Source organism: Pelodiscus sinensis, chromosome 2 (assembly GCF_049634645.1).
Source record: "Pelodiscus sinensis isolate JC-2024 chromosome 2, ASM4963464v1, whole genome shotgun sequence".
NCBI classification, from domain to species: Eukaryota; Metazoa; Chordata; order Testudines; family Trionychidae; genus Pelodiscus; species Pelodiscus sinensis.
The window spans coordinates 211390195-211966910 of NC_134712.1; the positions used below are offsets into that span (position 1 = coordinate 211390195).

Sequence of the window (576716 nt, forward strand, 5' to 3'; positions counted from 1 at the left end):
CCATGCCCATTCGATCTTTAGATAGTAGAGTTGGTTTATGTAGTGGAGACTATTGTAATGCAGATTTCTCTCTACTGGAACCAAACAGGAAAAAAAATCAACTGATTTTACATAAGCCCCAAACAGCCCTGAAAATATCTTTTTTATCATTATTGGCCATGACCGGATTTGAACTGACAACCTCCATGGGTCAGGGTTTGTCTCCTAGTGCCACCAATCAAAAGCCATCCAATTATTAAAAGTATTTTTAAAAGCCTCGAGTTGTTTTTATAGTTTGCAAGTGCCAGGAATTTACAATCAGAATAAACCAGAAATCTCTCTTCTAAACCAGTTGTGCTCAATCTGTTTCTTGTTATGGGCTGCATACATGGCCTGGGCCATAGATTGAGAACCACAGCAGCTCCCCACACAGAGACCTTGATGCCCACTGAGTGGCAGGGTGGTTGGCAGCCCCTTGACTCCAGATCCTGTGGAACCATGCTACAGGGCTAGGTTGCAGCCCTGAACTCCTGCAGTGCCAGGCAAAAAGGTGGAAACCCCAGACCCTGTGGGGCTGGACAGCACTCCTAGATCTTGTAAGGCTGGGTGTCAGGGCCGGGCAGCAGCCCTGGACTCCTGCAGGCCTGACTGGTGAACCTGGATCTGTGATGTCACACAGCAGTCCCAGATCCCAGATTTTGCAGGGCTGGGCAGCAGGCCCAGACCTCACGAGGTCAGCTGTCCGCCCCGGACCCCAGACCCTGTCGGACTGGCTGGCAACCCCAGACCCTGGACTTTGCAGGGCTGACCATGACCCTAGACTCTGTGGGCAGACAGCCCTGGATCCCACTGTTCAAAACTAAACAAACAATAAACTAGTTGCAGGTACCCACAATGTGTCTCACTTGTGGGTTTCCATTAAGCATGTGGGAGGAGAGAATGAGACAGCAGGAAGAAATGCTGAATTTCTCAAGTTAACAAATAACAAGGTTCGTTTCCTCTTAGTCTCCTTTAAAACAAAAAATACAGTCCAAGTGTATCAATCAGCTATCCTGGGATACTGATGTTCTTCAGTGTTTTTAGCAGCTTGCAAATTCCTATCATTATTATCAGCCTGATCCCGCTGCGCTCCCTGTCAGATCTCACAATGGCTATAATCTGGCACCTGCTTGGTACAAAGCTTAGAAGTGAGGCTGGGTGCCCACGGAATAAAAAACAAGTGTGCGCACTGCGAAGGGGGAAGGAAGGAGGGAATTTAGGAACAGTGGTGACAGTCTTTTTCTTCTCTCTCAGCAAGGGAGTCCTAACTATGACAGGTCATAAAAAACCCTATTGTTCACTCTTAGACCTCCCTCTACCAGATGCAGAATCCCACTTCCTTAACTTTACCAATGTAATCCAGATAAAATCAGTGATCGCATTCTGTCTCTGCTGACTACAAAGGCTCATATAGCCATCAGATTTATAAACTCATTCATTTAAATGCCTTCTCTTGCTCTTCTTCCAGACCCTTTCTCTGATTCCTTTTGACACAGATACGTTTCCCATAAAGGATATTATTTTTAGACTGCCTAACCTTTTCCAGGGCTTCTGCCAAACTCCTTTGTGTAAATCTCAGCTGATTGCTTCAAACTGGGACCACATCAAGTGGATTATTCTTATGCCAAATAAACAGAACCGGCGACTGACAAAAAATTGCACATCTTGTCTATGCTATGGGCTTAATCAGAACTATGATTGATAGTGGCATTGATTTAGCAAGTCTAATAAAGATGTAAATAAATCGACTTTCCCACTGATATAAATACTCCACTTCAATGCGCTGTAGACACTGCTTTAAGTCAGTGTAAGCTACCTCGAATTACGTAATATTGCTTATCTAACTTTACTAGCATGACTTACATTGACAAACAAAATACAGGACTATGTAGCACTTTAAAGACTAACAAGATGGTTTATTAGATGATGAGCTTTCGTGGGCCAGACCCACTTCCTCAGATCAAATAGTGGAAGAAAATAGTCGCAACCATATATACAAAAGTGCTACATAGTCCTGTATTTTGTTTCAGCTACACCAGACTAACACGGCTACATTTCTATCACTATTTTACATTGACTTAGAGTGCTAGTGCAGACTAGGCCTTAATGCCATGTTTAGGAAAACATTAATACAGTTCAATATCCCTGAGACCTTTCAAAAATTCTTGCTTAGTTTCAGCAAATAGGGAGCTCTTTAAACACTCGCTACACTACATGCCATAGGTGACATGTGTGTGTGTGTGGGGGGGAGGGGGATATGAGGGTCACATGCTTCCCTAGATGGCTCACATACCCTCCTTGATTTTAATTGCTGAAGTTAGGTGCCCTCACTCTGCCCCCTCTTCCAGCTTGCGTTGTCTCTGCTGCATACCCTATTTTATTCACAAAGGGAAATGTTTTAAGAGATGCCAACAGCCTCTGCGGGGGGAGGGGCAATGTAGAGGGGGTTCCACACTCCTGCAAGGGGCGGAGCCTTAGGTGGAAGGGGCAGGGCTAGGGGCAGATAGCTCTCAATTCCGCCCAGAGTGCGGCGCCGTCCCCCTCCAGCCCTCAGAGCTGTCTGGAGAGTGAGATGAAGTGCTCTGGGTGGCAATTTAAAAGGCTGCCGCCAGAAGCTCCAGGCTCCTTTGCATCACTGGGCCCTGGGGCAATTGCCCTCTTTGTCCCCCTTGTCGGTGGGCCTCAATATTTTATTTGTAATGGTCTGTGTTGTTCTTTAAAAGCATCTGCCTGAACCATACAAGGTTTGATAAAATGCGGAATTATTGGCTAGCTAAACTAACCCATGTACTCTCCAATCACAATGCACAATCTCTGGTTTAATTCACAGCAAGATGAATCAAAAGTGAATCAGGTAAATCTAGTGGCTAAAGCACTGGACTGACATTAAGTCTCAGCTTTGTCAGTGGCCTACTGGGTGAGCCTAAGCAAATCACATCACTGACCTGTGCCTCAGTTTACCCATCTGCAAAATGGGGATAGTGACACTTCCTCCCTTGTGTATAGCACTTTGACATCTACTAAAAAAACATGTTTTGTACCACCTAGAGATGATGATTATTGCTTAATTTTTAAATTTGTACTACAGTAAAGATTGATTTAAAATATAATTCAGGCATCTGTAAGGTGTGAACTGTACTGTAGGAAAACTTTCAAGATAGGTCAGTAGCTCTGTCAAAAAATACAATGGTAATACAGATTGAACTTCTCTAGTGCAGCACCCTCAGGATCTGACTGGTGCTGAAGTCAATATTGTTTCGCAGCAATACCAACACTTCCACTGCTTACTGGGCTCTTAAACAATATTTAGAGGTAAATTAAACATTTGGGGTAAATTACTAAGGTGCTGGAAAACAACTTAGCTGTTAGCTGACAGGAGCACCGTATCTAATTCCTATGTAAGGGTACGTCTAAACTACATGGCTCTGTCGACAGAGCCATACAGATTAGTTTGCACGAAAAAGGGAAATGAAGCTGCGATTTAAATAATCATTGCTTCATTTAAATCAAAATGGCCACCACGCTATGTCGATCAGCTGATTGTCCGCACAGCGCGGCAGTCTAGATGGTGATCTGCTGACCCCAGAACCCTTCATTGGCAGATCCTGTAAGCCTCATTTCATGAGTCATAAAGGATCTGCCAACGAAGGGTTCTGGGGTCGGCAGATCACCATCTAGACTGCCGCGCTGTGCGGACAATCAGCTGATCGGCACAGCGCGGCAGCCATTTTGATTTAAATGAAGTGGCGATAATTTAAATTGCAGCTTCATTTCCCTTTGCCATCCTGCCTAATCTACATGGCTCCGTTGACGGAGCCACATAGTCTAGACACACCCTAAAAGACAGAAAATTAAATATTAGAGCCACTCAGCTTTAACAGTAACATATTCTGATATCTTATGGAAAGTCACTTAAGGGAGACTGGTTAGTCTTAAAATTTTAATATATATTCTTACTTTGTAACTAACTTTGTGGGGAGGGAGGGAGAGGCCCCGTCAGTCCTCCTGGGCTATGTCTACACTGGCGCGATCTTGCGCCAGAGCTATGCAAATGAGGCTAAGCATGGAATACCTACCCTCTTGCGCAGTGCCATTATTCCTGAAAATAATCAGCGTAACAGCATTGTGCAAGAGGGTTTTTTTTGCGCAAGAAGGGGCAGTGTAGACAGTGCCTTCTTGCGCAAAACCCCCTTCCGCAAAAATGGCGGCTCATTAGATATGCAAATGAGGCTCGGCGGTATTCCATGCTTAGCTTCATTTGCATAGCTCTGGTGCAAGATCGCACCAGTGTAGACATAGCTCTGGGTTCTATCTCAGCTCTGGAAGAGGAATCGGTTTTAGTGGGCTACATCAGGGTGCAGATACATTTCAGCTCTATGTAAGAACATTGGAATGGCAATACTGGGTCAGTGCAATGGTCCTTCTAGCCTAGTACCCTGTCTTCCCACTGTGCCCAATGCCCAGATGCTTCAGAAGGAATAAACAGAAGAGGCAATCATCATGATCCATCCCCTGTTGCCAATTTTGTTTTGTTTTAAATCTGCCTATACATTTAATTGGGTTGGCTTCTTGTGTTATGTTAGCGAAGGAATGAATAACATTTCCTTATTCTATTTTTCCACCCCATTCATGATTTTCTAGACCTCTTACACATTTCCCCCATTCTTCAGTCATTTCTTCTCCAAGCTGAAAAGTCCCAGTATTCAAGATGTGTGCATACAATGACTTTATATAGAAGCTACATGGTATTTTGTCTTATTAGCTATTCCTTTCCTTATTAGTGACTCCCAATATTCTGTTAGCTTTTTAATTTTTAGAGTGCCACTGCACCTTGAGGAGATATTTTCAGGGAACTACCCACAATGATTCCAAGATCTCTTTCTTGAGTGGCAACAGCTATCATTTTTGTTTTCATGATGACCCAGCAATATTTCAATTGCTTGAATGCCCAGCGTTTGTTCTTTTAAATCACACCTCCACCCTCTTTTTATAACAAACTCCCTGCCCCAAAGACAAAACTGCAAGCAGCTCAAACTCTATTGCATTTAAGAACTGCCTCTGGAGTCAGGGCATGGGCTTTAAGCAGACCTCAAGTATGAAATCTAGAGGTTCAAAGTCAGGAGGGGGGACTATCGCCGCTCTTAACTCCCCATAAATGGAGCCCTTGTTGCAGAGCAACACATACGTACATACACACAAATTAATTTAGCCTCACAATACTCTAGTGAGGGAGGGATTGTTGCCCCATTTATACAGGCAGAGAAACTGAAGCACAGGGGAGATTAGTGACAAGCTGAGGGTTAGACAAAACCTCAGTATCAGAGCCAAGAATAAAATGGAGGCGTCTCACCTTCCAAACCACCTCTCTGGCTGAAATGCAGCTCCTATTGCTGAGGATAAATAAGGAGCCAAGCATGCTGTAGTCATTTGCCTTTGCTTTTTCACATTTGATCCATTAAGCTCTTCAGTGCACAGCAGCCTGTAGTGAGCCGTTACTGTGCAACAGGTGCAACTATAGGCTACACATGAGTGCATCTGAACTGAAGCAGCAGGCACAGTTGTGCTCATTGAGGTAGGTCTGTACTGCAATTAAACACCCACAGCTGGCCCATGATAGAAACTCAAGCTTGTGGGGTCTCAGGCTGTCGGGCTGTTTAGCTGAGGTCTAGACGTTCAGCTTGGGCTGCAGTCTGTGCTCTGGGGCCTTCCCCCTCATAAGGCCCTATACCTGGGTTCAAGCCTGAGGTGTCCCCATGAGCCCAAGTCAACTGCCACCCTATGTGGTACTAAAACTCAAGCCCCCTACATGGCTGCTACTTCTCAGCATTCTCTGGGTAGCCATGGGCTTATGCATGATTCTCATTGTACTAAAAAGACTCTTTGCTATGCATTCCCCACTTAGGCCTTTCCACTGCTATTAGGCAGGATTCATCATCATTCTCCCTCCCTCACAATGAGGTTCTCTGGGCCCCAGACCCACTGTTCATTTTTTACCACGTACTCTTTGTTGACTGTAAGTTAGAATATTAAGATCAAGGACATTACAACCAAAAGGACACTAAAATCAAAATGGAGTCTTGAGTTTTACACAGAAATAAAAATGGAACCCAAAGGACTAAAAGACTTTTGCTGCCAAAAACCATCGTCTGCACACAGCACGTGGCTGTGCACACAACACTGTTGCTCTGCACATGGCACTAAAATCTGTACCAGGAACGCTAATCTGCACCCAACACTACACCTTGTGCACTAGAGACGCTCCTGCTGTTTTCCCGCCTTGGGATCATTATAAGCTCAGTTCCCTGAAGGGATCGGGCTCCTCCTCCTGCTCCTGGCTCCTGCTTCTTTCTCATCTTCCAGTAGCTGACAGTTTGGATCGCTGTTGAAGAAGAGCCGTGGTGAAGGCTGGGACGTGCTTCCCAACAGACCAGACCAGACTCAATTCCACAGCTACCTATAGGATGCATTAGCTCACTACTGTGGCAATTGCCCAGCATTGTGGGTTATAGCTACCTGTAGCTCCGGACCGAGAGCAGCTGCCTATCACCCAGTTCCAGTCCAACTATTGTGGCGAAGGCCCTATTTTGAAGCTGAGAACTGATTACCATCGGGTGCCTGTGTAGCATACCTACCATCATACCATCGACGAATCATCAATTGGACTCCTCAGTGTTCCCCTCTGAGGCTGCCTATGCCAATGGGTTGAAGGTCCTGAGCCTCGGCTGTCATCTGACTTTAGAACAGACTGAGTATAGTGCTTTTTTGTTTAGTTATACTGTGCTATCTTCTATTACTTCTGGGGTGAGGGGTTGGTTTATGCAGTGTTGAATTCTGGGGTTATTCTTTGTGTTGTTACCTGTTATATTCAATATATCTTTTAAATTTGACACTCGTGTCTGTGCTTATTTCGGACTGGAGAAATCTGCTGGTGATAGATACGGTTATTTCCAGGTCGGACCACCTTCTGGGACAAAGGCATTTTCCATCTATTGGCCCCGCACTAAACTTAGTTTCCTAGTGTGCCTTTGCTAGTAACATCTTCTTCAGGACCATGCAGGATCTGGCCTTATAGACAAATAAGAGATACAACTAGTAAAAAATATCTATAATAACCTCAGCTCTGCAATTGCTCCAGATTCCGCTCTAGGATCTGAACTTATGAGCTATAGGCTGAGCTAAACTGGAGACCTGCAGCAGTTTCTATATGATGCAGTGCAGCAGTGTTGGTGAACTCTTCAGTCGCGTGCAAGTTTAGTGAAGGATGCGCGTTATGCACAGATATGAACTTAAACACTGCTCATCTCTTCTTTGCTGTACTTCCATGACAGTGCAATTACAGAGAATGGCAAACCATTCAATGATATGTAACCCTTGTGCCGGTAGCAGTTGGTAGACAGAAGGGCTGGATTCAGTATCTAGGGGGAGTCTTTCATTAATGCAACCAAACTGGCTTGATTCCTCACCCAGTAAACTGGGAAAATTTCAACCTACCCACTGGAGGCCTTCAGAGGCCATTCTTTCCCTCTCACAAACCACTGAGTCGGAGATAGAAGCAATCTGTTTAATAATAGTAATCTAGAATTAATCTAAAGAAACACACATAAACAAAGAATATCCATAAACAGGACAATCATCCCCAGAGTCTGCTAGATGGAGTCCTTTCCTTCAAGATCTTTAGTCCAACCCTCAACTCATAGGCTGTGTCTAGACTGGCAAGTTTTTCCGCAAAAGCACTTGCTTTTGCGGAAAAACTTGCCAGCTGTCTACACTGGCTGCTTGAATTTCTGCAAGAACACTGACTTTCTATTGTCTGAAATCAATGCTTCTTGCGGAAATACTATGCTGCTCCCGTTCGGGCAAAAGTCCTTTTGCACAAAGCTTTTGCGCAAAAGGGCCAGTGTAGACAGCTCATATTTGTTTTGAACAAAAAAGCCCCGATCGCGAAAATGGCGATCGGGGCATTTTTGTGGAAAAGCGCGTCTAGATTGGCACGGACACTTGTCCGCAAAAAGTGCTTTTGCGGAAAAGCGTCCGTCCCAATCTAGACACTCTTTTCCGCAAATGCTTTTAACGGAAAACTTTTCCATTAAAAGCATTTGCGGAAAATCATGCCAGTCTAGACGTAGCCATATAGTTTGCCTTCCCTCTACTTCAAACACCCCACTCATGGCTCTGTCCAGTCAGTGCAGACCCAGAGTTTATAGGTACATCATCATGAAGTCTCCCCTTGTTGAGCATGGGGCAAAGCCATCTGCTCATTGCTCCTGTTGGCTGCCTGCTGCTCCTGCCGCCCACTCCCACCAGCCACCTGCCAACTTTGTGGTGGATTTGGCTCTGAGCCAAATCTAGTGATTTTAGCTCTCGGTGATTTCAGCTCTTGGTCCAAAGCAAAATCTAGACACACCCACACCCAAAATGCCAGCATCTACTGCAATATATTCAAAATAATAAAAGAGAGATTTCTTATGGAGTCTGTTCTAGTGCTATCATTAGAATGGGGAGGGGAAGAGAGAAAAACAGGTTGAACAGTCTTATAGCCTAGAGGGCATGCAACCTGCTGATTCAGAGTCCTGCTCTCCACATGGTTAACTTCACAGAGCTTTGGCAGAAGGGCCCTTGTACATCCAAGGTTCTTTACACTGACAGTCTCTCACCTTTTGAACTGAGTTAAACACAGTCTGACTTTTCTGCATTCCTACAATAACTGCAAGCATTGGTGATCATCTGAATTGAGATCACCTCACAATTGTGAGATCATCTCACAATTTCTGCATTTAATGTTAACAAAGTTTGTGACCCCCACAACAGCCAGATTGGGTATAATGGGCAAAACACCATTGTAACAATTGAATATCTAGCAGACCAAAGCAAACTGAGTGAACTGTATTTACATAAATACACTCAGGATATCTTTCCCATTCCAGCTGGCTATAATGGAAGCATCAATTCAGACCCTGCTTACAGATGCAATAGAACATACAATCAACTACCATCTGATTCCAGGTAATCCATAGGAAAACCTCTTAAAATACAGTAATTCAGTCTATGGGCCTCATTCAAAGCTCTTTGATTTTTTTTTTCTGGGAAAAGATGTAGCTGACTCTTAGACACATATCTGATACTGTCCTGTTTTCTTCTTCACAAGATGATGGCTGAAGAAAATTAAATTGAAACAATATCAAGGGCAGTTAGTGTTGGATATCTGGAACAAATACTCAACAGTGATATCTAATGGAATAGTTATCAAAGTGAAATGGTGGAAGTCACATTTGGTTCAGTTAATTTAAAACTAAACTGAACAAAAGATCAGTGTATAAAATGGAGAAAGCAGTTCTGCATTGGCTAATTATGAAACCAGATCCTTTGCATTAGAATTTTGCCAAGAACTTCAACTTTTCCTAGTGAAACTCTATGATGGTAATTTCCTCCACATGTGTTCAGACCCAGAGATTTCAGGTACAATCAGAACTCCAAATCTTCTCTGGTAAGTCTTAATAAATTATTCCTTCTGGTTCTAACAGCAAGTACTTCTTCAATAGAGGTGGAATGGAAAGTGAAGGGACTCCTTTGTGGCACCTTTTGTACAATACTTGTCTAATAGCACATCTTGATAAATGCAGGAGAGACCGTGGTGAATTACTGCACATGGTGAAGAGAGAATCATAGAAATCTCTGTGCCGCTGCAAAGACAAAACAAATGTATTTTTCAGAAATCCAGCTCTCCCAGACAGCTGGAAAAATCTGGAGAAAAATGTTTATAATACCCATCTCATAGGTCAATGATATATTTTGCAGCAATGACATAATCAAACTATGGAGCAGTGGCATCTGTGATGGGGATATGATTCCAGCTCAGGCCCACTGACAGGGAAGGCAAAGAGGGCAACTGCCCTAGGACCCAAGGATTCAAAGAGCACTGGGCAGAGCCCTGTGGGGTGCTACAGACCCCTAGGCGGTGCACTCTGCACAGTGCTGAGGAGCTGGGGAAGGCAGAGGGCCCCAGTGTGAGTGGCATTGAGAGAATTGGAACAGTTCCAAAAATGGAATTTCCATCCCACAGGAAATGTTGACATTTTGAAATTATTTTCTGTTCCAAAAATTCAAATGGAAAGGTAAAATATAAAAAGAAAAAGAATGAATAGAATGAAAATTCTGAAGAGTTCTGACTCGGAAATGTCAAAACTGAAAATTCATCATTTCAAAGTGATATGTTGATGTGGGCAATCATTGTCCTTAAACTGAAAACAGAAACGTAATGACTTTTTAAGACCAAACAAAACAAAACTTGTCATTCATTTAAAAAATGCTGGTTTGAAATGAAAATGGATTTTTAAATACATTTTTCTAGAAAAATCAATGTTTTGTGTTCAGAACTTGTATTTTCTGACAAGAAAAAAAATCATTGTTGACTATACAATATTTTTCTGTGGGGAAACTTTTCACATTAAAAAGTGTCAAATATCTCTGTTTATCCTGCTGTGTGCTCCCTCAGATATCCTGAATATTCCACATTGCTGTGAAATTCTCAGTGCTGCTGCTTATAACCTGCACTACATTCTCCATGTCCTGTTTCTGTGTGCAAGACATTTTATAGCACTTGTTCTTTCCTCTTGAGTTAGGCTTTCAAAAGCATTATCTGTAATTACAATCACTTTTCTGTGCCTGCGTGGAAATGTTAGGGAGGCAAACACTGCAGACGTAAGTGGAAGTTCATTAAAAGCTTACCTCAAAGACGTCATCAGGTATAGCTGCTCTCCACTTTGATGTTGACTTGACATGTTCGTATGAATTAATGACAACCTCAATGGCTTTTGGGTGGGAATGACAGGCCTGCAGCACCTGCAGGAGGGAAGCAGACATAAGTCTTTAAATTTCAGTAGCACCTACCAGCTGCATGAAAAGATGGCTGTTTACAATCTAAATGGACAGACCAAGGATGGGAGAGGGAAAAGAGATGAATTGCTTGTCTCAGGCCAGATAGCAGATCAGTGCCACAGTCAGGAACAGGAAAGAGTTCTCACAGTTCTTACCACACTGCCTTTATCCATTAGGCCACATATGTGTATCTTCATGAATGGAAGCAACCTTCTCCCTGGTTTCTCAAGGCTGTCAGTCACACATGTACTAACAATTCTCCCACTGTCCTTCCCCCACACAGGGCATAACTTTGACCAATGTTAATCACAGGAGTTTCATGCACACCTCATGCAGAGGTCCCTGAATACGAACAAAAGTAGGAAGGAAGGTAGCTAGCTAGCTAGCTTTAAAATCATGGAAGAGCCCTGGGCACTGTTTTGACTCTAATATGGTTTGTTAATTGAGAGTGGACCAAATACTGCCCTTGCTCATATTCATGCAACTTTGCATTTATTGTGTGCTTACCTTTCAGCAAAGACTTGTGGAGGCATTTATCATGTACGTCTCAGAACACCATTATGAGATAAAATATCACATTACATATTTTACAGATGGCTAAATGATGGCATGGAGACTTGACACTCCGTCATACAAGTGGTCAGTGGCAGAGACAAAAATAAAACACAGGAGGCCAGTAAGTTCTAGGCAATACTCTCTCAAGGGAAGGACCAGTCTGTACTATGAAAACAAGATGGTCTTGACATAGGGACTTCCTCAAACAGGGTGGGTGCTAGCATAGACAAATTCATACTGTATTCCACACTCAGTACAGAAAGCTCTCTCCTCATTTGGAGTAATGATAACTACATCTATCTATCACATCTTGATGAGTGCCTTGAATTTGCAGACCTTTAGAAATTCTCTGGCGGGAGTCTTGCAAATAGTTTGATCTTCCTTCCCACTATCTCCCAGTAGTTACCTCTATTTGACTTTACCCATTTATACGGCATATTATCATAGGACTAAAACTCAAATGTGATACCTTCGAATTTCAGGGATAAGTGATTCATCATAAATTTATAGATTTCAAGGTGAGAAGGGAGTGGTAGATCACACTGTCTAGCCTCCTTTATATATCACAAACTATTAAATATTGCCTGGTTCCTCCTATCCTGAGCCCAATAAGTTGGGTTAGTTAGACCAAGGCATATCAGTATATCTGAAATGAGGAAAGTGGGTTAGATCTGGATCCTTAGAATCAACACTTACAGTTCCTAGTTGTCTCCAAATCCAAATAAGGGTCTATATCTAGCATCTATTTCTGCTCTCTTGGAGGAATGAGAAGGTGCAAATCTCATGAAAACATCTGATCTTGCAAGATTTTTGTCTTTTTGGGCAACAGTCTCATACGAACAGATCACAAGGTTTTGGCACATCAAATCCAGATTCAAACCCTAATCTTATTTGAACTCAAATATGAAATTTGGATCAGGCCCCTATGCTAATCCAGATCAAAATATCATCTCTTCACTCTAATGCTTTGTCTACACTGGCAATCCAGCAACAAAGCTTTCATCATTCACGGGTGCTGAACCCTCTCCCTGCCCATAACAAAAGCTTTGCCACAGCAAGTGCTATTGCTCCTGGGAACTGTAAGTATTTTGTCTGCAAAAGCGCCAGAAAAAGCCACATAGCTGTGTTGTGTAAATGAAGCCCAACCATTGCACCATATACAGCCTTCACCTTGTGGAACTGTGGAGGATATATTCTAGCTGCTCCATGATTCAGTAAAAGTTGGTAGCAGATTTCAGGCTGGGCAGCTGGCCTCACAGATGTCACTTTCAGAACATATTGTATGGGGGCACAGCCGTTGATGTCCATCAGGTTTGCTTCAGCCCCAGCCTCGAGCAACAGGTGCATCAGCACATGGTCACAGTTCCAGGCAGCCTTGTGGAGTGGCGATTTGAAATCTTCATCACGAGAATTAACTTCAGCTTTATAGTCTAACAGCATCCTACAGATTAGGTGGTGATCTGTACTATACTCCTGCTCTTTAAACCGAAGGGCCCAGTAAACTGCACAGGCCAGTGGAGTTTCCATGTGGTTATTGACAGCATCAACATCTGCTCCTTGGTCCATATAAAATGCCACCAGTTCAGGGATGCCAAAACGTGCCACTGTGTGCAGGGGAGTCTCTTTATCCTGATTATTTGTTTTGATGTTCACATTTGCTCCTGTTAAGAAGAATCAAGGGAGACAATTGCTAAAACACACGTTGACTTTCTAAGCCAGTTTCACAAAGATGCTTCACATGATGGCCCTGTTCTGTAACCTATGTGTCACTTATTTTATCTTCTTTCTTCACCTCTTAGTCTCCTCTTTCTATGCATTCATCTCTACCTAAGGTTTTATAAGGTCACCAATCAAAAAAGCAAACCTCAACATCTCTTGCTTTCTAGATATGCATACATCTCATTTGGGGTGTCTCTCAAAGTATTTATAGCACACATATCATCTTGCTTGCCTGTCTGGCTCAGACGTTCCTCCCAAAGGGCCACCTGATCTCCACAGCACACTATAGGAAGGAGAAAAATGTGTCAAGAGAACGGTGGCTCTCCTGCTCAAATACCATGTTAACTGGTACAGGATCAGAACATGATAGGACATTAGGAAAAACTTTTCCACCTGTCAAGATGGTTAAGCACTGGAATAAACTGCATATGGAGGTTGTGAAATCTCCATCACTGGAGATTTTTAAGAGTAATTAGACAAACACTTGCCAGGGTTGGCCTATATAATTCTTAGATCTGCCATGAGTGCAGGAAACTGGACTAGATGACCTCTTGAGAGTCCCTCCAGTCCTATGATTCTATGATGTGACCTCTCAGTCAAGTTGCATAGACCTTGAAGATTGGCTTCCCATTGCAAGAGAAATCAGAATCTGGGTATATTCTTAGTGCAGCTTGTTCATTATACACTGTCTACATACGTTCTTGAACAGAGATGGTCACAAACAGTATGCAGGCAAGCTCCCCTTTCAGGAACTTAAGCATAAGAACCTTGCCCAGTTCTCAGAGAGCAACCCTGGCTCCAAGAATTGACTCCTCTTAGAAGAATGAAAGCACAGAACAAGCTGCCTTCTTGTCACAGGTCTCCCCAAAAGAAATTTCAAAGCACAACTAACAACAATACAGTATTTCTTCAAAGACTGGTCACTACAAGTACGATAAAAAAAATCATAATACTAAATGACATTGCAATCTGGTGGCTCCAGCCATAGGATTGGAATAGACTAAAATGACCTCAGACACCAGGGCAGCCCGTCCGATCTATGCCAACTGCAACTGTGAAAGTACAGGAGGGAGAGGATGGTTATGAAGCAGAGTTAGGTGAGAAATAGTTCTTGTATCCTCTGAAATTTTTGGAGATTACATACATTCTCCATTTCCTTATTGGGACAAAACCACAACCTTTCACGGTTTTTCTTTAAAAAAACCCAAAAAAAACCAGAGACGAGAGAGAGCGAGCAAGCATAGAACGCCTATGAGGAATAGCTAATAAGGATGGCTAGGGCACTCACCTTGGTGGTAAGGGGGATCAGGCAGAACAGTGACTTGATCACCCACATCCAAGATGAGTGACCCAATGACGGGGCTATCAGCACTCTGTTTTTCTGTTCAATGAATATTTAACTGTTTATACAAAGACCAGCTCCAAAAAGAGAGGTTGGGAGACATCTGTCCCACAATAACCAATGATCCATTATTTAAGGCAGCCACCTGGGCTACATGAGATTCAGATTCAAAATCTGGTCTGAGTCAGGGAAAGCAGGGTCTTGAATGTGGTTTTCTATATCCTAAATTAGTGATCTCCAAACTTTTTAACCACAAGATCAGCTTTTCAATTTAAGTGCAGTGTAAGAGCTACCTCAAACCCAAATACCCTTGCCCCGCTTCTTTTCCACCCCTTTTCAGAGGCCCTGCCCCCTGCTCTACCCCTTCTCCAAGACCTCACCCTGCTCACTCTCTCCCCCTTCCTTCCTGAACCTCATCCACTTTCATCAGGCTGGGGTAGGGGATTGGGGTGCAGGCTCTGGTCTTGGGCCAAGGGGTTTGGAGTGTGGGAGGGGCTCAGGGCTTAGCCCAGGGTGTGGGATTGGGGTTCAGGAAAGGTTTCAGGATGCAAGCTCTGGGAAGGAGTTTGGGTGCAGGGGGATTCCTGTCTAGGACAGGAGGCTGGGTGCAGGAGGAGGTTCAGGGCTGGGACAGGGATTTAGTATGCAGGCTCTGGCTGGGCACCACGTAATTAAGACAGTTCCTTGGGGGTGGAGCAGTGGGGTTAAGGCAGGCTTCCCCCTGCCTGGCCCTGCACACTTCCTGAAAGCAGCTGGCATGTTCAGCAGTGCTCCATGGCTCCATGTGCTGCCCCTCATCTACAGGCACTGGGCCCACAGCTTCTACTGGGCACAGTTCCGCATTACTGATCAATGAGAGCTGCAGGAGTGGTGTCTGCAGGCAAGGACAGCATGTGGAGATTCTCTGCTCTGCCTCTGTTAGGGGCTGCAGGGACATGCCAGCCACTTCCAGGAACAGCAATTACCACAGGGATAATTCTTCCAGCCATGACAGGTTAGGCATTTTAGAACTCGCTACTCAATGAATTACATTTAAGTGTAAGAGAGAAATGAAATTATGAAGTGCACAGACCAGTCGAAAACCAAAAATTACCCACTTTGCAAGCAGTAAAAGAACAACAACAACCCACGTATGTGTTGGGTCAGGAGATGAGAGTGAAGGACAGTGTGGCTGTGTCTAGACTGGCCAGTTTTTCCAGAAAATCAGCCGCTTTTCCGGAAATACTTGCCAGCTGTCTACACTGGCCGCTTGAATTTGCGCAAAAGCACTGACTTCCTACTGTAAGAAATCAGTGCTTCTTGTGGAAATACTATTCTGCTCCTATTCAGGCAAAAGTCCCTTTTGCGCAAAGCTTTTGCGCAAAAGGGCCAGGGTAGACAGCTCCGATTTGTTTTCTGCAAAAAAGCCCCGATCACGAAAATGGCGATCGGGGCTTTTTTTGAGGAAAAGCGCATCTAGATTGGCACGGACGCTTTTCTGCAAAAAGTGCTTTTGCGGAAAAGCGTCCATGCCAATCTAGACGCTCTTTTCCGCAAATGCTTAACACGGAAAACTTTTCCGTTAAAGGCATTTGCGGAAAATCATGCCAGTCTAGACGTAGCTACAGTGTGTGAGAGTGACAGAGATTTGCATTGCCAACCTCCCTCCAATCCTATGTGGAGATGGGGTACACGAGTGGGGGGAGGAGGGACACCCTGACATTAGTGCCCCCCTCTTCTCCCTCCCACAACTGCACAGCAAGCAGGAGGCTCCAGGAGGGCCAGTTCCAAGGCAGGGGGCAGAAGCAGCATCCAGTGGTTAGAGGGGTAACTGAAGTGCCAACACTTGATAGCTTCCTGGCCAAACCAGTCAGGATCACCTGTCAGAGGCTACAAGATCTACTGGGAGATCCTGATCTACTGGTTGGTGACCACTTTCCTACATCATCAGGCTATTTGTTATTCTGGGATCTCTTACTTCCTCCTCTGCCCAGAAATTCCATCCTGAATTTAAGAAACTTGCCCAACAAAAGTTTAGTTGAAGCTGGTACATTTCCCCAAAAGTTTTGGTTGGGTAGAAAAGTTCCTGACCAGATCTACTCAAGAACCTCAGGGGAGGGTGAGAAACCTCAGGCCTAGGGGTCAGATGCAGCCCTTGGCTTCTCTGGATCCAGCCCCCCAAGGCTCACCATTGGAGAGCCCATGCTGGCTCCCTAACTACCCACCCACAGGGCTGGAGCACATAAAATTTACTAGCCTGGACCCTGCAGGCTCTGGTGTGCAATGGGAATGTGGGGAGTGTCTTTCTCCTCAGTCAGGGGCTTCTCACTTTGCTTCTCACTTGTGTGCAGCCACTGACAGATTTTTCTGTGGGTCAGCAGCCCCCAACCCCAAAAAGGTTCCTCCCCCCAATCAAGGCCATGTTGATTTCCAAAAATCTGTAGGAAATTACCCCTAGCAGAGTCTCTGGTAACTCATAATTTTCCCTGAAGTGGAATATAGGGTGGGTACAGAAAAGGGAGCACAGCCAGTAGTGCCCTTTGCAGCCAACCTTTCCAAGAGACTGGGAAGCAGTGTTCTTTGCAAACTGCATGTTTGTGTGGCTGCTCAAGAGAGATTAAAATGCCTCCCAACTGATTATCAGAGTGCCCACAGCTAGGTTTTTGTTTCTACTGGTGGTGCATGTTTGCACATGTCTCAGTGCACACACAAATTTATTCTGCACATTGATGGAAAAAATCTGAACATGGGTAGAAAAGAGTAAAGGAACATTGCTGCCAAGTTGTGTGGAAAGTTTCATGTTCCCTGGGGGGACAGCCAGGGTCCATGGCAATGGCCTCCAAGTTTCCTGTATTCCACTGTAGAGCTAAAAGCCCGTGAGCATGAAATAGTTCGTATTTGGATCAAGACTGAAGCTTCCCAGCATAGCCCTAGTTCTACCTTTTGGGTTCATTCAATTTCACTTCCAAATATGTGCTTGAAATTCTTTCTAGCATAGATTGGGCAGCAAAGAAAAGGGGATACTTTTGACTTCTAATGCCAATAGAAAGCCCAGCACAAATCAACATACCTGACACTGGTTGCTGCAGACATCTCATTTCTAGGGAGTCAAGAAGGAAAAGCATGTTGAATCACACCTTTAAGTAGTGTAAATCAGTGTAGCTCCACTTGAGGCAACATATATATATACAAGGGGCCACCAAATGAAACTAATGGGAAGTAGGTTTAAAACAAATAAAAGGAAGTTCTTCTTCACACAGCGCATTGTCAATCTGTGGAACTCCTTGCCTGAGGAGGTTGTGAAGGCTAGGACTATAACAGGGTTTAAAAGAGAAATAGATAAATTCATGGAGGTTAAGTCCATAAATGGATATTAGCCAGTATGGATAAGGAATGGTGTCATTAGCCTCTGTTTGTCAGAGGATGGAGATGGAGGGCAGGAGAGAGATCACATATGTTCTTATGTAATGTGTCTGTGTCTGTCTGTGAGTCTGTTCAAGAACCCCTCCTAAACAGTAAGAGCTAGGGTTACCAGGTGTCTGGTATTGACCCAGACAGTCCAGTATTCTCACCTCCTGTCTGGTAAAATAAATCAGAAAATACCGGATACCTAAACTGTCTGTATTTTATGATTTTTTTCCCAGCCGTGAGCAAAAATCCTGAGTGTTTATCTGTTTTGGCAGGGGAGCTGTCTGGACGGGAGAAGGAAGACAAATGGTGGATGGCCGCCGGCAGCCTGTTAGGGCCAAAAAGCCTCAAAGGCAGTTCTTAAAGGGGCCATGCTGGTTTTTTTTTTGTAATTTAATTTTTTTTTCAACATCTCTGGTCTCCCCCTTTTTTTCTCAACAGAATATTTTCCCTGTTTTTTTGGGGGGAAGGAGGGGAGTGTTCGGTAATTTGGGTTAAACCATCTGGCAACCCAAGTAAGAGCGAAGGTAACCAAATTTGGTATGCTGCTTCCTTTAAGCCTAACTGAAAACAAGGTCAAGGCTTGGTTATGCCAGGACAACCGGAAGCCCTGGGAAAAAGACTATTTTCCATAACATAGAAAGGGAAAAAGGGAGGGGCTGCTGTTCAGAGGGACGGAATATGAGAGTGATCACTGGGGGCAGCCATACCACTAAGGGACTGGCAAGTAGAGTTCCGCCATCTTGCCTGCCAGCACACGGGTAAATAGCGCCCCTTCCCCAAATTCTTCTTCCTCTGCCCCCAATGGCCGGGGAAGCTGAGAGAGAAAAAACACTCCTGGTAGCTGGGAAGCTGGTGGGAGAAAAGAAAACATCCCTGGTAGCCAGAGTGGGGAGGGAGGCTGGGAGGAGAGAAAATGCCCCCAGCCTCCTGCATTCCCTCTCAACACATCCCCAAACTCCAGCCCTGACTCCTGCACCTCCCCCCCCCCACCCCCACACACACACCGCCAGCCCCCTGCCCTGAAGGACCCAGGCAACACTGGGAAAATCTGCTAGTAGGATTAATAAAACTGCTGCATTTGATGCTAAATTAAATTTCCTGCTGAAACAACAGCACCATCTACTGGGCAATCAGTTTCTTGTTTCTTCTTTTCTCAAAGGAAAAGAAAGGTGAGTAATGTCTGTGTTATTTCTACCAAAACTCAAAGGAGGCAGGAGATTTCTTTCCTGATTACTGTGACTGAGTCTCTGACCGTCTCACTCCATCCTGGCTTCAAACAATTGGCCCTCAATAACTGCAAGCCCCTGCAGAAGCAAAATTAAACTCTGTTTATAAAATAAGCTGACAGATTCCATTTTCTAGAATGGAGGAGAATCAAACTCAGCAGAATCCGCAGCACAGAATAGGCATCATAACATGCTTCCCTTAGTCTTAATCCTATGGATCCCCTACATGGCTATGTCTATGGTGAGCTGATTCCTCTAATTTTCCACCCTCACTAGCCCAGGCAAGATTTTGTGCCAGCATGAAGAATGGGTGAGAAGGAAAAAGTAGTGTGAAAAAAGGGGTCTGGCTCATCAGGCTGAGGGGCAGGATGAAGGTTTTCTAACATGAACAGAGAAGGGGAAACAAAGAAAAACAAGAGCTTCATTTTAGTCACACTGAGCTTGAGTTGTTGGGACAGGCAGTCAGAGAAATCAGACACACAACTGGAGTTGTGAATCTGGGCAGAGCAGGAATGAGAGGCACATCTGTGAGCCTTTAGTACAGGCATGTTAGCTGAAGATGTACTGTTGCCATAACTGTTAATCAGCTGCCATGTTTCACTGCAGAGGTGGTTCCATTGTGTGTGGGATCCCGATATTAAGTTTGCAAAGGAGTTTTCATTTCTAAAGTGCTTTGGGAAGAAAGGTGGGTCTGTAATTCTAAGGTATTATGATGTTAGTGATAAATGGGAGGAGAAAGCCTTTATACCACATACTTCCATTTACATGAATCTTACACTGCATCTGCAAGAGCACATTTGACTTTTTATGCTTTCCTGTGGTAGTGAATCTAACGTCTACAGTGAGGGTTGTTCGCTTCAGGCAGAATGAAGTTGGTGGCATTCATTTTCTTTTCTACTAAACAATATAATAGGTATCTTCCGGCTGAAGGAAAGTGGTGCGGTAATTTATTTGGGATCATAATTGCTTTGCCCAGAAGGCATACGCTGGCTCTGAGAAGTCAGTGTAAGGCAAGGTCTGCAGTAATGGTATATGTAGCAAATGAAACCAAAGAGCTTGCATTTGCCATGATTCTGCTTGTAGGTGGGACTGATAGCACTGCCTGTTGTTCAGATTACACTATTCTTTTCATGATGAGACCCTGTTTTCAGTTGCTTGTAACTTTGCCACACATTAAGCATTTGGGTTGAAATTTCCCATGCTGAGTGTTTGTCTCAAGCAGAATGTTTTTTTGGAAAATTTCAGCCTGAGGGTTTAGTTATTTCTGAGTACAAAGCCAGGGGAAAATATGTGGCTTGGCCCATGTTAAAAAAAACACACCGACCTTTTATTGTAGCAGCTGTAGCATTCCCATGCTTTTCAGTAAAGGTTTTAGATTTGGGGAAGGGGGAGCTTTGTGTCAAGATGGGCCTTCTGCCCTCTTTGTAAAAACTGTCCCAATTTTGGCCAAAGCTTATTTTTTTAAAAAAATCACAGTTTGCACATGCTCAGTAGCTAATTACTACTAGATCTTTGCAACTTAGTTTCCTGAAGACTCTGCCAGCACTGAGCATGCTCCAGCCTATAGCTGCAGGGAGCTGAGCAGGGTTCTCTCTGATATTGCAGTTTCTGGCTGCTCCAAGCCGTTGTGGGTCTCGGTCCAGATACTAGAACTGAAAGGGAGCCCGTCTCTCTTCTGTGCTCTCATTGTCTTTCATGGGTGCCAGACGGTAGAGAAAATTTGCCTAAATCAAATGCAGAGAAGACAGGAGCCAGACTGGGTGCTAGGGAGTGAGACGTAGATTAAGACATGGAGTCCAAGGAGGAAGAGAGACTGGGAACTGAGGGGAGATTGGGACTGACTGGACCAGGAGTTCAGGTCTGGGAGCCAGGGCAGAGTAGAAGACAGGTTGGGCAGGGAGACAACAGGGAGACACTGGCTGTGCCATAGATCAGTGTTTCTTAAACTTTTTAAGACCAAGGAACACCAAACAATATTTTTTTTTAATGAGGAACACCAAGGATTTTTGGTTGAGCCAAAAAAAAAAAAGTCAGGGGGAGGAAGGTTCGGGGGGAAGTTATTGAGGGGAAAAAAAGGTTCAGGGGGAAAGTTACTGAGCAAAAAAAAGTCGTCTGCCCCTTTAAGGGTGGCCAATTTGAATTCTGTTGTGCTCTGTGGCACACCTCTGACTGCCTCACGGCATGGAACACAATTTAAGAAACACTGCTGTAGATTGAGACTAGTTGAGGATGAAGGGGGCAGACTGACTGGCTGGGTAAGGAAGCAGGGATTAGGCATGAGTGGGGCAGTGGGAAGGAGGTGGGAGAGAAGGGAAGACTGGTCTGAGGAGGAAGCAGGGTGTGAAGGGAGAAGTGGGACTGCCTCTGCAAAGAGAAGGGGACAAGGTGTCAGTGCAGGAATTGAGATTGGATGAGGAGCCTAGTGAGGGACAGTGGAGGCTGTGAGGGCAAACCAAGATGGGATGGGAGGAGGAGGAAAACTGGCTGGGTAAAGATACTGGGTGCATGTAGATGACAGATGGGAGAAACTGGAAAAGGCTAAGTAAGGTTACCAGGATTGGGTGGGGATGGGTTAAAACTGGGATGGGAATTTGGGGGGAAGGGGGTGCAAAGGGAGGCAAAATTAGAATTTGCTTTGCAAACTGGAACTAAGGTGAGACATCTGAGAATAGAAAATGGGGTGGCTAAGAGAGGAGAAGATGAGTGGGATGAGAATTCAAGCATGGGGATGAGACAGGACTGGGATAGGAATAGTTTGGAGAGGAAAGTGTAGAAAGGACCACGTTTGGGGGAATGATTATAACCAGGGCTCGACAAATAATGCAATCTACTCGCCCATGGTGAGTAGATTGCAACCCGGAAGAGCCAAGTTAGGGTGATCTGTGCATGCGCAGAACCATCTGCACATGTGCAGATCGCTGGACAGCGCAGCTGGTGAGTGGAGCTCGCTGCGGTTCGGCGAGCCCTGGTTATAACAGCCTGTGTTAGCCTGTAGAGCATTCTCGCCTCCAGAGCCTGGAACAAAAACCTAAATCTCAATGTCTCTGCTGGCAGAAAATATCTGTGAAACTCTTTGGCAAGGTGTCTCGTTTCCCTTTAGTGCTGGTCCACAAGAAAGATAACAACCTACTACTGCTCTCCGTACTTTGTTAACCCAAGTGCAGAGTTCTACGTAAGGGATCTAAAGGTTTCAGCCCTGCTAATAACCCCATGTAGGTGTTAGTATGATGTCATGTTTGTTCTTTCCAGTTGCTTTAAAAAAATAACTTTACACACATAAAACTACATTAAATCCATTTTTAAAGTTGCAATGTCAAACACGCAAAAGTTAGAAAAACTTGAAAAACAATTAATGATCCTGTTTCACTTGAGAAACTAACCAAAATATAGATACTATCATGAGCTTTTGTGGGCATAGCCAATTAGGAAATGGCAGAGTTCAGATTGTCTGTGTATATGCATTATAATACAGACTTGAATTGCATTATCACTTTTTGTTAACAGGATCCCTGCTACATTCAGTGCACAGGATCAGCTTTCTCTAGAGCCGTGGTCCCCAACACGGTGCCCGCGGGCGCCATGGCGCCCGCGGGGGCATTTCTCGGCGCCCGCCAAGTGCTCAGGGCTGGCCTGGCCCCGGGCACGTGGCGCATACGTGGTGCCGGAGCCGCCCCGGGCGCGTGGCGCACTGTGAGCGCCGGCCCCGGGGGCGCCATGGATTCACCCCCCGCGGCGCATGGGGGGGGGGGGAGAAAGCGCTAGCGCCGGCCCCGGGCGCGCGGCGCTTGGGGGAGGGGAGGGGAGAGAGAGCGCCAGCGCCGGCCCCGGGCGCGCGGCGCTTGGGGGAGGGGAGGGGAGAGAGAGCGCCAGCGCCGGCCCCGGGTGCGCGGCGCTTGGGGGAGGGGGGGAGAGCGCCGGCCCCGGGCGCGCGGCGCTTGAGGGGAGAGCGCTAGCCCCGGAATGCGGCTATGGGGGGGCCCCGCCCCTCCGGGCGCCCGGCGGGCGAACGGCCATGCCTCCTGGCGCCCGGCAACCCCAAACGGTTGGGGACCACTGCTCTAGAGGATACGTCAGAGGTGGGAAATGAAGGAAGTGTTGTTGGCAGTACGCTAATGTCATTTGTTGCAAAAGACACTATCATCACGGGGTCTCAAACTCAAGCCCAAAAAGTTGCTTAAGGAGACAGAGAACCTGTGATTGTGAAATGATAAAAAGCTTCAGAGAGGTAGCTGAGTTAGTCTGTAACTGGAAAAGCTTTAAAAACAACCAATAGTCTAGTAGCACCTTAAAGACTAACTAGGGGCTGATAAGAACAATTAGCACCTCCATTGCTTGGTTGGTTGGACAGAGACATCTGCTGGCTGGCACACTACCTAATGACTGAACCAAACAAACAATGGAGATGGTAACTGTTCTTATCAGCCTCTTATAACTTGAAGGCTACGTCTACACTGGCATGATTTTCCGGAAATGCTTTTAACGGAAAAGTTTTCCGTTAAAAGCATTTTCGGAAAAGCGCATCTAGATTGGCAGGACACTTTTCCGCAAAAGCACTTTTTGCGGAAAAGCATCCATGGCCAATCTAGACGCACTTTTCAGCAATAAAGCCCTGATCGCCATTTTCGTGATCGGGGCTTTTTTGCAAAAAACAAATCTCTGCTGTCTACACTGGCCCTTTTGCACAAAAGTTTTTCGGAAAAAGACTTTTGCTCTAATGGGAGCAGCATAGTATTCCCGCAAAAGCACTGACAATCTTACATGAGATCGTCAGTGCTTTTGTGGAAATTCAAGCGGCCAGTGTAGACAGCTGGCAAGTTTTTCCGCAAAAGCAGATGATTTTGCGGAAAAACTTGCCAGTGTAGACACAGCTGAACAATTTATTCGCTGTCTTTTTTCTCCTTTTTTTCCCTGCTCCCGTCACCTTTCCCTTATTTATTCTTGGATCTGGAGTTTTAATACTCCAGTCATCAGAAGAAGTGCGTTTTGCCCACAGAAAAGCTCACGATGCCATCTACATGTTTAGTTATTCTTTAAAGTGTTACCAGACTATTCTTTGGTTTTTTTGTGTAATGATAGATTGTATCATAATGCATATGTACAAAGCGACCAGAATAACGTTGCTCAGGCAACATTAATTCTGATATTTCCTTACTTTTGAGTATTTGACTTAGCAACCTTAATAATGCTTTTCAAAGATAGCTTGTGCGTGTTTTTTAAATAAAGTAAACACACACACACACCTGTAACTTCAGGACAAAGACAAAGGCTTTCAGGGTGGGTGAACTCAAATGAAAAATACTCTCAGTTTATCTATCAAATATACAAATGCCAGCACGCATTGTAGCTGTGTGCATTTACTTTTACTGCAGAGGCCTGCCTACTCTGTGGGCATAAAGACCACTTCTGGCATGAGGAAGGGTATGCTCTGGTGCCCTGGACTGAAATTTCTGTTCTCTGTTCTGCAGCTGAACTGCTGCCCTCCTCTGAGTTGGCTTTGTTTCAGTGGGACTCTATACGCACCATTAGCGAAGCACTAGGGGACAAAGAGGTTATAAAAACATGAAATATGATTATTTGTGTCTTGATGAAATAATACAGAATGTTAAAATCCTGCTACTGTCATGAAACTGTAACACCTTAGGGATACCTCAGAAGTCCTTGACTAAGTTATAGTCTGACTTACCTCTCCAGATGAGCAGCTGGGCACAGGGAACAGAGGCCTTCGTTGCACAGAAGTGTAAGGGTGCATGGCCACTCAGTGAAAAGCAGTTAATTTTCGCTCCGTGGTTACAAAGGATCGTGAGACACTCAACGTTTGCTACCTCACATGCCACATGGATAGCAGCTTTCCCATTTGGCCTGTAGTTGATGGCAGCTTTGTGATCTAACAGTACCATGAGACTCTCCAGATGTCCATACATGGCTGATATATGCAGTCCAGTTGCCCAAGATAATTTTAACTTATAACTAGGCAGCCAATAGCCTGTTAAAAAGTGAAGATAGGTTACCAGGCTTGAATAAAAATCTTTCTGATAAACCACTAAACTAGAACAATTGGAGAGAGGTGGAATGGTATTGGTGTTCAGTTTTAATTTATTTGAATGTAATTTAATCACTTAGGGTCTGGGGTATGCAAAGTGCTCTGGAGTCATAACCTTACTGTCATTAAGCACTGTCAGCATACAGGCTGAATGGATTGACTTTTTTGAGCAGATAGCTGTAGTCTGAGGGTAGGTTTTTTTCCCCTGCAGCCTCCAAGACTGAATAAAAAGGCCTAAAATTCTCAGAGGGGTAGCTGCATTTGTCTGTAACTTTTAAAAGCAATGAGTAGCCCTGTGGCACCCTAGAGAACATAAGAACAGCCATATTGGGTCAGACCAAAGGTCCATCTAGACCAGTATCCTGCCTTCCAACAGTGGCCAATGCCAGATGCCCCAGAGGGAGTGAACAGAACAGGTAGTCATCAAGTGATCCTTCTATTGTCATCCTTTTCCAGCCGCTGACAAACAGAGGGTACAGACACTATTCCTACCCATCCTAGCTAATAAGTATCGATAGACCTAACCTCTATGAATGTATCTAGTTCTTTTTCTGAACCCTGTTAAAGTCCTGATATTCACAACCTCCTCTGGGAAGGAGTTCCACAGGCTGACATTGCATTGTCTGAGGAAGTGCTTCCTTTTGTTTATTTTAAATGTGCTACCTATTAATTTCATTTGGTGACCCCTAGTTCTTATGGGAACAAGTACATAACTTTTTCTTATTCACTTTCTCCATACTGGTCATGATTTTATAGACCTATATCCCCTTAGACTCCTCTTTTCTAAGTGGAAAAATCCCAAACTTGTTTCTCTCTCTTCATATGGCACGTATTTCAAACCCCTAATCATTTTTGTTGATTTTGTTTCTGAACTTTTTTTATGCCAATATATCTTTTTGAGATGAGGTCACCACAACTGTATACAGTATTCAAGGTATAAGTATACCATGGATTTATATAGAGGCAATAAATATTTTCTGTCTTATTCTCTATCCCCTTTTTAATGATTCCTAAAATTGTTTGCTTTTTTGACTAACCGATAAGAGTTCATGAGGTTAATCGACTATTCAATTAACCGATATTTAACATCCCTAACATCCCAAACTACTACACATTGAATGGATGTTTTCAGAGAACTATCTACAATGACTCCAAGATCTCTCTTGAGTGGTTATAGTTAAATTAGTTCCCATCACTTTTTATGTGTAGCTGGGATTATTTTTTCCAATGTGCACTACTTTGTATTTATCAACATTAAAATTCATTTGCCATCTTGTTTCCCAATCATCTAGTTTTGTGAGATCCCTTTGAAGCTCTTCACAGTATGCTTTGTTTTTAACTATCTTGGGCAGTTTGGTATCATCTGCAAATTTTGCCACCTCACTGTTTGCCCCCTTTCTCCAGATCATTTGTGAAAGTGTTGAATAGGATTGGTCTCAGTACAAACCCTTAGGGGACACCACTAGCTACCTCTCTCCATTCTGAAAACTAACCATTTATTCCTACCCTTAGTGGCTAACATGTATAGCCACTAAGGTTCTCTCTAGGCTACGCTGAAGTTTCAAAAGAGGATATGCAAATTCCACAGGAATTTGCATATCTTCTTCCGATCTCACTTTTGAAAGCTCCCCGAAAGTAGTCAGGACGTGGGTTTTTCAGCAACCCTCCCCCTTTTTCAAAAAGCTGCTCTTCCTCAAAATTAGAATGGGGCTAACTCAAATTAGGGATGTTAAATATCGGTTAATTGAATAGTCGATTAACCTCATGAACTCTTATCAGTTAGTTAACTATTCTATAGTCCCCGGGGACAGGGCCGGCAGCCAGTGCAGTCTGGCCCCACTTCTGAGGAGCCCCTGGACACTCTGTGCTGCTGCCTCTGTATCAGCGCAGGATGGCAACCAGCAGCCCCTGTCCAGAGGAGGGGCTGAGCTCTTGGGCCCGGCACAAGCCGAACTGAGCCACACAGCCTGTCCCCTGGCTCGTAATACATTTTAAATGCAGAGCCTCAGCGGGGGTAGATTCTGAACCCAGTGTGATCCAGGACTGAGCTGGGCCGCTGGCCAGCCTGCTAAAAAATTTACTGGCGTGCAATCTATAGCATTAACCTATAAGCTTTTGCTTATTGGTTAATCAACTACACTACTACCTCTCTAACTCAAATGTCATGTCATTTTTGCCAGCCCAGAATTAAGTGAGAGGTTCACGAAGCAATGTCTGGTGGCATATAGGCCAAACCTACTGGCCAGTACTTAGCAGCACACAACAGCACCACTATTTTATCATCGCCACACAGTGCAGTGTCTGTAGTGAGCTTAGAGTGTTTCCTTCCAGCATCCCCATACTTTACCCAAACATGTCTGGTTCTTGATGATTGCACATAGTCTCAAAAGTGATTATTTTAAGATTTTTTTAAAATAATCCGTATAAAAGTAAAATGAAATAATCTGGTGCAGGAACAGCAGGGTTAAGACCTTGTGTTCTGTTCCCTAACCAATATTTCAAGTATAAAATCATACATTAAGACAAAGTTTTCAGTTAAAATTCAGGAAATGCTCTATATAAGATTGCATTGCACATAAATGTAATTTTCTATGTGTCTTCCTCACTGACAGCCCCACCACACCCCATACAGTCATTCTCCTATTCTACACTCCAGATAAATCTATAGGCTTAATACTGCTATGGAATAAAATGTATACCCAAAATATTCAGGATGTATATTGGGATCAAGTTAATTGGAACCTTAATTTCTGCACTTCCTAGCATGTATTCTTTAATGTCACATAAACATAGTTGCATGAAGTATATATACTGTATTAGAGAGAAAAAATAGGAAAGTATAGTATATAACTTGTAATGTTCTTTTCCTCTTACAGTGGGTGTAATTTGCTCTCATAATTAAATTGGCAAATATGTATCTAGAATATGCTTTGTTTGGTAATGTAGTTTACAAAAAAACTCTCTAAAATACTTGATTTTACTTTAAATGCTATAGTCATAAAAGTAGCTGTGAATGCAGCATCCAAATACTGTGCCCATCTACTTCTGAGATGTATCTATCTATTTTGTTGAGAAAGACAAGCTTTACTATGGTCAGTGTAACACAGCTTTATTTAGCTGCAGAATAGCAAGCTGCCTGACTCATACGTCAACCACAAAGTCAGCCAGCTAGATTCAGAGTCCAGAGCCAAGTTTTGATTTTTCAGATACCAAACCGAACCTGTGGGCTGGGAACTAGAAAATTCTTCTTTGAAAACTCTAAATGTACAAATTTGAAATGGACACTCTTGTTAAATAGATGAGTGTAAGCATGAAACACCACTATGCCATTTTTACAATTTTACTTCCTGGAGGCTGCTTGTGTTCCAGTGCGTGGGATATTTCCAGGAGTGATGCAGGATCAGAAAAGTGAAGGAGTTTGGGCAGAGCAGATTAGTCCTATCTGAATCCACCAGCCATTCCCCTGAAGGGAGGAAACAGAGCAGCCATGGGGATATAATATCAGTCTGTTCTTACCCTACAGTCATTGAAGTCAATGGGAAATCTCCCATTGAGTTGAATGGTGTAGGGTCAGGGCCTTCATGAGAATGGTTTCTTTCTGCCCTCATAGATCTCCTTTTATCAAAACCTAGTTATTCGGACTGTTCAACAATGACAGGATTTTCCCTAGTCTGTGGAGTGTTCTAAACCCAAAAAGAGAGACTAAATACATTGTCATGATTTGGGGTGACAGGTGCATGTGCCTCATGAGAGTGGAATGACCTCTCCAAATGAAATAGATTTATGGCCATCTTCATTTGATTTACACATTTTAAATAAGGTGGGTTACATTTTTTAGGAACACACAGACTTTCTTTAGCCTTTTCTCTGGCAGCAATACAAGAGACAATCTTTTAAGGTGTTATATTCATTTCCTTGGATGGGATCTGAACAATATATTCATCATTGTTCAGATCCCATTCAAATAAAACAAACATTGTGTACCAGCATTGTCTCTTTGAAACCAGAAAGCAAAAACCATGTGCCAGATACACAGGAAATAAGCAAAGGTGAGATTATTAGCCTTTCTTCAAACACAGATAGAAAAGGTCGTTTATGGTGCTAGCTGAGAGATTGAACTAAAGGAGTTTTTTTCCATTTGAATTTAATAACAGAAAACGGTTATTTTACTCTTTTCTTTTAGATTACTGCTGCTGCTTACTTTCATTTGTAGAAAGTAAATATTGGGGTGTTGTAATGCTAGCTGAACATAAAACATGCTTTATTGCTTTAAGACATACATTTGTTGGAAATTGGTCAGTATCTAGCTATGAACTTGTTTATTTTTTCATCCTGTGATGAGGATTCTCTGGCTGAAGTGTTTGTTTGGACAGTTTTCCCAAGGTGCCAATAGATTACTTATTCTGATTTGACAATGTACTGAGGCATCTCACTTTTGAAAAAGAAATCTTCTCCCATCAAATAACATTCAAAGCCCAGGTCATTTCTCAGGGATTGATCTAAGAGGAACACATTGTATTTTTACTAGAAGCTGAAAATGGGAAGGGTGAAACAATATAGGTTTCTGGGTGAGCTTTTTCATGTGGGTTGCTTGGGTCTATATAGGGAATTGATTGGTATATACCAGTATATTTACACATTCTGGCTGTGCTGTACGGTTCTTTGCAAGTGAAATGAGCAAAGGAATCCCTTTTCCAGGCATTCCTGAACCTACAGCTCTGAAGATGGGGCAGGCGTCCCCCATCTCAACCTAACCCACCAGACCAGATGTAAGGAGCTTCTGAAAAAGGATGCACAATTCATTGGTATTACACCAGTGTTTTTAGCTCCTGGTGACTTACATGGCCACAGAGTGGTATTAACCCATTAGTTTTAATCTCCTTGTAAATATATTAGGAGTCATCAAAGGCTATTCTAAGTAGCATAAGGCCGAGCTACCTTTGACTAGTTAGGTAGGTTATATCTCCCTAATCAATTAAAGTTGTAACATTTTGAAGGGATAAAACACAATTACTACTGCAAAAGTAAGTTACTAAGACCAGTTTGTTTAGGGTTACAAATGCAGCAGCAGCAGTTTCTACTTTTACCTTGTTTGTATGATGCCAAAATCAGGTTCTCATCTTCCACTTCAAACACTGTATCCACATCTATTTGTTTTTGTATCAAAAGATCTTCCAGTGTTTTGTAGTCATTTGATTTTAGAGCTTCAAGAAAAGCTTTTTTCACTATCTTGGCAGTCGCAGCCCGAGTAATTCTTTCTTCCATGCTCTCTCCTTCTGTGTATTTTTCACTTGTGTTTATTCTCAACTGTATTTGTTTATATTATGTATGGAGGGGTGCCTTCAGTTCCCTCTAGTGCAGTAGCATGCTGGAGATCTTGTAAACCAGAAGGTAATTTTATCGCTAAGTCATACTGATCTGTTTGTTCTATTTAAGGAGCATTTCAGACATTGAAATACCTATCTTGGATGTCACCATAATCTGAGTTCTGTCAAAGCAAGCACAGACAGCCGTGGTTATGAGACCAATGTGAAGAAGTATCATCAGGGAGCCCGAATAAGTTAAGTTTAATTAGTCAGGCTTTTTCCTATGTAAATATATTAAAATTAAATTAAAAGGTGTTTAACTCTGGTATCATTTCTCAGGGAAAGCAGTAAGCGTCACAACCAGAACTTGGGTAATCATCCCTAGTCATGAGAGAAGGAATCAGCTTCAGAAATTAAGCCAAGGATTAAGACTGAGTCAAAGTCAGGCGTTGAGCTAAGTATCAAGAAAGAAGGAACTAGGGATAAATCAGGACAGCTCAGGAGTTAGGCAAGAAGAAGGCAGGGTCTAATGTAGCAGCCAGCCAGGAATTTGCTCAGTTGCACAGACAACTTCCTGTGCCTCCTTTCAGTTTAAAAAGCATAGTCAGATCAAAGGGTGGGACTGGGCACTCCTCCAATCAGGACACTGTGAGCAGGGCCTTCACTACAGCCAGGTTTCCATTAGCCACTAAGCCCACTGGTGATTAGCAAGACACGGGACAGTGACCAGGACATGAAAGCCAACAACAGACCCAAGTCCAAGGCCTGTAGGCCTGTAGGCCTTCATAATAAGCAAGGTTCTAGCCAGGACTCTACGGGTACGTCTAAACTACATGCCTCTGTCGACGGAGGCATGTAGATTTGTGTATTCGAATAAGGGAAATGAAGCCGCGATTAAAATAATCGCGGCTTCATTTAAATTTACATGGCTGCCGCGCTGAGCCAACAAACAGCTGATCAGTGGCTATCTGTCGACGGAGGCATGTAGTCTAGACACAGCCTACTTGTTTGCTCTGGCTTATCACTTGCAAGTAATGAAACCCATCGTAGCACTTTCCACATTAGCCCTTTTGCCTGAGCTGGATGGGAACAATTAAGACTTTTTTGGGGTCAAAATTAAAGTTTCATGGGACCATGTTGACGTCAACACAATTCCACTGGCCAGCAGCCAGGTTTCCTGCCGGGTTCCCCAGACAGCTCCTCGGCAGTCCTGGCTCCAGGCTTTTGGCAGTTTGTCTGGCAGGCTGATGGGAAGCCAAGATCCCAGAAGATCTAAGAACTCAAGCTGCTAGGCTCACAGCTGTTCAGTAGCCTGGGCCACCTAGATCCAGAGGAGCCTACCAACGGGTCTTCCCCAGTGCCAGGACTTGCGTAGCACTATGAAAATAATTGTAACTGTGTTTTGTGTAGAATTTCAACATTTTTCTTTTTTTTTTTTTTTGCGGGGGGGGGGGGGGGGGGGGGTCCCAATTGGAATGAAACCAGATTCCAAAATCCTCTGTGAAACAGCATTACCATTTTCTGCCCAGCTCCGCCCTTGGCAGCTAAACCTTCATTTTCAAAGAAATACAGTACAAAAGCCTTATGGCATGGCATTGGAAAACATTGCCCATTGTAGTTTCACACATAAGACCTAGAAGTGTACAGTCTACCATTCACAAAGTTCAGGGCCACTGTTTCAAATGTAGCCACTAATTTTGGGTGACGTACTCTTTGATTGCTAAATTTGAGACACTTTCGGCATGGTTTTCATAGGTGCTGAACACTCACTGCTTCGATTCAAGGATCTCTGGTACCCACCAATCCAGATATATTCAGTGGGAGCTGCAGGTGTATAGCAGCTCTAAAAATCAAACCTAAGATTAGCATTCAAGATAAGTGGCTAATTTTGATATTGTAAGTGTAAATCCATGACATTTTCCACACAATGGGCAATACAGAGTATGCCAAGAGACCTGTTTTGCACTGTTCCAGACTGGCTGATGAGTGGATGAAGCTATGGATGTTGTCATGGGTTTGATTGTGTCTTGGACACTGACCTGAATTCTCAAAGGTATTTAGGTGTTGCTGCACTCAGTGTTGCAATGCCTAACTGATTTAGGAGCCTAAATATTGTTTTCAGAAATTCCCAAACCACTTGCGCATTGCAAAGCTGAGCAAAACTATGCCTAAATTCCCTTAAAATGTGGGGCATAATCTTGAGTAAGGGTGGCACTGGAAGCTAGTTTCAATTGAGAGCCTAGCACTTTCTGAAAATCAAACCCTATTCAAGTGTCTCAAGAACTGAGGCACACAAAACCACTAGAAAATTTGGACTTTATATCTGTCACAGTTCAGGTTCTGGGTGCAATCCAGGCCTGCAAGGGGTTGGTTCACCTGTGTAAAGTTAGGATTAGTATGGTATGTGTTTATGCCTGATCCTATAAACGGTTAGTTTTATGAGTGATCCAGTTTGATTCAATGTAATTTTTATTTGTATGAGTGAAATTTTGTTAGAAATGGCCCTATGTTTTGGATTTATCATTATAAAACTCTATATCCCATTAGGGAGTGGTGTATCTTGGACTTTTTATTTTGGAAAGAAAAGGTGAAACTCTGAAACCACTGGGAGAGGCTAAAAATCACAAATCTGTATAAATCTAATTTTCTACCAACCTCTCTCAGATTGTACCACAAGGTGGCAGTTTGATTTTGAAAGTCAAAACTGATGGATGCCTAAATGCTGCAAATATTTTGAAAATGCTTACATCAAAGAATAGTCCAACATTATTTATTGATGTATTTATTGGATCGGTAGCTCTACAGATGTGACTGATCTAATACAGATACACTGTATTCTATAGGAAAACAAGATCTCCACCCTTAATAGTTATGATGTAAATTAATCATCTAACAATACCTGATCACAACAGACCATGATGTGAATGAATATACAGAAAAGATAACTGCAAGTATGGTAAAGTGAGCACAGCCTTTAAACCCAATCTGACTTCCACTGAAGTCACTAGGAGTTTGTCACTGACTTCAAAAGGAACAGGAGTCAGATGTTAGAGGATTTTTTTCCAAAGTAAGAAGATTTTATTGGACCTAATCCAAAACCCTTTGAAGCTGTGTCTTTGTTGCTTGTCTATTTTTGACCAAGAGTGAAGGAAGGGGTAGAGAGCAGAAGAATAGAAATTAGTAGGAATAAAGAAGTTAACTGAAGGTACTGAGTTGCAAAGTGGTATTTCAAAGACAAAAGGGAGTCCACTTAGGGTATGTCTACACTCCAATTAAAAATGAAATGGAAGCAAGAGACATATACACAGTTGTGTAGAGCACTGAAGTGTTTTTACTTAATGCAGAAGCAGACAGGAGGCCAGTAAAAGAACTCAAAAGAATGGGAGTGACATAATCAGAGTTGTGTGGGAGGTGTTTTAAACTGTAGCCTTCTATATAGACTATTCTTAACATGATCTTGTTGTTCTGAACAAAGGATCATCAATCAGTACACTTAATGTAATAGATTACATAACCAAGAGTTATCTCCACGTATGTCATTCCAATTCTTGGCTTTCTTGTATGATTTTGTTTGCACATGGCGCCTTTTACTTTCAGCTATGATTATTCATACATGCAAAATCTGATGGGGTGGAATAGTCAAAGAATGGATGGACAGCTGATATGGTCTTTGCGAACTGGTTAGGGATTGCATACAAAGAGACGTTCCCATGAAATGTAAATACAGCTATGAATTGTCTCCTGCCCGAACACTGCATATTCGCGTACAATTTCATCATATTTATAATTTAAAGTGACTGTTCTTTCTGATAAAAGGGCAAAGAAAGTCCTTAAAAGCAGATTTCAGAAAGGCACAGTAGCTGCTCTCTGCTGACGGATCCACCTTGGACCAATGCTGTCCAATGGGTGGTTGGTGCTAGCAGGGAAAGAGTGTGGACAAGTAGTGAAAGATGGAGTGCATTCTGCCTGTAGCCTCTGCTAGAGGGGTTATGGATAGAGTTCCTAAACCTGTCTTTCCTCAGCATAACCACGAACAGCAAGCAGTGATTAAAACACTGTCTGTGCTTCTCTAGCTCTGACTCCCTCGCACATTGGGGAAAAGTGGGCTTTGCTAAGATGGCGTGGTGCCATTTGCACCAGCAGAGGAGATTCTAGAGATGTTTTACTACATGCAATACAGTAACTTCCATCCAAAGCCATCAGTCCTTTTTAGAAAGACTTTATAATTATTGCCAGGTAAGAATGGAGCAGTCCCAAATATCAGTCTTCTGTCTTTGAACTGACAAAAAGAACACATGAATCAATACATACTGTACATGAACAGTCCATGAATAAGGAAGGATGGCCCAATGGTGCTATCTTGGGACTCGGCAGATCAAAACTCAGTCCATAGTATTCCAATGTGTCTTAGGGCAAGTCACTTAAGGTATGTCTACACAACAGTGTTATTTCAAAATATCTTACTTCAAAATAGTTAATTCAAAATAAGTTATTTCAAAATAACTCGTCTACACACAAAATGCATTTCGAAATAGCGTTCTGCTATTTTGAAATAGCACGTTTACATTGAGTGGACGCTGAATCACATTTAAGGCCGGCCAGAACCAGGTCCAGCAGGGCATCAGGTCAGGAGTTACTTTGTGTGGCTGCTGCTTGAGGCTATCTGAGACCTGTGCTTAAAGGGACCCCCTCTGGACAGCCGGTTCTCAGCTTTCCCTCCTTGCTTGCCTATCTCGATGAGGGACAGTGAAGCATTTTGTCTCTGCGTGTTCTGGCTGCCCTCACTCAGGACACCACAGCACTCTGCAACATGGAGCCAGAGCTGCCCCTGGGCACTCTGGTGCTTCTTGTGGATGTGTTGCTGCAAGCCTGGCTGCACTTTCTGCAGGCTGCCATCCAGGACGTCCATCAGGGGGCTGTCAGTATCCAGAAGGCCCTGCGGGAGAGCTTCCACCCTGAGGAACACTAAGAGCCTCCCTGGACTGCCCCACTGGGGGCTTGTGCCTCATTCCTCCCTCACATCCTTCCACTTACCCCTCCCTAACTCCCCTTCCTGATGTCAAAAAATACACGTATTTTCATTAACACAAACTCTCTTTATTTAATACAACTGGGGGAGGGGGGAGACGAAACTCTGGTGAGACTGGGGAAAGGAGGCAGGAGAGGGGAGAAGAGAGGGTGGGAGAGGGGAGAGGAAAACCTGGGAGGAGGGAGCTGGAAGGGGGAAACAAGAGGGAAGGTAAGCTCAGGGCTCAGGGTAGAAGAAGAGCAGCCAGTTCAGGTCTCCAAGAGCTGTGAAGAGATGCTGTCCAAGTTAAAGCAAAATGCAGGACAATGTAGCACTTTAAAGACTAACAAGATGGTTTAATAGATGATGAGCTTTCGTGGGCCAGACCCACTTCCTCAGATCAAATAGTGGAAGAAAATAGTCACAACCATATATACCAAAGGATACAATTAAAAAAAATGAACACATATGAAAAGGACAAATCACATTTCAGAACAGGAGGGGGATGCGGGGGGGGGGGGGAGGAGGGAAGGTAAGTGTCTGTGAATTGATGATATTAGAGGTGGGGAGAGTGGGATGTTTGTGAGCTAATGGTATTAGAGATGATAATTGGGGAAGCTATCTTGGTAATGGGTAAGATTTGTCCTTTTCATATGTGTTCATTTTTTTTAATTGTATCCTTTGGTATATATGGTTGTGACTATTTTCTTCCACTATTTGATCTGAGGAAGTGGGTCTGGCCCACGAAAGCTCATCATCTAATAAACCATCTTGTTAGTCTTTAAAGTGCTACATTGTCCTGCATTTTGCTTCAGCTACCCCAGACTAACACGGCTACATTTCTATCACTGTCCAAGTTAAGCCCAGGATGACCTATAAGAATTAGTCCTCAGGGGATAGAAGGGCTGATAAGGTGGAAGCCAATCAGAACCTAGCAAGCAAAACAGAAAGGATTGCTGCCACTCCCAGAGGTTAGTGTTGGGTGTAGCTGGGAGAGGGGATGGAAGCCAAGAAACCTGACTGTGCTTTTTGGTTTGGCCTGCTCACCATTTATATTATGGGATTTAAAGCCCAAGTAGCCATTTTGAATTAATGTTCCATTTAGTACTGTAAAATTAAGGTCAGCCTGCATTGTGAGATGCTTTGCTGGCCCAGGAGAATCTGTGATATGGATAAACTTTACAAACAACGAATAGTCCTGCAGCACCTTAGAGATTAAGAAAAAATGTAGATGGGATCATGAGCTTTGCTGGGCACAAGCCACTTCGTCATGTCCATCTACATTTTTTGTTAGCTTCTAAGGTACCGCAGGACTATTTGTTGTTTTTTAAGGTTTTTTTTCAGTTACAGACTAACACGGCTATCGCTGTGAAACTTGTGATATGGATGTAACGTAAAACTGGTACAGAGATGATTCCTTGACTAACAAGCTGTCACTTGACATATACTTGTTTCTGGCAGTAAGCAAACTTCAGAGTTAAGTATAGTAAAAGCTGTTATCCAACATGATGGATGCCAGTTAATTGAATATTTTAGTTGACTGAGAGTTATACTTTACCAATGGAGTACCAATTTTCAAAGAATACAATAAAATGAATCAAGTATAAATTGGATATGCATGCTCATCAATCCAATAGTCGTACTGCACTGCAGAGTGGTGGGTTTCTGGAAGCATTTAGATATATGCTGGTAAAGTTTTCTATACAGATTATTTTATGACACTACTTATCAGTACAGGCAGCGCATGGCATATACCCAGATGACTAAAAATACACTTGACACTAACACTGTTCTGAACATAATTTAATCTTTCTTTGATTCAGAAGACATTTCAGGATCCTACAGTGCCTCAGGGTCATCATTATCAACATCAATTATTGTTGTAGATGTAGAATGTGTAGATTTGGCTGACTCTGTAATGACCCTGAGGACAAACCCTGGGAGCTGCTTTTTTGATATCAGCTTGTTTACTGATATCAGCTTGCTTACTTGTCTTCTGCATCTATTGCATTAAAGTAGACTGCAGAATGTGCAGTTGTATAATGCACTGGGCAATATACTAGTCCTGGTTACTAGTTACTAAATTGAGGATTTGTATTGGAAGATATGAAAAATGCCAGTTAGTAGAGCTTTTCAGTTGACAGAGTGCCAGATATCAGACCTTTTATTGTAATTACGGCCATTACAGAAGAGAACTGAATGGAAAAGTTGAAATTAGCAATTTTCTTGTGTTCTCTTTATTTGCCTAATAATGAGTTAGCCTTTACTTCCTTTGTCATTGTGGAATTTTTCTCCTTCATTCTAATAAAGTAGTAAAGAAGTTGGAGCCCCAATCCTTTAATCATTTATGCACATTCTTAACATTTCTTCTTTTATCCGACACTGGTGTTGGGATCAAATACAGCGACTAGCTGTTGCCAAACTGCAGTGATGTGTCTATTCAGCAAATACTACCTGCCTGTGTTCAGCTCTGCTTTAAAAAATTGCAACTGCTTAGTATGCAGCCACATGTATTTTATAAAATCAAGAGCATTGGCACTGCTTTCCCTGATCCATAATGTAATGGAAGTTTATTGCTTTGTTCTGTGCCAAGACATCTGCATCCTAGCTCTGACAAATTATGAAGTGATTGGCAGTGGCCCAGTTAAAGCTTGTTTCATTTTCATTTTATTTTCAGTGTGTTTCTGTATAACTTCTGCACCAGAGAAGTAATTCCTTTCTGCTGCTCCATATTATTCTAAATTTTAGTATGTGCACTATTTATTTTAAGATAGCCGGGGGCTATTGGATATAAGAAGTGTTGAAAAATTAGGATTAGTTTACAGGTAAGGTGTCTTTTTTTAAAACTGGAGTTGGGATGGTGAATAGTTTTGTTTCCCTTAGAGGTATGTATAGAACAAGATCAAACATAATTCAAAGCAGCCAGTTTGTTTTCATTCTTTAATACCCGCACCTTTTCCTTAAAGTCCAGAGCAGAAAATGGCTTGTGAGGTTTTTGTTTGTTTGTTTGTTTTGGTAGAACAGCAGTTATAAACAATGCTATACCATAGAAATGAAGCCCTGGAGCCTAGGTTCAGCTTGGTTGAGAATGAATGCTTGAATGGAAGTTACCACGTGCCAGAGGTAACTTAGTGTTGGATTTATAAATGCGGAACCAAAAAACTTTTTCCAGTATCAGGAAGGCTCCATTAAAATCTTATCCATGGAAGAGCTGTATTAACAAGACTCGCCTTTCTGCAGCTTTGCATTTTACACTATTTAAAATATCATGGAGTTCTGTAATTGAACTTTTACAGTGACAGTCCTGAGTTGGAACTTCATTTGCAACTCTTTCATCCTGTTCTACTTACATGAGGCAAAGAGCTGCATTCCAAGAGAAGCCATTAAAAGGTGATTCTTTATAAACAAATGTCATTTCATAGCAACAGGATGAACAGAATTCTTTGCATAGTTAAAGGACCCTGCAACAAGGAACTTCTCAATCATCCTCTCCATTCCAAGTGCAGCTACTAGCTGCCTGGCCTCAGTGGCCGTGTCCAGACTCAGGGGTTTTTTCGGGAAAAGTAGCCTTTTCCCGAAAAAACTTCCCCTGCGTCCAGACTCAAGCCGCGTTCTTTTGAAATTATTTCGAAAGAACGTGGCTTTTCTTTCGATGGCGGTAAACCTCGTTTCACGAGGAAGAACGCCTTCCTTCGAAAGTTCCTCTTTCGAAGGAAGGCGTTCTTCAATGTAAAGAGGCCATCTTCGAAAGAGAGCAGCCAGACTCGCTGGGTGCTCTCTTTCGAAAAAGCGGATTTTTCTTTCGAAAGATCCGCCTGCAGTCTAGACGCGATATTTCGAAAGATGCTCTTTCGAAAGATGCTTTCGAAAGAGCATCTTTCGAAAGAAGCTTGCAGTCTAGACATAGCCACTATTCCAAACTTTGCAACAGAAGTTGTTTAAGCACAAATCTTAACGTTTGTCTGAAGAAGAGGAGTTCATAACATGCTGTTCTTAGGAATTTTTGTCTTAGCTATGCAAATTACATGCATGAAAAACTGAGACTTTGTGAGACTTTTCCTATTAAATGTATATAAGAAACAGGACATCCACAGACTTTTTTCACATACTACACACATTTGAACCACTCACTTTAACTTAGCAGGGCAGCACTCAAGTTTGGCGTAGTGGCCCCTCTGTTGTGTCAAACCAAATTTCAGTGAGTAGCACTGTGACCCAATGCCCCAGATTGTAGCACCACTTAGTTTGGGAGGCCCCAAGGCAAACTCTCCCCCCACACCCCATTGACCATGCCCTTGTCAATGGTATGTAATGCACACTGTGCAAGGCATTACATAGACATGTAAACAAGATACTCACTGCTCTAGAGAACTCACAGTCTAGATTAAAGACAAGATACAAAAGATGCATTTTGTAGGATGGAAAATGAGGTAACAATCAATAGACATGTTATGCCTAACAGAGAACAGTCCATCTGGCTACCTAGATTATGCCTGCAGCTGAATGGACACTTTTCAGATCACTGATTACTACTGTTCTACTTTCTGTGGATATAGTCAAGCCAATGCTATCTCATGTGAGAAATATTATGAAGAAAAGATGTGACAAATGCTGAACTGAATAAGAGTTTGTAGTATTAGGTGCTCTACTATTTCAATAGGCTAGGGTATGCTGCAGGCCAAATCCTGCTTGCCTTGCTCATTAAAAATGACAACTGATAGAAATGGGAGTTTTGCACAAGAACTTGAATGTAAGACGTATTATCTGTAAACTATTGCATGCAAACCAGTTGATGCTCTACACTACAATTAATCATTGGATTCAGTTGATTCTTTGATTCTCCAGAGAGGATTTCAATGTCTAGGGCTGTCACTCTGACACTTAAGATTACTGTAAATTTTAAATCAGCGTGATTAAAAAAGATACCTTTAAAAATGCCTCTTCTGCCTTTTGGATGTTGTCTCATTAAAATTATAAAATACCATGACATTTCAAAGCTCTGTGTATGCTGGTCCTGCTTTGTGTGTATATATATATATATATATATATATATATATATATATATATTAAAAAGTACATATTGTAAAAGACACATTTTCTTCAGTGTTTTGATTATAGTTTCTAAATTTGCAGAGATAAATCAGCTTGTTGTATTAAAAGCATTTTTCCATTTCATGTCCGTTGCCATAGTGACCAATCACAGCTTTTTCAAAAGCATAAGAAATTCTTTACATAAGGAACTAGATGTAGGTTTTGTTGCTGCTTTGTTTTAGTTTTTGCCTATATTCCAGGGCCAAATCCTTCAGGACCTTTCCTCAGTTTTCACTCTGTTTTATCTTTGTCCACACTCACGCTTATTCTGAAAAAATTAGGGGGAGTTTTGACTATGTTATGAGTATGACATTTTAAAAGATCACATGACTTGGATCTTCCACTGCAGCAATAATGCAGGAATTGGAAGAACACAATTCTGTGCAGTCTGAATTTTCTTTGACTTTATTAGAGATCAGCTAGGCACAACAGAAATAGCTTTATCAATTTAGAACTGAGTTTTCTTTTTCATTACATATAGTTCTTTTGTTTTCACATGTGCTTTTATTATGCAAGGGCACCCATCTGGGATGTGAAAACCCAGTCCCCCTGTTCCTATTATTCATCCATCATAGAACAGGGTCATCAGAAAACACAGAGGAAGAGTCTCTCCTCTCATCAGAATATTTCGTAGTTTAGTGGTTAGAAAGGTGGAAGATCCCTATTCAAATTCTTTCTCCCCCTCTTGTGGGCAGGGGACAGGGATGTCTTTAGGATTTATGGGGTTTTACACAGTACCATTAAAAGTGGCAGCCTGGGCAGGGAGGGATGTGATTTTATAATCTTCAGCAACAGACTAAAACTGTTTAAAAGCAAATTTTAAGCTAAGGTTTTATAGATTAACACAATAAAATCAGAAACTGACAGTATATAGCAGAGGTTGGCAAATGCCTGTTAAATAGCTTAATTTCCATTTGAATGGCTCTTTGACAGGTTCAATGTCTGCTAATAGGTCTGGGAGGGTTTTACACTTTTAAGTTAACTAGATCGTCTCATGCAGAAGCAGAGACACTGAACAGGAATAGGAAGGGGCTAGTGGGTGGCATTAAGACCGAGTTATGCCTCAAATTTTTGTGTGTCCTATACTGCATATGGGTAAGCATTAAAGATGTTAAGGACTATTTGACTAGTTGATTCCCCCGCCTCCCTCCCCTCACCCCGCTTGCTGTCCCTATCAGAGAGACGCAGCAAAGGGGTGGGAAGCAGGAGTACTTCAAAGTGGCAGCACTGCACAGAGCCTGAACTATGTGACGCTACCTCTTTGAAACACCACCTCGGCGTTTCAAAACAGCACTGCGTGGAGCCCAGGGGCAGCTCCTTGTGACACTACCACTTTGAAACACCAAGACAGTGTTTCAAAGGGACAGTGCCACACAGCTGATCCCCAGCTCAGCTGTGCAGCACTGCTTCTTTGAAATCCCATCTTGGTGCTTCAAAGCGGCAGTGCTGCACAGCTAAGCTTGGGCTCTGTGCAATGCTTCCCCTTTGAAACACTGTGGCGGTGTTTCAAAGAGCCAGCACCGCATGGAGCCCAGGGTCAGCTCTATGCGGTGCTGCTTTGAAACGCTGAGGTGGCATTTCAAAGGGACAGTGCCACACAGGTGAGCTCTGGATCAGCTGTGCGGCACTGCTTTGTAAATGCTGCCATGGCGTTTCAAAGTGGCAGCGCCGTGTGGCTCCTGGGGATGCAATGTGCAAATGGGGTCCAGCACGGCATTTCAAACCATGCAGAGCCCGGGGTCAGCTGGGGATTCCCCAGCTGACCCCAGGTTCTGGGGATATGCCGCACTGAACCCGGGGTCAGCGGGGGAGTCCCAAGTTAAACCTGAGTTCTGCAGAAATGCCGCACGGAGTCTGGGATCAGCTGGGGAGTCCCAGCTGACCCCAGGCTCCACATGGCATTTGGAAGTGGCATTGCAGCATGGACCTTGAGGTCACCAGGAGACTCTGAGTCTCCCGCTGACCCCGGGCTCCATGCAGGCATTTCCGTTTTGAAATGCACAAGAGCCCCCACTGAGGACTCTTGTACATTTCAATTTATAAGGGAAGTATAGTAAAACAGTTTAAAGATAAGAATAATTGATCAAAACAAAACATTTGGAAATCATGAAAACAAAAGTTTCAATTGACTCAGGCTGGTTTTCTTCTCCAGATTTTTGGCTTGAGAAATTTGAGATTTCTATTTTCATCCTGATTTGGAACAGGAATATTTTCAGTTACTTCAAGTTTTCATGGAACACAAAACCCATTTCTTGCCCAGCTCCAATGGATGATGATAGTTTTATTATCCACATTGCATTACACAAGATACATTTAAGGCCATGTTCTCTTAAAAAGACATCATCCTAAACCCCTCTAAACTGCTTATTTAGAGCCAATGAGATAGAAATTAGATGTAAATTTGTTTAATATTTTCCGCTTTGTTTTTATGTGTCTAGTCTCTCCCTGCTCATCATAACAGGGACCTTAGGATTCAATGCTCCAGGAGTATTTCTTTTTCAGTTGCCATGTTCCTGCCTAATAGCCATGCAAGCAAATTAAAGACAGGTAAGGTAAAATCTGTAATACCGACTCCTAAATTGCAGATTATCTCTTTATTGGCTTTCACTGCTTTTTAAATTGGAAATATAAATGAAAATTCATCCCAGGTGTAATACGACTGATATCCGTGAAGTTATTACCAGTGTTTAATTTGGTTGATAATATTCCCTTCTGCACACTAAAAATTATAGAGGTAGAGATATTGATTTTTAAAATGGGTGAAAGTTGCAAAATATGTGAAGAAAATTTATTTTGTTTTCATTAGAATTAACTAACTTCACTATTTAAAAAGAAGCCGAAAATTAAATGTAAAATGTCCATCTGTCAAAATCATACCTGAAGATGATGAAAACTTTTCAGGAAGATTTCAACTCATACCAAAGTTAATCTAATCAACACACCAAACTGCATGCATCCCTTCTTCCCCATGACCACTTTAGCAGCTTCAAAAGTTCCATTTTTGCTTCTGTTTTTTTATCACTGTGTTCAAAAAAAGCTGTTTGAAGTGGAAGTGAAGCCTTTAAAAGTTCTAAAACAGCCACTTGGATCGTTTCCTCTTATTGACAAGATCCAGGAAGGCAACTCTGTGGAAAGAGCGTAGACTGTCAGGATTCCTACAAAATGGATTGTATGGGGCTTGCATACCCACCATATTTTTGAGCACACCAGTAGTGTAAAATGATGAGTGGGTTGATATATTGTAGAATTTATACCGCATTATATCATTAGCTCATATCATCCCCTATTCCTTCAGATGGGGCCAGTAACAGCCAAATAACACTAAGCCAGACAAATCACATTTCTATAAACAGAGTTTTTAAAGAATAATGAGCACTATGTATCAGAGGAATAGTGTCTTAGTTCAAGGAGTACTAAGATGAAGCAGTTGTATACCAAGTATGGACTACCACTTGCATTTGAACAGCTTGATTACTACTAGTTCCTGTGCCGCCCACCAACACGGCCTTAGCCCTGATGTCAGCCACGCGCCCGCCTGCCAATACGGTTGCAGTCTTGGCCCCAGCTGCCTGCCAATGCGGCCTCAGCACCTTGGAGGGAACACTGCTGAGGAGTTCTAATTCACATAACAGGTGATTTCTCAACCATGCAGTATACAGAGCCTTATACTTTATTTGACAGAGACCTATTAGTTGCTAATCAGAATGTAGGGATTTGTACTAGAGCAAAGGACAGAAAGTTGATCATGTGCTTTCATTTTTAAAAACAAATGAATGATAGTTTGCAATGAGCCAGTATAGCAACCCTTGATACAGAAGAGATGTAAGAGGAGTCGGTCATCTAGATTAAAACCCAGGCATAAACATTTTGAATGAAAGGAGTGAGGCTGGAAAATAGCCAAGAAGGGTTAGAGAAACCCAACAGCGCTGTAACAATGGCAGGACCAAACATTTCAACATTCTATCACAGTAGTGGGTGGCACACTTCCAAATGTTCACAAAATATGAAAACAACACTCTGATTGCTGAGCTGAGTTGGCTGTAAACAGACAGATTGGTACGCGTGTGAAAGTTCTTCTATACAGCTAGAAGGGAAAGACTTTGCACTCTAAAGTCCTCCAAAAGCAATGTGGTTTAACTACTGGAGAAATTCTGCAATTCCATAGAATGCCAAAGTGACCCATGCTCCAGGTGGTTATCAGGATGGAAAATACTAATCGCTACAATGTAAATTTAAACCATCTACATTATGTAATATTTGTTAATCTCTGCCTCTCATAGACAACTTTGGTCCCATCTGCTCTTGTTCTTTGCAAATTATGATGTTATTTGATTAAAATGTGGCCATATGGATCATTATTATAACCACTGTTACATAGCTGCAACAATTTTTGTACTAAGTAAGACACATGGCCAGAAAGGGTTAAACAATTCCAAGCCAAATGACCCAGAGTGAACCTTTAAAGTCTTGTTGGGAAGGTGCATAACTGATAGTAGGTGGGGTTACATTAGGATAGAGTCAAACTTTGAAATGCAAACTTGCATAGTTACATCAGTAGAAAGGTAGGTGTTTGTTTAGGTCTTACAATATGAACAAACAATTCTTGTCTGTTACTATAGTTTGATTTAAGATCAGAAGGGAATATTAACATTTATGATTAAACTTGATTGAACTAGTATCATTGTTTATTTGTCTCTTGTTAGATCAAAAGACTATTCTATTCTCCCAGGCCAAGAGGCTGCTGCAAGTGTATAAAGACACCTGAGTCTTGATCCTGTTGGTCTCAGATCTGCTTGAGGTTTCATACAGGGGAAACCTAAACCACAAGGATTGAGGTCCCCGACACTGTTTGGAATTACCCTGGATATGGATTTAGGACTATAACCACGGACTAAATCGGGGCTACAACTCTGGAAGCCCCGAGGGCCACAATGATACAGCACATGCTGAGGGCTGTAACTCAAGTGTGGTTTCACATGCATGCAAATATATATTGTAATAGCTTCTTTCACACTAACAGGCATGAATACAAAGATTAAGGCAAGACTACACAACATGCAGGCCCCATTTAAGTCAGTTCTGCTGATACTAATAAAATGCAATATTTACCTGATATCTACCCATATAACAGCACTTTTCACAAGCAATGACAGTCCAGGAATTTAACTACTAAAATGCATATCAACAGAAGACCGTCATATTGACTACTTCTATGTTTTGGCTTCACAACAGTCCATGAATTTAACTACTAAAACACAGATCAACCCAAACCGCATTGCAAACCCAAACTGCACCGCGGCCCGCAAATGAACAGGTTGTGGGCCATGTGTTGAGTAGCCCTGGACTAAATAGTAAAAGAACTTTTTGCAATTTCAGGATCACCATTCTATTATGTAACTTAACCTCAAGGACTGCACTCATGTCTCTGTGTATACTGATCTTTTAACCAATATTCTCTCTTTTCTTTTTTAATACATTTTAGTTTAATTAATAAGAATTGGCTGTGAGCATGTGTCTGAGATAAAATCAGAAATATTTCTTGACTTAGATGATAGTGTGACTAATCCTTTGGGGTTGGTAGACCTTTATCTGACTGGGGTGTCTGCATGGATGCCTGAGGCTGGAACTGCATTGTTTAGACTTATTTATTAACCAATAAGGTAATATAGAGGCTGTTTTGTGCTTACTTAGTAAATATAAATATTGGAGTAACAGGCAGCATTGGGGATTGGCCATCCCGTTTCTTGCAGTCCACCTCTTATTGAGTGACCTTAGCTGGCTCCCCTAGAACCCTGCTTATAATACATATATATCAAGCATCTCAGTTCTTTTAATATATGTGCACAATTCCATTAACAAAAAGGGAACTTAATTGGGAAGAAGGAGATAAATGTTATAGAGTTCAAACAAGGGACTAGATTCACTCTTGCTGTTGGGGGAAAAGGGTGTAAGAGTAAAACTTATGTTTATTCTGTCTTTGAATACCAGCAAGAGGCCAGCTATGGTAGTGGCTTGGTCATGTGAACAATGGGACTGAGATTAAATCATGTCACATAGACAAGGAGCTTGAACCTGACTTTGCATTCTGCTGGCTGATATAGGGATAGAACATGTGGGCCAAAATTTCATGACTGGAAAATGTTCCTTTCTGAGAAGTTTTCTGCCTCTTAAAAATTTAAGTGCACAAGCTGGAACATACTAATTTTTGTAGCACAACTTGTATAGATTCCAATGAGCAGCATAATAGATATGAAGATTGCCCAGTACAACATATGAAATTCTTAGCAGATTACTGAGATTATAAGTTATTTTGGATAGAGACCATCTTTTCCCTGTGTATGTTCAGCAACCTGCACAATGAGTCATGACTGGGGATCCTATGTATTTCCTGCATAGAAATGGTAAAAATAAGAATCTACACTCAGTCTTTTTAAAATAAATTACTGACATGAATTTCTGAAAATGCAGAAAATCGAGCAATCAAAAAGCTTACAGAATCATTCATTAACCTGGCCATTTGTTTTATAAAATGCTTGTTTCAGTGAGTATATGCAACAATAAAAACAGTTAAATACCTAGTAAACTGAATGCTACAAACCATTTTAGAGTGCCATGAGAAATTATCTTGGAATTCCTCATTTTTATAACAACTTAATCAAGCACATGATGAAAGCAGTAATATAATTTGTCCTACAACTGCAATAGTACCAGTCTAAACATACCTTTTAATCTTTCACCATCAACATTAGAAAACCTTTTGCTGATCAGCCTTCCCATCTGATCTGCCATCACTGAGCCAACAAAATCTGCTACTGAAAAAGAGTTAATTGCCTTACAAATGTGGCTAATTCCTGGGGCGGGGATCAGTAGAAGAAATTGTACAACTGCCATCTCTAGCATTTCAATGACTGCAGCTACCTTAGTGTAAAGGGTATTTCTTTATTTTAATCACTGCACATTTTTAAAAGAAGTTTTACTTTCTGCTCGATTTAATTATCATTTGAGGCCCTATGCCTAATGATTATTTATTATTTCCATCTTGGTAATTGCCAGAAGCTGGGTGAGGTCCAAAGCAAGAGATCCTAGTCCAGTGCTGGGCAAAAAAAGGCCTGCAAACTAGATCCAGTTTACCAGGGTCAATCCCTGGCAGGTGGCCACGGCCACTGTATTTACCTGCGCCTCTGCAGGTATGGGCGATTGCAGCTCCTGTTAGTAGTGGATTGCCATTCCCGGCCAATGGGAGCTGCGTATCCATGCCGCTTCCTACAGCCCCCTTTGGCTGGGAATGGTGATTTGTGGCCACAGGGAGCTGCAATGGGCCATTCATGGCCGAGGTGCAGGTAAATATAGCAGCAGCAGCCTGGTGACCTATTGTCATCTTATTGCCTACCCCTGCCCTAGTCAAAGACCTTGCAAGCAAATGAGGCCATTATATTTTAAAGGGAGCCCTCTGAATGGAGCAATAAGGGATAAAATGGTGATTAAAGACCTATGTCTTAACTGGCTGCATAGGAAAGCGGTCCAGTCCCATTCTTTGCTCTTCGTAAATCAGAAGTTCTGTTTCCAGTTCTGTCTCCGACTTGCTGTTCATCATAAGCATATGATCCTTAGAGGTAGTAAACTTGTGAGAGGAAGGTTATAGCAGCATGCCATGGTTGTCATTTCATCTCCGTCAATAGCCCAAGAAAGATAAGCACTGCTTGAATGTGTGAGGCTCTGAATGAAGTAGGGCAGGGTGAGGATGCCAGTGGAACTTCTATTGAACACCTGGTGGAAACTAAAGCTGCTGTCCTTGGCTGCGTCTAGACTGGCATGATTTTCCAGAAATGCTTTTAACGGAAAAGTTTTCTCTTAAAAGCATTTTCGGAACAGAGCGTCTAGATTGGCACGGACATTTTTCCACAAAAGCGTCTGTGCCAATCTAGACGCGCTTTTCCACAAAAAAGCCCCAATTGCCATTTTTGCAATCGGGGCTTTTTTGCGGAAAACAAATCTGAGCTGTCTACACTGGCCCTTTTGCGCAAAAGGGACTTTTGCCTCAACGGGAGCAGAATAGTATTTCCGCAAGAAGCACTGATTTCTTACAGTAGGAAGTCAGTGCTTCTGCGGAAATTCAAGTGGCCAGTGTAGACAGCTGGCAAGTTTTTTCGGAAAAGCGGCTGATTTTCCGGAAAAACTGGCCAGTCTAGACACAGCCCCCTAGTATAATTCTGAGGAAGGGCAGTGATGGAAACACATCCTATAGCAGACATTGCTGGCAGAGGGCTAATTGTGCCTTTGCCATGAAAGCCCAAGCAAAAGGCAGCATATTGTACAGCATGTGGGATGCAGACTGAGGCTTTCAAAGTCACTCTCTGCTTCTTGGATTCACCCTTTTTTCCATGCAAAAAGGTCTCAAAATAATACCTAGTCCCTAACTTTTAGAAAAACATCCCATCTTGATTTAATAATGGCTAAGGATGGAGAATGACAGTAGATAAATTATTCCAATGGGTAATTGCTGTCAATGTTAAAACGTACACATTATTTCTAGCCTGAATTTGTCTAGTTTCAATTTCCAGTCACTGGATCGTGTTATTCCTTTTATTGCTAGACTGAAAAACCTGTTATTAAAAGTTTTTGTTCCCTATGTAAGTACTTAGGGTATGTCTACACTACAGAGTTAGTTCGAACTAACTTTGACAGGCGCTACACTAGCGATCCGCTAGTTCGAACTTAATTCGAACTAGCGGAGCGCTTAGTTCGAACTAGGTAAACCTCATTTCACGAGGATTAAGCCTAGTTCGAACTAGCTAGTTCGAATTAAGGGCTGTGTAGACCCTTAATTCGAACTAGTGGGAGGCTAGCCCTCCCCAGGTTTCCCTGGTGGCCATTCTGGCCAACACCAGGGAAACTCTATGCCCCCCTCCCGGCCCCGGACCCCTTAAAGGGGCACGGGCTGGCTACGGTGCCCGTGCCAGGTGCAAGCCTGCCAGCACCCAGCCAGCAGACCCTGCACCTGGCACGGCTCGAGCCAGCCACCCGATGCCCTCCAGCCCTCCCCCTCTTCCCGGGACCAGGCTGGCGGCTCCCAGGAGCTTGCCCGGGACCTCAAGAGGCGGGCACCCGCCTGGTCTAGTGTGGATATCGTGGACCTTGTCCACGATCTCCGCACTAGGCACAGGAAAGTGGCTGGCTTGGGCAGGAGAGCTGCCAGCCTGGCCACCCAGGAGCAGGTGTGCATGAAAATCAAGGGGGTCCACTGAGACCCCCGACCCTGAGCCCTGAGCTTACAATGGCCGTCCTGGGTCAGACCAAAGGTCCATCTAGCCCAGTAGCCTGTCTGCCGACAGCGGCCAACCCTAGGGATCCTGGAGGGGATGGACCGAAGACAGTGACCAAGCCATTTGTCTCGTGCCATCCCTCTCCAGCCTTCCACAAACCTTGGGCAGGGATACCACTCCTACCCCCTGGCTAATACCACTCCATGGACCCAGCCTCCATGACTTGATCTCACTTCCCTTTAAACTCTGTTCTAGTTGTAGCCATCACAGCCTCCTGCAGCAAGGAGTTCCACAGGTTGACTCTTTGCTTTCTGAAGAACAACTTTCTGTTACTAGTTTGAAGCCTGCTACCCATTCCTTTCCTTTGGTGTCCTCTAGTACTTCTTTATGGGAACTAATGAAGAACTTTTCTGAATGCACCCTCTCCACCCAACTCCTGCTTTTAGAGACCTCTATCCTGTCCCCCCTCCGTCTCCTCTTTTTTAAGCTGAGAAGTCCCAGTCTCGTTAGCCTCTTTTGATATGGGACCTGTTCCCAACCCCTGATCATTGTAGTTGCCCTCCCCTCTCCCAGCCTCTCTCTTCCCCTCTCCCACTTCCTTTTCCCAGTCTCCCCCAGTTTTGTTCAATAAAGACAGATTCCATTTTTGACCACAATTGTCCTTTATTTTGTACATCAAGAAAAGGGGCTAGGGAAGGGTAAGTGGAAGGAGGTGAGGGAGGAATGGGGTACGAGCCCCCGATGGGGAGGACTGGGCTAGCTCTGCGGGCTTCTGGGGGTGGAAGCTCTCCTGCAGCCCCCCAATTGTCCCCTCTCCCCAGATGGCAGCCTGCGGCAAGTGCAGCCGGTCTGATGGCCGAGTGGTGTGATGTGCCCAGTGTGGGCACTCCGGGCACTCCAAGCCAGGACTGGTTTTCAAGCGGGGCACCCCTGAGAACTGTCTGTCCGGGGTGGGGGTCGGGTCCCTTTAAGCACAGCCCTCGGCTAGCCTGAGACAGCATCTCCACGCTCTGAGTTCTCCACTGATGCCCTGCCGGCACAGCTTCCGGCCATCCGTAAGCCCTGTTCAGAGTCCACTTAATGCGGACATGCTAGTTCGAATTAGCAAAATGCTAATTCGAACTAGTTTTTAGTTCTAGACGCGTTAGTTCGAATTAGCTTAGTTCGAATTAACTAATTCGAATTAACTAATTCGAACTAAGTTAGTTTGAACTAACTCTGTAGTGTAGATGTACCCTTAGAGACTTTAATCAAATAACCCATTAACCTTCTCTTTGGAAGCTAAATAGATGGAGCTCCTTGAGTCTATCAGTGTAAGCCTGTTTCCCGATTCTTTAATCAATTTCATGACTCTTCTCTGAATTGTCTTCAATTTATAAACATCCTTCTTAATATGTGGACACTGAAACAGGACACAGTATTCCAACAGTTGTCACATCAGTGCCAAATGCTCAGTTAAAATAGCTTCTGTGATGAATGGGAGGGGTAATTTCTGGACATTCTAGCTATTCAATTAACTAAAGTATTTTCAAGGTGGTTAACTCTTGAAATCTAATCCTAATTGTCTTGCCTGTAGGTCCTAGAAAGTCTCCAGGAGTGCTAGGGAAGCAGGAAGTGAGTTGGCAGGAGGCCATGAGAGCCACTGGAAATAGAGTGTGGGCTTTTGAATTGGAAGGAATGACACTCCTGTTCCTGTCTTTGTGTGACCAGAGGAGAGCCTGGGAGACATGAGTTAAGCTAGGAAAACAGGCATAGAGGATCCAGCAACATCTAGGTAAGGACTAAATCTTGGAACTACAGATATGTGAGTAGAACAAGGAATGCTTAGTCAGATTCAAACAGATTATTTTCTTTATTTTGAGGTTTGTTGTACTTCTCTATGTTGAGCACATGTAGCTACCCCCTACACTGTAACTTTCCAAACAGAATCCTCAGAAGTAATTCTCTGCGTTTTAATCCTTTTTTAGTTGCTCTGTAATACCTAGCAACCAAATAATGCTCATCTAGTATCTTTTCTTTGCTTTGTTAATAAAAATCACCTTTTCAAAACCATGATTTGATTCCTGTGCCCTAGAGGTCACAAGGTTCTGTGTGCATGTACCTCTGGGCATGTCTATACTGCAGCATTATTTCAAAATAACTCATGTTATTTTGAAATAACAGAGTATGAATCTACACAGCAAACCAGTTACTTTGAAATAATATTAAAATAACGGGCTTCTTAATCTGATTTCTGTAACCCTCATTTTATGAAGAGTAAGGAAAGTCGAAGGAAAAATGTTCTTCCTTAGACTTTCCGCTGTGTAGACAGTGCCTAAATCTGAGTTAAGCTACTTCAACTTTAGTTATGCCTTAATGTAGCTGAGGTTGTGTATCTTAATTCGACTTTAGCCACAGTTTAGATGTTCCCTAAGATTGCAAACCATACAACTAGGAGAAATTAGTTTCTCAAGCTCTCTCCAGAGGGCGGGTTAAATAATTTGAAGATGCACCACAGGAAGCAATTCCCAAGTGTTCCTTCCTGGGTTCTCAAAGGGGTTTTACATTTGGGTGGTGGCAGCAATACCAATCCAAGGCCAGGGAATCTGTGGAATCAGGGGAGATTTTAAACACATGCCTTAGTGGTGGTGTATTTTAAAGTCTCTTGGAGGCCCCTACCTTCTGCACTCAGAGTGCTTGACTGAAAAACAGCCTTGACAGCTTCTCTGTTCCTACTCAAGATTTCTTTGTTTGAGTTCCAAGTATTGCATTAGCCCTTTTGGACACAGTGTCACACTGGGATCTCACGTTCATCTGATTATCTATCATGATGATTCTCATACCTTTTTCAGAGTCACTACTTCCCCGGTTAGAATCCTCCATCATGGAAGTATGTCCTACGTTCTTTGTTCCTACTGGGTACATTTACATTTAGCCATATTGACAGGCATATTGTTTGCTTGTGCCTAAACTACCAAGTGACCCACATTGCTTTATATCAGTGACCTGTCCTCATTACCTAGACAGTTGAAGGCTGGGAATCAAACTTAGTGAACCTTTGTATTTAAGAATCCAAAGTTTAATAAATGAATTGTGTATATCTAAAACTGTGAGCCACGGCATATATGTTTTTGGCATGACATATGTCATGTATTGCTTAAATATTTTACCCCATTTTCACTGTAGAACTTTGTGAATCTAGGCACAATTTTGCATCTGTCACTTCTGTTAATAAAATATTATAACGTTTATTTTTAAAAATCTCATAAACAATGTTTTACTGATGCATGCCATTCTAATTATTTTCTTAATGTTCTTCTATTTGATTTTGTTTTGTACTGGTAAAATGAGACAATAAAAACCTTTCTAAATAGTTATTATTGTGTTGTAAATGTACAAAATGACTAGGAATTATTAATAATAAACCCAAACCACAAGATAAGATTATTAAAAAGAAATACATTGCACTGATTTTCACAACAATATTTTCAGGAAATGAATGTTCCTAGTCATGGAATTTGAAATGCTTAGCCTTTTCTATCGAATGATCATGCTGCACATTTATTTCTGATTTATGCAAAATCCTTTGAGTTTTCCCAAATACTATATTACCCTTCTGCGATTGCCTGCATCCCCATATTCACCCCTTGCATGCTATAATAATAATGCTTGTACAAGTGTGCCTTGTGAGTTATCATTTGAAAACTCAGACTTGCTGGTCAATATATGTTTGTCAAAACATGCATGCAAACATTGCAAGGTAAAGTTATAAGATTCTAGTGTATCGTGTTACCAAAACATATTCCAAGTCTGGGGAGCAGCCAAATCAATTCCTCAGAGACAAAGGGCAAGCTGATGCCTCAGCCAGTGTGAACAAGGTCAAATGGGCCATCATCTGTTAAATAGCTATTTGTTGACAGGAAAAGGGGCCCAGATTAAACAAAGCAATGTCTTATAAAGACACAGTTTGGGATTCCCGACCAAATACACTTTTTGTCTCCTGAACCTCAGCAGGAGATGCTTGTCAATGAAGGGGAACAAGTATAAGAAGGAAAGACAGACACCCCAGGTCATTCTTCCTTTTCTCTGAGCCCACCACCCTGTAGAACAAAGGAAGCCGCATTGGACTGGGGGAGGCATCCTATATTAAAAAAGTGCCACCAGTAGGACTACTGGAATGTGGTGAGAGAGACCTTGCTTTGAATTCACACTAGCTGTTAAGTTGGGCATTAGTTACATTTTACTTTTATTTAATAATTATATTTGTACAAGTATGCCTTGTGTCCCATCTGCACAAGGGGAGAGGGAGAGAAACCCAGCAATCTCTTCAATCCTCCTGGGCTGGGAAGAATGAGGTAAGTGGCTGACTGCATGGAGGAAAGAAGGTGTTGGTGGGTTCTGGTATCTGTGCAGTGAGGTAGAGGCAAGGGGCAGTTTGTTTGGGGTGTTCTGATTTGCTACAGTCCACTCTGTCTGGCTGGGAGGGGGGAGAGAAGCAGGCTGCATGGGCGGGAGGAAGAGAGAGGGGAGCGGGTTGTGTGCCAGGAGGACATTTGCATGATAACATTTCAAACAAAGTTTACATAGGTGTTAATGGCTTAAGGTAAGAGAGAAAAACATTCTTTTAACAGATTTTTTTGGAGTGTTGCAGATATCTAAAACTCTGAACTTAATAATTTTTTAAAAAATCTTGTGTTACTAATTAATACAGGGTATATTCTATTGTCTTAAGCCCAGATCTTTACTATGTGGTACAGTTCTGGCTCTTATAAGTCAGAAGTAGTAAGTATTAGTTATGATGCTAGTTTTGTATGATGAAACTTTATTTGCAATATCTTTGAAACATGCATCTGTCTACAAACCCTGAAGCCATGTTTTAATATTTTCTGGGGCTTCTACTCTTCCTTGAGTGGAAAAAGGCTAATCCCCTACTTTTGTACAGTACCTCTGTAGTCACTAAGGGTACCTCTCAGGTGTCTTGTTTTAATATATTTTCTTCCACACACATGGACTGCTTAAAATATATGTACAGGTTGAACCTTCCAAATCGGGGACTTTCTGGTCTGGCAACATCTGTGGTTTGGCAGGACCACGGATGTTGCTAGAAATAAGAGCTCCATAGGCAAGAGCAACGCAGGGGCTGGGGAGCTGGGCCCAGTGGCATTTGGGAAACTCCCTGGCTGAGGAACCCCTGTGTCAGTGGGGCCAGGCAGCATTTGGGGAGCCCTGGCATGGGAACCCCTGGTATTAGGGGAGCCAGGGGACTGGGGAGTCCTAGCCTCAGCTGGGGAACCCCTGGTTGCAAAGGAGCTGTTGGCAGCAGGGCGGCCCCAACCAGGAATCCTGGCAAACCCCTGGTAGCAGCAGGGCTGGAATGACTGGGCAGCCTCTGCTGGGGAACACCCCCACCCACCTCGGCTGAAGCGGGGCTGACAGAGGCGTGTGGCTGGAAGCCCCAGTGGCAGCTGGGCTGGCCCTAGCAGTGGGTCAGGGCAGCCAGCCACTCCGGCTGAGGAACCCCTGGCAGCAACAGGGCCGGTGTTGGCTGGGTGGTCCCAGCTAGGAACTCTGGGGACCACCCTATGGCACCGGAGCTGGCAGCAGCCAAGAAATCCCTGCCAGGAACCTGGGAGACTCTGGGGCAGTGGGCAGGCAGCAGGGTGGGGAGCTGTGCCTGGCCAGTGTTGAGGGAGAGGGGGGGAACACAGCACCTCAGGTACCTCTAGCAGCCAATACTTTCCCATTTACAAGCACTTAGGGTATGTCTACACTACCCCGCTAGTTCGAACTAGCGGGGGTAATGTAGTCATCCGCAGTTGCAAATGAAGCCCGGGATTTGAATTTCCCGGGCTTTATTTGCATGAAGCTGGCTGGCGCTATTTTTAAATGCCGGCTAGTTCGGACTCCGTGCCGCGCGGCTACATGCGGCACGGTCTAGCTAGTTCGGATTAGGCTTCTAATCCGAACTAGCTGTACGCCTTGTGGAACGAGGTATACAGCTAGTTCGGATTAGAAGCCTAATCCGAACTAGCTAGTCCGTGCCGCATGTAGCCGCGCGGCACGGAGTCCGAACTAGCCGGCATTTAAAAATAGCGCCGGCCAGCTTCATGCAAATAAAGCCCGGGAAATTCAAATCCCGGGCTTCATTTGCAACTGCGGATGACTACATTACCCCCGCTAGTTCGAACTAGCGGGGTAGTAGTGTAGACATACCCTTGGTGTGTAACAAAATTTAAAAACTATATTCAAAGGCGAAAAGGGGACCCAACAGTAGCACCTCAAGCACAATTCAGAAGAATGTGGCTACAGGCAAATACACACTCCTCACTGCAGTGTCTTTTGCCTAAATTTCTCACCTTGTGATGTGAAAACCTGAATAACGAAGATCTCATCACATGCCATTCCTCTCTCCCTCCAATGCATGCCACTTAACAATATGCTGTCCTTGGTTAGCAAAGACTCAAGAGTGCTGAGGTGCATTCAAGTGAGTTCTCCTCCTACCTGCAGAGGGAGCACCGAGCAATGGTTCTGCTGCTGCCAGAGTTTCTGTGCTGCCTTGGCCATTCTTTGCTGCAGCTGCTAACCAAGGTCTTTCTGTGACATCCTGTTCCAAAGTTCCACCACTTAACCCAGTTTTTAGTTTTCAGCAGGTAGTCACTGCAGTTTTCTGTTTTGTCCTATGCTGCAGCACCGTCCCCACACAATGTCTAAGGCTTAGCCTTTGGACCCACCTGCTAGTGATGTCAGCGCCAGGAATCACTAATCAGAAAATAAGTAATCAAATAAGACTAACCAGTTCTACCTTTAAATGACACTGAAGAATTGGTCAAATGATGTCTAGGATTCTTTTGTCAGCATCCATACCCCCAAGGAAAAACACCCTGGCTGTGTCTAGACTGCATCCCTTTTCCGTAAAAGGGATGCAAATTAGACATATCGCAATTGCAAATGAAGTGGGGATTTAAATCCCCCCACTTCATTAGCATAAAAATGGCTGCCGCCTTTTTCCGGCTCAGAGGTTTGCCGGAAAAAAGCGCCAGTCTAGACGTGGAACTTTCGGAAAATAAAGCCTTTTTCGAAAAATCCCTTATCCCTTTTAAAATGAGGGATAAGGGATCTTTCAGAAAAGGCTTGATTTTCCAAAAGATCCCCGTCTAGACTGGCGCTTTTTTCCGGCAAAGCTCCGAGCCGGAAAAAAGCAGCAGCCATTTTTATGCTAATGAAGCAGGGGGGATTTAAATCCCCGCTTAATTTGCAATTGTGATATGTCTAATTTGCATCCCTTTTATGGAAAAGGGATACAGTCTAGACACAGCCCCTCTGTCCTTCCCTACTCTTCTCATCTCTGGGGTTTGGCATCCCTTCCTTCTGCTTAGCAGTGAGGCTTACTTAGAGGTGACCCTTCTCAATCAGGGCATGCTAAGCACAATTCTGTCCTTTACTCATACAATAAGATCAACATTCATTACCCCTATATTAAAATACTATAGTGATTTGCCACCCTATCCAGCCAAAATGGATCATTATGGCAAAGCAGATCCATTTACTGTGCATTGAGGAAGAGTAGGCGTAGCTATGCAAACAAGTTCTGCTCCTGAAGTCTTTCCCCCCCATCAGCTGTCAGGAGAGTGCTCATTAGAGACCTGTTTACAAATAATGAAGGAAAAGCTTTGGAAAGGAAATATCTCAGACCATAATCTGAAGCAAAAATAATTTAGCTGTAATGTTCCAATAATCAGGGTAACTTGGGAACTAGTCTGTTCTTAATTGACATTTGTAATAAGAGTTATAAGAACTCTGCAAGCCTGACATATTTTCTTTTTTAAATGTGTCCTTTCCATCCACTTCTTTGAAGCCCAGTATTCAAGTTGTAGTCTTCCTCTTGTTATCAAATAACTTCTGAAGGACGCTACATATTGTATATAGATTATTGATGTTATAGACTATTGATTTAGCAACAGATTATTTCAACCTTCATCAGCAAGTGGTGTTGCTCAAACAGACAATCACAGTGGGTTCTACCAACCCCGGCGTTAAAAGAGCTAGATTCTATTCTGAGACACAAACATCAATATAGAGTAATTTCACTGAAGTCAATAGAGTCAGAGAACTTACTTAGGATTTACAGTTGAGAAAATGAGATCAGGAACTGGGTTCACAACACTCAGTTCCTTTGAGTATGAGATACAATTGGAATTATTTAGATAAAAGTCTTACATTTCAATCTGAAGGCAAGAATTATTTTTTTGTTTGAGGTGCTTTCTACTGTCTGGTCTGATCCATTTCCCTTTTAAGTCAATAGGACTTTTGTGGGAGCTGGAATGGACTCTGACTCTGCACTCTATGAAAGTAGTTTCAATGCATGGCAAGAACACCTTCATTTGGAGATGCTTAAGTAAATAGGCTCCACTAGACATGGATGAACAAAGGCATAAATTAGTAACCAAGTCACTCAGCAGCTTCAAAGAAGCTGGCCATATGGTAGGTGTTCCTCTACCCTAGGGATGTTGGAGTGATGTGTTCTTTGTCACAGGAGTTTAAAAATAACTGATGCTCCTTTCTAATTAGGGTGACCATCTGCTTTTCATTTGATGGGATATTTCATTATAAAATATAGATTAGTGTGGAAAATTTCATATGGTCAAGAAAAGAACAAACATTTCTGTTAGGAAAAGCATGCATTCGTTTTATAGAATAATGGCCCATAGTGCTCCTTTTTATGCTCAGTGCTTCATTAATAATTCCCTATTAAGATTTTTTACTATAGAAATAAAACAGCAATCAAATAATAATGATGTCACTTTGTTTTTTTATGCCTTTCATCTGAGAATTTCAAAATGCATTGCAAAGATCAGCAAATACAATTCCAGACCTCTCATTTTTATATCAGCTTGTGAGGAAACAGATGTTGTCAGTAGCCTGATAAGAGTCCCAAATTACCAATTTCTTTTTTTTTTTTAGGCACACTGTGGGGGTGGTGAGAAATTGATGGAAATTGGAATGAAACAGGCAGCATAGAAGGACTGAGAAAATGTCTTCAGGTGGATTCTAAACTAAATTTACTGTTTTAGCTGAATGCACCTAAAAGCCACTGACCTGTAGCCTTGCACAAATTCAGACATCTGGAGCAGTTTAAGAGATGATATCTATTGCTTGTTACTTCTTCAGCCATGTTTTTAAGGAAATACTTCCTAAGCAAATGTAAACACTCACAAATTATTGCTAAAATGTTAAAAACATGAAATACAATTCCTGTATATTTGTTTTGGCTCACTTCTGGCAAAATGCAACACTGTCTTGCCCTAGTCAGATAATAAAAATAAAACTTAAAGGGACAATATCAATTTAAATACTGGTTCAGAAACTCAAATGATGTACCTATCAAAGCTCTGTTGAAGTTAACAGAGCTACAGTTTACAGCTGATAAGAACTATTTTAAAATAATGCCTATTAAAACTGCTCAAATGTATTTGGATTTTGGTGAAATTTTTTTCTCAACAATTTGAATTTTGTAGAGGAAAAGGGAAATTTTTCAAAAGCAGATTTACAATTTCTGCCCAGCTTTTCTGCCAACTACAAAACATGTAAAAAATGTCAAATGGAAAATGCTGATACTGTGAAATGTCAAAAAGTTAAAAGTTGACAGAAGTCAGATGGACCAAACCTAATATCTGTTTAGCACAGTGGTCTTCAACCTTTTTAAGCATAAAATCACTTTTTGAATTTAAATGCATGCCAGGATCCACCTCAAACCCAAATACCTTTGCCCTGCCTCCTTCCTGCCCCTTCTCCAAGGCTCCACCCCTGCTCGCTCCAGCCTCCCTCCCCCATTCTCACTCACTTTTATCAGGATAGGGACAGAGGGTTGTGGTGTGGAGGAGGGGGCTGCAGACTTCCTGAAGGGAGGTTCCAAAGAGGATGGAGAGAGGCTGTTCTCAGTAGTGACAGATGGCAGAACAAGGAGCAATGGTCTCACGTTGTGGTGGGAGAGGTCCAGATTGGATATTAGGAAAAACTATTTTACTAGGAGGGTAGTGAAGCATTGGAATGGGTTACCTAGGGAAGTAGTGGAGTCTCCATCCCTAGAGGTGTTTAAGGGTACGTCTAGACTACATGCCTCTGGTGACAGAGGCATGTAGATTAGGCTACCCGACAGAGTAAAATGAAGCGGCGATTTAAATAATCGCCGCTTCATTTAAATTTACATGGCTGCCGCGTTGAGCCGACAAACAGCTGATCAGCTGTTTGTCGGCTCAGCGCGATAGTCTGGACGCTCCCCTGCCGACATCAAAGGGAGTTGTCAACAACCCAGGTATGCCTCATCCCAGGAGGCATACCTGGGTTGTCGACAACTCCCTTTGATGTCGGCAGGGGAGCGTCCAGACTATCGCGCTGAGCCGACAAACAGCTGATCAGCTGTTTGTCGGCTCAACGCGGCAGCCATGTAAATGTAAATGAAGCGGCGATTATTTAAATCGCCGCTTCATTTTACTCTGTCGGGTAGCCTAATCTACATGCCTCTGTCGCCAGAGGCATGTAGTCTAGAGGTACCCTAAGTCTCGGCTTGACAAAGCCCTGGCCGGGTTGATTTAGATGGGATTGGTCCTGCCTAGAGCGGGGGGCTGGACTTGACGACCTTCTGAGGTCTCTTCCAGTTCTATGATACTATGATAAGGGGATGGTTGGATGAAATAACATGATCGTGGTAACTAATTGACCATTCATTATCAGTTGGAAATAGGTCAATGGAGGGATGATAGGAGTTGCTATAGGGAACTTTCTGGGTGTCTGGCTCGTGAGTTTTGCCCACATGCTCAGGGTTTAGCTGATCGCCATATTTGGGGTCAGGAAGGAATTTTCCTCCAGGGTAGATTGGCAGAGGCCCTGGAGGTTTTTCTCCTTCCTCTGTAGCATTGGGCACAGATCACAGCTGAAGGACTCTCTGCATGTTGGGGCCTTCAAAGTATTTGAAGGCTTCAATATCTGAGACATAGGTGAGAGGATTATTTTAAGAGGGGTGGGCGAGATTCTGTGGCCTGCACTGTGCAGGGGGTCAGACTAGATGATCATAATGGTCCCTTCTGACCTTAAAGTCTATGAGTCTATGAGTCATTCTCAAAAGCAGCCAGCAAACTCTCTCTATTTCACCTCCCCCCCCCACTCTGTGGAGATGGGGGAACAGGATGGAGGGAGGGGCACCCTGACATCAACACCCCCTCCTCTTCTTCCTGTGCCCTGCACAGGAAGCAAGAGGTTCCTGGGGCTGGTGGAGCAGCTCTCAGTCAGAGGACAGGAGCAGCTTTGCTGTGCTGAGAGGGGCAGATGAAGTGCCAGCACTTGACAGCCTCACGGCCAAACCTGTCAGAATCACCTATCAAAGGCTCTAAAATCTACCAATAGATCCCGACCTACTGGTTGGTGACCACTGATTTAGCATTTTCACCCCTGTGATAGTTGTTCTCTATACTTCACATTTTTTAGTTTACTCTGAGATGTGGCTTTAGTACTTGCAAATCTCAGGCAGATTTACACAGGAATAAATTGCACTAGTAACATAATATTTTGCATACTCTTGTAAACAGCCTGGAAGAAAGCATAGGGGGCAGACCCTTCAGGTCTGACCAGTCACTTTCTGAAAGTTTCCACAAAAGGACAAACATCTCTGCTCCCAGAAAAAGCATGGAACATGAAGAGCTATTCAGACCGGAAACACTGTGCAATTGGAAAGAGGGGTAGCTGGGCAGGTGCCATTCTGTAGTGAGGTCGCTATTATATGAAGCATCCCTACAAAATGTTATTGGCACAGTGAGGTGAGGGACTTAATCTTTCTGTTAAAATGCTGGTGTGGGAATCAAGTGATCTTCGTTCAATTCCAAGATCTACAATACAGGCAGTCCCCGGGTTACATACAAGATAGGGACTGTAGGTTTGTTCTTAAGTTGAATCTGTATGTAAGTCGGAACTGGCGTCCAGATTCAGCTGATCAGTTTCAACAGTGGCTGAATCTGGATGCCAGTTCTGACTTACATACAGATTCAACTTAAGAACCCCAGGCATCCCCAAGTCAGCTGCTGCTGAAACTGATCAGGGGCTGATTCCAGGAAGCCCGGGGCAGGGGCTTCCTGTAGTCAGCCACTGGTCAGTTTCAGCAGCGGCTGACTTGGGGACGCCTGGGGCAGAGCAGCTGGGGTGCTGCTGGGTTGGTCCAGTAGCGCCGCCGCTCCTCGGCGCTACTGGACCAACCCAGCAGCACCCAACCTGCTCTGCCCCAGGTGTCCTGATTCAGCCGCTGCTGAAACTGACCAGCAGTGGCTGAATCAGGACGCCTAGGGGCAGAGCAGCTGGGGTGCTGCCAGGTTGGTCCAGTAGCGCCCAGAGCGGCGCTACAGGACCAACCAGCAGCGCCCCAGCTGCTGTACCACAGGCGTCTGGAGCAAAGCCGCAGAGCACGGGGGCAGCGGGACAGCCCAGACGCACCGTGGGTGTCCTGCTGCCCTCGGACTCCGCCACTTTGCTCTGCTTTGCTCCCCGTCCCCCTGGTCTGCAGACCAGAAGGACGGGGAGCAAAGCGGCGGAACACGCGGGCAGCGGACAGCCCAGACGCGTCTGGGCTGTCCGCTGCCCGCGTGCTCCGCTGCTTTGCTTCCTCTCCCTGGTCTGCTGGAGACCAGGGAGAGGGCCCCGTTCGTAACTGCGGGTCCGACATAAGTCGGATCCACGTAACTCGGGGACTGCCTGTAGTCTTCTTGAGTGATTTTTGTTAAACCACTTGATGTTGATGTGGTCCCCTACATGTGAAAAGCACTATGTGGAACCAAGAATAAAAATGTAGTCCCACATACATGCTGAGGGGAACATAAAAGGATGATCCAAAGGGGTGGAGGGGAACACATCTACTATCTGTGACCAGCTCTTGGAGGTGGTTCTTCAAGCCTTAGATGCTGAAATGAAGTGACTGTAGGGGAATCTCGGCTTCTGTTTTTTTTAAAAAATAAAAGTCTAGCTCCCATGGTTTCTGAAGAAAGGTGGCAAACATAGAATGAACATAAAAGGCTTGAAATTTAAAAAAAAGATCCTAATTGTAGTATTATTTTAAAATCTCATGATTTTTAAACTAGTCTCTTGATTGGAGGGAGGCCTGATGGATAACTTTTTTATACTAGTAGGGTAGTAATGTTGGTTGTGTCTGTTTCCCTTGATATGCAGTTTTCTTTCATTGCTTTTTAATGGAAAATCTTTATCCATGTCTTATCTTTGGAGACACAGAGCTAAGAGTCCCAAAAAAGACTTAGACACCTAACTGCCACTTTATATGCCTAAATTCCAGAATCAGGAATTCACAAATTCCACACTTGGAGGCCACCAAATCTTGTAGGTGCTTAAACTTCCCCAGTGCCTAAATTGTTGCAATAGACATTCCTTAGGTGGCTGTGTTCATACAGACTGGAGCTTCAGTCTAGTTCTGCCTAAGCTAATGGTAGGCATATACTGGCCTGTGGGCCAAATCAAGTCCATCAGAGTTAGCTCCTGGTGGGCCCCCACAGCTATATTTACCTGCACGGCCACTGGTATCAGCGATTGCAGCTCCTGTCAGCCACAGATCACCACTCCTGAACAATGGGAGCTGTAGAAAATGGTATCTTGGTCTATGCTGCTTCCATTGTTCCCGTTGGCTGGGAATGGCAATCCACGGTCAATGGGAGCTGTGATTGCTGGTACTAATGGCCATGCAGTTAAATATAGAAACAGTGGCCTGTCAAGTGCTAATCCTGGTGAACAGACACTCTTTTATTGCCCACTCTCCATTTAAGCTGAACACAAAAGATTCCTGACTTAGCCAAAAATCTATATACAAGTGGGAAACCAAACAAGAGGGGCTGCTGCCTTATGCCATGACACTCCTGCTTTCTACCAAGATGATTGCTGGAAACATGTAAGACTGGAGAAAGAAAAGGATTGGGCCCAGGCTGGGAAGCTTTCCAGCCTGTGAAAGAAGATGATTATAACTACTATTAGGATAAGGTATTGTTTGAAACAAGTTTCTTAGTATATTAGGCTTAGCTGTTGTGTTTTGTTTTATTTTGTTTAGTAACCTACATTGTTCTGTCTGCTACCTCTTATGATCACCAAAATCCTATCTTTTTATACTTAATACAATCACTTACTAATAAATGCAATGTAAATGAATGTTACTGTGGGAAACTTGTGTATATCTCTTTCATGAATAATGAGAGCAAACATTTTATGAGTTTGCTCCATATAAGACTTTATACACAGTAAGATGGATTTATCTGGGGTTCTGGTCCCATTGGGGTTGTGCACCTGGGTATTGTGGCAAGTCCCTTTGACTGTGTCTTCCCAAGTCTGAGCTGATCTCAATGCCTGTGTTATGTTGCATAGAGCTGTGACCTCAACACTGTGTCAATGCTGGAGAAGACCAGACCATCTGGTTCAGCAGGACAGGGTTGGGGGGGTCAGGCTCAGTGGTATCACAGTCCCAAGGGAATCTCTTTGACTGAACCCATCTCACAGTGGTCACCAACTATTGGACTGCAATCAACCGGTCTACCCTGGGGACTTGCCCACTCTTGAGATTGCAATCTCTGGTGGTGAAGCATGACTCCTGCTAAGGCAGGCTTGCTCCCTGCCTGCCCTGGCACCATGCTGCTCCCGGAAGCACTTGGTGTAGCTTTTCAGCCTTGTTGGGAGATGCTCTGTGGCCTGCCACCTGGGAGGGGGGGATAGGGCAAGAGTTTCAGGGCCTGGCGACTCAATAAGCTCCCGGCCACTGCAGCTGCTACTCTGGCAGCAGTGACAGCCAGAGCACTGGGCTCTTTAAATCACCACTGGAGCCCCAGGCAACACACTCCAGGCAGAGCTAAGGGCTAATGGAGGAGGAGGGGCCCAGCATGGCATGGTCTGAGCAATGCTGAGGGCTGGCTGTCCCCAGCTTTGCCCCTTCTGGGAGTACAAAGCTACTCCCACCCCTTGCCCAGGGGCCCGTCAGTCCCCTTGCTTGTCTGCAAACACTACCTCTGCAGCTCCCAGTGGTTGGGAACAGGGAAATGTGGCCGTTGGGAGCTGAGGGCTGGTGCGGGCAGAGAGGGGAAGTGCACAGAGCCACGTGCCCCTCACCCCCCTGAGCCATGGGAGCGTTGGCCCCTTCCGGGAGAAGTATGGGGCTGGGGCAGGCAGGAAGCCTCATTGTGCTGCCAACCAGGAGCCACCTGCAGTGGCACTGTACCCCAACCCTCTCCCTTACACTATGCTTCTTCTTGTGCCCTGAATCCTTTCTCTCACCCGACGCCCAGCCCTGACCTCCCTCCCAGAGCCAGCACGCCAACCCCCCTCCTGAACCTCAACCTCTGCCCAGCCTGGTGAAAGTGAGTGAGAGGGGGAGACACAGGGCCGGATTAAGACCTTTAGAGGCCCTAAGCACTGAAAAGATTATGGTGCCTCCCCCATGTAATTCAAAATAAAAACAATACTATACTGTAAAATCTTGTGTGTGTGTGTGTGGGTGTGTGTGTGTGTGTGTGGCTTTGCTGGTGCCCTAAGCACGTGCTTAGTCTGCCTATTGGGTAATCCAGCCCTGGGGGAAAGTGAGCAGGCTGGAGCGTAGGGGATGGGGCAGGCTAGATCCTGAGTTGTCCTCACATTCAACAAGTGATCTTGGGCTTGGTGTGGACGCGGTGCTCCTTACACCAACGGTACTGTCCGTCAGAGGCCATCCCCCAGCAGCCCCGCTGAGTTAAATGGGCGCGAGCTCTGGGCGAGGCAGGGCATTGCTCACGCCGGGAGCAGCGCGCCCGGGGAAACCGGGCCTGTTGCTCCGCGGGCTGCCGGGACCCAGGTGCAATTAACTCTGCTCGCCCCGTATCTTTCTCCTGCCTCGGGGGGTTTCTGGCCGGGGGCCCATTGGCTCCCACTCGGGAGCCTCGGCGGAGCTTTGTCCCATAGGCGGCCCCGGACGCTCCCAGCTGGGCGGCGCCAATCAGGGGCGGGAGGCGGGGCCCGTGGCTGCTCTACCGGGCTAGCTGCGGGGCGGCGCGCTTGTCCCGCAGCGCGGAGCCATGGGGAAGCTGCTGGGGTTCGCCCTGGCCGGGATACTCGCGGCCTTTTTGGGGGAGCGGTTCATGGAGTTGCGGTAAGTGGCTCCGGCTCCCCAGGGAGCACGTCGGCGAGCTCCTGTGAGAGCCGGGGCGGCCATTTGCTCCCCTTCCCGCGGGGGGAGGCGTGTTTCACTAGCCCGGCGTTCCCGAGCAGGGCTTGCCCGCCCAGTGCCGAGCTGGCGGGCCTGGCCTGGCAGAGCCTCGCTGGGCAGCCAGCGCGGAGTTGGACACACAGCCCGGCCTCCCGGAGTTCAGGGGGGCCGCGCTGCAGTTGAAGTTTTTCTCGTTGTCTTGCTTGCGGCTAGCACAGAAATGCCACTGAGTTTGTCGGGAGCAAGGGAGGGGGCGATATAAACTGCCCTGGGGTCTTCCAGGTGAAATCGCAGCGCTTGCGTTTGGTTGCTCTAAACCAGGCTTGAAACGCGCTTCAAAAATATTCGTTCCAGATCAGTCAGATTTACAGGAGGGTGCTGTCCTAGCTGGGCTGTGCGCTCTTCGATCAGCCAAAAAATGCAAATAAGCTCTGAAGGGTGAGCCTTAAGGGGAGGGCTGTTTACCCTGCCAGAAGAGGTCGTAATGACATGGGGTATGTTGACACGCCGTCCGGAGGGTAAACACGATTAAACCAATCACTCGCTTTAAAACAAATCTGACTTGCGAAATAACTGGCTTCCATTGCCAAAAAAAAAAAGTTTAATTTGTTTTTAAAGCCAGAACTTCTGAATAAACAGCCATTCTAACATGCTTCAAAAAAGAATGCATCCAGGGATGTATGTCCATTTATGTTTATTAACCAGGATGATAGGAATCGGTGATAGGGAGGGGTCAGTTGAGGTTTCCCTGTTATGCTCACTCCTTTTGAGGCACCTGACACTGGCCACTATCAGAAGACAGGCTATTGGATTAGATGGACTTTTGCTCTGACTCACTATAGCCATACTTGTGTTCACTAGCAAGCTAGTTTTTTATACTAGCAGGGAACAGGTCCGTTATCAACTTCCTGTGGAGTTAGGAGTAGTCAGATGAATACTAAACAGAATCAAAGCTATTAAACCCTGAAAGAAGAGAGTTCATATAGCAAAGGCTAGTCAATACAATATTACAGAACATAACCATATAGCTTGAGGCTAGAAAAGTGCAGAGTTACTTTGTTACATGACCTCTTTGTCATCATGAGTAGTGATGTAAAACAATTTGCAAGACATCAGAATGACAACGTATAAATGATTACATTTTTAGATCTAGCAATGTTGCTAATCACAAACTTTTTACTACTTATTTTTTGCAAAGGGTGGAGTGCAGTGTAAGTGTATTCAGAGAAGTGTTGTTTTGAAGTAAATTCAACTCACTGCTGGTGCTACCATTAGTCTGAGTAAACAAGGAAATTTTATTGGCAATGAGTAACTGTATGTCTCAATATAGGGATCTATAAATTCTACCATTCCCAGTTAGTCTTCTGGGTGAGCTGTTTCAGAGGGTAGTAACTGGTCAGGTCCTGTCAAAAGCTGAATAAACCAGATTAAAATAATATTGAAAACTAGTAAAATATATTTAGTTTCATAAAATAATATGCTTGAAAAGCACACTGAATATTGTGTTTAATTCTTTTTTTACTCTTGTCTGGTGTGGGCATGTGTTGCCTCCTATGCCTGCTATTTTGCAAATGTGCTGATATAACAGTACTGGTGATTGGAAATGCACATGCACAACTTTCAGATAAGAGTCAAGACTCATGCCTAGTTTCTACTAATATGTACTGGAAAGAGTAGATGGGAAAGTAAGTTCTTCCCCTCCCATCCATCCCAAATATCTTCTCTTCCCCCCCCTCCTCACACACCCTCTCTCTAAAGGAAAATGAAAATTAAGAAGTTCTTTATCTGTTTGCTGCTGCTGTTCTTAATTTCTCAAGTTGTGACATACTGTGGTCTGGTGATATGACACTGAAAAAGTCCTATTTTTTTTTCCCAAACACATTTAACAATGTCTAATATTCCAAAAGGTTAATGCTTGTTAATTTTTTATTAAATTGGGTTATGCTTCATATTGTAGTATTAATATCTACTGCAATAGAGGCACCTTATTCTCATCTGCTGTGGCGTCGGAGTAATAATTCCCACTATTCATGGTCTTTGCCTCCACTTCTTAAAAGAACACTCCTTGACATAACTAAATAGCTGTATTTTCACTTATGTATTTGTTAAAGGTATTGGCACTCTACTTTTTTCTCTTGTTCTTACTATGTGTTATTGATTAGGATTTTTTAAAACTAAGTCTCAGAGGGTAGCCATGTTAGTTTGTAATTTTTTTAAAAACAATGAGTAGTCCTGTCATCATGGCACGTTAGACTAACAAATATATAGAATCATGAGTATTCGTGGGCAAACCCCACTTCTTCAGATGTGCTGGGGGGGGGGGGGAAGCAAGAAGTGGGTTTTGTCCATGAAAACTCATGATACTATATATTTTTGTTGGTCTCTAGGGTGCCGTGAGGCTACTTATTGTTTCCAATCAATAAGGTTCTGAGCTTTTGTTCACTGAAATAAATGATAAAGCTCCCATTGACTTCTCCTAAACACTTGATACATAGAGTGCATTTCAAAAGCTTCTTTTGCTTGAAAATGTGGTGGTGGTTTTAATCCACTTTTGTATTTATTTGGAGAAGAAATCAGTCTCAAGCAAGAAACTCTTTTCAAAACCAGAAGAAACAGTATGATAGTCATATGAGGATGTTCACTGCTGCAATTTTTGTCTTGCAGTGGTGGGGTAGAGGTTGGCTGAGAGTGTGTACTAAGGTTATTTTTTGAAAAGTATTCCAAGTGAATTTCCTAGAGAGATGATCAGTTTTTTGGTTATAAATTTTGAGACTCTGATAGAAATGATAATATCCTTGAAGCCCAGGTGACAAACTTGATGTAGCCTGAAATGGCATATGAACACTAAAGTTTTGCCAGCACTTACTCTCGGTACAAATGTTGACATTACAATGTCACTAGAACATAAGCATCCACCACACCACTCTTTGGAACACTTCTTGTGCAACATTTTTGCGCTGCAATGAGGGATACCTGCACTCTTAGGGGAATTATGGCAGCTTGGATCACGTTTCCTGAGGGCTTATCTAGACTACGCTAAAGTGTCGAAAGAGGATATACAAATTCCGCGTAGTTTGGTCACGGCTCTTAAGGCGAACCCTCCCTTATTTTTTGAGGAAAAGAGTAAGACTGAGTGATTGGTTCTTCTATATTTGTGGGACTTGAACAGCTACCACTACTAGTTATACAAGAGAAAATATGAGAATGACAGTTCCCAGTTGCTTCAATCAGTTACAAACCATATAGACGTGCTCCTGTACTTGCAAAATGAACACCAAGTGGTAGGACTAGGGATGTAATTGTCAATTAATCAATGAGCAAAAGCCTATCGGCTTTAAACTGCAGAGCCTACAGCGCAGGTAACTGTATAACCACTGGGATTTTCTGTGCTTATGCGATTACTCGAATACATTATTTTATTGGTATAATTTGACATTTCATCCATTGGCATTTGACCCACAGCATCCCATGCGAAAGTATTTGGGGAGGGGTAAGAGTAGCAAAAAGGTGATGCTGGGAATGGCAGAGACCACAAGAGGAAATCAAATAATTGTATACCAAAGGTGCTGTACCAAGAATGGCACTACCTGTCACTTGCAAATAAGGAGTGCTTCCCCTAAATATGGTTGGGCATTGGAAAGCAATAGCAATAATAAGGAAGAATGGGAGGATATGTCTACAGTTCGAAATAGGGATGCAAATGTAGCTGTCCGAAATTGCTAATGAAGCGGGGATTTAAATATCTTCTTTCTGAAATACTAAATGTGTTCCGTCCTGTGTTGGATCCTGGTATCTAGACACCAGAGTATTGCAATTTAGGCAAAAGTGTAACTTTACAAAGCTCAGACAGCTGGAGTTGCTTAACTTCTGGGCATCGAAGCTTAAAAATGATAACTTTACAGCAATTTGGTCTTCTAGAAGTTGTTAATGCTTGCTGTTTTATGCCACAACAATGGATGACTTTCTAAAGCCCCAGCTCCTGCAGTCATTACATGACAATTTCAGCATCTTTTAATGGGAGTGTCTAGTCAGCATTGAAGAGTCAAGCTTGAAAACATGATGTGAGTAAACTCTAAAAGCTCACAAATAGAAGATTTAACAAAAGCTCCAGAACTGAATATATATTTGAGTTTCTATACATACATGCATACATACACACAAAGCTCGTCAAACCATGGCGAGCCCCGCTCACCAGCCGCACTGTCCAGTGATCTGTGCATGCGCAGATCGTTCTGCGCAGATCGCCTGAACCCGGCTCTTCAGGGTTGTAATCTACTTGCCACTGGCGAGTAGATTACATAATTTGTTGAGCCCTGATATATATATTTTCTCTCTGTCTCTGTCTCAATAAATACTCCGTGGGTGCGTCTAGACTGGCAAGATTTTGTGCAAAAGCACATGCTTTTGCGCAAAAATTTGCCAGCTGTCTACACTGGCCACTTGAATTTGCACAAGAGCACTGACTTTGTAATGTACAAAATCAGTGCTTCTTGCACAAATACTTTCACGTTCCCGCTCAGGGATAAGCCCTCTTGCACAAGAATACTTTTCCATTAAAAGTATTTCCGCAAAATCATGCCAGTCTAGACGCAGCCCATATATATATTTGTGGGTAATATTTTTTTTAAAAGTCTGACTCGTGATTTTTTGATTTTTTTGGATCTGGTGGTATTGCAGTAATACAGATAAATATACGAAGATCACTCTGAAGCTTGCTTTATACTGTAACATTAGTAGTTTACTGATAAATGAATGGGTCTATAGGTAAAGATAAGTGGGGAGCATTAGCCTGTTAAATAGTATAGTTAATTGTTTGTTTTGGTTACATTAATAAATATATCCAAGAGATTAAGTATCAGTGTCAGTCAGGTTTATTGATCTGGTACAGGAAAAATGTTCTGCAGGGAACAAATTTTCAAAGAGCAGTCTCCTGGAGCAGTGCTACACTCATGCAGAAAGCATTAAATTACACATTTCAGCTGGTGTTATGGATATGATTTTACCAGTTACATCACTAAAACCCAAACCATCAGTTTGTCCCAGTTTTCAAACTTCTCACTCTGTCCTTATCTTTGCTTTGGATACTCACATTAGGGATGTAAGTGACTAGTCAACTACCCAGTAAGGAAATGCTTGTTGGGTAGTCAAGTAAGAACTCAAGTAGTTGTTTCTCACCTCTTGCTGCCTGTATCAGAGAAGCTTCAAAGGTGGGGAGGGGACAGGAGCCAGTGCTTGGGGGAGCAAGCTTAAAAGCTGGTTACCCCCAGCATTATCTCCACAGGTGGCAGGGGAGACAGAGGGCAGGGGGAAACTGTCCGAGCATGGATTGAAACAGTTTTGCTCATGCTAGTCCTGACTCCTCCTCCTCTCCCTTTGAAATGTACACCTGCAGCTCTTGTACATTTTGAAGGAAGAGGCACAGAGGGGAACCCACGCCAGTGGGGCCCACAGCAGGAAGAAAGCGCTCCCCTTATGAACTAATTGAGTACTTAATGGAAATTCCATTGACAAATTTCGATTAATCAGCTAATCGAGTAAACTGCCCTAACTCACATTCCAGGTATTGGTCTGTGAAGGTACCTCCCTAGTTTGTACAAAGACATTGAATGAATCTTGATTTTTGACAAGTTTCCTATCTCTGGCCAAATTTTTGCTTCAGTAAGTGTAAGGTGTTATGGGATACTTAGCTACAGGCAGTCCCCGGGTTACGTACAAGATAGGGACTGTAGGTTTGTTCTTAAGTTGAATCTGTATGTAAGTCGGAACTGGCATCCAGATTCAGCCGCTGCTGAAACTGACCGCCAGTTCTGACTTACATACAGAATCAACTTAAGAACCCCAAGCGTCCCCAAGTCAGCTGCTGCTGAAACTGATCAGCAGCTGATTCCAGGAAGCCCGGGGCAGAGCAACTCTGCCTCGGGCTTCCTGTAGTCAGCGCTGGTCAGTTTCAGCAGCAGCTAAATCAGGACGCCTGGGGCAGAGCAGCTGGGGTGCTGCTGGGTTGCTCCAGTAGCGCCGCTCCTCAGCACTACTGGACCAACCCAGCAGCACCCCAGCTGCTTTGCCCCAGGCGTCCTGATTCAGCCGCTGCTGAAACTGACGAGCAGCGGCTGAATCAGGACCAGAGCAGCTGGGGTGCTGCTGGGTTGGACCAGTAGCGCCCAGAGCGGCGCTGCGGGACCAACCGGCAGTGCCCCAGCTGCTCTGCCACAGGCGTCCGGAGAAAAGCCTAGTCTGCGGGGGGGGGGGGGGCGTACTAGCTGCGCCCCCCGCCCCCACCCCAGCAGACCAGGAAGACATGGGCGGCGGACCGAGACGCACCGCGGTTCCGCCGCTTGGGTCCTCCGCGGCTTTGCTCCCAGTCTCCCTGGTCTGCTGGAGACCCCCAGACTAGGGAGACGGGGAGCAAAGCCTCTGAGGACACCGGCAGCGGGACAGCCGCGGGGCGCCTGGGCTGTTCCGCTGCCGGTTTCCCCTGCGGCTTTGCAAAGCCTCGGGGAAGCCAGCAGCAGAGCAGCCCAGGGCGGCTGGGCTGCCTCGCTGCCCGAGCCCCCCCGCAGCTTTGCAAAGCCGCGGGGAAGCCGGCAGCGGAGCAGTCCAGGCGCGCCTGGGCTGCCTCACTGCCCGAGCCCACGCGCAGCTTTGCAAAGCCACGGGGGGAGGGGGCGGGGGGGGGGCTCGGGCAGCGGGGCAGCCCAGGCGCGCCTGGGCTGCCCCGCTGCCCGAGCCCCTCCGTGGTCTGCAGACCAGGGAGACGCAGAGAAAGCCCTAGAGTACACGGGCGGCAGGACCGCGAGGTCCCGCAGTCTGTGTACTCTGGGGCAGCCCCGTTCGTAACTGCGGATCCGACGTAAGTCAGATCCGCGTAAGTCGGGGACTGCCTGTATTCAGTTTAAAATCTATCTATAACATAGTCTTTTTCGCTTACGCTATTACAATATTTGTACTTGTATATGGGGCCCATATTATCTCTAACATGATATATGTTTATATGTACTCCAGAATATAAGTCAACACTGTTTGAGTTTGTAAAACTCTCTTTGATCTGTTAATACTAAACTGTTCTTTCCTCTTGCAGACGTAAACTGAATGCCTCCAGAGAGCTGGAACCAGTGGAACTTCCCAACTGCCACCTTATTAAGGGAATCGGTAAGTATGTGCTAGGGATGTAAGATAACGATTAATTCACTCATCATGTAATCACACAAAATCTTAGCAGTTACATGATTATTCCATATCCCTGGCCCCTCTCCCAGGGAGCCCCCTGCCACTCCACTCTGCTGCCTATGATACAGAAGCAACAGTGCAGGGTGGCCACAGCCTCAATCCCTGTGGGGGGCAGAGCTCAGTGCTGACAGAAGCTGCTGCAGCATCCTGCCTGTGCCCCTTTCTGCTGCGTCTGTGCAGGAAGGGGAGGGGAGAGAGTGGGTATAGTTGAGAGGATAAGCCTGGGCTTATTGGTTAATCGTTTATTCAACTATATGCTAACATCCCTAGTGTGTGCTAGGACTTTGAATTGTCAGCCTTGCTTTCAAGTCAGCTACTAAAGCCAAGTTTTAAAATGCTAACCTTGGAAACAAAATACAGTAAACTTCCGATAATCTGGCACCTTTAGGACCCGGGGGTGCCAGATTATCAGATATGCGGGACTATCGGAAGGGAGGGCTATGAGGGGTATGGGGTGCGGTTGGGGGGCAGCGCTACAGGACCAACCCGGCAGCACCCCAGCTGCTCTGCCCCGGACGTCCCCAAGTCAGCCGCTGCTGAAACTGACCAGTGGCTGACTCGGGGAAGCCCGGGGCAGAGCAGCTCCAATTGTCCAGCTGCCTGGAGCACTTCCGGGTTCCAGGTAGTGCCGGACTATCAGGAGTGCCAGATCACTGGATGCTGGACAACTGGAGTTTTACTTTATTGATGGCCTATAAGTACTCTTTTGTTGTTGTTGTTGTTGTAAATCCTCTGAATTCCAGTGGTGGGGGAAGAGAGACCGCATACAGGAAATTCTGTTGTGAACAGCTAGATATTCAGAATCAAAGGAAACTTAGTACTGGGCTGAGAGACCATACTAGTACATTGTGAGAATACAAACCAAATTGACAACCTTTGACACAGTAGCAAGAAGATTGAGACCAATTAAAGTTGTTGCATATCTGAAATGCAAATAGCCATGCTTGTGGGACTTGCCGTCAGATGCCTATCTGCTGGTAATACTTGCAGAAGCTCCTGTAAGAAATGTATGAAGGCTTTCAAAGATAGCAAGAGGCACTAAGTTAACTGGAGTGTTGATAACGAGCAAGCTGGCAAGAATGCTGGGTGGAGTTGGTGACTTTAAGATCAGAGTCCAGTCAAAGTGAATATGGAAAAATAGAAGAGTGCAGTATAGGAGATGCATACAACAGCACACTCCCCATGCTCATGTTTTAGTAACCCAAAGTTCAATATACTGCATAATAAGCATGTGACTTAAAATATTTAGAAGACAGAGTGTCTATGCTTGTGACTGGCCTAGTCAGGAAAAGGGGATTGTCATTACTTTTTACACAGAGCGTACCTGAAAATACTAAACACTGAAGCTATTTTGCATGTTTGTTTATACAGACCTAAACATTGTCCCATACAAATTAATTTTAATAGGTGACCTGTTTATGAAGAAAACTAAAATGTATATTAATCTCTCTTTTTTTAAATATAGAATCAAGTACAATGTTTGTATAACTTAGCAAGTCTATAAATCTTAATATATATCAAGTGGTCATTTTGTCTTTTAATATTTCTGTTGCATACAAGGAAAATTGGGATTCATTCTTCAGCTAAATCAGCAATTATAAATTCTTATGGCAATTAACCACTTAACTACATTTCTTTGGTTAAAATATCTCTCATTTGAGGGAGTGAGCTCAGCATCTTAAGGATGTGGCCCCCTTTTTATTTTGTACAAATGTTTGTGTATTGAAATCAGCCATGTCAGAATAGGGTTAGCTGTTTTAAACATTTAAGTTGCTATTAACTTGTTTTCTTCCTGTTTCAGAGCCTTATGAGTGGATTTACTAATTTAAGAATGTTGTTACGGGGATAGGAGAGGGGGAAATTAGGCCTATGTCTCACTAACAGGTTTTTTCTTTTGCCTGCTGAAACAAAATCTACCAGAGTTGTATTTTATAAATATCTGTGTGTGTCTGAACTCCCTTGTCTATTTTTTTGTGGAATTCTTTGGACCCACTGGAACTTACAGCTTTTCCTCTGACCCAGCTAAGTCACACTGTTGACTTTCCAAATCTCGCTTCCTGAATGTTTCAGGAATCACATGTCTTTCTGAACTCAGGTAATTGGATAAACACAAGTAGAATTTTTTGTGAGAGTTAGTGAAGAGGGTAGGTCAATAGAACTTAAATTGGAAAAACATTTTGTTCTTTTTGAGTCGAACAAATATTTGTTAGAGGAAGAGGCAGAATATTCACTTCCCTTGATGAATACTTTTTACATGAATTATCTTGAGTGATCCCTTTTAAATTGATGTGTTTGCTCCCATTTGGGAAAAGCAAATGGTCTTTACAAAACCTTTTGCAAAATGCTCATTTTGTTCAGGAAAATAGAACTCAAAATGGCAAGAACAATTTGATTAACTTCTGAACAAGATAATTAACTACCCTTCACAAACACATTTGGGCCTGATATTTATCTGAAGACTAGCTGAAGGCTGACTGCTCTCTTTTGTCTGGAGACTGTGATTGAGAAATAGTGTTACAACTATTTTCCGTAGTCTTTGTCATAACATTCCCGACCGTAGCTGAACACTGCTCAAGTGCATTCCTGTCATCTGCTGATCCTCCAACCAAAGCCAATGCAACGAAACCAATTCAGTGGCTTCAAAATATCAGTAGGTGACTGTTATTGTTAGTAATTTTGTAGCACCTAGGAACCACGGTCCTGTACGAGGATTCCATTGCACAAGACACTATAAATACAGCACAAACTAGTAACATCAGGAAGTTGCTATGAATTAAAAAGTCAGCATAATGTTCTGAAATGAAAAACATCACTCAAATTCACTACACATACCTTGAACATTTTCTTTTCTCTTTCCCCTTTAATAGTGTTGGATAGAATTCTGTGGGTGAGTGTGAAAGGGCTGAAAAAAAAAGTGAAGAGCTTGTACATTTCAGCAATAGTGAGGCTTGGATTGGAAAATGTTTGTTTTAATAGGGCATATTGGGGCATTTCTGAAAAGGGCAGAGTTAAGGTTGCACGAGCAACCTTAACTCTACATTTCAACTCAGAAGTTTGAGTTGAGCTCAACTCAGCTTTCTGCAAAGAAGTGAAGTACCACCAAGCTATTCAACTCTGTTAACTCAGTTTTTTCCACTGTGTTCATTAAGGAAACCAGGAAATTGAAACACTTTTTGCCATCTGAATAATATTATTGACTCATGTATTTCTGTTGGACTCAGCTGTGTAAGGTTGCTCATGTGTCTGCAGGATCTGGCTCTTTGTAATTACACAAGGATGTTATTTGCATGCGTATATCTGTATTAAACTGCAAAGCTAGACTCATCAGCCTGGCCTCTTGAGTAGGCATGTGATTAATTGACTGTCTTGGCTCTGAATAAATTAATCTTAAACTATTCTCTCCTCCCTCCCCCCACTCCACATGGAGAATGGAGCCCTGTTCCCATCTATTGTCATGTTAAATTTCATCCCCCAGGAGTAGTTTTCAAGTTACAGCAGGCATAGGTTTGCTATCTAGTTCACTTTTGTTTGTGTTTTCCACATAAAATTTCCCACTTCGTGTTTTTAGCTTCTTGTTCACTTTGCTTTCAAATACCAACTTTAAAAAAAAAAAAGTCAAACTAAATTTGGTGGGCGGAAGATGTGAAAGAAGGTTATTCTCTAAAAATAGAAAATGTCTTTCAAATTGGCATAGTTACACACCTGAATTGAAATTGGCAGGCAAATTTGAGGTTTTACTAGTGTAGTATTTTTGTACTTGCATCATAATTTTATATCCTGACAGAAGAAGGATAAAATGACCTTTATAGTAAATATTTCTCTGGTATTCCTCACTGTAGGAAGTGATCGTGATAGTCTAATTGGGATTCAGAGTGCAGTCCTAATGACACCATTTGGCCCGTAACCCGTGGTACCTCACAATGCTCTGTTAGTATAGCTGTCCATCTGGGCTGCTTTCAAGCATGTGGGGCATGCTCTGAGTATCTGTGCGCTTATATAGCCCTGGTTAAGCAGCTCTGGCCCCAGGAGCCTATCTATACTCCTACTTTAGCTTCCATCAGACTTGGTTACAACTAGCCAGATGACTCTAATACACTCCCCACTCCTGAATTTCCCCAACATTGTGTGTCCTTAGGTGTCCAGCCCTTTTCTGGATCACTCTGAGAAGTGATCTTTTGTTGCATCTGTAAAGAAAGAAACCACATGGCAGACTAAACTGTGCACAGAGTTGCTACATTGTGAAAGTAAACAAATGTATTTGCAATAGGATTTAAGTACCAAGTAAAAGAGCAAAGTTAGAAAGCTTTATAAGCAAATAAAAGTGAAAACATGTCTAAAATGTAATATAAATAAACTAGGGAAATACTAGCTAGTCAGGACTACTATAAGGTGGGTGTATAACTGGCTGGATAACTTCTCAGAGGGTAGTTAGCAATAGTTCAGTTATGCTGGAACGGCATTAAGTGGGGTTTCCCAGGGATTAGTTTTGGCACCGGTTATGTTCAATATCTTTATCAACGGTTTAGATAATGGAGTAGCGGGCATGCTTATTAAGTTTCAGATGATACCAAACTGGGAGGGATTGCAAGTGCCTTGCAAGGACACCATTTCTGGGGGATGGGCAGCAGCAGCTGTGCACTCCGGGATGCAGCTTGCTTTTCATCCCGTTCCCTGGACTGCCAGAGTGAGGGGAAAGTGCTTACAATCCGTTCATGCCTCTCACACCTGGTTGGTGAGCTCCCTTCACCAGCCAGCTGTGAAGCATGCATGGGTTGCAAGCATTTTCCCCTTACTAATAGCCCGGGGAACGGGATGAAAAGCAAGCTGCATCCTGGAGCACACAGCTGCTGCCCACCTTACTCCTGTCCCCACCAAATGGTACTCTTGGTGCTTTGGAGGATAGAATTATAATTCAAAATGATCTGGAGAAATTGGTCAGTGGTAAATTGGAAGAAATTCATAAGGAAAAATGCAAAGTGCTCCACTTAGGAAGGAACAATCAATTTCATTCATACTAAATGGGAAGTTCCTGTCTAGGAAGGAGTACTGGAGAAAGGGATCTAGGAATCATAGTGCACCACAAGCTAAATCAGTGTTTCTCAACCAGTGGTACGAGTGCCCTTAGGGGTACTCGAGAGAAGTCTGGGGGTACGTCAACACAACAGAAACTTGGAGGAAAACTGAATTTTTGTGTTAAGTTTTATAGCGCTTTATTATTTTTGTACTTTTTATACCCAAAAACTTCATCGCCCGCCCGGCTACGATTAAGTTGTTTAAACAAATGTTTTGCAATGGTAGAAAAAAATTGTCTGAAAACTGTAGATACTGGGGGTACTTATTATTTTTAAAGGGTACTTTATTTAAAAAAAAAAAAAAAGGTTGAGAAACACTGAGCTAAATGAGTAAACTGCGTGACACTGTTGCCAAAAACTCCCACAAACCACACCACATCATTCTGGAATGTATTAACAGGAATGTTGCAAGCAACACACACAGTAATGCTTCTGCTCTTCTCTACACTGATTATGCCTCCTCTTTGAAAACCCCAAAGAAGAGTATTCTTTAGGGAGCTGTGGTTCAAACGTTAGAGAAAACACCTTTAGCAAGAACAACTGAATGTATAAAGCTTCCATTTCAATATCACTCTTCCCTGCCCCCCCCTCCCCTTAAGAGTACACAAGGCACTAAAGTCTAAATATTTAATTGGTGATTTGGAGTAAGGAAGCTTAGAACCTTGTTTCATAAATCTTTTGGCCTAAAATGTTTTTATTCAGGCTGACTCAGTGGAGGCTATAGCCCAGTGCAAAAGCTTATTGAACTCCCATTTTTTCTTTCATGCAAAAGGGATCACTCAGTGTTCTGAGACATCTTAGAAATTACTATATTAAAAAATAAACACACCTCAGTTCACTTGCTAACATTTAGTAAATGAAGCATTGTTTTTAAGGCTCCCCCAGGTTTTCCCCTCACCTTTTTCTTGAGATCTGTCTTCCTTAGGCCAGAGGTATGCTAGCAATTTTAAAGATGACACACCATGGTTATTACAAGTGAAGCCTTTAGCAGTGGTAGATGGGGATCTTAACTATCATGCCACCTATATCTGTTCAGAGAAATAGCAACCTTGAAAAACTTTCTGGTAAAGTCCAAAGCAGACATAGGCTTGTAGGAATTGGATAACTGATCGACAGCTCAATTGTTTGTTCTGTAAATGAGCTACTCCCTCTTGTGTACACATAGTGGATGAGGAAGGTTATTTAGCAAAATCTAGTCCAACAAATATTTGAATGGTAGATTTCATGCCTTTCTTATCTAACTAGGAGTTAGAAACTAGTTGAGAAATGAATGGTCAGTATTTGAGCAATCTCTTTAAGGTAGTGATGAATACTTTTTTTTTTTTTTTAAAGTGTGTAGTGTTTTCTCTAGTTTATCTGTTTCATAAACTTGTAATTAATTTTCCCTTCCCAAGACTGGGCAAACTTCTTTGATTTTTGGTGGAGACAAAATGATTACAACTCCTCATTTACTTGTGCTCAAACCAGCATATTCTGCTGGTGCAGTCTGTCTGGTTGTCAGGGTTGTTCCCCACTCTGGCAATTTGAGTGCAGAAGGTGGGGGCCTGCAAAGACTTTAAATGTGCCTTGCCTCCACAGGCCGCAGTTACAAAAACTCCCCCAAAGTCACAAATTCACTGTCTTTGAGGCGGAGGGGGATCTGCCACTATTAAGTGAATTTTTTTTGGCCCCTAAAACCAGTGTTGAATACTTGAATTCTCCCCCAGGCGGTCCCCGAGTTATGAACATGACCTGCGCTTACAAACAGCGCAGTCGCGTGTAACTCAATGGGGTCCGAGTTACGAATGGATCGAGTTAAGTGTTTGATCCATAACTCGTTCATAACTCGGGGAGAGGCTGTAGTCTCTGGTATCTGATCTCTTAGTCTGAGGCATGCAGACACACACAGACAGACTCCTGTACTTTTCAGGACACAAGAATCAAATCATCATCTTAAAGTGATTTTTATTATGAAACAAAAGATATACTTGGTTGCTAGCTATTACAGAGCAACTAAGGAAAACAGAGACTCTCTGAGAACAATTCTTAGATGGTAAATGGGGAAGGGAAGCATAGATTCAGACAGAGCAGTTCAAACCAAACCACAAAATAAAGAAAAATACCCTGATTGCGACTAGATTGACTTTTTTCCTTTTATTAACTCATGATCTTCTCTTTATTCAGTCTACTCCCATGCCCCGAATTCCTTGGAGGCATTGTAGGCCTGCTTGGGTTTAAATCATTCTGTGTGTCTCAATTCCTGGTTTAACTTTCCCACACAAAGAAAGCAGGCAAGGTATCTATATCCAGTTCAAATTTCAGCGCTCTTATCTCATTTGGTTTTCCTGGTCCCTTGCCTGCCAGCACCTTTGCTAGCTACCTGAGTTTAACCTATTACTCACTGGGTGCTGGCCAGCACTCCTCCTGTCCATTAGAGTGGTAATGTATATGGCCCCCATCACAGTAGTACTGGAGCACCTCACAGCACCCCTGTGAGGAAAGAAAATGCCATTATCTCAATTTTTACAGATGGGAGAACTGAGCCACAGAGTAAGTGATCACACAGGTTGATTGTGCTGGAGCAAGAATAGAAAAGCTCTTGAGTATCTTGGCTAATATCTGCTCGATTGAGTCTGCAGAAGGTTTTCCTCTTAAAGGTAACACCTCCTGCAGGATATTACAATTGTTTAGTATTCTGTTTTGTGCTGATCTCCTGAAAAATGGGAGAGGGAACTGAGAGGAATTGTGAGACTGTTCAGAAAAACTGCCTTTACAAAGAGACAGAAAGGGTTGAGGAAGTACGAATTGAAAAGGAAACACGGTTTTCAGTGAGGGCAGTTAGCGGCTTGAGCAGTTTACAGATGTGGTAGATGGCTCATTGCTTGGAGTGTTGGTGTCAAGTTCCAATGCTTGTCTTAACAGATGATTGTGATGGTGCTGGCCTTAAAATCAACGGTCTGTGCTTGCATTACATGCTGTTTGTTGCTGGTTTGACTGCTAATCTTAATGTCAGAAATGGGTACGTTTTCTAGCATAGACAAGGTTTCAGGGCCAGAGGGGACTAGGTAATTAGGACAAAAGGGAAAATGGACAACCTTTTGGACAAAATTTAGTGGTGGGAGAAAGTAGTACATGCAAGCCTAGATCCCAGCAAGGGGAGTGGAAGTAAAGTTTGAGCACTACCTTGCAGTTTGGGTACTGTTCTTTTTGATAGCTTCGAAGGCAATGCTACCAGAAGCACAATCACTGAAAACAGTGCCCATTTGCTATCTCTTGAAAAGCAGTTACAAGTGAACAAAGATTTGATCAGTAAACGCTTTCTGAATAAACCCCTTCTCTGTCTGTCTTTGTAGAAAGTGGTGCAGAAGATATTGACATCCTTCCTAATGGTCTGGCTTTCATTAGTTGTGTAAGTATTTGACCTTCCCATCTTTCCACCCTATGCAGGTGCTTGAGTACTGATTTATTATGCACAGGAATGATACCTGCACATTGCAGGCTGAACAATGTGTTCACTGCTCTCTGGGAATAATGCAGATTTGTTAGCTCAAAATTCATTTCCTCCTACTTGAGCAAGTTTATTTCTGCACCTAGCAGAAATTGTATAACTTCTATCATTGGCATGTGTGGCTTTCCATTCTGCTGCAGTATTGCCAACCCAAAGTGTTCACGATTAGAGTTGACCTCCCTAAATCAGGAGATTCACTTACAAATTGTGATTTTTCTTAACTTTTGGATTCTTTTTGCTCACCTCCTGGTTATTGAGCCCTTAGGGTTCACATTTTCAGGCTTTTTCTCCATAGCCACGAGGGTTAGGAATTGTGTAGGTGCGTCAATGCTGAGAGTCCCATTTATGTGATTCCAGCATCTGCCACTGTTAGAAAAATAACAAATATTTCAATATGCGTGACAGCATCTGTGTTGCCAACTGATTTTGCCTTAAAGAAATGTATTATCATTTAGTTTCCTTACCTGTTCAGTTGCACTTATCTGTGGCACTGCAGCTTTGATTGTTCAAAACATTTTCAAAATATAATCTTGATAAACTCAGAGATTACCTGTTACCTTTTACAGTAGTGGCATTCCAAACCTGCAGTCGTGAGCTATTTGAAAGCAATGACTTTAACTTTTCTTCAAGTGGGGAAATGTGGGTATGGGAGTCAAGAGCCAAAAGGGATGGATAACAGGCTCTTAGAAGTCACTTGAGGTGGGTGGAGGAGAATGGGAGGGAGGGAAGAAAGCTGTGGTGAGAGATGCTTGTGTTGAAAGGTATCATCACAGTGGCTGAGTGCATATTGCAAGTGGAGATCTGCACTGTGGGGGGGTGAGGGAACAAACTTTGTGTGGTTATGCAGCATTGCCTTGAATAACCAGTACGGAGAAGGTAGATGCCTTGGAGGAACTAGCATCACAAGAAACAGGGGAGGTCACACAGGGTCTTGGCACAGCAGTAGTGGCTGGTGGCTACTGAAGAGAGAAGCAGCATTGTGGATGATGTCAGTTTGTTGGGGTCGGGGGGAAGGAGAGTGTGAAATATGAGGAGGGTGCAGGCAGTGTAGTGAGTAAAGAAGGGATCAATTGCTTAGGGAGACTATGAAACCAAAAAACAGGAGATAGTTGTTGCTCTGTAGCAATCACACCTATACTGTAGCCACAAACCAAAGCACTAGTCCTGGTAGCTTTGTTAGGATCCTCTTAACTTTCAGCCAGGAATGACTTTTGTTGTGCTTACTTGATCTTAAAGGGTTTAAAATATCCAGGCTTAAAAAGCTTTGCACCAGACAAACCAGGTGAAATACTTCTGATGGATTTGAATGATGAAAACCCAAGAGCAGTGGAACTGAGAATCAGCCGTGGGTTTGATATAGCATCATTTAACCCTCATGGGATCAGCACATATATAGACAAAGGTAAGAAGACTGTTTAAAAAAAAAAAAGGGGGGGGGGTAAGAAATCTCAGCCTAGAGCAGTGTTTCTGCAAGACCACTTTGAGAAACCTGTTAATTGGCCACTCCAGTGTGTGTTTATTTACCAGCGCTGCAGCCACGGAGCTTCGTGGCTCCCATTGGCTCCAGTTCGCCGTTTGTAGCCAAGGGGAGCTGCAGGAAGTGGCGTGGACTAGGCTGCTGCTTCCCGCGGCTCTCCTTGGCTGTAAATGGCGAACCGGAGCCAATAGGAGCCGCAAGGCTCTGTGGCCCCGGTGCTGGTAAATAAACACACCAGAGCAGCCAGGCAATGGGTTTCTCAAAGTGATTTCATGGCCCACTTTCAGAAACACTGGCCTGGAGCTTCTTAATATTTAAAATGCTTTGCTATTTCAGTTGCCTTCCATGTTGCATCTATAACCTGATACGTAGATGGGAGACGTGTGGTCCTCTAACAAGATATTTGTATACTAAAACATTGGAGTTGCGTGTTTAAGGTAGTTTATATAAACACACACACACACAGAGGCATACTGAGTCATCTTCAGGACTGAAATACGTCCCTTATATTAAATATAATTGTGGGAAATGTCTGTATTTTTATGCACATTATGTTTGACTCCAGTTTACCTGCTCGCATTTTGTATTTCTTTCTATTCCTATTTGGTCTCAAGGGGTTAACTCTTGCCAGACCTATACCAGAAGCGAAGAAATAAGCATTGTATAGAGTGGGTGTGGGTTGCAGAGAGCTGTCTGGACTGGCATGGATGAACTATAAACTCATGGATAGAGCTACCTTGGAGTGCCAGTGGTGCACAGCACCAGACCATTAATTTTTAATGATACCTAGTGTCCTGGAATATGGGTAACTCTATCTGGCCACAAACTCTACACTGGGAAGAGCAGCACATGTGAAAACACCATCACTGAAACTGAAGTACATAAGTATTGAGGGACTTGTATAAGAAAATTGTTCTCCCAGTGGGAGAAGTCTTCCAGTCTGGCACTGTTGCAGACATGCTGTCTGGTTCCAGGTCCGGGAAAAGACCCTCCTAATCAAGAAAGGAAAAGCTGCTAGGTTAGGGCAAGAGCAGTGTTTAGTCTTTTATTTACCACTTCAGTGCAGTGTTTGTGCCCACTCAGTTCCTGCAGACTAAGAAATGGGAAAGGTTGTTTTGTGTTAATCACAAACATGCTGGTTATAGAGCTCCCTAGTGAAGAAGCCTCCGACAAAGGTTCAAGATCATTTGGACCTGCTGGAGGAGCTCTGGTGGGAAACAGGTGCTGAAGCCTCCAGGGACCAAGTCTTTGAGCTGCAGGGTACCCCTGAAGTGAAGACCCAGAAGTAGGGATATAGTAGAATAGTTCAGGGGTAGCCAGCCAGTTGGAGACAAAGAGCCAAAATAGTTGTGGATAGAGTGCGAAGAGCCATGTATTAGATAGACAGATATTTATTTTTATCTATTGATCGATCTATAGTACACAAAATGTGGTGATTAAAAACATTACAGGACATTTTGGACAAAAAACAATTAAAAAAAGTCTCTAGTCTTTTAAATTCATGGCCAGTCTATAGTTCTTCAGAGAACTGTACTAGGAACAAATATCAAATTAAAAAAAAAAAAAACCTTTAAAAATACAGTAATATTCTCACACTAAAAAAAAAAAAAAAATCCTGCATTTTAAATGTAACACTACTGCCCTATTAGGTCCTGTGAGTTTTTTAAAATTAAACTGAACTGAGAAGTAAATTAGCACAGTTTGAAGTGCCTATTTCACTCCAGCTTGTTGATCTCTAGGATGGTTCCTCTTTTTAAACGTATGCAGATTATGGCTTTTTTTAGTCCTAAAAATTCAGGTCTATCCCAGATTGCAAATGTGAAAGGTTCAAAAACAAGGGAGAGACTCTTATCTCATAATAATTGCTTCAGCCTGGCAATAATAGCCTTTGGATTTTCTTTTAAGAAACAGTGTAAACCAGGTACATGCTGATTCTTTTTTTTTTTTTTTTTTTTTTTGTCCTGGAATTTAAATAGGACATCTGTGTTGGCTGCCTTATTTTGCGTCCATGAAGATTTTGGGTTTAAGGTGCTTCAGCGCCTCCCGCTCTCCCCCCACCCCCCTTCTCTCCTCTCCCGCAGAGACAGGCACCCCCAACCTGTTCTCTCCCCCACTCTAACCTAATGCCCGGGTCTCACCTGAGCTGCAGCCACCACACGCTTCTCTCTCCAGGCGCTGGGGTGCATGCGCAGAGCAGTTGTGAGGGGTCCGGGCGTGTGGCTCAGAACTAGCAAAAGTCTCATTTCTTTGAGCAAAGAGCCGCATGAGGCTCGAGAGCCACGACTTGGCCACCCCTGGTGTAGCTGATTGATCGATAAACAAAACCATACAGGTTAATGCTGTTGTCTACACGGACTCTGCTGCCTCCTCCCCCTGCTGTGGCTCTGCATTTAAAGTGTATTAGGAGCCAGGAAAGCAGCCTGTATCAGAGGCAGCAGCATGGGGCGACAGGCAGTCAGTCTGAGGGGCTCTAGTTTTTAAACTGGCTCCCCTCGTGGACCAGCTCCTGCCTGGCAACCCTTGCTGCTGCCTCAACTATTCAATTAACCAATATTTAACATCCCTACTTAGGAGTTAACACTGCGCTTGTACACCTAGAAAACCAGCAAAAGAGTTGGAGGCACGGCCTGTGATATCACTGCGGTATCCAGTTGCAGTTTTTTGAACGCTTTAAGGCCTGGGAGTTTAGTAAGGGGAGTAGGAGGTGTCTCAGTGTATGGAAATATGATGCCTCCGTCACTGATGAGATACTGCACTTCTGGTGAGATGGGACTTATGCTAGACAGCCAAGTTTTAGCTATGGAGCCTATGCACAAGGAGCATTTCTCTTGTAGCTCACTGCACAGCAGTGACCAAAAAGGGTAGCAGGCTTGTGGCTGAAATGAAATTCTGGTTTCATAGTCTCTGCCTGCCTGACAGAGGACTGGCATCTTCTAACAGTGCTTTCTATCTGTGTAGAAGACCCTTCAGTCTATTGACACCCTTGTCTACCATCTTCCAGGGTTGCTGAGTGACAATACATCCGAAGGCTACAAACGCTACAGCAATGGAAACTAGATATGCACCTTACACAGACATTTAAGCTGCCATGTCACTTTTGTGAAACTGTAATTTTTCGCCGGTCTTTCTTTAGATGACTCGGTGTATCTCTTCGTTGTGAATCATCCAGTCTTCAAGACCACAGTGGAGGTGTTCAAATTTGTAGAAGATGATAATTCTCTTGTACACCTGAAAACCATCCGACACGATCTTCTGCCAAGGTACTGAATTGAACCACAGCACCCCGCTTCATTTGGCTAACACCTGTTTTGGTTTAAAGATAATTTATATGGAAGGAAATGTAAACCTTATAGGAACTTTCCCTTTTATGTGTTTTCCCATTGCTTTTGTCAGTACCTCACATCTGGATATTGCCAAGCTACTACACTTCTCTCCTATCTCCTTTGTAAGTTAAGGCCTGGATCCATGAAGGGGCCTGGGTGCCTGAAGGCCCAGATTTAGGTGCTTATGTCTATTTTAGACACCATTACAGTCCGGAACCCCTGTGCCTACTGGTGCAGGCACTTAAGTCAGCTCAGGGGTGTGGGTGCCCATCTCCTGAGGGGTGTGGGTGCCCATCTCCTGAGGGATGTGGCCTCGAGGATGATCAGGGAGACCTGGTGTAGAGTGGCAGCAGCGGTCACCCCCCTTCCCTCCGCACTCCCTGTGTTGGCAGGAGCCACAGGGAATTTGAGCAAGTGCATGTGCACCAAGTGCACTCCGCTTCCCTGCAGCTCCTGCTGACAGTGCAGGAACGGGGGGGGGGGGGAGGAATGGGAGGAGGGAGCACTGCTGCCACCCCTTCTGCCTGGCTCTGTGTGGCTCTTGGAAGCAGCAATGTGTTCCTCTGGCTCCTGTGTGGAGGGATGGCCCAGTGGCTCCACGCACTGTAGTTGCCCTATGTGATGGCTCTGCAGCTCCCATTGGCCAAGAACCGCACCCTCACAGCTCCCATTGGCTGGAGCCTGCAAGCAGAGGCAGTGCACGCAGCACAAAGCTGCCTGGTTGTGCTTCTATCTAGGATACAAGGGACACCTCATTGCTTCCTGGGAGACCAAGGTAAGTGCCTCCTGGATCCTGCTGCCTACATTCCCTCCCACAGCCTGCACCCTGAACATCCTGCCACACCCCAACCCCCTGCCCCTAGCTTGGAAATGCCTCACTTGCCTCCCTGAGCCCCCTCCCACATCCCAACCTCATGCCTCAGCCCAGAGCCCCCTCCCATCTGCCAAGCCCCTTCACTCCATTTCTAAAATGGAGTCCCCTTCTGCATCCCTGAGCGAGCCCAGAGCCCATACTCGCAGCCAGAGCCCTCATCCTCTCAATCCCTGCCCAGTAACAATGAGTGAGTGAGAGTGGGGGAGAGCAAGCGACAGAAGAAGAGGAAGGAACAAGCCAGGGGAGAGGAAGCATCTCAGAGAAGGGGTGGGGCCTCGGAGATGAGATGGGGTAAGGATGGGACAAGGGTGTTCCATTTTGTGTGGTTAGAAAGTTGGCAGCTCTATTTTAGTATCCAAGCAGCAAAAAGAGCCCTGTTGTTTCTTGTTAAGGATTTTTATCCCCTGCTCCTCGGAGTCTAAGCCAAGCCGTTGGGTGTGTTTGTGCTTTGGTGTCCTCTTCTTTGATGTAAGGGAGGGGTCATGTGAGGAGTGCAATTAACAAAGTTGTCATTCTTTGATGTCTTGCAATGGCTCGTTTGGTTTCAAAGGGCACCTATAGGAAGCTAGCTTTTGCATTCTCTCCTGTTTGCATTGTAAATCTCTGTAACAGTGTAACTCAAACACTCAATATAACTTTATAGCATGAGCTGAAGGGGTTAGAAGTGAGAACAGGACATGTGGCATCTGACAAACATTTCATTGGGTTTAAACATGTTCTTATCGACTTAGCATCTAGACTAACCATGCTAAGACACAGGTGAGCCGGACTGGCTTCTAGCTATATATTGCCAGTGTTCTTGAGACCTAGCAACCTTGGCATGAGCTGGCCTCTGGTAGGACAGTGTCCCTAAGGTTGTTCAAAGGTGTGTATATAGCAGTTGTTTCTGTTCTGTCATAATCCAATTTCATACATAATAGTAATTTTCAGTACCTGAACATGCCCCCAAAGAGTCTATTTTGGAATTCCAAGTTTTCAGATAAGTTAATTTCTTGTGGCTTGGGAAACCTATCATCTTCTCCTTTTATCTAGTCTTATTTGCAGTACAAGAACGATCATCAACAGTTACAATTTTTTAAGTTTTTATTTGAATTTAGTATATTCTTCTAAAAGACCAAAGAGTGAAAGTTGGGGAATAGAAAGTTGGCAGCAAGACCATGGTTAATCTCCTTTAAGCCTGCTCCAGTCTTTGCTTGTCACATGGCTTGGAACTGTGCAATGCTATTAAAACTGACAGGAACTAAAACTCTACAGTTTGTATGTGGAGCATCATGAGTAATTACTGCACCTTCACCATTGTTGAGCCTCTTTATAGAGAACTCTTAATCCTTGCCAAACTTCAGTACAATCCTGTAAAACTTTTCAGAGTTCCAATTCTCAACCCTCTGTATTTGTTCTCTTAACTTCTCATTTCAGAGTAAATGATATTGTGGCTGTGGGACCTGATAATTTCTATGCTACTAATGACCATTATTTCTCTGACCCCATCTTGATATACTTGGAGTTGTTCCTGGGCTTGACCTGGTCAAATGTTGTCTACTACAGTCCAACAGAAGTTAAAGAAGTAGCCTCTGGGTTTTATTCAGCCAATGGGATTAACATTTCACCAGACAAAAAGTAAGTCTCTTTTGGTGGTCTTCTATATTTATTTGATGGACCAAATTATGAAAAGAAACAGTTGATATTCCTGAGTTTTACATGCAAAAGTATTTGTGTGGGTCGGGTGGTTAGAAGTCTATATTGATTTGCAGGTGTATATTTGTCTAGTTGACTGGGAGCTGTTTGTAAAATATTTTTGTAACTAGTAATCTGGAGTGTTTAGATAACAAAAGATGAAAATGTATTTTCCTCTTCTTTTTTTTTTTTAATTCAACTAGTGGTGGTATTTTATTCAGTAATAGCAAACAAATTATATTTAAATCAAACAGATACATACTTTAAAAAAAAACTAGCATTGCTAGAATTAATGGCCTAAAATTCCATCTAAAATTGTAATTGGAATAAATTGTTCAGTTACCTTGTACAGCCTACCACATACTGGCCTGTCCCAGGGTGTTAAACATTTGTGCAATTTGATGGCATTTTTACAACGTGTGTATTTGCGATACACTTGATCAGAGTCTTGCTTGTTACATTAAAACATCTTGAAATCCCACAAGTACATTCAGCCCTCTATCTTGAGTGTGTGGTGGACTGCTTGGAATTTTTGTAAATTATTTCAAAATATCAATTTAAAGCTGGTGTAGGGAATCTAAGCCTGGGGCCAGATGCGCCCCCCCCCCCCCCGCTTGCCTGGATCTGGCTCCGAGGATCATGGCTCCCCCCCCCCCCACCATCTTGCATTGGAGAGCCCACAACTTAGCCCATGGGGCTGGAACACACATCTATTCGCCTGGATCTCCCTCCCCCGCCCCTCCTTCACCCTCAGCTTTAGTGTGAGAAGAATGTGGGGAGTTTTTCTCCTTCTCAGTTGGGGGGCCATGTCTTTGAGGGTTTGGCTTATTTTTCTTTTTTTTTTGCTTCTCCTTGTGTGCGGCCCCCAACTGATTTTTTTTTTTTTTCCTGTGGGTCAGTGGCCACCAACCTAAAAAAAGGTTCCTGCCGATGGTTTAAAACATCTGAAAAATTAAGGCTTGCACACATAGAATTTACTTTTATTTCTGTGTAGATACTTTAATCAACTTTCTTTTGAAGGCATGTTTATATTGCTGACCTGATGGCTCATAATATCCATCTTATGGAAAAACATGCTAACTGGAGTCTAACTCCTGTAAAGGTAAGTAGTTACCCCCTTATAACAAGAGCCTACAGTGTTTGAAAGTTAGTGTGTGCCCTTTAGAAAGCCTAGGATCTCATCCAATCATAGCCTGATTAAGGGTAGAGAATGTGTTTAATGTACGTGCAGATGGCACTGCTGTGGAACTGTGGTTGGCTCCCGTGGTATTGGGGGCAGAGGTATTCTTGTGGAATTTCATGTGAGCTATTATTATTGTTCACTTTGTCCTAATACCAGCAACCTTTACACACAACCCTGAGTGTGGCACTGGTCAAGTTCTCCTTTGATAAGGTTAGGGTTCATTAATGCAGCCTGTGAGCAAAAAGCACCTTTCAGAGCAGCACGTAGGATCTGACTGGGAAAGAGAGGGCAATTTACAGAACAGAAATATTCCTGTTCTCTTGCCTTGGGATTCAGATAATTCCCTTTTCATGTCAATGGGAGTTACTTCCCTCCCTAGGGGAGATTGGGTGCATTCAAGGCTGGTGTTATGAGATGGTGGCAACATGTGTGAGATGCTATGGTAATAACGGCTTGTGGTTGCCTCTGGATTAGGCAGTAGCACGTTTCACATGTCTCCGGTAGCTGAGGAGCTCCCGTTGCTGGTATTTCTGTGAATCGCCCCAGATGGTTTGGTTACTGGAATCTCCGGGTTAACACACACGTTAGGAGACTTTTCATATAATGAAACAAATGTCAGCAGAGTGCAGTAACAGGCAGCAAGTCCAGTGAGGAATTCTGATGTTCTGATTTTCAGGACTAATTCTCATAGCTATTTCCAATGCCAGCTTTTTAATGTCTCATCAATCACTTATGTCTCTTCCCCTCCCCCACACCTACACAAAGGATCACAGAACCAGAGAATTGCAAGGCTTGCAGGGACTTCAAGGCCATGTCCAGACTCAGGGGTTTTTTCGGGAAAAGTAGCCTTTTCCCGAAAAAACTTCCCCTGCGTCCAGACTCAATAATTTCGAAAGAACGCGGCTTTTCTTTCGATGGCGGTAAACCTCGTTTCATGAGGAAGAACGCCTTCTTTCGAAAGTTCCTCTTTCGAAAGAAGGCATTCTTCAATGTAAATAGGGCTTCTTCAAAAGAGAGCATCCAGACTCGCTGGGTGCTCTCTTTCGAAAAAGCGGATTGCTTTTTCGAAAGATCCGCCTGCAGTCTAGACATAGCCCAAGAGATCACCCAGTCCACCCCTGCCGAGGACGGATTATCTCTTTAAGAGGGATTTCTTACTCAGACCCTAGATCCTGGTCCTCATACCTAGATCCTGGTATAAGGGTACGTCTGAACTACATGGCTCCGTCGACGGAGCCATGTGGATTTGTTTATTTGGCAAAGGGAAATGAAGCCGCGATTTAAAATAATCGCAGCTTCATTTAAATTTACATGGCTGCCGCGCTGAGCCGACAAACAGCTGATCAGCTGTTTGTCGGCTCAGCGCGCTAGTCTGGACGCTCCCCTGCTGACATGAAAGCCTTTTATCGACATCCCCCATAAACCTCATCCTACGAGGCATAAGGGGGATGTCGATAAAGGGCTTTCAGGTCGGCGCGGAGCGTCCAGGCTAGCGTGCTGAGCCGGCAAACAGCTGATCAGCTGTTTGTCGGCTCAGCGCGCTAGTCTGGACGCTCCCCTGCTGACATGAAAGCCTTTTATCGACATCCCCCATAAACCTCATCCTACGAGGCATAAGGGGGATGTCGATAAAGGGCTTTCAGGTCGGCGCGGAGCGTCCAGACTAGCGCGCTGAGCCGGCAAACAGCTCATCAGCTATCAGCTGTTTGTCGGCTCAGCGCGGCAGCCATGTAAATTTAAATGAAGCCGCGATTATTTTAAATCGCGGCTTCATTTCCCTCTGCCGATCTGTCTAATCTACATGCCTCCATCGACAGAGGCATGTAGTCTAGACACTCCCTAAGTGAGAGCAACCTCAGGGCTGCTTTGAGTTACCAAGACTGTTAAAATCCTCAAGGGCCATTCCTACAGCTGGGGCTCAGAATCTCTACACCTGCTATTGTCAGCCCCTCCCCCAGGTGCTGAGTTGGCACCTTTGTACCTGCTGCCCTAGGCTTTCCCCTTATGCTGGGAAAAGTCTCAAGGGACTGATTACACCAGGTTTAAGGCTGCTTTATGCCATTGGAGTGGCACCACCCAGCCAGAGCGGGGCAAGGATCTGGCTCACTCTGGAGACCTGTTTTTAAAATGTATGCACTGGCATAATGTACAAATATTTAATTCCTGCTTTCTGGGAATGTTAGTGTGTAGTTGTTAAAACAATTAAACAAAAAGCTTGGGCTTATCGGTTAATATAAATGACTGTGCACTTCCCACTCCCACCCCCCTTACTGCTTCTGTATCAGACAGTGAAGGTGAGGAGGCGGGAGCTGGCTTTTAAGTCTGCCCCCCTGAGCACTGAATCCTATAGAACTGCCTCTCCCACTACCCTCCCTCCCCCCCAATTCCTTCCTTCCTCTGCTGCTGCTGCCTCTGATAGAAGCAGCAATGGGATGGGGGAGGGGGAGGCAGGAGTTGATACAAACAAGCTGTGTACATGTACCAACTCCCTGGAGGTGGTGGGGTGGGGACAGGCGGGAGCTGGCTTAAAAGTCAGATCCCCATAAGCACTGGTTTCGAGGAGCTACCTCCCTCCCATGTTTCTGCCTCTGTATCCGTGGCAACAGCCTGGGGGGAGGCAGGCAGGATGCTGGCACAGCCTCTCTTCGTGGGTAGCTTGGGTCTGCTATGGACAGAAGCTGCTGCTGCCCCATTCTGTTGCCTCTGTATCAGCATGGGGTGACAGGATCTCCCTGGGAGAGAGGCCGTGAGATCACTGACTGCTGGGGACCACTGAATAATTGTGTAACTGATAAGATATGGTGTGGTTATGCAATTTAATGTATTAAATGACATCAAACATCCCTACCTCTTGCGCAGATATGCAAAGACATTGTGTCTGCCCCAAGGAATCTGGAAGGAAGAGGCCTTTGCTTGGATAGTTACATGTTCTAGTCCTGGGGAATTCTGCAACTGTTGCATTTGGAGCCATGGTAAAATTGCAGAATCCCCCCAGAACTAACATAGTTGGGAACCATCTGCACTTACACCAGATAATAGTATTAATAAGAGTTTTGGGAGGGATCTAAACTCCTGTGGACAGGCTGTTCCAAAATTGCCCAATTTGCACTGAGATTTTAAGTGACACATCCGGTGCTTGGCGACTGTTGGTGACAGGATATTGAAAAAGATGAACTCTGGGTAGGATCCAGTGTGGCAGCTAATAGCATCCTAGAAGATAACTGTCCCAAGGACTGCTTTCTCTTGCATGTGATCCGTGTCTCTTCTCCTTGCTGACCCCAAGAGCCAGTCTTCCCTCTTCTTTCTATCCCACTTGAATTCAGGCTGTCAATCCCAGATGGAAAAGACCCTGCCAACTTTCATGCCTGTAATGTAATGGACTGTGTAACTACATACCAAACAAAATTTGAAGGTGATTAGGGCTAATGATATGACCCCTTAACTGTAGGAGCTGGAATGAGTTGGTGAAGCAAGTATTTATAATGTGTCCATCATCTTTGTATGAAGGCTGCACAGCAGATAGTGCGTCTTGACAAAACAGTACTGAAGGGAAATATTTGTGGTGGTTTAAGTCCATATTTTTGCAGGTGTTACTGAAAGGCCTAAATATCTTTGATAAATATGCTGATGGTGAATGAATGGAGAGGCTGTAACTGAAGTTTGACTTTGATATGTATAACGTTTGTCACCGTTGTACATTCTCCCATGTTTGATAGGTGCTGGAACTGGATACACTGATTGATAACTTATCTGTTGATCCTTACACTGGGGATGTGTGGGGAGGTTGTCATCCCAACGGCATGAAGGTGTTCCTCTATGACCCTGAGAATGTCCCTGGTTCGGAGGTTAGTTTGACAGATTTTATTGTCGACCTTGTTGATACTGTGACACTGTATTGGTTTAAGTAGGCCAGGGTAAAAAAGGTGGTACAGCTCCACCTCCCCGTCCCCAGTGTGGATGCAGTTCAAGTATAAAAGTGATTATTTTATTATGGGAAGGAGAATAAGTTGTTGATTGCTTGCTCACTCCCCCTCTCCCCCACCTCTTTGCCTCTGTAGCAGAGACAGCAAGGAGAGGAGGAGCAGGAGCCGGTACTGGGAGGAACTGGCTTAAAAGCCAGTCCTTCCGCCCCAGCACTGGCTTCACAATGCCACCTGCACACTCTCCAGTGCTGTTGGCAGCTCGGATTCCTCGCAAACAGGGGCTACTGCTGCAAAGCAGCCTCTACCTGTGGCCAGCCCAGGCTACCACAGACAGACTGCATCATGGTAGCCTCCCCTGGCCCCAGTAGCCTCTTCCCTCAGGGAGTTTGGACCTCCCACAGATGAGGGCTGCTGCCTCTGTATCAGAGTCAGCAGCACGGTGTGGCAGGGGACTCCCCAGGAGTGGGACTGGATTGCACTAGCTCTTGGCGCCACCCCCAGGGACTATAGAATAATTGACTGACTGATAAGAATTCATGTGGTTATTTGACTATTCAATTACCCGATAGCTAACATCCCTAGTTTAGTTGAACAAAGAGGAGGTTAGGAGGAGACTTGATCATGGTTTGAAAATACCTACAGAGGGAGGAGATTTCTGAATTAGAGGGACTTTTTGAATCTAGCAGAAGAGGGAATTATGTGATCTAATGATTGAAACTAGACAAATTATGTATACATTTTTAATGAAGATAAGTAGCTGTTGGAACAATTCACTTTGGGATTCTCTGTCCCTTGAAATCTTTAAATGAAGGCTGGCTAGCTTGCTGAACAGTATGCTGTAGTTCAGCCAGAAAGTGTGAGCTTAATGCAAGTGTCATTTGAAATTCTATGATCCTTGTTATGCAGGGATACAGATGTTAAGGCCAGAAGGGACCATTATGATGATCTAGCTTATGAATTTAACTATTTAGCTTAAATTAGTCAATTCTGTGCTGAACTCTTAACATCAGCTTGTATAAAAGTAGTGCAACGTCTCTCTTGACTGCATGTAACGTTCCCTCTTCAGGTGCTCCGGATCCAGAACATTCATTCTGCAAACCCTACAGTGACCCAGGTGTATGCTGAGAATGGCTCAGTTCTTCAGGGAAGCTCAGTTGCTGCAGTGCATTCTGGGAAATTGCTCATAGGCACAATATTCCACAGAGCTCTCTACTGTGAGCTGTAGTTCACTCTGGATAGACTTTGTTAGAGGGGAAGGGTTCAGCTTCTTCTAAATAGCTGACTTCAAGCCACATTACAGTATGTCATAAAAATGTAACCCTAGGCTTCCTCTCCTCAAGGAAATGTCATAAGAGCTCTATTCAGTGCTGAACAGGAATGGATTAAAAGAATGTATGTGGGGGGAGCGGGGAAATGTGAAAATCATGTCTTGGTTTGGGTCGCTGACCCTAAGTGCTTTGGGAGGGGGAAGTGCTTTTTACCCCTTGTCAGTTTTCTCTCTGGTACCAGAAATGATCCGAAACCCATGTGTTGCCTTCTCATGAACCGGTTCTCACGTGCTCTTGCCTGCCTATGAGAGTATTGGATACATGATTTAAATGAACTCTTCAGAGAATGAGTTAAATCTCAGCTTTCTGAAGAGTTCTGAAATGCCTTACCCAACTCATGCCTTGGAGCCTGCAGTCTGTGTACAGCTAGGCAGGGGAACAGTGGGGAAAGGTGCATCCCAGGGCTGCCCTCTAGTGCTGAATGTGCTTCCTACACTGCTAATTGCCATGCTGTGTGAGAAACCGCCATTTGCTGGAATGATGCCGTGCACACCATGTAATCGATGATTTGTGAGGCTGGGCCGATCTTCGAGAGCCGATATGCTACCGCACCTCATCTAGGCTAAACTGTTCTTCCAGGGCTTCTCGGGTCAGGAAAGAGGCAGGATGGTCTTGTAGAGTGAACTCAGGTGTTGGAATCACACTTCTGCCACAGATGAGCTATGTTGCTGGGGACGGGCTCCTCGCTCCACTATCACCCTTGCTTCAGGAATAGATGAGGGTAAGAGATGCTGAGGGCACAGAACAGTTACGAGGAGCAACTGGAACTGTGAAAGTAGCATTGCCTTGGTGCCAGCTCCCTGATCTGCCCGGGGGATGCTGTATTAAATCCGCTATTACACTGCCACAGGAAGTAGTAGTTGTACAGCCTATCCTAAAGCCCTGGGTGTCATACTCTGGCTACACTGGGAAGTAACTGTCATGTGGCCTGACTAGGGTTATTTTTAATCCTCTGTGTAAAAAATCCACATACAGTAGCTGTGAAAAATTCCAATTGGCTAGATACCAAATCTACTGCTAGCTATATGTGGGGGGAGGAGGACCTAGTAAAACTCTAAATGCTGAGAGCTAAATGTCAGTCTCGGAGTTGGAATTGTAGTGCATGGCTTAAAGGCCTTATGCATTATCAGCATAGGAACAGAGAGACCTGCTGCTAGTCCCCTGCCTCCATGTTCCTGTCAGTCGCTGTCCTCTCCAAACCCTCCCTGTGCTGTGAACCACTTTTCCTTTGGCTCTATTGTCAGTGCTGCTAAAGGGGTGTAAAGTGGGCAACTCCACTGTGCTATGGGACCCGTGAGTTCCAAGGGGATGAAATGGGAGATTTCCTGCACTGTAGCTGCTAGGTTGTTGTGACCTCGAACAAAGGAAGCTTTTAATTTTGGCACACTGGATTACTTTATACTCACTATACTTTATCTCTGGGCAGATAGAAAATGGGGTGTGTTTACAGAAACACCCAGGGGCCAGGTGGGGTCTACTGCCCTCAGTGGTTGCTCTAGAGGTCACATCAACATGTGCAGAGACAGTTCTGCCCCATTTCTCCATCAATGGGCCCTGGCTACAGTTTGTGGGGGAGGGGGCAAGAGGCATTGGCAAGGTGTTCTGGTGCCCTATTTGTTGGCTGCTGTCAGGGCTCATAGGGACCAGAGCACAAGTTAGGGCTGCCACCCCACAAACTAATCAGAGGTCACATGGGACTTCCTGAAAGAGGGGGAGGGCTAACTCATGGCAGTGAAAAGCCTGGGGAGGGAAGGGTGTGTGCCTACGGCTGGTACACATTACACCTGCTCTGAGGGGCTGTATCAGTACCAGCATGAACCTGACCCCAAATCCCTGAGAACACTGTGCTAACTTGCCTTTATTTTAGGGGGAGCAAATGGGCTTCTCTCCCTGCTGCATTTGTTTGATCCACTCAAACAGTAAGGAAAGCAGAGCTTCCTCTCTTGCTTTTCCCAAAGGCCAAGTGGTGCCCTTCTGGGGAAAGTACTAATAGTCACATTTCTTCAAATAGAGTGAGTTTGGAGTATGCTCTAGTCTTGTGGTTAATTGCTATGTAAACAGAATTATTGTAAGGGAAAGCACCTGACAAAACTGATCTTCACAGTATCATGTTTCTGATGAGCAATATAAACATTGAATTTTTTTATTTGAAATTGTGGCATCCCAGTACTCAGTGGATCATTATAAACACTGCTTCCCTTTCTAATCCCAGAGCTTTTCCTAATTCAATAATTGATGTACAGTGTCAAATCTGATTGTAAACCTGGTAACCTTTTTAAAAAAGAATTGTGGCATGTAATTTCTCATACAAACTGTGAGCTAATTTACCACTTGCCCTTTAGATTAAAGCTTCTTCAGATGAATGTAAAATTATCCAGAATTGTTGTCAGGTATCCTAATTCTTGTCCTGAGAGAAATAAAGCTTGTATTGACCTTAGTTTTATTTTAATTGCAACTGTCTCTCTCCATCATGGTTTTTATATTAAACACACTGCTGTGGTATATGTACTCAGTCAGTCATGAAGTGAGACAGAGGAGTGGAGAACAAATAGCTGTAGCTACTCAATGCAGTACAGGTTGTACCTCCTGTGGCTGGGGAGCTCTGGCCCCTGTTCTCCTGTTCCTGGGTGCCACTGAACTCAGAGCTCTGCAGCAGCCTAGCACTGTGGCAGAAGCAAGAGCTCCAGCCCAGGCTGTGGCACCAGGGAACTCCATCCCTGGCTGCAAAACTCTGCCCCTAATGCTCTGGTGCAGCTAGAGAGCCCTAGGGGGCTAGGGCACTCAGGCCATCCTTTTAAAATCCTCCTACACTCCAAGTGGTAGATTGCGAAACAATTTTCAACACAGCATGCAACTCATGTCACATGCCCTTCTTTGCATACCTCTCAATTTAGTAACAGCAGTAGGGAAATAAAAGCCTTACAGAAACCAGCAGCATCTGACAACCCTGTACGTGGGCAACAGAACAAAATGTCTTGCAGGCCACACTTAGAAGCCCAATGGGCTACATGACACCCTTTGTGCACCATTTATTTAAGTGAAAGCCAATAGAAGCATAAGGAGGGCTTGCCTACAGGGAGACATAGCTGAGGGATTGCTAGCTTGCCATATGGAAACTTACTATGCACTAAGAATTTGTGTGGCTTTATCTTATTCTGCAATAGACAGACCTAGATAAGGCAGTCGTCCAATCTAGATAAGTTTTTAAATTCTTGAATAATGTAGTGCGTGAAGACTAAATAAAAATTCTTGTAACAACTTTCAGTATTTCTCTTTATTGCATTCGTTGTCTAACAACAATAATACTCATTGGCAAGAAATTTATTTATGCTAACAAATTAATTTTAATCAGAGGTGGCTTATTTTTAAATCTGTAAGAAAACAAAGGGCCACCATGATGATGCTTTGCTTTGAATGCCTCCAAATAACCAAATGTAAAGGAATGTTTATGGAAACTCAACAATCTAGAGAAGTACATATTAACCAAGCACAAGAGAACAAGGTTAGACAGGGCACTATTGTCTCTTCCATGCAGATGATTAGACACCAAAATGTATAAACCAAAAGTCCAGGATAACATGCAATTCTCATATACATTTGATCTTAAAAATTTCTGAAACTTAAACCTTCTCCCCTTCTAAGATTTAAAAACAAACAATAAAAGAAGCCAGTTTTTACAGTGGAGCACAGTGCATTTCTGTTCTTAGCTGCCCGGTCTTTTAGCAATAAGTATAACACTTGTCATTTTATAAATACATCACCACTGAAAAATACAAAAGCAGTAGTTATGACAGTAAAAGTCAGGGAAAGCAAATATATTTTGGGGAGATTCACTGTGCACCAAGTCATCTACATTTGAGGATTGTTTGTTCCTTATTGTCTTTCGATCCATGTCATTTTTTTTCTTCTAGACACTTCATCAGTTTTGTGAGTCTTCCTGCATTTACACTTAAGTCTGCTCTCATTCTGGGTCAATGGCAAAACTCACACCGAGAAGAATATCAACTGGATTTGGCTTTTGATCCTGTAAGATGCTGAGCACCTTCTTCCAAAGTCAGAAGTGCTGAAGGGCCCTTAACATCACACAGAATTAGGCTTGAAAAACTAGTAGATGTGTGTCTAAGAGTCCAAACTTCTGAAAAACAAGCAGCACAGAGCTAAAGGCAAAGCCTCCTAAGGATATACACATCCTTTGTCATCATTTACTGGCTATAAAAAAATAAAAAGTCTGTTGCAGTGCCAGACAGTGAAAGAAGGCCAGTTTTAGGACTATATCACAGCTTTCAAATAGGACAGTTTATAAATTGGAGAAACTGCAATAAAACATATACAAGCTTTGCTGAAAATGACTGTGCAACATGCACAATTTATAGCTTAACTGTGTGATGATTGGATGAGTCACTTCTGACATCACAATCCTGCCCAATAATCAACTGCTCAAAGCTTTCCGTTAGACATCAAAGCTAAGTTTACAAAATGTACAAAAAGTTTCTCTCTCATAATACTAGTTCAATCCCATCGACCACAAGGACAACATGCAGAGAGATGTACAGAGGAATAGTCTGTATATGACTTGAATACATGTTTTTGTTAAAAATTTTGTGATCCAGTATATAAAACATAACATGGAAACAGAGAGAGGCTGGAAATACATCTGAGTTATACAGCTGCTACAAATTGCTCTCCTTAGTTTCATCATGTTATCAGAACTTTTGATGTGTGTTTTATGCATGTGTAGCCCTACATCTCAGTTATGTATGCATTCCCTGCTATTAATTGCTTCAATACAGTGTGTATATTTTGTGTGCATTTTTATGTCCACACACAAATGCATAAGTATGTTAAAAAGCAAACCACAAACTCCATCATTTTCATTTCTAGAAATGTAGATTTATTTTAATATTCTAAATCACTGACTAAAAAGAAATCTCTGTGCACTTTGCCCCTTTCATTCAAACTGATAAGACTTCCAGGTTGCTCAAATACATGCTATCTTTTTCAAACATCTATTTTTCAAAGATGTTCTGAGATTTCAAAGCTTACAGAATAATAGCTATAAACAAGTTTGCCCGCTTTCTCCTCGAGGCATAGCACAGAACTAAGCAAGTGCTATTAAGAGGTCCAATCCTCCTTCTGCCTCCCCAAATTAATGAGAAAAACTCCAATGGAGACAGGATCAGGTCCCAGAACAACATTATAGTTGCCTCCCTTTCTGAGTCGCAACAATTTTTCTATCCATTTGAACACACTGCTAAGGAATTAACATACAAATCTTGGTTCTGAAAATTTTCCTTAAATCCCAGATCTGGCACCCTGTACAATCACTCTAAGATACTTTTTAAAGAAATACAGCTATGCAAATACAAAACTTTCTGATTTTCTGGTTCATAGCACAGGTTATTAGATTAGAACAGCATGTCCAAATCACACATATGCAAAATGAAATTTCTGCCTTTGATTTCTACAGGAACACAATCTGTACTCCTGCCAAAGATCTTCCCAGGAGAGCACCATTACCTCTGGTTGCCTGTCTCACACAATTACCTAGCTGGTAGCAGGCATGTGTACACACAGTGGCAGGGCTCAGACCTGAGGTTGCCCAGATGATAAGCAGCCTCAATTCCTTCTACCATCACTGGGAGTTGAGGACTGATGTGGCTTCTGGAAAATGCTGCTCTAGATCCTCTGAACACTTGTGTAGAAATGCAGCAGAGTCTTAGTCTCCATCGTGGCACAATAAATGGTTACTAGTATAAAAGCACCCACACAAGCTGGTATATAAACATAGCCCAGCTCTGTATGGCTTTTTGGTTTTGTCCCATTATTTAGTTTTACTTGATGTGATTTATGTACATGAACATCATTAGTTCTGCTTAGGCAGGCAGATGAAATGCAAAATCTGGTGGATAACAATCTGTATTATGCAGTGTTAAATGGGCTGAATTCCTCATTGCTTTGCACTTGGTGTAATCATTTACACTGGTACAAGATGGGTGTCTAACACCACCTGATTAGAATGACAGCTTTTGGCACTCACTTGCCCACATGCAAATGGTTCCAGAAGGGGCAAGGCAATAGGGAATGAGACCCATACGTATTTGGCAGTTTGTACAAAAAAACTCTGCCCTTTTGCTCCAGAAGGGTTTCAACTCTACCACTGGATCTCAGTGCAGGCACTAGCTTTTCTGGGGCTAAGGCTATGAGAGCACCTTTGCATCTTCTATTTCCTAATCTTAAAAATCCCACACACTGCCTCCTTCATTCACTCTTTCACAGCCTTGATAGCTAGATGCATAAACACACAGATTTGGGTTACCAAACCTACTGCTATTAACAGATCCAAAGCTTCCAGAACTCACCTACCACAACAAAAGAGGGTGTATGTGAACTAACCTGCGAGTGCGCCAGCACAGGAGAATAACTAACGGCTAGAGTGGCACAGGCTGGCTGGCTTAGTGAGGGTATGGTCAGAGTGCTGATATGCTCCAGGGACACTTGGCTGCAGAATAGCCCCAAAGAAGCTGGCACACCTTACAGAATACCTGAGACTGCTCTATCTTACTAATTGGGATGGCTAAGTGGCAGCCCAGGGATCAGGGAGCCATAAAAGTAATTGTGTCACATTTATGGAAGATACCCTGCCAGATGGGCTGGGAGCAGACTAGTCCTCTCTTCATTCCATACAGGACATTGGTTCATTCTGTTCCTTCTTATGATATGATAGAAGTAATACACTATTCTAGAGCAGAATTGTTCTTAGGGGAGCTTACAGTGGGTGGTTAAAGGCATTCTGAGTTTTGAATTAGATATGTAATGGGCACATTCATACCTTTTCTCAATATGTGAACAAAAATTGTGACCAACCTTTTATGGTCTTATAGAGATAATAACTCAAATGGTATTGGTCACGAACACTGTGATTGTGATATTGATTGTAAGCATACATTAATGCCATACATTAATGACTACCTTTAATAAAAAAGAATCTTTAAAATATATCTTATCATAGAAGGAAGAGAAGAATTCATACTGCTTGGTCCACTTTGTTTTCATTAGTTACTTTGCATTTTATGCTTTTTTAACTAATTAAATCTCTTTTAAAGTTAGATTTTAAACTGAAATAATTACAAGTTTAAATTCACCATTTAACTCTAAAGTTTCTATAAAACAGTAAAATCAATAATTACTAGCACACAAATAAAATTAGATATCTGCAAAATAAGAACCTGATTCACAAGGTTAATTAGACACTGTTCTAAACAGCAAGAATGAAAAATCAATACATAAACACACAGCAGTCTGCCTTGGGCTTTTAAAAAGATAAGGAACATAAATAGGAATGTGCCTACAGTCTATTATATACAACCACTTAAAACATTACCATCATGTAAACATAACATAAGAAGAAAATGATCATCCAGTGCATTTATCAACATTGTATTTAAAATAGCCTATTTCCAGTTTCTTTCAGATAACTTTCACTTATCTAAATATAACTTCATAACCTCGTGCTAGTATCACCAGGTTGTGATGACACTATAGCATAATTTGTCTCCTATAAGGAAGATAGAAAGATTCAGCTGAAGAAGTGATTTCTCCTCACAGTTATATTTCTCCACTAATGGCCTCTGTGGCCACACTAGGAAATGCAAAGACTCACCAGAAATACCAACATTGTTTAATACAGTGTCCTTCACAGCAATTTCAATATAGATCAATGAAATATATGCCAGAAACATGTAGAAAGTAGATATGGAAACAAAAAGGAAGTCATTGCTAAGTAGATTTGTCAGATTATTTGAACTGAGTGATTTAAGTTGCATCTATTTACAGAGCTTTCAACAGGTAAAAATATTAAAATCAAATGAAAATTTGACAAATGAACATAACATCCCAGTTAAGACATTCCAGAATTCTGAGTTTCAGAAGAAGTTAAAATAATAAAAAGGAAAATGTCAAGGATTTGACACGAAAATAAATCCCTTTAAAATCATTCAGCATTTGCAGTTAACTTTCAATCTGCTGAACCTCCAAGTTTTTAATTTTGCATCAACAGCTAACTAAATAAGAGCTAACTGCTGCATGACTGACTGACTATTCAGATTACTACTTACATCAATACCCATGGAATGCATTAAAGAGAACGGATGTTGCTATAACCTATAAATGCTACTACATAGTAAGCACTTACTACAAAGCCATAATGCAATATCTTCATCTTCCCATTATGTAAGCTTGCTCGTTGTTCCCCCATTCATTCAGCGAAATAATGAAGATTTGAATAGAGACTGCTAAGAGACTGTAATACCACACAGTGCCAGACTGTACTGTTTGCTTCGTTAATAGACATTTCTGTATACAAGAAATCTCAGAAATATGCAGCTGACAACCAATTTTAAACATTCCAAACATTCTGCAAAGCGGAAGGCTGAATTTTGAGTGGGGGTGCCCACAGTACACTCTGTTAAAAACAGATTCTGCACAACAGCTTTGCATTGAATAGTCTTCTTCTGTATTGTAACCTATATTAGTTGGTCTTAATATAAGTGAATCTTGTTTTTCTTTGAGCAGCATTTTTTAAAAACTGAAAGCATTTAATAGACTCAAATTTGGAGATCATTTCAGCAGACAGAGGTTGTGATTAGATCACAGCTCTACAGGGCAGACCACAAAGCACACTGGCCTCAGCACACAGTGGAGATGGAATCTGGAGAAGTAGTATTTTCCTTAACCCCCACAAAAACACCCAGTTTTCTTTTCAGAATCTGTTGGAAAAGAAAGCTCATAGTGTGCTACAGGAAAGTTTATCTGTACACTCCAGAAGCCCAGTGACCAATGTACTATAAGATCTACCTGCTGTGCCAAGGTTAGAAAGTCAGCCTTGCACCAGAAGGCAGTACAATAAATGTTACTCTCAAAACCTCTTGTAAACTGGCTTTGCCTCCTTCTTGGCTAATTAATGTATAGTTCACAACAGTGCCAACCTCCCTCCTTTTGCCCAGAAAGGGTAGTTACTCTCCTGTCCTTATCTCCAGAACATAATGAAGAGTAACTGAACAATTGTTTGCAAAACAGTGTCATTTCAAGGTACAGATGCAAGTTGTAGCTGTATCCAGCAGACAGAACTAACTATCAGAGCTGTGTAAAGTTGAGATTCCAGTTAGAAAGATGAGTCAATGGTAACAGATGTGAGAATAACTCCAGTTACCCAAATTCATACATCTCCATCGATCATTGCAATTGACAACCAAGGAACCCATTCAAAATGGACCACTTCCCTCTTTGTCACATTGATTACCAATGTGACCAAACACAATTAGCCCAATACAAAACAGTGGCTTGAAAAGAAAACCCTTCAATGTTTCTCCAAAATAGGATACCTGGCTTGCAATCTACATCAACAAATAAAATAAAATAATGGTTTGGATTGTTCAGCAGGTCAAAAATAAGAGCATGTTTTGTAACTGCAGGAAAATGAAGCCACACAATATCAACTTCCCTATTCACTCTATGGCATCATATTTGTGTACATATTCCTGGGTAACGATTACAAGAAAAAGAGAGGAGTTCTGTAGACAACTTAAGTTTCTTTGCCTGAAGTGTCTCCACATTAAACCAACGTAGTAATTCTCATCTCATCATTGCTCATTAGCGCCCTCTGTTGCATCTGATGAAAACTTGTCTAGTTTCTTTGACTTCCTCTGAAGTCTCTCTTGTTCTTTTTTCCTAAGCTTTTCCCTTTGCTTTTCCATTTTTTCTTGAGCTTTTCGAGCTTTCTCTATGGATAGTTTCATTTCCTTTAGTTTTTTTTTAATGATTGCTCTGTCCTGAGAAGATGTCATACCAAGGGCCTGTTATTAAAGAAAGCAACAGAATAAGAGAATTAAAAAAAAATCCCACATTGTTTCATTTATGACCAAATTATGTAAATTTATAATAATAACTAAATTTGAAGACTGTCAAAACTGAACAAACCTTGAGACAAAGTCAGGTAGGAAACAGAAGGGCAAAGTATTACTATTTTGGTGTAATAAACTTCTATTATATGATGCCTTCCATATGAGGAAATCAAAACACTATAGAGAATATTAAAGATTTTGATAAACTGGGAAAGAGAAGCACAGGGAGGTTAAATGATTTACACAGAATCATAGAAGTGTGTGGCAAAGCTAGGAATAAGACCCTCTGTTTCCTTAGTCCAAGTCTTTGCTTTTGCCATAAGACCATTCTTTTCCCCATAAAAAATCCTGGAGATATAGAAAGGTTAAAACACAAATTTTCAAAGAGTCGATAAATTTTGTGTGCCCAGCTGAGTCACTAAGGGTTTGAATTTCACAGATTTCATAGATGCTGAGCCCCTATATAACTCCACTTTTTATTTATTTCATTAGCAATATGCTCACGATTTCATCGCAACAAATTAATGCACATTTTATATATCAAAACTTTTAAACTATATCTAGTTTTAATACACTATCCACTGTCAACCCCCTTCCCTAATATGTATGATAGAGAAATGTATGACAGGAAGAGGATGATTATTAAACATATAAATGGACAGATAAGAAAAGGCAAAGCTGTACAAGGCACTCTCTTCTTCATCAGCAGTCCAATATTCAGGATTGAAGGATTATATTTTTTGTATTGCTAAATGTCAGTAAATGTTGATTTCACTATAGTTACATGCAATAAAAATATTTCCATTGGTGACAACAGAAATGAACAGATAGGCAAAATGAGAAAAATGCTGCTTGAGAACTTACTAGAAGTTGATTTAAGGATATTTATTTTGTATATTTTGACATGTTAACAATTTGTGCTTTAACTGTTATAGAGCTCTAATTTCTTTAACTAGAATAGATAACTCTCATTAAATAATTATTGTGGGTGCGTCTACACAGCACCCTAAACTCGAAATAAGATACGCAATTTGCACTATACAAATTGCGTATCTTATTTTGATTGTATTTCAAAATAGCTTATTTCAAAATTTGGTGCTTCTACACAGCACCAAATTTCTAAATAAAATGCTATTTCAACATACCCCTTAACCCTCGTGGAACAGGGAGCTGAAACAGCACACCTATTATTTTAAAAAGTATTTTGAAATAACAGGCATGTTTAAAAGATGTAGGGTAGCTGTCTACATGAGCCCTGTCTGACCTGCCCACCCATAATTTCCTACAACTGTGAAAATTTAAATCAATGCAAACTGAAAAAAAATTGACAAACACAGATATTATTTACTGATATTATAAAAAAATTAAAATTGAATTTTGCCAAGTCTACTGAGGTTTTACCTCTACTTCTCGCGTGCAGTTATTTACAATCCTGCATGCCTCACACTTTTACAAAATAGAGTTGGATGCGAAATATGTACATCCAGATACCACTTATGCATGTAACATATCTAATTTGGACGTACAAATATGGATACGCTGAACACTCACCTTTTTTGCAAAGAAAATGGGCCTCAATTTCTTAAAAATCTGGGTCTAACGATTCTGGTAAGTCTCTGAGCATCTGCACAATGTCTATTAGTATATTCTGTCTTAGTTCCATAACACAGTTCTTTTTGTAATTCTAAGGAAGTCTCTTTTTCTCCAGTGACAATAAATAACATACAAAGTTTATCTCCAACACAGTCCATTACCTTAAGTTTGCTCCCATCCAGCTGAAGGAGATGCTCTCCATTAATGTTTTGGGCGGTGAATTCAGAAACATACTGTTCAAAGTTGAGGCTCATTAACCAGTGGGAAACCTGCTGTATGCTCCATTCCTGAACAGCACGATTCTGACACTGACTGTGTTTAGGAGACTGTCCATCATCAAGGATCTGTGACAAAAATATGATGCAATATAATTAGAAGTGCAAAACTGACTAGCAATGACATATTGCAGCATATATCTGCACCACCGCAGTAGAGGCATTTGTACTACCATTATATAACACTTCAGTAATGATACACCAATATATTACAACAGTATCTATCTGCATATCTACATACTGTAATAGAAATCCCTTGGTAATTCTATTTTTCTGTGTACAGGCACAAGAAGAGGAAGTCACAGACAATGGCTTAGTATGGCCAGGTGGCACAATTCACTATGGGAAGATTCCCATTCCCTCTCCAGGTTTTAATCTTTTAACATATTTTTTGACAGAATGGTTTTAAAGGACATACTGGAATGCTGTGTACCACCTTAAAGGTGCATTATATGAGGTTTGGAAGGTTTAAAATATGAAATTCAAAACATTCCCAAGAAAACTCCCCCAACATTCAAGATGATGATAACAACTAGATGAAGTGATTGTCTAGGAAGACTACAAGAAGACACACAGTAACAATACAGAACAGACAATGAGCCACATTCTCGGCCCCTGATCTGGCTGCTCTGTGCTGTGTGAAGGAAACAGCACGAATGTTATGCTAGAGGAGACAGCAGGGGATTCTTGGGGGATGTAAAGTTGGCACAGCCAGCTCAGTGTCATCTGTTCTCCCCTAGTTCCACATGGGGGCATGCTGGTGTTGAGCTGGAACACGATGCTTCATCCATCCTTGGTCAGTGAAGCAGTTGCTATGGAACGGCTGCAGATGGCGTAGTTTGGGATGTTTAAATTGCATGGGGGGAAGGGTCTTCAGTCAGCCAGCTCCTGGATCAGGGATGGGGAAAGGTGGCATACATCCTAAACGTCTGCCTACTTTGTACCAAGCATGAGCAGAGCTCGGCACAGAAGAGGATTCAGTCCAGTGTCTTTGTTCTGGAATGTAGCTCCCACAAGACACCTCAACAAACCAAAAGGACTCTATTTTGATATGAGCCACAAAACTGTGGCAGGAAAGGTGACACCTGTGCGGGGGTGTTTATGGTTAACAGGGAAAATTGTCGCACAACAGAATAAGTTCAGAAATGCAAATCTGCAAATGAGACAACAAGTTGTCACGCCACAGTCACACAGTCCACCACAAAGAGCTCACTAGTATCTCACCTCATCATCAATCATATCCAGGCTCTGAGTGAGGGCGCAACAAAGAAATGGGAAAGAAAAGCATTATAGTAACAAAATACAGAACATGTAACAGCATGCGAGAGCGTTCAGGCAAGGGCAGCAACACAATTTGCAAACAGGTTTGGTTATTGAAAACCAGAGCACTTGTAAAACAATTTCCAAACTTAGTAAGGCTGTGCAAAACACTTAACTACAAAACACAAAATAGTTAGTGCCTGTCCATGGGATTCCAGATCCTGCATCCTTGGTCAATGGGAGCTTTGCCAATGACTTCAATGGAAACAAAAAATTTAATTTCTGGGGTATAAAGTAGAATAAAAATGGGTTTTCCACCCTCCCTTTGCTTATACTTTTGTGGGTATGTCATTTCCACCAGAGAGGTATATAGAAGCAATTCTTGGCGGCATCACTAATAACCCCAGATCTGTAGCAGTTATTAGTGAATGGCCAATGACCTATCTAAGCAGCTGGAAAGGTGTCTTCAGTGGCACTCACAGGACATGCTGACACATTTGGAAGCTGCTATTTAGTATGCAGCAGAGGACAAGAGAGGTCAATTTTATTTTATTTTTATAGACCTGTTCATATTAGATATTGCAGAAACAGCAAAGAGAGTTTAGAAAGAAAAATGGAAGCATTTTCTAACTTACCATTCGGCATACCAGATACAGAATATTATCACAATAAAATACATAGCATAATAAGAATTATATGAAATAATAAGAGCAAAATATTTTAATTAGGTTTTAGTGAAATGTACTGTTAAACTAGAAAGATCATGTAGAATGAATGAGTCTAAATGATTAGATCTTTGCATTTTGCTATTCTTACTAGTACAGACATTTACCCATGGCCCTTGGTCAGTACTCTTATGAGCATAGTAAACATCTACTCCTTTTGCAGCAGCTATATTCCTACCATCGTAAGTATTGTCTATAGGGATTTTTAGTTTTGTAGCCTAAAATTTTGACAACTGTATCTATAATAGTCCTTTAAACACATGCAGAGCAGGCATTAATATTCATATGCAACACAAATTATTATAAATTATTAATAATATTTACATGCAATGATATAATATCATATATCAGTAACAACAGACGTAAGTGCTCTAAACTCTCTAGAGCAAATCCTGGCAGGTATCTCACACAAGAAAATATGGAGTTCACCATAACATTTAGAGTGGATGACAGCATCTGTGTTTATATAAAAGAAAATATATTCATTTTGCACATCATCTGGGTTCACTTGTGGCCTAAGCATGATTTTATGCTTAGTGAATCAGCAGCCCAGATCCTGAGCTAATGTAAATAACTGCAGCTCCACATTAGAGCTGGCCAACTGACTTTACCAAACTTGTTTTTAAGAACCCAATTTTCAAAACATAGCTTGTCTGTGACATGTATTTCTGGCACCCAATCCAAAGGGCACAAGTTTTTCACACTAACACTTGTGCAAAGAAACAAAATAAGACAATCCCTGATCAAAACACAGCACAGAATGTAAGTCGGCTCAATGGTGTATGCACAAATCAAGCACAAATTGAATGTAAATGAAATTTTCATGATATAAAGTTTACATATTATAGATATGTGTATTAGTGTGCAAAAACTACACAGATAGGTGGGTTTTTTTACACAGCATGCACAGAGAGTTTGGATCGATGCATCTTTGCAGGTTAATCTTTAAAATTCGATATAAACATCTTCACTAGCTGGTGTAACAATAACATACTATGACAACTTAGTGGGCCTACCCTCCATATTCCCTCAAAGGCATCCCAGTTATATGACATTAACAAACTGTGTACATTGGTCCACATGCATGTACTAATATGTAAGAATAAGAAAAATACACAGAAATGAAATGATGGGTTTGGCCGCAGCATGTTTTAGGAAGCCAATCTTATTTTGTTATTTCCCTATTTTATTCCCTATATATACTGAACTGAGAGAAATACTGTAATAAAATTCTTCTTTTCCAATGATGTGCTCTAGAAAATAAATATAATTTGAATACTTCTTGGAAAAAACCCTACTGGAGAAATAAATTAACTCTTGTCCATTGTAAAAAATGACTTTGACATACCTCATCTGATGACAACACTAAGGAATGTGAGAAACCAGGGGTTTTCTGTTCTGCTCCTAAACCACTCAAATCAGCTGAACTTGTGCTGCTGGGACTGAAGTCATCATTGAATGTGAAATTCTGTAGACAAAAAGGTGGGTCATAGTTAAAATAAGACCTTACATTCACATTTTGTAGGAGACTTGCTTTTCCCTTCCAGGCTGGCATAGTTCAGGAGTGATTTGAATAATTTATTGAACCAATTATTACAAGGACTCCCAATCTTTATTACTGTTAATGATTGCTGAAATAATACGTAATACATCTATTACTGTGGTATTAGAGAGACCAACACAGCTATAAAAATAGTGCAAATAACATATTATTACTGTGGCATGTGTTAGAGACATTTTTGTCAGGTTAGTGTCTTAGTAACAAAGATGTCTGAGAGCAATTTCCAGGCTTCCATTTAGAGAGATGACACTCCCTGCCACCTTTGGAGATGGCCAACTTCACTGCTTCTCATGGCTGATCAATACCATGTGCAGCCTTCCAGGATGCCTGCTCTCTACACATTTAGGACAAACAGCACATGCAGTTATGCAATGGGTAGGAGAGAGGGTGGCTTATGAGGGAGAAATGAAAGTCACTATAGAAAAGGCAAGGAAATCATCCTGTGAATCCATTTTAGATTGGTTCCTAAATAAACTCTTTGAGAATTGAGTTTCTTTCCTCTTTGCTGAACCCTTCAGGTAAGACATAAAGTAAAGGAGGCCTTCTGACATTAGGTGCTGCTATTTACAGCAACCATAACCAGAAAAAAAAATCTTCTCTTTAAAAAATGAAATGACAAGCATTATACTTTATAGCAAGGGTAAGCAAAATATAAATCTGTGATTCATATATATTTCTAGAAAGTCGTCAAAATCACCACTGGGGAATACTACAATCAGCAACAGATCTGCATTAGAGTTTGGAAAATAGTTCAATTTCAAAACAACAACAAACATTAAGGAATTCCTAGGGCGCCTAAAGTTCAATAAAAAACAAACAGATCCAGACTCCACAACCTTGGTGTTCAAATCCAGAGATGAATGTACAATAATGTCAAAAGTATAAGTCAGTTTTGAAGTTTTGACAATAAACAAAAACCAAAACCCCACAGGTTTTTGAACTAACTCTTTTTAAAATATGAAGAATACCAAATCTTCATCTTCTTTTTTTCTGCCGAAGGGCCTTTTGAAGAACTAGAGTGATAGTAACATCATATGAAAGTTGGGAATACCCAACTGCTCTTTGTCCCTTTGAAAATCTGCCCGTCTCCCACAGTGTTGCCTTTATGTGCTCTATCATTGCTCAGTCCAAATCAGATAATCTTGTCTTTCGCTCCACATAATGGTAAGCTTTTGTTTCCAGTCAGAGTTCTATGATCTTGTGTAGGTCCTAATGAATGGCAAATGCCCTAGATAACTTCAAAAATTAATAGTACTTGGAGTCACTCTCCTGAAAAGGAGGGTCAGAACCACTTCAGTTTCCTTTCCAGCCCAATATAGTGACGAGCACAGGCTATAACAAGGTATATTCCACTGGAGAAATATTTCCCACAGATGAAAACAAATTAAACAACACAGGAAGTTACATACATTAAACTCTAGGGCTATCATGCTGAAAGCTTTAATGCACATAGAAAGGAAATTCACATAAATATTTTAAAGAATTCATTTTTTAGTTCAAATATCTTCAAAAATGAAATTCAATCTCATATCCAACATGTGCAACAGATAGATTTGCTATGTGGAAAAAAAGGTAAATAACTGACAGTGAAGTTCAAAAGTGATCTCTTCCACCAACAGAAGAGAACCAATGAAAGATATTATGTCACCCACCTTGTCTCTCTAATATCCTGGAACCAACATGGCTACAGCAATACTGCAAACAGTGTACATTATCAACATTTCTTAGTTTGCAAGCACTTTGAGTGGTTAAACAGAGTTAGACATTCCCTCCCCTCGACAATCAGTCCTGAAAAATGCAGTACAATACTTTACATTTAATACACAAATCTAGCATTTGTTCCATGGATAAAAATGCTAGGTTCCACTGGTGCCATTTGGTATGGTGCAGTACATCATACCTATCTGACTAGTCACATACATCAAGAGTGACAGAATAAACAGGTATACAATCTCGAATATTAAAATATGGTTTTTTGATGTGTTTTTACTGTACAATGAACACCATGCATTGTTTATTGCAGTATTACCACATTGGTCTTTATTTATCCCGAAGCATTGAGTTTCCTACATACTGGGAATAAGGTAGCATTTGTTTTCTACCTTGGACCCTTTTTTAGATGGACTTAGGTTTTCAGAGGATGGTTCAGTTGAGCTGGTAGATGAAGGAATGTTGCTGGAGGAGTTGGATCCCCTGCCATTCTCTCCATACCATGGGAAGGTTATGCCATGGGGAAGAGAGGAGGATTGCTCTGACACAGATGCATTAGTTGCTGAACTCTCCAGCATCTCTTTAGTGGTCCTGTTTAAAGAAAGGCCCGGACCCGTATTAGATTGTAAAACTAAAAAAACAAACTAATAATAGTTTAAAATAAAAGAATTACAAAAAGAGTACTTATTTCTAAAAACATGGTTGAACCTTAAAATAACTTGTAGGTAATGGCAGGCTGAAAACGTACCATTAAATAAAGGGAGACAAGGGGAGTTTCTGAATTCCAAGTTCTTTATAAGTAATATCAGCATCCTGACATAAATCTTAAAGGCTTTTCTATATTAAGTCTTTTAGGCAACCCTGATCAAATGATCAGCCTACCTTTGTTACAACAAAAATAGAATGAATTGAATGTCGTAAGCAAGGAAAAGCTAACAGTTATAAAACAAACAGCTTAAATTATTACCTCTATTGTGTTAAGTGCTTTATGGACAGCTACACTGTCTGGGCCCTTGCCCCAAAGACTTTACATTCCAGAATCACTGGAACTGCCAGCGACTGAAGCCTATGAATTTTGCTTATAATTTGAGATACCTTTTGAGCAAGATTTATGATAGCCTGTTTCAGTGTTGAATAGTTCTACTGCTTTAAAATTAGAGATGTCAGAAATTTATATTATTTTAATAATCTTAGATAAATAATTGTATTCAATTTTAATAACCGTCTAACTACAACAAATTTTTAGTGGTAACATGATTATTCAATGCCCCCTGGGGATGGGGCCAGCAGCCAGGGCACTTCTGGTTTCACTCCTGGGGAGCCTCCTGCCATCCTGTGCTGCTGCCTCTGATATAGCAGCATCAGAGGCAGCAGTGTAGGGTGGCAGGCAAGAGCCCGTCCATGAGGGGAGCCAGTCTAATAATTGCTTATTCGCATTGGCTGCCCGTACAAACCGGCTCCTGCCTGCTGCCCCGCGCTGTTGTCTCTGATACAGAGGCAGCAGCATAAAGTGGCAGCAGCCCCTGTATGTGGGAGACCCTGAGCTTTCTTTCCTTGTGACCGAGACTGCTCTGTGGGATGCTGGAGCACCCTCTGTTGGGAGCTCAGACCCCACACAGACTGGAGCTGCTGCTGCCCCACCCTGCAGCCTTTGTTTTTAAACCAGCTCCCTGCATGGACTGGATCCCGCCTGCCACCTCACAGTGCTGCCTCTCTACTAGAGGCAGCAGTGAGGGGTGGCAGGCAACTCCTCTGTGTGCTCTTCATTTACAACTTGGACCGGTGGACTGGGACTGAGCCAGCCTGCTGTCCGAGTTTTAAATGCAGAACATGCAGGGGAAGGGAGCTGTTGTAGTTAACCAATCGCTTATTAGTTAAATGGTTATCCAGGTAGTTGCTAACATCCCTATTTAAAATACAGGCATTTAATTCTGCCCCTGGATCTCGCAGCAAAATTCTGTGTTTAGCTGCAGCAGCAGATGCTGGAACCAAGGCTTAAGTGGTTTCTATTACATAGAGGGTTTACGTTTTGGTTCAATGGCAATCAGCACCCTAACTACACAAATTGTTCCAGCGCCCTGTGCATAGTGTAAATCGGGTATTAATAAATTTCCTTTTATCTTTATAGTGACATCAGAGTAGAATGTTAGCCCTCCATCTTTCTTATGCTTTTATCAATATATGGTGGGTATATTCCAAAGGCTGTGACGTTTCAAAAGGCTTGTCTTCTCATGCATACATATAATTTGTATTGGTTACCAGAATAATGCAATCTAGATCAACATGGGCTCATTTGGGTTTCAGAGCAGGCTCGTGGAGAAAAGTATATTTTGTTGTGTGGAGACATTTATTTGCTCTAATGAAATTTGGATGTATTTAAAATGATTATACAGAACCTAGAGCTATATTTCTTTTAAAAATTCAATTTCTTGACATCCCAAAATAATAGCATGCTGTAGTATTTTTAAGAAGGGTAAGTAATGCTTTTCACTTCAAGCTTTCAAATGGATTTACCACCATTTACCTACTAACTCAGTAGCTCAGTGAAGTTGGAAGCACTGCACACATTTTACAGATAGAGAAACTGAGGCACAGAGAACCTGACTACCAAGCAAGCTGGAGGCCGATGAGAACTAAATAGTATCTGAGTGTTATTTATTATTGACCGTACCATATCCAAGTACAGGGCAGTCAGCAAGGAGTGCCAATGGGGTGTCCTCAGTGTTCAATTCAGCAGGTCTTTAGCAGCTAAATCAAACCCTGGAAGATTGATTGCCAGAACTTTAATCCTCTGATAAGTGGAGATGTATGAGATCTGGTCAGAGCCCCCTAGTACTTACTTGCACAGGAGATCTTCAAGCAAAGTTCACTATATGTACTGTGGGAAAGAGGTGTGGTATTGCTAATTCTGGATTTTTGTGTTTGAGTGAACAGAGGGACTGAAGATGTTGCTGTTAAGCAATTAACATCACTCTACATGAGATGATGTGGCCAAATTCTAATCTATAATTTTCCTATGTATCTTCAAATTGTTATGAAGCTGTTCACTTTCTGAAACAAGCTGCTGCTGCGAAAATATATTTAAGGTCTGCTGACCTCTATCCCATCAAAGACTGCTTTTCTGAGTTGGTATCATGAGCTTTTGTGGGCACAACCCTGCCCACGAAAGCTCATGATCCTATCTACATTTTTTTTGTTAGTCTCTAAGGGTATGTCTACACTACCACCCTAGTTAGAACTAGGGTGGTTAATGTAGGCAATCCAAGTTGCAAATGAAGCTCGGGATTTAAATATCCCGGGCTTCATTTGCATCTTGCCGGACGCTGCCATTTTTAAAGCCCCGGTAGTTCGGACTCCGTGCCCGCGGCTACACGCGGCACGGAGTAGGTAGTTCGAATTAGGCTTTCTAATTCGAACTACTGTTACACCACCAATTACACCACCGATTAGAAAGCCTAATTCAAACTACCTACTCCGTGCCATGTGTAGCCGCGGGCACGGAGTCCAAACTACCAGGGCTTTAAAAATGGTAGCGCCTGGCAAGATGCAAATGAAGCCCGGGATATTTAAATCCCGGGCTTCATTTGCAACTTCGATTGCCTACATTAACCACCCTAGTTCGAACTAGGGTGGTAGTGTAGACATACCCTATGATGCTGCAGGATCATTTGTTGTTTTTTAAGTTTTTTTTCAGTTACAGACTAACATGGCTACCCTTCTGAGACTTTCTGTGTTGGGTGATATATGAATCATGCGTTTAGGATAAAGGCCCTCACATATATTTTATAGGGCTGTCAATTAATCACTTAAACCCATACAACTAAAAAATAATCACAATCACAATTAATTGCATCTTTAATCACACTAACAATAGAATTCCAATTGAAATGCATTACATATTTTTGGATATTTTTCTACATTTTCAAATATATTGATTTCTATTAAAGTGGACAGTGCTCACTTTATATTATTATTTTTATTACTAATGCTTGCACTGTAAAATGATAAAATATTTTTAACTCACCTCATACAATAGTGCAATTTGTGTATTGTGAAAGTGTAACTTACAAATGTAGATTGTTTAGTTACATAACTGCACTCAAAACAAAACAATGCAAAACTTTAGAACCTACAAATCTACTCAGTCCTACTTCTTGTTCAGCCAGGGTATGTCTACACTTGCACCCTAGTTCAAACTAGGGATGCAAATGCAGGCATTCGAAATAGTCAATGGAGCCGGGATTTAAATATCCCGCACTTCATTAGCATAATCTTGGCCGCGCACTATTCCAAACGCCAGATGATTCAAAAGTGAAAGTGCACTCCACGCCGCATTCGTTCGAATCAAACTCCTTGGTTCGAACTAATGTTCCTCCCCAAAAAATGACTCCCCAGTCACTAAGGCAATCATATTTGTTTACCTTTACTGGAGATAATGCTTCTTGCTTCTTGTTTACAATGACACCTTGGCAATTTTGTAGCTGACAATGCAAAGTATTTACATTCTAGATGTGTTAAGTATTCATATGCCACTTCATGCTTCAGCCACCATTATATATGGCATGCTTTCATGCTTATTAAAAAAATAATGTTAATTAAATTTGTGACTAAACCCTTTAGGGCAGAGTTGTATGTCTCCTGCTCTGTTTTATCTAATTCTGACATATATTTCATATTATAGCACTCTCAGATAAAGACCTAGCATAAATTGATTGTTTTATGAACACTTCCATTTCAGATCTGACAAAAGGCAAACAATTACCAATGTGCAAAATCAACAAGGAGTCCTGTGGCACTTTATAGACTAACAGATTTATTGGAGCATAAGTTTTCGTGGGTAAAGACCCACTTGATGTGGGTCTTTGCCCACGAAAACTTATGCTCCAATAAATCTGTTAGTCTATAAGGTGCCACAGGACTCCTTGTTGCTTTTGCAGATTTACACTAACACAGCTACTCCTATGATAATTACCAATGTGAGATTTCTAAAGATAGCTACAGCACTTGATTAAAAGATTTAAAAATTAGAAGCACCTTCTAAAATCTGAGAGTGATACACTGTAGAGCATGGTTTGAGAAGTCATAAAGGAGCAAACACTCTGATGCGGAAACTGAACAACCCAAACCATCAAAAGAGAAAATGAACGTTTGGCTGATGGCATCTGACTCAGATAATGAAAATGAACACACATCTGTCCAAACTGCTCAGGATCATTATCATGAACAACCTGTCAGCAGCATGGAATTATGAGTGAAGCATGAAGAGACATATGAATTCATAACACATCTAGCACATAAATACCTTGCAATGCTAGCTGCAACAATGCTATGCAAACACCTGTTCTCACTTACTGTTGACATTGTAAACAAGAAGCGTGCAGCATTATCTCCTGCAAAAATAAACACATTATTTATCTGAGCAATTGGACAAAGAAGTAGTAGTACTGAGTGGACTTGTAGTTTCTAAAATTTTACATTATTTTATATTTGAATGAAGGTTTTTTCGTACCTAATTCTACATTTGTAAGTTCAACTTTCATCATAAATTGCACAACAGTATTTGTATTAGGTGTATTGAAAACTACCTTTCTTTTGTTTTTTACAGAGCAAATATTTGTAATAAAATAAAGTGAGCAGTTTATACTTTGTATTCTGTGTTGTAATTGAAATCAACATATTTGAAAATATCCAAGATATTTAAATAGATTGCTTTATTGTTCCACAGTACAGTTAATCATGAATAATTTTTAATCGCTTGACAGCCCTAATATTTTATATTGGTATGTGTGTGTGAATTCTATAATCTGTCTATGCCATTCTCATCATTGTCAATGGGACAATAGGCAGATCTTGTGCATTATGTGGCTCAATTTATTTTTCTTGTTTGAGTACTTATTATTTTGCTATTTGTTAAAGTATCTTTCCATCTATGTTAGTTTCTCTTTTAAAACAACGAGCCATAACAGAGATTCATGAAAGCCAATAAGAGCAGAATTTGGCCCCATTGGTATTAATGTATTCTAGCACTACACACAGGAAAGATGGACTGTTGCTGCTTTCACTTTGTGGACAGCACAGTTTTGCTAAAGATTTTGGCACGAGATAGATTACATCTTTGTTGTTTTACCCATACCTGGTACAACGGGTCACCCTAAGGACTTCTCTCTCTTTCCATTTCTTGCTCTTGTGGGAACTCCTTCTTGAGGGACGCCTATAACAAGATTAGAGGCCATCAACAAAAATGTTATTTGAAATTTAGCTTTCCACCCCTTCTAATAAAAAACTAGTTTTTAAACAATAAAATGCTTACCCAAGATCCATAAGTTTGCGCTTTATTTTTTCTGCTTGCCCCATAGTAGGGCTGGTTGCTCTTGATGATTGGGTACCTGTGTGATCACCTAGGATATCTTTGTACATGAAAAAATATACATTATTATTTTATCTGATATTAAACAGTTCCTCCAGAACAGTTTGTATGCATGTGCATTTGTACATGCATACATATTATATATCGATTGAAATAGAGGGGGCATAACATTTAATTAGGTGCAACCACAGAAATAACATCTTTTCTTTATGATGAAATATATAAGAAATACCTCAATGAATTACTTTGAAATTTGAGAGAAAGTACTGAAAGAACAAATGGGGAAGGGGACCTATTTTAATTGAGTTTTAATGTAAGAATTTGTACTACAGCAAGCCACACAAAGGGTAATAAGGAAAAATGTAAAAAATGAGTCATTTTTAAACCCTGGGGTCTGTGTAATCTCTATTTTTGCCAAAAGTAAGCTTTTTTTTGGGGGGGGGGGTATACTTTACTGTCAAAGATAGCTGTTGAGTGTCTGTTCTGAAAGACTCCAGCAGCTTCAGAAAACTGGATAATTTTTATGACACGAGTGCCAAGAGATAATAACCTATTTTGTTTTCATGACTTGATTAAAGGAGACACTGTCAACTTGAAATCTAGTCAGTTTGTAAAAGTGAATTAAAAATAGCTTCAATTTCTACACCTGCTCTGAGACCCTTTGGCAATTTCTGCTATTTTACAATTATACTTTCCTCTCTTGATTACTGTTACTGGTTGATAACCCTACAAAAAGCAAAAGAGGAAATAGACAATACAACCTACAACTCCACTGAATTCACTAGATTTACTCCTGGTTTTACTCAGGTAAATCAAGTAAATCAAGCCCTCAGAATTAAGAACAAGCAAGCAAGTATAACTTATCTCCGCATGGTATGGCATGGCATGGCATGGCACGGCACTCTGTTCTCGTCTAGTAGCAGCTAAACCAGCTTGAGATTGATGAGTCTGCTACAGTCTTGGCTAAGAGACATGTGTCTTTTAGCTCATGCAACAGAGACTCGCGCATAAAGATTCCAAGGTTTTGATCCTGGACAATGACAGACTGGGGTCTGCTGACGTTATACAAGCAAGAAACAAAAACTATCACAAGCACGACTTTACCCGCTAAGTTCCCTATCCTGCATGCTCATTCAAAGAGGCTTTTCATAGGTCCATGATGCACTTGCATCAACAGTTTACAGAATCACTAAGACTGGGTGGCCAACCTGTGGCTCCAGAGCCACATGCGGCTCTTCAGAAGTTAATATGAGGCTCCTTGCATAGGTACCAAATCCAGGGCTGGAGCTACAAGTGACAACATTCCATTGGGCCACTTCCTAGCCTCTCCACTGTGCTTGTCACACACATGCTTCCCCACTCCACTGTCTCCACTGAGAAAGAGCTGATCACAGTGGACAGGAGGAAAAGGAAAAGGAGGCACTAACCAGTGGGAGGGATGTACTAAGAGAGGTGGTGGGGAGATGATGTAGGCTGGTGACATTTAACTGTTGCTCTTTGTCAATGTGCATTGGTAAATTCTGGTCCCTTCTCACGTTTAGGTTGGCCACCCCTGCACTAAGTTTGCTGTAGTGCAACAGTTTGGCATTTTTTTATTCATGAAATAAAAGCAACACACTAGTGACCCATGAAATATAATACAGTAGGCCAGTAAATACAAATATATTACATTACACATACTCTAAAAATAAGTTATTTTCAGCAACCATCATGGCTGAAATTCCATAACAATCACTTTCCTCACACCCCAAAAAGTTCCATGCTTCTCCCATCAGCTGTGGATTGAGAGTTGCTTTCCTCACAGTACCCTGCCTGCAAGGCTAGGGGAGGAGACACAGAAAATGGAGGGATGGACAGTACGTGGGGTGCTGGGGAGTCTATCACGTTCACTGGGATTCAGAAAGGCTAGTAGGAGGGACAGAATGGTGGCAGGGACACAGGAGCTAGTTGGGTGATAGCATTGAGCCAACAACTAAATGACAGGGACCCAAGAAGTCCAAGAGCACACGAGGATAAAAGAAGATGGCTGAGTGAGGGGGCAGGGCCACATGGGAACAGGGGAGTGACTGAGTGGGAGTGCAGGGACAAGGATGGATCGGGAGAAGTGATGTCTGAATGAGGGTGCAGACACATACTGAAATGGGTGTGAAGAGGCACATGGGGACAAGCAAATGTGCCTGATTGAATGGGAGAGGTTAATGGTAAACCAGGGTCTGCATGGGGGAGCACTCCCTCCCCTGAAATCCCACACTTCTCCCACACACATCCAACAACCCTCCACTTCACTCCTATAGCTCAGGGGCGGGCAATAATTTTTTGCCGGGGGCTACTTCGGAAATTTTTGAAGTGGCCCCAGGCCACACAGGAAGGGGCGGGGCATCCAACAAAAGGGGCAGGGTATCAAGCGAAAGGGATGGGTCCAAGATATTTCCGGGTTTCCCACCCCCAGACAATCATTGGGGGTGAGAGAGTGCCTTTGCCTCCACCCTACATTCCCCCTGGGTGCCCATGCCCCTGGCGTGGCAGGAGACTTCCCACGCTCTCCTATCCCCAGGCCAATTAGGGCCTGGGGTGCGCACGAAGCCTCCTCCCACCCTGCCAGGAGCATGTGGCGCTTTGAAGCGCCACGCACTGCTCGCAGGATGGGGGCAGAGTGGAGAAAGCTTCATGTACTCCCCTGCCCCCTGGCCGTAATTGGCCTGGGAGCAGGGGAGAAGCAGGGCCTCCGCGGGCCAGATCCATCTGCTTGGTGGGCCGGATCAGGACCGTGGAGGCCCTTTTGCCCACCCCTGCCCTAGCTCCTTTCCAGCAATTATTTCTCTCTCCTCAGTTCTTCCACTACCCCTGAACTCCTCCAAACCATTCCACTGCTTCTGAGGGGTGCAGAAAATATGTTTCTGTACTGTAGTTTAAATGAATTATGACTCAAAGTTCTGTAATAATATGTCAGCAAGGAATCTATTTGTCAAAAAACAAACAAACCACATTTCCTGCATCTTTTTTACTGTTTCTCTTGTTACAAACATATTTGCTAACAGGTATTTTGAAATAAATTACAAAAATAATAGAAACTGGCCTGATTATACTGTTATTTTGAGAAATATAATGTACAGAATTTTAAAATATTGGACATAGAATATTTTGGAGGAGAATTGCTCCCCTCCCACAGGAGTAAGAGGAATAGGTCACAAAGTAATAAAAATACTGCAGTGCATCCTACAACAAAGGCTAATGAGATTGCTATGCAATTTGTATCCATACCAGGATCCACACACATACACAGTGCACAGAAAATAGATTGTCTTTTGTCTTTTTTATGTATTCTTGTCATTTAATAGTTGTAAACTTTTCAGATTTATAGGGAAAAGATTTTGCTGTGCTTCCTTTAGCATTAGGAATTCCCAGATGAGTCCTCTTATTTTATCACTATTATTTAACAGACTAAAATTGAACTGAATGAAGCTATGTGTGCTAGGTTTATGACAGGCAGACAGGAAAGGGACAGAGTGAAAACATCAAAACAATAGCTACAAACAAAGATAAAATCCAGGTTGATATTCAATCCAGCGTTCACTTTGGTTTGAAATCATGTCCTGATTTTGAAATGTTGTTCTATGTGCACAGAAACCCAGTTTGTGCATTATAATATCTATATTCATAATTTAAAGCTGAGAAACAAGCTGTGATAGAGGATTTTTGTACATTTTTCTTTATTATAACAAAGTGCTTTGAGGATCTATTCTGAAGAGAAGACAATGAAAAAAGAACAAGGATAAGAGCAGTATAGAAAAAATTAGGAAGACGAACACCATAAAATTGTGAAACACTTCTATTTTAAAAAAATAAAATATTACTAACAACAACAACAACAACAAAACACCAAGCAAACATGGCTTTGTTGGATTATACATGCTTTGGAGCCAATTCTTTAAACCTTTATTTATTTCCATAGAATCAATGAGACTATTTCAGTGAATTAGGAGCTGAAGATAAGGATTTACACTGGTAATAAATTAATTCTAGATTTTAAAAGCAACAGGTCTTTTGCTGATTTAGAGTATAAAAGAAATAGCTCCTTTTCACTCCATCATATATGTGGAACTTCCCTACCTGCCTCCGTTATCTTGACTTTCAATCTTGATACTTGTTCCTCTTCCAGAAAGATTTCCCCCCAGCAGATACAGTAAAGAACTTGTCACAGTTCTATCCATCTGGCACAATATATTTGGTCAGTGCTTTCTGTGCATAGTGAAAACTTGTCTCGTTCTGAGAAAATTAGATGTTTCAGAACAGACTGCATTGGCAAATTTTAACAAGTTCCCACGTTATCTCTGCCAACGTTACCCATCGTCCTCCCTGATAATAGATTCATGGAGAACTTGCTTTCTGAAGCTGTAAAATGGACAAGCCTTCTGTAGGAGCACAGAAATGAACTGCCTACTTGTGCCATAGCCTGGCCGTCTCTGGCATCATGCAAGAAATATTATAATCTAATTAGTTTGGATATAAGCAGATCAGCTGAAAAGGATTAGAAGGCAGCAATTATCTCCTAATGAATGTGCACAACTGAATCATAACACTGGCACTCTGAGTCAGACCAAGTAACCATGTACCCCAGTAACTGTCTTTCCATGCTTCAGGGGGAATGAATAGAACAGGACAATTATTCATTAGCTATCCTCTGCTGTCCAACAACAGCATCTGGCAGGCAGAGGCTTAGGGACATGCAGAACATGGGGTTGTGTCCCTAACAATCTTGGCTAATAGACACTGACTGTACTTTCCTCAATAAACTTACCTAATATTTTGTAATCAATGTACACTTTTGGCCTTCACATAACCACCTGGCAACAAGTTCCACAGGTTGACTGAGCATTGTATGAAGAAATACTTCCTTTTGTTTTAAACCTCCTGCCTATTAATTTAATTAGGTGGCACCCCTTAGTTCTTGTGCTATGTGAAAGGGCAAACAGCACTTTCTATTCACTTTCTCTGCACCATTCATGATTTTATAGGGTGAATGACAACCTCTCTTAGTCCTCTCTTTTCCAAGTTGAACAGTCTGAGACTTTCTAATCTCTCCTCACACAGAAGCTGTTCCATAATACTTAATTATTTTTGTTGCTTTTTGTACACATTATCCAATTATCTAACCCTTTCCAAATAGTCCCTAACATTGTTAGGTTTTTTGACTGACATTGTACACTGAGTAGATGTGTTCAGAGAACTATTCACAATGATAGATCTCTCTCGAGTGGGAACAGCTCATTTAGACCCCATCATTTTGTATGGAAAGTTGAAATGATATGTTCTTATATGTATTACTTTGTGAACAGCACTGTTCCCAGAACAGATCCTTAGGTGACACTGCTGTGATACTACATTCCATATTCATCTTAATAATATTATGATAATATAATTATGGCACAATTGTGATATGTTAGGTACAAGAAAGGTCATGTAAGATGTTATGGGAAAAAGTTATGATTTGAAGAACATGGTTATCCTATTTGTACACAATATTTTTATATCTGACGTTATGAATATTGATTATGTATCTGTATTTCACATGTAGTCATGCCTGGGTGACACTCACTAGGCAAAATGCTTTGAGTATAGACAGCCAGCTCTGAAGGGTCTATTCAAGGCCATTTGGAAGAATGAAGGCCTTAGGAGAAGCTTTTCCCTCACCATGTGAGCCTTCCTGGGAATGCACCTGACAACATGTAAATAATGGCTACTATGATTCAGCAAGGTATGCAAGGGCATGTGACTAGGCCACATGACATGGAACTTGATCCACATTCCCTATGCCAGCAGCTGCATAGTAGGAAGAGTAGCAGTACAGAACCAGAAAATTGGTCGGTAACCACATCTGCTGTCCCTAGAGCTGGGAGGCTTATATTGCTTTACAAAATGGCCATACTCCCAAAAAGAATCTGAAATAGAGCTAGTTTAAAAAAAATGATAAACACTTTAAACAACCTTTGGAATGTAATCTCTCTCATTATGGTGTAACTGTTCAGAGCTATGACTTTCCAGAATACTTCAGCTTTTCAGAAAAATATTTGAAATGAATATTTTTGCTAAAGGTGTCATGTTCATTAACCAAATATATATATATATATATATATATATATATATATATATATATATATATATATATATATATATATATAGGAGTGATATATTGGTGTGATAAATTATAGGTTTAATCAAAAGCCACTTATCCACACAAAGATGTGCATGCACATACGAGTTCTCTCAGTCTCTAAAACAAACCCAGCTCAACTCACACCACAAACACAAGATAACCTGGGGGCTATGTCTAGACTGGCCCCATAAGACGGAATAGTCATGCAAAGCAGGTAAGTCAGAATAGGGAAATCCGCGGGGGATTTAAATATCCCCCGCGGGATTTAAATAAACATGTCCGCCGCTTTTTTTTCCGGCTTGGGAAAAAGCCGGAAAAAAGCGTCTAGACTGGCGCGATCCTCCGGAATAAAGCCCTTTTCCGGAGGATCTCTTATTCCTATCTGAAAGTAGGAAGAGTTACTAAAGTGCCTGTCAGGATTTCAGTAAAAAAAATACTAAAGATTGATCCTACGCACTAGTCCAGTATACTCAGGGGCTACGTCTAGACTACATCACTTTTTCGTAAAAGGTATGTAAATTAGACGTATCACAATTGCTAATGAAGCGGGGATTTAAATCTCCCCTGCTTCATTAGCATAAAAATGGCTACCACTTTTTTTCCGCACAGAGCTTTGTCGGAAAAAAGCGCCAGTCTAGGCACTGATCTTGCGGAAAATAATATCCTCTATGAAATAAGGGATAAGGGATCTTTCGGAAAAGGCTTTATTTTCCACAAGATCAGGGTCTAGACTGGTGCTTTTTTCCGACAAAGCTCTGTGCGGAAAAAAAATGGCAGCCATTTTTATGCTAATGAAGCAGGGGAGATTTAAATCCCCGCTTCATTAGCAATTGTGATATGTCTAATTTACATCCCTTTTACGAAAAAGGGATGTAGTCTACACATAGCCAGGAAGTAATTAGAGCTGACTGAAACTTTGTGAATTTTGACAAATGTTTGAACTTTTCAAAAATTCCGAATTAAAAAAAATAAACATGTGGGATAAAAATGTCAAAGCATTTCTGTCCCCCACCTCCTTTTCAAGCAGGTCAATGGGAAAAAACGAAAATAATTCTGGTCTCAGCTTAATCTGTGTCTATTTCTCATACCACCAAATGAAGAGAATTAGTATTTTCTGACTTCAAGGTGTCTAAAAGAGGTTTTGTGGACAGTGTCCATTCGAGATTTAATTGCTAATGAAACAAGAAAAGTGCCCCACATAAATGTACGTGAGCAAAGTGATGCATTGACTCATTTGTAAAAAATAATTATACCTTCATCTTGTAAAACATTCCTGTTCGTTGGGTGATGCAAGGGAGATGTTTCAGAACTGTGACCGGATTTTGAAGGAGAGGAAAGTGGAGTGTCTCCCCGAGCATAATGGGAAAGCACACCTCCTTTGTGGTGCTGTCCTCCTTCTTGGTTTTCAGCTACGTTGTCAAATGAGAAGGTTGCACTGCTAGCCATTGGGGAGAGGGAGGAAGCACCAGAATCTGATGCTGGTGAGGATGCTCTCATACATATGGGCAGAGGTGGTTTTGAAATGTGCATGGGATTACTGTAACTGTCTGAAGGCTGTGGGTATAAGAGATTATAAAGCAAGTTATGCCATTTAGCAACCAATCAGAGAAACATTTTTTTTGAACATGCAATCCTTTCATTTAATAACAGGTTTTAGCACCTTTATATTTTAAAACAATGTTCTAAGTCACACTGTTACCTTTTATATCACACACAGCTGTTCCGTACTAACAATTTTCTTATAGGTTCTAGAGTCAGGATCAGCTAAAGAGCAGATATTATCTGTCATTCACAAAGAGAAATAAACAAATGCAAGATTCAGGTTCACTTCTCCTCCCACGTAAATTAAATGACCTGCTCTGCATGGTGCTCTCTGTTAGTTCGAATGAGGAAAACAATGAAATGACCTACATAACAATAGCATAACACATGTAAGTAAGACAGAAATCTTGCTGTTCCCATGAGAAAAACAGATGTGCTGCCTCCAAGGTGACAGGACTTGCACACTGTTCAGACTATTATCCAGAGTATGTTGGCCATAGATGAATACAACTACCTGCACTAAAATGAAGAGACGAAGATACAGGATGAAACAAATTACCAGGGTAATCTAGCACATCATCCTATGAATACAAGAAAAAGAAGACCTCTCACCTTTCGTTCAAGGCTGTCCTCTCCATCAGTTGAACTGATACTGTCATAGAGTCTTGTTCTAGTAGGTCTCTGCCGTTTGTTCCTTACTGAAAGTTGGGCTCGAGTTTTCAGTGCTTTTGAGTCCAGCCTTTCTGTTTCTGGGACCGCCTCATTGAAATCTATGAAAACAGGATTCAGAACTATTTAATAACAACATTCTTTGGATAAAATAAGCAATGTAACTGTCATCAGAATATGCAGAGGCCTGATTTGCAAATGCATGTTCAAAAGTGCACGTATCTTAGCATGCCTTATTTGCACATGCAATCACTGAAAGTGGTGTATAAATTTGTGATATGCCTGTACAAAAACAAATAGCAAATCTACAAATGCAATTTCTGTAACTGTGCACAGAAATTAAGCAAAGTTGCACAAATTGAAAAATTAGACCCAGTAAATCAGAGAAATATTTTGTAAGATCATAACATAATAATCATAACACAATACATCTCATGCTGCCAAATACATAAGTGATACGTAAAATAGTGTAAATCAGACCTATTTAGACACCTTCATGCCCACTCTATCCACATGCAAGGAAAGTCATTACAAAGAGTGTATTGTAATTTACATAACGAAGAACACAAGAAAGGTGTACATTAATCTTCACCCATTTTTAATATACACCTTCTTCTAGCTCCTTCATAAATAATTTACATCAATTTAGATTCACTGAGCCAAATTACCCACCCTGGCCTGGTCCTTTTTTGGCCACCTGAGCAATGCAAAGGGGCTAGAATCTAGCCACAGCTCATTCATTAACAATTTCTATGGCAGAGGGCAATTTTCAACTGGCGTAAGAGCTTTGCTCACGCCAGCCACCTAAAGATATAGAGGAAAAGGATAAGGGCAGGGAGAAACAGTTTGCATCTTTTCTTGGCTATTCCAGCTCATAGATTGCACAAGATCATTGCTATTAGGGACCATTTCCCATTGATGCAAGCTATAACAGCTCTTAGATTACTCTAAATTCCATCTGGGCCAGTGCAGATTAAGAATCAGAAATCCATAACAGATTTTGTCCTGTGCCAAGTTGATCTTGACTCAGGAAAGAAGCTGGTCCCTCATGCATGGATGTAAACAGACTAAGGGTATCTGAGCATAAATGATGTCTCAAATGAGTGTAAATGAGTCTAACCTCCACGTAAGTTTTGAATTTGACCCTTATGTTTAAGAGAAGCTCTAAGAAGACACTTCTTCATGTTGTAAGCTTTTTTAGCAATTCGACTAATTATGTGTATGTATACACAGTGTACACAGTATATCTATATCCGATCAGACTGTTTTTAAATTCCTGCTTGTATGCAATAGAATTCTAGAGTTGCAATTTATAACTCAAATCAATAAAAGGAGGTGATGTGATGGAGTAATCCTTATGCTTCTCTGGAGACTGAAAGAGTTTGGTTTCCAGGTTTATGTCTGCCAGTACAACCATGCATCCTCATCCCCTCTGTGAAAAAAAACATCTTCTTAATTGGCAATTACCAACCTCTGCCCCCTTTTTAATTCCACCTCTCATCATCTCACTGGGTTTTCCCCTGGATTATTCAGAACTATTTCAAACATCTGAAGCGTTCTTTAAAAACCAAAACAAAAAACCACCACCACCTTAGAACTGAAAGTTCCTAGCCACAAAGTGGATTTAGGGTTACTGTAATACAAAGACATTGTCACCTTCACATAACCATGTGTTATAAGTTACCATGCTCTCCTCAAATTACCTTTCTGTGCATTCTTCATCTTGATAATCCTTTCAGCACAACTATCTTAGCCACTTACAGGAGCTGACTGTTTCTGACCTTTCCCACAGCTGAATGAATTCACAAGGTCATCAAATCAGAGAATGTGACAGCTTTGTAGGAACACCAAAAAAAGTTTGAAATTATATTTCCATGCAAGAAAATGTCAAAGGCATGTCCTGAGCCTTGTCATGACAGCGCAAATAGAATGAAATTAACTAAATAGAGGAGGGCCTCTGAAAGGCCTTCTGACCTTGGAAGCATTGCTTTGGCATCATAGCATAGGGGCATAGATGGAATGAAAATTCAGGTGTACCCATATGTGAGATGAAGGGGCATTTTGTGCCCATCCTGAAAAACTGACAAAGCAGTCATTGAAGGCGGACCATCAGAATGACTGCTGACCAAGTGGCCAACTGCAGAGAGGAATAGCTACCACAGAGGGCCGAATGCAGGCTGGAGAGAGAAACTCTACCACCCAACCCCAAGTTTGCATAGCCAAGTTGGGAAACTTCCAAATTTGACCTGCTTATAAAGACAGACAATAACCACAGCATTCATAACACAGTAATTAAATGTATGTTTCTTGTACAACCAGGTGAAAACTCTGGCTGGGATAAACTGGCTCCTGTTGCAACCACTAGCAGAGATCAGCGTAGGCCAAGCTATGTAATTCTCTGAAACACAAATATTTTATATACACACAATTCAGTTTTTATTGTGGAAAAAAGAAAACTGAACTATTCAAGTCTTGTGTGTGTACACATGCATATAACATAGTGACACTTGATGATCACCTGTTCTGTTCATTCTCTATGAAGCACCTGGCATTGGGCACTTTTGGAAAGCGGAATACAAGACTAGATGGACCATTTGGTCTGACCCAGTATGACCTTTCTCATGATGAATCATGAGGTTCTTAACTAATTTTTTCTATTCAGCCACTTTTCCACTGAGATTGAAAACAGTTTCCAATTGATAAAGGACATCACAATATGAGTTGCAGCGAATTGCCTCAAAGCTTTTTAATGGGGTTTCAGACCCCCTATGCTACAGTACACTAATCTTTGGAAATAACAAAGTTATCAAGTGATCTTAAGTAGATTATCACCGCCACATTTTCTTATGCTTATTTGACCAGGTGGGAGAGATGTTATTTCTATCCCACAGAGATGGGTAAAAAGCAATCTTTAGCACCAAGTTACACTGAAGCTGAACCTTGTAGAGAGAGTAAATGGAGCTGAACTGTTCTGCTGCTCCCAATGAGAAGTTAAGAGAAAGAACAGTTACTTACCTCGTAACTGTGATTCTTTGAGATGTGTTGCTCATGTTCATTCCAATATAGGTATGTGCATGCAGCGTGCACGTGTCGTCAGAAGTTTTTCCCTCAGCAGTACCCTTAGGGCCAGCAGGGAGCCCCCTGGAGTGGTGCCGGTATACCAGCCCATATATACCCCTGCTGCCCCCTCACCGCCTTCTTACCAGCATACTCCAGATAAAGGGCAGTGGGCAGGGATTTGGAATGGACATGAGCAACACATCTCGAAGAATTACAGTTATGAGGTAAGTAACCGTTCTTCTTTGAGTGATTGCTCATGTGCATTCCAATATAGGTGACTCCAAAGCAAAACCTAAGGAGGTGGACGCCCTACCCAAGGCAGCGTCCCCTCTGGCCTGATGCCACAGTGCATAGTGGTTGGCAAACGTATGGCCAGAGGACCATTTGGCGGCTTTGCAGATGTCCAGGATAGGAAGTTGCACTACGAAAGCGGTGGAGGCGGCCACTGCCCTCATGGAGTGCACTCTAAGAGGTGGAGCTGAAACGCCCACTAGGGTGTAGCACTCCCTGTGGCAGGTGGTTATCCAAGAGGCTATCCGCTGGGTGGACACGGGTGGGCCCCTCATGTGCTCTGCGATAGCTACAAAAAGTTGTGACAACTTCCGGAATGGTTTGGTCCTGTCTAAATAAAAGGCTAGCGCCCTACGTACGTCTAGAGTGTATAAAGGCTGCTTTTTCCCAGATGCGTGCGGTTTAGGGTAAAAAACCAGCAGGAAGATGTCCTGGGAGGTGTGGAAGGAAAGCCGGGTGAGGGTGGAGCCGAACCTTATCTTTAAAACATACCATGTAGGGGGATCTGATATGAGTGCCCTAAGCTCAGATACCCACCTGGTGGAAGTGATCAGGAGAGCCACCTTATAAGATAGGTGGAAGTGGGAGCACGTCGCTAACGGTTTGAACGGGGGCTCCATAAGTTTGGAGAGAACCAAGTTTAGGTCCCACTGGGGAACAGGCTGGCAGATGTGGGGATAGAGCCTGTCCAGCCCTTTCAGGAACCTGTTGACTACTGGATTGGCAAATAGGGTTTTCACCCCTTTCCCTGGGTGGAAGGCCAAGATGACCACCAGGTAAACCTTGATGGAGGAGAAAGAAAGATGCTGGAGCCTAAGGTCCAACAGGTAATCTAAGATCAGGGGAATTGGAACCCACCTTGGGTGCACCCCCTTCTGGGAAGCCCAACAGCAGAACCACTTCCATTTAGCCAGATACATGGCCCTGGTAGAGGGTTTTCTGCTCCCCAGGAGGACCTCCTGAACCTGTCCAGAGCACTGGAGCTCCTTTGCCATTAACCACGGAGCTTCCATGCTGTCAGAGCCTGCCCAAGTCCTGGGATATCAGGTCCGGGACCAGTGGAAGGGATATGGGCCTCTCGCAGGAGAGGCTGAGGAGGATCGAGAACCAATGTTGCCTGGGCCATGCCGGGGTGATTAGAATCAGGGATGTCCTGAACTCCTGCACTTTCAGGAGGACCTTATGAACTAGTGGAAAAGGCGGGAAGGCGTACAACAGGCCTCGTGGGCAGGGGAAGAAGGGAGCATCCCCTAAGGAACTCTGTCCCTGACCCATAAGGGAGCAGAAACGCGGGCACTTCTTGTTCTGCCCCATGGTGAACAGGTCCAGGTGGGGAGAGCCCCATTCGTGGAAGATGGAATGGGCTACATCCCAGCGCAAGGACCACTCATGACCTACAACCAATCTGCTCAGCCTGTCCGCCAGAATGTTTTGGGAGCCTGGAAGATAGGAGGCCATCGAGTGGATGTCCGCAGAGGTCCCACAGGTGGATCGCCTCCAAGCACAGGCGAGGGGAATGGGCCCCACCCTGTTTGTTTATGTACGTCACCATTGTCATGTTGTCCGACAGAACAAGGATGGACTTGCCCCTCAGGTGGGGAAGGAAAACCATACAAGCCAATCGGATTGCCCAGAGTGCCCTGACATTGATACGCAGGGAGGTTTCGTCCGCAGACCACATATCTTGTGTGTGGAGGTCTCCTAGGTGAGCTCTCCAGATCGTGTTTGACACGTCCGTGACCAGTCGGATGGATGGCACTGGTCTGGAGAATGGAACCCCTGGTGAGTCCACCATTCCAATCAAGGAGGATGGGGGCAGGGACTGTCAGCACCCTGTCCCAAGAGTGGACGACCGGGTTGTGGACTCACAATAGCCGCATCTGTAGCGGGGACACGCGCAGTCTGGTGTGATGCACTACATAAGTGCAGGTGGCCATGAGGCCCAGTAGACACATGCAAGTCTGGGTGGTGGTCACTGGCAAGTTCTGGAGCGCCCTGATCACCATCTGTATCATGAGAAACCGGGAGCTGGGCAGAAAGGCTCTTTGTGCCAGGAAATCTAGGGTGACGCCCACAAACTCTATTATCTGGGTAGGAGTCAGGGTCGATTTGTCCAGATTCAACAGAAGGCCTAAGTCTTGGAAGAGTTTGCGGGCTGTGGTGATGTGGGCTCTCGCCTGAGTCTCTGACTCCCCCCTCAGAAGCCAATCATCTAGGTAGGGGAAAACCTGGACACCCCCTTTTCTGAGCTCGGCAGCCACCACTGCCATGCATTTGGTGAAGACCCGAGGGGCCATAGAAATACCAACGGAGAGGGCCGCGAATTGGTAATGGTCCGGGCCCACGTTAAACCGTAGGAACCTTCGATGACGGGAAGTAATTGAAATGTGAAAGTAAGCATCTTTTAAGTCGAGGGCAGTGTACCAGTCTCTGGGGGCTAAAGAAGGGATAATGGACGCCAGGGTCACCATTTTGAATTTTGTCTTGATGATGAAGGAATTTTGAGCTCTGAGATCCAGAATGGATCAAAGGCCCCCTTCCACCTTTGGAACCAGAAAGTAATGGGAATATAATCCCCTGTTCCAAAACTCAGGGGGAACGCATTCCACCTCCCCTAGCATGAGGAGATTATTTACTTCCTCCTGTAGCAGAGGCTCATGAGAGGGGTCCCTGAAAAGGGATGGGGTAGTGGGTTGGGAAGGAGGGGGCTAGTGGAAAGAGATTACATAACTCCTTTTCCACTATCTCCAGCACCTATCGGTCCAATGTAAGAGACCGCCAGGCCTGGAGGAAATGGGATAAACGGTCCCAGAAAAGTAGAGAGAAGACTGGTAAGATGCCCTCAAGGGTCCCAGCAAAACCCCTGATGGGGCCCCGGGGGCTTGTTAGGGGGCCCCTGGTTATTGTTGGGGGCTGGGCACAGCCAGTGCCTGTCGTTCCTGCCGTTGCCACTCCTGCTCCTATGGCGGACGAAGATGGGACATGGGCCTTGGGGAGGCACTCTAGGAACATTCCTATTTGAGGCCTCTGGGTAACTGGAGTGTGCAGACCCAAGGATTTTAATGTCACCATGAAGCCTCTGGTCGGCCTGCTCCGAAAAGAGCAAGGGGCCCACGAATGGGAGGTCTGGAATGGTGTTTTGGAGCTCCAGCGGCACCCCAGAACCCTGGAGCCATGAACTACGGCACAAAACCACCCCAGTGGCCATCACTCGAGCTGCTGCATCCTCCACATCGAGAGTCGCTTGGAGAGTTGCTCTGGAGATTGCTCTCCCCTCTTCATGAAGAGCCTTGTACTCTGAGCGGGAGTCCCTAGGGAGCAAGTCCGTAAACTTGTCCATGTACACCCAGGTGTTGTATGCGTAACGGGACAAAAGGACTTGCTGGTTGGCAATGCGATATTGGATGCCCCCAGACACATAGCCTTCTGTCCCAGCAAGTCAGACTTTTTGGCCTCCCTATTCTTAGGGGTGGCAGCAAGCTGCCCTTGACTCTCCTTTTGATTAACAGCTTGCACCACCAACGAGCCTGGGGGAGGGTGAGAGCAGAGGTGTTTGTTACCCTCTTGGGGGACAAAGTACCTCCTTTCTGCATGCTTATCCATTGGAGGAATGGAGGTGGGGGTTTGGCACAAGGCTTTGGAGATTTTGGCCACTGTTCTGTTGACCGGTAGAGCCACTGTAGAGGGGGTATCAGCATGCAGAATGTCAACAGTAGGATCCGAGTGATCAGAAACCTTCACCGCTTGAACCCCCAAACTTTGGACCAGGAGGAGGAGAAGGTCCTGATGGGCTCTAGCGTCCTTGGAGGGCATGGACGGAGTGGAGTTGGCTAATGCCTCATCTGGAGAGAAGGACGATGGCCCCTTTTGGACCTCACACACAGGGGCATTCTCGCGACCTGGATCGTCCAAGGTGTCCATGGACAATCAGGGGAGAGGTTGGCTTACTAGAGCCATGCTCTGCCTTGGACCTGGGGACGACTGGCCCAGAGGTAGAGAACATCCCGAGGTGGGGGACCTGACCCAGGGGTGCCGCTGATAGAGGAACTCATGGCCCTGAAGAGACAGAAGCTAATCCGAGATTGCTTCAGCATAACTTCTTTAATTTCCTAGACAGATGCTCTCTTCTTATATGTTGAAGCTTTTCTTTTGGGTGACAACCCTATTTCACCATATGTGGGTCATACTCTGTAGACAGGGGACACCACAACACCACTGACATTGACTGATTTGTAATAATATTGCAAAATGTTTCTTGGGCCAATTTATCTTTTTGAGATGTAGAGATGGTGCACACGTGCCAACACACACACACACACACACACACACTCACTACCAGTGACATGAATCAAGGTCACCCATGTCACTGTTTGCATATCTCTCTGAAATAAACCACATAATGGGTCAGGTTTGTCCTCCTATTGTAAGCAAACTTACGAAGCTATTTGAAAATTTCATCTTCTACAAACACTGAAGTAATAAAAAGTACTTTAGGAGTTGCAAAGTCTTGAAATGATAATAGACTGCTCTTGCTTGCAAGACTATAAATGAAGGACATGATGCTGCAAATCCTGACTCATAGAAGCAGTCTCACTGGCCTTGCCTACACCAAAGAAATTTACTCTTTCATAGGTATTTTTCTAACCTGCGATAAAGCTTGTAAAACACCTCACACAACCCTGACTTTAGTTTGCTCCAAAAAACCATTTTCATTGGACTCACTTTCAAGTCTAAGTATCATTTCAATATAAAGGGTTTAAACATGAACTGTGCCAGTGTGGAGGGACACAGATCATCTTAGCAGCTGGCTGTCTTTCAGAATTTCCCCAGATTCAGTGTTTCTGGAAGTTGTGTTAGGAAGGACAGGTTATTTACCTGCACAGTAACTTGAGTTCTTCAAGTTGTTTTATCCCTGTGGATTCTCCGCTTTAGGTGTATGCATGCCCATGTCTTTCTGATCAAAGATTTTTGTCAGTAATGTCCTCAGGAGAGCATGTATGTTCTATTTTCACCTCTAGACTGAGAGCGTACAGGCAGAAGATCACTGTCACTTGTTCCTTCTCAATCCTGAAGTCCAACAGGAAAGAATTCCAAAGCAGAAGGGAAAGGAGAGAGGGTAGCAGACAAAACCTCTCACAGAACTCTAGTTACTATATAGCTAAGTAATCCTTCCTTCTTCTTCGCATTATTGTCCCCATAGAAGCTTCATTTTAAATGAATGCCAAGCAGAGTCCCAATTATTGAGGATGGTGCTGAAGAAAGGGATTCGGTATAGTTTAGAGAACAGATTTCCGCAAGGGTCTGTCTGCTGTGGAAGCATGAATGTATAGTGCTGAGAGAAGGTGCACACAGATGACGAGTTTTGGGTATGTCTGCAATGGGTATGTTTCTAAGTAAAGCGGCAGAGGCAGATAGTGCCTGCATGAATCAGCCATCACCTCAGGCAGAAGATGAACTAAGAAACTTCATAACAGGATGCATCCTTATACCAATTTAGATAAGCATAGAAACAGAGACTCCCTCTACCCTCTCTGCAAAGGTGGGACAGAATCTAGGGGCAGTTCTAAGTGATTCAGTCCTACTGAGATAGAAGGCAAAGGCTCTTCTTATGTCAAGAGTATGGAGACTGGCTTCTTCCTTGGAAGCATGAGGTTTAATGTCTTGGTTGGTGTGGAAGTCCAATAAGACCTCAGATGGGAAGAGAAGATGGCAACACTGAATCACTTTAGCAGAATACTATGTACAGTGGATTAGCCATAAACATTTCCCACTCCTCTATGCTTCTGGCTATGAGAAACGTGACGTGATGGCTATGAGAAACAAGTTTCTGAAGGACAAATGGAGCAGGGAACAACTTCCAGTGGGTACAAAAAGTGGTTTCCACAAGACATTGAGAAGCAGAGTAAGGTCCCAAAGCAAGGAATGTTCTTTAACAGGAACAAAGATTGTTCAAGCCACTGATGAGAGTATCAGTGATAAATAATGAAAACCCTCTAAGGTAGATGAAAAGCTTAAATGGCAACTAGGCTTCAAGAAAGCTCATTGGCAAGCCTGGCATCATATATATAGTAGCCCAATGTCTGTGACTATGTAACGCTGAAATGCTGGCTGTTCCCTCTGGGAGGCGCTGTTGCCTCTCTGGCTGTTCCCTCTGGGCAGCACTGTTGCCTGAGTCACGTCCTTCGCCTTCCCCCGTGGTGCTCGGCTGACTTCTGCGCCATTCAGCCGGGCCACCCCCGGGGAGCAAGCGGCGTAAGCGGCTGTTTGGGCACCGCGGTCCCCATGGAGCATGGGAGTGTGTCAGCTGATGGTCAGGGCAGTGCATGGTGTGTGTGTTATACACCCGAGTCTTCAACTGCTAGAACACAAGGTTCCTTCGCAGCAGATGGTCTAAGGAAGGCCGACAGGCGCCCCGAAGTTTTTACGTCTGTTTTTAGCTGCTAGGACCGGGGTCCCTTCGCAGCAGGCAGCCTATGGAAGGCTGACGGATGCCCCACAGATCTGTCCCCTGGAAGCGACATGATCCAAATGCCCAGCTCTGCCTGCGTCTGCTCCCTATGAGCAGCTGAAGTTCTTTTAAATTGTGCTTGGTTCTGTTACAGCAACTGAAGGAGTCAGGTTAAAGCTTAAACAGTTACAGGTTTATTAAAAAGACTTATAAAAGTACATAGTTACAATGGCTTTTGCTCTATTTCTTAACTGCTAGCAAATATAGATCTTAAAAATGGTTACAAAGAAAATAAAAATAGAAAATAGAAATAATGGTACCAAGTGACAGCTTAATCTTTAAAGAGCTCTAAGTCTATGTGTACACTTAAGACAAAGGACACAACCAGGTTCAATTTTTACCCCCTTCTGTGCCTCTCGACTCCAGTGTATCAGGCCAGGGCCGGTCCCTCAATTCCTAGGAAAGACGAATACGAGGTGGGCATCCCCGTGGAACCTCGGGAGGCCAATCACCTAACCCGACCAGCAGATAGATGGTAGATTGACGCTCAGAATAAGTGTGCTGCTGGACCCATCTTTATACCCATAGGGGCCCGTATCCTCTTTCTTATCTAAGATGCCAAATTGTGTTGGTCCGTCTTTGTGATGCCAGTTCTTACAAGGGAGTTTCAACTTAATTTACACATGCAAGAGAGATAACTGAATTGTGAGTACTGGACATTCTTTACTGGGCAGGAGATTCCTCCCTCCTGGACGAGTGTGTGTGATCGTATCAATATGGGTTTCAGTCAAGGGCACTCCTCTTCAGCCTCTTGGTCAGCGAATAGCTCGATCACCCTCATATCTCTGCTTACAGTTGTCCAGGGTCAATGTGAGCTAGCATATCCGGGCCTCCTGTCAAGCCTTCAAAGACTATGCTGATTTTACTGCTCTGTGTGTGCCCTGAATGCTCCAGGCAAGCAAGATGGATGTTGCAAGGGGGGGGGGGGGTTCTGTCTGGCTACAGGGTGCTACATGGAGAGTGCGGGGCCCAAACGGCTGCTTGCACTGCTTGCTCCCCCACGGCGGCCCGGCTGATCGGCGCAGAAGTCAGCCGAGCGCCACGGCGGGCGGCAAAGGGGGGCAGGGTGGTGATGTACATGGCCAGGAGGCAGGGCCCAGCCGTGTACATCACTACCCAGTCCCCCTGCATACCCCCCTTTGCCTCTCATCGTGGCGCTCGGCTGACTTCTGCACCGCTCAGCCGGGCCGCCGCAGGGGAGCCCAAATGGCCACTTGCGCCACATGCTCCCCCATGGCGGCCCGGCTGAGTGGCGCAGAAGTCAGCCAAGCGCCACGGCGGGAGGCGAAGGGGGGCAGGGTGGTGATGTGCGGAGTGACAGTGGCTCTAGGCCCCGCCCCCTGGCCGTGAACATCACTGCCTCACCTCCCTTCACCTCCTGCTGTGGCGCTCGGCTGACTTCTGTGCCGCTCAGCTGGGCCGTCGCGTGGGAGTAAGTGGCGCAAGCAACCATTTGGGCTCCGTGCTCCCCCGAGTGAGAGGCAGGAGGAGGAGGAGAAGAGAAAGAGAGAGACTGAGAGAGAGGCAGGAGGCAGAGGAGAGCTGGGGAGGAAGTAGGAGAGGAGGAGAGAGAGAGAGAGAGACAGAGAAAGAGGCAGGAGGCGGAGGAGAGCTGAGAGAGAGAGAGGGGGGAAACAGTAGCAGGTGGGGGGAAGAGAGAGAGAGAGAGAGAAAGAGGAGAAGCGAGAGACCGGAGGCTCAGGAGAGAAGACCGACGTGGAGGAGAGACCTGAAAATCCCATCTTATAACGGGCTAATTGGCTAGTTTTTAAATAGCAGATAACTGAGTATGAGAACGAGGTGAGACTCAGAAGCAGGTAATGATCATTGAATGTACCAGAACTGGAAATGCTTCTACTGTTGCAGGTAAGTCTTGTGAGAGGTTTCCCATTGTGCACAGTCAGTATCTCAGGAGAAGAAATTCTCTCTAAGGGTATGTCTACACTACCACCCTAGTTCGAACTAGGCGCCATTTTTAAATGCCGGCTAGTTCGGATTAGGCTTCCTATTCGAACTAGCTGTACACCTCGTGGAACGAGCTAGTTTGGATTAGGAAGCCTAATCCGAACTAGCTAGTCTGTGCCGTGTGTAGCCGCGCGGCACGGGGTCTGAACTAGCCGGCATTTAAAAATGGCGCCGGCCGGCTTTATGCAAATGAAGCCCGGGAAATTCAAATCCCAGGCTTCATTTGCAACTCCGTATGACTACATTACCCACCCTAGTTTGAACTAGGGGGGTAGTGTAGACATACCCTAAGTCCCAGAGTACTGAGGAGCCAGACTTTGAGATGAAGTGAGGAGAGCCCTGATAGCAACATGGGAATGATTACTGCCTTCTCTTGTCTTAATGTACTGAGGACTATGAGGAGCAATGGTGTTGGGGGACAGCTATGTATCAGAGTTCTAGGCTAAGAACAAAGGTAGAATTTCCCAAGGACTTGCAACCATGTCCTCCTTTTGAAAACACTTGACAGTGTTTCATGGTGGGTGGCATCACAAAGAGTTCTCACTTGGAAGGCTCCAAAAGGACAAAACTTTTGAATTACCAAAGTGCTCAGCTACCCTCTGTGATTCAGGCAGGAAGGCCTGCTTAGAATGTCTGCTACAACATTTTGCAGACCTGGCAGGCAGTGTTCCCTCTAAGGTTTTCCATCCCTGAGCAGAGTGAGTTTCATTATGTGCACCAATATTGAGGTCATATGCACGTGTGTGGATGTGTGCCACCATGGCAGGCTAAAGAAAAAAATACTAAAGCAAGGGATAATTAATAAAGTACGTGACTATTTATTTAATATGAAATCAAATAACAAGAAAATTAATACTGCAACATTTTCAGTAGCCATTTGATATCTTACATGTATCTGTTCCTTTGAGGCATAACATAAAATTGTCCATCTTCTTGATATAGCAAACAAAATATTTTATTAGTATCAATACATGAAATGAAATAGTTGTTACATTTCATGCTTCAAATTAACAATTATGTTATTTAATGGATTCATTTCTGAGCACTTTTTGTGCCCATATTGCTACCTATTGTCTAGGAAACGAGGTTTTAAAATATTTCAGTTGTTTAAATATCACCAATTTCGTTCGTCAAAGCTGGTGTGATTTAGCTCTGTGGAAAGATTGAGAAATGAAATTCTTCTGCATATATTATTCATTTATTTTTATTTCTGCACCTAAGCAGTGTCTGAATAACACGAGTGGATAGCAAGCTTCAGCATTGTAGCACCAAGTTCCAGAGTGTCATTCTTAGATCTGGATTGCTCTCTCTCGGGGTGCTTCCTGCCTTGTAGCCTGAACAGGAGCCAAGCAGCTGGAGTTACATGGGAGAAAGGGGGCAGGGAAAGAGGGGGACAGAGCTGCCAGCTGCCAAGGTTTTTTAAAAGCAGAACAACAAAAAAGGCAGAACAACAAAAAAGGGCTGCCGCAAGAGAGAGGGAAGTGGCTGGGGACACAGAGCTACCAGCTGCCAAGGCGTTTTTTTAAAGCAGCACAGCAAAACATGAGAGAGGGGACAGGGTCACAGAGCTGCCTGGCTGACTGTGGAAGATTTTTTTAAAGCAGCTTCCACTCTCCTCACCTCTATTCCCCCCACCAGCTTTCCAGGAGCACACTGGAAGAAGTACCTCATTAGTGTAGGGCTGCAGGCATGCTAATGAGGTGAGTGGATCTTAAATTCTTCCTGCACGGCCGTGGAAGTGCACAGCCTACAGGGAACTATGCTGGGAGGTAAGCCACTAAGATGTTAACTTGATGGATATCAACCAATTCCAAAGTTTTATGGCTTCTGGATTTAAGGATTGGGATCTTCCTCTTCTGTGGCAGTTTATACAGAACATGACTGCTCTGGTGTTTGTCATTACCCTGAGTCATCTTTAATCTTGCGTAGGAAATGATTTCAAGCATATTGAACTACCCTGAGCTCAAGCAGATTTATGTTAAGTGATGACTCCTGGGGAATCCACTTGCTTTGTGCTGTTAAGTCCTGAAATTCAGCTCCCCAATCTAGCAGGTAGCCATCAGTAGCAATGATCATTGTAGGGAGTCAGCACAAGAATGGAGCATCCACACAAACCTTGTGAGGGTCCTTCCACCAAGTAAGAGAGTTGAAGATTCTCTAAAAGATGGATCCTTGCACGGGCAAACTGTGCTTGTAGGGACTATAAATGGTTCTGAGACCATCTTGGAGGCATTAAGAATACATACTGGCATGTTGTCTTTCAAGTGTAGAGACTAGCATATGTCCCAGAAATTGAAGAAAGGCATTTCTTTGGTTTGAGGGCTCTGTTATTGTGTAGAGATGAAGTTGGACTTCATGGCAAGTCTGTCTTGTGGGTAGGTATGTCTTCTAAGTTGCGAACTTCAAGGTGGCTCCAGTGAAGTTGATGAGCTGGAAAGGTGTCAACATAGATTTTTCTGTTCCAAGCTAATGACACAGAAAGTGAAAGAGTGCTAAAGCCTTGTCAGTTGCTACTGAATTTTGTGGAAGGAATGATTCTTGAGGATCCAGTTGTCCAGGTAGGGGAAGATAATTATTTCCACTTGTAGAAAATGAGCCACAACAAACAAGAAACCTTTGTAAAGACTCCAGAGCAGTTGAAAGGCAGGAAAGAAGCTCTTGCTACAAACAGTGAGGCTATGTCTAGACTGCAGGGTTTTTTCGAAAAAAGTAATCTTTTTTCGAAAAAACTTCACCTGCGTCTAGACTACAGCTGCATTCTTTCGAAATTAAATTGAAAGAACACGGCTTTTCTTTCGATGGCAGTAATCCTCATTTCACGAGGAATAATGCCTTTTTTCAAAAGTGTTCTTTCGAAAAAAGACGTTCTTGAATGCAAACAGGGCTTTTTCGAAACAGAGCATCCAGAATGCCTGGGTGCTCTCTTTTGAAAAAGCGGCTCACTTTTTCGAAAGAAGAGGTTGCAGTCTAGACGCTCTCTTTCGAAAGAGGCTTGCAGTCTAGACGTAGCCTGAGTGACCAACTATAGAAAGAATTCATTGACTAGCATGTATAGCTACACGAGCAGGCACCCTGAATGCTCAGGGCCACAAAGTGCAAGGGCACGTGCACACCTAAGGTGGAGCACCCAGACAAGAATTTGAAGAAAAACTATGCAAAAGGTACCCTGAGAGCACTACAAACCACAGCACACATGTGGTGATGAGGAAAAAAGTGAAAACCAAATCAGCACAGCTAGTTTAGACACAATGAACTATTTGTGTTTGTATCCTGCCAATTCATTTATAAATAGTTCAGTTCTCTAGTATACATTTCACTGACCATTAAAACAAAGTAAGAAATCAACCTCTGGGTACATCTACACTTGCTCCCTAGTTTGAGCTAGGGATGTAAATGTAGCCAACCGAAATTGCTAATAAAGCAGGGATTTAAATATCCCGTGCTTTGTTAGCATAACCTTGCCCGCGCATTATTCCGCTCAACAGCTGATTCGAACCAGGAAGTGCGCTCTGGGACACTTTAGTTTGAATCAAACCCCTTGGTTCGAACTAACGTTACTAATGAGGTGTAACGTTAGTTCGAACCAAGGGGTTTGATTCGAATTAACACATCCTGGAGCGCACTTCCGCGTTTGAATCAGATGTTGAGCGGAATAATGCGTGGGCGAGATTATGCTAATGAAGTGCAGGATATTTAAATCCCCACTTCACTAGCAATTTCGGTCGCCTACATTTGCATCCCTAGCTCAAACTAGGGATCAAGTATAGAAGTACCCTCTGTGTGTAATTTTTCTGGGATTTAAGGACAAATCCTGTTCTTTGACAGATGCATACTCTTCAAACTCCAGTGACTACTACACACATCCAAAGGCAAAACAGAGAGCAAATCTTGAGAGCCTTATTCATGTTTACTCAAGCAAAATTTCCACTACCATAATTAAGGGTTTTGTCAAAACTAGGTTGTGTTAGACCACAACATAGAACCTATGGCTCAGGAAGAGTTCATCTACGACCAGCAAAGAAGGTATTAAAAATGCCACTGGCAAAAAATGACATCAAAATCACATTTAATCACTGCCCCTAGGGGTGACTGTGTGTGTTAATATATAACCTCAAGGTTGTCTTCTTACACAACCTGATTTAGAAGACAAGTATCTATCTATCTATCTATCTAGTACAAGATTATGATGCTATGTTTAATCTGTATTAGTCATACTCTTGAAATTAAAGTACTGTGAACAAAAAACAGAGAATGGACCTCACCACATGACTGTCACAAATACTGCACAATACAGTACACATCACAGAATGCTGCTCTAGAGAAGCACTCACCAAAGACATCATCCGGATCTCCACCCTTTACAGCTCCCTCTGTGAATATGCACAGGGTGATTAATGAAAGCATTACTAGACACAAGGTATGTGGTTTTCTTAAAAAGCTTACTCATGAATGATATTATTGAAAGTAGATCTTTCTTCAGAACATAAAATTACCTTTAAAGCATAATTAAACTCAGAAGAGAGAGACTGATATGGAATTCATTGAAAAGAAATACGGAAGTTCACAAACACTTTTTATACATGTACTTAATTTACATTTTTTTTTAAATTTTCAAAACTGCAAACTCAGCCCAGAATCTGCAAATCTCATTGGGTTTTGAGTTAGTACAAAAACTATTCTGTGGTCAAATTTAACTATTTTGCAAGGAAGACTATAATGTTCAAATCTGGGCAACCATATCCACGTCTATCCACCTAATAAGTCAAACTATTTAGAACTGGGAAGCACAACAGCTGATCATGAATTTTCTGATGGAATATTCTTCCACTGGAAAATACTTTTTTGCTTAATGCAAAACATTTTACAGATGTGTCAATTTCAATGAAAAGTCATTTAAAACAAATCAAAACAGTTTATAATAATGTTGAAAAGTTCCATTTCAACATTTTCAGAATGGAACATGTCATTTTTCTGGTTTCAAATGACTTTTTGTTTAGAAATTCCTTGAATTTTATATTATAAAAAGTTTATTTTTAATGTTGTCATTAGAACAAAATACTTCAATGAATCCAAAACAAAACAAAACAAAAACTTGTTTTGCAGGAAATTTTGAATTCTTTGGTTTTGTTCCCATCCCCTCCTAAAACTTCAAGTGTGGCATTTCCCATGAAAGGGAAATCAGATTTTAGCTCCTATACTTACATACAGACTTAGTAAGCCCTTAGAGAGACATATTTTCCCTAATGTAGGTTAAGTCCCATTAATTTCTTGCCCTGTTCCTTATTCATTAATAAAATAGCTAGAAGACTTGCCTGATGTTGTCCTGGTCCAGCCTTGGGGGGTAGGGATGTGTGCGTGTATGGATGTGGGGCCAATCTGGTTCTGGGGCCGAGTGCTGGAGGGAAGAGTTTGAGGAAGGCGGGACCACTTACTTGGGCCAGTGGCTGGCAAGATGGCGAGCCCCATCCCCAACTAGCCACTCCCTTTCTGATGCAATTGTCCCCAGTGGTCACTCTGCAATACAGCTATCCCTTGCACTCACTGCCCCAGGGGTGACTGTGCCGTATCACGTCCCTCCAATTAGCCCCACCCTTCCATGTTATGGAAAACTATCAAATTCCAGGTACTTCCCATTTTCTTGCCACAACCAAACCCTGAACTTGCTTTAAATTAGGATAAGACGACACTGCATACCAAATTTGGTGGTCCTAGCTTTTACATTTTAAGAGGAGTTCTTGAATAAACAGACTTTCAGAAAGACAGACTGACAGACTCACAAACAGACGCCTCTAAAATATATCGATTATTCCTTATATTTTTGCAGCAGTTCTATGTGAGATTGTAGAGAGTTATCAAGTCTCCATTTCCTCCAGACTGAACATGACTCATGTTTTTATATTTTCTCAAAGGTGTTAACTGCAGGATCTTCTATCATCTCTGAACTGTCCACATTTCTGTCTACTTTATTGTTTATAAAGGGCTGCTCAAACATCAGTGGAGAATTCAAACTGACTTTGTTCAAAGACCACTGAAGTCCTCAATAAGGCCTAGCCAATATTCAGTAGAAAAGAGCAACTACCTGACTGGTTTCATTCTGGAGACTCTTGTTAGATTCTTGGGATGGATTCAGTATTAGGCTATCTGCTACTAATCTCATATAATTTATCATCAATTATAGCTCTCATGCCATCCTTCTCTGTAGTATTAGTGCCTAGCCAGTCTCCTTTTATTCTATGTGCATTGATTATTCATTATTCATTAGGATATGGGAATAAGTAATGTTACACTTCCCAGATTCCTGTGTCTTAATTTTGTTTGATTTTAGACTAAAAATCTGATAAATTGCAGGGAAGCTTTGAAATAAGACTTTTTTTTAAGTGTGAATAAAAGCATCAGCCTATGACAGAGGTCTCCAATCTTTTTACAGCCAAGATCACTTTTTAAATATCAGGGCAAGCCAAGATCTACCCCATCCCTTCCCCATGACCCCCCCCCTCCCTTGAGGCCCTGACCTTTCCATTCCCTTCCTCTCCATCATTTGCTGTCCCCAGCCCTTATTCACTCTCATTGGGTTGAGACAGGAGGTGCAGGCTCTGAGGTGGAAATGAGGGATTTGGGTGTGGGAAGGGGTGAGAGCTGCAAGCTTTGGGAGGGAATTGGATGCAGGAGGAGGTGGAGAAGGGGATGCTGGCTCAGGGAGGGGGCTCCAAGCTGTAGAGTGTTGGGGTGTTGAGCAAGCCGCAGGCTTGTGGATGTGGGAGTGCAGGAGTTTAGGCTGGGGTGCATGAGGGGCTCAGGGCAGCAGGGTTGGGAGTATGATGAGCTCAGGACACAGACTTGCGGTGTATGGATGGTGCAGGAATGTTGTGGCAGAAGACTGGGGATGTGGTGGTGAAAGAGTTCGGGGAAGTGAGGGACTCAGGGGGTTCAGGTGTATGATAGGCTCAGGGTTATGAGCTGTGGGGGGTGCAGGAGTGTTATGATGCTGCGGCCAGATGGGGGCTTGTTGGCCAGGCTTCATTTTTAAATAAAATATTATGTCCAACACAAAACGTTTCAGCATGGTCTTTATTTATGGGAGGGGTTTTAGATCAGTGGTCACTGACCCACAGAAAAATCAGTCAGGGATCATACAGGTGAGATGCAAAAAAAAAAAACCCCTCCAAAATCCCTTCAAGCCTTAGTGATGTGGGGCCCAACTGCGACACCTCTCTCCCCTGGCACTCCAGCCCCATGTGGGGGGAGGAAAGATAGGACTGAGGTTCAAGGCCTCAGACCAGATTAACTCTTCTGGGGTTCCAGGGTTAGTGGATTTTGTGGGCCCCTCTACGCTCTGAGGTGGGGCCAAAAATAAGAGATTCAGTGTGCGGGACAGGGCTGCCAGTGAGTGGGATAGGGATGGGGTGCAGAATCTGGCTGGGAAATAGGGTACAGGAGCAAGCTTAGGGTAGGTGTCTGGGCAGAAGGGAAGGGACAGGAGCAGGGTGCAGTGAGTACGCTTCATGAGAAGTCGGATCTGGTGCACAGCCACGGGACTCTCCTCCCACCGCGTCACAAGAAGGAAGGCAGGCAGCACGGAGAAGGAAGTCCCACGGCTGCGCACCAGAGCCGACATATCAGGAAATTCGCCTGCTGTTGTGGGGAGGGGAACCCCACACTGCAGGAAGCCGGCGCTAGCTCCATTTTCACGGGGCGGGGGGGGGAGGAGGACTGAAGCTCCAGCACGGGCTCCTTGTTGGGGGGAATAAGGAGGAGTTGGGAATACCTTGTGATCAACTGACTGTGCCCCCACAATCAACCAGTTGATTGCGATCGAATGGTTGGTGACCACGGCCTATGATATATTAATCAATACGGAAATGATCAGCAATCAACTATATGCTAAAACACTATGCCATTTGTTGCCACCAACAAACTACCCCAGGAATAAGCAGTCCATAACAATCTTAAAATAACTGTAAATTACAAGAAATACTTTTTTCATTAGAGAAAGAATAAATACTTTGTTCATTAGAGAAGAGCAAAGCTTTCATTTTGGGTATGACTTTAATAAAAACATATTTTCTTTGAATATATAAAACTCAAAATAACAAGGTCATATAAACTCATTTTAAAGGCCTGATGACATCGCAAACCATTTGAGCTTCCCTTTCTTGGCTAAGATGCTGTCCTGATAGGTCAGTGCAACTTTATAATTCAGTCATCTATTCAGTCTATATTTTATTTGTGCATGCACACACACACACGAACACACATACACACACATATGCACATACCTATCTGTGTATAATATAGATAGATTTAGTACCTGTAGACATACACTGTATATACACATAGCTCATTTGTTTATTCTTTGTACATTCAAAGGGTCCATTTATAATTAAACATTTTCGTATGTTTTTCTCATTTTGGCAATTTTGTTCCTGTTTGATCTTTGGTAGACTAGCTAATTAAAGACAGACATAGGACACAGGAAAAAAAAAAATCAATCTTCTCCTGCTTATTGACACAACACAAATACAGAATTAAGCATAAAACAAATTGTAGGCAATCCCACTGAAAATTCACTGATGGTTTAATAACTAAATAATGACTTCTGCTTTATTAACAGGTCTTTGTCACTTACACTTACTTGTGAATATTCATTTTACAGCTGTTTTGTAGTGCTGCAGTGCAACTAAATAGTATAACAAAGTGTTTGCTATCAGAAACTGCATTTGGGTGAAAATGACAGGATTACTATATTCATTTATTATTTACAGTAAATTCATAAGACACAACTGAGACATTTATACACAGCAAGTTAAATTAAGTTAGGAGTTTTGGGTTGGTTCAAACAAACCTTGACTTAAGCCATCCAGACAAGACACTTGTTCTACGTCTAGGGTCTCCACTGGATCTCCTCTGGAAACTTCTCCAAAAGATGTTTGCCTTTCAAAAATGTTATTGTTATTGTTAACCTGGCTCCCATTTTGTTTTAGCAGCCGGAAAACTTCAGCTTCCAAGTCTCTAATCTAAGAGAAATACATCAATTTATTAGCCTAATGAATAACTAGCATTTTTTTTCAGACTATCAGACAGCATTATCTTAGTCTTCAGACTTTTGAGTGAACATTACTCACACGAGCTTGTAAACCTTGAACCTCTGCAATGTGCGCTTTCTCCAGTTCTTCTATTTTTTTTCGCTCAGCTTCTTGACGTTTGATGAAGTCAAGCTCTCTTAAGAGAAAAAAAATACATTGCTGGTATCAAAGCAATCACAGATTCAACCAGGAAATTAACACATTTACTGGCACAATGCACATCAATATACCCATTTATTTAAAAAAATTATCCTTGGTTAACAGGAGGTTTGATACTAATCTGATAATGATATACATGCAGCTGTAAGTAGGAGAAAACAAGTAAGCAGTTATTACCAAACCAAATGAAAAAAACTGTAATAATTTTGTGGAAACTAAGGAAAGAATCCCACTTATTCAAACTGTTAACAATAATTGTGTTGAAACAGTGATAAACTAAATTAACTTTCTCATAATTTGAATTTATAAAGCATCATTAATTCTGGTTATGTTGAAAAAGGAGGTTACTTACCTTTAGCCGTAACTAGCATTCTTGGAGATGAGCATCCCTGTGGGTGCTCCAGAGCAGGTGTTGGTGCATTCCAGCTCAAAGCAGTGCCTAGGGGGGCCACGCATGCACAGCAGCAGGGCGTGCGAGCGCTGCGCGATACAATTGCACATGCGCAGCCACCCTCCCCTTGGTTCCTTCTCTACCCAGAAACCTGGCTAGTGGAAAAAGAAGTCTCCGAAGTATAGGGGAGAAAAGGAGGGTGGTGGAGCACCTACAGGGACGCTAATCTAGAAGAATGTCTGTTACTGCTAAAGGTGAATAACCTCCTCTTCGAGAGAGAGATGTCCATCAGGCTCGGATGAAGGTAGGTGGAATATGAGCAGTGAAGGAAAGAACAACGAGAACGGGTGAAAACAAACTACTTCTTTGCTGAGAATGACTCTGAGAGAAGAGCACTGCTGAGCTCCATCTTAAGCCACAGATGGTAAGGAGGAACTGAGGGGAGGGTGGCTGCACAAGCACGATTGCACTGTGTGGAGCTCAGATGCCTTGCTGCCGTGCATGTGTGGTCCGCCTAGGCACTGCTTTGAAGAGCTTGGTTTGCAGTGCTGGAGAGCACTGACACCTGCTCTGGAGCACCCACAGGGAAGTCTCTCTTGAAGAATTTGCAGTTACAATTGGGATGGAATAGCTCTGTTAGACATGAAAATGACTATCACAAAGAGGTAGCCATGTTAGTCTCATCTTGGTAAAACAAAAAAGCAGTCACGTAGCACTTTAAAGACTAACAAAATAGTTTATTAGGCGATCAGCTTCTGTGGGGCAGACCCACTTCTTCAGATCATATTCTGAAAGTGAATAGGCATGACCATTTTATAACAGAGGGATACAATGGAAGAAGGTAAAAAATTTACCAACTAACAAATCAGCTACATAGAACAGAAGGTGGGGGCAAGGGGCGGAAACGACGAGGAAGGAGGAAATTGCTTACTGTAAGAGCCAATTAAGCGGCTAATATGGGGACAGTACAAATATCAAAAGGTGGGGAGGCGGTCTTTGTAATGTGTAAGATAATTATCATCTCGACTAAGGCCCATTCGCAACGTGTCAAATTTTTGCATAAATAACAATTCTGAAGTCTCCCTCTGTAAGGTGGTGTTAAAGTCTCTTTGTAGTAAGATGCTGACAACATGCTTGGTCAAACGTATGCAACATCATCATAACAAACTGCTGCAAATATGGCTCTCAAACTCCAAGGAGGAATACTGCAAATTAATTCACTGTTATTCATTGAAAATATGCACAATGCTGACATTTTTCAGTAATAAAAAGCACAATGGTTTTGATGGTAGCAAAGTGAAAAATGTTTATCTGTAACACTGGGTGTCATATTTCAAGAGAAATACAGTTATACAACAAACATTCTCTATCTGTACACTAATTTAATCTTTGGCCTGTAGCAGCTACTTACTTTTGCTGAAAGTCCTTGATCAATTTCTTTGCTTTGTTGTATTTCTTCTCCAGAGCTTGATATTGGCTTTGAGTCTCTTTGAGGTGTTCATTCACAGTGTGACACAGCGTTTGGGCCTCAATCCAATAACTCTCTAGTTTCATCATCCTTTCCTTATTCTCCTCAATATTCTGTTGGAGCTGGGTCTTCTCTAGTTCCCACCTCACTTTCTCATTCTCTGCAGCCTGTAGCTAGATACAGAAATACAATGGGTTAAGAGTAAAAAGCTGCATTAAAATCAGTAATTCAAGACAGTATTTCAAAGTAACAGGAGTGCAAAACAGTATTGATTATAAAGGTTGTGAATTACTAATGTGAAGAGTATTCCTGCATAATGAGAACATTCTTATACCTATTCATCACAAAAGAATGAATAAGCTTAAATTAATTTGAGTCTTTTGCTCCGGGCTTCCACTGCAGCTTCAGTGCTCCTATGGAATGTGGTAGCATTTTTAAAATTCCAGCTTTCTAATGTGGGTGCATTCTGGTCATGTGCCTGGGACAAAGTACAGCACCAGGAGTGTATTTTATCTCGTGTATCTGAACGGTATGTTAGAAATTATAAACTCTTTTGAACTTCCAATTTAATGCACCAGTTTTCACAGAAAGATAATTTCTTATTCACTATCAGTGTAATTTAGAAAGTTAAAAAAGGCAGATCAGTATCTTAATACATGGACAGAAGTATTAGCAGAGCTCATATAAAATATTAATTTGGATTTTTTTAAATTGAACCAACAAATTTTAAACCTAGTGCAGCACTTAATTTTAAAAACTGTTATAAGAATAGGAAAAGCTTGGTTCTAGTTTAAACTTGGCTTATTTTTTAAATCACCAAAAAGATTATACTGATAAAAAATGTCCATTATATTACAGGTCTCTGTCTTGAAGAGGGCTGACTACTCATTCCATAATCCAGCCAATCACTAATGCACATGATTAACTTTAAGCACATTGATGTTCCCCACTGAAGTGAATGGGAGTTTTTCTATTGGTCCAACAGAGTCAGGATTTTACCCAATAAATTCAAAATAGTTAATTCTTTTAAATGTGATTTAATATCTATGGAAGAAAAGTGCTAGGTAAAATCTATATATTAATTATTAGTAGTATTATTAATAATAATAACAACTGCAGGCTTAAGTGCTTGGCTGGATCAGAGCTAGATTGCTCAGGACCTTGCAGATATTGAAGATCCTACAATTTGCAAAAAGCAAATAATGTTTTATGCACCACCTATTTACTTATCAACAGCAGTTAACTTGTACTGGCAAAGCTGTGCTGATATCATAAATAATGTATATGCATAATAACATGTGAACCAACTTACTGTTTTACTGATACTTTAACCAAAAATAGCCATGGATCTATTCAAAAGGTCAAGGAAAAATGTGTTACTAAAAAAAAAAAAGATAATGAATCCTGCAACTGGATATGCAGAGGTGAATGCCTACACCCAGGATGTATTACAAGGAAATCAATGGGACTGTGCATGGGTGCAAAGATGTAGGTATGTTGATGCAATTGTTGGATCAGAGCCTAAACTGAAAAGAAAGGAAGACATTTCTGGCTTTCTAAAATGAAGGAAAATGAGAGTTTACATAAAATGAAATAAAATTACAATTTCCTTTTAATAGTAACCTTAGCAGATCTATTTCATAAATACTAAGTCAATTATACGAGGGGTCTAGACGTTCGTAAGAAAAAAAAATCAGCTGAATGCTTTTTAAATTTTAAAAATTGCTCTTTTGTCTTCTTTTTATTTTCTTCTGTGATGTACATAATATATCATAAGACCTATTACTCAACAACAGAATAATTATAAACCAAACTCCTCATAAAGGTTACACAGGTATAAAAATTCAAATATAAGAAAATACATTTTCTGTACATTAACAAATACAATAAAATTGTTAAGAACCAATTGTGAGATAATTTCCTCTACAAAATCAACCCATTTTTGCAATTTATCACATTTTAAATTGTATTCAATAGTTTCTCTTGTGTGCAAAAAGCCAATATTGTATTAAATCCTTTCAAATAAATTAATAGTTGATTGAAAGGAAAATAGCAAAAGTCTTAGGAGGAAGAAAAAAATAGTCTACAGATCTCTGCGGACCAGAAAACTATTAAGAAGGCTGCAATTCAATCAAAATATAATTTATGGTATTGTTAAAGAAAATGATAAGTACAGCATAAAGCTAAAAAAATTTCAGTATTTTATTACTTAGCACTCACATTTACTCAAAACTAATTATTGTAGCAATATCTCAATAGTTATGCTTTAGATTTTATTAAAACTTCTCCTAGAAGATTTAGACACAAACAAGCTTTAACTGAGTTTCATTTTAATTTGTCTTTCCTAATAAAAGCTTTGGTTTACATCCAGATATGTGTCTTTTCCATCAGATAAAAAGAAAAAAAACAACAGCAGGAATTAACTATGTATTGATCCTTACCTTTGTCTTCAGCTTTTGAATCTCTGCCTCTGTAACTGCATGTTTGATTTGCAACTAAAATTGAAAGCAGAAAACAAACAAGTGAACTAAGAGATGGAGTGCTCCAATATTTTTAAAGCATGTATTGCCAGTTGAATACCTTATTACACAGCAGAAGGCCTAGAGAAGTGCTGCAGTGCAGTACATTGTAAATTAAAATGTCTAGCTTGCAAAATGACTCAGTCTTTGCAACCTAATTAAAGATAGGGTTTTGACTAACCACTCATAATTTCAGATTAGAACACTCAATCTGTCTGGCAAAAAGAAACATCTTGCACCTTAAAAAAAAAAGAGAGTTAGTCTATTCTTACTCTGTTTTGCTCTCCTCTGATTTGCATGTGAAAATGTCCCAGTGCAAGCTGAAGTTCTTAGAAAATCCCGCTGATTGGAGTAAGTAAGCAAGTCACAGAAACAAATACAGAAACAGATGATGTAATAGCTCCAAATGATAGAGAAAATTTCCAGGAGGATTCCATGCATACAAGGAGATGGAAATGTGGTGATCTTCTCATAGGCTGTGTCTAGACTGGTAAGTTTTTCCGCAAAATCATCTGATTTTGCAGAAAAACTTGCCAGCTGTCTACACTGGCTATTTGAATTTCCGCAAGAACACTGACGATCTCATGTAAGATCGTCAGTATTCTTGCGGAAATACTGTGCTGCTCCCGTTCAGGCAAAAGCCCTCTTGAGCAAATCATTTGCGCAAGAGGGCCAGTGTAAACAGCACAGTACTGTTTTCCGCAAAAAAGCCCCTATCGCGAAAATGGCGATCGGGGCCTTTTTGAGGAAAACCGCGTCTAGATTGGCCACGGACGCTTTTCCGCAAAAAGTGCTTTTGCGGAAAAGCATCCTGCCAATCTAGACGTGCTTTTCCGAAAATGCTTTTAACAGAAAGCTTTTCCTTTAAAAGCATTTTCGGAAAATCATGCCAGTGTAGACGTAGCCATAGGGCGTGTCTCCACTGCAACTCAAGTTTACTCCACTTAAGTTAGACTAATTTGAGTGAGGGCAGCCATTTGACAATGCTACCTTTGAGCTGCACAGAATGACTGGACTGGCATTTCATGTGCAGTGCTAATCTGAGCTAAAACCCATAGCTGAATTCCCACTGCATTATTAGCTGGAGCATCAGCAGTATTCAAGCCCCAACCTATCTCTCAGGGGTGGGGAACCTTAAAAAATCCTCAAATCCCACCTCAATGACGTGGCCCCTGATTGAAATGGAGAAAGGAAGGAGAAAGACACTCCCCTCGCACACCAGAATCTAGGAAGGTCCCAGGGTTTGTAGATTTTGTGTGCTCCAGGACTGAAGTGGGGTGTGGGGGGAAGGTAAGGAGAGGGCTGCAGCGCCAGCTCAGACTCCCCAATGCTAGGGGGGAGCCCTGAACCTCACTGACCATATTCAGGCAAACCAGGAGCCACAATCAGCCCCCAGGCCTTAGCTTCCCCACCTCTGCTATATCTGATGGACCATCTAAGCTTTAGTTTAAAATGCCACTTAACTCAAACTAGAGATTTCTGTGTGCATACTGGAGTCAGTTTAGAATCAAAACTTTAGGTACAGTTCAAGAGAACAAGTGCAATGAAGACAAGCCCTAAATCTATAATTTAGATACGCTAGAGTTTCACTGGACCACCTGTGACTGTGGGGAGTCCCATGGAGAGAGATGGATTGTTATTTAAAATATATATTTATATTTTCAAAATAATGCCTATATTTACCCAAGCACAATTTTATTCCAAGATACCTTAATCTTTATAGATCGTGAAGGTTGAATGGTAGTTACATCATGGTTAAGGTTGTACTTAAAGCAGCCAGCCTCTTTCCTTTGTATGAAAAACATAGTGAATCTGCTCCAGATCCTTACATTTTCTGATAATTTTCAAGTAATTTTTGTAAATTTCCAAATCTAACCAAAACAAGGTTCAAAAGTCTGTACACAGGGGAGCTGATATCCCACGCAGGCCTCTGGAAAAGTTGGGTGGGCCCAGCTTTTAGAGGGCCACAGGCAGTCAACCCTTCACACTCCCCCAGCTCTCAGAGCCAGTCACCAGTCAGAGTGCACAGCGCAGTGTTCTGGTGGTGATTTAAAGGGCCTGGGTCTCTGGGTGCTGCCAAGGCCACAATAGCAGCAGCTGGGAGCCCCAGACCTCTTTGAATCGCTGGGTCCCAAGGCAATTGACCCTTCTGCCCCCAGTCAGCAGGCTTGCTGTATATAGGGAGGGTTTGGACGTCTGTCCAGGTATGTAATTTATTTTATTAACAAAAATTATGGTATTCAACAGAACTGAAATTTTATACATCATGCTTAGTCTCTGGACAACATGATTTACATTAGCTACTTCCATTTTCTAATGTGATAGGTGGGAGCCTTTTGGAACACTCCAGGAGAGGGGCACAACACTGTCTTTTTGTCACATGCAGTAATGTTTCTTGCAGCTGAAGCTGGGGACCAGCATGAAATATGGGCACTGGATTTTCCTATTCTCAAGCCATTTGTGCTAACGTTGGAGAAGATTATCTATGGCAAAAGGAATGGCTGCTTTCTTGGTGAGCAGGATGTCTATAAAACAGATCAGTCGGTTCAGTGCCAGAGCTCTTGAGCTCGCTGCATACATTTCTAAGAACAGGATCTGTGGCAAAATCAACAGCTACTATGATTAGGGATTTTAAATATCGGTTAACTCAATAGTCGATTAACCTCATGAATTCTTATTGGATACTTGACTATTCTATAGGCCCTGGAGGTGGGGCCCGCAGCCAGTGCGCTCTGGCCCCACTCCCAAGGAGCCCCCTGCCACCCCACGCTGCTGCCTCTGTATCAGAGAGGCAGCAGCATGGGGTGCCAGGTGGGAGCTGGTCCATGAGGGGAGCTAGTTTAAAAACTAGCTTCCCTTGTGGACTGGCAGCCTGCCGCCCTGTGCTGCTGCCTCTGATGCGGAAACAGCAGTACAGGGTGGCATAGTCCCTGTCTGGGGCGAGGGAGACAGTGGTCTGAGTTCCCAGATTTGGCACAAGCTGGAAATGAGCCAGGCTGCCTGCCCACCTGGCTCTTAATACACTTAAAATGCAGAGCTGCAGCAGGGGTAGGTCTCAGACCTGGCGCTGCTGGCCAGCCTGCTAAAAAATGTAGAGGCAGGGGATGCATATTTGTCTATAGTCTATCGGTTAATCGACTACACTATTATATCTCTAACTTTGATCAACACCAGCATGGTTCTGACAGGGCCCAGCTGGCTCAGAGGCAACACATTCACAACAAGGTGCTGGCATGTAGATACTTTGCTTCATAAAAATAATAGCTGCTGCTATTACAGATCTAACTCTACACATTCCCACTCGCCCATCCCCCATTAGGCTCTAGCTTTGGCACAGTACTGGGGACAACTGACAATAGGCAGTGTTGGTGTGACTGTCCAGAATTGAGCAGAAAGAACAGTAGAAAGCAAATATGGTCTGTATGTGATGATGGTAATAAGCTTTTTTAAACTGATGCTGAAAGGCAGACTTCTCTACTGTACTGGGACAGAAATAAAGTTGAAGTATATATGTAGGTTGTGCAAATGGTCAGATGTGTATGTTTTCTGATACAAGAGTTCAAGGTATGTACAGTTGGTCACCTTATTTTTCATTCCTTATTTTTATGGCTTTGTGCTAAGTATGTTATTTATAGATCAACTGACAAAAATGTGGTGCTTTTGCATTATTGTATGATATTATATTATATTATTATATATAATATATTATTATATATATTATATTATTGTGGGTACTTCCTTCAACAAGAATTCCTCCTATTTCAAAGGTAGGAGAGGAAAGAGTATGGACCAGATCCTTGGATGGTATAAATCAGAATATCACTTATGCCGATTGACACCAGCTGAACATCTAGATTTATAATTTAAAAAGAGTTTTCCATTACTTGGAGACTCAAAACTTTTCCACAAAATTAGATGACTCACCTTTATTTTATGATTAAAAAGAAAGAAACAATATCCATGGGAAGCTCTCCTGAGAGCTAACTGCTTACACAATTGAGTATCAATAAGCCAACACAGATGAGTGGATCATAACGACGCCGAACTAAAATTGTAAGTTATATGCTGTGACCCGCCATTCCTGATTTGATAAGACTAACAGAAATATCAGAATTTCTCTGCATGCACATTGGCCCTAATTCTGCAACCAATTGAAGTTTCTTGCATAGAGGACTGCATAATTGGGTCGAGAATGTAGAAGGAGGAAACTGAGTTCTTGCCAATAATGCACTCTTTGAATGTTCTTGCATATTCTGCTTCCAATCAATGGTTTTGAGACATTAAGGAAGTCAACATCCTGAGAAAGAGAGGATGAGAACAGGTGGCAAAGAGAATGTTTCTGAGAGTACAGACTTTTTTTCCATATCTTTTTTTTATGCAATTGCAAAGTTAGGAAGGAGTCAGATGAAACAGAAACATGTGTCTTCCTAGGTCTAATTGGAACATATAGTTTAGGCTAGCCATTCACTTATTTCACTTTAGCTGTGTAAAGGCCACTTTATCTGTGTAGCAGAATATTAAACAGGTGAAAGGGGGAAGACGGACAAACTGTTCACTCTAGACTGGGACACACAACAGTCATGCAGCTACCAGTGGCTGGACCAGCAGTCACAGCTGTTCCCTGACACTGGCACTAGTTCCCACACAGTGCTTAATCAGTGATCCTCACTGCCACAGTTCCTTCAAAGTTGGCCTTCTACCCTTCAAACACTATGTCAGGAATGGAGCAATTTTTGGATGCTTCTGTCTCTGGTCAGATAGGAATAGAGAAGTTGTAAGGGAGATGCTATGTTGAGTATCTGCAAAAAGCATCCATAATGTGTCAGACATCTAAACTCCTTCACACCTGGGTCCCTGCACTGCAAGGCCTGGATGAGACTGGTGATTGCGAGTGAGATACAAATATAATTTGTCCTGAGGCTGGAGCAAGAACAATAAAAATTAGAAGAGAGCCACCTCAGAAATATGGTGTTTGTGAACCTTCACATACATCATCGATCTCACTGCCTTGGGGTAAGATGAGATGATGGGAAGGACGGCTGTATTAGGCTATGTCCACCCAAAGGTGATGATGCAAAGGAAAGTTCACAATTTGATGTTTTGGGTCATCTGCTTGCAGCTCCTCTGCATTCCTTCTATAGAAGCTCACAAGTCTGCAAACTATATTTAGACTATCATTAAAGAGACTTATATGAAACAAACAAGCAAACCCCAAACTGTTGCATAAATTACAATCTGGTCAGGTACAGATGGTTCTTATCTGTTATTTTTATGTTTTCATTTATTAAGTAAAAAATGAATACTGGTCACTCAGTCAGATCATTGAATCAGTACATGGTTCAGCAGATCCCACTGAGGTAGAAATAGAAGCAGAGACTTTTCTCACATATTGAGTGCTTTTGTTTGGATAAAAGGATCTATGTTATGCAATGCAGAGAGAAATATATTCTTACTTTTGACTGAAGGCACAGATGTAATGGACATTTTAGTATATTTCTGTTTTACCACTAAATAAGAGGCTAGGAAAATGGTTTGGCAAGCAAATCTAGATCATAGATATAATATTATATGTATGTTCCTTGGGGGAATGGAGCATGCATGTTTCTATATTATATACCAGTGACTCCCAACCTTTTTCCCATGGAGGATCCCTAAAATAATTTTTCCTATCCCGAGGAACCCCTACCTATGAAAACGTTTGCTTGGCCAGAAAAAGTTGACAGTGAGGAGCGCAATTCAATTACTGCTAAATTATTGTCAAGAAAAGTTATTTGTAAAGAGCTGTATATGTGTGTGTGTGTGTGTGTGTGTGTGTGTGTGTGTGTGTGTGTGTGTCAGCTTACATTGTAAGAAAAATTACTTTTATTTATTTATTCCATAATTTCTCGCGGAACCCCTGATGATGGTCTGCGGAACCCCAGGGTTCTGCGGAACCCTGGTTGGGAAACACTGTTTTATACAATGCTATGCATATTCTTGGTGCACAAACATTATTTCAGATATTTCAGATTTTTATATATATCATCATGTTTGTCTGGTGCTATCTGGGATCATTAACAATGGTACTTATATAATATAAAGTATTTCAGCTGCAAAAGTCCTTTACAAATATTAACTAACTTATCCTCACAACAATATGAATAGAGCCAGCTAGTCTTTATGAAGAGAAAAAAGATCTTAAAATGATTTGATTAAGATCACAAAAAGAGTCTGTTTATATATCAAAAGCGGCAAGGAGTCCTGTGGCACCTTATAGACTAACCGAAGTGTAACACCGGTTAGTCTATAAGGTGCCACAGGACTCCTTGCCGCTTTTGCAGATTCAGACTAACACGGCTACCTCTCTGATACTCAATTATATATCAAGTGTTACATTTTTGTACAGGTTGGATCTCTCTGATCTGGCACCATCAGGACCTAACTGGTCCCGAATGAGGGAATTTGCTAGACTAAGGGAGATCAATTTCGCCCCCCTCTCCAACTCCACTCCCAGCTCCAGCTGTCACCCTGGACCGCTGGCCTCCTGGACTGGCCACTGTTGTCCGTCTAACTTAGGCTGCTGACCCCAGCTGGGCTCCTGACCAGTTGCTCTGCTTGGGCTGCCAGCCATGGCTAGGATCCTGGCCCTGGATGGACTGTCAGCCCTGCTGTTTCTGCCTCTGGCCCTGCTGCGGCTACCTTCAGCCTTGTTGAGGCCACCTCTGGCCCTGCCAGCCCTGGCAGGCTGAGGCTGGACCTGCTATGATTGAGGCTGGACCCGCTATGGCTGAGGCTGGACCTGATATGGCTGAGGCTGTCGCTGGCCCCAGTCAGGCTGCTGTTGGACCAGCTGCAGGTGCTGCTGGACCCGGCTGAGCTGCTGTCTCTGGCTTGACTCCTGGCCCTGGCAGTACCGGCACAGGCAGGGCTGCCGGCTTTGGCCAGACTCCTCAGCTGAAAGCCCTCCTGCTGCCCGACTCTGGGCCATCGGACGTTGCTGGACCAAAGAGTCCTGATTTTTAGAGGTTCAACCTATATTGCAACAGGAAAGAAACTACCCAAATAAGTCTCTTTTCAAGTTCTTCAAAAATAGTTCAAAGGGCGCTTGGACGTGTAACTATGTTTTATTTTTGCCTACAAATATAAACAGATTACATTTTTTTTTAAATCAAGAAAATCTATGTATTTCTATTTCCTTATTAAAGGAAAATACGACATAAAAGTATAAGGTTCCTAAATAACAGACACACCAAAATTATTTGAGCATATTTTCATCTTCAACAGATGAATTCAATTACACTTACTAGGTCATATTGTTATGTTTGAAGATTATGACCAAATCTACTATTATTCAATATTGTCATGCAACTCCATGATAAGACTAAGATTAGCTACTCTCTAACTACAATCCCAGGAAACACCAGAATGGGTTTGAATAGCCCCAGTAGCAGATATAGGGTATGTCTACACTGCATGCTTATTTTAAAATAAGCTTTTCTGGAATAGTTATTCCAAAATAGCTTATTTTAAAACAACACATCTACACTGCAGGGAAGCCTCAAAATTAGTATGAGGCAGGCTCCCCTAATGTAGACGTGCTATCTCGATTTAAAGCCCCAGGAGGCACTGGGGAGGAATAACTTAGCCCCCCACCAGGGCCATTCTATTTTGAAATAGCAACAGCAGAGTGTCTACACATGCCTTATTTCAAAATAGCTATTATGGAATAGGCATTATTCTTTGTAGAATGAGGTTTACAGATTTCAGAATAAGCTATCTGTTATTTTGAAATAACAGAATGGCTGTGTAGATGCTTGCATTGTTATTTCGAAATAATGCTAGTTATCTCAAAATAATGGTGCAGTGTAAATGTACCCTTAGGGTGTGTCTAGACTACATGCCTCCTTCGACGGAGGCATGTAGATTAGCCAGATCGGAAGAGGGAAAGGAAGCCGCGATTAAAATAATTGCGGCTTCATTTAAATTTAAATGGCTGCCCCGATCTGCCGATCAGCTGTTTGTCGGCAGATCGGGGCAGTCTGGACGCGACGCGCCAACAAAGAAGCCTTTCTTCATCGGCACAGGTAAGCCTCGTGAAACCAGGTTTACCTGTGCCGATGAAGAAAGGCTTCTTTGTCGGCACGTCGCGTCCAGACTGCCCCGATCTGCCGACAAACAGCTGATCGGCAGATCGGGGCAGCCATTTAAATTTAAATGAAGCCGCAATTATTTTAATCGCGGCTTCATTTCCCTCTTCCGATCTGGCTAATCTACATGCCTCCGTCGAAGGAGGCATGTAGTCTAGACACACCCTTAGTGTTGAACAAATTCAGGGAAAATTCCGTAAAAACACAAACTAACTCTAAGTCAACAAAACATAGTTATATCATATTACACTCAGTAAGTAAACAAGCAACAAGGCTTTACTCAGATTCTGCTTATAACCACATGAGTTAGCTATCAAAGATTCAGCTCTAACATAAATAGGATTTACGTGATTACATTTCCTTCTCAAACTCTCTTAGAGCCATCTGGATTTGTAGATTCCCTACTCCCTTATTCTGATATCATCTACACTGGGGCTTTGAGTTGGATAGTGTTTTATTCACTGAGAGCAAAATGGATGAAAATACAGTAATACCAGATCAGAATGGAAGTATTTTATAAGTACCCTGTATTAATTTCAAACAGATATCAGTAACTATATGGGATGAAAGGTAGTGGAGAATCAGGCCAGCAGTGTGGATGGAATTTAACACAGCAACTCACCATTAGCTATCATCTGGGATTTAAAAAATGGTGTTTTAAAACCGGCCATCACAAAAATGAGAGTCAATGTCAAAGTGTGATGAAAAATTCCTTTCAGGGAGAAACACATATGAACAATAAACATGTACAGTCTGAAGAAGACACCACGGGTACGTCTACACTGTGGAGCTATTTCAGGATACCGGAAGTATCCCAAAATAGTTACTCTGTGTCTACTAAAGCAGCCCATTATTTCAAAATAGATTTCGAAATAATGGGCAGCTTATTCCAACATCTCAGTAATCCTCATTCTACGAGAGAAAAGGGGCATTTTGGAAAAGTGAGTTATTTTGAAATTTGTTGCTACACGGACAGCGCCAACTTACAAAATAAGCTGTTTCCAAATACACTCTAAATAAAGCTACTTATTTGTGTAGTGCAAATTGGATAGCTTATTTCAAGCTAAGGGTGCTGTGTAGACACAAGCCAGCTGAGTGAGGAATAACTCTGTAACTGGTTACTCGCTATGTCTAACTCCCAGTGCCAATCATATGTATTCACAGAAAATAACAGAACTGGCTTTTTGGGGGGGACAGGGGAGACTTTTTCTTTTAAATCTGCCCTCTGGCCCATGAGGGTTCTGCCGCTCACCTCCCCCATGAGGCTCCGGCTGCTCTCACCCCTTCCATCTTCACCCTATTTAAAAAAGAAAAATGGACTTTATTGTCACTGTTCTTGGCCCAATTACTGCTGGCGCATGGGAAGCACTAAATGTTTCTATTGACACCACACTTTGCAGAAGAGGAAATACAAACCACACCAAGAGTTCAGAACCTAACGTACAATGGTTCTACTGATTGTCTGTCAAACTTTGTGAGTGATTCACTGACTGCAACTAACATCACTAACCTAAGCCAGACTTAGTACTACCAGGCTCTAGGCAAGCCTCCTCCTCACACAGCACCATCAAAGCATCTCAACCCAAACATGCACCATGTCTGCTTCTCCAAAAAAAGGAGCCTTTCTTAAACTAACTGCCAGATGTGTCACACTGAAGTACACCTAAGAGTGGGTTTGTGATGGAGTAGAGGGAACCAGTGAATTCATTTTCACTGACGTTTAGTCTATTTGTCTCTCAACGAATTACATGTTCAATTCTCACAGTAAACGCTCCTTTAAAAAGACAATCGATCTGCCATTAGTGAAGTAACCCACAGCTTCTCCTCCTCCCTGAAAATTGCAAATAAAGTGCTTAGACATGGAAAGATTTTTTTTGTTGAAAATTCATCATACTGTAAATTGTTCTAATAAGTAACACTATTAACGATTCATGCTTTGCAGAGCCTTTGTGAACACAACAGATATCTGGCCACAAACTGAGAAAATGGGTCTCACTTATTTCAAGCATGACTTCTTGAGCCATTTACAACTATTGACTATACAAATAAGCTGGAAATCAATTCTGTTTTTCACAGAGAAACCCAAATAATTGAAGAATGAGATTACTAGAACCAGTGCTGTCCCAGAAATCTTGCCCAACTGTCCACCTTACCTCTTTGAATTTGTGAGCAAGCTTGCTGGTGTCCAGCTCAGTTGGGGAAAACATGTCGTCATTTTCAGGAAGATCAAACACTTCAATGGCCATGTCACCTCCTGGAAGGACAGGTCCCATGTCTTCATCTTCTTCATCTGTAGCATATTCTCCTGTCTTAATATTATGGAGTTAAAATATTTCAGTTTTCCTCTTGGCTTATGTGCACTATAATTAAAAAGTTAAATCTGTAATCCCTGAACACTTCCACGTGACCACTGAGATTAGTAAGTGTGCACATACAGGATTCTGCACGCAACAATGGCTATCTTATCTCAGATCTGGCCCAAGTAGTTAGGAGTCTCAATGATAAAAATTCAGCTCAATCATAATGTTTTAATGCATCTGATTACTGGAAAACAAAAACAAAAGTACTGGAGCATTTTCAGAAAAACTCAGCCTCTCTTTACAAAGCTGTAATTTAGCTGTTCTCAATTTTTGCCGTAGTAAGGCCCCTACTCTCATCTATTTACCTAAGGTCTAGCTGGGAACCATTCTCTTTTAACAATATGGAAATGACAGGGCTGGGCTAATCTCTGGCAGTTGTTTATAACCTAAGGATGTTAACTAGCTGTTAATTGACTAGTTGAGTAGTCGATAGAATTTCCATCGACTACTCAACTAGTCAATAGGCACTTACACATTCCTCCTTTGAAATGTTCAAGAGCCCACGTTGTGGTTCTTGTACATTTCAAAGGAGGAATGCAGAACTCTGCTGCAGTCCCGGGGCCAGTGGGAAGTCCCGCTGACTCCGGGCTGCATGCGAGTGCCAGCTTTGAAATGCACAAGAGTCCCCAGCGGATGCACAAGAGTCCCCAGCGGGGGCTCTTGTGCATTTCAAAGCGACAGTGCAGGATGGAGCCCAGGGTTAGCGGGGGATTCAGAGTCCCCCACTGACCCCAGGCTCCATGCTGTGCTGCCACTTTGAAATGCCACCCGGAGCCAGGGTCAGCTGGGGACTCCCCAGCTGATCCTGGGCTTCAGCACAGGATTTCCGCGGAACCTGGGATCAGCAGGGGAGTCCTCAGCTGACCCCGGGCTCCACATGTGAAGTGCTGCACAGCTGATCCCTGGCGGCTGAGCCCTGAGCCACAGGTGATCTCTCCCACAGTATTTCTGTGCATCTGTAATACAGGCAGTCCCCGAGTTACGCGGATCCAACTTATGTCTGATCCGCAGTTACGAACGGGGCCTGTCTCCGTGGTCTCCAGCAGACCAGAGAGAGGAAGCAAAGCGGCAGAACACGCGGGCAGAGGAAGCAAAGCGGCTGGGCTGTCCGCTGCCCGCGTGTTCCGCCGCTTTGCTCCCCGTCCCCCTGGTCTGCAGACCAGGGAGACGGGGAGCAAAGCAGAGGAAAGCTCCGCGGCTTTGCTCTGGATGCCTGCGGTACAGCAGCTGGGGCGCTGCCGGTTGGTCCCGTAGCGCCGCTCTGGGCGCTACTGGACCAACCCGGCAGCACCCCAGCTGCTCTGCCCCAGGCGTCCTGATTCAGCCACTGCTGGTCAGTTTCAGCAGCGGCTGAATCAGGACGCCTGGGGCAGAGCAGCTTGGGTGCTGCTGGGTTGGTCCAGTAGCGCCGAGGAGTGGCGGCGCTACTGGACCAACCCAGCAGCACCCCAGCTGCTCTGCCCCAGGCGTCCCCAAGTCATCCGCTGCTGAAACTGAGCAGTGGCTGACTACAGGAAGCCCCTGCCCCGGGCTTCCTGGAATCAGCTGCTGATCAGTTTCAGCAGCAGCTGACTTGGGGATGCCTGGGGTTCTTAAGTTGAATCTGTATGTAAGTCAGAACTGGCATCCAGATTCAGCCGCTGTTGAAACTGATCAGTTTCAGCAGCGGCTGAATCTGGACGCCAGTTCCGACTTACATACAGATTCAACTTAAGAACAAACCTACAGTCCCTATCTTGTACGTAACCCGGGGACTGCCTGTAATGTTGTACATGTTGTTACACATTTTGTGTATGTGTTTCCATACAGATATATACACACACTACATACATGTTACATATGTTTTCCATATTTAGTATAGTCCATACTATCAATGATGAATTTTGAAGGGGTTTCTTTTCAAAATAACCGCATCTACGTGGCGTTTTTTATCACGAAATAGGGTATTTTGAAATAGTGGCCGGACGCCATTATGCAAATGAAGCACGGGAAATTCAAATCCGTGCTTCATTTGCAATTTCGTTTGGCTACATTTGTATTTCTCTCTTGAAAGAGGAATGCAGTTTAGACATACCCTAGAGGAAATACAGAGGGGTTAGGAGAAGCATACAGAGCTGACCAGTAACGAGCCACGAGGAATACTGAACAACTGCAGTTTCCACAGAGAGGGACCATATTTGGGGATTTATAGGTGACAATCTGTGATGGGCATAGTAAAACAGAGGCAGAGATGGACACTCAACCAGTGAATTGAAGCCTGGTCTATGCAGTGACTTATATTGGTTTTGAAAAGGGTGGATTTTTAAACTGATTTGCTGAACTGGCACAAAACTATGTGCAGACAATCTTCTTTTGGTTTAAAAATGGCTTATACCAATTTAGCTTAAGCTAAATTGAAATAAGCCAATTTTATAGAGAAATAAGTGTTTACAAAGGGTTTTGCACCAGTTTAATTAAACTGGTTTTTAAACCAGTTTCAGTTAAACTGGAGCAACAGTCTATTGTAGACAGGCTACAGGAGGTTCACCAGATGAGAGTGCTGTCTGAACTGACATCCATCTCTTACAACAGATAAGGGTAAGGCAGCACTTGTGAGGACACAAGGGAAAAATTTACGCCAACTGAGGGTAGCTAGTGTTCACCCTGCACCCATACAATCATGTATGCTTCTGCTGATGCAAAACAATTGTTTGAAGAAAAACACCTGAGTCCTCTAATACAGACAAGGCAACGGGCTGGTGTTTGAATTCAGTATAGAATCTGACAATGGCAGAGTAGTATCTTAGTGAAACTGATAGTATTAAGCTTTGCCCAATGAACATAACTAAGATCACACTCACACTAAACCTTGTTTATCTACAAGTCTCCAATAATGATGGAATGGTACTTAATGGACTAGAAACATAATGACTGGCATGAAACATACTGGAGAGTTGTCAGCTACCACTTTGACAATAAGGGTACGTCTACACTACATGCCTCTGTCGGCAGAGGCATGTAGATTTGTTTATTCAGCAAAGGTAAATGAAGCCGCGATTTAAATGATCGCGGCTTCATTTACATTTACATGGCTGCCGCGCTGAGCCGACAAACAGCTGATCAGCTGTTTGTCGGCTCGCCGCTAGTCTGGACGTTCCCCCTGTCGACATCAAAGCCCTTTGTCGGCAGCCCCGGTAAACCTCATTCCACGAGGAATAACGGGGCTGCCGACAAAGGGCTTTGATGTCGACAGGGGAAACGTCCAGACTAGCGGCGAGCTGACAAACAGCTGATCAGCTGTTTGTCGGCTCAGCGCGGCAGCCATGTAAATGTAAATGAAGCCGCGATCATTTAAATCGCGGCTTCATTTACCTTTGCCTACAACCCTAATCTACATGCCTCTGCCGACAGAGACATGTAGTGTAGACACAGCCTAAGTTACTACAATTGGAAAACTGTATTTACTTAACAATTTGTTCCCATTTTAAAAACAATCTTTTGGTATTTGGGTGTTAATGCGCATGGCATAATAATATGTTGCTTTTTCATGTAATTTGTGTCATTTTTAAAACTGGTTATCATTTAACTTTGAACACTGAGAAAATCAAGATTAAAAAAGGGCTGATGGCATTAAAAATACTTATGATATTTTACTTGCGTATCAATAAAACACAAAAACACTTGTGCATAGCAAGTGGACAAGCAGAAATTTGCAATATTACTGTTAATTAATCACAGTTAATTCAAGTGATTAATTCAAATCTAAATTGATTAAAATTAATTGTAAACCATTTAACAGTTTTAATCACACTGTTAAGCAATAACAGAGTACCAATTTATATTTATTATAAATACTTTTGATGTTTTTCTATCTTTTCAAACATAATGATTTCAATTGCAATACAACGTATACAGAGCTCACTTTATCTTTTTTACAATGTAAATATTTATAATAAAAATAATGTAAAGAAAATAGTATTTTTCAGTTCACCTCATACTAGTATTATAATGCAATATCTTTATCATGAATGCAAATTATCAATGAATTATATTCTTTTCATAATTGCACTCAAAAACAAAATAATATAGAACTACAAATCTGCTTAATCCTACTTCTTCAGACATTCACTAAGGTCATGTCTACACTGGTCCTAAAAGGTTGGCTTAAGGTATGTAACTCCAGCTATGCAAAATGCCAGATATGCTAAACCTTCATGCTTTGACTTGTAGATTGTTTATCTTTTTTCACAATGCAAATAGTTGTAATAAAATAATAACAAAGTGAATACACTCCTCTTTGTATTCTGCAGTGTAACTGAAATCAATATAAAGGGGAGGAAGGTTGTTTGGCTTCCTGACATGCCAGTCATAGGAGCCCTGATCATCCTGTTTCCTTTCCTTTAACAAACCTTTAACAAACATCTCCTTATCTATTTCCATTCCCTACTGAGTATCTGCAATGGACAGCAATCCAAACTTACAGAAAGAATTATGACATCATAACCAAACTCCCATTCCATTTTTTTCCAGAAGAATGGCTGTTGCGAAAGAGGGGGCCTTTGCGCAAAAACGGAGCCTCATTAATTATGCAAATGAGGCATGGAGATATGCCACTCTTAGCCTCATTTGCATATGTTTTTCTGCAAGAGAGGGGCAGTGTAGACATATCCCCATGCTGATCTACTCAGTGCCTGCAGCAACAGCCATGCATCTCTGCACTTAAAGATGTAAGTTTCTTTCCCCAGCAAGTCAGACAACAGCCTGATCCCTTTCTGCCACCTCTCCCACTGCTTAAGGTGCATTAGGATCATTGTCTTAATGGTTTAAGACAAAACACCACAGGTGGATGGAGTAAAAGAAAATTGGAAGGATTAGATCAAGGTGGTTAAGCAGACTGTGAAGAGCTTCAAAAAGATCTCACCAAACTAAGTGATTGGGCAACAAATGAAATTTAATGCTGATAAATGTAAAGTAATGCACATTGGAAAAAATAATCCCAACTACATATACAATATGATGGGGACTAACTTAGCTACAACTACTCAAGAGAGAGATCTTGGCATCATTGTGGATAGTTCTCTGAAAACATCCACTTAGTGGGCAGCAGCAGTCAAAAAAGCAAACAGAATATTGGGAGTAATTAAAAAAGGGATAGAGAATGAGACAGAAAATATCTTATTGCCTCTATATAAAACCATGGTACGTCCGCATCTTGAATACTGCATACAGATATAGTCGCCTCATCTCAAAAAAAGATATATTGTCATTGGAAAAGGTTCAGAAAAGGGCAACAAAAATGATTAGGGATTTAAAATGAGTTTCATATGAAGAGAGATTAAAAAGACTAGGTCTTTTCAGCTTTGAAAAGAGAAGAGTAAGGGGGAATATGATAGAGATTTATAAAATCATGACTGGTATGGAAAAGGTGAATAAGAAAAAGTTATTTACTTATTCCCACAATAAAAGAACTAGTGGTCACCAAATGACATTAATAGGCAGCAGGTTTTAAAACAAACAAAAGGAAGTTTGTCTTCACTCAATACACAGCCAACCAGTGGAACTCCTTGGCAGAGGATGCAGTGAAGGCTAGAACTTTAACAGGGTCCATCAATGGCTATTAGCCAGGATATGTAGAAATGGTATCCCTGGCCTCTGTATCTCTGGAGATGGGTGACAGGGGAGGGATAACGTGAGGGTTACCTGTTGCGATCCCTCCCTCTGGGGCATCTGGCATACGCCACTGTCGGCAGACAGGCTACTGGGCTAGATGGACCTTTGGTCTGACCCAGTATGGCCGTTCTTATGTTCTTATTTTCTATATCAGAGGACGTGATGGAGGCATTTTTTTAAGTCAGGGAGAAATTAAGGGGCTTGTATGACTAAAGCTTGTTGGTGTCAGAATGAGTATGTGTGTATGTTGCGAGATGTAAATACAAGGAGTCTGAACAAGATATGTAAAATGCTGTTTAACTGGCTAACTAGTTAAATGTGATGTTTAAAGTGGAACCAGGTGGAGGAAGTGCCCCTGTCGAGGACCCCATGGGGCTAGAGCAGCCCCCTGCCTGCAGTGAGTAGGGAGCTGCTCCAGCCCACACCATTTAACTAGAACCAGTAAGCATCACACATTAAGGACGATGCATACTAGTTAACCTCTCGCATCCCTATTCTGAACATTCATTTCAGTAAAGGCTGAACATAATATGGGTTAATCTGCATTTTAACTCATAGAGTCCATCATATACCCAAGAAAGAAAAAATAGATTAGATGGACATTTCAAAACGACACTACTTACTAGTGGAAGTTGAGGAAGATAAAGAATAATTGTCATAGCGTGTCTCTCAGAAACCCCAAAAATTAATTATAGGAAGATAAAAAATAATCATTTTCCCAGAGAGAGAATAATGCTTCTGTGTATTAGCAAACCAGCCTCCTTCCCTTAATATGAGCACAGTAGACATCTCCACAAAAGAGCAATCCTTTACAGAAGTGTCAATGAACTTGTTGTTCACTCTCCTGGAACAAAAGGATTATTTTAAATATCTGTTGAAAAAGTTAGTGCTTTTGTTCCTGAAAAAGAACCCATGGTAAAATCAGTAAAGAATCAATTAAAGTTGGTGGAGAGGGAGATAGCAGACACGAATGTCTCTTTGACTGACAATAGAAAATCTAGACCAAAGCTGGCCCTGCGCTACTAAGCTGTGCTAATGGAAGAAAAGGATTGAGAAGGCCTTTTTTCTCCTATGCAGCAGTGGGACAAGATTTCTACCAGGCACTCAAGAGATTCATAGTCATATGCCCTGGCTATTGTGCTGTCTAGTGCATCACTGCCCCAAGCCAAAGAAGTCTTACAGGTCTATAGTAATTGAAAAATATAGGTACTTCTCTGTGGGCCAGTTACATTTTTGGGTACTATAGGAATATATGTATTAGTAAAACACAGCTGTATGTTTTTATAGGCATGGTACAACAGGATTTAGCTTCCATATGACTCTGCTTCTTTGCACCATTATCTCAAAGCATGCTATATAGAATGTACTGGAAAGTGAAAAGAGAACACTGCAAAGTAATGGAATGATTACGAAGGAATGGAACATTGCAAACATTGCTCACAAGTATAGTACCTCATCATCATCTGCATCATATTGTGCATAATGTTGTTCCAGGAGCTCCCTCTGGCGACGCTCTTGTTCTAGGGTCTGGCTAATCAGCTGAGCAACCTCACTTACATGTCCTGGCTTTTCTCGTCCAATTACAAACCTGCAAAAAACAGTATTAAACAAGATTATTCTTCAGCCCTTTTTCAAGTTCTGTGTGATTTTTGGACAGAGTATATTAATTGCGTACATTAATTGTGCAAAATATCTAATCTGGCTATGTCCACGTGCAAGGCCCTCTATGTAAACTATTCTTGCCATAGAAGAAACAATATACACCAGACATGGAGTGACCAGGTCATGAAATGACTGTGTTGGGAAAAAAAAACCCATTAACAATGCCCATGAAGTCCTGACTCTAAATTCCTCCTCCATACCAGCATGCATCCCATGAATTTAGACAGAGAGCAGGGCATATCTGTTGCATACAACTCCTGGGGGAATTCTGTGCCACTAAACAAAAGACACTGGAAGGTGGGGCGGGTGGGAGCTGGAGGGTTCCCAGCAGATTCAGTTCCTGGCATACCCTGAAGGAAGGAGGCAGTGCACAGGAACTCCAAACAGGCTTGGGACACAGCATCAGGCTGCTTCTCCCTCTGGATCCTTGGGTTTTGGGGGGAATGGATGCATGTGAGTGGGTTGAGGGCCCCACAACTGGGATATGTTGGGGAGAAGGAAGTGAGGGTCTACACTACAGCACTAATTCGAACTAACTTAATTCAAATTAGTTAATTCAAACTAAGCTAATTCGAACTAGTGCATCTAGACCTAAAAACTAATTTGAATTAGCGCTTTGCTAATTCGAACCAGCATGTCCACATTGAGTGGACCCTGAACTGAATTTAAGGCTGGCCGGAACCAGTGCCCGCAGGCATCAATATCCCCTCCCAGATCTAGCACCCCAAACCCCTGCCCCAGATCACAGTCCCCTCCTGCCCTAGCTCACAATCCAAATCCCTGCACCCCCTCCTGTACCCAATTCCCTGCCCCTAGGTCACAATCCAACCCCCTGCACTCCAGTCCAGTGCCCCAGGTCACAACAGCCTTACCCAAACTCCATCATTTACTTCAAGCTCCCTTCTGCACCCAACCTCCATCCCAGACCCTACACCTCCTCCATTAATATCACAGAAGAGTGCAGCCCTCAACCACTTTCCAAATTCTTGGAGCATCCCCCTATCAAAAATTATTGCCCACCCCTAACACCCCTAAGCTAGGGAATACCTCAAATCACAGCTGGGCTCTGGGAGGAAGGAGTGCAGGTGTCTGGTGGGCGCAACTAGGCTCCGGAGGGGAGGGGATGCAAGTGTCTGGGCTGGGAGGAACCCTGCAGCTGAGCTCTGGAAGGGATGGGATTTGAGTGTCTGGGCTGGGGGAAACCACGTGGCTGGGCTGTGGGGACGAGAGGGCTGAGAAGCGGGAACTTGATTGTTATAGGGGTTTATTTGTATTCATATTGTAACAGACATGTCTTAGAACCTCAGAGTTACAAACTGACCAGTCTTCTAACCCTCATTTGGAACCAGAAGCATGCAATCATGCAACAGAAAAATAAAAAACAAATACAGTACAGCACTCTATTAAATATAAATTGCTAAAAAAGGGAAAGCAGCATTTTTCTTTTGCATAGTAAAGTTTGTATTTGTATTTGTATTAAGTCAATGTTCAGTTGTAAAGTTTTGAAAGAACTATTGCTTTTTGTTCAGAGTTATGAACATTTCAGAGTTATACACAACCTTCCATTCCTGAGGCTTTACTGTAGCTGCTTACAGGTATTTTGAAATAAACCATTAAAACAATTGAAACTGGCTTGATTATATATTGTTATTTTGACAAATAAAATAGGCTGAAGTTTTTAGAATTTTCAAATATTGTGCACATAACTTTTAATATTTGGTGCAGAATTCCCCCCAGGAATAACATCACTTCTAGTCCAATATCTGCAGCACCTGTCTTCCCACAAATCTGAAAAAGACTAATCCACAGTAGCAATACAAACAGATTTCTGTGGGCTTATGGGGAGATGTGTGTGCCACTGTTCACTGCTGCCCTGCCTGCCGGGCATTCTCTGCTTATTATATGCTGGAGATGTTAGTGAGTAGTCGACTACCCAAGAAGCATATCCTGGGCCCCTCCACAGACAGAGGCTGCTGCCACCAAGCAGCACCTGTTCGCATGGCTGCATGCAGGGACTGCTCTGGCAGCAGACCTTAGCCACGGCCAGCCCTGGCCACTGTGAATAGGGACTGGCAGACATGGCTGGCCATGGGCAGGGGCTACTGCTGGAACAGCCCCTGTCCGCATCCAGCTCTGTCTGTAGTAGATAGCACTGGCCGCCACAAACAGGGACTGCTGGACTCAGCAGGAGCTGGGACTGAGCAGTCCTGGCTCATGCTGGTCCTGGACGCTGCGCCTTTGCATTTTAAAATGCAGAGCCATAGTGCGGGTGGCTCCCAGAGCCAGCACAAGCCAGGACTGCTCAGTCCCAGCTCAAGCCTGCTCCTGGAGCTATCCCCACTGCAGATCTGCAGAGCAGTCCTTAACAACTAATCATGTAGTCGATACAAATTGTATCAACGTCACGATTAGCCAGATAACCACAATTTAACATCCCTATTATATACACCTTTGAGGACCCTGGTCCACCCCGACTACAGTGGAGAATCTGTTTCTATGTTGTGTTTCTGTCCAATCAGTTTGCCTTCTCATTTTCATCCTTCCCTTTGCTATATCTATGGATGATATTAATATTATTTTTCTAATGTAAACTACATTTAAGTTTTCCTTTTATTTAATGAAATTCTGTCATAACACTATTTTCCCAAAGTCTGTTACTGCTGCAGATTCAAATTTTATTCCCTGTTCAAGTTTCCATTCTCTTTGGTTGAAACACACAACTTTCAGATCTAGTTTTCAGCAGTTGAAACCAAAGCTGATCCTAAGATGTAACACAGATTTTTTTCCAGTACCTTGGATGTACTGTGATTATATTTCAGTGTATTACAGTTACTAAAATCAATAATCACACTATAATATCAATGTTATAAACTAGTGAGACATTTAAGAATTTAAATGAGTCAAAGTTAGGAGAGTCTTTTCTTAACAGGTAGAAAGAGGTTTATCTTCTTATTTATAAAAACCTTATGCAGAGCTGTAAAACAAAATCAGGCCACTGTGAAGAGTGTATTATAGTTCATGTAAGAAGAAAAATGTGATTTATATTAGATGGCACTGTGAATTCTTGAAAGTCATTTGGAATTTGGCATCTCTGTTAGACAAGTTCTCATGATTGGATAAACCCAAACCCATTCTCTATGCCAAGTCATCTATCAGACCACAATGGATAAAAATCAATTTTTAAAAGCTTTTTATATTTAAATGGGATGTCTATATTTAAATTAAATACTGCATTTAAAAAAACATTTAAAATTACTTTGAAACTGTCAGCCTATGTTAAGACCTAAACTTATTACAATCTATTTAATATGTAAAAGAATATTAAGTAATAGATTTTTGATGCCAAGTTTTAAAAGAAGTCAACTCACTGAACTGGTGGAAGTCATTGACTAACCACCTGGACTTAGGGTTTGTTGAAATGCTAAACCAGCTTTTGACAGCAGTAGCTTCTTTTGGCAGGTGCAGAAAGAATATTTTCTTCATTTCAGTTTATTCAACTAGCTCAGTTCAATGACTATTCCAGCCAAAGTTTAGAGATCAATCAGAAGTTGCAAAAGCAGGAAAACTTATTTTCCTCTTCCAATTTATGAATGAAAAATGGTATGTGCGTGCAAGAAGTGCACATTCTAAAATCTGGAATGACGTAATGATCAGAAAAAAAATAGTTTAATTCACTACAAGTCAAACTTCCTTTGTTTAAGTGCAAAAAAAGTGAATGTTTTGAAAAAAACACCTTGTCTTCCAATGTATCTAGTGCTTGTAATGTACCTTTACTTAATATTTTTAATAATGTAAAATATGTTTATGTGCATTTTAATCAAATTTGAATTCTCACCCAAATAAACTTTAGCAAACATCACAAGTAAAAAATGAAATTATCATCTAGCAAATGATGCAGTCATCCTTTTCCAGTGTTTTAAAAATGTAACTATTAAGAATCTGAACAAATGTAAGCTGTGTTATATAACTGCTTAAATAAATATGTACAGTGTGTCTTCCAGGTTAGCTTTAAAAAGCACCAAATCTATGAAAGGCTATTTCAAGTTGCAAATCACTGTGTTTCATTTGTTACCAACTAAAAACAATCAACCTTTGTTTAGAAAGTAACTACAGTAAAAAGTACAAATGTAATACACAATTAAAAATTATTATTTAAATTGAGATTTCTTACTTGTTGCTTTAAATCATGCTTACAATCAGTTATTTAAATCTCTTTGATTTAAACCAGTATATTGTGTATTGGTTTATCCATGAAGTCGTACACTAGCAAAAAGGAATACAATTTGGAGACACAAAGTAGCCAAGGATGACTTTCAAAGGGGAAAGAAAGGTGACTCAAGTGACTCCATTTGAAATGTTAAGGCCAAGTGTCCAAGCTAGAGAACAAAACAAACCATTCATAAGAACATAATTAGCTTTCTAATGCCACCAAAAGACAGGGAGGGAACCAGAATACAAATCAGCATGTTAACTCTCATCAAGCCAGCTCTCAAACTGGCACTTTGATCCTGCTCTCACTAAATCCGGCATTGTGACCCAACAATAATGAAAGATAAAGCATCTTTCTTGTGGCCTCTCTGCCCTAGCCTTCCACATACCGATATGACACCAAGCACAGATTGGTTCTATCTCTTCTGATCTATCATTTTAAGGCCTACTACTATTCCAGACAAATAAAAGGGAGGAAGCAGCACTGGGTCCTTACTTAAAACAACCATGTTAAAGACTGAGATCATCCATGTTTATCATGCATAAGTCTGTCCAATGAAGCAACAAGTAAAGGGTGACTATAGTAAACATTAATTTTGATTTAAACTCATTTAAGCACACTTTTTTTAGATGGATATCACCAAGACATCTGTGATATTTATACATGTGTAATACCCATATGATAAATTGTAGAACCATGTAATACACAGCATTTACCATATACCTCGCTACCATCTATGCCACAATCCCTTTCTTTTGGAATGTAAAACCTCACAACAGCTTCACTCAGCCATTATGTACATAGTCCGAAGGCCTGGAATGTGCAATATGCAGTCTTGCACCAGAAATAGGTTTAAAATCTGATCTCTCCTGACTTTTGGGGACTAAAAATGAGAGATTTTCATTATGGAAAAGAGGAGAATTTTAGGTTTCCAACTAGGGTTTCCAGGTGTCCAGTTTTGAACTGGACAGTCCGGTAGTTGAGCTTTCTATCCAGGAAACAAAGTGAGAAAATACCGGACATATTAATGTCCGGTATTTTCTTATTAAGTACATTTTATTATTATCATGAGTATCAGTACATAGTTGCGTACTGCCTGGCTAGTAGACACGCTCACACTGTATGAGCATGTCCACCAGCAAGGCAGTACGCAACTGCGCTGTAGAGAGAAGGGGGATGGGGGCGGGGATGAGGCAGGATGGAATCCCCTTGCGCCCCGCTGGGACCATGAGCGGGACGAGCAGCGCCCCGGTATCTGCGTGCGCCCAGGCCAGCCCCGCTCCTCCCGAACCCCTCCCGGCCAGTTCCTCCCCACTCCGGCCAACCCCGCTACCCCAACCCTCTCCCAGCCAGCCTTGCTTCCCACTGTCCGGTTCTCCCCCATCCTGATCACCCATGGCCAGCCCCACTTCCCTCCTATCCGATTCTTCCCCCTCCCCCCATCTGAGATCAAGTGTGTCTGGTATTTTTTTTAAACCATCTGGTAATCCTATTTCCAACTGGAAAGCCCTTTTTTCTAGACCAGGAAGAGTTCTGAAATACTGATTTGAATATCCTGACATTTTTATGAAGGCAAGCTATTTTAGGTTATTAGAAGTTTTAAAATGGAATATACTAGCAGATTTACCCAGCCTCGCTCAGGCCCTTAACTCAAATAAGTTCTGTTTTTCTTCATTTAAATCATTGTTCTTGGGTAAGGCTACGGATGAGAGGCTCAATGAGCAGCAGCTCAGAGGAGAAAGGACAACTCCAGCCCTCTCTCACCATAGCAGTTTGGGGCAAGGTGAGAAGCGCCTCTCCATGGTCACTGCAGCTGCAGCAGGCATGACAGACAGACAGAAAGGCATACACACACACACACACACACACACACACACACACACACACACACACACACACACAGACAAACTCTCTGAAATACATAGTAGACAGCTGTTCCTTCCTCCACACCTGCTTCTGCTGGTCCAATGGGGTTATAGCTATCCTGAGCTGCATCTCTGGCACTTTGCTGCACACCCATGGTCATTCTTCAGTATAACTGTCCCTCCTGCCAGGTCCCTCCCTTTCCATTTTATGAGAAACAGTCAAATTCCAGGCACATCCCCATTGTCCTGGCACAACCAAACCCTTACCCTGCTTTAAGTTATAAGAGGAAGCTGCATGCCAAATTTGGTGGTCTTGGCTCTTACCATTCAAGAGGGGTTCTGGAACAAATGGACTCACAAATGGATGGACAGTCAGAGTCACATTTCTAAAATATACACTAATATTTTCCTTCCTTCCAAAGACATTTATGGCTCATAGTTATATTATTATCAGGCCTTGAAATAAAGAACAAAATTAACTCTGTTCAATATATAAGTGTCATAGAGTGTATACATAAATAAAACTCTGAAGCAATATCAAAGCATCTTCCAGGTGTTTTCCAAAACAGAAACAGAGCAAGTACTCTACATTTCTATACCTTAAAGGTGTAAGTGATCTGCTGTGACAGATGGAGGATATGTTAGAAAATAAATATTTAGCAGTGTTGAATTTCTTTTTTTCTTGAAATAATATTGTGAATTTCCAAAATACATGTTCAATTTTTAGTGACTACAGTTTTCATAACAAAAAATAAACCAAAGAAGGATATTAGACCAGTTGCCTTGTCACATTCCCAGTTTTAAAATATCTTCTTAAATGCAATAAAATAAAGACATTTCTATAACTGGTAAAACAAACAAGATCACAGAAAGAGAATAAGTATATCACACTCTAATATTCTTGAAATAATATTTTTGATGTACAAAGCTTTAATTATCAATAAATGCTTCCACAGGGAGAGAGTTTTTAAACCATTTAATTAGATATTAAAACCTCGCCCAGTTCTAAATATGAAGATAGATAATTTCATAACCAGAAGTGTTTAGATAGAGGCAGAAGGTTGTGAATCACTGCCCAGAAAATTAGTCATTGAAGCATAATGTGAACACTTAAATTAAAGTGACTAATTATATATTTTCTATCATTGGTTCACTAAAATTAGGCACATGTATTTTAGAAATCAAAAATTAGTCTTAGGGGTCAAAAATATTATCAAGTAGAAAAGCATAGTAAAATCAATGTGCCACAATATCCTTAAGAAGCTGTTTATTCAGTAGCTATGTTTTAGGAAGTGAGATAAATCAAAGTTAAACCATTTAAACTTCTTTGAGATTTCATAATAATGACAATTCTCTCAATTATAAAAAACAGCAATTATACTTATATTACTATAAAATATAATAAAAACAGCAACAATATAAAGTCTTATTACAGATTAGAGCTATATACTAAACATCTGGGCCATTTTCAAATGTGGATGCTTTGGTGTTGTATATTGTTTCTGATGTTCATTAAGAGCCACAACAGCACAAACAGCAATGCATCTGCCAACGCATGGCACAGACAGACTTTGATATTAACACTGATCCATCTTATTCAATGACTAGATGTAAAACTCTCCTAAAAGACTGTTAAAATAAACAGGTCTGAAGCTAGGAATATAATTAATATTTGACTCTACTTTTGGACACGAGGAGACAGAAAATATGGGGGAATTAAAAATCCTTGAGGGAAAACCTTGAGGCTGTCTACACTACAAGGTTTTTGTGCAAAAACAGGCAGAGCATCAATACCTCAAGTGCGTTTTTTGCACAAGAAAATTGACAGAACAGAGGGCTTTTCCCACGAGGAATAACTCCTTTTTGCGCTACAGCTCTTGTGCAAAAAGGCAAATGTGGACGCTCCGAAGGGGTTTTTGCGCAAGAAACCCCTATCGGCAAAAGCACAGGTGCTCTGATGGCCAATCAGAGCTTTCTTGCGTAAGAGTGTCCATGCAGTGTGCACTTTTACAATGTGCTTTGAGATCTTGACATGCTTTTGCACAAGAAGTTTTTGTGCAATAACTCTTCCACAAAAGGCTTCTTGCACAAAAACCCTGCAGTGTAGACAAAGCCTGAGAGTGCAATGAAAGCTCTGTAGCATTAACATCAAAACATTCTACCCTATCTCCCATTGGGAAAATCATAGTATGTAAAGTTAAGCACATGCACAATTCATTTCAGAATCGGGGTTTTTGTTTGCAACACACGTGAAATAAGAGTCCATTTTACCAAAAAACTACTCAGTAATTACCATGTAACTTATTGAACAGCTGATTCATATTTTCTGATTCATTCTGAGTTATTTTAGTTAAAAAAACAATTCCAGCAGATTTTTTAAAAAATCCTGTAGAATTCTAAAAGTATAAGAAAGGATTTCAGTATCTCTAGCATCAATTTCCACAGACTTCCTTCAGCCCAATGATGCTTCTGAGCATACTTAATTCCTTAATTTCCTGAAGCTTTTTCAGCTTAAAGTAGAGGGGTTCTGTTACAGTCTGTAAATTGAAATAACATGGGAAAGCCAGCTGGTTTCAATGAAGCATGGCCATAAGCAAGCAGAAAGTAGCCCTCTGTTTCAGTCTGCCTCTGAAGACATAGGAAGACAGCATTGTCTTAGCACAATTTTAAAACTTTTTTTCCCCATTCATGAGAGCTAAAAACTTCATGTAAAAAAACCCCAATCACTGTAAGTGCCAAATATAAGCAGACACACACTAAATAACCCATGCTACAGCAAGTCCTGGGCCCTTTCTATCACCAACAGAGCCCTAGATGATGTAAGCCAGGCAGTGCAGGTTAGGGATGTACAGTCCCATTTAACCAGTTAACTAATCAAACATTAAATTTAACTGGTAAGCAATTAGTTAACCAGTTAAACATTAAGTTAACTAGTTGACTGATTAAACAGGGTGGGCAGAATGGAGCAGTTCCCCACACCGTGGTTAAGGCCTGCTCCAGCCAGGCCAGTGTGCCCCTGCTTGTGATCAGGCCTGCCGCAGTTGGGGGCTCCTCCAGCCAGGCTAGAGCGCCCCCGGCCTACAGTGGGTGGGGGGTCTGCTCCAGACTGCACCGGTTAATCATAACCAGTATACCTCACCCATTAAGGGTGAGACTTAACAGTTGATCAGGTAACCAATAACATCCCTATTGCGGCTCTGTTCGCGAGAGACTACACCCATCTCTGCCCCTTCTGCCTGAGGTCAAGGGGTCTGGCAATTCTGTTGGCAGCCAGGACCAATGTTCCCTCTAAATTTTCCATCCATGAGCGGAGTGAGTTTTTTAGTCTGATGCACCAATATCGAGGTTATGTGCACTTGTTCAGATGGGTGCCACTGTAGCACCCAAGTTATTAACAAATATATATATATTTAAATGTTACGGAAAAAGAATACTAAAACAAGGGATAATTAACAAGATGCATGACTTTAAGAGTTTATTTAATATGAAGTCAAATAAAAAGAAAATTAATACAGCAAAATTTTAAGTAGCCAATTTCCTCTGTTTATAGCCCTCGCCCAGAATTTCCCCAGCTGGACTAGATGATCTCTCGGGTTCCTTTTCAGTCCTATGATTACTGTCAGAATTCATTTCATTCATACATAGTACCATGTGATGAAAAGGAAATGTAACATACAAAACCTGATATAAGAGCTTGGGTTGTTTCCACACAACCACGGTGGGCATAGTGTGTGTGAGAGAGAAGGCCAAAGGGGGCAAAATAAATATCTAGGTATAGGCTATGTATGGAGGAAAGGAATATGGAGTGTAAAATCAATAACCGATAAAATAAATCAACCCTTCTTTCTTTAGTTAAAGAAGTAATATGTTTCCCTCTTACTGTCTGTAGCTGGGAGTCTGTAATTTAAAATAAATAAGGCCGTGTCCAGACTCAGGGGTTTTTTCGGGAAAAGTAGCCTTTTCCCGAAAAAACTTCCCCTGCGTCCAGACTCAAGCCGCGTTCTTTCGAAATTATTTCGAAAGAAGGCGGCTTTTCTTTCGATGGCGGTAAACCTCATTTCACGAGGAAGAACGCCTTCTTTCGAAAGCTCCTCTTTCGAAAGAAGGCGTTCTTCAATGTAAAGAAGCCGTCTTCGAAAGAGAGCATCCAGACTCGCTGGGTGCTCTCTTTCGAAAAAGCGGATTTCTCTTTCGAAAGATCCGCCTGCAGTGTAGACGCGATCTTTTGAAAGAGGCTCTTTCGAAAGAGGCTTTCGAAAGAGCCTCTTTCGAAAGAAGCCTGCAATCTAGACATAGCCTAAGAAAACTGAGTGCCCTAAAAATTATACTTCTGTAGCAAACTGAAAAGAGGAATTACTGGGGGTCATATGTGCTAGTTAGTCTTCTTAGCTTGCTCTTACTTGGCATTTCCTACTCCAGCACATGTGCCAATCCAAAGAGTCCCACTTCACACTCAGTCCAAAGGGAGGCCCTTGTTAATTTGCTATGCCCTGCACCACAAGCAGCTCTGGCAACCAATTAGTTCTAGTGCCAAGGGGTCAATCTGACTTTACTTAGCATCAGATGTACTCACTAACAAGGAACTCAGATAAAGAAATGAGTCTTGGAGTCAAGGCGAGACAACCTAAGTGCTAAAGTGTGAGGCAAAGCAGGGAAGGAAAACATACGTAGGGATTAATGATCTGCAACATGTTGATCATAAAAGAAAGCATGTGCAATGGCAATGAGGGTTAAAGGAACAAAAATTAGGAATCCTGATCCTGGCTTACATATCTGGGAGGGAGTTTGTTCTGTTGGTTGGAGCAGAGGACTTTGAGACAGTGATCTAGGTTAGAGCAAGAATGGAGCATCAGAATTTCTGGATTCTATTCTCAACACTGCCACTGATTTCCTTGCTGAGTTAAGCTTTGTGCCTTGTTTTACCCTCCTATAAAATGGGTTCTAATTACATTTGTGTGGCAAAACTGCTGTGAAGCTTAATTAGATAAAGTTTCTAAAGCACTTTCATACCTATGAACAAAAAGTCCTACATGCCTGCTAAGCATTGTTGGGTCTATCAAAGAAAGATTTAAAAATAATTCACCACTCAAAGGAATCATCTATAATTACTGCAAAGAGTAATCCAATTCTTCATAGTAACCTTTCAAGACAGGATGCCCTGATCATTTGAAGGGGAGTATAACAGTATTTACATTTTCAAAGACCCCGTGATGGTGGCTGCCAGGGGAATGGTTCCTTTTCTGGCATTACAGTACATTAATGTTTTGTTATTCAGCTCCAGCCACCAGAGGAAGCCCCAGTTGCCTACCACGCAGCCTTAGCCAGCCCCACCAGTGGGCCTCCCACCATTACGCCTCAGCTGGTCCTGCCCGCTCAAGCAGCCACCTGCTGCGCGGCTCTGCAAAGGAGGTGGGTGGGTAAAGAATTGTGCGCGGCTGTGAAGGTGCACACCTTACAGGGAACTATGGCACTGACCCTAGTTATTCTTTGGGAACTATATCCCCTTAAACATAGCAATGGTGTTTGTCCTAAGTTAAGAGTAACTGCATAAGTCTGATGTCTTTAAATCCATTTGGTTTAAATAAGAGACAAACATTCCATAGCATTATTTTAAAAGAGGAAAGCACCATGTTTACAGATACATGACTCAAAGTATGGCAAAAGGAAAATGTTCCAAAATAATTCATCTTTGGGCTTCAAACAAGTATGGCACATTTTACACAAATATCACTACTATGTGGCACGAACCTTGTATAAAGATATTTCCATTTAAGTGGCAACAGTGGCAGCTGTTTCCACTAATAAGATCAAGCTCACAGAAATGTCAACCTCAAACTACAAAGGTTATAAAATTTTAGATTCTGTATGCAAATGAGCTAATTACCATACCCATGTCCATGGTTTTTTTCAAACACAATCTGAAACAGTCCACAAGACCTAAAACAATTATGAAACAACATTACTTCGATGTTTAAATAGGACTATGAGACAGTCAAGTAAAGACAGAATAAACTTGATATTCATTACTTAGATTAGTTATTCACATTTAAGAGTGGTCACTAGTTTGGGACTTGAGTGGTGGGTCAGTAATGCATAAAAACAGAAGCAGCAGCTGTTAATTTAGGCCTGGGAAATGCATAGCTTGAGATAAGCAATTTCTGAAGCATAAATCCTTCCTACCATACCAGACAGTATCCTGCCATCCCTTTCTACCATACTAGACAGTTTCCATCCAGAATGCTGCCATTAGTGTTCTCTGAATTCATGGTATGCAGCTGACTAGTACTCTGCAATATTCCTTAATTCCAATGGTGGTAGGTAGCCACCCATGGAAGACGTGGCCAGATCTGTACTTCCTATATGCACCTGAAGGCAGGAGAGCTGGCTCTGGGTTCCCTTTCTTTCTCTTCCCCTAAATTCACAGCTAAATATAAACGCCTTACGGAGATACCTGCATTGTGAAACAAAAGCAGTGAAATATGTTCATATCTGCAGATGTTCCCATTTCTACTCACCAGTGGGGATGTAAAAACTCATTAAAACAGTTATGTTTAACCAGTTAACCATGGAGGGCGGGAGCAGACATCTGGAATCCTACCTGTCTCTGTGGTGCAGGGATCCCACCTGTCAGGCAAGAGTGGGGGCTGCTCCAGTCCGGCCTGCTGTGGACTGGTCCCATCACGGGCAGGGAGCTGCTCCAGCCCGGTCAGTGTCCTGCCAAGTACACTGCAGGCAGGAAGCTGCCCCAGCAGTCTGGTTAACTGGTTACTATGTAACCATACTGGTAAGCCTAATGCTTACCAGGTAACTGGTAAACATTTTACATGCCTTACTCACCAGTATGGGAGAAGCTGTGATAGGGCATTGAGGCTATGCATGACTCAAAAAATGGCAAAAGGAAAATGTTCCAAAATAATTCATCTTTGGGCTTCAAACAAGTATGGCACATTTCACACAAATATCACTACTATGTGGCATGAACCTTGTATGAAGATATTTCTATTTAAGTGGCAACAGTGGCAGCTGTTCCCATGAATAAGTAATTTGTTCTTACTGCATGCTCTCAGTATACCTATTTAATATGTTAAATTACATCTCAAATTTAAAGGGACGTGCTTAATGTTTGGCCTTTTTGAAATATTTGTGAGTTACTGAATACATTAATCTTACTTATGATATCTGTAGATAAGTGTTCGCTTTTCTATGAAACTGGAAAAACCCACAGTCAGGAGAGAAGCATTACAAAAGAGGTGTCATCGTCTGACCAATAAAAGAAGGCCTATAGATACCAGATGAACCATTATGGAATATCAGTGGATAAAAGACTATTGAATGTGCTTCCACCACACCCATGAAGAGAAGATGTGCAAAAATCTCCTCTCATCACATTTGAACTTAGTTGGGAGGAAATAAAAATCCCTCAGGAACTATCACTGTGCTGCTTGGAGTTTGGAGAAGGCAATATTTCTAAGCATAAGCATGGGATCTGCAAGCTGTTTAGCTTGGGTTAGCCCTAACGGACATAAAAACAGCTTGCCTATTAAAGAAGCTTCTATTACTTTTTACAACTCAAGACTGTAACTCATTTATGTATGTAGGTTTACCTATTTTCACCCTATAAATAATTACCATTTTTTTCCAAGTTAATTTAGTTAATTTTCTACAGGATTGGCTACAAGCCCTGTCTTTGGTAAAAAAAAAATCTAAAGTACAATGGGGAAAGTGTATTGTCTTTTGAGTCTGGAATAATTTGAATAGTGCTGTGATTTTTGGAATAAGGGACCAACTATCATCAAGGCAGGCTTTCCTGGGTACTAAGATAGACTGGTGTACCCAAGAGGACTGTATGTGACTCAATATTAAGGTTTTTATAGTGCTTGAGGAATCAGACTCGATACACACTTGCTGAAATCTAATTAGAAAACACACCATTTGGAGTTTGTATGCTAGTTTGAACACTCTGCCCTAAGCTTGGTGCCCAAGTTTATGAACCATGCCAGGCAGTGTGGCAGAGGAGGGTGGGGGTCAGAGCTCGCTAAAGGGGATGGAGTCCTCCTGAGACTGACACAAATCAAGGTAGGGAAAAAGTTTCAGACCCTCTAAGACAGGCAAGTACCTGAACCTGATCCAGGCACATGGACAGAATATGTGGGGCTGATAGGAGCCTCTATCCTTATTCTCCATCAATCCCTCTATTTACAACCTACCCTTTCCCATTTATCTCCTCCTCGTTATCATCCCTCTCCTCACTGCAGCTCCAAGCCTCTCCCCCGCTATTTCCATCCCAATGACCCTCCCTTTCCAGCAAGCATTTGCATGTGTAATTTGTCATTTCAATCACAGTTCAAACAACTTCTGAATTTGCTGTACTTGGATACCATTCTCACATAATAAAGAAAACCCTTTGACAAAGGATATTTTCTCAAGGCTAGATGTGAACTCACAGTGCCATGGTGCTTTGGTGGTGCTTGAGTTTGATGGCTGTAACATTCCCCTGAAGAAAAGAAAGTCCTGTGAGCTACAACTGGCTTTCCTTTCCCTTTGTCTCTCTGTGAACACACAGTGTAATTGGTGAGGTGCATAAGCCTTAGAAATGTGAAGCACGTGCCTATCTAAAGAATCAAACTCCTTCAAATAATGCTGTTATTTGCTTTCTCCCAGATGGCTAGTGGGTGAGATGGAGTATGGGGGGGTCACCCTGGAATGTCTGATACAAGGATCGCAGCCCTGGTTTGAGCTCTATCTATCCACAAAAAAGCTGGATATTCATCCACCTTTAGAAGAGCTGGTTTTTCCCCATAGGGTTGTATTTCAGGGACCCTTCAGTCAAATGCCTCCAAATCTGGATCCCTACCTAAACCCTGTGTCCCTAGTTAAGCTCAATAACTTCATATTTTAGTGTACTTAGCAGAGTTAGTGCTTTAATCAGGATGGCTTTACAGCCTTAACTAAAGAGCTGGCCCTGCATTACACCAAATAATACAGTGCCCTTTATTTCCCCCAGAAGGGTGACACTCAGTGAAACTGAAAGACAATAAGCATTTCAAAAAAAGAATCCCTGCAGTGTAAAATCAAACTGTGAAATTTATTAAATAAAGATATTACTGAGGCTAAATAGTTCAGCAAGATTAAAGAGGACTTGACATTCATTTGAGTTGAAATAACATTTGCAGTTAGGATTGCCACATTAAAGTTGAATGAATGGAGGCTAGCTCTTGCGATGCCAATTTTTTGAAAAGGCTGCAGAGCTGATCCAGGCAATTACATGCTAGCAAGCTGGCCTCATTACCAGACAAACTGGTTGAAAGTATAGTAAAAAAAAACCAGAACTGACAGACACATAAATGAACATGATTTGTTGAGGGAAAGTTAACATGGGTTTTGTAAAGGGAAATCACTAATCTACTACAATTTAAGGGTGTCAACAAGCATGTAGACAAGGAGTATCCATGGATATAGTGTGCTTAAATTTTCACAACACCTTTTCCAAGGTGTCTCATCAAAGACTTGTAGTAAAGTAAGCTGCCACTGCATAAAAGGGACAATCCTGTCATTGATCCGTAACTGGTTAAAAGACAGTAAACAAAGAGTAGAAACGATCAATTTCCAGAATGGAACAAGGTAAGTGGTAGTGTAAGCTGGGGTCTGTACTGGGACGGGTCCTATTCAACATATTCATAAACGATCTGGAAAAAGGAGTAAACGGTGAGGGACAAAATCTGCAGAAGATAAAAAAAAGATAGGTAAATCCAGGTTATTCAAGATAGGTAAGTTCAAAGCAGACTGCAAATAGTTACAAAAGAAGCTCATACAACTGGGTGACTGGGCAACAAAATGGCAGATGAAATTTAATGCTGATAAATGTAAAGTAATGCACAAATGGAAAAAATAATCCCAACTATACATACAATATGATGGGGACTAATTTAGCTATAGCTACTTAAGAGAGAGATCTTGGAGTCACTGTGGACAGTTTTCTGGAAACATCCACCCAATGTGCAGTGACAGTCAAAAAACAAACAGAATGTTGGGAATCTTTAGGAAAGGGATAGATAGGCCAAAAAATATCATAATGCCACTATATTAGTGGTTTTCAAACTATGGGCTGGGACTTAAAAGTGGGTTGCAACCCCCTTTGAAAGGAGTCACTAGGGCTGGCTTACTGGGGTCCAAGGTAGGGATGAGAAGGACCAGTCGACTAGTCCCTCTCCCTCCCCCCCACTTGCTGCCTCTATAAAAAAAGAGGCAGCAAGTGGGAGGGAAGAACAGGGGATGCTTCAAAGTGTCAGTGCTGCATGGAGCCCTGCGCCAGACCCTGAGTTCCACATGGCGCTGCCACTTTGAAACACCATGTGCAGCCTGGGCCAGGGAGAGGGAAACTCCCCCTGCTTACTCCCGGCTGTTGCTACACTTCAAAGGTAGAGGAGCCCTTATCAACTAATTGAATAGTTGATGCAAACTATTTGATTAGTCCATTAATCTAAATTTAACATCCCTAGTCCAAGGGCAAAGCCTGAGCTCCACTGTCCAATACCGAAGCCAAAACCCAAGGTCTTCAGCCCTGGGTGACAGGGCTCAGCTTTGCAGGCCCATTGCCTGGGGCTAACGCCCTTAACCTTCAATTTTGGCTCCTCTGTCCAGGCCTGGGCCCTCCCAACCAGGGCAGTGGGATTTGGGTGGGCTCAGGATTCGGTCCCCCTTCCTAAGATCATGAAGTTATTTGTTTTCAAAAGGCAAATGGGGGTGCTGTGAAGTTTGACAACCCCTGTACTACATAAATCCACAAGGAGGTTTAACGGTAGTTCGAATTAGGAGCTTTAATTCAAACTACCTAGTCCGTGCCGCGTGAAGCCGCGGGCAGGTAGTTCAAACTAAGGGGGATTTTAAAATGGCGGCACCCGGGAACATGCAAATAAAGCCCGGGATATTTAAATCCTGGCCTTCATTTGCAAGTTTGAATGCCTACATTAGCCACCCTAGTTTGAACTAGGTTGGCAGTGTAGACATACTCTGAATGTCTTCCTGTAAAGCATTTAGGAAGCTGCCAGACATGAAATGCCAAACTGGATGGACTAAACTATGGTATGGCAATTTTTCTGAATAGCATAATGTTTCAAATAATAACCCTCCCCCACAGTTCCTTCAAGGTTTTATGAGACTAATTGCTGGGTGTGGGGGATTATCTTGAACTAGAACAGTTTAAGAGATAGAGGCCATGGCTTTGTTCTCACTGTCTCTTTATTATGTCAGTTACAGAAGGTTGGTTGCATTTTTCTGGAAGCCATATTAAAGAATCTATTCTAGGTCACTAACCTCCATTGTCATGACTATTCAAAAATACTTATAAAGGCTTAAAGGGGGAAAGAAATCACCAAATACCAACATTATGCTAGCATTCTGAAGAAGCAGTGACCAAATTGTTGATGAGAATTAAGAAAATAGTTTCAATTTCACTCCTTTCATGAATGACTTTCCACATGATTGACCAACTATAAACTACAATGCAAAGATTAAAATGCATTTTGCTAGACTACTTGAAAAACAGCAGTGTATAATGCTTTGACCTGGAAGAGTAAGGAATGTTGAAGACACATGCAGAACTCTGTGTGCATTATTTCAGAGAAAACTTGTGTGTGCTGTATTCATGATGGGAAAAGAAAGCTGTGCTCATTAAAGGTTAGGTTGGTTAATTCACATGCTGTAGCTGGGACAGCGTAGAGGACAAAAGTCCTCATTAAAGCAATTATGTAAAATTAATTAAGTCAACACTACAGCATACACAAGTAATTAAAGCTGACCTTTAATTCTATTAAATAATATGTGTGTGATGTCTCCTGCCAAAGGTTGGTATGAGGATTTGCTACACAGACATCTTTAATACAAAGCATGTGGATCCTATCCCCACATTTTCTCACCTTTCTGTCTTCATTTGCAGTTTTGTGTAATTTCTCATCATATTTCCTCCTGAAAAAGAGGGGGTTGTAGACCACCTAAACAGTGCAGGGGGCATTAGTGAGCCCTGGAAACATGAGAGCAGACAGCTGGAATCAGAAATGGTATCTATTCTCTTTATCTACATGGGCATCTCAGGACCCAATCTTTCCCACTCAGTGATGTGAATCATTAAGAGGAGCTGCTAAGGAATTGATGATACTCAAATGCTAGCATGATCCCTCCCTATACTCACAGCAGAAGACACAAATAGCTACGGAAAGGAGAAGGATCCTCTCTTAGATGATTCTCCTAAGCTCTCTTAAGACCGTGGAAGGTGTGTGGTACACAGTAAAAGTGTGTCTATGAAAGAGCGGGGGGATGAGAGACTGTTCTGTAACCCCAATGGTGTGTCATAACAGCTGAAACAGAAGATTGGTTCTGCCATGAAACATTTTTTTTTACTGTACGACATACTGCACATGGCTTCTGCATATGTAAGAGGAAATAAAAATTACAGCAAAACATAAAATGCTCTTTTATGAATAAAGTTTTAAAGAAACCAGTATTTGATTTAATCTACAAGCAATAAGACTTTCAAGCTGGCAGTAACGTTTGGCATCTTGAGATTCACTTACAAAAAGCATTAAATTAAAAGAGATGTTAGGGGATGGTTTCAGGAATGTGTCTTTGAGTAATTAAAAGCAAACACAGTGCACTGATGTAAGCAGAACATAAAAGAGTGTAACTTGCCAATATATGCGAGTCATGTCTACGACACAGACTGCATAATGGACGTTGGCAAATCTCATTCTCCTCATCCCAAGCAGCCTGGCCAATTACATTTCACATATTTCTGGTCTTCCCTGTGAGATGGATCGTGGACCATTGGCGATGTTTAGAATTGAGAAAACTGAAGGGGACTTATATAGTTTTCTTAAATGAAGCAAAATCAGAGTGGGAGTTGTACCAAAACCTATCCTTCCGCCTTACCTCAGCCATTAGTAGGAAGGATGCTAATGACAAAAGCTTTATGCAAGTGTGTACTGTATGTATATTCTTCTATAACATAGTTATCAAAATATATACACTTTTAAAAAAATCCTCTTTATTCAGTTATGATGTGTTAAGTCTTCAGTATTTTAGTTTTACAAATAGTAACAAAGTAAAACCCACAAATATTTCCCTGATAAATGAGATATCTAGGGAGCCAATGGTTCTTATGTATGGGATGTACAGCACATTTCACAATCTGAGTGGAATAGAAACAAAGAAGTACCAGTACAGTACATTATTTTATGACAAAAAGGTCTGTATGACAACCAGTCAGATGCTAATTTACTCTATGACAGAAGGACCTAAGGAAAGCTATTTGAAGATCCCTGTTCTGTTTTCTCCTTCCTATCAAACCTGTTGTTTTGCCATGGAAGTAGGAAATCTGCCCCACGATATTCTGAACAACAACTAAATACATGGACACTATTCTCCAGATAAAAATGTAAATAGTTCACATACTTTAATATGCTTTATTATATGCATAACTTATTTAGCTCTAATTTCATTTTTGAGCAACCCATCAAGCACCACAAAATGAATTAAGATCATTGTTACTCATTGTGATAGCACTTCCAGGCCTCTTACTGTTCTAAGTGTTGTGGGAAAATACGGGAAGATACTAATCCTCAAAAAGTGAATAGTCTAACACTTTGGTTCTGCCAGGTCTTAAGAAAGTAATTAAATTTACACCTGAAATCAATAAAAGGTATGTGTGATAGAATCAGGAAAGGTCCTTCCACCCAGTGTATTGCTCCACTCACCTCTTAAAGGAGACATCATCCAGAAGCAAATAGATGCAATGCTGGGTGGAACACTGTCACAAACTCTATTCGTGTGAAGCCACTGTTTCTGACGCAGCCCTAAACATAATCCCCAAGCTACAGGCCACTGAAGAGCTTAATACAGAACTATGCATAAATGAGCATGAAAAGGCAATCCACCTTCATAATATCAGCAAAATCTGCAAGAAGAGATGGAATTCCGTCTGAATTACTATCAGGTAGATAGCCCTGAGTGCATACAAAACTGATATCTGCATTTGCAAAACTGAGCTGTGGATATAATGCAGATATTCAGAAATCTTCAGGGTTCTAGATACAAAAGTTGTATCTGCATCTGCATCCACATTGATATCCATATCCACAAAAATGAGCCATGGATATCCATGGATTTGCAGGGCTCTACTAGAAAGACAACAAGTAGTGCTTAAACACCTGCAAAAGTCGTGCTTGCCTGTTTAAGGAAGAAGCAGTACAGAAGTCATGGAGAATGTGAACATTATAATGCTGTATACAAGCAAAGGAGAGCAGAGTGATCACAACAAGTACAGAGGCATTCGTTTCCTTATTGTTGCTGACAAGGCATTCACATGGGTCTTTCTTAAAAGACCCCAAGTTCCACAGAGTCAGTGATGTCTCTCTTCTCTAGCAACTCTATTATCAACATCAGCTTTGCACTAAGGCAACTTTCAAGAAAATAATCATGAACAAGGAAAATTCCTCTGTTTGGCTTTCATAAAGCTTCACATATCATAAAAGCAGCAGAAAGTCCCTTTTGTAATGGCTAGAGAGAAATGATTGTCCTTTAATCCTTCTCATTCTGAGTTAATAATTCTACAATGACTATAGTCCAGTATGATGATCAATATGATAGCTCTGAAATCTGCAATGGTTTTCAAAGTGTACAGATGTGTTTTGGTACCAATATCCTTTGGAATACTTCCCCCTCCGCCGCTTCATTTTTTTCTCATGTAGCACCAAGACTGCAAATCTCCATACAAGATCAGATGGAAAATTCTTCAACATTACGGGTGCGTCTACACTGGGCCACTTATTCCGGAAAATCAGCCGCTTTTCCGGAATAACCCGCGAGCTGTCTACACTGGCCCTTGAATTTCCGGAAAAGCAACGATCCTGTACTGTACAAAATCAGCCGCTATTCCGGAAACCGTACGATGCTCCCGCTCGGGCATAAGTTCATTTTCCGGAAAAGCTTTTCCGGAAAAGGGCCAGTGTAGACAGCTTTTCCGGAAAAGCAGAAAAAACGGAAAACTGCGGTTTGGACGCTGGGAGACCCCGTAGGAGCCGCGGACTTCCTGGTAAGCCCGAGCTGTTAAAGGGCTCTCAGGCTGCTGGGCGCACGTGCCAGGAGCCTGTCTGGGTCTGGTCTGCCGCCTGCTGTGCTGCCCAACACTTTTTTCCTTTCGGCTCACCGCACCATGGCAGCTCCTGCTGGAGAGCCCCCTGGACCCCCAGCGGAGGAGGCCCCCAGGGGCCGCAAAAGGCGGGCCCCATCCTGGAGCCCCAGGGAGCTGGAGGCCCTCATCGAATTATGGAAGGAGGAGGAGGGTCTCCACGACCTCCATTCCCGGCGCCGGAACGCCGATCTGTACACTCGGCTTGCGCAGAACCTGGCCCAGCATGGACACCCCAGCCGCAACTGTGAGCAGGTCCGCTCCAAAGTCAAGGAGCTGCGGCTGGGGTATGTCAGGGCCACTGAGGGCAGGGGGGCAGGACCCGACGCCTGCCCATATTTTGCGGAGCTCCACTCCTTTCTGGGAGAGCCCGCCCCTCAAGCCCCACCGGTCCCCGTGGACACCTGCCAGCGGCCACCTATTAACCGTCCCACCGAGCCGGAGGAGGCAGATGACAGCGGCAGTGCATCTGGTGAGGAGGCCAGCGTTGCCACCCAGCAGGCCCCCTCCAGCAACTCCTCCGAGGACGGGGAGGAACCCACTGGTGAGTCTGTGCAGTTTGCACTCCCAAGGGTGGGGGGCGGAGGGCGGGCGGTGGGGAGCCAGGTGCCCGGAGGGGGGAGGGGGAGAGCATGTCACTCAGGCCACGTGAGCTGCACGCTGCATAGCATGAGGACAGCAAGCAGCAGGTGCAACCACGTGCAACCTGGTGACCGAGCGGCACGTGACCACGGCAGGCAGCTGCAGGCCACGCCTGGGACCCTGCTGCTCACACACATTTGGCGGGACCAGGGGGAAGGGTGGATGCCGGACGGAACTGGCCAGGGCCCCAGGGACTCAGCCCAGAGCCCGCAGCTTCAGCAAGGGTGCAGACCAGACAACGGCACACTGTCCCATGCCTGGCAGTGAGGCACAGCCAGCTTCTAATTGGGTAGACCACAGCGTCACGGTCCTGTGACCGTGGCCCCCACCGAGCCCCTCACCTGCTCCCGGTGCCTTGGCTGGTTCCCCAAGGGAAGTCCCCACTGGGGCCACACATGTTCCTGGGCTACCGGGCTTGCGGGAGGGATCGTGGGAGGGAGAAGGGCCCCTGAGTTGTGCTGCAAGGATGGGACATCCCCCCACCCCCCAGTCACCCTTCTGGTTCCGTCCAGGAGATATCCCACACGAGGGGATCTGAGAGCCCAGACCGCCTCTGCCAGATGTGCTCCCAGGCACTGCGTGGGGATGCATCTCGCTCCCTGTCAAACAGCAGTGATTAACCCAAAAGCTTTTCACAGTCTCCACCGGCAGGGAGTTCCACAGGTGAATGCTGCACTAGCACCCTCCCGCCCTGCATGGGGCCAGGATACAGAGCGGTGCTTACAATACCCTGGAGGGAGGACCCTACTCCAGGGGCAGGCAGGAGGGGAACCGAGTGGGCCCAAGCCACACAACTGTGGGGTCACCTGGGTTCGGGGTGGAGGGCATGCGGTGTGGGGACAGTGGACGGCCTGCCTGACTGACCCATCCTTTCTTCTCTTCCTTGCAGCGGGACCCAGCACCAGACCCTCCATTGCGGCAGCAGCGCCACCCCCAGCAGGCCAACCCCGGAGGCACAGGCTCCGCCAGAGGGACCAGCTGCTTCGGCGCCACGTCCATGCTGTGGAGGCAATCCAGGCCTCCATCGAGGAGCGGGTGCAGGGGGACCTGCAGTGGCGGCAGGATGCCTGGGCTGCCTTCCTGGCCGAATGCAGAGGGATGCGCACCACCATGGACACTCTCACGGCACATATTGTGCATGCCATTCACTATGGCATGGGCGGAGCCCAGGCCCCCGCCATCCCTCCCGTAGCACAGGTCATGCCCCCTCCCATCCCAGCTCCTGGCCCTGTTCCTGCCCCTCCTCCTATCCCAGCTCCTGGCCCTGTTCCTGCCCCTCCTCCTATCCCAGCTCCTGGCCCTGTTCCTGCCCTTCCTCCTGACCCTGTTCCTGACCCTGTTCCTGCCCCTGTTCCTGGCCCTGTTCCTGGCCCTGTTCCTGGCCGTGCCCCTGTTCCTGGCCGTGTCCATGCTCCTGGCCACCTCCGCGTGCAGCCTGCCCCGACGCGGTCTGCCCAGCGTGGGCAGGCTGGCCCCCGGAGGAGCGTTCGCAGGGGCCGCCCATCCCAGTAACTGCCTCCCCCCGTCCCAGTTGAAGGTCTCCCCCTCTCCTGTCCCAGTTGAAGGTCTCCCCCCTCTCCTGTCCCAGTTGAAGGTCTCCCCCCTCTCCTGTCCCAGTTGAAGGTCTCCCCCTCTCCTGTCCCAGTTGAAGGTCTCCCCCCCCCCTTGTAAATAAACAGATCTCTACTTTGCTGTTCATTCGTGTGTTGGGTATTGTGTAACTCTTGGGTAGTGTACAAAATGATGTGAGATGCCAAGTAGCCACTTAAATGTTACATGGTGGCAAACTGTGGAGAACAAAATCTGTACTGTAATCACTGGGGGGGGTGGGGGGGCCTTCGTAAGTGGTCAGTAGTTTGTGGCGCAGAAATAAATGATGACACTTTTCAGTAACAGGTAAACCACAAAATATTATTAACATAGATTACAAACTAGCAAGAACAGTTACAAGATGCACACAACAGAGATTATTAAACAAACACTAGGCAAAGGGAGGACGATCGTGGTGTTGCTGGCCACCTCGATCCTTTGGTCCTTCCGGGCCTCAGGAGAGGAACAGCCAGGAGATCCCTCGATGGATGATCGTGCTGTTGCTGGCCACCTCGATCCTTTGGTCCTTCCGGGCCTCAGGAGAGGAACAGCCAGGAGATCCCTCGATGGATGATCGTGCTGTTGCTGGCCACCTCGATCCTTTGGTCCTTCCGGGCCTCAGGAGAGGAACAGCCAGGAGATCCCTCGATGGATGATCGTGCTGTTGCTGGCCATGTCAGTCCTTTGGGCCTTCCGGGCCTCAGGAGAGGAACAGCCAGGAGATCCATTGAAGATGGCACTGATGTAAGCCTTCCACACAAGTCCCAAATCCTGTTGGCTGTTCCTCAGGACGGCGATGGTGGCCTAAACCCTAGCCTAACTTAAAAGACAAACCCTAACTACGCCCGACGCACCCGACGAACAGACTCGATGACGGCCGCGATATGCTGTGACCCGACGCTTTACTATACTATTGGGGGGGGGGAGGTAAGGGGAGGAGGTGGGGAAGGGTAGGAGCTGGGACAGAGTACTCTGGGGTGACCCAAGCGACCCTGCTAGGGGGCTTGGGCAAACATCTCCACCAGGGCCTCTCTAATGCGCACCGCCTCCTGGCGCGCCTGGCGGATGGCAGCTGTGGCGGGCTGGTCCAAGGTCTGTGCCTCAGCTGCCACCCATGCAGGGAGGAAGGCCTCCCCACTGCGCTCCACAATATTGTGGAGCACGCAGCACGCGGCCAGCACCTCCGTTGCATTCTGCTCACCCATGTCGAGACGGGTGAGCAAACAACGGAAGCGGCCTTTTAAGCGACCAAATGCCAGCTCCACTGGGTTTCGGGCCCGGTTGAGGCGGTCGTTGAACCGGGCCCGGTTCTGGTCCGGCTGCCCCGTGTAGGGCCGCATGAGCCAGGGCATCAGGGGGTAGGCCGCGTCCCCGATGATGCAGATGGGCATCGGTACATCCCCAACAGTCAAGTCCCGCCGGGGGAAGTAGGTGCCCGCCTCCAACCTCTGAAACAGTCCAGAGTTCCGGAGGATGCGGGCGTCGTGTGCCCGGCCGGACCAGCCGCTGTAGATGTCCAGGAAGCGGCCCCGGTGATCCACGAGGGCCTGCAGGACGATGGAGCAGTACCCCTTTCGGTTCATAAAGTGGGCTGCTCGATGCTCTGGGGCCCGGATGGCGATGTGGGTGGCGTCCAGGGCTCCCCCACAGTTGGGGAACCCGAGGGCAGCGAAGCCGGCCATGGTCTCATCGACGTCGCGCAGGCGGATGATTCTTGGCAGCAGGACATCATTGATGGCGTGGACAACCTGCAGAAGGGTGCAGAGAAACACAAGGGAACACATTACATACAGCCAGGGGTGAGTGTGCGCTCCCTTGGGTTCCCCCCCCCTTGATTCCCTCTGTCCACACACACACACACACACACACACACACACACACACACACACACACACACACACACCAGGGCCCCCCATGTCCCCCCCCACCAGTGGGCCTGTGCAAGTGAGGGATGGCCAAAACCCCTGAGCGACCCAGCCTGGAGTCTTGGCTGTCCCTGGGCCTGGAGTGGAGCACCCTCCCCCCATCCCACTCCCCCTGGGACTTACCTGGATGACGATCACGCCAACGGTGGATCTTCCCACCCCGAACTGGTGTGCCACCGAGCGGTAGCTGTCCGGTGTGGCCAGCTTCCACAGCGCGATGGCAACCCTCTTGTTGACGGGGATGGGTGCCCGCAGCCGGGTGGCGGTTCTCTGTAGCGCGGGGGTGAGCCAGGTGCACAGGGTCAAGAAGGTCCGCTTTCTCATCCGGAAATTCCGGACCCACTGCTGGTCGTCCCATAGTCCGAGGACCACACGGTCCCACCAGTCGGTGCTGATGTCCAAACTCCAGAGTGGCCGGTATACAGTGGGGTGCTGATGAGACAGAGTTGCCAGGGCCTCCCTGGTGAGGGCGTCCAAGGCGATCTCTGCCTCCTGGTCCATGAAAAGCAGGGCACCGGCCTGCAGCACGAGCTGCAGCCAGCGGAACAGCACCAAGAGGGGCCCGACCAGGCACATGGCCACCCGTGGCTCCATAGTACACAGAGCTGGGCAAAAAAATAAACCGCAGAGAAAAGCAGTTGGGGGCCAAAAGGGGGGCTGTCCCCAAAAGTCAAAGGGCACCCACAGACCTGCGAAGGGTGTCAGTCCCTGGAAGAGGCCCCAAGGCACGGGAGCAGGAGACCAACGGCTGCCCGGCGAGACCCCTTTAAGCACGTGTCTGAACGGCGCTCTGGCCCCGCCCCCGGAAAGGGCTGGTGGCCTTTGCCCTCTTCAAAATGGCTCCGGGCTTTCTGCTTTTCCGGAAAAGCGCACCGCCAATGTAGACGCGCTTTTCCGGAAAAGCGCATCGTTATCGCGGAAACTCCGTGGCCAATGTAGACGCTCCTTTTCCGGAAAAGCTGAAAACGGAATGTATTCCGTTTTAAGCATTTCCGGAAATTCATGCCAGTGTAGACGTAGCCTACATGTCTAACATTTTGGGGATTAACACAGACTAATAAAAGGTGATGTCACCATTTGTCCTGTTACCCTGAATGACTTAAAATACTCTGCTACTGTAGCTTCCTGTTTGGATGCTCCCAGCTAGCGTACAAGCATGAACTGAGTGACTGTGTGTTAAGCAGTCATTGTTCAGCAACTCTGACTCTAGCAGCTTGCTTCTTATATCATAGCTCCACACTGTCGTCCTCATTAGCCTTATTTACTACTTGAAGGGTGATGCATCACACATTCCAGCCCCACATTTTTCTGAAACCCTCTGTCCTGAAGCATCCAGCTCTCTCCTAAAACACTCAGGGAATGAATAAGGTTTGTTGCTCCTTTAAAAAGAGACAAAGCAGAGTTTATCACTTTAACTAGAGTTAAAAATCCTTCCAATTCAAAGAAAGCTCTAAATTGAATTAGACTAAAAATTAGGGTTGTCAAGCGATTACAAAATTTAATAGCAATTAATTGTACAATTAATTATGTGCGCCTCCCCTGCTGACCAGGAGTCCCCAGCTGACCCGGACTTGGGGCAGCACTGCCCCTTTGAAGCACCACAGCGGTTAATATCATTTGAAGTGCTGCGGCACTTCAAAGGGGCAGCACTGCACCGAGCCTGGGGTCAGTTGGGGGCTCCTAGTCAGCAGGGGAGGCGCACACGATTAATTGCACATCAACTGACAGCCCTACTAAAAATAAAACAAGTTTACTAACAAGAGGACCTATATTAAGTGATATCAAGTAGAAAGAATAAAGACAAAATGATTATGAGAAAAAAAAGTGAATAGGCTTTTTAGTGGCTAAAACTTAAATCAAACCATGCCTTAAGGTAGATTTCTCAGCAGTCTTTTTCTTTCCAATCATGGCTTATTCTCTCAAACAGAACTTTCCTCAGAAGTAGAGAATGTTAGCTTCCCTTGTCTCCCTAGGTCAAAGATCTGCTCATATTGGCTATGTCTAGACTGCAGGCTTCTTTCGAAAGAGGCTCTTTCGAAAGATCGCGTCTAGACTGCAGGCGGATCTTTCGAAAGAGCAATCCGCTTTTTCGAAAGAGAGCACCCAGCGAGTTTGGATGCTCTCTTTTGAAGAAGCCCTATTTACATTGAAGAACGCCTTCTTTCGAAAGAGGAACTTTCGAAAGAAGGCGTTCTTCCTCGTGAAACGAGGTTTACCGCCATCGAAAGAAAAGCCGCGTTCTTTCGAAATAATTTCGAAAGAACGCGGCTTGAGTCTGGACGCAGGGGAAGTTTTTTCGGGAAAAGGCTACTTTTCCCGAAAAAAACCCTGAGTCTGGACATGGCCATTCAGTTTACAGAGACTTCAAGCCCCTTGGTCGAGGGACTCATTTTTCACAACTTGCAAGAGCTCAGTCCCCCTTCTGTCTGTCCCAGTGACATATGCCAAGATGGCTTCTTCTCTCTCCTTTTATCTTCCTGTTTATCTCCTGTTTATCTCACTGTTTTGTCCACACGCTCAAGATGATCTCATGCTGTTCTCCTCCCTTACTGTGGACTTCCCATCTCTATGATGATTCATACATAGATGGGGTTTCTATTGTTTTTAATCATACCTTGCTTAATTCCTCATGTAGTCTTAATACATACATTCTCCAATGATATTAATCAACAGTATGTCATTAGTTTTCATAAAAGATTATACTTGATACATTTTTATAGCACATTAATACTATGAGATTCAGACACCTTGTTTTATATTCCAGTAAACCAATGAAATGTATTCCCAGATAAACCTTCCTTTTGTCCTTTTGAAAAGACACCATGCAGGCAGAAGATGTCATGCTGGTTCCTCTTTAGCAGATGACAGTTGAGTTGTTACCTCCTCCTCTTGCTAGCCTCATGGCTGTATTTACCTTTATTTAAACCTATATTTACCTGTGTTTAAACACATGTTCCCAGTCTCTGCCTGATGACCAGGCTGGTCAGCCAAGCGAATATACCTCCTGTGGATGGCAGACTGCACTTATGCATTGCACACCAAACACATTTTAAGAACATGATTCTAACACATAGCATTGATTTTTGTTCATATCTTGCAGATACACATAGCAATAATATTAATGATCAGCAATTAATTAATTTTTCAAATATATCTTACATGACACTTTTGGGAATATATATCATGACAACAGTGTGTTAGGAGTGGGGAACATCTCAGGCCTGACAAAAGCGTCAACAATTTTTCTATAGCTTTGTGCTACCTTGTGTTAAATGAGGACTAGCCATCAGTCTTAAGAAAACCACAATTATAGCATAAAGCTTGTTGACTCCACTATGATTACATCAATAGCTGACATTATGCTAGAAGTTGTGCATAAATTCTGCTATCAAGGATCAAATGTAACCGATTTATTATCTCCAAATATGAGTTTAATTCTCACATCAGAAAAGCAGCTACTACAATAGACCAACTGACAAAGCATCTGAGACACAACAGGAAACAAACGTTGAACACCAAGGTACGGGTTTAAAAGGTGGGCATTTTGAGCATGCTGCTTTATTGTGCCAAGACCTGAACTAACTACAGATAGCTTGAAAGAAGGCTAAACACCTTTCACGCCTGCTTTTACTCTAACTATCAAACAGGAAACCAAAATTTCTGGCACCAAAGCACTTAAAGAAAAATTAGCAAGTCTAATCACTATTCTCAAACATAAATATCTCTGTTGGCTTGGTCATCCACCATGAATGGATACATTCTAAAGGACACTCTATACAGAGAAAATGTGGATTGAGTCAATCTAAATTCAAGAATATTTTGCAAGAGCGACTAGAAATCTTTCAGTGCTGACACTGTGATTCGGGAACATGAAATGATAGGCCGCAGTAGACGGCTGCACTTTGTCGAGGAGGGCAGAGAGGCTGAACTGAGGTGGTTGCAAGCAACGAAGCAAAGAGAATGTGGCCTCAATCATTAGTAGTGTACCAGCTTCATTTGCCAGCCCCCAGCCTTACACTTGCGCTATTTCTGGCAAGGACTTTGGCTAAATAATTGAACTTTTGAACCATCTGTGTTAGTCTGTAACTTTAAAAACAATGAGTAGTCCTGTGGCACCTTAGAGACTAACAGAAATATATAAAGCGTCATGAGCTTTTATAGGCAAAACCCACTTCTTCAGATGAGATGGAAGCTGGAAGCTCTTCTGAAGTGGGTTTTGCCCACAAAAGCTCATAAAATTATATAGATTTTTGTTAGTCCCTAAGGTGCCACAGGACTACAAAGTAACAGAACTGCTTTAACAATTCACAACTGTCTTTTGAGGTGGATGGTTGCCACCAATTCCCAGTTCTTATAGTTAAATCTGTGTGGAAGTCTTTGCAGGATTGGGTCCCAATTAATATAGCTATAACTGCATGTGCTACACAAAAGATTAATAGTTTATTGTAACTAAACTACAATTTTTACAATATTCATTTGTCTAAATATAAACCATAAAAAAGCCCAGCACTCTACCCATCTGCATGGTCTACACCAGTGGTCCCCAAACTTTTTATATCATGTTCTCCCTTTCTACTATCTGGCAAAGCCATTTGCTCTGAGAGGAAAGGATGTGAACAGGAGGAAGGAGGCGGAGGCTGAGGCTGAGGCTGAGGCTCGGGTCACAGCTGAGAGTGGGACCATAACTGAGGCCAGGGGCCGAGGCTGGCATGAAGCACAGGACATGAGGCTAGTGGCCAGGTCAGGGTCAGGGCCAGGAGCAGAGGTCAGGTCTATCCTCTGTGCAGTAAAATTGAGTAGCTTCAATTAACTAAAGGCAGCTACAGCTTGGATATTAGTTTATAATATGCTACACATTTTTGTTTATTGATTTGTCAGTTAAATATTTATTGAAATTAGGAGGTACAAGAGTATATATTCTTTTTATAGAATTAGTAAGAACATTTTGAGTTTACATCTTGTATTAAAAATTTTGCGCGATGAATTTTACAATATTTTCTAGCCTGTTCATTATTTTACTGGCACTTGCAACAATCCCTTTTAATTAATAGAAGCTAATAAATGAAGAACAAAATTTATAGCAAGAATATGGGGATAAACCAGACCAAGTAGTTGGGATAGGGTGGCTTGGTAAATTAGTATTGGGACAGTATTAGCAATGATTTTCCATCAGGTTTCTGTAGGACTATTTGGTGGCCTATGTGAACAACAGGTCAGAGCCTTTGAAAGAAATCAAGTTTTACCAATTACAACTGAGGATCTCACCTATCTGTGGTTTACATCCAAATCTTATTTATCACACAGTCACATCACCAAAAATTATTGACATAATTTATATCATTACTGGGAGTCCCAGCAGAGATGTCCCGGATAAAAAGGTATAGAGCCCTCTCTCTTTCCATTTCTTATACTACTCAGACCTCAAGAAACCAACACTTTTAATGATCAGCTAGATAACTTGAAATGTTTAGTACCATCAGTGTGTTCTTCAAACATAGTTACTCACCTGACATTTCCTTTGGTGTTTCTGAGAACTGTTGCAGCAAAATTCTGTGTAACACCAACCAGACTGATTCCATCCACTTCTACAATTTGGTCATTTACTTGGATCCTTTCAGAAAAACAAATAAAATCCCAGAATTACTAATTGAAACATTAATGAAAGCAATAGTTGTAGCTTTGAAAAAAGTGTTTGGGAGTTTCACAAAAATAAAAAAAACATAAATAACAGACATACTACATTATGCAGCAAATTTGGTATGTGATATATACCTCTATTCTGAAAAAGCCTATGAGTATAAGCTTAAAAGCATTCCTGAAGTGGGGCAAAGCATGCTTTATTTAGTAAATTAGTACTGCTGAATGTTGGATGCAACAGTAAAGGAAAAAATGTAAAATTATGTTGTTGCTTGTATACAGATACTTCATAATTACAACTTCAGACAATCTTAGTATTATGAGTAATTACATTCCTCCATATCAGTATTAGTGTACAGAATCATAGAATCATAGGGCTGGAAGAGATTTCAGGAGGTCATTGAGTCCAGTCCCTTGCCCCAAGCAGGACCAACCATAATTAAATCATCCTAGCCAGGTTTTGTCAAGCCGGGATGGAGATTCCACCACCTCCATAGGTAACCCATTCCAGTGCTTCACTACTCTCCTTGTGAAATAGTTTTTCCTAGTATCCCACCTAGACCTCTCCCCCATTGTAACTTGAGACCACTGCTCCTTGTTCTGCCATCTGTCACCACTGAGAACAGCCTTGCTCCATCTTCTCTGGAACTTCCCTTCAGGAAGTTGAAGGCTGCTATCAAATCCTCCTCCTCACTCTTCTCTTCTGCAGACGAAATAAGCCCAAATCCCTCAGCACAAAACCATGTGCTGACTTTTCAATGTAACCCCCTAATCAATGTACGTAATCACAGGAAAAAAAACTGCAGAGGCTGGAAAAATATAAAACTAAACTCAGACCTGGTCTACACTTCAAAGTTGAAGTGACTTAGCTACATCACTCAGGACTCTGTGCCATAGTTAGAACAACTCAGCCAAGAGTGTAGACACAGCTAAGCTGAAGGAAGAATTTGTTCACTGACATGCATACCAACATTCAGAGAGGTGAACCACACTGATGGAAAAATCCCTTCCACTGATGTAGGAAATGTCAGCTGTGATGATACAGTGGCACTGCTGAAGCATCAGAGGTGTGTTGCTATAGCAGCAATAATGTGGACATACTGATAACTTACTACTTAAATATTTTACTTGAATATTATTCAAGTTATTATACCTGAATAACTTACATGCTGTCCTTTTCTAAACAATCGTGAAGAACTATGTAAACCGCAGTTCTAGTATGTGTCACTACTTGAAAACTGAGCATTCTTTTAGAGCACCAGCATATTTTACTGTATCTAAAAAGCTACTGCTCATTAGATTATGCCTAAACTTCAGACATGATAAATTACCCTTGAGAAGGTCTGGTTTGTGCATTCCCTGCATACCAGGAATTCTCAGTGACTTGAAAGGGAATCTTGGGTGTAAAAAGAATGAAGGATAAAACCTTATATTGTTTAACCAGGCAAAAAAAAATCTCCTAGATTTTAAACATCTATTTATAACACAATCTACTGCTTTATGTGGCAAAGTTAAAAAAAATGTATTGCTACTTTGTGTTCTGTAGTACACATAAACGTGCAGATGCATCCCTAGGGCAGGGACTGCATCATCATTTTTAAAGGTATATGGAAGAAAGAGCCATATCAAATTTATCTCTGTGAGAAACATACAGATTCCAACAGTTTCCCAAAAAAGATAAAAATTGTAATGTAACATTTTCATGCACCTCTATCTGAACTACTTTATCAAATAACTCAGATTTAAAAGAAATCAACAGAAAGAGAAGATACAAGCTTCTTGTTTTAAATCAAGATAATTAAATATGGCACTTATTCCTGAACATATATAATTGATATGGAAGTTTTCCACAAGACCACATGCTCTAGGAATGTAAACTAGAAACTACATTTTGCAAAGAAGTACTAAAAATAATTCCACTCTCAGCTTTAGCATAACACCTCCCAACTTTTAAATATCATCTCCCAACTTTTTAGACTCTGCTGCTGAGCATAAATGGCTCCAGAGAGCTACTTTTGCAGCTTCTCAGTACAGATTGTCACTGTAGGCCAACATGGACCAGTGGATTATTTCCCATCAGTTTTCCTAACACAGTAACGTTTGAAAAAAATTGCTTTTGTGTTAGCATTCAAACTCCATCTCTGTAATATCACCAGAACTCTTTCCAGAATTCTTCATCAATTTGAAATATTAACATAAGAACAGCCATACTGGGCCATACCAACAGTCCATCTAGCTCAGCATTCTGTTTACCAACAGTGGCCAATGCCAGGTGCACTAGAGGGAATGAAGAGAACAGGTAATCATCAAATGATGCATCCCCTGTAGACCATTCCCATCTTCCAACAAACAGAGGCTAGGGACATCATTTCCACCCAATCTGGCTAACAGTCACTGATGGACCTAACCTCCATTAATTTATCTGGTTCTTTTTTGAACACTATTAAAGTTCTGGTCTTCACAACATCCTCTGGCAAGGAGTTCCACAGGTTGACTGTGCAATGTATGAAGAAGTACTTCCTTTTTGTTTATTTTAAACCTGCTACCTATTAATATCATTTTTGATGACCCCCTAGCTTTTGTCTTATGGGAACAAAGAAATAATTTTTCCTTACTTTCTCCTCATCAGTCATGATTTTATAGATCTCTATCATATCCCCTCTTAGTCTCCTCTTTTCTAAGATATAAAGTCCCAGTCTTATTAATCTCTCTTCACATGACAGCTGTTCCAAACTCCTAATAATTTTTGTTGCCCTTTTCTAAAATTTTGCAATGCCAAGATATCTTCTTTGAGATGAGGTGACCACATCTGCACTCAGTATTCAAGATGCAGGCGTACCATGGATTTATAAAGAGGCAATAAGATATTTTCTGTCTTTTTCTCTATCCCTTTTTAAATTATTTCTAACATTCTGTTTGCTTTTTTGACTGCTGCTGCACATTAAGTGGATGTTTTCAGAGAGCAATCCATAATGACTCCAAGATTTCTCTCTTGAATGGCAATAGCTAATTTATTCCCCATCATTTTGTACATATAGTTGAGATGTTTTCCTATATGCATTACATTGCATTTACCAACATTAAAATTCTCTTGCCATTTTGATGCCTAGTCACCTAATTTTGTGAGATCTTTTTGAAGGTCTTCACTGTCTTTTTATACATGCAACTGTTGCTTTTACATTGAACATATTTCAATAACATAAAAAGGCTGACAGAGTTTGTTTTTTTGTTTATTGGTTCACTTTGGTTATCACTTCTCTCTGTATTATAATTATATTATATTATATTATTTATTTTCTTTGCTGCTTACTAATTTATTTTCATCCCTTATTTTGTATATGATGCCTAATACAGTAAAACCTGTGTTATCTGGCACACCCGGGAATTAGGGCGTGCCAGTAACCTAAAAATTCTGGTTATCTTGGGGTGCGGGGAGCCATGAGGGGCCTATGGGGGGAGGGGGGAACACAGGAGCCATGCGAGGGCCAGGATGTGGCCTGCTAGCAGGGGCCACAGGCTGCGGGGAGGAGAGGGATGTGGCTTGGGGGGGGGGGGAGGACGGGAGGTAGAGATGGCAGGGGCAGCCTGCCAGGAGACTGAAGCGGGCGGGAGCCATGAGGGGGCTGGCCTGCAGGGGGTGCCAGGAGCCGCGGGAGCAGCCAAGATTATTACTGCTTGCTTCCGGCTGCTGTTCGCCCCTCCTCCAGGTACGTGCTGCACGCTCTTCTGAGGAGCGGCTCAGCACTTAAAGGGCCAGTTTCCTTTTTTTTGGTTTGTTTTTGTTTTGCTTTTCCTGGCGTCAGAAATTTGCTGTTTTCTACAGTTTTCTGGATGCTTAAGTTCCGGATAGAGCAGGTTTTACTGTATGTATGTATGTATCATACTTCATATATATATCACATTTATTTTCTAACAAAGTCTTACTATATGTTTGGAAAGAATCCTTGACATTGGAGACACCTCCAAAATAGGATATATTAATAACATTTTCTATGTAATTGAGAAATGGTTTGTCAAAAGATCAATGTCCAAAAACTTAAGGGGCATTTGCTTGCCAAAACTGCTTGTGTAATTAGCATGATTCCACGTCCAATCTATTATCTGTGCACAAACGGACAGTTTGTCAAATAGCTGGTCATTTGCAAGTGGGAATTCCCAATTTGCACAGTGAATTATAGTAACTGTACAAAAATTGGGCAAGCATATGCTTGTATGTATTAGCATCCATTTTTGCAGCTGACCTTTTGAAACTGAGGCCTTTGTATGTAAAAATGGAATAAAAGTGCTAATGAAAAATGTACAGGTAAACATACAACATATGTCAAGATTACAGAATAAAATAAACAGAGTTCCTTTTCAGTAAACAGAATTCTTTCTTCTCTCTTTATCCATTTGAGATTTTGAAAATATAACTGTTAAGATGATTTTATCAGGTTTATATTGGATGGTGCACACAGATCTTTACAAAATCGGTGTTAACTGACAAAGGGGCAGGAAAAAAATGTCAGTCCCAAAATCAACAGTATCCTTCTTTCTAAACATTAAAGGAAATTTTATAATATATTTGAAGAAGAGAGACAGTTATTTCAGTGTTTTCCCTGCCACTTGCTTCTTCCTCCATCCTGCTCCTGACTAGTTTTAGTTTTCCTCACTAGTTCCACTTTATATAAACAGGTGACAGTACTTTAAAAAAGTGTTTAATGGTATTTTTACTATTAATGAGATTGGTGGGTTGTCTTATTTTCTAAGGGTCAGTTCTTCAAGCTTCACTTACAGGGAACAACAGTTATTCATCTATATGGACTAATATAAGTTGCTGGAAAACTTGCATAATTGCTATTCAGAATCAGAAAGGGTTGCAAAATTAGGTCCTAAAAATCTGAATTAAAATTTAGTATATTTTTCAAGTTGTGAATCATTCCTCATTCCTCAACAGCTGCTCTCAGGTAAGTTTATTATTACATTTTCAAATAACCCATTATCCACAACACCTGTCCTGTTCTTAAACTGGGAAATATCCATACAAAGTAGCTAGCTTATCACATATCATAGGAGTATTGGTATTTCATATTCAGTTTGTCCATTTATTTCTTCACTTTTTATTACTCCTAATTGTCTATCATCCTATCCTTGATTTGGACTGGAGCTTACAGTAACCTTCCTGGTTAACTACCCTATATCTGGAGAAACATGAATCAAGTGGTGCCCAGGCATGGGAATTCCCTAATTTGTTTTTCCTGTTATATTCCAGCTCAGTTTTCCCCTTGATATTTTTACGGGCAGTCCCCGGGTTACATACAAGATAGGGACTGTAGGTTTGTTCTTAAGTTGAATTTGTATGTAAGTCGGAACTGGTGCATATTTTGGGGGTGGGACAGGGAGCTGGAGTTAGGTGGAAAAGACCCTGATTCTCATACAACTTCCTTATTCTAAGAAAAATACATACTGTTTTGATATGAAGGTTTTTTTGGTTGATATTTTAATTAAAAATTGATTATAAGTTTCAGTGTTTCATGCTATATCCAAATCTTCCTTTTGGGGTACCTGAAAGATGCCAGTTATTCATTTAATAGTCAGAATCTTTGTTTTTTAGAACTAAAAAAAGTTTATTCAATGCATATTACTGCTCCAAATAGAATTTGCTACAGATGGTTCAGTGAAATGGGTATTAAGTGTAATCAATAGTCATTGGAGAGCACAGTGAAATATTGATACAATCAAAGCTGTTGTTGTATTCTGCTAAGCAGAAAATGGAAATCCCTTCCTGTGAAGTGTATGTGTGAATTTATCCACAGGATTAATTTTAAAGAAAAATTCTGTGTTGGGAACAGGAGTTTAGCCACAGGTAGGTCCTCATTGTCCACTCACCCACTTTGTAACCAGACCCATCCCCTTGAGGCTTACCCTGCTCCGCTCCAGCCAGGGTGTGAGGTTGGGGCTTATCCTCTCTTCCCTTCTGCCCTGCTCCTCCCCATTCTTGCCCACCCATGCCACTGGGTAATTTTTCAGCTTCACCTCTGCCAGGCTTGAAGGGACTTGTTAATTTCACATGACGCTAACAAGATACTTGCAGCTCTAGTGCTGAAGAGGGAAAGAGCTGTTGCTCCCAAGGTGGGGACTGTAACACAATGGGTCTCACTGCCTGCTGCTCCTGCTGTTCCCTAGGAAATTAATTTTTCCTCTTTTGGCTGGTGTCTTGTTCCCCCCAGCAGACCCTTGTCCTCTGCGGCGAGAAAGCCGCTCCACGTCTCCCTGGTCTGCTGGGGGGAGGGGGGGGGCGCTAGCTCCGCGTCTCCCTGGTCTGCTGGGGGGAAGCGCCCCCCGCGCTGCCGGAGGCGGCAACAGTGGGGGAGGCACTCCGCACTAGCTGCGCCCCCTCCCCGTTTGTAACTAGGGATCCAGCGTAAGTTGGATTGATGTAACCCGGGGACTGCATGTATACCTACCACCTCTTCTTGCTTTCTTCCCCCCTCCCATTTTTTCTTTCTGCCCCTCTACATCCCTCCCCCCCCCCGACTTCCCTTCCCCCCATTTATTTTAGGTCTGGGCATCCAACACTCTGGTCATCTGAAGAAGTGGGCTGTGCCCACAAAAGCTCATAATACCAACTACATTTTTTGTTAGTCTTTAAAGTGCTATCAGACTATTAGTTGTTTTTAAAGTTTTTACAGATTTTATATCTTCCTCAAGAGCAAGTAATGCACAGAGTAATCTGCTGACTTTTTCAGAAAGACGTGGGAATTTACCGCAACTGTTGAAGTATGACAATTATCTCAAAATTACAAATATTAGAAATTCTACCTCAATCTTATTACTCTAGGATATTTGAGACATACCTAAAATATATATTCATATTCACTGCTAAAAGATGGTCTTTTTATTATCATTACTGATTTAATGATTATCACATAAGGATGAGATTGAAATAACACTCCACAGATGATGCACTGTAGATGTTACTTATTCAGGGACAAGCTGCTCCTTATTCAGAGGGCTATGTATCAGAATCATCATGTTCCCATTATCCCTCTGTTGCTTAGGGCAGCGATGAGGCTCCTCAACTCCTTGTTTCTGGTAAGACTTTCAATGGTTTCCCAGCTACCCCCAGGTTTTTCAGTTTGGCTTTCACAGCTCTTTACCAGGTTGTTTTTGGATGACCTCATTTTTGCGTGCCTTCAAATGAATCAAGTGTTTTGGAAAGAAAATGACAGCATTTTTTCTCAGGAGTCTGAGCATTAGTCAGTTTGAGACAAATATTAAAGGTGTCAAAGCACAAAAAAAAATAGTATGAGCTGGGATGTAATATTTCTTATTGGCCCATTCACACATTGCTAGTATCCTTGCAAGGGTCTGTCAGATGGATTTGGCAGGATCCAACACGACCATATTAACAAGCAAGGCAACTAAGGTAGACGAAGACCACTGAAGGATATCCAGGAGCTTTTGTTGTGACTTGACCTCTTCCCTGGGGATCTGCAAGGAACCTGTGATGTGCTTTATTAACTCTTGGAAGTGGTCTGGAGTTATCAGCCATAGTCAGCAGAGAAGACATCTTTCTCAAATTAGGCAATTATGAAGAAATATTTGTTTGAGGAATAGTCTCTTTCTCTTCAATGGATTCTTGTGCCTGAGGCAATAGCAGAGGGGTATCTGAAGTAAGGGAGGAACATCTCTCCCTGTAGTCCCACATTAAAGACTAAGGGCCCATTGGGAATATTGCTGTTGATATGCAGTTCATTGGGGGTGTATTGCCATTGGAGTACAAAATATATCAGGGATGGCATACTCTGGTGCTTGTATTGGGCTTGTGTTTCCCTGACCTATTTTTGGTACAACTCCCCCCTCTTTTGAAAAGCATGAGGAGAATAACTTGTTTTAAGAGTAAGGGAACCTTGGATTGAGATATTCAAATTGGAGAATTCCTCTTCATCAAAAGGGGAAGCCGCAGCACTCTCTGAAGGTCTTGGAGATTCAAGAAAGGTCTCACCTCAGAGACAGTGTCTGTCTGTATACCAATAACTTTTTAGTACCCACCAACAAGGAAGACTCCAGTTCCTCCAAAACAAGTAAGCCCTCAGAGAATCTGAACTCTTGCAATACTTGGTGGTACTGAACAGCTCTAAGGGTATGTCTACACTACCCCGCTAGTTCGAACTAGCGGGGTAATGTATGCATACCGCACTTGCTAATGAAGCCCGGGATTTGAATTTCCCGGGCTTCATTAGCATAAGCGGGGAGCCGCCATTTTTAAATCCCCGCTGCTTCGAACCCCGTGTAGCGCGGCTACACGGGGCTCGAACTAGGTAGTTCGGACTAGGGTCCTATTCCGAACTACCGTTACTCCTCGTGAAACGAGGTGTACCGGTAGTTCGGAATAGGCACCCTAGTCCGAACTACCTAGTTCGAGCCCCGTGTAGCCGCGCTACACGGGGTTCGAAGCAGCGGGGATTTAAAAATGGCGGCTCCCCGCTTATGCTAATGAAGCCCGGGAAATTCAAATCCCGGGCTTCATTAGCAAGTGCGGTATGCATACATTACCCTCCTAGTTCGAACTAGGAGGGTAGTGTAGACATACCCTAAGAGTGTATGTTGTCCTGAGAAGTTCCTTTTGTTCAAAGTAGTTGATACCAGTGAGAGAGCCTCAGGAGACACCAAGACCATATGTGAAGCATAGTATCTTCACAGTACTGAGGCCATCTTAGTGGCCAACTTTGATGCAGACAGTACTGAAGGAACTGTGGGTACTATTCTCTTAGAAGTTGAATACTTTGTTAAGACAGTATCATTTCTGTTGTAACAAAGGTCTCTGTTCCAAAGCATGCTTGTTGTGCCCCTTTTTTTCATATGATACCAGAGCTCCAGGCCCAGGATCAATACTGACAGTGCGTGCAGTCTCAGCCATACTCAGAGTGGGACAACAGATCTCTGCAATGGCCTTGCTTCATGATAAATGAAGGTTTTTTTGAGGTAGACTCCTTCTGTGGAGAATGGCTCCTCTTTTTGTGGATCTTCTCCTAGGATTTACATAAAGTAGACACAGCTGAAAGTGCCATGCCTAACCTTTAAAAGCAGAGCAAATGGAGCACTTTTGGAGGCTATGAGAAATCTCTCCCAAGCAGTAGATATCATAGGGAAATTCATCACTTGCTAGATGGCTTACCAGCAAGAGGCACATTACTTGAAGCCCAGAGAGCCTGGAGTACTATGCAGCAACAGAATTTAGAAGGGGAAAAGTCCCTCTTTATAGTTGAAAGGGATTGAGAAAGATGATTTTCCTAAACAGCTAAATAAAACATAGTAAATAAAATAAATAAATAATAGAATAAAGGTATCTAGCAGTCTTTCCTCTAAGATGTGGGGCACCACAGCTTCACAGGTGACTAATCAGCCCTGCCCAGTCAGAGACTCAGGGCTCCCTGCATGGAGCTGATTGACTGGGCAGGACTGATTAATCAGCTGTGAAGCTGTGCAGCTTAGAGAGAACACTGGTGTCTAAGCTAAGTTGCTCACTTCCAATAGTAAGGGTACGTCTAGACTACATGCCTCTGTCGCCAGAGGCATGTATGTAGATTAGGCTACCAGGCATAGGAAAATGAAGCGGTGATTTAAATAATCGCCGCTTCATTTAAATTTACATGGCTGCTGAGCTGAGCCGACAAACAGCTGATCAGCTGTTTGTCGGCTCAGCGCTGTAGTCTGGACGCACGGGTGTCGACATCAAAGGCATTTGTCGACCGCCCAGGTAAACCTCATCCCAGGAGGCATACCTGGGTGGTCGACAAATGCCTTTGATGTCGACACCCGCGCGTCCAGACTACAGTGCTGAGCCAACAAACAGCTGATCAGCTGTTTGTCGGCTCAGCGCGGCAGCCATGTAAATTTAAATGAAGCGGCGATTATTTAAATCGCCGCTTCATTTTCCTATGCCTGGTAGCCTAATCTACATGCCTCTGGCGACAGAGGCATGTAGTCTAGACGTATAAGACACACTAACATTCCATGTCAGAATGAGATGGTTGAGAAGGAATTAATGGTTGTTCACCTATGCAGCTTTTATATAGTTCCAGAATGGGGTATGAGGAAGTGTAGCGCTCATGCACCAGCCCAACAAGAACTAACAAAAATCTCTGATTAAAGGCACAAGAGGTGTGAGTACCCATAAGCAGGGCTTGACAAATGGCGGCGAAATCTACTCACCAGCCCCACACTGCGCATATCCAAGACCGCATTACGCATGCGCGTGCCGCCGATGAATGGGGCAACCGGCTGAAATCTACTCGCCACAAGCGAGTAGAAACAGCAATTTGTCGAGCCCTGCCCATAAGGACACTATTTGCAGAAGTAACGCTTTACTTTTTCACGAATGCCACAAAGGGCACTTAATTGCATAAAAGTAGGAATGGCTGGCCATTTATATGTTTGACAATATTATTATTATTAAATAATATTAGTTCCATGTTCAGATATCCAAATTAGAATCAGGATCCTGGTGAGCTAGGCAACAAGCAAACACATATAAAGCCAGTTCTTTGACCAATTAAGTTCAGAATATTACAACAGAACTGGCACATGACATAAAAAGTCCAATAGCAACACTTTTTAATTAAACAGTAAACTCAGAGGTCATACCTTATAGTTAGAGAATTGCTAATAAAATACCTATTTTAAAAAATCAGGAGAGAGGGGAGGGATCAGGAAAACTGCAGGCTTGTTACTTTTACCTCAATAGTATACATAGTCCTTGAATAAATTTCAAAAGGGAAATCAGTTAAGAACATAGAGTTAAATGGTAACTGGGATAAAGTATAATACAGTTTTACAAAAAGTAAACCATGCCAGATGGACCTGATCTCTTTCATAAGGACAACTGATAATTTAGACAAAGAAAATGCAGTCAATCTAAGCAAACTAGATTTTAGTTTGATACAGTCATGAAAAATAATTAGTTAAACTGGAGAAAATCTGAATTAATATGAAAATTGAAAGACAAATAAGGAACTGGTTAAAGGGGAGACTGCAATGGCCCATGCTAAAAGGAGGGAGGTTAATAGTGGAGTTCCTCACAGATTAGTCATCAGCTCAATCTTATTTAACATTTCCATTAAGAGCTTGGAACAAAAATCAGAAGTGTGGTAATAAAATCTGAGAATGACTCAATGTTGAGAGGTATTGCCAATATAGAGGAAGATCAGAACATCATACAAGCAATTAAATAGGTGGAGGAATTGGAATTCATGCAGACACTGACAGTAGTACATCTTGACCAATATGGCATCATTTCAAGAGTACTGGCTGATGGACTGGGTGAGAGAAAGTGGGTTGCTACTTTACCAAAGTGGAGAATAGGGATCTGCAATAGAACTACTGATGAGGATGCTTGAAATAAGAACATAAAAACGGCCACACTGGGTCAGACCAAAGGTCCATCTAGCCCAGTATCCTGTCTGCCGACAATGGCCAATATCAGATACCCACAGAGGGAAGGATCACAGCAGGTAATCCTCATGTGATCCCTCCCCTGTCACCCACCTCCAGAGAAACAGAGGCTAGGGATACCAATTCCTACCAATCCTGGCTAATAGCCATTGATGGACCTAATCTCCATGACTATATCTAGCTCTTTTTTGAACCCTGTTTAAGTTCTAGTCTTCACCACATCCTCTGGCAAGGAGTTCCACAGGTTGACTGTGTGCTAACTGAAGAAAAACTTCCTTTTGTTTATTTTAAACCTGCTGCCTATTAATTTCATTTGGTGTTTCAATCGTGCTGAGTGAACAGACATTCTGCTCTGATGATGAAATGCTTGCCAAATCACAACAAGCACAGATTCAAGAAGTTAGCAAGATGAAATAATCAGAGGAGATTGGAAGGATTCAGTATTCTGTCCACGATACTCATAAACAGTTGGATGGACTGCCAAAATGGTATTGGCATCTCTATGTAGTACTCTACGGTTTATCTAATGTCCAATGTGGATAGCCATTGCTCATTCCTGTTTGCTTGTCAGATTGTGTAAAGTACGGGTAAGTAAATTATTTGATTTATATGAAAATGTGAAACTACCTCAAAGAGAAAACCACCATCCAAAGATATTTCAGCACTTCTAATTTTGGATTCCCAACTTGAGAAAGGCTAACAGCTTGGTTTTCAGGAAGTTGTGAGGAACCAACCTCTGTAAATCCAGCTTCTTTAAGGCATCACATGTGAAATAACCAAAATGATTATCTTCTGAAATTTCAGATCATTACTTTTATTGAGAAGCTTGCCTTTAGGTACCCAGATTAAAACATCTGGGCATTACTACTAACTCAAATCTCTAGTTATAAAACTAGCCATATGCAGACAACCAGATATTATTTTCTATAAAAATCAAAATCCATAATAACTATTGATGAGGAAGATTCCAAACACTGAATCTAGTTTACCTGCCATCTCTTTCGGCTGCTCCACCTTCTGTTACTGTTTTGACAAATATTCCCAGTTTTTCAAGACCTGCATCTGCTCCAACTCCCATTCCAATAATACTGATGCCAAGTCCATCTTCATCTGTGGAGAAGACAAGTAAAAGCAGCACTATGTATTTAATTTTAAAGTAATCTGGCATTTTAAAAAGTACATTTGTGCTCTGGCTTTTGTTTTCTTCTGATTTTTTTCATACGATCAACCCCCTTTTTATTATTTCTTTGGTGAGACACTTAATTTTCTGCAGTTTTAATAATACACCAAAGATGGATGGCATTTGCCATCTGGAAAAGGTTACCACAGTTATACAAAATGGCTATTGTTCCAGAGGAGAATAAAAAGTTAATATGAAAGTTCACGCCAATTAACGTGCAAGCTGAACTACAGGAAACAATACTCTTACACAAATAAAAATCTGTGTGTCTTTGAACTAGTTCCTTATATAACATTATTGAATATTTTTCAGTCCGAAGGTTGAAGAGATTTGCAATGGTTTCTTGGGAATTACAGTTTTGCCCTCCAGGCAAGTGCAGCAATCCCTTTACAGATTTGTACATCAATTTAGAAAAATTGCAAATAGTACACAGAATGCATACCTTTTTCTAGTTCCACTGGAAAAAGCTCCAGTTTTTCCACACGCTTTTCAAGTTCATATTCAGCTGATGCAGCCACTGGGTCAACTTCATCATTTCTCCGGTCATAATCTTCATTGGAGTATGTGTTGAAAACCTTTGAAAATATGCCAATATTGATCAACTATCCACTCCAGAAAATACTATAAATTTAAGAAAAGAGCTACTATATATATCCATTTTATGGCTTTTTCTATTAGTGTTAGAAATGGGTTTTTAAATCAATGTCCCCCATTTCCCCTCAAAGTTCAGGTTTTTTAATGAGTGCTTTTATCCAAAACAGTCTGCTAAGGACTGAAAACTATTCTGAATATAACTAATTCACTTTTATCATATGTGCTTATAAATGCAGTACATGTTTTAGAATGACTGAATCATTCTACTTCTTTAATAATTAAACAAACAAGCATATGGTTGCAATCAAACATTGCTCCAACACTAAAGCAGAATACATAGGAACTACTGTGGTTAAATGTCCCTTGTATTTAACCTCAACTGTTAACGTTTTTCTGAGCATCCAATTTGCACACACACAATACCAAAATTCAAACCAACTTCTGCTAAATAAGAAAATTAAAATCTACCCATAAAATTAAAGATTATGCTGCAGCTTTAAATTGAAAGATTACAGTATGGCATTATTACTGTACAATTAAAATAAACAGATTTAACATTTCAACTTTATTAAATGAGATGTTTAATATGTATGGTATACACACACAAACTTTTCAAATGCTACTGTAACTGCAGTAAGTTTGTTGTCTTTGTTTATTAGGGATTATTAAGGCCTTCTGTAATCGAGGCCTCAAAAAGTTATAGCGTTAGAAAGATGGAGAGAGTTGTTCAGATTTTTGATACTCCGCTTTATTTGGATAATCTTTTTATTTACTTAGTTGCCCCAATGTGGCAGTAGTGAAGGAATATACAATGCCATGTCTGGAGCTAAATATTCTAAATTCTTCTGTCCTACATTTATTGTTGCATTTGTTACTTTAAACAAAGGACACATCATACCATACCCATGCCTCCACACTGTCCACAAAATTTCACTCTCTCTACCCTTTTCTGTCTTTACAAGTGCTCCACCCAAAGGCAGAATTAGGTAGCAAAAAAATAATTATGAGCAATACCAAGTGCACGTACCAGAAAAATACCAAAACGGAAAGGCCAAAAGAAGTCTTCCTTGACTACAACTCTGTTCAGATGCTAGTCAACCACTGACTCCATGCGAGAATTGCTCAAGGCTATCACACCACAAGAGGCAGGGAAAGCCAAAGGCAGAGCCACAGCTAAGCTCAGCACGGTCAGACCCTGATGTTCAGCTGTCCATTTAATATCTAAAAATTCACATTCAACTTTTACATTTGAATTCTTAATAAAAGTGAGAGAGATCAAATGTAAGAAAAAAGGATGCTTCTCATCAGATTTGGTGGTAGAGAGATCTTTTACGCATTACAAAAATGTTTGTGCCGCAAATATTAAATACTGTATGCCCTAAATAAAAATGGCAGCAACTGCTTTGAAAATGTTACTGTGTGATACAAGTTTTAAAGTTTAGCTCCTAAAGAGCACAAAAAAGAAAATGATTATAGCTTAAATGGTACTGTTAGTAGAATCTGAGTTGTTCCTACCTAGCAATCTCACAGCTGAGGGAGCAACCTCATTGACTCCCCTTTTGTTTAAAATTAGTTTCACTCCACGTTTATTTTTTCAATTTCACAAATTGGAAAAAATCTACCCATCACCTATCTTTTTTTATTTCTTTGGCATTCATTCCTCAATTCGACTTTATAACATTTTTTGAATCTTTGGAAATACTGACTGAAACAAAGTAAAAATAATGATACTGCAAAACAAAACCCCCTGTGCAGTCTAGAATGCCTTCTTTGAGTTACAAATCTCCTCATCACATAAGAGATTACTTTCCAGCTTGTAGGCATACTGAGTTTTTGATGGTGTCTTGGCACATTTTTGCTTTGGATTTAAGCTTAGAGTTTGCATGCTTCCTCAAAGAAGCTAAACTTATCACAAGTTTTCTTGGCAGAACTCTTTATATTAGTAGAACTGTCAAGGAAACCTTACAATACTACTGGGAACACGAAGAAAGCAGTCATCACTCAAAGTACTGATGCTTTTGTCCAAGGTAATAAAATCTTCTCTGCAATGCTATGGAAGCAACTTAGTCCGCAACACATTATTTCTCTTAAAATAGTCGCTATATTAAGATTATTGTAAAGAATCCGGTTGCATAATACCATGTTGCTAGTAACACAGAAATGGTGATAAAGTTGTCATGCTCTTTGAAGCAGCCCACAACTGTGAGTGCCTACTTCAGGGTAGACTGTGCGAAAACAGGGCAGACACCCTGATGATGTGTTCTATAATTAGATTTCACCAATACAGTAACAAATGTAAAATCCTATATAATTATATCAGTTTTATCAAGGAGTTCCAGACAGTCACCTCAGTTTCTCCTGTCCATCTTGCCATCCAAACTAGTGATGTAAAACTGTGGTTACCTGACTAATTGTATAGTCGATACAATTTGTATTGACTACACGATTAGTTTATACAGACCACTTTGCAGAGTCATAGTGGGGGTAGTTCCAGGAGGCGGCTCAAGCCAGGACTGAGCAATTTTTAACAAAGAGAGTAACTTTAACAGAGAAGAACTTACCAAGTATTATAGTGGATTATCTATTATTGACCATTTTTAAATCAAAACTGGAAATGTCTCTAAAAAATATCTGACAGCCTTCCCCCTTTGCAATCTGGTCCCATTGCTGGGACCCTGTTGCCCTCCTGTCATATGAGAGTTAAGGGGGCTCAAAAAGGAGGTTGGCTTCCCATAGTACCAGACATGTGGAACTTTTCCCCTCCCATTCCCCTTTTTTGTTAAGGGATGCTTTCCCCTAATTCCCCTTCCAATCCTTTTTGTCTCAAAACGATACCCTTTGTGTAATGAGTACCTGCAATGGACATCTGTCAAAATGGGGCATCCTCAATTACTTTGGCTGAGACAGAGATTATGAAACTGGAATATAAACACTCCCTCCCCCCAGTTACCTGGAAGGGTAATACCTCCCCCACTCCCTGCCCCCGTCTGGTCCATCCATTCCTTGTTCTTCCTTACTCCATACAGGTAAACTTCCCATTTCTTTCTTATCTGCTGCCAAATGCAGAAACAGCCTCCTATAGAAGCTAACCCCCCTTTTTCTCCTGGCAGGCAAGATAAGAACCCACCATATATAGTTTTCTTTTAAGAGATCCTAGTCTATTAATTTCTTCTACTGAAACTACAATAGGTCCAAAGGATGACATTTCCAGATACAACAGAAAGTAAACAATAGGTTTCTCTTTATACCATTTCAGGCTATAAAAATTTGGCTTACGAGTTCTAAAAAGATTAATTTTCTTGGGAAGAAATATTTTACATAGAGTATTTTTAGCAACTGGTAGATTTGCAAAGGGTTTTTAAACATGAAAATGCCTCTTTGAGCTGGTCAGGTGTTTAAAAAGGAGTTTCCTAACTGAAGTACAAATCTTTCTGATTACCTTTTTTAGTGGTCTACTTTAAGGCCTAATTAATGAAAGTTAATAGTATCTTTACCATCAAGTGAATAAATATCTTGTGACTGTTTTATCTTATAAGCTCCTTTTGATAAACATATCATTTTGTATATTTTAACTTGTATTTTAAGTTTATTACATAAATATATTATTTTCATTATTACATAACAACAACATTAGTAGTACAGCATGTTCAATGGCATTTCAAAGTTCATGTCTTCCCAGATGTGCATCCCAATGGCTGTTAAATTAAGAAAGTGTAGGAAGTCACCTTAAAATAAACTTTTCAACTTCTGTTACAGAAAATTATTTTGTGTTTTCCTGAATGATTCTCACAATGGGCTTGAACAGATAGAGAGGAAAACCACATAGGCTCTTTTCTCTATGGTCAGCATTCAGGCAGAGGACTGCCTATAGAGCAGTGAAAGGAAAGTAGATAGGAGTCAAAAGCCTCCTGAATCAGCCCCATTTGTCTTTGTGTTCTGAGATGTAAGACTCACACACAGGATCTTGACTGTATCTCTGACACTAAGGAGAGCCATGTGTCTTGGAACACTCCATCACACAATAGGCAGAGAGATCCTGCCATGGCAGACTGTGTGAGGATTTCACTGATACAAAGTCCCCTATTATTAAATGAATGTGTTTGTTGCACTTTCTGAAAGACTCTGTGGATTCTTTGCTGCTCCTAGAAATAAAAGGCCTAATTCTGATCTCAGTTCATATATTCTACGATAAGAAGGGACCACTAGAATCATCTACTTTGATTTCCTACATACACAGACTGGAGAATTTTCCAGACACCGAAATAATGATTTCTGAAAGAGATCTAATCTCATTTTAAAGACTCCAACTGATAAGTCTTCCACTTCCCCAGTAAGGTATTCCATGTTTAGTTACCCTTATATACTGCATCTTATTAAAAGATTGAATTTGTCTTCAGCTTCCAGACACTGGATTTTCATATGCTTTCATCTGCAAAACTAAAAAGTCATCACTATCAGTTATCTTTTCCATGTGTAAGTACCCATAGAAAACAATCAAGTCACTTTTCAATCATCTCTTTAATCATTTGAACAGATTGAGCTCTTTAAGATTCACACTGCAAAATATTTTTTTCCAGCTCCTGAATCATTTCTGTGGCTGTCCTTTCAACGATCTCCAGTATTTCCATGTCTTTCAAGTATGAACAGCAGAATTAGACAAAGTATCCTAGTAGAGGTTTTCACCAATGCTGTCATGGAGGCCAAATCACTTCACTACTGCTATTTCAGATTCCTTTTTTATACATCCAAGATTATACCAGTGATTTGTTAGCATAAACAGTTAACTGATGAATCTGGGCTCATCGGTTAAACTTCATGATTATACACAGGTCCCCTCCCCCTGCACTGCTGCCTCCATATCAGAGGCAGTAGCACTTGGTGCGGGGCAGGTGGGAGCCAGTGCAGAAATGGCTTTTAAGCAGACTCCCTTTGAGCACCAACTCCCAGGGAGCTGCTCCCCCCCCCCCCATACTGCTGCCTGCTTAAAAGCTGTCTCTGCGCACACTGTCAGCAGGGGGAGGTGGCTCTGCAGGAACTGGTAAGAGCCTCCTGCCCTCCCCCCACCCTCCCGGGTGTAAACATGTAGCTGCTGGAAATTTCAGCAGTTACACTTTTACCAAAATAAGTGCATTTTAACACCCCTAGATTATACCTGATTTTTAAGGCCCCTTATATTAAGGCTGCTGTTGAGATAGCCCATTCTGCATAAGATGATCCTGGTGAATTGACTACTGATGAAAGCTATGGAGATGAAAAGAAGCTAAAGAGAAATAAGGTGGCAAGAATCTGTGAAATTTCTGAAGAACAGTTAAAAAGCTCTGGACCTACACTGGAGAACAGAGTCAATCCTTTCCAAGTGGCAAAACAACATTATTTTACTGCTTTGCAAGTGTAAAGGCAGCAAACAAGACTACTGTTAATTACTGCAACATTACTCTTCTATCTGGCCTGGGAAAAGTTTTTGCTTCTGTCTTGTTGACCTGATTTGCTGATGTCTTACACCTAATTCCAGAAGGAGTAACAGGTAATTTGAATTAAGGACTTAGTTCGAATTACCGTTTAACTGCCACGTGTACCCATGGGCACTTAGTCCAGACTAGTGGCATTTAAAAATGGCGATCGGACGGGAACATGCAAATAAAGCCCGGGATATTTAAATTCCGGGCTTCATTTGCAAGTTCAAATGCCTACATTAGCCTCCCTAGTTTGAACTAGGGGGCTAAAGTAGACATACCCTTATAGAGTAAAAGGCCACCACAACATGCAGGCTTCACTCCTGGCCATAGTTCATCTGAAGAAGTGGGTTTTGCCCATGAATCTATACTATATATATTTTTGTTAGTCTGTAAGATGACACAGGACTGCTCATTGTTTTTAAAGCTTCACACTGTGCAGCTTATCAAGAAGTGCGAACAATTCAAGTGCCCCATTCATACTGCATTCATAGATATCATGGCTGCATTTAACTCTCAACAGTGAAGCTCAAGATGGATATTCTGTATGATGATTCATCAAGATGCATTCTTTAAATGGAAAAAGAACTACTTTCTATTTGTTTTCAAGCTTACAGTACATGTCACTAAGATATATTTTTAATATGTTTTGTGTGATGGAATGTGATCCCAACACAAAGACATCTAAAATGAAAGTTGAGAACAAATAAGAGTGCTGACAATAAAAAATTCAAAACCTAATCTCTACAGAGATTAACTAATGCTACTTTGTAAATTAATAATACATAATAAGTGAAAGAAAACTTATTTTTAAATGAACAAATATGCATATTGATAGAAATGTACTGATAATGCATATGCAAACCTATTGCAAAACCTCTTTTTAGTGCTTTTATCTGGAAGAGCACACAATCCACACTTGCGACTTACAAGCATCAAATGTGTCAAAGCCTAAAAAACAAATGCAATTTGCTTAATTATGGAGGTATGGCAGCAAATTCTAGAGCATGGAGACAAAATACATCAGATATTTCAGCACCAATTGTGAACAATATATTTTAGCTCAGAGGAAATATTTTTGAAGCTTATAAACAGGACAATTTCCTTATTGTACAAACGATAAATAGAGTTCACACAGAATCATAGAATACTAGAATTGGAAGGGACCTTGAGAGGTCATTGAGTCAAGCAGTCAAGTCCCCTGCTCTCACGGCAGGCCCAAGCACCATCTAGATCGTCCCTAACAAGTGTCTGTTTAACCTGCTCTTAAGTATCTCCAGTGATGGAGATTCTACAACCTCCCTAGACAATTTAGTCCAGTATTTAACCACCTTGACAGTTAGGAAGTTTTTCCTGGTGTCCAACCTAAACCTACCTTGCTGCAATTTAAGCCCATTGCTTCTTGTCCTATCCTCAGAGGCCAAGAACAATTTTTCTCCTTCTTTTAGATACTTGAAAACAGCTATCATATCCCCTCTTGGTCTTCTCTTTTCTAAACTAAACAAGCCTAATTCTATAAGGAATGATGGAAAGTTCATGTTTTCTAGTTCTTTAATCACTTTCGTTGCTCTTCTCTGGACTTTCTCAAATATCTCCACATCTTTTTGAATGGGGGTGCCCAGAACTGGACTCAAAGGGCATTGCTCGGGGAATTGAAGCCTGGTCTCCTGAGTGACAGGCAGGAATATTCAGCACTATACTAATGAGGAAAGGAACATGGCCTTTACTAGTTAGTATTGTAGTCCTCCAGCCCAGCTGGCTCCTCCATTGCCACTGGTCCCCACTGCCCTTCCAGCTCCTGCTGCCCAGTCGGGCAGCCCCTTTGCCTCTGGACACCAGGCTCCTACAGCCCTGCATGGCTCCCAGGCTACAAAGTAGAACACAAAGAGAATCAAGAACAGCAGTTATCTACAGATTTTGTAAGTTATTCGCATAGTATTAGACATCTCCACAAGTGGCATAAAATAGTGATCATATACATAAAATTGAAACCTCTTTTAAAATAGCTTTTTAATGATTCCTAGTCAGAAACTGTGATTATTAAATGCTTAGTCTTTAAAATAGTTATAAAGGGTTTAATAACAAAAACCAAAACAGAAGCCTTGTAGCAAAGACTAAGAGTGCATTTGCAAACACAGCGGAGTACACAAGTTTGTTTTTAAAAACCTACAGTAAAACTCCAATGGTCCGGCATCTGATGGTCCGGCACTCCTGATGGTCCGGCACCATCAGGAACCCGGAAGTGCTCCGCAGCCGGACCATTGAAGCTGCTCTGCCCCCAGCTTCCCCTATTCAGCTGCTGCTAAAACTGACCAGTGGCTGAATCGGGGAAGCCGGAGGCAGAGCAGATGGGGTGCTGCCGGGTAGGTTCTCTAGCGCTGCCCCTGGGGGCTGCGGGACCAACCCGGCAGCACCCCAGGCGTCCTGATTCAGCCGCTGCTGAGACTGACCAGCGGCTGATTCCAGGAAGCCCAAGGCAGAGCTGCTCTGCCTCAGGCTTCCTGGAGTCAGCTCTTGGTCAATTTCAGGAGCAACTGACCTGGGGAAATTGACCAGCAGCTGACTCCAGGCAGAGCAGCTCTGCTTCAGGCTTCCTGGAGTCAGCTGCTGATCGGTATCAGCAATGTCTGACTTGGGGACGCCTGAGGCAGAGCAGCTGGGGTGCTGCCGGGTTGATCCAGTAGCGCCAAGAAGCAGTGCTGCGGGACCAACCCAGCAGCACCCCAGCTGCTCTGCCCCAGGCGTCCCCAAGAGCAGCTGGGGTGCTGCCTGGTTGGTCTTGCTGCGCCAAGGGTCAGCGTTACCCCGACCACCCGGCAGCACTCCAGCTGCTCTGCCCCAGGCATCTCCGATTCAGCCGCTGCTGGTCAGTTTCAGCAGCGGCTGAATCAGGGACGCCTAGGGCAGAACCAGACTATCGGAAGAGGGACCTATGGGGGGTCTCGGGTGGCAATCCCCCCACTCCAGACCCCTCATAGCCCCCCCTTCCGATAGTCCGGCATATTTGATAATCCGGCACCCCCTGGGTCCCAAAGGTGCCAGATTATCGGAAGTTTACTGTAAATATATGCACTCAAGGACTTTTATAGTAATCTTAAAACAATCATTTGAGAATGTGTTATTTCCATTTTTCAGCTCATGCAAACAGAACTGGTGTAAGAAGCAAGAGATCAGAGGCTATTTGGAAGTACTGCACCACAAATTCAAAATTCTCATTGCACATTGTTGAACCAAAATTGTACATTCACTTTAGACAGGCATTGGTATAGAAGTAAAAGGCCTCAAATCCCTACTTACAGCAGTTGAACACATTTGTTCATCCAGGGAAAGAATATAACAATATTTAACTTCTCTACTTTTTTCTGTAAACAGAGCTAGTATTTGCTATGTATTTTTAAAAAGAAATTTAGCACTGTTCTTTGATACATATAAATTGAAGAAATATCTCATTCTGAATATGTGGAGACCAATTAAGAAGTAAGGTCTGCAGAAATTCTACCTAGATGAGTACAGGTTGGACTTGACCGATAACTGATGAGATATTTTGCAAGACCAAGGGAGGTCATTTCTGGTCCCCCTGCCACCAGGCCTGGCTCAGCCCGGATGGCTCCTCCACTGCCACTGATCCCCATGGTCCTGCTGGCTCCTTGCTGCCTCTGAGCACCAGGCTTCTGCAGTCCTGCTGGCCCGCAAGGCTCCCAGGCACCAACTCTCCAGTCTTGGATCATCTGGACCAGAGAGTCCCAGTTTAGAGAGTTTCAACCTGTACCAAGCTTTTCAGGATTCAGCTCTATAATGCATGTGAGCTTTTGTGTTTGATTTCTAGCTAGAAAGAAGAAAAGTAGTGTAATGAATAATCTGCTTTCTTTCTATCAGGATCTGTATTGTCATACATTTTAAAGGCCTGAGTGGTCATTATGGTAATCTAGACTCTAACATTCTGCATAACACAGGCCACAGAATTTCATGCAGTAATTTCTGCATCCAACCCATAACTTCAGGTTGCCATGGAACAAATCTTTTAAAAAGAAATCTAATTGTGCTTACTTAAACATTTATACTCCTTAACTTATCACAGAAATTACCTACCAAAGGAGACGTGTTATCAATTTACTCATTAATGCAATAAAAAATGAACATTAAGTGAACTCCACAATCACCCCTAACTTGTCTCTGTACAACCAAACATGGAAATAGGAACACAGTCTTAATGGCAACAACTGGACATTATTTCTACAGAAAAGTTCTTGTCCTACCAAGTAAACCGTCACAAGACTTTGTAATGCAGATTGTAAAGGAGTGCAGCAGATGTTCTTGCAATTTTTTTTCCTTCATGTTTTATCCAACAGCTCAATTTTTCTCCCTCTCCAGACTGCTAAAGTTCTTGTCCAAGCCCCTGTTCTATTCCTTCTCAGCTTCTGTAATCTCAGCCTCCTCCTCAGTCTTACCTATGTAATTGTCCATTTCCTTATTCTTACTCAAATGCTTATTTCATTCTTTCCCTCCACCACTTATTTCATCCACCCATAGCAACTTGTCATTAATCTGGAACATAAACTCTCTAGGGGAGGATCTGTCTTTTTATTGCTTGTTTGTACTGTGCAGAGCAGCAGAGATTCAGTTCCTGACAGGCCTCTAAAAGTTACTGTAATACAAAATAAAACTAATGCCACTGAGTCACAATCTCTGCGGTTCCAAACCATTTCCATCATGGCCCAGATTCCTTAAAGATCTGGCCTTAAATGTCACCAGGAAGTATGTGACAGACAGAGCAATAAAAGTCTTTCATTTATTATTTTTACTATTTAGATTGCCATAGTATCCATTTTCCAAACACAGGAGATAGCACAATTGCTCTGCAGAAAAGTTTGCAACCTCAAAGACAAAAAACACATAATGGGGCAGAGGATACATCATATATTCAGATTATTCAGAATAACAGATGACATAGTTACTGGTAATTTACTTCTCTCTTACATCCTAAAAACTATCCACCAATGCTCCCCTTCTAGTGATTATTACCTGGATACGCTTCTTTGCAGCTAATCCACAAAGGCAGATCTTGAGAAAACTTAACACCAACAAACTCAGTTACTTAAACCACAAGATTATCCTTCTTTTCCAAGAAGGATAAACTTCTGTTACTACTATACTTTTCTGACCCTTTTCCTGAACAAAGAGTACTAAACCCAGAAATTCTTTGCTTCTTTTGAACTGAAATCCACAATAGCAAGCATATTACTCCCAGACTGTACAATATCATTGCGCTCTAGAAAAACAGGAAATCAGTCTAATACAGATTAATGTGTTTTATCTAGGTGTGTCCCTGTTTCATCTTTGTAGATGCGATTTTGCCACTGCATTGGTCATTGATTGACCTTTCTTTTTTCTTGCAGTAAAGACAAAGACACACGGTGCTTTGTGAACACTAGTGTAATCGTGAGTCACTAAACTCCTTTGGGTTCATTTTTTTGTTTCACACACAAGTTTACATTTGGTATCAATTTAACTTTAATCAGTAACTATTTATCATTTGCCTCTGCAACTGAATTCTCTTTTAAGATACCATTTTGAAAAACAGCAACTGTCAATCAAAAAATCCATGATCATATATTTGTTAAAATGTTTGGAGATCTACCATTATAGATTGGGTTCTTTTCTTTGAAAAATAAAGTTCACAGAGCCACAATATATAACATGTACTTCAGCCTGCTTGTGGTTTGGGGATAAAAACAGATCCCTCAGTTGTGGCAGCCTCCAGCTAAGACAACTTACATAGCTAAGATAATTCATTTAAAATCTATTTTCCTAAATGACATATTGTGTTAAATATACTTTGAGCTGAAAATAACAATATTTCTCCTACTGCAAGTGAATTCCACATAATGACAACATACCACAAATCCCTAAATGTTAATTTCCATCTTTATTCTTGATGATCCATCTCTAGAGTGGCTCAAATTGTGACCTTATTACTTGAAGAAAGGAAATTTTGAAGTAAACATGGATACATTTTCATATTCAATGTTTTAAGGGCCATACAGCCAATACAGTAGAATTTTATAGCCTACATACAGATGCCAGTTTGGAGGATTTGGGAGTGGTCCTATACCAGGAAGTGGAAGGCAAACATGAACTTATGGCTTTTGCTTGTTGAAGGTTGTCTGTCAGTAAATCATAGAATCATAGAATATTAGGACTGGAAGGGACCTCGAGAGGTCATCAAGTCCAGTCCCCTGCCCTCATGGCAGGACCAAATACTGTCTAGACCATCCCTGATAGACATTTATCTAACCTACTCTTAAATATCTCTACAGATGGAGATTCCACAACCTCCCTGGGCAATTTATTCCAGTGTTTGACTACCCTGACAGTTAGGAACTTTTTCCTAATGTCCAACCTAAACCTCCCTTGCTGCAGTTTAAGCCCATTGCTTCTTGTTCTATCCTCAGAGGCCAAGATGAACAAGTTTTCTCCCTCCTCCTTATGACACCCTTTTAGATATCTGAAAACTGCTATCATGTCCCCCCTCAATCTTCTCTTTTCTAAACTAAACAAACCTAATTCCTTCAGCCTTCTCTCATAGGTCATGTTCTCTAGACTTTTAATTCATGCTCGTTGCTCTTCTCTGGACCCTCTCCAATTTCTCCACATCTTTCTTGAAATGTGGTGCCCAGAACTGAACACAATACTCCAGTTGAGGCCTAACCAGCGCAGAGTAGAGCAGAACTCGTTACCCCATCACAAACTGGAGTTCTTGACCTTGAAATGGGCCATGACCAAGAAATTTTGTGACTACTTGTAAGGTGCTAGGTTTCAACTATGGACAGGTGATAAACCTCTGATTTATGTTAAAGTTCCTGTTAAACCCTGTTAAAGTTCTAGCCTTCACCACATCCTCTGGCAAGGAGTTCCACAAGTTGACTGTGCGCTGAGTGAAGAAAAACTTATTTTTGTTTGTTTTAAACCTGCTGCCTATTACCCTGGAAGGTAAACTACTATTTAGGGAATGTAGGAAACTAAGACTGATACAGAAAGCCAGTTCTGTGTTGGATGGATGGAGAGGACCCTGATAGATACTGAACCTGGCCTGTCTTCTGTTGGATCCACCTGGCAGAAGGGTTACAATGATAAAGAGTGAATTTGGGAAAATAAAAAGCTGTATCCATTGGCACAATGTAAGAATTGTCTGAGGATAGTAAAATGAGAATGCTTTGACAACAAATCTCCAGGACTTTGCAACCTATGAAGGGCTTCTATAGTGAGGCAGCCAGCCACACTTTTTGATAAAAATCTCATGTTAGAAACACTGAGTCCTTGATGATTGGGAAGATGGACACATTTATCTTCAGAAGTGATACGGGGCTATGTTTTGACTAGTGCACACCGATGAACGGTTGGGAATTGTATAAAACGGGTACCATGGTAGAAAGAGTGAGCCAAGAGGCCCCTTACTGCCCTCCAATTCTTCTGCATCTGGGGGCTGTCTTTCTCATCCCTTCATAGTTTTGGAAGTTGAGACAACCAGCATCAGAAGTTTAGGGAAGTTAGATAACATGTAAGTGAATGTTCATGTAACTGCATACAATTTTAGCAGTTACACAGCATTAGTCCCTGAAGACGGGGCTGGCAGCCAGTGTGCTCCCGTCCCACTCCCGGGGAACCTTTAGCACCCCGCGCTGTTGTCTCTGTATCAGAGGCAGCAGCACGGCATGGCAGGTGGGAGACGGTCCATGAGGAGAAGCCAGTTTAAAAACCAGCATTGTGGGACAGCTGCAGCCCCTGTCCATGGGACGCCCAAGCTCCCCGCAGACAGAGGCTGCTCCACAGTAGTAGTTTCTCTGCATTGGGCCCAGGCGCATCATGGACAGAAGCTGCTCTGTTGGATACGGAGCAATCTCTGTTCATGGGGAGCTCAGACCTCTGCAGATAGGGACTCTGCCACAGAGCAGCCTCTGTCCACAGTGAGCCGGGTCCTGTCACAAACAGAGGCTTCTCAACAACAACCTCGCCTATCCCATCCTGCTGCCTCTGATAGAGGTAACTGCAGGGTAGGGGGAGCGGCTCCTGCCTGCCCCCACCTCTGTAGGTGGCAGCAAGGGGGGAGGGCAGGTAGGTCCATGAAGTCAGTATGCACAGACAGCCCGCTTGAAAGCTAGCTCCTCACACATATTGGCTCCTGCCTGCCCTCCTCACCCTCTGAGCTGCTGCCTCTCTATCAGAGGCAGTAGCACAGGGGTGGGGATGGAGAGGCAGGTGGATCTGGTGCCATGGGGAATTGGCTTAAAAGCCAGCTCCCCACAAGCATCAGCTCCCACCTCCCCCCCCCCCATGCTGCCTCTGATACAGAGGCAGCGGGGGGGGGGGGAGCTGCATGTAGTCAATAGAATTAATGGATAAGCCTAGGCTTTATCAGTTAATCGTGTAGCCATATACACGTTGACATCCCTGCAGAAGCTAGGAATAATAATAATCTGGACATCAGGGCATAGTGACCCCCCAGCAATAGCTCAGAACAATGCCTGAACATTCTTTTTTAAAGTGTGGCAAGAAATGCCTATTCTTCTAGTATACCATACAAAGCAGCATAAGGAGGGATGTCTAGCTAAGCTTCTCTTGGGCAGCTGCAGCCTCCCTAAGTGTAGTTTCACAATACTCAGTACACTCTTGCCTTAAATAATGTAGCCACATGATTTTGTTTGTTTTTAAAATATTATTCTCTGATTTGCAGCAGGAACAATTCCTATTGTAGGGATGTGTATGCACATTTACAAGAATCAGTACATTTATGGTCCTTTCTTTTCCGCATTGATCTGTCCTGCTGAATGCCATGAAGATGGTCCAAGATCCAGGCACTGATTTTATTATTACTTGCATTCTAAGGGAGTCTCTGCCAAACGCTTGTGAATGTGACCCACACCCTTACTGCCTTATGAAAGAACAAGTAATGAGCAGTTGGTACACTACTTCTGATTTAAATAGCCAATACTTCATTCAGAGAAGGAATCTTCCTCCCTTCATCAAGCCTGAAACAATCTGACCAACAGTGAAAATATCCATCATGTTTATATCAATTTCAACCAACCACCATCCATGTCAAACATTCCGTTCATGAACAAGCTCATCAAGAAGATAGTCAAAAGACAACTACAGGCTAATTTACGCTAACATCCTAGACACAGTACTATCTGGATTCAGAAGAGGACATGAACTGAAACCACTTTTGGGGAACTGATGGGTGATCTTCTGCTGTCAATAGATAGAGAGCATCCATTCTCATCCTCCTGCATCTCTCTGCTGCACTGGAAACTGGTGACCTTCAGACACTGCTGCCTTACTTCACCTGAAACTAGTAGCAGGGATCCAGGATAATTTCCTAAAAAGGTTTGAGTCCTTGTTGGAAGAACATACCGAATGAGTAGTGATGGGACACTGCACCTCCACACTACCTGCCTCACTTGTGGAGTCCAATATGAATCAATTCTCTCTCCAATCTTGTTCAACAAATACTTGCAGCCAACAGGTGAACTGATCAGATGACACGCACCCTAACTCATAGACTTTAAGGTCAGAAGGGACCATTATGATCATCTAGTCTGACCCCCTGCACAATGCAGGCCACAGAATCTCACCCACCCCTCCTAGAATAATCCTCTCACCTATATCTCAGATATTGAAGCCTTCAAATACTTTGAAGACCCCAAGATGCAGAGAATCCTCCAGCTGTGATCTGTACCCCTTGCTACAGAGGAAGGCGAAAAACCTCCAGGGTCTCTGCCAATCTACCCTGGAGGAAAATTCGTACCCGACCCCAAATATGGCGATCAGCTAAACCCTGAGCATGTGGGCAAGACTCACCAGCCAGACACCCAGAAAGTTCTCTATAGTAACTCCTGTCATCCCTCCATTGACCTATTTCCCACTGATAATGAATGGTCAATTAGTTACCAAGATCATGTTATCTCATCAAACCATCCCCTTCATAAACCCATCTAGTTTAATCTTGAAACCAGATAGATCTTTTGCCCCCACTACTTCCCTTGGAAGGCCGTTCCAGAACTTCACTCCTCTAATGGTTAGAAACCTTCGTCTAATCTCAAGTCTAAACTTCCTACTAGCCAGCTTATATCCATTTGTTCTTGTGTCCACATTGGTATTAAGCTTAAATAATTCCTCTCCCTCCCTGGTATTTATCCCTCTAAGGGTATGTCTACACTACCCCGCTAGTTCGAACTAGCGGGGTAATGTATGCATACCGCACTTGCTAATGAAGCCCGGGATTTGAATTTCCCGGGCTTCATTAGCATAAGCGGGGAGCCGCCATTTTTAAATCCCCGCTGCTTCGAACCCCGTGTAGCGCGGCTACACGGGGCTCGAACTAGGTAGTTCGGACTAGGGTCCTATTCCGAACTACCGTTACTCCTCGTGAAACGAGGTGTACCGGTAGTTCGGAATAGGCACCCTAGTCCGAACTACCTAGTTCGAGCCCCGTGTAGCCGCGCTACACGGGGTTCGAAGCAGCGGGGATTTAAAAATGGCGGCTCCCCGCTTATGCTAATGAAGCCCGGGAAATTCAAATCCCGGGCTTCATTAGCAAGTGCGGTATGCATACATTACCCTCCTAGTTCGAACTAGGAGGGTAGTGTAGACATACCCTGATATATTTAAAGAGTGCAATCATGTCCCCCCTCAGCCTTCTTTTGGTTAAGGTAAACAAGCCAACCTCCTTAAGTCTCCTTTCATAAGACAGGTTTTCCATTCCTCGGATCATCCTAGTGGCCCTTCTTTGTACCTGTTCCAGTTTGAATTCATCCTTCTTAAACATGGGAGACCAGAACTGCACACAGTATTCCAAATGGGGTCTCACCAATGCCTTGTATAATGGCACTAACTCCTCCTTATCTCTACTGGAAATACCTCGCCTAATACATCCCAAGACCGTATTAGCCTTTTTCACGGCCATGTCACAATGGCGGCTCATAGTCATCCTATAATCAACCAGGACTCCAAGGTCCTTCTCCTCCTCCATTACTTCCAACTGATGTGTCCCCAGCTTATAACTAAAATTCTTGTTATTAATCCCTAAATGTATAACCTTATACTTCTCACTATTAAATTTCATCCTATTGTTATCATGGTAATGTGCAGCTAATACAAATCTCTACCTTTCCTTTGTCACAAATGACCATGCCACTACCAACAAACAGTACAGTCTTGATGAGATCAGCTCAAAGACAAAGAACTAGCTAAGCAAAAGAGAGGTTATGGGGTAGTAGGGAAAAAAATCAAAGGATTTCCAGCCTTTGTGAAGTCTCCTCTGGCTGAAGATACAAGCCTATGATTAGTCAATTCAGCCCAGAGCCTAGGAGTGCTACTGAGTTCCTCACTGATGCTCACCTTTCACACAGCAGTATCCACAAATAATATTTTCAACCACTTCTGGCTGGATCCACCCTGTCCCACCATGAACCACTGGTCTCCATTATTCATGCCTCTGTCAGGCACTGTTTCTGATAACCAAGCCGATCAGTTGGCATTTGAGTTACAGGTAGGTGTAGAGTTGGGTCTGGGCAGTCCTGGAATCAGGATCCAGGTACAGGCCGGGGTCAAACGGAGACCAGAGTCTACAGACAAGCCAGAGTCAAAGCCATAAGCAGAGTTCAAGTGCAAACCAGGGGCCAAAGCCAGGTGATCAGAGTTCAGTGACAAGCCAAGTCGGTATTGAAGTCACAGCAAAATAGGTACCAAAGGTCAAACACAAACACAGGCAGTCTGGGAGAGCAGCAGGAATCAGAAGGCAGAGACAGGACAAGCAGATTGGTAATGTGACTGGAAGAAGATTAGTGCGGACCAAGGACAGGGCTCAAGCAGGATCAGGCTGGGAGTCGCTAGAGTTTAGTGCACTGTAAGACAACAAGAGGGTTCATGGCAGGGTGACAACAAGAGGTTGCTCAGGCGGATCTGCAGCTCTCCTGGGGCTGTGGAAATACCTAAGCTTAAACAAGGGAATGCGGTTCTCCCTGTTGGAATGTGTCTTCATGGTAAATTGAGCAGCATAGGTAATTAATTTACATAAAAGGTAAACAGCCATCAAACTAACAAGAGGAGGAGATAACCACTCAGGGTATGTCTACACTACCCCGCTAGTTTGAACTAGTGGGGTAATGTAGGCATACCGCAATTGTAAATGAAGCCCGGGATTTGAATTTCCCCGGCTTCATTTGCATAAGCGGGGCGCCGCCATTTTTAAATCCCCGCTCGTTCGAACCCCGTGCCGCGCGGCTACACTCCTCATTCCTCATACTCGTGGAATGAGGAGTAACGGTAGTTCGAACTAGGAAGCCTAGTTCGAACTACTTAGTTCGTGCCGCGTGTAGCCGCGCGGCACGGGGTTCGAACGAGCGGGGTTTTAAAAATGGCGGCGCCCCGCTTATGCAAATGAAGCCTGGGAAATTCAAATCCCGGGCTTCATTTGCAATTGCGGTATGCCTACATTACCCCGCTAGTTCGAACTAGCGGAGTAGTGTAGACATACCGTCAGATACCACCAGTAGGAGAGGAACCAGCATGAAACCACCAGATCACCTGGTGTTTCTTCCCAGTAGGAAAAAAAAGAACTTTACCTCAGAATACAATTAAATTAACAGTGGTCACCAACCAGTAGATCTTGGAACCTGTGACAGGTGATCTTGACTGGTTTGGCCAGGAGGCTATCAAGTGTAGCACTTCAGCTTCCCCTCCTCACACTGCTGTGCAACTCTTGCCCTTTGTCTTAGAGCTATTCCCCTCTCCCAATCTGTGTTCCATCTCCACAGCACGGGGGTATGGGACACAACAGGACTTGGGAAGAAAGGAGTTTGCTGGCTGCTCTGGAGAGTGGTACAGGGCCAGGGAAGGGGTACGCCTGCCTTAACCCCACTGCACCACCACACAGAAGCCACCTGTGGTAAGCAGTATCCAGTGGAGCCAGCTCCGAATCCCTGTCCTAGTCATGCACCCCCTCCTGCACCCCAAACTAGTAACCCAGCCCTGAGCCCCCTCACTCCCAAACTCCCTTACAGAGCCTTACTCTGAACCACCTCATGCACCCCCAACCTCTGCCCCAGGCTCCGTTCAGAGCCCTTCTCACACTCCAAATCGCTTAGCCCAAGACCCAATCCTCTGTCCCTGCCTGGTGAAAGGGAGGAAGGATGGAGTGAGCAGGGGCGGGGCCTTGAAGAAGGAGCACAAACATGGTGGGGCAAAGGTATTTGGGTTTGAGGTAAATCTTGGATTGCACTTAAATTCAAAAAATGATCTCATACTTTAAAAGGTTGGAGAACACTGAATTAAAAGATTTACTGGACTATAGAGAGAGGGAGCAATCCCCTAGGTTACTCTTCAAATGAGGAGATAAAGAAACAAAGTACTTTAAGCTCATTGAAGGATCCTACCCAGAGAGACTGGTGAGCCATGATGAAAAAGACTTGGTGAGAAACATTGCTTCAAACAAGGGACTTAAATCAGGTTTTAGTCTTAGATATGTATCTTTGCTAGTAACCCATTCTATTTTTATTCCTTATACTTTGTATCATTTAAGCCTATGACTTTTTGTTTAATAAACTTGCTTTATTATAAACCAGTTCATGCTGTGACTGAAATAAGAATATTTGTCAAACCCCAGTTGAATTAATGTCCTGCTGTTTATCATTTCTTTAAAGGAACAGCAAATTTAATAACTTCTGTGAGCATTCCAGGAGAGGGCAAGATGCCAGAGAGCAGAGAGCTTTGAGGAAATTCAGGAATAGGGTCACCCTGCAAAAAGTAACTTGACAGTGGAAGCCAGGGTCAGACATACATGCTGGCTGATGGTGTGAGAGCTGTGAGACACAGCAGCATATCATCTAAGGCACAAGAAACTGCTGGTCAGGTGGTGACACTGTCCCTAAAGTGTCACAGTCTCTTTAGCATCGCTGGTTACTACAAATACATCAGAGAAACGCAGCTGTTGAACATCTATACACAATTTACATACAGTGCATATGGCACCAGTGAAGAGCACCAGCATGGGCTGCCCAGTGCACACTCAGGTTTGTCCCCCTTCCTTCCCCACCCCTCCATCACAGCTGAGGGATCTTGAGGCCAAACCTGAGTGGGCTGTGACCCTCATGCAGCAGGTTGCAATGCTATTCACTAGGTTTTGGTCTCACCACCACCCCCAAGCGGGGCAGCCAGCATTCCTCTTTCATTCCATTGCCTTTTGGGCTGCTCCTAAACCAGGGCTCCTGCAAGGGGTGGCCCAGTCTCACCCCTCTTCCAGTAGTCCATGTTCTTTTTCAGGGGTGGGAAAAAAGTAACACTGCGCCAAAACAGGCCAGGCTGGCAGGTGGGGGACTGAGCATGGTTCACAATCAGAGTCAATAAGGGATGGCTTGTTAATGCAGGGCAACACAGTCTAACAGCCAGAGGCAATAAGTTGGGGGCAACAGCGCTGGTAGGGGGACTTGGGCCTACCCTACTCTACCGGGTCCTGACCCAGGGCCACGTGAGCAGCAGAGCATTCTGTCACTTGCTCGGCAGGGAATCCAGCTGAAACACACCAAGTTTACTTAGGTGGGAGATACCACTCCACCACCAGTTCCTCCCAGAGTTGGTGCGGTGGTGTCCCTTGTAGTTTCTGGGTCCTATGGTTCTAGGTCCTATGCCAGATGGTTTAACCAGAAATACCGAACACCTCCTGCCCCCATCCAAAATAAGAAACACCGGGGAAAAATTCTATTTGCGCGGGAGGAGGGGAGAGGAGAGGACCAAAGTTGTTGAGCAATAAAAAAAAAAAAAAAAAAAAAAACCACCTCCAAGAGTTATTAAGCACTAAATAAATAAATAAATAATAAAACAGAGTGCGTGCAGAGTCAGAATAGGGATAGGAACAGGGGAGCGGTTGAGCACTAAAACTCAGGGAAGGCATTGCTTCCCCTTGGTCTTTAGGCTTTTTGCCGGCGGCCATTTAGATCAAGCCAGAACACAGTTTCCCTGTGGAATCAGGTAAGCAGGAGGTCCAGGGGCTGGGGGTGTTGAAGATCCGAGGAGGAGGAGGTTGGGGGGTGGGCCCAGTTGCCGAGTGTATCGTAGGGTTGCCAGGTGTCCAGTATTTTTGCCTCCTGGCCAGGAAAAAACCCAGAAAATACCGGACATTTTAGGTGTCCTGTATTTTCTGAATTTTTTTTACCGGACAGGAGGCAAAAATACCAGACTGTCCAGGTCAATACCGGACACCTGGCAACCCTATATGGTTCTCTTGTAGCTGCTTCTCCCTGGAGCTCCTCTAGTGCCAGGAGTTCACAGAGGTCTCCAGAGTTCCTGGCTTCTGTCGTTTGGGTCTCTGTCTGGCACAGCTCTGGAGCTCCTACTGGAGAATATTTTCCCCAGTGGCCTGCCCAGAATGAACTGGGAAGCTCTCTTTTATATTGTTCTAGCATTTGGAGCATGCCCAATCTGGGAGGAGGGGCGGGACTTCCTCCGCCCACAGGGTTTCAATGCCCCCTGGTTTAGTGGGGATATGCACTAGGGATGTTAACTAGCGATTAATTTACTAGTCGAATAGTCGATAAGCATTTCCGTGTTCCGCCTTTTAAATGTACAAGAGCCCCAGCGGGGGCTCTTGTGCATTTCAAAACTGGAACGCTGTGTGGATCCCAGGGCCAGCGGGAAGTCCCGCTGACTTCAGGCTCCACGCGGGCGCTTCTGCTTTGAAAAGCAGAAGAGCCCCACAGCTGTAGAGCCTGGATTCAGCAGGGGACCTGCATGGAGCCTGGAGTCAGCGAGGAACTCAAGAGTCCTGCGCTGACCCCAGGCTCCATGTTGTGCTTCCTCTTTGAAATGCTCAAGAGCGTCCACTGGGGACTCTTGTACATTTGAAAGCTGGCATGCTGCACGGAGCCCAGGCTTAGCTGGGGAGTTCCCAGCTGATCCCGGGCTCCAAGCCACTTTGGAATGCCACATGGAGCCCAGGGTCAACTGGGGAGTCCCCAGCTGATCCCAGGCTCCATCCGGCATTTCAAAGCGGCAGTGCTGCACTGAGCCTGGGGTCAGCTGGGGACTCCTCAGCTGACCCTGGGCTTCACCCAGTGCTGCTGCTTTTAAGTACCCTCCTCCTCTCCCCGGCCCCCTTGCTTTCTCTATCTGATAGAGGCAGCAAGGGGGGAGCGAATAGTCGACTATCCTATCAACTATCCGATAAGCACTTTCTTATTGGATAGTTGACTAGTCCTTTACATTCCTAGTATGCACACCCCACCACAGGCATACAATAGGGAAAATTTATGGAGACACCCCTGTTCTGGCACAATGGAATTATGAATAATAGAGCTTGTCTATGCAAAAGACAGTGCTTTCTTGCACAACCAGCCTAAGGGTACGTCTAGACTACATGCCTCTGTCGCCAGAGGCATGTAGATTAGGCTACCCGACAGAGTAAAATGAAGCGGCGATTTAAATAATCGCCGCTTCATTTAAATTTACATGGCTGCCGCGTTGAGCCGACAAACAGCTGATCAGCTGTTTGTCGGCTCAACGCGGCAGCCATGTAAATTTAAATGAAGCGGCGATTATTTAAATCGCCGCTTCATTTTACTCTGTCGGGTAGCCTAATCTACATGCCTCTGGCGACAGAGGCATGTAGTCTAGACGTACCCCTAGACTGTGAAGTCTGAATTCCTCCAGGAACTATGGACCATTACAAACCTCACCACCTTCCCCTCTGAGTGCAATGCTCATTTCTTTGACCTTGGCTTATCTAAAATAAACACATGGCAACGTTTTTATAGATACACGTCTAAAAAAATTCCAGAATAAAAATATTAGTCTGCACAAGCTTCTTCCCTTGGAGAGAAGACAAGAAAACAAACATATGACAGATACTAACCACGTTGTTTAATGCACTGCTGGAAGGCATATATATACTAGACTAATGACCATAGTGTAAGAACGTATAAAGAAGAGAGAAAAAGAGAAAAAAGAAAGGAGAAAAAGAAGGTGGTACCAATAATAATCTGGCCTGGTTCTGCTTGAAGCTGCATCGGATCTCTGGACCTAAGTTGGCACAAATAATTCATTCCTCTGATATTAATGAAAACATATCCAAGATAATCTCTGTATTTTTTCCTTTATGGTATTTTACAAATTTTAAATTGTGTATACATTAAAATCTCATAATTATCAAAAGAAGCCTTAGGTGAAATCCAAGATAAATCACCACCTCTATTAAATGCAGGAATTCAAATCACTTTGTCATTATTACTAAAAAGACATTTATGTTCGACCTCAAAACAAGTGAAAATCACTCCACAGACTTGCAGAACTAAAGCAAAGTCATTAACATTAACACTAACATTAACATTAACAAAGTAAATGTTTACTATTTACTATTTTGTATAAGATCATAACAACGGCCATACTGGGTCAGACCAATGACCCATCCAGCCCCGTATCCTGTCTGCTGACAGTGACAAATACCAGATGCCCCAGAGGGAGGGAAGACAACAGGTAACCCTCATATGATCCCTCCCATCACCCACCTCCAGAGAAACAGAAGCTAAGGATAGCATTCCTAGCCATCCTGGCTAATAGCTAATATATTTAAGTATGTGCCATTCTCATTAAAATTAATAAAATTACAGGACTTACTTGAATTAGAAGTCACATTTCATGAATCAATTTGTAGTTATCACAGGACTGATTCTCTCTTCCCCTTATGGCAGCTAGCTTTATTACCTAATTCACAAAGGAAAGTTTCCAAACCTGTTTCAAACAAATTATTGCTCTGTTGGCATGAATGCTCCCACTGCTCTCATGCCAAATTCTGCAATTTATCTTGATCTCCAACATCAGCAAATGTGAATCCTTCCTTGCCCACCTTCCACTGCAGTAGAAAGGCCAATCATAAATATTATTCTACCTCAGTATTTTTCTTGATGTATCAGATCTGCTGTCTATGTTCTAGACATTGTAATCACCTCTTTGGTGAAGCTTCATATAACCTTAGGATATGTTTTTAAAAATACCTATTTCTATTAAGTACATTTAGTATAATCTGTGGAGGCCACTTTTGTGTACTACACCTATGCTACAGAAGCAGAATGTGTGTAATGAATTGTCCATATAGCCTTCTCATGGCAGAAGCATATAAATATCACTTCTGATGGGCTTTGTGGACAACTGCAGGAGAGTTCAGTTAGCAGCTATTTATCATGAAGAACCACATGAAGAGATAAACTTTAATCATTTTCAGTTGACTTCCTCTGTCCTAACACTCAGCATGAGACACTTACTTGCACTTATGTATGGGGACAGGGCACCAAATCCACCATATTTAGCACACAGACTACACACGGGCTGAAAGCATCATAATTTAATGGCAACTACAGGGCAACATGTTACAGGTGCTGACCATGGGTGTATGCATAGGAGAAGTGTTAATGACTTAAGGGTGCTTTTCTTCTGAGGGGAAGACTGGTTTGAGGAGGGATTGATTCTGGAATAAGTAAGCTGTACTGAAGGATACTGCCTTCTCTCATGCTCTGTTTATACTGCTAGCATGCTCCTCCTGTTCCCATCTCTGCTGCCTGTAGCCTGAGCCAGACAAAGGACAAGATTATAGGCTTGCGGAGACACAAGCGATGAGGAAAGCATGGCTTCTTAATATTTATCTATAGCCAGGTGTGGGCTGAAGGAAAACTGCTGATATTAGGACTTCTTTGGTGGATCAGGAAGCAGGATAACAGTGTTCTCAGTGAACTATACAAGATATTGAAGAAATGGTTATTGAAGAAATTGCTTAACTGTCTTAGGTGCTTTTGTTCCTTCGGTGGCTTCCATCTTAAAATGGCCAAGAGGGATTGCAGGAATTCTCAGTTCTTAGATGCTTTAAACAGATGGATTTGTGATTTACATATTCTCTTTATATATACCAGATTATGTTCCCACTCTGCATGCTCGCAAAAGGGAGTAAAGGGGTGTACTCCTTTGTGATGGCTAATCATCTCCTTGGCAGAGGGAGAAATCTCTGTATAACCATTACTATTGCTTCCCCATTGGAGAATTAAGTCAATGCTACACACTCTCCCATGCAAACCTGTCAGGGAACATACATTCTGACAGGGAGTGGTGCAGGCTATATCCTCACTGGACCATGGGGGAGCCAAGAGTCAGATGATTACTTCATAGGGTGTTCTTGAAGCAGCACAATGGCATGCAGCCCTATACAAAAGAGTTTATAATTTAGCCTTTATTCTGAAGGAAACAGAATTATTTACAGACACCAATAGTGAAGAGAGTGATACATAAAAAATGTGGCCTTATGAATTACTCCTAAGAATTTATTTTACTTGATCATCATTTTCCTGATTTAATAACATTAGAGAAACATAAGCCCCAACGTTATTTTATAAACTAATTATATTAGTAATGGCCTAAAATTATTGTCTATGAACAGAGATTAAAATCTCGTGTAAATTCTGAACTTTAATATTAGCATTATATCCAACCTTGTCCCTTGAGGACAAGAAATAAAACTTTTAAAGTAATAAGAATCTCGGGAAAAGCACTGGAGGACATTTCTCTGGTGGAAAGATCCTATACAATTTTTTATTATGCAATATAAGGGGGTTAATGAAATAAGGAATTCTGAGGTTTTTTAAACCATTTTATCTTGCACTCTTTTTCCTACTTGTTCTGGATGTATTCAAGGTTTTTTAAAAGCACATCCAGTAATTCAGTGTCTTACATAAAAACAGATGGATTCAGAATAACTTATTCCAAAGTCAGTTCTTATTTCATCTGGTGAATCAGCCAGCACAAACTGTGTGTGTATTATTGATGACTCCACTGGGAAGACCATTAGATAACCTTTAATTTCACCTTTAATTTATATATAGTGTAGTTTCCACTGGTTCAGTGAATGCTTTGAACCCTCTTCTATTTCCTTCATGACAGATAAACCATTGCCCCGAAAATAACAGTCTCCTTGAAATGGAAACTTTCCAGCTGTAATCATACATAACCATCTGCTAGCTACACCCACAATTACTCCCAGGCAACACTCCTCTAACACCGAGTCAGGAACATAAGTTCTCTGTAAAGCAAAGGGCATTGGAGTAATATTTTAATACAGAATTCCATAGACCAAAGTTAAGTTAGCTACTGCATTATTGATAACAGCCATTTAAAGAAATAAGGAGAAACTTGAATCTATAGCATGAATTGTAGGCAATCTCCTGAAAGATAATGATGAAAAAAGGTTTCCCTAAGTCAACATAAGAGAAATATGAGGACATTTCTCTGTGGAAATCTGAAAAAAAACAGGAGCATTCAAGATGGTAAAAGTTCTTCTACTCAACATAGAAAATTCCGTGTGGTTTCTATATTACATCTATCCATCATCCATACTTTCATATATAAGCAGGATCTTAATGACTGCTTCCATAGCTGGGAAGAGGGGAAGAAATTCTGGATGTGATTGTTAGAATCATAGAACTGGAAGGGACCTCAAGAGGTCATCAAGTCCAGTCCCGTGTCCTCATGGCAGGACCAAGCACTGTCTAGATCATCCCTCACAGGTGTCTGTCTAACCTGCTCTTAAATATCTCCAGTGATGGAGATTCCACAACCTTCCAAGACAATTTATTCCAGTGTTTAACCACTCTGACAGTTAGGAAGTTTTTCCTAATGTCCAACCTAAACCTCCCTTGCTGCAGTTTAAACCCATTGCTTCTTGTCCAATCCTCAGAGGAGAACATTTTTTCTCTCTTCTCTTTGTAAGACCCTTTTAAGATACTTGAAAAATGCTATCACGTCCCCTCTCAGTCTTCTCTTCTCTAAACTAAAGAAGCCCAATTCTTTCAGTCTTCCTTCATTGGTCATATTTTCTAGACTGTTAATCATTTTTGTTGCTCTTCTCTGGACTTTCTTGAATTTCTCTACATCTTTCTTGAAATATGGTGCACAAAACTGGACACAATGTATGATTTGAGGCCTAATCAGCACAGAGGAGAGCATAAGAATGACTTCTTGTGTCTTGCTCATAACACTCCCGTTAATGCATCCTAGAAACATGTTTGCTTTTTTTGCAAAAGTGTCACACTGTTGAGTCATGTTTAACTTGTGGTCCACTATGACCTCTAAATCACTTTCAGCAGTACTCCTTCCTAGATAGTCACTTCCCATTCTGTATGTGGGAAATGGATTGTTCCTTCCTAAGTGGAGTACTTTGCATTTGTCTTTATTAAACTCATCTTATTTACCTCAGATCATTTCTCCAGTTTGTCCAGATCATTTTGAATTTTGACCCTATCCTCCAAAGCATTTGCAGCCCCTCCAAGCTTGGTATCATCTGCAAACTTAATAAACTGTACTGTACTCTCTATGCCATCATCTAAATCACTGATGAAAATATTGAACAGAATCAGTCCCAAAACAGACTCCTGTGGAACCCCACTTTTTATGCCTTTCCAGCATGATTGTGAACCATTAATAACTACTCTCTAAGAATAGTTATCCTGAAAGTTATACACCCACCTTATAGTAGCCCCAACTAGACTGTATTTCCCTAGTTAAGAAGGTCATGAGAAACTATGTGAAATGCCTTACTAAAGTCTAGGTATACCATGTCCACCGCTTCTCCCTTATCCACAAGGCTTGATATCCTATCAAAGAAAGCTATCAGTTTAAAGAACCACAGATAGTCAGGGGCTAGAATGTCAGAGACTTGTGAGAGTAAAAGCGAAGAGCAGGACTTCCAACCAGCACTCTGCATGTTCTCAAGGGTCTGCTGTAAGACTGGTTCAACTTGTGTCTCCCCACTATTCCAAGAAGAGAGCGAAACAGGCTTCTTTAGGCATCTCCATTGTTATTTTGCTCCATGGGAGCTGAAGTCACTTGTGGCAGGACTGTGCTTCTGTCCTAGAGCTGAAATCACCTGTGACAGGACTGTTTCTGAGAGGGGGCAGCTAACAGGAACAGTGAATGAGCGGCCAGCCATGTAGCAGGGGAGAGATGTAATGAGAGGTCAGCAGGGTAGAAGTGGAGAGGCACAGCATGCAGCTAGTAAGGCAGTGGCAGCAAGAGGCAAGTGGAACAAGAAAGATGCCTCTTTACTTTCACAGATTCACCTCTGCACTCAGACTGACTGCGAGTGGGGTGCTGAGAAGGGTTGGGAATATGAAGGGGACCATTGGGTTGCTGGAATTAAGACCCTGAGAGGAGAAGAACACTGCCAAACCTACGTGGGGTGGGAATTTTACTCATGATTTTGTTTATGAAGCAATGCCCTGCTGCCACGTATATTGGTCAAAACGGACAGTCTCCACGACAAAGGATAAATGGACACAAATAAGACATCAGAAATGGTAAAACACATAAATCTGTAGGGGAACATTTTAACGTGCCTGGTCATTCAATCGTTGATTTAAAAGTAGCCATTCTTCTACAAAGGAATTTCACCACCCAATTACTGAGAGAGACTGCAATTCTGAAATTCAGCTACACTTTTGCCCTGGGCTTGAATAAAGACATGCACAGGTCACCACACTACAAAGCCAATTTCAGCTGCTTTAACAGGTGCATTTTCATATCAAAAGCTATGAATGGGACACATCCAGCCCACTTAATTAGCTAGCTATGATCTATATATATTTTGGATTCTGTTATTTCCACTCCAATTCATCAGAAGAAGTGGGTTTCCCACAAAAGTTCATGATACTATATCAATGTTTCTTAAACTGTGTTTAAGAAGTCAGAGGTGTGCCATGGAGAACAAAATTCAAAATGGCCACCCTTAAAGGGGCAGGACACTTTTTTTTTTTGCTCAATATCTTCCCCCGACCCTTTTTTCCTCAATAACTTCCCCCTCACCCTTTTTTTGGGGGGGGGGGTCAACAAAAAATCCTTGGTGTACCTTATAAAAATTTATTGTTTGGTGTTCATCAGTCTTAAAAAGTTTAAGAAACACTGTACTACATATTTTTATTAAATCTCTACAGTGCCACAGAACCACTTGTCGTTTATGAACCCTGTTTGCAATGTTTTCCCAAATGAATGCTAGATACTTCCCTCTTTTTAATAAAAGTTTCTTTCCTACACTCAGATTCTCTGCTTGCAAGAGGGGAAGTATTGCCTCTCAGAGGTGGTCAGAGGGGGTGTATAAATTTCCAAGGTTACAGGGCAGGGGTTGGAGACAGTTCTGTGTTGGATGAGTGCAAAAGAATCTCTAGATAATTAACCTGGCCCTTGCTGCTGCTGGCTCCATCTGGCAGAAGAGTTACATAGGGAATCCAGTAAAAAAAATTGCATTAGCAAACTCTTCCATAAAAACGACTTAATCTGAGGAAGTGGCAAAATGAGAAACTTTATCCTCTTTAGGAAAGGTCATCCTGCCTTTCAGAGTTATAAATGCTCTTTTGATACTCAAACACTACTCTCTTGGGAAACAGAATTTTCACAGTTATTAAAACTGCTGAGTTTGTGGTTTTTACCTTACTAACTGAAGAAAACAGCAGAGTGTGGGGAAACTTAGGCTTGGCAAAGAGCCCACCCACTCCCCAGTGCCTCAAAAAATCTTGACATGAACTGTTGAACAAGTATTTAATCCCATGTTTTTGCTCCCTCAAAAGCAAAAATCTACTCAATTTACTACAGAAATGGAAAAGCAATTCCAGCTGCTCAACTATCAGACATCCCCCAGATTTCTGGTACACACATTCCATATTAAAATTTTCTAGAGTTATAGCACTTATTTTAAATTTAGGGCCTGACTTTCAGAAGTGTAGAGCACCTCCAGCTGTCATGGAAGGGACAACAGTCACCTCAGCATTGGTACTGAGATTTTCTGACAATAATATATACATGGTTAACCTTTTTCTGCATCTGCTGATTAATTACAATAGTGGGAATGGGAAAGCCTTGTTCTTATTTTCTTTATTTTCCTCCTTTTTATTTTAAATGCATGATTACTGAAAAATAGTAAAATACTTGACTGGGATGTTTATTATACATCTGTCAGGGATGGTCTACATGTATTAGGGATGGTAGATGGTACTGCGTTCTGCCTGAGGGCAGGCAATGACCTCTCAAGGTCTCTCCCACTTCTAGTGTTCTATGATTCTATAGAAATGTGTGCAGGAATAAGTACATATTGCATTGTAATAATTGGAAATTCTGATAACATAGTACCAGTATCACCCAAAATATTTCTCTTACATTGCTAATGCTAATGAATTAATTGTATCATTAGTTTTGAAGAAGAGGTGTTTTCAGTTTTGTCTATTTTAAATGTGATTGTTCCTCTGGACTTTTACCACATATTTTTGCTTTGTATTCAAAACTTTGGGCCTTTATTTAATATTTATGTAAGTAAGATTTCATGTATTTTGATCATAGCATATAGAGAGCTTATGTGTAAGACATTCCTAAAAACAAACCACTCTTTATGTATGTCTACGGTGCATTTGGAGGTGTAAACTATTTACCACAGGTATGCTTTAATACCTCCAATTGCAGTGCTGACATACTTAATATGCTACATTTCTAGCAGATAACTGAACATAACATTTTTAAAAAACTGACATGTTCAAAACAACAGCTCCCAGAAAATGAAGGTACAAAGCACGCTGTTTTTCAGCAAGCCTCAAGCAATGTCAAACATTTATGCCAGTCTTTTAACTGAATCTAGTACTTCCTTCAGGCTTCCAGAATTTGGAAACTGATTAGACATGTTATACCATCTACTCTGTACAGGCAAACACAGGATAGCTTTTTCACCTACTACTCCTTATTACTGACATTATTTGATATTGAATCAGATATTAAATTGACATTATTCTTAGTCTTAGCCAGAAAGCCAATCATAAAAAAAATCCTGCCATAACAAGTAAGTAAACATAGCAAAAACTAGTAAACATTCATGTAACAATCTTTCAAAACCAGTACTTGTTAATTTATAGGCATGTCAAAATTCTATATAATGATGGAACGATCTTCATAATTCACATATGACTGCAAAAATTCTTCATTTTAGGTGTCATGATTCTGTATTAATACATGCTGCAATGGTAACTTGCATAATGGTCTCAGAATATATTTCCTGATTATTTTTATAAAAGTAGAATAAAGTATAGGCTCTTCTAATAGTTCAGATGTTTTAGATACTGAAGAAAGCCACTGTAAAAAATAGCTGTGTTTCTTCCCAAAATGATAAAGATTAATAATAACGTGTGTGACATATATATATATATATCTTTGAATATATTAAGTACTAAAGGATCATCTATATTAGATTTTATTTGCACTATATCTTCAAAATCCATTGCTGCCTCTGTGAATATTTTTAATTCCATGGGGGAGCATTGCTGTAGAAATATCAAAGTTCATATCATACTTGAAGATCATATGTAACAGTTAAAATATGAACTAATGTATAGAAATATCAATATTTATTAATGTCAAGTACAGCTGTAAATGCCTTTATCACTTTTTCAGCAAGCCTTGTTGTTGTCAAGGTAACAGACTAGTATGCTTGAGTGTTTATTTTTAAACTGAGGGTGCACCAAAGTAACACTGCATTGGAAAAAAATTTTAATAAACCGATCTGATAAATTAATTAGAATAGAGAACAGTATTAACTAGGTTATACACCAGCTAGTACTTTATTGTCTGACCAGATATTGCGCAATCCAGAACAGGAACACCACTGGACGAGGAGGAAGGGGGGAACTACCCTGCACCAGGCCACCCATAATTCCCCAAAGCCAGGTTCCTGGAGGAGAAGGTGCAATGAGGGGAAGGGGGCAGGACAATGGCAGGAAGGGGTGGGGCTGGGGATGGGACTGAACAGCCTCCTTTTGGTTCTCCCAAGCCAGATTGCATAACTGCCTGCAGGCCATGAGTTTGAGACCCCTGGCTTAAAGAGACTTAGCTTTTCATATCTGCATCACTGTTCCAAATCTTGCCCAGGTTGTTAGTGACAGAATGTAATTATCATTTTGTGAGCTGTTCTTAGCCTTCTCTAATAGAATGTGTCCAAAGACAATGATCTATTGTTTGACTATTCAAAAAAAGGACAGGAGACCCTGGATATGGTTTACTCAGATGGCAACTTTACTATTAGATATTTGAAACTACCTAGAATACAATGAAGCTCCTTCCCTGGTTAGTCAGACAATGTACTCCCCTCTGCCCTCCTTAAGGTGCGAAGCAATCACTTTCCCACCACAAGTGGTGATCTCTTCAGATCAGCATTGTGATACATCAAGTAAGGATACTTGCACTGCCATATCCAGCGATATACATCATCTCTGAATAAAAAGAGGATTTTTGCTCCTTAAAAATTGTCATATTTGCACTCTCTTAAAGTGATTTCACTGTAAAGTATAAGACATTTAACTATACATTTTAAAAGAAAAAAGTTTTCATTTTTTAAACCACCGCTTCTTATTTATCAAGCACTATTTGTAATTAAGGCTAAGTTAGCAGAATATATTTTAACAATCCACAAAGACTATCCCTTGAAAATGTGAAAATTATCAAATATTGTGTTTTATTATGAAAGTACTCATACTGCGTAAAATTCTCTCTCATGTGGATAGAGCTATGTATCATTTAAGACCTAGTGAAACCACTGACATAAGGCTTAAAAGGGACTTAAATAATGGTCAGTCATTGGGATGGCCTCTGTGTGGGATGGGTGGCATTTTCCAGCTATATTTGGGCTATATTTATCACCTGGTCTTAGAAGCAAATACATCTTTTTTGTACTCAGACAATAATGTTTATGGTTAAAAGGGAATGAAAATCTTTGAAGTCCTATAGCTGTGTTCAATTAATGTTAGCATGTATCGATGTAAAAAAGGTCACATTTTTACCAACAATCAGTCACTTAGCATATTAGTATTCCTGTTTGAATATGAAAATGGACAGACAAATGCGAAAAGGATTAAAAATAAAAAGCTTTTGTAACACAGATATCTGTTGTATTTTGTAAACATCTTTTAAATTTAAAATGTAATGTAGCATCACAGTGTAGATTTAACTGTCCATTTACTGCACCTGCAGGCAGACTTCATTTTGTCTGCCTGCACTTTTTCTAATGATGGTTTCACATTCTTACTCTTTTTATTCAATCACAATAAATTGCATCCTAATAAGATGTAAAGCTACCTAGAGTAAGCAAAAGAATGTTTATCTGTTAAGCATTCATACCAAGTATTTACATTACAGTTAATCTCATTAATGCTTCAAAATTTAGTCTCCCAATGCCTCCTAATAAGGCATTCAGAACAACAGATATTGTGAAACAAGCCAAAAGTGGGATTTTATCTAGGTGGGCTGCGTAACTCATTCTGAAACACCAGCTGTAAATATAATTCAAAAAACTGTGTTTTGACCAGCTAGCTAAACAGAAGGCTCCATGTGTGAGTAAACTGTAGCTGTATCAATAGACAAAACCATTACATGGCTAAAGCAGTATTTTAAAAAATAGTAATGACTGATGCAGTTTTTAAATGATCATAATGCAGCTAGGAGGGATTTAAGAAAATAAATGTCAAGTGCCTGTCAAATAAATGTCAAGTGTCAAATCTTTCCATATTTTGCAACTTAATTTATTTTCTTTAAGAACACACACATAAGGCCTGATACTACTCCAACTGAAATCAACAGTAATCCCCCACCGCTACCCCCACCAACTGCAATGGAAACAGAACTGGGCCCATCAACTGCTTATTTTGTGATCTGCCACTGATCCCCTTATAAAGTGATATGACTATAGAAGCTATACACATTTTTGATAGCATGCACTCCCTATGCCCCCTCCAATTCAATGGACATGTTATATCCATGTTTTATCCTCAGGCCCGCCAAGGACAGAGGCTACTTCACAGCAGCCTCCTTTCATCATCATCAACAACCAGCCCATTGGTGTCCGATGCCTCCCATCTTTCCATCTTTTCTTTCCATCTTTCCCTCTCCAGTGCTGTGACTTACTTTCTGTATACTAGCTCCGCACCAATTTACTCTATCACCTATGCATTCTCTGTGGCATCTGCCTATCCTATTCAGACCATCCATTATGGGTGGAATACCAGGATCTTAACTTTTCGCACGTCATTCATTCTGCAGATATACCCGAATAGCTGTAACTTATGTTGTATAACCTTCTGCAATAGGTTCTCTTTTGGATGTATCTTCCTATATAATTCCTCGTTGGTAACCTTCTGCATCCATCCTATTCTCAGGATCTTTCTATAACAACTCCTCTCGAAGGCCAATACCCTTCTCTTCGAATCTTTAGTTATCACCCATGTCTCACATCCGTACAACATGATGCTAAATAGACACGTTTTCAAGACGCTCAGCTTCATTCCTAAGCTAATCGCTTTACTTTTCCAGATCTTATCCATCGCCTTCAAACTCACTCTTGCTTTCGCTATTCTAGTCACTATTGCTATGCAGTTATTAATGGTTCACAGTAATGCTGGGAGGGCATAACAAGTGGGGTTCTGCAGGATTCTTTTTTGGGACTGGTTATGTTCAATATCTTCATCAACTATTTAGATGATTGCATAGAGAGTACACTTATTAGGTATGCAAGTGGGAGGCGTTGCAAGTGTTTTGAAGCATAGGTCAAAATTCAAAGTGATCTGGAGATATGGTCTGAAGTAAATAGGATGAAGTTTAATAAGGACAAATGCAAAGTACTCCACTTAGAAAGGAACAATCTGTTTCACACATAGAGAATGGGAAGTGACTGTCTAGGAAGGAGTACTACATAAAAGAATCTAGGGGTCATAGTGGACCAAAAGCTAAATATCAGTCAACAGTGTGACACCGTTACAAAAAAAGCAAACATGATTCTGGGATGCATTAACAGGAGGGTTGTGAGCAAAACATAATAAGTCATTCTTCCGCTCTACTCTGCACTGATTAGGCCTCAATTGGAGTATTGTTTCCAGTTCTGGGCACCACATTTCAAGAAAGATGTAGAGAAATTGGAAAAGGTCCTGAGAAGATCAACAAAAATGATTAAAGGTCTAGAGAACAGGAATTATGAAGGAAGGCTGAAGGAATTTGGCTTGTTTAGTTTGGAAAAGAGAAAACTGAAAGGGGACATGATAGCGGTTTTCAGGTATCTAAAAGGGTATCAAAGGGAGAGGGGGAAAAATTATTCTCCTTGGCTTCTGAGAACAGGAGAAGCAGCAATGGGCTTAAACTGCAGCAAAGGAGGTTTAGGTTGGACATTAGGAAAAGCTTCTTGTCAGGGTGGTTAAACACTGGAATGAATTGCCTTGGGTCATTGTGGAATCTCCATCACTGGAGATATTTGAGAGCAGGTTGGACAGACATCTATCAGGGATGATCTAGACAGTGCTTGGTCCTGCCAAGAGGGAAGGGGACTGGACTTGATGATCTCTTGAGGTCCCTTCCAGTTCTAGTGTTCTATGATTCTATGCTACAATACAACAAAAACAACAACAAAAAGAACAACGCTTTTATTCTGCTTCTTTCCTACTATAGCAAGTTATCCTTTTTCTGGCTATGGCTAAACTGAAATTACTGAGCTACATACAACTGAGTGTGTATTTCCTCTACAATACTTAAGGGTATTGTAATATCGGACTACATTGGGGCATGGCAGCATGTGCATCCCCTCACCCTGGTGTGCCTTAGGTCCCCTTTTTTGGGGTCAGCCATGATCCCAGGAAGGGACCTTGAGAAATGCAGGCCCACTGCTGTCACTGTCTCGCCCAGGCTGAAAAAGCAAAAGATTCTTAGGCCTCTCAGGCATGTTTATTTGGGCAGTCTACCAGCTATCTCCGTCTACTACCTGGTAAAAAGTCCAGATTAACTCTCCTGTGGACCTAGGGCTATTAGATTTTGTGGGACCCATAAGGGTTTGAATGTGGAAGTGGGCTCATGGCTGGGGCAGGGGACTGAAGTGTAGGAGGGGGTGCAGCTTCAGCTGTTGAGGTGGGTCTGGGGTACATACAGGGATGGGACAGAGGAATGGTGCTGCAGGCTCTGGGTGAAAGCCAGAAACAAAAGGTTGAGCTGCAGGAGGGGATGCAGGGTGCAGGCTCTAGCTGAGAGGCACTTACCTTGATCAGCTCCTAATGAGCCGTGTAGGAGGGATAAGGCAGGATCCCTGCTACCCTGACTCAACACTAGGGATGTAATAGTGTAGCCGGTTAAACAATTAACTGATAAGCAAATGCTTATTGGTTAATGCTACTGGCTACATACACCTATCCCTCTGTCCTCCTCCACAGCTCTGCCAGTAAATTTTTTAGCAGGCTGGAGAGCAACCTGGCTCAGTCCCACCTGGCTCAGTCCCAGCTCACGCCGGGTCTCAGGAGCTACTCCTGATGCAGAGCTGCAGGGAGGGGTAGCTCCTGAGACTTGGCATGAGGCAGGACTGACCCAAACTGCTGCCCACCTGCTCCTAAAATATCCTTAGTGCATAGCCGTAGTGGGGGTAGTTGCCAGACCTGGCACAAGTCAGGACTAAGTACTTTCAGTGCTAACCCTTATCGATTAATTGTGTAGTCAGAAATTTTTTTGACAACTATACGATTAACAAATTACACACTTCTCAACATCCCTAACATCCCTGCTGCACTTTAACCTTGTAAATGTATTAAGAGCTGTCAGGCTCTTAATATATTTAAAAGGCAGAGCTGCAGCGGGGTTAGCTCCCGGGACTGGAAGCTAACTCTGCTGAGGCTCCCCTGCTTATACATTTAAAAAGCAGAGTTGCAGCATCTGGGGCTGGGCACAAGCCGGGAATCAGCTGATTCCTGGCTCGCACCTGGTCCCCGCTACTCCCCTTCCCCCCTACGGAAATGGTGCTGGGGGAAAGTAGCTTTTAAGCCTTCTCCCCCCAGCACTGGCTCCTGCTCCCCACCCCCTTGCTGCCTCTAATAGAGGCAGCAAGGGGGGGGGAGTGACTAGTCACTTACATCCCTAAGAGGAACCAAGCCACTCTGCACAGTGCCGGCTGCCTATGCTCAAAAGTGTCACTCCACAGGTCCCATGTGGCTGGGAACCACTGCCAATGGGAGCTACAGAGCCATCACTAGGGACGAGGGCAGTGTGCAGAGATTCCCTCACCTCACCTAAGGGGTCACAGTGAAAGGTGTCTGGCAAGATCAGATGAAATGAAGCAGAGGGCTGCATCCAGCCCCTCAGACCCTCTTAGCCCAAAGCCTCTGCATTAATCCAGCACTGTTGGTAGGAACTTCAGTACAGCTGTCTGGACTGGCATAGAAGACTGAGGAAAGAATTCTTTATTTGACAATTACAAATAACTGCACTATAAGACTATAAAACAACATCTCAACACCAAGCTGGAAATTCGGTACATTTGGCAGAGTATGCTTTAGTTGTTTCACTAACTGAAGTAGATGACTATGTACAATGGAGTATACAATACCGTTGCATACAGTTACAGAGTTCTGGTTTCTATTAAAAGTGGAACAAAAACTGTTTGACATGAACTGGACAAATTCCAGGTAACACATTAAAAGAGACATAATCTGTGTACGACATGTACATTTTCAATGGGTTTCCTCTATACTCTCACAAACTGCTCTATAGTTACTGTAGTCCAATACATTTAGTAAAAAGAATATACCTACAGAGACTTCCCCCACCAATTTTATATTGTAATATATATACGATGTAAACTGATAAAAACAATGAGTGGTCCTGAGGCACCTTAGAGACTAACCAAAATATATAGAATTATGAGCTTTTGTGGGCAAAACCCATGTTTATTGTCTTAGAAGTAACAGAAAAGGAATCATTTTATAATTAACTAGAAGATTTACCTTGCATTGCCTGGGTCCCTAACTCAATTAATTTTTGTGTTTTAGAAAATAAAATGAAAATATACATGCTCCATTTAAATCATGGAAGAGGGGAGCAATCTGAAGGCTGCTCCAGGGAGGGAGGACAACCCCAGCCCTCTCTCACTACAGCAGATTGGGGCCAAGTAAGAAGCACTTCTCCATGGTTGCTACAGTTCAAGTGGGCACAATCAGGGTAAGGATGCATGCCCCTTTGCGTTCCCCTGTCAGGGACAAATGCAGTAAATTGTGCATTTTCCCCTCACTCCATGATGAAGGAAACAGCCAGCAATGTTCTCAAATGAATCGTGTGTGGGAGGGGAGCTACAGACCCCCCCCCCCCCCGCGCTTCCTAAAGGGCACCTGGGGGTAGGAGATGTGGGGCTAGGGCAGTCCCAGATGGGGGGACACCCCCGCCCAGCCTCTTTCAACTTCCTGGTGAGTTTTTCATTTCCATATCGTTTTATGAGATGCAATCCCATTCCAGGCACATCCCATTTTCCTGGTGCTACCAACCCCCTACCTTGCTTTAAGTTATGACAAGAGGAAGTTGAATACCAAATTTGATAGTTAACTGTTACTGTTTAGAAAGAGTTCTTGAACAAAAACACAGTCACATACACAAAGTTTCTCAAATATATATTAGATGAGAGCACAAACAAGAGAGAGGAAAATGAACTGTAACTTTTATAAAAAAAACTTTCCCATGCCAATATCTCTTCCATTCCATTCCCCTTTGTTATTTGCTGCTCCTTCCATTTACTATAAAATGTTGAGACAAACAATTCTGCCCTTCCTGATAAGAGTATGTCTTACAGTTTTTGACTCTTGCTTAAAGTAATATACAATAGGTTAGCCACTGGTATAGTAGCCATACAGAGGAAGCCCCCAACAAATTCTGACAAAACTTTGCCTATGAAAAATTTAATTTGTTCAGCTATCACTACAATTTCTTAAAATTCCTGAGTAAAAAAAAAAGCGTTTTAAAAACAAACATGCTATAATAATTTTTCTTCGACAACAAATACCTGTTACATTACTAAGTTTTGGTTGTGGTTTCAAGGCATCCTGTCAAAGATGAAAGGCTGATATTTTTAAAGCTAACTACAAGCAGAAAAAAATAAGCCTTTTTTACAATATTAGAGAGGAAAACTAAAGGCACGTACCCATTTAAAATAATCCTTTCCAAGTTTCCTTTAACTTTGCTAACCAAATCAATTATTAACTCAAGAGAAAATTAAAGCTTCCAACTACTGTAGGATTATATGTGAGAAAAAAGATCAGTACATAGCATTTGTAACTTATGCTACCATGTGCAAATAAGTAAGCGAATTTTGAATTAATTAATCCATTGTTCTGGATGGAGGAGACAGGAAATTCACTGTGGGAAAGTTAAGATTTATGGTTACGGGCAAAAAAGTATGCCAACATGGTAAACCTTTTCCTGTGAGTTATCTGTTAAAGACTCTCTGGGTATGTCTACACTACCCCGCTAGTTCGAACTAGCGGGGTAATATAGGCATACCGCACTTGCAAATGAAAGCCGGGATTTGAATTTCCCGGGCTTAATTTGCATAAGCGGGGCTCGGCCATTTTTAAATCCCCGCTCATTCGAACCCTGTGCCGCGCGGCTACACGCGGCACAAACTAGGTAGTTCGAACTAGGCTTCCTAGTTCGAACTACCGTTACTCCTCGTGGAACTAGGAGGGTAGTGTAGACATACCCTCAGACTTTAAGAATACTAGAACAAGAGAGAGAAAGGACTTTTAATTGTAAATTAGCAGACTTACCCTTCATTTCCCAGGTCCTTCGGAGCAGGGAGCTGATGGTATGGGGAGTGCGGTAATCAGGGCAGAGCCTTGAGGATGTGTGGGGCAGGGCATACAGGAAGCTAGTGTGAGAGGTATGTGAAAATGAGAGTTGGGAGTGAGAAGGGGCTCAGGGTCCTCCTAGACACCCCAGCCACCAGGGACCTTTTCTGTTTCCCCAGCCTTATCCTGGCCATCAGGGGCCAGAAGGGGGGAAAGAATTTAGGGTGCAAGATGGTGGAGCCCCAACCCTGCTGGCAACTCCCTTCATGGCACAGATGCCCCCAGTGGCCACTTTGCAGGATAGCTCTCCTCTGTGGCCTCACTTCCGCTGTTAAGAAGTGGTTATTTTGAGAGAAAACCCTTCTCTCGAAATAACCCTTATTCCTCATATTTCAAAATAGCACCATAACGCGTTTATGCAAATGAAGTGCAGGATATTTAAATCCCGGCTTCATTTGGAATTTTGAATGTCTTCATTTGCATCCCTCTATTGAAAGAGGGTGTAAGTGTAGACATACCCTTATTGTCATATATTACAATCAAGCATAAGTCTATACCTCTGCCAAAAGAACATTTGGGCGACTGAGTAATGATGGAACTGGAAGCCCCTCTTCATAACTGCATAATTTTGGCCAGAGACTCTGTAATAGCAACTTTTACTGTAGAGCTAAATGAAGCTTCTTCCTCTAAAAGCAAAAGCACAACTCCAAAAGCCTTTCCCTGTTTTTAGTTCAAGAAATAGACTTAAAATGGTGTCTCAAGAGATACTAGAAAAAGTGAAAAACAATAAAAAAAAAAGTGCAGCTAAATTAGTTGGGCAGGCAGATAAACTAAAGTAAGCTCAGATTAGAATTTAGCCTGACAGACACTGAACAACATTTTCCATACCATGCCAAATATATGTAGGAAAATAACTGATTTTGTACAGGTAAAGTATTTACATGTTATTTCCAACATAAATTAAACTGTAAATACTGTTAATTATCCTAGACTCCCTGTAACATTCTTTTCAAGGACCAGTTTCTAATCCCAGGTGCACTGTGGGGAGGAAGGACGTAAGGCAGCAATGGGCAACCTAGGCTAGCGAGTGGGCTGCATGAGTGGCCCTCCTTCATAAGAACATAAGAATGGCCATACTGGGGCAGAACAAAGGTCCATCTAGCCCAGTATCCTGTCTGCCAACAGTGGCCAATGTCAGATGTCCCAGAGAGAGGAACACAACAGGTAATTCTCACATGATCCCTCTCCTTTCACCCATTTCTAGACAACCAAAGGCTAGGGAAACCATTCCTACCCAACCTGGCTAATAACTATTGATGGACCTTACCTCCATTAATCAATCTAGCTCTTTTTTAACCCTGTTAAAGTCCTAGTCTTCATTCACATCCTCTTCATCTCAGTAGAGTGCAAGACTGTCGTAACCAAAGCAGCCTCCCTGGATAGGGTAATTTAGCTAATTGTGCTTGCATACCTAGGATTTGCAGGTTGTGCCAATTGAAACTTAGCAGAGCTTTGTTTGGATACAGAGGGAGTGCACAACTCTCACACTTTTTTCTGCAATCATACATCTCACTTCACATGCTCCTGTTTAACATGCATGTCACTTTAGTAATACTGGTAGGAAAAAAACTATGTGTATGGAAACCAGCAGAATCTGGCAACCCAGTGCATGGGCAATATGAAACAAAATGTCTCATAAGCCACACACAGAACCCCAATGAGCCGCAGGTGTAAGGAATATTCCCAGCAACCTTCTATAGCTTATGTAAAGGTCAGGTACATTTCTAGTCCATATGCTCAAGCAAGCCCAAGGGCTTCTCACTCTATTCATCCAGGGAGACATTGCATCCCACAGAATGTGGGGAGACAGCAGCCAGGCCATTCTCCTTGCTTTCTCCGCAGTGGCCTATTAAATGTGCACAGAGAGAGATGAGAAGGCAACATTATATAAAGGACCATAGTAAAAAATATTCTTCTCTTGCATATCAATGAATCCATGTCAGAAAAGCATGCCTCCTAGTGCTACCTGAGGAAGTGCATTTTGGCATTACTTCTAACCACTGGTCTGTGCCTTAAGGATATTATGTGCTTTTCAACGCTCATGGAAGTCAAACACATTAATTTTGTACTTCTGAGCACTTGTCTTACTATATGTTTTAGAAGTATCTATCTGTGAGTCCGTTTGTTCAAGAACCCCTCCTAAATGGTACACACCTTTCTCTCATCATAACTTAAAGCAGGGTAGGGTTTTGACTGTGCCAGGATAACGGGATGTGCCTGGAATTTGATTATTTCTCATAAAATAGAAAGGGAGTTATACTAGAGACGGACCACAGGGGGACAGCAAGGGGCCAGAGATAGGGCCTGGGACAGCTATAACACCATTGGCTGGCAGAAGTGGAGAAAGAAACAGTTATCTAGAATATATTTCAGAGAGTTTATCTGTTTACATGTCTGTGTGTCTGTCTGTCCTCCAGCTAGGGGTGGACACCCCTCCCTCAGGCTATGTCTACACTGTGCTGGTTTTGCGCAAGAAATATGCAAATGAGGCTCAGTGTGGAATATCGCCAAGCCTCATTTGCATAATTAATGAGCGGCCGCTTTTTGTGCAAGAGGCTTTTGCGCAAAAAGGAGCTGTCTACACGGCTCCTTTTCGCACAAAACCCCCCTCTTGCGCAAGAGCCATTCTTCCTGAAAAAAATGCGGAAGAACGGCTCTTGCACACGAGGGTTTTTTTTGCACAAGAAGGAGCCATGTAGATGGCTCCTTTTTGCACAAAAAGCAGCCGCTCATTAATTATGCAAATGAGGCTCAGCGATATTCCACACTTAGCCTCATTTGCATATTCCTTGTGCAAAGCCAGCGCAGTGTAGACATAGCCTCAGCTGTGTTCTCTGCAGCTGCAGCAGACATGTACAAATGCTTCTAGTTTGGCCCCAAGCTGCTGCAGTGAGAGATAGCTGGGGTTGTCCTCTATCCTCAGGGCAGCCTGCATACTGAACCCCTCATCTCCCGCCCCACCCCAGAACATGACTTAAATAAAGAAAAACAAAACTTATTTGAGTTAAGGACCTGAACAAAGCTAGGTAAATCCTTTAGTGTAACACATATTTCAATGGGTCATTTAAATGAAGTGGACTTTAACAATATTCAGTCATAGGGCAGAAGGAAAGGGGGAAAGCAGCTGTAGGGGGTTGTTATTGAGTTATGGATTGTTGTAATAAACCATAAATGCAGTGTCTCCATTCAGTCCATGATTTTTAGTGTTTCGCAAGAGTTTGTCTTTTGAAAGTGTTACGTAGGTTTTCTTTGAGGATGAGGACCGTCAGGTCAGGTAAGTGGTGATTACTTTGTGAAAAGCATTTACTCGCAGGTCATGTGGTGTTTTTCTCTTTTATCATTTTCCTATGTGAGTTCCTTCTAGAATCTAGAGTATAGTAATTGTCTGATTTCATCCATGTCATCGTTATTGGGGCACTTAGTATACTAGATGAGGTACACCATATGTTGTCATAGGCATGTGTAGGATACATGGATCTTGAAAGTGTGTGGGAGGATAGAGAACTGATTATTGTAGCTATGGAGATACATCTGTTGGCTTTGCAGCTGTTATTCTGGAAGCAGCTGGTGCCCCTTTTGAGATGGTGTGTTCTGATCTATGGGAAGCTTGCTTATGATGAGTTTAGAGAGGATAAGGTGGAAGGCGGGTAGTTTGATGCTCAGAATAGGGATGTCTGGTCGACTAGTTGATTATCCGATAAGCATATGCTTATCAGAAAATCCACTCAACTAGTCGCATCCCCCCCCCTTGCTGCCTCTAACAGAGAGAGGCAGCAAGGGCAGGAACTGGTGCTGGGGGGAGCCAGCTTAAAAGCCGGGTCCTCTCAGCACCATCTCTGGGGAGGGGCAGGGACACAGCAAGGAACTGGCAGCACTTCCACCTTTGAAATTTAGCAAGAGCAAAGCTACATTTCAAAAGCTGCTCTGGCCCGGGCTTCCTGGAGTCAGCTGTGATCAGTTTCAGCAGCGGCTGAATCGGGATGCCTGGGACAGAGCAGCTGGGGCACAGCTGGGTTGGTCTAGTAGTGCCAAACCTCGGTGCTGCGGGGACCAACCCAGCAGCACTCCAGCTGTTCTGCCCCCTGCTTCCCAGATTCAGCGCTGGTCAGTTTTAGCAGCGGCTGAATCGGGGAAGCTGGGGGCAGAGCAGCTCCAATGGTCCGGCTGCCCGGAGCACTTTCGGGTTCCTGATGGTGCCGGACCATCAGGAGTGCCGGACTGTCAGATGCCGGACCATCAGAGTTTTACTGTAGCTAAAAACATGGTCAAGAATATGGTGGTTTAGATTATTATAAGGTTCGTTTACCCCTGGAATGTGCAATCTGTCACCACCCAATTTTTAAATTTGAGCTGTTTTTGGCTGTTTAGATAGAGGAGTTATAGGTGGATTTGGGGGAGGCTTTTTGGACAAACCATTTTATGAAGCATTAGAAACATTAAAACACTTTTAAACTTTAAAAACAATTTAAAAAAACTTCACACATGCCAAAAAGCTCCATAGGTCAACCCAATCCCAACATTGTGCTCCAGTAGGTGTCAATCCTTCCAAACCCACACCTAGGTTTTCCCAGTGGTTACAAGTTCATAACTACCTCAAATTCAGAACCAGAACAATTTAGTCTTTCCCCTAGGCCAGAAGTTCCCAACCACCATTCCACAGACTGTTGGCAGCCCAGAAACCCCTGCCTGCTGGGCTGCGGCACTCTGCCAAGCCATGCCCCCAGCATCTAATGACCCCACTTGCTGGGGAGCTCCATTCCCTATAAGGTGCGTGCACACAAAAATTCTCCTCCCATGGTGTGTGGCTCTGCGGGCTGCTCCTATGTGCCATGCCTGGAGCCAGCCTATCGTGAGGCTTTCCCTACTGCAGCCTCACCACGGCCCAGCTTCCAGACCTGGCAGCAGCAATGCTCCATGCCAGCAGAGCTGTGTGGCGGTCAGCTGCTCCGTGTCCTTTCCATTGCAGGCGGCATGTTTGAGACCAGGGAGCAGAACCTTCCTAGCCATGAGTGTCCCGAGAAGGTTCAGGTTAGAGGCCCTGGGAAACCACACTGAGGCTGTGTCTAGACTACATGCCTCTGTCGTCAGAGGCATGTAGATTAGACACATAGGCAAAGGCAAATGAAGCCGCGATTTAAATGATCGCGGCTTCATTTACATTTACATGGCTGCCGCGCTGAGCCGACAAACAGCTGATCGGCTGTTTGTCCGCTCAGCGCGCTAGTCGGGACGCTCCCCTGCGGAAATCAAAGCCCTTTGTCGGCAGCCCCGTTATTCCTCGTGGGATGTGGTTTACCGGGGCTGCCGACAAAGGGCTTTGATGTCGGCAGGGGAGCGTCCAGACTAGCGCGCTGAGCGGACAAACAGCCAATCAGCTGTTTGTCGGCTCAGCGCGGCAGCCATGTAAATGTAAATGAAGCCGCAATCATTTAAATCGCGGCTTCATTTGCCTTTGCCAAAAAAAAAATCTACATGCCTCTACTGAGGCATGTAGTTTAGATGTACCCTGAGTGTCCGCAATTTCCGCCCCTTCTCCAGCAGGGCCTAGCTTCCCCCCTGCGGGGTCTTCCCTGCTGGCTCTAGCCTGCACCACATGTCTGGCTGTTTCCCAACATCCCAGAGTGCCGCAGTCAGCAGCACTGGTTGGAGTTGTGTGGGGGTAGCCGGGCTCCCTGACTCAAACCAACAGATATCAGGGAGACTAGTACCCACCCGGCTGTTGGGTGATGCTGCAAGCCTGAGATGCACATGGGCTGAGTGTCCTTGCAGTTAACAGCTTGGGGAGGAACTCTCAAGCCACCAGAAACATGCGCCTGTCCCTACTGCTTGTGCCACAGACACCGCCGATCCCATGCATATGTCAGGGACTGGGCTGTTGCCAGGCCTGGCAGGGGAGAGATGGGGTCTCTTCCCGGCTGCGGAAAAGCACTTTGCTGTGCGGCGGGAGGGCCATGTGGAGCCCGGCACGGCAGCCTTAGAGTAGCAGCAACCCGGGCAGCAATGCTCAGCTGGTGGATGAGAGGCAGCACAGGGCTAGATGAGGGGGGTGGGGGCGGTGGGGCTAGTGCTGAAGGGCTCTGGGGGTGAGACTAGTACTGGGAGGCCATGGAGCTGGCACTGGGGGACTCTGGGGATGGAGCTAATATTGGGGACTAGGGGCTTGCACTGGGGGGGAAGGCTTGGCGGGGGTTGGGTGCAGTGGGGCTCTGAAAACAGAAGGCTGGAACTGGGTGGTTTGTGGGGAGCGCTAGGGATGGGGGGCTGCAACAGGGGGGGCTGAGGTGAGAGGCTGGCACTGGGGTGTTTGGTGCAGGAGACTCTGAGTCAGTGGCTGGCACTAGGGGGTAGTGGACGGGAGAGGGGAGTCCTAGGGGTTAGGGCTAGCAATGGGGGACTCTAGAGATTGGGGCTTTTGGCAGACAAGTAATAGGTTATTTGAGTATTTGCATATCATTATGCAAATAATGAATGTACAAATATGCAAATGTTATCGGTCTGCCAAAAGTTTGTGAATGGGTTTGCCAGTCCCTAGTATCAAAAATGTTGGGAATGGGAACCACAGCTCTAGGCAGCTTGATCCTTTCATCTTGAGCTTGTCTAACAGCTGATCAGCCAATAATGGCCTATTCATCAAAGGTAGCTTCAAAAGACTGGGGTTTTGCATAACTACAGATGGATAACATATCATCTCTCCCTAGCTATTCCCCAAGAAAACTACTTCATATTTTTTGTTGTAAAAGTCCACTCTTGTCTGGGGTATTGTTCAGTATAGTCCTTAGAACCTCTGAATCTCATGTGTCACACCTTCTCCTTCCCCCACACCAGAGGCTAGATATAATCCCAGCCCACCCTCATACAGAAACCATTTATTGAATACAATACCCTGAAGATAATTGTACTTACTTCATTAAGGTCTCCCAAATATATGCTGGAAATTGTAATATCTGTCACACCCCTTATTGCAGAGAAATTTTAACTGAAACAAAAATGCTTTTTAAAATCAGATTTCCTAAACTCATTCACAGCCTTTTATTTTAAAAAGCACAACTTGCAGTGTGTCCCTAACTAAGTGTACTGAGAGTGTACTGGGAGAAACTGATTCAAGTGTGCTTTTTTTGAGAGTATGAATAGATTAGATTGCATAAGTATTGTCTTACCTGACAATTTATGTTCTCCTAATCCATAGGCAGATAGATGCAGAACCAGATCAAACAGCTCTTCTGCTAAAGGGCTGAGCCTCATTCCACTTGGGTCCTTGACATGGTGGAATATCCTCTAAATTCTAACAATGCTATTACCGTATATGTTAAATAGTCAATATATTTTTCCCTTTATGAACTCACAGAGCACAGCATTTAAACAGAACTATGCAACTTTTCTGAGCAGAAACACAATCTGATTCTGTAACACACACCGTTCAGAAAGCTTGCCAGTCATCTTCCTTGGAGACAAATTTTTTTTCTCTATTTTATCAATGCCAGCCAACCCTCCTGTTGCTATAGAGAATGAGATGCCAAAGAGATAATTTTCTGAATAATAAAAAATATATTCACATTTATTCCTAGAAATCATGGCCTTTGAAAGCCTGTGATATAGCTATTGATCTGTTAAATGTGATCTAATGGATTAAGGAGTTACTCCCTCAGGGTATGTCGACGCTAGCTCATTAGTTCGAGCTGGGTAGGCAAATGAGGGCAACTGGAGTTGCAAATGAAGCCTGGGATTTAAATATCCCGGGCTTCATATGCATCGTCCCGTCCGGACGCCATTTTTAAATCCCCCTTAGTCCGAACTTCGTGCCCGCAGCTACACGCGGCACGGAGTAGATAGTTCGAATTAGGTCTCTAATTTGATCTCTAATTTGAACTACCGGTACACCTCATTCCACAAGGATCCTAATTCGAACTACCTACTCCGTGCCGCGTGTAGCCGCGGGCACGGAGTTCAGACTAAGGGGGATTTAAAAATGTCGGCACCCGGGAAGATGCAAATGAAGCCCGGGATATTTAAATCCCGGGCTTCATTTGCAACTCCGGTTGCCGTCATTTGCCTACCTAGCTCGAACGAGCTAGTGTAGACACCTCGTGGAATGAGGTGTAACAGTTAACTCGAACTAAGGACTTAGTTCGAGTTAACGTTTGACTGCCGCGTGTAGCCGCAGGCAGTTAGTTTGGACTAGGGGGATTTAAAAATGGCGTTCAGACGGGACGATGCAAATAAAGCCCGGGATATTTAAATCCTGGGCTTCATTTGCAACTTCGAATGCCTACATTAGCCTCCCTAGTTAGAACTGGGGGCTAGTGTAGACATTCCCACAGGAGTTAAGGAGTTATTAAGTTTGCAGATGATACTAAGCTGGGTGGGATGGCAACTGCTTTGGAGGATAGGGTCAAATTTCAAAATGATCTGGACAAACTAGAGAAATGGTCTGAGGTAAACAGAATCATAGATCATAGAATCCATGAAGTTTAATAAGGAGAAATGCAAAGCAAGCCACTTAGGAAAGAACCATCACTTTCATACACACAGAATGAGAAGTGATTGTCTAGGAAGGAGTACTACTAAAAGGGACTTAGGGGTCACAGTGGACGATAAGCTAAACATAAGTCATCAACTGTGGCAAAAAAAGCAAACATGATTCTGGGATGCATTAACAGGAGTGCTGTTTATTCGGCTTAATGGATGGTCCAAAAGGAGAGGCAGACCCCACAGAGAATGGGGAGATGATACAGTATAAGGGTTTCCAAACTTTTTGATACAGGGGACCAGTAAATCCTTTCACGAGCTTTTGGTGGACCAGTAACATTTATTTGCATATTTGCGTGTTCATTAAGCAAATGATTAATATGCAAATAATTTGTTTCTGGTCCTCCCAAAGCCCCCAGTGCCAACTTTAGCCCACAGAAAAGTCAGTTGGGGCCACACAAGTGAGATACAAAAATACAACAACTCCAAACCCCTCAAACCTAACTAATGTGGCCCCAACTGTGCTTATGGGTGCTGGGACAGAGTTCTGGGGAATGGTGCCAATGAGTGCTGGGGCAGGTGACAGGGTGCTTGTGGGTTGGGGTGGAGGGAGGGGAGAGAAGGAGTCCTGGAACGTGCCTGCCCCCACCGCTCAGGCAGCACGCGCTGTGCTCGTCTGATCCCCACAGGAGCGCGCGCCGCTCAAGCCAGCGCAGTCCTGGATCCCCACCCACACCCCCTCACGCAAGAAGGTAGCAGGACAACAAAGTCCCCAGCACGTGATGGACCAGTGTTTTAGGTACCGTGCCAGCTGTTGGGGTATGGGGGAAAGCAGCACAACAGAGGTAGCGCAGCTGCAGAACTGCCCCTCAATCCCTCAGGAAGCCCACGCTACCTCCGTTGACACTGGGAGTTCAGTGCGACATTCATCTTGGGGGTTGCGGGTAGCGAGGTGGGCTCTCTCCAAAAATTTTCAGTATTTTTTTCCCAAGGACCAGTACTGGGCCACGGACCACAGTTCGGGAAACGCTGATATAGTAGATTGGTGTGGAGCTAGTCTATAGAAAATAAGCCACTCCCACTGGACAGGAAAAGACGGAAGGAAATAGTGAGGGAGGCATCAGACACCAACGGGCATTGAGCCCATGATTGTTGATGATGATTTTAGCAAGACATGAGAAGTAATTCTTCTCCTCTACTCTGCGCTGATTAGGCTTCAATTGGAGTATTGTGTCCAGTCCTGAGCACCACATTTCAAGAAAGATGTGGAGAAACTGGAAAAGGTCCAGAGAAGAGCAACAAAAATGATTAAAGGTCTAGACAACATGACCTATAAAGGAACACTGAAAGAACTGGGCTTGTTTAGTTTAGAAAAGGGAAAACTGAGAGGGAACATGATAGCAGTTTTCAAGTATCTAAAAGGGTGTCACAAGGAGGGGGTGAAAAACTGTTCTCCTTGTCCTCTGATGATAGGAGAAGCAACAATGGTCTTAATCTGCATCAAGGGAAGTAGGTTGGACATTAGGAAAAACTTCCTAACTGTCAGGGTGGCTAAACACTGAAATAAATTACCTAGGGAAGTTGTGGAATCTCCATCAGGAGATATTTAAGAGCAGATTAGATAGACACAACCCTAATCTACATGCCTCTGCCGACAGAGACATGTAGTCTAGACAAAGCCTAAATGTAAATGAAGCCACGATCATTTAAATCGTGGCTTCATTTACCTTTGCTGAATAAACAAATCTACATGCCTCTGCCAACAGAGGCATGTAGTGTAGATGTACCCCAAGAGTGGCTCATATAGTAAAACCACAGAATTCGCCAATAAGTTACCATAGTGTTTTGGTTCCCCACCCACTACTTTATTAATTCTGGGGTTCAAAAAGCTTTGGAACACGTATTTCAGGTAATAGGCGACTTATCAAGAATTCCATTTCATAAAATGAATTTCCTCCTTATACTCCAAACAGAATACTGAGGCTCAGTTTGTATTATGCAAATTATTTTATAAAAATAAATTTCTCAATGTAATATGACCATTTCATAATAAGTTTTCAAAAACTAGTGTTTTAAAAACTGATTAAATAAGTATTTATTATAGAAATATTTTCTATTACGGATAGAATACTTATCTAGCCCTAATTATAGAAAATTTTAGAGCTAATCCTAGATATCCCTTGACTCATACTTTCAAAATATAACATCAGATAAGAAAAAACCAAAGAGTTTACTGCAATATTAAGACATAGCTGCAAGATTAAGTTAGTGTGTGTAAATAATGCATCTAGGGCATCAAATATTAGTTAATCCTATTATCCCCTAATGTACTGATTAGTTTACTTGGTATGTTAAAAATGCCAGCGGATCTTGTTAGCTCAGGAATGAGGTTCCTACGCTAAAGAGGTTTATTGCTTTATGATTTCTGCTAATGTCTAGATATGAAAATGTGACTATGAATTTTATGTCAAGGATTTATCTATATGACAGTTCCACAATGTAGTTATATTTTTTTAGAACGTAACAGATGCAAAAAAAATGACATGCTACAAGTAAACATATAAGAAAAAATGTGCAGCTGTAGCACAATGCCTCTGCCCAACCTGCCATCAGTATGCAGAACAGCCATGAGAACACAACCTGCTAAGCCCTAGGATAAACCACAAACATTTGACTCCTGGAACAAATTTTAGTCTAGACATTCCATATATGAGCCCGTGGCAAGGAACAGCCACTCTGGATCAGAGCCATAGTACTACTATGACAGGAGGAATCACTGATTGCATGAATTGCAAACCTCTTTGAAACTGGGTGTGAGCACATCTTTCATTAAGATAACTATTAGGACCCTCCCTATTAGTGAACCTGCCCAGGAGTTTGTACTGACTGGTGAGGGTTGGTAGAAAGAGCTTTTGTGGGATGCTGGTTTAAGCAGCTTGCAGGTGTAAGATAAGAAAATCCTCCTTTTGTTCTTGGTTTATCCTTCATTTGAAGAAGCAGGACTTCATGCATTCATTGTAAATAAACAATGCAGCATCAGAAAAACCCCAGACACCTTTAAAATAACTATTTTTAACTGCAACATCCCAGGGTCCTGAACTTTGACTAGTCACTGGAGAGAAAGGGGGTAACAGTACATAGATGTTGAAGGAAGTGCAACCCTCCTCCTATTCCCAATATGAAACCTTCATTGTATTCCATCATAGCTCTAGACTCAGTTAAACCCTGATGTGTGAGGCCTTACATTTCTGCCAAAGCTATTGTTAGCCCGAAATATTTTAACTCTTGATAGTCTTGTTATCAACGGAAACATTCAATCCCTCTGACTCTTGTTTATGGATCAACTGGCCACGCTCTTGTCACCAGGCCCATTCACACAGCAAAGCAGGTTACTGAAGGCAAACTCCAACACTTCTGATGCCCATCTGTCTCCAGCCCGTCAAAATCACAAATGGAAACTAAGCAGTTCTACTTCTACCTTCTGGACCACAACAAAATGGGCCCATGCATGATGTTCAGTTATGAAAATTTATTCTTAAATTCATTAATTTTATCTATCCAATACTGACCTCCAATATGTGGCTGCATCACACCCATTGAGTTATGGAATTGCTTGAACTATGAAGGAATCAAGATCGGTAGTATTGTGTATCTGCAGAAGAATTGTGCCTACTGGAAGTCATCTTGAAAAATGTAGGCCTAATATTCAGTTAATAAAGCAGTAGTAACAAACAGCTCAACAAGATTCTTCCTCTCTGGCACTTTTTCACCAAAAGTAGGATCAGTGATTACTCATTTTAGAAACTTTCACATCCTTCATTTCCTCCAGACAGTTCCTATACAGTGCTCCTATTAAAGCAAGAGGACTGACAACAGCTTCCATCACTGTTTTTCACTTTACTCTCCACTATAGAGAATACGTAGGAGTTGAGCCAACTGTTTTTCTGTTTTCCCATATAAAGCAAGAAAAAAGTCCAACAACAATTAGTTTGGTAAAAAGGCTTGAGGAATTAGTGTACCCATAAGTTAATGATTCGCCTAGTTTACCCATGTTGCTCTTATGTTGGTGAGGAGTACTTTTCATTCAGCCTGTTCTTCAAACAGGCAGTTACCATTGGCCAGAAGCAATGGGAGCTGTGAGATTGTGCTGGGGTGGGGGCAGCACACAAAACCTCTCCCCCCTTATCCCAGGCATGCAGTGTTCAGATAGACACATGGTCTCTGCAACCAGCTGATGGGGTAGGCAGGGAGCCTGACTGAGGCTCCCACTGGCCCGAGGGCTAGATCTAGCAACTTGGCAGATCAAATCCAGCCCAGAAGCCGTATTTTGCCTGTCTCGTTCTATGTCACAAAAAAGACAGCTAAAATATATTACATACTTTCCTATAATGTAAGCAACTGTTGCATTTGTCATCGAGCTATCAAAAGCTCATGAATGGAAGGGGAACTGGTCCACATATTTATGAATGAAAGAACATCTTCAACTTATTGAACAGATTTATAAACTGGGAGCACTAGGTGAATCTTTCAGTGCTTACAAAAATCAGGAATGCTCTCAATGGATGCCCCAGATGAAAGGTAGCCAAGACTTATTTAATCAGGGTTAGAAGGTTAATTCTTATTAACCTGTGTTGGAAAAGTCTGACACTTCCTCAGAGAAAATTTCCATCTCCACTTACAAAAAATCTGAAGGCTTATAAAATACTGCTCCCCATTTTGGGCTTCAAGGTGTAAACATAGGCAAATATCTAGCTGAGTTGATGTCTCTCTGGAAGATGGTTGAGAACCACTATTTGAGGTGATTTCCCTCACGAATGCATTGTCCTGTAGCTAAGGAATAGGAACTGGAAGGGTTGCCAGGTGTCTGGTATTGACCCAGACAGCCTGGTATTTTCGCCTCCTATCTGGTAAAAAAAATTCAGAAAAATACCAGATACCTAAAATGTCCAGTATTTTCTGGGTTTTTTTTCCTGGCCAGGAGGCGAAAATACCGGACATCTGGCAACCCTACGACACACTCAGCAACTGAGCCCAGCCCCTGGCCTCTCCCCCTCCCCCCCCTCTGCTTACCCGGTTCTGCAGGGAAGCTGCGTTTTGGGTTGATCACAAAAACAAAATAGCTACCAGCAAAAAGCCTAAAGACGAAGAGGAAGCAATGCCTTCCCTGGGTCTTAGTGCTGAACCGCTCCCCTGTTCCTATCCCTATTCTGACTCTGCAGGCACTCTGAAAGGGGCCATGCTGGGTTTTGTTTGTTTGTTTGTTTTGCTTTACTCAACAACTTTGGTCCCTCCCCCGCTCTTTTCCGCCCCCCCCCCAACAGCATTTTTTCCCTGGTGATTTTTTTTGAGGGGGCAGGAGTGTTCCATATTTTTGTTCCATATTTTTGGGGGGGCAGGAGTGTTCCATCTAGCAACCCTAGGAACTGGTGGGTATGTAACTTCTCTGCCACACAGTAGCGCCCCTAGAACCGGTATCAACCTAAGGCCGGTGAGCAAAGGAAGGGAACAAGTATGAACTGCCAGTTATTAGGCAAACTACTCTCCTGAGGGCTTTCAATGCTGCGTCTGTGAAAACTGTGAAAATTCAGAAGCAAACAATGGAGACAGAAACACTCTAGGATCCACAAAGTAATCTGCAGGAGTGCTTTCTCCCACTAGAAAATATAATCTGGTTATCAACAAGCCCTTTGTTATGTAGGGGCAGTGAAAGCACCAGATGTTGTCTCCACCTGCAGGAAGGAAGCCTGTGTTATCCACCATCTGGACTGGTAAAGAACTCTCAAAATGACTTCATGATAAAAATGATTGTCCTCTTGTCACAAAATTATTACAGATCTGCTTCAGGATAAAATGAGAGGAAAAGAGTAGTATGGGTGGAAATGTTTGTGTTCTTTAATAATTAGCAAATACTGCTAATGAACCAGTAGGACTCCTAAAAAATATAAGTACAAATACATGATAAAATATATGATATATTTTAGTGTTTTCTGCAATGTAAAGGCCATTATGTAACATTATTTAGGAATTTACTCATCGCTTGACTATTCACATAAAGCCAAATTCTGATCCCTTAAACTAAGCCAAGAGCAAATAGGGCTACCTTGCAGAATCAACATTAAGACAAAATTCTCTTCCTTAACCTTGTTGCTGAGCATTAACTGAGTCCTTCGCATGGGACCTTTAGGCAATGGATTCAGGCAATTCGCAGAAGATAGTATTTGCCTCTGATTGTTTACTGTTGAATGCATGTGATTGCATTAAAGAACTGTAAATATATTTAACAGCTTTCTAAAATATGTATTACCTAAAAAGTTGTGAAAAAATTAAACTGTGATTTCTACTATTTATATTAATTACAGTGAGTTTACTAAAAATAAAATTCAAAAACAACAAACAAACTGTACACAATAATGTTTGTTCAGGTGATTGATGCAGAACATTGATTACAGCAGTATTTGGGCTTCTTGAAGCAAGAAAGACTGAATTTTTATCACCTAACTCACTTCAGTATAAGCAGATGTTAAAAAATACACACCTGCATTTAGCACTGCATGTGTTCGGTCACAGGATACAATAAATCAGGAAAGGATTACTGTCCTCTCCCTCCACCTGTTAAGTATTTAAATGGTTTAGCAATATGGTTCTAGTTTACTAATGCAATGTTAAATATAACGTACGTATGCATCTTTCACCATACTTCCTTACATAGAACAGTAATCTACAGACGGCCAAAACCTGGAACAATTTGTAAATCCACCTATGAAAGACAACTAAAAAAGAAATGGGTAAGCTCTTTGCAAGGTTCTTTGGAGAAGATTAACAGATGACTCTACTGTAAGAACCTTAAAGACCAAAGCCTCAGCAAAACAAGTGACTTGATATTACTGTGTTGCTTTTAGTTCTTAAATTAAACACAATAATTCTTCTCATCTATTCACTATCTATGATAAAACCATATAAAATTCAAATGTATCATCACAGTTTTCCTATGACATAATCTCATTAAGAAGCAAGAGGTCAAAATCAGTTTATTTGGCAGAGTAATCAACTGTTACTACTGAGGTTAGACATATGCAATGAATGTATGTGTTTTAGGTGCACTTGTTTTATACTGCTCACATTAGGTTATAAACACTCTTTAAAGTCAAGATTCCACACATCCAATCAAAAGAAAAATTAAGTCTATAACTGTCATAACCATATAGTCAAAGGAAAGACTGAGGTGGTCTCGTCATTATAGATACAGATTTACCACTTACGTGAATTAATAAACCACTCACTTTTTGAATAATAGAGGTCAGTTCAATTTCTGACAGACAGAAAACCTGCTTCCTCTTTCCTTAGGATCCCATGAAAAGGCATACTGTTTTACTGATCAACACAGCAGTGCTCTACTTTTACAATCACCAGTTAAACACTGTTGACCTTAGGGGCCTGAATTTCACTCAGAGTTGTTAAGTTGCTCCATAATGTCTCCTTCTGTCATCATTGATATTAACTCTTCCAGTATGAGAAAAGAAATGCTACCTTTAGATTGCCTCTCTTAGTTATTCAGAAAACTATTGATAGAAAAAAATAGAAGTAGTATCACTTCAGTCAGGAAAATAATGTATTTTACTGGTTAGTAGCCATAGAAAGCAATGAGAATTTCCTTACAAAAACAGACTTTTCCTCAGAGATTTGGTAACACTAAGAAAAAATGACAAAATATCACTGGGTACTGAAACAGAAGCATCAAGCAGAACAGAGTGACATTTATGCAATGGGGGGTTTAAAATAGACTAAGGAGTGCTTACTCTAGTCCAAAAGCTGACAATGAAAAATCTTTGAAAGTCTATTCCATCCAAAAGTATTCCGCCCACATTTGAGGGAGGAGTACAGGCAGCCTTTCAAATACTTTTTAAATTTGTCAGCGTAAAAGGATTTTACTGCTGAAATATCAGCAAGGTGCATTCACCTCCTTCACATATAGCTCACTTGAGACTTGGCATAGCACTTCAGTTCTTCCATAAAACTCTCTGAAGCTTTTTCACCTTAGACTTCTAAAAGCAAATCACCTCTAGCATGGTGCCTGGTGAAACTGTTCATTTCAAAATGGATGCAGAGTGCACAAAGTGCCAGAGTTGATTTTAAAAGCCTTACATTCTCCCTTTGAATCAGTTGAAACTCACAGCAAGAACCATTCTCATGAGCCATTTTTGTCACATAAAGTGTAGCCTTGTCAGGAAACAGTCCCTGAGTATGCACATAATTTCAAAAAGTTAAAGCAGAGGCAGATTTTTATTGAGGCCCAGGGCACAAAGAGCATTTGGGCCTTCCACATTTGAGCATTTGGGTGCTTTGGTCTGCTACTACTGGAGAGACAGGGAACCATGGTTACCCATATGTTTAAAAGTGGGAAGGACATGCCCACTCAATTTTTAACATAGGCGTTAGAAGCCTCAAGCTGGCATGGGGTGGCAGTGCGATCAGCATAGTTTAGAGGGGCAAGGAAGGTTTAACTAGGCCAGAAGCCACAGGAGGAGAAGTGCCACACATGATTGCTGCCTGGGCAGCCAACCTGGCTTTTAATGGCCCAGTCAGCAGTGCTGATCGGAGCCATGAGTGTCCATTTTCAAATCAGGTATTCTAGTTGAAAACTGGACACCTGGCAAACCTACCCCTGCAGAGTATGTCTTCAGGCCCAGTTGAGGGGGCAGGAGGCCAGACAAGAGCTCTAGTCCCCTCCCTTGGGTCCCAATGGCAGCAATATGCCCAGGGTTCGGAGACATAGACCAAGCGCCGCTCTTGAGTACACCAGCCCACACTGAAAGCAGATAGAGGATCCAAGGTGGCTCCTTCTGGCCTACACAGGCAGCAGGGCCTCAGATGGAAGAGCAGCAGCAGCAAACAATGGGGACACAGTGCAAGCACTGATGCCCCTACTTCTCCCCAGGTTCTGGTGCTCCAGCAGGGCCCCCAAATTGGCCAGGGCCCCTGAGTATGGGCCCCATGTGCTCATGAATTATTCTGCCACTGGGTTAATATTTTTTTAATAAAAATCTAAACCTGCTTTCTCTTTATGGAAAAATGCACCTATTATCCTATACATACCAGCTGTGTCTAGACTGGCCAGTTTTTCCGGAAAATCAGCCACTTTTCCGGAAAAACTTGCCAGCTGTCTACACTGGCCACTTGAATTTCCACAAAAGCACTGACGATCTCATGTAAGATTGTCAGTGTTCTTGCGGAAATACTATGCTGCTCCCATTCGGGCAAAAGGACCAGTGTAGACAGCCCAGATTTGTTTTCCTCAAAAAAGCCCCAATCGCGAAAATGGCAATCGGGTCTTTTTTGTGGAAAACTGCATCTAGATTGGCACAGACGCTTTTCCGCAAAAAGTGCTTTTGCGGAAAAGCGTCCCTGCCAATCTAGATGCTCTGTTCCGAAAAAGCTTTTAACAGAAAACTTTTCCGTTAAAAGCATTTGCGGAAAATCATGCCAGTCTAGACGTAGCCATCATGAAATATGTTAGAATATATAGGTTTTAGTTACATTTGGCATTTCTGAGTTTGTGGCTGGCTGTGGCAGCCATCATGCCAAAACAGGGTACAATAAAATTTTAGGTAATATAAATCAGATTCCATTCTGCCAGCTTAACATCAGAAGCATTTCAGTATTCAAAACAACATTCTTTATACTGCTGAACTATTATATAAGCAGAATAAAAGCAGTCTACACTCACAATGGATTTCCCACATCACCTATAGCACTTAGATATATGACCACCATTACAGGTTTAAAGTGCATTTTTAGTAGGGATGTTAAAATGCATTCATTAAAGTAAACAGATAACCGCAATTACATGGCTACACATGGAGGGGGGTAGTCGGCTTTTAAGCCAGTTCCTCTGCCCTCCCCCCCACTGCAGCCTCTAATAGAGAGGCCAGCAGCATGAGGGGGCAGTCGGCTCCATAGGAGATGGTGCTTGCAAGGAGTCAGTTTAAAACCCGGCTCCCTGCGAGCACTGTATCAGAGGCAGTAGCACGGGGGGCAGCAGCTCCACAGTAGCCAATACATGTGGGGAGCTGGCCTAAGAATCAGCTCCGCACACGTACCAGTTCTCACCTGGCCTCCCACACTGCTACCTCTGACACAGGCACCAGTGCAGGGGAGCAGGAGCAGAGGGCTCCATGGTATATGTGGAGAGCCAGCTTAAAAGCCAGTTCCTCACAAACACCAACTCCCAGAGGCAGCAGTGCAGGAGAGAGAGGGTGCATGTAGCCGTTCATATTGACCAATGAGCCCAGGCTCTTCGGTTAACCATGTAAACAATTACACTTTCACGTCTCTAATTTTTAGAATGTCAGATTTGGGCTGGGTTCTTTTAAAGGATGGCTGGAACAACCTGTGCCACTTTTAGAAAAGGGTTTTGAGACCTGTAGATAAACCACAACTCCACCACCAATGCCAAAACTTTGATTTAATCTATCAGTAGTGACAATGCTAAACCAGACCTGTTCTCATCTAAACTGACCGCAAAATTATGATCAGCATTTTGTTAATTAACTCAACTGTTCAAGGCGACGCTTTAACATGAAACAATTTTAGTGAAGAGAAGCCCAGAGACAGGGGTCTGACTGGAAATGGAATAGGTCATGTCCCTTCTTTTAGCAGAATAAGAGATTGCCAAGTGGGCACCAGAGATACATGAACCTGGCTCATGTCTGCAGTGGAATGGAGTGAATAGGTAGGATCGCTGTATTAGGATCAGCTTCAATGTCATCCTGCTTAATTAGTTGCCATCATCAGTCCTCCATCCAAAAAACAGTTCCCCCTCCCAATATAAATCCTCCTGCCACCTTCCATCCGCTCTCCATGTTATCTTCTTGTATTTGTTGATGGTACTCACTTATAGACACTTGGAAGACGTTTCCCTTTCTGTACCACCTACCTTCGCATGGGAAACACAAGCCTTGTCTACACTACATGGTGGGTCGATGCTGCAGCAATCGATCCACCAGCTGTTGATTTATCCCATCTGCTTAGATGCAATAAATTGATCTCTGAGCATGCTCATGTCAATGCCGGTGCTCCACTAAGATGGGAAAAGTAGCCAGCGTTGATGGGAGAATAGCCTCCACTGACCTTAGAGCATGCAAGAGTATGAGTATGTTGACTTCAGCTATTTGCGTAGCTGAAGTAGATCAACAGCGCTAGTAAGTATAGACAAGGCCACAATTCCAGAAATTACTGCTTCCTCCATCTTCACTAATGACATATCTACACTAGCCACAGGAGCAAGACTTCCACAAAAAGAGGAGCAGCATTTATAGCCTAAAACACATTGGCCTACTACATTTACAAGACAAGATTAGCTATTATTTCCTATCATCTTCACTTTACTACAAAAGCATGAGTCAGCCAAAAAATAATCCAGGCACACTCTAATTGTCAACAAAAGCTAGTAGCATAGGATAAAATAAAAGCTAAGCATATGCTGTCTAATATGCAGGAACAAGACAGAAAAAATAAATCTTAACTGAATATTGCCAGTAAACTAAAGCTGTCTTCTGGTACATTATTAAATGTTTGCAAGCTTCTGACAGCCTCTTTTTGCCCTGTACAATAGTGTACTGTAATTGTCACATGGTAATCAGATCTGTTGAGTATGCAGAAAACTTGCTTCTTTTCAAAATGTTATGCTACTTACAAAGGTTTTTATTCATTAGACAGATTAATAGCTGTACTTTGAACTCCCTTGCCTCTATACAAATCTACACCCACTACAAGTTCCCCACCTGTAAGTACGTGACAAGGGAGTCAGAAATCCTCTTAGGAAAACAAAGAAAACTCAATAGAAAAGTCCATTTTTCAGACCACAGCTGAAAAAAACACCCATGTAAAGATTTACATCTTCATAAAATAAAATCACCCTTTAACCTGGGATTACAATAGTCTATATTATGTAAAAATAAAATTAGAGTTATGTGACACTCAGGGACAGAGAGTTCTGGTGATAATCTCTTCCCTTCCTAGCTCTTCTCTCTTCAAAAGCAGAGAAGATACAGATCATTCAGTTTTTCAGCTTAGCAAAGATCAAGTAAGGTGACACAATTAGATTATATCTGAAAGCTATTAAAGCCAGTCCCCGAGTTATAAACGGTCGATTTACGACCAAACCTTCTTTAAGTGGTCGTAAAGGCAGTCCCTGAGTTACGAACGCGACCCGCGCTTACGAACAGCGCGGTTGCAATGTAACTCAATGGGATCCGACTTATGAACATTTTAAGTTATGGCCAAGTGTTTGGTCTGTAACCTGTTCATAACTTGGGGACCGGCTGTATAAAAATCCCCAAGAATGATAACTGAGTAAATTATCTGTTGCATGGTAAAAGTAGATCCTTACTGCAAGTTAATAATATAGGAAAAAACAAAGGGGATACTGTACGGGGGGGGAGGACACACTTTAATCAGGATCTCTCTTTTCAAGGATGATCATAATGCAACATGGCTGAGTTATCTATAGTGTAAAAAAAAGGCACATATTAAAAATGTTTATATTTATGCATCTGAAACAGCGATGGGCAACCTAGGCTAGTGAGTGGGCTGTATGAGTGGTCCTCCTACATTTCAGTGGGCCACATGATTGTCATAACTAAGACTACCTCCTGGGATAGGGTAGTTTTGCTAGTTGCACTTGTAACCGCCACTGGTCGGATTTGAACCTGGGACCTCTGGAGCTTAGTGTAGGCACCTCTATCACATGACCTAAAAACCAGCTGGTTCTCAGCTTAGGCTGTAGAGATCCCTTGTTCTTATCTCTAATTGTAAGTGGTCTAAGTGCCACTACATGGGACAGGTTACACTCTCACATACCTAGAATTTGTGGGGTATTCTGAATGAACTATAGCTGCACTAGGGATGTTAAAAAGCATTTATTTAGGTAAACATTTAACTGCTGAAATCTATGAAAGGCAGCAGTTTGGGCCGCAGGGCAGGCAGCCTCTGATGCAGCAGTACGGGGAACTGGGGAAGGGAGCTGCATGTAACCATTAAGATTAACTGATGAGCCCAGGCACCAGTTAATCATGCACATGTTTACACTTTCACATCTTTAAGCAGTACTTTGATTGAATTCAAAGGGAGCACACAGCTCTCACAGTCAATGATGTGTGCAATTAACATGCACCTTGCTTCTTATGCCTTGGCTTTACATGCATGTCACTTTAATAATACCAGTAGGAAAAAAAACCTACTCAGAAATCAACAGAATATGGCATCCCTGAGCATGGGAAATGATAAACAAAAGGTCTTGTGGGCCACACATAAAACTCTAATGAGCCACATGTGTTCCTCAGGCTGCAGGTTGCCCAACACTGGCCTACATGCATATAGGGATGACCCAAGTAATTATATGCCCATCAGTATGACATCAATCCCAAGTCCAGGCAAGATAATGGTGGAGCTGATACAGAACTCAAGTAATAAAGTATTAAAGGAGGGTAAGATAATTAATGCCATCAACACTGATTTATGGAAAACAGATCTCCTCAAACTAACTTGATTTTTTTTAAATTTTGCTGATAAGGTACCAGAGTTAGTTTAATACACTTCTGTAACACATTTACTTAAGATACATCATGACATTTTGTTTAAAAAAATCTTGAAAGATATAAATTACTATGGCACACATGAAATGGGTTAAAAGTTAACTAACGGATAGATCTGAAAATGTAATTGTAAAGGGGAATTATCATTGAACGGGTGTCCCACAGTGATCAGTTCTTAGCCTTACTCTGTTTAACATTTTTATTAATGACCTAAATACAAAACATAAAATCACCACGGATAAAGTGTGCAACACCACCGCTATCATGAGAATGACTAAAGTTGGAGGTTCTAATTTGGATTTCCTGCATTTCCTTTAAAAAAGGATGTGCAAAAGAAGGACAGAGGCTGTAACTGTTCTTACAGAGGCAGCTAAAAAAAGAATGAGGAAGTGTAGCCCATAACAGAAGGAAGCAGGACAGAAAAGATGCTCCAAAATCTTTAGCAAAAACAGGCTGTGCTTCTTTTTGTTTAAAAAGACAAAGCAACCAATCCATAATTTACGAATGAGTGTGCAGAGGATGAAGAACAGAGATTCATTAACAAAATTATTAATCCCACAACAAACTGATTCAGGGGCCTTATTCATAAGTAAGTGCAGTTATATCATCAAAAAATACAAATACCATGAAGGAAAGTAATATGTTGTAATCTAATGACATCTGTTATTGACAGCAATCATGTTAGTATTACTGAGCCTAAAACGTAAAATTACAAAATATTCATCAAGATGACCTTAATTCTGTTAAAAAATATTATTCAGGGTTTGGTTGCTATTTTAATCCAGTGGTAAAATGAGTCTCATCACAGAGACTGTTCTGTTAGCTCTTCAGTACAGACAATGTCATATTTTCTTTATTACATTAGTGAAATCAAAATAAAGGAAACAATTTTACACCTATAAAATAGATAAATGTATTCCAATTTAAAGGGGATATGACATTATTGAGCGGATTCAAGAGTGACTACAGGGCTCTGGGAGTATGGGTGAAGGAGTTTGGAGCGCAGGTGGTATTCTCTTCGATCCTTCCTGTCGAAGGTAGGGGCCCAAGCAGAGACAGGTGCATCCTGGAGGTGAATGCCTGGCTGCGAAGATGGTGTCGCCAGGAGGGCTTTGGCTTCCTCGACCATGAGATGCTATTCCAGGAAGGACTGCTAAGCAGGGATGGCGTTCACCTTTCGAGGAGGGGGAAGACCCTATTTGGACACAGAATGGTAACCTAGTGAGGAGGGCTTAAACGAGGTTCAACGGGGACAGGTGAGCAAAGCCCACAGGTAGGTGGAGAACATGGAGACCTGGGAGATGGGTCGGAAATGGGAGAGAGCGTGGCCTACAATGGAAGAGAGAAAGCAGGGTCAGGGCAAAACTGGGAGGCAAGGTCAAATCAGGATCTTAGATGCCTACATACAAATGCGAGAAGTATGGGAAATAAGCAGGAAGAACTGGAAGTGCTAATAAATAAGTACAATTACGACATTGTTGGCCTCACAGAAACTTGGTGGGATAATACACATGATTGGAATGTTTGTATAGAAGGGGACAGCTTGCTCAGGAAGGATAGACTGGGAAAAAAGAGAGGAGGTGTTGCCTTATACATTAAAAATGAACACACTCGTAGTGACATGGAGATGAACATAGGAGACGGAAGTGTTGAGAGTCTCTGGGTTAGGCTAAAAGGGATTAAAAACAAAGGTGATGTCATACTAGGAGTCTACTACAGGCCAGGTGGAAGAAGTGGATGAGGCTTTTTTTAAAACAACTAACAAACTCACCCAAAGCCCAAGATTTGGTGGTGATGGGGGACTTCAACTATCCAGATATATGCTGGGAAAATAACACTGCGGGGCACAGACTATCCAATAAGTTCTTGGACTGCATTGGAGACAACTTTTTATTTCAAAAGGTTGAAAAAGCTACTAGGGGGGAAGCTGTTCTCGATTTGATCCTAACAAATAGGGAGGAACTGGTTGAGAATTTGAAAGTGGAAGGCAGCTTGGGTGAAAGTGATCATGAAATCATAGAGTTCACAATTCTAAGGAAGGGTAGAAGGGAGAACAGCAAAATAGAGACAATGGATTTCAGGAAGGCGGATTTTGGTAAGCTCAGAAAGCTGATAGGTAAGGTCCCATGTGAATCGAGCCTGAGAGGAAAAACAACTGAGGAGAATTGGCAGTTTTTCAAAGTAGCATTTTTAAGGGCCCAAAAGCAAGCTATTCCGATGTGTCGGAAAGATAGAAAATGTGGCAAAAGACCAGCGTGGCTTAACCACGAGATCTTGCATGATATAAAAAAATAAAAAAGGAGTCATATAAAAAATGGAAAGTAGGACAAATTACAAGGGATGAATATAGGCAAACAGCACAGGAAAGCAGGGGCAAGATTAGAAAGGCAAAGGCACAGAATGAGCTCAAACTAGCTACGGGAATAAAGGGAAACAAGAAGACTTTTTATAAATACATTAGAAGCAAGAGAAAGACCAAGGAGAGGGTAGGCCCACTGGTCAGTGAGGAGGGAGAAACAGTAACAGGAAACTTGGAAATGGCAGAGATGCTCAATGACTTCTTTGTTTCGGTCTTCACTGAGAAGTCTGTAGGAATGCCCAACATAGTGAATGCTAGTGGGAAGGGGGTAGTTTTAGAAGGTAAAATTAAAAAAGAACAAGTCAAATATCATCTAGAAAAGTTAGATGCCTGCAAGTCACCAGGGCCTGATGAAATGCATCCTAGAATACTCAATGAGCTGATAGAGGAGGTATCTGAGTCTCTAGCTATAATCTTTGGAAAATCATGGGAGACAGAAGAGATTCCAGAGGACTGGAAAAGGGCAAATATAGTGCCCATCTATAAAAAGGGAAATAAGAACAAACTAGGAAACTACAAACCAGTTAGTTTAACTTCTGTGCCAGGGAAGATAATGGAGCAAGTAATTAAGGAAATCATCTGTAAACACTTGGAAAGTGGCAAGGTGATAGGGAACAGCCAGCATGGATTTGTAAAGAAGAAATCATGTCAAACCAATCTGATAGCTTTCTTTAATAGGATAATGAGTCTTGTGGATAAGGGAGAAGCGGTATATCTAGACTTTAGTAAGGCATTTGATTTGGTCTCGCATGATATTCTTATCAATAAACTAGATAAATAAAACTTAGATGAGGCTACTATAAGGTGGGTGCATAACGGGCTAGATAACCGTACTCAGGGTATGTCTACACTACAGCGCTAATTCGAACTAACGCATCCAGACTAAAAAACTAGTTCGAATTAGCATTTTGCTAATTCGAACTAGCTTGTCCACACAGAGTGGACCCTGAACCAGGGTTAAGGATGGCCGGAAGCAGTGCCAGCAGGGCATCAGATGAGGACTTAGAGCATGGAGCTGCTGTCTCAGGCTAGCTGAGGGCTGTGCTTAAAGGGACCTGACACCCACCCCGGACAGACAGTTCTCAGGGGTGCCCCGCTTGCAAAGCAGTCCTGGCTTGGATTGCCCGGAGTACCCACACTGGGCACATCACAGCACTCGGCCATCAGACCGGCTGCACTTGCTGCAGGCTGCCATCTGGGGAGAGGGGGCAATTGGGGGGCTGCAGGAGAGGTTCCACCCCCAGAAGCCCACAGACCCAGCCCAGTCCTCCGCATCGGGGGCCAAACCCCATTCCTCCCTCACCTCCTTCCACTTACCCTTCCCTAGCCCCTTTTCTTGATGTACAAAATAAAGGACAATTGTGGTCAAAAATGGAATCTCTCTTTATTGAACAAAACTGGGGGAGACTGGGAAAAGGAGGTGGGAGAGGGGAAGAGAGAGGCTGGGAGAGGGGAGGGCAACTAAAATGATCAGAGGTTTGGAACAGGTCCCATATGAAGAGAGGCTAAAGAGACTGGGACTTTAAAAGCATGGTCTTTAAAAGCATGAGTGGGGTGGAGAGGGTGCATCAAGAAAAGTTCTTCATTAGTTCCCATAATAGAAGGACTAGAGGACACCAAAGGAAAGGAATGGGTAACAGGCTTCAAACTAGTAACAGAAAGTTGTTCTTCACAAAGCAAAGAGTCAACCTGTGGAACTCCTTGCTGCAGGAAGCTGTGAAGGCTAGAACTAGAACAGAGTTTAAAGAGAAGTGAGATAAAGTGATGGAGGTTGGGTCCATGGAGTGGTATTAGTCAGGGAGTAGAAGTGGTGTCCCTGCCCAAAGTTTGTGGAAGGCTGGAGAGGGATGGCACGAGACAAATGGCTTGGTCACTGTCTTCGGTCCATCCCCTCCAGGGACCCTAGGGTTGGCCGCTGTCGGCAGACAGGCTACTGGGCTAGATGGACCTTTGGTCTGACCCAGTACGGCCATTGTAAGCTAAGGGCTCAGGGTCAGGGGTCTCAGTGGACCACCTTGATTTTCATGCCAACCTGCTCCTGGGTGGCCAGGCTGGCAGCTCTCCTGCCCTAGACGGCCACTTTCCTGTGCCTAGTGTGGAGGTCGTGGACAAGGTCCACAAGGTCCGCACTAGACCAGGCGGGTGCCCGCCTCTTGCGGTCCCGGGCAAGCTCCCAGGGGCCGCCAGCCTGGTCCCGGGAAGAGGGGGAGGGCTGGGGGGCATCAGGTGGCTGGCTCGAGCCGTGCTAGGTGCAGGGTCTGCTGGCTGGGTGCTGGCAGGCTTGCATCTGGCACGGGCACCGTAGCCAGCCTGTGCCCCTTTAAGGGGTCCGGGGCCGGGAGGGGGGCATACGAGTTTCCCTGGTGTTGGCCAGAGTGGCCACCAGGGAAAGCTGGGGAGGGCTGGCCTCCCACTAGTTCGAATTAAGGGGCTACACACCCCTTAATTCGAACTAGTAAGTTTGAACTAGGCTTAGTCCTCGTAGAATGAGGTTTACCTAGTTCGAACTAGCAGAGCGCCTGTGTAGCGCCTATCAAAGTTAATTCGAACTAACGTCCGTTAGTTCGAATTAACTTTGTAGTGTAGACATATCCTCAGAGAGTAGTTATTAATGGTTACAATCCTGCTGGAAAGGCATAACAAGTGGCGTTCCGCAGGGGTCTGTTTTGGGACCGGCTCTGTTCTATATCTTCATCAACGATTTAGATAATGGTATAGAAAGTACGCTTATTAAGTTTGCAGATGATACCAAGCTGGGAGGGTTTGCGACTAATCTTGAGGATAGGGTCACAATTCAAAATGACCTGGACAAATTGGAGAAATGGTCTGAGGTAAACAGGATGAAGTTTAATAAAGACAAATGCAAAGTGCTCCACTTAGAAAGGAACAATCGGTTTCATACATACATAATGGGAAGCGACTGTTTGGGAAGGAGTACGGCAGAAAGGGATCTAGGGGTTATAGTGGACCACAAGTTGAATATGAGTCAGCAGTGTGATGCTGTTGCAAAGAAAGCAAACATGATTCTGGGATGCATTAATAGGTGTGTTGTGAGCAAGACACGATGAGTCATTATTCCGCTCTACTCTGCGCTGGTTAGGCCTCAGTTGGAGTAGTGTGTCCAGTTCTGGGCACTGCATTTGAAGAAAGATGTGGAGAAATTGGAGAGGGTTCAGAGAAGAGCAACGAAAATGATTAAGGGGGGGGGGGGGAGAAGGGATAGCTCAGTGGTTTGAGCATTGGCCTGCTAAACCCAGAGCTGTGAGTTCAATCTTTGCAGAGGCTATTTAAGGATTTGGGGCAAAAATTTGTCAAGGATGGTACTTGGTCCTGCTATGAAGGCCAGGGACTAGACTCAATGACCTTTCAAGGTCCCCTCCAGTTCTAGGAGATAGGCAACCTCCATCAATTTTTTTTAAAAAAAGGTCTAGAGAACATGACCTATGAGGGAAGGCTGAAGGAATTGGGTTTGTTTAGTTTAGAAAAGAGAAGATTGAGGGGGGACATGATAGCAGTTTTCAGATATCTAAAAGGGTGTCATAAGGAGGAGGGAGAAAACTTGTTTATCTTGGCCTCTGGGGATAGAACAAGAAGCAATGGGCTTAAACTGCAGCAAGGGAGGTTTAGGTTGGACATTAGGATAAACTTGCTAACTGTCGGGGTGGTTAAACACTGGAATAAATTGCCTAGGGAGGTTGTGGAATCTCCATCTCTAGAGATATTTAAGAGTAGGTTAGATAAATGTCTATCAGGGATGGTCTAGATGGTGCTTGGTCCTGCCATGAGGGCAGATGTCTGGACTTGATGACCTCTCGAGGTCCCTTCCAGTCCTAGTATTCTATGATTCTATGATTATATTTGAAAGGCCCTCATTAAATTTTACTTTCAAGATCCCACACATGTTTTTAGAGATGAATGAATAGGTTTTATATTTCTCCAAATAGAAAGGTCTTTTTCTTATTTAAAAAAATTAAATGAAGGTGATTAACATTGAAAAAAATTACCAGTAGCCTTGATATAAAATGTCCTATAACCTCATTAGATTGTTCATTGAAATGTTATTTCCGGTCTCCTATTTTAAAAAAAAAAATCAGATAGTACATTCAAAGAATTTGCTACTGACAATTACAGTTCCAACATATAATGGCCTTTTTGTTATGCGTCTTCAACATATTGTTTTTACTCTTTCTCTTATGCTTTTCAGAGAATAGGGTTATAAGTGTAGGTGCAAAAAATTATCTGCTACCTTGAAAACAGATTAATAGATGCATCATTTTCTCCTCTTCCCTCATGGTTTTCTTAAATACATGTTTCATGTAAAGAGCTAGGCAGAAAACATGCAGAAAACACATGCAGTCTGAGCCTGCATGTGGAAGGCTAGACATAATGAAAAACTGCTGACCAAAATTATCTTAGTATTTGTGTTTATACTAACATACTTTCAACCTCCTAGGAGACTGAAGAAGCAGCACAAAACTGCTGAAGTAGCCCTGAAGCTATTAGCAAAAAAATTCTTTGGAGGAATATATTGTTGACTCAAAATCATCACAACTTTTAAAACAAATTATTTTATTTGCACAGGTGCAAACCTGAAGCTTGATTTGGATTGTCTGTAGTCAACCATGACTTACCCTTTCTGTAGCATTTTATTTTGTTTTATTTTTTCCTTTGCTGCTTGTTCAGAGAAGAGCAACAAGAATGATTAAAAGTCTAGAGAACACGAGCTATGAGGGATGATTGAAAGAATTGGGCTTGTTTAGTTTGGAAAGGAGAAGACTGAGAGGTGATATGATAGTGGTTTTCAAGTATATAAAAGGGTGTCACAAGGAGGAGGGAGAAAAATTGTTCTCTTTGGCCTCTGAGGACAGGACAAGAAGCAATGGTCTTAAACTGCATCAGGGGAGGTTTAGGTTGGACATTAGGAAAAACTTGCTAACTGTCAGGGTGGTTAAACACTGGAATAAATTGCCTAGGGAGGTTGTGGAATCTCCATCTCTGGAGATATTTAAGAACAGGTTAGATAAACGTCGATCAGGGATGGTCTAGATGGTGCTTGGTCCTGCCATAAGGGCAGGGGACTATTATTAATGACCTCTCGAGGTCTCTTCCAGTTCTAGTGTTCTGTGATTCTAAGTTCCTAGGAATTCACAGGCATAGATATGCCTCCTCATACAGAACAGACACCAACTTAACCATGCGAGATAGTTGAGGTGATTTGGTCTATACAACCAGTCTCTCATATAAATATTTAGGTCTGAGCTACACTAAAAACACACTTTTTCCAGTATAAGCTGCATCTTCACTACAAAAATATGATTCTACCAACACAGCCATATGAACAAAAGTTTCTGGCATAGATATCCCTAGAGATGGAAATAGCTGTCAGCAAAGTCTTACCATATTCATGCTCTCAGAACAGATAGATCTCCTCAGCATCAGCTTGTTTTCATTAGGAAAACAGATGCTTTTCTGAACATGTAAAGATCAGTCTTAGGCTTCAGGATGACTACTACCATCTAGCATGTGTTAAAATACAAATTGTCCTACCTACACAGAGTTTTAACACCTATTAGCTAGTGCATATTAAAATACCCCACTTTTTTGCCTAGCCTGGATAAAGCCTTATCCCTTGTCTATATTAGAAAGATACTGAAGGTACAGCTATTTTGGCAAACCCTCCTAGGTTTTGACCTACACTGCACGGTAGGTCAAAATAAAACACACAATATAAGCTACACAAATTGTGTATTTTATTTTGAAATAGCTTATTTCAAAATTTGGCACTTTTTTTGAAATATATTGCTCTTCTGAAATGTCCTTTACTCCTCATGGAATGAGGTTTACAGGGATATTGGAATAGCAAGCCTATTTTATTTCAAAATAACGAGCATGCTCAAGGATGCGGAATAGCTATTGTGAGATACTTCTGGTATCCCAAAGTAGCACTGCAGTGTAGACGTAACCCTATTGTCCATGCAGCCAATACCAGTTAAAGAGCTCTTCTGCCAGTATAACTTGTTCCAGTGCCCATAAAAAATAAGATATTCCAGAAAAGGGGGGTCAGTTATGGGGCTGATAATTTTAAATTGCCACTAGAACTGAAAGTGGAGATTTAGGGCAAGTTATGGGATCCACACTGACAATAGCATCACAAAGAACTACAATTACTGTAAGTAACCATTTGTTGTTCTCCAAATCTGCGCCTATGTGGAACTCACTGACTGTATGGCGCAGGAAAACAGTTCTCCCTCCAGAACAAGGTGGGATATGCATGAATGGAATGTCAAAATAAATGTAACCTATTTAGCACAGATTGAGATTATCTGTTTCTAAATTACCGACAACTCAGAAAAAAGTGGTCTTGTATGCTTACAGTTCAGTGCCCTAACAAATACAGCGTGACTGATGAAGGTATTAGTGTTGATGTAACATACTTAGATTTCTGGAAGGCATTTTACATGTTGCTGTGTTTGAACAAATTCATATTCCATCCAGGAAGTGGTTAACAAGCTCCTCCAAGCAAAATCAGGACCTCAAAATGGAATGAAATTTTCATGACAAGAATACCATATGGATCTCTTCAAAGATTTTATAGATATAATTCTATTCTATGGTGTTAAAAGAATATTAAAATAATATGATTTCGAGAGGAACTTCAAAGAAGGTATTACCAACCCTGAACAAAGTAATCAAACTGTTTCACTTATTTCACACACTACTACTAATATTATCCAACAACACATTTGTCTCTTTTGTGAGATCACCGTATATTTTATGGCCCATCATCTCAAGTATTGGCACACTTACCACAGGAGTATCTGGCTATATCAACTCCTTCCTCAGACCTTATGCTACCAGCACTCCCAGCTACCTCCGTGAGACCACTGACTTCCAGAGGAAACTTCAAAACTTCAAAATCTACCTGAAAATACCTTTCTGGCCACTATGGACATAGAAGCTCTTTACACCAATATTCCACATGGAGACAGATTACAGGCTATAAGGAATACCACCCCGGATAACAGCACTGCATACCTGATTACAGAGCTCTGCAATTTTGTCCACCCACAACTACTTCCAAATCCAAGACAATTTATATCTCCAAGTCAGTGGCACAGCCATTAGCATCCACATAGCACCACAATATGCCAATATCTTTATGGCTGACCTTGAACAGTTTCCTCAGCTCTCACCCTCTAACAGCCCTACTTTACTAATGTACACCGAATTTCACAAGGAATTCATAGAATCATAGGACTGGAAGGGACCTCGAGAGGTCATCGAGTCCAGCCCCCCGCCCTCAAGGCAGGACCAAGCTCCGTCTACACCATCCCTGACAGATGTCTATCTAACCTGTTCTTAAATATCTCCAGAGAGGGAGATTCCACCACTTCTCTTGGCAATTTATTCCAATATTTGACCACCCTGACAGTTAGGAATTTTTTCCTAATGTCCAATCTAAACCTTCCTTGCTGCACTTTAAGCCCATTACTCCTTGTCCTGTCCTCAGAAACCAAGAGGAACAAATTTTCTCCTTCCTCCTTGTGACACCCTTTTAGATATTTGAAAACCACTATCATGTCCCCCCTTAATCTTCTTTTTTCCAAACTAAACAAGCCCAGTTCATGAAGCCTGGCTTCATAGGTCATGTTCTCTAGACCTTTAATCATTCTTGTCGCTCTTCTCTGTACCCTTTCCAATTTCTCCACATCTTTCTTGAAATGTGGTGCCCAGAACTGGACACAGTACTCCAGCTGAGGCCTAACTAGTGCAGAGTAGAGCAGGAGAATGACTTCACGAGTTTTGCTTAAAACACACCTGTTGATACAACCTAGAATCATATTTGCTTTTTTTGCAACAGCATCACACTGTTGACTCATATTCAACTTGTGGTCCACTATGACCCCTAGATCCCTTTCCGCCATGCTCCTTCCTAGACAGTCGCTTCCCATCTTGTATGTATGGAACTGATTGTTCCTTCCTAAGTGGAGCACTTTGCATTTCTCTTGATTAAACCTCATCCTGTTTACCTCTGACCATTTCTCTAACTTGCTAAGGTCATTTTGAATTATGTCCCTATCCTCCAAAGAAGTTGCAACCCCACCCAGTTTGGTATCATCTGCAAACTTAATAAGCGTACTCTCTATCCCAATATCTACATCATTGATGAAGATATTGAAGAGTACGGGTCCCAAAACAGACCCTTGCGGAACTCCACTTGTTATCCCTTTCCAGCAGGATTTAGCACCGTTAACAACAACTGTCTGAGTACGGTTATCCAGCGAATTATGCACCCACCTTATCGTGGCCCTATCTAAGTTATATTTGCCTAGTTTATCAATAAGAATATCATGCGAGACCGTATCAAATGCCTTACTAAAGTCTAGGTATATGACATCCACCGCTTCTCCCTTATCCACAAGGCTCATGGATTCAACAACTTCCAACCCATCATCAACCTCAGCCTGGACCAGTCCACACGAGAAATCCACTTCCTGGACACTACAGTACAATTAAATAATGGACAAATCTCCACCACCCTATACTGGAAACCCATCAATCGTTGCACTTACCTTCATGCCTCCAGCTTCCATCCCAGACACATTTCTCAACCTATTGCACTACTGCAAGACAGACCCAAAAGGGAGAATAACAGAATTCCACTTGTTATTTATTACTTATAGTCCACAACTCAAACCCATCCAAGGCATTATATGCAATCTGCAACCCATCGTGAAAAATGATCCCCCTCAGAAATCTTTGGGGAAAAGCCTATTCTCACTTACAGACAACCCCACAACCTGAAATGAATTCTTTCTGGTAACCATGCTACACAACCATAAGCCTCCACGAACCCAGCCCTGCAATCAGCAGCGGTGCCAACTCTGCCCACATATCTATACAAGCAAATCCATCACTGGAGCCAACAACGTAAGCTACTAAATCAAGGGATCATTCAAATGCACAACCAGTAATTTGAGCTATGCCAGCAACGCCCCACTGCTATATATACTGGACAAACTGGACAGTCACTACGAGAAAGAATCAATGGACACAAATCAGATATACGTAAAGGGAACATACAGAAACCTGTTGGACTGCACTTCAGTCTACCTAATCACTCTTTAAAAGATCTCCAGGTGGCCATCTTGTCTTGTCACAAACAAATTCCACCAGTCAAATACACAGAGAAGTGTTGGAGTTACAGTTCATCTGCAAGTTCAATTCTCATGCTAATGGGCTCAATCGGGATGAGGGATGGCTGGGCCATTACCAACCTCACATTCAATGAAGATGCAAACAGCTCTTTATGTAGATTCTTGTGTTAGTATCCTCTCATCTATTGATTTTGATCCTTATCTGCTTCATTTTAACTATCCAATCTTCAGATACTTACTGATTACCTATTCTGCCTTCCTGTTTTTCCCTTTGATTTTTTCATAACCTCTGCTCCTTGTTCCTCCGTTTCCTCCCCTTCTCCTTTCTCCCCTATTTATTTTGGGTCTGCACACCCTAAACTCAAAACTCCGGTCATCTGAAGAAGTGGGCTGTGCCCACAAAAGCTCATGATACCATCTATATGTTTTGTTAGTCTATAAAGTGCTACCAGACCAGTTTTTGTTTTTTAGTTTATCATATATTTAATTTTACTCAATTTATAATTGACTATAATCCCCAGATGTTTTTCTATAATGTTACCTGTCCTCTTATTCCTATATATTAATAATTTTATATTTATTTTTATGACATTTAATTTTATTGATTGTGGCCAATGTCTTCAATTTAATTAAGACATTTAATCTTCCACAACAGTAGTGCCCAACTTCCAGTCTGTGGACCCCTGCCTCCCAGGCTGCAGCACATTACCAGGCCACATGCCCAGCTTTTAATTAGGCCCACCTACTACGGTTCCCCATAAGGAAATTCCCACCTACTTCCCCACACAGCAGCAGGGTGATGGGGCAGCCTCACTGTGGCCCAGGTTCCAGCTCTGGAGACCAGCTGTGGTGCTGGGGGGGGGGGGGGGGGAGAGGACAGGAGGGCAACTGAGGCCATATGTTGGGTGGCTGAGGCCTGCTCCTGCAGGGGAGCTGTGATCTGTCGCAACTACCCGGTGGATGGGGAAGTGGAACCTGCCGTGACCAAGGCCATCTGGCAGGCAGCTGCTCTGGTGGACGAGGTTGAACAACATAATATGGGGGGGGAGCACAGGAGTCAAGATTGGACTGTACGAGGGGCCTGAAGCTGGTGTACATATTTTGTCAAACTGGTAACAACTTAATTGCATATTCATTATTTTGATAATGAATATGCAAATATGCACATAAAATGTTACTGGTCCACCAGAAATTTGTGAATGAATTTGCTGGGCCCCAGTATAAAAAAGGTTGGGAGCCACTGTTCCACAACATTGCATAAAATATTTCTGGGACTAAAACCAAATTCCAGAAGCTCAAATAGTATATACAAGAATAAAAAATATTTCAGCACTTGCGCCTTTAGGTTTCTAATATCTGGATGTTTGAATGGAAATAAATTATATAAAATGCTTAGGTAAAAATGTCAGTAACAGGACATGGTGATGATTAATTTTCTGCATAAGATTTCAGACCATTTTCATAATTAGTTCTAATGTACCCGAACTCCTTCACACACGTATGTGTGCTGAGAAGACCTAAGTTTGGCTCGCATTGTGAAGCTTTTCCTGAAGATTTTCAATCACAACAGAAAGATTAGAGTACCAGTCTCTAATATCCAGTAGAGTAAGATGTAAATCCACAGTGCCATTTGAGTTTTTAGTTTATTTAGAAAAGTATTTCATAATCAGGGAGAGTCACCCACTCTTGGCACCCTTGCAACCACAGTATTTAAAAATGTTCATTATTTTAAATAGCACAACCCACACAGAATGAAGATTAGGGTAGCATTCTCAGCAGAAAATCAATCAAAAAGGAGAAACGCCAAGCAAGAAACAGAGATCCAGTTCAAGATTTACTCTTAATATTCTTTTCTAGAACTGGAGATGTTAAATTCAATTAATCAGCTAATCAAGTAGTTGATGGGATTTCCATTGACTACTCGATTAGTCAATAAGGGCTGGGACAGGACTCTCACTATCCTGGCTACACCTCTCTGCCTTTTAAATGTACTAAGAGCCCTCAGGGCTCTTTCTAATTTCAAAGGCAGAGGCACAGCAGTCGGACCGGCATGAGTAGAGTTCCCACTTGTGCCGTTTCCCCCCGAAGCCTCTGCTTCTCCTGACACTCCCACCCCCACAAAGATGGTGCTGGGGGAACAGACTTTTAAGCTGGTTCCCCCCAGCACTGGCTCTTGCTCCCCCTCACTTGCTGCCTCTGATACAGAGGCAGCGGGGGGGGGGGGGGAGGATGACAAGTCAACTTGACTAGCTGCTTACATCCCTATCTAGAACTAGTCAGAAAAATGTCAAAAGAAACAAAAAAGGCTTTAAAATGTTGCTTCATTTGAAGTATTTTGCAATTTTTTTTAAATTTTCAACAAAAATTGTAAATGTTGAGTATGTGTACAGTATAGCTAGGGGAGTGTCTCCTGTTATGGGTAAATTGCTATGTCCTAGCTCTCTGCAAAGAGACAGACTAAAAACCACAGTACGGCCACAGCAGCACAGACAGCAGCTCAGGAATAGGTGTGCTCACGGAGTGTGCCGGGTGTGCCCAGGCATACCCTAGTGCATCGGACAGCACGGCGCAGCCCAGCAGCACGGTGTGGCACCCCTGAGGCGCCCAGGAATGCCCCCGCCCAGCACGGCAGCACGGCACGGTGCCCTTGAGGCACCTGGGAGCACCCCCGCCCAGCACGGCAGTATGGCACGGTGCCCTTGAGGCACCCAGGAGCACCCCCGCCCGGCCTAGCAGTACTGCGCGGTGCCCCAGGGGTGCCCCCGCCCGGCCCGGTAGCACCGTGCAGTGCCCCGGGGGTGCCCCCACCTGTTCCGGCAGCACCATGCGGCGCCCCAACCTGCAGCACCATGCGGTGCCCCGGGAGCACCCCCGCCCAGCCCTGCAGTACCATACGGCGCCCGGGGGTGCCCCTCCCTGGCCCTGCAGCTTGGGCTGGCTCTGACTCCAGCCCTGCAAGCTGTAAGGCAGAAGCTGAGGGCAAGGGGGGGGAATAAGAGGAAGGGGTGGGAGAGGAAGGGGCTTTTGCGCTAGGGGAGGTTGGAGAAGGAAGAAAGGGGAAGGGTGGAAGGGGCTTGTACGGAGGGGGAGGGGAGAGGGGGAAGAAAGGGGAAGGCACCAAAGGGTCAGGGTAGAGGAGACATAAATGCTAGGGGGGAAGTGGAGACAATGAGGAAAAGGGCAGGAGGGGAGGTGTCAGTGGGAGGGGAGAGAGGGTGGTGCTGGAAGAGGGGAGGGTAAGGGCATTGGGGATTGGAGGGGGAGGTGCTGAGAGAAGACTTGACAGAAGGGGTAGGCATGAGGAAGATGGGGTTGGAGCAAGTCATGTGAGGGCACAGGGGCATGAGGGGAATGGGGGCAGAGGGTGGTGAGGGGATGGGCATCAGGGAAAAAAGGGCAAAGGGGACAGGGGCAATGAGGGAAGGGAGAGGCACCAGGAGGGTGAAGGGGTAAGAGAAGGTGTAGGTGCCAGGGGATTCTGGGTGAAGCAAAAGGGCAGACATCTGCAGGGGAGGGACCAGCACCAGAGGAAAGAGGCGGGGGAGGTGTCAGACAAAGGGATGAGAAGGGGTAGCTCACATGATCAGAGTGGGGCTACTGGAGGAGTGGGCACAGGGGGGAGAGAAGGGCTGGTGGAGGAGGGGCAGGTCTCAGGAAGGCTGAGGGCGGTGAAAAGGGCAGGAGTCAGGATAGCAGAGGAGGGTGAGGGGTTGAGGGGCAATAGGCACCAGGGGAGTTGATGGAGCAAGGGGAGGAGACATGGCAGCAGAGGGGAAAGGTAGATATTTATTAATGTGCCACTGTAACAGGGCAGCTGCCCTGTACTGGCCCCTTAAGAGCCAAACCCCAGCCTGGAGCAGGCCCGGGGAGTTCAGCCCAGCTGGACGGCGTTGGCCAATTAAGGCCCAGCTGGGGGCTATAAAAGGGCAGGGCTGCTTCAGCCAAGGGAGTGTGAGCCTGGCTGCCGAGGGAGCAGGACGCTCTCTGGAGCTAGGGCAGGGCTAGAGAGTCAGGCTGGGCCAGGACGCTTGGACAGCCAATCGGCCAGCCTGCTAGGCCTGCGGCAAGGCTGTGAGCCTGGCTGCCGGGGGAGCAGGACGCTCTCTGGAGCTAGGGCAGGGCTAGAGAGTTAGGCTGGGCCAGGGCGCTCGGACAGCCAGCCGGCCAGCCTGCTAGGCCTGCGGACAGGCCTGCTGGAGAGACACCAATCCCCCGGAAGGGGGGCTCAGAGCGAGTGACTTGGGCACTGCCGGAGGGCAGTGTGGCGAAGAGAGCAACGCGACTAGAAGATTCCAGAGGGGAAACGCCACGTGAGCGGAGGCCTGTGCGGGCGGAATGGACTGATTCCGGGGACAGATGACGGACCCCCGCTACGGTGGTGAGTGACCCCCTCACAGCCACAATGACACATCCAAATAAGCCACATGAATTCGGTACTAGTGCACAACACAAAATTCATTCTGCTCATGGGAGGAAACTCTTAGAGGGAACACTTCCCCCACCCCCATCCCCAGCCTCTCCACCTCTGCATTAATGTCTCTCACACTGGATTAATGCAATTGCAGGACAGTTCCACGAGGAGTAACGGTAGTTCGAACTAGGAAGCCTAGTTCGAACTACCTAGTTCGTGCCGCGTGTAGCTGCGCGGCGCAGGGTTCGAACCAGCCGGGATTTAAAAATGGCGGCGCCCGGCTTATGCAAATGAAGCCCGGGAAATTCAAATCCCGGGCTTCATTTGCAAGTGCGGTATGCCTACATTACCCCGCTAGTTCGAACTAGCGAGGTAGTGTAGACATACCCTATTAGTAGGAGGATGGTGGGAAAAGTCCTTGGGTCGGGGGTCACATAACACTTTTTACTTTTGGTCATGTGCCCATCTTGCTCAGAGAGGGTTACCTCCAGGGGTGTGGCTAATGGGGGGGCTCAAAGTGCATTTTAAAAAAAATTCTTTGGGTGCACACTCTAATGAAATGTGCTGCGCACGCCTATGAGCTCAGGCTAATCACCCAAGTACAAACCCATCTTGCCCTTCTTTGGTTATGTACTTGGGCAGCCACACAAGCCACTGTCAATACCACTGTGACCACACTGCCGTATTTTTGTATCCTAGCTCAAGCAGAGCAAGCACATATCAGACTATCTGCACTGTGTTTAGCATGCTCCCAGTTGCAGTGTTGGCTTACCTTTTCATGGGGGGAGAGAGAAAACAGAAAATTTCAAATGGAAAATATTTTTTCTCTAAATTCTCATTTTGAAAAAAGGCCATTTTTCTTCAAAAAAAATTTTTTGAACAAGAAAATTCAATCAGCTCTGTCCCTTTCCCAACTTTGCCTATTAGTATGCATTCACCAAAGAAAAGCTGTTTTACTAATGTGATAAAAGACAGAGATAGCAGCCAAACTGGATTTCTAGTTAAAGGATAGTAGGTATGCTGAATATTTCTGCTATTTTATTTCTCTCTCCTATAAGAACTACACTGCATTTTTTTAATCCTGGAAAAACTAAGCTGTGAACTTCCATTTATTATACATGACAGCAAGTAAGTTCTTCTTCCCCTTGCTTTGAACTCTTGAAAGTATGCAGTATTCAAACCCAAGGACAACTTTCACAGCCAGGACTTCAGGGTCATATTGATAATTACAAATTCCAGATTATGTAGTAGTTACATAACTCTCTCAACATAAAAAGCACATAATCTTCATGACTATTCAATAGTTCCCAGGGGTGGGGGCAGAAGCCAATGTGCTCCTCGATCCGCTATTGGGGAGCCCCTTACCACCTCATGCTGCTGCCTCTGTATTAGAGTGCAGGGTGGCAGCAGGCCCTATCTGTGGGGAGGTCTGAACTCCCGCGGACAGAGTCTGTTCCATGGGATGTAGAACAGCCTCCGTCTGCGGGGAACTCAGTCCCCCTGCAGTCAGTGGCTGCTGCCGCAAAGCAGCCTCTGTCTGTGGTGTGCCCAGGCTCGCTGTAGACAGAGATGCTCTGTGGGATACAGAGTCACCTCTGTCTATGGGAGCTCAGCCTGCTGTGGAGAGAGGCTGCTTCGCAGAGCCAGGCAGCACAGCAGACCCAGTGATCGGCACACATATTGGCTCCCGCGGAGTTGCCTGCCCCCCGCGCTGCTGCCTCTTTATCAGAGGAAGTAGGGGAGGGCAGGCAGGAACTCACGGGGAGCCAGCTTAAAAGCCTCCTTTAGTGCCCCCCCGCCATGTAAATGTGGAACCGCTAGAATTTCCAGCAGTTACATGTTTAAACAAACTGTAGTTAACATCCCTAGTTCAAAATTTTGTGACAGATTGAAAAAATGCACATTCTTTTTTATTTTTTTTTTCAACTAATTCTAAGGGGCAGATCTGAGACCTTCTGAAAAGGTCATACTCTTATCCTAATAGTCAATGATTGATCATAATAATTAGTGTAGAGTTCGGCATGTTATTTGCTCTGTTTTCCTCTCACTTAATTTTTTCCTTATGTTTTCAGGAAATTTTCCCCTTTGGAGCTGTTCGCTACTGCATCTCTATCACAGACAAGAGAACAACTAGCATTTTTTAGATGAAAGGAGGGACCTACAGAGGGTGCCAAACATTGTATCATGAGGAGCTACAACCAATCAATCTTGACTCTACACTAAAAGTGCAGAAAGGACACCAAGAAAAAAATTTCAGACACATTATAGTCCAGAATTCTCTGATGGTAATGTGGTTCACAAGTTAAAGAAATAGAAGATAAAGGAAAATATGAATTCTCAGCGTTCACGGTTACACACAGACTCCCAGTATGCCTCTGAGGCAGTGTGAGAGGGGGGCAGGTGGGAGCCAGTAGGTATGGTTAATTGGCTTAAAAGCCACTTGCACTTGCCTCCTGCGTAAATGTGCAACAGTTACTTATTTACAGGTGGCCCTGACTTGTGACACGATCAGTTCCTGTGGAAGCATCAGAAGTTGGGGGTGTCGAACTCGAACTCTCATTTACAATAGGTGCTGTGCAACGTCATAAATACGGGCCAAGGTCGTAAGTTGGGGGGTTTCGGACCCTTCTGCACTTACACAGAAATGGTTGTAGGAGCAGGGGGTCACAACTCTGGCAGTTGCATCTCGGGGGTTTCCTGTACATGCATCTTAACTTCCCTAACATATATGTGGCATTATTTTTTTTAAATAAAAGAATATATCTGAATTTTAACTAATAACATCCTAAAGATGAATAAAGTCAGGAATATTATGCTACCAAGTAATTTCTACCTCGCTCTTTCTGCCATCTGAGCAACTTAATAGTCTTGTACAGAAAGCTTCTGAAGCTCATATACACAGCACACCAATGGATCTCTAACCTGACCAGGATGGACTGATTGTGAAAAAGGAAGTCAGTCTCTAACATGGCTCATTTAATCCTTGATTTCTATGCTTAGACAAAAGCTTCAGGGGGGTAGCTGAGTTAGTCTGTAATTAGAAAAACTTAAAAAAACAACAAATAGTCTAGTAGCACCTTAAAGACTAACAAAACATATAGATGGTAACATGAGTTTTCGTGGATACAACCCACTTCCCACAAAAGCTCATGATACCATCTACATGTTTTGTTAGTGTTTATGGTGCTCTAGACTATTTGTAGTTTTTTTAAGTTTTTCTATGCTGAGATTATACAAAGGTGTCAATATTACCAAGGTGGTGACTTTGGCTTGCGAGCACCATTTAATATAAGAGGTAGACCAGTTATCAAATTATAGTTGTACACAAACTATCTAGCTACACTCTGCACTTCCTCCAAAATGTTATTAAGATGCAGAGTTAACTGCAGTTTTGACAGCAACCAGCCTATTTCATGATCTCGCATCCCACACCTCATTACTAGAACAAACAGGAAACATGGCAATGAGTAATAATTAAATAATGAGTTCCCAAACATCTCTGTAGATCTTTCTGATACAATAACACATTTAATATTCACTAAAGATCACTGATTCATAAGACTTCAGATACAACTTTCTAGATTCATTATTTGATTCAAATATTAAGAACAGCCATACTGGGTCAGATCAAAGGTCCATCTAGCCCAGTATCCTGTCTTCCAATGGTGGCCAATGCCAGATGCCCCAGAGGAAGTGAATGGAATCAAATGATCCCTCTCCTGTCATCCATTTCCAGCTTTAGACAAACAGAAGCTAGGGACACCATTCCTACTCATTCTGGCTAATAAGTATTGATGGGCCTAATCTCCATGAATTTATCTAGCTTTTTTTTGAACCCTGTTAAATTCCTGATCTTCACAACATCCTCTGGCAAGGAGTACCACAGCATGAAGTTTGTTTTAAACTTGCTACCTCTTAATTTCATTCAGTGCCCCCACTTCTTATGTTATTGGTAACAAGTAAATAATTTTTCCTTATTCACTTTTTCCACGCAGGTCATGATTTTATAGACCTCTATCATATCCCCCCCTTAATCTCCTCTTTTCTAAACTGAAAAGTCCTAGTGTTTTTAATCCTCTCTTCATATGGGACATGGTCCGAGCCCCTAATCATTTTGTTGCCTTTTTCTGAATCTTTTCCAATGCCAATATATATTTTTTGTGATGAGGCTACTACATCTGTACGCAGTATTCAAGATGTGGGTGTACCATGGATTTATATAGAGTCAATAAAATATTCTCTGTTTTATTCTTTATCCCATTTTTAATGATTCCTAACTATCTATTTGTTTTTTTGACTGCTGCTGGACACTGAGTGTATGTTTTTAGAGAACTATCCACAATGACTCCAAGATCTCTCTCTCAAGTGGTTATAGCTAAATTAGTCCCCATCATTTTGTATGTATAGTTGGGATTATGTTTTCGAATGATCATTACTCTGCATTTATCAACATTAAAATTCATTTGCCATTTTGTTGTCTAATCACTTAGTTTTGTGAGATCTTTTTGAAGCTCTTCATAGTCTGCTTTGATCTTAACTATCTTGAGCGGTTTAGAATGATCTGCAAATTTTGCCATCTCACTGTCTACCCCTTTCTCTAGATCATTTATTTATAAATAGGTTGAATAAGATTGGTCCCAGTACGGATCCTTGGGGGACACCACTAGTTACCACTCTCTATTCTGAAAACTTACCATTTATTCCTAGACTTTGTTTCCTGTCTTTTAACCAGTTATCAATCCATGAGAGGACCTTTCCTCTTATACCATGACAACTTACTTCACGTAAGAGCCTTTGGTGAGGGACCTGGAAATCTAAGTATACTATATCCATTGCTCCCACTTGTCCATATGTTTATTGACCCCCTCAAAGAACTCTAGTAGATTAGCTAAGCATATTTCCCTTTACAGAAACAATGTTGACTTTTCCACAACAAATTATGTTCAGCTATGTGTCTTACAATCTTATTCTTTATTATAGTTTCAACTAATTTGCCTGGTACTGCACTGCAGTGCAGATAGGGGCTACTCCAGTGGCTCCCCGCACATAACACAGTGGGTAGTTCACTGGTTAAATCTATAGTTTAACCAGTTAACATATTATACAGGGCTTTTACATCCCTAGTGGAGTGCAGGATCTGGTCCAAGAGGTGAATGTAGTTGGACCACTTGGAAACAGTGACCATAATGTAAGTAAAATGTAACATCCATGTGGCTGGAAAAATGTTACAGCAGCACAACAGTGTGGCATTTAATTTCAGAAAGGGGAGCTATACAAAAATGAGGAGAATAGTTAAACAGAAATTAAAAGGTACAGTGCCAAAAGTGAAATCCCCACAAGCTACATTTAAACTTTTCAAAGACACCATAATATGTAAATGTATACTCCAAACGTAATGTAAATGTAAATGTATACTCCAAATTAAAAATCATAGTAAGAGAACCAAAAAAAGTGTCTCTGTGGCTTACAGCCAAAGCAGTGAGAGATAAAAAGGAATAATTTAAAAAATGAAAGTTAAACAGAAAGGAGTATAAAGCCTGACAAATAAAGTGCAAAAATATAATTAGGAAGGCAAAAAAAAAAGAATCTGAAAATATTCCAAAATAGCAACAACAACAAAATGTTAAGTACATCAGAAGCAGAAAGCCTGATGAACAACCTTTGTGGCCACTGGATGATTGAGATGCTAAATGAACACTCAAAGCCGATAAAGTCATTGTGGAGAAACTAAATGAATTTTTTTCATCAATCTTGATGGCTAAGGATGAAAGGGAGATTCCCAAACCTAAGCCATTCTTTTTAGGTGACAGATCTGAGGAACTGTCCCAGATTGAAGTGTCATGAGAGTTAGGGTTGTTAAAAAGTGGGTAATTGAGTAAATGTGTAACTGCTAAAAATCTCAGCAGTTACCAGCACCCACAGTGGGGGCATCAGTAGGCTCCCCAGGAGCTGGCTCTTGAGGACCTACTCCCAGGGAGCTAGCAGCCACTCCCACACTGCTGCTTCAGATATGGGATGGCAGCTGCTACGCAGGATGGCAACCAGCTCCAGCCTGAAGCCCTGCTCCCAGGGTGACAGCAAGCTCTCTAGGAGCAGGGTGGGAGCCTGCATGTAACCATGAATGTTAACTGATAAACCCAGGCTTCTCGGTTAACTTTCACATCCCTAATTAGAGGAGGTTTTGAACAAACTGATAAACTAGATAGTAAAAAGTCACCAGGACCAGATGATATTCACTCAACAGTTCTGAAAGCACTCAAATGTGAAAATGCATAACTAACTGTGCTTTGTAACCTATCCTTTAAATCAGCTTCTGCATCAAATAACTGGAGGATAGCGAATGTGATGCCAATTTTTAAAAAGGACTCTAGAAATGATCCTGATAAGTCTAACTTCGGTACTGAGAAAATTGGTTGAAACTATAGTAAAGAACAGAACTGTCAGATACATAGATGAACATAATTTGTTGGGGTCTGCGGCAAGGACTGCTATTCATACACAGGATTCAGAGGGTAGCCATGTTAGCCTGTTTAAGCAAAAATAAGTAGTCCTGTGGCACTTTAAAGATTAACAAATGTATTAGGGTATTAGAGCATAAACTTTCATGAGCTACAACTCACTTCCTCAGATACTGAAGAGGAAAAAGAAAGGGGAAAAAAGGCTATAGAGATAGGACTGTGATGTCAGTGCTAATTAAATCAGAATGGACATAGCTTATCTCCAACAGTGATGAGAAGCGGAGGGTACCTGAATAGGAAATTACCTGTTGTAATGCGAGAACCATTTCACGTGTTTATGTAGACCGTAGTTCAGGGTGTCAAATTTGCATATGAATTCCAGCTCAACAGTCTGTTTTTGAAATTTTTCTGCCTAAGAATGTCAACTTGCAAGTCCAAAACTATGTGCACAGAGAGGTAAAAATGCTCCCCCACTGGTTTTTGGATGTTGCCATCCTTAATTATGCACTATCTGGATTTGCGGGCACTCTATAGTACGTTAAGCCCACAAGAGGCCAGCCAGCATGGTAGATACACTTCCCACTGGGCTTCATGGCCAAAGCACTTTGCATCAGTGGTTTGGCAGGAGAGGGATGCCTGGGATTCAGCTCATACTACTTCTGCAGTCTCTTCGTGTCTCAGTTATTTACCTCATAGAGAATGATTTCAGGGATCGTACAGGAGTTAATTTAAGGGACCAAATCCAGAGGGACATTAGCTTAATTAGACTATTGTGGCTAGAGGTGAGGTAGGTCAGAAATGCTTACAAAGTGGCTCACAAAGTGGACCCAGCTCACATGAACAAGGCTAGAAAGAAAGTGAAGAGAAGTCACCTGGAATGGGCTACTTAGGGAGGTGGTAGAATATCCTTCCCTAGAGGTTTTTAAGTCCCGGCTTGACAAAGCCCTGGCTGGGATGATTTACTTGGGGTTGGCCCTGCTTTGGGCAGGAAGCTTGACTTGATAACCTCCTGAAGTCTATTCCAGCCCTAGGATTCTATGATTCACCAAAATACTCCTGGGCATGGGGGTTCAGTGAAGCCGCACAGGGGCATCTATTACAATAAACTAGAAGTTTTCAGGGATGATGGCATTCATTTGTCAGATGGAAATGCTGACATACGGCTATAGCATGTAAGGAAATGGATTGGGCAACAATTGTGATACCAGGCAGTGTGGTTGGGTGTGTGCTAGTTACTGGCGCTATCTGTGACTGGTTTCCAGTTGAGAGAATGAAATTAATGGTCCTCAGAGGTAAAGGTCCAAAGATTTTGGTAGTGGCTATGGGCACAAATGAATGGGTGAGATCTTGTGGCCATCAAAGGCCAAAATCCCACCTTGCTGCAACCTTTGAGGATGGACAGGAAAAAGCAGAGTGGCAGCGGGGGATGCGGGAGAGGGATCTTGGGTTGATCGGGCAGAAGCGGGACAAGCAGCTGTTGCTGCTGCTAGGTCCGGTGGTAAAAGCAGAGTGGCAGCGGGGGACGCGGGAGAGGGATCTTGGGTTGATCGGACAGAAGTGGGACAAGCAGCTGTTGCTGCTGCTAGGTCCCTTGGTAAAGGCAGCATGTGTGTGTGTGGAGGGGGGGGAGTACTATCAGTGAGTGGAACACCGGAACTCCTACTCACTGTGAGGATTGGAACAAATCCCCATACACACTGTGAGGACACGTGGCTCGTGTGTGTGACTTTAAGTTTAAGAATTCAATCTAATATCAAAATTCCCCATGGATCGTTGGTTAAAAGAAGGAACTTTAAAGAGAAAAGTGAGTACTTCAAACTCCAATATTTTTACTGAAACCAGCAAGGAAAATACTAAGGCAGCTCAAGTTAATTATGAAAAATTTCAGCTGACTAATAAGAAACGCAGGTATTGTGAGGACTATTGGCATTTGGATTCACAAGCAATGGAAATGAAGATGCTCCAGGTGCCCAGTGTGTAGCGTGCAACAAAATATTATCTAATAGTTGTTTAGTACCTGCTAAATTGCGAAGACATTTTGAAACAAATCATCCAGAATACAAAGATAAAGACATTAGCTTTTTAAGCAAAAGCTTGAATCGCTTGAAAAAAGTAAACTCTTCATGTCAAAAATTGCCAAATCTGATAATGAAAATGCAACAGAGGCATCTTACAAAGTAAGCTATCGTATATCGCTCGCCGAAGAAGCACACACTATTGGGGAATCACTCATAAAACCATGTGCAAAAGATATTGTGATGTGTATGTTGGATCACGAGTCTAGTAAAAAAGTTGAGGCTGTGCCACTATCAAACAATACTGTCACACGTCGTATTCACGATCTTGCTGCTGACATCGAGAAGGAGCTTATTTTTCGGCTGCATTTATGTGATGCATATGCATTACAATTAGACGAGTCCACTGACGTTGCAGGTCTTGCAGTTCTGCTGGTATTTGTCCGTTATGATTTTAATAGTTCTATTGAAGAAGACTTACTTTTATGTGAATTTTTGCAAACCAATACAACTGGTGAAAATATATTCAATTGTATCAATAACTTTATGAAAACTCATCAAATAAGCTGGGAAAAATGTGTTGATGTGTGCAGTGATGGTGCCAAAGCAATGGTAGGAACAGTGGCTGGCGCTGTAACACAAATAAAAAATGTAGCACCAAACTGCACCAGCAGTCACTGCATTCTCCACAGACACACTCTGGTAGTTAAGAATATTTCTCCCTCTCTTAAAAATGTGTTGGACGAAGCAGTACAGATTATTAATTATATAAAAACTCGACCATTACAATCAAGACTGTTCAAAATTATGTGTGAAGATATGGGTAGTCAGCACACAGCCCTGCTTCTACATACAGAAGGAAGGTGGCTATCCTGAGGAAAAGTGCTGGTTAGATTATTTGAATTGCGTCATGAGCTCTTCGCAAATCTGATGGATCACAAATTCCAACTGTCTGATCGTTTAACAGACTTTTTGTGGTTATCTAGAGTTGCGTATCTTGCAGACATCTTTACAAAACTAAATGAAGTATATCTGTTGCTGCAAGGAAAGAATGTAAATATTTTTAATGCGAAAGACAAAATTTTGTCATTGTCACAGAAGCTACAGTTTTGGATCTCATCTGTTGGACGAAATGATTTGGATTGTTTACCAACTCTGAATGATTTCCTTGAAGAAAATGGATACAAACTTGATGAAGATATTCGCAGCAACATTGCAGATCATCTCCGCGATTTATACACGAACATCATTAAGTATTTTCCAAACATCAATGACAACAATAACTGGATTCGAAATCCATTACGTTTAACAGAAAAGCCAGTCAGTTTTTCTACACAAGATTATGAAAACCTAATTGAAATCGCTTCAGATGGCCAATTAATAAAAAAATTTAAAGAAGTTTCTCTGATTACATTTTGAAGTGACTTATGTCAAAGTCAAGAATATTCATCTTTATCAAGACACGCAATTCGTCAGCTGTTACCCTTTGCCAGTACATACTTGTGCGAAACTGGGTACTCGAACTATGCAGCAATGAAAACGAAATACAGAAATCGACTGAATGCTGCGCCAGATATGCGAATCCAACTTTCTAGTATTAAACCAAATATAAAAAGAATTTGCCAAGAAAAGAAGAAAAACCACTCTTCACATTGAAAACTATGACTATAATTAATATTATTTGATAGTTTTATTTTTTGTACATATTTAATATGATTTTTGTTGAATATAAATGAATGGTGTTATATTCAATATGTTGAATTTAAATGAATGGTGATCTCATGACCGTATTTAGCATCTTATTACTACCAATTGTGGTGTACTGGCAGTCTGTGTGTGTTTGGGTGTGGTGTTTTTTTTTGCTCGACAAACTTAATCCCTGGCTAGGGGGTTCCTTGAAATTTTTCTGAGTTTGAAAGGGTTCTGTGGTCAAAAAAAAATGGGAAACACTGGGCTAGAGTTTCCCCTAAAATATGTACCAGTTCCGACTTACATACAAATTCAACTTATGAACAAACCTACAGTCCCTATCTTGTACGTAACCCGGGGTCTGCCTGTACTTAATTCCAGGCATATGTCCATCCTCATTTTGCTACTGTGTCCATATCAATAGCATTTATCCCATAAAAGTTTCAATTTACTCTTCTCTCACTGCAGACAAGTAATATCTAGTGGAGAATATACTCTAGTAGGTTTAATATAAACAATTCTATATTTTCTGACAATTTTGGATAAAAGGAAATTTTAGAATCAGAAGGGAGGGGCAAGCATTTGAACTCACTTTTAAGACTCAAATTGGAGGTCTCAATAAAAAATATATATTTTTTAAACACACTAACACTTGTTTATGAAAATCCCCCAAGTCTCTATTGTTCTTGGCTTTCAAATGAAAGAACCTTTTGTCTCTAACAGTCAAACGTTAATATGGAAAAAACTTCCCTAAACATTTGTATTGGTATGTCAATTCTGTAATACTGCCAATTTCTGATTTCATGGACACTCTCACTTATTGCAATCTGCTTCTGCAGTCTTTTTTCTCTCCCACTGATCCAGCACAATTTCTTGTTTTGTTTGCTCTTTAAGTCCTATACTGGAAATTTTACATTGAAACATGCATATAGGATACATTCATTGTTATAACAATTTGCAAATATTCAAGGCACAACAGCATGAATAAGAAAAATTGCTGCAACTTTAAAAATCTTTTATCCTTTCACTAAAAAAGCCTCCTACTGAAACTGTATTCCTCTCTGCCATTTGAGACTCTACATTCAGTGAATTCCTGCATTCAGTAATTACATTTTCTCATTATACAAGTACATAACTTTACTGTGTAGGTTGCAAATTTGCTGGGGAAAAAACATTTTTTAGAAATGTTGAGTACTATCCTATTATCATTTTGTGGCAAGTTTGCTGCCTACATTAAAACCCACAGATACTGAAAGTCAAAAAAAGACCTGTGTTAATATACAGTTTGGCTCCAGAAGAACACAGTTACTCCTTTTGTATTCAATTCAATGGCATTTTCATTACTCTAAAACTTCCACAGTTTAAACTGCAAACCCTTGCTTTTAATTGTATATCATTTCCTCATGGTATATTTAAATTTATAGGCTACAAAAGCACAACTTTTATAATTTTTTAATAGTTATGTGCATTGCACTTTGGAATATAAAGTTTTATGTAAGTTTTAAGCTATAGAACTAATTTTAGTCAAAAACTAGTGTTTAACTATATTTAAGTACTGTTTGATTATTTTTAAAGTAGATATTATATGTGTCACTCAAATTCTGAAATTTTCCACCAGAAAGCAGGACATGTGGCAATTATTTTAAATCATGTTACTTCCTTTTCTTTAAGGAGAAAGATTAATATAAAGCATAGAAATAATTTTATAATACAATTTTGAAATAGAAAACAATTTTGTTTTAACTTACAACTTCAGTTTGATCCAACTGCTTGCTTTACTCACAATAAAAATTCTCTGTGTCTTTCATGAATAAGGGAAGAACAATCTGATCCTTCATATATAATCAAATCTTGTCAAAATAAGGCATACCAACTAATGCAGCAAGCACATCTGACGTCTTTGGAACTTCCATGTATACATGACTTCAGCAAACAACTATTCAGTAGGGAACAGCTAAGCCACCTCTTCAAGATAATTATAAATGTGTATGGTTTAAGGAATGAGCAATTAACTTGCATAATTGTATTAGCTGTTACTTGCAATTTAAGTTATTCTATTAGGCATATTGTTTTTAAATGATCGGACAGAATATTTACTAACAGACACCAAGAAATGGTGAAGACAAATAGTTGTATTCTTAACTTCATGTGCACGCATATCTTCCATTACCACAAAAAAAGATTATAGCCTGTATACAGGGAGATATTAATTCCAAGAGTATTTGTTAGATGTCAAGCCTATCCTATCCCAAAGAAAGGATGGAAAACTTTTCCATACTATTAAAAATATTTGAGAGGAAGACAGGACTGTTATTTAAACAGATGTACAGACGTACAGATGATCCGATTTGGCAGCCTCCTCTAGATCTGTGTGTCAACTAGATACTCATGAAACGTCATGATTCAGGAAGCTCAGCAAAAAATAAAATTCTATCTTATAATCCAATATTGGCCATATCCATCATCCCTTCTGCCCATCTCTTGCTCATACATCTAGACTAGATGCAGATCAACTGCCCTGAATTGAACATTGTGTAGTTATATTATTGTTCTCTTTGCATCAGTTTTTTTATATTTTATATTTTCCATTTTTTTGAGCTCACAGCTAAGCTTTTAAAAGTTATCCATATACTAATCTACAAAAATACCTCAGTATTATTACTGTGGCCCAGTCTCCATTAAGGAAAATCTAATTGAGGTGGTATTTGATTACCCTTTTGGCCCCTTTGCTGCACATTTCAGAGACCTGATGTCTCATTTGTTCTGATGCACTGGTTAAACTCCCCAGCCATCAAAAGAGCCATTCACTCTCCAACCTGGACTCTTTAGGCATCATCCATTAATATCCCTCACCTCCTGCCCAGTCAACTCAGTCTTTTCATCTCCATGCCATGAGTACTGAGTAGCTTTTTTCTGCTCTCAGTCTTTTCCTACCTGCCCTCTCTTCCCTTTCTTACATTGACATGGTTGGTGATTCTCTCCATAATTTAAAAAGCCTCAACTCTTTATTTTTTTGTCCCCTGTCCCACCACAATGTCTGCCATACCAACACCCAGCCTCCACAATATCCACTTCCCCTGCTCCAGCTCTCATGCTACAGAGTGTCTCTGGATAAAATCTCCTGACCAGATTGACAGCCATTATAAATCCACTATAACATTAGAAATACAAAAAATACAGAAGGAGGCAACAATAAATAATTCTGGGTAGAGAACATTTTCTATATGAGGAGAGATTAAAAACCTAGGACTATTTGGTTTAGAAATAATATCTCTAAGGGGGTCTATAAAATCATGAACGGTGTTGTCAAGGTGCCTTCCCCACTCTGGCACGATGAATGCAGAAGTGGGGGCCCGCAAAAGTACCCCAAAACCTTATCTTTCCAGGCTTTGGAATAAAACTTCCCCCAAAAATCTCAAAAACCTAGATTTTGGGGATAAACGTCCGCTGCCACCACCCAGGTAATGATAAGGAAACCAGGGGAGAGATCACTTGGGAAATCTCACCCCTAAAGTAAAACCAGGGCACAAAAAAATTAACCAATACCAGGTTAATTAAAAAAAAGTAAAAGAACTTTTATTATTACAATACTCCTTTTACAAGCATAATGACTAGATGGAAAAGTCAGCAATTAATATACTCATGGGGGGACACCCCATGGGCCATCAGATTCCCATTCCCAAAACATAAAACAATAAGACTTAATGGACTTATCTAAACTTTACCTTACTTACAGATAGTGAAGTCTTTTCTTGGAGACACATATGATGTCTGTCTCCCTCAGTATCTGGAGAGAAACTGCTCAGAGACAAAGGAGGGAAAAACCCAAACATTCCTTTGTCCCAGTTTGAAATCTCTATCTGCATTTCTATTGGCTGATGGCTACCTGGCTTAGGTATAATTAATCCCTTAATCCCCAGGCTGCAGGCCATCCCTCATGACCATGACAGTTGTGGAAAAAGTAAATAAAGAAATCTTATATACCTTTTAACAACCCATTATCAGGGGTTACCCAAATAAATTAATATGCAACAAGTTTAAAACAAGCAAAAGCTACTATTTCGTCACACAACAAAGAGTAAACCTATTGAAATAACTGCCAGGGGATGTTATGAAGACCAAAGGTATTACTGAACACAACAAAAGGTAAAATTAGGTAAAATCAGGGAGGACAGGACCATCCTTAACCAAGATGATCAGGGATATAAACCCATGCACTGGGTGTTGTTAGGCCTTTAACTGAGAGATGCTGGGACTGGACAACAAAGGGTGGAACACTTAATGATTGCCCTGATCTTTTCATTTCCTCCATAGCAGCTGGCATTGTCTGTCCCCCCACACACATTGAAAGATAGGACACTGAGTTAGACAGACCACAAGTCTAATTCAGATTGTCCATTCCTGAGTTATGTATTGTATAACAGTATTTCATATTTTGTCTGGTATGCAAAGCAGTTTTGTAGGCTGCCCAGATTAATGTTTTCAGGCAGTAAACTTTGGCAAGTCAATAAATGTTGGCATGATTTTATTAGAACTGGCATCTAGATCAGGGTCAGGAGTTGCAAGGGTGAGCTCACATTCATGCTGTCACATTCTTGAAGTAAATGTCCCATTTTGTTGCATGGCTAGCCATGCTGAACTCACTTTCCCCTCAAAAAAAATTCCAGGCCCAACCCTGGTGATTTTCATTGATGCAAGGCTAGAAATATTTAAGGAAATTCCTTCCAATCTGCCCTTTTGGAATTTCTATAGTCATGTAAATGTATTGCACAATATGACAAAGTTCTATATTGAGTCTAAAATGAAGTGTTACGAAGGGATTTGAGGAGACAGATGGCTAACTTTGAGTACTTCTTATACCCAATGCAGAATGTCAAATTTAAGTACAAGCAGGAAAATCAGAACATCGTACTACTCCAAAACCACTATTAGAGTTCCGCTAACTGTAGATTTTCAGACTCCCCTACACATTTTTAGGGATTTCTTCATCTGACTGGTTGTCCTTCTCTATTTTGTCACCTAACCTCCTTGGGGAAGGACAACAAATCAAACCTGCAACACACTCTGGAGGAATCTCATCCTACGTAAAGAGATCTGGAACTACTTCTGTGCTGGGACACTTCCTTATGCTGACACAACTTGCTAGAAAGCAGGTGCTCCTCCCAGTTCTGTGGCAACTCACTGTGAAACCCTACACATTCTCACTCCACCTGCTGCTTCCCCAGGTCAGGAAAGAGAAAATGAAGAGACCATTAGCAATGCCCCATCCTCATCTTGGCCTCAGGGAGCTCAAAATCCTGCTACGGCTTAAACAGTCTCTCAGTTCTTCATGCCCCTGCTCTTGAGCTTCAAAAAGCAAGAAAAGTAGGGAGAAAAAGAATATTGAAACGCTGGGGGAGAGAAGTGAAGAATGAAATCCTGAGTGCTGGGGGGAGGGGTGAATAATAAGAATGAACGGCTGATTCACTCATGCTCTATATGCCTTTTTCTACATCTCATGGCTGTCCGAGACAGAACATCAGGAATGACTGCCCGTCGCAGGGAGCCATAGCCTGTAATACCTCTGAGGCTGGTATAGGGGGCTCTGTCTGTGAGGTGGAGTGTTTTCCATATAAGGGCATGTAAATTAATAATCTTCCCCTGCTCGCTCCACCCATTGCAGTAACAGATCAGCCAGTGGGCTGACTGGTGCTCAGGCCTGCTACTCCACCCACTGCAGCAAAAACCAACCTATGGGGTGATAAGTTCACAGGCAATAAAACAGGCAGGCAGCCCCTCTCTCACTGGGGATTCGCATTGAGTGAACGCCTGGCCTGATCACCCAGACGCCTTGCACCCCCCGCTCTTGAGTCTTACTGAGCGTACTCCGAGTTGGTCGACCCGAGTGGAGACAGTTTATGAGCGTGTGACCGGTACTTGTGTTCCTGCTGTCTCCAGAACTGGTATAACACCCCCCCCCCCACCATCATCCCTATCCTAATTGATTTTTTAGTTGTCCTTATTGCTTGCCAAGTGACAGTGGCTAAAAAGTTACTAAGTTAGTTTATAAATAGTTGTGGTTTAGGTTTTTTACTGTTTCCTTGTATAAAGTTGTGTAAATAATCAGCCCTATGGACAATACCAGTGTTAATTCAACTGTTCCTAACCCCTGGGCAATTATTGGGAATTATTGTGATTTAGAAAAGCCTCAGGGAATTGTTTTGTGTTGTCTGGCAATCTGTTTAATTTTTGTTCTGATGATTGTCTGGCGCCATCAAAATAAAATCAGTTTGTACTTTTTGAAACCCCCAGTTGTGGTCTCATCCTTTCCGGCATCCCTTCGAACCTCGTGTATTACGGGGACTGACAATGGCATAGTTATGCAAATGTCACTGACTTAAGGATATTTACAATCTTTTCCATTTTTCTTTGATGATGCTGGCAGATGAGTCTATGTTCAAGAAAGGAAAAATCTGGAAGTCAGGAATCCAAGTATGAACAGAACTTATGATAATTAACCACTATGATAGTCAGTTAAATCCATACTGTGAACTTTAAAGACAATTCTGTATTAACAGTTGAACTCGTTTCATCTCATACTGAAGCCTTGTACAGCACGTCAGTATGAACAAGAAGGACTAATACACAAAATCACAATACAAATTAATAGCTATATTCTACTGCTTCTGTCCATTTTACTGTAAAAAACATTAATATAGTGTCATAAATTTATATGCTGCTTCAGAAACATAATAAGACATGTTTCCAGTCTTGAATAGCATACAATTAAAGTTAGAAAAAGCAAGCAAACAAGTTAAACTATAGAACAGCATATGAGATAAGGGACAGTACAGAGATGAATTTTGGTTCAAAGAAGACAGAAGAAGTATCTGGAAGAAGGAAAGTTTTAAGGAAGGCTCTGAAAGCGTGAGTTACTTCTTTCTCCTTGCTTTTCCTGATTCAGAGAAATTGAAGACAATCAGGCTTTAATTATGGTGGCTAGGTTTCCCCCAAACAGTGCAATCCCTAGGGTAGCGCGGGGCCTGGGGCAACCCTCTGAGTGCGGCGCAACCTCCCCACTGCTCTTGTGCTGCTTCTGCTCCATCTTCCCCCACCTTGTTTCACCACCCTGCCCGAAGCCTCCTCCCCCAAACACTGCAAGTCAGGGGATTAGCAGGGCAGGGGGGAGAGAGCACAGCTGGTGTGGGGCAGCAACAGGGTTTACCTCTCTACCCGGCAGCCTGATCTGTCCCTCCCCACCACCCTCTCGCAGCCCACGGTGCTTCACTTCAATGCAGTGGCAGGAAGTGGAGCACCCTATGACCAGGGCACTCTGCTTCCTGCTGCCATGGTGAAGTAGAGCGCAACGAAGGAAGGCAGCGGGATAGAGAAAGGCTGCCAGGTCACTCTGGTGACCATTGCAGTGAAGGGGGGGGGGACAACCCTTGCTGCTGCCCCACAACAGGCTCCCCAATAATCCCATGGGCCACCCTGGATCCCATTCATAGGAGGTCACCAAGGGCCCTGCCAAAGTGTAGGGCCTGGGGCAGCCGCTCCAAACCATCCTATGGACAGGACGGCTCTGCCCCTATATTTCTTCTATTCTGACAGATTTTAATAATTGCTTCCACCTGTGCCTTTCTCATTAAGTTTCTTACATTTCCCAGAATTCGGTTCTCTGGAATCCAACACCTCACATTCTGTAAACCCATTTCTACTCTGAATTTAATACTATAGCTCATCATCAGGAATACCAAGTTTCTGTTACTTTTGCACTTCCTGTCTACTGGTATGTAGGTCCAAGATAGCTTTTTCTCTGATTGAAGTCTCTTAGGAGGTCCCTTTGAAGATTCCATCAATGCACATTAAGCAGTAGAAACCTCAGGCTTGACAGACTCTCAAAGGATGGCTAGAGAGCAGAAGGTGCGTTGCCTTTGTAAGGGTGATTAGAAAGCCTACAAGGTACCTGCAACATGCAAGCATCCTTGTTCATGGTCATTGTGGGGACATTGACCAAGCAAGCCTCACTAGGTTATTGGAAGAGAAGAGGACTACTTATGCCCATATCTGGGCAGTGAAAGCCATCTTTTAACAGAGTACCATGCTGAAGAGAGGAATGGATACCCAAGGCTGATTTAAAGATCTACTTGGATGCTTCAGAAGGTACAGGTTTTGATGTATTTTACCAAAGCAGGTGGTGTGCCAAAAATGGTCCTCCCCTTGAATACAAAAAATATAGAGGGGAATATAACATTTCAGGATTCCACCCTCACCCAAAGTTGGTGGCAATGATCTTTCGATAATGGAGTTTGCTAATAAAAACAGATATGTTTCAGGTGTACAATGCACAAACTGGTGGCTACTCAAACATACTTGTGCTGTGAAAGGAGTTTTAATGATTTTGTGCAATTTTAGGAATTGTCACTGAAATGGCTAATTACAGAGGACGAGGTATGGCAGCACATGGTATCATCAGCTATTCAACAACTGGCATCATCAACCACTCGCTTATCAGCCTTTATGTTTGTCAGTAGGCTGAACCCAGAACCACATAGTTGGTTTTCAGTTTGGTCTAGAAGCATCAGCTATCGGGAGGAAACATGTCATCCTATAATTATCAATATGCTAATGGATCTGGTAAAGATCCTAAAGCCCATGTAATTGTGAGCAAAAGGAGATCCTGCTAAGAGCTAAATTCCTGGTGGCATTTTTAAATTCAGTGTGCTAGTACCTATGTCCTGTAGCAATTCTTCTGGAATGGTTTTGGAATTAAGGGATACAAAATGGGAGAGATAATCAATGATTTCAACCTGGAGGAGATCAAAAAAAGGTCAAGGAGGCCAGGGAGAATTATTTATTCTTATGTTCTTAGGAGACTGGCAATACGGGGATCTGCACTAAGCAGGATCTGAGGGCATACAATGCAGTAAGGCAGTGGTCACCAACCAGTAGATCGGAATCTACTGGTAGATCTTGGAGCCTCTGACAGGTGATCCTGACTGGTTTGGCCAAGTGGCTATCAAGTGCCGGCATTTCAGCAGCCCCTACTCCCACTGCTGTGCATCTCCTGCCCTTTGCCTCGGAGCTGCCTCCCCCAACCCTAGGAGCCTCCTGCTTGCTGGGCAGGGCAGGCTAGGGAGAAGAGGGGCACGGATGTCAGGATGACTCCTCTCCCATCTTGTATCCTATCTCCACAGAGCAGAGAGGGGCACAACAGGACTTGGGATGAAGTTTGCTGGCTGCTTTTGGTAGTGGTGTAGGGCCAGGGCAGGGGTGAACCTGCCTTAGCCCCACTGTACTACCACCCAGGAAACACCTGAGATAAGCAGTGTCCAATTGGAGGCCACATCCTGAAACCCTACCCCAGGATGAACCCCTTCCTGCACTCCAGGCTCCTGCCCTAGCCCCGAGCACCCCTGAATCCAAACACCCTCCCATATCCTGCACCTAGAACCCCCTCTACCATGCCCACGGGGGGAACGGATAGCTCAGTGGTTTGAGGATTGGCCTGCTAAGCCCATGGTTGTGAGTTCAATCCTTGAGAAGACTATTTAGGGGTCTAGGGCAAAATCTGTCAGGGATGGTACTTGATCCTGCTGTGAGGGTGGCGGACTGGACTCAGTGACCTTTAAGGTCCCTTCCATTTCTAGGAGATAGGCATCTCCATTCATTTCAACTGCCTGCTAGGAGCCCCTCTCACACTCTAAGTCCCTTAATCCAAGACTAGAGCCTGCACCCCAACTCTCTGCCCCAGCCTGGTGGAAGGGATGGAGGAGGGATAGTGGATGGAATGAGCAGGGGCAGGCCTTGGAGAAGGAGCACAAAGAAGGTGGGGAAAATGGTATTTGGGTTCAAAGTAGATCTTGGATTGCTCTTGCATTCAAAAAATCTCATGCTTAAAAAGGCTGGAGATCACTGCAGTAGGGCAAGGAAGTGATGGATTCCCTCTTGATTCACAGTGAGGTGACACACACACCAGTTAAGATTGGGACATACAAGGCTGGAGTTTGGGGAGTCCAGCACATGAAGGGCTTCCAGTTTATCTGGGGGTGTATAACTGGGCTCTGGGATGAAGCAGCCCTGAGTTGGCATGAGAAAGAGGGAGGGGGTATATTATGGAACCAACTGATGCCTATTTTGTACACATGAGCAGGCATCAGATTAGGGATGTAAGTAGTCGACTATCCAATAACCATAAATTTATTGGATAGTCGAGTAGTGACTCTACTAGTCGCTTCCTCCCCCCTTGCTGCCTCTGCCTCTTTTAATCCGGTTCTCCCCAACACCATCTCTGTAGGGAGCAGGGGAGGCAGAGGCACAGCAAGGAAACAGTCCCCGCTCATGCTGGTTCCGACTGCTGCACTTCTTCTTTAGAAATGTACAAGAGCCCTAGGGCTCAAAGGCTGAAACGACCACAGTGGGAACACGGAGGTGCAGGGGACTGCTTTCATTTTACAACACGGAGTATGGTAGTGGCTTCAAAGCTCCTGCAAGTCAACAAGGCTAAGAGGTTTGTGAATAGGGATGTGGCCAAATTCATAGGTGACAAAGGATTGGCAATTTCTCATCCAGGTATAGCACACAGGGCACCAGATCTATTGAGAGAGGATATGGTCTACTTGTTAAACTTGCAAGATGATACACTTTTGTCCAATATTTATAAAAGTCATCAGTAAATGTCAGAGAACATGACTAGTCTGCCAGGTACTCCCAGAGATTGAGGAATAAAGTTGTGGCCTAACTAAACCACATTCAGTGTCTCCTATCCTCCGTCCAGAAAAACCAGACAATGTTGTTCGCAAGTCAGGAATAATTACATTCTTCCCCTGAATACAAGAAATAACCTGATTCTAAGTATCAAAAGCATTGATCTACCTCCTCATTTTCACTTGGTCTCATAGTCTGTTACAAATGTACACTATTTTCTCTCTTTTGTTTTTCATTCCTTATATCAATATTCAAAGAATGTCACCATCCTAATTGCTGAAACATAGCTCACTGGCATTACCACGTATTCAACAAATCACTATCCTTCCTTTTTCAGAATTTTCATTCCCTGAAAAGTTCCTCTGAAATAACTGTGCAGAGGTCAAGTGATACTGCACCATTATTATTATTATTAATTCTGAAGCACACAGTAAGATTGACAAATTGACAAATTCAATAGAATCTAGTCTTTCTGATGAGTCATTTTCATTTATGTCACTGCTAGTAAAGAAAACTTCAGATTTGTTCAGTTATAGAATTAAGAGGGTTTTTTAAAATGACTTGTGGTTCTAATGAGCTCTTTTACACTCAGTGATGAATGAGACCAACAATACATGACACCTTTCTCACAATTACAAGAAATAATTTTTGCTCATGAAAAGCTACTGTGTATAACATGAGCTAAAAACAAACTAGGATAAAGTGTGAAAGTAAGATTATGCTCAGTTTACCAATCAGACAAAGAAAAAATAAAAAGATTTTTCTTCCTAGCTAGACATGTTAAGTAATTGTTAATAAGCTAATGGAGTAGTTGATGGAATTTGCATTGACTACTCGATTAGTCAATAAGTGGGTTAGCTCCTGGAGATGGCGCAAGCCAAGACTGAGCAGTCCCATTTCACACCAGCTCCGGGACCGCTGTGGCTCTACTACATTTAAAAGACAGAGCCACAGTGGGGGTCCTGGCTTGCACCGGCTCTGGGAACACTGTAGCTCTGCTTTTTAAATGTAGTAAAAAAAGTTACAGGGGGGGAGGGGTAGAGGAAGAGGGGGAACCAGTAGTTGAGTAGTGACTCAACCAGTCACTTACATCCCTAGTCCTAACTAATGCCTGAATTCTGGAATGGAGTTTGTCTATAATACTGATTCTTTGTTCAACAAAGCTGCAAAAAATTTATAGCAGTGCAAAGTTCATACTGAAACTGCTACAGAGAGCCATGTGCAAGTGCTTTATCAGAAAAAAACAAATGACAGTGGATATGTCTACACTTGCAGTCTCTTTCTAGACGAACCAGCACAATTTGGCATCTTAGATAAGAAAGAGGATACGTGCCCCTACCGGTATAAAGATGGGTCCAGCAGCACACTCACTCTGAGTGTCAATCTACCATCTACCTGCTGGTCGTGTTAGATAACTGCCTCCCGAGGTCCACATGGGGACGCCCAGCCTCGTATCTATCTTTCCCGGGGAATTGAGGGACCGATCCTGGCCTGACACGCTGGAATCGAGGGACGCAGAAGGGGGTAAAAATTGTACCTGGATGTGTCCTTTTGTTTTAGTGCATGCATAGAATAGAGCTCTTTAAAGATTAAGCTGTCACTTGGTACCATTATTTTCTATCTTCCTTTTTCCTTGGTAACCATTTTAAGATCTGTATTTTGCTAGCAGTTAAGAAGCAGAACAATAGCCATTGTAACCACATGCTTTAGAAACCTCTTTAATAAACCTGTAACTGTTTAAACTTTAACCTGACTCCTCCTCTTGCTGTAACAGAACCAGATACAATTAAAAGAACTCCAGCCGGTCATAGGGGCAGACGCAGTGAGAGCTGGGCATTTGGATCGTGTCGCCTCCAGGGGACAGATCCGTGGGGCACCTGTCAGCCTTCCCTAGGCTGCCCGCTGCGAAGGGACCACGTGTCCTAGCAGTTAAAAGTCTCAGGTGTAATAAGCTCTCCCTGCAAACTTTGGAGTACCCGTCAGCCTTCCATAGGCTGCCCGCTGCGAAGGGACCCCAGTCCTAACAGTTGAAGACTCAGGTGTATAACACACACACACCACACACTTGCCCTGACCATCGGCTGACACTCTTGAAGGAGGGTGCAAGTGCAGATATACCCTTACTGTCATGGCAACAGAGCTCATTTCTACCATTTATGATGCCAGAGCAACAAAAAAGTGATCACAATAGAGAATCTGAATCAGAATTTTCAAGGTAAGTTTTGAAAAAGGAAAGGCATGGTTCCCTGCTCTTTGAAAACGACTGGTCTAGTCTCAGTATGTTTTGACACTGGTTAGGCCCCACAGAAGTAACCAGCAGTGGGAAACCAGAACTCTGCACGCTTTCCTCATCCCAATCACCAGCTCCGCACTGCCACTGGACAGGAACTGGCCGATGGGAGCTTGGGCGGCATTGCCTATGGGAGACAGCCACACGGAGCTGCTTGCGAGCCTCTGTTTAGGAGTCAGATCTGCTGCTGGCTACTTTTGGGGTGCAACATAGACTGCGGTGCCAGGAGAAGCAGGAAGCCTGCAATAACCCCTCTGCTGTGCCACTGACAGAGAGTTACTGGAGCCCTCCCAAGCCCAGAGCCCCTCACCTGTACCTCAATCCCCTCATCCCTGACCCCACTCGAGAGCCTGAACCCTCAGCCCAGAGACTTGATCCCTCCCACACCTCAACCCTATGCCTTATCCCACAGCCTCCTTTCACACACTGAGCCCCTCATTCCCAGCCACATCGCACAGCCCTCCCCTGCACAATCCCAACCCTCTGCCTCTACGCCCTCCCAGCCCCCACATTCCAAACCCCTCATCCCTAGCTCCATTGGGTCATGGGAACCAACAATTTTCTGCAACTGGGTCTCCAGAAAAAAAAGTTTAAAAACCACTGAGATGGTGTAGATCAGCATTTTAGCTATTGAGTCAGACTGAAATAGAGATATTTTGTGATAATGAACACTTGTAAAAGGAGATTTAATAGCCCTGATTGCCTTACTAAGTGTCATGCAAGATGACTAGTCAGAAAATGGCACTCAATTCAAAGTTAAAGAAATTTCATGGGCTAGGTTCTGCGTTGGACGACTTTAATTTCCCCTTTTGCTGATTATCACAATGCATCATGGAAGTCGCATGGCTCTGGTATGCCTTGAGAGATGGTAGTCCAGCTGGGGACTATGGCCCAGAAAGGAGAATGGGGACATAAGGTCCTAAATAGGCTTGAGGGATTCAGTTTAATGTCAAACCAAGCCAAAACATTTCAATATGACTAATTTGAAACATCTTTTTGACATGTTAGATCAAAATGTCACATTCTAACATTTCCAAATGAAGAGTTTTAGCTGAACATTAGGATAACCTTCATCCCAAATAAAAGGCCAAATTTTCAGGTGACTGTTTCACCTGATAAATAAATAGCAGAATATTTTCACAAAGCAGATTCATCTAGTAAAAAGTCTAATTTATTTATGATCAGCCCTAATATGCACATACATTAGTATGCAAAGATTCAAGGTAAATCATGTTTTCATTTCTATATAGAAGTAAATCAATATATAGAGTTGCAACTCACAATAGCTTATACCATAATACAAATGTTAGTCTTTAAGATGCCACTGGACTCCTTGTTATTTTTGCTGAAACAGACTAGTACTCTGAATTCTGTTGCCAGGTTAGACTTATTTTAAAAAATTAATATTGTTCTGTTTTAAAATTAGAACTTGGGTCACAATTTATAACTAGACAAAGGTTAATGTCGACCCAAAAAGACCCAGATGTCAAGCCAAAGATATGCTTTAAGCAACAGCATCTGGCTGCTTTACAGACTTCACAGGCAATTTTACTGACAGCTCCAAAACTGCCTCTAGGTCTGTCGCACCATTAGATTGTTAATGGGTTGTCTAAAAATGTCTTTTCTTTCTGGATGCCCCGGCTCTTTGATTTACCTTTGACTGTATGGAATGTTTAGCCTCTTAAAACTCTAAAAGCAAGGATCTTTAATGCACCTTCACTATAGTTTAATGTAACTTTCCTGACCAGAGTCCTCCTCCTTGTCTTCCCCTCCAAAAGCAAGAAGCTTTGGCTCAGACACAGTCATAAATGAATTCACCTTCCAATGTAGTGGTCAAGTGATCACAAGTATCAAAAGTGGGAGATATAGGTGAAAAATCTGAGTTCTGACACTATGCTCATCATTAAGGTACCTGTAAATAAATCTTAGAATGAGATATGGATAAAGAAATTAAAGAATTGGGGGAAACTGAGCACACTGAAATGGCTAACAATCTGAAGATGGGTGAGTGTCTCCACAGTTATTTGTATAGCATACCTGCGTTCAGAAAAGAAACCCAGATGAATACTGTGGTTTATGACCTTGAGATTCTTTGGATGCTCCTCAGAGTCTACTTTCTCTTCTACTAGTAAAACCTTGAAGAATCTGTCATCCTCTGAAGGTCAAATTACTTCCCTTCCTTGCTAGTGAGATTCTTAAATTTCTTCTTCCATTATTCAGACTTGTCTGTTATCTGAGTGAATCACAGTTGGGACTGAGCAGTTTAGCGTACAGTGCTGGTCATTCTTATATTGCTGGCCACTTTCATGTCACATTAGCTCAGCCATCCAGAAGATCAAGCAAGCAGAAATATTAAAACTCCTTTTTGTCCTCTGAATCAGTTTTTGTACTTCTGTCTGCTTGGACCACTTCTTCCACATCAAATCCTTGGGTCCTTAAATGATTTCACCTATCTGAATGCATGTGACAAAAATGAAGCCTAAAAGTCACTGTCACCTTGATGCACCTTGCTTAGAGAATGAGGGGGTTAGCTATGCAAAAAAAACAAAAACAAAAAAACAACTCAAAGAAGTACAGTTGAACATCACAGTTATGAGTACCAGAGTTACAAGCTAATTAGTTAACCATACATGGCACTTGGAACTGCTGGAACTTCTAACTCTAAGGTTCTTCTGTAGTCTGCTATATTTGACTTTACAAATACTGTACAGCTGGAGCATATTTTCACTTCCATTTCTAGCACATTAGAAAAATCCAGAGCTCTTGTGTCATAATTTGCCCAAACCAAGATGGAGAACTTATAATACTTGCAAATTGATAACTCTTCTTGCTCATTTGTTTATTCTTGCAATTTGCAGATGCTAAAGCAGAATAATTCAGTAACCAGTTTGGTGTGTTCGCAGGAATAAAACATTTGGTATCAACCTGCAATGATCAAATGTAAAATGCTCTCACAAATATTCTGTGATACTGTTTATAGTAAAAAAAAGTCTTAAGGGCAAATTTTTTAGGGTCAGATTCTCCCCTGGTCTTTTCCTAGTATATACTGGCATAGCTTCATCAACTTTAATGAGTTGTGTCAATTTACATTTGCTGAGATTCTGCTTCAGAGGAAAAATAAGTCTTCACGCTCTGATTTGTTTTTGAAAGATCTCAAGACTATTTTCTAAACCTCATTAGAATATAGCACACCATTTACAATGCAGCAATGTACAAGGCCTCCTTTTATCGAACAAAATGCAAAGCTAAAATTCACTAACCTTATGTTCTATTTTCTTGTAAATTTATTTGACATATACAATCCGATCAAGCCAGGCCACAAAGTTCTTATCAATCATGTTCAGGGCATGAAGACTACCTGGAAGTTGAGTCATTTTGCATTCCTCAACAATGTGTGTCATAGTTTGTGGCTGCCCACGTTGACAGAGTGGACTTTCTCTAAAATGGCAAAAAAAAAAAAAAAATTCCACTGCAGCACAAATTCCATGTCCAGTACAAATCCAGTTTAGAAGGCTCCAATGCCCTCAGAATCAAACCTGTACGGACACTGAGTGGGGCCCAAGACACAATAATTATTTACTATTTTCTCTGCAAACTATGAAGTTTGATACACATCCTGTCCTGTAAATCCCTCACCCAGTAAACTTATCCATAATGGGCAATGTGAGAGCAGACAACCAGGTGGCAGATTAAATTAGTCTTTAATTGTAGATGTGCCATATCATACATTTTCATCATGAGCTTTGTTATGCTTTCCTTTCTGCAACATTAGCTGGAACAACATTGCAGAGAACTGGTAACCATGGTAGAGGATTAGATTTAGCTGTGCCTGAAATAATACACGATGGAATTAACCTGTGTACATCAATCCTCTTTGAGTGAAACAAGTGAGCCCATGCGACCAAGCGAATCACTGCCACTGAGTGCCAAGTGTGAAGTACGTAATGTTTCAGCACTGGTATCCCTGATCATTCTGGATAGTTTTCTGAGAAGATTGTTGTGCATTTTGACTTTAATCATCTTTATAAGATAGACACATTATGTGAGAGTTGCATCCTAGATAAACTGTGTGTGAATTATGCTTTATTTATTGACCGTTGAGAACTTTGCATGATGTCATTGGAAGACAGATGGCAATAATAAGACATAGCCACCATAGATGCATTCAGAATATTCTCAAGTATGTCAAAGGAATGTGATTGAGTGTCAAGGCAAATACATAAGCAGCGGCGGATTTGGGGCAGGGCAAGCGGGGCGGCTGCCCCGGGCCCCGCGCTTGCAGAAGCCCCGCGTATGCGCCATGGCGCATGCGTCGTGTCAAAGGGGGGGGCCACGAAATTGTGCTGCCCGGGGCCCTGCGGCACTCTCATCCGCCCCTGCACATAAGCAAACTTGCAAAATCCAGCACATGCTAGGTAGGTCATTCAAATATAAGCTGAATAATGTTGGAGATAATACCAATGTTTGCAGGAAGCCGTTCTTCTGGTGCCAACGAGTATTTTTTTTTTTTACCAATATGCACAAATGAGTGTGATTTCTCATAGCCAATACACATACTAGCCAACTTGGGATAATTCTCAACAATTTCACCAAAAGGCCTGTGCATTAAACTGTTTTTGTGTGTCGTGGTTAGGTCAAGAAAAACTGGATCAATCTTCAGTTTAAGTTGGAATCCATTTTTGATTGAAGTTGAAAATGCCAGCAGTAGGGATGTAAGTGACTAATTGACTATTCAATAAGCATAAGCTTATCCGACAGTCAACTAGTCCCTTGACCAGTCACTTCTCCCCACCCCACTGGCTCTGAATACATTTAAAAGGCTAAAGCGCAGTATAGGGGACTCAGCAAGAGCTGGAAATCAGCTGTCCCTGCTCGTGTCGGGAACCCCCTGCTGCACTTCAGCCTTTTAAATGTATTAAGAACCTGCCAGATCTTAATACTTTTAAAAGGCAAAGCTGCAGCAGGGTTAGGTCCTGGGGTAGGTGCTTACCCCACTTCAGCTCCCCTGCTTATCAACTAGTTACAGGAAAATCCATTGACTAGTTGATTAAACTAAATTTAACATCCCTAGCCGGCAAGGGAGCTGACAGCCTGCATGGGATCTGGGCAAGGTGAGGGCTGGGCCATCTCAGAGAAGGGGCAGGGCCAGGGCCAAGGCCAAGGCCAGGGCCAGGGCCAGCCTGTCCACCATGCCACTAAGAGCACTGTACACCCCATCCCTCAGGTCTCAGAATCGCATAGAGCGCACAGCACTCCAGCAGTGATTTAATGGGCCCAGGGCGATGGCTGCCCAATGCAGCAGCAGCAGCGGCCGGGAATTCCAGGCCCCTTTGAATCACCAGGCCCTGGAGCAACTGCCCCCATCACCGTCCCTATCAGTGGGCCTGCATGCCAGCACTTGATCATATGTACTATGACTGCCAGCATGCCTTCCACAGATGGTGAAGAGCTTTGTGAAATCAGATGATCAAGCACATGAAAACAGATGCTTAGAAGTTAAATTGGTCAGTAGCTTGAAGGCATGTGTGGGTTTCCTGAGTTTAGCGCCAGATTCTAGGCAGCACAAAATCTGCAGAACACTGTTAAAAAAAATCGAACAAGCCAATCCTAAACACAAGGACCAAGATGTTTCATTAATTAATTATTTTTGTAGCAATACACCACAATGCAAATGATGACCTATTGTAGTAGGAATCACAAGGACTTTCCTTCATGTTACTAACTTCACAAGAGCAACTTTTTTCATTACATTCCAGTGATCATCTTAGGTCCTTGCCACTCTTTAGCATCTCAGCAGGGAATAATTAGATAAATGAGGCAATACAATTTGCATATCACCTTAATGCTCCTGTTCTTCATTTTCTTAAAGCACTTAACATAATCAAAAACTCTATTATTTCTCCTAAAGGTTTTCTTCTTCGGTTTGTTGGTTTAAAAAAAGAAATCACTACACTATTCTAGAAATATTCTGCTTCTAGATAAACTTCAGTGCCTGCCACTTTTTTACCAGACGTTTGGTATTCACAAATTTACCAACCCTTGAAACCTATAGCAGCGTTGAGAGATTTTTCAATGGCCTAAATGTGTCCCTGTAGTGGGGCATAGTGACTGACACGGAGGAGGAGGAACCCCTCCGACCGCTATGTTGGGCTGAGCCTGAACCGGCCACAGCATCTGACAGAAAGTCGGGGGCAGACCCAGGGCTATAAAAGTCCAGCCTCTGAGCACAGTCAGGGCCCAGCCAGCAGAGGGCCCAGAGGTCTGCTCAGTGCTTCCGGCCTGGGAGGCTAGGGCTGAGGCTTGGCCTGGGCCTCTAACCACCTTTGAGCCTGGGTCCAACTACCCGCTCCTTGCCTGGCAGGCTGAGGCTTGGCCCGGGCCTCTGCCCATATCAACCCATGTAGACCCAGAGGGCCAGCCTGATTCCGTGCCCCAACCTGCGCCCAGGAACTGGGAGAGACCGCTGCAGCTGCCAAGGCTTGAGCCTTGGCCCGAACCCCAGACGGAGCCTGACCCAGAGGACCGGCCCAGATGCCAGCCACAGCTTGCACCTAGGAACTGGCTGAGTCCCACAGAACTGGAAGCAGCATAGGATTGGACCAGACCACCTGGACCCCAGTGGGACAAGATCACCCTGAACTCCCCAACCACACCACCAGAAATCCAGGTACTGGCTGAGGGGGGGAAGGGAAGTGGCCCAGGGGTTAGTGGGTGCTGTTAAAAGCCCCAAGGCTGGTGCATTTTGGGCTGGAGCCCCTGCTGAGCCCGCAGCAGCCTGCACTGCTGCTCCTAGGGCTCTGGGCCGCGGTGCAGTGGAGAGGGCAGGCCTGCGCCCCCTCTGCCACCACCTACAGGGTGGCAGTCTCCCCCTCGCCACCACCGCAGGCGACTGACCCTCCTGAACAAGGAGCCCCCAACCTGCTATGGTTGTTTGTTCCCACGCCCTGATCCAAGGGCCTAGCCACTCCTCACAAACTGACTGGGTTTGTTTACTGCCACGCCCTGAACTAAGGAGGCATGGCCGTTCCTTATCACTAACTGTGCTGTTGGCCTTCCCTGAACCAGGGCCTGGCCTCTGTCCTGGCTGTGTTTGTTGCCCAGCCTGAAGCAAGGCCTGATCACTTAAGACTGCTAAATGTTTATTTGTTGTCCCACCCTGAACCAGGACTGGGAACCTGAACTCACTGTGTTGTTGCCCCGCCCTGAACTAGGGCCTGGCTTTTGTACTCACTGGGTGTGCTGCCTCACCTGAAGGAAGGCTGGGGGCGTGGACTAGTGACTTGGGGCTTTGATTGAAAGGGCCAGTGCAGTGGGGCGGAGTGGCTGCCCACTGACGCAGAGGAGGAAGAACCCCTCCAGGAAGCCAAACCAGCTACACTCCCAAAGAGCTATAAGCAGATGCCAATGAAACATCAATGCAGGGGAATATATGTAATAATAGTAAACAACTGTTTACTGTGTCATTCTAAACAAAACATGTACAACATTTTTCTGTATACATACAATTGATTCTTTAAGATGAAATTAAAGCATTTACATCACACTTTAAATGTTCGTAAGGTACTTGGCAAATACTCTACTATGCTAAAAGGTATATAATGCTTGCACAGAATGTCTGAATGTTGTCCTCTGATAGTTTTGGAAGCAGGGATGGAGGTAGGATGAGTGTTCCATTTTCATTGTGTTTTAACATGAACGTTTTACTTCTCAGATAATGTCATTAGACTTAAAATTGAGAAATTCATACTTCAAATAAGAGAAACAAACTATTTTGGCTTTCAAAGTAATACAATAAAATTACTCAGGTGATGTGTGATTTTTCTAGACGGTATAGATGGAACAGTGCAATTCAATTAATCTTGATATCATTACAATAAACTATTTTAAACACCGGCAAAAAAAAAAAAAAAAAAAAAACACTGTTTGGGTATTGTACTCAGGAATCATCACTAAAAATTTGGATCTACATGAAAAGAGAACAGTAGAAGTATTTTAGTGACTGCAAGTATCATAATAGGTTGGAACAGGAAGAACTATCAGTAAGGGAAGAGAGAGTTACTCACCTAGTGCAGTAAGAGTTACTCACCTAGTACATCTTTGAGATGTGTGTCTCCATGGATGCTCCACTCTAGGTGTTGGTGCATCCTTGCACCAGCACCTAGAAATCTTTTCCAGCAGTGCACTGTCTTTCTGCACATACACAGTGCTGTCTGCTCATGCCATTAGCTGCATGTGCAGCATGGCACCTCCTTTCCTTCTCTACCTTGCACATGCCCTGAAGAGGCTCTAAAGTAGGGGAGGAGAGAGAGTAGTGGAGCACCTACATGGACACACATCTTGAAGAACTCCCGTTACTGCACAAAGTAACTTCCTCGCATGATCTCCCTGTGAGTGCTTCATTTTGGTGTCTGAAGAGCAGTGTCCAGTGTAAAAGTGGGTTTTGTAGCCTTGCCCCAGAGACTGTAGAGCAGTGTTTCTTAAACTTTTTAAGACCGAAGAACACCAAACAACTTTTTTTTCATGAGGAACACCAACGATTTTTTCTTAAGAAAAGTTAGGGGGGAAAGTTATTGAGGGGGAAAAAAGGGTCGGGGGAAAGTTGAGCCAAAAAAAGTCATCTGCCCCTTTAAGGGCAGCCATTTTGAATTCTGTTGTTCTCTGCGGCACACCTCGGACTGTCTCGCAGCACACCGGTGTGCCACAGAACACAGTTTAAGAAACACTGCTGTAGAGAGAACAACCTGGCCCACTGATGCTGTCGGAATTAGGCCAGAAGTCATGCAAAAGAAATGAAAAGCCTCATGGACTTCCTCCAGGACTTGAGCATATTGAGATAAAAGGCAATTGCTCATTGTACATCGAGGATATATAATGCTGCTTGGATCGCGTTGTCAGGTGGCTTTAGAGAGACTGCAGGTAAGTGTACTGGTTCATTAATATGAAAAGGTGTAGGATTTTGGGAGGAATTTTGGGTGAGGGCTTAGTGTCACTCTGTCTTTGCTGAAGATTGTGTAAGGGGAATCTGGCATCAAAGCTGCTATTTCTTTTACTCATCTGCTGGAAGCGATGGCTACGAGAAAGGCCACTTTCATCAGGAGATGTAGCCATGAGCAAGTGGTGAGTGGTTCAAAAGGTACATTTCTATCACTATTCTACATCAAAAGGTGGGCTTTGTGAGACTCTTAAGGACATGGTTGAGGTCTCACAGGACAGTAGGTGCTCTCACCACAGGGAATATGTTTTGGAATACCGTTAATAATCGTTTATGGGATGCAAGAAGAGCAAGTAGATGCGAAAAGAGCGAGATCCTATCCATTGGTTTGTGAAATGCAGCAACTGTGGCAATGTGAACCTTTACAGAACTAAAGGAGAGTCTTTACTCCCATAGTTCATGGAAGTAGTCTGGTATGATTGGTACAAGGGTGGTGGGGAGTGCGATGTTGTGTTTTTCTTGTATCCACTTGGAGAATCTTTTCCATTTATAGGTGTAGGTTTTTCTGGTAGAATCCTATTAACCACTGATTAGTATTTGCTTTATTCTGTCACAGCAGGACATTTCAGCATCGTGGAGCCATGAAGGAGCCAGGCCTTGAGATGAAATGTTATCAGATATGGATGGAGGGTCCTGCCGTAATGCTGAGATAGAATATTGTGATGTGGAGGGAATCCATGAGGAGCAGAGAGAACCAACTTTTGCAGGTAAGGAAACCAGGTCAGTCTGGACCATGATAGTGCTACTAGTATGATGCATGCTTAGTCTTGTCTAATTTTCATGATTACTCGATGGATCAAAGGTAATGGTGGGAACGCATAGAAGAGTGGGGCTTCCCATTTCAGAAGAAATGTGTCCCCTAGAAATCGGTTCTGGAGCAAAACTGGTAACATTTGTGATTGGTTCAGGTTGTAAAAAGGTCTGTGTCGGGTTGGCCCCATTTGGCGAATACTTCCCGAAAGGCTGTTGTGTCCATTTCCCACTTGTGCTGGTCTGAAAACAGGTGGCTGAGATTGTTCGCTGTAACACTGAGAACCTCTGGTAGGTATGTTACTGTGGGAGTGATCTGGTACCAAATGCACCAATTCGAGAACTTCATCACCTCTGTGCAGAGGGAGTTGGACCATGCTCCTCTCTGATGACTGATGTAATACACGCATGATGTGTTGTCTGTCAGGATGCAGATAGTCTTGTTTTTGATGTATGGAAGAAAATGAAGGCATGCATACCGTACTGCTCTGAACTCCATGAGAATGATATCAAGTGAACATTCATAATAGGAACATTTTCCATGTACCATATGGGAGTCCAGATGCACTCCCCATCCCATTAGTGAAACATCTGTTGTTATGGTGATGGTAGGGAAAGGCTGTTGGAAGGGAACACACAACATATTGTGTGGCTGTGTCCACCATTGCAGTGAGGTCAGGAAGTGGTGTGACAGACTTGTGTAGACAGTCCCTGGAAGGAACAAACAGTGGCCAGCCATGCTTGGAGGCATCTCATATGTAGTCTGGCCAGTCTTAACATATACATTGTGGCGGCCATATAACCAAAGATTTGAAGACAGCTGAGTACTGTCATGATTGGCAAAGCCTGTAGTGAGTGTATGATGGTAGTAAGAGACTCAAACTTGTGTTCGGGTAATGTTGCAGTGGCTGTTACTGAATCTAGTCGAACACCTATAAACTCGAGATTCTATGTGGGCTGTAGAGTGGATTTTGGTAGTTGATATCAAATCCGAAGCTGAGTAGCAGATTGATAGTTTTGTTGACCATGTTCAGGGTGTCTTGATACGACATGCCTTTGATGTGGTAAACTCCAAATAGGGAAAGATTATCACCCCTCTATGATGAAGCTACAACAGCCAGAGTTTTTTTGGTGGGGGGAGGAAAACCCACAACAACCTCTCGGTTATAGGCTGAATGGGAGAACTCAGTATTGGTAATGGTAGGTTCCGACTGTGAAACATCAGAAACGTCTGTGTGCTGGATGGATCGTTATATGGAAATAGGCATCTTGGAGGTTGAAAGATGAAAACCAATCTCTGCTGTCTAACACTGGTATGATGGTTGCTAGCATGACCATCTAGAACCTGCGGTATGTTATGTACTTGTTGAGCTTTCTGAGATCTAATATGGGTCCCCACTCCCCTGACATCTTCTGTGTGATAGGGAGTAGCTAAGTAGTCAACTACCCGATAAGCCTAGGCTACTCGACTACTCACATTTCCTCCCATCCTTGCTGCCTCTGTATCAGAGGCAGCAAGAGGGGGAAGCAGGAGATGCTGTTTAAATGTAGTAAGAGCTGGGTGGGCAGGCAGCCTGACTCTTACTACATTTAAACTACAGAGTTAGCTCCCAGACCTGGCACAAGCTGGGACTGAGTGCCTTTCCTTATTACTTATCATGTAGTTGATAAAAATGTTATCGACTATGCAATTAGTGAAATCCATTTCTTAACATCCCTACTGTATGAGGAAATATTTCGAGTTCAGCCCACTCCCTTGATAGGCCAATGGAACTGGTTCTAGTGTCCCCATTTGTAGAAGATGTTGAAACTCTAGTTGTAGGTTTTTCAAGAGAGGGGTCCCTGCCCTAAAGAGAGACAGAGAGGGGGAGGCTATTCAGCGGAATGGATATAAAGGTTATGGAGTAGTCCAGACTAATAATCTCTAGAACCCACTGGTCAGATGTTATTTCAATCCATTGTTGGAAAGAGGACTATTGCCAGTGGGTGAATTGAAGGTTGGATGGCACTGATGATGGTATGGCGGTGATATTGCTCGAGCCCTCGACCAAAACTTCAAATTTGCTGTTTCAATATGGATGGTTGGTTCGGGTTAGATTTTGCTGCTGGTGGTGTGGTCTGCACTTCTGTTGTCTGTGCCTTTGTCTGAAGGCATACTGTCTGTTAGGCTGCCTGTATGACACCCTGGGCCCTGAATAGGTGTTATGTCTCTGGCATTTGTTGGGCAGTGTGTACGTACCCAAAGTTCTTAGTGTTGTGCGAGAATCTTTCACGGAGTGCAGGACCTTGTCAATTCTGCTGGCAAATAAACTGGTTTCACCGAAAGTGAGGTCCTCCACCTTGAGTTGCAACTCCCTGGGTAGCCCTATGGCTTGGAGCCATGAGAGTTTGTGCATAGCAATTGCGGTGGCAGTGCTGCATGTGACAATATCTGCAACATCTCGGGCTGCTTGTAGGGCCATACAGACAGTGGCGTGGCCCTCTTGAATTATGCCTTGAAATTGAGGCCACTTCTGTTCTGGGAGAAACTGTAAAAGGTCTTGTAACTTTGAATAGTTAGTATAATGGTAGTCGGCAAGGAGTGCTGAATAGTTGGCTTCCCGCAGTTGGAGCGTGGTGGAGAAGTAGACTTTTCTGCCCAGTATGTCAAGCCACTTATGGAAACTTGTCCTGAGGGTTGGACCTGAATTGGAGGTATTTGGATCTGTGATGAACCGAGTCATCTACTAGAGAGTTTGGAGGGGGATATGAAAAAAGAAAGTCCATCCCCTTGGCAGGGGCAAAGTATTTTCTGTCTTCCCTCTTGTTAGTGGGCATGGTAGAAGCAGGTGTCTGCCAGATAGTATCGGCCAGGTCGAGAATGGCTTCATCCATAGGAAAGGCTATTTTTGATAATGTAGAGGGCTGTAGGATGTGGAGGAACCTATGTTGTTTCTCCTGTACTTCTTGTAAGTCTAGCTCTTGTGCATTGGTCACTCATTTAAACAGTTCCTGGAATAGTATTATATCATCTGTAGGAATTCGGGTGGTAGGAATTATGGCCTCATCAGCAGATGAGGATGGGTTGTAGGGAGGAACTCTATCTTCCTCCTCAGACAAGGGGTCTTCCTCTTCAGAATGTTATTGTTCCAGGGAATTTGGTACAGTGTTGCAAGCCTGGCATTGCGGGAACTTGGCAGGACTTTTTGCTGGAGCCGAAGGTGCTGTATGATGATTCCTGTAGGCCAACCATGCATCCCATGGAGGCCATTGGCTTGGATATGGCAATGATGGGTATGGCCAATGCTGACCGTAACAGAGAACAGGTGGTGGCATGTGAGTGGATCAGGCAGATCATGACTCCTGGAGGGGTGTCTCTGTGTGGGCAAGAAATGTGGGACGAAAAACAGCTTTGTGGTCCTATGTCAGTCTCACTCATTGATACTGATGGTGCCGGAGATCCAAGAGAATATACAGAGTATGCTGACAATGCCGGTGAATATGGATGGAATGTGCTCAGTTGGTGCCGGGGTGTGTCTTGGCATAACTTTGTATGGTACCGTCTTGGTTGGTGTGGATGCAAGTGCTATTGCTGCCAGAGGTAGCATTGGTGTCATCCATAAGAGGTGGCATGTGGCATGGGTCGGGTTCAACTAGGGATGTGAAGGGCTTGTCGACAGGATAATCAACTAGTCACTCTCTCCCTCCTCCCCCCCCCCCCACTCCCACTGCCTCTATCAAAATGGTAGCACAGCTGGAAGCCCGGGGTCAGCGGGGCAATCCCCAGCTGACCCTGGGCTTCAACGCTTTCACCTTTCAAGTGTAGCAACAACCCTAGGGCAGTAATGAACCTGCAGAGGGGTAAGCTGCACAAAAATTGAAACAGCTTTTAAAGCCTCAAGTTAAGTTCTGCTAGAGTAGAACTTCAGTCAATGAATCCCAGTAGACATAAACACCCTTCAGTTAAGCAAGCAAAGTGTTATGTATTAGGGATGTTAAATATCAGGTAATTGAATAGTTGATTAACCTCATGAATGCTTAACAGTTACTCAACTATTCTATAGTCCCGGAGAGTTGAGCCGGCAGCCAGTGCACTCGGTCCCACTTCCGAGGAGCCCCTGCCACTCCGCGCTGCTGCTTCTGTATGGGTATGTCTATACTACCACCCTAGTTCGAACTAGGGTAGTTAATGTAGTCAATCGAAGTTGCAAATGAAGCCCGGGATTTAAATATCCCGGACTTCATTTGCAACTTCGATTGACTACATTAACCACCCTAGTTCAAACTAGGGTGCTAGTGTAGACATACCCTATGAGACACATAGCAGCGTGGGGTGCCACATGGGAGCTGGTCCGTGTGGGGAGCCATCCTGTTGGGTGGCAAAAGTCCTTGCCCATAGAGATGGGGTGGGGGAGAGTCTGAGATCCCAGACCCAGCACATGCTCCTGGAACTGAGCCAGGTTGCCTGCCCACCTGGCTCTTAATACACTTTAAATGCAGAGCCACAACAGGGACTGAGCTGGGCTGCTGCCCATCCTGCTAAAAAATTAACTGGAAGAGAGTGGGGAAATGAATGTAGTCTATAGCATTAACGATAAGCTTTTGCTTAATCGGTTAATCGACTACACAATTATATCCCTATTATGTAAGCTACTGTGCCTGTTTAAATATGACCAAATTCAGGAACTTTTACATTTGCACCTTTTGATATTTTTATATACTTAAATACACAGATACATACCATAGTAATTTCAGACAATTATCATTAACATTTTAATTGTCTATCTAAACAATGTGAATGACACTTATACTAAAGAAAGTATAAATTGTTATTCTGATATTAACTGAAGCAAGTGAAGAAAAGCCAAAAATAAATTACTGGCTTCAATTAGATCTATCTAGACACTGTTCACTCTGCCTCTCTTCCAAATGGCTCTACTAATATCAGATCTGTTTGAACATGACAACACAAATTAAAACAAACTATTAAAAAACAGCAGTTTTGAAGATTCCAGTATGTATGTGATCCAACACAAATGCAGACAATAAAAGAAAAACAAATAGGAAAGTGTGCAACCTAAAAAAAGTGAATTATGAACAATTTTTAAATGAAGAAAACAAATGTTATGACATCATTTTGAAAAACAACAATTTACTGAAGGGAAAGAGAAAAATCCTAAAAGAAAAAAATATTGAAAATGTAAATGCCTAGAAAATAAAAGGAAAATGATAAATGATGATGTAAATATAAACTGAATAATATAAAAACTGATCTAGTTAAATGTGACCAACTAATTTAAGTTTCTTTAGTTTCTCTTTCCATTGAGAAACTATAGCAGTTAGTTTTTCAGATCTAAAATTCTCCAGTCAAAAAAATATTGTTAAAGAGTATCAGATTATAGAAAGACGAGGGGGCTGCGCCCCTTACTCACTACACTTGCCAATCCCCCTCTCTCTGCAGTTAGGCAGCCCCAGTTCTCCCCCCAGTTGCCAGGGTGTGCTGAGCTGGGGCACGGCAGCCCTGGCCTACACTCTCTCCCTACTGGCTGTCAGGCAGAGGCCAAACCAAGGCCGTGGCACGCCAGCCCCAGTTCTCTCCCCCCGAGCACCAGAGAGAGAGGGAGGGGAGAAGCAATAGGGAAAGGGGAGGGAAGGAAGAGGCAGGCAGGACACACAGTGACATGATGATGTCACTCAGTCATCCCGCAGGAGCATTTTTATATATATTAGTACTTTTTTTTGTAAAATCAATAGTCAATATAAGCAAAATAAGGCTGTAATTCCAGGCCTACAGGTTGAGGCCTGTTAGATTTCAATTTAGCCATACAGGATGGCTACGTCTAGACTGCATCCCTTTTTCGGAAAAGGGATGCAAATTAGACGTATCGCAATTGCTAATGAAGCGGGGATTTAAATCTCCCCCGCTTCATTAGCATAAAAATGGCTGCCGCTTTTTTTCGGCACGGAGCTTTGCCGGAAAAAAGCGCCAGTCTAGACGCGAATCTTTCGGAAAATAAAGCCTTTTCTGAAAGATCCCTTATCCCTCTTAAAATAAGGGATAAGGGATCTTTCGGAAAAGGCTTTATTTTCCAAAAGATCCACGTCTAGACTGGCGCTTTTTTCCGGCAAAGCTCCGTGCCGAAAAAAAGCGGCAGCCATTTTTATGCTAATGAAGCGGGGGAGATTTAAATCCCCGCTTCATTAGCAATTGCGATACATCTAATTTGCATCCCTTTTCCGAAAAAGGGATGCAATCTAGACGTAACCAATATGTCTAGAGAACTGTGGCTACCTGTGCTAGCTAACCCTGACATGCAGAGCTCAGGCTGTGGAGGGTCCTAGGGTTTCATAGAGAGGGTCCTAGAGCCTGGGCTCCGGCTTGAGCCAAAAAGTCTACAAAGCAATGAAACAATCCTGCAGCATGAGCCCCACAATCCAGAGTTGGCTGGCACAGACCAGCCATAAGCGTCTAGTTGCTGTGTGGACATACCTACAAAGGGCAGACATAACCACATGCCCCAGGGATAGCTCTGTTCTGATAAAGTTACAAGATTTCTGTAAAGAATGTGCCAATAAATGATGTTTAGAAAAACTTGCTACAACGTGTATGTGTAGACTCCCAGACACTCCATTTTAACCTATGGAAAGTTTTGCTCTCACCACATGTCACCAGGGGAACATGTTTATGTAGATACTAATGAGCACAAACAGAACTAAGAAGGCAACTTAGGACAATCAGGGTACTACAGAGTTTATGGTGTGTGGAAGCACAGATAAGGAAAAGGAGGTTGGAACTGTCATGTGAATGTGTAAGGTGCTAGACATAGTCATTTTCCAGATAAAAAAGCTTTCCTAGAAGGGATAAGGAGAGTCTGCATCGTTCAATGATTACAACCTGTTGATAGATCCACCTAGCTCTGTGATATCTTTGATTACCCAGGAAAGCTCATGATACCATCTGGCCCACGAAAGCTCATCATCTAATAAACCATCTTGTTAGTCTTTAAAGTGCAACATAGTCCTGTATCTTGTATACATATGTGTGATTCTAACTTATTACTTACAGTACAGTCAAATTTTCTTACTTTTAACTGTGTGGCCATTGTATTTGTTCTTCACGTGATTTACCCTGGTGACCTTAAAATTACAGCAACACAGAAGACGGATTCACTCACTAAGGACGCTGTGGTTTAACACAGAACTATGAAATAAAGGTTATAATCTCCTGCAGTATTTCTTGTTAGGCAAAGCAACATTATATTATCTTTGTGTGTAATATCACTGAATGTGCTTCTGTGCATAAAAAGGAGCTGTCAAATTATTACAATTAAATCTTCATATTCCTATTTTATAGAGAGAGAGAATTTCAGCTCCTTATTTACAAACATTTGTTTGTGCTTTAGCTATCTAATATCTTCATTTAAACAGTACTAATTAACATATTCATTTACACAATCACTATTGGGCAATTTGTTATTATTTAGCAGTAATTAGTATCTACAATTTACATTTTAGTTTACTTTATATAACATCATTCACTTTGTCTACAAAGCTTAGCAGGGCTTATCCTAACAAATCAGATAAAGTTCTTCTGAGAAATGAATTAATTTATAGATGAATTGTACAGTACCAGTGTCTTTAGATAAAAACCAGATAATCTTAAATAAAAAACAAAACTTGTTTGGGCAGATCCAAACACGAAATCTTATACAACACACTTCAAGTGCTCATAATAAGAGCAATCACATTACAAACTGAAAGTATTGAGGAACAACTGGGAATAACATTTTCATTAGCTATCACAGAACATAATTTCTTTTTAGTTTGGCTAAAAAAAACTGAAAAAAGTATATGCATCACACTATGTTATGTCTACACTAGAAAACTGTGGTTCTCAGACTTCCTACAGTTCCCACTATGTTTCTCTTATCAAGAGGCACATCAAAAGGATATTTCTTTACATTGAGCCTAATGGCTATCTAGGGCCATGTAAATATCATTGATACCATCAAATTACTATACATCAGCCACTTCTCAAATGACTGGAATTCAACAGAACAAATCTCTTTTTTCAATGGAAGATGCTGCAATACATGTACAGTAGAACCTCAGAGTTACAAACAGCTGGGGAATGTTGTTTGTAACTGAAATTTTCATAACTCTAAACAAAACATAGTTGTTCTTTGAAAAGTTTACACTTGAACACTGACTTAATACAACTTTGAAGTTTTACTATGCAGAAGAAAAATGCTGCTTTCCTTTTTTTAGTAGTTTATGTTTAACACTGTACAGTACAGTATTTGCTTTCTTTTCTTTTTTCTCTGCTGCTTCCTTACTGCACACTTCTAGTTCCAAATTAGGTGTGTGGTTGGCTAGTCAGTTTGTAGCTCTGATGTTCATAACTGCCCTGCTGCAGCAAAGCCTCCTCCCTGGAATTGGCTGGGTTTAACCGAGACCATTAACTGATAAGTATCAGCTTAGTGGTTAAACAGTAAATCGATTAAACTCCAACATGCATAATGCCAAGACACTAATAGAAATGCAGAGAGGTCTAGTGACAGAGGTTGGACTGAAAGTTGGAAGAATTGCATTCTATTAGCAGATCAGTCATTGACCTGCTGTGTCATTTTTGGACAAGTAATGTTACCTTGTGGAGTCTCAGTTCTTCCTCGCATCTTAACTCTGTCTTTTCTATTTAGACTTACTCTTGTTTGTAAATGGTAATATTAATAAGTCTTAATGTTTGTTACCCAACATTTATTTCTTTTAAATAAATATTTAAAAGGTGACACCATTTGCTTTCAGGACACTCAACATTACTGTTGCCTCTTTTTGACACAAGCATCTAGTTAAATTTCAGGGCCTCCAGGATGTTTGTCAGCAACAGAAACTGATGGAGTCTAACATTTTCTTTGATGCAGTTGCAGTCTTGTTAAACCAAAGAATAGACAAAGTCCTGCTTCTCTGAACAGAGGAGAAACAAAGAACAAAACAAGTACTTCCTTGACTAAAAAGCATGGATGGAGCTGTAAACTAACAGGCCCAAAAGCTCAGTCTCTCTAGCTTTTACCAAAATCATGCTGTGCTCAAAGAATACTATTTGATAGGCTTCTCTCTGTGTTCTCAAAATAAGTCTGGCAGGAGGGTGTAGCAGCCCACATAGCTAGCATCTCTGTTTAAGGATCTTATTTTTTTCTAATGAATAAGGTTTACTATATTTCAATAGTAAAATACCTCCATGCCCAAATGTTTTAACTCTCAGTGCTCCTAACCATAACGAGGTGCTTTTGAAATGCCACCATATTCAGAAACAGATTAGTGGTGGATATGACTAAAATTAAATGGTCAAATTATTGCCACTCACCCTGTACAACATAAGCTAACACTCAAGCTCCCTTCCCATGTGTCTAATCAGCAAAATCAAATAGCAAAGGGTGCTGGTATGAGGAAAACTGTCAGGGAATACCTGACATAACTGAAGTCGGCTATCTCATACAGAAAAGAGATAAATGGACAAGAACAAAAGGAGGAGGGGGGGGCAAAAAAGAGAAAAGGAACTAAACCAGGAAGAAATATGGAGAAAAATATAAAGAAAACAAAAAAGAAAATATGCAGTCTGTTCTTCTTAAATTATGCATTTCATAGGTGGCTGTTACTCTTTTTATCAATTTACTTTTAAAAAATCTGATGTGTGCCACTGGAGCAGTTGCATTTACAGGCAGTCCCCGGGTTACGTACAAGATAGGGACTGTAGGTTTGTTCTTAAGTTGAATCTGTATGTAAGTCAGAACTGGCGTCAGATTCAGCCGCTGCTGAAACTGACCGCCAGTTCTGACTTACATACAGAATCAACTTAAGAACCCCAGGCGTCCCCAAGTCAGCTGCTGCTGAAACTGATCAGCAGCTGATTCCAGGAAGCCCGGGGCAGAGCAACTCTGCCTGAGGCTTCCTGTAGTCAGCGCTGGTCAGTTTCAGCAGAAGCTGACTTGGGGACGCCTGGGGCAGAGCAGCTGGGGTGCTGCTGGGTTGCTCCAGTAGCGCCGCTCCTCGGTGCTACTGGACCAACCTAGCAGCACCCCATCTGCTCTGCCCCAGGCGTCCTGATTCAGCCGCTGCTGAAACTGACCAGCAGCGGCTGAATCAGGACCTGGGGCAGAGCAGCTGGGGTGCTGCCGGGTTGGTCCAGTAGTGCCCAGAGCAGGCGCTGCAGGACCAATCGGCAGCGCCCCAGCTGCTCTGCCCCAGAGTCCAAAACAAAAGCCTGGTCTGCTGGGGGGGGGGAGCACACTAGCTGCGCCCCCCCCCCCTCCCCAGCTGACCAGGGACACGGGGAGCAGAGCCGCAGCGGCAGCAGGGTGCCGTGCCTCTGAGGCTTTGCTCTGGCAAAGCCTCAGAGGCGAGGGACCCCGCCGCGGCTGCGGCTTCAGTCCGGGAGCCTGTGGTCTGCTGGGGACGGTCCCCAGCAGACCACAGGCTCCCGGACTGAAGCCGCAGCCGCGGGGGGGTCCCGCGCCGCTGAGGCTTTGCCAGAGCAAATCCTCAGAGGCGCGGGGAACCGCCGCTGCTGCCGCTTCAATCTGGGTGCCTGTGGTCTGCTGGGGACGGTCCCCAGCAGACCACAGGCACCCAGATTGAAGCGGCAGCAGAGGCGGTTCCCCGCGCCTCTGAGGCTTTGCTCTGGCAAAGCCTCAGAGGCGCGGGAACCCGCCCGGTGCCCCTGGTCTGCTGGAGACGGTCTCCAGCAGACCAGGGGCACCGGAGCAGCTTACGAACGGGGCTTTCTTGCCCCGACTTCCGGGGCGAGAGCCCCGTTCGTAAGTGCGGATCCGACGTAAGTCGGATCCGCGTAAGTCGGGGACTGCCTGTACTCACCTGGGATGCCTGAGGTTGTCTTATTACCTAAATCACAGATATCTTAAATTAATGTTTGGTATGGTATACCTTTGTAATTGAGACAACACGCAGTTACATTACACATGGGTCTTACTTCCAGTGGTCAGACTTTAAAAATTCATCCACTTTTGAACACATTTATTGATTTGACTGACATTTCCACAATGAAGCTTGAGCAACCTACTAAATGTGACCACTATATTTATTAAAAGCTATTTAGCCATACAGCTAATGAAAAAACAAATATATGCACTATTAATTAGCATGTCTAGGCTGAAAATTTTCATATTACTGTGCAATTATTATCTTACAAGACATTTGTGAAGTAACATTTGCTACAACTAGCTAAAAACAAAAGAATGAACATTTTTCCTCATATGATACAATTATTTTCTCCCAGCAGGTTTTGTCTTTCATACTCTACCTCGAGGGCAAGTTAAGACTAATCATATTGAGCCAGATTTTCAAAGCTATTTTAGGCACTTAAAGACATAGGTAGGAGTCCGGTGGGATTTCTAAAAGCATCTAGGCACCTAACTCCTCATTGGATTCACATATGTATTGTGAATAAAACATAATGATAATTAAATCTCTATATGAGCCATAGATACGGGGTGGGAAGGTTATTGGGTAAAAACACTTTCTCCTTTCTGTATATTCCCCCTCTCTGTTAATTCTACTCTCAGATTTAAACAGCAGTGAATGGTTCAAGTAGGAGTAATTTTCTAATTATACATATTTACATATCCAAACACAGTTTGCTTCCAAACACAGAAGTATATTCTTTAATAGTCTATAGCAGAACATCTGATCTGATTAAATTTGTAATGGATTTAGGAAGAGTTTCACCTTCATCTCCAAAAGCCTCAAAGGTAGGTAGAAACTTTAAGCCAAACCACAATAAGAATTTCAGTTGCTTTCTTTCATCTAGTTGCTGGCTACTAGAGAACAAAAGAGGTTCTTCTGATACAAATATCAATGGCCTTCTGTGAAAAGTGTGTTTTTTCTTAACCTTTAGATCAGCACTGGGCAACCAAAGCTCATCACTGGACCATCCCTTTGTCTCAGTGGGGCGCAAGATTGAAATCAGTCATGTGCACTAACCATGACCCCAAGAATAAGATTAAATTAATTAATGCATGGCATGCTAAACATTTCAGCTGATTTGTGGCATTCAAGCTCTGGGAGGGAGAAGGAGCGGGGACTGGGCACAAATCAGCTGATTCATGGCACTTCAGAAGTGTGAGGAGGAAAAGGTGGGGTAGGTGAGTTCAAAGCCCCTAGTGCATGAGAGGCATCGGGGAAGGGGACAGAATGGAGAGGGTCTGTGGGTGAGCTATCAGAGGCAGCATCGTGGAGTGTCAGACGGGAGCCAGTCCACGAGCGGAGCTTGTTTAAAACCAGCTCCCTGCTCAGAGTGGATCTCGCCTGCTGCCTCGTGCTGCTGCCTCTCACTGGAGACAGGGAGTCTGAGTTCCCCACGGACAGAGGCTGATCCGTGGCAACATTCCCTGTCCGTTGGGACCTCAGACCCCCCCCCCATGGACAGAGGCTGCTGCTGCGAAGCAGCCCTTGTCCGCTGTGGGCCCACACTTACCTCAGACAGAGGCTTCTCTGTGGGATGTCAGAGCTGTCCCTGTCTGTAGGGCGTCCATCCCTGTCCACCATGGACAGAGGCAGCTTCTGCCCCATAGAGCCGCTGAAATGCAGGGGGAAGGGGCTCTATGGAACCTGTGCTAGAAGGAGCCAGCTTTTAAGCCAGCTCCCCTCAGCACTGGCTCCTGCCCGTCCCCCACTTTCCCTCCCTGCTGGCTCTGTAAGAGGCAACAAGGGCAGAGGCAGGCAGATCCATGAAGCTGGCACACGCAGACCCTCTGCGCTGCTGCTTCTCTATCAGGGGCAGCAGCAGTTAGGCAGTGGGGGGGGGGGGAAGTGTGCAGTTGACAGGATTAACCAATAAGCCTAGGCTTATCAGTTAATCGTGCAGTCATCTACATACTGACATAGCTAGTAACAATATGTCCTCGCTATCATTGTTCATTGCATGAGCTCAATTAAAGCTAGAACAAGTATGCCTAACTGCCTTGCAACTAGGGATCTTAAATATTGGTTCATTGAATAGTCAATTAACCTCATGAATTCTTATTGGTTACTCGACTATTCTATAGTCCCCGGGGGCAGGGCTGGCAGCCAGTGCACTCTTTCTCCACTCCCGATGAGTTCCCTGCCACTCTCGCTGCTGCCTCTGTTTCAAAGGCAGCAGCGTAGGATGACAGGCGGGATCGTCCATGAGGGGAGCCAGCTTAAACAACAGTTCCCCTCGCAGACCAGCTGCCTGTTGCCCCGTGCTGCTGCCTCTGTTACAAAGGCAGCAATGCAGGGTGGCAGCAGTCCCTGTCCAAGGGGGGGGAACTGAGCTCTGGAACCCAGCGCGAGGCAGAACTGAGCCACGCTGCCTGCCTGGCTCCTAATACACTTTAAATGCAAAGCTGCAGAGGGGGTAGGTCCTGGACCCGGCACAAGCTGAGAATGAGCCGGACAGCTGGCCAAACTGCTAAAAAATATACTGGGGGGGGGGGGGGGGAGGATGCATGTATTCTATAGCATTAACTGATAAGCTTTTGCTTATCAGTTAATCGACTACACTATCACATCCCTAGTTGCAACCACACCTTCATTTGTAATGTGGACATACTCATGGAAAAAGTTTCCACTTGACAAAATGAAAAAAGAAGTTAAGAGCTAGATAGTGCCACACCAAAATCTCAGTGAAAAGCATATTAAAAATTAGCCAGGTTATATTTTGCCAGTCCATCTTCAATTTCTGAAAACTGAAGTATCAGACCAAATGTCTGTATATTTACATTACCATTCATTTTCTTAATAGGTTCTTTAAGAAACACATGTGCATAAAAATAATCTTGTAAAATGTAGTGGTAAAGAACTCTGCCATCTTTAAAATGTAAAATTTTCAGCACATACAGTAATAAGAAAAATCCATATACTGCACCATTTCTTTAAAAAAACTTAAAAGGAAAAAAGTTGGGCTTTTTGGTTTTATAGCATATATATGAATGCCAAAAAGCAGAGTTAGAGAACAAGAGAAGAAAGAATAAAAGTTAGAAAGATGTACTGGGTCATCACTGGAAATAGTTAAAAGACTGGCAAGTGCCCAGAATCAATACAGGGAACAAGCTGCAGGAGAAGGCAACCAGCAACTGCTTTTTAAAAAAGCCTGAATCCACAACACTTTAACTAAGATAAAAATAAAATGGTAAGTAAAGAACTCAACTGCATTTTAAAGGGAAATCTTCAGTGACTTTCAGTGCAATGTTCTGTATTTGACGATCTGCCGAGCAGCAGCTTCTTCCCTTGCAATATTGCTCGAATAAACAGTCTCTGACTATCTGTTGCTCACAAATGGAGGGTGTATGTCTTGCAAGGTGGTAGTGTCAACATATATGCAGCTGTTATTGGCTTGAAAGAGCAGGTGTTCTGTCAGGGTAGTTCCTTGCCCCACATCTTCCCAACAAATTCTATCGTGACAAGTGATAACTTCCCCAGGCTTCTGCTTTCGTACACACTGTAGTTGGCTTCCACACTGATGAGCTGCCATACAAGTGTTAAAACAGCCACTGCAATTCCTAACTGCTTAAAATACAACAAGTGTAACATCTGTAATGCTTTATTAAAGTTAAAACCATTGGGCCAATGGTCAGCTTCTTGTACAGTTAGTTAGGTGAGACACTAGAACTGGGGTGGGCAAAGGGGCCTCCATGGGCTGGATACAGCCTGCCAAGCCAGTGGATCCAACATATGGCCACCCTGTGACTCCCTCACCCCCAGACAATCGAGACCTGGGGATGGGGGAGCGCTTGAAGTCTCCTCCCCCTGCGAAGGGCACACAGCAGCAAGAGAGAAATGCCAGCTGTTTTAAAACAGCCAGCATTTCTCTCTAGCTCCTGCGTACCTCTGGCAGGGCGGGGGCTGGGAGAGAGAGACTTCATGTGCTCCCCCTCCGCTAGGCCCTGATTGTCCATAGGGCAGGGGGAGCCTGTGAGGTCTCCTCCCGTTGCAGCACCTAGAGGGAACTGTCAGCTGTTTTAAAACAACTAGTAATTCTCTCTAGGCACCAGGGGCGAGAAGACTTCCTGCAGTCCCTCATCCCCAGGCCACTCAGGGTCTGTGAGGGAAAGGAGCATGAGAAGTCTCCTGGCTCTGCCCCTTCCGGACCAGCCCAGGGCCACTTCAGAAATGTATGAAGAGAGGCAGCAAGGGGGGTGCACCACAGAGAGCATGGGGTGAGTGGCGACTGCTTGAGTCCCCGCCGGTCCATGCTCCCTGTGGCACTTCTGCTTTGGAAATGTACAAAAGGTTCTTGTACATTTCAAAAGCAGAAGCGCAGGCAGTGGGAACCAGAGTGAACAGGGACTGAAGCAGTCCCCACTCACGCCATTTCTCCGCTGTGTGTCTGCCTACCCCCCGTGGAGACACTGCTGGGGGGAACCAGCTTAAAGCCAGTTCCCCCCAGCACCGGTTCCTGCAGAAAAGCAACTAGTCGAGTCACATTTGTTTATTGGATAGCTGACTAGTTGCTTACCTCCCTAAACCACAGGTCTTTGAAAATCCAGCATCACAACAGACGTTCCCATGAGGGCTTTAAAGAAGGACAGACAACCTTTTGCCATGAAAATAAAACACTGTATGTGTAGTCTTAAACCTATTTTTAACACATAAACTTTTGAGCAAAAAGAACATGCAAAGAGTGTTTTTCTTAAACTTATTGACTTTCATTATAATCTTTTTATACAAAGTGCCATACAAAACTTTTAACTTGTTAATCATCTCTCAAGGGTGTTATGAATTGTCTGTTAGTCATTTTGGAAATATAAATTGGCCCTTCTAACAGAAGTTCATAAGCAGTATGCAATTAACAGTGTGTCTGTTTTATATCATTATTGGAAAAACGTTCACAGATAAAATGAAACCATTAGCAATTTGGTACATTAAAAAAAGAGATTATTTTAAAGGTTTGCAATGTAGCATTACAATGTAAAATTATGTTAAAATAATTTGCTTTGGGTCTTTCAGCATGTGGTTTCAATTTCATGTGCAGGGTTCTAATTGTAACTCTCACTAGTACTGAAGAAAAAATGTAAATGATGGGAATACATATTTATCTGTTTAGGCCACACACTTAAATTAGAAAGGCAAGAGTCTTTTTGCCTCCATTCTAAATTAATTTGGCAACCCAACAAACTTTTTTTTCCATGGGTTGTTTTGTATTTTATCTATTACCTTGTTTGTTGCTCTTTAATTGCTAAGTTTTACTTGGATGGATTTTTCAGGGCCTCTATTTTTGCACTGCTGAAATGTTATTTATAAATCTGGGTCAGATTTTGTATGCTTTAGTACAAGCTAAACACATTTAAAAAAACTTCAAACACCTCTTTTTAGATAGCTATTTTGATTATATTAACATCAGGAAATAGCAGTTTGGCTGGGTTTTCTTAACAGGAAACCTATTAAAAGAATACCGACAAGGTTGGAAACCCTAAAATTAGACCCACTAGTTTTATGATGGGTCAGAGTTGTACATATGTGTGTGTGAAAGTCATACAATCCAATTTGTATATCTGGGGCAAAATTCTGGCCCAAGCTGGTAACATTTTCATTGCTTCAGTAAGGCCAGGATTTCAACCCTATATTCTTCTTGCAAAGTGGTAAAATACTGAAGTTTATAGGCTTATGAAGTTCACAGAAATTGCAAACGCAGTAAAATTCAGTGTCATATCCACTTGCTAGAATATACCACACGGATGAACAGATTTTTTTTAACCTGATAAACTGCTGCCTTGTATTTGCTTTTGAAGAGTTGCCCAAGAAATTAATTTTAAAGCTAAATTCCCACTACTGAAAATGAAGTGAAAAATTAGGCTCATTCTGTATTTAATTAATTTTTGAGAAGTTTTATGCTTCATGACAACTTATCAAATACAACCCAGGTTTATTCCCCCACTTAAAAAAATATAGAACTTTAACAGATAAAAGAAACCGTAATACACTTAATCTTATAACTAAAAATTTACCTTCATTTGACCTAGCAATGTCCGTGGTTAACCAGTAACCAGCAACTGGGCTTAGCTGACGCAGTTCTCCACCCACCCACAGTGTGGTGCAGTGGGCCCGGCCTGAGCAGCTCCCCACCTATGTCATGGTGGGTCCAGCCTGGCCCTGTGTGGAGAAGCTGTGGTGTGGCAGGCCCAGACCCATGCCATGAGTAAGGGGCGCTCCAGCCTGGATGAGGAGTACTCCAGCCCAGCTAGAGCAGCTCCCACCAGTGTTATGGCAGGCCCAGCCTGGCCAGAACAGCTCCTGGAATGATGAGCCAGCTGGTCTGAAGCAGCCCTCCAGTTCAGCCATGCCTGCCATGCCACAGGCAGGGGGCATTCCAGCCCAAACAGCCCTCTCCTGCAGGAAGGGGAGCTGCACCAGCCATGCCATGGGCGGAGGGCTGCTGTAGCCCAGCCAGGTTGGAGCATACCCCCACCAGTTCCCATTTAAGTTGCAAACGTAACCTTTAATTGGTTAACTGATTAAACCAGATTTTACATCCCTAATTTGACCCATCCTTCCCTCTATTAAAAATAACTTGAGGCTATGTTTATAGAGTTCTGTGGAAACTTTAACATTCCCTTTAAAGCTTATACATGCTTAGGGCAAGTAATTATAAGAATGAAATATTTCATGAAACTGTTATGCTATTTTTGGATCTGAGAAAGCAAGTGCTCATGAAACAATCAAAATTCAGTATCAGATATTACTTAATATGTATTTCTATCTTTTCCCTGTGTCAAATAATTGTTTTAAAATTCCATTTAACCATGTACACTTGCACCCTTTGTTGTCAGTTTTCTAATGTAGAGTAAGCCTTAGTGGTCAAGGCTCAGCATGTTGAAAAGCATGCTATATAGAGGAAAATAAGCTATCTCAGGGCTACACACATTAGAGCTGCAGACTCCTTATGGCAGGAATAACAGACAAAAAGTAGGTCATTAATCTAGTTTAGTGACATTATTCTCTCATTTGGCTGTCAGGAATCTACTATGAAAAATTAAAGAGGCCTTTTTTGCAATCAGTCTGTCAGTTTAGTAAAAAGGAGGTACAACGAAGGAGTAGGTAAAGAGGAGTGGAAACCACAAAAAAACATGGGGCCTGGTAATCTCCTAGGCTGCATCTACACTGCAGAGCTATTTCGGGATACCAAAGGTATCCCAAAATAGCTTTCCCATATCTTAACAGCTAACCCATTATTGTGAAATATAACGGGCTCGCTATTCCAACATCCTGTAAACCTCATTCCACAAGGAATAAGGGATGTTTCAGGATAGCTGGTTATTTCAATATTTAATTACAAAATAAGCTATTTTGAAATTGACTAGAAATAAGCTACGCAATTTGCGTGGCTCAAATTGCATTGCTTATTTCGAGCTACGGGTGCACTGTAGACGCACCCTACTCTCAGCAGTCACAAAGTCTCAAAGAAAATGAGAATAAGCATACTCTCTCTACCTGTATTTTGTATTTAAACTTCCTAAATTACTTAGTTATTTTTCAGTACTGCCCTTTTGATGAAATCACTTCTCTATTGTGTTAGGCTTTGTAAATGATGAAAATACACATGATTGGAATGTTTGTATGGAAGGGTACAGCTTGCTCAGGAAGGCTAGACAGGGAAAAGAGGACGGAGGTGTTGCCTTATACATTAAAACTGAACACACTTGGAGCGAGGTGGAGATGGACATAGGAGACGGAAGTGTTGAGAATCTCTGGGTTAGGCTAAAAAGGATTAAAAACAAAGGTGATGTCATACTAGGAGTCTACTACAGGCCAGGTGGAAGAAGTGGATGAGGCTTTTTTTTAAAAAACAACTAACAAAATCATCCAAAGCCCAATATTTGGTGGTGATGGAGGACTTCAACTATCCAGATATATGTTGGGAAAATAACACTGTGGGACACAGAATATCCAATAAGTTCTTGGACTGCATTGGAGACAACTTTTTATTTCAGAAGGTTGAAAAAGCTACCGGAGGGAAGCTGTTCTCGATTTGATCCTAACAAATAGGGAGGAACTGGTTGAGAATTTGAAAGTGGAAGGCAGCTTGGGTGAAAGTGATCATGAAATCATAGAGTTCACAATTCTAAGGAAGGGTAGAAGGGAGAACAGCAAAATAGAGACAATGGATTTCAGGAAGGCAGATTTTGGTATGCTCAGAGAGCTGATAGGTAAGGTCCCATGGGAATCGAGACTGAGGGGAAAAACAACTAAGGAGAGTTGGCAGTTTTTCAAAGGGACATTGTTAAGGGCCCAAAAGCAAGCTATCCCGATGTGTCGGAAAGATAGAAAATATGGCAAAAGACCACCTTGGCTTAACCACGAGATCTTCCATGATATAAAAATAAAAAGGAGTCATATAAAAATGGAAAGTAGGACAAATTATGAAGAGTGAATATAGGGCAAACAGCACAGGAATGCAGGGGCAAGATTAGAAAGGCAAAGGCACAGAATGAGCTCAAACTAGCTACGGGAATAAAGGGAAACAAGAAGACTTTTTATAAATACATTAGAAGCAAGAGGAAGACCAAGTAGAGGGTAGGCCTACCGGTCAGTGAGGAGGGCGAAACAGTAACAGGAAACTTGGAAATGGCAGAGATGCTCAATGACTTCTTTGTTTCGGTCTTCACCGAGAAGTCTGTAGGAATGCCTAACATAGTGAATGCTAGTGGGAAGGGGGTAGTTTTAGAAGGTAAAATTAAAAAAGAACAAGTCAAAAATCACCTACAAAAGTTAGATGTCTGCAAGTCACCAGGGCCTGATGAAATGCATCCTAGAATACTCAATGAACTGATAGAGGAGGTATCTGAGTCTCTAGCTATCATCTTTGGAAAATCATGGGAGACAGGAGAGATTCCAGAGGACTGGAAAAGGGCAAATATAGTGCCCATCTGTAAAAAGGGAAATAAGAACAACCCAGGAAACTACAGACCAGTTAGTTTAACTTCTGTACAAATTGGAGAAATGGTCTGAGGTAAATAGGATGAAGTTTAATAAAGACAAATACAAAGTCCTCCACTTAGGAAGGAACAATCAGTTTCATACATACAGAATGGGAAGCGACTGTCTGGGAAGAGTATGGCAAGAAGGAATCTAGGGGCTCTAGTGGACCACAAGTTGAATATGTGTCAGAGGTGTGATGCTGTTGAAAAGAAAGCAAACATGATTCTGGGATGCATTAACAGGTGTGTTGTGAGCAAGACACGAGAAGTCATTCTTCCGCTCTACTCTGCACTGGCTAGGCCTCAGTTGGAGTATTGTGTCCAGTTCTGGGCACCGCATTTCAAGAAAGATGTGGAGAAATTGGAGCGGGTCCAGAGAAGAGCAACGAGAATGATTAAAGGTATAGAGAACATGACCTATGAGGGAAGGCTGAAGGAATTGGATTTGTTTAGTTTAGAAAAGAGAAGATTGAGGGGAGATATGATAGTAGTTTTCAGATATCTAAAAGGGTGTCATAAGGAGGAGGGAGAAAACTTGTTCATTTTGGCCTCTGGGGATAGAACAAGAAGCAATGAGCTTAAACTGCAGCAAGGGAGGTTTAGGTTGGACATTAGGAAAAACTTCCTAACTGTCAGGGTAGTCAAACACTGGCATAAATTGCCCAGGAAGGTTGTGGAATCTAAGAGCAGGTTAGATAAATGTCTATCAGGGATGGTCTAGACAGTATTTGAGGACTGGACTATTATTGGGAGATATTTTCACTCTTAACAATGCGAAACTACCACGATGTTTAAATCCCTGCAATTACAGGGTCCTTCTTCAACTTGTTGACAAGCTGATAAGTTTGCCCTATTGTGCTATAACCATGAAATGTCTGTTTATGACACTCTTTAAAACCTTAAAAGTGAGTCTCAATTGGCTGTGGACTTGGTGACTTGGGGGGGAATCTATGACAGCGTCCTTTTAGAACACACAGATGCTAATGCCCTTCTATAAGCAAAATTAGCAGTACATTTGAAATGTAGTCATCTTGACAAGTAAAAAGGCATTGGAAGCACATGGAATCCAGTCTGAATATTAAAAATCTCCTTTGGACTCGCAGCACTCTCTCATACAAGAAGAAATTATTCACTGGGCATACTGGCCATTGCAGTAAATGACAGCAGAAGAGGGGAACATGAAATAACTGCTGATGTGCTTAGCCTACAGGAGTTTAGGCTAGTTCTAGGATATCCAAAAGGTAATAAATTTTGTTCTCAGAGCTAAATTCTGCATGCACAAAGGAGCGACAGGAATCTGCGATTCAAAGGGGTGTCAGGAGTCCCCAGCTGACCCCGGGGTTCCACAGCTGCCCCTTTGAATCACGCAAAGGCAGCATTTTAAAGGGGCAGGAGGGGAGCTCAGGGACAGCTGGGGAGTCCCCTGCTGACTCCGGGCTCTCCGTGGCATTTCCCCAGAATCCGGGATCAGCTGGGGAGTCTTAAACATCCTTAAATTACATTTCAACTTAAACATCTTTACAAAGATTCCATACAAATCCTGTAAATCATGTCTCTTGAAGTAGTTACTATTTAAAGAAGGCCCTTCTAATGGGAATACGCCTGTGCAATGGATGTATTGCTCAATCATTTTGGAAAGCAAAAAGGAAGGAAAGTATAAAATGGGAACTCAAGGAACCACATCTTCCCTTTCTCAAAAAATACTAGTAAAAGAAAGAAGTTACAACTCCATCTCATACACACAAGAAGCATACAGATCTGTCAGCAGTCCCTACAACATGATTGCATGGTATGGAAACTTCCCAAAATACGGGACAACATAGAGTGAGGATTTGTGATAAATTTAGGACTAACTCCCATGTTTCTACAATCAGATCCATGATTGTCAAGTTATCAGACTTCTGTCCTCTTAGCAAAACAGTCATTTCGCATACTGAGCTGCCTCAGCTCTCGTACTGTAGCTGCAAATTGATATCCCAACAACATTGAGCCCTTTTATTATTAATCACTATGGATGTTAAAATGCACTTATTTCAGTGATAACATCTTTATACATGGAGCACGGCAGGTGGGAGCAGGGCTCATGGGGAACCAGCTTACTAGCACAAAGGGGAGGTAGGAGGCCAAGCGGAAGCCTCGTGCAATGAGGAGTACTAGTTAATTAAAGGGAAGAGTTTTGGATTGGACTACTGTGTCTACATGTGGCAAGTTAAATTGGACGACTGCATCTACATGCAGCAAGTTAAATCGGGTGACCGGCTTTTTAAAATGGCGACAGTCCACGAATATGCTAATCAAGCACGAGATATTTAAATCCCGCACTTCATTAGCAACTTCAGTATGCTTCATTTGCCTCCCTAGTCCGAACTAGGGGGTAAGTGTAGACATACCCTTTGAGATTTGTTGTGTAAAGAATGTACTGTGTATATATTATTTTGGAATTGTATGCAACTTCTCCAAGAGGACAAGGATGCTAATGTAATGGCTCCAGTGATGAGCCCTCAGGAGCCAGCCCCTGGAGAGGTAAATGTATACTAGTTTGGAGTGGGTTATCCAGGGATCAACAGACAAAGGGGTTTTAGGTAAATAGTCTGGTTTTATACTGGACCCTGGCCTTCTTCCTGATCAAGTAAATGGAGAGAACCCCTGCCCCCTAGATGGTCCCAATCCAAATGGCAGGACTGCTCCTACAGAGGTCCCGTAAGACCAAGGGCTTGTTCTGAGATAAAGATGAACCTGAAAGCACAAGGAAACCCATTGAATGGGGTTTTGAAGGACTCTTTCTGCCAGCACCTATATTAGACCGGAGGTGATCTCTGGAAACTTCATTAGAATCACAGAAGATTAGGGTCAGAAGAGATCACAGAAGGTGAGCTAATCCAAACCCCTGCTCAAAGCAAGACCAACTCCATGTAAATCATCTCATGCTGGGCTTTATCAAGCCTCATCTTAAAAACTTCTAAGGACAGAGATTCCACCTTTATCATATGTGTAGCTTCTTGCATGGGTGGTAGGTGAGCCCCTAGCTTGGGAAGGCAGGCTATGACTAGCTCCCTAGCCTGACCCCTTCTGCACCCACAGGCTCCAAGCCCTCTTCCCCATTGTGGCCACTGGCCCTTGCACCCCCATTGTGGCCCTGGCCTGTTTCCTGGCCCTGAAACTGCTGGGCAGTGTGGTCCCAGCCGGGAGGGAAGCAGGGTCCCAGCTGCCATTGGCACCCACTGAAGCCCACTATCCCCCAACCAAGCCTCCAGTCCCGTTTAAGCCCTGCCCCATCAGTGAGTGCACTGTAGTCCCCAGCCTGCCTTCCACAGCCTCCAGAAGCAGGCAGAAGGGGACCTAGAGGTAGCACCTGGCCAGGGCCTCATCAGGTAGTTTAGGAAAACAATGCCTTCCCCTGCCTATGTTACCTGCCATCCATAACTTCTTGTACTGTTTTAATGTTTTCTCTGTAATGCTTTCATCTTCAGAATAAAACAGACTTCCATAGGAAGTACTGTGTTGTACCTTATAATGGGGACCAATTATTCTGTTATTAACCTCTGTGTAGTCAGAATCTCTTGCTTGAATGCAACACTATAGTCTGGGGACTATGCAGCCTGGAAAACCCTAGTCAGAAAGGAGGGAGTTTTATGTCACCACTAAAGAACGGTGATAGACAGGAGAGCCTGCAGCCTATTGTGGATGCCCCTGCTAAATCAGAGAGAGGAATACAGGTAGAGTTGCTCTGAACTGTGGCAGAAGTCACAGAGAGAAAAGTGGAAAATCAAGATGAGGGAGAGAAAAAGAAATGGAAACAGATCAATTGTCAGAGGGCCTAATACTGTATTTAATGATAACAAGTGGGGATTCAAAAACCATCATCTTTTGTGGAATTCACCTTCCCTAATCCCAGAAAAAAAATCTCTAGGCCTCATGGTTATGTAGATAACCTTACAAATGTGAATGGAGTGTAAACTGTGCACTAATAGCTTCCCTAGTCTGCACACACAAACAGCTCCAATGCCACTGCTGTACAGAATCCAGAGGCAATTGTTGGGGAGTGAAGGGGAGGCCCAACCACTGGTCCAAAAAGCATTTTGGGAAAGTTTAGCTGTTAAGGTAGTCAAGGGTTCCTAAATGCCACTGTTAAGAGCAGAGCGTACAGAGGGCCGCCACTCCCATCCACTGTAACACGTTTAATGGGGAAGGGGAGGGGCGATAGATTCAGCAATGCAATACACTGAATAATTGAAGTTAAACTACAATATATGATAGCAGGGGAGGCAATATAAAGCTGATAAGAGGTAGAGGGGGGGAAAGGGATACAACTGTACCAGGACTCTGAGCTCAGGGAGCCCCCAAAGTATCTGTGGCTTTGGTTAAATGGGATGAGGCAGAGCCACAGTAACCATCATGTTTTCAAGCCCCAAATTTCTCTATGTGGCCTGACAGGCATTCACTTAGGGGCGGGAGGAACCACCTGTAGCAGACAAGGGAGTCTGGACCCTGCTGGTGAGCCAGGGATCAACCAGGAGATGAAAGGATTGGAAGGGATGCGACTCAGGAGGGGCCCTGGTCGTTAATATTTCTGCTTCAAAAATAGGCCTAATCCATAAGCTCACCTGGAGTTGCAAGTGCCCCCATGGGTATGCAGAGATGTTTCAAGGGTATATCATCTAGATTAGGGATGTGAATGGTTAACTGGTAAGCATCACCCTTATATTATGGTTAACCGGCGGGGGCTGAAGCAGCCTCCCATCAGACACAGGCAAGTGGCTGCTCCAGCTCCGCAGCCCCCGTCCGTGAGCAGACACACTCCAGCCCAGCCAGAGCAGCCCCCATTCGCAATGTGCCCAGGTCAGGCCTGCCATGGACTGTCTAAATGGACTGGGCCAGCCCCATGACAGATGGGCCAGTCCAGCCTGGGAGTGATGAGCAGGGAGTAGTTTCCAGTCTGGCTTGGTTGGTGCAGTCCTCCCGCCCATCCCTGTTTAATCAGTTAACCGATTAAACATATTTATCGGGCTAAGTAATTAGGGATGTAAAATCCTGTTTAATCTATATGGCCTAGATTTGCCTAGTTTTACAACAGGCTACAGAACAAGCATTCAGTACAAACTAAAGTTTCATACAGACTTGTTTATAGAATCATAGAACACTAGAACTGGAAGGGACCTCAAGAGTGCATCAAGTCCAGTTCCCTGTCCTCATAGCAGAACCAAGCACCTAGATCAGGGGTCCCACCTCCCACCCAGATCCTGTACCCCCATCCCTATCCCACTCAATGGCAGCAACCTATGGCTCGCAAGCCAAACACGGCTCACTAGGAGCCAGATATAGCTTTTTTGGAGCTCCAAGTCAGCCCCTCCTAGCTACTCCCACAACAGGAAGCCAGTGCTAGCACTACAGCCTTATGACTTCCCACAAGATTGGAATGCCAGCACCAGCTTCCTGCAGAGGGGAAGAAGGGAGGTCAGGTGAAGAAAGCCATGAGCCTCTCCACTGGATCTGGCATGTGGGGGGAATAAGCGGAGCCAAAACTGACTCCATGTGCTGCCATTTTCCTTCCCCTTGCTGGGGGAAAGCCTCATGGGGACATAGAATCTGGCGAATGAGAGCAGTGGGAGGCAGTGTTACATGGTACCTGCGATGCAGCACAAAAGCAAGTAAGTGCCCCCCATGCGCAGACTACGTAGCCCCATACCCTCACTCACCTTGCCGATGAGACGCAGCACCTCCAGCCCGCTAACTGACTCCTATCCCATCTCCTGGTTGGACACCATTCCCCCAGCCTGCTCCTGCCCCCTCCCTCCCAGCCAAACACCCTTGGCCACATACCCTAACCACAGCCTGCTCCTGCACCCTCCCTTGATCCTGCCCTCTCTCTCCAGCCAGACACCCTACTCCCAGCCTGCTCCAGCACCCTATCTCCCACCCAGACCTCACACCCTCCTACATCCCACCTACCACCCAGACCTCACACCCTCCTACATCCCACCTCCCACTCAGCTCTTGCACCCCCATCCATCCCTATCCCACTCACTGGCAGCTCTGTCCTGCACACTTAATCCCTCATTTTTCACCCCACCCCAGAAGAGTAAATCTACCTAAGGCCTTGAACCTCAGTTCCTCCTGGCCCTCTCCCACCATGGGGCTGGAGCACCAGGGGAGTGAGGTGCTTCAGCTGGAGGTCACATCAGTAAGGATTGGGGGAGGGGGGATCGGAGGGTTGTTGGTTATGGGGGGGGGGGCGGATTGCCTCTCACTTGTATGGCCCCTGACTGATTTTTCTGTGGGTCAGTGGTCCCTGATGAAAAAAGGTTTCCCACTCCTGCCATAAAGAAAGAAAATGTTGAAACCTTTTGTGTTTGACATTTTACTTTATTTAAAAATTAAGCCTGGCCAACAAGCTCCCAGTTGGAACCCAGCCCCCATCTGGCCACAGTGTCATAACACTCCTGCCCACACACACACCAACCCAGAGTCCATCATACACCTGACACCCCTGCCCTGAGCCCCCACATCCTCAGCCCCCTGCCATAAGACTGACAGAAGACAGCCTGAATGAGTGCAAGAAGCTAGATTTTACCAGCTATGATGTAAAATTCAAAAAAATATGTGAAAAGATGCAGCAGCAGAAGTCCCATTAAATGAAGTCTGTGAGTACAATGTTTCATTTATGCTATTGTTAATCATTATGTCAATTATCAATAATATTAACTTGCATATTTTCAGTCATGCAAATAGGCATTCTTTGTTGACCACTTGTTCTGAATTTTGATACAGTTTGGCTCTTTGGTTTGAAAAGGTTGCTGATCCCTGGCCTAAATCATCCCTGACTGATGTTTGTCTAATCTGTTCTTAAATTTCTCCAACGATGGAGGTTCCACAACCTCCCTAGGCAATTTATTCCAGTTCTTCCTAATCCTGACAGTTAGGAAGTTTTTTCCTAATGTCCAACCTAAACCTCCCTTGCTGCAATTTAAGCCCAGTGCTTTTTGTCCCATCAGGAGAGGTTTGCAGAAACAGTTTGGTATTTTTATGCCTGATTTTGTAAGCTAGTAGTTTTTAAAGTGAAGTGAGATACATGGTGATAGGGGGCATGCAAGACAAATCAGATTCCTGGAAGGGATACAGTAGTCAGAAAGGTTGAGAGCCACTGCTTTAGCTTGTAAGTATTGGATTTATTTTTCATGCCCTGGCCAAAAAGTCTGCTCAATTTGGGCAGCATCATGTAACTAAATACACTGCTACTGCCTTTTGAGAGTATGCAGCCGCATACAAGGCAAGGTCAATGCACTGCACAGCTCCTGCTCCTTTCTGTGGGAAAAACATGTGAAACTTGCTTTCTTTTTGCTGGAAGTTTTTCAGGACAGGGATGTCTTTAGGTGCTCTCACAGCACCTAACACAATGAAGCTTTGAACCTGCCTGAAGCCTGTAGCTGCTATTGTCATACAATTAACGATTGTCAACATATGCATGTTCTTGTGGGATAACACCACACACCTCAAATTTCAGCCCAGCTTCAAACTTTCTCACAAATCCTTTCTGGTTGGGAGCACTGGGCCAGAAACTCCAGTCCCTTAAAGCTATCATGGGTTTGTCTGTTGTGTTTTTAAACCAAGTTTGGGCCTCCAGCTGTGGGAAAGCTAGTTAACACAGGTGATAGGGCTGTACTGTACCAAATACCCAGCAATCCAGAGTGGCTGAAATGGTCTTTCAAAGCTAAATACCCCTAAAGCTACTTTAATTTTCACCTGGGACCAGAATGGCAGCCACACAGTTCCATGACTGAGGGGAATGCTTTGTGCAGCTCAGGATAGGAGACAGTGTCCACAGTGTATTTAACTATACTGGCCAGGTAAACTATTAGAACACACTTGCACACAATAGCCAAATTACCTCTGCATCAAACACTGCTTATGTTGCTCTTTGGAGCTGGATTCTCGCTGTTTTCTTCTTTTTTGTGGTTGTACCAAATTTAGTTATTTAAATTAGTGAGATTGTATCTATTATTTTACATCCTATAGTACAGCATTTCCCCAAGTATGGGGCAGATCCCAGTGGAGTGCAAAGGACACACTTGGAAGTTAAACAGTCCTTCACTTGGTCCTCATTTTTTTAAGTATTTTTACAAATCTATAGCTTTTTATCCTCAAAATTCTTAAAACAATGACCCAAGTGTAATTTAGCAACATCTACCTGAACCTACTGGGACCCTGAATGCCAATGAGGATAGTTTACAACACTGTCCTTTAAAATATTTCATTACTCATCACAACATGAAGGAAAAGGCAGGAAGTATCATACAGTGAAGGTTGGCATTATGTACTGTCAGTGACCTCTCATTTGAGGTAGTATTTAACACCACATTTCAGGGTTGTGGGTGGAATGGGTTTCAGTTTCCTGAAGAGAAGCTCAGCTGCTTAATAGCAGTTTGAGAAACACTATTACATTTACTTAAATTTTCCTGAAAACTGAACTCAAATTAGGTATGTTGGAGGAAGATGCTGTTAGCAAAGATTAAAATAGGGCATTAAGAAGTCAAATTAACGCTGACTTTTGGACAACTAATTTATGCTCTCCTAAGTAGGGATGTTAAATATCAGGTAATTGAATAGTCAGTTGACTAACCACATGAATTCTTATTGGTTACTCAACTATTCTACAGTCCTCAGAGGTGGCAACACTGTGGCCCCACTCTCGGGGAGCCCCCTGCTACCTTGCACTGCTGCCCCTGTAGTAGAGGCAGCAGAGTGAGGTGCCAGGTGGGAGCCAGTCCGTGAGGGAAACCAGTTTAAAAACCAGCTCTCCTTACGGACTGGTTGCCTGCTACCCCATACTGCTGCCTATGATACCCCGCAGAAGGTCCAAGCTCCCTGCAAACAGAAGCTGCTGTGGGGGGAGGGCAGAGGGAGAAGGGAGGCTGCTGTGAAGCAGACTCTTTCTGCAGCAGCCCAGACTGGCCATGGACAGAGGCTAGTCCAGGAGCAGCCCCTATCCGCAGGGGGTCCAGGCTCCCCACAGACAGAGGCTGCTTTGAGGAAGCCTCCCCTGCTCCCCACTGTGCTTTTGCCTCTAATAGAGGAAGCAGCGCAGTGGGCGGCAGGCAGCACCTCGGAGCTGGTGCTGACGGGGGAACTGGCTTAAAAGCCAGTTCCCCCCAGCACCAGCTCCCCCCTCCTCTTGTTGCCACTAATACAGAGGCAGCAAGGATAGAAGGAAATGCATGTAGTCAACAAGATTAACCGATAAGCCTAGTTTTATCAGTTAATCGTATAATCGACATGTTGACATCCCTACTCCTAAGTAAATATGCCTGGAGCAAAATAATATTTAAATTGTCATTACACAGACCAAGCTACAAGAGTATTATCTACATTTTAAAGATGCATAAAGTAACGCACAGAGCAATTACATGACGTACCCAATTTCAACAAAGCAATCATTGACACAATATAGAATTCAAGGGTACATTTATATTATGGCAACTATTGCAGCACAGATGCAGTCTACAACAACAGAAACAGTTTTTCTGTTGGTGTAGAAATGTCATCTCCTCAACAACATTAGCTACATCAACAGAAGCACTCTTCCACTGAAACAGCTGCATCAACACTGCATCATATGTCAGAAAAGCTATGACAATCGGAGCGGTGTGTTTTTTTCATACCTCTGACCAAGGTAGCTCTGCCAATATTACCCTCAAGAGTAGATCAAACCCTGTGACCTTCCCACAGAACGTACTTCTTTCTCAAATGTATACTAAAAGTTCATTGTTGGGCAAGAGATGCTGTCAAGTGCTTTTACACAGTCCCTCTTACTGGTTCCCTTATTGCTGCATAGAACAGGCAGGGATGTGAAACAGGCAGAGGATGGAGATGGAAAAATGCTGTGGTAGCCATAAAAACCACAAGTTTCCGTGTTACCTGCAGAGAAGGATTCTCTTTCAACCTTCTCCTCTAACCTGAGCACACCAAGCATAGCAACATGCCCAGGCAGGCTGTGACCAACTACCACTACCGGCTAGCCCAAAGTTGTGCTCTTTGACATCTCTGGATTAGGGATATAGAATTTTGATTAATTGGCTAATCAACTAGTCAATACAAATTGCATCAACTATTCGATTAGTTGATAAGGGCGCCTTTGCTTTTGAAAGCGCTTCAAAGGTGAAAGCACTGTGGGGGGCGCAGGGCCAGTGGGGAACTGCTCAAGTCCCCCGCTGGCCCCATGCTCCCTGCAGTGTTTCAAAGCAGCATCGCTGCACGGAACCCGGGGTCAGCGTTTCAAAGCGGCAGACCCCGGTCTCCATGCAGCACTGCTACTTTGAAACATTGCATGCAGCCCAAGCCAGCTGGGGATCCCAGGCTGAACATGGCATTTCAAAATGGCAGACCCCTGACTCCACACAGCACTGCCACTTTGAAGAACCCCCGCTTTCCCCCCTTGTTGCCTCTTTCTGATAGATGCAGCAAGAGTCAGGGGAAGCGACTGGTCAACTAGTGTGCTGACTATCCGATAAGCATTTACTTATTGGATAGTCGACTAGTCATTCACACACCTACTCTGGGTTAATACACTGTAGTTAATAACCTGTGGCTGGCCTGTGCCACCTGATCAGGCTTTTAGGACTCTGGCTGTTCCATTGCAATGTAGACTTCTGGGCTTAGGCTGGAGCCCAGGGTCTGGGTCCCTATAAGGTGGGAATGTCCTAGATCTCAGGCTGCACCTTGAGTGTAGACATCTACACCACAATAAATAGCCCCATAGCCTAAGCATACCCTTTGAGGGAATTGCAGTGTTTGCTACATGGAAGAAGAGAGAATGAGCAAGCAGCATTCACTTTCCAAAACTTTTACTGTAGTTCTCTTAGTGAAAAATTTTCCCACAGGTTCACTTCCTTTTTCACATATGCAAGAGGCTGCACAGATTTTTGGCAGACAGGACAAAAAAAATACTCAGGGTTCTCTTAAACCAATGGGTTTCAAACTATGGATTGTGACCCAGTACTGGGTTGTGAAATATCAGGCACTGGGTCTCGTTGGTGCAGGTGGATCAGGTGATAAGTGGGAGTGCTAAGACAGACTACCTATCTGTCCTGGCACCGCTGACTGCTCAGCAGGCGAGGCTACTAGGTAGGGGAGGGAGGTTGGAGCACACAGAGCTGCATGTACTACCTCTGCCCCAAGCACTAGCTCTGTACTCCCATTGGCTGGGAACATGCTGCTGGATGCTTCTGGGGCACAGCATTGTCTGTGGTGCCAAGAGAGGCAGAAAGCCTGCCTTAGCACTCTCGCTGCACTGTTGACTGGGAGCTGCTCAAGGTAAGCCTCTCCTGCCCCAACACTGACCCCCCACAAAAGCTGGAGTTACCTCCTGTACCCCAAAGCTCTCATCCTCAGCTCCACCCTGGAGCCCACACTCCAGTCAAATTAAGCTGGGTCACAGGCATCAACAATTTTCTTCAACTGGGTCACAAGAAAAAAAAAGTTTGAAAACCACCATCTTAAACCATTTTCTCCTCCACAAGTCAGTACAGCTTTCCACAATTTTCCTCTTCTCTGCAGTAAAGGATGCTCAGGGTCAAAATAATTACAACAGTGTTCCTTTTCCTTTGAGTGACAGAAACTTGTCAGGGGATGTTTTACGGTAACAATAATTTATTACAATTAGTAATACAACTGAAATAGTGGAACATAGTTTTTAAGGACAACATGACCCAATTCTGCTCCTACTGAAGAAGTTTTGCTACTGAACTTCAATGGTCTATGCCATATTTCTTCAAAGTCAAGTCAAACTTTATCCTTTTTAATAACAGCTCTCATAACAGAAAGCAGAAATTTCAGGTTATTGAAAACAACTAGCAAAGCCCCACCTTCTCAGACACTCCATACAATACATACAGCTTTGCCACTGATGAAGTGAAAAGGAGTTTAGAGATGTTAAATACAAAAATGGAAAAAACAAAGGATAAAAAGTTTTTTAAAAGTGTCAATGTCCCTTTTACCATTTACACACATATGGCTTTTGAGGATTTGTTTTCTTCCTGATCGGCAATTACATAGCAATATATAATATTATTAGAATGTAACTTAAATAAAACTTCTCTTTTATCCCAGGTGTTAGGTGTTTAGAGCTCAGATAACAAGAACATTTTTAAAGCAATCATACTGCTTTCCTCAACTGTATGAGATATTCATTCAGTACCACAGAGGGCTTTATAGCTGTCTAGCTAGAAAGATTTCTAAAACAGGAATGGAAGGAATGAAGAGCATCTAAAAGAAAAAAAATATGACCAGTTAAAAAAATATAAAAAATTAGCCTGTGTCAACTTTGAATATGTCCCTTTGTCACTTTTGCTAAATTGATTACCTGGAATCAGGATAACTGTGATTTGAAGAACAACATTTCCATAATTTGTAGATTTTCCAGGAAACTAAAGAAGTCTTGCCTATTAGAAGTGCCAGGACATAGAAGTACACAATGCTTCCCAAAAACCTTTGTAGTACATTACCCTCTACCACATTTCTAACAAAAGTGTAATTAAAGGGTTTAGTTAAATTATCTGAATGATCTACAGGTGTATAACTTCTTGGGTTTATACTGTTAAAAGTTTTGCTCAAAAGATTAAGTGCAAATAAGGTATTTACAAATCAGATTTCAGTGTTATGTCTTTTAACGTTTTGTTATTAAAGTGATCTTATTCATGGAATGAGGAGTATGAGCTAAAATTTTCTCTTACATATACAAGGTCAGATTCTGCTTGCTCCATTTACAAGTAATTTCCAAATATCAACATGCTTGACAGGGGCATACACTGTAAGTAAGTTTCTTTTAACCACATTATTAAATCCTTTCCATTAAAAAAGTGAACTAAGTTATATAATCCAGTTTTGTTTCTACTGATGTTCTTGTCTGAGATGCAGAAGGTAAACAATAAAATCAATTAAGTCAGTTTCACTTTCAGATTCTTAATGCTGTAATGTTTAGGTTTCAACCATTGTAGAGGAATGTGTATTTGTTTAAAATAAATGATTGCACTGGAATTTTTAAAACAAACACTTTTATGGAAACACTTCTGTTGGTCTTATAATTTTTTACATCTGTACATTTCAGTTTGAGGAAAATTTTAAAACAATGACTAACACTTCACTGAATTCCATGTTTACTGTCACACAGCAATTTCTAGATCATATTTGCTCAGTCCACAAATAAAAAGGACTATTTCTACCTGACAGCCTTGCAAATTTATCCTAGAATGTGAAAATCGAGTTATGTTCTTCCTGACTTCCGCATCACCATCAATACGAATTCATTCTCCCCAAATATGTATTTGCTTAATCTTATTGCTTTCAATGGGGTTCAAAGCTTTAATTGCAGAACCAAATTCTTTCCTCAGTTATATTTGTTCAACCCCTTCAGTACAATTTAATACAGTCTTCCTTTTTATATAATGATTTACAACAGTGAAAGAATAGGCATAAAATGCTCCTTTTCTACTTTGGTAGTGGTCAGCATTCACTTTTCATAACTGTAAATGACTATACAATGGGGAAGGCAATGGAGAAATCAGGCACATCTTCAAAGATACTGAACAGGTGTAACAGTGGACAGAATTTGGTCCAGTAACTGGAATTTAATTAATCAACAAAGTTGTTTACTAGGAGCTAGAACAGAACCCAGCTCACTCAAGAGCAGCTGGAGCCACAGGAATAGGACAAATTGCAAAATGTTTATTTTTGAAACTAAACTAAGTAGTGGTGGTCTCAGAATACAGAGAGGAAGAAGATGAAACCATTTTTACAGTGTCACTTTTCAGAAAATCATCTTACTTTACTCCTCCTCAGCATCAACTGAGTGTTTGGCTCTTTATAGTCTGTCAGGTGTACCAAAGAGCATAGTATTTTTTTCAACATGGAGAAGTGTCCATTAGTAACCATCCTGAGATTATCAAATATGCTTCACTTGCAATCTATGCACAATTCAACCCAGATTCTGAGAGGTAAAATGCTGTTTTAACTAGTCACTGTGTCCACTACTCTTTCCCCAACTTAAAACACTTAAAGCAGTCCACATTTCTAGGTGTTAAACTGTTTTTAAATCAAGTATATTTCAGTGGATTTACCTTTAAATTACCTTTAGAATTTATGTCAATGCACATAAGTCACTAAAGCATGTATACTAATACCTACTTTACTTATGCATGAAGACCGACTGGTGAAGAAGCTAGCAACTAAATATTACTGATGCAGATAAATAAGATGAATGACTCAATACTAGTGAATCACAATTGCTGTTCAACAGCACATTATATTTCATACCATACAGTATTTCACTCCAGTCACTTTAATTCTTCACAGATGTTCTTTAAAGTAAAAACAGCTGTTCATTATTTTTAATTTTTAAAATAATTAAATCTGACGGTCACCAAAAGGACACCTTTTATTTTTCCCCATGCTATTTATAAATTTATGGAGTCCTATAAACTTGAACGGGTACCGTTTGATTATAAAGCCTCGCAAACCAAAACTTATTCTCAATTTCTGCTGGTTTAATCAACCATAAAATAGACTAGAAAATCATCAGAACTCCACTCCATTTAAATTATTTGAAATTATGCTCACTTGAAAACTACAACAACAACAACAACATCTCAAGGACCTCTGCAATCTTTTCAGAACCAGATGCGACTGTCAAAAGTCTGCCATGAACAACATTAAGCTCAAATAAGAATTACAGTTGAGGGGTGGGGAATTTACCTTGATTGGAGCACTGCTAAATTTAATTTTTCTGTTTGCTGGAATTTCATCTTCATCTGGCAAGCCAATAATTTCAGAGTATTCCACATCAGGCTCATAATAGTTGTTTTCATCACTGTCATCTTGATCATCCTGTTCCATTCCTGACTCTCCCCAGTCAGAATTATACCTTGATCGCACCCTGTAGACATTATAGTCAGAGTGCATATATACATGTGAACTCTGAAAGGCATTCAAGTCTTCTTGGACTTCCTTTCCACTTGCATCATCATAGTGGGATTCAGTAGCATCTGAAACTGCATCTGCTGCAAAACCACAACTCGCTACCAATGTTCTTGATATTTCTGCAGCTCCAGTGCCAATACAAACACCCTCTGCATTTTCTGACTGTTCTTTCTGTTGTAAAGAAACTTCTAAATCTATTTTTTCCTTAGTCCCGGCACAGGATTCTTCAGGTTTTTCCCTGTTAATTATGCTGGCCAATTCTTGCTTAGTTGTCACACAGGCATCAACAGTTTCATAACTTGCTTCTTTATTCTTCCTTATTTCTTCATTTGTTTTTGATACTGGCAAAGTGCTTTTAGAAGTTTCTTCTCTTATTGTAGAAGACGTATTATTTTGCTGGATGGTCTCAGCAGATACAGAACTTGTAGTTTGTTTCACTGGTGAGGACCAGGCATTAGCATCTTTTAAGGGACTGAATCCATCAAGGTTTGAAACGGTAGAGGGTAGATTTGCAACAGTAGATGACAAGTTTAGTGGGTAATGACCAGTTACAGAGTATTCTTCATTGTTTTCTGACTTTTCTAAAATGACCACATTATGTGAATCAGTGTTTTCAAACACAGCACTGAGCTGACTCACTGTTGGAGAGACAGCCTCTGTCCTTGAGCTAAGACTGTCCAATGAATCAGAACTGCCTCTATTAGACTTTGAGCTACACCACTCATCTTGGAGTTCATTGGAAACTACTCTCTCTTTCTTTGGGGAATAGCGATTGGAATGTCCCACTTCATGAACATTTCGCTCAAACATCTTTCGAGTTTCAGTAAACTTGTAATAGGAAGGGCCATCATGCATAGTATCAAATCTACTAATCCTTTCTGAAACTGAAGACTCTAGTTTTACAACTGAACCATCTGTCTTCTCCACAAATTCTTTGGGTCTAATTCTTCTTTGAGGAGACTGGGGACCACCTTTCCCTCTGGTTTTAGGGATAACTCCAGTGTTCTCACTGGGCTCCATGCCCATCTGCATAAATAGGTTTTTAATCCTGTTGACGTTTGAGCCATATTTCCTCCCCCTGCTCTGCTGAGAGGCCTCTCCTTCCTCTTTTGTTTTTTGGTCTCCATCTGATTTAGGTTTGTCAAAGGTGCTTTTTAATGCCTGGAACTCAGTTCTATAAGCATTCCTGTGAGGAGAGGCACTTCGGAGGGTTGTTCTTTCTCCTGAAGATTCTGTTTTCATCATGTTTATTTCAGGAGTGAAAAACCAATTCACATAGTGACTGATGTACCACTTTCAGTCTTCAATTACAAGTGAGATTCTGGTTGAGAACAAAGTGCCTTTCATGTGGCACTGGTCTCCATCAGGGCCATATTCAGTAGTTGTTCTGTCAGATATTATCTAATTATGTGTAAGCAACCATGACACCAAAACAACAGGCAAGACTGATGGATTTTCAGAATAAATGTAGCTTTAACCTGCAACAAAAAGTACAACATTTAAAGTCAAGTTATGCATTTGTATTTTTTCTCATCTAATCAATAACTTCAATTTTAATAAAAAAAATACAAAAAAACCCACAGGGATTCATCCCTCACACAGCATCAATACCAAAATACACATATATGTATTAAAATTCTAAAGCAGACCCAATTTGTTAAAGATTCAACAGTTAGTGTGAAAAAGTTAGCATGCTCACATAACATTTCTTTCCAAGTACCAATTATTAACATGCCACTATGAAACATGGCAATTTTGTGCTGTTCATATTTATGCTACAAACATATTACAACACAAATAAATTTGTTGCAGTGAAACACAAAATTATAAAGAATAAAATTACAAGGAAAATTATGTTACCAAAGTTTCATTGCAGTCAATTTTTTTTTCACTGAAGATGATAAGGGACAAAATAAAAAGAAATATATAGAAAAAGCTATTTGTATCTGGGTATGAAATATTTCATGCAAACTTGATGATTGTGCTTCCCTGAGCCACTAACATTTGCAGTTCCACCTAGGTTTTCACTGAACTACTCACCAATATGCTTTGAATAGTGTTTCTATTCAATGAATAATCATTCAACAATGAAACAACAGCGCTAAAGAATTTTTAAAAATTGCACCAAAAGGTATAGTTCTGTGTATAAAATGGTGAAGTGAAATTTAATAAGACTTGCCCCTTTCCACTTCTTGTATTATTTTAGAATGACAAAGAACATAGAAACATCTAATGTATTGTAAAACATGGAGATACAGGCTAAAGCGTTAAGTCTTCCCGGTCACATCTGCATGCCCAAAGTCACTAAGCTAAAAAGACTGTTTTAAATATAATAAACTGAACGGAAAGTGATATGATGCACCACAATGAATTTGGAGATTCTCAGTTTGGGCAGGAGATGCTCTGAGTGGTGTTTAAAATAAAGAATGAGACTGGGTCTGATTCCAGCCTGAACATCAGACCCAAGGACTGCAGGGGAACAACATATGACTAACAGAGAGCAAAATCTCACTCATTAGTGTCCTTCTGGTTCCTTTTTTCTCTCTAAGGCTATCATTTACTGCTGCAAGCTCCAAATGCAATGCATGAGTGATGTTGTGCTCCTTACCCAGAGGGAGGAATGCTATACCGCTGCAGTCACACCTAGCACTTTAGAGCAAGAAGATTATGGATCAAGTATCTTACACATCTATTCACCAATCTTTAAGCCTAAGAGGTCATTTTAGACTAAGAAATATTACGTGGCTATTAAGGCACAATCCCCTCATTACCTTACTGATAGAGAACACACTTAAATCTCCAAAGCAAAACCTTCAAACTCAAGCCCAGCCAGCTACCCATGCACAAGCAGCAGTGGGTTGCACACAGCTAAGGCTCTAAAGGCTGTGCAGGGGTACTGAGAGCCACTGAACCAAACTGTAAATCCTGTATATGATGGAAATCGCTTTAATCTCGGGGGTGCTGCAGCACCCCCAATAGTCCTAGTTCCAGCACCTATGCTGCGAATCATTAATTTTGTAAAAAAAAATCCCAATTATAGAAACGCGGGTATAATTAGCAGGGTTTTTTCTTAGCCACTGATCATTTCTCTTTCCCTCCCCCTTTACAGATTCCAGCCGATGTTTGCAATGATCATAATAAAAAGAAAAGGAAAGGCTAAGGTAAGGTAAAAGGATCCTGTCTGGCGACACCGAGCAAACCTGTCTGAAAGGGGAAGTGCTGCGAAGAACCCGTTTCTCCGGACCGAAAGGCGAGCGGATCCCATCCGCGCCGGCTCAGGAGCCACCTTGCGCACGGGCAGCAGCAGCCCTGGCCGACCCAGGGGCAAAGCTCAGTGTCCCGGCGCGGGGGGAAGCAAACAAAAGCGGCACCCCGATCCGCCGCTCCCCAGTGCGCGCCGGACCCCTTACCCGGGCGAGGAGCTGCACGCCGCGCCGGGCTGGCTGCGCGCTCAGAGCCGCAGTTCTCCCAGCCCCCGGCTCCGAGCCGCCCGCGCCAAGGCAGAGCGCGGCTGCCGCCCCCAGCCTGTCAGCGGGCAGCAGCCTCCGACTCCGCTACTCAGCGCCATTGCAGGCAGCGGCGGCTCGGGCGCCGACACGCTCCGCGCACACGGAGCTGGGGGGAGGAAGCTCCCGCGCCCCGCCGCAGCCCCCCCCCCCCCGGCTCCCTGGGGGCCGGGCTTGCGCAACGTCTGCCCCGCGGGGGTGCGCTGCCACCAACCGTCGCCGAGGGCGGGCGGCGGGTGACAGGTGCCTCACCTCCGCGCCGCGCCGCAATGGTTTGTTCCGCCGGGGAGGGGACGAGCCACGCTCCAGCTGCAGTCCGGCCGCACGGCCAGTCCGCGGGGAGGGGCGAGGGCGGGCGCCGGTGACCCTGTTGCAGCCCCCTGGGCGCCTCCAGTAGCCCGGCCGGGCGCGCCGCCTCCGGCCACGAGCTCACCAGCCCCGTCCCCTCCCCCAGGTCTGCGCGCAGGTCACTTCCTCCCGCCGCGCGCGGCCGTTGAGCCGTAGCCATGGCACTCACCCCCGGGCCGGGCCGGTCGTTACACCGGCCACAGGACAGCCGCGCGCCAACCTGCTCCCTGGAGACCTGAGCCACTGGCGCGGGGACTGAGGCGGTTTCCTGAGCGCGGGCCGTGCACCTGCTCTAGGCTCCTGTTGACTCTCCCGCTGGCTCTGCGACCCCGCTGGAAAGGGGGCCCGGCAGCCGCAGGTGAGACTGATGCTCTGACTCCGGCCTCACCCCTGCGGGGGCGCAGACACGGGGCATCCTCCGCAGGCCAGACCGACGCCAGCGGACCTCTCCTGAGTCAGGCCAGCTCTGCACTTTAAGTTTCACTTGGACAGGAAGCTCCAGGAGAGAGTTTATTGCAGGATCAGGCCTATGAGGATAGGCATGAGGTGGACTCTCCTCCGCCCTCCGTTAATGTTTTTAAGTGGCCTTTGAACAACGTGCAAGCAAGTCACAAATGAAAACAAAACAATCTGGAACTACAATATATGTATTTTTGCTGGGTTAAGCAGATAGGTCTACACTGGTTCCTTTTTTTTAAGCACACAAACAGCCCAGATACTGCTGACATTTCTTTGTTAACTAGGTAAATATTGCTAGTGGGCCAACATTCCCCACAATCATTTCCAGGTTTTGCATTGATGATAAGAAAACTTAATTCCAGAGAAGGGAATCCAGCAATATCTCCCAAGTAGTTTGGGAAACTGGCACTCCAGAAGATGATTTGTAAATCATACAGCAATTCACAAAGAGTTTACTAGAAGATTTACCTGGCATTCCCCAGATCTTTCAGGGCATGGTGTTGAGGGTGCAGGAGTCAGAGCAGGGCCGGTGGCCACCCACTGCCCTGTGCACCCTACACACCAACATGTCTCTGGGACCAAGCTGGCATATTCCTGGGGCTGGGTTGGCGGGGGCCATACACCCTGCCCTTTGATGTGTTTTCAGGGCTGGGCTTTCTCCACCTGTCTAGCAAAGCACACAATCCAGTGTCACATTCAAGGGCAAAGGGATGAGTTTGAGGCAGGGAGTCACTTACCAGTCCGTGGGCATCCAATGGCTTAGGCAAGGGAAGGCGCTGCCTTCCCAAACCACCAACCTGGCCATGCATGCCCACATTCCACTTCCAGAGCGTCTACTGTAGGCATTCTGGGGGCAGAGTGTTATTGCCCTCAGCACCAGGCCAGGAAGGCTGGAACCACTTCCTCCTCTCCCCTAATGCTCCAGGAGCTGGACTGCACACACACTCCCCTTCCCTCTCCACACCTTCCGACCCACCTTGGTGCTCCGGAGTGACTGTGGAGCGCTCAGTGCACTGCCCCACCTCCTCCCCTTCTCAGGGGGTGGGGCCTCAGCAGAGGGGGTGGGACTGGGGACGGGCCAACAGTCCGATGGCCGGCAAAATGGCAAGTCCCAGAACTAATTTGCCACTCTCTTGGTGGTGTGGCTGCTCCCAGTAGTCACTCTACAATATTGCTGTCCCTCTGATCAGCCCTCTCCCTTTCTATGTTATGGAAAACCATCTCATTCCAGGCAGATCCTGGAATTCCTGCCACAACTAAACCCAGGGCTTGGGGCACATGGTAGAGATGTAAAAGGTTAACTGGTTACCAGGTAAGCATTAGCCTTACTGACATGTTTAGCTGGTGTCCGGGCTGTTCTCCACTCTGGACTCCGAGTGCAGAAGATAGGGGCCCACAAGAGACCTTAAATATCTTGCCTCCATAGACTCTGTTTACAAAAATGTCTTAGAGTCACAGATGCACTGGCTCTGAGAAAAAAAAAGCTGCCACCATCAAGTGATTTAAACCCTAAAAAAAGGGGAGGAACACTTGAATTCCTTCCCCTGGGATAGCTCAAGCTCTTTTACCATAAGAGAGCTTGAAAAAACAAAGAGAAAATAAACTGCAGTCTCTGGTAGCTGACCACTCAGTCTTAGGCAGGCAGACATACCCACACAGACAGACTTCCTGTTTCTTTCCAGGACACAAGACTCAAATCATCATCTTAAAAAAAGGTGATTTTATTAACAAAACAAAAAGATATACTTGATAAAGCATATTTAGTTGGTAGGTATTACAGGGTGTGTCAGGGATGCCCCGGCGCCCTGCACACTAGCTGTTGCCGTCCCCAGAGCTTTGAAGCGAGGCACTGCCCCAAGCCCAGCCCCGACTTTGCCGCGCATGCTTGGCAGCTGCCGGCAATGCCGGACAGCCCTTCCAATCCTGGTGAGAGTAAAGGGAAGGTGCCGAGCGTGAAGCTGCGGCCCTCTCTACATCAGACATGGCACCGGCGGGAAGTTCAAAAGGCACGCTGCCAGCATGAGAGAAAAGAGACTTGCCCATCTGGAGGGAGCAGCTGGAGGGCGCAGGAGGAAGGTAGGAAGTGGCCCAGGACGTGGCTTATGGATAGCCTGTGGGTTGCTGTGCTGCGGATCACAACCCCACCAACCAGACCAGGGACAAACCCTCTGGTTCTTAGGGCTTTGCGTCAGGGCTCGGAGAGAAGGCAGGCCCGAGCCCCCCTACCTTCCCTTGCTGCTCACCCTACCAATCTTGTACTGAACCTTAAGTACTGGTCACGCTGCAAAGGGTGCCGGCGGACTAGGAACACACGCTGCACTGGCGGTCCCCGCGAATGCAGAACTGATGTTGTTAAGGCCTGGTGGGCTGACCACTGGGGACGGGGGAAGGGTAGGACGGTACACCCCTCTCCAGCAGGATTACATGTGGTGGAGAATGTGGGTATTGTCCCATCCCTGAGGTGAGGGGTCAAGAAAAAAAAAGGAGTAGGTGTAGATAGATAGATGTGATAATAGATTGATGGTGGGGTGCGGGTGAGGGCCTGGGCGGCCCCAAGAGAGAGACTTATTACTTTATTTAGGAAGGTTTTTCAGAAAGCATTTGGGGTCTCAGATGGAGACCCCCAAGCTGCTAGAATGGATAGCGGAATATAAGAGACAGCACCAACAACAACAGACACAGCTGAATCAAAAACAGTAAAGGCAACTTTTACGGAAGTTATACGAGCAACAACAGATCCAGCAGGAGAGATGGCCGCAGCGGCACCCGGCCGTAGAACCCTTGGCACCTGGACCAGCAGGGCCAATGGAGGCTGGCCCTGGCAGCGGGTACCAGTTACCAATACGTTTAATGAAGATGGGACCAACAGACAATCCAGAGGCGTATATGGTGATCTTTGAGAGAGTTGCAACCACTGCCTGGGTGGCCAGAAGATCAGTGGGCTACCCTCCTGGCCCCCTATCTGTCAAGGCCAGTGCAGTTGGCCTACCGCAGCCTCTCGGTACAGGAGGCCCTCCACTACCACAAGGTCAAAGAGGTGATCCTAGATCAGTTAGGGGTTATGCTGGAGACCTATTGACAGGTTCCTCCAGGAGCGCTACCACCCCCCCCCCCCGGGCCCGCCCGAGGGCCGTGGCCCAGAAGCTCCAGGAATCCAGCCGACGTTGGTTGGAGCCCGATCAGGAAACTGGGTTGCAGGTGGTGGAGATGGTCTTCCTAGAACAGTTTATACAGATCCTGCCCACTGAGAGGCAGCGATGGGTCCGGCGACACCACCTCACCTCCTCAACAAAGCTGTGGGCTTTATGGCAGACTACCTGGCAGCAGAGGGAATAGAGGAGAAGGGTACATCAAAAAGAGAGACGCCGGCCACACAGAGGGGGATAGCTGGGCTCCAAAAGGGCGGAGAGAATCAAGAGAAAGCCACCACAGGGCTGGGGGGCAGTGGGGGACAACGATTGGCTCCCGTGTGGCCTAGCCCTTCAAGAGAGGACCCCGCAAGAGTGCAAGCTGGCCCCGAAGAGGGTAACCCTACTCTACTGAGTAAGGCAGAGCCCAAGAATATGTGTTTCGAATGCGGCCAAGAGGGCCATTTTAGATGGGACCGCCCCTTTGGGCAAGTGTTAACGGTAACCCAAAGGGAACAACCCATAGGAGGAGGGAGAATAATTGTAAGGGTCCGCGTGGAGGGCACGCCAGTGGAGGCCCTTGTGGATACGGGCTGTAGCCAAACCGTCGTGAGGGCATACTTAGTGAGGCACTTTTAGTCGGCAGGGCTCCCGCTGCGTATGCAATGTGTGCATGGGGAAGTGCCCCGACCGCATGGGTCCATCTGGCCGAAGGGAAGGAGGAAACAATTTGCTGAGTGGCCTTAGCCCCAAAGCTCACTTACCCAGTTATATTGGGGCGGGACTAGGGCAGATTTCAGCACATCTGGAGGGACTGGAACAGGAAGGAATTGGAGGGGCAGGCCTGCTTAAACCAAGTAGATTCCGTGGGGACCCAGGAGGACACAGAGAGGGGCTGTGGTGCTCAGCACAGAAGGGGAAGGATAGAAACCAGCCCGACGGGAAGCTTGCACCTGATGAGGTGTTGGACGGGAGAGGCTTCTTCAAAGAACAGTGAGCCGATCCCTCCTCACAAAGGGCCTGGGAATATGCATCCGATGGAAAGAGGGACTGAACAGAGATGCAGGCACGAGGGCCTCATTTCAAGGTACACGCTGAAAGGCTGTATGGGTGGTGGACAGCCCCGGGGAAAGGGGAGAGACAAGGCAGTTATTAGTTCTGGCACACCATCAGAGGGTGCTGGTAGAGTTAGCCCATGATAACCTGTGGGCCGGACACTTGGGTCAAGACAACACACTGCAGCAGGTCCGTCAGAGATTTTATTGGCCCGGCATACATAAAGAAGTAAAGAACTTCTGTAAGACATGCCCTGCCTTCCAGTGGACGGGTTCAGAGGTGGTACCCAAGGCCCCTTTTGTACCTTTGCCCGTGGTGGGGGTACCCTTTGAACGGATTGCCTTAGATATAGTTGGCCCCCTGGAAAAATCATAAGGGGGTCACCAATATATAATGGTAGTTTTGGATTATACCACCTGCTACCCTGAGGCCATCCCTTTGCGAAACATCACAGCCCCAACCTTAGCCACCAAGCCAATGAAGATCTCTCAAGGGGGAATCCTTCGAGAGGTCTTGACCAACCAGGGTGCAAATGTGACGTCTTGATTAATGGCAGAATTGTGCTGCCTATTAAATATTAAGACTTTAAAGATGTCCGTATACCACCCCCAGACAGATGGACTGGTAGAACATTTTAATAGAACGTTAAAATCAGTGCTCCGTTGATTCGTAGCAGATGATTCAAAAGATTGGAATAGGTTACTTCCCACAGGCTACGTCTACACTGGCCCCTTTTCCGGAAGGGGCATGTAAATTTCACTAGTCGTCGTAGGGAAATCCACGGGGGATTTAAATATCCCCCGCGGCATTTAAATAAAAATGTCCGCCGCTTTTTTCCGGCTTTTAAAAAAGCCGGAAAAGAGCGTCTAGACTGGCCCCGATCCTCCGGAAAAAGTGCCCTTTTCCGGAGGCTCTTATTCTTACTTCAAAGTATGTTGGCTTACTTCAAAGTAAGAATAAGAGCCTCCGGAAAAGGGCACTTTTTCCGGAGGATCGGGGCCAGTCTAGACGCTCTTTTCCGGCTTTTTTAAAAGCCGGAAAAAAGCGGCGGACATTTTTATTTAAATGCCGCGGGGGATATTTAAATCCCCCGCGGATTTCCCTACGACGACTAGTGAAATTTACATGCCCCTTCCGGAAAAGGGGCCAGTGTAGACGTAGCCACATTGTTTTTCATCGTCAGAAAAGTCCCACAGGCCTCCACCAGGTTCTCCCCTTTTGTGACTAAATAACTTTTCCCCTTTACTCATGATCTGCACTGATCCATACCTCAAGGCCCAGTTCACTCGCATGTCCAATATTTCTTATAGGCATGGTAGTTCTGATTACTGCGTCAGCTCTGTCCAGCCCTTAACTTAGAAGATAAAAAGGAAAAGCAGACCAGGTATCTATATTCAATTCTAATTTCAGCACTGTATCCTATTGGTTCTTCTGGCCCCGTTCCAACACATTTGCTAGCTACCTGAGTTTAACCCTTTAGTCACCGAGTGCTGGTCAGCACTCCTCTTATCCATCATACCTGGTAACTAGTTAATTGCAGGGCTGGGTCTGGTCAGGCTGGAGCAACTTCCAGCATCATCATAAATAGAAGCACAACTTAAATGTATACCCCAAATTTAAAAACACAGTAAGAGAACCAAAAAAGTGCCACCGTGGCTTAACAACCAGGTAAAAGAAGTAGACACAGATAAAAAGATATCTTTTAAAAAGTGGAAATCAAATCTTAGTGAGGAAAATACAAAGGACTATAGACACTGTCAAATTAAGTGTAAAAATATAATAAGAAAAGCCAAAAAGGAGTTTGAAGAACAGCTAATCCAAAACTCAAAAAGTAGAAGTACAGTAAAACTCCATTAGTCCGGCATCCAATGCTCCGGGACTCCTGATGGTCCGGCACCATCAGGAACCCGGAAGTGCTGGGGCAGCCGGACAGGCTTCCCCCATTCAGCTGCTGCTGAAACTGACCAGCAGCTGAATCGGGGAAGCGGGGAGCAGAGCAGCTGGGGTGCTGCTGGGTTGGTCCGGTAGCGCTGCCCCTCGGGGCTGCGGGACCAACCCGGCAGGACCCCAGCTGCTCTGCCCCAGGGGTCCCTGATTCAGCTGCTGCTGAAACAGATCAGCGGCTGATTCCAGGAAGCCCGGGGCAGAGCAGCTCTGCCCGGGGCTTCCTGGAATCAGCCGCTGATCTGTTTCAGCAGCGGCTGACTTGGGGACCCCTGGGGCAGAGCAGCTGGGGTGCTGCCGGGTTGGTCCCACAGCGCTGAGAGGTGGCGCTACGGGACCAACCCGGCAGCACCCCAGCTGCTTTGCCCCAGGCCCCGGGATTCAGCCGCTGCTGAAACTGACCAGCAGCATCAGTTTCACCAGCAGGCTGAATCTGGATGCCTGGGGCAGAGCAGCTGGGGTGCTGCCCGGTTGGTCTTGTAGTGCCGCCCCTCCGTGCTGCAGGACCAACACGGCAGCACCCCAGCTGCTCTGCCCCAGAGGTCCCCAAGTCAGCCGCTGCTGAAACAGATCAGCGGCTGATTCCAGGAAGCCCCGGGCAGAGTAGCTCTGCCCGGGGCTTCCTGGAATCAGCCGCTGATCTGTTTCAGCAGCGGCTGAATGGGGGACCCCTCGGGCAGAGCAGCTGGGGTCCTGCCGGGTTGGTTCCGCAGCGCCGTCCTTTGGCGCTGCGGGACCAACCCGGCAGCACTCCAGCTGCTCTGCCCCAGGCGTCCCCAAGAGCAGTTGGAGTGCTGCTGGGTTGGTGCCGTAGCGCCGCCCCTCGGTGCTGCGGGACCAACCCGGCAGCTCCCCAGCTGCTCTATTGCAGGCATCCCCGATTCAGCTGCTGCTGAAATTGACCAGCAGCGGCTGAATCAGGGACTCCTGGGGCAGAGCCTGACTATCGTAAGGGGGGGCTATGAGGGGTCTGGGTGGCATCCCCTCCCACCCCACTCCAGACCCCTCATAGCCCCCCCTTCTGATAGTCCGGCATATCTGATAATCCGGCACCCCCTGGGTCCTAAAGGTGCCGGATTATCGGAAGTTTACTGTAAAATGTTTTTTAAGTACATCAGAAGCAGGAAGCGAGCTAAACAACCAGTGGGGCCCTTAGATGATCGAGATGCTAAAGGAGCACTCAAAGATGATAAAGTCATAGCGGAGAAGCTAAATGAATTCTTTGCTTTGGTCTTCATGGCTGAGGATATTGGGGAGATTCCCAAACCTGAGTCATTCTTTTTAGCTGATAAATATGAGGAATTGTTCCAGATTGAGGTGGTGTTAGAAAAGGTTTTGAAATGAATTGATAAACTTAACAGTAACACATCACTGGGACCAGATGACATTCACCCAAGAGTTCTGAAAGAATTCAAATGGGAAATTACAGAACTATTAACTGTGGTTTGTAACCTATCCTTTAAATCGGCTTCTGTACTTAATGAATAGAAGATAGCTAACGTGATGCCAATATTTAAAAAGGGCTCAAGAGGTGATCCTGGCAATTACAGACAAGTAAGTTTAACGTCAGTATCGGGCAAATTAGTTGAAACTATAGTGAAGAATAAAATTGTCAGACACGTGGATGTATATAATTTGTTGGGGGAAAGTCAACATGATTTCTGTAAAGGGAAATCAGCCTTACAAATCTGCTAGAGTCCTTTGAGGGGATCAACAAGCAAGGGGGCAAGGGGAATCCAGTGGATATAGTATACTTAGATTTCCAGAAAGGTTTTGACAAAGTCCCTCACCAAAGGCTCTTAAGTAAAGTAAATTGTCATGAGATAAGAGGGAAGGTCCTTTCATGGACTGATAACTGGTTAAAAGACAGGAAATAAAGGGTAGGAAGAAATGGTAAGTTTTCCAAGTGGAGAGAGGTAATTAGTGGGGTCCCTTAAAGTTCTGACCTGGGACTCATCCTATTCAACTTATTTAGAAATGATCTAGAGAAAGGGGTAAACAGTAAAGTGGCAAAATTCACAGATGATACCAAACTGCTCAAGGTAGTTAAGACCAAAGCAGACTGTGAAGAGCTTCAAAAAGATCTCACCAAACTAAGTGATTAGGCAACAAAATGGCAAAATTATCAATTAATGTTAATAATTGTAAAATAATGCACATTGGAATAAATAATCCCAACTATATATACAATATGATGGGGACTACTCAGGCGAAAGATCTTGGAGTCATTGTGAATAGTTCTCTGAAAACATCCACTCAGTGTGCAGTGGCAGTCAAAAAATCAAATAGAATGTTAGAAGTCATTAAAAAAGGTATAGAGAATAAGATAGAAAACATCTTATTGCCTCTATATAAAACCATGCTACACCCACATCTTGAATACTGCATAGAGCTTAGGGATGTTAAACGAGTCAACTATCCTTTTGCTTTTGGTTATTGGATAGCCTTTGGACTAGTGGACTAGTCGATATCCCCGTCCCCTCTTGCTACCTAGCTGACCCCGAGCTCCATGGCTTTGAAATGTACAAGAGCCCCCGCTGGGACTCTTGTGCATTTCAAAGCAGGCAAGCCACATGCAGCCCAGAGTCAGCGGGACTTCCCACTGGTCAGGGCTGTACACGGAGTTCTGCATTCCTCCTTTGAAATGTACAAGAGCCCCAGCAAAGGAGGAATGCGGAAGTCAATAGGTGGAAGTGCCTATTGGCTAGTCGATGGAAATTCCATCGACTAGGCGACTAGTCAATTAACCGCATTTTAACATCCTTAGTACAGATGTGGTCACCTCATCTCAAAAAAGATATAGTGGCATTGGAAAAGGTTCAGAAAAGGGCAAGAACAATTATTAGGGGGTTTGGAAATGGTCCGGTATGAAGAGAGATTTAAAAGACTTGGACTTTTCAGCTTAGAAAAGAGGAGACTAAGGGGGGGATATGATAGAGGTCTATAAAATCATGTCTGGTGTGGAAAAAGTGAATAAGGAAAAGTTATTTACTTATTCTCACAATAAAAGAACTAGGGGTCACCAAATGAAATTAATAAGCAGCAGGTTTAAAACAAACAAAAGGAAGTTTTTCTTCACTCAGCGCACAGTCAACCTGTGGATCTCCTTGCCAGAGGTTGCAGTGAAGGCTAGAACTTTAACAGGATTCAAAAATGAGCTAGATAGAGTAATGGAGGTTAGGTCCATCAATGGCTGCTAGCCAGGATGGATAGAAATGGTATCCCTAGTCTCTGTTTCTCTGGAGGTGGGTGACGGGAGGGATCATGTGAGGATTACCTGTTGTGATCCCTCCCTCTGGGGCATCTGGTATTGGCAACTGTCGGCAGACAGGATACTGGGTTAGATGGACCTTTGGTCTGACCCAGTATGGTCGTTCTTATGTTCTTATACAGAGCTGGCAGAACTCCTGCCTAGAGCAGTCTCCGCCATGGGACCCCAGGAGCTCTTCATCTGCCCTCCATGGTTAATCAGTTAAATGATTAAAATTATATTTTTAACCTGTGAACTTTTTTCATGGGTATTTATTTTCTTAGCAAGGGGTTGTGTGTGGAGGGGTGCAGGAGTCAGGGGCGGGAGGTGTGATGAGAGGTGCAGCAATCAGGACACTATTTTAGGGAGGGCAGAGGACTGAAGCTCCTCCCACCCCCCAAGTATCGTACCTGGGTGCTATTTGCTGTTCTCCTTCATGTTACTACCAGGGAGCAAGAGGAAAGGTCACAGTTTGCCTCACTTTCTTCTCTGCCCCCTCCCCTCACCAGCCAGGAGAGGAATGCAGACAAGCTGTATACTTTCCTCTCACTCTCTGGAAGTGACAGGAGAAGACGAGCAAACACCTCCTGCTGACCACTGGGCGAATTAGCTCAGTTGAGTACACTGCCTTTCAGTAGGTGTCTCACCTACTGTCACTAACATCTTCACCTTCTTTGGGGTCTGGATCCATGTGGATGGTCACATTCTCTTCAGTGCACAACTCTCCAGCTGTGCCTCCAACTCCGTTCTCCTCTTTCGGGAGATCAGGCAGTCGTTCACCTGGCCTCACACCAGGGTGGTGAATTGCAGCCCCTAGTCTAGTCCTTCCCTCAGGACCAAACTGTAGTTCTTTGGCTGGCTACTCTCTTTGGCAGCTCATGAGGCAAAGATGGGGGGCAGGGCCTCCTGCTTATCTCGGCCACAGCCCAGGGACCGTATAGCTGGAAGCCTATAACTGCTTGTCTGTCCTCTCTGTCATTGCCTCCTTTCCCTGGGCCACTTCCTCATATTCCCAGAACCTACTTTGCCCTGTATCAGGGTTTCAGTCTGGCAGCTAATCAGACTGACGCTCTCCTTGCTCCTCTGACCCTGCCCTGCTCTGCTCTGCCACAACACTTCTCCTTTCAAGCAGACAGTTCTCCTCCCTCAAACTCCAAAGGGAAACTGAACTCCTGTCTGTCTTGCAGCCCTTCTTATAAGTACCAACTTGGCTCTGATTGGCTGCCTTTAAGCCATCCTCTTGTTGGCTTCCAATAAGCCTTTTCCCCATTGGCTGGGCTCCCTTCCAGACAGCAAAACATTTCTGTGCTAGAATTCTCTTTCTAGCAGCATGCAGAGAGGTGGAATAGAGTATGACAAGTGGAGCTATATACTAAAAGGATCCAATGCTGAAGATCCAGTCTAAGGAGCATATAATAAATACTGCTACAGTTCAGAGGAGCCATGTAATAACTTCTTCCCAGACTGCTAAGTTAAAGATTCAATCTTCCATGTAAGTCCATGGCATAGAACCTAAAAGGGTTGTAATACATCTTTAAATAGATATTTAGAAATACTGCACAGATTTTAAACAGTTAAAATTAAATCAAATCTTGTCCTAAACTACTTGACATTGCCATTGTAAATACAGGCAGTCCCCGGGTTACGTACAAGATAGGGACTGTAGGTTTGTTCTTAAGTTGAATTTGTATGTAAGTCGGAACTGGTACATATTGTAGGGGAAACTCTAGCCAAAGATTTCTCCAGAGCTCAGTTTTATTCTACCACACCTGACTTCCCTCAGTCCTTTATTCTCAAGCTGAGGTGTCTTCTGAGAAAAGCTGCTCCGCGTCTCCCTGGTCTGCTGGGGGGAAGCAGCTAGTGCGGAGTTGCCTCACCCGGTTTGTAAGTAGGGATCCGATGTAAGTCGGATCCATGTAACCCGGGGACTGCCTGTATTAGTATCAGTTTGGAGAAAAGGAGAACTCTTTGCAAATAAAACCACAAAAATAGTTAGAAAACCACTTACCCTCCATAGAGAGTATTTCTTTAACAGAATTGGAAGTCTCCTTTATATGGACCCAACAGAGCATAATGCTGAATAGAAATTTTAAACAGGAATGTAAATGCCTTATTTACTTCATGAATACAGAACAAGCATGCAGAGCAGCTAGAAAACAATTTAGCTGTAAGAGAGAGAAATCCAAGGGAGATTTAAAATTCATATTTTATGGTACTGAGAACTGAAATCAGAAACACTTTAACAAGAGATGAAACATGACTGAAGTGAATTAAAATTTTAAGGAGATTAAATATTGTATTCAATTTAAAATTTTCTACCTGTTATGAGAATTGCATAGAGATGTTAAGATGCAGTTAATTGGCTAACTGAATAGTCAATAAAATTTTTATCAGCTACTCAATTAGTGGATAAGGGAAGGCAGTCTGGCTTAGTCCCGGTTTGCACCATGTCCAGGACCTATTCCCACTGTGGCTCTGCATTTTAAATGTAGTAAGATCCAGGCTGCCTGCCCACCTGGCTCTTAGTACATTTAAACTGCAGAGCTGCAGCAGGAATATGTCCTGAACCTGGAGCAAACTGGGATTGAGCCAAGCTGCCTGCCCAGCTAGAGCAGCCTCTGTCCGCAGGTAGCCCAGACCACTGTGGACAGAGTCTGCTTTGCAGCAGCAGCCCCTGTCCATGGGGGTCCCAGCAGACAGGGTCAGCTGCCAGAGCAGCTTCTGTCTGTGGTCAGCCTGGGCCACCATGGACAGGGGCTGTTTCACAGCATCTTCCCCTGCCCGACCCAGTCCCTGCACTGCTGTCTCTGATAAAGGTAGCAGCTGCGGGATGGGGGCGGAGGGGAGGTGACAGGCAGCACCCTGGAGATGGTGCTGGGGGGGAGCTAGCTTTTAAGACGGCTCCACCCAGCACTGGCTCCTGATTTCTCCCCCACCTTTTGCCTCTGATACAGAAGCAGCAAATGGGGGTGGGAAGCAAGTAGTCAACTAGATTAACTAATAAGCCTAAATTTATCACTGTTCATTTACATCCCTAATACTACACATCCACTGCTATAAACATCAGATTCAAAATTGTTTGTAATTGGATTTTAGTATGTAAAACTTTGGTTTTTATTCTTCCATCACAAATGTATGTAACTTTTTTATATGTAACTAATATATCACACTAATGTTACATTATTCTGCCAAGTAGTTATACAAAACTATATATACTTCTACAGAGTGTATCTTGAAAGAGTCAGTAGTAAATCAAAGGGATCTTGTTTTTTACAAATTGATGAGATGAGCACACACACAAGAAGCCAGGAACTTCCAGATGGGGAGAGGGAGAAGTATGTGTTTGTGTTGCACTCTTTAAGTAAATAACATGAAACTGATGATTTGATTTTCATAGTGTTGGTGATAAGCACTGAAGGTAGGTTTCATGAAAGTACTTAAGCATGTAAACTCCACACTTAGGCTGTGTCTAGACTACATGCCTCTGTCGTCAGAGGCATGTAGATTAGACACATAGGCAAAGGCAAATGAAGCCGCAATTTAAATGATCGCGGCTTCATTTACATTTACATGGCTGCCACGCTGAGCCGACAAACAGCTGATCAGTTGTTTGTCCGCTCAGCGCGATAGTCTGGACGCTCCCCTGCCGACAACAAAGCCCTTTGTCGGCAGCCCCGTTATTCCTCGTGGGATGAGGTTTACCGGGGCTGCCGACAAAGGGCTTTGATGTTGGCAGGGGAGGGTCCAGACTAGCGCGCTGAGCGGACAAACTGGTGATCAGCTGTTTGTCGGCTCAGCGCGGCAGCCATGTAAATGTAAATGAAGCCGCGATCATTTAAATCGCGGCTTCATTTGCCTTTCCCAAAAAAACAAATCTACATGCCTCTGCCGACAATATGGCTTTGTTGACGGAGCCATGTAAAATAGTTTACTCAGCATAGTCAAAGAAGCGGGGATTTAAATAATCTCTGCTTCATTAAAATAAAAATGGCCACCATGCTGTGCTGATGATCAGCTGATCCGGCACAGCGCGGCAGTCTAGACGCAGCACGGTCAACAAAGGCTTCTCTTGTCGACCGTGCCATGTCAGCTGATCATCGGCACAGCACGGTGGCCATTTTTATTTTAATGAAGCGGGGATTATTTAAATCCCCACTTCTTTGACTATGCCGAGTAAACTACTTTACAAGGCTCCGTCGACAGAGCCATGTAGTCTATACGCACCCCTACATGTATAAAGTCCCATTTCTAAGTCCCACACTGCAATCCAGTTGAATCCTGTAAGTGCTTAAACTTACTCAGATAGTGCCTACATTTTTCAAAGTAAAAATTCCCTACATGCAAAAGTTTCTGCCTTTGGTTATGTCCACTGCTGTATCCCCCTCAGCATCCGGATGACTATCACCTATTTAAGACCCAGAATGATTCATAAAGCAGGAAAGACAGTCATTCAACCACCTAATTCGCACAAGAGTGCAGATTTGTAGGCATCCACTGAGTACTCATAACAGTTCAGACCCTATTATAAATCCAGGAGGAGGCAGCAGTGCTGCCTCTTTCCCCCTTATAACTTTTATCCCACTGGAATGTAGGAGACCCAAGTTCATTTCACAGCTTTTGCACTGAGGATACTGAATAACTGGAGCAGGGGAACTTGCTCCTTTATTTGGCCTTATGATTTTTTCATTATTGATCCACAGTGAAAGAGCTTCATTAGGAGAGACTGACAGAATCCCTCATCAGACTATCCCATATTTCAGTCCCTACGTAAAAGAATAAACGGACACAAATCAGATAACAAAGGAAAGGTAATATAAAAAAACCTGTAGGAGAACACTTCAATCTCCCTGGACACACAGTAGCAGATTTAAAGGCAGCCATCCTGCAACAAAAAAACGTCAAGAAGAGACTTCAAAGAGAAACTGCTGAGCTACAGTTCATCGGCAAATTTGACACCATCATTTTAGGATTAAACAAAGACTGTGAATGGCTAGCCAACTACAAAAGCAGTTTCTCCTCTTTTGATGTCCACATCTCCACATCCGCTGCTAGAAGTGGGCCTCACCCTCCCTGACTGAATTGATCTCATTATCTCTAGCCTTACTCTTGATTGGTACTCTTTTCTTATGCTTGTATATTTATACCTGCCTCTGGAATTTCCACTATATGCATCTGATGAAGTGGGTCTTTGTCCACGAAAGCTTATGCTCCAATAAATCTGTTAGTCTATAAGGTGCTACAGGACTCCTCGTCGCTTTTGCATGTTTCAGTGGTTATAGCTCTCAGAGGAGGGAGACCCTTATTCAAACCCCTTTTTCCCATTCTGGCAGAGGGAGGAATTGTACTTGGCTGACTCACATCCCAAATGAGTGCTCTAACCTCTAGGCTGAAAGTTATTGGCAGGGGACGATAGGGCATCACCATCACCCTTTCCTCTGGCCATTTTGTGTGGAGTGAGGCAGTCATCTAACACATTCACAGAAGAAACTATATAGACTCCTATGGGGGGGGCAGACTTCCTGGGCCCCTGGACAAGGGGAGAGGGGAGGAATCAGCTCTGCACTCCCTGGAGGGATGGGGCCTCTGGTGGAAGGGGTGAGGCTGGGAGAGCCAGCCCTCAGTGCCACCCAGATCATGCCATGGCAGACCCTGCATCCCCTCCAGCCCTGAGAGCTAACCAGAATGTGGGTCTCCAACAGTGATTTAAAAGGTCTGGGTCTCTGGCAACTGCAGCCATGTGGTTGCAGGGGTGGTGGCCAGGAGTCTTGGGCTCTTTTGAATCACTGGGCCTAGGGCAGCTGCCTCCTTTGTCCCCTTCCCCCTCATCAGCAGCTCTGGATTCCTAATCCGGGGGAGGGGATTCTCTGTTTGAGAATCACTTGCAGATATAGATGCCTTCCTGCAGCCTGGATGTGAGCATCTATTTCAGAGAAAGAGGCAGAGCTTAGCACATTGTCATCTCCCATTGGCTAAATCAGGCAGCTCCCAATGTAGCATGCTGACTTCTACATCACTTTCTAAAGGCATGTATCTCTTCCCATTCATTGTATAGGAATCCTGAGTGCCTAATTCAGTTTTGTGAAAGATAGCGATTCCAGTGATTTTCTAGGTGCCTAAAAGTTAAGTGTTGCAATGGTAATTGCAACAACGAGGTAGGTGCATTCATGGATCTCACCCTTAAGTTGTCTCAAGTTAGGCACCCAAAGTCACTAGTCTCTTTTGAAAATCTTGGTCTACACCTGAATTTACCCAGTACCTATATTATAGCTCTATGTACTACAGTAGCATTTTGTTTTGTTTTAAATGAAATGTATAAAAGTTAAGAACTGCAAATTATGAGTGCAGACTCAACTATGCAAATCAATACAAATGAGGTCCTTTAATTCTTAGTATTACTATGGTAACCCAATTGTTTGATTGGAAGGTATTTTTGTGCTCCTTTAAAGCATGGCTAATATTGCTCTAAATGACTGAAAAATATTAAAATGCTGCATAGAAAAGACAAGAGGCCATAGAATGTTCTCATTGATACCTGTGCAAATCCAGGGTATTTTCACTAAAGCTAATGTGGCTATTCCATATTCCACATTTACATTGGTTGAAGTGAAAGCAGAATTTCCTCAAAGAAGTTATATATGATGGGGTCTGGTTCTTCTTTCACTTTCACCAGTGTAATTCCATTACTTTTAAATCAAATTGTTCTTGATTTTTTCAGGTGTCATAGAAAAAGCTGGTCTAGTATGTTTAACTTGACAATGTCTTTTCAACTTTTTGTCAGCGAGTGTCTTTCTAACCAGTTTTGATTCCAGGTGCCAAGGCTGATTTATCATTATTTTTCCTGTGCTATAGGATATAAGTGAATTGTATTTGCTTTTAAACTTTACTGTTTGGTGTCATGGATACATTGTTTTGAATTAATTCATTGCCTATAAAAAGATATTGAATGACCGATTTATGAGACTCCAATGTTTTTTAATCTGCAGATTAGAAGGTGGGGGATATAGGAGTGAAGAGAGCCCAGTTCAGCTTTCTCCTATTTTACAGGCATAAGGATCTTGTGCAAAAAGGGGTTTTTGTGCAAAACCAGCATGTCCACACTGTTGGTTTTTTTTTGCACAAAAGCCTCTTCTGCAAAACGGATTGGAAGAGATTATGCAAATGAAGCACGAGAAAATGCTAAGGAGCACTTCATTTGCATTGCCTCTTCCGCAAAAAGTTTGTAGTGTAGAAATAGGCCCAGTGTCCCCTGTAAGCTGATAAGTTCAAATGCCGCTCAACTAATTAGTAGAGCTCCCATGTCTAGGTTTTGTGTTTCAATTGATGGTGCACATAACATTTTATTCTGCACATGATGGGGAAAAAATTCATACATGGATGGAAAAGATTAGAGAGAATTTTGTGCACTCAGCATACAACAGAATTTAGTCTTGTTTGTTACCACTGGAATATGTTTGATAATGAATGAATACAAACTGATTTCATATAAACTAACACAAATAAAAAAAGACTGTCTTATATAGAGCATTCATTATTTGTAAAGCTAGGGAGATTTAAATTAGGAATCATGCTTCACCAGCCTAGCACAAGACTAAAATAAATAAATGTAAAAAGGGTTGCCAAGTCATTTGTTTTAAACACCCAAGAATACATGATGCTCCAGATGAAGGCTTGTTAGTATTGTTCACTTGAGAATATTTTAGAAAGTTGTATTTATTTAATTTGGGACATGTTACACTACTTGACAGCTCAGGAATAGTGTCAAAGAGGTCTTTATGTTGCAGTTAGCTAAGAAAAAAGAACTGCCTGTAACGATAATTAAACTATATGATAAGAGGCTTAGGTCATGCTAATATTTGGCTGACTACAAAGAATAGTAATTGAAGCAAGGTTATTATAATAAGGATACTGTTAAATAAAATATTCTTGAATTTATGTAAGTGCAACTAGTCCTAAATAGCAAAGGGAATTTGCACAGTAAATCAGAGGAAAATTATATATGTTACAGATTACACACAAAAGCTATATTAAAGTTGTTATTTAGGTTGCAAAATCAAACATTTGGAAATAGGAAATGTCAGAATTAGGGTTGTTGCTCCAAATTTAATTCTACCTCCTTGTGTTTCCATCCTTTGCACTACATGAAACTAGGTTTTTGTGTTGGGGGATAGGGAAGTAGCATTTATACTATAATGCCTGCATACAAGGGGGCAGAATTGAGGATGCCTGAGCAAGCATAAATCTTTTTTTTCCTAATTTTTATGCATTAGACTTTGAAAACTAAATTATGTTCTTATTCCATACATTTTTATACATAATTTCTTTAGGCTTGGGGTTTTTTTTAAATTAAAATGGTAAAAACAAACATTTCCCCCTCTTCCATGCATCATCATCAGGATTTTGAACCCCCTGTACCATCAGCACAAACTTCTACCACTGGAATTACAGGACTAAAGGCATCAATAGGTAGCAGGAGATGACAGTTATCCATGAGTGGAAGAGCACCTCATTCTGCAGAACAGTGTTAGAGGGAGTCAAGCCCTGCTTTCTCTCGCCCATCCCTTCCCTCTCTATCATATGGCCAGTGGAATATGAACTGGGCTAAAATTTTTATCAGCATATACTTTGTTCATCTGCTATGCTCACAAATGGTAAAGCTATGAGTGAGTTACAAATAGGGATGTTTGAGTGTAAACAACTAACAATTTAACCAATAAGTGGAGGCTTATCTGTTAATGCTGTTGGTTACACTCAGCGAAGCTGCCTCCCCAGGAGCCAAGAAGTCATGGACTATTGGCTCAGCTCCCAGGGAGGTGGCTTTGCTGCCAGCTCCACTCCAGGGAAGGAGGCTTCATTGCCACAGCCAGGGAGGCTTCACTGCGGGCTCTGCAGTACAAAGCTGAGATTTTCAGCAGTAATGTGGATTTTTAATATCCCTAGTTACAAAGAAGTGTCACTCGTATTCTATATATATCACTGTGACGTTGCACCCCCATATTTCTATGGAAATATGTTTTTGAACATGGATATATATAACTTGAATATGCTTTATGCAAATTGGGGCATGTAACCTATCATTGAAAAGCTTGACTATGTATATTCTATTTGTGTGCACATATCATTCTTGTATGTGAAGTTAAAATATGAAGTTTAAACCCATTTATATATCTAGACATGCTAGTGAAGGCCATTAGCAGTACTCAAAATATGTCATGGCCCAGTGCTCAAGACGAGGATTGGTGAATAGTCTTGTTTTTCCTGTAAGTCTGAGCTATGATTGGTTCTACAAAGACATGTGGTCAGGTCAACTGATACTGGAACCCATTTTGAATGTGGTACTTTTCAATGGGGGAGGAAGGGAATGATGAAGCTAAGCGCAAAGGAGACTTACCTAAGGCGAGATCTATTTATAGGCAGGGAACCAGACAATAGGGGAGTTGGCAGTTGGGAGACACCAAGACACTCCCTGCTTACCACCAAAATGACTGCTGGAAACATCTGAGACTCAACAGGGGGAAGGAGCTTGTAAGAAAAGATCATTAAAACTACACTGCATGTAACAAGTCCCTCAGGGTACGTCTACACTAGCCCCCTAGTTCGAACTAGGGAGGCTAATGAGGGTGACCAAAATTGCTAATGAAGCACAGGATTTAAATATCCCGCACTTGATTAGCATAATCCCGTCTGGTCGCCATTTTGGAAACTGACTAACCCAAAGTAACTACCTGTGTCTACACGCGGCAGAGAAGCGGGATTCCGAGATAAACCCCTTAGTTCAAATTAACTGTAACTCCTCGTGGAATAAGGTTTAACAGTTAATTTGAACTAAGGGGTTTCTCTCAGAATCCCGCTTCTCTGCCACGTGTAGACACAGGCAGTTACTTCGGGCTAGTCAGTTTCCAAAATGGCGACCAGCCAGGATTATGCTAATCAAACGTGGGATATTTAAATCCTGCACTTCATTAGCAATTTTGGTCGCCCTCATTAGCCTCCTTAGTTCAAACTAGGGGGCTAGTGTAGATGTACCCTCAGAGTATTAAACTTAGATGGCAGGACATTATGGGAACATCTATACTGTGGTGCTATTTTGGGAGACTTCCGGTATCCTGAAATAGCTATTCTGCATTTTATTTTACTTACTAACTTACTTTGATCTATCTATTATTCCTTGCAATCACTTAAATCCCACTTTGTGTATGTAATAAAATCACTTTGATCAGGGGAGCTGACAGCCATGCTGGGCTCAGGGAAAGGTGAGGGGGCCACTTCCCCAGCCCTTAGAGTCAGCTGGAGCACACGATGAAGCGTTCCAGTAGTGATTTAAAGGGTCTGGGACAAGGAGGTTTAACAGGTAGTTCGATTTAGGGCTTTAATTCGAAATACCAGGTCCCTGCCGCGTGTAGACACAGGCAGTTAGTCTGGACTTGTAAATTTCAAAAATGGCGACCGGCCGGGAAGATGCAAATCAAGCGTGGGATATTTAAATCCCGGGCTTGAATTGCAACTTCGAATGCCTACATTAGCCTCCCTACTTCGAACTAGGGGGCTAGTGTAGACATACCCTTAGAGATGAAGAGCCAAAATAGCAATGGATAGAGTGTGAAGAGCCACGTAGTATGTATTTATTTTTATATATCTATATATAGAAAGATAGATATAGTACACAAAATGTAGTGATAAAAATGACATTACAGGACATTTTAGACAAAACACAATAAAAAAGTCTCTGGTCACTTAAAAAATTCAAAGCCAGTCCATAGATCTTCAGAGAACTTGACAAGGAACAAATATCAAATAAAAGAAAACCCTTTAAAAATACAGTAATATTCTCACACCCACAAAAAAAGCACCCCCACCATGTATTTTAAATTTAACGGTACTGCCCTATTATATCCTGTGAGTTCTTTAAAATTAAACTGAACTGAGAAGTAAATTAGCACAATGTGAAATGCCTGTTTCACTCCAGCTTGTTGATCTCTAGTATAGTTTCCTCTTTTTTTTCAAACTTATGAACATTAAGGCTTTTTTATAGTTCTAAAAATTTAGGTCTGTCCCAGACTGCAAATATGAGAGGCTCAAAAACAATAAGGGAGAGACACATATCTCAGAACAATTGCTTCAGCCTGGCAAACAATAGCCTTTGCATTTTTTTTAAAGAAACACAGTGTAAACCAGGTACATGATGATTCTTTTTTTGTCCTGGAATTTAAATATGACATCTGTGTTGGCTGCACCCATGAATACTTTGGCTGTGTCTACACTGGCCACTTATTCCAGAAAATCAGCCGCTTTTCTGGAATAACTTGCCAGCTGTCTACACTGGCCTCTTGAATTTCCGGAAAAGCACTGACGATCTACTGTAAAATCATCAGTGCTTTTCCGGAAAAACTATGCTGCTCCCGTTCGGGCAAAAGTCCTTTTCCGGAAAACTGTTCCGGAAAAGGGCCAGTATAGACAGCACAGATTTTTTTTCCGCAAAAAAGTCCCGATCACGAAAATGACGATCAGGGCTTTTTTGCGGAAAAGCATGTCTACATTGTCACGGACGCTTTTCCAGAAAAAGTTCTTTTCCGGAAAAGCATCCTGCCAATGTAGACGCGCTTTTTCCGGAAATACTTATAACGGAAAACTGTTCCGTTGTAAGCATTTCTGGAAAAGGGTGCCAGTGTAGATGTAGCCTCTGAGTTTAAAGTGCTTCAGCCCACCTCTACTCTAACCCAATGCCCCACCCCTCCCCCAGAGCCAGGCATTCTCAGCATCCCCGTTCTAACCCAATGCCCTTCTCCAGAGCCAGGCACTCCCAGCCCCCCAAGCACCTACCTCTCCCCCAGAGCCAGGCACCTCCTCCCCCCCCGCTCTAACCTAATGCCTGGGTACTAGAGCCGCTGCCACGTGCTTCTGCCTCCAGGTGCTGGGGCGTGTGTGCAGTGGCCGGCCATGAGCAGTCCAGGTCAGCAACTCAGAAGCAGCAGGAGCTGCATTTTCTAAATCAAAGAGTTGCATGTGGCTTGAGAGCCGTGGGTTAGCCACCCGTGATCTGGGGTCTCAGGACATGCAGCTTTTTTGGGCTTGACTTGAAGACTGTTTAGCCAACATCTAGAACTATATTAGTTCTGTCAGTTGTTAGAGTTGTTGAGGGAAGGGGGTATATGCTTCCCTTTATTCCCAAATCATACCTTCTCCCCACCCACATCTCAACTCAGTTGCCCATATATGGTGCCTTAAAGTCTAGTATCAAGCAGTGGTTTTGATGATACAGATCCTAATTGGATAGGAGAGATTCACAGGGATTTGGAAAGAGAGTAGGACAAAAAAAAGAAGTATGATGGACAAGTGCTAGATTGATAGCTCTGAAATTGTCTATTTATGGACGATATAGGGCAGAGTCAGTGCCAGCTTTGCAAAGGAAGCTGTTCTGAACAAGGGTGTCCAATTCTTTCCCAGGAGCTGGGGTCAGAGCCGCTACGTGGGTGGCAGCAGCAGCAGCTCCAGCTCCAGCAGCCAGGACTGAGGCTTGACCGCCATGTGGCGGGAAGCTGGGGAATGGGCTGTGCTGGAGTCATGTGGCAGGCAGTGGCAGCTGGGGGGCTGGGCCAGAGCCATGTGGTGGGTAGCTGCCCTATCACAGGGCCGGCCTTAGGGCTGAGCAAACTGGGCCCATGCCCAGGGCACCATAGGCAGAGAGGGAAGGGCAAATGTGCATGGATATTTCTGGGCAAAAGGGGTGGAGGGTACTGGGCGGGGCAGTGTGGCAGGACATAGTGGAAGCACAGGGTGGGGGTTGGGTGCACAGCTGGGAGGAAAGTGCAGGGGTTGGGATGAAGGGGGCACTGCACAGAAGTTAGGGGCAAAGGGGGCACAATGCAGGGTTAGTGGTAAAGGGTGCACAGGATGGGGGTGTAAGGGTTGGGGAGACCATGGATGCAGGAACAATGGGAGCAAGGCTGGGTGGGAGTGAGACTGAGTGCCAACCTGGCTGATTTTCAGGGTGGGTGGGTGCAGGGTCATGCACTTTAACTATCTCTTGTTTTAGTATTTTTTCTTGCATAACAATTTAAATTATATACACACACACACACACACACACACACACACACACACACACACACATTCAGTAACTGGTGGGCTCCACAGTGGCACACATCTGAACATGCTGTTACCTACCAGCCCTGTGCTCTTGGGGAGCCAGGGAGTGACATTAATGGAAAACCATCCCCCTAAGCCTCTGCTAGAATCAGACAAAGCAAGGAAAAGGCCAGGGAAGACACACCTAAACTAATTAAGGAAACACCCCAGCCTCATCTGCATTAAAGATATAACTCATTGGTATACAGAATGGAGAGCAGTTCTTCCAAGGCAGGAACCGCAGTGAACTATGGGATACTGAAAGCAGAGAAGCACTGCCTAATGGGAAATCTCTGCCCCAGATGCTAATGAACCCAGGCCTGCTTACACCCAGATTAGTCATTGAAATATTGAAACTGCCCAGTTGCATTGTGAGCTCGTTCCAGGAACATCACCCATAACCAGGGATGATCCGTCTCTATTGTCTCTCTTTGAACTATTGTCCTATCCCTATAAAAACTCCTACTTTTGTCCAAGAAAAACTGTTCTGATACCTGGATTTAAACTGCATCAGTTCCATTGAGACTTCATCGTGCTGGGGGCTCTGCTCTGCTTGTGCTGGGGGCTCTGCTCTGCTTGTCTCCTGCCCTCTGGACCCCCAGCTCCCACCACCATCTGGGAACCCCGATCAGTGCAAGCTCCACGGAGTGATGAGGTCTCTCTCTCTCTTTCTTTCTCCCCACAACTACCTCTCTCTAAGCCTAGCCTCCTGACTCTTCCCTATGCAAACTCTTATATGGTTAGCTAGGACTAACATTTGGAATCAGTTTCAATTTAGATTTAATATTGTAACTGTTATGTGTATTTGGCTTCCTATCACTATCCAGAAATAAATAACTTTCATTGTTAAGCTGGTTGCATCTCTCTCTTTCTTTCTTTTTCACTCACTCTTCCTCAAGGGGTGTTGTCTTGGCTTCCCCATTCGCTCTGCAACAATGCTTCTTGTACCCAAGCTAAAGATCCCTGAAGTGCCCAAAATACTATGGTGTTTTCTCATCGTGTGGTTTACCTGCAAATGATTGGTGTGAAAGTGGGGATAAGGAAGTGCTGAACCTGGGGTATATGAAGATGGCAGCTTAAAGTGCTGTTTAATCCAGCCCACTGCAGTGTGGCATTGCTGTTAAACCCAGCCAGCTGAGTCCAGGGACATATGAGGGGTCAGTTAGTGAGTGTTGATTACCCAGTCCCCTCAGACGTGTTCTGTTAGTGGGTGTAAGTGTCTGTGTGTGTGTTGCTAAGATGGGAAGAATCCCATCCTGAGGAACCTACTTCCTGCAGGATAGCTCCAGTGGGAGGGGGAATTGACAGCAGCGAGAGAATTCAGCTCCAGATGAGAGCACAAGTAAGCACCAGCAGCACACTGAGAGAATTGATAATCTTCCCCAGTCCCATAAGAGTAACCCTAATAAATGAGCATACCCCATAGTACTGGGCAAATCTGGTAACAATGCGCACATGATGTCAATATCGGTGCACAAGACAAAACTCACTCTGCTCATGGATGGAAAATCTTAGCGGGAGCATTGCTCTCCAGCTCTCTTTGTTTCCAAGGCAGCTGAAGACAAAGACCTGATAACTTTTCCTTGCTTAAATAATCTTCTCCCCGGGGCAGGAAACTTTCATTCTACATTCCCCTTTCCATGGAAAACTACCTGGGTCAAACTACCTTGGTCTGACTTGGCCAATCATGTTTGGACTTACTGGACAAACAAGGCTGCTTACAAGTTGTTAAGCTGATCACCCACTCATTAAGGCTTCTGCGGCAGAGGTTGGGGAGAAGAGAATTAGTAATGGCTCTCATTAGCACATTTAAAACTATAAACAGTCACATATTTAATATTTCTAACTTTTCATATAGGAATGATACATGCACCCAAATTGTATATACAGATCCAGCAGATTGTAATATTAAAATTGATAGGTTACATGAAGTACTTTGTTTAAAGCATCTTTAATTTATGTATATTTATATTCATAAACCAAACTTCATGAAGCATGGAGGGCAACCATCACAGCAAGATACACATAGAAAATGGAAAACAACCATTCAATCACTTTCACGCAGAAACACCTGCTTCATAATATAAACGGGTTACCATAATTCCTGCGGCAAACCACCACTTTATTCCCACATGATTAAATCCAAAGACAGTAAATGTCATTAAACTGTCATTCAAAACTGTCTGTTTCCTCTCACAGACCTCCCCTGGATTTTCAGTTTTACTTTCTACAGACTTAATATCTCCCAAAATACATATTTTGTTATTAAAAATTAGTTAATGGCCACTGTGCCATTTCTGGCCAAACTATATATCATCTAAATCAAAGATATAGCTCAGTGGCACACAGATTATCTCATCCTGACATATGTACCTGGAAGAGGAAAAGGGGAAATGTATCTTGGATATTTTACATAACGTTTCTTCTTTGTTTTGTGTGAAATCTTTTCCCGGTCCAACATTTCCAACAGTGTCACCAAAACAATTAGATTTTCCTGTCCCCGCCATTCATTAGGATCAGACATCCTTTTAAAAAGTAACTCAGTTCAACTTTTATGTCCAAATTCAGTATAATGGGTAAGGGTTTCATTGATTTTCAAGGTTTTCAAGGCTTGTGACCAGGAGCAGCTAACAGGGAGTTTGGAGAGGGAGTTCTCCAGGTAAAAGAGGAGTAAATATGGGCCCCTTGTGGTAAGTGGCTGTCTGTAGTGTGTGTGTGTGGGGGGGGGGGGGGGGGGTTATTTGCTGTGTGCTGAGCTTGTGTTTGTCTGTTTGGTTTGTTTGTTTGTTTGTAGGAGCTTCTAAAAGGTTTGAAATCTAGAAGCCTCTGTTAATTGGCTGAGCCTCAGTCAGGGGGAGGGCCTAGCAGAGCTTCATAAGCCTGTGAGTTGCGAACAGGGAGTTTAGAGGGGGAGGTTAGAGGGCACTAGTGACTTCTGACCTTCTTTAAACATAACTTTTATAATCGATATTAGAACATAACATAAGAACATAAGAACGGCCGTACTGGGTCAGACCAAAGGTCCCTCTAGCCCAGTATCCTGTCTACCGACAGTGGCCAGCACCAGGTGCCCCAGAGAGGGTGGACTGAAGACAATGATCAAGCGATTTGTCTCCTGCCATCCCTCTCCAGCCACTGACAAACAGAGGCCAAGGACACCATTTTATCCCCTGGCTAATAGCCTTTTATGGACCTAACCTCCATGAAATTATCTCGCTTCTCTTTAAACTCTATTATAGTCCTAGCCTTCACAGCCTCCTCTGGCAAGGAGTTCCACAGGTTGACTACACTCTGTGTGAAGAAGAACTTTCTTTTATTAGTTTTAAACCTGCTACCCATTAATTTCATTTGGTGTCCTCTAGTTCTTCTATTTAGGGAACTAATAAATAACTTTTCTTTATCTCCCCTCTCCACACCATTCATGATTTTATATACCTCTATCATATCCCCCTCAGTCTCCTCTTTTCTAAACTGAAAAGTCCCAGTCGCTTTAACCTCTCTTCATATGGGACCCATTCCAAACCCCTAATCATTTTAGTTGCCCTTTTCTGAACCCTTTTCGAGGCCAAAATATCTTTTTTGAGGTGAGGAGACCACATCTATACACAGTATTCAAGATGTGGGCGTACCATAGTTTTATACAGGGGCAGTAAGATATTCTGTATCTTATTTTCTATCCCTTTCCTAATAATTCCTAGCATCCTATTTGCCTCTTTGACCACCGCTGCACGTTGTGTGGAAGTTAAATAATGGTTTCTTATTTAAAAAAAAAAAGATATAGAAAACCAAATAGTATCACACAATAAACCTAAACAAAGATGACCAAGAACCACATATTAAATATCTGAGAGCTCAAGGACACATAGAAAATTATTAATAATCATAGTTTGGTTTGATACCTTCCTTTCTTCAGATTCTTGGGGTATGTCTTCACTACCAAGTTTTGTTGACAAAACTTATGTCGACACCCTAAAGTCAACACTTGCTCCATTTGTTGATAATTATGTCCATACTGGGGGCACCATCATCAACAGTGTGGCTACGTCTACACTGGCCCCTCTTCCGTAAGGGGCATGTAAATTTCAAGAGTCGTCGTAGGGAAATCCGCGGGGGATTTAAATATCCCCCGCGGCATTTAAATAAAAATGTCCGCCGCTTTTTTCCGGCTTTTAAAAAAGCCGGAAAAGAGCGTCTAGACTGGCCCCGATCCTCCGGAAAAAGTGCCCTTTTCCGGAGGCTCTTATTCTTACTTTGAAGTAAGAATAAGAGCCTCCGGAAAAGGGCACTTTTTCCGGAGGATCGGGGCCAGTCTAGACGCTCTTTTCCGGCTTTTTTAAAAGCCGGAAAAAAGCGGCGGACATTTTTATTTAAATGCCGCGGGGGATATTTAAATCCCCCGCGGATTTCCCTACGACGACTCTTGAAATTTACATGCCCCTTACGGAAGAGGGGCCAGTGTAGACGTAGCCTGTGAGTATTGCATTGTGGGTATGTATCCCACAGTACAGTGTGGTAGGAAGGCAGAGCTAATCCCTGTGCATGTTGGGATTCCCTCCATGTTCTCCCACAATATCTTCAGCTGCTGGAAGCAGCATCACAAGTAGCTCTGTGAGCTCTCTGTGCTGAGGCATCTCAAAGCTGCACAGCAATCTGCCCCTCTGCCGCTGCAGCAGCAGTCTGCCTGGCACTGTGTTCGTAGTGCAGGGCAGAACAGGAACATTCCAATGATTTGTTCTTTGATCCCCAAAAATAAACAGCACACTCAGCTGTCAGGTACTTCCCAGAGCTTTGAAAGGAGAGGGGTGCATGCTTGCAGGGCAGCAGAGATCAAAACTGAGCAGTGATCAGGGCAGGTATTGTGAGATACTGGCAGAAGCCAATTCTGTTGACAAACAAAGAGCAGAGTCTACACTTGTTCTTTGTTGACAATAAAGAGACGGGAAAAGAAAAAACGTATCTTATGGGGTGGAACTGAGTGTTTTTGTTGACAAATGTAGCATTGCAGGGAGAACACTCCCACTATTTTGTCACCAAAAGGCAGTTTTTTGGTGACAAAACTAGGTAACAGACACATACCCAAATTAGTGCCCTACATACACAGACAAAAACATAATAATTTTGCCTTTAAGTGGTAATTGCATACCTATTATCTGGATTTGTCTCTGAGTCTAAAGGTATGTCCACACTACAGAGTTTTGTTGGAAAAACAGTTGTTTTTCCGACAAAACTTGGGGAATGTCACACTGCAATTTCGATCTTCCACAAGAAAATTGAAAGAACAGAGGGGTTTGTCCAGCATTGGTAATCCTCATTCTATGAGGAAGAAGTCTTTTTATGAAAGAGCTCTTTCACAGAAGAGCGTGTGTGATTGGGGAAGAGGGAGTTCTTTCTGAAGAAGAGGAAAGAGGAGAAAGCACAAGTGCCCTGGTGGCCACTCCATCCATAGCAATCACAGCTTACATGCAAGAGAGTGTCCATTCAATGTGGATGCTCTCTTTCAAAAAAGCAGATCACTTTTTCAATGCGCTTTTGCAGTGTGGACGCTCTCTTTCGGAAGAAGTTTTTTTGGAAGAGCTCTTCTGAAAAAAGCTTCTTCCGAAAGAAGCCTGTAGTCTAGACAGTCTCAGTGTAATGGTGGCAAAAACAGCAATAATAAAACTATACAAAACAAACTTCATTAGTTGAAACCCCCTAGTATAAACACAGTGGCTACATCTAGACTGGCCCCTTCTTCGGAAGAGGCATGCTAATTTCTAACTTTGGAATAGGGAAATCCGCGGGGGATTTAAATATCCCCCGCGGGATTTAAATAAACATGGCCGCCGCTTTTTTTCCGGCTTGGGGAAAAGCCGGAAAAGAGCGTGCAGACTGGCGCGATCCTCCGGAATAAAGCCCTTTTCCGGAGGATCTCTTATTCCTACTTGCATGAACCTCAGATAGCCTCAGGCAGCAGCTCCAGAAAGTGACGGCTGTCCTGATGCCCTTCCTGTAATGTTTCCAGAGGCCTTAAATAAAATTCAGCCTCCAATCAGTATGTCTCTTTCGAAACATCTCTGTGCCATTTCGATTTGTAGTGTGGACGTGCTATTTCAAAATAGCTATTTTGGAAGTTTTTATTCCAAAATAGCTTATTTCAAAATAAGTGCATAGTGCAGACGTACCCTGTAAGACTACATGACGGAAATGGGTCTTCAGGAGAGATATGAAGGAGGAAAGGGAGGAGTAGTGGTGCAAGAAAGTGGGGAGGTATTCTAAATGCCAGGAGCAGCATGTAAGAAGGTATAAGGAGACAAAGGCAACACTTCTCTGGAAACTTGAAGGTGAATGAACAGTTGACACCGGGAGTCAGCCTCTTGTGTAATTATTAATATCAAATGAACATGCCAACTGAACAGTTTTTAAGAAGAATTGGTAACTTGCCACCATTCACCTGTTCTGGGCACTCCCTCGCTTTGCTTCACTGACTCCCCTCCCTGCTTTGTATTTATACTGGATTTCTTTACAACCTTTAATAGCTGAACTTGTTTTTCAACAGACGAGTGGATGATAGTTTCATATTGAAGAGTATTCTGAAACCATTGAGTTTCTCATTAGTAGTCCTTCAGGCCTAATTTTAAGCTACCTTCCTCTGCCCACCCCTACAAAATTAGTAAACAGAAAACCAGCTTCATCTTTTTAAATCATATAATGCATTGTGTACACATCTTTCTATTTTTGTGTTTGTCATATAATAAACAAAGCATTACATAACAATACAAATAATAGTTGCAATGCTAGACACTGGAACACATGGGGAAATTTTTTGGGGGGAGGTTTTTAAAGGTTTTTACAGGAAATTATTTGAAAACCAATTTCCTCAGCTCTGTACTTGCCAGAACCTGAGGTCTGGGCTGTGTTTCTCTGATACCACTTAATGCCCTCACTGAAACATAAAGCCCCATAGACAATGCAGTCAGCTCCTCACCTGCACAATTTGGATGTAAGTGTTTAAGGTACTTCAGCTCCTGGATGCTATAAGCTTTAGTACCCAATAAACACTCAGTTAAGAGCATCTAAAAACCACTTACCACCTAGGTTTCCCTAACCTTCTCCTCACCTACTGTCTTCCTGGTTACCTCAGGACCTTCCAAAATTTAGCTGACCTACAAATATTCAGAAGATTTATCACAATATTCTTGTTTCTTTGATATCACTCTAGAGAATTAAAAGCAGTAAAGAATATATTGTTTTTCTCCTTTGACTCAGCTAATATGTATCTTTCAGGTGTGGTATGGTAGACCTGGCTTCCTTCCAGCCTCTTTCTGAAATCACAATAGGCTCCAGAGCCTTCCATTAAATATTGGAGAAGTAAATCTTTGCCCAGTGGTAAAAAGCACAGATTATTATTTGTCTGTTTTAAGACTCATCAGCACACATTCTTTAGTTCCCATGGAAACCATCTCCAGTGAATTTTGAGCGGGGATGTGTGAACAGCTGAAGCATTAACAATAATGGAGAGAATGAAGTTTGCACGGAGGAACTCTCAAAGTCTTTTTAAATTCTGAAATTATTACATTTTTTACCCAAATCTTAGATGTGAAATTATGCATTAATTTCATGTTTACCAACCCAAAGGGAATGTGGAAGGAAACATTTCACCTCAATGAATTTTAATATATTTTTTTAAATTTAATAAATGCAAGTTTGTTTTCTTTGAACAGTGGCCAATTAATAACTGTATTATTTTCATGTGACTGCAGTAATAAAGATAGATGATTTTACACGATTGGGATATTTTTGAGAATCTAAATGCATGGACCAAAGTCTGCCCTCAAAGATACAAATGAAGCTTTAATTGCAAAAAGTGATGCCATTTACTTCCTGCTATATCTCTGGTGAAATCAATGGAGTTACACCAGGGATGATTTGACCTATCACTTTTGATGGGTGTTATACATACATGTGAAGGCAGAATTTAACTCACTAATTTGAAGGAATATTAAGAAACAGAAGTGGTTTTGTTATAAGAATATTGTAAGCCACTTATAAAACTCGATTACAGAGTTCTTATTGGTGTTTAATGGCATCTAATTACATTCGGATCATATTTGAGCATGATGAGAAAGCAGTAGCTTCAATATATTTGGATTTTAGTAAAGAACTGACAGTACTTCATAAAAATCTTACTCTTGAAATGAATTCAAATTACCCTTAATTGGAACGACTATAATGTGGATTGAGAACCAACTGAACAATTGAAATAAGTGATAAGAATAACCAGCAGCATTGTTCAGATGTGTTTGTCAACTGAATTATTGCAGAATCATGTTTTGTAGAGGCTTCATTTAATATCTCCATTAATGATTTGGCAGTGGGACAGGAGGAAGTATGGTCAAGTGGTTAGGGCATTAGTCTGGAACGTAATAGGCTCAAATTCTATTTCTTGTTCTGCCACAGTCTCCCTATATGGGATCAGGGAAATTACTTAGTTTTTCTGTGCCTTAGCTCCCATCTGTAAAATGCAGATAACAAGACTTTCCTGCCTCAAAGAACTGTGAAGGTTAATATATTAAATATAGTATATGATCAGGTCACAACGGTCATGCGGGTACATCTAAACCTGACACATATATATCTGTAGAAAATATGAATAAAGAGTGAGAAATAATTCAAAGAGGGCATAGAATGTTAGAGCATTGGGTGGGAAATTTAAAGAAAAGAGATTAAAGTTGGGGAAAAGAGCACACTGAGGGTTAGACTGTAATATCACCATCTGCTCTCTTGAGTGAGGGGCAGTGGGTAACCCTGCCATCACAGGAGTTGATCGGCAATTCTATCCTTGTGGGAATTTGATCAGTAGATCAACATATATAGTTAGGCTGGCAAAGACCAGGAAAACAACATGGTAATTTGCTTGCCTGGTGCAAAAATTGTGGACCTCTTGAGATTATCAAGATAGACTTATGTGTAGTATTGGGGAGGACCCAGTAGTCTTGATACATGCAAGTACCAATGACATAGGGAAGGATAGGAGAGAGGTCCCAGAGGCCAGATTTAGGCTGCTAGGTAAGAAATTGAAGTCTAGGATCTCTATTGTAGCATTCACTGTAATGCTTCCATTTCCACATGCAGGGCCACATAGACAAGCATAACTGCAGGGTCTCAATTTATGGACGAGATGATGATGTAGGAAGAAAAGATTTAGATATATTAGGAACTGTGGAAACTTCTGGGAAAGAGGGAGCCTAAGAAAGATGAGCTCCACCTAAACCAAAATGGAACCAGATTGCTGGTATTAAAATGAAAAAAGTCATAGAGCCTTTTTGTAAACAAAGGGCTCGGGGAAGCCAACAGGTGTGGAGGAACATGCGGTTCATATAGAGGCACCCCTTAGAACCGCGTTTCTCAAACTGTGGATCCCGACCCCCCGGGGGGTCACGAGCAACTTAGAGGGGGGTCATGGTATCACAAAGTTTGAGAACCCCTGCCTTAGAGGAAGAACTATTAATGGAGAGTCTCTATGTCCTAGCAAAGAGGAGACAGAATTGGTGACAGACTTCACCAGGCCCCTCTGGACAAGGTGATGGGGTGTGGGTCTTGTCTTTGGGCTCTCACCCAGAAGGAGCATGGCCTTGGGTGGATGGGCAGGGTGGGGCTAGCCTCCCCAGCCCAGCCCTCTCTCTGGCAGTGATTTAAAGGGGCCTGGACTCAGGCCCCTGACTTTGTAGCAGAGGCAGTGACAGTAGTTAGGAGCCCTAGGACTTTTTAAATCAACAGGTCCTGGAGCAGCTGTCCCATTAACCCATTCATATCCTGAGAGGAGAGGATGGAAATGATAAAATACAGATAGGTGTGACCCACTCACCTTCTGGGTGTAGTGTACTGTGCCATCTAGTGGCACTGAGACTACTTACAGAGAGAATAATTAGTCTGTTCCATAGCCTTGAAAGTAGGAATAAGGGATCTTACGGAAAAGGGTTTATTTTCCGCAAGATCACGTCTAGACTGGCGCTTTTCTCCGGCAAAACCCCGAGCCGGAAAAAAGCGGCAGCCATGTTCATGCAAATGCCGCGGGGGATATTTAAATCCCCCGCGTCATTTGCAATTCCGACTGGTCTCGTTAGCATCCCTTTTCCGGAAAGGGGTGCCAATGTGGACACAGCCCAGGTGTCCCCGGTTCTATTCTACTTGCAGACTGGCATTACATAGGCTCTGACAAGAAACAGTCAAATGAAAAAGAATCCCATTCAGTTACATCATATAATGGCAGACAGTTAAAGAGTAACAAGTTTTTAAAGTGCTTATATACAAATACTAGAAGGTTAAATAATAAGATGGGTGAGCTAGCACAGGCCTGTATGCAGGGAAGGGTGTGCAAAGGGTGCAAACACCCCCCTATACACAACCCTTCATGGTCCGCCATGGGGCTGATTCTGGCTAGTCTGGAAAAGGCAGAGGTGGTGCAAGCCTCCCTTCCCCATGCACTGACCAGTTCGGGGAGGGGGAAGCCTTGGGCTGATTCTCCTCTTCCTCCCCCAGGAGAGAGGCTGGAGGTGGGGCTGGGCTCTGGGGGCAGGGCTGGGGAGCAGGGCAGACCTCAGCTCTTCCCACAGCTTGCACCCTCCCCAGACAGAAATTCCTGCATACGGCCAATAGTGTGCCTTATATTACATGACAATATTAATATAATTGGTATCACAGAAACTTGGTGGAATGAGGATAATCAATCAGACAGTTATGCAAGGGTACAAAATGTATGCTAGATCATGCTGGTGGGGGAGGGATTTTGTATGTGAAAGAAAGCATAGACTCAAAAGAAATAAAAATAGTACATGACCCAAACTGTACCAAATAATCTCTGAAGATAATAATTCAGTGCTCTGATAATTAGTATTTAGCAGTAGGGATCTAGTACTGACCACCTGACCAGGATGAGGACAGTGACCATTAAATGCTCAGGGAGATTGGTCAGAAGCTGGGAATGGGTGACATGGGAGGGATCACTTGATGATTACCTGGTCTGTTCATTCCCTCTGGAGCACCTGGCACTGGCCACTGTTGGAAGACAGGATATTGACCTAACTGGACTTTTGGTCTGACCCACTATGGCTATTCCTGTGTTTCTATTAAAAGGGTATAAAATAAAAAAAAACCTTCAATAATGGGAATTTCAACTATCCCCAGATTGACTGGTACATCACCTCAGGAAAAGATTCAGCAATAAGGTTTCTTGACATGTTCAAGGACTACTTCCAGGAACAGTTAGTCCTGCAACTACAAGAGGAGAGGCAATTTTTTATTTAGTCCTAAGTGCTTCAGGAGATCTGGTCAAAGAAGTGAATATAGCTGGACTGTTTGATAATATTGGCCATAATATTATTATATTTAACATCCCTGTGGTGTGGAAAACATCACAGCAGCCAGGCACTGTAGCATTTAATTTCAGAAAGGGGGATTACACAAAAATGAAGAAGTTAGTTAAAAATTTAAAAAACATAGTAAAGGAATAAAAAATTGCCACAGTGGCTAAACAACATGAAAGAAGCAGTGAGTGACAAAAGGCTTCCTCCGCAAAGTAAAAGTTAAGTCCTATTGAGGAAAGGAGTATGAACTGTGGCAAATGAAGTGTAAAATATAATTAGGAAGGCCAAAAAAAGTGTGAAGAACAGTTAGCCAAAGACCCAAAAAGCAATGGCAAAAAAAATTGTAAAGCACATCAGCAGGAAGCCGGCTAAACAATTAGCGGGGCCACTGGACAATTGCAGTATTAAAGGAAGAGAAGACCATCGCAGAGAAACTAAATGAATTCTTTGCATGGGTCTTCACAGCTGAGGATGTGAGGTAATTCCCAAACCTGAGCCATTCTTTTCAGGTGATAAATCTGAGGAAATGTCACCTCAGACTGTCACATCTGAGGAGGTGTCATTAGAGCAGCTTTTTAAACAAACTGATAAACTAAATAGTAATAAGTCTTCAGAACCCTTGGGTGAATGCCAGGACCATATGGTATTCACCAAAGGACTCTGAAGGAAATCAAATGTGAAATTGCAGAAGTATTAACTGTAGTTTATAACCTATCTGGGGGAAATCCAGTGAATATAGTACAGGCAGTCCCCGGGTTACGTACAAGATAGGGACTATAGGTTTGTTCTTAAGTTGAATTTGTATATAAGTTGGAACTGGCTCCAGATTCAGCTGCTGCCACTGAAACTGACCAGGGGCTGACTACAGGAAGCCGGAGGCAGAGTTGCTCTGCCCCCAGCTTCCTGGAATCAGCCTGATCAGTTTCAACAGCTGCTGAATCTGGAGCCTGGGACAGAACAGCTGGGGTGCTGCCCAGTAGGTTCCCACAGGACCAACCCGGCAGCACCCCAGCTGCTCTACCCGAGGCGTCCCGCAACAAAAGCCTGGTCTGCTGGGGGGGGCGCACTAGCTGCGCCCCCTCCCCCCCCCAGCAGACCAGGGAGACCCAAGCAAAGGCGCACAGGCGGAGGGACCCCGCCACCTGTGTGGCTTTGCTCCTTTGCCCCCGAGCAAAGCCGCACAGGTGGCGGGATGCCGCCTGTGCCGCTTTGCTCCTGTCTCCCTGGTCTGCTGGGGGGGTCCAGCAAAGCCACCGGGATGCTGCCTGGGCGGCTTTGCTCCTGTCCCCCTGGTCTGCAAAGCCGCTGGACCCCCCCAGCAGACCAGGGGGACAGGAGCAAAGCCGCCCAGGCGGCGGGGGTCCTGCTGCCTGGGCGGCTTTGCTCCCGGGCAAACGAGCAAAGCCGCCCAGGCGGCGGCTTTGCTCGGGTGTCCCTGGTCTGCTGGGGGGGTCCAGCGGTTTTGCTGGATCCCCCCAGCAGACCAGGGAGACCGGGAGAAGCTTTTCTCGCCCTGGAGGACACAGGCGGCGACCCGCCGCCCGTGAGCTCCAGGGCGAGAAAAGCCCCATTCATAAGTGCGGATCCAACGTAAGTCGGATCCGCGTAAGTCGGGGACTCCCTGTATAGTTAGATTATCAGAAAGCATTTGACAAGGTCACTCAGCAAAGGCTCTTAAGCATAATAAGCAGTTGAGATAAGAGGGAAGGTCCTGTCATGGGGTATGTGTACTGAGCAGAGTTTTTTACACTTATGTCCACATTGCAATTGCATTCTTTTGACTTTCTGTCAAAAGAATGCAGGGGGTTTTCTGAGAGCGGTAAACCTCTTTCTATGAGGAAGAAGCCTTTTTCTGAAAGTGCTCTTTTGGATGGGGAAAAGTTTTTTTGATTTTTTGTTTATTTTAAAAGAAGAGGCCTCCAGGAAAAAAGGTCAGGTGTCCTGGTAGCCACTCCATCTATAGTAATCACAACTTACTTGTGAGATAGCGCCCAATCAATGTGGATGCTATCTTTCGAAACAGCAGATCGCTTTTTCAATGTACTTTGGCAGTGTGGACACTCTCTTTCAAAAGATGTTTTTCTAGAAGATCTCTTCCAGAAAAGCTTCTTCCAAAAGAAACCTGCAGTCTAGACGTAGCCATAGATTAGTAACTTGCTTAAAGATAGGAAACAGATGGTAGGAATAAATGGTCAGTTTTCAGAATGGAGAGAGGTAAGTAGAGGTGTCCCTCCAGGTGTCCTTATGATCTGGAGACAGGGGTAAACAATGAGGTGGCAGAATCTGCAGGTATTCAAGATAGTTAAGTCCACAGCAGAATGTAAAGAGTTACAAAGGGATCTCACAAAACTGTGTGACTGGGCAACAAATTGGCAGATGAAAGTAAATGTTGACAAATACAAAGTAATGCACATTGGGAAACATAATCCTAATTATACATACACAATAATGGGGTCTAAATTAAGTGTTATCACTCAAGAAAGGGATTAAAGTCATTGTAGATAGTTCTCTGAAAACATTCACTCAGTGTGTAGTAGCAGTCAAAAAACTATTTCAAAATGCATTTTATGTATTCCATGGTACACCGACATTTTGAATACTGCATGCAGATGTGCTCACCTCATCTCAAAAATATATATATTGGAATTTGAAAAGGTACAGAAAAGGGCAACAAAAATGATTAGGGATAAGGAACGGCTTGAGGAACACACGAGGAGTGATTAATAAGATTGGGAGTTTTGAGATTGCAAGAGAGACAATTAAGGAATATTAATTTCTTGCGCAAGGAAGCTCGATGGCTAAAATGGCCATCAGAGCTTTCTTGCGCAAGAGAGCGTCTACACTGGCATGGATGCTTTTGCACAAAAGCAAATCTTTTGTGCAAAGGCACATGCCAGTATAGATGCTCTCTTACGCAAATACTTTTAACAGAAAAACTCTCCTGTTAAAAGTATTTGCGCTAAATCATGCCAGTGTAGACACAGCCATGGTGTGTCTATACAGCAAAGTTATTTCAGAATTCGGTTATTTTGAAATAATTTAGAAATAATGGACAGTTTATTCTGACTCCTGTATATCTCATTCTATGAAGAATAAAGCCTGTTCTGAAATAGCTATTTTGAAATAAGATAGCAGATGCTTCACTTCTGCTATTTCGAAATAGCCCCTTACCAGGGCCATTCTAAGTTATTCCTCCTGGGGCTCTAAATCGAGATAGCATGTCTACATTAGGGAAGCCTGCCTCAGACTAATTTTGAGGCTTCCCTGCAGTGTAGATACGCTATTTCAAAATAAGTTATTTTGGAATAACTATTCCGGAACAGGTTATTCCAAAATAACTGTGCAGTGTAGTCGTAGCCTGAATGAACAGATAAGAAATAACTTTATAATATCATATTGGCAGTAATTTGGCATGAATTTGAGAAGAAATTATAGCCACTAGAGCAGAGACAGGGCAGCATTAAACAGGGCACAGGAAATATTTTGATTTTCATTAGAACTATGAGGATGGTGAAAATTCTGTTTTTTAAAGGACTGAGTGTTTGATGTTCACTTTTTTCCAATTTGGAAAAAAACCTGAAAAATTCAAAACTCTTTACAAAATAAAATTCATTTAAGACAAAATTATTTTGACAAAATCAAAACACTTTTTTGATTTTGACTCTCTAAAAATTTTAAAAAGAAAATTTATTTCAGAACAAAACAATTATTATGTTCCCAAAATGTCAAAGCAGAACATTTCAATATTGTCAGAACTTTTTTTAGCCAGTCCAAAACAAAATTTAGGTGAAACAGCAACATTTTACAAAGAGCTTTGTTTTCAATGGCACTGCATGTTTGGACTGAAAATAATTCTGTCAGAGATTTTCTGACTAGTTCTATTCACCATCTTTAAGTAAAAGCTTCCCATGAGAAGCAAGAACAAAGGAGCAAATGGTTACAAAATACAAAAAGACTAATGCAGAAAATAGGAAGTATCCAGTAGAAGAACAAAAGAGAGGCTAGTGGATACAAGCAGGTGGAATAAAAGTAGATTGACAATGTGTACATGTTTTCTGGAGTGAAGAAAAATGTGCAGATATTAATTCTAAAAATTATCATAAATGTATTTGATTTTAAAATGGTAATGTTTACCATTTAAAGAACATTACTTTAATGTGAACTAGAAGAGTAGTCTGTAAATAGAGTTTTAATAATTCAATAAACTAAGAGCAATTATTTTTAATTACAATTCTAAGTTAAATAGTTGCCCTTCCATGAGATAGGTACCTAAAACAGTGGCAGTTTGTCATTGCCTGTTGTGACCAAACTACAGCAAACCTTTTATATTTACATCTCTTTAGAACAGATTGATTGTGCTGGCTTGCTGCTATAGATGGCAGAAGTTGCAAACTGAATCGTAGAGATAACAGATGCGAGTTTTTCTTCCCCCATCATTAAATCTTGAAAATTGTCCAATTTTGCTGTAGATTAAATCCATGGTTTATATGTAGGGAAGAATGGAAGGAGTACTGAATGCAGAACATGAAAGACAAATTCCTAGTCTTCCTAAAATTTTTATAAAATTTCTAAGATTTGTACAGCTGTTCAACTGAAAGTCTAATATGGAAGCATAATGTTGCCATCTTTTGGAATATTATGTGAAGTGTGCAGCTCCAGTGCAGTGCCATTTCATGAGGGCAGGAGATAGTTGTGGTATGTGAACATAAATTAATGCATTGAATGCATAAGTCCAAGTGTATATTGTGACAGTCAACTATAAAAAATATTGCAAAATGTGTGTTTATTTGGAAATACTTTAACCTGTCATTTCATGAGAACACAAGAGATGGTGATCATTATGTGTATGTAGAGCTGCACAAATATCTATATTGTGTGTAAATACCAGAATTGTTATGGGACTTGATCCTGCTCCTTGATTTTAATTGGAACAGGCCCTTAATCTACTGTTATATTAGTATTTGCATTCAAATAAAGATATTACATGAAAACCATAGGAGCCTTTGTGATCAATCAGGTGAATAAGTATTTGAACAACTCCGAACTTTTAGTCAATAAAATATAAAAGACTTGCATTGCACATTTAATCTTCAAACAAATTTTAGATGATGTTAAAAAGATCTTGACAGGTTAAAGGGTATATAAGGCACAATCCAAAACCCACTGAGCCAATGAGTTAGGATTTGTGAAAACGTATTTTATGAAATATAGAGCAAATATATTATAGTCTTTAATACACGCAGTATTAGGCTCCAGCCAAACCTAGTCACAAATTTGGGGAGTTTTTTCCTTAGGATAATAAGAGAAATCAGACAATCTAAATAAGTACTGAGAAATAAATGAGATGTTCATCACCAAACTTTTTGCACTTAAAATGACAAAAGTAATGATCATGCTCAGAGAAGATAAGTTTTCTAAGATTCAAGCAGAAGCAATGTTATTAATGAGGAAATAGTAGGGGGAGAGATTTTACTGAGGGTATGTCTACACTACGGAGTTTTGTTGGAAAAACGGCTGTTTTTCTGACAAAACCTGAGTTATATCCATACTGCAATTGCATTCTTCCAAAAGTAAATCGAAAGAACAGAGGAGTTTTTCTGGCATTGGTAATCCTTTTTCTACAAGGAAGAAGCCTTTTTCTAAAAGAGTTGTTTCAGAAAAAGGCGTGTGTGGACAGGGAAGAGGGAATTTTTTCAGAAGAAGAGGAAAGAGAAAAAAGCACAGGTGCCCTGGTGGCCACTCCATCCATAGTAATCACAACTTAAATGTGAGATAGTGTCCACACTGAATAGACACTATCTTTTCAAAAAGCAGATCATTTTTTCGATGTGCTTTTGTGTGTGTATGCTCTCTTTCAGAAGAAGTTTTTTCTGAAGATCTCTTCTGAAAAAAGGTTCTTCTGAAAGAAGCCTACAGACTAGACATAGACTGAGTGTGTAAGCATATTAAAACATTTAAATAAACTCGAGGGCAGTAGAATAGAATGTATTACCTTACGTATTCAAGGTAAACCAAAGCACTTAAACAATGAGTGAAGATACTCTCCATTCAGCAATTAAGTCAATTCAAATGTGTAAGTGCAAACAGCTTCTATTATTATTATTACCAAAGATAAAAATAGTTTGTACATATTAATACACAAAGCTATGGCAAATAAACTCTGTTGATTTTTTGAGAGATGGAATAGTGGCAGTGATATCATTGCTATCTCATACTTTCAAAAAAATGTCATGAGATTTTTAACTTTCACGTAGATGGTCCCAGACAATTTGAAGGGACTTTGTTTATGATGTCATCTCAAGGACTTTGCATCTAACAGAGCCATACATGACTCCTCCTTAGTATTGAATCTCAATGCTAGTTTCAGCTATAAGTCAAAGTCCTGATATAAAACCTGCACCCAGCCATGTGTCAGTGACACATTTGCTAATTGTACCTTATTACTTACAAAGTTAATTATATTCAGCAAAAATTTGGTGTCCCCTCACTTTTACTGTTGAAAATTATTTACATCAGAATTTTTTTTTAAATCAAACATTTGAGGTTAGAGAAAGAATAGTTGACACTTAAGAATATAATTCCTCAGCATTTTAACATTCCTGAATGAATCTGTGTGTGTTGTTTTCATTCCTTATTTCAGGTCTTTGGCACACATTGTCATCAATTTGAGCATTGGTAGGTTGACAGAGTCAGACTCATACCTTTAGCTTAACTGGTACAAGTTTAGTGTATAGAGGAAGCTCAGTGCAAAGTAACTCTTCTCAAACACAAGAACTGCTCTTTATAGTACCTGTATCCTTAAAGCCCCTTCTCTATCCTTCTTATGCAACTTCCCAATTCTGATTTAAAAGACCAGTAGACATGTTCTCATACAGCTTCTTATTTAAGGAAGAGCATATAGGTGTAAGTCACATGTTTAAAAACATGCTTATTTGAGGGGCATAACTAGCTCCGAACAGGACAATTTCTAATGACATTTCTTTCAGTTAATAATAGTAAATAGTATATTGCACTTTCATCTCAGGATATCAATGTGCTTTGTAAGCCTTCTTTGATTAAGTCTCACAACATTCTTATAAGGCTGGGGCATATTATCACTTTTGTACCATGGAAACACTTCTGCAGAAAGAAGTTATAACTTTGACTTGATTTTCTGTAGTCTATTCCATATTTGAGAGTTTGCGTGTACATCTATCGTCCATCCAAGAACTCCTCCTAAACGGTAAGAGCTAGGACCACCAAATTTGCTATGCAGCTTCCTCTTATCATAACTTAAAGCAAAGTCAGGGTTTGGTTGTGCCAGGACAATGGGATATGCACAGAATACAATTGTTTCTTATAAAATGAAAAGGGAGAAGTCTGCCAAGGAGTACAGTTATACAGTAGAATGAGGAGAAGGAGGGCTGCAAGGGGCCAGATATGGGGACTGGGACAGCTATGACCCCATTGGAGTAGCAGGGGACAGGGGTGGAGAAAGGGACAACTATTTACTATATATTTGAAAGAGTTCCTGTTTCTGTTTATGTCTGGTGTCTGTGTCCCCCCCAGGCAAAAGACATGCAGAGGTGCATCTCACCTGGCGACAACCTGCTTCAGTGAGAGAGGTCTGGGATTGCCCCCAACCTCCCTTGGACAGGTTGCATACGGAACCCCTCATCCCCAGCACCACCCCAGAGCAATGATTTTAAATGAAAAAAAAATTATGTGAGTTGAGGACTCAAGATATGCCAGGTAAATACTCTAGTTATAAATAAAAGTAGCTTGATTATATGCCTAGGTAAGTTCACTTTTCTTTTAAGTGATTAAATGGGCTTAAATGCTCAACTTTAGATATCCAAGATGGAAAATGTGGACTTAAGTGATGTTTCCAAAAGCATACAGGAAATGTCTTGTAGAACTGGGAGAGACTCAATACCTTGCAAACTGCCAGCCATGCACTTTAATCACAGGGCATCTTGTTCTTCTCTATCATGATATTTTGGCATTTATTTTATCTATTTTCAAGGAACTCCAAATCAGAGAGGAATATTAATGTATTGTGGTGGAGCCATGTAGGTTTTATTTAAGTGGATCAGTACAAAGCAGACAATGTTTTCTGTGGCTGTTAAGACAAAGTTCCTAGTGGAGGGTGTATGCACAGTACACTCCATATGGTTAAGCTTTCCATCCAATATGAAATCAACTAAACCAGAATGACTGTTTTCATTAGTAAGCAGATTTTTATCCCAGTGGGGCAAAAATCCCAAAACTCCACAAACACAATTGAGAAAATAAAGATGAAAAATTCAGATAGTTCTTGCAAATACTCTGGTAGGGGACAACCATTGTTCAGATGTATGTGTTTATTACATCTGATGTTTTGTTAAAGAAGCAACCTAACACTGTAAGGACATCTCTACACAACTTGAGTTACGTCAATTGCATAGCTTAAGTCAAAATAGTTTAATTCGGCTTTTGGTGCTGTTTACACAAGCAGGAAGTCCTAGAAAGAGCACTCTTTCTCTGACTTCTCTTACTCCTTGTTAAATGAAGGTTACAGGAGCTGGACTAAGAAGTCCTCCATCTTAACATTATTTTGACACTGTCGAAATAAGTGCTTGTAGTGTAGATACAGACTATGTTATTTTGGAATAACGTTAGTTATTCCAAAATAATACTGCTATGTAGATGTACCCTAAGAGTAAAGCAGTGAGAACCAAGAAACCAATGTTAGCAATAAATACTAATTATCAATATATTGCCTTTTCAGTTGTAGCTTGGGTAACTGTCAATAGCTGTTAATAGTGAGGAACAGGTCTTTTCTGCTGTGAGTAGTTGACCAAGGTTGTGTGGCTCATTCCACAATTTACAGCTGATATTGAGAGAGAACACCTTGGTCTTTTGTTGTGAAAGCCAGTCATTCAGAGCAGGAACAAGCGGTGATGACTGCCAAAAGACTTACAAACTTAGTGATGTACAAAAACCTGATCAGAGACTGGAAATGTTTTCAGGAATAGGGGCTGCAATATGTCTGCAAGCTTCAATAGGCACAGCACAAAATTGCTTTGTAGAAAATTGTAGTGCTCATCTCCAGGACCCTCTGAAAAAAGATAAAATTAGTTTTGTGAGGTTTCTGTCAAGCAGATGTATTCTCAGGGTGGCTAGCCCCATGCTACCACCATTGCCTATACTACCATGGCTATACTACTATTTTTAGCATGCTAGCTTGTGAGAGCTAGCATATCTAGGTCTACTCACACCCTTTTGGCATGGTACTATAACCTTCCAAAAATCATTTTAATTGTGCTGAAAAATACAGGAACTGAAATGTTTTCTGGTGTGTCTTTTTTCATCATGCTGAAATAATTAAGGAAGTTATTTCATGGGTTTGTTACCGGCATTACAGGTCTGAAGATACAATCTTACGTGACTAAGTGTGTGCCTCAAAAACAGGTTCTGCTGTATTCAGGGGATAGTGCATTCCCTATTTTAACAGCATTAAGGTAGCTCTAGCTTTGAGTATAATAACTTTTTTAATGGCTCTAACAGCACAGGAAAGAGGTGCTAGATAATTGCCCCCCAATATTCAACATCTTTCTTTAACAGGGAAGGTCCACCAGCAACAGCATGTGTAAGAGAGAGGGAATGCTGCAAAAACAAGGAAATCATTTACTTGTGGTACATTCCAGTTTAAACATTAAGATCCCTAATAAGAATGTTCAGCTCCTCTGTTCTATCACCTCAGGCTTGTAAGTCACAGCAGTCCTCCCTGATTTAATAGCACCTTTCTGTGCTTTTACAACTCCACCATCCCCATTTTCCAACACACAACAGCTATAATCTTCTAGTCCATTTTTACCTCCTACCACCTCCAAGCTGTTGCCAAATCCTGTTACTTCTTCCAGTACAACATCTCTAAAAATCAATCTTTCTTCCTCATTCCTGTGGCTAGAACCTTTGTCTATGCTCTTAGTCATCTTTCTTGTAGACTACTGCTACCTCCCCCACACTGCCTTTCCTAATCCTCATTTGACACCTATGTAGTCAGTGCAAACTGTAGCTGCAAAAATAGTCTCCTGTATAGACCACATCAGCCCTTATGAGTCACTTCTCAACTTTTTTTCTTCCCTTCAACTTTAAACTATACCTTCTCACTGTAGCAACTCCACCATTCTGACACCTCTGATCTTTCTGCTACTCCAGAGTAATTCAGCTTCTTAGCTGATTGCTTACTTTACCTCCATACTGTCTCCTATGCCTGGAATTCCCTTCCTACCCTAGGGCAGCAAATAATTACCCTCTTCTTTTTTTAAATTCCACTGCAAACCGCACTGCTGCCATGCACCTTGTCTTTTTTATATGTGTCCTTCTAGGAAGCGTTTTTCACTGAAGAAAAGATTCTTTTGCAGTTTTGTTTTGCTACTGTTTTGTACTGGATTTAATTTATGTAAAAAGAGCCCTCAAAAAGCCAATCTGCCAATTTAAACTCAAAATAGGGTCTCATTGAGACTGAAATAGTGCTACAGCCTTTGTTCTGGTCCCTAACACAACAGAAAATGTCCACCTCCATGGCAGTTATGCATCCAATTCACTGTAAATTTGAAGGTCTTCCTAGACAGTAAGCTCCTTGGGGCAGAGACTTCACCCACTCCTTGCTGTTCACCAGCATCGTCCCTAGATGGGTATGGGGCCTGGGACAACCCTCCCTCTGCCTCAGCCCTGCCCCGCCCTGCCTCTTCCCACCCCTGCTCTGCCCTGCCCCAACTCCACCTGTTCCCTCAAGTCCTCACCTCTTCTCACCCCTGCTTTGTCCCTTCCCATTTCCATTGCACCTGTTCCCCTAAACTCCTCTGCTAAGAGACATGACTGGGGAGCTTGGGGCCATCAGCAGGGGTCAGGTCACCCCACCACGCACCAACCCCTCCTCAGTCACCGCAACAGAGACCTGGCCCCAGCCCACTGATCTCCCCTGAGCTTGGCTCCCGGTTGTGTTGCTTGGGAGAACAGAGTGGGCAGGAGCCAGGTCACTCTGCTTCCTGCCACCACAGTGAAGCAGAGCTACCTGGCTGGGAGATGGCAGGGCACAGCAGGCCGGGGCTATAAGAATACAGCCTTTTTCTGTCGCCATATTGGAAGGCATAAAGCATAGGGCCTTTATCGGCAGCCAGATTGAAAGAAGAGCAGCCATTAGCTGTAATACTCACATTCCATCCAAATTGCATTACAAATAGTATCATACCAGGCTGTTTAGGAGATTCCATCCTAATGGCACCCACTATCACCAGATAAAGAAACAGATCTAAAGAAAACTTGATGATTCTAATCTCATCTAACTAGAAACTCCTTATCAATAGTTGGGGTTGTGGAATCCTCATTCTATGATTATGGATGGTGACCATATTTTCTGAACCAAAAATTGGGACACGTGATCTGACAAAGGATTTTTTTTCTGATGTGTGAATGTATTTATATGAAAAGTCTTACAAAAGTCTAAAAATTAAATCACATTTAGTTATACATTTATTGAATTGCCTTTATTGAAAAGAATAAAATGACATGAAAAGAAATACACAATTCAGAAAAAATATAGCTAATCAGTTAATGCAATATTTGCGTTGTCATTTTCGTTATTTATCTACTGTTGAAGTTGATGGTGTATTGTTCCACTCATACTTGTATGAAGAACTCAGCTTGCTCAATAATTGTTTATTCTTAATTTTTTCAGACATCTCTTGGCAAGTCTCTGAGGGTATGTCTACACTAGCCACCCTAGGTCGAACTAGGATGGCTAATGTAGTCATTCGAACTTGCAAATGAAGCCTGGGATTAAAATATCCCGGGCTTTATTTGCATGTTCCTTGGTGCCGCCATTTTTAAATGCCTGGTAGTTCAGACTCCCTGCCCGTGGCTACCCACAGCATGGGCTAGGTACTCATTGCAGGAGGAGTAACGGTATTCCGAATTAGGGGCTTTAGTTCGAACTACCTAGCCCGTGCTGCGTGTAGCCGTGGGCAGGGAGTCCGAACTACCGGGCACTTAAAAATGGCGGCACCTGGGAACATGCAAATAAAGCCCGGGATATTTTAATCCTGGGCTTCATTTGCAAGTTCGAATGACTACATTAGCCACCCTAGTTCGAACTAGGGTGGCTAGTGTAGACATACCCTGAGTAATTCATTTGGATTATCAAGAGAGATTTTACAGTTTTGATGGTCATTGATTACTTTTCCAATCCCCAAAAGTTGTTAATCAGCAAAAATTACCTCTTGACTGCAGTGTTTGTACCTGGCAGTGAGAGGACGAATTCACACATTTTCTTTGTGTTTGGAATACTAATATTCTCACAATGAAAATCTTTAAGTACATCCAACCATATCAGATCTGTACATACCTTCTCCATGTCCCATTTAGCTAGCAAGTTCTCATTAGGATATGATTTACAAAGATCATCGTACAATAAAGCGAGATGATCGAAAAGATTCCATGTCTTCGAAAAGATTCCACTTTCGAAAAGATTCCATGTCTTCTCCAGATCATCCCATTCAGAGTTTTTTTAAAAACTGAATCCAGGATAATTGATAGAGGCTATCAAGATTTGCCTTCCAATGATCTAGATAATTCAGATGATTAACATAGAACTCCCCTGTTATCTGCTGCAGCAGATCCAAATTGCAATGAATACCATCATTAGCAATTTTCTTCTGCATTTCTCTTCCTCGTAGCAGCAAAAACTTAGATTTTTTTCTTTATTCTAAATTCTGATACAAGCACAAATATTCACATGTGACTTCCAGAGCTGACTCATTCTGCCCCTCCATTTTGGAAATAACATCATGGAAAATAGTGGCAATGTTCTGACTTAGGATCTTCGAAAAATTTCTTAACAATAACGGGGGCATTTTCAACTGATAAAAAATACGCTCGTAGTGGTTGAAACATTAGTGTTCTTTTAAGAGCAGGCATCAGTCTCAGAAATCTAGTGTTGGAATATGACAAAATTTGTCTGCATTGCACTTCGATAAAAATCACAAAATGATTTCAGTGTCTCCACCATATAATTATTAAAAAAATTGAATATTTTTACAATAATAACTTCCACATCAGCTGGAAGAATGTCAGATGCATTATTAGTAGAATTGTTGCAAATGTGTGCTGTGCAACCGGTCCCCACCAATGTTCTGTTGCAGCTAGCCCACAATTTTCAGAACAGATTCTTAGAACCTGTACGTTTTGCACTTCCGAAGTTAGTATTAGTATTATCAGCTGACATGCCAACAATCTTATCAATAAGTCTGCCTCTGCTCAAAACAGAGAAAACATAATCTTTTAATTGGTCACTTGTCTCACCTGGCAGGATGTCAAGTTCAAGAACTTTCATATTAACTCCAGTACTTTCATGAAACTATCTTACTAAGGGCATGTCTACACTATCACCCTAGTTCGAACTAGGGTGGTTAATGTAGGCAACCGGAGTTGCAAATGAAGCCCAGGATTTGAATTTCCCAGGCTTCATTTGCATATTGCCAGGTGCCGCCATTTTTAAATGTCCGCTAGTTCGGACTCCGTGCCCGCGGCTACACGCGGCTCGAACTAGGTAGTTTGGATTAGGCTTCCTATTCCGAACTACCTTTACTCCTCGTGGAGTTCGAACTAGGGTGGTAGTGTAGACATACCCTAAGATAGAAACAACTTTTTGATCTTTGTGGTTAGATGAATCTATAATAACGGTGAGACATGAAGCTTTGCCCAATTCCTGTTGCAAAAATCTTTTGAGCTTCTGGAGCAAGAACATTTTTCACATTTGCTTTTTGTTCGTGCTGATGAAAAGTTAGGTTCAAACAATATGAAAATTAGCTTAGAGGTGCAATCTAAAGATCTGAAACTGTGATTGTGTTTTAAAGTGTGATATGCAATTACTGCTTCCTTTGCCAGAAGCTCCATTTTAAGAGTCATCTTTTATAATAAAATGTCTTCATTGAAGCACTGGAAGCTACAGAGCTGACAGCTAACTGGTGTTTTTTTGACTGAATATGGGAAGTGATGTCAAATTTCCCACCATGAGCAACGTTTATCTCGCTACTACATTGGGTGCAAAATGTTACATGTGGATTGTCATGTTTCTTTAAAAAAAGGATATTCCTTTTGGAAAGCTATATTAAAAGTATCAGAGGGGTAGCTTAGTTAATCTTTACAGGATAAACTTAAAAAAACAAGTATTCTGGTAGCCCTTTATAGACTAACAAAACATGTAGATGGTATCATGAGCTTTCGTGGGCACAACCCACTTCTTCTGATGACTGGTGTGTTGGATGTTCAGAACCAAAATACACTTTCTTTTCTTGACTTTTGCACTCATTTTGTCATTAAAATACTATTTTACAATTAAATTAGGAGGCTGTGCCCGCTGCTTGCTATGCTTGCCAACCCCCTCCCCGGTTGCTATGCTACCAACTCCCCTGCCCAACTCTGGCTGCTATGCTCACCAATCCCCCCTCCAACTTTCCAAAAACCCTCAATCTTTATTGATGTTGCCCTCAGCTGAAACACCTCACTTTCTTAGTGCTCCAGGTCCGTGGCCGGGGGAGGAGCAGGGAGGACTGAAGGTCAAGGCCTCAAGTTGGATTAACTCCTCTGGGGTTCCAGGGTTAGTGGATTTTATGTGCCCCAGGCTCTGGATTAGGGCAAAAAATGAGGGGTTAAGTGTGCAGGACAGGGCTGCCAGTGAGTGGGATAAGAATAGGTGTGCAGGATCTGGGTGGGAGGTAAGGTGCAGGAGGGAGTGGGCATGTGACGTCTGGGTGGGAGGTAGGATGTAAGAAGGGCTGAGGGTGCAGAGTCTGGCTAGGAGGGAGTGTGCAGGAGCAGGATGAGGGTAGATGTCTGGCCAGAGCGGAGGGTATAGGAGCAAGGGAGGATGGTGGAGCAGGTTGGGGATGGATAGGGTGTCTGGCCAGGGGGGAGGTACAAAAGCAGGGGAGGGTGCAGAATCTGGATGGGCGTAGGGTGTGGGGCCAAAAGAGAGGCTGCAGGAGCAGGGCAGGGACAGAGTGTCTGGCCAGGAGACGTGGTGCAAGAACAGGCTGGGAGTGCAGGGTCTCAGTGACAGGTGTGTGTGAGGGGGATGGAGGTGCAGGGTCTCAGTTTGGGGGGTATGAGTGAGGGGGCTGGGAATGCAGGGTCTCAATGGAGGTGGTGAGTGAGAGGGCTGGGAGTGAGGGATCTCAGCAGGACGGTGAGTAGACTGAGCGGTGTGGGGTGTCAGCAGGGCAGTGAGTGAGGGGGTGAGGGTGTAGAGTCTCAGTGGAGGTAGTGAGTGAGTGGGCTGGGGGTACCGAGTCTAGTTACTTAATCAGTCCCTGCCTCCATTTCCCCTCCCACCTTATGTCTGTCTTCATGGAGAGGTTCTGTTAATTTGCCTCTTACCTAGCTAGTGTATTAATCTCAGTTTGTGATTTTTGTTTATTTACCAAAATAATCTGCTTTATTCCATTTGTTCTCCCTTATAGTAACTTACAATTTACCTTTTTGTGGTTAAATTTTTTCTTGGTTTATTCAATTCATGTATAGTGGGTTAGAGGCTGCATACATTTCTCTCCACATTGAATCATAATATCATAGAATACTAGGACTGGAAGGGACCTCGAGAGGTCATCGAGTCCAGTCCCCTGCCCTCATGGCAGGACCAAATATTGTCTAGACCATCCCTGATAGACATTTATCTAACCTGCTCTTAAATATCTCCAGAGATGGAGATTCCACAACCTCCCTGGGCAATTTATTCCAGTGTTTGACCACCCTGACAGTTAGGAACTTTTTCCTACTGTCCAACCTAAACCTCCCTTGCTGCAGTTTAAGCCCATTGCTTCTTGTTCTATCCCCAGAGGCCAAGATGAACAAGTTTTCTCCTCCTCCTTATGACACCCTTTTAGATATCTGAAAACTGCTATCATGTCCCCCCTCAATCTTCTCTTTTCTAAACTAAACAAATCCAATTCCTTCAGCCTTCCCCCATAGGTCATGTTCTCTAGACCATTAATCATTCTTGTTGCTCTTCTCTGGACCCTCTCCAATTTCTCCACATCTTTCTTGAAATGCGGTGCCCGGAACTGAACACAATACTGAGGCCTAACCAGTGCAGAGTAGAGCAGAAGAATGACTTCACATGTCTTGCTCACAACACACCTGTTAATGCATCCCAGAATCATGTTTGCTTTCTTTGCAACAGCATCACTCTGCTGACTCATATTCAACTTGTGGTCCACTATAACCCCTGGATCCCTTTCTTCTGTACTCCTTCCCAGACAGTCGCTTCCCATTCTGTATGTATGACAGTTGCTTCCCATTCTCTGTATTGAGGGAGAGGGCAAATTTTTATGAGCTGTGCAGATCTTTGTAGACAGTGGATAACAGTATTTTGGGTTTATCTCCCAAAAAGGATCTGCACATCAGTGCCAAGTGAGTCCTCTCACACAGAGCTTACTTCAGTCTATGTCTGCAGCTGAAGATGGCTCTACCTGAGTGTATGTGTGCTGCAAGAGGTCGATGAGTCTAATTCAGCAAAAGGGGATGAGGGAATCCAGACTGGTGGAGTAGGATAGGCTCAATGAAACACCACTTCAATAGGTGGAATCCAGTTTGGAGCCGGGGGGGAAACCAACCCATCACAGTACAGCTTTTAATAAATTTTAATAAATTTTTAATTAGGTCAACAGCCAGGGCTGGGTTCAATACCTAGGAGTTCCTCTTCCATTATACAACACAGAACCAGCTCAAGACCCTACACAGTAATCTGGGAAATTACAGTTCTGCTCCCCTTTAGTCATACAATAAAGACAACCACATTGGTAACAGAATTTCACTAAACCTGCATTCAGTAAAGTCGATCACTTTGAGCAACACTGCACTACCTACTGGAGATGTAAGCTGAGCAGGTGTGTTTACATAAATACAGTTGCTTTCTCCCAGGTAGCTGTCAGAGAAGAGCTCATTAAGATCCTGCTTACCTCAACAACACCACCAGCCATGAAACCAGAAACTAAATGAACTAAGGGGCTGCTTCTGCTGCCTGCTCCACAGGGAGTATCATCCAGGGGTGAAATTAACTTAAAATGTCTTACCTATGGCAGCCTTGGTGCCTGCCAGCTCTTTAAATAGCTCCCTGCTGCCATTTCCTGCAGCTCAGCCAGCTTTTGCCAGAGCTGCACACCGAGTGCACCCCAAGAGCACCATTTTGGGAGGGTAGGAAGGGCTCTGGGACATGGCTGACCTTTCATCCCATTCCCTGGACTATCAGGGAGTGAGGGGAAAGAGCCTGCATTCTGTGCATGCCTCTCACACCTGGTTGGTGAAGGGAGCTCACCAGCCAGATGTGAGAGGCATGCACGGAATGCAGGCTCTTTCCCCTCACTCCCTGACAGTCTGAGGAATGGGATGAAAAGCAAGCTGTGTTCCAGAGCACATGGCTGTCGTCCCCCCCTACCCTACCAAAATGGCACCCTTGGCGCATCCACTTACTTTCACCTCTGGTGTCATCAGCAAAAAGCTCTTCTGAGGGTGCTAGAACAGGAAGATCCCACCTGTAACAGCATTTTTTTTCTGTTACACAAACCCTTATTAATAAGATAAACAGAACTATACGTAACTGTGGAGTTACCTTTCCCTTTGACTTCCTGTAATTGGCTAAACACAAAAATAGAGTCTAGCGATTATTTTATTTTACACAGATTCTTCACAAAAAAAGCAGTCACCATAGCAATATTACATAAGAAATACACTAAGGCTATGTCTACACTGGCCCCTTCTCCGGAAGAGGCATGCTAATTAACAACTTTGGAATAGGGAAATCCACGGGGGATTTAAATAAACATGGCCGCCGGTTTTTTTCCGGCTTGGGGAAAAGCCGGAAAAGAGCGTCTAGATTGGCGCGATCCTCCGGAATGAAGCCCTTTTCCGGAGGATCTCTTATTCCTACTTTGAAGTAGGAATAAGAGATCCTCCGGAAAAGGGCTTCATTCCGGAGGATCGCGCCAGTCTAGACGCTCTTTTCCGGCTTTTCCCCAAGCCGGAAAAAAAGCGGTGGCCATGTTTATTTAAATCCCGCAGGGGATATTTAAATCCCCCGCGGATTTCCCTATTCCAAAGTTGTAAATTAGCATGCCTCTTCCGGAGAAGGGGCCAGTGTAGACGTAGCCTAACTTTTAGAAAAAAAAGGAGTATTTTTTAAGTTGAGTGCTTGTATTTAAAAAAAAAAAAGAAGTGCAAGGTAACTGGTCATAGGTGCTGACTTTGGTTTTGCCGGTGGATACTCCATCCCAGCTCTGCTCCTCCCCTAAAGTTCCTCCCCCACTCCACTTGACCACTTCCTGCCCCTGCTTTCTCTCATCCACTGAGCACCTTCCACTCACCTCCTGTCAACATTCACTTTTCCTAAGGTCCAACCTAAACCTTTCTTGCTGTAATTTAAGCCTATTGCTTCTTGTCCTATGCTCAGAGGTAAAGGAAAACAATTTTTCTCCTTCCTCTTTGTCATAATCTTTTAGATGCTTGAAAATGGTTATTGTGTCCCCTCTCAGTCTTCTCTTTTCCAGACTAAACAAATCCAGTTTTTTCAATCTTGCCTCGTATGTTATATTTTCTAGACCTTAAATCGTTTTTGTTGCTCTTCTTTAGACTTTCTTTAATTGGCCACATCTTTCTGGAAATATGGGGCTCAGAACTGGATACAATACTCCAGGGGAGGCCTAATCAGTGTGGAGTAGAGCAGAAGAATTACTTCTCGGCTATGTCTACACTGCAGGCTTTTTGTGCAAGTAAATTTACAGTACAGCATCAGAAAACAGAGCTTCTTCCAGAAGAGTTATTCCTCTCCCAACGAGTAATAAGCCCTCTTGCGCAAGAGCTCTTCCACAAGAAGGCAGGGTAGACAGGCAACATTAATTTCTTGCGCAAGAAAGCCCTATGGCTAAAATGGCCATCAGACCTTTCTTGCGCAAGAGAGCGTCCACACTGCCATGGACGCTCTTGCACAAAAGCACATGGCAGTGTGGACACACTCTTGTGGAAGACCTTTTGCACAAGAACTCTTGCACAAAACAGTTCTTGCGCAAGAAGCCTGCAGTGTATACGTAGCCCTAGTGTCTTGCTTATGACAGTCCTGTTCATACAGAATTATGTTGGCTTTTTTTGCAACAGTATTATTCTGTTGAATCATATTTAGTTTGTGATCCACTATGACCTCTCCATTCCTTACCGCAGTACTCCTTCCTAAGTAGTTGTGATAGTAGTGTCTGCTAAGGCTAAAATCCAGCCTGGGGGAGGTCTGAGAGCAAAGCCCACATCTGAGGCTGATATTGCCAGTTAGGTCTCAACAGGGGGCTGTATGAATAAGGGCTCCAGGAGAGAGGAAGGCAGACTGACTCTTGTTCTAGATGGGGAGCAGGAGGGACCTGGCTGCCAGAGAAGCTGGAGACTTCCTGAGATAGGGCAGGACTGGGAAAAGGCAGGCAGAGCTGAGGAGCTCTGGCCTGACCTTACTCCCTTGCTGTAAGGCCTCAGTGTTCTACGGGTGCAGAGTCACAGCCAGGGCTGGAGAAGGCAGCAGGTCCGCACCATCTTGCCAATGATGAGCAGCCATTTCAGACTGCAGTTTGCCCCAGAAGTGAGGGGCGAGATGACGACTGGCAGTGGGTCACTGAGGCAAAGTGGGTACAGAGAGATAGGGGGTTCCCTGGGAGTAGAGGACCCCAGAATGCAAAGACAGAATTGCTGATAAATACTCTCCCCTCTCCTGGAAGGAGGATGACAAACAACTGTGGGCACTGCTAGAAGACAGTGTTCTGAATAGGATGCCATGGTCCAGGAGTGATGCGGGTCTGTCAGCCGACGGTCAGGGCAGTGGGTGTGTGTGTGTGTCTGTGTGTGTTACCGAGAAAAGGTTTAACGTCCGTGACTTTACCACTAGGACCGGGGTCCCATCGTGGAGGGCAGCCAATAGGCTGACAGACGCCCCAGAGTTTATAGGAAGAGCTTATTACATCTCAGATTTCAGCTGCTAGGATACAGGATCCCTTCACAGTGGGCAGTCTAAGAAAGACTGAGAGATGCCCCAACGGATCTGTCACCTGGGAGTGACACGATCCAAAACGCCCAAGCTCTTCCTATACCTGTCCCTTATGACCAGCTGAAGTTTTTTTAAATTGTGCTTGGTTCTGTTACAGCAACTGAAGGAGTCAGGTTAAAACTTAAACAGTTACAGGTTTATTAAAGAAGCTTATAAATCATATGGTTACAATGGCTATTGCTCTATTTCTTAACTGCTAGCAAATACAGATCTTAAAAATGGTTACAAAAAAATAAAGACAGAAAATAGAAATAATGGTACCAAGTAACAGCTTAATCTTTAAAGAGCTCTAAGTCTATGTGTACACTTAAGACAAAGGACCACATCCAGGTACAATTTTTACCCCTTTCTGTGCCTCTCGACTCCAGCGGGTCAAGCCAGGGCCGGTCCCTCAATTCCTAGGAAAGATGAATACGAGGTGGGTGTCCTCATAGAACCTCAGGAGGTCAAACACCTAACCCGACCAGCAGATAGATGGTAGATTGACACTCAGAGTAAATGTGCTGCTGGACCCATCTTTATACCCATAGGGGCCCGTATCCTCTTTCTTATCTAAGATGCCAAATTGTACTGGTCCGTTTTTGTGACGCCAGTTCTTACAAGCGAGTTTCAAGTTAATTTACACTTGCAAGAGAGATAACTAAATTGTGAGTACTAGACACTTTTTTTACTGGGCGAGAGATTCCTCCCCCTGCGGACGGCTGTGTGTTCGTATCAATATGGGTTTCAGTCAAGGGCACTCTTGGTCAGCAATTGGCATATATCTGTTTACAGCCTTTCATGGTCAAAGCAGCAGCCTGCATATCCGGGCCTTCTGTTCAAGGCTTTTACTGCTCTGTGTGCCCTGCATGCTCCAGGCAAGCAAAGATGGATGTTACAGGGGTGTTCCTGTCTGGCTACAGGATCCAGAACTGGAATGTGGAGTGAGGACATGGGAAGACACCAGCCAGAGGTGAGCTAATTCCCAGTGCTACCAGCAGGAGTCCCACCCTGAGATAGTAGTCATTTCCCATTTTCTTTGTGAGCAACTGATTGTTCCTTTCTAAATGGTGTTCTGTGAGTTTGTCCTTAATAAATTTCATCCTGTTTACTTCAAGCCATTTCTCAAGTTTGTTCAGATCATTTTGAATTTTAATCCTATCCTCCAAAGTGCTTGCAACCCCTTCCAGTTTGGTATCATCCACAAACTTTAAAAATGTACGCTCTGTGTCATTCGCTAAATTGTTTATGAAGATATTTGAACAGAACTAGACCCAGACCTGATATTTGAGGGACCCCTTATTATGCCCTTCCAGCATGACTGTGAAGTATTGATAACTACCCCCTGGAGAATGGTTTTTTCAGTTTTTACCCATCTGACAGTAGCTTCACCTAGGATGCATTTCCCCAGTTTTCTTATGGAAAAGTCATGGAAGACAGTATAAAAAGCTTTACTAAAGTCAAGATATACCACACCTACTACTCTTAGGTTGTTTGACACAATTTGTTCTTGACCAAACCAATGCTGTTACTTATCACATTATTATCTTCCAAATGTTTGCAAACGGATTGCAAAATTATTTGCTTCATTATCTTTCTGGGTACAGAAGTTAAACTGACTGGTCTGTAATTCCCTGGGTTGTCCTTATTTTTTATTTATTTATTTTTGAAGGGCACTGTATTTGCCTTTTTCCAGTCTTTTGAAATTGGTGTTTTATTCCAGGACTTTTCCAAGATAATCACTAATGGCTCAGATATCTCCAGAGTCAGTTTTGAGTATTCTAGGATGTAGTATATCATTGGGCTTTGGTGACTTGAAGACATCTAATTTGTCTAAGTAATTTTTAACTTGTTCTTTCCCTATTTTATCCTCTGATCCTAACTCATTTTCCCTGGCATTCACTATGTTAGGCATCCAATCTTCTTTGTAAAAACCGAGATGAAGTATTCATTAAGCACCTCTGCTATTTTTGTTGTTTCCCCCCCTTCCTCCCCAATGCTGCCTGCCCCTGCTTATCTGGAGCTGCCCCACACCTCTTAGGCATTATATTAAAGGGAAAAATTCACCCAATTACAGAAGTCCAGCATTAGTCCTAAACACCATTCAAGTTCCCTTATGACATATTTTGAAAGCTTCAGTGGTACTTGAATAGTGCTTATGCCTTGGGCAGAAGTTTGGCCCAGTGGTGAATTTCACCCTCCAGACTAATCCTTGCAGTATGCAAAGTCTACTCTCTGCCTTTCCCTGCAGCAGTTAATGAGGAAGAGTGGAATGTAGAGATTAGCTGTGAATTAAAACAACTTAAAAAAAAAAAAAGCAACAGCCAGGATGAGGGGAAAGCATGCTCCTTCCATGAACTCGCTCTTGGGGGGTGGAGGCTTTTAACTGGCAACAGAGAACTGTGAGGCCTTTCCGTTAACCCCTACTGTTGATCTAAACTATGTCACTTCAGCTATGCAAATAGTGTAGCTGAAGTTAACATTTGTACTGCAGCGTCTTCTGTGCAGTAAGGTCAGCAGGGGCTTCTCTCCTGTTAAAATTCTTTTTGTCCTGGTGGAGTATCCACATCAATGGGAGAGGGCTTGGAGACCAATTTGTTGTGTCTAAATGGATGTGACAAATTGACATCTGGTGGACTGATTGCTGCAGCATCAATGAGACAAGCCCTCAGAAGGGACTTCATCAGAGTTTTGCATTCCTCTCCCTCCTTAAGACTCGATGGGGGAATAAAATGGTTTGGGGACGCCTACATGTCTTTTCTACCCAGAGCCTTTTTCACCTTTATTTTACACTTGCTGCTTTCACTTCTCTGGAAGTTTGCACGCAGGTCCCATTCAGCTATTGCCCTCAGTTCATCGTTTCTAGGGTTACCAGATGGGTTTCAAAAAAATACCCACGTGATCTCAGAACGAGAGGGGATCGGGGGGAGCGGGGCTGACCAGGGGAGGGGGGGAGCAACTGGCTGGTGGGAAGCAGGGCTGGCTGGGAGGAGGTTTGGGGGAGTGGGACTGGCCGGGGGAGATCGGGGGATCAGCTGGCGGGAAACTCACACAAACGTTATTTAAGAAAGAATCTATTTGTCCAGTAAAAATTATAGATCTACACAATTTACACCTTAAAATAAGTACTTTGGTGTCTATATCTTTTCTGATTTATCAGGCGTGCATTATGCTGAGGTAGATGGAGCTAGTCTGGTTCGCATGGAGCAGCGATGTGAGCATTTAAAGCCAAACCAAACCAACACACACTATTTCAAAAAGAGGTCAGCTCATCACTATTAAAAGCTTTTTCAGCAAACATCAAAGCATCTTTTGAAAATTACAGGAAACACATGTTCTTCCCATCTCAGAGGCAGCCTTTCATTGGGTAAGATATTATTGAGCAAATACCAAGTAGAAGAGGCTAGCATTGTGTTGCTGTTAGTTAACATGCTCTAAAAACACAACCACAACTCTTATGACATATGTTCATATTATAATTTAACTGATTATATTATACTAGCAATGCGAAGTTGTTGACAAAAGTATAGCTTTTAAATTTCTCCCAGAAATGACTGCTTTTCAGTGATAAAGAGGAACCAATCACCTATGTAATTTCTAAAAGCCATAGCGTTCCACTGAAGAAAGCCACATGGAGTTTTACAGTGTATTGCTTTAACAGTAAAAATATAGACACAGGAGAAAAGACAAAATATCTAACAAAATAATGAATGGCAGATACATTAAGACTTCCCTATTCTTTAGATATTTCATTCTCGTGCATATGAATGTGATTTGGCTGTACCATATTCTTTTATAAAAAATTCCAAGTGGATATTCACAGTACAGCCAAATCACATTCAGATAGTCATAAGTCAGCCTGTGAAATTGATTTAGCTTTGTGGTAGGTCTGAATGTAGAATTCAATTATGGGTATGGGAATTATCTTGTATAATTCACAAACATGCATGACATATTAGAAAAACTAGCAAACAATCATTTTTTAAAAAACTATAACATTTGGAGGGGAAAAAAAGAATTCTGGTCCACATTTTAAGAAAGTCAATAAAGGCTGAAACCATCAGATGTATCTGAACTGCTGCTTTCCCAACACATAAGAGAAATTTGAACTTTAGACTGGTTAGTGCCTTGTGGTTTGGAGTTCAGGTGTACCACAAAAAAACAGAGTTCATATATCTTTTCTCAATGTTTAGGAGAAGGTCTTCACTGCAGAGTAAGCCCAGGCCTGGGCTAGTTTAGCACAGGGGTGCTTCCCCACAGCAAAGCACTACTCATGCAACTATGTCCACAGTGGTGCTGTACTAGATGGTGTGCTGGGATTGATCTGCTGTACTAGATGGTGTGCCAGGATGGGGTAAGCGATCCCATGATTCTGAGCAATGTGCTAAACTGTGCAGCTGTATGAATTCATTTGCAATATTCTCTCTCTCCCTTTCACCTGACATGGAGAAGCTGTCTGTGGCAGTGACATTGGAACAGTACTTTATGTAAATTCAGACAGCTCTGACGGTGAAAGCAAACAGTATTTGGCATCAATAAATTTTTATTAGAATGTCATTAATGAATTCAGGCTGCAAACCACCAAGGCTATGTCTACATTGGCAGCTTGCCGGCTGTCTACACTGCACGAGCATTCTTCCAGAAGTAAATTTACAGTATAGCATTGAAAAACAGGGTTTCTTCCAGAAAGTTATTCCTCTCCCCACGAGGAATCAGCCCTCTTGCGCAAGAGCTCTTCCAGAAGAGGGCAGTGTAGACAGGTAACATGAATTTCTTGCACAAGAAGCCCCTATTGTTATAATGGCCATCAGAGCTTTCTGAAGATCAAGGGCTGAAGAAAGCGTGTACACTGCCATGGATGCTCTTGCGCAAAAGCACATGGCAGTGTAAACGCTCTCTCGTGGAAGAGTTTTTGCACAAGAACTCTTCTGCAAAAGAGTTCTTGCGCAAGAAGTTGTCAGTGTAGACATAACCCGAGTGATTTGTAGTAAACCTGATTGCCTTCTCTGTTTCTTTTTGTTTCATGCCCACTAAACATTTCCTCAAGTTATTGGTCTTACTAATATCACACTACAGCTGTACTGGCAAAATGGGAGGAAAATATGTTGGATGGCATCTCTGTTCAGGGCTGTGAAAGTGCAGCAAAAATGGAGCAGGAAAACTTAGTTAAAATGCAATGGAGAAGAAGGGAGGAGTCACATAAGAAAGTACAGCCCACATGGAATAATCGTATGGGGCTGGAGGACTTACATCGTCAAGTGTGATTAGTTTGCATTCTGACTGCAAACTATGTGGGTTGACCAAGAATTAACTATCATACCTTAAGACACAGCTGCCAGAGAAATAGGTACAGTATGTAGTTGCTTTATGATAGCAACAGTCTTGAAAGGGAAGTCCCTCACAAAAGAAAATTGTGAAACAATATCCAGATATTCATTGCTGCCCTGAGATGCACTCAAGGGAGGGAAACCCATATAATGGAGAGAAAGGGTTTTGCTGTATTGTTCACAAGAGCCAAGTTTTTTGAAAGGGAAAGTAAGTTAGAAAAGAAGAGCTAAGTAGTTTATATCTGAGACACTGCAGAAACTTTTCAAAAATAGTTCAGCCATCTGAAACTGACCTCTGTAATACTGCCAGTGTCACTAAGATGTAGGATGATTGGCCACATAAGTGCTGGCTAAGCGAGTTAAAGTTGCCTGTGGGATGTTTTAACTCACAGTGTGTTAATTATTTTTCCAAGATTTTTTTCTAAATATGGATATACACCATGCTTTTTTCCTGAGCACATGATACGTTTTCCAAGACGGATGCCAAATTCTAGAGGAAAATGCTACATTACATAATTCAAGCTTGTGCTCCACTTCTCCATGGCAAGTTACAAAAAAAACCAAAGATATGTGGATTAAATCAGCTCAAGAGAGAGCCTAATAATAATCTGTTTCAAAAATTTAAGTTTGGGAGACAGTTTCAACTGGTTTCTTCCTTGTAATAAATACTATTGAGTGATTAATATGGCACTTTATTGCAATTTCCTAATTGAATTAAAGCTGTTTTAAAGTAAGCTGACAAGCTATTTTTAAAAGATAAATTTGCCCAAAAATCATATGGTATTTATATAGCACTGTTGCACAGAAAATATGCAGTTAATACGTATAGTGTAGCAGTAAAAAGGATTGCACTTATTATTTATCACATTGATATGCTGAGAAGTTTTGAATGCCAGCAGTTAGCACTGAAGATCAAGGGCAGAGAAAAAAGTCCTGGAATGTTTTATTGCACACTGCTCTAGACTTTTATTTAAATCAAGCGGTAATATGCAACAAGAGTGATAATGTGCAACAAGGGGGATTATATATATAATTTCTCTATATATTTTAGAATGTGTCTGTCTGTGAATCCATCTGTCTCTGCATCTATGAGTCTGTTCTAGAATTCTTCCTAAATCATAAGAGCTAGGATCAACAAATTTGGTATGCAGCTTCCTCTTACCCTAACTTAAACCAAGGTCATGGTTTGATTGTGCCCAGAAAATGGGAAGTACTGGAAATGGGACTATTTTCCATAAAATGGGAAGGGACAGAGAGTGGAGCCCTCCTAGGGCTTTTGGCCTCCTTTTGGCCATGTGAATGACAGTTCTTGCTGAGCTCTCCAGCACCTGCTGTGAGAAATCATGTATCCCAGACTTCTCTCCCATGCTGCATTCAATGTACTAAGAGGACGATCACACATTGCAGTAGAGCTACTTATGCGCTTAGCATCAGAGGAAGAAGACTGGGATGCGGACAACAATGTGAGTGACTGGGACAGCAGTGATGTGGCATAGCATTTGGGCTAGAGAAACCAGCACTGCGCGGCAGGGGGGGGGGGGGGGGGAAGAGGGGGGTACAAAAAGCAGTGTCTACAGAACTTTCAAATGCATAAAGCAAACTTCCTGGAGCTGTGTGCAGAGCTGGCCCCTGAACTGCTGCACAAGGATACCCGAATGAGCACGCGTGACTTCTCAAGGTCTGATCTGGAAATGTAACCATTAACAATACAGTGATCGTACTGATCCTGATAAAGACTGTAACATTTCTCTAACATGTACATATCTGAACAAAACTTGCCACTTTTCTTCTTACGCTAGAGGCAAAAACAGATCTCTCCAGACACTCTAATTATGGTGAGTTTTCAAGGTGGGGGAAGGAGATTTGGGCATGGAGCCCCAAGAAAATACAGTCCATGCTTGTGCAGCAGGTGTACATTAATACAATTTGTAATAATCCTACACTTGTCCACAGGCTGCCATTACTTGGGCTAATATATCCCTGCTGAAGGTTAACAAGCAAACCTTGGCTCTTTTTTTGGATTCAAGCGGGGTTCCTAGCGTTGCCAGGTGTTGGTATTTACCCGGACAGTCCGGAAAAAAAATCATAGAATACTGGACACCTGAAATGTCTGGTAATCTCTGAATTTTTCCCCGGCCAGGAGGCAAAAAAGCTGGGCACCTGGCAATCCTACAAATACTCAGTGCCTAGCCTCCTCCCCGGCCCCCATGCTTACCTGGTTCCCCAAGGCTGCCGGCACAAAATGGCTGCTGGCCAAAAAACCTAGTGCTCAACCTGTTCCTATCCCTGCACTCACTCTTAAAGGGGACAATAAGTTGTTTTTTTTGCTCAACAACTTTAGTCCCCCTCTCCCCCTTTTCTTCTATTCAACAGAATTTGTTCCCGGTGGGGGGTTTTTTGGGCGGGGGGAGGAGGGGGAACTAAAGTTGTTGGTATTTTTGTTTCAGCCATCTGGCAACCCTGCTTGTTCCTTATACAACCAAATTCCGTGCTACTTTGGATCCAGCAAAACAATTTGAGGAATGGTTTGGGAGAGGGTCGTACTGTGGCAATAAGGAAATAGCAGCCCTCCCATGGAATTTCCATGAGAAAATAAGTACCTAGGAAAAATGTCAGCGTGGAACTTCCACACTCCCAACAGCCAGTGGTCCCAGTTCGGAAGCACAGGAAACAGGAAGAAGGGAGGAGGAGGAGATTATTAGCCAGGGCTGAGTGAGAGCTACAGAGGGGTGCAGCAGCTTTGTAAAGAGGTTTCACTTTTGGTAAATAAAGTTCTGTTGAAGTTTGTTAGTACTTTGCTTGCATTATACAACATTTTGGCGATGAGGATGGGATCTTCTACCTCTGAATCCACCTGCACCCTTTCTGCAAAGCCCAGGTGAGCCTCCAATTGCTTTTACTGCCTGGATCTGTATGTTTGAGACTTATCTGTTTGCAATCAGTACTATAGAGATTTCTGAAGTAAGAAAGCGTGCTCTGCTAATCCACTGCCTTGGAGCAGAAGGGTAGCATATATTTTACACTTTTCCCCCTGCAGATGATAAATATGAGACTGCACTCACTGCATTAAAGAACTTTTTTGTGCCAAAAGTGAATGTAGTAGCTAATCGCTACAAATTTCACCAGCGTAAGCAGAAACCAGGGGAGACTCTAATGCAGTATATTGCTTCTCTGAGGAATCTGATTGTAACTTCTGACTGGGAATATGGCAGATGAGATGATTAGAGACCAGCTCATTAAGAAAACAACCATGCTTCGTGTAAGAGAATGCTTGCTTCTAGAACCACAATTTACACTGGAAAAAGCAATAACCATTGCTACCCAGATTGAGTCATCTATAGCAGAAGCCAAAATGAGCATGGCTACAGGAGGCCCAGTCCAGGCTGTGACTCCTTTGCAAAAAAGTCCACTATCACTGCAGACAAACAATTACAAAAAGAGAAAAACTAATAAAAAACCACACGATCAGCAAATTTAAAGCAGAGCAAAAGCATGTCTTCGCTGTGGATCCCCACAACACCTTGCAAGCTATATAAGATGTCCTGCAAAAGTAACTCAGTGTAATCACAGCAAAAAGATTGGGCATTTTACTAAGGTATGCCGCAGTAGCCAGTCCAATCAACAGGTTTGGGATGAACTTTCTTTGCTTGATGGCTATGTACTACGAGATACACACCGGCTACTTGTGCTAGAAGAATTACAGTCAAAACTCATACACCTGGCACATGACACTTGTCAAGGAATTGTCAGAACCAAACAACGACTACGGGATCTGTATTGGTGACCAGTGATGTACTCCCAAACTGAAGCAATTGTAAAATCCTTTGTCACTTGCCAAATGAATTATAAGACAGCAGTGACATGTACCCCACCATTATAGCCTGTTCCTCTTCCAGATTCTGCATGGGAAAAAGTTGCGATTGACATTGTAGGACTCTTTGATACTGCTCCAATTGACTGTCACTATGCCATCACTTTAATAGACTATTTCAGTAAATGGCCTGAGGTAGCGTTTACATCACAAATCTCTTCTGTTACAGTAATTAAGTTTCTCTCTACAGTTTGTAGCAGGGAAGGTAACCCCAAAGAACTGGTTTCAGATAATGATAGTCAATTTACTTCCCTGGAATTTGAAACTTTTCTAGCAGAGAGGAACATTTTACATAGAAGAACATCCCTGTATTACTCTCAAGCAATGGGGAAATCGAAAGATTTAACAGAAGCTTGAAAGAGAGTTTGCAAACAGCTAAACTTGAAGGGCGATCATGATAACCTTCACTACTGACTTCTTGCAAGCATACAGGGCTACACAACATGCCACAATACAAAGATCACCCGCAGAGTTACTGCATGGAAAACAGATGAATACTAAACTGAACATTGCTGGACTGTTAAAGGCAAGACCTGATGCACCAAATGAGGATGATTTGAGAAAAACAGTTGAACAGAACCAAGAAAAGTATAAGGCTTTCACAGACAAATGGCAGGGTGCTAAGGAACCAAAGTTTGATTGTGGTTCCTTCGTTAGAGTAAGAAAACCTGGAATTTTATGCAAAGGGGACCATAAATTCACATCTCCTCTTAAAATCATAATGCTTCTTATCTTGCACCTGCCTATGCACCAAGAGGAGATGATGCCAACACCCAGGCCACATTGTATGACTTCACCGTAGCACCAACACAACGAGACATTGTACTGGAACTGAGGTTTGAGAGACCACCTGTCTGGATTAGAGACTATATTATGTAGTATTTACAGTGTTTTCAGTGTAATATTTCTGCCAACAGTTTAGTGTCTTGTTCCATATTTGTTGCTGTGGTTAGAACAATGTTTATTTTATAATTGAGAAAGTTTATTGAGAGAAGGGAATGTGGTGTTTTAGATGCTGCTTGTAATTATTAGAACGGGGAGCACTGGTTTTTGGGAGTCTGGAAGCACTGGGAACAGGAAGGAAGAGGGAGAAGATTAGCCAGGGCTGAGTGAGAGCTACAGAGGGGTGCAGCAGCTTTGTAGAGAGGTTTCACTTTTGGCAAATAAAGTCCTGTTGAAGTTTGTTAGTACCTTGCTTGCATGATGCAACAACCATCTCCTAGCAAGAGTCTATTGATATTTCTGTGTACATTGATACTCTGTTTGGACATAACACAGGCAGGGCTAAGCCAGCTCTCAGGAATACAGCCTCTGTTCCCCCCACACAACTCCCCGCAAGAACAACTTCTTGCGCTGCCACCTGCTCCACTTCCACCCTGCAACAGTTCACAGTACCTTACTGTCCCGTGCTGCCACCGCTCCTCCTACCCCCGCCCACCTGCACTAGAGCAGCTTACTCTGTGTCTCTTTCCTTGCTTCATGACCCATTTACAGTTGTTGAGACTCCTAGGGACCTGAGAAAAATTCCTCTCTCCCTGGTGTACAAGTTGGCCCTGCAGTGAGCCCTTCCTCTTCATTCGTTTCCACCTCTTCATCAACTACTTCTGCCTCCAGGTTAAGTCCTGTTTCTGACTCTGTGCTATGGGAAGTATCCACAGGATCCTTGGCTGTGGGTATGGGGTTCCCACCCAGTATCGTGCCCAGTTCTTTATAAAAACAACATGTTTTGAATGCAATACCAGACCAGCTCAGCTGTTTGCATCCTTCGCCTTCTGTTACACCTGCAAGAGTTCCTTTATCTTGGCTCTGCATTGTGGATGTCTCGATCATACCCTTTTGCAGAAAGGGCTTGAGAAATATGACTGTACGTGTTCCAGTTGCTATGGGACATTTGCAGCCGTGCTATGGGAAGTATCTCATCTGCTCTACCACATACACACATTGCATCTTTCCAGGAGCTACTAAAGCACTGAAAACCTCTATATTTTTTTAAAATAAATATTAGATTCATTCAGCTTTAATATCAACATATTCTGACATCTTGTAGCAAGTCACTTAAGGGACACTCATTAGCCTTAACATTTTAATATATATTCTTACTTTGTTGCTAACTATGAGGAGAGAGAGAGAGACTGCAAAGACTCTTGGGCTCTATCACAGCTCTGAGAGGAGAGTGGGGTCCAGTGGGTTACAGGAGGGGGCAGATACATTTGGACTCTATACAAGAACATCAGAATGGCAATCCTGGGTCAAACCAATGATCCATCTAGCCCAGTGTCCTTTCTTACAACAGTGGTCAATGCCAGGGGCTTCAGAAGGCATAAACACAAGAGGCAGTCATCAAATGATCCATCTCTTGTAGGCTATTCCCAGCTTCTGGCAAACAGAAGCAAGGGACATCATCCCTGCCCATTCTGGCTGGTAGCCATTAACGTACCTATCCTCCTTGAACTTATTTTATTATAAGAACCCTGTTATATATGTCTGACTTGTCGCCCCCTACTTTAGTTATTTATTTTCCAAGCTGAAAAGTCTCAGTCTTTTACATCTCTCCTCATATGGAAGTTGTTCCTTACCCGATCATTTCTTTTGTCCTTTCTGTACTTCTTCCAAATCCAATATATCTTAAGATGGGGTGACCAAATATGCATGCAGTATTCAAAATATGGGCATACCATGACTTTATATGTAGTATCTGTTCTTATAAATGTAATATCTGATATGTTCTCTGTCTTAGAACTTTATTTTATATAAAGGCAATATAATAGTTTGTCTTATTATCTGGGCCTTTCCTAATGTTTCACAATATTCTGTTAGCTTTTTAGAATGTCACTGCGCATTGACAAAATACTTTCAGGGAACTATCCACAATGATATTAATATCTCTTTCTTGCGTGGCAACAGCTATTTTAGAACCCATAATTTTTTATATGTATAGTTGGGATTCCCAATAATCCCACTATTTTCCCATGTGCATTATTTTGTATTTATCAACACTGAATTCCATCTGCCTTTGTGTTGCCCAGTCACCCAGTTTTGTGAGATCCCTTTGTAACCCTTTGCAGTATGCTTTGGACTTAACTATTTTGATTGATAAATATTGGCAAAATTTGCAGATGATACTCCTCACTATTTACCCCTTTTCTAATATCATTTATGAGAAAGCTGAACAGCTGTCATCCAAATGCAGACTCCTGGAGTACACCACTATTTATTCCTACTCTTTTCCCCCTCTATCTGTTAAGTGGAGTACCTGGCAATGTTTTCAATATCACCTAATGATTCTTTGGTTACTTGAATGACAAGCCTTTTATCATAATCACCTTATTCCCTCTATTTATAAACAACCCCCTGGAAGAGTCTAATAAACTGATGATACAGCTATCTATGGCTTTAAGACCATTAGACACAAGCCATGAAGCTGAGATATTGCAATAATCCAAACAGATCCTGGAATGGATACATTTTATTTTTTAAATGAAGATGACTACCTCACTGTGGGTGAAGGAAGAGTGCAAGAAGAGATTGCACTGGGATTTTATGGTATACTAAGAGAAACAAAGTTAAATCTAAGAAAGGTCTCACACATCATCCTCAAATGACAAGGTACATACTCTCATTGGAAAGGCAAAATCCATTAAAGTCAAAACAATAAAATAAATAGTGCTTCTAGTAGATGCAAATGTGGTGCAACAATTCAGAGGGAGGATAAACTTCCATCCAAGCACTGTCTCTATTTGGTAGCAATAATGATGCCAATTTATCAGGCAGAATGAGAGGGACTCTGTTGCTCCATAAAGCCATTTGAAAGATAAAAAGCTGATTAGATTGCTCCATCTGGAAATTCTAGCAGCCACCACAAAAGATGATACTTCAGAGAAAGGATTGGGCAGTTCTGTTTCAGGGACAGCGAGGTGGATATGCTAGCCGAGATTGGTTGCAAGAAAAGCTGGGTAGAAGGAAAACAAACAACAAAAAATGGTTGGCTGTGATAGTAGAGCAATTCCTCCATTACAAGCAGTCCCCGAGTTACGCGGATCTGACTTATGTCGGATCCGCAGTTACAAACGGGGCCTGTCTCCCTGGTCTCCAGCAGACCAGGGAGAGGAAGCAAAGTGGCGGAGCACGCGGGCAGCGGACAGCCCAGACACGTCTGGGCTGTCCGCTGCTCGCGTGCTCCTTGGCTTTGCTCTGCTTTGCTCCCCGTCTCCCTGGTCTGCAGACCAGTGGGATGGGGAGCAAAGCCACGGAACACGCAGGCAGTGGACAGCCTAGACACGTGTTCCGCGTGTTCCGCGGCTTTGCTCCCCGTCCCCCTGGTCTGCAGACCAGGGAGACGGGGAGCAAAGCAGAGCAAAGCTGTGGAGCCCGAGGGCAGCAGGACAGCCACGGCGCGTCTGGCCTGTCCCGCTACCCCCATGCTCCACGGCTTTGCTCCGGATGCCTGTGGTACAGCAGCTGGGGCGCTGCTGGTTGGTCCCGTAGCGCCGCTCTGGGCACTACTGGACCAACCCGGCAGCACCCCAGCTGCTCTGCCCCAGGTGTCCCCAAGTCAGCCGCTGCTGAAACTGACCAGTGGCTGACTACAGGAAGCCCCTGCCCTGGGCTTCCTGGAATCAGCCGCTGATCAGTTTCAGCAGCAGCTGACTTGGGGATGCCTGGGGTTCTTAAGTTGAATCTGTATGTAAGTCAGAACTGGCGGTGAGTTTCAGCAGCGGCTGAATCTGGACGCCAGTTCCAACTTACATACAGATTCAACTTAAGAACAAACCTACAGTCCCTATCTTGTATGTAACCCTGGGACTGCCTGTATATCTATGTGCTAGTAGAGGGTGGTCAATCTCACCACAAACAACTCAGTATTTATGGCTCAGCCCTTCCTACTATCCCACAAAATGTTGATGTACCCCTGTTGCAATCAGATAGATCTGGTACCATCTTGGACACCTACTAGTTTTGAGTTTCAGTAGTGGGGCCTAATTTCTGGGCCACATCCTGAATACCTTCCTCAAAGAAACTCCCATTACAGTCTATCAGAGCCCATGTAAGCGTTCAACACACTCTAAAAGTCAGGGTACGTCTACACTACAGCGCTAGTTCGAACTAACTTAGTTCGAATTAGTTAATTCGAACTAAGCTAGTTCGAACTAACGCATCTAGAACTAAAAACTAGTTCGAACTAGCGTTTTGCTAGTTCGAACTAGCAAGTCCATATTGAGTGGACTCTGAACAGGGCTTAAGGATGGCCGGAAGCAGTGCCGGCAGGGCATCAGAGGAGGACTTAGAGCATGGAGATGCTGTCTCAGGCTAGCCGAGGGCTGCGCTTAAAGGGACCCGACCCCCACCCCGGACACACAGTTCTAAGGGGTGCCCCGCTTGCAAAGAAGTTCTGGCTTGGAGTGCCCTGAGTGCTCACACTGGGCACATCACACCACTCGGCCATCAGCCCGGCTGCACTTGCCGCAGGCTGCCATCTGGGGAGAGGGAGTAATTGGGGGGCTGCAGGAGAGCTTCCACCCCCAGAAGCCCGCAGAGCCAGCCCAGTCCTCCCCATCGGGGGCTCGTACCCCATTCCTCCCTCACCTCCTTCCACTTACCCTTCCCTAGCCCCCCTTCTTATTGATGTACAAAATAAAGATAACGTTTCTTCCAACATTGACTCTGTCTTTATTGAACAAAACTGGGGGAGACTGGGAAAAGGAGGTGGGAGAGGGGAAGAGAAAGGCTGGGAGAGGGGAGGGCAACTAACATGATCAGGGGTTGGGAACAGGTCCCAGATGAAGAGAGGCTACAGAGACTGGGACTGTTCAGCTTAGAAAAGAGGAGACGGAGGGGGGACAGGATAGAGGTCTCTAAAAGAAGGGGTTGGGTGGAGAGGGTGCATTCAGAAAAGTTCTTCCTGAGTTCCCATAAAGAAGGACTAGAGGACACCAAAGGAAAGGAATGAGTAGCAGGCTTCAAACTAGTAAGAGAAAGTTGTTCTTCTTGACAAAGCAAATAGTTAACCTGCGGAACTCCTTGCTGCAGGAGGCTGTGAAGGCTACAACTAGAACAGAGTTTAAAGGGAAGTGAGATAAAGTGATGGAGGTTGGGTCCATGGAGTCCTATTAGCCAGAGGGTAGGAGTGGTGTCCCTGCCCAAAGTTTGTGGAAGGCTGGAGAGGGATGGCACGAGACAAATGGCTTGGTCATTGTCTTCGGTCCATCCCCTCCAGGGTCCCTAGGGTTGGCCTCTGTCGGCAGACAGGCTACTGGGCTAGATGGACCTTTGGTCTGACCCAGGACGGCCATTGTAAGCTCAGGGCTCAGTGTCGGGGGTCTCAGTGGACCCCCTTGATTTTCATGCACACCTGGTCCTGGGTGGCCAGGCTGGCAGCTCTCCTGCCCTAGACGGCCACTTTCCTGTGCCTAGTGCGGAGATCGTGGACGAGGTCCACGATGTCCGCACTAGCCCAGGAAGGTGCCCGCCTCTTGCGGTCCAGGGCAAGCTCCCGGGAGCCGCCAGCCTGGTCCCGGCAAGAGGGGGTGGGCTGGGGGGCATCGGGTGGGTGGCTCTGTGCCGTGCCAGGTGCAGGGTCTGCTAGCTGGGTGCTGGCAGGCTTGCACCTGGCATGGGCACCGTAGCCAGCCCGTGCCCCTTTAAGGGGTCCGGGGCCGGGAGGGGGGCATAGAGTTTCCCTGGTGTTGGCCAGAGTGGCCACCAGGGAAACCTGGGGAGGGCTAGCCTCCCACTAGTTCGAACTAAAGGGCTACACAGCCCTTAGTTCGAACTAGCTAGTTCGAACTAGGCGTTAGTCCTCGTAAAATGAGGTTTTCCTAGTTCGAACTAAGCGCTCCGCTAGTTCGATTCAAATTCGAACTAACGGAGCGCTAGTGTAGCACCTATTAAAGTTAGTTCGAACTAACGTCCGTTAGTTCGAACTAACTTTGTAGTGTAGACATACCCTCAGACACTTATTTAGAGTAAGCACAAAACAAGGAACTTGCCTTTAATTTAGGTATATCAGATTTAAAATGTTACTTTCACCATACAAGGACTTCGGATCTGGGCATCTTACTTCAAAGTCTACCTTAGGGCTATGTCTACACTACAAGATTTTTGCGCAAATACGGCACCTCATTTTTTGTGCAAGAAAATCTACAGTCAATCGACAGAACAGAGAGCTTTTTGCAGTGTAGGTATACGTCCTTCTACGAGGTATAACTCCTTTTTGCACAAGAGTTCTTGTGCAAAAAGATGTGTGTGGACATTCAACAAGGGTTTCTTCCACAAAAAGAGACTATCACAAAAAGCACAGGTACTCTGATGGCCATTCGATGAATGGCCATCAGAACTTTCTTGTGCAAAAATGTGTCTATGCAGTGTGGACGCTCTCTTCCGCAAAAGCACATTGGCCTTTTGCGCAAGAAGTTTTTGCCAGAAGAACTAGCAGTGAAGACCTAGCCTTTGTGTCATTACTTGTAAACGGATTAGGGTCATCTTCCTAATGACTGGAAGATAACTAACGTGATGCTAATATTTAAAAAGGGCTCAAGAGGCGATCCTGGCAATTACAGACTGGTAAATCTAATGTCAGTACCGGGTAAATTATTTGAAACTATAGTAAAGAACAAAATTGTCAGACACGTAGATGAACATAATTTGTTGGGGGAAAGTCAGCATGGTTTCTGTAAAGGGAAATCATGCTTTACTGATCTACTAGAGTTCTTTGAGGGGGTCAATAACCATGTAGACAAGAGGCAGCCAGTGGATATAGTGTACTTAGATTTCCAAAAAGCCTTTGACAAGGTCCCTTACCAAAGGTTCTTAAATAAAGTAAATTGTCATGGGATAAGAGGGAAGATCTTTTCATGGACTGATAACTGGTTAAAAGACAGGAAAAAAAGAGTAGGAATAAATTATAAGTTTTCAGAATGAAGAAAGGTAACTAGTGGGGTCCCCAAGGGTCTGTCTGGGGACCAATCCTATTCAACTTATTTATAAATGATCTGGAGAAAGGGGTAAACAGCAAGGTGTCAAAATTTGCACAATACCAAATTGCTCAAGATATTTAAGACAAAAGCAGACTGTGAAGAGCTTCAGAAAGATTTCACAAAACTAAGTGATTGGGTTACAAAATGGCAAATGAAATGTAATGTTGATAAATATAAAGTAATGTTCATTGGAAAAAATAATCTAAACTATACCTACAATATGATGGGGACTAATTTAGCTACAACTACTCAAGCAAGTGGGAGTCATTGTGGATAGCTCTCTGAAAACATCTACTCAGTGTGCAGCAGTAGTCAAAAAAGCAAACAGGATGTTAAGAATCATTAAAAAAGGGACAGAGAATAAGACAACCCCTCTATCACTGACATGGCCGGACTGAGCAAGAGAAAGACACTCCCCACATTTCCCTCACTCCAGAGCCTAGAGGGGCCCAGGCTAGTAGATTGTGTGTGCTCCATCCCAACCTTGAGGATCCAGGCAAACCAGGGGCCGCATCTGCCCAGGGCCTGAGCTTCCCCACCCCTGGTTTGAAGGGACTGAAGTTTGTCACAACAGACCAGAGAAGAGTTACTGTGTAGCTGAGCGGGCATGGATGCCTGAGGCCATCTGAGCGGAAGGGGCTCCAGGGCGAGGAGAGGGAAACCCGCTCACCCTGTGCCAGTGCAGTAGCAGTAGCAGCAGCAGGGCATGAAGGACCCAGCCCAGGGTTAAGTTCAGGCCAGAGCCAGCGAGGCCAGGAGGCCTTGTGACTGGAAACAGCGCCCTGGGAGGCTGGAAGTGGGGACTCGCCCCGGCTGCTGGAAGGGAGGCTACTGCACCCCCCCCCCCTCCTCGCACCGAGAGCTGCCCGTGCGCGCGCCCTCCACTGGCGGCTCGGAGGCGCGCGTTGGCTCGCTCCCGGGGCTGAGCGGAGCCCGGCTGCTCCCAGCATGCCCCGCGGCGGAGGCCACCGACGAGCGCTGCTTGGAGACGGTCACTAGGGGCGGGAGGATGCCGCTGGCTGGTGTCGGGCGGCGGCACGGAGCGGGCGGGCGCAGGATGCAGCAGCGGCGGGAGGAGGAGCGGGCAGCCATGCAGCGCTGTGCGCCGGGGCCCCGGCCGCAGAGCAGGCGGAGCGGGGGCGCCCTCACCACCCTCCTGCTGACAGGTTGGTTGCAGCGGCTCCTTCCCTGCAGCGAGCGGGCGCGGCCCCGTGGTACCCCTCAGCCCCTCGCCGGCCGCCCCCATCCCCCGCCTGCCTCTGCGGGCCCCCTAGTGCCTGGGCTCGCTGCGCCAAGCACCTCCCCGGCCCCGGGCTGCGCCCCCCTCCAGCAGCTCCTCCTGTAAACCTCCCCCCAAGCCCGCCTCCCCGCCAGCAACGTCGGCCCCCTAGCCCTGCCTTTTGCCCTCCAGCGGCTGGAGCCTTATTACCCCGCCCCACCCTGGCAGGCAGCCGCCACCGCCATCGCTGGCTTGCTATTAAGGAAAACGGGAGGGAGCCTTTGCAGCAAAGCCAGTCTCAGAGCACCGGCGTCACTGCATCGCCCAGTCAGCCCCTGGAGGATCGACGCAGCCCCAGCTGCCCCTTCCCTCGGGCTTGTTGTGCGAACGCTCCAAACAGCTACCATGCGGGACGTGAGGGGCACTTTCCACGTACGGTATTGCTGGCCAGCCCCTCCCCATCCCAACCACTGCTTAGCTGCACAGGGAGCAACATGCCCATTTTAGCAGCATTCCTCCCTTTGGGAATGACGTACATGGAGAGAAGTGTCCTGATGCCGCTGTAACGAATGTGGTATGTATGCCTCGGTAGACGGACAAGCTGTAATCATGTCAAAAAAAAAATGAAAAAAGGTGATGCTTGGAGAGAAGTAGTTCAAAAGGAATCCCTGTATTCTGTTTGAGCACGTATCTGGTTTTACTGGAGACTACAAAGATTCTGTTCTTCCTTGTCCCCTCTCATGACCTCATAGGTAATAGAGGTGTCTACATATCCTATGTCTGAAGCCCCATGCATGTTTCTGACATTGTAATTATTTGCACATTCAGGAAAGATTTCCGAACATTAATGGTCACTCACACCAATGTCAAGCACTCAAGTTAGAATGCCAGAATTAAGGCTCTACAGACAACTTGTATTCTGTTCCCATCTGCATATGTTTATGAGATTCATTAATCACACAAACATATTTCCAGAGTGTACACACACACACAGAGTATGGTTGTTTCTGTTAAATGCTCACAAAACTACTAAGCAGTGGCATTTAGGAACATGTACCTCAAATATGATAAAGTCATCATGCGCATTAACATATTTTAAAAAATGGAAGTAATGTGAAATTTGAGGGCGAGTCTAACAAGTGACTATTGAGCTACATGGGTTATTGGGCCACCGCGAGGCTGGAGCAGCCCCCTGCCTGTGGCAAGTAGGAAGCTGCTCCAGACCGCACCAGTTAACTGGTTAACCTTTTACACCCGTAATTCCTTCCTTTCCCCTCCATGATAGGATTAAATTGTCAGTAAAAGGGGAAGCAAGGCATGGACATAAGTTTTCAGCAGTGTTAACTGAATAGATACAGAAAGTAGAAAAAAATGGCTTCTGGAAGATTAGTTGTTCATTTCTGGTACTTACTGTAAGAGACCTCAGATTATTTACATGTACATTACAGATGAATAGGCTCATTGTGTAGGATATTAGTGGGTTGTGTAGTCAATGAAGAGTAACATCAGAAGGGAGTAATCACTCAATTAAAATAACGGATTAGCATTTAAAAATATTTTTAAAGGTTTTTATGAATTTCTGGAATGGGAATGTGGAAAACAAACCTATTTGAGGCTTTATAAACTTGCTATTTTCAAAGCATCTGACAATGTAGTGCATATGAGCAAGGTATAAGACTCAGTTGTGGCCAGCCATATGGGATTTAAAAAACTGCATCCTAATTTTATTATGCAAGTACCATTTATTTACATTATACCAAGCTTCTGCATTACTGTATTTATTGCAGAATTACACTTCATTTACTTAGTAATAAAGATGTAGCCGTGTTAGTCTAGTCTAGCTGAAACAAAAAACAGGACTATGTAGCACTTTAAAGACTAACAAGATGGTTTATTAGGTGATGAGCTTTCATGGGCCACCTAATAAACCATCTTGTTAGTCTTTAAAGTGCTACATAGTCCTGTGTTTTACTTCATTTACTTGTTTCTCCAGTTTTATAAATAGGAGTGGCCAAACTGGCTACATGCATCTCTTTTACAGTGGAAATGCAGCGTATGTATTTCTCCACCCCAGCATTCTGCATCTAACTGACTGGTGTGGGGGAGCTCAGGGCATCTACCTTGCAGCATCAGAGTAATGAAGCTAGGGGCTCCAACCCCATGAGAGCTGAGGCACCTGCCAGAGCTTGGGGCTTCACTAAGAGCAGGGCTGAAGCTCTGAGCTCTGGCAGGATGCCTGGCTCTCAAACTTCTGAAGATCATTGTATGTGGCTTGCAAGGTTAGTTAGTTTGCCCCTCCTGCAAAATATAGCTATAGATGTCATTTTGTGCTCTCAGCGCACATAAAAAGGCAAAACTGTTCATAAGGTAACTATCCCACACCTCTCTCTCTCTTTAATAGCTTTAAATATTTTTGCTGAACCTGAAAGATTAACAAATGTAGCCTCTTGTGATCACTATGCATTTGAAGTCACTCCCTATTGCACATAGAAGATGCTTAATTATCAAAAAGACTCTATGATACATTGCTGATCTCAGCTTCAGTAGCATGTCAGGGGGTTTGTCCTCAGATAACTAGGGTTTGTCTAATTTGACGTTATATGTGTGATGGCGTGAATCAGAGAAGTCTTTTTAGGGTTGGGTGTGATGATTATGCCACTGACAACCACCTTCCTGCTCTCTGGGCTTTCCACCACTCTGTCCTCTTGGGCCAGATCCTCTAGTCTCCCCCAGACAAGGCACAGTGTTGGGGTTACCATCCCCCTGCAGAGCAACAGACACTGAACCAGTTCAGCCCTGAGAGGACTTAGTTGTAAGGGTTCAGCACCCAGGAGACCAGCCCCCCAAAAGGGACCAAAACCCCCAAATATCCATTTTACTCTGTGTAAAAGTTTTATACAGAAAAAGCTTATAACGGTTAGCCTACTTCATCAATGAAAGAGAGATAGCACAGTGGTTGCTGCCACTCCCCAGTAACAATTATTTACAATGGGCTTGATAATACACAAAAAAGTATAAAAAGGATTTAAATGGTTGCAAGTGAAAACAGTCAGATCAGAGTAAGTTACTACATTAAGATAAACAAAAATATTTAGCAGGTTCTAATCCACTAAGAAACTTCTACATGTAAATTCTCATGTCTGGTAAAAGCTGACAGTTGATCTTTACTCTAGCTTGGGTCTGCAGTCTTTCAGAGTCCTTAGTTATTATATATCCTTTAGGGGGAGCTAGGCAGTTTCAGAGGCACCTGAAGACAAAGGCTAATTTCTTCCTATTACTTAGACTTCTCCCTAGGGCAGGAAATCTGTTTGGTATGTCTAATTCCCATGGAAAGATACCAGGTCCAAAATGGATTCCAGTACCAGGTGGCATGGTCACATGTCTTTCTAGGATCAGCCACCATTTGGGCTTAGAGGACAAACACTACCTTTGATAGGTTGTTGATTTGATCACTGAGCCATTAAGTTTCCTGGGCATCAATAATGGCCCTCATTAGCATATTTAGAATCAGAAATATGAATTGTGGCATACAAGAATGATACATGCACAAAAATAGGATATATACATTCAGCAGATTGCAACATTAAAATTGATAGGTTACATGAGGTATTTTGTATAAAGTATCTTTGAGTTATGCATATTCAAAAACCAATTTTCATAAAGGGGGTACAGCATATGTTTGAGATATTCACTTAATTCTGAATTCTTACTTGTACATCAGTTAGGATTTTGGAAGTCATTCAATATCATTTAATACACTTAAGCACTGTTTTGTTTTTAAATTGCTCTTAACCTGTGCATGCAACCTTCACTGATACTAGGTTATGGTCTGCATATTGATTGAGAGCATTGCTTGAAGTGTTGCCTTCTGCAAGTTTGGCTAATTAAGATCTTACTCTCTCCTTTAGTTACATCACTTGATATGCAATGGGCATAAGTCCAGTCTCATTTCCTTTTTATGAAGTACAAATAGCAAAGGATTCAAAAAGTTTATTTCAGAAATACCGGTCTTATTTACTCTGAAAAAGCATGTTAACTGGCAATGATATTTAAAAAAAGACTAAAAGGTAAAGGGTATGAATTTTGAGTCACTGTTTTAAGGATTTTTTTGTTGTTGACATTGAATTCTACTGTGTAGTGAAATTTCAATGAAAAACATTGAGGATTCTGAATCTTGAGATATTGAGAATTAACAGTGACCATCTGTGACCCCCTGCCTCTGTAAATCCTTCAGCAAAGCCAGGGAATAGAAGACTTCACATTCTGGATTGCATTATCAAGTCATGATTTCAGATCTGGTGGAAAAGAGTGTTTAGTAGAGTCTGATATAAAAGATCTCTACCTTCCCCCAATATTAAGCCTCATCGTTGATTTCCCTTTGAAAAGTTTTATAAATCAGTCATGCTGCCTTTAGAGTCAGATTAAGGGAATCTGAAGCTGTAGGCACACAGCCCCTTGCCCCCATTCCACAGCCCTGGCATTCCTCCTCCCTCTACTTGGAGTGGCTTCCTTCTCTCTTGCAGAGGCAGTAATAGTAATATGGATGCCTCAGGAACAATAAGAGCCCCCTTCATCTTCTGAGAGTCATCAGCAGGAATCTTAATCCTTCAGTATATGCTCTAGAAGCAGGAGTGAATCTGCTTATGAAACTAGACTAGACCCATTGCAATCTTCTCTTCCTGCCATAGAATAATCACTAGCATAAGGTTTGTATGACTGCAAGCAGTGTACTGGGTTTTGGTAATTACAGCCACTGGAAAAAAAAAGGGGTGGTTTGCACTCTCGATGGGTATGTCTACACTACAGAGTTTATTTGAACTAACAGCCGTTAGTTCGAATTAACTTTGATAGGCGCTACACATACAAACCGCTAGTTCGAACTTAATTCGAACTAGCGGAGCGCTTAATTCGAACTAGGTAAACCTCATTCCACGAGGACTAACGCCTAGTTCGAATTAAGGAGTTCGAATTAAGGGCTGTGTAGCCACTTAATTCGAACTAGTGGGAGGCTAGCCCTCCCCAGCTTGCCCTGGTGGCCACTCTGGGCACCACCAGGGAAACTCTTCTGCTCCCCTTCCGGCCCCGGAGCCCTTAAAGGGGCATGGGCTGGTTTCGGTGCCCGTGCCAGGTGTAAGCCTGCCAGCACCCAGCCAGCAGACTCTGCACCTGGCACGGCTCGAGCCAGCCTCCCAGGAGCCTGCCCAGTTCCGCAAGAGGCGGGCGCCCACCTGGTCTAGTGTGGACATCGTGGACCTCATCCACGACCTCCGCACTAGGCACAGGAAAGTGGACATCTAGGTCAGGATAGCTGCCAGCCTGGCCACCCAGGAGCAGGTTTGCATGAAAATCAGGGTAGTCCACTGAGACCCCCGACCCTGAGCCCTGAGCTTAGAATGGCCGTACTGGGTCAGACCAAAGGTCCATCTAGCCCAGTAGCCTGTCTGCCGACAGCGGCCAAGCCATTTGTCTGGTGCCATCCATCTCCAGCCTTCCACAAACAGAGGCCAGGGACACCATTTCTACCCCCTGGCTAATACCACTCCATGGACGCAGTCTCCATGAATTTATCTAAATTCTCTTTAAACTCTGTTATAGTTCTAGTCTTCACAGCCTCCTGTGGCAAGGAGTTCCACAGGTTGACTATTTGCTTTGTGAAGAAGAACTTTCTGTTATTAGTTTGAAGCCTGCTACCCATTCATTTCATCTGGTGTGCTCTAGTCCTTCTATTATGGGAACTAATGAAGAACTTTTCTTTATGCACCCGCTCCACACCACTCATGCTTTTATAGACCTCTATCATATTCCCCTTCAGTCTCCTCTTTTCTAAGCTGAAAAGTCCCAGTCTCTTTAGCCTCTCTTCATATGGGACCTGTTCCAAACCCCTGATCATTGTAGTTGCCCTCCCCTCTCCCAGCCTCTCTCTTCCCCTCTCCCACCTCCTTTTCCCAGTCTCCCCGAGTTTTGTTCAATAAAGAGAGTTTCTATTTTTAAACACACGTGTCCTTTATTTTGTACATCAGGAGGGTTAAGTGGAAGGAGTTGAGGGAGGAATGGAGTACGAGCCCCCGATGGGGAGGACTGGGGTGGCTATGCGGGCTTCTTGGGGTGGAAGCTCTCCTGCAGCCCCCCGATTGACCCCCCCCAAATGGCAGCCTGCTGCAAGTGCAGCCGGTCTGATGGCCGAGTGCTGTGATATGCCAAGTGTGGGCACTCAGGGCTCTCCAAGTCATCGAGGTAGACAAGCAAGCAGGGAACCCTGAGAACTGTCTGTCCGGGGTGGTGGTCGGGTTCCTTTAAGCACAGCCCTCGGCAAGCCTGAGACAGAAGCTCCACGCTCTAAGTCCTAACCTGATGCCCTGCCGGCACTGCTTCTGGCCAGCCTTAACTTCGGTTCAAGGACCACTCAATGTGGACATGCTAGTTCGAATTAGCAAAACGCTAATTTGAACTAGTTTTTAGGTCTAGATGCACTAGTTCGAATTAGCTTTGTTCGAATTAACTAATTCAAATTAAGTTAGTTCGAATTAGTGCTGTAGTGTAGACATACCCAGAGCTACTGTTTGTCCATCTATGGATACAGACATTACTAAGTATCAATTACTTAGGTTACTTTTTTCAGTGTTTGCACCATGGAAGCTAGAAATTTGTTTAAGTAAGCGTTCAAATTCTTTCTTGCATGATTTAAGGAGGAGCAACGCTAAGGAACTAGTGCTCATCCCTTAATCTAGCCCACAGGGTACATTATTCCAAAATAACAGTCTGCATTTATACTACACGCAATTATTTTGACATAATGTCAAGCTGGAGGGCTTTATTTTGACTCCTGTGACCCTCATTTTATGAGGAGTAAGGGAAGTCAGAGTGCTTTTCTTCGGACTTCCTGCTGTCTAGACAGTTCCAAAAGTCAAAATATGCTATTTTGACTTAAGCTATGCAATTGACATAGCTCAAGTTGTGTATCTTATTTTGGCGTTAGCCTTGCTGTGTAGACATGCCCATATTGTCCTTCCTGCTGACATAACTCAGCATCCAAATATAAGAATGGTTAGTAACTCAAGCTTGTATATTAATGAAATAAATAGATACAGATAGTTATGTCTTTACAATATTCATCTGATTGGCTTGACTGCAATTATAGATTTTTTTTGTTTTGTTTTTTGTGTGTTTGTGTGGGGGGGAGTTATTTGCAGTGTGCTGAGCTTGTGTTTGTCTGTTTGGTTTGTTTGTTTGAAGGAGCTTCTAAAAGGTTTGAAATCTAGAAGCCTCTGTTAATTGGCTGAGCCTCAGTCAGGAGGAGGGGTTACCAGATCTATATAAGCCTGTGACTCAGTGACCAGGGAGAGCGTGAACAGGAACAGCAAACAGGAGAGTTTGGAGAGGGAGGGGGAGGTTAGAGGGCACCAGTGACTTCTGACCTTCTTTAAAACATAACTTAGAATAATCTATATTCCAGAGGTTTAAAAAGAATCCCAGTTTATACTTAAACTTATTCAGTACAAAAATGGAGACAGAAGCCCAGCAGCAGAATGGGGGCTATCCTGTTTATTGCGTCGAGTGTCACATGTATGATTACCTGCCCTGTGGGCGGGTGGCATATGTGTGCACCCGTTGCATAGAGCTCCTGACCCTCAGAGACCGAGTTCGGGCTTTGGAGGCCAGGGTGGCTGAACTGGAGGAGCTAAGGGAGGTAGAGAGCTATGTTGATGAGACTTTCTGTGACACTGTAGTACTGTCCCACCTCCAGTCTGAGAGCCCCAGTGCTCTTAAGGAGGATGAAAGTCTCAAGGCAACAGAGCATTCAATGGGAGCAGAGGGAAACCATCCCGTAGTTGGAACCCTCCTCCCAGAGGATGTTGCGGTATCCTCTCGCACTGAGGATACCTCTGAGAGGGAGGGAATGCCAGTTAGGAAGAGGCAGGTGTTAGTAGTGGGTGATTCGATCGTTAGAAACATAGATAGTTGGGTTTGTGATGACTGGGAGAACCGTATGGTCACTTGCCTGCCTAGTGCGAAGGTTGCGGATCTCTCGAGGCATCTAGATAGACTTATGTGCAGTGCTGGGGAGGAGCCGGTGGTCGTGGTACATGTAGGTACCAATGACATAGGGAAGGGTAGGAGAGATATCCTGGAGGCCAAATTTAGGTTGCTAGGAAAGAGACTGAAATCCAGGACCTCTATGGTGGCGTTCTCGGAAATGCTTCCAGTTCCACGTGCAGGGCCAGGTAGGCAGGCGGAGCTTCAGAGTCTCAATGCGTGGATGAGACGATGGTGTAGGGAAGAGGGGTTTAGATTTATTAGGAACTGGGGACACTTTTGGGAGAGGGGGAGCCTATACAGGAAGGATGGGCTCCACCTAAACCAGGGTGGAACCAGACTGCTGGCACTAAACATTAAAAAGGCCGTGGAGCAGTTTTTAAACTAAGAGATGGGGGAAAGCCGATTGGTGCGGAGATGCATGTAAATCGGAGGGAGACTTCTCTTAGAGGAGAATCTCTTGATAAACATTCTCTAGGCTGTAGTCAGAAAGAGAGGAGGGGACAGGACAAACCACGGGCCAGAGCAGACAAACAAATGCATATGAATGAATCCAATGCATGAGGGAAGGGCACACAAATAAGCAGTGGCAAATTTTTAAAGTGCTTGTACACAAATGCTAGGAGTCTGACTAATAAGATGGGTGAACTAGAGTACCTCGTATTAAATGAGGACATTGACATAATAGGTAGAGAAGCGGAGATAAAATTTCTCAATGGCTTAAATGACTGCTTCTTGGAGCAGCTGGTGCAGGAACCCACAAGGGGACAGGCAATTCTCGATTTAGTCCTGAGTGGAGTGCAGGATCAGGTCCAGGAAATAACTGTTACAGGACAGCTTGGGAATAGTGACCATAATATAATAACATTCAACATTCCTGTGGTGGGAAGAACACCTCAGCAGTCCAGCACCCTGGCATTTAATTTCAAAAAGGGGAATTACACAAAAATGAGGAGGTTAGTTAAACAGAAATTAAAAGGCAAAGTGACTAGAGCCAAATCCCTGAAAACTGCATGGAAACTTTTCAAAGACACCATAATAGAGGCCCAACTTAAATGTATACCCCAAATTAAAAAACATAGCAAGAGACCTAAAAAAGTGTCACCGTGGCTTAACCACCATATAAAAGAAGCAGTGAGGGACAAAAAGGTATTTTAAGAAGTGGAAGTCCAATCCTAATGAGATAAGTAGAAAGGAACATAAACACTGTCAAATCAAGTGTAAAAATGCAATAAGAAAAGCAAAAAAAAAAGAATGATGAACATCTAGCCAAAAACTCAAAAAGAAATAACAAAATGTTTTTTAAGTACACTAGAAGTAGGAAGCCTGCTAAAAAAAACCTGTGGGTCCCCTAGATGATCGAGCTATAAAAGGAGCAATCAAGGACGATAAAACCATTGCGGAGAAACTAAATGATTTCTTTGCTTCAGTCTTCACGGCTGAGGATGTTGGGGAGATTCCCGAATCTGCACCGTCCTTTGTGGGTGATGAATCTGAGGAACTGTCCCGGATTGAAGTGTCATTAGAGGAGGTTTTGGAACAAATAGAAAAACTTAATGTTAACAAATCTCTGGGACCGGATGGCATTCATCCAAGGGTTCTAAAAGAACTCAAATGGGAAATTGCTGAGCTATTATCTGTGGTTTGTAACCTATCCTTTAAATCGGCTTCCGTACCTAATGACTGGAAGGTAGCCAATGAGACACCAATATTTAAAAAGAGCTCTAGAGGCGATCCTGGCAATTACAGATCGGTAAGTCTAACTTCAGTACCGGGCAAATTAGTCGAAACAATAGTGAAGAATAAAATTGTGAAGCATGTAGAAGAACATAATTTGTTGGACAAAAGTTAACACGGTTTCTGTAAAGGGAAATCCTGTCTTACTAATCTATTAGAGTTCTTTGACAACATGCAGATAAGGGGGATCCAGTAGATATAGTATACTTAGATTTTCAGAAAGCCTTTGACAAGGTCCCTCACCAAAGGCTCTTGTGTAAATTAAATGGCCATGGGATAAGAGGGAAAGTCCTTTCTTGTATTGAGAACTGGTTAAAAGACAGGAAACAAAGGGTAGGAATAAATGGTAAATTTTCAGATTGGAGAGGGGTAACTAGTGGTGTCCCCCAAGTGTCAGTCCTGGGACCAATCCTTTTCAACTTATTCATAAATGATCTGGAGAAAGGGGTAAATAGTGAGGTGGTATAGTTTGCAGATGATACCAAACTGTTTAGGATAGTCAAGACAGAAGCAGACTGTGAGGGACTCCAAGAAGATCTCACCAAACTGAGTGATTGGGCAACAAAATGGCAAATGAAATTTAATGTGGATAAGTGTAAAGTAATGCACATCGGGAAAAATAACCCCAACTATACGTACAGTATGATGGGGGCTAATTTGGCTACAACAAATCAGGAAAGAGATCTTGGAGTTATCGTGGACAGTTCTCTGAAAACTTCCACGCAGTGTGCAGTGGCGGTCAAAAAGGCAAATAGGATGCTAGAAATTATTAGGAAAGGGATAGAAAATAAGACCCAGAATATTTTACTGCCCCTGTATAAAACTATGGTACGCCCACATCTTGAATACTGTGTACAGCTGTGGTCTCCTCACCTCAAAAAAGATATTTTGGCCTTAGAAAGGGTTCAGAAAAGGGCAACTAAAATGATTAGGGGTTTGGAACAGGTCCCATATGAGGAGAGGTTAAAACGACTGGGACTTTTCAGTTTAGAGAAGAGGAGACTGAGGGGGGATATGATAGAGGTCTATAAAATCATGAGTGGTGTGGAGAGGGCTGATAAAGAAAAGTTATTTATTAGTTCCCTAAATAGAAGAACTAGAGGACACCAAATGAAATTAATGGGTAGCAGGTTTAAAACTAATAAAAGAAAGTTCTTCTTTACACAGCGTATAGTCAACCTGTGGAACTCCTTGCCAGAGGAGGCTGTGAAGGCTAGAACTATAACAGAGTTTAAAGATAAGCTAAATAATGTCATGGAGGTTAGGTCCATAAAAGGCTATTAGCCAGGGGATAAAATGGTGTCCTTGGCCTCTGTTTGTCAGAGGCTGGAGAGAGATGGCAGAAGACAAATTGCTTGATCGTGTCTTCAGTCCACCCTCTCTGAGGCACCTGGTGCTGGCCACTGTCGGCAGACAGGATACTGGGCTAGAAGGACCTTTGGTCTGACCCAGTACGGCCGTTCTTATGTTCATAATTTAAATGGAAAAAAGTACAAACTATTCTGAATACTTGAATGGTGGATTTACAGTTTCTAATCATATAGTTACACAACTCTTTTAATCTCAGATATTTGAAGAAAGCATACAGACTGAACATTAGAAAACTTGGTATACATATTTAGAAGTCCTCAGCAACATTTCCTTGAATTTGTTTTTTATCCTTTAGATTTCCACTCCTCCTCCCCTCGGTTGGATAACTTGACAAAGTTTCTATTTCAATTTACTTTCATGAAAATTAAGTAGTAATCTTTGTAGTATAGAAAGAAATAATTTTTTTAGAAGCAGATGTAGAAACTAAAACTCCAGTAAAATATGTATTCTCCTCCCATCCCAGACTCCTTAAGCCAGTTGAGTGGTTTCTGATAAAGCATTAGATAAAGGTCACAGTAACTAGAATTGGGGAAAACCTCCTGGGAGCTCTGAGGCAAAAGATAATTTAAGATTCATAAGTTTTCAATGTATTTTTACAGTTAACAATATTTACCACATAGTCAACTTGTGCTTGTTGTAGCCAATTTTTCACATAGCACTGGGGAGAACAGAAATAATTTACAGAAATAGTAAAATATAATAATCACATATCTTGTGTAGGAGCTGTGTCAGATGTACTTGAAAGTGGCTAACTTTTTTAACAATTAGGTAGACTTCAAGTTGACAGTGAACATTTAAAAGTTATTTGTATGTAATTAGACTTCAGAAATTCTTACTTTCTTTTATTAAAGAGTAAGATTTCCCTTTCTGGAACAGGTTGAATCTCTCTAGTCCAGCACTCTCAGGACCTGATTGGGGTTGAACTAGAGAATTTGCTGATCTATGGGATGTCAGAATTATCTAGTAGTATTACCAACACTTCCATTGCTTACTAGCCTCTTAGAAGAAGTTTAGGAGTATATTAGAGCTAAATAACACAGAACACTGGGATTGGTGGCTGTAAACAAACTTTATGGGACCATGGGAAACTTGGCCACACCCATGATAAGTAGACATCTGGCAACATCTGTGGTCTGGCATGATTTTAGTTAGCCAGACTAGAGAGGTTCAACCTGTAGTACAAAGTCACAAAATAAATAAACTTTTACATTCTCTCTTTTTAGGTTATCCACAAAATCTAAATAAACAGCCTTACCTTGCTGAGGTATAAGTCAGTTCCAAAAACAGCACCCTCCTATTTGGTGAAAATAACTTAAAAACACAGCCTTTAGGTCTTTCCTTATAACGTGGTCTTCTGTCATCCTTTATTTATACACAGCAGCTGTGTCTGATAGGCGCATGAGTTCCAGCTGCAGCTATTCTTCAGCCACTGAACTGATTTCCTGTTTGCACAACCCAGCTGAGTTATGATGGATGCAATAGTGTTATATAGAATATACATGTGCAAGGTATTTGAAATACCAGTGGGGGTGGATAGGATATATACCATGCCCCACTTGAGGTTTTAACATTTTTAAGGAGATATGATTTAATTTAATAATATATGCTCAGGAAAGGTCTGGACGTACTGCCTTTAATATGATGTGTTCCATATTAATTTAGTCATTGGCTTCTTTACTGAAACTTACCAAATGTATGGTGATGGTTCTATGAATTGAACATCCACATGCAAGAAACTGCAACTAGTAAAACTACTATTTATTGGCCACTGAACAGCTTTCTGATTTTGTCAACTTTTGGTCATCGCCAACTTGACTGGAGATGAACACATGAAGTAGATGTGTAATGCTTTTATCTTATTCCCAAGTCCTATGAAACATCCATTTTCCTTATACTTAACTAAGGGGCGTAAGATTTACACTTGGAATTACAAGTGTGTCAAAATGAGAATAACAGTTGTTAAAAAAATACACTAATTATGCACAAATTTCAGTGTCTTGACATGCATTGTTTTTGTTTACTGTGTCTTTATTTAGTCCTTTGAACTTATTACCATCTTCAAAATCTGAAAATTTGTTGCTTGTTTCTAGTCTAAGGGCTGCTGTAATATGTATCAGTGATAGTGCCAAATATATATCATATATATCAGCTGGTGACCTCCCTATGACCATGTCAAGGACCATGTCTGTGGTGTGCAGGAGCCAGTTAGATTTGTTTTTTTATCACTGGGGGTTTAGGGGTTTGTGGGGCCCTGGACCAGAGCATGTAGAGGGCCCTCTTCACCCCTACTGCCTGCACTCCCTCCCCCCGGCACTCCAGTGGGGAAATAGGATTGAGATGTGAGGTTTATTGTGGCCAGTCTGCCTGGCACTCTTGCCTTGGAGCAGAGTTGAAGTGTGGGGGCTTCTCTGCCCACACCCTGACTCCACTCACACAGTAGGAGTGCTGGGTGAGTTCTTGAGTGCCCCAGTCCACTCCCCACTAGGTGGACAAGTGGAGCAGGACAAACCTCTATGTCATGACTTTGCTCCTTGGCAGGAGCATTGGGTGAGCGGAGTAGGTCAGAGTGTGGGGGTGCCCATTTTTCCAGGATTTACTCAGTTGTCTGAAGCCACTGGGCATGGGCCCCATTGGCCCAGTGGCTAATCTACTGCTGGTTTTTATGCCTGCATGGAAGAGCTAACCAGTTTCTTTTCCTTTTGCACTATTGAAATAGCACAAAGTAAAGAAGGAAGGATGGAGAATCTAGTCACAGCATCCTCTTTCACTGTCCTCCACATTGTTTAGATACCTTTATAATTTCTTTCTTAGTTACAAACTTGGGATGTTAATATTGGTTAATTTAATAGTCAAGTAACCTCTCGAATTCTTATTGGTTAGTCAACTAGTTTATAGTCCCCCGGAGCGGAGCCAGCAGCTAGTGTGCTCTGGCCACACTCCAGAGGAGCCCCCTTCCACTCCGCACTGCTGCCTTGATGTGAGCTGGAACTGAACTGAGCTGGGCTGCCTGCTCACCCAGCTCCTAATACACTTTAAATACAGAGACGCAGCAGGGGTAGGTCCCAGACCTTGCATGAGCCAGCATTGAGCTAGGCTTCTGGCCAGCCTGCTAAAAAATTTACTGGCAAGAGAAGGGAGGGAAATGCGTGTAATCTATAGCATTAACCTATAAGCTTTTGCCTATCGGTTTATTGGTTAATCGACTACACAATTACATCCCTATTACAAACTCCTTACTTGCTGCCTCATTGAAATGAGAGGCTGGCTAGCTTGTCTCATTCTTCTTGGCTCTCCGCCACATAGGCTCTGGTTCTGCTCCTAAGATGAGGAAAGAACTCTGCTTTGGGAGTTTGTCCTGATTGGGACACATGTATGCTTTTAGGATGTATTAGCTATGACATTTTAAAACTGCACAAGTAGAATTGCACATTAACACATCTTTATCTTAGTGTGGTTCACCCGGCTCCTCCCATCCTGGATTGCATTCTGGTTCTATACTGATGAGACTATAATCTACCATTCCCTCCTTCCCTTATCACATCCATCCTGTTTCTGCTGTTGATTGAGCTGCTGGAGAGAAGGGAGAAAAAATCATATGCCAAAAAAGGTGTTTTTTTTTTAAATTAAATAAAGGGAGATTTAATGTGTGCAGCTCAGCCCCATTAACCCATTTATTATCAGTCATCCCTATTCTCACTTTAGTTCCAAGGCAAAAAGCTACAGCTTGACATAACTTTTAAAAACCAAACAAAAACAGTTTGACTTCAAAAGGTTAATGCTTCTACTTGTCCCCAAAGTGGATAATGCAAGGTTAATTGTATCCAACCTATTTCCCATCGCAGTAAGTTTCTTCAAGACATCCTTTTCTTAGTAAGTTAACGGGCTGTTTTTTTGAAAATATCATTTGTAAAAAAGTTGATTTTGCTGTCAGTCACTAAATGGCCTTGCTGGTAGAAATTACATTGATTTTAAGATGAGTGTTTCATACATTTAGACCAAAAACAAACATTCTAATAATAATAATAATATATTGTGGTAAACACTAAATCAAACACACATGTATACCAACTGTCACAGTAACAACTCTGAAATATAGCATTCATATTTAAAATTCCTTTTATTTGTGTCAGCATAATCCTCCATTGAACAATATATTTGAATTTGTTTAATGAGAATTTTAAAATAAATTACATGACATGTAATGACACTGAATGTGGTGTGGATGCCATGTAGTCCTGTAATGATTCACATAGACTTTGGGGGAAATCAAAATTGCTTTGTCTTCAGCAAGCTGTTAACCAATTAATTGTGTAATAATAGTGGGAACTGAGAGTAGCTTGTTGTTCAGTCTCTTCTTGCTAGTTTATATTGCACTTTACTGGTTGGTATAGGTATAGTACTGCTATGATAGCAATACATTATTCTGACAAAGAACTCATAATTTGGATGCAGACCATACTGGCAAAGATGACTCTATATCAGCATTGTTTTTTTTCTACCTCCTACCATTACCAGAGCAAAACAAACTCTGCTTCTAAAAGTAGTTTTTCAATATAACTGCATTTGCACTACACAGTTTTGCTGGCATTGCTATCTTGGTCATACATCACATAACATTACAGCCTGTTTAACATAGTAGGTTGGCAGAAGCTGAGTGTAGATCTGGCCTTATTTGGATATAGCATGCTAAAATGGTGACTGCCAGAGGGATATATAAACTAGCATCCTCTGTTTTATTTATTTCTGTTTCTACATTCTGAAGAAAAATTGAAAACAAAAACTGACATTAAGAGAATTTGATCGAACTGATGGCATTTGATCTGTGGGAGTCTGTTAATCTGACATTAATTCTTTTTTGTTTGCATTTATTTTATTTTGAAAAGCTTTTTTGTTAAGCTCTGCTGAAGGGATAAATGGAACAATTAACTGGAAGACTAAGCAACCCAACAGTTATATTATCAGCAGAATAAGGGCTGCTGAAAAAAATGGTGAGTTTAGGTTGTAAACTTAAATCCCATTGTGGATTTAGTCAACATCTGCTTTCAATATTATCTTTGCTTTTTCAGTCAATGTTAATTAATAAAATGACATCTCAAGGTAAGTAATTTTGGAATACAATTTTATATTTCTTTAATCTTCTAAATTGTCAGGATTCTGTACGTCTTTATGTTCGGTTTCCCTCATTTTTTTCTGTCGCCTATGGCTTTGCTTAAAATAATAGCTGTGTGTATAGCCTAATATTGCATATTTTCTTGTCACTGCTGGTTGCTTGAAAACATCTTTGCAGTATGCTTAATGCAATAACTTGTTAAAACTATTAAAATAATGCATTCCATGTTTATATGTAGAAAAACCACAATTTTATTACTTATGTGTAGAAATACACATCGAATTTTGTAGCTGAGTTTTACTCAGACCAGCAATTAGCTGACACAATGTTGGTGACCTATCATGAATCATCCAGCTAGGTGAAAGATCTGGATCTCCCTAGAGGTCTAACCTTTGCCAGGACCGTCTTTACCCATGGAGCATAGAAAAGGAGCTCTGGAGGAAGAAATGTTTATATGGATTCTTTTCTACAGATCCCCCATATTAGCTTCTAAGAAGAATGGGGTTTCCTCTCGTGTGCATAATAGGCTGCAGGTGGCTCACCAAACCTGGTAAGTTCTCTGAAATTCATGAGAGAGCAGGGTCATCCACACTAAGATTCATTGTCCTCTCTGCTAGCTCTGGCCTCTGACAGCTCACAGCTTCCAGGCTCTCTGATAGTGCAACTCCAGTTGGGAGACTCTTGGCTATGCCTGTCACCAGGATCTATTGGGAAGGAGAAAGAACACTATTCATAAGCGGTAATATAGTCTGGGGCAGTGTTATTTTCCCAGGAGAATCCTTACAAGGCCAGAGAAAGACAATTTCCTCTGTTTCCAGCCTATTTGCTTATCCCTAAGGCTGTGCCCCTTCCAACTCTTCCCGACAACCCCCAGCATGAATAAACCAGGATTCCCAGAAAAGCCATCAGGCTGGAAGGGAGGAGCAAAACAGTGCAGTAAAGGAAGCTGATGCCCCTTTCCAGTCTTACAAACCTAATCTGGCACCATATATCCTATCTGACTATGAAAAGACGTTAATTATCCTTTGGCAGCAGGCACAGAATGGTTCCACAGTAGTCAAAGACTTTTCCATAAGGTGGAATCCATGAGGTAGAGTCACACAAAAAGTGAATACTCAGAATATTCAGAATATTTGGCAGTCTGACTCATGGAAATGACAGTGGGAACCAGTGAGCGTGTTCTTCCATTGTAGGACAGTTACACATTTTTCTCCGTAATTGGTCAATTGTACAAGATTGTGAAAAGGAAGTACAGCCTGAAGATAACAAGCTATCCATAACGAGCTACTTTCTTGTCAGCTGGAGAGGAAAAACAAGTGTCATATTGGGCTGAAGATTCACCTTTTACTTCCTTTCTCATTTTGAAGAAACATCAGGATGAGGGAGAGGAAAGATTTTGAAGGAGAACGTTTGAAATCAGTTTCCAGAGTTGTACTATAACTATTCATATGTGGTTATTTGTAAGGTCAAAAATAATTCTATAAAATGAATAGAATATTTCATTCAAATCGCAGCCAATTATTCATAAGTAAGAAGGATGGCTTAGTGCAGTGTTTCTCAAAATGGTCCATGGATTCACTTTGAGAAAGCTGCTACTGGGCAGCCCCAGTTTGTTTATTACTGGCTCCTCAGCCATGGAGCCTTGTGGCTCCCCTTGACTGCGGTTTACTGTTTGCAGCCGAGGGGAGCTGTGGGAAGCAGCGTGACCCAGAATGCTGCTTCCTGTGGCTTCCTTTGATTGAAAATGATGAACCACAGCCAAGGGGAGCCACAAGGCTCCATGGCTGCAGAGCCAGTAAGTAAACAAACTGCAGCTGCCTGGTAGCAGCTTTCTTAGAATGGGTCCGCAGACCATTTTGAGAAACATTGGTTTAGTGCATAAGGTACCGTATTTTCCGGCGTATAAGGTGACTGGGCGTACAAGACGACCCCCTAATTTTTTAGTTAAAAGATAGGTTTTCGTCTTATACCCCAGCGCCCCTCCGCCTCCCCGGCTTTGCTCCCGGTGTCCCTGGTCTGCTGGAGACGGTCCCCAGCAGACCAGAGGCACCGGGAGCAAAGCCGCAGCAGCGGCAGGGTCCCGTGCCTCTGAGGCTTTGCCAGACCAGGGACACCGGGAGCAAAGCCTCTGAGGACGCCCCGGCAGCGGGACAGCCCCGGTGCGCCTGGGCTGCCCCGCCGCCGGAGCCCCTCCACGGCTTTGCAAAGCCTCGGGGGAAGCCGGCGGCGGCTTTGCAAAGACTTTGCAAAGCCGCGGAGGGGCTCGGGCGGCGGGGCAGCCCAGGCGCGCCTGGGATGCCCCGCCACCGGCTTCCCCCGAGGCTTTGCAAAGCTGCGGAGGGGCTCCGGCGTATAAGACGACCCCCGATTTTTGGGGGATGTTTTTTAACATCAAAAGTCGTCTTATACGCCGGAAAATACGGTACTGGACCAGGACTTGGGAGACCTAATGGAAACAGTTCCCAGCTCAGCCACAGGCTTTCAGTGTGTCAGTGTGTGGGCATGTTATGTAGTATGATGGGTTACTAATCCTCAAGGATTGCCCTGGAGTTTTCAGGATTTAAAGATTAATTTAAAGATTTAAAGAGTTGATCTGCCCCTGGCTTCCTGGAGCTAGCCGCTGGTCAGTTTCAGCAGCTTCTGAATCGGGGACAGCTGGGGTGCTGCCGGGTTGGTCCCACAGCCCCGAAGGGCAGTGCTACAGGACCTACCCGGCAGCACTCCAGCTTCTCTGCTCCCAGCTTCCCCGATTCAGCTGCTGGTCAGTTTTAGCAGCGGCTGAATCGAGGAAGCTGGGGGCAGAGCAGCTCCTATGGTCCAGCTGCCCGGAGCAATTCCAGGTTCCTGATGGTACCGGACCATCAGGAGTGCCGGACCATCAGATGCCGGGCCATCGGAGTTTTACTGTACATTTTACCTATTTCCTCAATCTATTTTTAGTTAATTTACAAAACTGAGAGCAAGACTTTAATGGGTCATTAAGGAAAAGTTGATGTATTTAACAATATTGAGTATAAGCACTAAATTGTTCTAGTTTAGTTTAATCAAATAAAACCTGCTGTTAATATATTAACAACTAGAAGATTTACCCAGAGTTGTTCGAATCCTTAACTTTGTTTTTTGGAAAATGAAATGAAAATGTACATGCTTCATTTAAATCCTTGCTTTGGGGTGGGACTGGGGATGAGAGGCTGTACAGTATTCAGGCTACCTCGGAGACAGAGGACAACCCCTACCCTCTTGCACCACAGCAGCTTGAGGCCAGCTGAGAAGTGCTTCTTCATGGCTGCTGAAGCTCCAGTGGGCACATCTGGGAGAGGGGTGCATGTCCCTCAGAAGGGGTAGATTCAGGTTCATCTGCTCCTTGTGCTCCCCAGCCAGAGTGAGGAATGCAGCAAACTCTGCACTTTCCCCTCACTTCCTGATGAAGGTGAACAGACAGCAGTGTTCCCATATGAAGAGGGGGGAGCATCAGCCCCCCCTTTTCCCTAAAATTTGCCAGGAAGTGGGAGGCTCAGGGCTTGGGCAGACTAGGATGGGGGGTGCCCCCAGCCAACTCCTTTGACCTACCTAGTGATTCTGTTTTTACTCTATGGTTTTATGAGAAACAATCCCATTCCAGGCACATCCTATTTTCCTGGCACAACCAAACCCTTACCTTGCTTTAAGTTATGATAAAAAGAAGCTGTATAACAAATTTGGTGGTTCTAGCTTTTACTGCTTAGGAGGAGTTCTTGAACAAACAGACAAACTCAATATATAGCAAGTAGCTGATTTAAATATATTAACTATACTTTATTAATACAGACTTTTTCATGCAATTTATTTACATTTCAAGACCATTTGAATTTATTCTTACTGATTAAAGTATTATGAGATGTGGATGTTTAATATCTACTGTATATTTAAGAGAGTTTCTGTCCGTGTGTTTGTCTGATAGAGGCAATAGCACAGGGTGGGGAGGAAGCTGTGTGAAGCAGCCTCTGTGCAGCGGGCCCAATCTCCCTGTGGCTAGAGTCTGCTCTGCCTCCTACGGAGCAGCCTCTGTCTGTGGCAAGCCTGGGCCTGCTGCGAACAGAGGCTGGTCCCTAGCAGCAGCCCCTGTCTGCAAGGAGCTCGGACTCCTCCTCCCCATGGACAGTGGCTGCTCGATGGGAGGCGGAGCAGCCTTTGTCGGCAGGAAGCTCAGACCCCTTGCAGACAGGAGCTGCTGCCACCCTCCACTGCTGCCTGCGTTTCAGAAAGAGCAGTGCAGGGTGCCAGGCAACCAGTCTGCGTGGGGAGCTGTTTTTTAAACTGGCTCCCCTTGTGGACTGGATCCACCTGGCACCCCACACTCCTGCCTCTGATACACAGGCAGCAGTGAAGGGTGGCAGCAGTTCCTGCCTCTGATACAGAGGCAGCAATGTGGGGTGGCAGGGGTCTTCCCAAGAGTGGGGCCAGAGTGCACTGACTGCCATCCCTGCCCCTGGGGACTATAGAATAGTCGAGTAACCAATAATAATTCATGTAGTTACTTAACTGTTCAATTACCCTATATCAAACGTCCCTATTTTCCAAAAAAATGCATTGGGTTAACGACCTGAGCAACACTAGGTAAATCTTCTAGTAATCTAATCAAAGAAACATTATCAGTGGGAAAATGCAACTAAGATAACCAGGATTAATACATAAAAGTAATCAGAAAAAAGATTGTTTTCTGGAGCTTAGTTTTACTGTTGCTATTATAGTGATATTTATTATGTGATAAACATTTAGCATGATATGTGGGAAATAGATCCTCTTTTTCCTTTATTAGTATGAGTGAGTCTTACTGAAGACTTAATCTTGTATTTCTATTAGTAGCTTTTTCTTCTGTTGAGCTACAGATGTTTGTGGAAACTACTGCAATAAAATTTACTCAGTAATATACGTGGGGGGATTGAAGCATCTGATGCAAGGGATAGAATGTTTATTACTAAGGGCACATCTTCACTCTCCATGCCGGAGGCCAGCCTTCTGGCATTCAAGTTGGCAGGTCTAGTTAAGACCTGTAAATTGAATGCTGAGGGCAGTTGCGAGGAGTAAGGGAAGCCAGTGGGAACATTTGCTCTCATCAGCCTCCTCTGTGGGGACGCCGTCAAGCTTGGTTTAAGGTAAGCCGACTTTAGCTATGCATTGTATATAGCTAGAGTTGCATAACTTAAGCTGACCTTCCAGGTATAGTATAGACCTGGACTAACTGTCACTCAACAATGGTTTGTAAGCAATTGTCCTAGAATAAGTTTGTCCTAAAGAAAAACCGAAAACACCTTGATCCTGTCAGTAGATTAACAGGTAGTGCTACTATGTGAGTGGGGCTCCCTAGTTGTGTCCGATGCACAGAATTAAGTGCATATGGCCACCATGTAACAGATGGTCTACACATTTAAGTGCCGTAGAGGGGCAGAAGGGGGTATGGTGATGAATGGAGGTGTGGTATGTTGCCACACCCTATGAAAATGGGTGAGTAACTGGCAACGAGGAAGTTCAGAAATGGGCCCCCAACAATATCCATATTGGCTGCAACCATGGGGACCTTTTCCATGGGCAGGGACTTATAGAGAGCTTCACCACAAGCACAATGGCTCCAAACACATGTTGCTCTGCTGGAAAGGAACATTACTAACGGCTGGCCAGTCTGTGGTGGTTTCACTTCAGCCAGCTGACATACGTTTATTCCCTTTTGCTTATAGTATACTATTTCTTTAAAATAGAGAATTTATTTTGGAAAGCTAGCAATGCAGTTTATGATAGTAAATATAGCACACTTATAACACACAATAATACAGTAAATATTGACAGGGATTGACAAATAATACAATCTACTCACCCATGGCGAGTAGATTGCAACCCGGAAGAGCTGGGTTTGGGCGATCTGCGCATGTGCAGAACGATCTGCGCATGCGCAGATCGCCAGACAGCATGGTTGACGAGCGGGGCTCGCCACGGTTTGGCGAGCCCTGAATATTGAGGCGTTTGACATTGGGCCTATGTCTGTATAGTTATAATGGGAATGAACACAAAGTTTGGAAGATGCAAAAGAACAGAGTTATTAAATCAAAGACAGCAAACTGGAAATAGCAAATTTCAAGCACATCTTGTTTAGCTAATGCTTAAAAGAAAAAGGTTCAGTAAAATTTGTTTCAGAAGACTATGCATTTTTAAATTAAATATTAAATTAGTGCACCTGCTATTTTTATACACACTTCCACAGCGCTCATCAGAAAGGTATGCTAACTTTCCTATAAAATGAACTCTAGGCTTGGAAGGGTAGGGGTTCTACAGTCTTTGGGGCAGAGCCTCAGCTGGCTATATTCTATTCAATTTAGTTAGGACAATTTATGAGCTGAGGATTGGCCACTTTAAATATAAAGTGGAGTTTATTTTAAGTTTTGATGAAGAAGGCATTATAACCTTGTGAATCCCAAATTATCAAGACAAAAGTCTTCTAGTATCTGATAAGGATGTTAAGAGATAGGCAATTAGCTAATCATGAAGTCGATAGAATTTTTATCATCTACACAATTAGTCAATAAGTGAAGGCACTCAATATTGGCTCACTTTGGGTTCAGGACCTATCCCCACTGTGGCTCTGCAGTTTAAATGTAGTAGGAGCAGGATGCACAGGCAGCCTGGCTCCTACTACATTTAAACCGCACAGCTGCAGTGGGGATAGATCCTGGCTCTGGCGCAAGCCAGGACTGAGCCGGGCTGCCTGCCTGCCTGGAGCAGTCCCTGTCTGTGGTGGCCTGGGCTGACCACAGACAGAGGCTGCTTCGTGGCAGCCTCCTCTGCCCTCCTCCCCGCTGCTGCCTCTTATGTGAGTATTCGACTCAACTACTGGATAAGCCTAGGCTTATCAGGTAGTTGACTACTTGCTTACATCCCTTCTATCTGACAGTATGTTTTATTATTTCTGTGAATAGACAGAATGAGAAATAACTTCAGTCTAGGATAGCTATAGAAGATATTTTTTTTAAAATCCAGAAACATCTTCAGGATACTATGCATTTAATAATTTATGGCATCAGTCTAGATTTTGCAGATATTTTGTCTAGCATACTTACCATATTTTGTAGCCTGACTCATGGGAATGACAACTGGGGACTCAACGAGCAAGTTAATTTTAATTTCCTGATAGCCTATGACAAATACATATTCTTTTCCAGACTTAGGCAGTTGTAGAAGGTTTTTTGATGATTTATCATTATATGCCAGCCCATCTTATTGCCATGAAATGCTGCTTGACACAGTGTTTTTCAAAGCTTATCCCTGAAAGGAGCACTGAGTGGGTCTGATTTGATTACCATCAAAGCTGTTTTTCATGAGTACAAGTTACTGTTCTCTGAAACAAGGTCTCCCACAGTTGTATAATTCTACAGCTGAACAAACCTAGAGCCAGGTGTGCACAATGTGAATTTGTGTGAATTGTGTGCAATCTGATTTTTCCAGTGTTTGTGAAAATTTCATTGGGGTTTCACACATTAAAATCAGTTGTTCTAAAAGAGTTCACATTTATAATTTAAATGAGGAAAGAAAATAGATTGGAATTGTCCATTTTTATGGTTATTGTGAATGCACCTAGTATGTATAAAACTTGTAAAATTTTAATTTGACAGAATGTGATTTTTTTCACGTATGGGAAGATAAGATGTCACAACTAAGTGTTATGTTATTGTGTAGATTAGTGCCATATATAAAATTAAGCAACTTAATATCACATGTATAGGGACCGATTTTAAAATTGGCCTTCCATTTTGAACCTTCTAATAACTGCAAATTAAAATTATAATATGTCTATTTTTACTTGAATACCTGGTATTCTGTGGGTGTAAAATGGGAGGCTAGAAGAAGACTCATTAAAAATTTAGCTTCTGAATTTTCCCTTGAACAATAGAAAGAAATTAAAATTTACATTATGTCTGATATGTAATTTAAGATAACTTTATATACATAGTTTATATACACTTTTGATACTATGTCTTAATTAGGACATGAGATGCAGTCAGAGGACAAAACCACAATTATATTAGTAAATACTTAATATTTTAAAAAATGCCACTGAGAAGTTATGAAATTTTTATTTTACCTTTGGTGCATGGTGTGGTTAATATAATTAATTCTATCCACAATTTGTGCACAGAACTACCATATATGTCCATGGGAGCCTTGCATGAAGAATATTACCTATATTCTGAGGCTATTGGTAGTGTACAAATACAGAATAACAATGAACAAGGAAAAATTACAATAAGGTATAATAATGAAGTTCTTGCTTGCATACAAACAGCCTTCACAAACATGTACTGTATTTGGCTAAATATTCATATTTAATTGTTTTAAAACAAGATATTAAGCCAGCATATGCTACTTTATCCCTTCTGTTTCCTTATTTTTGTTGTTAAAAATATAGCAGACATTATATTATACATTTGTATGTGTTTTTATTGATATATGGAATATCACAAATAAATATGTTTCCAAAAATACTCATTGGCTTTTTCATTATCTATTATTATTATAAAAGTAAGTTCCTGCTTAGCATTTGCAATATTAAAAACTGTCTATTTTTGTTTACTGGAATCTTGGACAAAACTTGGATGATACATAATAGTCGAGAGGATTTGTTTTGCATTATGTACTTAAACCTACAAAACTTATAAAAAAACTTATTAACAGGTATCTAATGCTTGTTGCTTTCCCTTCCTAGAAATGAAAATTTCCATGGTAATGCATGCTGTATTGTCTAGAGCATGTCTCACTTTTTGCTTTTCTGTCTCTTATCTTTCCTTCTGCTTTTCAGTATACACGATTCTCTCTAAGGTGCACTCTGATCGGAATGTATACCCTTCTGCTGGAGTTCTTTTTGTTCATGTTTTGGAAAGAGAATACTTTAAGGGGGAGTTTCCTCCTTATCCAAAGCCTGGTATGGGATGCTTAGATTTTTCATGTTATAGAAAAATATTTTTATTTTTAAATTCAAGATTTCAAGTGTATCTAGAATACTTATGGATATAGTATTTAATATATATCACTTCAACACTTTTAATTTTTGTGGAATCTTCTAAGTGAATAATTTCAAGTAGTTTTACATGTTAATCTACACTGTGAGATGAGAGGTGTGTACAGACAGTATTGCTGTGTGTCTTGAGAAGCCCAGTTATGAATTTTGAAATGTTCAGTAATGCATGGTATGAATCTAAGATTAGAATCTGGCAATCTAATCTTTTTTGCTGTTCCACGAAATTGTAGTTTTATAAGCTTAATTGTGATTTTGAAAAGATAGTTATATAATGGTTATTGTAAAAATGACCCTTTTGAGAGAGTCTCAGTTTATTACAAAATAAATGCTGATATTAACAATTTGTGTCAAAAAGCATCTTACAAATTTAGTAAAACAATTTTGAACACACAAGTAACATTTAAAATTAAAATGTTATGTCTTTTGCGTAGAGCAGAGATTATTTTTTCTTTCAAAGATAACAAAAGCTCCTTTGGTTTCAATCTTGTTGTTTCTACATGCAGTAACTTAAAAATTATAAAGTAATCTTTGTCATAGAAAGAGCTATACTTTCATAAGTGTAGTAATGACTTACATCCATGAATGAAAACCTAAGGAAGACCATTAGCAATATAGAAAACATAGGTTTGAATTCACCTCAAAACCTATATGAAAATAAATGATGTTTTCCTAGTTTGCTTATACATTATTTAGTTTTCTAGAAGCAAATACAGGTAAAATTGAAATGTTCTACTTCACAATAATTTTTTAAATTTTGATTTTAGAAGATTGCACTTTGAAACCACATTGGGGAAAAGTAGCCTTCGTTTGAATACCTTATGTTACAAATATTTTCAGGAGCAAAAATTACTTGATTTGTTTTAATTTTCTCTAACCTTCTCTAAAGGTGTATGTTTTGACAGACCTTTTCTCTTGAGTTTGTGCTCCGTGTGTTGGTGCATTCTGGTTTACAGAGCTGAGAATTTGTGTCTCGTCCAATAATAAAGTGAAATGTGCTTATTTCAGGCCCAGTTTGTTGCCTCCCGAGATAACCACTTTGGGATATAAGTGGAAGGAATTTGAAAGTCCTTTTCTAATTGAAGATTGCCTCTGGAACCTTGCTACCCCATTCCATCACTTAGACATGTTACACAGATACAGCATGAATTTCTTATTTGTGCAGCTGTGACCCCAGGATCCACTGAAATTATCCCAAAGGCATCATGAATTCCATAATGGTAATAAGGTCCTACATTTGCAATAAAGTCCTTGTTTAAAAGTATTGTGTATGACAAATCTGCTCTGCCAGATTCTTAGCATCATAGAGCTTTTTTTGGAGAAGGACTTTGAAACAATCCACGTATCAGATGGTTGATGTATTAAAATTGACATTGGGGAACAAATGCCACTTCCTGGGTCTCTTCAGAGTCTGTACAGTCTTTTTCTGATGTTTCCCATTCTAGGTTACAGGTTCTCTTCCTGAATGTCCGTGCAAACTTTCACTCCATTCATGTAGTAGAGTGAATGGGAAATTATTCCTGCCCTGGACTGATAGCTGAATCCTTGGGCTTGAAAGCAAACAAGTGCTCGGTTCACACCTGAAGCCCATATGTTCCTTTTCCCAAGGTCTCGTCTTCACTTGCCCTTCCCCACACTTCTGCAGCCATCCAGTTCTCTATGCAATACTTTAAATGGCCAATAATATCAAAAAAGAACTAGATATGTTCATGAAGGATCAGTCCAGCAGTGGTATTAGCCAGAGTGGGTAGGAATGGTGTTCACAGCCTCTATTTGTCAGAAGCTGGGAATGAGTGACGAGATGGATTACTTCAGTGGTCCCCAACGCAGCGCCCGCGGGCGCCATCACGCCCACCGGGCCATTTATGTGCATCCGTGGAGCAATATGGGCTCGCCCCGCCCCTGAGCATCCGGCAGGTGCCAGCCCCGGGCGCATGGGCGGCCCCTGCCCCACGGTCGCGGCACATGCTGGTGCCGGCCCCGGACGTGCGGCACCTGGGCAGCCCCTACCCGGGGTCGCGGCACATGCCAGTGCCTGCTCTGGGCGCACGGCTCATGCTTGGCCCCGTTCCCAGGCCCATGAGCGGCCCCGCCCCCGGACGCGCGGCGTGTGAGCAGCCCCGCCCCCTGGCTCCCAGCAGCCCCAAAACGTTGGGGACCACTGGATTTCTTGATTACCTGCTCTGTTCTTTCCCTCTGGGGCACCTGGCACTGGCCACTGTCAGAAAATTCAAGGTACATTAAATTAAATGGACTATTGGTCTGACCTATTATGGCCCTTATCTCATTCTAAGACACTTCCTTCTCACAGCTCCCACACTTTATCTGCATTCTCCTGCTGTGAGGAAAAGGAGTTGCTTAATTTACCCTCTTCCCAGCAGATCTTGCCTGCAGTCTGAAACACTCATCAGCTTTAGGAACTACAAGTCACAACATTCCTTAGAGCTATACTGAAATCAGAAACAGGACAGTGTTCAATGACGAGCCTACCCTTAAAAGGCCAGCACACCATATTTATGTGTTATTTTACTAGTTAAAATGGCCTCAGAGAAATCTTCCTCCCTTTTAGGATATCACAATTTACTTAAAATCCTTTCTCTCTTCTGCTATGTGGCATGAGCTTGTTGGAAGTGTTTGTCAGGAAGGATTGCATTTCCTGTTAGGTCTCTTGTCAGTCTTCTGAAGTAAATTTGGAAGAGCTTTCGTGAGCCAGACCCACTTCCTCAGATCAAATTGTGGAAGAAAATTGGCATAGTCTAAACAACCTTGTTGCCCAGTTGTCAGTTCTAGGATCTGTGTGTCTTGCCTTGACCATACATGTTAAAGTATGAAAAAAATATTGTGCTCCTTCCTACAGTAAAGTCTTCAGAGATAGATATGGTCTCTAACATCTTTTAAAAATTTAAAGTTGTTTATTGCTTGAAAATATTGGGCATTTGGAGCCTTTTCTTTGGTTGGTAGGGAGGCTAGATGCTTTAGTGTTCTGGGAGTCTAAAAACCCTGTGAAACCAGGGCCTAGCAATTGCTGGGTAGAAGTACAAAGGGTCAATAGGTATCTAAGAAAGTACAAGCACATTCCACTCTGTTATTGGCTATAAATTTCTAATACGTGATTCCTGCCAATTACACATGCTGGGGTATGGACTCAGGGGTGTGGCTCTCAAATGGCACTTTTGACAATAAGAAATTACATTTTTTTTATTTTCCCATGTAACTGCAGTACTGTGTTACAAAGAATTGTAATAATTGTTTTTATATGACAAAACTGAATCCAAAATGATTTAATGGAAACTTCAAAAAAGAAGGTGCATAAAGTCATTTTTTGAAAATATTTTAATATTGTCTTATCTAGGTGAGATAAGTAATGATCCTATAACATTTAACACCAACTTAATGGGTTATCCTGACAGACCTGGATGGCTCCGTTACATTCAGAGGACACCTTATAGTGATGGGGTGCTGTATGGATCACCAACTATAGAAAATGTGGGCAAACCCACCGTCATTGAGGTACTTCTTTTAAAAGCATCAGAAGGTTGTCTTTCATTTTTAAATGTTTATCACTTAATATAAAATAGTGTGCAAAATAAATTCATAATTAAATGAAGTATCTAAATATTTACCTTTGCACTCATCTTCCTATATGCCACTTTTCTTTCCCTTCAGTGCAAACAAATAGTAGTTGTTAAATCAGTGAACAGATTTTTTTTACTTTTTAATCCCTCAGTGATGAATTATCCAGTTACAAAAGTAAACATCAAAACATTTTTCTGATCTCATAATTAATAATGCTGACAAAAATCACTGTTGTAACTAAGTACTAATTATACAGAGAACAGCAATTGAAAGGCAAAAACTGTATGATTCTCTGACATGCATTTGGTCCCACATCACATATTAAGGAATGAATGGAGGAAGTCTGCAGCTCACAACACTATGAAAAAATTGCTAAATTAACTTACCAGTTTCACCAATTTTGTTTGGACAGGCATATATTTGTGTTAAATCCTTGATTAATGGCTTCTCTACATTTTATTAATTTGTTTTTCTCCAAAGATAAAACTGTAAACACCAATTCAGCACATGCTTAATTTTATGTACATTATTAGTCCCATTGATTTCAGTGGCACTAATCACATGCATAACACATGAACTAGTGCAGAAACAGCTGCAGAATCAGAACTCAGGATTGCTTGAACAATCTGTTTTAAACATAGTTCTTTTATTAAACAGTGTGTTTCCAAACCTACATCAGGATCTGTTAACATGAATCATTTCTGCTAGATAGATTCTTATTGAGATCAGTGTGGCTTTGCACAGGTGCAAAGATCTTTGATACAGAGGCAGCAGCATGGGATGGCAGGGGGCTCCCCGGGAGCGGGGCTGGGAGTGTACTGACCCCTAGCACTGTTGTATAGTCGTGTCACCATTAAAATTTGATGAGGTTACACAATTATTCAACGTCAACTTTAACATCCCTAATCACAGTGCTGCCCTCTACCTTCTGATATTTTGTTACCTCCCTTTGTTTAATCATGTCAAGCTAGATTTTAAGATTCTTTGGTCAGAGACCATCTATTTTTGTTTGTGTTATGAGACACCTGTGTTTTCGGGTAATGTGGGGGGAGGGCGGAGAAAGGAGAGGAAAAAATATGTTATTCTTATACCAGATCATATTACAAAATTCTTATGAATTCAGTCATATAATAACTTCTCAACACAGTGATAGACTAATCACTGGAGACTATACTTGACCATCAGATGAACACCATAGCCCTTTCCTGAATTTAAAAAGTACCTTTCTATGTACTTGTAGTAATTTATATCAGACATATTTTTATTTTTTCCAAAAATAAGGAGCATATACTTTGCATCTCCAACTAATTTTCAAACCACCTAAAGATAAAACCTCTGGCATTCTTATTATTTGTAATGCAGTAATGCCTAGAAGCCCAGTCACAGATCTAGGTTGCGTTGTGTTAGGCACTGTACAAATATAAAACTGGGACAGGGACCATCTTTTAAAGACTTTATAAAGTTCCCCCCCCATAAATATCACAGGTTAGATTAGCTCTACTAGGAGCTAAGAATGAACAGAAATCTTACAGCCTTCAGGATGTAACAAAAACTGCATTTTTACTCTTTGGCTTTATCATACTTAGGTCAATAAAAGAAGAAAAACACACGGGGAGAAAAACATCCTGCTCCCTCCTATTCCTGAAATGGATCTGAGAGAGAAAAGAATACAGCACTTAGGGTAGACCATCCGCTTGTTTGTAAATCTGTCATCCATACAACAGCTGAGAATATTAGTGCTGTAGAAATAACTAGATAGACTAGTGTACAAATCCCACTAAACTGTCTTTATTTGATATGGTGCTCCATCAAAACGAGTTGGTTTGCACATCCATTTTATCTTTCATATTTCTATATTTACAGTCCATGGATGTTATTTTTTCTAGTATTCAAAAATAAAAAATATTTCATATATTAATATTTTTAAATTAAGAAAAACAATATTTTTCTGTGCTGAATTCATTAATTTTGGTTTTCATATTTGTATTTTGGTGTCATCTGATTTTATTCTAGATCACTGCTTACAACAGGCGCACCTTTGAAACTGCAAGACATAACTTGATCATTAATATAATGTCAGCAGAAGGTATGTACATTAATCTGAAACATAGAAGGTGTGCAGGTTAGTCAAAAAGGATGCATAAGTGCAAAAGAAATGTAATTTACCTCAGTGACTAGGACTGCAGTAATACTCAGACAGGACAGTAGTGGTTCAAATGCCAAATGATCAACATTACCAAAAAGTGTGAATTTATTGGTTTATCTGCTATAGTATTATATATTCATATTTAAAGAGTATGACAACGAAAATACGTAGTTTGTGTGTATATATAGTTTGTGTGTGTGTATGTGTGTGTGTGTGTGATTGAGTACTATTATTGTATCAACTGCAATTGGTTAATATAGTAAAAGCATCCTGATTGGTTAATAATTAAATCACAGAGTGTTTTAATATGTCCTGTAAAGAGCCACAGGAGCCACTTGCAGCTCCAGAGCCTCAGTCTGAGTATCGTTGTATTGGGCAATTCAATGGTTAGGCAAAATAAGTGTCATATACAAAAGAGATATTGTGTTATGTGCATTTTTGTGACTGTTTTAAGATAAGGTAAGGGACTGCATTCTCTTTCTCTTCTCACCACTGTGACATGTTCTTCTCAGCACCCCCTGCTTTTTCTGTGAGTAACTTCTCTGCTTTGTTTTAGTTTATTATGTAGATATATTGGGTGTGTTCTCTCTTATTCCATATATAGAGATCCTATTCCTGCCACTGGCAATGTTATATTTTCATGAGTAGAGAATATGTCCCATTATCAGAAAACATACATGCGCCAAGAAGCAACAGTGGTTTTTTTTTTCCTTTTCAAATTGTCATGTAGGGACCAACATTGTAGTGTAGTGAGCATCTGGCCTCAATCCAGTAATGTATTTATGTACACACTTAACTTTATGTACATGGTTAGTTCCATTAATTTTAATGGGACTGCTCATATGCTTAACTTTAGGCATGTGTTTAAGTGCATTTCTGAATCAGAGCGGGAATGCTCATGTCCTGCAATATTGAGCTTTCATTCCCTAATTGTAATAGTAACACACACAGGCTTTTAGCTTTGATTCATCTCTTGAACATGAAATTAGTACTTATTTCATTGCTAAATCCCTACAACATAATGAGGTAATTAGATGATGTATCACCAGGGGAAGAAAATCCCCCCAAATGCATTTAGGTAATTGCGAAATGATTCACTACAGTCAAATCATAAGTGAATGTGTGACAGTCACTTCCATAGCAATAGATTGATGTCCAAAACCTTAGATTATGACTTCATTGGTGGTCAAAGAAGAAAGAAAACTGGTATGTGATCACAAAATTATCTAATCTAATCTAATCTAATCTAATCTAATCTAATCTAATCTAATCTAATCTAATCTAATATCAAAATAAGCAAGGAAAAATGCCAGGTAATAATGTTTTGCATATATTTTCTCTAGTTTGAACATCCTATTCATCTTCTTAATGTTACTATGCTTATTTGTACTATAGACCCTCTCATACTTAACAAGTACATCTGTTTTATCATGGAAGATTGTGAAATGCTGTTTTACTAAATTTAAAAGTGCAAAACTAAATAAATAAACCAAGTGAAAAAATCAAGTAGCATCTCCAAGAGGAATGGAAATGATTTAAACATTCATTTAGGAAAACCTGTGTTCCGCAGTACAGTTTGTAACAAGATTGTAAAATAATATAAATAAACTATTCAGCAATCTGTAAAATCAGAAAAGAAGACATAAATATATGTAATTGAGTTAAGATACCTGTAAAAATGAAAATTCCTTTAAAATTTGACAAAAAGATTCTTATTTTATCAGAGCTCTGAGCACTGCTCCTAGCTTCTTCTAAGAGCTTTAAGAATATCTATCTATGGGGAAAAATGAGATGTGTATATTGAATTTATGAGCATGCACAGGATGCAGATGCACAATACACAAAATAGATGCACATAAAACTCAGGCACAGCAGACAAAGTTCTGAGGTAATTTTGACATTTAAAAAAGTAGATATTTAAAGTTAACCAAGTTGCAAATAAGTCACAGTTCAAAACTGTAAACAATTATAAATCCCCTTAAAATTACTAGAACCACTGATCTGCCTTAAAATTATAGCAAATTTTCAGACAAATTGAATTTTCACTCAAATATGATTTGATCAACCTAAATCTATTTGTGAATGACACTCATAATTTTGACCATTCACAAAAAGGTTTCAGGAAGAGGCGGTGAAGATTGTGGGGATGTTGCTGCTTCTGCTTTGCTCTAATAATATTTAGCCCAGTGGTGAGGGCATCTACCAGGTGTGTTGGAAATAGAAGTTTGAATCCCTGCTCTGGAATATACTGAAATTGGAACCTCTCAATTAACTGAAAAGTCTAGGGAAAAAACCAGTTTTCGTTTGATCAAACTGATTAATTTTTTAACATATATTTCAGTTATCTTCTCAGCTCTTCTTAGCATTTAGCAAACCATTCTAATTGTGAGTGTGGACAGTTTGTACATTTTGAACTTACTGATTACTTAGGCAGGATGATACTAAAGTGAGATGTAAATAGTAGGGATGTAAAATCAAGTTTAATTGGCTAAATAACCAGTTAACCAATTAAAGGGGAGCGATTGGGAGTTTCCAATAGCTCCATCAGGAGGGCAAAGCTTGAATGCTTCTTTCAAGAATAGCTGGTGATACTATAAATAAACATAGTTTGATTGTTAAACAAGAGTGTCCAGATGAGATTCAGAATATAACTTGATTCATAAAAGGATTTTAGGAAGACAATTGATCAGTTTTTTAAATTCAGTACTGTAGCACTCAACCACTATTTTAGATCTTTTGTAATAAGTACATAACTCTTTTCCTTCACAACTAGATTTTCTTTTACCATATCAAGCGGAGTTCTTCATAAAGAACATGAATGTAGAAGAAATGCTAGCAAGTGAGGTTCTTGGAGATTTTCTTGGAGCAGTGAAAAATGTGTGGCAACCAGAGCGTTTGAATGCTATAAACATCACCTCAGCTCTAGACAGGGGAGGGAGAGTTCCACTTCCTATTAATGATATGAAAGAGGGGTAAGCACAAGCATGTATATTTAGTCTGTTGACAAATCTTTAGCATTCAAAATAAGTGTCACTCAAGTGTTTAATGTTCCTCTCAGGTATTCAAGACTTTTGTAAAGTTACTTTTAAAGCACTAACATTTGGTAATCATTATTAGATATATGTAAATTATTAAAAATATGTATGTGCCCAGAGGCTCCAGGTCAGGTGTAGGGATTAAGGTCTTTTGATATTAGGTGCTATACATAGATGCAGTCCATTCCCAAGGGAATATACATTCTAAGAAACATTAACAGTTTTTCCTGCTTATAAAACAGATGGAAGGAAATATGACTCTTTTAATTCCAGTCTTAGGATACGTCTACACTGCACGGCTATTTTGGGATATCCCAAAATAGCTACCCCATATCTACACAAGTTGCTCATTATTTCTAAATATTTTTCAAAATAACAGGTGTGCTATTTCACCATTCCAGTAAACCTCGTTGCAAGCCTCATAAGGGATGGCTTGAATTAGTACGTTATTTCAAAATTTGGCACTGTGTAGATGTGCCAAATTTCAAAATAAACTATTTCGAAATAGATTCTAAATAAGATATGCAGTTTGTGTAGCGCAAAATAGATATCTTATTTTGAGTATAGGGTGCTGTGTAGACCGTGTCCTTATATCCCAGTAACTGCAGAGCTTAAGTTTGATTCATGATTCCCAAATTCTACAACATAGACCTCAGAAAAAGTATGCATTCTATTCCAAATATCATACACGCATTTAAATCTACATCTTTCAATACTATAGCTCTTAAGTTTAGAGCTCACTGATTAATATTGCTTGGGAAGGAGTTTATATCCTTGCTTTAGAAGTTTTATGATTTTTTTTAAAAATGTGCAGGTAACAATTTACAAGAGAAATACACCTTGAGAATTTGTTTCCTTTTTCCTGTGTTTTCCATTGAGAGACTTCTTGAAGTCTGTTACTACAATTGAACAGGAGCTAAAGGGAATCTGCTACATAACCCCAAACTAAGGTATCAATGACATTTGTTCATTGAGCAAACTCTTAAGGTGGATTGTTTATGATTTACTATGATATGTGCTAGCTAGGAAACTAACTCCTGCAGTTTTAAAAAGACATAAGCTAAAAAGATAGCAGTTTCCTCATCCTGTGTTAAGCACATCAGTGTATGTAAGATGGTGTTAAGAGTTTTATCTGTGTTGTTTTGAGCATTGCTCAGACTATGCTCTGTGTACTCCATAGCAAAAGGGACCTAAATTCTACTTCAAGGACCCTGATGACTTTCTAGTGCAGCAGATTATTTTTTGTAGCAGTTTCATTTTTAATTTCAGTTGAGAGAAGTATGAAAATGATATGAATAATATTATCAGTACAGTAGCAATTCTTCTATTTACTTTGACACTAAAATCAGTTTTTGTCCCACGCTCTGTTTTCTATGTGTTGCAAAATTTTGTATTGACCATGCATAACTGTATTGTGGAATTTAGTGAGGGAAGCTGTATGTTTTGGCAGTTGGCATCAACAAGGGATTAAAAATTGCCGTTCTGAGTTAAAGCATTTTCACATACGTTTCACAATTTATTTGTGGGAAGAAGTGCTTACATCCATGAATTTTCAAGAATACTATGCTGAGCATAACACATCCTTTTCGCTCATCTGATATGGATGTATTTTAACAGAACTTTCTGAAGTACTTTATCAATGATTTATTGTTTTTACCTCAAACTCCTGAACTTTTAACTTCATATTTTTTTTAATAAAAACTAATCACTGCTAGTCATAATCACACACTACATTATGCACTCAGGAAATAGTTGGAATGTATTAAGTAAGTAGAGAAACAGTATGGTCCTAGTTCATGGTGCCTGCATTGGAAAAAAATGTTATAGCCCTTAAAACACACCTAAAACTTTTAGAAATGAATTATGGTGATCATTGGAATGCAGATGACTAGACTCTGTTTGTTAGATATTTATTTATTAATGGATATCCTGGAAACAGTTTGTCACACATCTTTTTCTGCAGTGTGTATGTTATGGTTGGTGCAGATGTTCCATTCTCTTCATGCTTACGAGAAGTGGAAAACCCACAAAATCAGCTGAGATGCAGCCAAGAAATGGAACCTGTAATAACTTGTGATAAAAAATTTCGTACTCAGTTCAATATTGACTGGTGTAAAATCTCTTTGGTAAGTTACTTTATGATTATATTAGATGTGATCAATTTGTAAATTTGCTACTTAAGAATCAGACATAATTTTACAAAGAATTTTGCAAGACTCACCACATAATTCTGCCAAACGCATCTTACTTGTGACTAATCAATCATAACTCTCTGTTTAGCAAAGACTGCTAGAATGTGGAGGGATTTTACTATATGGCCAGAAGTGTATTAGATTGCAGGAAAAACAAAAACCACCAAATTATTTTCCCTTTGTGGTGACTTAGATAGGATTTGAACCCATAAGTGAATGTCTGGTTCATTAATTCATTCATTAATACCTAGGTCTACTTATTAACCTAAAGAAAATTGCCATTGTTTGGTTACTGATGTTCTGAAATGAGTAATTTAGCAAAACAGTGGAGGGCTTGTTGCTGGGAGCCCTGCAGTGGGGCTAGACGAGAGCCTAGTAGTGGGGCTGCCCTGTGGAAGCGAAGCAGAAGCCCAGCAGTAGGACTGCCACGTGGTGGCAACACTGCAGGGGGCTAGGGTTAGGGGCAGGAGGCAGCAGGGCTGAAGCCCAGCAATGAAATTGCTGGGCAAGACTGGGAGGTAGCAGTGCCACCCGGCAGCACAACCAGGAGCCTGGCAGCCCCACTACCACCAAGCAGCGCAGCTTCCCGGTTGTCCAACAGGGCCAGCAGCCTGACCACAGGGCTGCCTGGTGGCAGGGCCAGGAATCCGGAAACTGCTTTTGGCACAGCAAAGAGCGCGGCAGCCCCGCTGATGCCCGTGGAGCTGCCTGGTAAGTCTGGAAGGCAGCAGGGCTGCCGACCGAGGCTGAAGCCCAAGTGGGGTGTTACCCTGTCCCCTGGTGGCGCAGCTGGACCCCAGTAGGGGGGCTGCCCCATGAGGCTGGGAGCCTAGCAGTGGGTCGACTTGTGCCAGCAGTGAGGCTGCCATGATGGGGCCAGGCGCCCTGCGTGTGGAGGGGCCGACAGCAGGGGAAAGGTGGCTGGGAGGCAGGCAGCAAGGCCATGGATGGGGGTAGCAGTGACAAAGGGGGCCCAGAAATTTCCTTTTCTGGTCTGTCAAAATCCCTCATCCAGGACCAGTCAGGTGCCGGACTAAGGAGGTCCAACTTGTAGTGGCAAATTGTTAAAATCTTCTGAACATAATACAAAAAAACCTCTCACCTAAAAAGAGGCAGAAAATGAAAATAAGATTAACTACTGGAGCCAAATGAGACTGGATAATGTTCCTCTAATAAAGGAGAAATATTAAGGGAAAATAAGACTGCTGGTGGCCAAGGAAGGGAAAGAATTCTGACCTTGGTATCAGTGATTGGTTCCCTTTCTGGCACTAGGTACAGTAGAGACATATGCTGTGCCAGCCTTACCATTTCCCTGTTTTGTGCCAATTCCCTCTTCATTCTGGGCTGCAGATGAGTCAGAATGGTTGCTTTAATTCACTGTCTCCACCCTTGTCCTCTGAAGGGATCATCAAGCAAAGGACCCACTTCAGAGACACACACTTGTGCTTCTCCAGTTGGGGCCATTAAACCCTTGAAAGGTCCTCATGGAATACCTTCTGGGAGTAGTGTGGGACCAAAATCCCTGATGACACCAATGCCTTCGAATGCTCCTCTGGTCCCGATGGCTATGGCTGAATCTCATCCTAAATCTCCTGCACTTGTGGAGGACCCGGGCCTTCCACCGGTGGTACAGTCCTCATCTTCATCCTCTGATGAAGTGGTCATAGAACCCTTGCGGGGACCCCTGTCAGACAATTTGGACCACCAGGCCCTGCTTCATTGGGTGGCTGAGAATTTGGAGTTGGAAGTGGAGGAAATGGCCAGTGTATGACTGTCCTCAAGGTTGACAAATCCATCTGGCAAACTCCTTCCTCCATCCCTCTCACTGCAAAATGGGTTGAAAAGAAATACTTTGTTCCTATCAAAGGGTATGTCTAGACTGCACACCTTTTTCCACAGAGGCTTTGTCGACAGTATCTGTCGACAAAGCTTCTGTCAAAAAAAAGCGTCTAGACTACAACCAGTACTGTCAACAAAGCAAGCTGCTTTTTCGAAAGAGAGTCTTGACACTCTTTGAAAAAGCACAGTTTGCATGCAATAGCGCCTTTTTTCAACAGAGTACTATTGAAAAAAGGCGTTATTCCTCATAGAATGAAGTTCTCCGCCGCCAACAAAACTGCCGCGTTCTGTCAACTTACTGTCGACAGAATGCGGCGGTAGTGTAGATGCAGGTATAGTTTTGTCGACAAAAGTCCACTGTAGTCTAGACACACCCAAAGGGTTTGAATACTTTTATACCCACCCTGCCCCTGCCCCGCTAGTGGCCTTGGCAGCCAACAAAAAAGAAAATAGGCATTCCATCTCTACCCTGAGAAATAAAGAGACCAAATGACTTGACATGTTTGGAAGGAAAATGGAAAATTTATGTCTCGGCCAATTTGCAGTGAAAAATTACCAGACATTCTGGGGCAGGAAAAATGTTAACTAATGAGACTCCCTTCATAAATTCCAGGAGTCTCTCCCACAGAGTTTGACTCAAGAGTATGGCACCCTGGTAGAGAAAGGTGCTGTGGTGGCCAGGCACTCCCTCCAGATGGCATGGGACATGGTGAACTCAGCAGCTGGATAATCATCTTGGCAGTAGTAATGAGGCACAGCTTGTGGCTTCAGACCAGTGGACTCTCCAAGGAAATGTGTTTTTCCATCCAGACCCTCCCATTTAATGGGAATGGTCTCTTTTCAGACCAAATGGATGTGAGGCTGCATGGACTACAGGACCCTGAGCCACTCTTCGCTCGCTGGGCATGCATACACCACAGTTGGCATATAAGCAGTTCTGCCTAGCCCTCACTCCTCCCCTCTCCCCCACACACAAAGCCTTTGCAGCCTTGTCAAGGATCTGCATGGAGAAAGAATAGAGATACTGGTTTTGGTTGTGACTCACCCCTCCTCCTCCTATTCACCTGCACAACTTAGCCCAGCTAAGCATTTAGGAGCCCAGAAGTGCTTGTTTTGGGAGTGTGCTTGAGTGTCAAATTACCAAATCCATCTTATTCCTTCCTTGACATTCTTTATCCCTACTATTCACCTTGGTTGTGGGACACTTCCATCTGCTAGGTACTTTAGGTAATATCTTGGAGCTGTATCTTGCAGTTTTCAGCTACCCCTCTTTCCCTCCCCCCACTGCTCAGGGACCCTTCTCATTTGCACTCTTTATTCAGAAGATCAAAAAATGTCTTGTGCCTGGATATGGTGGAGGAGGTCCATTGGGACATGCAAGGGAAGGGCTTCTACTCTTGTTCTGTGCCCCCCCCCCCATTACAGAAAGGATGTGGACGCATTGGAGAGAGTCCAGCAGAGGGCAAGGAAAATGATTAGGGGCTGGAGCACATGATTTACAAGGAGAGGCTGTGGGATTTGGGCTTGTTTAGTTTGCAGAAGAGTGAGGGGGGCTTTGATGGCAGCCTTTAACTACCTGAAGGGATGTTCCAAAGAGGATTGAGAGAGGCTGTACTCAGTAGTGACAGATGGCAGACCAAGGAGCAATGGTCTCAATTTACAATGGGGAAGGTCTAGGTTGGATACTAGGAAAAAATATTTGGGTGGTTAAGCACGGGAATGGGTTACCTAGGGAGGAGGTAGAATTTCCATCTCTAGAGGTTTTTAAGTCCCATCTTGACAAATCCCTGGCTGGGATGATTTAGTTGGGATTGGTCCTACTTTGGGCAGGGGGTTGGACTCGGTGACCTCCTAAGGTCTCTTCCAACTATACGATTCTACTCCCTCTATTTCCTACTCCTGCAGATACAAGAGGCCTCAGACTCATCCTGGACCTCCTTGACTCCAAAAGCTTCTCAAGAAGTTGAAGTTTTGCCTGATCTCCTTGGCCTGTATCATCCCCTTCTTGGATCTGGGAGACTGGTACTCTGCCCTCAACTTCAAGGATGCTTATTACCAAATTTCCACATTCCCAGGTCACAGATATTTCCTCTGTTTCATAGTGGGTGGACACCATTTTTAATCTACAACACTGACCTTTGGCTTCTCATCAGCCTTGAGGGTGTTTACAAAGTGCATGGCATTATATGAGACATCAAGGGGTCCTGGGCAGTTCTTGAAGGCAGGTGCAGACCACTCTTGATCTGGCGAGTTCCACCTGCCACAAGTTGGGCTTGATAATAAATAACAAAAAATCCACCTTTAACACCTGTTCAGCACATAGGGCAATCCTCAACTCTACGCGAGTCATGGTCTTCCTACCAGAAGCATGTTTTCAGGCCATGTAAGACCTTATCTTCCATATAAGAACCACATTGACTGTGGCCCACACCTTCCTGTAGCTGATGGGTCACATATTCATGTGCACATATGTAGTCCAATTTCCCCTCTTAATTTTTTCCATCCATGTGCAGAATAAATTTTATCTGTACTCAGGCATGTGTGAATGTGCACCACTAGTAGAAACAACACACCTAGCTATGGGAACTTTGTTAATCAGTTGAATGGTATTTGAATCTCTTCTGAATGGCTGCCAAGCACACAGCTTTCAGGGAATACTGATGTGGTCAGGCAGGCTTGGCTCCATCTAGCATGGCTGGCTTTGGTCTGCATCCCCACAGGCACAACTTGTACTCAATAGGGTACCGGACCATATCCTGTCGTCTCTGGACTGATGGTTAAATCTCTGATAGATGCTGAAGGAAGTTCCCTTCGCTACCCTGTCTACATCACTGACCCTAGTCTTCCATGTATCGGATCTGGTCCATGTTCAGCAGATCTTGCTGAGGAGCAGGAAACCCTCTGCTAGTGTGACCTACGAGAGCAAATGGAAAAGGGCCTTGAAAACAGCATATCAAAGGCAAGAAGGCACTCCAGCAGGACATCCTGGAATACCTGCTACACCTCAAGATCCAGTGTCCCTCACGCTCTTTGGTCAGGGTCCGTCTGGCCACCATTTTGGCTTTCATCCTTTGTTTCAAGGCAGGTCAGTCTTCGCAGCATGATTTTTTAAAGGTCCAGAGCATCTGTATCTACATGTCCAAGATCCTGCCCCTCTCTGCAACTCATGGGGACTGCTTCTAAGCCTCTGGTTTCTTATTCCCTCCTGCTGCTGCCTGCCTGGAAAGTTTCATTCCTGATTGTGATGGTTTAGTTGGGGTAAGTCTGCATAAGTTGTTTGTGGCAGACAGGATGAAAGGTCATCTGGTGTCCCTTCAGAGGATCTCTTCCTTGATCTTGTTCTGTTTCGGCTACTGCTATGAGATGACAAAAATGCCCCTGCCAGCTATCATGTCAGCACACTTGACCAGGGCATTGGTATCAGAAATCCTGACATGTTCCATGAGAGATTGAGGATAAATCCAAGAAATCTGTTGGGCTGCAACCTGATAATTTGTCCTCATGCTCACGTCTCGTGCTGACCCAGCAAGCTCGAGATGATGCTGGCTTTAGGCAGGGCAATGCTGGAATCTGCAAGGCTATGAACTCTGAATCCACCTCTATATATACTGCTTGAGTCACCTAAAATGGAATTGACATTAGGAATCACTCAAAAAAATGTTCACCCACTTTTTCGTAGCTGTTCTTTGAAATGTGTTGCTAATATCCATTCCATTACCTGTCTCCCTGCCTCTCGGTTGGAGTTGTCAGCAAGAAGGAGCCATTATATTAGCATGACGTTCAAGGAGGTGACACGGCTGGCCCTCTGGATACCGCCAAGGCAAAAATCTCTGATGACTGAGCAAGTGGCACCATACTCCTGTAGGGCCAATCTAGTGGCTTAAATAAAATTAATTGCTGAATCTTAGTCTAGTTCACATACATTGTCATCATTTTGGGTAGTCACAGAAGAGGTCAATAAGTATTTTCTGTGGTTTGGTCTTTAAAGTGAATTAAGACAAGTATGTATTCACTTTGCATGAAGAAGTCTTTGGAAAAATAGAGAGTTGGTAGATTTCATATAGTTTGCAAGGCTGTGCTCTGTAGTGTTTGCATTTACTGAGTTATGATTGATTAAAATTCTTTTCATTTTCCAGATGCATTTGTTAATTGGTTATTTAATTTTTTGTGTGTCAGGTTGATAAAACAAAACAAGTTTCCACCTATCAGGAAGTGATCCGTGGAGAGGGAATATTACCTGATGGTGGAGAATATAAACCACCGTCTGATACACTGAAAAGCAGAGACTATTACTCGGATTTCCTAATTACACTGGCAGTGCCCTCGGCAGTAGCACTGGTGCTTTTTCTAATACTTGCTTATATCATGTGCTGCCGACGGGAAGGAGTGTGAGTACTTTAAAACATTAACTAGTAATTGTATATTTTTCTGATGTTGTAATACTTATGAAAACATTCAGTAGATGAGTGTCATTCAATTCATAAAAATACTTTTTAAACAGACCAACACAAATATTTAATATATGTTGTACAGTTGCCATATGAACATGCATTAAAATTAATATTAATCTCCAAGAGAATGGATTTAGGGACTGTAGTTCAATCCAAAATGGCTAAATTGTCCACACACACAGAAAGCAAATAAATAAATAAATAAATAAATAAATAAAGGAGCCACCTATTCAGGATAATTATTTAACTTGACTAAAATTTTCATTCACTGAACATTAATTTTAAAGAACCTAACACTAGTAAAATAAATATTGCCAAGGACCTAAAGGGAATTTAGGGTTATAAAAGCCAAACATATGAAATTAAAGCAGCAAGTAACGTAGTTTCTGCCATCATACACGTAACCTGGATTCATTTTGTCATAGAATTTATTTTAGCCAGAAGCTTTTTCTTTAACTTGCATTTTCATTCACTTGTGTGTGAGTGTGGGTGTCTGTTTGCTTGTCATCAATATCAACAGCTCTCTATGTGTGCTCATCCAGTCCTTATCATTAATCCGGTGGCAAATGCTACCAACTTGATTTGGTGGTAACAGTGTCAGCATTTCCACATCATACACTTTTTCCATCTGCAGATAGATTTAATGTTCCAACTATCAATGCTATTATTTAATTCATAAATTTTGTTTTGTTTTTAGGGAAAAGAGAAACATGCAAACACCAGAGTAAGTGTCTTCTTTCCTGTTATTTTTCTTTCTCATTTAATTTTCATTTCTCAGTAGCTTGTCATGCTTCATACATGTATCATGCTCTTTTCTCACTTTCCTTGATTCATAGTCTAATTCATATATGTGAAAGCTGCTATAAAAATACAGAGGTGTGGAAAGGATAGCAGGTCTGAATAAAAAGGGTTTGGAAGTAATAAAGATCAATTTAATATAAAATAATTTAGCATAATAATATTAATATGCAATTCATGTTCCTGCATATGTGACTCCAAATCTACATTTTTCCAAGTCAATAAATGGACAGAAGAAAGAACTTTCATGAAAGGTATCCTGTGCCTACATAATATTCTGCCATAAATTTGAAGCTTCTGTGAGTATTTATGAATCTACCACAAGAAGCAACAATATAAAGCAGTAGCAAAACTTTTATTTTTACAAGGAAATAAATGGAATATTAACATAACGTTGCATAGTCTAAGGTATATTTTAGAAAAATACTTGTGCACACAGCCAAAATTCTTACTTTCAAAATTAAATAATGTAAATACTTGTTTGTTTTATACTCAAGTTCTACCATAACTGTTCTGCCGAGGTAGTCTGTAGTATGCATCGAAATCCCTGTGTATTTTAAAGAAAAAAACAATTTTCAGTGGTTTTATAAAACTATATTCTTAGAATCTTTTTTTAAGAAAAATATTTATTTTATTTCCTTTTAACATAGCATCCAGTTGGTCCACCACAGTGCTATACAGAAATCCACCAAAGAGCTTCGTGAGATGTCCAAAAATAGAGAGATAGGATGGCCTCTTTCAACACTTCCTGTGTTTCACCCAGTTACTGGTGAGATTGTACCACCTCTTCACACAGACAGCTATGACAATACTAGCATGCCACTAATGCAAACCCAGCAGTAAGTATCAATAAGGATTTTGAATGCCTGTAATGATTGTGTGATATAATTTAGTTGTGGAAACCAATGTTCCTCTGAACATATGTAGTCATCAGTAATAACTACATAGTAAAAGTTGCTTTGTAATTTGTGTTTAAAGTAGGGCTGTCAAGCAATTACAAATTTTAATCATGATTAATCGCATAATTACAAAATTTAATCATGATTAATCGCACGCAACTCGCCTTTGAAATGCAGCAGTAGCGTTTCAATGGGGCAGCGCTGCATGGAGCCTGGGATCAGCTGGACTTCTCAGCTGACCCTGGCCTTCATGCAGCACTGCCCTTTAAAGGCGCCAGAGCGGCACTTCAAAAGGGCAGTGCAAATGGAGCTGGGTATCAGTTGGAGTACCCAGCTGATCCCCAGTTCTGCATTGCAAAGGGCTTTGCAACATGGAGCCGGTGATCAACTGGAGTTCTCAGCTTATCTCCAGTTCTGCTGTTGCAAAGCCCCTTTGAAGTGCTGGAGTGGCAAAGGGGCTTCAAAGGGGCTTTGCAACATGGAGCCACAGATTAGCTGGGGATTCCAGCTGATACCCCGCTCCCCTTGCACTGACCCTTTGATCAGCTGGAGTCCCCAGCTGATCCCTAGCTCTGCGTTGCCGCTCCGGCACTTCAAAGGGACTTTACAATAGTGGAGCTGGGGATCAGCTGGGGACTCCTCATTGCAGGAGGAATACCAGCTAATTCGAGTTAGGGCTTTAAATCGGAATCCCATTTCACTGTCACATGTAGACGCGGGCAGTTACTTCGGGCTAGTCAACTTCAAAAATGGCGACCAGCCGGGAACATGCAAATCATGCGCGGGATATTTAAATTCCGGGCTTGATTTGCAATTTCGGTCGCCCTCAGCCTCCCTAGATCGATCTAGGGGGCTAGTGTAGGCGTACCTTAAGTAGAAATACTTAGTTACACTACTTAAGTATGTTTTTTCGGTATTTGTACTTTACTCAAGTAATTTATTTTGTGTTACTTCAGCTTTTACTCAAGTAGTTTTTTTTAGAAAATATTGTACTTTTTACTCTACTACAATTTCCAGAAGCGCTTCGTTACTCACTACCTTCCATCACCCTACTGACAGTTGCGCAAGCCAGAATTCTGATTTGCTAAAGAACAGCCACATGTGCAAAGCATCCCGTCGTCATGCAGTGACTATTTAAAAAAAAAAAACAAACAATGAATAAGCGCAATAACCCTGCCAACAAAGAAGCCTTGTAATAGCCGCATCAACACCTTTTCATTCAGAAACAGTATCTATGCCGGGGTGGGGAGCCCCAAGCCTCATGGGCTGGATCTGACACGGTGGAGAAGTGCCGTACTGCTCGCCCCCCTCCCCCCCTCCGACTGGGGGAATGCAGTGCTGGAAACTGCTCATGGGAGGGTTTCTCTGCTACTCCCATAGCCAGATTTCCTGCACCTCCCTCCCTCCCCCCCAGCTCGTCCTTCCCATGTCCACTCCTGCACCCTCCCAGACACCCCACCCTCAGCCCACTCCTGCACTTCCCTTCCTCCCAGCACGTGTCCAATTCCCAGCCTTCTCTGGCACTATCTCCCACCCACAGCCCCGTCCTCACCTCCATCCCAATCCTTGACAGCCCCCTCCTACACTCTGAACCCCTCATTTTGGTCTCACCCTAGAGCCTGAGGGGGCTTACAAAATCTACTAACCCTAGGACCGTAAAAGAGTTAATCTGGCCTGAGGGAAGCTTTGAAAGTTTGATTCTCTCTGCCTCCTCTCCCTTCCCTTGGGGCTGAAGTGCCAGGGAGTAAGGTATTTTAGTTGGGGGCCACATCAGTGAGGGTTGTGTGTGTACGTGTACCGTATTTCGCACACGCACACATACATACACACCCCATATAATGGTGCCCTATGATAATTCGGGTGGTTAGTCATATATTTCCATAGGATGGCTACTTTTTTTATTTCTAGAGGCATGTAGTCTAGACGTACCCTTCCTGGTGACTCTCACTCCAGCCTGAGCAGCTGCCTGGACCCAAGTAACCTGGGGATTTGGGGGGGGGATTGTACTGCGCTATAAGCTGCAGCATGGGACAGTTCTTTGGTTTTCCACATGGGGGGAGGTGATGGCTTCTAGCCAGAGATGTGGGGTGCTGTCTGGGGAAGATGCGCGAGAGGGTGAGCTCTACGCTGGAACATTAACTGCACTGATATGAACTAGTGGGTTTGAACATCCTGCCTGCCTGCAGTCTCATCTGGACACTACAGAATTGCTGCATTCCCCCACTCCTCTGCTGCTTGGGTCTTTCTGGCTAGAGACCAGGCCACTCTGAGCCAGGCCAAAAAAAAAAAAAAAAAATCCCCGCTGGCAGCAGCTGCCAGCCACATGGCCACAATCCCACAGCAGCTGACCCCCAATGCAGACTTGCCCTGGCAGCAGCCAGAGCACCCACCCTGCAATGCAGCCCCATTCCCATCTGCATGGCAGCTGTGGCTGGGAGCACGGAACTAAAACTAGCACCATGGCTCCGGCTCCAGTCCCAGTCACACGGGGAAGCCCACCCCATGTACTGGGGCTCTAGCCAGGGCCATGGTGCTGTTTTTAGTACCATATTTGGTCCCACCCCCTGCTGCTCCCAGTGGCAGGGCTGCATGATGGGCTGCTACCCTGTGTGCTAGGACTGGAGCCAAGGCTGTGGTGCTATTTTTAGAACCGCAGACCAGGTTCCAGGCTGTGTGGTGGCTGCCTAGCTGCTCCTGGTGCAGAGCAGCCACCCGTCACGCAGCTCCACCTCTGGGAGCATCCAGGGCTGCAGCTGCATGGCTCGGCTGAGGATTGAAATTAGGGATGTAAGCGACTAGTCAACTACCCGATAAGCAAATGTTTATCGGGTAGTAGAATAGGAATTCGACTAGTCACTGCCTCCCTCCCCCACCCCCGTCAGAGAGGCAGCAAGGGGGGAGCATGAACTGGGTCTGGGGGGAGCCGGCTTAAAAGTCAATTCCCCCCCTCCTCAGCGTTGTCTCTGCTGGGGGCAGAGGAGGCAGGGGACAGCAGGGAAATTGTCTGAGGGGATTTAAACAGTTCTGCTCCCGCCGGTCCCACTGCTGCTCTTCTCCCTTTGGAATGTACGAGAGCCACCTGTGGTTCTTGTCCATTTCAAAGGAAGAGGCACAGAAGGGAACCAGTGCTAGTGGGGACTGCTTTGCCCCCCTCATCCCTGGCATGGGTTCCCATTGCCTCTCTCCCTTTGAAATGTACAGGAGCTGCCTCCCTCTCAGCCTGCCCGCTTGGTATTGGGATCTGATTTTCCCAATATTTTGCAAATTCCTTTCTACCTCCCAACAGAAACTGTGATAACTTTGGACCACTAGATCCTCGGTATGATAGTGCATAGTACATGCTCCAATTTGTTTCTGCCCCCCATATCCCTCTCTGTCCCTCTTCAGGAATCCTTGTCATGAGAGTCTATTCACACAGGAGGTTCAGGGCCTCTTAGAGCTGGGGCCGGTGGAGGAGGTTCCATCTTCCTATAGAAGGAGGGTTTCTGTTCCTGGTGTTTTTTGATCCCAAAAGCCAAAAATAGTTTGCATTTCATCCTGGACCTGTGAAACCTCAATAGATATCTAAACAACAGATACCTAAAGACGCTAACTTTTGTATGGTCCTCCTGGCCTCCATTATCTCCTGTCGAGATCTGGGTGATTGGTATTGGTATAATTTCATGTAACTATCTTCCTGGGGCACAGGAGCTTTCTTTGTTTTACAGTGGGTTTGGCCCACTAACAGTGTGGGGTCCTCCTATTTGGCCTGACTACAGCACCAAAGGTGTTTACCAAGTGCAAGTCTGTAGACATGACTTACGTCAGGCATGATATGGTATTGCCACCCTTACTTCTGTTACTGCTTGCAGAACTGGGCCTCTCAGCTCTGAAGGCAGCACAGAAGTAAGGGTGGCAATACCGCTACACACCTCAAATAACCTTGTGATCATCCTTGCAACTCCATTTTAGGTCAGCATCACCAATTGAAGAAACATTGGTCTGCCCCGTGAAATCTGTATAAAGTAAAAGCATACAAAAAAACAGATTTCACCATCCATGGCACATTTTTCATGACTGTGAATTTGGTTGGGCCCTATTTATATCTGCTCCTAGTGCATTGAAAACAACTGTTTTGGGGGGCTTAGGATTACATATATTTATGATCTATATGTTGTGTTAAACAGTCTAGAGTTGCCTAAATCCATAATAGGATACTTTCTTGCCTAACTTAATGTACCTAGGCCTTGATCTTTCAAATGCTTATGTATAATTTTTCTCACATTAATAGTTGCTTTGACTTTTATAGGGCTATAGGATAGATGCTTTTCTCCTTATTTTAGTTATAATTGACATAAATCAATGCAGCTTTAATTGCCTCACCTGCACTCTGACCACTCATCCACATCTGCTAAGAGTGCATGTAACATTCAAAACTACCTAAAGTTGCTATTTTAAACAACAAGCAAAAAGGTCTTTTTTCCTGCCTTCCAAAATAAGAAATTTACCTTTCTGGTTACACTGGTATGAAGAACAAGGTGGGAACCATTCATTCAGTGTGTGTTCAATGCAGAGTTTAAGGTCTAGTCTCTCTCAACCCATCAGTAGTAGCAATGGGAACTTTGGCTGCAGATCTGTAATATACAGTATTCTAAAGAGTTCCAAAATCAGGCCATAATGTACCTAGAGATTATATAAATACATACCAAATGTTAACAAAGCTATCTATACAGGTCTTTGTTGCAAGTGTCTACATCTTAAAAATTCAACTTGCTTTACCTTCCTTCTGGTGTGATACAGCTTTCACTTAGTAAATTATGTATTATTTGAACATTGGTATTGCTGTGAGAATCATACTGCTATGCTTTAGCAATAATCTAGTTCCTTGCTCAGGTTCAACTTCTTAGCCTTTTGGCCACTTGGTTTATCCTCTTGAGGGACTCTAGATTATTGCCTCATTGAAGAATGGTAAGTGTTCAGTTTAAATATCAAGATAGTGTTCATATGAGTGTACTGTACATAATATATAGATTTTTAAAATATGTTAAATTATTATTTTTAGGAATCTGCCACTTCAAACTCAGATTCCACAGCAACAGACCGCAGGTCAGTATAAAAAACAATACTGAAAGACCAAGTGATAGTGGGGGGAAAAAATCAGTAGCCAATATTTAATCAACCTTTGACCTGTAGAAACAATTTTGAAATGTTAAAATATCTTGAAAAATTGTAGTTCCAATTTTCCTGCAAAAAAATCACTAGAAAAGTTTGGCCTGGGGCAGTTTGGGAGTACCCAGAAAGGTTACAATGCAAGTGAGAATAGTGACAAAAATCCAGTGAAGTTAAAACTGATATCATCTCACAGACTAGTTTTCCTTATCCCAACAGCTAGCCACATCCAATGTCTTGATATTGTTAAGAACAATGAGGGCTAAAGTAGCAATTTTATCTTGCTTTTACCAGATATTAACAAGGGCAATGGTGGGAAAGGGTGGAATTTCTGGGCAGAACAATTATATTCATGGTGTAACTTAGTTACAGACTAATTCAGCTACCCCTCTGAAGCTTTTTATCCATGGTGTAGATTTCCATTGGCCTTAGTGAATGAATTTCATTGGTCAAGAGCAAAAATTTGAGGCATCAGCTGCTTATGTCAGTTACCATCTCTGATTTGAGAAAGAAATCTACATTTGTAAGAGAGATTATAAGAATCACAGTAGGAAAATGCAGAGGCCAAGATAGGTGGGTTATTTAGAAGGTATGCTATGGCTAACCAAGTCTGAGGTTGCCCGGGGGAAGGAAAATATCCACAACAGAAATAAGAGTTATACCTATCATAATATGTGTGCACCTCTTATACACAAAGGTTTGTCCTAGATGTAAGAAACCCTTGTTTGGTGTTTTCATTCAAAATTCTTCTTCTTTATTACTGCTTTCGGGGATTAAAGGAGAATTTCGTATGACAACATTTCAAAGATTTGAGGCAAGTATATAATAGATGTTTATGGCCTTGTGTTTAGTTTTCTAAGAATTAAAAACGTATACAAATTTGATAATTCTGCACAATATCATTAAATGGCTTTGATTTCAGATAATTTTCAGAAAGTAGTAGATGGTATAGTGGATTTCTATCCTGAGGGTTAGGTTTAAATTTAGCATCACTCATCACACAGAGTAAAATGTTTTAGTCAGTTGTAAAACAACACACAATTCAGCTTCAAAACAAAATTGAAATGCATAGTTCTAGACAGCAGAAACTTACACAGCATTTACTAGGGTTTTGAGACCATTTGAAAATGTGTCCCCCTTGTTCAATATTTGTATTACTAGAAACAATACAGTAGCCTCCCTGCCCTGTTCCTGCCCCAGCAGCCATAAGCACATTCTCCCTGGAAAGCAGCCACCCTAATTTCCTCTCCCCCATAGGGCATCATAAATTTTAAGGACCCTCCCTCCCCATCCCATTACCTGGAGGCGGGGGGGAGGGAGGGAAGTGGGACTCTGTCCTGGATAGCGTCTCCATCTCTCCCTGGCAAGGGACTAGAGATTGTCTGGGAGAATGCAGCAGCCAGGCAGTGTGTCTGGAAGAACAGAGGCTCTGACACTGTTGGCCTTGTCACTCCCTCCCTGACATGGGTAGGGGAGGGGCACACAACCCTTCGTGCTTCCCCCCATGCATCACCCCTGGATGCCACAATGGACATACGGGCAGAGTGCAGCACACTTCAGTTATTCTTAGCTTTTGTATGGTCCATTAGGGACTGTTGCCAGGTGACACAGGTTAGAATAGTCCTGGACATGTATTCTATCTACCCTGAGAACCTGGAAATTGTAAGAGGCATCTCGTCCCTGCTACACAGAGCTGTAACTAGGCACCGCAGATTTCTGGTCTCACATCTTTTTCCCATCAGGGTTGTAGTTGACCCTGCAGTGGCAAATAAAAGAAAATCCAAGGAAAGCATAGACCTTTAAATACATGCTCAGCGCAAACAAAGGTGTGAAATAAATGCAGAACAGCAAATTTTAGCGCCACCCGAACAAAAACTGATATAAAAATACATTGTACACGCTTCCTTATAGCTAACCCTCCACCTTTATCTTGTTTTCTGTAATACACTATTTTTGTAAAACTACACCCCTCTCTGCTGTTTTGGGTTTGGTCAGAGATCCCCCTAAGACTGCCACTTGATGTGCTGAACCTGTCTACTTGCCCTTTGGGGCACCCCACTACTGTCCTGCAAAGCCAGACGCTCTGGTCTCCTTCAGCACTGGCACAAAGTTGGGGTCACAGCCCACAGCAGAGTAATATTGAGATCAGATCAGCTCTGCAAAGGTTCAGTCAAAGGGACCAAAACCCCTTTGCTACAGCACCCAGGCATACAGTCCCAAAGGGACTAAAACGCCAAATAAATCTATCTTGCTCTGTATACAGAGCAAGCTCATAAAATGGTCATGCCATTCATCGATGAAAGAGAGAGATGTGCAGCTGTTTGCTCCCCAAGTAATAATGTTTACACGGGGCTTATTAATAGACAAAAGTAAAGTTAGTAAGTATGAAGCATAGGATTTAAAGTCATAAGATAAACAGAACATTGTAGGTTGCTAAACAAAATAAAACCAAAGACACAAGCTAAGCTTAATACGCTAACAGAACTTATTACAAATAATAATTTTTGACCCTAGTTCTTATTTCAGGTAAAGTCCTTCTCAGGCCAGAGATGTTTTTTCTGACCTGGATCCAACCCCTGTCCTTGAAATCCTTTTGTTTCCAGGTGTTCTCATATGTCCTCTTGGGGTGGGGAGGCCATCTCTAAAGCCAGCTGAAGATAATCATTGTTTACTTCTCTTGCCTTATGTAAAATTTTCCTAGGGTGGTTAGCCTGCATTTTATTCCCTCACACTTCTGTGGAAAAGTACAGAATTTATCAGGTGACATGGACTCAGCAATCTGCAGGAAGGCAGTTGTCCCCACTCAGGTGTCTTTTGCTAATGGACAATTAGCTCTGTGTCTGGCTTCTTCACTGTTGTTCCTGATGGGCTGGTAATACTTTTATTGGACCAACTTTTATCAACAGGATTTCAAGCTACACAGGGCTCTTCTTCAGGTCAGGTGCGAAGAGGAGCTATGTGTCGCTTAAAAGCTTGTCTCTCTCACCAACAGAAGTTGGTCCAATAAAATAGTATATTTCCCAATATTGTGAGCTCAGCCCAGTTTATCAAGTTTCAAAAGGTTGCATTGTCTCATAGGTAGCCCGTTTAAACAACTGAACTCTAAAAAACATTATTTGTAGCAGCTCAGAGGTGCCCCAGAGGGTTAAGTACCCCCACTGTAGTTAGGAGGATTTACTGTTGTGGTGTCCTCACAGGTCTCTGGCTCTGTTGATGATAACCAGAAGGCTACTTGCATGTTTATTCAATGATGTGGGCCCAATGATTACAGCAGACCCCAAGAGGGCCCCCAAACACCACAAACTAGATAAGGATCGAAGGTGCCAGGCCAGGTTTATTGTTATTCGAAGTACAGTAACAGTTATCAGTAGACTCTACTGAACCACTACGCATATGTACTTGCCACAATGGAATGACTCAATCAATGGGAAATTTCCACTGTCTCCCAGGTTATCCAAAGACTGTCTCCCCCACTTCCCCCAGACACCACTTTATATACAGGTACAAACAAATCACACACTGTTAATGTATCAGGTTGCCAACCTCTGAGTTGTCAGGTTACCACCCTCTGATGTTACTTAGATACCACCCATCACCCTGTACTTCATGGTTTGATTAGACCATCTCTATCCATCATGCTGTCATTTTAGACTCTTTCCTGAACCTGTGAGGAGTGGGTACCCAGGTCTTTTTTAAGGAGCTGTTGGTATCATGTGATTTCAAGTTATGACCAGTACCAGTTATTGTTCTGCATCTGGGCCTATTACTACTTAGTGTTTTTGCTCTCTCAGCCGTGTTTGTGCCAAGTTCTGTCAGCAGGGGCCTGCCTCTTGCTCACAGCTTAGTTTTGCTTTATGTTAGCCATGTTTTGTCCATTGTTAGCTAGGCCTCAGACCAGGCCTAGGCTGCATGGGCTTATGTTTTAGGCCTTCATCTTACTACACCCATTTTCTACACAGTTTTAAAAAAAGGGGCTTGGGTAGTTTCTTCGGCATGGTGACCAACATTCCCTCTAAATTTTCTTTGTTCTCAGTGAGCAAGAACTCCACTGAGTACTATATTTTTGTCCTTGGACAAGCTTACATTAAAATAAAAAAACATTAACATCTTTATACAATATATTCCACTGAAAAGTGAAAGGTATTTTTAGTGACCTTTCAGTAATACACATCCATATGGGGGACACAGGCATTCATACAAGTGGTTTCACTATTTATTAGTTTTCCAGAGTCTGAGAGTTAAAAACCACGCAAATAATCACAGAAAGCAGAACTCTCTATACTCACCTGGCTCCCATGAGAATCCGCCTTTGAGAGCACCCCTGCTTTTTACTCTTCCTTCCTAGCTTCAGGCTTCTTTGGAGGAAGGGATTTAGGGTAATTCATCCCCTCCTCCCAGCACATAGTTTCAAGGACTCAGAGCACCTAATGTACAAACCCCTCTCCCAGCAGTAGTGACACAGTGGCCTCCCCCAGAAGCCCACAGCTCCCTACCAGGCTAGGCTGCTGGGGCGGATTTCAATATTAGTAGGGACCTGCCTTTCTACAGCCAGCCTCTGTGCTCCAGAACAGGAATAGGTTTCCCATCCCCTTTTCCGCCTTACCTAAACAATACCCTGGTCACACGCCTGATCCTAATCCCTCTCTGCCAACTTGTGGTTTCCTGCAGCGTGGAGGAGCTTCGGGGAGTTTCAGCTTGAGGGCAGAGTGAGATCCAAGTCACAGCCATGCTCCTGTCAGCCACTGCCCTCTTCCTACTCCTCCCCCCTGTTGGCTCCTGGTACCACAAGAAGCTGCTGTGGGTTCTGCCAGGTTGAGGGCCAAATGTTCTCCCAGCCATGTGAGATGTGTGATAGGTACCAGATTGCTGCACAGATTACAGAGAACATTGATGGGGCTCCTGTCCATCTGTTTGTCCTGGGGATGTGTATGGTTAACTGGTAAACATCACCCTTACTGGTTGCTGTTAACTCGGGTCATGGGTGGGTTGGAATAACCCCTCACCTGACACAGGAAGGGAGCTACTCCAGCCTGGCTGGGCTCACGGTGCTATGCTGTGGTGGTGGTGGGGGGGTCCTCTGTCCCAGCTGGAGCAGCTCCTCCTCCTGAGGCATGGTGCAGCAGGCCCAGCCTGGCTCAAGCAACTCCTACCCGTAGCAGGCCGAATTTGGCCAGAGCAGCCCGTGGTATAGCGGGCTCAACCAGGCTGGAGGGTAGGGTGCTGTGCTAGCTTGGAGTAGCCCACCATGCTGCAAGTGGGGGGCACTCCAAGCCCTCCTGAACAACCCTGGGCCTCTTCAGTGATTAACCAGTTAAACAAAATGTTTAATCACTTAACTGATTAAATGGGATTTTATACCTCTAGTATGTCCAGTACCCAGCACCACAATCCAACTGGGGCTTCTGTGCACCACTGCAGTACCAGGAACACATAATTACTGGTGTCTTTTGTATAATTTGTGAATACTTTTTCCAGGAAAATATTGTCTTTTTTTTGGCTTTGATATGCACGTGGTGAGGGGAGTTGTGATTAGTAATGCTAGAAAGAATATGCACAGGAGTAAAATCAACTCTATGGCCATAGTGTGTACATTAATCACTACATGTACACCCAACTGACTGCTGCCCATGAGATAGGTACACCCCCTCAACTGTGGTTATGCTCCTTTATAGGCCGTAACAGGCAGCATTCTATGGGTATGTCTACACTACCCTCCTAATTCGAACTAGGAGGGTAATGTATGCATACCGCACTTGCAAATGAAGCCCGGGATTTGAATTTCCCAGGCTTCATTTGCATAAGCTGGGCGCCGCCATTTTTAAATGCCGGCTAGTTTGAACCCCGTGCCGCATGTAGCCGCGCAGCACAGGGTTCGAACTAGCCGGCATTTAAAAATGGCGGCGCCCGGCTTATGCAAATGAAGTCCGGGAAATTCCAACCCCGGGCTTCATTTGCAAGTGCGGTATGCATACATTACCCCGCTAGTTCGAACTAGCGGGGTAGTGTAGACATACCCTTGGTGGGCCTGAGTTAGTTATGGCGTCACTTTTCACTGCACATGGTTAAGTTGGAGAATCCATCATTTCTTTTATCTGCAGTTCAAGAAATATTTAGGGCAAGCTCTTGGTGGTGTAAAACAACACCTCTTCTGTTGCATTGGTCAAACCCTTTCTTTCCATTTCTGCTCATTGTTGAACCTCCTATGGTCTGATTGCACAGGGAAGAATTGCATCCCATGATGTAATGCAAATACAGGTCAGTCTCTCAAATCTGGGACTCTGTGGTCCGGCAACCTTCATGGTATGGCAAAACAGTGAATGTTGCTGGACTAAAGAGCCCCAGTCCAGGGATCCCCAGCCATGCCAGCAGCAGAGGGATTAGCAGTGGCTGGAAATCCCCAGCTGTTTTGGCAGCAGCAGGGCCAGCAGCAGCCAGGGACTCCCAACACTGGGGATCTCGAGCAGGGCTGCTGGTGGTTCTGGATCCCCAGGGCCAGGAATCCCTAATGGGGCCAATGGCAGCTGGAGAACCATGGTTCTAGGGATATCCAGTGGAACCGGGGGGGGGGGGGGGAGGGGAAGGGGGGAAGGGAATGGTAGGGAGCCCTGGAGATCTCAAGGGCCGAGAATCCCCAGCAAGGCTGTGGCAGCAGGGGATCCAAAGGGTTGGGAATCCAAAGGGTTGACAGCAGTAGGGACAGCAGCAGCTGGGGATCCCCACCTGCACTGGAAGCAGTGGAGCTGGTGGTGGCTAGGGATTGCCAGGCTGGGGTCCCTGGCTATGTCTGCAGCAGTGAGCTAGTGACTGGGGATCTCCAGGGGTGACTGGAGAGATCACACTGGGAATCCCTAGTTGTGCCAGCAGCAGTGGGGCCAGTGGTGGCTGGGGATCCCCAAGGCCAGCGCATTTTTATACATACACATTTACTATTAGGCTGTATCTACATTGGCGCGATCTTGTGCCAAAGTGGCTGCTTTTGCACAAAAGCATGCTGCCTGTCTACACTGGTGGGCAGTTCTTGCACAAGAACACTGACGTTCTAATATGTGAAATCAGTGCTTCTTGCGCAAGAACTATGATGCTCCCGCTCAGGAACAAGCCCTCTTGTGCAACTGTTCTTGTGCAAGAGGTCCGTGTAGACAGGCAACATGAATTTTTTGCGCAAGAAAGCCTAGTGGCTAAAATGGCCATCAGCTTTCTTACGCAAGAGAGCGTCTACACTGGCACGGATGCTCTTGCGCAAAGGCACATGTCAGTGTAGACGCTCTCTTGTGCAAATTCTCTTGCGTTAAAGAGGATTTGCGCAGGATCATGCCAATGTAGACGTAACCTCAGGGTCTTTGGAGTAAGAAAGTAAAGTTATGCAGGCCTGTGTAAATACAGGAACTCTAAAGAGAGAGACACGTTTGGATTTTGATTCTGGTTTGGAAGAATCTGGAAAAAACGTCTGCAGTTGTCATATATTCCATGAAATGTGGACAGTTGGGTGGCCTTGGGCTTGAGTTGCGGACCATTCTAATGCATATTTTGAGTTCTGGAGGCTTATGGAAATGATACATAATTCCTGTTTATAATGGTGACAGTAGTAGTTCTATATTCTAAGAGGAGCTGCAGCCATTAATAGATTATATACATTCTTATTTATTTACAGGTAAATGGTATCCCTGAAGAAAGAAAACTGACAGAAGCAATGAATTTATAATCAGATAATGCAGTAATCATGTCATTTCTTTATTTGTGCAAATAATGCATGCGCTTTTCTGGTTTACAGTGTGCATGCCCACAGTATTAAGTACTTTGGTGCCAGATCGTACAATCATTTCCATTTATCTAGTATATCATATCCTTTTTGTACTTTGGACATTTTTGACAATTTGTAAAACACTGAACTTTTTATATTTGTTACATTAAGAAAATTATCTTTAAAATATATGCATTAATAAATATTAAACTTTCTTCTGACTGTCTTTATGTTCAACTGAGAATTCTATGGAAAAATGAGTTTTTTCAAAGTAACAGCCAGATTCAAAGATTTTTGGACTCATTTCTAAAGATGTTAAAAAGCAAATAATTGACTAATCATTGTAGTGTATTGTGAGGGGAGCGCAAGGGGGTCACTCACCACCGTAGCGGGGGTCTGTCGTCTGTCCCCGGAATCAGTCCATTCCGTCTGCCCAGGCCTCCGCTTACGGGCCGTTTCCCCTCTGGAACCCTTCCGGTCACGTATGTCTCTTCGCCACACTGCCCTCCGGCAGTGCCCAAGTCACTCGCTCTGAGCCCCCCTTCCGGGGGTCGATGTCTCTCCAGCAGGCCTTGCCGCAGGCCTAGCAGGCTGGCCGGTTGGCTGTCCGAGCGCCCTGGCCCAGCCTGACTCTCTAGCCCTGCCCTAGCTCCAGAGAGCGTCCTGCTCCCTCGGCAGCCAGGCTCCCACTGCCTTGGCTGAAGCAGCCCTTCCCTTTTATAGCTCCCAGCTGGGCCTTAATTGGCCAACGCCGCCCAGCTGGGCTGAACTCCCCGGGCCTGCTCCAGGCTGGGGTTTGGCTCTTAAAGGGCCAGTACAGGGCAGCTGCCCTGCTACAGTATTCAATTTGCAATGACTACATGATTAGTCGATCAGGGGCCCCGCTGCAGCTCTGCAGTTTAAATGTAGTAGGAGCTGGGCATGTAGGCAGCTAAGCTCGTACTACATTTAAACTACAGAGCTGTAGCAGGGGTAATTCCCAGACCCGGCATGAGCTGGCACTGCTCCTGGACAGCTGTGCCTCTGCATTTTAAATTTAGTAAGAGACATGTACTTAAATCTAAAGTAGTGCTTTTATTATTTAGACAGTGATGACCAAGATTGTAAGAACCAAGATAGCTCTTTTTAAATGGGCTAAAAATATTGAAGCATTGTGATGGTTATCCTCCCCATAGAATACTAGGACTGGAAGGGACCTAAAGAGGTCATTGAGTCCAGTCCCCTGCCTTCATGGCAGGACCAAATACTGTCTAGACCAATGGTCCCCAACCTTTTGGGGCTCCCAGGGGCGGGGCCACCCATATGCTGCATGCCTGGGACAGGGTCAGCCCCGATCACTTGGCGAGCATGCATAAATGCCCCGGCGGGCTCCATGGCACCTGCGGGCACCACATTGGGGACCACTGGTCTAGACCATCAGTCTAAACTGATAGACATTTATCTAACCTACTCTTAAATATCTCCAGAGATGAAGATTCCACAACCTCCCTGGGCAATTTATTCCAGTGTTTGACCACCCTGACAGTTAGGAACTTTTTCCTAACGTCCAACCTAAACCTCTCTTGCTGCAGTTTAAGCCTATTGCTTCTTCTTCATGCTTTATGAAAATTGGCTTTCAGAGATGCTTTGAACAAAATACTTCATGTAACCTATCAAGTTTAATATTCCAGTCTGCTAGACCTGTATATCCTGTTTTGGTGCACACGGATCACTTTCTAATCCTTCCCTCAGCATTTCCAGACATTCAAAGGATGAGGCCGTATAAATGGTGCTGTGTTCTCTATCATTTCCACTGCTAACCCAGAGGCACCATAATAGGATTTTGAGAAAGAGGTTAAGGTGGGCAGAAGTGTGAATATGTAGTCATTTTGCAAAACTGTGGTTATGATAACCAAGCTTATTGGTTCTTTGAATGTATCTGCATAGTTCTACTTTATGGCTAGATTAACAAGCAATGCTGAAAACCCAGCAAGTGTGAACAGAGTCCTAATTGAGTAACAGCTGAAGCACTGCTCTGCAAGATGTGCATCTACTCTTGAAGCTACATCTAGAATATATCATTTAGTGTGTTTTGACTTGCAAATAGCAGTCCTGCACATTTCCCAACTAGGGGCATGGTTAAGGCAAGTGAAAGATGCTGTTACAGCACTAGTAGAAAGACACCATGCAACAGAAAGACACCATGCAACACTGCTTTGTGTTACCCACCTGGAAATAATCTGAGCAGACATGCCCACTAATCTGTGTTCCATTATTTTTCCCCCCCATTTACCCATGGAATACATTTTGTCGTGTATACCAAGGCATGTGCAGATGTGCACCACCAGTAGAAACACATGCTAATAGCTGAGGGTGCTTTGCTAACCAACTGAGAGGCATTTAAATCTCTCCTGGATGGCCACCCAATTGTTCATCTTACAGGGAATACTGCCACTAATCAGTATTGTTCTTAGCATAAAAACAAATAATCCACATAATCTCCTAAAACTTTCAGTTCCATTTAAATAATATACAAAGAACCTTCTTTCTAGCAGCTAAAGTATGTATCACAGACTGCCCCTTTTAGCATAAGGTTTTTGGAGGGGGAAACTCCTGGTAAAGCCAAGGAATAAAGCTAGACCATTTTTAAACAAACACTTTCTAGTAGACAGTTTTCTAGAAGTCAACAGTACATTCTATACCAATAAGGAACACGAGTGTTGAAGATGAGTCAATGCACAGTAGCCCAACCAATCAGATGAAGAGAAAGATAATCTGGATAAAGATTGTTTTTTGTTGCTGTGATGAGATTTGCAGACAGAGGAACATGCATGTAAAAACCACTTGATCTTAATGTCTATCTTGCATGCTTTGAGATTGGCCTTCAAAGTGTCTATATCCGAAGATGGGTCAACACAGAGTGGGTTTCTGTTCTCAGTTGGCTGTAATGCACCATTTTCCATATACAGGAAGTCTTCATGTGGACCATGCATGTAACCTAGCAACGTTGAGCCCTGATGACCAAGCACCCTCTAGACCAGTGTTTCCTAAACTTTTTCAAGACCAAGGAACACCAAATACAAACACTGAGAAATACCTATGAAAATTTTCTTTAAAAAAAAAAAGTTGTCAGAAACATGGTATCTGGTTTTAATAACAGAAAATATACACCATATCAAGGAAGTGTAACAACAACAAAAAAAGAGCAGAGATAGCACAAAGCAATTATATTATAACACATTTCGCATATTACACCAAAACCATATGCCAATAATTGTAGTTTAACAAATATTATGATTATTAAACTAATCATAAACATTAACTATGAATCTGAATGGGATAGATGAGCTTGCATTTGATGGCATATTTCATCAATGTTCGGAGTGAGATTTTTTTAAAGAAAGTCTTAATGTAGGTGTAACAGTCAACCTATTTTGTTATTTGGTCTTGATTGCAGTGACTGCTGAAAATCCACTTTTGCAAAGGTACATTGAAGGAAAAGGAAGTGGACCCTCAATGCTTTTTCACTCAACAGGTCCTATTCACTATGGACTTTTGTTCAAAACTTTGAGTGATAAATTGTTTTTCAATTTTTTCAACATGACGTCTGAGGATAGATCTGCCAACATCTCCTTTTCATTCATAGATAGGGTGCTTGTTTGGCTAGTTAAATTGAATAAATCCAAAATCCACAAAAAAGCTTCCCTTGGATCTTGGTTTGAAGGGAAATACTTCTAAAATTAGAGTGACATTTTCAAGTGATTAACAATAATCAGATGAAGCTGAGAAACTGTAATCTTCAGTCTTCTCTTTTGCCTCATTCATAAGCTCCTTTAAGGTACTAAACATATCAAAACAGTTGTTTTCAATTCTTTCGATTCGCAGTTTATTTTTTTCTTTTGCCCTTCAATTTTATTATAGGTGTTAAAAATAGTTTTATGTGATCCCTGAAGAGACAAATTTAACTCATTCAGAAGCTGGAATATGTCTCAAGATAACACAATTTCATATTCCAATCTATGTCTTTGAAGTACTGAAAAAGATCACAGTTTTTGCTTGATAGAAATATGATTATTTCTTCTAAGTTCACACTCTTAAAGTCTCTTTAATATCCGGCCTCTCGATAGCCAGCGAATGTCTGCATAAAATAATAAAGTTCTATGTGTGGATCCCATTTCATCACATAAGATTGCAAGCAGCTGTGAATTAAGAGAGCTAGATTTTATGAAATTGACTGTTTTAACAGCTGTTGTTAGCCCTTGATTTAATTCAGCACTTAAGACATTTACTTGCTAACATTTCTCGATGTATAATGTAATGGGTGCTTTGTATATCTGATGCTACTGGCTTCATTTTTGTGACTATCCTGCATGCCTACCATCCATATTAGCTGCACCATCAGTACAAACTGAAATACATAGTCTGACTAGTGACGTGAGGTAAGAATATTCTCTGGAGAATATTCTCTGAGAATGAGAATATTTTGAGACTATTCTCCAAAAGATTATTTCCCGAGAATTTTTGAGAATTTCTAAATTTTTATTTCCTCTTGAAATATATTGTATTCATCTTTTAGAACACCCTGAATGTTAAAGAGCTTTCTTTATCATTCAAGATAGTTATAGAACGTTTCAGAATGTTATGGAACTTTCTAGAACATTCATGAGTCAGGAATTCTGACTGTTATGGAACTTTCTGGAAGCATCACAAAAAGTATATAAAGAGGCAATAACACATTTATTCTCTTTTGTGAAAGGTGTAATTGTGTTTTCATCAGTATGAAAAGAAGAATTAAGCTTAAAGGTGATGTGTGGGATTATTTCCTTCATAAAGCAGTTAAAGAAAGTGTTATACGAATATAAGTACTGCAAGGCTGAATATATCAGAAATGCGACAAAGATGAGAAAGCATATTTCCAATTGTTTGATGGCTCCTGCTTACATCAAGGAAAAGGCAACAAAATTCTCAGAATCCAGAAGCAGATCACCTCAGCCATCAACATCTATAGAACACTGTGATGGTGCTAGTGAATTTACATCACCTCCTTCCACATCTAGTTCAGCCAAGGTGTCTCACTCTATAAGTCGCTACTTTGACTCTATGAATGAAACTGAAAACAAAGCTTTGGATGAATTTTTTGCACGAGCTATATTCTCATTGGGATCACCACTTTCACTGGATGAAAATGAAGATTGGATTACTTTCATGCAAAAATTAAGACCATCTTACAAGATGCCATCCAGGTACACGTTCTAACAAACTTTTGGAAGCTGAATATCAACATGTTGATGCTCTTATAAAAACAAAAATTGCAGAAGCCTATTTTCTTGCACTGCAGTGTGATGCTTAGAGCAACCGAAGAAATGAATGTTATAAATTTTATTATATCATCACCCCAACCAGTGTTTTACAAGTCAGTGGCAACCAATGTTGAACGCCATACTGCTGAGTATATGGAATTCCGTATGGAAGAAATAATGACAGAAATAGGCACTGAAAAATTTGGTGCCATTGTCACTGATAATGCTGCAGCAATGGTGAAATCCTTATCAATGCTTAGTGAAAAATACAATCACATTGCTATGTACACTTGTGCTGCTCATATACTAAATTTGTTAATTGGTGACATCAGTAATTTAAAATCTGTTCAAGAAACTGAAGCTACCTGAAAAACTATTGTGAAGGAAATTAACAAATGGCAAGTTTTACGAGCTCATTTTACTGCATTTCAAAAAGAGAAAAATCAAACTTGTGCACTTAAATTGCCAGTTAAAACTAGGTGGGGTTCCATTTTATATTGTTTGAAAAGCTTATTGAAATAAAAAAAGGTCTTAAAATGCCTTGCTGTCCATGAAGATTTACAGACTAAACTGAGCAAATGTACCAGGAATTCAATCCTTGATGAAGATGTATTTTGGGTACGGGTCTAAAAACTGCATGCACTGATAAGTCCTGTTGTTAAATGGATTATGGTGCTTGAATCTGACCAGCCAAAAATGAGCGAAGTTCCTGACTGTTTCAGGGAATTAAGCGATCATTTTGATAGGCTACTTCCTGAAAGTTCACTTACCAAACAAGAAAGTTCCTGTTTACCAAACAAGAAAAACAGGATGTGATGAAAAGTTCTGAAAAAAGAAAAGATATGGCTCTAAAAGACATTCACTATGCTGCAAATATTCTAGATCCAAAATTCAATGGTGAGTGCCTTACTAGAAATGAACAAATACAAGGAACTGAATTCATCAATAAATTAGTCACAAGAATGTATGGCACTGATCATTCAGCAAAAGTCATTGCAGAGCTTGCAGAGTATTGTGCTAAAGTTTTTTTTGAAAATCATATGTAACAAAATCAGCTGGCTCAGTAACATGGTGGAAAGGTATTTGCTATGGATCAAAATTAGGGAAAGCAGCAATCAACATATTGAATATGCCACCAACAATGGCAGCAACTGAAAGAAGTTTCAGTACTTACAGAATCATTCATAATGCAAAAAGAAACAAGTTAACACAAGAAAGGGCAGGCAAGCTGACATTCATAGCCCATAATATAAAGCTTCTTAAGACCCCAAATGATGCTCTGTTTAAATCCCCAAGAGAAAAAAGGAAACAGAACCAGAGAAATGAGGAAGAAGAAATTGATGATGCTGAAGAGAAAGAAGAAGTTGTCGAAGAAGAGGATATGTATGAGGAAGAAGAAGAGATAGAAATATATGGGTCAGATTTGGAAAGTGCAGATTCTGATTAGACTTGGATTCAATCCAGAAAGTTAAAAATATTTGTATCCTGCAATAGAAGATTTGTAATAAAAGTTCTAGTAATTTAAACCTCTGTCTTTTTTTCTTTACTTTCTCGATTTTTCATTTTAACAATTGGAAACTTTCTTGATTCTTGAAGTTTTATTGAAGAAAGACACCATTATAAATAGTAAAATTCTTTAAAAACTATTTAACAAGTATTTAAGAGAAAATTCTCAAAAATTCTCGCATTGGAGAATATTCTCAAGAACATTCTCGAGAGTATTCTCCCAAAATGTATTCCCGAGAATTTAACATCACTAAGGCTGACATTTTAAAATCAGCACTTAAGAAATAATCTGACCATGTAAAAATATTTCGATGCCAGTTGTACGCTTTTTCAGTTCCAGACAGTTCATGAATTCTTCAAGTTCTTCTTCATCCCAGATAAGTAGCATAACTTTGTCAACAATATCAGTCGACTCATCCAATGAGCATACATCTCTGATATATTTTTTTTAAGTTGTTGATGAATGTCTTTGCTCATCATAGCTATGCGATTTGAAACAGTATCATTAGAAAGAGGAATTGTTTTCAGTTTTTTGGCAACTTCATATCCCAAAAGTGCATGGCTTGCATCCAAAAAAACAAGGCTTAATTAAGTCTTCCCCTATGATGAAATTTTTCTTTATTTTGCAATGTGAAGTGATATAAAAAATGACACTTTAAGGGCAGCTTCATTTCCAGTTCCCGTAATTCAAATTGGGAATTACGATTGCTGGTGTTTTGTTTCCCAATGCCTTTTAAGTTTTGATGGACCCATAGTGCCATTACCCCAAATCTCCAAGTAAATAACGCATTGCGGGCAATTGTCTTTATATGTGAATCCAAACGCTAGGTATGCAGGATCATGTTTTTTGCAGCTAGATATGCACCCCCCTCCCTTCCTTTTGTAGAGATGAACTGTGAAAGTACCCTTATACTCATGGGGCTTGGTTTCCTGTTCCCATATAGTCTTGTAAAGACTTCTGAGAGTTTCCTGACCTGGTAGGCACTTCCACATTTGCATCTCACATGTAACGGAGTCAGCCCCTGGAGACTTGCCCATGGACAGTTACTTGATGCCTTAATAACTTCATCTAAACAAGTCAGGTCCGAGGGTGCCGGACCAGGGAGGTCCAACATGTAGAAAGCCTTCATGTTATGCTTGTCACCCACTTCCTGCAGCACTGCAGACATTTGCTCCAAACAGTGGTACTTTATTGGCCTTAGCCAAATTTGAAGTGTATGTTTGGCCTGATGATACCTTTGGTCTGCTTCACTGTTGATTTCTTGTCCAAGATGTAGGACTTTTGTGCTGGTCTATGTCAGGATCATTCTTAAACTAAATTATTCTTGATGTTTCCACTTTACAAAGCCAAGAACCTTTGATGCTATATTGTGACCTCAATGGCTGTGGAATTTTTTGGGACCTCAGCTACTGCAGTCTCCAGTACCTGTTCCAACTTTGTCAGCCACATTGATTTTCTTTGATGGTCTGAGGTGCTTTGGTGCAAAGTGTAGGAAGATGCTTCTAACAAGTCGATGGTCTAACCAGTATTTGGTACTTCTCAAGGAACAGATGTGTACATCTGTAATATCTCTAGACCGAACAGTTACACAGTCCAGAATGTGCCAGTGTTTTGACCTGGGATGCATCTATGCTGTCTTATAGTTTTTGGCCTGTTGGAAGAATATTACAAATTTTCAATACATAAAACATCAGTACAACTGCTATATTAAGTGCAAAGTAGTAAATAACCTGAAGTTTCTATTTCAGTTTCATACTGAATTTAAATAAATTACTGATAGATCTTGTGAAATTAGTCCGTTTTGTTTCACACTAGCATTTATATTGAAAATTGATTTTTCCACTAGTTGTTGAATATTATCAGTTCATCTGAAATAAAAAATGTTTAGATACAGGAATAAGAAAGCACTGATTATACACAATAGCACTGGAAAATGTAAGTGAATTTTCAAGATTTTTACATATCTTGTCAGCTGAAGATCATAAATGACAAGTCTGTAACAAACGAGCTTTATATGGTCTGAAAAGTGTCTAGTTATGTTAATGGTTTGGTATCAGCACACCTCTCCACTGTCCTTTTTGCAAAAAGCAACATTAGACAAGTTTACTCTCTTATATGAACCTAATATTTCATTATTTACATATTATAGATATGCACTCACAAAACTACAGCTAAATAAAAATTATACTAAATAACTGAACACTTTGGGGATAGTTAAAAGTGTTAACGTACATTCATAGCCCTATTCTGACCATATATTAAGATAAAAGGGGGGAGGAGGGGAATGAAATGCCATTGCATCATTACAATAAGGGTATGTCTAGACTACATGGCTCTGTCGACGGAGCCATGTAAAATAGTTTATTTGGCATAGTCAAAGAGGTGGGGATGTAAATAATCCCCGCTTCCTTAAAATAAAAATGGCCACTGTGCTGTGCCGACGATCAGCTGATCCGGCACAGCGTGGCAGTCTAGATGCAGCATGAGTCAGTGGGGATTATTTAAATCCCTGCTTCTTTGACTATGGCAAACTATTTTACATGGCTCCGTCGATGGAGCCCTGTAGTCTAGATGTAGCTTAAGGGTTGAAATGCAGCAACTTTTTTCAGTCTGCATTTCATCTCAGTTTTTAGCTTCTAAACAACAACATACTTGGAAGAGAAATGCTGGAAACTGAGTTAAGGGGCCTGCATTCCCTTTATGCTGTGGATCTAGGGATGGGCCCAGGCGATTTACACCAGTTCATCAGTTAGGCCTAGAATTGCCAACTGTTCAGTTTTTGACTGGAAAACCAGGTTTAAAAGAGATCCTGGAGGCTCCAGTTAGAACTGCTAATCAGTCCATTAAGTCGTGTTGGCAGTACAGGAAGGCTTCCTATCTTGCTCCTGGCAGCAGCTGGCACGCCCCACCATCTCCTAGGCATAGGAGTAGCCCGGGGGGGGGGGGGGGGGGGGGGGAAGAGAGGAAAAGGTGTCTGCATGCTGCCTCACCTGAGCACCAGTTCCATAGCTCCCATTGCCTGGGAACCCCCTCCCAGGCCCCAACCCCCTGTCCCAGTCCAGTGGAAATCAGCTAGTAAGCAAGTATGGGGGAGAACAAGCAATGGAGGAAGGGGGAATGAAGTGTGTGGGAAGCAGGGCACTGAAGAAGGGGCAGGGCAGGGGTGTTCTTTCTTTGCAATAAGGAAGTTGGCAACCTGAGTTAGGCCCTGCAATCCTATTTATAGAGAGCACAGCACATGTGAGGGTTACTAAATCCTTGAGGTTATGGTAGTGACAATGGACTAGCCACAGTGTCAGACTTGGTCTTGTGGAAGATTCTTTCTCTCTCCACCCCCATCCTGTAACCATATGAACAGTCGTGTTACGTCTACTGACTGGGAGGGTTAACATTTCCACATAGAGAAGGTTTAGTTGAACTAGTGAGGGGTAGGAAATTATTTTTTAAATGCACTATAACCTGAACTTCTGATTTTGATGAAGCATACTAATAAGTTACCACTTATCTTGTTTTAAATAATTAAAAAACTAACAAACCAGAATGTATGCGCCTCACAGTATAAAAATAAGCATCCACAATACATTTATTTGTTTAAATTACTTCATATTTTCACATAACCTTAAAAGAAAATATATTTTCTCTCACATACAGTAATAGTGAAGTGCACTATTTCAAACATTAAAAATAAATCTTTAACAAAATCTGTACAACAGATAAATAAATATCTACAATGCTTAGTTTGTGAAAAACAAAACCAAAATATCCCCCCAAATTCACTTTTTCTTACTTCTAATAATGGTATAGATGTAGGTTGTACATCCTGTCCATAACAACTATCACTACACTTCTCAGCTATAGCATGTTTTTCAGTAAATCAAATGTACTGATTAGTGGCTAAGGAGGACTTTTCAAACACTAGAAATAATGTCCAAAAAGAAAACAACTGAGAAAATGTTGAGTATCTTTCTCTCATTTGTCAAAAAAACTAGTTGCCATGTTAAGGTTACTGAATTAGTGCACTAAGTTTATTCTTGAGACTTGTATTATCTTTATCTTGCTATCTTCCTCTCATTCCTAGATTCGTACAGAAATTATTTTCTTTACTGGAACAAAATGCAGCTATTCTTTCACAGTCAGGAAAGTTTTCTTGCAGACATGGGAGGCTTTGCAAGTCCAGACTCCACAAATCAACTGAGACTACATCAGAAAATGTATAAATATCAGACCACTTACTGTATAAATTAAAATTCATATTGTTTATCGTTACTTATAATTGCACATACGCTGAGAAAACAATACTGTATTCATTTGAGTGCTAAACAGTAGCCAGCAAGAGGACAGAATGAAGACGCACCTGAACCTCCAAGTATTATGTAACCAAACTGTAATACTGTGATTTAATGTAACAAAATATCACCTTAGTTCAACTGAATTTGTAGAATTTAAAATTGCCATCTATCAGTTCTAATCTGAAATGCTATTTCTTTCAGTTCTATGCTGTATGCAAAAAAAGGATACATAATAAAGAAAAGCTTCTGATTCTGAGTTTGAATCAGAGCTATCAAGGAAAGATACTGAAAAATAAGAATGTAAGAACTGGGTCTTCTGAACAATGAATCTCAACCTTATTTCATTATTATTTTAAAAAGGGACCCATTGTCTGCAGCTGTCCAGATTACCAGTCAACCACCACCCTTCCTCATGGAAGGCTGTTCTCCACACCTTCATTGAAGATATCACTGTAAGAGCTAATATGACTAACTTCCTACGGAAACCTAGATCGAGTCACATACAATCTGGGGGGGGTCTGTGGTTGTTGTGTCCCTCTATACCCTTCTCTGTAAGATCTAACTAGAGTAAAGGTATGATTAGAAAAGGGTGGAAATTTTCCCAACTTTTCAGTACTCAGCCAAAATATTGTTCAACACTGTTTTTTCAGTGGTGCTGTATTAATATCGTGAACTATAGAGAGTTTGAAAGAGCAATAAATGGAAAATACTGATGAAAAAGCAAACACATTAGTAGAAAATTCAAAATAAAATTACTTATGCATTCTTAACAAATCCCACATTTCTAGTACTAAAGAATACTTCTTTAGTAAGAAAAAAAATACAAAACATCTCTGAAACAGTATGTAAACCTGGCTAGAATATTAAATGGAATCATTTAAATTGATGGGTTTTTTTCAATTCATGAAGGGTTCCATATACTAGCTACACCAAAACACTGATCCTTAGACAATGAGTTAACACTAAGTTTAGAAAAACAACCCTGATTACCAGTACAATAAACTTCCATTTTTTAAATTAGCAAAGATAACCATTAACTAAGGATCACTCATCAAAACTGCTTTGTTGTTACAAAAGTTTCTTGAGAAGACAATTAAAGCATGTCTTATGTATACTGTAGAATGCTAGGTGTGTCAAAGCAAAGTTAATTCAGTAATCTCCAAATTATGCTGCCAACCCACTCATTTCTCTACTTCATGTTATGTTTAAAACAGATATGCAAATGAAAATATATATCCAGTAGAAAAAAAGACGTGTTTTTCACATGCAAATCTCTACAGTGCATTCTTGTTTCTCATGTTCCTTTGAGTAGGGTATTTCCACACAAAATATGTACATTTTCATTATATACATATTCAATAAACTTCATTTAGATGTCCTGCTGCAGCGTAGCACTGTGTAAGTTTTTTATACCTCCAGTTAAATATTTTTCTTCAGGCAGACAAAAAGTAAACCTGAAGTAAGTTTTAAAGGACTTCTTGAAGTTAATGCCTTGATTGATCTTGAACTGCTGACAAAAAGAGGAGTCCAGAAAAAAAAATAGTTATAAATAGCAGCCTTCTAAGCAGAGTTGCATTATCTTTAGGAACAACCATCTGTGCTAGATCGTTAGTGATCTGAGAAATTTCATGTGCCACACACACAAATATAAAAGTGCTGACAATAATGTTGAGCATTGGATTTCCAGGAATGAGCACCAAGATCCCCTTTGTATCTGCTGCTAGCCAGATGTGGTATTGACAGATGAATAGCTAGAAGAAAGAGAGAGATTCAGTTTACAAATTTCAACATAAATAAGAGTATAATCATTACGATTACAATAGCTGATCTTGGGCTTACTCCTGTTAAAGAGGTAAATAGCAAGATGGCAAAGTTTGCAGATAATACAAGATTACGAAAGATAGTAAAGGCAGAGTTACAAAGAGTTACACACCAATATCACAAAACTGGGTGACTGGGCAAGACAACGGCAGATGAAATTCAATGTAGTTAAGTACCGCACACTAGAAAACAATCTCAACTATACACAATGATGGGATCTAAATTAGCTGCTACCACTCAAGAAAAGATCTTGAGTCACTGTGGACAGTTTTCTGAAAATGTCTGCTCAATGTGCAATGCCATAAAAAACCTAACAATATTATGTACTATTAAGACAGAGACAGAGAGTAAGACAGGCAATATTGAAATGCAACTGTATAAAGTCCTGGAACACCCAGACTACGTCTAGATTGCATCACTTTTTCGTAAAAGGGATGCAAATTAGACGTATCGGAATTGCTAATGAAGCGGGGATTTAAATCTCCCCCGCTTCATTAGCATAAAAATGGCTGCCGCTTTTTTTCGGAACGGAGCTTTGCCGGAAAAAAGCGCCAGTCTAGATGCGGATCTTTCAGAAAATAAAGCCTTTTCTGAAAGATCCCTTATCCCTCTTAAAATAAGGGATATGGGATCTTTCGGAAAAGGCTTTATTTTCTGAAAGATCCGCGTCTAGACTGGCACTTTTTTGCAGCAAAGCTCCGTGCTGAAAAAAGCGGCAGCCATATTTATGCTAATGAAGCGTGGGAGATTTAAATCCCCACTTCATTAGCAATTGCGATACGTCTAATTTGCATCCCTTTTACGAGAAAGGGATGCAATCTAGACGTAGCCCCACAGTTTGAGTACTGCATACAGCTCTGGTTTGAGAAAGAACAATGAAGGGAAACAAAAATGATTAAAGGTATGAAACAGCTTCCATGCGAAAAAAAATTAAAAAGACTGGGACTGTTCATTTTAGAAAAAAAAAGATGACTTAGGGGGGATACAATACAAGGCTATAAAATCATGACTAGTGTGGAGGAAGTGAATGAAGAAGCAATTAACCCTTCACAACACACAAGAAAAGGAGGTTAGTCACCTTCCTGTAACTGACATTCTTCCAGATGAGCATCCTTGGGGGTGTTCTACATCAGGTGTTGAGCGCCCCAGCACTTCGACGGATTTTTCTCAGCAATGTATCGGGGGCCGCACATGCGCAGTGCACGCGAGCCCCTCTCAGTACTATCGTGCATGTGTGGCCCCCCTCCCTTCGGTTTCTTCTCTATCCGGAACCCGGGAAATAATATATTAAGATGTTATCATAAGGGCATTCCGAAGTAGAAGAGCACCCTCAGGGACGCTCATGTCTAAGAATGTCAGTTACAGAAGGTGAGTAACCTCCTTTTCTTTGTTGAGAGGCGTCCCTGGGGGTGCTCCACATCAGGTGACTACAAGCAATATTTTCTTACAGAGGCAGGGACTTCGGATCAGGTAAGTATGCCATTTGTAGTTCAGCTTTTGCTAGTTTGGTATGCTGGAGGGGTCCTGAGGTAAGTGCATAATGTTTTGAAAAGATGTTTTCTGACGACCATATGGCTGCTGCACATATATCATGTGGTGGGATTTTCCTCAAGTAAGCAACGGATGTGGTGACTGCTCTTGTGGAGTGTGCCTGAATCGGAACTGGCGAAGGTAGGTCGTTTAGCGAATAACAAGTAGCAATGCATTCTGAGATCCAATGTGACAATCTCTGTAATTAAATTTGTTTTCCTTTACTATGATCTGCGATGGAGACGAAAAGTGGGGAAGAGAATCTGAAAGATTTTGTTCTGTCGATGTAGGAGGAGAGAGCTCTTCTGACATTTAGGGTGTGCATCTGAGCTTCAAATGTATTAATGTGGGTTTTGGAAAAAATACTGATAAGTATATTGTCTGATTCAAATGGAAAGGGGAGTGCACCTTCGGGAGGAATTTTGGGTGCAGTCGCATCGTAACCTTGTCCTTAAAAAAGATCGTGAAAGGTGGGTCTGCCATCAGGGCAGCCATCTTGCTCACTCTATGCGTTGATGTTATTGTTACCAAGAATGTCTTCCCTTAAGGATAGATGGCGTAGGGAACATGTCGCCATGGGTTCCAATGGCGGTTTTGTGAGGGTTGTTAATACCAAGTGTAAGTCCCAAGGCTCTTGAAGGGGTGCCACCTCTGGGTATAGAGCCTGCAGACTTTTAAAATATCGCTATGTTACTGGGTGTGCGAAGACTGTGGTGTCTTCCACTGTTGCGTGGAAGGTTGCGATGACTGCTAGGTGGACCTTGATTGAGCTGAGGGAGAGATGTGATTGTCTGAAGTGTAACAGGTATTCCAGTACATCAAGAAGTGGACTGTCTTGCGGTCGTATGCTGTGAGAGGTTACCCAGTGAACAAATTGAGTCCATTTCCTCACGTATGTTTTTCTTGTTGCAGGTGCTCTCTCTGCTTTGTAAGAGGACATCACGGATTTGTTGAGAGCATTGCATTTCTATTCCCCTGAACCATCTAAGCACCACACCTTGAGATGGAGTGTGTGAAACTGTGGGTGAGGATACATAATCCCTGGTTGATGGAGAATGTTGGGATTGTTCAGAAGCGTGATTGGTTGCTGTATTGCTAGACTGTACAGGAGGGGAAACCACGGCTGTCAGGGCCAGCAGGGTGCAATGAGGATAACTTTTGCTTTGTTGTTCAGAATCTTTACGAGGACTCTGTTAAGGAGAAGAAATGGGGGAAAAGCGTAATGTAGGAGTGCATTCCAGGTTATAACAAGAACATCCCCGGAGGGCTCTTTGCCCATGCCCGCCCTGGAGCAATAACTTGGGCATTTTTTGTTGATTGAGGTGGCAAATAAATCTATATCTGGGAAACCCCATCGATTGAATATGTCGGTGAGGAGTGCATAGTCAAGTTCCCATTCGTGCTCTTGTGGCAGGGCTCTGCTGAGGGCATCTGCCGTTGAACTGAGGACCCAGGAAGGTGGCAAGCGGATATGCGAATGTCTCTGGCTAGGCACCAATTTCAAAATGCTATAGCTTCCAGGCACAGAGTGTGTGATTGGGCACTGCCTTGCCTGTTTATATAGAATATGCATGCGGTGTTGTCTATGTATATTTTTACATGTATTCCCATGACATTGGGTAACAGTTCTTGTCATGCCAGATGAACTGCCCTGAGTTTGAGGGCATTGATGTGAAGCATGCGGTCTGCCAGAGACCATAGGACATGTGCTGTGCAGCCTTCTGCATGGGTACCCCCACTCGTAAGGGATGCATCTGTAGTGACAACTACAGAGGGGTTCAGGGGTCGAAAGGGGATGCCTATGCACAGGTTGCTTGATTTTGTTCATCAGTGTAGGGATGCTTTCACTGGGTATGGTAGTGTGAGGTGAGCAGCGACAGAAGCTAGCATCTTCGTGAATACACTTGGTGCAGTGCAGAGACCAAAGGGCAGTACTGTGTACTGGTAATATTGGAGACCTAAAGTGAAACGAAGAAAATGTCTATGCATCCTGCAGGTCGGAAGAAGAAAACCAGTCACCAGACTCCAGAGCTGGGATAATAGTATTTAGGGTGACCATTTTGAATTTGTTTCCTTATGTATTTATTTAGTAACCGAAGATAAAGACTCGGCCTCCAAGCACCTGTCTTCTCTACGAGAAAATAATGTGAGTAGAAACTGGTTCCGTGGAACTCTTGGGATACTGGTTTTATGGCTCCTAATTTGAGAAGGTGGTCAATTTCTTGTTGTACTATAATTTTGTGAGAGGGATCCCTGAAGAGGGACGGGATGGGTGGTGGGGGGGGGGGGGGGAAGGGGAGAAGAGAGAAAAGGGATGGTATAACCTAGGGAGATAGTTTGAGTTACCCACTTTTCTGTGGTAATAGATAACCAATTTGAAAGTAAGGTAATAAACGAAATAGCAAAGGTTTGGAACCAATCTCAAGCTCTGGTGCATGTGGTGTAGTTTTACATCTCTCCACTGTTGTTTTGGATTTGCTTGCTGGGTTGGGATGAGCAGTTGGGGTTTAGTCTGAGGGTGCCGTCTATGTTGCCTGCTGCGCCCCCACTGTTGGTACAGGGCATGGTCTTGTCTCTGGTACTGGTAAGTGAGTTGTGGGTACCTGGGTCTCTGATATAGTTGGTACCTGTACTGTCTCTGTCTCGTCATAAGGGTGACCACAATATGGCTCTGGAATCTTTCATCGATTGGAGCAGTTCATTGGTCTTTGCAGAAAATAGCTTTTCTCCATCGAACGGAAGGTCTTCTACCGATGGTTGCACTTGGCGGAGAAAAGCAGAAGAGTTGAACCACGAGGCTCGTCTCATAGTGACTGTTGCCGTAGTCCTTGTAGCTGTGTCTCCTGCATCAAGTGCAGCTTGCAGGCCTATTTGCGATATTATCTAGCCTTCTGAAACAAGAGCCTGAAACTGTGCCTTTTTGCTGTCAGGGATATCTTCAATAAAAGTATTGAATTTTGTATAATTATTGAAGTCGTATTTACTTAATAAAGCAGCATAGTTTGCCACTCTCATTTGAAGAGTGGCAGAGGCATAAACCTTCTTTCCGAACATGTCCAGACGTTTATTGTCCTTTTGGATGGGGTAGAACGATTTTTCTGTTTGTTTCTCTGATGTGCAGTGTCTACTATGAAGGAGTTGGGTGCAGGGTGAGAAAAGAGGAATTGAGAACCCTTGGGGGAAAACACAGTATTTTCGATCAGCTTTCCTGCATGTTGGTGGGAAGGATGCAGGTGTTTGCCATAGGGTTTTAGCTGGCTCCCAGATGGCTGGGTTAATAGGAAGCACCATCTTTGTTGCTGTACTGGGCTGGAGGATGTTAGTGAGTTCATGTTGAGAAACCTGAACTTCTTCCATAGATATAATCAAATCAATAGCAACTCTTTTAAATAAATCCTGGAAAGAGGAGAGATCATTGGTAGTATGAGTAGCAGGTGGTAACAATACCTGCCCTATGGCTGAGGCTGCGTTTGGATGTAATATAGATGTAGAAGCTGACATTGAAGAGCAATGGCTTTCACTGTCAGTTCTCCTCATAAAGGTGTGGGATGACAGGTTTAAAGGAGAGCAGGGTTTCGACATATGCTTGGTCTTATATGGACTCTTTTTATATTGTTGAGGTGGTTGATTGAACATTTGCCACTGTGGGGGGCAAAGCATAGGAGGTGGCATCCAAAAATAAGGAGCCCAGGGAGCCATTTGTACTCTAAGAAAATCTGGTTGTTGCTGATAAGCAGACCAGGTAGAGCTCGCCATATATGGCTGAGGTGAAAAAGCAGGTAAACATTCCTCCTGTCCTCAGAGAGGGGGGAGAGGAAGTCAGAGTAATCAGAGAATGGAGATTGAGGATGTATGTTATCAGTCAAATTATGTGAATGTAAAGTGGGAGAAATTCCCAGATCTTTGTGGTCCTTGTGGCTAATGAGAAGAGTACGCAGCATGGATAGCTCTGATGACTGTAAACAAATTGCCCGAGCTGCTAAGACAATGCTCATCTGAGGTATTGCCCCTGGTAATGGGAGAAGGGGGCCAGCACCCAGCGGTTGGTCTGTGAGGGGATTCCTCGATGCTGCGATAGGAGCAGGAAGATCAGACCCAAGCCGAGGTCAGAGGTATTGTGTTTGACCCTGTCAGAGAAGGACATTTTAAGTCTCAGCTGTCTGTCTTTACGCGTTTTCGGCTTAGCGCAGTCAGTGACAGGCATTAAATTCTTGCAGAGCCTGCAGCTTTTACATTTCAAGACTGCAGGTGTTTTTTTTTAAAAAAAAAAACTAAACAAGTAAATTAGCTAACTATTAACAAGAAATGTGGAAATAAACTATATCTAAACAACTATTTGAAGAAATAAATTTGTGAGGAGAAGTCTTTACGAGAGCAGGAGAGTTCCGTCTGAAGCCGGGGGGGCGGGGCGGGGGAGAGGGGGAGGCAGTAGAAAGGAACTGAAGAGAGGGGGGACCGCGCATGCGTGATAGTACTGAGGGAGGTTTGCACGTGCCGCGCATGTGTGGCCCCCGATACATTGCTGAGAAAAATCTGTCAAGAAGCGCTGGGGCGCTCAACTCGTGATGCGGAGCTCTCCCAGTGACGCCTCTCAACGAAGAACCAGGGGTTACCCAATTAAATTAATTGGCAGCAGGTTTAAAACAAAATACTTCTTTCAGTCAACCTACAAAACTTAATGCCAAAGGTCAAAAAGTTTAAAAAAAAATTAGTTAAGTATAACCAAATTTTAAAAAAAGGATTAGATAAGTACGTGGAGGATAAGTCCATCAATGGTGGTTAGCCAAGAAGATCAGGTATGCAATCACATGCTTTGGAGCTCCCTAAGCCTTTGACTGTCAATAGCAATGAAGGGATGGCAGGGAACGGATCAAAAATTACCATCCTGTTCTGATCATTCCTTCTGAAGCATCTGGCATTGGACATTGTTGCAAGACAAGATAGTGGGCTAGATGGACCATTGGTCTTACTTGTTAAGGCCATTCTTACTAGTTTCAAAGTTAAACAGAAGATGGAACAAGTTATTAAGCATAAGAGGTTAAAACATGCTGGAAAAAAAACACTCAAAACGAACCTGGCAATTAACACCTCTGTAGCCATAAAACATAGGAGGGTTAGTAGGTTACAGACTGTTACAAACTTAAACTTATAAATCTGCTAGACATTAACAATAAGTCTCAAAAAGTCTGGTTTATGACTCATTATAATTTATAACATACTAATTCTTCTTTAACCTATAACTGAAGAGGTATTGTTGGTCCACTTCATTTTAAGTGATTTCTTGCAACGTGTTAACTGCTTATACCTAACAATATGTCCCTAGTATTTAGCTGTGATACTCTAGTTACCTTTGCCAGACATAAGAAGAGCTCTGTGAAGCTCAAAAATGTGTCTCTTCTACCAACAGTAGTTGATCCAGTAAGAGATATTACTTCATCTTGTCTCTCTCAGTGAAGAATATCAACAACCAGAGTTTAATATCAAAGCAAAAGAACCAAAAATATGTTTATTATTTATAAAGTTACACTACCATATACATTATAAAGTTCACCATTTATAGATTCCTAAAATGAAACACTATTAATGCAATTGTTATCACTCTACTTACCTCTAGAGAAATTCTGCCAAACCAGGCAAAAAATGAACTATATACAGAACGGGCATATCCTGGAATATTCCTGATGAGGATGAAAGCTAAAATCTAAACAAAGAAAGTGTTAAAAGTAATTGAAAAGAGATTATTAATTATGGAAATGAGTAATTTAATTAAATATTTCATCTATATTATAAATTTTACTTATATATACACAGAATATATATATATATATATATATACATACACACATACTTTGTGAGTAGTATCATTAAGTATGTGCATAAACGTTTGCAGGATGAAGGCCACACTATATACTGTAGAACCTCAAAGTTATGAACATCTCAGGAATGGAGGTTGTTTGCAACTCTCAACAAAACGTTAAGGTTGTTGTTTCAAAAGTTAACAGCTGAACACTGACTTAATACAGCTTTGAAACGTTACAATGCAGAATTAAAATGTTTCTCTCTTTTTCTTGGTAGTTTAAATTTAATACAGTGCTGTATTGTATTTACTTTGTTTTTGTCTCTGCTGTTGCCTAGTGCATACTTCCAGTTATAAATGGGGTGTGTGGCTGACTGGTTAGTTTGTAACGCCGAAGTTCTAGTGTATATGAATTAATATTGAGGTACTGTGAATGGCCAAGAATGCGTATTTTAATTTTTATATATAGAAATATCTATATTTATTTCACACAAGGATATATAAGTAGTGTATATACGTATGTAGCAATATATTACTATGTATATAAAATGTACACATTGATACAGCTACACTATTACATTTATACACAGAATAGAATGAAAGTGTACTGCCACAATATGGAAAGAAAAATTTTAAACTTTATATTACATAGGTGAAGAAAAAAGCAGCAGCAATGGGACAAGCCATTTTCCCCATTCCTTCATGAAAATGAAGTTAATCAACTGATGTTAAGTGCTAAGGCATCAGAGACAAACTATATTTCAATAGAATCCTAGATTCTGTCACTAAAGAAAAAGGAGCATAAATTACCTGCACCACAGAAACAGAAGGATGTAATTCATTGCACTCAGTTTTGTTTTTACAGCTACTAGCCCAGATAGAGTAGGTCTACAAGATACAAACATACATATTAGTCTGTTTGATGACTGTTTAAGAGATGTATTTTAAAATGTAACAGCAAGATAAAACATTTTAAAAATTGTTAATACTGCAGATGTGTGTGGTGTAGGGAGGGAGGAGTCAATTCTTTACTCTTTCTAATTAGTTACGCATTTTCAAACATGGCTTTGCAGCAGAATGCAGTAATCATTTGTACTCTAACATTAAAAAACAACAGCATTGTTCACAATTTTGTTAAACATATTTAGACATTAGCTCATTTCTTAACTGTCTATAAGGTAACCTACCAGATGATCTTACAAAGACCACCCAAGATAATAAACTGGAGAAGCTGTAATATTTAAATCTACAATAGACTAAAAGAAAAAGAAAGTCCAGTGAAGATTTAGGATGGATAAGAGCTGTTTACAAAATACAGCCTGTAGCAAAGGGGCATAGCCTTCCTTGGAGACTGAGTGTGAGCCACACTGTGCTCTTGCTTACAAGGTGAAATAAACTTCTACAGCCCAAGACCCCCCTCTCGTGAAATGTCCACTCACTGCTACACAAGAACTTCTCAAAAAAGCTGACTATCCTTAGGATGACTTGTTTTACATTTACAAAATTGCAATTTGTATTGTGGACTTACCAAAAAGCAAACTACAGAAATAAAAAGAAAAGAATTTGAGATTTTGTTGGAGAAGAGAGGCTCTCCTTTCCCTTCCGAAAGCATCTGACGTTTCTGTAATGCCAGGTAAATAAAAGCGAATGTCATCCCGTGAAAGACTACCTGCAAATGCAGAACAGTGTAAATACTCACTCGTGGCATATAATAAACCCAGGTAAAAACACCCAGGTAACAGAGTTGTTAAGATATTTGTAATATCATAACCCAATCCAGAAAAACTACTTTAAGTTATATTTCAAGAAATAGAGTAAGCTCTCTGATATTACTCTCAAATACTGAAATTTTATTGTTTTAGGTACCATTAATGCAGGACACTCAAATTTCAAGTACCAGATACTTTTTAGGGTCAGCACCCTTTGTTCTCTGTAAATCTGCAGTAATTACAACAAAATGTATACCTCATGGAAATGATCTGTCTAGTAAAAGAGGCTTTTAAGGGGGAGTTTCTCTGGCCTTCCCCGTCCTCAGTAGGTAGGAACATTCAAGGGTGCCCTTCTACATCACAGATGAGAGCGGTACATGAGAAAATAGTGGTATATGATGTTACTCCAAACTCCTCCATTAACATCATGCTATGTATCGTTCAGAGCCTTACTGCTGCTGCCTGTTTAAAATTTTTGGTGTTCCAGAGCTTATTCTTTAGCACCTCCCCAGAATGCAATTTATACTTCACAAACTGCAACATTTGTGAGATCTGAAGTTTTGTTAGGTACACTGCTCCCTTGGGAATGAAAAAAATGCAAGCACTTATTACAGTTAGCAGCATGGTGTGCTGCTGATTATCTCCCTCTGCTAGCATACTACATGGTAGAGGAAAACAAATGCTTCCTTAAAAAGGTGTCTTAAAACTCTGTTTTTAAAATACATTTATAAACAATAAGGTAAAAACAGCATATTCATTCCATATCAAGACCTTCTGATTTTCACATCACAGAGTGTTCAAAGGACCGCTCCCATGGGTATGTCCTTAATTTACAAATTAAGTTGTTTATATAATAAAAGTTTCTTTGGAGGTTCCCTTAGGTTTATAATCAAACAAGATTAACCATTTATTTCACATTATTATAGAAATTTAAATTTACCTTAGAATTTAGCTTTGAAGTGCTACAGAAGTCAGTTGTCTCCCTGCAAAATTTAAGTCTGGGACAAGGCAGAATATACAGACCCTTGATTATGGACACTTTATAGCAGGGGTGGGAAACCTAAGGCCCGGGGGCTGGATGCACCCCACAGCTTGCCTGCATCCAGCCCCTGAAGCTAAGGGCTCGCCCTAGCATTGGTGAGTCTGCTGGTGCTCCAACTCCCCGGCCATCCCCATTGAGGTCCTGAAGCACACAAAATCTACTAGCGTAGGCCTTCCCTGAGCTCTGGTGTATGAGAGGAATGTGGGGAGTGTCTCTCTCCCTTAGTCAGGGGCCACATCAGTGAGGGTTTTTGTTCTGTTTTACTTCTGAATTTTGTGCAGCCTGCAACTGATATTTCGGTGGATCAGCGGTCCTTGACCCAAAAAAGGTTCCTCACCCCTACTGAACAGGCTCAGCACATAACAGAAGTCAACTTCCATCTTTTGACAAATATTTCAAGCAAAAGAGGATACCCCCTGGCCCCACAACAAACCAGGCTGGAATTTACAGATTTCTTTTTTCCAGACAAAGAGGGAGAAATTGATTCTAAAAGTTAAAATATGTTCAAGAATAGTTCTTAAAACTGCAAGATCACAAATAGTTTATGAAAGCATTACATACGTAGCGGTCTAACTTCCATCTAAACCACCACTCATAAACATTTCCATTCAGCTCAAAACACTTGGACAATGGCCATAGAGAAAAAATCTTCTCAAATATGCCCTGTAAAATATAAACACATCAAGAATATTAACAATGCGTTCAACCCAATTTAATAAGTCTAATTAATTTCATTATCTTTTAATAACATAATTCCCATGCTAAATCAGTTTAAACTGGCCTCACCTCAAAATAAAATCAACAGCACTTGTGAATATTCTGCCCTCTTAAGATAAGGCTCAATACTTATGTCAGTTAATGCTGGTTTAATAGTTGAATTTTCACATCAATTTTAAAACAACTAGGAGATTTGTCTACACTGGCTGTGTCAGATTCTACCACGTAGAGTCAGAAAGAAATTCCTTCCTTTAAAACAAACATCTGAAATGACTGCAGATAAATTTTTGAATGGCAAAACCGGAAAGATGTACAGTTAAGGAGCAGCACTCTTCCCATTCCTTACATTAAATTTAAACACTGCATACTCTCAGATATGGAAGAAGTAAAAATGTGTTGCTTGTTTCATACAAATTGAATTAGCTTATTTTAGTAACAGTATTAGATAGCCAAGTCCGATACTCACTAGATCAGTGGTCTCCAACCTTTTTAACCACAGTATCACTTTTTCAATTTATGTGCAGTGTAAGATCTACCTCAAATCCAAATATCCTTGCCCCACTTCCTTCCCACCCCTTCTTTGAGGCCCTGCCTCTACTCCACCTCTTCTCTGAGGCTTCACCCTGATCACTCCATCCTCACTTCCTCCCCATCCTTATTCACTTTCACCAGACTGGCGTAGAGAGTTGGGATGCAAGCTCTGGTCTTGGGCCAAGGCGTTCAGAGCGTGGGAGGGGCTCCGGGTGCAAGCTCTGAGAAAGAGTTTGGGTGCAGGGGACTCGTGTCTGGGGCAGGCGACTGGGTGTAGGAGGAAGTTCAGGGTTGGGACAGGGATTCCGGAAACAGGCTCTGACTGGGCAGTGGGAGTTGCAGGAGTGGTGTTTGCAGGCAAGGACAGCATGTGGAGACCCCCTGCTCTGCCTCTCTCAGGAGCTGTGGGGACATGCCAGCCACTTCCAGGAGCAGCAATTACCAAAGGGATAATTACTCCAGCCATGACAGGTTAGGCATTTTAGAACTCACAGAATTAAATTTAAACGTAAGAGAGATGAAAATTATGAAATGCACAGACTAGTCAAAAACCAAAAATAACCCACTTTGCAAGCAGTGAAAGTAGAAACAACACCCTCCCTCCGACCCATATGTGTTGGGTCTGGAGATGAGTGCGAAGGACAGTGTGTGATTCTGTGTGTCTATCATTCTCACACTGACACACAGAGAGTGACAGAGATTTGCATTGCCAAGCTTCCTTCATTCCCTTCTCTCTGTGTGGATATAGAGTACAGGGGTGGGGGGAACCCTGATATCAGCATCCCCCCTCTTCTCGCTCCCACACCCTGCATAGCAAGAAGGAGGCTCCCAGGAGGGCAGCTCCAAGGCAGTGGGCAGGAGCAGCATGACACTGGGTGGAGGGGCAACTGCAGTGCTAGCGCTTGATAGCTTCTTGGCCCAACCAGTCAGGATCACCTGTCAGAAGCTCCAAGATCTACCAGTAGATTCTGGTTGGTGATCACTACACTAGACAATATCCCCAAACTGCTGCCTGACCCCCTTTCCCATAAACAAACATTGGAGACGCCAACCTCATTATTCTGTGTGCCTCTGATTGTATCGTGATATACTATATAGTATTTCCTAATGCTTCCTCCCTATCTGTGGTCAGTGCAGTTCTTAGCAGCCACAAGGAATGAATTCATGGTCTCTCTCTCAGGGTTCATTGTTTATACCCCTCAGGGTTCATTGTTTATACCCTTCCATGAATTAGTTAGCAGAGTGTTCCTCCAGTTGTGGGGAAGAAGGAAGCCAGTCTACCATTTCTCCAGCAAATTAAAATTTTTACTAATGACTAGAAGTGTTTAAAAAAGGAGCATAAAAGTGTTCCTGGATTTGGGGTTTTTTTTTAAATCAACTTAAAGGATAATTGAAGTTTCTGGAAAAACTCTAAATTTCAACTAAAAATTACGTTAAAACTTTTCCCCACATTCTTCAGCCAGCTACACCAGTGCTTGATCTTGTTTCAATCATGCTAAGAAGCTGGAGTTTTAACATTGCTCCATGCTATTGGGCACTATTATAAATGTGTCAGATATATGACATATTGTGTTAGATTGCAAGCTTTTTGCAGAACAGACTGTAATTTTATTCTGTTTCCATCAAAACTAGCTTAGTGGGATCTTGGTCCATGACTTAAGTGCTCTGTTAATACAAACAAATAATAATTTGAATATTTCTGTGAATAATGTTATTCTCTATGCACAATGACAAAAGTGCTCTGAAAGGCACCTGATGTTTTGAACAAAGCAGTCATTTCCTAAACAGACTTTTGAGAAAAAAAACCATTTCCCTCTAATTACCCATTGATAAAAGCATTTACCATTTTTCTTTCCTCTCACCAGTCAGTTTTGCACTGTGGGCTCAAATGGAGACAAATATTTAGAGTTTAAAACTAATTGGAGTGGTGATTTTTTTTGATTGTTTACTCAAGTAAGGGGCAAATTCTACCTTTCACCCTGTACCCTGTATGTTCAAAGTACATGATAAGTCATGCACTAGGCATGAAATTCACATAGATACAGAAAGCCTACACAAAGTCTGGACACGACTCATATAGCACTTAAATCTTCAACAAATCTTAAGAGATACATAACCCTTGTGCTGGAAATTTGTGTAAGCATGAATTTCACCAATAAGAAACTCTCATCCTCCTCAGAGTGCAGAACTTCCTGTTTCCAATAGACAAATGGCTTTCAAAATTAGGAATTTCATAGAGCAGGGGTTGGCAATAATTTTTGCAGACGGACCGGACCACTTAGCAAAATTCATTATGTGTTCACGAGCTGGCTCCACGCCCTACAATGGATGGGACTAGGAACTAGCCTCCCCCCACCTGAGTTGCCTGGAGTTGCTATGGGGGAGCCTTGAAATTAATCCGGGGCATATATCCTTATGCCAAAAATTATGTCAGTAATGAGCACACAAATGTAGCTTGTTCTTCTCCAATTATATCAGACATAAGCTCTAGCAGCACTATTCCCCTCTCTATCCCAATAAATTAGATACAACCTGAAAGATAAATAAAGGAAGGGTTGTATTAAGGTGTGGTTTTACAGAGATACTTTTATGATAACTAAAATCAGTAAAGCTAAGCTCTCAGTTTACATAACATTGTCTGAAAGAACTATGAATTTTAAGAGAGGTGTGAGGAAAAAAAAGTAGGATACTGAAACATCTAGCTTCCTATATAAAATCAGATATGAAAAGGAGGCATTTAAATATTCAATACCCTACCCCACAAGCTCTCCTGTAAGTAACAGAAAACTGATCGTAATATTCTATTCTGAATGGCTTTCCAAATTGAATACACAGGCTATGATTAATTTTCTAAGGGTACAAATAAGTATAATTTACAAACCTGAGAATTTGCTAGAATATATATACATATAAGCAAGGAAATTAGTTTGAGCAGTAAGCCAAAATGCCAGAAGCAGTTCCCTGTGGGGAAAAAAAACAGTGAGTATCTTGCTTGTTATTTTTCCAAACAAAAACACATGATACATTTAGTATGAAGTCAGCAGCTCTGACACAGATATCCTTTATAATGTAATATGTATATTGTCCCTGTATTACCTTGTCACACTTCGTCATTATCCAAATCCACACCACAAAAAGTCACAATCATGAATTCACACATTTGTCTATCCTCAGATACACAAGTACAACCCCATCTGGCTTGACTAACACGGATATGCACATATCCAAGGGCACAATTTAACCCTACAAAAGCAAACACTGGTTTAAAGTCTCAGTTTTGCCATACATTCAGCATGAGAATTTCCAATTAAGTTACAAATGAAAAATCCAAGAGCAGTTACAATTTAAATGTACACTTATTTTAAATAAGTCAGGAATGAGGTACGAGACACCTAATTTTGCTCCTCAGCAACTGAGCTGTCCAGCAGAGCTTTGTCAAAGCTAGCCAAAAGGAACAGCTCCCTGAGCTGATTTATTTCAACTCAGTTATACAGTGGAGAATGGCTCTCACCCCTGCTTCATGCAGACTGGAAGCAGGCAACAGGCACAGAACCGAGGGAGAATGGTCATTGACAAGAGGAGCGCTTTTGGAGTCTTGAGGAAAGTAGTGCTGTGAGTCCTCCAGTGGGACTTCCATTGCACAGTGCACATGAGGAAGGAGCAGCTGTTATAAGAGAAATATCAGAGTGCTGCACGTAATCTTGTCAGCTGGTTGGCAGTGCTTTAAAATTAACAATAAACATTCTGGACACTGTGTCAAAGTAGAGGTTCATTACTAGTTCTGCAGTATGCATTACAAGTACATGTTTAAAGTATTCCTCTATCAAAAATGCAATCTACACAACTGGCATATTACTCCACTAATAAGTGAGGGAAGAAGTTACTCACCTTGTACAGAAGCAATGATTCTTCAAGAAGTGCAACCCTATGGGTGCTCCACTGTAGGCATATGTACATCGCTGTGCTTCTGATGAGAAATCTTTGTAGCAGTATTTTTGGCCTGTACATTTCTGCACTTTGAGGCTATTTAACACTTGAAATTCCTTCTTTACTGCAAAGTCCCTATCAAGAATTCTGAAGTAGAGGAGAGGAAAGTGGGTTGTGGAGCACCCAAAGGGGGGCACAACTTGAAAAGCCATCATTACCACACATGGTAATTACTACTTCTTCAAGTAGTGTCCCTAAATATGCTCCACTGTAGGTGACTCTGGAGCAGTATCCCTAATGGGACATTGGGCTTCAGAATTGACTCAGTTATGGATAGATTGGAGCTGAAGCTAGCATTAGAAGCAGTCATAAGAACCCAAGAAAATAAGAACAGCCCTACTGTGTCAGACCCAAAGTCCATCTAGCCAGTATCCTGTCTGCCAACAGCGACGCCAGGTGCCCCAGTGGGAATTAACAGACAGGTAATCATCAAGTGATCCCTCCCCGTTACCCATTCCCAGCCCGACAAATAGAGGCCAGGGACACCATTTCTACCCATCCTGGCTAATAGCCATTGATGGCCCTGACCTCCATTAATTTATTTTGTTCTTTTTTTACCCCTGTTAAAGTCCTGGTCTTCACAACATCCTCTGGGGCAAGGAGTTCCACAGGTTGTTTGTGTTTGTGAAGAAATATTTCCTTTGCTTTGTTTTAAATCTACTACATATTAATTTCATCTGGTCTCCAATAATCATACAGTATTTTGCAAAGATATATACAAAAACCCAAGTTGTTGTTCTGTAGATTTCTGAAATTGAGTCATTCTGAAAGAAGGTGACAGAAGAAGAAATGGACTTAATCTGTTATTTGCACACAGAACATGGAGACACTATATTGCAAACATGATAGCAGAGCTTAATATAGTTTGAGATTCATTTAGAGAGCCTGTGGGCAGATATTGCTGTGCCAATAGACCTTTCTGCATGATTATTGAAAAGGAAGAGCTTGGGAGATTTCCTCAGTCTTTTTCTTGTCCAGGTAGAAAGTCAGAGCTCTCCTAACATTTAGTGTGTGCAATGTGACTTCTCTGTTATCATAGTGAAGCTCGGGCTAAGAGGCTGGGAGATAAATCGGTTGGTTCATATGAAAAGATGAGGCTAACTTATTAATAAACTTTGGGTATGGTTTATTCATAAGTTTGAAAATAACCTTGTGATGAAGGAATTCTGTAAATGGGTTGTGCTGTAAGTGCAGATATTTCCCTTATTTTCCTTGCTAACATGATGGCCATGAGAAATACAGCCGGTCCCCGACTTACGAACGAGTTACGTTCCAAGCACTTGGTCGTAACTCGATGTGTTCGTAAGTCGGCTTACATTCACTGACGTATGGCCGTGCTGTTCGTAAGTGCGGATTTCATTTGTAACTTGGGTTCTGGATGTATAGGAGGCTGATCGTAAATATGAACGGTCGTAAATCGATGCATTCATAACTCGAGGACCAGCTGTATTGTCTTCACTGACAGGTGTGTAAGTGAATAAGTGGCCACAGGTTCAAAGGGCAGTCTAGTTAGGCTCTTTAAAACTAGTTTTAGATTACATGTTGGAATGAGGCACCTGAATTGGGGAAAATAGGTTCATTATGCCCTGGATAAATCTCTTTGTGGTTGGGAAGAGTGAAGACTGAGTATTACTCTACTTGTGGATGGAAAGTTACTCGGCCAGATATATCTTGAGCAAACCGAGGGATAGCCTTGTCTTCTTCAAAGTCAACATGTAACTAACATCACCAAGAGAAGTAGTGTATGTTGAGATACTTTGCCTGGACTCTCAGCAAACCTGAAACCTGAACCACTTCTGCAGGTAGATATAAGAAGTAACTGATTACCGACCATGTAACAACACTTTTTGTTCTTCCTCGGAGCGGGAACTCTCCACATGTTAGAACCATTAAGGTGTGAAGCTTGAGCGAGAGTATCGGGATGGAGAGTGAACATTGTGGTAAATACATCAGTTCCATAGCTGTAAGATGATCTGGAACATTTCTGATGATTTATGAAGTACATGCATACAATGTTATCTGTCATGATCTTTATCTGTGTACTTCTGATCAGTGAGAAAAAGTGAGCACAAGCATTTCTGACTGCTCTGTGTTTGCAAAGGTTGATGAGAAGAGTTATCTCCATGAGCAACCACTTGTCCTGAGTTGTGAGATTGTATGCACCTCAATCCATGAGGTATGTGCTCAGAGTGAAAAGTGATATTGGGGTGTAGGGAAGGCTGAGTGAACAGAATGTCTGTATAAATGTTTACTGTGGCTTTCCACCAGTCCAGGAAGCATTTGACCCTGAAAGGTATCAAGAGAGGTGTGTGTAGCCTGTCAGTAGTGTCTGTAAACCAAGCTGAACAATGTCTGCAGACATCTCTTATGCAGTCTGACATGAAATATCGTATCAGAAATGTACCAGCATTGTGGCCCAGAAGCAGGAGGCAATGTCTGGCAGAAATCTGAGAGATGGCTTACACAGTCTCTGTAAGTGTGGTCAAGCTGCAAAATCTGTGTTGCAGAAAGCATGCCTGCACTTGCAGTAAGTCAAGGTTGTCCCCCATAAACTCCAGATGTCGTAGTGGAGTTAAAGGTTGGTTTTGGATGTTAATTTGAAGGTTCAAAAGTGATGTTTTGAAGTGTCAGGTTGTGATATTGAAGATTGAGGGCCTGAAGGTTTGCATTCATAGACTTTGGATTTCTTTCTGTGTGGCTCTTAGCAGTGTTGTGGTGGTGTATGCAATCCGTGAGAAGACTGAGGACTGTATTTTCTCTTTTGTGTGGATGTATAGCTCTCCAGTGACTGAAGGGTGGCTCTGGAATCCTCAAGTGTGTGGAGCGTCGCACTGATCTTCTCAGCAAACAACTGAGTCTTTAATTCTTTGGAAAACCAGAAAGATGCAATCATTGGTAATGGCTTGAAATTGTTCCTGTTATGATTCCATGAGATGGTCAATAAGAAGAAGTTTGGTATAATCCTTGTAATTATATTTTCCTGTTAAGGCCTGGTAATTTATAATTCTAAGTTGCAGAGTAGAAGAAAAGTAGGTCTTTCATCCAACTAAGTCAAAGTACTTCCAATCTCTATCATAAGGGGTGGTCTTGGGAGTCCATTGCATCTACAACAATGGAATTAGACAAAAGATGGGAAAACAGAACATCTATATCTGTTGGAGGTACATAATATTTTTTAATTGGCCCATTTCATGTTAGTGTGGCTAATGCTGGCGTCTACCAAACAGCTTAACTGGGTCCAAAACGCCTTTTAGCTTATGGTGATTGTCTTTCACCTTCCTGAGAAGTATCTGTATAGTATTTACAGTACAGTTTGATCGACAAAAGTGAGATTATGAAAAACACTCAAACTAGCTAAGAATGAATTTAGAAAGAGTGAAGTGTCCATGAATGGACTCCTACTCATTCTATCTCTAGCCAGGGGTGATTGAGGAGGAACTGAGGATAGTTCACTCACCTCAGAGTTAATTAGCCTCAAGCATGCCAAACAAACACTGCTACTAAAGATCTCCGACCAGAAATGCAAAGATGTACATATACCTACAGTGGCGCACTCATAGCTACACAATTTGAAGAAGGGGGAAAGGGACTTATGCTGTGATAGCATATAGAGTCTTTATTCTTCAGGTCATTGGTTCTAATCTATGTGAGGTAAATTATCTCTAAAAACAGTTACCACATAACAGCTGTACACTGACCTATACTATGTGAAACAAGCTGGTGGCCTCACTTCAGTTTCTAATGAGCAAGCATATACAACACAAGAAATAAATACATTTAACACCAACTTGATAACATCAACTAAAAGGTCATACACTATAGTGGCATGGAGGCCCTATTAGGCAAGAGATGGTCCATCAAGAAGATGATTTAGGTATATTAACAGCAATGAATAGGGAAGCTGGCAATACTGTTGCTCATACAGTCCGTTCTGTAAGCCCAGTGTTTTTCTAGAGCCCTAACTTTAGTTTGTAAGACAGAAAATACACTATGCCATTCCCTCTCAAAGTTGCATAATGAAGAATGTTTGTGAATACATTATTAGTATTGAATTTTGTTCCACTTTTTAAAAAGTGAGCTTTTTAAAAACTATAGATAGGGAAAACTGTAAATGAGGGAAAACTATCGATATCATTAAAACTCTGATGTCAATGAATAAAAGGTAAAGCAATCTAGGGGCAAGTTTATGTAATGTTTTTAGCTGAATAGCTTCTATTCAGCAACTGTTTTTGCAATGTTCACTACACAATTTTCAAAATCTCAGAAATATAATTCATATGTCAACAAATTTAAGCAGAGATACAGTTCAACAAACACGATGTGTTCTTTAAGAACTTCAGCAAATGAAAACTATCTTTTCAAGTTCAGTGGACAGTGGTTTAACGTATTTATAGAATTCTACATTAATCACATATCCAAATAAAGATTAACACACTAGCTATCAAGTTTTGTATACGATTGTAAAACTGTGTACATTATGATGTTAATACTTTACAGTAAAAGGAAGGAAAGAAACAAGATTTATTTTACCATTTGCTTTCTTCTGGACTATTTGAGGCCATGTAGCTAACGTAGCATAGATGATCATAAACCAGACAGTGACAAGTGGAACAAAGTAGTAAAATTGGTAAGGTCGGTCCATCACTATACATAACACCACAACCAGGAAATTGAGACGAAATAAAACCTGAGAGTAGTTGAAATGGGAAGGAAGAAAGAAGAGTTCTTTTTCATTTAGGATTACTGCCAAATTGCATTTTTCTTTAATTTTATACAAATTATATAATATAGACTGACCTTCTCTAGTGCGGCACTCTTGGGACATGACAGGTGCCAAACCAGAGAATTTGCTGAACCACGGGAGGTCAGTATTGTCTAGTAGCATTACCAACACCATTTACTAGGCTCTTAGAAGTCATTTAGGGGTATATTAGAGCTAACTAGCAGCACAGAACACAGACAGGACTGGTGGCTGTAAACAAACTTTATGGGACAGCATGAAATTTGGCCACACTCATATGGCTAACTAAAATCATGAAGGACCATGGAATGCCAGACTAGAGAGAGCTTTATTATATACAGGCAGTCCCCGGGTTACATGGATCCGACTTACATCAGATCCCTACTTACAAACGAGGTGAGGTAACCCCGCACTAGCTGCTTGCCCCCAGCAGACCAGGGAGACGCGAAGCTAGCGCTCCCCCCCCCCCAGCAGACCAGGGAGACGCGGAGCGGCTTTTCTCAGTAGACACCTCAGCTTGAGAATAAAGGACTGAGGGAAGTGAGGTGTGGGAGAATAAAACTGAGCTCTGGAGAAATGTTTGGCTAGAGTTTCCCCTACAATATGTACCAGTTCCGACTTGCATACAAATTCAACTTAAGAACAAACCTACAGTCCCTATCTTGTACGTAACCCGGGGACTGCCTGTATATCAATTTTAGCACCTACAGTATTACCTTTCTTGAAATTGGAGTGGCTGTTTCAAAAAGCAGTTCAAATGTTAGAAACAAAATAGAGCTGAATGGTTGTAGTTTGTTGTTTGAATCAAGATACCATTTGATACTGATAGGGTGAGCCAGTCAGATGTTTTAAAAATGTATCGTGTGCTCCCTCATCAACTGGGCAAAAAAACCAACCCAACCCAACAAAAAAAACCCCTACAACACAATGTTTTCTCCAGTCATCCTTATATTGGAACAACTGATGGTTATGAACAACAATGGATTTTAAGGTACCTTTTCATTTTGAAAAGAGAATAATTAATAAACCAGGTTGAAGGCTTAGCTATCAAGTGCTGCAAAAGACTGAACTTTGGGTTAAGAATCTACTTTATTAGATAAAAAAGGACAATAAATGAGTGCAGGCCCTAGTTTACAGTTTATAATTTTGTTTTATATATAGCCATTTTATTTGAATTTTATTCTTAAATAAATCTTATTTTGGTTTAGTATAATCAAACTCAAAGTGCTGTGCGTGTCACTGGAATGTTGATCTAAGGCAAGGGTGGGGAACCTTTTTTGGGCTGGGGACCACTGACCCACAGAAAAATCAGTCAGGGGCCACACATAAGTGAGAAGCAAGAGAAAAAAAATGAAACCCTCAGTGACATGGCCCTTGACTAAGAAGGAGCAGGACAATCCCACACTTACCAGAGCCTACGGAGGCCCAGGCTAATAGATTTTGTGTGGTCCAGCCCCATAGGAGAATGGTGGGGGCCTGGAGCACCAACGCAGCTCCCGAATGCTAAAGGGGTGAGCCCGAGCCTCAGGGGACCAGATCCAGGCAAGCTGGAGGCCGCATTTGGCACTCGGGCCTTAGATTCCCCACCCCAGACCTAAGATAAAACTGTTGAACTCTATACATTCTTCCTTTGGGATTTCTGTGAATATCTAGTGACCAGGGACCAGCTACCACGGGGGACACTGTGAAGGGACCCAGAGCCTGGGATGCACCTTATATCAGCCTGCAGGGCAAACTCAGGGCTGGGATGGCCCACAGGGGAGTACTTGAGTGACTGACAGGCTGTTTGTATGAGGCCATGCCTACACTGTGAGATATGGTCAAATTTATCAAGGTTGATTTCTTATCACCCGATTTGTAAAGTTGAAGGTCCACATCCCCACTGTGCACAAGAATTCAACATAATTCAAAGTAGCGTGTCCTTAGTAGGAAGGCTGCTGTCAACTTTGAGAGTGATGCGCTGTGTGTAGCTATCCCACAGTGCCTGTACCGCTCTGCATTCTGGTTATGTTCCCAGTGCACACTGGGACCAAAACGGTGCAGCGGGTGGCTCTGGGTTCATGTTGTCAGTGTCCTATAACGCACTTGCCTACTCCCTACCCCCCCCTTGCTTGAGATCAACAGGAAACAGTCTTTTCACAGCCTTTATGGCCCTGGTTACTTGTGCAGAAGACATAGAGCATGAACATGGACTCCTTCATGGATTCCATTATGCATCAAAGCATTGATGATATTGTTCACCTTGGTGTGTCTAATTGTGGAATATGTCCAGAGCGTACGAACAGCAAGAAGCCGAAACTTGGGAGACCATGGACACACTGTTCATGCAAGCCTCGAGTTGAGTGAATTGGAAATGCCAGCATTCAATCCTCTAGAAATAGAGGGACATGGTTTTTGGTTCTGTCAGACACGCACAGATTGGTGGGACCACAAAGCGCTGCAGGTATGGGATGATCAGCAGTGTCTGCAAAACTTCCAAATGCATAAAGCCACTCTCATGGAATTTTGTGAATTGCTTTCCTTCCACCCTGAAGTGCAGGAACAGCTGAATGAGACCACTCCAAAAGTGGAGAAGCACGTGGCAATTGCCCTGGGGAAGCTTGCAGCTCCAGACAGCTACCTGTCAGCTGGGAATCAATATGGAATGGGGAAATATACAGTGGGGGCTCCTGTTATACAGGTAACCAAAGCAATCAATACCATTCTGATATGGAGCGTAGTGACTCTGGGGAACGTGGATGTCATAGTGGAGGAGTTGGCTGTGATGGAATTCCCTAACTGAGGTGGGATTACAGACACTTCCCCCATCTTGGCACCCAACCATCTTGCCAAGGAGCATAAAAACCACATGGGGTACTTCTCAATAGTGCTGTAGGCCCTGGCGGATCACAAGGGCCATTTCACCAACATTAATGTGGGATTGTTGGGAAAGATGCATGATATGTCCATCTTAAGGAACTCCTGCCCCTTCTGAAAGCTGTAAGCTGGAACTTTTTTCCCGAGACTGCCCTAAGAAGCATAACACGCTTCACAAGCGATAGTATACTGGTGTCACCAAATATTTAGCCTTGTATAAGAAATAGCTACTAGAAAAACAATTTAGTGGTATGTAAATAGAATCACCTCATTAAAAAGACAAGATGGGGGCATGAATTAGGGAAAGAATGCAGAAGAAAGATCTAAATGGATAATTTAGATAATTTATTTCAGTCTTGCCTTTCCATATATTAAATTATTTTTATCTTCACCACTATTTATTGTGCCCAACTGCTGATGAAAACATTAAGAATCATTATTTTTCACTTCAACCACAGTCTAAGAAATTACCAGCCTTCCCCTTAAAATGTTCATTATGTTTGTATTAGATAAACTAGATTGATCAGACTACAATAAAGAGACCATATGAGAAAGAGAGAGAGGGAGAGAGAAAATGATCATTTTGGTATTATGAATATCAACCAAAATAATTTTAATCTCAGCTATGTTAGTGAGCAGAGAAAGATCTGAATTGGGAAATATTTTATATGAAATAAGTGAAAAATGTATTCTTACCTGACACACTCTATATAATCCAAAGTCTCCTTTGATCCAAAAGTATGAAAAATGTCCATAACCTGTTTGGAACAGATACGCAGCAACCAGAACCCGAACATGCATATACACAGGCAAAAACTGTTGAGAAAAATAATTGATACTTTACAGAGGATCACAGAAGCTCTCTCTCTCATATTTTAAAAACACTATTAAATGTAAATAAATTTGGGGACCAGAGGAGAAAGTTCTGTATTTTAGGCTTGTAACGTTTCTGTTGCATAAAGCTTTATGTCATTATAAACCAACTATAATGAAAAAATGCGATGTCCTACTTACTACTACTACTGAACAGCAATACTTTTGACAAAGCCCCTTTCAAATTGTAAAATCTGAATAATTTTCTTATGATTATATCAAAAGCTCTACTTTCTTATGTATCTATATCTCAGTGGTTCTCAAACTTTTTGGCCCATGACCTACCTGGCTCAATGCAAACTTTTCTGTGGACCACCATTTACTAACGGAAACACTCTGTTAACTGCATAATTACACCTAAGCCATTTTGCTAGTGCTGCAGCTAAGGAGAATGGTTTAACCAGTAAGAAAGGAAATATTAAATTATTAAAACAGATTAAGTGTTTTAACTCATGTTAGTTTATCAAACTTCATTTCAAATAAAATAAAATATGAATTTATCTCCATCACAAAAGGTTTCAATGTTTTATTTATTTATGACAGGAGTGGGGAAACTTTTTTGGATCAGGGGCCACTGACCCATAGAAAAATCAGTTGGGGACCACACAAGTGAGAAGCAAAAAATTTCCTCCAAAAACCCCAACTCTGACTGATTTGGCCTTCAATTGAGACACCTCATTCCTCTGGCATTCCAGTCTGTTGGGACAAGGCGGACTAAGGTTCGGGGCTTCCCATGGGCTGGATTTACTCTTCTGAGGTTCCAGGGGTAGTGAATTTTATGGACCCCTCCCCTCCCTTAGACTCTGGGATGGAGACAAAAATGAGGGCTTCAACTTGCGGGACACTGGTATATGGATGGGGATGGGGCAGACTGGGGTAAGAGGATGAGGTCTGGGAAGGAGGGAGGGAGCTGGAATGGACTGGGAGAAGGATGTCTGACAGGGGGAAGGGTGCAGGAGCAGGGTGGGAATGTGAGGTATGGGCATCAGAAGGTGGCGGGTTGGCATTTATTTGCTTTCACGCCCCACCCTGTTCCCAGGCATTGTGTACCAGGCACGGCTTCCCACTGCTCCCATTGGCCACAACTCCAGCCAATAGGAGTAGCAGGGAAAGCCTCCAGACAGTGCATTCATGCACTGCTGTTTCCCCAGCTAGGGGAGAAGGATCAGCAACACCCGGAGTTGCTTCTAGCTCCGCTTCCTCCCCACAAGCCAGATCTGGCAGGGAGGCTTGGGGCTTCCCCCCACCCAGAGGGAAACCAATGCTGGTGCTCCAACCTCGGGAGGGAAGGGGGGAGGTCACGAAGCAGGAGCACCAGCACAGGCTCCCTGCTGCAAGGAGAGAAAGGGTGGAAGGGAGGCTGAATTCGAGCCATGGACTACCTGGAAGGCGGCCGTAAACCACTAGTGGTCCTCAGACTGCAGTTTGAGAACCACTGCTATATCTTTATTAAGAAAAACGAAAAGCATTCTAGAAAGTTGTCCTTTAACAGTTTAAACTCCTAATATATAAAAATCTGCAGCAGCTTTTTGTAACTCTTCTACAAAGAGGAAATAATTTCTCTTCATTGGATATATGATGCAAAAAGTACAACTTCATTGATATCTGTACTAACTGAAAAAAATTGATCAATGAGGCTCACAAAAAAATCACGTAGTTGACAAATGGTTAAAAAAGGAGCATAATCTGAACTTGTTGATACTCAAGTCTAATAAATGCTTGGATATTTTAACTTTTATTTGGTGGTAAATGACAAAAGCTTATTTTTTCCTTTAATGAACTGAATCTAAATGACATCACTTTAAAAAAATTCACATCACTTACAGTGCTTGCTCCAGAGATATGATAAATCAAAATAACAAGCTGCATCCAGCCTTTCCATTCATCTGTCTGTTCTCTATTTAACATCTTAGTCTATGCAAAACAAAACAAGAGTGTTGCTATTCCAACAAGTACAACGAACATCTACAAAATGAGGAGAAAAAGTTAAAAACAATAAACCACATTATGGGCAATTGGGTCTAAGAAGAAAAACGTCTACACTAATGACATTATACAAAGTTCACTTTTGTTTTAGATGTTGCCCTGTAAATCAATGCTCATCTACAAATTTGAACTACGACTTTACTGTGGTGCACTTTGGCCAGCTGATGGATGAATACTATTAACTGCTGTGTCACAAAAATGTTTTACCCAATGCACTGGCATAAAACATCATTTTGAACCTAATTACGTTTGTGTACACCTACAGGTGAATTTTCATATGTACATAGTTTTTGTGCATCAATTATATCGTTTTTGAAAATCTGATTATCGTATTTTAGTGAATAAAAATTAATTCATTTGCAATCTTAAACTGAGAAATGAACTAGCATGATCTTTACCTCTTTGGTGTTTTCGTTATAAAATACCCCCAAAACCAGGATGTAGATAATTGGTATGAAGAAAGATGAGTGTGTATAAAATTTGTTTTCCTTCATAAATAGATTTGCTCTGTCACATAGATAGAAATAGGCCATGATTAGACCCAGCTTGCAGAACGAGTGTAACAGTGTCTCTAGGGTAGAAACAGGAGATGTACTGGCAACAGGTTTTTTCTCTTCTCCACTTTCCATATCAGTGCATGGCTTGTTCTTTCGATGATTATTACGATAAATAAAATTGAGAATTAAATATCCAATAATGGACAAAGCAAAAAAACAAAAAGCTAGCTTCTGTATCAGAGTGAGGGGAGGCTGAGGCTGGCAGCAGGATCCATCAATGGGCTTCAGAATCTTATTGCAGTAGACATTCATAAGAATCATTGCACTCTGCCAAAGAAATAAACAACTAGCTATCAAACATTCTCAGCATAGCAGATTTTCTTTAACACTATTTCACATTAGTAAAGAAACATTTTCCCTTATTTTATACTTCAGCACTTCATATATTATGCACACAGATAGTTACACTCAAATTCCAGAATTAATACAATCCATATTAACAGATCTAAGTGAATATTTTAAGAGTCTTGATGTAAACAAAAAGCTTTGCTTTTTATTATTGATTTTGAAAAAGCAACAAAGAAGCAAAATCAGCACAACCCAACAGGTAGACCTAGGAAGATCTGCTGTGGAGGGTGTGGGAATGCAATATTGCTACTGCAAACCGCAAAATAGCAGCAAAACTGCTCTAAAAACATTATTGCAGACTCAATGTTGCAGTAACCCATGCAACTTGCAAGCTTACCTGTATATACATGGATCTAATAACCTACATTCTGTCTGTTAGCCTGCAACCACAAACTCCCTCCATGTTGTGCTGCAGAGCCTTTACAGAAGTTTATATAGGATGATCATCTCTGGAAAGGCATTCCTGCATCTCCCCACAACTTTGCCATAAGAGAATTACTATAGATATGCTCAGGATCTTACACACCCACAAGGGATGAGTTTTAGGATTTAGCCCTGAAAGCAGCTCTCCAAAGAGCTGTGATTGTCAATCATTCATGCAGAGAAAAGCAACAACTTGGATTTCTCAGTATATGAAGAAACTAGTGATGATATCAAACAGTGTTTAACAAACAGGAGAAAGAACAGTTACTTACCTCATAACTGTGGTTCTTTGAGATGTGTTGCTCATGTCCATCCTATGTAGGTGTGTGCATGCAATGTGCATGTGTAGTTGGAAACTTTCCCCTAGCAGCACCTGTCGGGCCGGTGGGGGAGCCTCCTGGAGTGGTGCCACTATTCCAGCCCATATATACCCCTGCTGGCCCTCCACTCCCTCACTTCCTTCTTACCGGATTACTCCGAAGAAGGGGAGACGGGTGGGATTTGGAATGGACACGAGCAACACATCTCGAAAAACCACACTTGCAAGGTAAGTAACCGTTCTTTCTTCTTCAAGTGATTGCTCCTGTCCATTACACGTAGGTGACTCCAAAGCAGAAACCCAAGGAGGCGAGAAGAGTTCTAACATTCCACTGAGTAGAGGACAGCTCTACCTAGGGCAGCATCCTCTCTTGCCTGATTAATCAGAGCGTAATGGTTAGAAAAGGTATGGACAGCAGACCATGTGGCAGCCCTGCATATGTCCAGGATAGGGACCTGAGCCAGGAAGGCTGTGGAGGAGGCCTGAGCTCTAGTCAAGTGGGCCGTAAGGGAAGGGGCTGGAATTCTGGTCATCCCATAGCACTCCGTAATGCAGGCTGTGATCCAAGAGATCCTTTGTGCCGAAACTGGCTGGCCTTTCATCCGCTCTGCTATGGCAATAAGGAGCTGAGGTGACCTGTGGAAGGGCTTCGTTCTAAATAAAAGGCAAGAGCCCTTGAATGTCCAACGTGTGTAGCGCCTGTTCCTTACTCGATGCGTGCGGCTTGGGATAAAAAACAGGTCGGAATATGTCCTGCGACAAATGAAATTTGGACACTACCTTTGGCAGAAAGGCAGGGTGGGGGCACAACCTGGCTGTGTCTTTGAAGAAAACTTTATATGGGGGGTCCGCAGGGAGGGCTCTCAGTTCGGACACACGTCTGGCCAACGTGATGGCCACCAAGAGTGATACCTTATAGGACAGGTGTAGTAATGAACACATCGCCAAAGGTTCAAATGGGGGTCCCATAAGCTTAGACGGGACCAGGTTGAGATCTCACTGAGGGATGGGTTGCCTGACATGGGTAAAGCCTGTCCAGGCCCTTCAAGAATCTGTTCACCACTGAGTCCACAAAAAGGGTCTTGCCCCTGGTGCCCAGATGGAAAGCAGAAATAGCCACTAGGTGGACCTTAAACGAGGAGGACAACCCTTTCAATCTGAGGTCCAAAAGGTAGCCCTGAACCCGGGGAACTGGGGCATCTACAGCCAAAAACTGCCTTTGAGTAGTCCAGTTATAAAACCGCTTCCATTTGGCTAAATACGTAGCCCTGGTGGAAGGCTTCCTACTACCCAACAGCACCTCCTGAACCTGAGCCGAACACTGAAGCTCCGCCGCTGTCAGCCATGGAGCTTCCATGCCGTGAGGTGCAGGAAGCACAGGGACGGAGCTTGCCACCGTCCTGGGTAATCAGGTCAGGGACCATAGGGAGAGCTATCGGTCTCTCGCATGACAGACTCAGGAGGATCGAGAACCACTGCTGTCTGGGCCATGCTCGGGCGATGAGGATCAGTGTCGCCCCAAATTCCCACACCCACAGGAGCACTCTGTGTACTAGTGGGAATGGCGGGAACACATAAAGGAGATCCCCAGGCCGGGGAATGACTAGCGCGTCTCCCTGAAAGCCCCACCTCATTGCAATAAGGGAGCAGAACTTCTGGTATTTCCGGTTCTGTTGTGTGGCGAACAGGTCCAGAAGGGGAAAACCCAACTTGCAGAAGATCCAAGCGGCCATGTTCCATCTGAGAGACTGGAGAAGGATCTGTTCAGCCCATCTGCCAGATCATTCTGGGTGCCCAGGAGATAGGGAGGCTGTAGGATGGATATCCACCCCGATGCAGAGATCCCACAGATGTAGGGCTTCCTGACACAGGTGACGTGACTGGGCACCACCCTGCCTGTTGATATACGAGACTGCCGATATTGTTGGATAAGATGAGTACTGACTTGCCCCGACTCGAAGGAAGAAGGCCACGCAAGCAAGGCGGACTGCCCGTAGCTCCCTGACATTGATGTGCAGGGAGAGATTGTCTGCGCTCCACATATCTTGTGTCTGTATGCCTCAGAGGTGAGCTCCACAGCCTACGTCTGATGCGTCCGTCACCAGCCAGAGGGTCAGTAAGAGCCAGGAGAATGGCACCACGGCGCAGACCTCCTCCTTCTGAGTCCACCAATCCAGGAGCAAAAGACCTTGGCGGGCACAGTCACCACTCTGTCCCACTGGTGGAAGGACGGGTTGTGAGTGCATGCCAGCCACATCTGTAGTGGTCACATGTGGAGTTTGGCACATTGGGTGACATGTGCATGTCACCATTGGGCCCAGGAGTCGCCGTGGTTGTAAGTAATGCCTGCAGATCCCGGACAGTGGAGTTGATCACCAGGAAGCAGGACCAGGGGAGGGAAGCCCTTGCCAATGTGGAGTCCAGACTGGCGCCCGCAAACTCTATCACTGGAGTGGGTACCAAAGTTGATTTGTCCACATTCAGGAGTAGGCCTAATTCCCAGAAGAGATCCCAAACCAGGGCGATGTGAGCCCGCACCTGGTTTGCAAAGCTCCCTCATAACAGCCAGTCGTCCAGATAGGGGAACATCTGGACTCCTCTCTTCCTCAGAGCGGCAGCCACAACAGCCATATACTTTGTGAAAACCCAGGGGGCCATGGAAATCCCAAAGGGGAGGGCTGTAAACTGATAGTGGTCTCTGCCCACCATGAAGTGGAGGAACCGTTGGTGGTGAGGAACAATGGAAACATGAAAGTAGGCATCTTTTAGATTGAGGGCAGCGTACCACTCTCTGGAAGCTAGGGATGGAATGCTAGATTCCAGGGTCACCATATTGAATTCGGTTTTAATGATGAAGGTGTTGAGATCCCTGAGGCCCAAGACAGGGTGGAACACCCCCCCCCCCCTTGGCTTTGGGGACCAGGAAATATCGGATATAGAAGCTCCTACCCAAGACTCCCAGGGGAACCGGCTTTGCAGCCCCTAGAGCGAGGAGCTGGAGGGCCTCCTCCTGAAGGAGAAGCTTGTGAGAGGGGTCCCTGAAGATGGACAGGGTAAGGGAATGTGAAGGAGGAGCGGAGTGGAAGGGGATGACATAGCCCCTTCCCACCATCTGTAGGACTCAGAGGTCCAAGGTAATAGATTCCCAAGCCCGGTGGAAAGGGAATAGACAATCCTGGAAGGGGAGGAATGAGACTGGTAAGCTGTCCTCAGGTGTACCCTCAAAATCCTTGACAAGGCCCTGAGGACTTGCTAGGTAAGGCCCTGAGGACTTGCTAGGTAAGCCCTGTGCCTGATCTTGGGACAGCCGAGGACACCTCCCATTCCTCCCATTGCCGTTTCTACTATGGTGCCAGGAGAAATCAGGGCAAGCGCCCTGCTGGGAAGGCCTAGGAGGGTTCCTGCCTGAGAAGGATCATTGCTGGGTGGCCAGGGTGTGAATGTCCAGTGACTTCAGCATGGCCTGGGTGTCCTTGAGCCCGTGTAGACACTGGTCCATCTGTTCAGAAAACAGAGAAGGACCCTTGAATGGAAGGTCTTGGATGGTATTTTGGAGCTCCAGGGGTACCCCATACCTTTGCAGCCAAGAGCTGCGGCATAACACCAACCCCGTAGCCATACCATGAGCGGCTGCATCTAAGGCGGCTTGGAGCACGGCCCTAGAGATTGTTCTGTCCTCTTCCAAGGGGACTCTGAAGTCGGCCTCAGAATCCCTGAGGAGGAGTTCGTTAAACTTGTCCATGGAGGTCCAGTTGATATATTCATAGCGAGACAGCAAAACCAGCTGGATCGCTATGTGAAGCTTTAGGCCTCCGGACGCATATGCCTTCCTCCCTGAGAGGTCCATCTTTTTGGCGTCCCTTTTCTAAGGGGTGGTGCCTGGCTGGCCCTGTCTCTCTCTGATTCACTGCCTGAACCACCAGTAACCCCCGGAGGCAGGAGGGAGAAGAGGTATTCATTCCCTTCCTGGGCCACAAAGTACCACTGTTCAGCTTTCTTGTTTGTTGGTGGAATGGAGGCCGGGGTTTGCCAGAGGGATCTGGAGATCTCCGCCACCATTTTGTTGATGGGGAGGGCCACTCTGGTAGCGGTGTCTGACTGCAGAATGTCAACCGTAGGGTCAGAATCCTCTGACACACTCTCCGCCTAGACTCCCAGGCTTTGGGCCAGTTGGCGAAGGAGGTCCTGAGGAGGAGGACCCCTTCAGGCCCGCCTGTAAGGGAGCTTAAGAGGATGTTGACAGGGGTACTTGAGTGGCCAAACCACGGGGCCCTCAGACTCCAAGTAGTGTGGGGACGTCTGGCCTGGCAGAAGCGACTGCCCCAATGTAGGTGACTGAGTGAGTGGAGTTGCTGAAGGAGAGGCTCTGTACCCAGAGAAGACCAACTCTGGTCTGGGGGGAGCCACACCCTGACTCTGGTGGTAAGCCCATGGGGTCCAGAAGGGCCACTGAGATGGAGCTGGTGCCAGTGGGGGCCATCATGACTGCTGCATCCCCGGCACAGGGCTGGCTATGCCCATTGATACTGTTGTTGATGGGCAGAGGTACTGCGGTGCGATGCTCAGTGACGGGAATGAGACCGATGCGAGATCATGATCTTGACCCCTTGGAGGACCATGTGGATTCCACCTCTGAATCAGTCGAATACTCCGAAGCCAACCACGGTGGTGTAGAGGCAGACACAGCCAGTAGTCTCGATGTTGGGGCATGCTGGGCCATCGATTCTGGCTTACCCTGGTGTGGACAACAAAGACGGGGAGGCATGGTCGGTGCCAGGCCCAGTGCGCTCTGGTTGGTGTCGGAACGTGCGGCAGCTGGTACCATGCTCAGTGCCATTTGAGGCCCTTGTCCTGGCGCCAGGTCCTGTGCCGAGGCCTGGGCCAAGGTTGCCGCCAGTGCCGGCCCCAACGGAAGGCGCTGCTGGTGCAGCAGTACAGGACCAGTGTTTTCTCAACTCCGGTGCTGGGTGCCCTAGCCTCCGACTGGTGCCGAATGGAATTCCGGTCCTTGGCTGTTGATCGGTGCTGGGAGAGAGGGGGACAACTCAATAAGGTCCTGGCGGCGTGGAAGGCCTCTGGTGTCAAGGGCTCCGGGAAATCCCCAACTGGCCTGGGATCCCGGTGTGGACTGGAATGTTTGCCTGACCAAGAAGGTCCAGGCTTAGAGCCCCAAGGTGCCACGTGCCCCACTTGAGGCCGCACAGAGGGCATGTGCAGCGAGGGTGATCTGTCTCTGCTAGGCCACCTCTTCTTCTGAGGCACCGGAGATTGGGAGTGGTGCTGAGGTCCGCACCAAGTTCAGTGCACTCTCGGTCGCTGGTGCAGGATCAGAAGCCTGTGCCAACTGCAAAGCCACCTCCATTAGGATGATCTTAAGACGCAACTCTCTCTCTCTTGCTTCCTGCGCGACATGAACGCTTTGCAAATTTTACAGGCCTTGGACAAATGGGCCTCGCCCAGACACTTAAGGCAGGCAGAGTGTGGGTCACCACAGGGCGTAGAACTCTGGAACTTCTCACAGGGCTCGAAGCCTTGTGGCCCAGACACAGTCCTAGGGGTGCGGGACAGAGACTACTACGGTGGGTCCTTAACTCAAAAGGAAACCACTTAACAACTACTTAACGAGAACTTGATATGAACCGTAAATATAACACTATAACAAAGAACTGTAACACTAAGCTGCAAAGGGGCGCTTGCTAAGCAAGAGCAGAAGTATGGTCTAATGACCATCACTGGCTTTAAGAAGGAATTGAGGGGGTGGAGGGCCAGTAGGGGTATATATGGGCCGGTATACCAGTGCCGCTCCACGGGGCTCTCCCGCTGGCCCGACAGGTGCTGCTAGGAGAAAAGTTTCCGAAGATGCGTGCATGCTGCACGTGCATATTTACATGGAATGGACATAAGCAATCACTCAAAGAAGAAACAATGTTTTTTAAACAACTACATAGTTATCTACAAAACAGTAGGTAGCATAATTAGCATCTTGTAAAATTTGTTTGCAAGGTCCTAAAACATATCCTTTTACCTGCTGACCTCTTCAAAACAATTTCCTGAAAAGTCTTTCACATCATTTTTAAGACTACAATCATAAAGGAACACCAAATATCATGCTATTTGCCATTATGAGTACATTTTCAATTGAAATCTTGCTCCCTTATTACCTCTTTGTTATACAATGAAAGTACTCACTGTTTTTCTGCTTGATTCGGGGAGATGCAAGCCATCTGATGATTGCATGATAGTTTCTTGTGCTATCAGTTTGGAAACACTGAACACTTTAACTTTAGCTTTGGAATTTCTGGAGCTGCTATTCAGAATACTGATTGCAGCTTCATTGTAAGCATCTATTTTCTCATTGGTGATCATTTTCCTGCTGTCACTCAGCATATCTTCACAAACAGGATCTAAATATAAAAGAATGAAACTTTTTATTTAAAAAATCAATCATCATAACTCAAGTTCTATGGATTATATTAATCCTAAAAGATTAATCTATTTTTCAGAGTTACAAATATAAAATGTTAACTTTACCATCCAGTGTATTATAATCCTTGTTTTTATAAGGTTTAAACCCAATAGTCAAAATTTACGATAATCTTCAATCTGCCTTGCAAGAATTTAGTTTGGGAGCAAATTTCCCCAAAAAACCTCTCAGAAAATGTATTTAGTCACCTAGTGAAGAAGAGATTTTCTCTTCTCAAATGCTCCTCCACATTCCATTAGTCCAATAAACCTACATCAATACTAGTTTGGGATTAAAAAACCCTTAACTCTATTTGTTCATAATGCTGAATATGTCAATTCAACATTAGAATGGGCGCATCAGTCATCAATATGTTTAAGGTTACATAAGTGTTTACATTCTAATCTAAAAATCCAGAAACATCAAAATTAAAACAGAATGATTTTGTCCCCCTATATTCATTGATCTTTAAATTCATTATTAAATACTAGTTCTCAAATAATTCAGTCCATCACAGTATTTTTCCTATAGCCTTAAACACACAGTAATACCTATATTTTTCATATTTCTATAGTTATACTGGACTATGAAAATAGCACATTTCTACTGACCCTGAATTGTTATACATGTTCTTCAAGTATACATTTAATTTAATATATCACTTTTCTTTCAGTCAGCAGCACAGCTAGACTTAGTTCAAGATGAGAGACACCAAACTGAACTAATGTAGATGGTCCATTTCAGCATAATTTTCACTATTACTTTAAGACATACTGAAAATGTAAAATGCTGGGCAATAACTGGTTATTTTGTTTTTCATACTAATGACTTTAATGAACTGATATACAGACTAGTAGTACTCAACACTATCATATGTCACACATGTATATCTGAAGGCTTAATCCTGCAAAAATTTAATGTGCTTCCCTACCATGAGCAGTCCCTGCCTCTCTGATTTCAGATACAAATATTGATTACTATAGGACTAACTAAAGTAGCAAGCATTACACCTAATAAGCACGCACAAAATAAGGTAATGAAGTATTAGAATAACTGTTTATGTTGTATTATTTGATAAACTGCACATGATCATATTATACAATACCCCAAAAATACAATACCCAAAAGGTGAGAGAACTGAGACTGCATGTATAACCTGAACTTTGGCTACACTTGATTTTTAAACCATTAACTAAGCAAAGTTCACATCTTATATGTGTCTGCTTTTTTTTTAAGTTATGTAACGAACATTTCAAAATATTTTACACCAGTCTAGTTGCTGTATGTAATTAACTGTAGTCATACGGTGTATATTGATGTGCATATTGGTGTGTGTATGCCCAACCTCGGAGCTCCTTTTTTGGAAAATGTATTACTTTCTGGCTAAAAACTAACACCGTAACAGAAAAACACTTGAACAGAAGCATTTCTGCTCACCTTTATCATGGGCTGCACATGCAAAGCAATTTGAAGTTTTATTGTAAGAATCTATCAACAACAGGTCAGTTAGGGGTTCTTAAGGTTTTTCCCCCAGGAAGAAGAAATCAACTGTTTAAATCTAGATTTAACTGTCAGCACACGTAATTGCACTAAGGTAGCAACAGGTCAAACACATGGAATGTACGGTCAAGAGGAAATGGTGGAATCTAGCTTACAATGTTAACAAAGATCCAAATCTATCAGTTTTCATATAAAAATTTTCTGAGTATTTTTGTATCCACTAGACTGCTCTGAGGTTCATCATAATGTAAAACAAGGCCGTGAAAGATGGTTTAACCCTCTACAGCCTGCAAAATTTATTCAAATCAGACAATTACAGCACAAATTATATTATCTACTGTAGTTTACCTTGTAAGACCCAGTAAACATCACTACTCTTTGCTAATTTTTCCAAAAGAGGTGCTATTGAAGTGATATTGATTTTATATTGTGTGAGGGCTTCAGTGCTGCCATTGTGAATCTTGATAGACCACTAGAAGATTAAATAAAAAAAATTAGATTCTGTATCTCTAAAGAATAATAAATCATAAAACGTCAATGATTCCACTCCATCATTACCAGCTTTCAATACTATTATAAAAACTAACACCGTAACAGAAAAACACCTGTTTACTTCTTAAATATTTTAGTCATTTTTATAACATTAAAAACATTTTTTGGTTTGGCAGACTAGACGCAGCACAGAAAAATGAAAGACTATCATAAAGAGTACCAAGATACACCATGTAACTGTTTTAACAAAGTGTAGTTTTTGTCTGCTAAAAAATTGTTCTGATACACATTTGTTTAGAAACTCATTGAATTGATCTATTAATATTCAGGTAGCAGTAACATATACAGACGAGATTTAGGGCCAAATCCTGGAGGCTTTACTTTATCAAAACTCTCATAGACTTCAATGAGACATTTGTATGAGCACAGCCTGCAGCGTAGTAAGGCCTTTAGCATATTCATTTATTTAAGTGGCATTTTCTGAAAAAGAAACATAGTACTGTTTTACAGGTAGACATCAGAAACATTTATGATGATTTGTGATGGTATCTATTTAGGTACTACAGTGAAGGGGAACAATTATGTATCCAAGTGCCTCCCAAGTATTTAACTAAAATTACAGTAACAGTCTCTCTCAAGTCTTTCTATTTTGTAACAGGAATATTATTCAAATTCTTCAAATTGTTCTGTGTGTGTCTGTGTTGACGTTGCAAAGGGAAGGCAGAGCCAAAAAGATGAGTTTTGTATTAGCCTGCATGTGCTGAGGCTTATGAGGACTGTAATGTTTCTTAGGAGTGAATTACATGATCTAGGTCCATTTCCTGTGAGTCTCCTACACTTTTAAGCTTATCCTAGTTGGCCATTATTTCAGGGGGAAATAGATGTTGTGAGAGGTCAAAATCTTGGAAGAACCAAACTTCTTCAGAAGTTATTCCCAATTCAGTGGAAAACATTGAACAAAACTGATACTGTATTCTGTACTAGCGACAAACTGGAGCAGAATGGTGCACTGAGATGATGTAGTCACAGCGCAGATGGGCAGCTGAGTTTTGTACTAGTATGATCTTGTCCAGAATCCATATAAACCAGTCTGAAGATGACAAATGTGTACAGCAATGTGGCCAATGCTAAGCTCGAGGAGAAGGGGCACAGTAGTCTGACCAGTCTAAGACAGAAATAGAAGCTTTTTCTACCATCAGTACTTGAGCATCAAATTGAGCTTGAGGAATCCCATGGACCCAAAGGCTGCAAACAACTTAATAAGAGGGCAGATATGCTTGGTAGTGATAGGGGCACAGGCAACAAAAACAGGATAGTACATCAGAAACTTATCAGAATTATTTCAGTATTGCACAAGTTCAACTTTGGCAAACTGAAAGATGGTGTTGTAAAGGACACAGAGACACGAGTGTCATCTTTGTACTGCAAATTCATTTTTCTCTTTCATATCCACAAAGGCTAAGTTTGAAGTCAAAGGTGATGCCCTTGGTTGCAGTTAGCTAGAAGCAGGCACTTAGTACTGCTCTGTCTATAATCATGGGCCTCAGTGGCTCTTAAGTTCTTGACTGGGCAGATTTTTCTGTAAATACATTTTGGAATTTGGTTTTCAGGAGTAGACTATGGTAGTGATTTTCTGTCTTATACCAGAGAGCTTTCATTTCTATGTCGGGTAGCACATGATGTGATTAAGACTGAGTGTCTATTCTTGAGTTTATGTTAGTATTCAAATTGTAGCTATGGCCTAAAATTTAAGTGCTATAAAGGCTCACTTGTGATGTTGCAGCAGTACTGCAGCATAGTTATTTTCTGAAATGATGGAGGGCATTTTTCTATGACTGGTTAGTAACCCATATCCCCAAAGGCAGTATTTAGATCAATGCTTTCTTCCCTAGTTGCTTCTACTCCAGGGATTACATCAGCATAGACACAGTTCTCAGGGATGCAATTTTTTTCACACCCTAGAGCAACAATGTCAATCTAAACTGAAAGAGTAGATCAGGCCTTACTATTTTGTCTGGAATATTGGTGTACGTGGTCTGTGCGTGAGAAACTTCTAAGAAAACATACAAGAATCAAAAAGCAGAGTTCAGATAGGAGTTTTAGGCTATTGTGTGGATGACAGGTCTCCCAAAACGTTGGTGTGACCCTGGCAGACTTGATGCCAGCTCACACCTAGGCCTCACTGAACACTGGAAAAAAAAAATCTATAACTGGAAACCAGTCCCAGCTCATCTCTGTGTTAGTATTATTAAAACAGATGTTAGATTTATAAAAATGTGCTTAGGTTGTACAAAATTCTAGTAAGTTGCTGCATGCATTAATCTCACATATTACATCTGTGTACCACATTATAAGGTAATATTTCGGTATTTCCTATGTGACTATGAAAATGTTTGCGTAGAAGCTATAATGGCCCATATCTCCTGATGCCATTAAAGTCAGAAGAGATACCTTTACAACTGTCAAATACTAGTTTACCACAAGAGATGTAATCTCCTGCCCAACGAAATATGACCGACAGACATCAGATAAACTACTATGCAATATCAAGGTACAAAAGACTTTGATGATTACCTTTCCACACACACACTCTTGAAGAGGAGACAGTGCACAAACACTCACCCCATCAGTTTGATTTCTGGAGGGAAAGGGAATAAAAATCCCCGACAAAAAGAAATTGCTATTGCTATGCTGCTTGAGCTCTGAAAGAAGAAGACTTCTAAGCATAAGCAAGGGACTCCCGGCTGTTTAGCTTGGGTGAGCCTTAATGGACATACATTAATTGCACATTACAGAAGCTTCTATCATCTTTTGAAACGTAACACTACTCATTTGTGTGTGTGTATGTCACTGCTTTAAGTTTGCAAATAACTAATTTATTTTCCTTAATTAATAATCTTCAGTTAGTTTATTATAGCAATGGCTAAAGGCATTGTTTTTGGTTTTAGCTTTGAGATGCAACTGACTTAAAGAAAGTGACCAGTCCTTTGGGTTTGGGAGTAGCCAAAAATCTCAGTGATATTCAGATGTAAGGGACCATCTATCACAAGGGTGTCAAACTCATGGACCATGGGCCATCTTCAGTCCAAGCAATTCCACAATCCAGCTCACATGCAACTGCTGGCACACGAGTCCCTCTCCCCACCACAGCACCCCTTCCTTCAAACTTTCTCCCCCCAGGGGACGTGGCTTGGTGCAGGGCAACAGCAGAGGTCAGCCCCTCCCTCCACTCTTCCCTCTCCTCTCCTGAGAGATAGAAGAGTAGTGGAGCAAAGGCTGCTGCTGCATGGCTCCATTTTCCCACAGCTCCTGCTGCCACAGTGAATGTGGGAGAGACGGGAGACAACTGTGCTCCCAGCCCCAGTCCACCCAGGACCCAATGGGTTAACCTGATTATGGAGACTGGCCTGTCCATAGTACAGTTGGGGTAGCCACTTCAGGACTTCCCCAAAGCACTGGGCCTGGGGTGGCAACCACAAACCATCTTATTGATGGTATGGCTTTGCACACACCTCCCCCGGGTGAAAGGGACATGTCAGCAGCAACGCGGAACTAGCAGCCATAAGCTGCTCTAACTCTATTGCGCTGCTGGTGGTGGCAGTGGGAGCCCCCAAGGTTTTTTAAAATCACCTGGGGATGGTAGGGAGGGCTGGGGGAAGCTCATGGGCCAGCGGGTGAGATCATGAGTTGCACCGGGGTAGAGGGGAAGACATGTGGAGAGCTCCCACCCCCACCCACTGGCCTGGTAGGAGGATCTGAGGACTGGCACTGGCCCTAAGATAGATTTGAGTTTGAGACCTCTGATCTATCACAAAGACAGGCTTGCCTAGGATAGTAAGATAGACTAGAGTACTCAAGGGGACCGTCTGTGAACCTTGAGGTGTTCATGCTTGATACTTGGTGAAATTTTAGTTTAGAACTCACAGTTTGGGCTTTGTGCGCTGGGTTGTAACAGTCTGCCCTGAAACCGATACTCATGTTTATGAGCTGCTCCAGACATACTGACAGATGGCTCTTATGAACTTTGTGACATCAGACTACATGTATACATCACCACCTCTTGGAAATTTTTGGTGTCCAGAGATTTACACATTAGCAGAACTCTTGGAGTGCATCTACACAACACCCTAAACTCGAAATAAGATACACAGTTATTTCAGAACTATTTTGAAATACCTCTACACAGTGCCAAATTTCAAAATAATGCTCTATTTTGAGCCATCCCTTATCCCTCGTGCAATGAGGTTTACTGAGATGGTGAAATAGCCATGAAGTGTAGACGTACCCCTAGAGTCCTGCTAATGTGTAGATGTACCCCTAGAGATGTATTATCTTCAAATTCAAAGATCAAGTAGCAGCACTCAAAGGATTTTTTTTCAAGTGTATTACTTCCTGAATTTGTTTTAAATTAGTTCATCCACACTCAAAGTAAAATTAAAAAAAAATGAAAAATTTAATAATGATTTAAATTAGCAAACAGGAAACCTTGGCTTTAATTAGTGATTCAAATCATGCTTTGCATTTGTACTTTTTAGTTATTTTCCTAAAGAAAGGTTGGTAACCATTAAAACTAAATATAGCTTTTATATTACATTTGAAAAATGTTTTGCTAACCAGGATGATGCCATTAAAGATGGGAGATTGTGGGAACACTTGTCCATATCCCAAAGTGTTGCTGATACCTGGTACTGGTGGAAGAATCCTACTCCTCTTTCTACTGAAAGCAGGGAGAGAATGAGGACTAGTCTACAATACTGAGTAAATCAATGTAATTTACTTTGCTCAGGGGTGTGAAAAAGACACATGCTAAGTGCTCAAAGTTACAGTGACTACTATGTTGATGGAGACACTCTCCTGTTAACGTAGCATATCTTCAGCAGATGAACAACAGAGACGCAGCTGCACTGGTGCTGCTGCAATGATGTAGTACTCTAGTGTACACCTGCCTTGAGGTTCAGATTCCTGAATCAGAATTGCAAAGCTCATAGTCTCAGGAAGCAGATTCCTGGGAGTAGCAGCAGCAGAAAGGGGGTATTCAACAGGTCAACAGAGTAAAGATTAATTTAAATTAAGTAAAAAAATGGATTCCTATAAGTAAAACTTAGACAGCACCATCATCAAGGTCAATATATTTCTGAAAACAATATTCATTTAAAAGTTTACATTCAGTTAACCAAATTATTCATAAATATATTAAACACTTTTATGAAGTACCAGGACTATCTTCTCATAGGATTTGTTATATGTTTTATCCATGCATCAAGCCAAAACACAATCTTTAACAACGTAATAGTGAGAAACTATTACTGTACAAGATACAAATCCCTATAAAAATATTACTGATATTTGTAAGGCCCAAACTACTACTATTTGCTATAAACAAGAGCAAGACAACTGGAATAGAAGATTGTCAATGAGTGTATGTTTTCACTTTTGAAATGAAAAGTAACTAGAAGCATAAGTCTTCTCTTGTAACAATTTCCACATATTCACACCTGTGCCTACTGCATAAAAATCTTACCGTAGCAGCTCCTGCTACAATTATATGAGGTTTTGCAACAGAACCCTAAAACAAAGTGAAAGAGAGATTAGTCTTCTAAAAGTATTCACAAATCACTACAAGCCATTATTCAATGTATTGCACAAGTTATTTAACATGTGTGCCTCAATTTTATCACATCACTGCTGCCTGTGAAGCTAAAGATTTTGTAAAGCAATTTGATCCAATGTAAGCGCCAAGTATTATGTTTCCATATATTCAAAATTATTTATCGAGTTAGACAGCATTTAAGTTTGCTGTTTAAAAGCTATCCAGGCAGCTATGATCTGAACTGCTGAATAATACAACCATGCATAATAGCAGCTAAAATAAATATTCTAGACATTTGTGATCTGGCATGTTTATCATTAAGTAGCAGATAATGACTCTGAAGATATTTGTCTAAACAATTAAGTCACAATCATATTATTACTAGTAATACTGTAGTGCCTATGAATGCTGTATCGGGACAGATCCCACTGTGGTGGTGCTGTGGTAACACAGAACAAAGATAATGCCTGCCTGACAGTTTTTACAATCTACATATAACACAAGAAGCAGACAGAGGCAGATGGGGAGTTACAAGAAAACAACAATAATATCTGTCAGTATCATGGGTAGTGGTCTCAGCCATCTGCAGCCTAAAAAAGGTTTTGAAGGAGGACAGAGAGGTAGTTTCACAGAGGTTTAGGAGGAGCTTCCTATAAACATGACAGGCACGATAGGAAAAAGCACAGAGGAGTTTATCTGAAAATGTACAAGTGGGAAGAGGAGGCTGGCATAATGAGCCATTATCGAATCATTCCAAACTGTTATCAAAGTTGCCAAGGGACAAAATCCAGAAATGGCAACTATTCTTTAGTAAGAGTCAATTTGTGAAGAACATTACAAAGTATCAAGAGAAATAGATGATCAAGTTGCTATACTTGTTAAGCACAGTAATCTGTTAACCAGTAATTTTAAAGAACACCTGATAGCATAAATACATGCATCATATTAGACCATCAGTATAACTAATGCATAATTATAAGATCCTGTGCACCCCTCCAAGTTGGCAAAAGTTAACCAGATACTGCAGAGCTGTGGGATTCTTTGGAGACTTTCATTTGAGCTCTAAATGTATGAATCCAAACTGTGAATTTCTGCAATTTGTGGTAGCTTGCTGGTCTGTGGGAATATATATTGTTAATATAATAGATGTATACTATATCTTTTTAGAATTGTTAGAGGATAACTTGAGTTCAATTTTTAAATTATTATTCTCCTTTATCTCTATCTAGAACTTATGCACAATACAAGTCAAGCACATGGAACAAGAGGAAAACCATGTTTCCCAATCTATTAGTATGCATATTTTCTAAAGTCAGTATATTTTTAGTACGCACCTCAGTCCAAGATTTAATAAGTTGCTTCATCGAGCCATTAACTTCTGGATACCACAAGAAATCCTGTAAAAAGAATGTATTAACACCTGTGAATAAATCTAAGAGCAATTTGTAATTCAGAAAATGCAGTATACCAATTGCAAGCAATGCATTTAACACAGGAAAAACTGCACAGGTCCAATTTTTTCTTCATGTCTTTACTAGGTTGATGGACCAATCACAGATGAAAGATCTGGTATCTTAGTCAGGAACAAAGGGCAAAATAAATGAGAGTTTTGTCATTTACTTCAATGGAGCCAAGATTTCACACAGAATGAAAACTTTTACACCAGTTGAAAGTTAAGAGTCTCAATTTTCCAATACTACACAGGACAAAAACAAACGTTTTAAGGTTTAGAACAGATCGCAACAGTGTATTCTAGTATTTGCTTCGTTCCCCACAAATTTTAGCATCATTATCTTGCAAATCTGTGAACTAGAAAACCAATTTTCTGAAAGCTTAACATTACAGATTTTAAGTTATGCTGATTTCTAATATTTAATACTAGCATTTCATGTTCGGGCGTCTAAAAATAGAGCATTGGAGAACAAAATGGGTGAATGACTTACACTTTATTAAAATCATTCCTCTCAATAAAAATGAAATATTTCAATTAGTTCCTAAAGATTTATGTAAAAATTTATTCATATTTCAGAGGGGTCACCATGTTAGTCTGTATCTTAAACACAATTAGTCCTGTAGCACCTTAGAGACTAAACCCACTTCCTCAGATGAGCATAGTGGAGAGAAAAGGGGGGGCCCTCACAAATTATAATAGAAAAACAATGGGGGGGGGGAGATACCTGTCAGTTGTAGTGCGGGTGCTAAGGAGGCTAATTAAGTGGGCTAGAAGTGACCCATACGTAGCTTTTGATGTCAATTGGGTGTTGAATGCAAGGAAAGCGGGTTTTATAATGGGCCATCCAGTTTAGGTCTTTGTTCAAGCCACAAGAGACAGAGCCAAATTTGCATATGAAGCTCAGTTTCCCACAATCTCTCTATAGTTGGCTTGCGAAATTCCTTTGCAGAAGGTGTATACAAGCAACACCATCAGAGGAGGTCTATGCTACAGGGAATAGTCAATCTAGGCCACACAACTGGAATTACATTAGTAGTGTAACTCAAGTCAATGTAGCACAGATCTCTTTACTGCGGGGACCTCACCGCACTGGGTCGATGGGAGAATCTCTCCCATCAACTCCCCTTACTCTTCTTTTACCAGTACTCCACAGGAGTCAATGGGAGAATAATCATCAGTCAATTTAGTGGGTCTTCATTACAACACTAAATCGACTCTCTGTGGATTGAGCACCACTGCACTGATGCCACCAGTACTGGATATGAACTCTGAGAGGCCATTTAAGTCCCAAACTACTACTTTTTGTACTTTGGGCCAAACTACATAAGCAGTTTTGCTTACATAATCAAGACGTACTGCAGTCTCCTAACATAGTACAGTTTAGACAGTGTGCGATCAAAGGGAAAATGCAAAGAAAAGAAAGCTTTATTATAAAGGCAGAAAGAACATTCTAGCACAAAGTTACACTTCTTCCCTGAGCATGACACCAACTATCCTTTTTAATCATAGCTTTCTCCAAAGACCCAAATAGTCCACTTGATGAACATTCTCTTAATGAATTATATGGAAAGGAGTGGGAAGAAAGAAATGCTACTGAGGTCCTTACAAAAGGAAGACTCCACTACCAGATCACTAGGAATGGGGAAGGAGAACAGGGTTTCCTCAAAACCTACCGATAATCCCCAAGTTTTTTTGTGTGTTTTTTTAACAACCTTCTACACTAGCAATGCATGTGGTTCACTCTGTTACTGCAATCAAAGTGGACCCTGGGCAGAGAACTGAATGAGTCGCACAGAAAGCTCATCTGCATTTACCACATTCCTTGTTCCAGGTATCAGAAGATACTTCCATTAGAAGGCCCAATTATGAAATTTGATGAGAGGACTAATATTGTACGTTCCTTCTACTGAGTCCAAAGCTCCTCTAAAATAATGGGAATTATTTTTTTTTTAAATCTTCTAGGGAAAAAGAAAATAAAATCAGGCCATAAATAGTGCTGAGCACATGAAACTTTGACTGACTTCTGTTTGATTTGTAACTGATCAGTACGCCTAAAAAGAGGCCCTCAATTATTTTCATCAGAAGTACAGGGGGAGCATATATATTATACATTGATTATTATAACAGAGTTTATTAGCACACAAAAACACCTTACCACTTTAATTGATGCAGATTTGTCTTCAAAAATAATGTTTCCATGCTGTCAAAATAAGAAACAAATTAAACTTGTACTCCGGGAGGTAGTATATGTTCAAATACTGATCCCTCTCATCTCTAGATCCCTGCAATTCTGTGAATGACCACAGACCATATCTGTGGATAGGTACAGATACAAATTTTGTCTCCTTCCAAGAGTCTACTCATTTCTCATCTAAGATCTCATCTATACAGGTTAAAACTCCGTAATCTGGTTTGGCAACAGCCCTGATCCTGCAGTATCAGGTGACACGCATGAGAGAACTCATGGGGATAAGCCATCGGGCTGGGGCCAGGAGCGTTGCCAAACTACAGGACCTAAACGGAGCCCAGGGGGCAGCAGAGCTGCCAGGAGGAACACAGAACCCCTGGTCCAGCAAACTCTCTGGTTTGGGACCAGTGAGGTCCCGATGATGCCAGACCAGGAGGTGCAACCTATACTAAAGAGAGTTTGTTAGTACTATAGCTCCCACAGGAGACACATGTTATACTAGAAAAATAATTATTTTGACTGTACATAATATACCACTTCCCCAAAGGACCTAAGATATACTAGCAAAAAGTTGGCTTTTGTTTTTGCTGATGTAACTGATTTTTTCATGCTCCTGATATAACAATGCTGGCAAAACTTAGAAGTGTAGCTCAGGCACATATATGGTGGTATATTATTATAGCAACCCTTGGAACACCAAAGCTTTCTATTACCAAATTATTCAAAAAAGTCTGAAATATTTCCTTTCTACACGTCTCTATTTTCATTAATATACTTCTCCAAGGATTGAAAGAAAAATAAAATGTTTTCCTCTCACACTTCCCTGGTCTATACCACGAGTATGCCTACTTTTCGGCTCCCCTTGTACTCTAACAACTGAACCAAAAGGTTCCAGGAAAAAAAAAGTCACCAAATGCAGAAATCAAGCCTGGAATATGTAATTTATAATTTATTAACTGAAAAGAGGAAATTAGAATGGAATAAGTTAGGTATCCTTAATTACAGTAAACATAGACACCCCCTTTAACATTAAACTCAGCTGTATTATTTCAATTTCAATCCCTGAAACAAAAATGACAAATATATTTTTCGTTTGCAAACCAAACTGAGTTACTGACATATGGCCATTCTTTTACCATAAGACAGTGATTCCCCCTATTGAGTCATCCTGACACTTAAGATGTCTTCCAATGTTTTTTACATTCACTGTTACCCTATCAGTTTCATAAGTAATTGAAACAAATGTCTTCCAGCTCAGAACTCACCCAACTGCTCTTCCTCACCAAACTCATGTAATTGCCATACTACTCCGCACCTCTGGCAAGCAATCCAACATCAACTCCACAGGCTTGGGCAACTTCAATTATTCAATCAACCAAATATTTGGTTTTGACAAATTAAAATTAATTACATGATGCCTGCCAGACAGATTTTTATCTGCATTTAAATTCCTTGTTTGCATTAATATTGAGAAGTCTGACCACATTCTGAATACAAACTCTAAGCAGCACACGTAGTTCATGATTTGGCTGAAGTATACCACTACAGGCAGTCCCCGAGTTACGCGGATCCGACTTATGTCGGATCCGCAGTTACGAATGGGGCTTTTCTCGCCCCGGAGGACGGGAGCGGCGGGACGCCCAGATGCACCGCGGTCCGCCGCCCCCGTCCTCCGGAGCGAGAAAAGCTGCTCCCCGTCTCCCTGGTCTGCAGGGAGATGGGGAGCAAAGCCTTGGAGTACGCCCGCAGCGGGACAGCCCGGGCGCGCCTGGGCTCTCCCGCTGCGGGCATGCTCCAAGGCTTTGCTCCCCGTCTCCCTGCAGACCAGGGAGACGGGGAGCAAAGCCGCAGAGAACGCCCGCAGGGGGACAGTCCAAGCGCGCCTAGGCTGTCCCGCTGCGGGCGTGCTCCAAGGCTTTGCTCCCCGTCTCCCTGCAGACCAGGGAGACGGGGAGCAAAGCCACAGAGAACGCCCGCAGGGGGACAGCCCAAGCGCGCCTGGGCTGTCCCACTGCGGGCGTGCTCCAAGGCTTTGCTCCCCATCTCCCTGGTCTGCTGGGGGGGGAGGAGGGGGGAACTAGTGTCCCCCCCCCCAGCAGACCAGGCTTTTCTTGCCTACCCCTGGGATAGAGCAGCTGGGGGCTGCCAGGTTGCTCCCGCAGCGCCGCTCCGGACCAACCCGGCAGCACCCCAGCTGCTCTGCCCCAGGCGTCCTGATTCAGCCGCTGCTGGTCAGTTTCAGCAGCGGCTGAATCAGGACGCCTGGGGCAGAGCAGCTGGGGTGCTGCTGGGTTGCTCCAGTAGCGCCGAGGAGCCGTGCTACTGGAGCAACCCAGCAGCACCCCAGCTGCTCTGCCCCAGGTGTCCCCAAGTCAGCCGCTGCTGAAACTGACCAGCGGCTGACTACAGGAAGCCCGAGGCAGAGTTGCTCTGCCCCAGGCTTCCTGGAATCAGCCGCTGATCAGTTTCAGCAGCGGCTGACGCCAGTTCCGACTTACATACAGATTCAACTTAAGAACAAACCTACAGTCCCTATCTTGTACGTAACCCAGGGATTGCCTGTATAGTTTCTCTCTGGCTCTACTTAGCAAGCTGTACTTTACACTGATTTCAGAAAATTAATACACAACTATTTTTCAGTGGCATTTACAAGAAAGACAAGACAAAAAGCTATTTTTAATTTCAGTCCTAATCAGACTTGTGTATCGGTCAATGAATCTAGGATTTCAAGTGCTGGCTAGTCTGCAATTAACCTTTCAGAAAATAACTTACAACGAGACTTAAATTAATTAATACAGGCTAAAAACCAACAAAACAAAACATTAGCATAGATCAGAATGGGTTCCCTCGGCTGGAGGCTCACCAGCTTGTTATGAAACGCCACCATTGGTTCTCTGGGTATTTTTCTAGCAACTTCGAGTCAACTTTAGTTTCCTTGACAAAACTTGGTAGTGTATTTATACCCCAAGTTATCCATCCACAAGCAACCAGTTCTTGGGGTTCACGTTATCTTATTGCCTAGGATGTTTGTATTTTAAAAGAGGACCATACCAATTTAATAACTGTCTACTGTCAGTCCTGTATCATTACACCTTGGCATTTCACACCAATCTGGAGATAAAGAGATCACAGAGGAGGCACCTACTCCCCACATTCAAAATAGAGTCTGCAACTTGGCAGATAGACTTCATAATCTCACACTGAATTCATAAATTCTATAGACAGATTTCCCAGCCATCACACACTGCAACAGCCATTTATTCTCATAAAAATAAACTAAGTTTCTGTTATACAAGCCACCTTAGTTTTCTTTCTTAGGCTGTTCACTTATTTGCTGAAAACTGCATCTGCAAACTTCCCACTTCACTTCTCAAGATGCAAAACATTCCTTTTATCACCCTCTGACAATTGCTTAGTTCAGTCTCCCTCTCAAGAGTTTGATTTGTTTCTCTGCAGAAATATGTTACCTGTTTCCCTTTCCTGAATATTAGGATAGCAAGTAGTATTTCACAACAAATGCCCATTCCAAACACCAAAGTCCTTAGAAGAAGGAAAAAAAACAGTTTCTGGTGTTCTCAACCTGGAAATTAAGTAAAGGTTTAACGGTTAATAGGCAAATTGAGAGGTGGTGGTGGAGAGACAGTCTTACCTTGTTTCCTTCTTCCTTGATTTGAGGATTTATGAGTTTTACAAATGAATAAAATAACTGTCGAATTCTGGAATCTCCTATAAATGCAATATGTTTATCTATAAGGCAGTTTTTTGCTTCACTGTAAAAAACAGAAAGCATTACAATATTAGCATGTTGCATTATTTAAAGAACTAATTTACGGAAGAAACCTGACAATTCCTTACAGGAAATCTTGAATGTAACAGAGAAAATTCAAAGCACTGTATCTAACTCTAAAGAAGTATAATTTCTTTAATACTGGCTGCATGAAATATAAGATGAAATAGGAAGCCACCCTGACCATTTGATTACAATAATTTCTATAGGTGTGAAAGAATTCTCTTTACCATTGGGTGGTGCTTAAAATAAAAAAAAGACCGAGCAGTTATTAGAGATGTAAGCAACTAGTCTATCTAACAAGCAAAAGTTTGTCGGACAGTTGACTAGTCCCTCAACTAGTCGCTTCCCACACCCCTTGCTGCCTCTTAAAAGCTGGTTCCCCCGAGCACCATCTTCACGGGGGGAAGGGGAGGCAAGGAGGTAGCGGGGACCCAGAGTGAGCTAGGAATCAGCTGATTGCCAGCTTGCGCCCTCCCAGGTCCAGATGCTGTGCCTCTGCTTTTTAAATGTATTAAGAGCTGCCAGCTCTTAATACATTTAGAAATCAGAAGCGCAGTGGAGGGACCCAGCGTGAGCTGGATATCATGCTGGGTCCCTACTGCTGCACTTTAGCCTTTTAACAGGCTCTTAATACTTTTAAAAGGCAGAGCCACAGCAGGATTAGCTCCTGAGCCAGGAGCTAATCCCGCTGCGGCTTCCCCCGCTTATTGACTAGTTGATGGAAAATCCATTAACTAGTTCATTAAACTAAATTTAACATCCCTAGTAATTATATAGTTTAATTGTTAAATAACAGGATGATTGAGTGATAAAGATATTTGTCACTAGTTTTAGATTAAATGAATGAAGAAAAAAGTGATAGGTACTTTTATTTTTCAACATTACAATTTGAAACCATATATAAAACATGTAATGCCCATCAAACTATGTTGAAACCCTTCACAACAAAATATGCAGTATAAATTATTTACTAACATGATCCTATTAAGCTTAGCATTCTAGACACACAATGGAAGGAATATCTGCCATCTAAAGGGCTCTTTTCTGATCTCTGGTAAATTATGTATTTCACTGTAAACTATTAAAAAAAACAGCTACAAGGATGAAGACAGCCAAAAGAGATTGGACTATAGGGACTCAAGACTGCAGTACAATATACAGATTTTTTTACTAGTTTTCCCTTAGAGAACAGAATAAAAGAATGTGAGATGATATCCTTACCTATTTTTATATTTATGCATCATGCAACTGTGGGGTTGCCATACTGTTTCCCCAAGAAATCTCCCACTGGAGAGAAGATATTCACATGTATCATCACCTTAAAAAAAATTATACTAGAATTAGAATCCTACTACAAAATGTAGCATACAATATCTTAACCAACTACAGTAAACTTTGAATAATCCGGCACCTTTAGGACCAAGGGGTGCTGGATTATCAAATATGCCAGACTATTGGAAGGGGGGGCTATGAAGGGTCTGGGGTGGAGTGGGGCGGGATGCGACCCTCAGGGCTGCGGGACCAACCCAGCAGGACCCCAGCTGCTCTGCCCCAGACTTCCCCAAGAAAGCTGCTGCTGAAACTGACCACCCCAGCTGCTCTGCCCCGGGCTTCCCAGTCAGCAGCTGGTCAGTTTCAGCAGCGGCTGAATCGGAGAAGCAGGGGACAGAGCAGCTCCAATTGCAGCTCCAATTGTCTGGCTGCCCGGAGCACTACCGGGTTCCAGATGGTGCCGGACCATCAGGAGTGCCGGGACCATTGGATGCTGGACCACTGGAGTTTTACTGTACTGTATTTAAAAAAACAATTGAAGTTTAGCTCAAGAGAAAATATTAGCACTAATTAGTGTCGAGTATATTTTAAGGAGGTCCTGCACAAACTTCTTTATATAAATTTGTCTTTTATGTACCTTACTTCTGACAGAAAACATTCCTCCATACATAGCCAAATGGTAATGATTGCCTAATTTCTACTAGAGGGCAGGTTGTGACCGGAACTAAATTCATACTTGGGCCTCCACATTTAATAGAACAGTGCATCACTCCACTGCATCACCTATCACCTTACAATTATACTAGCATAAGGTGAAGTGATTAACATATTAGTACTCTAATGTAATGGTCTTCTGTAATAAAGCATTTTATATAGAATCTAAGTTCAAAAGTATCTGCTTACTTAAAATATAATGAACTGCTTAAAGCAAGTGTAATTGTCTGTAGAAATAGGCTTGCATAGGAACTCTCTGCAGCCTGATTCTCCATTGCAGCTTTTAGACTGAAAGAGCTGACTGCAACCAAAGGGTCAGCTATACAGAAGTTGGTATTTTTCTTCAAATCAAGTAAATGAACATCTTAGTTATGAAACCAATAAATAAGGCTTCTTCAAAATTATTATGGATACTTGGGCCAAAAAAACAAAAACAAAAAAAGAGAATTTTTTGTTGCCATTATCAAGATACTCTTTTCAAATGAATCAAAGTTATGAACTTTCTCACAAAAATGAAAAAAAAATTACATTCATGGGCACTAGACCTTCATCCAGAATGATTCCAGAATGCTTTGCTTTACAAAGTATTTAGAATCACTGGTTTATAGCTATCTTTGAGGTAAAATACACCCTCTGTTTAGCAGTTCACAGCAACATTACATGCTAGAAAAAAAATGTAGTTATCTGAACTGAATTTTTTTCTGGACATCAGAATTAGCCATCTTAGTCTTGAGAAGACTACTATGAGATTTTTGGTTATTACTAGCCTAAGCCTCTGTTGTTCAACTGACCCAAAAGAGGACACTTTCAACTGTACAGTGTTCCCAAACAATGACTCAAAAAGAAGGCTACCCAATAAAACACAACCACTTCATAAAAGAAACTGAGATTTCTTCAAAGGTGTCCCATTTATGTACTAACCCAGCCAAATCCTGCTTAGCTTGAAAATTATGACGAGCTCACAGACTCGTCAATAACTAACAGAATCCTCACACATGCACAACACACTTCATTGTAATACTTTTTAAAGCTTAGACTTCAATTCACAGCTGGCTTTAGACGGAATCACATAAATACCACATAATAGCTCAGTTCCAAAAATTTTGCTCTCTTCTATTATGAATACCACAATATTTCCTGCAAAATGTGAAATCTACAAATTACATTAATTTATCTTTAGGTGTAGTAGTAGCAGCAGTTCTGTTGTTTATTGGACCAATTTCATCTGTTGGTAGAAAGGACAAACTTTTAAGCTTTACAAAGCACTCTTTCAGATCTGGGGAAGATAACCAGACTGTAAGCCAAGTACAAATTGGGGAGAGACTGTTAATCATAAGGAGTTAACACATCTGTAAGAGATCACTTAACTCTTTAATTGTACATTTCATTTTAATAGGCAGCAGAGTATGTTACAAATTGTTGTTAAGGACCATAAAACCAGTGTCTCTATTGAAACCATGACTGATAGTGTCTACTTTTGAAGATGATGTGCAGATTTTTTGTCTTTTTATTTATTTGTTTGTTTTTGAGGCTGATGACAGAGTTCAGATATGGAGTGACAGCATTGTGAAAAGTGTTCACCCATGGGAGACATGGTATTTTTGTCTTTTTTTCAATTTTTGGTTGGAGTTCATTTGAGACTGTAGTGATTACCTGTCAAGTATCAAAGGGGTAGCCGTGTTAGTCTGAATCTGCAAAAGCGACGAGGAGTCCTGTGGCACCTTATAGACTAACTGAAGTGCATCTGACGAAGTGGGTCTTTGCCCACGAAGTGGGTCTTATGCTCCTACGCTTCAGTTAGTCTATAAGGTGCCACAGGACTCCTCGTTGCTTTTAGTGATTACTTGGTTTCACTCACATAGCTATGCTGCTGTTAGAATATTAGGGTTCTGGATGTGGTACACCACAGGTGGTGATGGACTTATTGACCTTGAAAGGTGTGTTGTGCAGCATATTGGTACTCATAGAAGTGAAGATATGTCTGCAGGTTTTGCAACTGTTGATCTGGCCACTTAAGCTGACCTTCCGGGGAGTATAGACCTGGCATTTGGTTCATCAAGGTCAAGCTGATCTGGAGTAGTAAACTTAATCTTCAATAACTTCTTTAATTTTGTTTCTCCAGGAAGTAGTGGGCAGGAGATACCCAAACAGTGTTAAGATAAATTCTGAACAGGTAACAACCATTCAGAAGGCAGAATCCATAGTTTGAGCACCTGGTGTGGACAAGTAAATGTTTTAAGAACCAAGTGATTTTATAAACACATTGTTTCTGAGTGGCAGAGGGGACTGTTTTCTTTTTTAGATCTCTTGCTCAAATGACCACTACCCCTACTTCACAACCCCAAAATGAACAACAACTGTTAAGACAATTGAGTTAGCTCCTGGATTTCAGGACATGTCTACACTACTTTTAGGAAGTGTGACTGCAGCATGCTTAGGCATAAGCAAAGAAGCTCACTAATAATAGCAGAGTAGCCACAATGGCATGGAAAGCACATGGGCTAGTCTCTTGAGTATACACCAAGGTCCCAGGAAGTAGTAGATTTGAATGGCTAGACTACACTGCTATTTTTATTTAGCTAACTAGAACATTACTAGGTTTCCTATGGCTATACATGCTACGATAACGCCTTCTGACTGCAAATTAGGCCTATCCAAAGAATACTGAGAATAGTCATTTAATCAGTAGGCGATTCTGAGGCCAGACCTACACTACAAACTAACACTGATGTCACTGTATTGCCCAGGGGTATGAACAATCCACATCCAGGTCATGTAATTATACTGACATAATCCTGTCTGTAGATAGTGCTCTGTTGATAGGATAGTTTCTCTTGTTGACACTGCTGCCATTTCAGAGGTTCTCCTACTGGCATAGTAGAGAACCTCTACTATGTACTCTCTATGAACCTCTACTATAGCACTACAGCGGTGCAGTTGCAACTTTAAGTGTAGATCAGCCGTGAGCCTTAAACTGAGGCTCCACTATAATTATGTGCAACTGTAACAATCTCCCATACACATGCCACACATGTGTATGAACTTCAACTACTCATCATTCCCAATAGTACATATATACAAAAATAAAAATTAACACATAGGGATAATTTCAAATCATGGAATTATACCGTCAACATACACCACCACCAACTGGGTTTGAATGTTTTATCTCCTATAATCAGCAAGACAGTATGTTCCAAAGGATCACTAGCACTGCTACATGTAACAACAGAAGATCTTTTGGAAAGATGGGTCAGTTTGGGAGAGGGGAGGGAAAGAATATGAGGAGAGTGACAACTGAGGAAGGAAAAAGTGACCTATTGTGGCCAGACAGCCCGCCTCCATCACATCCATCTTATTTGCCTCCCTGAAGCATACAGGACAGAGAAGGAGCAATAAAATCAGCATAGTCTATGCTGGCTCATCTGATCCTGAGAAGCTGAAACATAGATATGAGGAGAGATCAGGATATGCGAGACTGCCACCGGCTGGCACCTATGTTGATTCGAACACACACACAGTCCCTGGAAGAGGAATTTCCCACTGAGAAAAGAATCCCCAGTAATTCCAATTTAGTTATCTCTCTTACAAGTGTAAATTAAGTTCACAACTCCCTTGTAAGAACTGGTCTCACAAAAGACAGACCAGCCCCATTTGGCATGACAGATAAGAAAGAGAAATACGTGACCCCATAAGTATAAAAGATGGGCCCAGCACACACTCACTTTGAGTGTCATTCTACCCTCTACCTGCTGGTCGGGTTAGGTGTTTGACCTCCCGAGGTTCTATGGGGACGCCCACCTCGTATATTTGTCTTTCCTAGGAATTGAGGGACCGGCCCTGGCCTGACATGCTGGAGTCGAGAGGCACAGAAGGGGGTAAAAATTGTACCTGGATGTGGTCCTCTGTCTTAAGTGTACACATAGAAAGAGTAAGCTGTTACTTGGTACCATTATTTCTATTTTTCTATCTTTATCTTCTTTGTAACCGTTTTTAAGATCTATATTTTGCTAATAGTTAAGAAATAAAACAATAGCCATTGCAACCATATGATTTATAAGCTTCTTTAATAAACCTGTAACTGTTTAAGTTTTAACCTGACTCCTTCAGTTGCTGTAATAGAACCAAGCACAATTTAAAAGAACTTCAGACGGTCTTAAGAGACAGATATAGGGAGCCCTGACCGTCGGCTGACACCTATTAGTGAAGAAAAGGGTATGAACAGGGCAGAAAAGGAAAAAACATGCATCAAAATGAAAAAAAGAAAAAATAAGCTGATGCAGACTAACAGAAACTCTCTCTCCAAGAAAAGCCAGTTTAGGCATTAGGAAGTGCTAGGAACAAGAGGAATGAAGCACTTGACTAATTAAAAAAAAAAAAAAAAAAAAAAACCCTGGGTTTGTTTAAAGGCAAAATTCTCTACCCTATTCCTGACGATTACTGAGAGCAATTCCTTTTAAGCAGTGGTTCTCAACAAGCAGCCGGCTCAGTCCACGGATCACTAGCAGTCCACAGCTGCCTAAGAGGTGGTCCGCAGTTTGAGCTCAGTGCCCCTACCTCCCCCCACAGCAGGAAGCCTGTGCTGCTGCTTGAGCTTTGCAGTTGCCATGCAGCCATGAGGCTGGAGCACCAGCTCCGCCTTCCCACTTGGAGGACAGTGGGGGAAGGTGAAAAAAGCCCCAACCTTCCCTGCCAGACCCAGTTCGCAGAGAGAGGCACAAAGGGTTGCCAGATGGCTGAAAGAAAAATACCAAACACTACCCCCACCCCCGCCAAAAAAACTCCACCGGGAAAAAAATGTTGTTTAAAACAAACACTGGACACACTTGGGGGGAGGAAGGGGCAGGAACGGGGCTGGATATTGGGGGAGGGGAGACCAGTCAGAAGGGGGCAGGGCTGGCCGGGAGGAAAGCACAGCTGACGGGCGGGGGTGTAGCGGGGGGGGGCCAGGAGGAAGGGGAGCGGGAAGAAGAGCTGGTGGGGGCGGGGAGAGGTGAAGCGGCACTGGCTGGGGGAGAAGAGCTGGGGGGCGGTGTAGGGGGCTAGCCGGGGAAGATCAGGAGGGGAAGTGGAGGAGAACCGGCCGGCTGGGAAGGGGGGGGTTGAGCAAATTGGCCAGTGGGGAGCGGAACTGACCTGGGCACTTGCGCAGGCTCCCAGCAATGCACGAGCGAGGAGGAGGCTTCTCCTCCTCCTCCTCACACTCAACCAGCTGAGGACTCCTGGCAGCAATTGCAGCCCTGCCTCCCAGCTGGGACTTTCAGCCACTCCCCCGCCCACGCCAGGCTTCCGTCCGGTGTGCAGCCGGAAAAATCAGAAAATACCGGACACTGCACATGTCCAGTATTTTCTGATTTTTTTTTTACTGGACAGAGCGCACACATACCAGATACCTGGCAACCCTAGAGGCACAGGGAGCAGCCCTGTGTGCTGCTAATCCCCCTCCTCCCCCATCACCTCCCTGCAGGAGGAACAGCAGCACACAGGGCTGCTTGCTTTGCCTCTCTCTGCAAGCCGGGTCTGGCGGGAAAGATTAGGGCTTTTTTTCAAATTCCCCTCACTGCCCTCTGAGTGCGAAGCCAGAGCTGGTGCTCCAGCCTCATGACTGCGCAGCGACTGTGAGGCTGGAGCGGCAGCGCTGGCTACCCACTGAGAGTGGGGATGGGAGGGGGGGTTAGGGGAAAGGGCGCCTGAGCTTACCCCCTCCCCACTGTGCTGAGGGAATGGCACAGTGATGTGTCATCTGGAGGCTTTCTCCCACTACTCCCATTAGCTGGCCAATGGGAGCAGCAGGAGGCAGTGCTTACTCCCATCCTGCACCCCCCCCACACCTTGCTCTTGCTCCCTCCTCCCTGGCCATATACCTTACTCCCATCCTGCTTCTGCACCCTACCTCCCACCCAGATCCTGCACCCCCATCCCTATCTCATTTGCTAGCAGCCCTGTCCTGCACACTGAACCCCTCATTTTTGTCCTCACCCTAAAGCCTAAAGGGGGGAGGGTCTACAAAATTCACTAACTCCAGAACCCTAGAAAAGTAAATCTGGCCTATGGGAAGACCTGAACCTCAGTCCTCCCAGCCCCTCCCTCTCGCCCCATAGGGCTGGAGCACTAGAGGAGTGAGATGTCTCAGTTGAAGACCAAGTCAGTGAGGGTTGGAATTTTTGGGGGCGGTTTTTTACTTCTCACTTGTGTGGTTCCCAACTGATTTTTCTGTGTGTCAGTGGCCCTTGACCCCCAAAAAGATTTCCCACCCCTGCCATAAATCAAGAAAACAATTACACCTTTTGTGTTGGACATAAATTAATATTTTACTTTAAAATGACGTTTGATAAAGTAACAAAAAAAGTTAAAACACTGTATCTGTTTAATAATTTAAATTAAACCATTGTCCTTAGATGCAGCACTATCTAAATGGCTTGGGCATAATTATGTAATTAGCAGTGAGTTTCCATTAGCAACTGGTGATCTGTGGAAAGGTTTGCATTTAGCCACGTGGGCCATGTGCCAAAAAGTTTGAAAACCACCGCTTTGACGTGATGAGGAGAATCTTAAAAAATGTGGTGGAATAGCTCAGTGGCACACAACCCATGGGTCGCAACCCCCGAGGGGGTTGCAGTTGTCTTCCCAGGGGGTCAAGGTGCTTAGATCCAGCCCGTCAGGGGCTGGGTCTGGCTGTTGGCAGCCGTGTGGTGCGGTGCTTAGATCCCAGGAGCTGGGCACTTAGATCTGGCTGGCTGGTGCTTGGTCACAGCCGTTGGCGGCCCCCGCAGTGCGGTGGTCACAGATCAGAAAAGGTTGCACACCACTGGTGTAGCTAAAATGTAGGAACATGGTGAACATGAAATTGTTTAGTAACCATGATAACTGTACATTATTATTTCCCCCCAATCTTTCTTCATATGTCTTTACTTGGGTTTTGAATAGTAAACTGGTTAAGCCACTTCCCGTTCACCTCCCTTTTAATCGGCTAACCAGTTAAACATTACATTTAACAAGTTAACTAACTGAACAGGATTTTACATTCCTAGTCTTTACCCATGTTTAGGATTGCCCATTTTTTATTATGCTTTTCTAGTCACTGGCTATTACTTTTCTTATCCCTCTCTAATGCTCACTGTTTTAACAGTCCACAAGACTAGTTTTTACCATCACAGAGAAAAAGTATGATTGACTAATTGTCTCCAGAAGTAGCAGTTTGATTAACAAGTATACCTGATCCTTTAGACCTGGTACAGAAAGCTTTAATGACTATTGATTTAGGAAACAAAGCCTCAACATACAAAAAGTCTGAGCAAACAATCTAGTTCTGTGCTCTTTTAAATACAGGCAGTCCCCGGGTTACGTACAAGATAGGGACTGTAGGTTTGTTCTTAAGTTGAATTTGTACGTAAGTCGGAACTGGCGTCCAGATTCAGCCGCTGCTGAAACTGACCAGTGGCTGACTACAGGAAGCCCGAGGCAGAGTTTCTCTGCCCCGGGCTTCCTGGAATCAGCCGCTGATCAGTTTCAACAGCAGCTGAATCTGGACGCCTGGGACAGAGCAGCTCGGGTGCTGCCGGGTAGGTCCCTGCAGTGCCGTACCTCGGCGCTGCGGGGACCAACCCGGCAGCACCCCAGCTGCTCTACCCCAGGTGTCCCCAAGTCAGCTGCTGCTGAAACTGATCAGCGGCTGATTCCAGGACGCCTGGGGCAGAGCAGCTGGGGTGCTGCCGGGTTGGTCCAGTAGCGCCGAGGAGCGGGGCTGCGGGACCAACTGGCAGCGCCCCAGCTGCTCTGCCCCAGGCATCCGCGAGAAAAGCCTGGTCTGCTGGGGAGGGGGGGAGGCGCACTAGCTGCGCCCTCTCCCCCACAGCAGACCAGGGAGATGTGGACGGCGGGACTGAGACGCGCCGTGGTCCCGCCGCTCGCATCCTCCACGTCTCCCTGGGCTGCTGGGCCCCCCCCCCCAGCAGACCAGGGAGACGCGGAGCAAAGACGCGAAGGACCCGGGTGGCGGGACTGCGGGGCGTCTGGGCAGTCCCGCCGCCTGGGTCCTCCACAGCTTTGCTCTGCGTCTCCCTGGTCTGCTGGGAGCAGCTGGGGTCTCCCCCCACAGCAGACCAGGGAGACGCGGAGCAGCTTTTCTCGCCCCAGAGGGGGCAGGGGGCAGGACCGCAGCGTGTCTGGGCGGTCCCGCCACCCGCGTCCTCCGGGGCGAGAAAAGCCCCGTTCGTAAGTACGGATCCGACATAAGTAGGATCCGCGTAACCCAGGGACTGCCTGTACATCATTCATTTGAAAGTTCAATTTTTTAAAATAACGTAGAAGAAGAATAAAACAATTTTACTAGTTGTGACAAATTATTAATATAAAATCTTCTAATTTCTCTCCAAAAACACAGGCAATCTTAAGACCATAAGAGAAGCCATACTGGGTCAGCCAAAAGGTCCATCTGGCCCAGTATCCTGTCTTCCCACAGTGGCCAATGCCAGATACCCCAAAATCTTCTTAATCTTTTAAGGTTTTATATAATCAGTAGTGCTGTGTGTTATCTCAAATCCTCTGACAGGGTTGTCTCTCCTCCATACAGTTTCTATTTCACCTTATGTGAAACTTGAGACAGTTTTTTCAGAGTGATTATTTATCAACCTTTTGGAAAACAACAACAAAAAAGATTTTGGGTTTGATTTGTACACACACACCATTTCCACACTTCACACTCAATACCTACCCTGCTTGTACATTCCTGAACATCTCTGATACAGACTGAGTCTACACCAGTGTTTCTTAAACTGTGTTCTGGGGAACACCGGTGTGCCGCGAGGCAGTCAGAGGTGTGCTGCGGAGAACAACAGAGTTCAAAATGTCCGCCTTTTTTTTTTTTTTGGCTCACTTTTCCCCAACCTCCTTCCCCCCCTCCACAAAAAACAAAAAATCCTTGGCGTTCCTCATAAAAAAAAAATTTGTTTGGTGTTCCTCGGTCTTAAAAAGTTTAAGAAACACTGGTCTACACCGAGGAAACATGAATGTGTACATGAGAACAGCTTCACTGGCATTAACAAGAGAGGAAGCAGTTGCATAATAGGACATAAGCATTTTTACTATTGTGTGTTAGCTACGCACTGAGTTACATTTTTGCATATCCGATCTTCCTTACTGTAGACAAGGCCCTTCTGTGCTGTAACTGTGGATAAACTTCCTACTTTACCCACTGGATTGTGCAGCAGGATTTTGTGTGGAAACTAGAAATAGGTGATGAGATCCTTTTTAAATTTTTCATCGCTGTTTATGAAATATGCTAGATTTACAGAACTGGGTACCTACCTACTATTTTATTTGCTTTCAACAAATAGGGAATTTGTGGCAGGAATTTTGGGATTTAGGTTAATTGTTAAGATGGAACAAGGGCATATATAAAAATTCAGATTTTACAGCACTTTAACTATTTCAGTCAAAAACCTGTTTTTTCCCCAAGCCAAAACATTTATACGGATACTGTGGATGCACGGTAGTTATAGTAGTACAACTTGTATGAGACTAAACCATTGCCTTTTGGTCCCAACAAGTGGCTAGAGGTGACCACCACCACACATACCTGTAAATCCCTTGCAGTCCTAGCATCCAATATACATTTTGTAATATTAAGGGAGAAAGAAAGACATTGGCAAGGAGGTTGAGACTAGGGATGTAAAATCCCTGGGATTTCTGCCCCCAACCCCACATTGAGGCTGGGGCTGCAGAAGAATCCCAACTCCCAGCCCAAGCAAGAGCAGCCCCTGTCTGCCCCCAGGCTCCCCAGAGACAGAGGCTGCTCCAGATGCCAGAGCGGCCTCTGCCAAGCTGGAGCAGCCCCCTGTTCGTGGCAGGAAAGAAGCTGCTGCAGGCCCCACCGGTTACCAGTTAACTAGAACCATGTTTAGGGTCATGTTTAGTTAACTAGGTGACCAGTTAACCTTCCACATCCCTAGCTGAGACCAAGGAACATGTCTGTTGACTTTCTGGCCCAACAATCTGAGCAGAGCCAAGGACTGTTGTGTAACGAGCTGGTGCCATATACCTCCCCACAGGCACCATTTTAAGTAGCACATGTGGGATTTTTGATGTATTCCTTATCCTACAAAACTGGTTCCTCTCCCGCCACGCTTCCCAGCTGCCGGGCACAGCTAGGGCTGTCTCTTTTCACTTCTTCACCTCTTGTTTGCACGGAAAAGTCCTAGGCTGTCAGGTCCTCCGGGCAGGGACTTGACTCCACTCGCCAGCCAATTTCAATTCCCTCCTGCAGGGCAAGGCGGGTGTTTCTGCCGGCAGCCTGCGCGGGCCTGTCAGGTGTCCCGAGCAGCCCGTGCCAACAGCTCGGCTCCGATAACAAGTAACGGGGAACGTGGGGGGAGGGAAATGATGCTCAACTATGGCGAAGTTTAGGAGCCACCCGCGTCCCCCTCCTCCAAAGCGATGCCGGCCGCCCTACGCGATGCCAGCTTGCGGGCATCGGCCGCGGGACACCCAGCTCCCCTTCCCGGTCCCTCCCGCGGCTGGTGCCGGAGCCGCTGCGGTTCCCCTAGGACAGCACCCAGCAGGCCAGGCGGGCCGTGGGAGGGGACCAGCGACCTGCAGGGCGCCTCCCCCGAGGCTGCGGCGGGTCCCAGCTTCCCGCTGTGCCGGGGCTCCGCGGCGCCGTCCCCTTACCTCGGTAGCGGCGGGAGGCGGCGTGGCAGGCGGCGAGCAGCAGGACGGCGCCCAGCGCCAGCGCCTTGGCGCTCCTCACGCTGAAGTAGTGGTTGATCTCCCGCTTGCCCAGGGTGTAGGCCAGGGCCGCCATTTTGGCTCCTCCATGACAACAGCGTGCGATGGAGCGGGCGGGCGCAGCGGGGCAGCACTGGGTCCCCGGCGCCGGCGAGGGGAGACGAATCTCCGCGGCTGCTGCTACCGCTGTCGCCAGCAGCGCCGCGGAGCGGAGCCCGGCACCCCAGCAAACAGCGACGAGACGCCCCCGCCCCGGGCAGCGCCGCTTCACTTCAGCCGCCAGCAGGGGTCGTGCCTTGCTGCCCCGCCCCGTCCTGCTCCGCTGGTTCCTGCCGCGGCGCGCCTCTGCCCTAGCTGCGGGGCAGGGGCGGGACCCGGGCTGGCAGCCGTGCGCCTCCCAAGGGGGCCGGGTTTCCCGGGCTGATGTTATAACGCGACCCGCTCCCCCGACTGGGCTCGGTGGCCACCAAGCCGCTTCCCCTGCCTGGACACCTGCCCAGCAGAGGGGCAGGCAGCGCACCCTGGGCTGGGCATCTTTTAACATCCCCTGCCCTGGGCTTGCACGGAGGGGCCAAGTGCTGGGGAGATGCGCTGTTGTACAGACACTAGGACATGCTCGCGTGCAAGTGGGACCGGTGAAGGCTTTCTGCCCTACACCAGTGGTTCCCAATCTTTTTGGCATCATGGCCTCCTTTTGATTTTTGAGCAACCCTCACGCCCCCTTCCCCCAAAATAGCAGCAAAACTTGCAGTGCTATTGATGGGTGTGTGTGTGGGGGGGAGAGGGTAGGATTGCCTCGTGCCCCCCTAGAATATCTTCACACCCCCCCAGGGGTGCACATCCCCCCAGTTTGGGAATCCATGCCCTACACAATGTGAGGTGCCTTATGCTGCTTTGCTGCTGGAGAGCCTAGGCTCTTCTGAAACGCCATGTTGGTCAGATTGGCCTGCTAAGCCCAGGGTTGTGAGCTCAATCATTGAGGGGGCCCACTAGGGATCTGGGGCAAATCTGTCAGGGATGGTACTTGGTCCTTCCATGAGGGCAGGGGATGGACTTGATGACCTCTCAAGGACCTGTCCAGTTCTGAGAGACAGGTACCTCTCACCCTGAGGCCTGGTCTGCACTAGAACAGGCATATCTGCTTAAGGTACACCATCCATCTATGCAAAATGGGTAGCCAAGTCCCTGCAGCATCTACACTGTAGGAGGCCAATGGGAGCATGTGCTCCTTATGGCTTCCCTTACTCCTGGCAGAATGAGGTGCACAGGACATCAGCAGGGCTGCCCTCAGCATTCAATTTGGGGATCTACACTACACCTGCTAAATAATTAAAATGCTAGAAGATGGACCTCCAGAGGGTCAATCTCTGTAATGTAGACATGCCCTGAGTGTCAGCTGCAGCCAGAGGTTGACTTTCACCTCTTTTGGCTACCAGATGTAGAGTGCCCCCCCACAACACATTTTCAGTCCTATATTTCTCCCCAAAAAGAGTGCTCTGAAGCATGTAGCTCTTTCCAGAGCTATTTATGTAGTTTTGCTGCATTACCATTGTAAGGGAATAATATCCAAGTGTTTGCTACTTTCAATGAAGTTACACAAAGTTGAATGGCTTCTTTTGTTCCCTCCCCGGTGTCCAAAGTTGTCTGGGAGGCCTCCTGCGTCTGGGTATCCGGCTCCAGGGAAACGGTCACTGTGCTCCTGGTGTCCTCCTCCTCCTCGTCTTGGAGCTGCTGGTCGTCTGGGGTGTCATCCTGGAGCTGCAGCCGCTGCTGCATAGGGGTCTCCATCCCAGACTCCACTTCTCTGGAGATGAGTTCCCATGCCCCAGGATCCGGTCCAGGTCCTCATAATAGGCACAATAGTGTGCTGCTTCCCCAGAGCAGGAGCTGGGTTCACAGGCCTTAACATACCCCTGCCACATCTCCTTCACCTTTGCTCTGACCTGGTCTAGTGTGCGGGGATGGTGGCCTTTTTTGGCAAGGCCATCAGCCATTCTGCTATAAATGTCCACATTCCTCCTCCTGGACTGTGGGGAATGAAGAGACTCCTCCTCGGATTAGAGCTCCAAGAGGGTTTTGATCTCAGGTGCAGACCAAGAGGATGCCTGGTATTTGGTGCCCCTGGCTTGGTGGGGGGATGTGTCCCTGGAAGAGCCAGGGGGGCTTTAGGGGGCTTGTCCCTGGGACATGGCTCTGAGTGGGCCTTCCAACAAGAGCCAAGCAGTCAGGGTCCTGGTTGGAGCTGGCTTGCTGCCACAATGCTACTCCTGGGTGCCTGTGCCTTTCAAAGATGGCTACAGGCAGGAACAATAGAGGTAAAAGGTCTGGCAGGAGTGTCCCCCAGGTTTTCTTCCTGGAGGCCTTTATTTAAAAAAAAAAAACCCTTCCCTGCTTCCACACATACCTTTTTTCGACAGATCTCTGTCGAAAATAGCATTATTTCTCGTAAAACGAGGTTTACCGCCATCGACAAAACCGCCACGTTCTTTCGATTTACTGTGGCGGCAGTCTAGACGCAGGTAAAGATTTTTTGAAAAATGGCTACTTTTTCGAAAAATCCCTATAATCTAAATATACCCCAAATGTACAGGACCAGGCATTTACCGAGATAGCAGGGAACTTCAATCAACCAAGTTTTTCCCTACTACACATGGCTTTATTTACTTCCTGTTCTAAACTGTTGCATACAGTTGCTGCACACTGGTGAACAGTTGCTATATTTAATCCCATAGATTTGTGTATTGCAACAGTGTCTGAAGCAATTTCTGTGTGCTATATGTCTATCCTTGTCTAAAGTGCTTTGAGATCCTTCAGTAAGAAAGGTGCTATATGAAGTACAAAATTGTTGGTGGAGCTTTCATAATTCTATTGTATTTGCACTTTCTTATGTAGAAAGCACTATTAAATACAGAGTCCAATTTATATTTTGTTGCTAAAATAGGAAATTAGGTATGATACAATGCAGGGAAGATATTCTGTAAGAGCACCGAGAGTCAGTGCTCACTATAGAACTGCTGTAAGAGATGAGGCTGCTTGATAAAGAGTTTTGTGATCAAAGATATATTTGGCGTTATTGAACATTTTTTTCTTGTTTCTATAGAGTCTTGTATTCTGTCATGTTAATCACAAGCTCATTTAAGCATCTTTCTGCTCCAACACCATCAGTAAATAATAATCCAAAATATTTCTTTATCAATATAGATTAGACTTGTGTAGCTATCATTTAATTTAGACAGAGTATTCGCACATCAGTCACTAGGATTGATGTTGATCTATCACTGTGACAAAGCGGTACCACTTTGGATTGCTGTAAGTGCTGATGATGTTAGTCTCATGATGATCTTTTAACAAGATTTTAGGTCTTTCAGGCATCTTAAGCATTGCCAAGATCTGGCACTGTTGTGTTCATAGATCATTAGGCAGCTATGGATTTGCCCAGTTTTGTTAAAAAACATGGTAAGTGGAGTTTACAGAGCAGCTGTTATTGTTTGCTTTTCATCATTCAATCTGCCTCATCTTATACATCCCCCTGTTGTGGCTCTGCCTCCCCTACCCGCCATCCCACACACTGCGGAGATGCTGCTGGCGGGAACCAGCTTTTAAGCCAGCATTGGCTCTTGCTCCTCTTCTATTTGCTGTCTGTAACACAGAAGCAGCAAGGAGGGGAGTGAATAGCTGAGTAGTGACTCGGCTAGTCACTTACATCCCTAGTTTAAATATCTGATAATTAACGTTCAAATGCAGGTGGGCACAGAGATTCACATCTTTATTTTATAGACCCAGGGGCCATATTATTATGTTTCTTGCTCTTTATTGAAAAGTCCCCTAACAGGATTAAAGCAAAGGGATTCTATGAAAATTAATCAAATTATTTTGGGTTGGATATTTCAGTCTGAATGAGCTGTGCTCAGCCTAGGACTTCTGTGGGAGACAGGAGAATATTGGGGAAAAGTTTTTATACTTTTATGACTAGCCAGTCTTGTGGACAGTGCAATTAGGGCTATTTTGTGACTCCCCATTGACCATTTTGATAAATGAAGATTGCTGGAGCATAGGGATGCTTTATCCATACATTTTATTTCCCACTCTGGCTCCTGGCAGTGGACTAGGGAACACTGAACTGCAGCCAATGGGAGTGGATGCACTGGTAGGGGCTAACTATGGTGAACTGCATCCAGAGAGTGGCCCACTTTCTTGCTCATCCCAAGATAGAATCACAGAAATGAAAAGCTGGAATGGTCCTTGAGAGATCATTAAGTTCAGCCCACTGTGCTGAGGCAGGACCAAGTATGCCCAGACACAAACCTTCCTGGCCAATGGGAGCGCTAGGAAGTGGCACAGACTGGTACACCACTTCCCACAGTTTCCATTGGCTGGGAATGGTGATCTGCAGCCAGCAGGAACTGAAATCACTCATACTTGTGGAGGAACAGGTAAATATGGCAGTGGCAGCCTCCAGTAAACCCTGGGGAACCAGATCTGGTTTTGGGGGCAGGTATTTGCTCACCCTGATCTACAGCAATGTAATAAAGTTGCTCTGTTTTACTAATTATGCAAAATAAACTATATGCAGAAATACTTGTTTCATTTCAAGACAAGAAAACAATTTCTATATCCTGAAAAACAGCAAGAGATGGGGAGGAGGAGAGGTAACATATGTTTAACAGCATAAGAACCCCAAAGTAATTGTTGGAATGCAAACCCTTGTATCTGGAAGTGAATTTAGATGTTAATATTAGTTATAATGTTGCATTTTTGTGCTTGTGTTTTGGCTAATCAGAGCTATCCCATTAAGAATTCAATTGCAGAGTGTGTTTGAAACCAGGAATAGTGTACAGAATTTTTATTTTATTTTATTTTATTTTGGTTTAGTTTTGTATTGCAACCTTAGTGACTGATTGCCTAAAATTAGTAATTTTCCAGCAACAGGAGTAATTTATGAAAGTCCTGTAATATGTTTACCAAATTGTGTTTCTGGGAGAATTTTTCTGCATTAGACTGCAATATACATTTTATTTGTGATTTATGAAAGAATATTACATACAATTTATGATCATTTGCTGGCACAAATATCAGTAATTTAAGTTCAAAATGAATTCTATGTTTCTATCAGAATTCAAGATGTGACTTATGTATCACTTTTGATAGGTAAACATTTCCAAGGGAAATAGTGTATTCAATATTAAGTGGATATTTATTTGTATTTCATTGTCCTAATTCTGGATACAGTCTTACAATTTCATTTCAAATGTCAGTCCTTAATAATGTAAATTGGATTAAACAGATGCTTTGAAAAATGACTTCTGTAGGATCCTGACTGCTAAGCTCTACAGCAAAACAAACTGGAAAAAGAAAACACCCAGTGCTTTTCAGTGCATGATGGTGGAATTGTGTTTGTATTGCAAGGACTGTTGTTTTTTCCATTATTTGAATGAAATGAAAAATTTTCAGTGAATGGAATCTGAAAGCTTGTTTGGTTTTAAATGGATAATTGCACACAATCAAGGTAATTGTGAGAGGATTGTCACATACTTTTCACTAGAGGATGACGATTCCATTTCGTGTCAAATTCTGAAATGTTTATATTTGTAGTTTTTTCACACTGAAATGAAAACAAAACCTTTAGAAGATTTTCACAAAATTGTGTCAAAATGTTATGGTCTGATCCAAACCAGAGCTTTTTGAATCAGGGAAAGATGGAAGACTGTTTTTGTGTGCACATGCATGTGTCTTTCCATCCATTCTTCCCTCTGCTTTGGAGGGCCAGATTCCAATGCATGATCCTTGCACTCTTGTCCTTCTTCGTGTGTACCCATCTGAGGGGTGCATGTTTGGTAGTGACCAAAAAAGGGGTTTCTTAGCAAGCAGTAGTACAAGGCATCAATGGCTATGTCCACACTGCAGAGTTTTTGCACAAAAACAGCTGGTTTTGCGCAAAAACTTGCAGAGCATCCACAGTACAAGTGCATTTTTGGGCAAGAAAAAGTACAGTAGTGTGTCAGAAGACAGGGCTTTTTGCACAAGAGTTATTCCTCTTTCTATGAGGAATAAGCCTTTTTGCGCAAGAGCTCTTGCGCAAAAAGGTATGTGTAGACGGACAACAGGGGTGTCTTGCACAAGAAACTCCTATTGGAAAAAGAACAGGTGCAAGAGCATCCATGGCAGTGTGGACGCTCTCTTGTGCAAAAACACATAGTAGTGTGGACGTGCTCTTGCGCAAAAAGTTCTTGCACAAGAAACCTGCTGTGTAGACATAGCCTTAGATACCCTTCACAGCCACAGCTTTCGTCTCTAATACAGATAAGGTTCTTGCACACCGGAACAACCATCAACTGTACAATATGAGATGTTTGTCTCCCTTAAAAGTCTGGTACTTCTCATAACTGGTGCATCTGTCTAAAGTACAAACTCTTTTAAGAAATCTGGATTGAAGAGTATTTGGGTTACAATACTTTCAGCATTATAAAGACCACATCACATTCATCTGTCCACTGAATTTTCCAAGGTTTTTCATCTCTTGTGAGGTCCTTAAGGGAGGCTGCAATGGTGGTGAAGTTAGACATAAAGCTTCTGTAGTATCCAACCAACACTGAAAACTTATCTGACTTTTTTTTTGTCCAGCAGTATTGAGTAGTGGTTAGGGCCTGTATTTTGCCCACAAGTGGGTGTATATGCCTGCCTCCCACTGTATAGCCAAGGTCTGTAGTTTCAGTATGGGTATGTCTACACTACAGCGCTAATTCGAACTAACTTAGTTCGAATTAGTTAATTCGAACTAAGCTAATTCGAACTAACGCATCCAGACTAAAAAACTAGTTCGAATTACCATTTTGCTAATTCGAACAAGCATGTCCACACAGAGTGGACCCTGAACCGGGGTTAAGGATGGCCAGAAGCAGTGCTGGCAGGGCATCAGATGAGGACTGAGAGCTTGGAGCTGCTGCCTCAGTCTAGCCGAGGGCTGTGCTTAAAGGGACCCGACCCCCACCCTGACAGACAGTTCTCAGGGGTGCCCCGCTTGCAAAGCAGTCCTGGCTTGGAGTGCCCTGAGTGCCCACACTGGGCACATCACAGCACTCAGCCATCAGACCGGCTGCACTTGCCGCAGGCTGCCATCTGGGGAGAGGGAGCAATTGGGGGGCTGCAGGAGAGCTTCCACCCCCAGAAGCCCGCAGAGCCAAGCTCAGTCCTCCCCATCGGGGGCTTGTACCCCATTCCTCCCTCACCTCCTTCCACTTACCTTTCCCTCGCCCCCCTTCCTGATGTACAAAATAAAGAAAACGTATGGTCAAAAATAGAATCTCTCTTTATTGAACAAAACTTGGGGAGACTGGGAAAAGGAGGTGGGAGAGGGGAGGGCAACTACAATGATGAGGGGTTTGGAACAGGTCCCATATGAAGAGAGGCTAAAGAGACAGGGACTTTTCAGCTTAGAAAAGAGGAGATGGAGAGGGGATATGATAAGAGGTCTATAAAAGCACGAGTGGGGTGGAGAGGGTGCATCAAGAAAAGTTCTTCATTAGTTCCCATAAACCTCGTAGAATGAGGTTTACCTAGTTCGAACTAAGTGCTCCGCTAGTTCAAATTAAGTTCGAACTAGCGGAGCGCTAGTGTAGCGCCCCTCTCCCACCTCCTTTTCCCAGTCTCCCCCAGTTTTATTCAATAAAGAGCGATTCTATTTTTGAACACAATTGTCCTTTATTTTGTTCATCAGGAAGGGGGGCTAGGGAGGGGTAAGTGGAAGGAGGTGAGGGAGGAATGGGGTACGAGCCCCCGATGGGGAGGACTGGGCTGGCTCTGCAGGCTTCTGGTGGTGGAACCTCTCCTGCAGCCCCCCAATTGCCCCCTCTCCCCAGATGGCAGCCTGCAGCAAGTGCAGCCGGTCTGATGGCCGAGTGCTGTGATGTGCCCAGTGTGGGTACTCAGGGCAATCCAAGCCAGGACTGCTTTGCAAGCGGGGCACCCCTGAGAACTGTCAGTCCAGGGTGGGGGTCGGGTCCCTTTAAACACAGCCCTCGGCTAGCCTGAGACAGCAGCTCCCCGCTCTAAGTCCTCATCTGATGCCCTGCCGGCACTGCTTCCGGCCATCCTTAATCCTTAGGCTCCTGGCTCTCGGCGTCCTCCTTTTCCTCCGTTTCTGCCCCGGGATCGATCACCACCTGGGGGGCATGGACTGTGTGAGCCCGCAGGATGCGGTCCAAAGCCTCAAAGTGAGGGCAGGCCTCTGGGTCGGCCCCTGGTTGGGAGGCCCTGGAGTAGGCCTGCTGCAGGTCCTTAATTTTGCAGCGGACCTGATCCTGGGTCTGCATGTGGCCTCTGGTTCCACTACCTAATTCGAACTACCTACTCCATGCCGCGTGTAGCTGCGGGCACGGAGTTCACACTAACAGGGATTTAAAAATGGCGGCGCCTGGCAAGATGCAAATGAAGCCTACATTAACCACCCTAGTTCGAACTAGGGTGGCAGTGTAGACATACCCTCAGGGCTTTTAGGAGGCTATTTAGTTCATAAAACTCATGGCATTCTCCAGGGTTTCAGGCTGATATCTTAACACCAGGCCTGACCTCCCATCAGTAGAATCTGGATGCATTGTTCTGTGAGTAGTCTCAACCACCTGTACACCTAACCAGGACACTGGCTTCAACCACGGCCAACTTCTGGTCTACCATCCATGGGC

General features: G+C 42.8%; 6 protein-coding genes and 2 long non-coding RNA genes across 25 annotated transcripts; 5 read left to right on the forward strand and 3 right to left on the reverse strand.

The window, feature by feature from the left end:
• Positions 1-3785: 3785 nt before the first annotated feature.
• On the reverse strand, positions 3786-30555 carry ASB4 (ankyrin repeat and SOCS box containing 4). 2 transcript variants are annotated; one of them, XM_075922336.1, is made up of 6 exons: positions 30253-30555; positions 24809-25108; positions 17559-17588; positions 12619-13109; positions 10744-10857; positions 3786-9698 (listed from the first exon to the last, which is right to left on the reverse strand). In XM_075922336.1, exons 1-6 carry the CDS (start codon positions 30428-30430, stop codon positions 9510-9512), a joined length of 1302 nt encoding a protein of 433 aa, XP_075778451.1. In that variant the 5' UTR covers positions 30431-30555; the 3' UTR covers positions 3786-9509. The 2 variants fall into 2 exon arrangements, with proteins under 2 accessions (XP_075778451.1, XP_006114596.1); XM_006114534.3 differs by lacking the exon at positions 17559-17588 and having other exon boundaries at positions 3787-9698.
• Positions 30556-42383: 11828 nt separating this feature from the next.
• Positions 42384-54201, forward strand: LOC142827339 (uncharacterized). Its single transcript, XR_012902045.1, has 3 exons — positions 42384-44202; positions 51410-51607; positions 53824-54201. It is a non-coding gene; the product is annotated as an uncharacterized LOC142827339 (long non-coding RNA).
• Positions 54202-65798: 11597 nt separating this feature from the next.
• Positions 65799-98021, forward strand: LOC102457846 (serum paraoxonase/arylesterase 2). Its single transcript, XM_075922346.1, has 9 exons — positions 65799-65959; positions 73095-73165; positions 81648-81703; positions 83039-83204; positions 86413-86539; positions 88893-89093; positions 90171-90252; positions 94050-94178; positions 95323-98021. Exons 1-9 carry the CDS (start codon positions 65886-65888, stop codon positions 95479-95481), a joined length of 1065 nt encoding a protein of 354 aa, XP_075778461.1. The 5' UTR covers positions 65799-65885; the 3' UTR covers positions 95482-98021.
• An 819-nt stretch (positions 98022-98840) lies between these two features.
• On the reverse strand, positions 98841-364293 carry PPP1R9A (protein phosphatase 1 regulatory subunit 9A). 8 transcript variants are annotated; one of them, XM_075922340.1, is made up of 20 exons: positions 363824-364293; positions 359576-361278; positions 214689-214821; positions 214056-214176; positions 201500-201604; positions 170371-170506; positions 163063-163218; positions 162162-162206; positions 152706-152759; positions 150208-150437; positions 148286-148382; positions 148006-148177; positions 127283-127440; positions 126382-126682; positions 118918-119014; positions 118741-118818; positions 113000-113198; positions 110685-110804; positions 107238-107420; positions 98841-105435 (listed from the first exon to the last, which is right to left on the reverse strand). In XM_075922340.1, exons 2-20 carry the CDS (start codon positions 361043-361045, stop codon positions 105223-105225), a joined length of 4068 nt encoding a protein of 1355 aa, XP_075778455.1. In that variant the 5' UTR covers positions 361046-361278; positions 363824-364293; the 3' UTR covers positions 98841-105222. The 8 variants fall into 8 exon arrangements, 7 of the variants coding, with proteins under 7 accessions (XP_075778455.1, XP_075778453.1, XP_075778454.1 ...); XM_075922338.1 differs by having other exon boundaries at positions 363559-364293; XM_075922339.1 differs by lacking the exon at positions 363824-364293 and adding an exon at positions 363211-363439.
• LOC142827340 (uncharacterized) lies at positions 191636-194029 on the forward strand. Its single transcript, XM_075922345.1, has 2 exons — positions 191636-192380; positions 193368-194029. Exons 1-2 carry the CDS (start codon positions 191861-191863, stop codon positions 193988-193990), a joined length of 1143 nt encoding a protein of 380 aa, XP_075778460.1. The 5' UTR covers positions 191636-191860; the 3' UTR covers positions 193991-194029.
• LOC142827341 (uncharacterized) lies at positions 321585-362960 on the forward strand. Its single transcript, XR_012902047.1, has 3 exons — positions 321585-321827; positions 324709-324859; positions 362910-362960. It is a non-coding gene; the product is annotated as an uncharacterized LOC142827341 (long non-coding RNA).
• A 71900-nt stretch (positions 364294-436193) lies between the features above and the next one.
• On the forward strand, positions 436194-493754 carry SGCE (sarcoglycan epsilon). Of its 8 annotated transcripts, XM_075922350.1 has the most exons (13): positions 436196-436369; positions 452448-452552; positions 461499-461621; positions 465067-465224; positions 467304-467376; positions 470210-470408; positions 472435-472597; positions 478679-478890; positions 479651-479677; positions 480402-480590; positions 485692-485735; positions 486578-486612; positions 493450-493754. In XM_075922350.1, exons 1-13 carry the CDS (start codon positions 436213-436215, stop codon positions 493498-493500), a joined length of 1536 nt encoding a protein of 511 aa, XP_075778465.1. In that variant the 5' UTR covers positions 436196-436212; the 3' UTR covers positions 493501-493754. The 8 variants fall into 8 exon arrangements, with proteins under 8 accessions (XP_075778466.1, XP_075778465.1, XP_075778469.1 ...); XM_075922351.1 differs by lacking the exon at positions 479651-479677 and having other exon boundaries at positions 436194-436369; XM_075922354.1 differs by lacking the exon at positions 452448-452552.
• Positions 493755-503890: 10136 nt separating this feature from the next.
• Positions 503891-568386, reverse strand: CASD1 (CAS1 domain sialic acid O acetyltransferase 1). Of its 3 annotated transcripts, XM_075922348.1 has the most exons (19): positions 567982-568121; positions 566027-566134; positions 556549-556645; positions 555187-555307; positions 551505-551549; positions 549231-549293; positions 547828-547872; positions 542163-542286; positions 540041-540255; positions 532603-533028; positions 532043-532132; positions 530042-530161; positions 526279-526435; positions 520643-520722; positions 517075-517176; positions 515291-515431; positions 514573-514650; positions 513574-513666; positions 503891-506365 (listed from the first exon to the last, which is right to left on the reverse strand). In XM_075922348.1, the coding sequence occupies exons 2-19, from the start codon at positions 566037-566039 to the stop codon at positions 506099-506101; spliced, it is 2277 nt and encodes a 758-aa protein (XP_075778463.1). In that variant the 5' UTR covers positions 566040-566134; positions 567982-568121; the 3' UTR covers positions 503891-506098. The 3 variants fall into 3 exon arrangements, with proteins under 3 accessions (XP_075778463.1, XP_075778462.1, XP_075778464.1); XM_075922347.1 differs by lacking the exon at positions 566027-566134 and having other exon boundaries at positions 567982-568386; XM_075922349.1 differs by lacking the exons at positions 542163-542286; positions 551505-551549; positions 555187-555307; ... (1 more) ...; positions 566027-566134; positions 567982-568121.
• Positions 568387-576716: the final 8330 nt, after the last annotated feature.

Bases quoted from the DNA above. Each gene is read 5' to 3' on its own strand.
- LOC142827340 (XM_075922345.1), top strand. From the start codon at position 191,861: ATGGCAGCTCCTGCTGGAGAGCCCCCTGGACCCCCAGCGGAGGAGGCC. The intron at 192,381-193,367 runs GTGAGTCTGTGC...TCTTCCTTGCAG, and splicing joins GGACGGGGAGGAACCCACTG to CGGGACCCAGCACCAGACCC.
- LOC102457846 (XM_075922346.1), top strand. From the start codon at position 65,886: ATGGGGAAGCTGCTGGGGTTCGCCCTGGCCGGGATACTCGCGGCCTTT. The intron at 89,094-90,170 runs GTAAGTCTCTTT...TTTCTTTTGAAG, and splicing joins AACATTTCACCAGACAAAAA to GCATGTTTATATTGCTGACC. The intron at 90,253-94,049 runs GTAAGTAGTTAC...CATGTTTGATAG, and splicing joins GGAGTCTAACTCCTGTAAAG to GTGCTGGAACTGGATACACT.
- PPP1R9A (XM_075922340.1), bottom strand. From the start codon at position 361,045: ATGATGAAAACAGAATCTTCAGGAGAAAGAACAACCCTCCGAAGTGCC. The intron at 150,438-152,705 runs GTAAGGATCAAT...TTCTGTATCTAG, and splicing joins TTCAAAAGCTGAAGACAAAG to CTACAGGCTGCAGAGAATGA. The intron at 148,383-150,207 runs GTAAGTAGCTGC...TTTTCTCTTAAG, and splicing joins ATCAAGGACTTTCAGCAAAA to AGAGCTTGACTTCATCAAAC.
- ASB4 (XM_075922336.1), bottom strand. From the start codon at position 30,430: ATGGAAGAAAGAATTACTCGGGCTGCGACTGCCAAGATAGTGAAAAAA. The intron at 17,589-24,808 runs GTAAGTCAGACT...TTGACTCCCTAG, and splicing joins CCAGCTGCTCATCTGGAGAG to AAATGAGATGTCTGCAGCAA. The intron at 9,699-10,743 runs GTAAGCTTTTAA...TTGTCTTTGCAG, and splicing joins TACCTGATGACGTCTTTGAG to CGGCACAGAGATTTCTATGA.
- CASD1 (XM_075922347.1), bottom strand. From the start codon at position 568,114: ATGGCGGCCCTGGCCTACACCCTGGGCAAGCGGGAGATCAACCACTAC. The intron at 540,256-542,162 runs GTAAACTACAGT...TTTTATATTTAG, and splicing joins TGTTTACTGGGTCTTACAAG to ATCCTGTTTGTGAAGATATG. The intron at 526,436-530,041 runs GTAAGAATACAT...AACTACTCTCAG, and splicing joins GATTATATAGAGTGTGTCAG to GTTTTATTTCGTCTCAATTT.
- SGCE (XM_075922350.1), top strand. From the start codon at position 436,213: ATGCCGCTGGCTGGTGTCGGGCGGCGGCACGGAGCGGGCGGGCGCAGG. The intron at 470,409-472,434 runs GTAAGCACAAGC...CTTTTTCTGCAG, and splicing joins ATTAATGATATGAAAGAGGG to TGTGTATGTTATGGTTGGTG. The intron at 486,613-493,449 runs GCAAGTATATAA...ATTTATTTACAG, and splicing joins CAACATTTCAAAGATTTGAG to GTAAATGGTATCCCTGAAGA.